This window comes from Triturus cristatus, chromosome 3_1 (genome assembly GCF_964204655.1).
Source record: "Triturus cristatus chromosome 3_1, aTriCri1.1, whole genome shotgun sequence".
NCBI lineage: Eukaryota > Metazoa > Chordata > Amphibia > Caudata > Salamandridae > Triturus > Triturus cristatus.
In genome coordinates this window covers 43,847,656-44,424,371 of record NC_140583.1, presented here as the reverse complement: position 1 = coordinate 44,424,371, position 576,716 = coordinate 43,847,656, and the positions used below count along the sequence as shown (strand labels likewise).

The following is a 576,716-nucleotide window of genomic DNA, read 5'->3' as shown; positions in this document are numbered from 1 at the left end:
TGGTGTCTGTGTCCACCATGTGGGCCTAAGGCCCAACATCACAATGGCGACGAGGCGGGTCTGACCTCGTGTGCCCTCCGCTATTCAGTTCGTCGCTCCTCATGGGGAGGAAATGCACCCGGGATGAGAGATCCCTACTGCCCTGAGGCTGGAGCTCAACAACGTCACGGAGTGATGCCTGGTGACTGGCTGTTTCCATCCTCCTTTGGTTCTGGTGGAAAAGAGAGGACACGCAGCTATCCTACCCCGGGATAAGCAAAAGCCCCGCCACTCAACCAGTGAGTGAGCAATGAGCCTACTCCCGCGCTCAGGTTGCCGCGGCTTTAGGTGATAAGGCCTTTGACCCTCAACGACAACCCCTGCATCTGTCCCGAGCACAGGGGCAGCCTGAGGCGGCGGCCGGGTGGGGACGCATCGCAACCCCGCAACATGCCGCCTGAATAGGCTCCCTTGTTCGGCTCCGGAGGCACCCACGCAGGTGGGAAGAGTGGGCCACCCTGCGGCACCCCAGGGGAGTGCACGCCTCAGTAAAGCCTGCCGCAGAAGAGTGCCAATCCCCACCGGTGCCCGAGAGCTGCTATAGCGCTGGAGGTAGAGCAAGAATCTCCCCGCATGAGAACGCTGCGCCACCACACAGAACTGCCACATGTGCGCCTGGGAAAAGGCAAAAGTGCAAGGAGCAGCGCTGAGAACAGGTCCATGCCCCGTTATCTGGTAGGATGCCTGGAAGCCATCTCACCGGACCGAGAAAAACTGTAGCGGAAGCGATGTATTCCGGATCCTGGCCCCAAGTGGTGACTGTCCTGTGGGAGATGGCTCAGAGCGTGAACTGACGGTACTGCCTCCTGCACCCAGAGGCGGCCCGTAAATGAAGAGGCCCACCTGACTCCGATATCACGCCCGTGATCGGAGAGACGAGTACTGCAGCCGAGAAACAGGCACAGCGCCACCTGATGGTCCCGCACCGCACCGGTATCCCTGCACAGCAAGAGAGCTGTGTGACATGGCCCCCTGCCCAGAACAAAGCCGCCTCATCCCCTCCAGCGGCCATCCAGGACACCAAGCGGTGCAACTGGGAAGCGACCTGCCTTGCGCACCAGTTTTGCACGCGCCGAAGAGCGAGATGACGGAGTGGTAGCTGCGCTTATTCCTGACCGTAGCAACTAAGAGCTGAAAACACATCATCTGAATTAAGCTCCCATGCAGACTCGGACAGAAACCCTGCACAGGCCTTAGCAGTAAAGGAGGAGACCAGCACGTCCGCCCTCCCAGACAGCTTACAAGTCGAGTTCCTGAGTGACAGAGGGGCAGACGCTGGAACAAAAGGGGCCAGCAATGCCCTGTGTTTTGGAGGGTCAACAGCCACCGAGAAGCGGAGGTCACAGCCTGTGACAAGGCACTAACGCAAGACGCATTCACCGTGAGTCCAGTGGATAGGACGCAGCACAGCCCCACTAGACTGCAACCCGGAGGCTGTTGGCCGCTAGCCCTGTGAACAGCAAGTGCCCTGAGGACTATCTAGCAAGCTGAAGTGAAGCTACTGAGCCCCTCCTGAGAGCCAAGAAACCTCCCCGCTTCCTCTACTTTGAGAGCTGCCTCAGTCAAGCGCCAAAGTGGAAGCACAGGTGTGCCAGACATCAGGAGAGGCACTAGCTTACTCAGGTGTGACCTCACCAGGTGTGCAGAGACAATGCAAGAGCACCAATAGAGCCCGAAGCTAAATCTGCCTAGACAGGCACTAAGTTGACAAGGCCACACAGGCTGTACTGACTACCACCTCTGCAAAATATGGGAACAGACTGACAAATCCCGCAGGGAGGCCCTAGAAACTCGGAGCTAAACACAAGCAGCAACGCCAACAACCGCTACCACCAGCAAGGGTAGAGGATCCACAAGACACCCAAGTCTCAAGGTGGCCATCCCTGCAGAAAGGAAAAGAAAGGCTGGTGCAGAGAGCGCACCCCCAGTGGCTGCCCAACGTCACAGCGCTTGAGAAGAGCGCGCCACACGCCCCTGGTGGTGAACGACCACCACCACAAGGAAGAAGAGCAGGTACGCAAGGTGCCAGAAGAGGGCACCCACGAAGAAGTCAGAGGTGCGCGCCACATGCACCCAGGAGTGCGCCAACAGGGGTCAATGCCCAGGAAGAAAAGAGACACCTCTGAAGAAAAGAAGCAATGCTGGAACCAGTAGGAAGATCCCATACATCGCCACAGCAGCAATGGAGCCCGGAAGGGGCCAAACGCAGCACAGTGTCCTTCCTCACACTGCCTCAAGCAGGAGTTGTCAGTGACCCAAGGCTGACGAGAGGAGAGTCGTACACCACAAGGGGCCAGCTGCCCTCACAGCTCTCTACTGCCCTTGGAAGCCATTCCCTGGAGAGGAAACACCCGGAGAAGGAGCCTCAAGAAGCTACAGCTCACCACTGCCCATGGAAGTCATTCCCTGGAGAAGGAACGCCCGGAGTAGAAGCGTCAAGAAGCTGCCTGAAGAAGAAGCACACAAGATGAGTGGCTGCTCGCCATGCAGCTGAGAAGAGCCACTGAAGGTTTGCCTGAGTGGTCCGGAGACCATTGAAGTTCAACAGCCCCGTTGGCCATGTTAAAACATGGTGCATGACATTGCACCCGGAGAAGAAGCAGAAGACGAGTGGAAATCGTGTCACCCAGAAGAGCTGGACAAATGCAGGAGTGTCAAAGACAATGAGAGGAGAGGCAAGAGGGCCTCGTAGTCCCACAAGCCAAGAACACCTCCAAAGACACCAGACAGCCACCAAGCCAGACCGATGGCCTGACGACAGCACCAAGGGAGAACCACCCATAAGCCACAGCAAGCGCAAACCATGTCGCTCCCATCGCTTCACAGTGAGACAGTCCAGCCCTGAGTGTCGGCAGTTGGAGTTGAACGGCATCCCTGCCCTTTATTGCAAATGTCCGAGGTGCGAGAGAAGATTCAGAAGAGGCAGTCATGTGGCTACGACGTTCATCCAGAGACCTCCTCTCCTAGTTAATCATCGCCACCTGTAGTCCAGGCCCTATGGCAGCTACGTCATCAGTGCCATGTGCATGACACCGCACTCAGCAAGATATGTGGAAGTGTGACCAAAGGGTCTGCACCAAGTATTGGACAACCAGCTGAGGTCAGAAGATGAAGTTGTGAGTGGCAGGGCCGGACGATGAAGAAAACCCAAGCTACAACAGGAGTGAGTCCTGACTCAGCGACAGCAAGGGAAGAGGGGGATAACACGAGAAGGAACTGGCAACCGCACAACGGGAGTCTGAGAGTAAGCCGCACAGCCTGCGCGAACCGAGTCTCAAGCCCTATGTTTCTCAGCGTGTTCATCACTCCCCCAACAGCCCAAGAAGTACAAGTACCTGAAAGCAAGTGCCTCCCCAGAGAACATGGAGATACCTGGCCACTCCCTGCCTCAGGTGATCGACTCCAGACTAGACGCCTGAATCCATCAAGACAAGTCATCACCCGCCATCGTCCAGATTTACCACACGGCTGGCAATGCCACCATGCCTGTCCTCATCAAGTGCGTCAACCGACACCATCTCGAAGACACATGGAGTGGAGTCCTACGATATTGCCAAACTAGCCAACAAGAAAACTCAGAGGCTACCTGCTAACCTGGTCTGCACCTGAACTGCGGCAGTGAGAGCATGTCCTAACCCAGACCCATACACCCTTGAGGTTTGTGCAAGAGACTGGCTACTGGCTCCTCAGTGGTTTGCAGCTACCCCCCAGCTGGCACGCATGCAGCTCCATCGCGGCCTACCAGCAGTCCCGTGGCAAGCCCGAAGAAGGGTCTCCCCAGGCGGGAGCGCTGGAAGAGTCATTGCCCCACCGCCAGGTCACCGGAAACAGCAAGACTGCTAAGAGAGACTTCAGGCGATCCAGAATGAATCCAGTGAACTTTCACCATGGACTCCCACCATGATCTTGAGGCACTCAGTTAAGGAACCATTGTTACACACCACCTACCATCATCCAGGTCAGCGGACGGAAGTTACGTGGGACTAAAGGACATGCTTACACAGGCACGTTCCCAGTGCACATATGGCATCTTCAAGCAAGAGTTTGTGTCCTGAACCGATCAGGTTAAATGATGAATATCTGCTGAAAGTGTCCTGCCACAGTCGAATTCACCAGCCCTTGTCTGCCGTCTTCCAGAAACTGATGGACCCTGTGGTGTATATTTCATTACTGTTTATCCATACAGGTTGAACTGTAGAGCTTTTGTTTTAATTAAAATTTGGGAGGAAGGTTGTGTCCTGCGAGACACGTTCTAGTGTCTCGACAGACACAGAGTTAGTAGCCACTCCCCTATGGGAGTGGGCACACTTGCCCCCCACATGCATCCCTCACAGGCGTCACAAGTGACGTGAGCCTGTTAATAAGAGGGCCCGAGTGCACGTGCTTGTGGCCAGTTCACTGTACCATAACCTCTGGTGTCTGTGTCCGTCCTTGCCACCATGTGGGCCTAAGGCCCAACATCACAATGGGGGGCTGTAGGAAGCTCCGCCTCTAATTTTCCCAGCTTTTGTTCCTGCATTCGTATATCTTGTTCCTACAGTCGTCTTACCCCATATTTTGTTTTTATACAAACCATTCAAAGAATGACCTTCATGGCCTCCCCCTCAAGTGCCCGGCACGAAGCAGATCCCCAGTTCTTCTCGAAGTAGCGAGGCAAGGTATCCGAAACCGTGGCTGCAAACGGGTGGTCCTGCAACGCTTCCGCCCTAAGACAACATAAGGGCATTACAGGTCATTTGTGGGTTCTCCAAAAACACAGCAAAACAGGTGAATGGTCAGAGAGGTACCTGGGGAGATAAGGTACCCCTCCACTTCAGGAGAAAGCTTGGATGAAAGGAAACAATAATAAAACTGGCTGAAAGTGCCGGCGGCTGGGGTATGGCATGAAAACAATCTCTTGGTAGGGTCGCGATCTCTCCAGACATAACACATCGTGCCTTGCAAGATGTCCCTCAGTGCCCTTGTCATTCGATGTTTAGTATGCATCCCGGGGGGAGGGGGTTCACTATGTTATACCCCTTCCAGAACACAATTGATGTCACCTGCCATGATTATTGATGCACCAGGACAGCCATGAAGAAGTCAGGGCAGTCAATATTAGGGGTGTATGCATTAAGGATGCATATTTCCTTTCCCACCAGCTTCCCATGTAGAATAACATACCTACCCTTGTTGTCTGCCACATGATATAGGTGCTGAAACAGATCTGCTGGAGCTACCCATATAAAGGCCCTTGTGCAAAGCCCGAATAAGATGTAGCATAGAGCTGTGCTCTCCACCTCTGCCGTATACATGACTACCCACACATGCTTTTGCTGCAAGCAGGAGATTGCCACCTTATAGCTCTTCAGATATGCAAAGACCTGCCTGCATTTCTCAAATGCTGCTATACCCCGGACATTCCACGTGAGTAGCTTTGTTATGCAGGAAGCTGTGCATCATAAAGCACTATTATCTCCTCCCATCTCACCCATCCCACCTTTTGCGTTCACACCACCCATTGGGACCCCTTCAGCAATGCACACATGAGAATCAGACCCAGAGACATTGGAAACCCTCACAAAATAAGTACAACATGATCAGCCCTCCTCGCCTTGGACAGTACTGCCAAACCTTCCACCCTAATGTAGTGGAGAGCAAGGATTCTTGTGTGCCGCCCCAAATCCCAAAACATATACAAATGATTGGTGATCCTGCAGACTCCTTACGTGAACCCTCTCCAGGTGACAGACTGGATCTGCAAAGTCACTCATCATCACCAGGTGGTGCTAAACAATGTTATGGAGTGGAACCACGTGGTCCCTGACATTGACGCCATTGTTGAGTGCTTACATGTTTTTATGTTTTTGATTCACTGTTTTTCATTGGAAATTTGGACTTTTGGGAATTTGTCCTCCTCGGTGGTGTAAGAATTTAAGCATTGCAGTACTCTTGGGAAGCCACTGACCTACAGATGGATTGCCTTTGGTGTTTGGAGCAATCAGATGCTAGCACGTCATGCTATGCATTCAAAGGCTATACTGGAAATTGAGGCGAAGTTCTGGAGGCATCTATCTGGAAATCTAAGTTGAGGTCTGCGTGGAGGTCTAGGGGTCAGGAACATTGTCACACCCATTCAAGCAGTCTGCCTTTAGCCATCATATGAAGCATGAGAGATCCAAGAGCTCCTCTTCATCTTCCTCTTTAGGGCCACTCTACAGGGTCTATCTCGGGCAAGTTTTCCTCCTCTAACTTTCAGGATCCAGTCTGCCTCCTGGAGGTTTGTTTAAGCCGATCCATCCACCAGAAAGCACATTACCAGGAACCATGTCTACAATAATACATGAGGAAGCACCTCTTTTAAGGGCTTCTCAGCTGGGCTCTATCTTTTTAAGGAAACAGTACCAACAATTCTTAATGGGGCTTTTCTACCTTTAACTGGACAGTACCAGCATTTCATATCAAGGCTTTAATACTTTTAAGTGAATAGGCTTGCGACTGCTGTCGGACCACTGTGGGCTCTCCACGAGGACGCTGTGCTGCTTTGGGGGCGATACTTACCGGACCATCACCATCATAACCCGGGACTGCGAGGACCAGGCTGCTTGGCGGTGAGCGCAGCTGCCTCCTCTTCCCGGCTCCTCCCCCAGAAGGTACTTGACGCCTCGCGGCCCCCCGCTTCGCGGGTGCCGCTCGTAGGCTTGCGACTGCTGTCGGACCACTGTGGGCTCTCCACGAGGACGCTGTGCTGCTTTGGGAGCGATACTTACCGGACCATCACCATCATAACCCGGGACTGCGAGGACCAGGCTGCTTGGCGGTGAGCCCAGCTGCCTCCTCTTCCCGGCTCCTCCTTTTCCGCCCCTTTGTCTTTATTGCATAATTTCGTTCCCGCGCGCCAGCGGGACGCGCGCGGGACTAAGCTCGGGGCGAAGACCGGGCTAAGAGCGGGCCGTTTGAGGCCGTTCGAGACTGGAGACACTGGGCTGGGCCACCCCCCCTATATCTTATTAAGTGTATTTGATTGTGATCATCATATCGATATTGGTGGGAGAAATGTCTAGGATCAAAAGTACCGTAGCTGGTACTTCTATGGCAGGGACTCTGGATAATTTTATTGTTAGAGCTGCAAATATATTAGAACGAGAGATAGACCTTACTGAGCGTCGTTTATCGTTGGATCCCTTTACAACTAAACGCTCATCCCTAGGGAAAATCGCTTCATCCGTTACACCTGGGGTAACCACTACTAAACCTATTTCAACTGATTGTTTGACTAGTGAGACTGAAAGCGTAGACCTCAGCACGGATTTAACTTTGGAAAGTAATAAGTGCAGAGACGCTAGAAGGTCTACTAGGTCTGTAACTACCTCGGCTGATGCTGTCAACAATCAAACTGAAGGTGTCTCTACTCGTGAACAATCACATGCAATCTCTGAGGCTACCTCTCTTTCTTCTTCCACTGCTTCAATTTTAGGAGCAAAACCAAAACACAAGGCTGCTCCGCAAGCAAAAAAGGGGAGTCAACCCAGAGTGTCAAAAAATAAAAATATAACAAATGCGTCTAATATCACTCTGGGCGTTGCTGATCATCCCCTGAATGAAGTCACCTCAGATTTGACTAGGCAACTAGATGTTGGGTTTTACTCCAAAATAATAGAAGTTTTTGAAAATTCAACCCGTCTGATCCTAGATAGACTTACCAAGATAGAGGAGCGTCTAAAGAAACTAGAAAAGTCTGCCTCTATTAATCTAGAATACAATCAATCTCTGAGGACAGATTTACTTAGGGAGCTTCACGAACACTCTCTTCTTGCCAAACCTGCAAGCAACCCAAAAGAGAAAACTCCTCCCTCCATGTCTTTGCCCCTAACGGATCGGTATCTGGGATTATCCCGGGACAAATGTGAAAACACAGCCTGTATTGAAAATACAACAACCAGTAGTGGCCTCCAAAATTCACATACAGGAGCAAAGCCCCGCAGAAATCTTTGGAAGTTAATATAAAAACCAATAATGTTATCATGCAAGATAAAAATGTACTAGAAAATGGAACTGTTTTTGTCCAAGATGTTGTTCCTAAATTACCCATCTTAGATCTCCCCCCAGAATCCTCATCCTTTGTTATCATATTGACGGGAGTACCTGGCTTGGAAGGAAAATCTAATGAGTCTTATCTCGAATTGAGGAACAAAACTATGTATTGGCTCAACATTAATCGACCCCTCCCTCCTCATATCCACACTAAAATTTTATTTGTACGGAGAGTCAGCTGGGTGGGTAGAAGGAGTAAAGACATACCGGGAGATTGCATAGTTGTTAATTTTAAGGACACTCAAGCCGTAAAATATATCCAGCATGCACAATCTTCTGTGCCCAATGCAAACATCATTCCACTACCTCTCGATTACTTTTATCCTTACCAACCAACCAACAAGATGTGGGAACAGGTTGGGAGGGCAAAAACATATATTAATCGGGAAAGAGGTATGCTGCCTACATTTAGTCAAGGTTGGCTGGAGACCATTCCATTGTCAAACAGGTACAGCTGTCTGGATATGGTCGACTGACTACCCCTAAATTCTAATGCCGCCGAATATGTGGGGGAAGTCGCAGCCGATGATAAGCCAACTTCACTGACTGACTCACGGCCTGTACAATTGCCAACTTCCTTAGAGAACAACTTTGAAACCATCCCCATTAACACTGCGGGTGATGAGATAATCGACCATCTCACACTGCCGAACAGCGGATCTTCTGAAACTGTGGTTCCTGGTGTAACTCCTACTGTGACGTTATCGTCAGAGGGCGATATAGGTCATTCTATCACATTTTTGTCCTGGAATGTTGCAGGGCTGTCTTCCAGGCTAGGCGACATAAACTGTGTTTCTTTTGTAAAACGGTTTTCGATTATTTGTCTTCAGGAATGTTGGACGGTCGATCCCATTCATATGAATGGTTATCGCACCTACCACACGCCAGCTATACACACTTCGAGAGGGAGAAATAAAGGAGGCCTTTGCATTTACGTCTCAAATTGTTTAAAAGAAATTAAGATTTCTTTCTTCTCTGATTCCATTTTCTACCAGATCTTGCATATAACGCTGGGGGGCAAACAACACATAAATCTGATAAATTTTTACAACAATATACCGAAAGATTTATGGGCCTCGACCTTTAAAAAATTATTTGAGACCCTCAAAAACATAGATGAAAAAGAACTTTCTGATAGTTGTGTGATCTGGATGGGTGATTTTAACTACTTCCTATGCCCATTGAGTGACCAAAATGTATGTGGTCTGGGAGAGATGGACATTTCTCCCATACACTTCTGGGAAAACACCTTAACGATATACTTTTCTCCCTGGACCTGGGCTTTGTGAATGAACTATGCTCCCCATCAGTCTCGTTTAACCCTACATTCATTGGACGGGGCTGCAAATCAACAATTGACTTTATGCTAATATCCAAACGTTACTCTCATTATATCCTCGCGTTTGAAACATGCGAGGTAGCAATGAGTGATCACTTACCGCTTAGTATGTCCCTTACCATAATGACGGGCAAAAACAACACTGTTACTACGATTCAGACCCTTTACGACTTTAGACTAGAACTCGTAAGGAAGAACGGTTATACCCTAAAATGGGACAAAGTGGAACCAGTGGCCTTCCTAGGAAATTTAATTCGTTCCAAGGAAGAGGAATTTAATACCTGTCTCACAGAGTACGTCGAGCCTCTTAAAGTCAATGATGCATTCCTTAGTATCTCAGAGGAAATTAAAAAGCTACTCACGAGACCACTGAATTCTGGGGCAAACAAAACCAAGAGATGGTTTGATAGAGAGTGTGCAAGACCCATGCTCATTTAATGGAACAACTAAAAAGAGATCCTAGGGTAATGGTTGAAGTTAGATCAGCCAGACTTGCTTACCAACAGGCAGTTAAAAAAAGGAAAAAACAAATCAAACAGGAAGCCTGGAGTACTCTTCGGGAAACCTGTAATTCTAAAAATAATACCGCTTTTTGGAAAGCGGTGAATGCTCCTTTTTTTTCCAATGATTCAACAGACTCTATTGTAACAGCTATCTCGGAAGAGGGTTGGGTGACTTTCTTTCGGGAGCTTTACACAAAGGACTCTCAGGTTGAGACAGGAAGGGGTTTTAACTCAGGTAATAAGGATGTAGTACCCTACCCAATAAATGTTGATTTTACTATGGAGGAAGTTCTGATAGCCATCAATAAGAGCCCAGCGGGAAAGGCCCCGGGTCCGGATGGAATTCCCGTAGACGTTTTTAAGGCTAACAGTAAGTTATGGGCCCCACTGTTAACCAATGTCCTTAACAGCTTTACTAAAACGGGCTTCGCAAAGACTTGGCAGGAAGCCATCGTGGTACCTATTTTCAAGAAAGGAGATCGCAGTTTACCGAAATGCTATAGACCGATCTCCTTACTTGACTCACTCATGAAGATCGCGGGGAGAGTCATACTTAACAAATTGCAAATATGGGTGAATGACACAGGTACTCTCTCCCAATTTCAATATGGTTTTAGGGAAGGCCTAGGAACAATAGAGCATGGTCTGAATCTAGCACTCCTAGTAGCCAAATACGTCGAGGCGAAAAAAGAGAACTTATTTCTAAAATTTGTGGACTTAAGCTCGGCCTTTGACTGCATTAACCACAACAAACTTTGGCTAACCATGCAGGATATGGGAGTGGACCCAAACCTCCTAATATTCATTAGAGAATTATATCGGGAGGCAGGCGCAAGGGTACGCTACGGGGACAAGGGGGACTGCACTTCCAAATTTCCTATAGAAAAGGGCGTGAGACAAGGCTGCATTTTAGCACCTTTTTTATTTAATCTATACATTAATTCGGTCGCGTCTCACCTCTTGGAAGATAAGCAGGATTATCCCAAAATTGGTAACTCCTATATCCCCATTCTTTTATATGCAGACGATGCTGTAATCATGGCCCGGACCCAAATCGGTCTCCAGGGATCGATTACCAGCTTTTCAGAATATATGGGTAGCAGAGGCCTAAAGATTAACATAAGCAAAACATTCAACATGTGCTGCACAAAAAAGAAGAATCTTAGTTGTAATTCATTTTTATCTAACACGAAAATCGAGACTGTTAATACTTTTTCGTATTTAGGTATAACTTTTGATAAAAAGGGAACTTGGACAGCAGCAGGTGAATCCCGAAAGCTAGCATTCTCGCGAGCAATTGGGGCGGTTAAACATTTTTCAAACAAGGTTGGAGGCCGCCCGGTACCAGTCTTGCTTGATATTTATAGGTCTAAGTGTGTATCAATAGCACTATATGGCGCAGGAATTTGGGGGATTGTGAACACCCCAAGTATTCAGATTCAGATCTGTCAGAATGCTTTTCTGCGGTATTTACTGGCTGTGCCGGGGTCAACTTCTTCTTATGCCTGTCATCAAGAGCTGGGCGTGCCTTACATTGTAGATCTTATCAAACTGGAGCCCATCTTGCTGTGGCATAAAGTTTGGTCTGGAACTGAGACAGGCCTGAACAGGGATATAATTAAGGATTGTCTAGGCCTAGATGGAGCCCTGAAAATTTCATGGTTTAATTACCTAAGGAACTTCTTTATGGAGTTGGGCCACCCGGAGTTCTTTGACTCTCCAGATAGCATGATGAATTTTTCAAGGAAGAAGCTCAAGCAAACCTGCCTGCATTTCCTCTCAGAGCAACGCTGGTTGTCAGAGAAATGCAAGAGCTCTGTTATGGCCAATCATCTACTTATCAAAAAACAAGGTATCCAACCATATTTGAAACTAGTCCCCAGCTGCTATTCTCGTATGTTGTTGTCTCGCTTTAGGGCTGACATTTTTTTTAGACTGGTCACTTTTCCTGAGAAGAATTGTTGGCTCAAGGAACTTATTCCTTGTCCCTGTGATCAGGTTTCTGTTCAATCTTCCCTCCACTGTATTCTTTTTTGTAAATTTTATTCAGAACCTAGAAAAAGTATTCTTCGACCCGTTTTAAAAAAGTTAGGGTTGAGACAATGTAGAGTGGCGTTGGTCAGATTACAAATGTTAGATGATGAATTTCTTATTTTTTCGGTCTCAATGTTCCTAAAAACCATTATTAGATTCAGGATCTCCATGAACTAGATCATTTTTAAAACGTTGATATTTTTAACCCTCAAAGTTTGCTTCTTTGAATGAAATGTAATATATGTGTGCTTTTATGGTTTTGTTTTTAAAAATCGAATAAAGCTGTTTCTGATTCTGATTCTGAATAGTAAAGACACTTTCCATTAGGGCTTCAGGACCTTTGAAAGGAAAGTACCAAGCAGTTTTCAGTTAGGTTCCTGAAATGGGCAGAACCCACACATCTGATCAGGCCTTCTATACCCTACAGTGGACAGTAGCAACTTTGCATAAGAGCTTCCTGTAACTGTAAGGGGGCAGTACCAATGCTTCAGAAGGAGGCATCTATAGTGTTAAGTGGACACTTCCAACATTTTACATCAGGGCTTCCGGTACCTTGAGAGGAACTTGTCCAACACTCTTCAGCTTCAATATCTTTACACAGACAGTATCTACATTCCTCATCATGTCTTCTGTATTCTTAAATGGACAGTCTCAACCCTTCATAATGTGATTTCTAATCGGGGCTTCTGCACAGTACCAACATAGCTAATCAAGCATTCTGTACCTTTAAGCGAACAGTAACAGAACGTCTCAAGTGAGCCGCCAGTCATATGTGTGAACAGAACTAGCGCTTTTCAAAAGGGCTTGAAGACATTGTGTCTATTGTAATTACAGTGTTAGATTGCGTTCACATTGGCCCACAAACGCAGTCCTGCGCTACACAGAGCTTTAACAGCAGTCAAGCGATGGGTGCAGTTGACGTGGAGGAGTCACTACTTGTGTCAGTGAAGAGTGAGGCTGTATGGATGTGGATTCACTTCTCAGAACCTATGTGTGATTCTGGTGCCTATGTGAACACAGTCTCTATGAGCCCTCAATTCTCATGTGCGGTCTCATTGATTCCTCAGCACATACAAGGGTGCCACATTCTCTGACGTGTTCTCACATCACGTTTACAACACTTGTCACATGTCACTTTGTCCCTAGATTCCATGGTGCTGGGGCAGGTCCTACAAGCCCTCACGTCTACCCCAGCAGACTGCAAGGAGGCCCAGGACATACTTTGGGCAATCGTCAAGGCACAAAAAGGTGAGTGACTGAGAGCTTGAGACAAGCCTCTGTACTGATGGAGAATAAGGAGGGGAAAGGTTCAGAGGAACAGAGTAAGATAGGAGGGGAGCAGGTGAGGAGAATTGAGGGGATAAGGTTGGGAAGGGCCAGAGAAGTAATGAGAAGAGTAAAAGAAGAGAAGAGAACTGTGGATGAGAGGAGAGGACTACGGATAAAATGACATGAGAGGAAAGAGGGGAGGATGCGAGGGGAGAAGCGGTAAGGAAAGCAAGGAATTTACAAGAGGGAAAAGGGAGAGGAAAGAAGAAGAGACAAGGGGAGAGTGAAGTAGAAAAGCAGAGAAGAGACAAGATGAGAGGACTGTAGATAAAAAGGCAAGGAGAAGAGAAAAGTTAATAGGAAAGGAGAGAGGGGTGAGGAAAGCAGAAGAAAGAAGATGGGAATAAAGGAGAGGCGAGTCAAAAAGAAGAAAGAAGAAGATAAGAGAGAACACCTGAGTTGATAATGGAGGAGAGAAGATGAGGGTGGAGGAGAGGAAAAGGTTTTATAAACATTTAAACCAGAAAAGCATTCTTAAATGCAATTTTGTCATCAAAATATGTATTTTTCCAGACAATAGTGCCAACTGGTTTTAATACTGTGAGTTTGACATACTATATTAGTTCTAAATGTAGATACAGCTGTACACATCCATTAAATCAGTTTAGGGGCTGGTGAATAACATGTCAGCGCTATATATATATATATTTCTCAAGCCCAGATTTCATAAAAAAACTAGATTTGTTGGGAGATAAAATGAAAAATATCAAGTGTGAGACTATGCTACAATGCCTTTACTTGTCAGCCCCCCAACACTCCTGGTTACAGCCTTGTCCATACTTCACCTCTTGTTGCAGGCCTCCAGTTCATTTCCGCAAAGTGGTGATGTTTTAATTCAGCTCGATAATGAGAATGAAATCTGCTTGTGTTCTAGGAAAAGCCTGTTAATTTGCAGTAGACAATGCTGTATCGAAACCTACCGGACCCAGGTGGTGTGGTTGGGGGCAAGGTGGGGGGGAAGACCAAAAAAGTTTTTAAAAATCTCTTACCTGTGATGGCCTGCCGCCGCCTCTCCTCCGCCCTCTTTTTCCTGTCTCCGGTCTGGCAGCAGCAAGGAGGAGGAAGCACCCAGGCTCCTCTGAGCCAATCACAACGCTGCAATGCAGCATTGTGATTGGTCTGAGCGACGTCGATCGGGGCGGAGAGCCTTTGCATGTTCCTCACAAGGCTGTGTGATGCAGCAGGTGGGGAAGATGCAAAGTGTGCAGACTGTTTGTCAAGCAGTCCTGAGCACTTAAGAAGTGCAAACCGCCCATCTCCCTGCTCTGGCCAGCCCCGCCCGAGAGCCACTGAAAACTATGATGATAATAAGGATACATTATTATAATTTTTGTTTTCCTTTTGAGTAGTGGGGAGATGCTCCTTCGCCTTAGCGGAGGAGCTGCCACATTTTGCCAGTTTTTCAAAAGGTAAGATGACGCAATGATGCTGTTTGATGGCATGACAAATTGTAGAAAATAAAAAAAAGTTCCATTCACAATAAACCATATTCAAATGCTGAGCTAAATCAAGTGTCTGATCAACAGTTCTGACAATCACATAACTCTTGAATAGGTCCAGTGAAATGTGTGTCACACACCGAGAAAGTGTGACACACAATTAGGAAAAGTAAAACCGCATGAACAAAAGCGCCAGTGAATCAGGGATCGCCAAGGAGAGGCCCAGAGCTCGCCAAGGGGTATCTCTTCAAAGAGAGGACTGCAGGGTGGTCATCAGAGCAGGGGACAGAGAGCTCCAGACCGAGACAGCATCAACGTCTCTAGATTAGAGCCAAGAAAACTAAGCCTTGAAAGAGAGTATAAACAAAACTGGAGACTAACAACAGAGAGAAACAGGAGCTACAAGAAAAGAGAGAGATAGAAGAGAGGAAGTGAGGAAAAGAGAGTGAGGGAGAATGAGGGAGAAAGATAAATACAGAGACAGGAAGATGGGAAGAGACACAGAGACATAGAGGGAGTGAGAAGAAAAGAGAAACAATCAATCAATCAGGGTCTTGTATAGCGCAGCTACTCACCCGTGAGGTTCTCAAGGCACTGGGGAAAGGAGGCCGCTGGTTGGTCTGGGGGAGGATGATTCGAAGAGCCAGTTCGTGAGGTCCTTCCTAAATTGGGTCAGTGAGGCGATAGCCTGAGGTGGAGGGGAGGGTGTTCCAGGTCTTGGCGACGAGGTAGGAGAAAAACCTTCCTCAGGTTCTGGTTTTGTGGATCCTGGGGACGGAGGCGAGTGCGAGTTGGGAGGATCAGAGTTGTCTGGCGGGTACGTGGAATGCGTGGCAGTGGTTCAGGTATGCTGCTCCTTCGTCATGTACAGCTTTGTAGGCATGAGTGAAGAGCTTGAAAGTGATTCCCTTGTTGACTGGGAGCCAGTGGAGTTGTCAAAGGTGTTGCATGAGGTGGCTGTGGTGGGGTATGCCGAGTACCAGTCTGGCTGCAGCGTTTTGGACGTTCTGTAGTTTCTTGAGCTGTTTCTGGGTGACGCCGGCGTAGAGTGCATTTCCGTAGTCGAGTCTTCTGGTGATGAGTGCATGAGTGACCGTCTATCTGGATTCTGTGGGGATCCATCTGAATGTCTTTCGAAGCAGGCGGAGCTTGTGGAAGCATTCTGAAGAAACTGCATTAATTTGGCAGTACATAGTGAGCGATGAGTCCAATATGATGCGGAGGTTGCGTGGGTGGTCCGTTGGGGTGGGGGAGAGATCCCAGAGCAGCTGGCCACCAGGAGTCATCCTAAGCTGAAGGGGTGGGTCCGAGGATGAGTACTTTGGTCTTAGCCAAGTTGAGTTTGAGGCAACTGTCTTTCATCCAGGTAGCAACGACCTTCATTCCGTTGTGGAAGTCGGTTCTAGCAGTTGTGGGTTTGTTGGTGAGGGAGATGATCAGCTGGGTTTCGTCGGCATATGAGACGATGTTCAGTCTGTGGCTTATGACGATTATGCGAGGGGGGCCCTATAGATGAAGAGGCTGGGGCTCATGAAAAAACCCTGGGACACTTCACAGCTGATCTCTTTTGGGGGAGGAAGAGGGAGAGAGAGAGATATAGTGACAGAGAAAGAAAGAAGGGAAGTTTTAGAAAGTTACAGAGAAAAGGGGAGAGAGAGAGCCAGAAGCAGAGAGAAAGAAAGAGTGAGGGGAGAGATTTAGGAAATTAGATGGAGTGAGATAGAAATAGGAATTGGCAAAGAGATTGTGGGAGAAAGGAGGAATAGAAAGCGAGCGAGAAACTGCAAGAGAGAACGGGACATACAGAAAGAGAGGCTGGTGAGAGAACGGGAGGGAGCTATGGGTGTAGAGAAGCAGGGATTGAGGGTGAGAGGAAAGGGTCTGAGAGAGATTCTAGCAGTAAAAATACACTGTTGTGTAGCATCATTATTGGGTTGCATTCTGGGATGTTCTGCACCTGCAACATGCCACATGCCACGTGCCAGTGGTCGAACCCGTGACCGGTTCCTGCATCCAGAAGAAATCCGCATTTATATTAACCAAGAGAGCTTCCACCACCAGCAGATTCAACATTAAACAAGCACCAGTCTTAAGGTTCAGATGGAACTGTCCTTTCCTGTAAGCTTGAACCTCATGTCACTTTTCGCAAGAGAAAGGTGTGAGGTGACCTCTATCCTTTCACAGCTGACCTTTCACTTTCCATTCATTGGTCCTAGTGATGGCACAGAGAGAAAGATAAACAGGCAGCTGTTAAAGAGTGGGTCGCACTAGTGATAATATGTATTGTGCAAATGCACCTACATGGTCACGTTGTGTTTTATACACTCGTAAAGTGATGACCTCTATGTAGTAAATGTCATGTGCTCACCAGTACAACATATTTTAACATGAATCATTCACATCCAGCTCTCTTTAGTCCTACACAAATGACAGAGATTAAGTAATGCTTTATATGTTTGTAGGTTCTACAAAATTAAAGGAAGCTGTCTTATCGCTCCAGAGACTGGCAGAGGAGAAGAGTGCAGCAACAAGCAGCGTAAAATACACCTCCAGTCAAATCCTGGAATCCAACAAATGTAAGAGACAACACTGCATAAAAAGAAGAGCCCAAAACATGAACATTCTGAGTGAGTGGTAGAGACTATTAGACACTGTAGGACATTGGGTTACTGGTTGAGGGAGGTGAAACCCTACTCAAGCAGCAACCACAATTCTTGTCAGAGAGAAACACAAGCAAACCTCACATTAACTTATGCTTAATCCTCTGGCAACCTGGTACACATTAGTTAGGCTTGATTTAGAGACAATGTGTAAAGTATTTATGCAGAACTTCAAACAGTAATAAAGTGAAAATAGAACACAACACACTACTACAGAAAAGTACAGTAAACTCAAATAAATTATTTGACATCTGTCCAATTAGTAGAACCGGAGTGATGCAATTTTGAAGATCTAGGTAAAAGTACTGTTTAAAAGCACCATGCCCCAACTGTGGTTATCCGGCCGTGCTGGACTGGGACAATGTCACAAGTTTGTGCTGGCTATGATGGAGTGCAGGCCAGATACAGGAACCATGTTAGTCCCTCTGAGCAATGTACTTTAAATCCTGGTTGCAGAGCGTATACCGTTGCAGCAACAGTCCCGGGAAGCGGTGATGTCTGCATAGATGAAGTGTCAAGGATGCGTCTCCCAGTGGCGGTTCAGATGAGCTGTAAGAGCTGTGAGACAGGCTTGGTTCGAGGCTGCATCATTCTGCACCGGTTCCGAGGTGCTGGGCAGGCTGTGATGCAGGTTTGCATCGAGGCTGCTTCGGTTCCAATGAGGCACTGTGAAGAGCTGTGTCAGGTTTATGTCCTGCTGTTTTGGTTCTGGTTAGACCGCAGCTGAGTGGACAGAGTACGTTTAGCCCCACTTCCAAGGGTCCCGCACTTGAGGGGTACGTTCAGGTGTGGGCTTAAGATGGTGGGAGCCTTTTCTGTACCTGATGCTCTAATCAGAGCCCAACCAACTAGCATTTGTGGTCACTTTGATAGTCCTGGGTTCAACATGCAGGTCTAGTCATTCCTACTCAGACAGCAGGGTAGCAGGATAGCAGACCAGTCCTTCTGGGAGCAGAAGAGCACAGCAGTCCTCAGTCTTCCACAGACCCAGAAGTGTACTAAAAATATGGGCCTGGGAGTCCACTATTGATACCTGATGCCCATTTGAAGTGGGAGAAGCTTCTAGAGCCCTCCCTTCCCATGTCTGGAATGCCCTGTCTCCCTGCCCTGGCCCAAGCTTTTCTAGGGGCACAAAAGACTAGTATGAAACCCTTTATGAGTGTGCTGTGGCACAGCATTTGCGATGCTCAAGTTTGGTAGGTGTAAGTGAAAAGCATTTCTCTCATGAGAAAACGTCCCTTTCGCGCACAGCTTAAATATCCGATAGGTTTGGACTTCTCAAGTTCATAAATGTATAAAGAAAAATTCAAGTGTATAAAGCTTGAAAATAAAGTTCATTGCCATCAAATCGTCTGTTGTTATCCACGGGAGTTTTATTCAATCCTCCATAGTGAATAAGTTTTCAACAGGAATCTTCCATTTTACAAAGCATGATGAAATACGTGTCAATCATATGCATTACAGTATCTCCAATGCATTTCGGGCTGATTATTGCCCTTCGTCAGGGGTAATTTTAGTTCTGTAAGTAAAACAAGGTATATCTAAGTCGAATGCATAGGCTCACAGCAATGGGCATATGTGTACAGGTGAATCTGTGCCGTAAATACGCAAATTGAGTGTATTTAGCTTGAATCGAAGTGATAAGATCGAAACAGGGTGCACAGTAAGAAAAAAGATTAATTGAAATAAATGAGCTATAAGAGCTCTGGCCGTGCTTTGGTAAGTGAATCTGTGAGTATGATGGGTTTATGCGAGGTGAAGTTTAGTTACGAGTGAGTTGGATGAAGGCTACCATGAGTCCACAGCAAAGCTGAGGCCCGTGGCCATTGTGTGTGACGTGGAACCGTGACCCCTGGACACCGTGATCTTTTGCTGATCCATCATCTTCCTGGTCTTCCTCAAAGTTGTGCTTTGGGCTCCCAGTAGCCCCAGCCTTGAGCACCTCCTGCACCGAAGATTTCTGGCCGCCACTCCACGAGTGACCCGTGGGCCAGTTTCCAGTGCGACTGCTCGAGGCTCCATCGCGATCGCTAGCCCGTTAGCTAGTGGGTCCCCACAAAGGCGACTCCTCTTCTGATTGGGCTTTCCTGGTTGCTCCAGACGTGCCCTGACTTACACTTGCTGGGTGAGTCCCCCAGACCTTGCTTGTCTGCATCAACGTCTTTTCTCTGTTTCCAAGTGACTTGCCGTTGCCAAGGTTTGTTGGGTCCAATCTGGTCGCCGACACCGCAGCACTCAACAGACTTCATGAGACAGCTCGAATCCAGCTCCTGCTCATCATCAGCGCCTCCTGGACCTCGTGGCTGAAGAGTCAAGACACCCATCAACTCACCTGAAGCACCCGATATCTGTGGGCATTGGACTATCGTGCCCTTGGTCACTGGTAAGTGACCCAGACTCTGTCCCCTCTGCTTTCAGGTTCCTTCCATCCTAGATCCGGGCTTGGATCTCTCCGGACACTTCTCTTCTTCACGCAGCAGCACTTCCTTGCCAGCTTCCATTGAAAACAGCGACGCGACACCAAAAGACACCTATGCACCCGGCTTCCCTGGGTGAGGAAACTCGAGTACTCCAGTGCTCCCGTGGGTGTTGGACCTAGACACCTCTAAGTCCAAAAGGGTTCGCTCGTAGATATCCGCTAAGTGTCCTTAAACTCTAAATTTCCAACCGCGACTTTCCCCATAGAAGTAAACGGCGATTCGCGGCTGTGTTCTCACACTGCACGCTTCCCCCGTGGGTCCCCTATGTCACTGCCTTGGGTGGTTCCTTGTGGTCCAAATACTTCTAAAGGCTCTAGGCCTTAAGTCTAGGTCAGTCGTGGTTCTTATACCACTTTATTGGTATATGCTTTGGTACGCCCCTAGGGCCCAAACGTGTATTTGTGCTTTTACTGTTGAATACTGACTTGATCCAGGCTTGGATCGCTTCGGACACTTCTCCTCTTCACGGCAGCAGCACTTCTTCACCAGCTCCCATTAAAATCGACGATACGACCTGACACTAAAAGACACCTATGCACCCGGCTTCCCTGGGTGAGGTAACACGAGTACTCAGGTGCTCCCGTGGGTGTTAGCCCTAGAACTTGCTAAGTCCAAAAGGGTTTGGTCCTGATTCATTTCTAAGTATCCCTAATCTTTATATTCCAACTGCGACATTGCCCATATAAGCTAACGGGAACCCGTGGCTGTGTTCACACACTGCACACGGCCCCTGTGGTTCCCCTGTGTCACTACCTTGGGTGGTTCCTTGGGGCCCCAGCAATTCAACAGGCTCTAGGCCTTGTGTCTAGTTCAATCGTGGTTCTTATACCACTTTATTGGTATATGGTTTGGTATGCCCCTAGGGCCCAAACGTGTATTTGTGCTATTACTGTTCATTGTTAACTTGTAAATTAAGTACTTCGAACTCCAGTCTTATAAAGAGATTAGAGGGGTGTGTTTGATCTTAAATACATATATTTTAAATATATACCTGGTGTGGTTGTCCTTTCATTTGGTCATTCAAGAGATTATAGACTGGTAAAACAAGCTGCTTTACATTCCTTCAAGACTTAGCCTGAAGGCTGCTCTCTATAGCTACCACTAGGATAGCTTTCAATAAAGGTTGTCTTTAACCTATCACCATAAGAGGTTGTTCGGACTGATACAAGGTGCCCACTATAACTAGTGGACAGCATATATCAGGCCAACTTCTCACAGCTGGGTATGAGGATCTGCATTATTGTTTTAATGGAAATGATGGGGAGTCACTTGAAGATCTTGCAGAGCATACAGAGCATGTGGAAGCAGGCTGAGGAGACGGCGCTGACCTGACATTTCATGCACAGTTTGCTGTCGAGGATGATGTCGAGTTTTCAGGCGTGTTTCTTTGGTGTGGGGGCGGGCCCAAGTTCCATTAGCCACCAGGGGTCATTCCATAAGATGGTGTGCTTGCCGAAGTTGTGGAATCCGTCTTGTCAATGTTGAGCTTAGGGCAGTTGTTCCTCATCCATGCTGAGACATTCCTCATACAGTTGTGGAAGTTGGACTTTGATGAGGTGGGGTTGGCTGAGAACGATAGGACATAATATATCTTCCGGAGGATGCAGTATCAGTGGCTGGCCATATGGAAAGCTAAACCTACTACTGCTCTCTTCTGGCATGCGTAACCTACCCTAATAAATTTAGTTCCACCCTGTTTGAGTGGACCCGAGTCCCGAGTATAGTAGATCTATACAAGTACACACTTTTGAGTAACTTTACACTTGTAAATGGTGAACAGCCAAAAGTAGGAAAGTTACTGAAAGGGCTAGAAGTACATTTACACATGTTGATTTACTTTGGTGTAAGTTTACCTTTGTGTTTGAGCCCTTTGATATGTTACAGCGTTAATTAATTAAATGTATTGGGAAAAGGTGTATGAAAATAAATACATATGCAGACAAACACAGACAAACTCATATGTACATATAAAACTTTATATATGTCTAATACATGTTTTCTAACCGTTTATTAAAGTTAATGCAATATGGAAATTCTTGACATTCTGAATTGCAATTAGGAGGGGTGTGAAAAAGGCTTCCCATCCTGATGTAGGAATGGTTTTGAGGTGAAGCTGGACATATCATATTTGCCCATTGTGAGAAGTTGGCCTGGTATATGCTGTTCACTAGTTAAAGTGGCCACCTTGCACCAGTCCAATTCGACTCTTATGGTAGTAGGTTTAAGACAACCTTTAAAGAAAGCTATCCTAGTGGTAGCTGTGGAGAGCATCCTTCAGGCTAAGTCTTGGAGGAATGTAAAGCAGCCTGTTTTACCACATAATCTCTCGAATTACCAAATGAAAGGACACCACACAGGTATATATATCAAATATATATGTATTTATTAATAAACAACTCTCTACTAATCTCTTTATGAGATTAGAAGTCAGGAACATATGCACAAATCAACGTTTCACAATAAATCAAGCACAAATATGGCTGGGGCCCTAGGGGCGTACCAGACCATATACTAAAAAAGAGACTTAGAGACAACGACTTGCAAAGGGACAAGGCCTAGGGCCTTTAGAAGTGTTGGGGCCTCACAAAACCACCCAAGGCAGGTAAGTAAAGGACGAACGGGTGACGCCTGTAGTGTGTTAACACATCCGCGAATCCCCGTTGACTTCCATGGAGCAAGTCGCGATTGGAAATTAAGAGTTTTAGGGCACTTCGAAGGAGACTACAAGCAAGTTACTTACAGGGTAAGTAGTTCTAGAGCCAACACCCACAGGAGCACCATAGTGCTGGAGTTAACTCAACCAGGGAAGTCGGGTGCATAGGTGTCTTAGGGTGTTGGGTCGCGGCGTCGTTTTCAATGGGAGACAGTGAAGACTTGCTGCTTGTGAAGAAAGAAGAAATGTCCGGTGGAATCCAAGCCTGGATTCAGAAGAAGGAAGACCTGAAAGCAGAGGGGACAATGTTCAAAGTCACTTGGCAGTGACCCGGGGCCAGAAAGATGGATGCCCACAGTCGTCGGGTGTTTTCAGGTAGTTCACAGGTGTCTTGACTCTTCAGCCACGAGGTCCAGGAGGTGTCGATGACGACCAGGAGCTGGATTCAGCGTGTCCCAGCTTACTGCGGTGTTGGCGACCAGATTGGAGCCAACAAGCCTTGGCAACAGCAAGTCACTTGGAAAGGGCAAAAAGTCAGCGGTGCAGACCAGCAAGGTCTGAGGGACTCACCCAGTGAGGGTAAGTCAGGGCATGCCTGGAGCAACCAGGGGAGACCTTTGGAACTATAGAAAAGTCTTCAGGGGACCCACAAGCCAGCCAGCAATGGATCGCAAAGGTGCCTCGGAGGATCCACTCAACAGGGGCCCACGGTCACTCGGGACAGGGTATGCCTCTGATCTTGGGAGGAATCTCTGCTAGAGGCTTGGACCACACGTGGCCCAAAGCACAGGTCCATAGAATGTCGTGAAGGGGTTGCACTCGACAATAGTGCATGGTACCCAGGGATTGCGGTTCCTCGTCACTCGTGGCGTCCACTGGCCTCAGCGTCACTGGGTACTCACGATGGCCTTAGAGAAGTCAGGAATTCCTCGTCCAGGGCTGCAGGGACTTCGGGCTCCGGCGGGAGCAGTGGAGTTTGCGACTGTTGTTGCAGTTTTTGGTGCCTGCCAAGCAGGGGAGTCACTCCTTGACTCCAAAGGAGATTCTTCAGTTTTCCAGAGGTAGTGGAACGTCGAAGGTCCGGGATTCTTATTCATTGTGTCATCTAGGGATATCTAGTTTGCAATGGCAAGGGTTTCCTAACTAATACTAGAAGGAAGGGAGGGACTAGCTCTGTGACCCCACCTATGGGAGGGTCAGGGGAGTGGGTGGCTACACCCACTTCCCTTTGTCCAGTTTCATGCCAGAGCAGGGGCGTGTAGCCCCTGAGCCGGTTTGAACTGGTGTATGCACAGAGGAGCCTACTGCGCCCCCAGTGCAGGACTTCAAAGCACTCTAAGAGTGCACCCACCCAGCCACAATACACTAAACTCTGTCTGGGAGGTGGTCACACCTCCCTGTGACAGGATACCTATTGTTGGGCTCCCTCTACTGTGAGTTTCGGTCATCAGCAGGAGGGCAGCCCAGTGTCTGTGACTGGTGGCATCCATTTTGTGATGCCAGGGCTCTTTAGGATTCTACCGCATTTCCACAGTAGGTACATGTCTATCCCTCTAGAAGGGTGGAATCATACTCCCACACCAGTTACTGGTGTGGGGGTATGATTCCAAAGCGTTTGACACCAAACACGACATGTTTCGATGCAGCCATTCCAAAGTTAGCATTTACAGCGAGGTTATAATGCACTTAAGAGTATATGGTTTGACCGCATTCACAAACAGCCCCAGAGAATGGACTCTGAGAGCTGCAGAGGGGCCCTGCTCAGGCAGAGGCACCCTCTCACATAGAAACCAAGCACCCTGCCCTCAGGATTGATAGGGCCTGCCTTAGGGGTGACTGATAGGTTTAAATGTGTGTGCTGGAGAGATATAGGGAACCTATATCTCAGTGAGGAGTGCAAGCACCACCTCACCCAGGCTGCAGTAGCAGGCCTGTGGTGTCAGATTTAGTCTGCTTCCCAGGGGTGGCATAATACATGCTCCAGCCCCTGGTAGGCCTGTGAAGTACCTATGCCCTTTGTTCCTAAGGTACCATGTACTTGGGACTCATAAGGTACCACAGTATGCAATCACTAGTGCACTTAATATGCACTCCATGTCGTTTAGAGAGAACAGAGAGGCTAGGGCCCTGATTAGCAGGGTCCCAGCCAGACTATAGCAAGAAACCAGTGTAAACATCAGAAAAAGTGGGGGCAACATAAGAGTCAGATCCTACTCTCCTACACAACCCCCCCAAACGCAGGGACACTAAACTAACCTTGACCAGTTGAGTCTTCGTGTTCTAAGTGGAAATACCTTGAAAGTCCATCTGCATTAGAATGTTGGGTCCCAGTTCTACGTTCCACTGTATAGTCCATCCCCTGTAGGGAAATGGACCACCTTAAAAGTTTTGGGTTTTCACCTTTCATCTGTTTAAGCCATAGGAGGGGCTTGTGGTCAGTCTGAACTATGAACTGAGTGCCAAACAAGTATGGCCTCAGCTTCTTTAGGGCCTATACCACAGCAAAGGCCTCCCTCTCTATAGCTGACCAACGTTTCTCTTTAGGGGTCAGCCTTCTGCTAATAAAAGCTACTGGCCGGTCTTGACCTTCGTCATTCAGTTGAGACAGTACAGCTCCCACACCCAGCTCAGAAGCATCTGTTTGGACAATGAACTTTTTGGTGTAGTTTGGACTCTGTAAGATGGGAGCAGTGCACATGGCCTGCTTTAGGTCTTCAACTGCCTTTTGACAGCTAGCTGGCCACCGAACCTTTTTTGGCATTTTCTTTGAGGTTAAATCATTCAAGGGTGTCACTATGGATCCATAGCCCTTCACAAACCTCCTATAGTACCCAGTCACGCCTAAGAAGGCTCTCACCTGTGTCTGGGTGGATGGAGCAACCCAAGTCAAGTCAACAAATACTTTTTTAATTCTTAAATCATAAAAGTATGGCAAACCATCATAAAATACTGATTCTGAACATTAAATGAGCATATGTATATTAAAAACGATTATTACTTAAAAATTCTTTTTTTTTGATTTTTTGTTTTTTGTTTTTGTTTTTGTTTTTAAGACATTGATCAGGAAGAAAACCGTAGAAAACCATGATCACAGTAAAGAGTCAGTCAACGGGTTGTATAATTGCTACTTGGCTTGTGGAAATTTTGTCCAATTCTTTTGCTGCTGTTTTCCAGAATTTTATGGCGCTACAGGAGAGTGGAGTAGAAAGCCCTCCAAGACACCTAATGACAGCAGCTCTACATGTTCTGATCTGTTCTTTCCATAAAGTCTCCCGAAGAATGGATTTGCGTTTTTTCAATAAAAAAGGGCATATGCATAATAAATGTAATAGTGACTCCTCCCCTTGACAGCAAAGGCGACATTCCTTCGATGGCCATACGAATTTCCATTGCGGAGTTAAATCTTTTGAGGGGAAAGATCCCAGTCGTAGCAACATCAGGTAATGCTGTTTATGGTAGGAGATATGTTCGGTCAGGTACCGTTGCGGTTTTAGCCTCTGATATGTCTGTATCACAGCCCAAGCGTGGTATTTTTTTGAAAAAGTCTTTTTATGAGAAAGTAGGGAGTTCCTCTTTATTGCGGAATTTACCGCATTTTTAAATCCAGAATACATTACTGGTGTTGACCAGGCCTCCTCTAACTGTAATGCCGACAAGGATTCCTGCAGGATTCTCGTCGTCGAGTTAGCTTGTCGAGCTTGACTTTCAATCTCCACCCAACAACGATGGGCTAGGGTATTATCTTCTGCCTCCCTCATCCTCCAGTAGTACTTCACTAAAGCACCTTGTCTGGGCATGATCTGGTTTTTTAATCCAAATTCTAAACGGATTTGGTCTTGTGAGATATGTGACGGGATTGAAAACAGTCTTTTGAAAATTACAGATTGTGCTGTATTTAAGGTGATTGCATCTTTGGTATTCAAGATTTCTGAGCCATACGAGATGGAGGGTAAAAATGTTGTGGCTATCACATGTAGCAGATGACTGGTAGAACAACCTATGAGCTTTTTTTTCAAGACTTTGAAGGCGAACAACAGTTGTTTTGCTTTTATACTTTCTTGTTCCATGTGTTGTTTAAAGTTTAGCTTGCTATCTAGCAAGAAACCTAGATATTTATAAGATGTAACGCAGGCCAATGGTTGTTCACCCAATTTCCAGGAGAAGGTATACCTGGACGATGTTTTATTATGTTTTGAAAAACGCATTACTTTAGTCTTTTGGTGATTGATCGTAAGTAGGTTTGAGGTGGTGTAGGCTCCTAATCCCGTGATCAGTTTCTGCAGGCCAGCTGGTGTTTGCGCTAGCAGTACTATGTCATCTGCGTACTGAAGGCATGGCGTTGGTATTTTGCCCAGTTTTGGGGGGTCTGCTGGGATTGACTGGAGGCATTTGTCAAGGTCTGACGTGTAAATGTTAAACAGACAAGGCGCTAATACGCAACCTTGTTTTAGCCCGTTTAGTGTTGGGATCTTGCCGGTAACCCTTGACCCATCTCCTATCTTGATTTGCACCCAGGTATTAGAGTACAAGTTGATAATGGCCTTCAAGAGTCTAGACGGGACCCCCCAGCACTGCATCTTAGCCCATAGGGAGGCTCTCGAAACTTTGTCGAAGGCCGCCCTAAGGTCCACGAAGCAGGCATTCAGGGGCCTTGATTTTACGAAGGCCTGATTATCTAAGAGGGTGACGCAGAGATGTTCGTTAGGGTGCCCATCCCCGCCCGAAAACCGGTTTGCGTGGGAGGTATTTGGTTTTTAGGCTAACCCAGGCCTCTAGTTCTACTAAGAGGTTAGATGCGTAGATTTTCGCCTCTACATCTATCAACGCGATCAGTCTGTAGTTGGAGGGGTCCGAACGGGGACCCGACTTGTAGATTGGATTAAGGATACTTCCTCTCCAGGACTCAGGGATCAGACAATCTGCTGTGACTTTGGAAAAAAGAGGAGTCAGGGCTTGGGACCAGAATGCAGGATCATGTCGAAACAGGGGATTTGGTAGGCCGTTCGGACCTGGGGCACCCTCCGATTTTAAGTTCTTTATAATTTTTAGAACTTGAATTTCTGTGAAGAACACTGAATCCCCGGATGGTTCTAGGTTATTGATACCATTAACTTGGTCTCGGCCTCCTGCCTCCTTCACTGTTAGTGCTTCACAGTATGAAGCCGATCGAGGGACAGCTCTGTTGTATAGGAGTTCGATGTGGGCTCTCCACGTGGCCTCCAGTATATCTGAATGATGATGTTGATTCCGGCCATTGGTTAGATGGTTTATTTGTTCCCAAAAAAGCCTGGAATCCCCCAATTTGCAAGCGTAATGGAGTTTGGCCCAAATATGTTCTTGATGCTCCTTTTTTGTGACTTTTATGTCATTTTTTAGCTGTTTTCTAGTTTTTGCGATTAACGTCAGAAGTTCCTGGTGGCATTCTGGTCCCCGAGATCGTAATTGTCTGAGGTATTTGTTTAGTTGTTGTTTTTGTTTCCTCAGATTATTGTTGAACCAGACAGCACCTTTTGAGTTTCCAGCTTTGTGGACATGGGTATTTTTTGAAAATATGTTGTTAATTTAACAAATAAAAAACTCCCAAGCTTTTATAGTTAGTGTTTGGATTTTACCAAAAGACTGGTGTAGGTGTTTGCGATGGCCTTGATGTTGTTCTTATTCCAGCGAAGGCGTTTTAAATTATAGCATTGTATTAAAGATGATAGCACCTTTACTTTCGCTGAGATTTTGAAAGTTATTGATAATGTAAAAGGTTGTGGCTGATGATCACTTTCCACCCTATCTTTTATCTGAAAATTCGTGATGTGTGGAAAAACGTTGTTATCTGTAAAGGTATAGTCTATAGTAGAGCGTGTTTTTTGTGTAACCCTGGTGTATGCTGCAGGCCGGTCGGCCGGACCTTGACCATTGAGTATGCACATTGAAAGGTCTTTCAAACGAAATGCGCATTTCTTGCCAGAAGTATCCTGTCGGTTGGGGGCTTGTATGGGCCCCTTTATTCCCTTACTCCTATTGTATAGCAAATTCATATTAAAGTCACCCGACAGAATAATGTTAGCGTCTGAATAGGCAAGTTTTAATGTTTTTATTGAAGTAATTAGTTGTTCAATTCTTAGCTTCTTTAGATTAGATGCAGGATAGATGTAGATGTTGAGAATGAGCAGGGTGTAGGTCTCCAGGACGTCTATTTTGACGCACAACATCCAGGAGCAATCTAAATCTACAATAGAAGCCTGCCATGGAATTTCTGTGGAAATAAAAGTAGAGAGACCACCTTTTTCTCTTCCATATTTGGTGGCTCTCTTAGCTGGATTCAGAAATTCCTTGAAACCTATTACGGGGGATGGAGTTGTCTGCCAAGATTCTTGAAAAAGGAGAATGTTATATTGTGTGATAAAGTCCATCAAATCTGGGTCTTCTAATTTTGAATGAAGGCCGTGCACATTCCAGGAGCATATGTTACATCCTTGGTGTGAGTGGGAAGCTTGTGTTGAATATGTTCATGGGTTTCCCAAAGATGTGCCTTCTCTATTTAATACCCAAGGTGTCGAAAGCATGCCAGCTTCGGGGTACTCAAGAGTGATGGTGATTTTCCTGGCCTGGTGCTCTTTATCCCTCGTTTGATTTTGATAATCTGGGCCTTTTGCCCCTTTTAGGAGACTCGTGGTATTAGGGAGTGGTTGTAATGGGCTGGGATAACGCGGGGGAATTATCTTTTTTAACTCTATTCCCCATTTGGCAAATGTATCCTTCTGCTGCCAAATGAGGTTGACATGCGTTTTATTGGAAAATGTGGCTATTGTGACTTTGTGACCGGTGAAACTCAGATTTTGATTAAATTCAATACTTTCAATGTCATTGGTGTTTATGTTATTTAGGGATGGGAGAGCTTGGAAAAATTTTAGCAAGACATTTCTATTTAATACGTCATGCATTACCCTTGAAACATATTGTGGATTGAAGATAACTTTGTTATTTACTGGGGGATCGTACTCCAATTCATTATCCAAGATCTTTTCCGTATATTTCACCACCATTGGCTCTCGTGGGGTCTGAGATGGATCTCGAGGTTCTGATTTGTTTTTTTGTTGGTGATTTACACCTCCCCCATTTGTTTCCGCTGGTCGCCTTACGTCAGTACCGGTTTCTTCTACCGAGGTGGACGCGCCCTGGTTTGTTTTCCTTTCAACCGACTTGAGGCATCTCACTGATACTTGTGTTGCCTGAGTTTTAGAATTGTATTTTCCCTTCCCAGCTCCAGATTTGAATAAGCTGTATAATTTCCTTGGCGGAGGCGACTCCCTTAGGTTTTGGTTCGAGGTATTGGACGTGACAGGCGAATTTGGGGAAAAAGTTGATTGCTCCTTGGAGGTTACCGCTTCCGTACTGCTATGGGTTACGATAACTTCTTGCGGTGTACTATTTTGGATTGATGTTGCCAGAGACTGATCTGATGCCTTGCTTGTTTGTTTGCGCTTTATGGATTTTCTCAGACGTTTACATTCCCGCTTTGATAGAATCGTAGGGGTTTTTAGCTGTCTTTCCAATGATTTATTGTATTGATCTTGAGATGGGCAATCCTGGGCGCTTAAGTTGACGGGAATGGTTGGTAAATTAAGTATGGGTACAGTTGACTCAATGAGTTTGATCTGTATGGGTGTTGATTCTGTTACACTACTTTTTTGGCCTACGGAAGTATTGGGACATTCTAGGTTAAAACCCATGATGGCTACGTTTTCTTGCTCTGATATTTTTATTACATCATTCTTAGTTGGAATTGTGGACTTAGTTGCAACTTCCCTTGTTGTGTTCAGTAATTCAGTGAGTATGGATGGAACTGAGGCTAGTTTGTCAATTATTTGGGTACAATGGCAACGGCACATTTGGAAAGTAGTTTCCCGATCTTGCTGTACCTTCAGGATCATCTCATTGAAACTTTGCAGTTTTTGTTTGACCCCTTGAACATGGATTGCAAGGATATTTAGAAGGTCTACTTGAGTGTCTAATTTATCTGCGTGTAAAATCATTGCTTTACCAATTGTGTCCATTGTACTGAGCAAGTGGGGCCATACGGTGAATGTTGGTGGAGCTAAGTTAACACTGTGGTCGGAATGGGGCAATTGCCCTAAGGGTGGTTCGCTTAAATGAACTGGGGAATTGATGAGTGATGCCTTTTTTTGATTTTGTGGTATCTTGGAGGCTGATCCCGTGTAGTTTGAGTGGTAATTCGATGTATCATTTTGTTTATCCTGCCGGAGGTGTTCTGCCATTTACGGCATGTAGGAGAATGGGTCGGCAGGAACTTGGATGACAAAACTTAATTTGGTTATCCCCTAGCTAGTGGGGTTCTCGCCCCCTTCTGTGGGTCGAACGTGACCGTGGGACTGGAGATGATTTTATTGTACAGTTTTTTTGAGTTACTTTTGCTGTGATGATTGGCTTTGTCACTGTGACCATTATGACCACAGTATCCTGGTGGAGTTTGATGTTCTTGAGAATGGTATGGAGAATCCAGGTAAGATTGAGATTGATGGTGATGAATTAGAACCTCAGTTGCCTTGGAATTTTTCCTTTGATAAATCTCCTGGGGAGGGAGTTTTTTAAAGGATGGTTGTTGGGGGCTCTGATTTCCTTGATTTTCAGCACCCAAGATGGCTAAACCCGCAAATTTCTTTTCTTTCCATTCTGTCTCAGTATTTTTTGTGTTTCTATTCCCTGGTGGGGTCAGGTTTGATTCTTTTTTGATTTGTGGAACTTTATCAGTTTTTATTGGATTAGTATTATTGGTTGCTTTCATGACGTGACGACTCCAAATTTCCTCCGTTGTTTTGGTAGCTACTTTTAGGAAGTCTGTTATCAATGCCCGTTTGCTGCTATTTGGACAGGAGTTATGCCTATTTAGGGTTGTGCGATTTGCCTTCTTACTATTGATGCACTTAGCTTGTGAGGCTGCCTCTGTGGAAGTTGTTTCTATTGTTTCCAAAGTTTTTGCCATGAAGTTTGGTGCGTCAATTGTTGGTCCGCCCTCATGCCGTACTCCTCCTGCTTCGATGATATCTGTTGCATCTTTGCCCTTTATATTTTGTATGCCCAAATCTGCCGAGGACTTATCAGAAGGATTGCACATTTGGGCTGTGATCTTGGTCAAAGATCCTTCGTTGTCCTCGTCTTTTCCATTTTGGGCTGGGGGTGGGGGTTGTTCTTCTTTCTTATGCCCTTCTCTTATTTTCCCTGACCGCATATCTATTTTTTTTGTCGGTTATATGGGCCGATACTCTAGCAGGCTGTAGAGTCTAACCAGCAGCGGCAAACAGATTTGGCGGTTTTTGGAAAAAGTTGAGTATTACGGAGTGTTTGCTTTTTGAAGAGGGGGACCACCAGATACGCTGTTTTACATTTTTATGGGCTTGGACGCATTTGAAAATTGAGAGTTAGGATAAGTAATGTGCTTAAATACAATCATACGCCCAAGGGCGGTCCCACAATGTGACCCAGCTTTTACTTTTATTTACAGTTGCTTTCTAACCCCAGCTCTCTTTGCGCTCTTTGCTCACCTCTGCTCTTCCTCAATCCACGGCTTTCCTGAGGCATTTAACTCACACACTCCCCTGGGCTGCTCTTGTGGGTTGTGGCTTGCTCCTTGCTTCTTACTCCTGCAACCTCCCCCCTCGCTTCCCCTCCTGCTGCTGCTGCTGCGGGGGGAATCACTGCTCCCCACCTGCTTACCGCTTCAGCTTACGCCACCTCCTGACGCTGTGGGGAAAATGCTTGAGGGCTCCCTCATCCACAGTGTCGCTGCCTGCCGGCCGCCAACACCAGCTGGAACCAAATCTGGCTGCTCCTATGCTGGCTGCTCCTGTGCAGCTTGAATGCGGTAAAAGCAGTAGGCGGCGGGCGGGCGGCGGCGGTAAAGACAGCAAAGTCACGGCCCCCACCGGCGAGAGAGATCCTCCAGCAGCGCCCCGATGCCTGATCCCCTAGCGGCGGGTGGCAACAGGCATAGATTTTTTTAATTGAGTTGCGGAGCAAAGCAGTGCTGGGCTGGGCAGGGCTGGGCGTCTGGCATCCGGAGCTCCACTCGGCACCAGCGAGCTACGAAACCCGACAACTAGTGCGTCAGTCTGTGTGTCTGTATGTGGCTCCTGCAATCCCGTTGTAATTCACGGGAACAGCAACTCCCGGCTTCCCACAACACTGCTGCAGGCAGGGCTCCAATGCCGCTCCCGCTGCGATCCTCGAACTTCGCCGCGGCTCCTTGTGCGGCTCACGGCTCGTGGTTTTCACGGTTCACTGTTCTCCTGGTCTCCCGCTGCCGCTTCGCCGCCGCCGCTGCTACTACTGCTGCTGCTGCTCACTCCGGTCTCCCGCAAGATCTGGACTGGATCTGGTATAGAGACAGCAGAGGTGTAAAATTAACACACACCTTTCCTCTGTGAGTGACCCATTCCATTATGGTTTGGATTTTGCTTTGTAAAGGCTGAACCTGGCCCCCACCTATAAGGTGGCCCAGGTACACAACCTGGCTCTGCCCTATCTGGCACTTAGTGGCCATGATAGTGAGGCCTGCTTTCTGAAGAGCCTCCAAAACATTTCTGAGGTGGACCAGGTGATCCTGCCAGGAGGAACTAAAGACAGCAATATCATCTAGATAAGCTGAGCAATAAGTTTCTATCCCTGCCAGAACTTTGTTCACCAACCTCTGAAAAATGGCAGGTGCATTTTTCAATCCAAAGGGCATCACCACAAAGTGGTAGGGCCCACTAGGGGTCGAAAATGCTGTTTTGGCTTGTGCATCATCAGCTAACCTGATCTGCCAGTAGCCAGCTGTTAGGTCAAATGTGCTTAGATACTTGACTGAGGCCAAAGTATCAATCAGCTCATCTGCCCTTGGAATAGGATAGGCATCAGTCCTGGTGTCTGCATTGAGACCTCTGTAGTCTACACAAAACCTCATTTCTTTCTTAACACCCTGGGTATGAGGCTTGGGTACTAGGACTACTTGGCTAGCCCATGGGCTATCTGAAGGTTCAATCACACCTAACTCCAACATTTTCTGGACTTCAGTCCTGATACAGTCCCTGACATGGTCAGGTTGCCTGTAGATTTTACTCTTGACAGGCAGACTGTCCCCAGTGTCCACCTCATGGGTGCACCAGGTAGTCTGACTAGGGGTCAGGCTAAACATATGTCTGTACTGTTGCAGAATTTGTCTGCACTCAGTTAGTTGATGATCAGTGAGGCTGCTTGCCAAGGCAAACCATCCAGTGACCCATCATCAGGGTTCTGTGAGAGCAGGTCAGGGAGAGGGTCACTCTCCCCCTCCTGTTCCTCATCAGTTGCCATGAGCAAGCCCATGTCAGCCCTGTCAACATATGGTTTTAATCTGTTGACATGGAGCACCCTTAGGGGGCTCCTGGGAGTTCCAAGATTCACCAGATAGGTGACTTCTCCCTTTTGCTCAACTATTGTGTGGGGGCCACTCCATTTGTCTTGGAGGGCTGCTGGGGCCACAGGCTCCAACACCCACACTTTCTGTCCTGGCTAGTACACAGTCAGCACAGCCTTTTGGTCATGCCAAGCTGTTTGTAATTCTTGACTGGTCTGCAGGTTTTTGGTTGCCTTCTTCATGCATTCGGCCATCCTGGAGCGGAGACCAAGTACATAGTCCATCACATCCTGTTTGCGGGATTTGAGAGGTAACTCCCAGCCCTCCTTTACCAAACATGATGGACCTCTTACAGGATGCCCAAACAGAAGCTCAAATAGGCTGTAGCCAACCCCCTTCTGTGGGACCTCTCTGTATGCAAACAAAAGGCAGGGAAGAAGAAGGTCCCATTTTCGCCTAAGCTTCTCTGGGAGTCCTTTAATCATTCCCTTCAGGGTTTTGTTGAAACGCCCAACCAACCCATTGCATTGTGGGTGATAGGGGATGGTGAACTTATAAGTTACACCACACTCCTTCCACATTGCTTTCAAATATTCTGACATGAAGTTTGTACCTCTGTCAGAGATGACCTCCTTTGGGAAACCCACTCTGGAGAAAACTCCAATGAGGGCTCTTGCCACCACAGGGGCTGTGGTGGTCCTCAGGGGAGTTGCTTCTGGGTAACTGGTGGCACGATCCACTACCACCAAGATAAATCTGTGCCCAGATGCAGTTTGAGGGTCAAGGGGACCAACAATGATAATCCCTACCCTTTCAAAGGGTACCCCCACCACAGTAGTGGTATCAGGGGGGCCTTTGTTGTGCCACCTGTCTTGCCACTGGCTTGACAGGTGACACAGGAGCGACAAAACTCCTTTGTGTCTTCTGACATATGTGGCCAATGAAAATGTGGAACAAGCCTGTCCCAGGTCTTGTTTTGGCCCAAGTGACCTGCCAAAGTGATATCATGTGCTAGAGTCAAGAGGAACCCCCTAAACTTCTGAGGCATTACCAACCTCCTGGTGGCTCCAGGGGCTGGATCTCTACCCTCAGAATATAGGAGTCCCTCATCCCAATACAATTTATGGGACCCACTAGCACTCCCAGCAGTCTCAGTAGCAGCCTGCTGTCTGAGGGGTTCAAGAGAGGGGCAGCACTGGTGCTCCGTACTCAGATCTTCCCTAGAAGGGCCCTCTGCCCCCCCAAGAACTCAACCTGATCAGGCTCAAGTCCCTCTGGGGCAGTTCCTTCTTCAGGATCTGCTTCTCCTCCCTCAAGAGGTGAATCTTGGATCTGAGACAGAGGGGAAGGCACTGCCTTAACCCTACTGCTCCTCTTCTTGGAAAGCATCAGGTCCATGGTTCCAGGATCCAGAGCTGGTTCAGTGTTATGCATTCTGGCTCTGACCTGGTCACAGCAAATACCTCTGCAGGGATGCCCAAAATCTGAGCATGAGTCCATAACTCTACTTCAGACCAGGCTGAAGTCTCAAGATCATTGCCCAATAGACATTCTACAGGGAGGTCTGCACTGACTACAACATTCTTGAGGCCAGTTACCCGTCTCCAGGAGAAATTCACAACTGCCTGACATTGTTTGCATTGGTCACCTGGTACATTTCGCCCAGGACGATCTGTCCAGGGTCCACAAGATCCTCTGCCACCATGTTGACACTAGCACCTGTGTCCCTAGCTGCCAAAGCCTGTTTGCCATGTATTACAGGCTGCTGTTTGTATTTGCCCAGGTTACTGGGGCTCACTAGGAAGGACATATCAATGTCTCCATCACAAACCAGCAATGCCTGAGTGGGTACTTTGACTAGGCCAGAGTCCACTTCAGAACCCAGGGTCAACCCTACTACACCCTTATTCTGTGTACCACCTCCACCAATAGCTGAGCTAGGGGGAACAGTTGCCTTAGGGGCAGGAGTGGTGGCGGTTTTTTCTTTGGACTTGTTACAATCAGAAGTCCAGTGCGCTTTCTGTTTACAGAATTTGCACCAGGGCTTCTTTTGTCCTTTTCCCTTGTTGGATTGTGACTCCCCACCAGATGCTGATTTTTGGGGCCCTTGTGAAGACTTCTGGACTTTTGACTTATCCCCACCTTTCTCAGAGCCCTTAGAATCCTGCTTCTTTGTGTCACCCCCTTCGTTCTGGGTTTTCTGCCTCACCCTGGTTCTGACCCACTTGTCTGCCTTCTTTCCCAATTCTTGGGGAGACGTCAGATCTGAGTCCACCAGGTATTGATGCAACAACTGGTTCTGGCAATTATTAAGGATCTGTTCTCTCATCATTAGATTATACAATCCCTTGAAATCAGTAACCCTACTGCCAACCAGCCAACCCTCCAGAGCCTTGGTTGCACAATCTACAAAGTCAGTCCAGTCCTGAGTCTGTGCCTTTTGGATGTCTCTGAACTTCAACCTGTACTGCTCAGTGGTTAAGCCAAACCCATTTATCAGTGCACTCTTCAGGACTTCATAGTCATCAGCATCCTCTTCTCTAACAGTGAGAAGCTTGTCTCTACCTTTATCTGAAAAGGAGAACCACAAGATTGCTGCCAACTGCTTTTGGGGGACCTGTTTTACTCTACAGGCCCTTTCCATAGCAGTTATCCACTTGTGGATATCATCCCCACTCTGGTAGGAAGGAACAACCTTGCTCAGGTTCCTATGGTCTGGAATATATTCTCTGCCTCTAGGGACACTGTTGCTGCCACCAGGGGTTCTAACCCCTCTCTCCTAGAAGCTCTCTGGAGCTCGAAGGCTTCTCTATCTAATGCCAACTGCTTGGTTTTGAGGGCAAATCTTGCTTCCTCATATTGCAGCAGTTTGTACATTCTGTCAGAGGCGGTCTCCCTTCTAGGGAAGTAGGAGCTCCTCTGGTGGACAGATTCTCTGCCAGAGTGATAGGAGTGGTCAGACTCCCTCGAAAGGGACTTAGGCCTTTCCTCCACTCTGTCAGTTCTCTTAGGGAGAATTCCTCTGTCCTTTTCAGACCCTTGGGGATCTGGCCCTTCAACCACAGAGTCTTGGTCATCTTTATGTTCATAATCTGACCCAGACACTGTAATTGACCCACTCACTGATTCAGACCCATTAGCTCCTAGAGCTAATCTAAGATCATCTGCTGTCAGCAGATCTATCAGGTGTAGTGTGGAGGGACTCTGTCCTAGCTTCAGGTGACTTGCAGCACACATGGCTTTCAAGTCAAAGAAATTCATGTCCTTATACTGAGGCTGGGTGGATCCACTGGTTCCAACCCTTAAGGACATTCTAGTGTTGTACAGTTTTGTACTACCTACACTAGTCTGTGGCCTACGTATCCTAGTTTGAGCTGTAGAAAGGGTGTGCTATCCCTTGACACACAGCTCCAAGTTCAGTAGAACTTATTGATACTAAGCTTGACTTTATGTACCTTGTGTACCTAAAGTGGTTTTCAGTTAGTAATTCAAATAGAGATTTTCTGGTAAAACAATAGCAAGATGGAATCCCACACGCTGCCCACCAATGTGAGAAGTTGGCCTGGTATATGCTGTTCACTAGTTAAAGTGGACACCTTGCACCAGTACAATTCGACTCTTGTGGTAGTAGGTTTAAGAAAACCTTTAAAGAAAGCTATCCTAGTGGTAGCTGTGGAGAGCAGCCTTCAGGCTAAGTCTTGGAGGAATGTAAAGCAGCTTGTTTTACCACATAATCTCTTGAATCACCAAATGAAAGGACACCACACAGGTATATATATCAAATATATATGTATTTATTACTAAATAACTCTCTACTAATCTCTTTATGAGATTAGAAGTCAGGAACATATGCACAAATCAACGTTTCACAATAAATTAAGTACACAGATGGCTGGGCCCTAGGGGCGTACCAGACCATATACTAAAAAAGAGACTTAGAGACAACGACTTGCAAAGGGACAAGGCCTAGGCCTTTAGAAGTGTTGGGGCCTCACAAAACCACCCAAGGCAAGTAAGTAAAGGACCCAAGGGGGACACGTGCAGTGTGTTAACACAGCCGCGAATTGCTGTTGACTTGAATGGTGCAAGTCGCGATTGGAAATTAAGAGTTTTAGGGCACTTCGAAGGAGACTACAAGCAAGTCACTTACAGGGTAAGTAGTTCTAGAGCCAACACCCACAGGAGCACCGTAATGCTGGAGTTACCTCACCCTTTGTGATTGTAGAAATGTCTTCAGGGGACCCACAAGCCAGCCGGCAAGGAACCGCGAAGACGCCAAGGGAGGATCCACTCAACAGGGGCCCACGGTCATTCGGGACAGGTTAGGCCTCTGATCTTTGGAGGGATCTCTGCTAGAGGCTTGGACCACACGTGGCCCAAAGCACAGGTTCGTAGAACATTGTGAAGGGGTTACACTTGACAATAGTGCACGGTACCCAGGGATTATGGTTCCTCGTCACTCGTGGGGTCCACTTGCCTCAGCGTCACTGGGGACTCAAGATGGCCTTAGAGAAGTCAGGAAATCCTCTTCCTGAGCTGCAGGGACTTCGAGCTCCGGCGGGAGTGGTAGAGTTTGCGACCATTGTCGCAGTTTTTGGTGCCTGCCAAGCAGGGCAGTCACTCCTTGACTCCAAAGGAGATTCTTCAGTTTTCCAGAGGTAGTGGAACGTCGAAGGTCCAGGATTCTTCTTTAGAGTGTCATCCAGGGATATCTAGTTTGCAATGGCAAGGGTTCCCTAACTTATACAAGAAGGAAGGGAGGGACTAGCTCTATGGCCCCACCTATGGGAGGGTCAGGGGAGTGGGTGGCTACACCCACTTCCCTTTGTCCAGTTTCACGCCAGAGCAGGGGCAGGCAGCCCCTGAGCCGGTTTGAACTGGTGTATGCACAGAGAAGCCTACTTCTCCCCCAGTGCAGGACTTTAAAGCACTCTAAGAGTGCACCCACCCAGCCCCAATACACTAAACTCTGTCTGAGAGGTGGTCACACCTCCCTGTGTCAGGATACCTATTGTTGGGCTTCCTCCACTGCGAGTTTCGGTCATCAGCAGGAGAGAGCCCAGTGTCTGTGACTGGTGGCATCCATTTTGTGATGCCAGGGCTCTTTAGGATTCTACCGCGTTTCCACAGTAGGTACATGTCTATCCCTTTAGAAGGGGGGAATTATACTCCCACACCAGTTACTGGTGTGGGGGTAAGATTTCAAAGTGTTTGACACCAAACACGACATGTTTCGATGCAGCCATTCCAAAGTTAGCATTTACCGCGAGGTTATAATGCACTTAAGAGTATATGGTTTGACCACATTCACAAACAGCCCCAGTGAATGGACTCTGAGAGCTGCAGAGGGGCCCTGATCAGGCAGAGGCACCCTCTCACATAGAAACCAAGCACTCTGCCCTTAGGATTGATAGGGCCTGCCTTAGGGGTGACTGATAGGTTTAAATGTGTGTGCTGGAGAGATATAGGGAACCTATATCTCAGTGAGGAGAGCTAGCACCACCTTACCCAGGCTGCAGTAGCAGGCCTGTGGTGTCAGACTTAGTCTGCTTCCCAGGGGAGGCATAATTCATGCTTCAGCCCCTGGTAGACCTGTGAAGTACCTATGCCCTAGGTACCCAAGGTACCATATACTTGGGACTCATTAGGTACCACAGTATCCAATCAGTAGTGCACCTAATATGCACTCCATGTCGTTTAGAGAGAACAGAGAGGCTGGGGCCCTGATTAGCAGGGTCCCAGCCAGACTATAGCCAAAAACCAGTGCAAACATCAGAAAAAAAGTGGGGGCAACATAAGAGGCAGATCCTACTCTCCTACAGTTAGCATTTACCATTTGGTTATAATGTACTTAAGAGTATATGGTCAGGCAGCACTACTGAAAACCCCGGAGAAGAAATTCCGAAGGCTGCAGAGGGGCTCAGCTCATGCCTGGGCACCTTCTCACATATAACCAAGCACCCTGCCTTCAGGATTGATAAAGCCTCCCATAGGGGTGGCTTATAGGTTTATATGTGTGTATATATATAGTGATATAGGTAACCTATAGTGATAGTTTACCATGTGCAGTGATAGGTGAGGTATAGTGAACCTATACCTCAGTAAGGGGTGCATGCACCACCTTACCCAGGCTTTAGTAGCAGACCTGTGGTGTCATTTTGGGTGGCTTTCCATTGGTGGCACCTATGCCCCCGGGTACATGGTATACCATATAGTAGGGACTCACAAGGGTACCTCAGGATCCAATCTGTGGCGTACCTAAAGTACATGCAATCAATTTAGAGAGGAAGCAGCTATGCTGGGGCCCTGAATAGCAGGGTCCCAGCCAAACAAAAGACGTAAAACAGTGAAACACCAGCAAAAATTGGGGGTACACATGTGAAGCAGATCCTACCCTCCTACATTCTCTTGCTTATTTCTGCTCCCCTCTTCCCTCTTTCTGCGTCTCTCTTGTCTCTTTCTGCACCCCTGTTCCCTCTTTCTGCAGTTCTCTTGCCTCTTTATGCACCTCTATTGCTTCTTTCTTCACTTCTCTTGCCTCTTTATGCAATCCTCTTGCCTTTTTCTGCACCTCTGTTGGTTGTTTCTGCACTCCTCTAGCTTCTTTCAGCACCACTCTTACAGCTTTCTGCACCCCTTTTGCATCTTTCTGCACCCCTCCTCACTATTTCTGCACCTCTCTCCTATCTTTCTGCACCTTGTTTGCCTGTTTGTTCAACTTTCTTGCCTATTTCTGCAGTTTTCTTGCCTCCTTCTGCACCTCTGTTGCTTCTTTGTGCTCTTTTGTTGCCTCTTTCTGCACACGTCTTGCCTCTTTCTGCACCCATTTTGTTTCTTTCTGTACTTCACTTGCTTCTTTCTGCACCTCTCTTGCTTCTTTCTGTATGCCCTAGCCTCTTTCTGCAGCCCTCTTTACTCTTTCAGCACCCCTATTGCCCCTTTCTGCACTGCTCTTGCCCATTTCTGCATTTCTCTTGCCTCTTTCTGCACCACTGTTGTTTTTTCCGCACTTCTCAGGCTTCTTTCTGCACATCTTTTGCCGCTTTCTGCAATTCTCTCGCTTCTTTTTGCACCATTCATTCTTTTTCTGCACCTTTCTGCACCTTTCTTGCCTCTTTCTGCACCTCTCATGCTTTTTCTTCTGCACCGCGCTTGCCTCTTTCTGCACCCTCTTACCTCTTTCTGCACCTGTTTGCTTCTTTCTGCATCTCTCTTGCCTCTTTCTTCACTTCTCTTTGTTTTTTCTGTCTCTTTCTTGTTCCTTTCTGTGAGAAGTTGTCCTGATATATGCTGTCCAATAGTTATAGTGGGCACCTTGTATCAGTCCAAACAACCCGTTATTGGTTATAGGTTAAAGACAACCTTTATTGGAAGCTATCCTAGTGGTAGCTATAGAAAGCAGCCTTCAGGCTAAGTCTTGAAGGAATGTAAAGCAGCTTGCTTTACCAGTCTATAATCTCTTGAGTGAAAGCAAAAGTGTATCAGATACAACGTTGACAATATTGGATGCTTTATCATTTTTCCAAATAATTTGATCGTTTTATCATTGACGAACAACTGGGTACAGACGTTTGGAAAACATTGCGGTTTAATAGCAAGATACTGGATTACGAAGAACACAAACTACTATATCTGTTTTACCAATAAATGGTTCCTTCATTGCTGTTATTTTCACGTGTGGCATGAATGGTTGTCCAAACAATTTTGATTAAGCCCTGAAAAAGTCCCATGAGGGATGAAACGCGTTGGCGGCAAGCAATTTCATGATGTTTTAAAAGAATAAAGTGTCTGTGAAAGAAAAAAGAATAAATTGTCTACAATCAAGTTTTGCGACAGTCTAATTTGTTTTTCTGGGAAGTTATTTATTGAAATACCATGTTCTTTGTTGTCATATGACGCACTGGGATATCTAGAAATACAATAGAGAGATATATATATTTTTTTGTGCTCGGGTGCGGGGTTACTTTTGCTTTTTCTGTGAAGTGGTGATTCATAATCACCTTGTGGGATATATATATGGGTCACATCCCAGACCAAACACACAGGGACTGAAATAAGATAGGCTCACACTAACATGAATGTTTAGTGCTGGATCCGCAAAGCTCTGACCTTTCGCAGTGTACATTTTTATATAATCTCTTGAGTCACTAAATGAAAGATATGCATACCAGGTATGTATATGAAATATATGTATTTATTAGTAAACACACCCTCCTAGTCTCTTTATGAGACTAGAGGTCAAAACACATAAGTTACACTTCAATCATCACAGTAAAATAGCACAAATACACATCAGGCCCTAGGGGCGAGCCAAACCATATACTAAAATAGTGGTATAAGAACCACGAATTAACTAGACACAAGGCCTAGAGCCTCAAGAATTGCTGGGACCCCAATGAACCACCCAAGGTACTGACACAGGGAACCCACGGGGGCCGTGTGCATTGTGTGAACACAGCCGCGAGCTCCCGTTAGCTTCTAAGGGGAAAGTCGCGGTTATATTTTTAAAGATTAGGGACACTTAGAAATGAGTCAGGACCAAACCCTTTTGGACTTAGAAAGTTCTAGGGCTAGCACCCACGGGAGCACCAGAGTACTCATGTTACCTCACCCAGGGAAGCCGGGTGCATAGGTGTCTTTTGGTGTCGGGTCGCGTCGTCGATTTCAATGGGAGCTGGCGAAAAAGTGCTGCTGCCGTGAAGTTGCGAAGTGTCCGAAGAGATCCAAGCCTGGATTGAAGATGAGAAGAACTTGAAAGCAGAGAGGACAGAGTCTGGGTCACTAGCCAGTGACCAGGAAGGCGATGAGCAGATGCCCACCGATGTTGGGTGATTTCAGGTGAAAGAGGTGAAATTTGACTCTTCAGCCACGAGGACCAGGATGTGTCGAAGATGACCAGGAGCTGGATTCACGTTGTCCCACAAAGGATGTCGAGTGCTGCAGCATCAGTGCCCGGATTGGAGACAACAAGCCTTGGCAACAGCAACCCATTCAGAAACGAGAAAGATGCTTCGGTGCAGGCCAGCAAGGTTTGTGGGACTCACCACTTGGTTGAGAGTCAGGGCACGTCTGGAGCAACCAGGAAAGCACAAGGAAATGCAAATTTACCCCTCTGGGACCCACCAGTCAACAGACCAGGGATCGCAAAGGGACCTTGTGACAAAACAGAAAATGGTGACCAACGGGGAACTCTGAATGACCAGGCCAACAATCTTCAGTGGATTCAGTGCTCGAGGTGAGGGCTACAAGTTAGCCCAAGCACGACTTCAAGAGACATCGAGAAGTCAATGCACTTGCAGAAATGCACGGTGACCAGGAGCTCCGGTTCCACGCTACTCACGAGGGCTACGGGTCTTAGCCTTGCTGGGGACTCGGGTCGGCCTCTGAGATGTCTGGAAATCCTCTTCCTGGACTGCAAATACTTCAGAGTCCGGCGGGACCATCGATGATGCAGACCGGCAAATTGCTTCGTTGGTGCCTGACAAGCAGGGGAGTCACTCTTTGACCCCAAGGGAGATTTCTTCAGTCCTCTGATCTTAAGCAGAGCATCGAAGGTCCAGGATTCAGCTTCAGAGTTTCATCCAGGGTAATCTAATGTCCTAAAGACAGGTGTCCCATACTTATACTAAGGTAGGGAGTTGGACATACTCTGGGGACCCACCTGTGAGAAGTTGGCCTGATATATGCTGTCCACTAATTATAGTGGGCACCTTGTATCAGTCCAAACAACCCCTTATGGTGAATAGGTTAAAGACGACCTTTATTGAAAGCTATCCTAGTGGTAGCTATGGAGAGCAGCATTCAGGCTAAGTCTTGAAGGAATGTAAAGCAGCTTGTTTTGCCAGTCTATAATCTCTTGAATAATCAAATGAAAGGATAAATACACCAGGTATATATTTAAAATATATGTATTTAAGATAAAACACACCCCTCTAGTCTCTTTATGAGACTGGAGTTCGAAGTACTTAATTTAGAAGTTAGTAGTCAACAGTAATAGCACAAATACACGTTTGGGCCCTAGGGGCATACCAAACTATATACCAATAAAGTGGTATATGAACAACGATTGAACTAGACACAAGGCCTAGAGACTGTTGAATCGCTGGGGCCCCAAGGAACCACCCAAGGTAGTGACACGGGGGAACCACAGGGGCCGTGTGAAGTGTGTGAACACAGCCACGGGTTCCCGTTAGCTTATATGGGCAATGTCGCAGTTGGAATTTAAAGATTAGGGATACTTAGAAATGAATCAGGACCAAACCCTTTTGGACTTAGTAAGTTCTAGGGCTAACACCCATGGTAGCACCTGAGTACTCGTGTTACCTCACCCAGGGAAGCCGGGTGCATAGGTGTCTTTTAGTGTCGGGTCGTATCGTTGATTTTAATGGGAGCTGGCGAAGAAGTGCTGCTGCCGTGAAGAGGAGAAGTGTCCGAAGCGATCCAAGCCTGGATCTAGGATGGAAGGAACCTGAAAGCAGAGGGGACAGAGACTGTGTCACTTACCAGTGACCAAGGGCACGATAGACCAATGCCCACAGATGTCGGGTGCTTCAGGTGAGATGATGGGTGTCTTGACTCTTCAGCCATGAGGTCCAGGAGGTGCCGATGACAACCAGGAGCTGGATTCGAGCTGCACCACGAAGTCTGTCGAGTGCTGCGGTATCGGCGAAGAGATTGGACCCAACAAGCTTTGGCAACGGCAAGTCACTGAGAATCAGAGAAAGGACGGCGGTGCAAACAAACAAGGTCTGGGGGAGTCACCCAGTGAGGGTAAGTCGGGGCACATCTGGAGCAACCAGGAAATCCCAATCTGAAGAGGAGTTGATTTCGTGGGGACCTACTAGCCAACGGGCTAGCCATCACGAAGGAGCCTCAAGTGGTCGCACTTGAAACTGGCCCACAGGTTACTCGTGGAGTGGAGGCCAGCAATCTTCAGTGCAGGAGATGCTCAAGGATGGGGCTACTCGGAGCCCAACCACAACTTTGAGGAGGACCAGGAAGATGCTGTTGCTACAAAAGATCATGGTGTCCAGGGGTCACGGTTTCATGTCACCCACGATAGCCACGGGCCTCAGTTTTGCTGTGGACACAGGGTAGCCTCGGGGAAGTCTGGAAATCCCCCTCTCGTGATGCAAAGACTTTGGCGTCTGGCGGGAGCTTCAGTGATGCAGACTGGTCAGTTGCATCTTTGGTGCCCGCCAAGACGGGGAGTCACTCCTTGACCCCAAGGGACATTTCTTCAGTCTTCTAAGCAAAGTAGAATGTCTAAGGTCCAGGATATATGTTGCAGAGTTTTGTCCAGGGTAATCTAAAGTCGCAAGGACTCGGTTCCCATACTTATACTTCGTTTTGCGGGTTGGACATAATCTAGGGACCCACCTATGGGAGGGGTTGGAAAGAGGGGTGGTTACACCCATTTCCTTTGTCCAGTTTCGCACCAGAGCAGGGGCAGGTAGCCCCTGCAACCAGTTTGAACTGGACTATGCACAGGGACACCAAGTGTGCCCCCAGTGCAGGACTTCAAAGCACCAAAGGGTGCTCCCACCCATTCCCAATACACATCTGCCTTTCTGGGGAGGTGGTTACACCTCCCTGGGACAGGAAAGCTATTGTCAAGGCCTCCCCTGCCGGAGTTTCGGTCAGCAGCAGGAGGCCAGACCTGTGTCTGTGGCAGAGGCATCCATTTTGTGATGCCAGGGCTTCAGAAAGTCCAACCGGGTTAGACCAGTGTGAACATGTCTCTGCCTCTAGAAGGGTGGAATGCTACCCCCGCCGCCAGAACTGGTGGGGGAGTCGTATTCCAAAGCGTTTGACACCAACCACGACATGTTTAAGTGCAGCCATCCCAAAGTTAGCATTTACCGCGAGGTTATAATGCACTTAAGAGTATATGCTCAGGCTGCACCACAAACAGCATCAGAGGAGGTACTCTGAACACTGCAGAGGGGCTCTTCTCATGCAGGGGCACCCTCTCACATAAAAACCAAGCACTCTGCCTTCAGGATTGTTAAGGCCTGCCATAGGAGTGACTTATAGGTTTATATGTGTCTGTACACATATGTGTATATATGTAGCCTATACCACTGTAAGGGGTGCAAGCACACCCTTACACAGGCTGCAGTAGCAGACATGTGGTGCCATTTTGGAGTGCTTCCCAGGGGTGGCATAATACATACTTCAGCCCCTGGTAGGCCTCTGAGGTACCTATGCCCTAGGTACATAGTATACAATATACTAGGGGCTTATAAGGCATTCCAGAATCCACTTAGAAATGTACCTAATGTACATGGAAACCATTTTAGAGAGGAAGCAGCTAGGCTGGGGTCCTGATTAGCTTGGCCACAGCCAGACTGAGGTCGTAAAACAGTGAAACACCAGCAAAAAGTGGGGGTACCCATGTGAAGCAGATCCTACTCTCCCACATCTTACCTCTTTCTGCACCCCTCTTCACTCTTTCTGCACCTCTCCTGCCTCTTTTGGCACCACTCTTACAGATTTCTACTCCCCTTTTGCCTCTTTCTGCACCTTGTTTGCCTGTTTGTACAACGTTCTGGCCTCTTTCTGCAGTTCTCTTGCCTCCTTCTGCACCTCTGCTGCTTGCCTCTTTCTGCACCCATTTTCTTCTTTGTGCACTTCTCTAGCTTCTTTCTGTACCTTGTTTGCTTCTTTCTGCATACCCTAGCCTCTTTCTGTACCCCTCTTTACTCTTTCTGCACCCCTCTTCCCTCTTTCTGTATTTCTCTTGCTTATTTGTGCACTTTTCTTTCTTTTCTGCACCTCTTGCCTCTTTCTGCACCTCTCTTGCTTCTTTCTTCTGCACCTCTCTGACCTCTTTCTGCACCTCTGTTCCCTCTTTCTATAGTTCTCTTGCCTCTTTCTGCACCTCTTGCTTCTTTCTGCACTTCTGTTTCCTCTTTCTGTACTCCTATTGCCTTTTTTCTGCCCATCTCTTGCCTGTTTCTGGACCTCTCTTGCCTCTTTCTGCACCCTTCTTCCCTCATTCTGCACCTCTGTTGCTTCTTTCGGCACTTCTCCTGCTTCTTTCTACATCTCTCTTGTTTTTTTCTGCATGTCTCTTACCGTTTTTTCTGCACCCCTCTTCACTCTTTCTGCACCTCTCCTGCCTTTTCTGCACCCCTGTTTCCTCTTTCTACAGTTCTCTTGCCTCTTTCTGTACCTCTGTGTCTTCTTTCTGCACTTCTCTTGCCTCTTTCTGAAATCCTCTTGCCTTTTTCTGCAACTGTGTTGGTTCTTTCTGCACTCCTCTTGCTTCTTTTGGCACTACTCTTACAAATTTCTGCACCCCTTTTGCCTCTTTCTGCACCTCTCTTCCCTGTTTCTGCACCTCTTTTGCGTCTGTCTGTCCCCTTGTTCCATCTTTATGCACCTTCTTGGCCTGTTTGTACAACTTGCTTGCCTCCTTGTGCACCTCTGTTGCTTCTTTGTGCTCTTCAGCCTCTTTCTGTACCATTCTTGCCTCTTTCTGTGCCCACTTTGATCCTTTCTACACTTCTCTTGCTTCTTTCTTTACCTCTCTTGCTTCTTTCTGCACCCCCTTGTCTCTTTCTGCACCCCTCTTTACTCTTTCTGCACCCCTCTTCCCATTTTCTGCACCTCTCTTGCCTATTTCTACACTTCTCTTGCCTCTTTCTGCACCACTGTTGTTTTTTTTCCGCACTTCTGCTTCTTTCTGCACGCCTTTTGCCTCTTTCTGCTTTTTTTTGCTTCTTTGTGCACCTTTCTTTCTTTTTTCTGCACCTTTCTTGCCTCTTTCTGCATCGCTCTTGCTTTTTCTTCTGCAACTCTCTTGCCTCTTTCTGCACCCTTTTACCTATTTCTGCACCTATCTTGCCTCTATCTGCATCTCATTTGCCTTTTTCTTCACTTCTTTTCCTTTTTTCTACACCTTTCTTGTTCCTTTCTAAAACTCTCTTGTCTGTTTCTTCACTTCTCTTGCTTCTTTCTGCACCTATGCTCCCTCTTTCTGCTGTTCTGTTGCCTCTTTCTGCACCTCTGTTGCTTCTTTCTGCACATCTCTTGCCTCTTTCTGCACCCCTCTTCTCTCTTTCTGCACCTCTCGCCTCTTTTTGCAGCCCTGATCGCCTTTTCTGAACTTCTCTTGCCTGTTTCTGTACCTCTCTTGCCTCTTTCTGCCTTTCTCTTGCTTGTTTGTATACCTTTCTTCCTTTTGCTTCATCTCTCTTGCCTCCTTCTGCACCTCTGTAGCTTCTTTGTGCTCTTCTGTTGCATCTTTCTGTACCTCTATTACCACTTTATGCCCCTCTCTTGCCTGTTTCTGTACTTCTCTTACCTTTGTCTGCACTTCACTTGCTTGTTTCTGTAGTTCCCTTTCTTGTTTCTGCTCCTCTCTTGTTTTTTTCTGCACCACTCCTGCCTCTTTCTGCACCTCTGTTACTACTGTCTGCACATCCTTTGCTTCTTTCTACATCTCTCTCACTTTTTTCTGCACGTCTCTTGCCTCTTTCTGAAACCCTCTTCCTTCTTTCTGCACCTCTCTTGCCTCTTTCTGCATCCCTGTTCCCTCTTTCTGCAGTTCTGTTGCCTCTTTCTGCACCTCTTCAATTCTTTCTGCACTTCTCTTTCCTCTTTCTGCAATCCTCTTGCCTTTTTCTGCACCTCTGTTGGTTCTATCTGCACTCCTCTTGCTTCTTTTGGCACCACTCTTACACATTTCTGCACCCCTTTTGCCTCTTTCTGCACTCTATTCCCTGTTTCAACTCCTTTCTTCCTTCTGTCTGCACCCCTGTTCCATCTTTCTGCACCTTGTTTGCCTGTTTGTACAGCTTTCTGGCCTCTTCCTGCAGTTCTCTTACCTCCTTCTGCACCACTGTTCCTTTTTTGTGCTCTTCTGTTGCCTCTTTCTGCACCCCTCTTTACTCTTTCTGCACCCCTCTTCCCTCTTTCTACACCTCACTTGCCTCTTTCTGCACTTCTCTTGCCTCTTTCTGCACCACTGTTGTTTTTTTCTGCATTCTCCTGCTTCTCTCTGCACATCTCTTGCCTATTTCTGCATTTCTCTTGCTTATTTGTGCACCTTTCTTTCTTTTTCTGCACCTCTCTGTAGGAGAGTAGGATCTGCTTCACATGTTTACCTCCACTTTTTACTGGTGTTTCACAGTTTTTCGACGCTAGTCTGGCTGGGACCCTGCTATTCAGGGCCTCAGCCTAGTTGCTTCCTCTCTAAATTGAAAGCATGTACTTTAGGTACACTCCAGATTGGATTCTGGGGTACCCTAGTGAGTCCCTAGTATATGGTATACTATGTACCTAGGGCATAGGTACCCCAGAGGCCTACCAGGGGCTGAAGCATGTATTGTGCCACCCCTGGAAAGCCATGCAAAATGACATCACAGGTCTGCTACTGCAGCCTGGGTAAGGTGGTGTGTGAGAAGTTGGCCTGATATATGCTGTCCACTAGTTATAGTGGGCACCTTGTATCAGTCCAAACAAACCCCTTATGGTGATAGGTTAAAGACAACCTTTATTGAAAACTATCCTAGTGGTAGCTATGGAGAGCAGCCTTCAGGCGAAGTCTTGAAGGAATGTAAAGCAGCTTGTTTTACCAGTCTATAATCTCTTGAATGACCAAATGAAAGGACAACAACACCAGGAATATATTCAAAATATATGTATTTAAGATAAAACACACCCCTCTAGTCTCTTTATGAGGCTGGAGTTCGAAGTACTTAGGTTACAAGTAAGTATTTAACAGTAAAAGGACAAATACGCGTTTGGGCCCTGGGGGCGTACCAAACCATATACCAATAAAGTGGTATAAGAACCACGACTTAGCTAGACACAAGGCCTAGAGCCTGTAGAAGTGTTTGGACCACAAGGAACCACCCAAGGTAGTGACACAGGGGACCCACGGGGGACACGTGCAGTGTGAGAACACAGCCGCGAATCACCGTTAACTTCTATGGGAAAAGTCGGGGTTTGAAATTAAGAGTTTAAGGACAGTTAGAGGATGACTACGAGTGAACCCTTTTGGACTTAGAGGTGTTAGGAACAACACCCATGGGAGCACCGGAGTACTCGAGTTACCTCACCCAGGGAAGCCGGGTGCATAGGTGTCTTTTGGTGTCGGTTTGCGTAGCTGTTTTCAATGGAAGCTGGCAAGGAAGTGCTGTTGCCGTGAAGAGGAGAAGTGTTTGGAGAGATACAAGCCTGGATCTAGGATGGAAGGAACCTGAAAGCAGAGGGGACAGAGTCTGGGTCACTTACCAGTGACCAGGGGCATGATAGTCCAATGCCTACAGATGTCGGGTGCTTCACGTGAGTTGATGGGTGTCTTGATTCTTCAGCCACGAGGTCCAGGAGGTGTCGATGACAACCAGGAGCTGGATTCGAGTTGTCTCACAAAGTCTGTCGAGTGCTGCGGTGTTGGCGACCAGATTGGACCCATCAAGCCTTGGCAACGGCAAGTCATGTGGAAATAGAAAAAGGACGTCGGTGCAGACCAGCAAGGTCTGGGGGACTCATCCAGCGGGGGTAAGTTGGGGCACATCTGGAGCAACCAGGAAAGCCCAACCAGAGGAGGAGTTACCTTCATGGGGACCCACTAGCCAATGGGCTAGCGATCTTGAAGGAGCCTCAAGCAGTCATACTTGAAACTGGCCCACAAGTCACTCGTGGAGAGGAGGCCAGAGATCTTTGGTGCAGGAGGTGCACAAGGCTGGGGCTACTCAGAGCCCAAAGCACAACTTCGAGGAAGACCAGGAAGATGATGGATCGGCAAAAGATCACGGTGTCCAGGGGTCATGGTTCCACATCACCCACGCTAGCCACGGGCCTCAGCTTTGCTGTGGACTCAGGGTAGCCTCAGCGAAGTCTGGAAATCCACCTCTGGTGATGCAAAGACTTTGGCATCTGGTAGGACCTTCAGAGTTGAAGAACGGTCAGTTGCTTCTTTGGTGCCTGCCAAGCAGGAGAGTCCCTCCTTGATCCCTAGGGAGTTTTCTTCAGTCTACTAGTTGAAATAGAACGTTGAAGGTCCAGGATATATGTTTCAGAATTTCGTCCAGGATAATCTGCCTTATCTGACACTTGGTGGCCTTGATAGTGAGGCCTGCCTTTTGCAGGGCCTCCAAAATATTCCTTAGGTGGACCAGGTGATTCTCCCAGGTAGAGCTAAAGATGGCAATATCATCTAGATAAGCTGCACTGTAGGTTTCCAGACCTGTGAGAACTGTATTCACCAACCTTTGGAAAGTTGCAGGTGCAGTCTTCAAACCAAAGGGCATCACCACAAATTGGTAGTGCCCACTTGGGGTTGAAAATTCTGTTTTTGGCTTTGCATCATCAGCTAGTCTGATCTGCCAATAGCCAGCTGTCAAGTAAAATGTGCTAAGGTACTTGGCTGAGGCCAAAGTATCTATAAGCTCATCTGCCCTTGGAATTGGATGGACATCAGTCCTAGTGACTGCATTGAGACCCCTGTAGTCCACACAAAACCTCATCTCTCTTTTCCCACCACTGGTGTGAGGTTTTGGCACAAGGACCACCGGACTAGCCCAAGGGCTATCTGAGGGTTCAATAACTCCCAAATCCAACATTGTCTGGACTTCTGTCCTGATACAGTCCCTGACATGGTCAGGTTGCCTATAAATCTTATTTTTAATAGGCAGACTGTCCCCAGTGTCCACTTTATGAGTGCACCAGGTAGTCTGACTTGGAGTCAGAGAAAACATGTTTCTGAACTGATTGAGCAGCTGTCTACAATCAGTTTGCTGCTGGGCAGTGATGCTGCCTGCCAAGGCCACACCATCAACTGACCCATCATCAGAGTTCTGTGAGAGGAGGTCAGGGAGTGGGTCACTCTCTTCTTCCTGTCCCTCATTAGTAGCCATGAACAAGCCCATGTCAGCCCTGTCTAGCTATGGCTTTAGCCTGTTGACATGGAGAACCCTGTGGGGACTCCTGGAAGTTCCTAGGTCTACTAAGTAAGTAACCTCTCCATTCTGTTCAACAATAGTGTGGGATCCACTCCATTTGTCTTGGAGAGCTGCTGGGGCCACAGGCTCCAACACCCACACTTTCTGTCCTGGCTGATAAACAGTCAGTACAGCCTTTTGGTCATGCCAGGCTTTTTGCAGTTCCTGGCTAGCCTCAAGGTTTTTAGTTGCCTTTTTCATGTACTCAGCCATCCTGGAGCGGAGACCAAGTACATAGTCCACTATGTCTTGCTTTGGGGGCTTGAGCGGTAACTCCCACCCTTCCTTTACTAAACACAATAGACCCCTGACAGGATGACCAAACAAAAGTTCAAAGGGGTTGTAGCCAACCCCCTTTCGTGGCACCTCCCTGTATGCAAACAAAAGGCAGGGCAAGAGAATGTACCATCTTCGCCTAAGCTTTTCTGGGAGCCCTTTAATCATGCCCTTTAAGGTTTTGTTGAACCTTTCAACTAAACCACTGCATTGTGGGTGATAGGGTGTGGTGAATTTGTAAGTCAATCCACATTGCCCTTAAGTAACCAGACATGAATGTGGTACCTCTGTCTGATAACACCTCCTTAGGAAAACCCACTCTTGAGAAAATTCCCAGCAGGGCTCTTGCCACCCCAGGTGCTGTAGTGATCCTAAGGGGAAAAGCTTCTGGGTACCTGCTAGCATGATCCACTATCACCAGGATAAATCTGTGCCCAGATGCTGTTTGGGGATCCATGGGACCAACAATGTCAATCCTCACCCTTTCTAAGGGCACCCCACCACAGGTAGTGGTATTAGGGGGGCCTTTGTAGTGCCACCTGCTTTGCCACTGGCTTGGTAGGTTACACCGGAGCGACAAAACTCCTTTGTGTCTTCAGACATATGGGGCCAGTGAAAGTGAGGGACAAGTCTGTCCCAAGTCTTGTTCTGGCCCAGGTGACCTACTAAAGGGATATTGTTAGAGGCGGGAGTCTCTGGTTGGCGCAAGGTTGCCCTTGTGTCAAGCAGGAACCCTCTCCTCCACGTCAGGGCGCAGGATAACCCCTCGTGAATGACCCTTGCTCACCCTCTAGGTGCGTGGCGTGAGCAGCCAAGGCGATTCCTCAGGCGTTGTTGGTTAAGCACTTACAATCATACACACAGTAAATACATCAATCCCCCCAGAAACGGACACCAGACTTGGATATATATAAAAATACGCTTCTTTATGTAAAAATAGGTATATATATCTCAGCAGACTTATCACAAGACCAATAACGTTTTCGCTATGCCACCAGGTTGTAAAGCAGGCAAATGTTCTTTGTTCGTAGTTTCAAATGGAGACCTTGTAGTCTCTTGCAAATGTTACTTGGGGTTCCAGTACTCACAGAGATCGGCTCCTGCGAACGGGGAAATAAGGCGTTGCGGGCCCCGAGCCCGATACTGGAACTTCTTTCGTGATGTGGAGAGTCAGCACAGGTCGGTGCGACTCTCAGCTTGGGAAGTGTTCTTGGGTCCTCAATCAGCAGGTGTGGGCAAGTAGGCAGGCGCGGCCAGCGACCCTTTAGCACGGCGGTGCCGGAGGGTCTCCACAGCGGGGGCGGCGCGGCCTGAGATGTCCGGGGATAGCGAAGCGGGGTCGCAGGGCACGGTCAGTGCAGCTGGATGACCCGGCGTAGATCACAGTCGTCGGACGGCCTCCGGCGGGAGGGGTGATAGCGCGGTCAGCGCGCTCCAGTAGCAGGCGGTGACAGGGATGCAGGCGGCCTGGCCCGCGGACAGAGAGCGGCTCTGGACGGAGCGGGGCTCTCACGGGTTTGAGGCAGGCAAGCTTCTGAGTGTCACGGCCCTAGGAGGGGCAATGAGGGGCGCAGTCTCTTTCCAGCGGGATGCACACACGGCTCGAATTGGAGGACGAGCAAAAGCACAGAGAACCCACTGGTCCTGGGGTTCAGTTCAGGGGGCAAGCTCAGATCAAGCCCTTGGAGAATGTTCAAGCACAAAGTAGCAAAGTCTTTTCAGTAAGTCTCTTCCTCTCCTTTCTCAGCAAGGCAAGCAGCAGGACAGCTCCTCCAGCGTCTTCTTCTCCTTCTAGTCGGGCAGAGGTTCTTTGTGGTAAACAGGATTCTGATTTCTTAGGAGCCAGGCTCCTACTTTTATACCATGATTCTTTTGTTCTTTAGCGCCAGGGGGCCTGGGCCTGGCTCAGTCCAGTTCTGGAGCACTTTGTTATGGTGACTCTGCTCTTTCCTTTCAGCAGCAGGGATAGAGACATCAGCCGCCCCACAGGGGGTGGCGCCGGCTTTGTGGTGGCAGAGCACAGGTCTATTCAAGAGTCAAGGTGTACTCCTCCCACCCATCCAGGTGTCACCTTTCTACCCACCACCTGGCAGCCAACCTGTCTCTGGGGATCCCCCCACCCTGCTCCTTACTGTTGCTAGGCAGAACACACACACATACAGCAGAGGCGGACTGAGATGGTCAGGTCAGTAAATACTAACTTTCTAAAAGTAGTATTTACAAACCCAGGATATTAAAATAAACTTGACTACAAGAAGTATTTTATTATTCTGAGTTCAGGCATACTAAACTTGACACTCTACCATGCTCTCTGGGTCCACTGGGGTCACAGCGTTGGCGTGATCCCAGCAGCCCATTCTGGCCTATGGAGAGCAGGTAGCCTTCAATAGTGAAGAACGAAAATGGCTGTAATTCACTACTAAGACATGCCACACACATCAGGGCATGTCCTACCTTATGCCTACAATGCACCCTGCCCGTGGGCCTACCAGAGGGGTGGCTAATATGTAGGTAAGGGAAGGTTTAGGGACTGGCAAGTGGGGGCACTTGCGCAGTCAGCGCGACGGTCCCAGACCGCGCACAGGGTCTGCGGTGGCAGACCCTAGACACATTTTTACAAGGCCGCTTTCTGTGGGTGGCGCAACCAGCGCTGCAAGCCCACCAGCAGCATTGGCATTCACAAGCCCTGGCACCCCTGGTGCACTTTACTGGGGACTGACAGTGAATCCAATAAACCAATCATGAACATCAGTTACAGGTACACTTTACCTAGGGAGCACTTGCACTGCGGCACGGATTAGCCGTGGCGCAGTGCCCTGAGCGGACAACACCAGCAAAACAATCGAGGCACACCATCAAAAAGTGGAAGGGAAACTCACGCCAAGGTGCCAGGTCTAACACGTGTCCCCTCCAGCTGAAATGTGGGGAGAACTACCCTTGCCCAGGGGGTTCCTCGTCACTAAGGCGGAAATACCTGGACAGACCGTCAGCGTTGGCGTGATCGGTACCAGGACGGTGTTCCACCGTAAAGTCCATACCCTGTAGGGAGATGGACCACCTCAACAGCTTCGGGTTCTCACCCCTCATTTGCATCAACCATCTGAGGGGCCTGTGGTCCGTCTGAACCCGGAAGTGAGACCCAAACAAGTAGGGTCTTAGCTTCTTCAGCGCCCAGACCACAGCAAATGCTTCTCGCTCAATTGCACTCCACCTACTTTCCCGTGGAAGTAACCTCCTACTGATGAAGGCTACGGGTTGGTCCCAGCCCTCCTCAGTCATCTGTGAGAGAACAGCCCCTACACCATGCTCTGAAGCGTCTGTCTGTACTAGGAATTCCTTGGAGAAGTCAGGGGCCAAGAGCACGGGCGCCGTGCACATGGCAGTCTTCAGGGTGTCGAAAGCTTTCTGACAGGTGTCAGTCCAAATCACGTTCCTGGGCTGCTTCTTGGAAGTCAGCTCTGTCAAGGGGGCAACAATCGTTCCATAGCCCTTGACAAACCTCCTGTAGTACCCAGTGAGCCCCAGGAAGGCCCTCACTGCGGTCTGCGTCTTGGGGGGTTCCCAAGCCAGGATGGTCTCAATTTTGGGTTGCAAGGGTGCCACCTTGCCACTCCCCACTTGGTGTCCCAAGTACACCACGGAACCCTGCCCGATCTGGCACTTGCTTGCCTTGATCGTGAGGCCTGCTCGGCGCAGAGCCATCAACACTTCCCAGAGGTGGCGCAGGTGTTCGGGCCAGGTGGCACTGAACACTGCGATGTCATCCAGGTAGGCGGCACTGAACGCATCCAGCCCAACCAGTACCTGGTTGACCAACCTCTGAAAGGTGGCAGGGGCATTCTTCATTCCAAATGGCATGACTCGGAACTGGAAGTGCCCATCTGGAGTAGAGAATGCTGACCTCTCTTTGGCCCCATCGGTCAAGGCGATCTGCCAGTACCCAGACGTTAAATCAAACGTGCTGAGGAACCGGGCAGCCCCCAGCCGATCAATGAGCTCATCAGCTCTGGGGATGGGGTGCGCGTCAGTCTTCGTTACTGAATTGAGTCCTCTGTAGTCCACACAGAACCGGAGTTCAGGTGTGGCTCCCGGCGCAGCAGCTTTGGGGACCAAGACCACGGGGCTGGACCAAGGACTGCTGGAGGACTCAACCACCCCTAGCGCAAGCATTTTGGAGACCTCCTCCTTAATGCAAGCTCTGACCCTGTCAGTTACCCTGTAAGCCTTGTGCTTCACAGGTAAGCTGTCTCCTGTGTCCACATCATGGACGCACCAATCTGTGACACCAGGAACCAGGGAGAATCTATCGGGAAACTGCCCCAGCAAGTGGCGGCAATCTTCCTGTTGTTCGGGCGTCAGGGTGGGTGAGAGGTTAACTCCATCCACTGACCCATCTTTCTCAGAGGCCACTAAGAGGTCAGGAAGAGGCTCGGTCTCCTCTTCCATTCCATCATCAGTGGCCAGCAGCATGCCCACTTCGGTCCTCTCTAAGTGGGGCTTAAGGCGGTTAACATGTAGGACCCTCAAAGGGTTCCTGGGAGACCGCATGTCCACCAAGTAGGTGATAGGACTTTTGCGCTCCACAACCTCAAATGGACCTGTCCACTTATCCTGAAGTGCACAAGGCTCCACTGGGGCCAAGACCCACACCTTTTGTCCAGGTTGAAGCTCTACCAGAGTGGCATTCCGGTCGTACCACCGCTTCATCTCCTCCTGGCTGGCTTCCAGATTTGCCTCAGCAAGTTGTCTGAAACTCCGAGTCTGGTTTCGGAAGGCCAGCATGTAACTGTATACATTCTGGGGAGGTTTCCTGGGAGATTGCTCCCAGCCTTCCTTTACCAAACTCAGAGGTCCTCTTACCGGGTGACCATACAGAAGCTCAAAGGGGCTGAATCCTAGAGACTTCTGTGGCACTTCTCGGTAAGCGAAGAGCAGGCATGGCAAGAGGACGTCCCACTTACGCCTCATTGGACCGTCCAGGCCCATGATCATGCCTTTGAGGGTTCGGTTGAATCTCTCAACCAACCCATTTCCTTGGGGGTGGTAAGGAGTGGTGAACTTGTAAGTTACCCCACACTCCTTCCACAGGGATTTCATATATGTGGATATGAAATTGGTCCCCCTGTCGCTCACCACCTCTAGAGGGAATCCCACTCGGGAGAAAATTCCCATCAGTGCCCGTCCCACCACGGGGGCCGTCACTGTCCTCAGAGGGATGGCTTCAGGGTACCGGGTGGCATGGTCCACCAAGACCAGGATGAACCTGTTGCCCAGGGCTGTCTTGGGGTCCAGAGGCCCCACAATATCAATACCCACTCGTTGGAATGGCGTACCGACCACAGGGAAAGGTTGCAGAGGAGCCTTATGCTTCCCTCCGCTCTTACCACTTGCCTGGCAAGTCTGACAGGTTCTGCAGTAGGAATCTGAATTCTTATGCATTTGGGGCCAGTAAAAGTGGGTGACAAGCCTGTCATAGGTCTTGTCCATCCCCAAATGTCGTGCTAACGGCACATCGTGAGCCAGCCCCAGTAGGAAGGTTCTGAACTTCTGGGGTACCACCAGCACACGGGCTGACCCAGGTTCAGCAGCCTTAGGCTCGGAATACAGGAGGTCACTCTCCCAGTACACGTAGTGTGTTTTGGCCTGAACACCATTGGCCTGGTCTGCAGCCTGCTGCCGCATACCCACGAGAGAAGGGCATTCTTTCTGCTCCCTGCAGAATTCCTCCCTGGAGGGACCTCCTTCTTGCTGCCAATGGGTCAGCTCAGGCAAGTCTCCCAGTTCGGCAATCTGTTCCCCGGTAGGCTCCAGAGCATCCCCCTCCGGGTCTGCTTCCTCCTGGGCCGTGGGAACTTCGGGGGCCGGCTTCCCGCGCCTCCTGCGCCTTCTCCCTAAGGCCGGTTCCTGGACCTCTCCCTCAGGCTCCAGGACCCTCTCAACACCCCTACTGGCTGCCATGGACCGGGTGGTCACGCACGCCCAGTCGGGTAGACCCACCATCCTCAGATGCGTGGTCTTCTCCACCTTTTCCCAAGGGGAGCTCTCCAGGTCGTTCCCTAGCAGACAGTCTACAGGCATGTCAGTTCTCACAGCGACTTGTAGAGTACCAGAGACCTCCCCCCACTCAAAGGGAACTTAAGCCATTGGACAACGACTCTCTATGTTGTCAGCATTGACAACCCTACAGTAGGCATTGGGTACAATCTGCTCTTGAGACACCAGGTGTTGCCTCACCGAGGTCACGCTGGCTCCTGTATCTCTAAGAGCCTCAACCTTCTTTCCATTGATGGTCACTACTTGCCCATATTTCTTAGTGTTAGAGGGTAAGTAGGTTTCAGGGACCATCTCACTGTCTCCTAGCGAGACTAGGGTCATCTGCCCGGGACCCCCACCCTCCTGGACTGCTACCTCCTCCCCAAAGTTAACACTAGCTACTTGCCGGGGTGGAGCACCAGTGGGTGCGGTCTTACCAAACAGGCGACACTTAGGATCAGAGGCAATGTGACCCGGGTCACCACACCTATAACAATTGAAGGGCCCCTTTGGAACAGGTCTACCTGTCGGGGCCCCGTTCTGCTGCGGGGGTGGGGGAGGCTGAGAACCCTTCTGCTGGTTCCCTTGGGAATTACTTTGGGGGCCTTTTTGGAACCCCTTCTGTTTACCCCTGTCCCCCCCACTCTTCTGCTGGGGACCCTGCCCACCTTTGGCGGAGTCTCCCACTTGACCCTTGTGGACCCTGGTGCTGAGCCAGCGGTCCGCCTCCTCAGCAAGCTTCCTCGGGTTGGACAGCTTGCTATCAATTAGGTGCTGGCGTAGCTCAGGAAAACATTGACTGGACAAGTGCTCCCATGCAATTAAATCAAGCAGCCCTTGATAATCATTCACTTTGCTACCCTTCACCCAACCATCCAGCGCTCTGCAGAAAAAGGTCACATACTCCACATACGTACTCTCAGGGATCTTCTTAGTCTCCCTGAACCTCTGTCTATATAGCTCAGGAGTTAACCCATACCTTGTCATTAAAGCTTCCTTCATATGGGGGTATGAGGCTTGGAGATCTAAGGGCAAATCTAACAGTGTGTCCCGCCCTTCAGCAAGGAACCTTCCCCACAACCCCGCTCCCCAGTCTTTCTCAGGGACCCGGTGTGAAGACATGGCCACCTCGTAGGCTCTAAACCACTGCCCTATGTCATCCTTTCTAAAATACTCCTTTACTACATCTTTGGGGATGTACACCTTGGACTCTACCTGCACCAGTGGAGTGCTGCCACCAGAAGGAGCGGTATCCAAACTTTTCGCCTTCAGCTCCAACTCCTTCAATCTTATATCATGCTCCATTTGGCGTTGTTGTGCCTCCAGGGCCAACTTCTGCTTTTCCATTTCCATTTGTCCTGCCAACTTTGCCATCTCCATTGCATGCGCCCTGTCTGCTGCCCTGTCTGCCAGCTCCTCTGGCGACCGGACTCTGCTGGGCTCCTCAAGGTTGTCGGGTGGAACGATGTCCCCCACATTCCGTGGGTCTCGTGACTCCTTCCAGGTTCTCAACGCCTTGGTGTACTGGTTCTTCCTCTTGAATCCAGCATGGGGGACTCTGAATTTTACACTGTAGCCTTTCAATTGCTCCATCGAGTAGCCTTCCAGTCTCTCCCAATCCACCTCATCTATTCCAGAAATCACAGAGAGTGCTCTCCCAGCGGGGAGTGAGCTAGGCATGGTTGCAGTAATGGCAGATGTCTCAACAAAGTTCCAAAAATAAAAACCTGTGGCTGCGTTATTTGGTCTGCTCTCACTATCTGGTGATTAATAATTCACTGTACGTAAATTACAAGTGCAAATCCGAAATCCCACCCGCTGCCAACAATGTTAGAGGCAGGAGTCTCTGGTTGGCGCAAGGTTGCCCTTGTGTCAAGCAGGAACCCTCTCCTCCACGTCAGGGCGCAGGATAACCCCTCGCGAATGACCCTTGCTCACCCTCTAGGTGCGTGGCGTGAGCAGCCAAGGCGATTCCTCAGGCGTTGTTGGTTAAGCACTTACAATCATACACACAGTAAATACATCAATCCCCCCAGAAACGGACACCAGACTTGGATATATATAAAAATACGCTTCTTTATGTAAAAATAGGTATATATATCTCAGCAGACTTATCACAAGACCAATAACGTTTTCGCTATGCCACCAGGTTGTAAAGCAGGCAAATGTTCTTTGTTCGTAGTTTCAAATGGAGACCTTGTAGTCTCTTGCAAATGTTACTTGGGGTTCCAGTACTCACAGAGATCGGCTCCTGCGAACGGGGAAATAAGGCGTTGCGGGCCCCGAGCCCGATACTGGAACTTCTTTCGTGATGTGGAGAGTCGGCACAGGTCGGTGCGACTCTCAGCTTGGGAAGTGTTCTTGGGTCCTCAATCAGCAGGTGTGGGCAAGTAGGCAGGCGCGGCCAGCGACCCTTTAGCACGGCGGTGCCGGAGGGTCTCCACAGCGGGGGCGGCGCGGCCTGAGATGTCCGGGGATAGCGAAGCGGGGTCGCAGGGCACGGTCAGTGCAGCTGGATGACCCGGCGTTGATCACAGTCGTCGGACGGCCTCCGGCGGGAGGGGTGATAGCGCGGTCAGCGCGCTCCAGTAGCAGGCGGTGACAGGGATGCAGGCGGCCTGGCCCGGGGACAGAGAGCGGCTCTGGACGGAGCGGGGCTCTCACGGGTTTGAGGCAGGCAAGCTTCTGAGTGTCACGGCCCTAGGAGGGGCGATGAGGGGCGCAGTCTCTTTCCAGCGGGATGCACACACGGCTCGAATTGGAGGACGAGCAAAAGCACAGAGAACCCACTGGTCCTGGGGTTCAGTTCAGGGGCCAAGCTCAGATCAAGCCCTTGGAGAATGTTCAAGCACAAAGTAGCAAAGTCTTTTCAGTAAGTCTCTTCCTCTCCTTTCTCAGCAAGGCAAGCAGCAGGCCAGCTCCTCCAGCGTCTTCTTCTCCTTCTAGTCGGGCAGAGGTTCTTTGTGGTAAACAGGATTCTGATTTCTTAGGAGCCAGGCTCCTACTTTTATACCATGATTCTTTTGTTCTTTAGCGCCAGGGGGCCTGGGCCTGGCTCAGTCCAGTTCTGGAGCACTTTGTTATGGTGACTCTGCTCTTTCCTTTCAGCAGCAGGGCAGAGACATCAGCCGCCCCACAGGGGGTGGCGCCGGCTTTGTGGTGGCAGAGCACAGGTCTATTCAAGAGTCAAGGTGTACTCCTCCCACCCATCCAGGTGTCACCTTTCTACCCACCACCTGGCAGCCAACCTGTCTCTGGGGATCCCCCCACCCTGCTCCTTACTGTTGCTAGGCAGAACACACACACATACAGCAGAGGCGGACTGAGATGGTCAGGTCAGTAAATACTAACTTTCTAAAAGTAGTATTTACAAACCCAGGATATTAAAATAAACTTGACTACAAGAAGTATTTTATTATTCTGAGTTCAGGCATACTAAACTTGACACTCTACCATGCTCTCTGGGTCCACTGGGGTCACAGCGTTGGCGTGATCCCAGCAGCCCATTCTGGCCTATGGAGAGCAGGTAGCCTTCAATAGTGAAGAACGAAAATGGCTGTAATTCACTACTAAGACATGCCACACACATCAGGGCATGTCCTACCTTATGCCTACAATGCACCCTGCCCGTGGGCCTACCAGAGGGGTGGCTAATATGTAGGTAAGGGAAGGTTTAGGGACTGGCAAGTGGGGGCACTTGCGCAGTCAGCGCGACGGTCCCAGACCGCGCACAGGGTCTGCGGTGGCAGACCCTAGACACATTTTTACAAGGCCGCTTTCTGTGGGTGGCGCAACCAGCGCTGCAAGCCCACCAGCAGCATTGGCATTCACAAGCCCTGGCACCCCTGGTGCACTTTACTGGGGACTGACAGTGAATCCAATAAACCAATCATGAACATCAGTTACAGGTACACTTTACCTAGGGAGCACTTGCACTGCGGCACGGATTAGCCGTGGCGCAGTGCCCTGAGCGGACAACACCAGCAAAACAATCGAGGCACACCATCAAAAAGTGGAAGGGAAACTCACGCCAAGGTGCCAGGTCTAACAGATATCATGGGAGAGAGTCACTAGGAAGCCCCTGAACTTCAGAGGTATAACCAACCTCCTGGTGGCACCAGGCTTGGGGTCTCTACACTCTGAGTACAGGTGTCCATCATCCCAATACACCTTATGGGTACCACTAGCACTCCCAGCAGCCTCAGCAGTAGCTTGCTGTCTGAGGGGTTCAAGAGAGGGGCAGCTCTGCTGCTCCTGGCTCAGATCTGCCCTGGAAGGGCCCCCTGTCCCCAGGAACTCAACCTGATCAGGCTCAAGCTCCTCTGGGACAGTTCCTTCCTCGGGACTGTGATCATCTCCCTCAAGAGACTGATCCTCCATCTGAGTCAGGGGGGAAGGCTCTGCCTTAACCCTTCTGCTTCTCCTCTTGGATGGCACTTGGTCCATTATTCCAGAATCCAAGGCCTGTTCAGCTTCAGACATTTTGGCCTGTGACCTGGTCACAGCAAACACATCTGCAGGGATGCCCAGCAATTCTGCATGAGTCCTGAGCTCTTCTTCTGCCCACGCTGAAGTCTCTAGATTATTGCCAAGCAAGCATTCGACTGGTAGGTCTGCACTCACCACAACCTTCTTAAGGCCAGTTACCCCTCCCCAGGAGAAGTTAACAACTGCCAGAGAATGGTCTGTTCTGACATTGCTAGCATTGGTCACTTGGTACATTTCACCAAGTATAATCTGCCCAGGATCCACAAGATCTTTTGTCACCATAGTGACACTTGCTACTGTGTCCCTGAATGCCAAAGCCTGTACTCCATTGATTAAATGCTGTTGCCTGTACGTGCCCAAGTTACTGGGACTCTCAGAGGGGGTCATATCCATGCCCCCATCACAGACAAGAACAGCCTGAGTGGTTTCTCTGACTAGGCAGAGCCCAACTCAGTACCCAGGTCAACCCTACTAATCCCTTGGCCTGTGTATTCCCACCACCAATTGTAAGTGCACTAGGGGAAGCAGGTGCCTTAGGGCCATTGGTGGCGGCTGGAGTATTCTCTTTGGACTTGGTGCAATCACTGGTCCAGTGTGTCTTTTGCTTACAGGCTATGCACCATGGTTTCTGTTGGCCTTTCCCTTTGTTGAACTGTGAATCCCCACCTGAAGAAGATTTCTGGGGCCCTTGTGAAGACTTCTGGTCTTTACCCTTGTCCCCAACCTTGTCAGAGTTCTTAGAATCTTGCTTCTTTGGGTCACCACCTTGGTTCTGTATCTTCTGCCTCACCCTGGTTCTGACCCATTTGTCTGCCTTCTTTCCCAATTCTGGGGGAGAGGTCAGATCAGAGTCTACCAGGTACTGGTGCAACAGCTGATTTTGACAGTTATTAAGAATCTGCTCCCTCATTATCAGATTGTACAATCCTATGAAGTCACACACTTTACTGCCCAATAACCAACCTTCCAGAGCCTTAGCAGCACAGTCATCAAAGTCCACCCAGTCTTGATTTTGTGCCTTTTGGGTATCTCTGAACTTTAACCTGTATTGTTAAGTGGTTAGGCCAAATCCATCTATTAGTGCACTTTTCAAGACCTGGTAATCATCAGCATCCTCTTCTCTTACAGTGAGGAGCTTATCTCTACCTTTGTCTGCAAAGGTGTGCCATAATATTGCTGCCCACTGCCCTTGGGGCACCCTTTGTACTTTACAGGCCCTCTCCAAGGCTGTTATCCATTTGTGGATGTCATCCCCACTCTGGTAGGGAGGGACAATCTTACTTAGGTTTCTATGGTGATAAGACCTCTCCCTATCTCTAGGGAAATTGCTGCCACCAAGGGACTCTAGTCCCCCCTTTTTGCTGGCTCTGTAGAGCTCTTGGGCTTCCCTATCTTGGGCCATCTGCTGCTTTCTGAGGTGAAACTTATCTTGCTCATACTTCAGCAGTCTCTCTCTCCTCTCCTGGGAGCTTTCCCTCCCTCTGTGAGAAGAAACAGAGGTCCCTACAGATGATATAGACTGGACAGACTCCCTTGAGAGAGATCTATTCCTTCCAACCCTACTTTCAACTATTCCTGGAGGGACTAAGAGGGGGGCATCGGGCTCCTCCTCATCATCCTCATCCAGTTGAGCTGTGGTCACCAGATCCTGTTCATTGTCATCAGTCTGGTTAGCATCAGTATACTAAGCTTGATGTTATATGTACCTAAGGTACCTTTAGTGGTTTTCAGTTGATCAATTCAATTGAGATTATCTGGTAAAACAATAGCAAGCTGGAATCACCCACGCTGCACACCAATGTGAGAAGTTGGCCTGATATATGCTGTGCACTAGTTATAGTGGGCACCTTGTATCAGTCCAAACAAACCCCTTATGGTGATAGGTTAAAGACAACCTTTATTGAAAGCTATCCTAGTGGTAGCTATGGAGAGCAGCCTTCAGGCTAAGTCTTGAAGGAATGTAAAGCAGCTTGTTTTACCAGTCTATAATCTCTTTAATGACCAAATGAAAGGACAACCACACCAGGTATATATTTAAAATATATGTATTGAAGATAAAACACACCCCTCTAGTCTCTTTATGAGGCTGGAGTTCGAAGTACTTAAGTAACAAGTCAGTATTCAACAGTAAAAGCACAAATACACGTTTGGGCCCTAGGGGCGTACCAAACCATATTCCAATAAAGTGGTATAAAAACCACGACTTAGCTAGACACAAGGCCTAGAGCCTGTGGAAGTGCTTGGATCACAAGGAACCACCCAAGGTAGTGACACAGGGGACCCACGGGGGACAAGTGCAGTGTGAGAACACAGCCGCGAATCGCCTTTATCTTCTATGGGGAAAGTCGCGGTTGGAAATTAAGAGTTTAAGGACACTTAGAGGATGACTACGAGCAAACCCTTTTGGACTTAGAGGTATCTAGGGCCAACACCCACAGGAGCACGGAGTACTCGAGTTACCTCACCCAGGGAAGACGGGTGTATAGGTGTCTTTTGGTGTCGCGTCACTGTTTTCAATGGAAGCTGGCAAGGAAGTGCTTCTGCCTTGAAGAGGAGAAGTGTCCGGAGAGATCTAAGCCCGGATCTAGGATGGAAGGAACCTGAAAGCAGAGGGGACAGAGTCTGGGTCACCTACCAGTGACCAGGGGCACGATAGTCCAATGCCCACAGATGTTGGGTGCTTCAGGTGAGTTGACTGGTGACTTGATTCTTCAGCCACGAGGTCCAGGAGGCGTCAAAGACAACCAGGAGCTGGATTTGAGCTATCCCACGAAGTCTGTCAAGTGCTGCGGTGTCGGCGACTAGATTGGACCCAACAAGCCATGGCAACGCCAAGTCACGTGGAAATAGAAAAAGGACGTCGGTGCAGACCAGCAAGGTCTGGGGGACACACCCAGTGAGGGTAAGTCGGGGCATGTCTGGAGCAACCAGGAAAGCCCAATCAGAAGAGGAGTTGCCTTCGTGGGGACCCACTAGCCAATGGGCTAGCGATCGTGAAGGAGCCTCAAGCAGTTGCACTTGAAACTGGCCCACGAGTCACTCGTGGAGAGGAGGCCAGAGATCTTTGGTGCAGAAGGTGCACAAGGCTGGGGCTACTCAGAGCCCAAAGCACAACTTCGAGAAAGACCAGGAAGATGACGGATCGGCAAAAGATCACGGTGTCCAGGGGTCACTGTTCCACATCACCCACGATAGCCACGGGCCTCAACTTTGCTGTGGACTCAGGGTAGCCTCAGGGAAGTATGGAAATTCACCTCTGGTGATGGGAGCTTCAGAGTTGCAGACCGGACAGTTGCTTCTTTGGTGCCTGCCAAGCAGGGGAGTCACTCCTTTACCCCAAGGGAGATTTCTTCAGTCTTCTATTTGAAATAGAACGTCGAAGGTCCAGGATATATTTTGCAGAGTTTCTCCCAGGGTAATCCGAAGTCTCAAGGACTGGGTTCCCATACTTATACAAAGTTTGGGGGTTGGACATACCCTAGGGACCCACCTATGGGAGGATTTCGAAAGAGGGGTGGTTACACCCATTTCTTTTGTCCAGTTTCGTGCCAGAGCAGGGGCAGGTAGCCCCTGCAACCAGTTTGAACTGGACTATGCACAGGGACACCAAGTGTGCCCCCAGTGCAGGACTTCAAAACACCAGATAGTGCTCCCGCCCAGCCCCAATACACATCTGCCTGTCTGGGGAGGTGGTCACACCTCCCTGGTCACACCTCCCTGGGACAGGAAACCTATTGTCCAGGCCTCCCCTGCTAGAGTTTCGGTCAGCAGCAGGAGGCCAGACCCATGTCTGTGGCAGTGGCATCCATTATGTGATGCCAGGGCTGTAGAAAGTCTTTACCGGGTAGACCAGTGTGAACCTATCTCTCCCTCTAGAAGGGTGGAATGCTACCCCGCCGCCAGAACTGGCGGTTGGTGAGTATTGCAAAGTGTTTGACGACAGCCAGTCCAAAGTTAGCATTTACCGTGAGGTTATAATGCACTTAAGAGTATATGGTCAGGCTGCACCACAAACAGCATCAGAAGAGGTTCTCCGAATGCTGCAGAGGGGCTCTGCTCATGCAGGGGCACCCGCTCACATAAAAATCAAGCACTCTCCCTTCAGGATTGTTACGGCCTGCCATAGGAGTGACTTATAGGTTTTATATGTGTCTGCAATGGTAGTGATATAGGTAGCCTATACCACGGTAAGGGGTGCATGCACCACCTTACCCAGGCTGCAGTAACAGGCCAGTGGTGCCATTTTGGAGTGCCTTCCAGGGGTGGCATAATACATGCTTCAGCCCCTGGTAGGCCTCTGAGGTACCTATGCCCTAGGTACATAGTATACCAGATAGTAGGGGCTTATAAGGCACATAGTAACCTATCAGTCACCCCTATGGCAGGCCTTATCAATCCTGAAGGCAGGGTGCTTGGTTATATGTGAGAGGGTGCCCAGGCATGAACTGAGCCCCTCTGCAGCCTTCGGAATCTCTTCTCCGGGGTTGTCAGTGGTGCAGCCTGACCATATCCTCTTAAGTGCATTATATCTAAAACAGTTAATGCTAATTTTGGCTGGCTGCACGGAAACATGTCGTGTTTGGTGTCAAACACCTTGGAATCATACCCCCACATCAGTTCTTGATGTGAGGATATGATCCCATCCTTCTAGAGGGAGAGACATGGCATTACTGGTATACCCGGTAGAAACTTAACAGAGCCCTGGCATCACAAAATGGATGCTGCAGCCACAGACACGGGTCTGGCCTCCTGCTGCTGACCGAAACTCCGGCAGGGGAGGCCTGGACAATAGGTTTCCTGTCACAGGGAGGTGTAACCACCTCCCAGAAAGGATGATGTGTATTGGGGCTGGGTGGGAGCACTCTCAGAGTGCTTTGAAGTCCAGCACTGGGGGCACATTTGGTGTCCCCGTGCATAATCCAGCTGAAACCGGTTCAGGGGCTTCCAGCCACTGCTCTGGCACGAAACTGGACAATGGAAATGGGTGTGGCCACCCCTCTTTCCAAACCCTCCCATAGGTGGGTCCCTAGAGCTAGTCCAACCCCTTCCTTAGGTATAAGTAAGGAACCTCTGTAACCAGAACTTTAGATATCTTTTGATGAAACTCTGAAGCTGAATCCTGGAATTTCAACGCTCTACTAAAGACTAGAGGACTGAAGAAATCTCCCTTGGTGTCAAGGAGTGACTCCCCTGCTTGGCAGGCACCAACAAAGCATTTTGCCGGTCTGCATCTCCGAAGCTATCGCTGGACTCTGAAGTATTTGCAGCCCAGGAAGAGGATTTCCAGACATATCAGAGGCTGACCCGAGTCCCCAGCAAAGCTGAGACCCGCAGCCCTCGTGAGTAGAGTGGAACCGGAAATCCTGGTCATCGTACACTTTTGCTAGTGCATTGACTTTTCGACGTCTCTTGAAGCCGTGCTTGGGGTTACTTGTAGACCCCTCCTCGAGCAAAAACTCTTCCAAAGATTGTTTGCCTAGTCACCCCGAGTGACCGGTGGGCTGCCATTTTGTGTTTCTTCTCGAGGTCCCATCGCGATCTCTGGTCTGTCGACTTGTGGGTGCCTGAGGGGGTTACTTTGAATTTCCTTGAGCTTCTCTGGTTGCTCCAGACGTGCCCTGACTTCCAACCAAGTGGTGAGTTCCTCTGACCTTGCTGGTCTGCACCGAAGCATCTTTCTATTTTCTGCGTGGGTTGCTGTTGCCAAGGCTTGTTGTGTCCAATCCAGGCACCGATGCTGCAGCACTTCATGGTATAGCTCAAATCCAGCTCCTGGTCATCTTTGACGCCTCCTGGTCCTCGTGGCTGAAGAGTCAAGCTTCATCTTCTTCACCTGAAACCACCCGACATCGGTGGCCATCCGCCTATCGCATTCCTGGTCACTGGCAAGTGACCCAGACTCTGTCCTCTCTGCTTTCAGGTTCTTCTCGACTTCGATCCAGGCTTGGATCTCTTTGGACACTTCGCATCTTCCCGGCAGTAGCACTTCTTCGCCAGCTCCCATTGAAATTGACGACGCGACCCAACACCATTTGACACCTATGCACCCGGCTTCCCTGGGTGAGGTAACACGAGTACTCCGGTACTCCCATGGGTGTTGACCCTAGAAGTTCCTAAGTCCCAAAGGAAACAAAATGACCCTGCACCCGAGAGAAGCCAGTGTACTCTAACATTGATGTCCTATTGCACCATATTTAAGCAAGAATGAAGTAATCCGGGGCAGATTAGCCCAACACATCAAAAAACATGTATCTTCTAGTATAAATGTTCTAGCACATCATATTTTTGAAAAATTAGAACAGTGTATTGAATAGCTTCCCAGATGAAAATGAAACAGATGGTCGTGTTACTTGATTGGAGTCAATGTCCTTAATTGAAAAGCAGTTAATCCTTAACAAAGCATCACACAATTGCTTGCCATTTGCTTGCCAATGTGTTTCATCCCTCATGGGACTTCTTCAGGGCTAAAAGCAATTACAAAACACTATTTACAATACGAACACAATACAACATTAAGTACACACACCTAAATAGTTCCTTGTAATTCATTATTACACTAGCACTGTGTTATTACTAATAACCATCATTGATAGGCATAACTCATGTCATATCAGATTTAAATTTACATCAGCGGGAAGCTACTCTAAAAATCACATAGTCATTGTTGTACAAATGTTTCTGCTAAGGAAGGATATATAGAAAACAGACACATGGTTTGTTGCATTACACCATGTTTCAAAACTATCACCTGTAAAGTCGCATAGTCATTGTTGCACAAATATTTCAGCTAAAGAAGGAGATATAGAGAACAGACACATAGTTTGCTGCATTATATCATGTTTCGAGACCATCACCTTTATAACAGTCTATTATAACGCTACCCCATTTGGTGGGCAGAATATAACAGGCATAGTAATATATGAACTACAATGCATACCTTCATCATAGTATTAATCTCTTTGCGGTGCGCGAAATAGGTCACGATGATTATTATTATTAAAAGGTGGCGAAGGCGATACATCGTATCTACAAATACATGTGTACCGAAAATCACTTTTAAATCTGTGTGTAAACTATATATAATACTGCTAGTAGCTACAGAGCTGCATAAAGAGATGAGTTATATTGTCAACAGGAGTACAAATATGTACACAGTTGTTTAAGATTTGATTGATAGCATGACTAACTATGGATTTGTTACTGACATTGTGTTTATTTGTAGATACATTGTATCACCTTCGCTGCCTTTTAATAATAATAATCATCGAGACCTATTTCGCGCACCGCAAAGAGATAACGTCTTGCTTCTTTCTGCATCTCTCTTGTCTCTTTCTTCACTTCTCTTCCTTTTTTCTGCACCTTTCTTGTTTCTTTCAGCACTTCTCTTGCCTCTTTCTGCACTTCTTTTGCCTGTTTCTGCAACTGTCTTGACTCTTTCATCACTTTTCTCTCCCTAAGGCCGGTTCCTGGACCTCTCCCTCAGGCTCCAGGACCCTCTCAACACCCCTACTGGCTGCCATGGACCGGGTGGTCACGCACGCCCAGTCGGGTAGACCCACCATCCTCAGATGCGTGGTCTTCTCCACCTTTTCCCAAGGGGAGCTCTCCAGGTCGTTCCCTAGCAGACAGTCTACAGGCATGTCAGTTCTCACAGCGACTTGTAGAGTACCAGAGACCTCCCCCCACTCAAAGGGAACTTGAGCCATTGGACAACGACTCTCTATGTTGTCAGCATTGACAACCCTACAGTAGGCATTGGGTACAATCTGCTCTTGAGACACCAGGTGTTGCCTCACCGAGGTCACGCTGGCTCCTGTATCTCTAAGAGCCTCAACCTTCTTTCCATTGATGGTCACTACTTGCCCATATTTCTTAGTGTTAGAGGGTAAGTAGGTTTCAGGGACCATCTCACTGTCTCCTAGCGAGACTAGGGTCATCTGCCCGGGACCCCCACCCTCCTGGACTGCTACCTCCTCCCCAAAGTTAACACTAGCTACTTGCCGGGGTGGAGCACCAGTGGGTGCGGTCTTACCAAACAGGCAACACTTAGGATCAGAGGCAATGTGACCCGGGTCACCACACCTATAACAATTGAAGGGCCCCTTTGGAACAGGTCTACCTGTCGGGGCCCCGTTCTGCTGCGGGGGTGGGGGAGGCTGAGAACCCTTCTGCTGGTTCCCTTGGGAATTACTTTGGGGGCCTTTTTGGAACCCCTTCTGTTTACCCCTGTCCCCCCCACTCTTCTGCTGGGGACCCTGCCCACCTTTGGCGGAGTCTCCCACTTGACCCTTGTGGACCCTGGTGCTGAGCCAGCGGTCCGCCTCCTCAGCAAGCTTCCTCGGGTTGGACAGCTTGCTATCAATTAGGTGCTGGCGTAGCTCAGGAAAACATTGACTGGACAAGTGCTCCCATGCAATTAAATCAAGCAGCCCTTGATAATCATTCACTTTGCTACCCTTCACCCAACCATCCAGCGCTCTGCAGAAAAAGGTCACATACTCCACATACGTACTCTCAGGGATCTTCTTAGTCTCCCTGAACCTCTGTCTATATAGCTCAGGAGTTAACCCATACCTTGTCATTAAAGCTTCCTTCATATGGGGGTATGAGGCTTGGAGATCTAAGGGCAAATCTAACAGTGTGTCCCGCCCTTCAGCAAGGAACCTTCCCCACAACCCCGCTCCCCAGTCTTTCTCAGGGACCCGGTGTGAAGACATGGCCACCTCGTAGGCTCTAAACCACTGCCCTATGTCATCCTTTCTAAAATACTCCTTTACTACATCTTTGGGGATGTACACCTTGGACTCTACCTGCACCAGTGGAGTGCTGCCACCAGAAGGAGCGGTATCCAAACTTTTCGCCTTCAGCTCCAACTCCTTCAATCTTATATCATGCTCCATTTGGCGTTGTTGTGCCTCCAGGGCCAACTTCTGCTTTTCCATTTCCATTTGTCCTGCCAACTTTGCCATCTCCATTGCATGCGCCCTGTCTGCTGCCCTGTCTGCCAGCTCCTCTGGCGACCGGACTCTGCTGGGCTCCTCAAGGTTGTCGGGTGGAACGATGTCCCCCGCATTCCGTGGGTCTCGTGACTCCTTCCAGGTTCTCAACGCCTTGGTGTACTGGTTCTTCCTCTTGAATCCAGCATGGGGGACTCTGAATTTTACACTGTAGCCTTTCAATTGCTCCATCGAGTAGCCTTCCAGTCTCTCCCAATCCACCTCATCTATTCCAGAAATCACAGAGAGTGCTCTCCCAGCGGGGAGTGAGCTAGGCATGGTTGCAGTAATGGCAGATGTCTCAACAAAGTTCCAAAAATAAAAACCTGTGGCTGCGTTATTTGGTCTGCTCTCACTATCTGGTGATTAATAATTCACTGTACGTAAATTACAAGTGCAAATCCGAAATCCCACCCGCTGCCAACAATGTTAGAGGCAGGAGTCTCTGGTTGGCGCAAGGTTGCCCTTGTGTCAAGCAGGAACCCTCTCCTCCACGTCAGGGCGCAGGATAACCCCTCGCGAATGACCCTTGCTCACCCTCTAGGTGCGTGGCGTGAGCAGCCAAGGCGATTCCTCAGGCGTTGTTGGTTAAGCACTTACAATCATACACACAGTAAATACATCAATCCCCCCAGAAACGGACACCAGACTTGGATATATATAAAAATACGCTTCTTTATGTAAAAATAGGTATATATATCTCAGCAGACTTATCACAAGACCAATAACGTTTTCGCTATGCCACCAGGTTGTAAAGCAGGCAAATGTTCTTTGTTCGTAGTTTCAAATGGAGACCTTGTAGTCTCTTGCAAATGTTACTTGGGGTTCCAGTACTCACAGAGATCGGCTCCTGCGAACGGGGAAATAAGGCGTTGCGGGCCCCGAGCCTGATACTGGAACTTCTTTCGTGATGTGGAGAGTCGGCACAGGTCGGTGCGACTCTCAGCTTGGGAAGTGTTCTTGGGTCCTCAATCAGCAGGTGTGGGCAAGTAGGCAGGCGCGGCCAGCGACCCTTTAGCACGGCGGTGCCGGAGGGTCTCCACAGCGGGGGCGGCGCGGCCTGAGATGTCCGGGGATAGCGAAGCGGGGTCGCAGGGCACGGTCAGTGCAGCTGGATGACCCGGCGTTGATCACAGTCGTCGGACGGCCTCCGGCGGGAGGGGTGATAGCGCGGTCAGCGCGCTCCAGTAGCAGGCGGTGACAGGGATGCAGGCGGCCTGGCCCGGGGACAGAGAGCGGCTCTGGACGGAGCGGGGCTCTCACGGGTTTGAGGCAGGCAAGCTTCTGAGTGTCACGGCCCTAGGAGGGGCGATGAGGGGCGCAGTCTCTTTCCAGCGGGATGCACACACGGCTCGAATTGGAGGACGAGCAAAAGCACAGAGAACCCACTGGTCCTGGGGTTCAGTTCAGGGGGCAAGCTCAGATCAAGCCCTTGGAGAATGTTCAAGCACAAAGTAGCAAAGTCTTTTCAGTAAGTCTCTTCCTCTCCTTTCTCAGCAAGGCAAGCAGCAGGCCAGCTCCTCCAGCGTCTTCTTCTCCTTCTAGTCGGGCAGAGGTTCTTTGTGGTAAACAGGATTCTGATTTCTTAGGAGCCAGGCTCCTACTTTTATACCATGATTCTTTTGTTCTTTAGCGCCAGGGGGCCTGGGCCTGGCTCAGTCCAGTTCTGGAGCACTTTGTTATGGTGACTCTGCTCTTTCCTTTCAGCAGCAGGGCAGAGACATCAGCCGCCCCACAGGGGGTGGCGCCGGCTTTGTGGTGGCAGAGCACAGGTCTATTCAAGAGTCAAGGTGTACTCCTCCCACCCATCCAGGTGTCACCTTTCTACCCACCACCTGGCAGCCAACCTGTCTCTGGGGATCCCCCCACCCTGCTCCTTACTGTTGCTAGGCAGAACACACACACATACAGCAGAGGCGGACTGAGATGGTCAGGTCAGTAAATACTAACTTTCTAAAAGTAGTATTTACAAACCCAGGATATTAAAATAAACTTGACTACAAGAAGTATTTTATTATTCTGAGTTCAGGCATACTAAACTTGACACTCTACCATGCTCTCTGGGTCCACTGGGGTCACAGCGTTGGCGTGATCCCAGCAGCCCATTCTGGCCTATGGAGAGCAGGTAGCCTTCAATAGTGAAGAACGAAAATGGCTGTAATTCACTACTAAGACATGCCACACACATCAGGGCATGTCCTACCTTATGCCTACAATGCACCCTGCCCGTGGGCCTACCAGAGGGGTGGCTAATATGTAGGTAAGGGAAGGTTTAGGGACTGGCAAGTGGGGGCACTTGCGCAGTCAGCGCGACGGTCCCAGACCGCGCACAGGGTCTGCGGTGGCAGACCCTAGACACATTTTTACAAGGCCGCTTTCTGTGGGTGGCGCAACCAGCGCTGCAAGCCCACCAGCAGCATTGGCATTCACAAGCCCTGGCACCCCTGGTGCACTTTACTGGGGACTGACAGTGAATCCAATAAACCAATCATGAACATCAGTTACAGGTACACTTTACCTAGGGAGCACTTGCACTGCGGCACGGATTAGCCGTGGCGCAGTGCCCTGAGCGGACAACACCAGCAAAACAATCGAGGCACACCATCAAAAAGTGGAAGGGAAACTCACGCCAAGGTGCCAGGTCTAACAGATATCATGGGAGAGAGTCAATAGGAAGCCCCTGAACTTCAGAGGTATAACCAACCTCCTGGTGGCACCAGGCTTGGGGTCTCTACACTCTGAGTACAGGTGTCCATCATCCCAATACACCTTATGGGTACCACTAGCACTCCCAGCAGCCTCAGCAGTAGCTTGCTGTCTGAGGGGTTCAAGAGAGGGGCAGCTCTGCTGCTCCTGGCTCAGATCTGCCCTGGAAGGGCCCCCTGTCCCCAGGAACTCAACCTGATCAGGCTCAAGCTCCTCTGGGACAGTTCCTTCCTCGGGACTGTGATCATCTCCCTCAAGAGACTGATCCTCCATCTGAGTCAGGGGGGAAGGCTCTGCCTTAACCCTTCTGCTTCTCCTCTTGGATGGCACTTGGTCCATTATTCCAGAATCCAAGGCCTGTTCAGCTTCAGACATTTTGGCCTGTGACCTGGTCACAGCAAACACATCTGCAGGGATGCCCAGCAATTCTGCATGAGTCCTGAGCTCTACTTCTGCCCACGCTGAAGTCTCTAGATTATTGCCAAGCAAGCATTCGACTGGTAGGTCTGCACTCACCACAACCTTCTTAAGGCCAGTTACCCCTCCCCAGGAGAAGTTAACAACTGCCAGAGAATGGTCTGTTCTGACATTGCTAGCATTGGTCACTTGGTACATTTCACCAAGTATAATCTGCCCAGGATCCACAAGATCTTTTGTCACCATAGTGACACTTGCTACTGTGTCCCTGAATGCCAAAGCCTGTACTCCATTGATTAAATGCTGTTGCCTGTACGTGCCCAAGTTACTGGGACTCTCAGAGGGGGTCATATCCATGCCCCCATCACAGACAAGAACAGCCTGAGTGGTTTCTCTGACTAGGCAGAGCCCAACTCAGTACCCAGGTCAACCCTACTAATCCCTTGGCCTGTGTATTCCCACCACCAATTGTAAGTGCACTAGGGGGAGCAGGTGCCTTAGGGCCATTGGTGGCGGCTGGAGTATTCTCTTTGGACTTGGTGCAATCACTGGTCCAGTGTGTCTTTTGCTTACAGGCTATGCACCATGGTTTCTGTTGGCCTTTCCCTTTGTTGAACTGTGAATCCCCACCTGAAGAAGATTTCTGGGGCCCTTGTGAAGACTTCTGGTCTTTACCCTTGTCCCCAACCTTGTCAGAGTTCTTAGAATCTTGCTTCTTTGGGTCACCACCTTGGTTCTGTATCTTCTGCCTCACCCTGGTTCTGACCCATTTGTCTGCCTTCTTTCCCAATTCTGGGGGAGAGGTCAGATCAGAGTCTACCAGGTACTGGTGCAACAGCTGATTTTGACAGTTATTAAGAATCTGCTCCCTCATTATCAGATTGTACAATCCTATGAAGTCACACACTTTACTGCCCAATAACCAACCTTCCAGAGCCTTAGCAGCACAGTCATCAAAGTCCACCCAGTCTTGATTTTGTGCCTTTTGGGTATCTCTGAACTTTAACCTGTATTGTTAAGTGGTTAGGCCAAATCCATCTATTAGTGCACTTTTCAAGACCTGGTAATCATCAGCATCCTCTTCTCTTACAGTGAGGAGCTTATCTCTACCTTTGTCTGCAAAGGTGTGCCATAATATTGCTGCCCACTGCCCTTGGGGCACCCTTTGTACTTTACAGGCCCTCTCCAAGGCTGTTATCCATTTGTGGATGTCATCCCCACTCTGGTAGGGAGGGACAATCTTACTTAGGTTTCTATGGTGATAAGACCTCTCCCTATCTCTAGGGAAATTGCTGCCACCAAGGGACTCTAGTCCCCCCTTTTTGCTGGCTCTGTAGAGCTCTTGGGCTTCCCTATCTTGGGCCATCTGCTGCTTTCTGAGGTGAAACTTATCTTGCTCATACTTCAGCAGTCTCTCTCTCCTCTCCTGGGAGCTTTCCCTCCCTCTGTGAGAAGAAACAGAGGTCCCTACAGATGATATAGACTGGACAGACTCCCTTGAGAGAGATCTATTCCTTCCAACCCTACTTTCAACTATTCCTGGAGGGACTAAGAGGGGGGCATCGGGCTCCTCCTCATCATCCTCATCCAGTTGAGCTGTGGTCACCAGATCCTGTTCATTGTCATCAGTCTGGTTAGCATCAGTATACTAAGCTTGATGTTATATGTACCTAAGGTACCTTTAGTGGTTTTCAGTTGATCAATTCAATTGAGATTATCTGGTAAAACAATAGCAAGCTGGAATCACACACGCTGCACACCAATGTGAGAAGTTGGCCTGATATATGCTGTGCACTAGTTATAGTGGGCACCTTGTATCAGTCCAAACAAACCCCTTATGGTGATAGGTTAAAGACAACCTTTATTGAAAGCTATCCTAGTGGTAGCTATGGAGAGCAGCCTTCAGGCTAAGTCTTGAAGGAATGTAAAGCAGCTTGTTTTACCAGTCTATAATCTCTTTAATGACCAAATGAAAGGACAACCACACCAGGTATATATTTAAAATATATGTATTGAAGATAAAACACACCCCTCTAGTCTCTTTATGAGGCTGGAGTTCGAAGTACTTAAGTAACAAGTCAGTATTCAACAGTAAAAGCACAAATACACGTTTGGGCCCTAGGGGCGTACCAAACCATATTCCAATAAAGTGGTATAAAAACCACGACTTAGCTAGACACAAGGCCTAGAGCCTGTGGAAGTGCTTGGATCACAAGGAACCACCCAAGGTAGTGACACAGGGGACCCACGGGGGACAAGTGCAGTGTGAGAACACAGCCGCGAATCGCCTTTATCTTCTATGGGGAAAGTCGCGGTTGGAAATTAAGAGTTTAAGGACACTTAGAGGATGACTACGAGCAAACCCTTTTGGACTTAGAGGTATCTAGGGCCAACACCCACAGGAGCACGGAGTACTCGAGTTACCTCACCCAGGGAAGACGGGTGTATAGGTGTCTTTTGGTGTCGCGTCACTGTTTTCAATGGAAGCTGGCAAGGAAGTGCTTCTGCCTTGAAGAGGAGAAGTGTCCGGAGAGATCTAAGCCCGGATCTAGGATGGAAGGAACCTGAAAGCAGAGGGGACAGAGTCTGGGTCACCTACCAGTGACCAGGGGCACGATAGTCCAATGCCCACAGATGTTGGGTGCTTCAGGTGAGTTGACTGGTGACTTGATTCTTCAGCCACGAGGTCCAGGAGGCGTCAAAGACAACCAGGAGCTGGATTTGAGCTATCCCACGAAGTCTGTCAAGTGCTGCGGTGTCGGCGACTAGATTGGACCCAACAAGCCATGGCAACGCCAAGTCACGTGGAAATAGAAAAAGGACGTCGGTGCAGACCAGCAAGGTCTGGGGGACACACCCAGTGAGGGTAAGTCGGGGCATGTCTGGAGCAACCAGGAAAGCCCAATCAGAAGAGGAGTTGCCTTCGTGGGGACCCACTAGCCAATGGGCTAGCGATCGTGAAGGAGCCTCAAGCAGTTGCACTTGAAACTGGCCCACGAGTCACTCGTGGAGAGGAGGCCAGAGATCTTTGGTGCAGGAGGTGCACAAGGCTGGGGCTACTCAGAGCCCAAAGCACAACTTCGAGAAAGACCAGGAAGATGACGGATCGGCAAAAGATCACGGTGTCCAGGGGTCACTGTTCCACATCACCCACGATAGCCACGGGCCTCAACTTTGCTGTGGACTCAGGGTAGCCTCAGGGAAGTATGGAAATTAACCTCTGGTGATGGGAGCTTCAGAGTTGCAGACCGGACAGTTGCTTCTTTGGTGCCTGCCAAGCAGGGGAGTCACTCCTTTACCCCAAGGGAGATTTCTTCAGTCTTCTATTTGAAATAGAACGTCGAAGGTCCAGGATATATTTTGCAGAGTTTCTCCCAGGGTAATCCGAAGTCTCAAGGACTGGGTTCCCATACTTATACAAAGTTTGGGGGTTGGACATACCCTAGGGACCCACCTATGGGAGGATTTCGAAAGAGGGGTGGTTACACCCATTTCTTTTGTCCAGTTTCGTGCCAGAGCAGGGGCAGGTAGCCCCTGCAACCAGTTTGAACTGGACTATGCACAGGGACACCAAGTGTGCCCCCAGTGCAGGACTTCAAAACACCAGATAGTGCTCCCGCCCAGCCCCAATACACATCTGCCTGTCTGGGGAGGTGGTCACACCTCCCTGGTCACACCTCCCTGGGACAGGAAACCTATTGTCCAGGCCTCCCCTGCTAGAGTTTCGGTCAGCAGCAGGAGGCCAGACCCATGTCTGTGGCAGTGGCATCCATTATGTGATGCCAGGGCTGTAGAAAGTCTTTACCGGGTAGACCAGTGTGAACCTATCTCTCCCTCTAGAAGGGTGGAATGCTACCCCGCCGCCAGAACTGGCGGTTGGTGAGTATTGCAAAGTGTTTGACGACAGCCAGTCCAAAGTTAGCATTTACCGTGAGGTTATAATGCACTTAAGAGTATATGGTCAGGCTGCACCACAAACAGCATCAGAAGAGGTTCTCCGAATGCTGCAGAGGGGCTCTGCTCATGCAGGGGCACCCGCTCACATAAAAATCAAGCACTCTCCCTTCAGGATTGTTACGGCCTGCCATAGGAGTGACTTATAGGTTTTATATGTGTCTGCAATGGTAGTGATATAGGTAGCCTATACCACGGTAAGGGGTGCATGCACCACCTTACCCAGGCTGCAGTAACAGGCCAGTGGTGCCATTTTGGAGTGCCTTCCAGGGGTGGCATAATACATGCTTCAGCCCCTGGTAGGCCTCTGAGGTACCTATGCCCTAGGTACATAGTATACCAGATAGTAGGGGCTTATAAGGCACATAGTAACCTATCAGTCACCCCTATGGCAGGCCTTATCAATCCTGAAGGCAGGGTGCTTGGTTATATGTGAGAGGGTGCCCAGGCATGAACTGAGCCCCTCTGCAGCCTTCGGAATCTCTTCTCCGGGGTTGTCAGTGGTGCAGCCTGACCATATCCTCTTAAGTGCATTATATCTAAAACAGTTAATGCTAATTTTGGCTGGCTGCACGGAAACATGTCGTGTTTGGTGTCAAACACCTTGGAATCATACCCCCACATCAGTTCTTGATGTGAGGATATGATCCCATCCTTCTAGAGGGAGAGACATGGCATTACTGGTATACACGGTAGAAACTTAACAGAGCCCTGGCATCACAAAATGGATGCTGCAGCCACAGACACGGGTCTGGCCTCCTGCTGCTGACCGAAACTCCGGCAGGGGAGGCCTGGACAATAGGTTTCCTGTCACAGGGAGGTGTAACCACCTCCCAGAAAGGATGATGTGTATTGGGGCTGGGTGGGAGCACTCTCAGAGTGCTTTGAAGTCCAGCACTGGGGGCACATTTGGTGTCCCCGTGCATAATCCAGCTGAAACCGGTTCAGGGGCTTCCAGCCACTGCTCTGGCACGAAACTGGACAATGGAAATGGGTGTGGCCACCCCTCTTTCCAAACCCTCCCATAGGTGGGTCCCTAGAGCTAGTCCAACCCCTTCCTTAGGTATAAGTAAGGAACCTCTGTAACCAGAACTTTAGATATCTTTTGATGAAACTCTGAAGCTGAATCCTGGAATTTCAACGCTCTACTAAAGACTAGAGGACTGAAGAAATCTCCCTTGGTGTCAAGGAGTGACTCCCCTGCTTGGCAGGCACCAACAAAGCATTTTGCCGGTCTGCATCTCCGAAGCTATCGCTGGACTCTGAAGTATTTGCAGCCCAGGAAGAGGATTTCCAGACATATCAGAGGCTGACCCGAGTCCCCAGCAAAGCTGAGACCCGCAGCCCTCGTGAGTAGAGTGGAACCGGAAATCCTGGTCATCGTACACTTTTGCTAGTGCATTGACTTTTCGACGTCTCTTGAAGCCGTGCTTGGGGTTACTTGTAGACCCCTCCTCGAGCAAAAACTCTTCCAAAGATTGTTTGCCTAGTCACCCCGAGTGACCGGTGGGCTGCCATTTTGTGTTTCTTCTCGAGGTCCCATCGCGATCTCTGGTCTGTCGACTTGTGGGTGCCTGAGGGGGTTACTTTGAATTTCCTTGAGCTTCTCTGGTTGCTCCAGACGTGCCCTGACTTCCAACCAAGTGGTGAGTTCCTCTGACCTTGCTGGTCTGCACCGAAGCATCTTTCTATTTTCTGCGTGGTTTGCTGTTGCCAAGGCTTGTTGTGTCCAATCCAGGCACCGATGCTGCAGCACTTCATGGTATAGCTCAAATCCAGCTCCTGGTCATCTTTGACGCCTCCTGGTCCTCGTGGCTGAAGAGTCAAGCTTCATCTTCTTCACCTGAAACCACCCGACATCGGTGGCCATCCGCCTATCGCATTCCTGGTCACTGGCAAGTGACCCAGACTCTGTCCTCTCTGCTTTCAGGTTCTTCTCGACTTCGATCCAGGCTTGGATCTCTTTGGACACTTCGCATCTTCCCGGCAGTAGCACTTCTTCGCCAGCTCCCATTGAAATTGACGACGCGACCCAACACCATTTGACACCTATGCACCCGGCTTCCCTGGGTGAGGTAACACGAGTACTCCGGTACTCCCATGGGTGTTGACCCTAGAAGTTCCTAAGTCCCAAAGGAAACAAAATGACCCTGCACCCGAGAGAAGCCAGTGTACTCTAACATTGATGTCCTATTGCACCATATTTAAGCAAGAATGAAGTAATCCGGGGCAGATTAGCCCAACACATCAAAAAACATGTATCTTCTAGTATAAATGTTCTAGCACATCATATTTTTGAAAAATTAGAACAGTGTATTGAATAGCTTCCCAGATGAAAATGAAACAGATGGTCGTGTTACTTGATTGGAGTCAATGTCCTTAATTGAAAAGCAGTTAATCCTTAACAAAGCATCACACAATTGCTTGCCATTTGCTTGCCAATGTGTTTCATCCCTCATGGGACTTCTTCAGGGCTAAAAGCAATTACAAAACACTATTTACAATACGAACACAATACAACATTAAGTACACACACCTAAATAGTTCCTTGTAATTCATTATTACACTAGCACTGTGTTATTACTAATAACCATCATTGATAGGCATAACTCATGTCATATCAGATTTAAATTTACATCAGCGGGAAGCTACTCTAAAAATCACATAGTCATTGTTGTACAAATGTTTCTGCTAAGGAAGGATATATAGAAAACAGACACATGGTTTGTTGCATTACACCATGTTTCAAAACTATCACCTGTAAAGTCGCATAGTCATTGTTGCACAAATATTTCAGCTAAAGAAGGAGATATAGAGAACAGACACATAGTTTGCTGCATTATATCATGTTTCGAGACCATCACCTTTATAACAGTCTATTATAACGCTACCCCATTTGGTGGGCAGAATATAACAGGCATAGTAATATATGAACTACAATGCATACCTTCATCATAGTATTAATCTCTTTGCGGTGCGCGAAATAGGTCACGATGATTATTATTATTAAAAGGTGGCGAAGGCGATACATCGTATCTACAAATACATGTGTACCGAAAATCACTTTTAAATCTGTGTGTAAACTATATATAATACTGCTAGTAGCTACAGAGCTGCATAAAGAGATGAGTTATATTGTCAACAGGAGTACAAATATGTACACAGTTGTTTAAGATTTGATTGATAGCATGACTAACTATGGATTTGTTACTGACATTGTGTTTATTTGTAGATACATTGTATCACCTTCGCTGCCTTTTAATAATAATAATCATCGAGACCTATTTCGCGCACCGCAAAGAGATAACGTCTTGCTTCTTTCTGCATCTCTCTTGTCTCTTTCTTCACTTCTCTTCCTTTTTTCTGCACCTTTCTTGTTTCTTTCAGCACTTCTCTTGCCTCTTTCTGCACTTCTTTTGCCTGTTTCTGCAACTGTCTTGACTCTTTCATCACTTTTCTTGCTTCTTTCTACATCTCTGTTCCCACTTCCTGCAGTTCTCTTGCCTCTTTCAACCCCTCTCTTGCTTCTTTCTGCACTTCTCTTTCCTCTTTCTGCAATGCTCTTGCATTTTTCTGCACCCCATTTGCCTCTTTCTGCACTCCTCTTCCCTATTTCTGCACCTCACTTGCCTCTGTCTGCACCCCTGTTCCATATTTTTGCACCTTGTTTGCCTGTTTGTACAACTATCTTGCCTCTTTCTGCAGTTCTCTTGCCTCCTTCTGCACCTGTGTTGCTTCTTTGTGCTCTACTGTTGCCTCTTTCTGCACCCTTTTTGCCTCTTTCTGTACCCATTTTACTATTCTACACTTCTCTTGCTTGTTTTTGTACCTCTCTTGCTTCTTTCTGCATCCCCTTGCCTCTTTCTGTACCCCTCTTTACTCTTTCTGTACCCTTCTTCCCTCTTTCTGTACCTCTCTTGCCTCATTCTGCACTTCTCTTGCCTCTTTCTGAACCTCCGTTGTTTTTTAACCGCACTTCTCCTGCTTCTTTCTGCATGTCTCTTGCCTCTTTCTGTATTTCTCTTGCTTCTTTGTGCACCTTTCTTTCTTTTTCTGTACCTCTCTTACCTCTTTCTGCACCTCTCTTGCTTCTTTCTTCTGCACCTCTCTTGCCACTTTCTGCACATCTCTTGCATCTTTCTGCTTTTCTCTTACCTCTTTTTGCACCCTCTTTCTTCACTTCTCTTCCTTTTTTCTGCACCTCTCATCTTTATTTCTGCACCTCTCTTCTCTCTTTCATCACTTCTCTTGCTTCTTTCTGCACGTCTGTTGCTTCTTTTAACACCCCTCTTGCCTCTTTCTGCACCCCTCTTCCCTCATTCTGCAACTCTCTTGCCTCTTTATGCACCACTGTTCCCTCTTTCTACACCTCTCTTGCCTGTTTCTGTACCTCTCTTGCCTCTTTCTGCACCTTTGTCAGTTATTTCTGTACTCCTCTTGCCTCTTTCTGCATCCCTTTTCCCTATTTGTGCACCTTTGCTGCCTCCTTCTACACCCCGTTCCCTCTTTCTGCAATTCTATTGCCTCTTTCTGTACCTCTGTTGCTTCTTACTGCACTTCTCCTGCCTCTTTCTGCACTCTTGCCTCTTTCTGCACCTCGGTTGGGGGCAAATTATCAAGGACGGCGTTAACATTATCGCTAGTTTAGCGGCAGAAAACGGCCGCTAAACTGGCGATAATGGGCTTGATAATATGCTCTGGAGAATTCCCATAGAAGCCCATGTTCACACCAGAACATGGGCTTCTATGGGAATTCCATAGAGCATATTATCAAGCCCATTATCGCCGGTTTTGCGGCAGTTTTCTGCCCCTAAACCGATGATAATTTTTAACGCCGTCCTTGAAAATATGCCCCTTGGTTCTTTCAGCACTCCTTCTGCTTAGGCCCCTATGTTACCCATTTTGCATGAAGACTACCTTGGGTGGGTCATATGACAAATAGTGGCCCTTCCTGAGCTTTCACTCTCAGGGGTTTATTTATGAGAGACTTGCGTCCCTTCATGCAGAAAAAAAATCCTCCATGGTGAAAGGGTGCCTACATTGGCGCTAGGCTGCCGAATTGGCGACAGCCCAGGAAGAAAGGGCAGGATTTGCATAAATACAGAGCATTCCTGCTGTTTCACATCATGTAGGGCAGCCCAGGAAGGTACCTTGCTGAACTGCCCTATGACAAAATCCCATAAGTCGTTTTGGGCTCGGGGGCTATTCTGGAGGGGCATTCTGTTTTATCTTTTAAGTTGTATTTTTCAGTTGGCCTTTATCGAGACTAGTCTGTGCTGAGGCAGCAGAGTTTTAGGCCACTGACTCATAGCCTGAACGGTTTCCTGCCACTGTTATTCAGGACTTATAGGAAGTTACACAATGATTGCCACAGTGATTTTATGACTCATAGGAAATTACAATGTGATGCCTCAGTGATTGATGACTCATGGGAAGTTACACCATTAATGACTCATAGGAAATTACACTGTGATGACTCGGTGATTGATGACTCGTAGAAAGTTATACCATGTTTGCAACAGTTGAATTAATGACTCCTAGAAGAGTATTCTGTGATGCCTAAGCAATTGATGACTCATAGAAAGTTACACAGTGATTGCCACTTTGATAGATGACTCATAGGAAGTTCCACCATGATTGCTGACTCACAGGAGGTTTAACATTAGGTAAGACTGCTCTATAAATATGATCATGCCCTATGTTCTTTGCTTGTTATTCTTCATCGTCAGCAGGACCAGTCGAAGCCATAGAGAACTCGCAGATCCTGAGATAAGCACAAGGCTGAGTGAACAGGGTCCCGTCGGCGCCTTCGCGGAATCACGAACAAGAACAGCGAGTGATGAGGAAGCTGCAGCATTAGAAGCGGTAGAGAACTTCAAAGCGGATCCAAGATTTTACCAAGAACGTTACTTCAGTCGGAACAGTGGGAGAGTCTTCATCAGTTAGCCCTGCGCAGTTGGTGGCAGTTCAGACAGTGACAACCCTCGCTGGCACAACAATCAAAAGGCAAGTGTGGGTCAGTTTGGAATGCGGGTAGGCTCCCCTTTTGTACACATCTTGTTGGCAAAAAAGCAGGGGGATCTGCTAAAGACTTGGTTAGATAATTTGGATTAGTGCACAGTTAGGAAACTTTGTTTTAATCAAAGATTGAACAATCCTGTAGACTGTGCAAATAACAGTAATACGGAGTGTGTGAACTCCACTATTAGTATACAGGAATAAAGATTAATACTTGTCAGATCACCTGCCTTTTGTCGCTAAACAGGAAAAGGGAGTATACCCTTTCTGGGATTAAGAGTCCAGAGGAGAAACCATCCCATTAATGGTTCCTAGAACAGGTTCAGCTGAACTAATTTTCTTTTCAGGTAAGGTGGTATTGATCACAAGTCCGTCTACTAGCAAAGTATTTATATGGTAATAAAAGGGACTTATACTTTGTTGTGTCTTTCGGATCTTCCTCCCAGCCGTCCCCTTCCTTTCCTTCTCTCTCTTGATCCTTTCAAATGTCTGTACTTGAACCGCAAGCAGCAGTTGGGAAGATAGGGAGTTGGACCCACTTGAGCATCACCTTGATCTTGAGGAGTTCGTCTGACTGACAATTCTAGGCCATTTAAAACTGTTCTTCCTCTACAACCCCTCACCCAGCTGGGTGACGGGACCACTGCTGAACCTTAAGAATCTTTGAGCAGTCGCCCCATGCAAATCTGGCATGCTACTTCTATCCATGTTCATTCAGCCATGTATGTGCAATACACGTTGTCTTCCTCTGTTAGTATCTAATCAAGTCCTGTGTGCCTTCTCTACTCATCTTGCTTTGCAGCACTCTCACCTGGGGGGATTCAGGTGTTTATCAAGATTCCCAGGTATGGGGCTTAGAGAAGGATTAGAGTATTAAAAAGTAAATATGTATACTGAACATTTCAGATATCCTTCCTTGCTGGTCCCATTACCAACCCCTTCCCCTCACTTGACCACATTGGATCTTTGAACTATCGTAGCTTTTAAGGCCGGTGGTTCCCAGAGGTGGACCCCTTGAGCAACATAGTGATCCTGATGACCTGAACGCTAAGATGGATCCTATCTCCCTTAACCTATCCCATTACAGCCAGAACATCCATGATCACAGGTAAAGACCACATTCAACACTCCAATGAATAACATGGGGAATCAGATGGTCCTTGATCCCATTGCAGAACACTGCCCCCTAAAGTCTGTTATGCATGCAGTCAACCCCAGGATCTTAGTCGTAAATGCAGCATATCCTTCATTCCCTGGAGCCACCTGTTCCCTGTATATGAGGGCAGCTTTAACTCCTGATGCCTATGTGATACCTGTTCTGTCTGTGGGTGAGAGAAGGACAAATCTGCGTGTGCTTGTGCATGGGTGAGTGTGTGTGTATGAGAAAATAGGGACGCCCAACAACAGACAGACCATCTCACAGGAGAGGCCAGACACTGGGCAGAACAGGAAGAACTGGGGTCCCTACAATAAATGGAGAAATCTGCAGCATTCTAAAGGAACCAGCAGCAAGGAAATCTTAACATAATGTCAGACTGAATCCGATGTCTGATGTAGAGGAGAGCAAAGGGAAACTTGACTGCAATGTGGGGACCTGAACCTAAGTCCCCACAATTTAGCTTCCACAAAATGATTTCAATATCTGGGCCAATTTTCACAACTTTTTAAAAATTTACCTTGTGGGGTCTTGTGCTGGATCACTAGCAGAATATCGACTGACAAAATATCGAGGTAGCAAAATATAGACGCCAGAACATCGACATCAAGCATATCGACTTCCCATCGACAATATTGTAAGTACAAAAATATCAGAAAAAAAATATCCATGTCAAAAATATCGTTGTAAAAAATATCGTTTTTTAAAAATGTTTAAAAGTTAATGTTAAATACAGTAAACAATATATATAATTAAAGTAAACGTTAAATAAAGTAAACAATATACATAATTAAAGTAAACATATTTTTAAATATTAAAACGTATTTTAAAATAACAACTAACACACATAGTTAGTCCATAAAAAGCAACACTAGGGAGAGCGTTGGATAGCGCAGGGGTAAAAATTACTATTCCCACTCCAGTGAGTGCAACAGTGGGGAAAGCATTGGATAGCGTAGGGGTAAAAATTACTATTCCCACTCCATTGAGTGCAACAGTAGGGAAAACGTTGGATAGTGCAGAGATTAAAAATAACCTTTATAAATTAAATATTTCTTAATTAAATTAATTGATTAATAAATTATCAATACATTAATTAAAAATAGCAATAAATTAAAAATGTATATAATTACCTTAACATTAAATTACTTCCCACCCTATTCCCAAATAAAAATACAACTCACTCCACATACTATTTAAAACAATTACAATATTTATCAATTACTAAATTAATAAAAAAGTAATTACCAGTTAATAATTAATAAACAATAAATAAATTAAATACACCAATAAATTATAATTAATCATTACAAATAAATTACTTCCCACCTTATCCCCCTATAAACCCACATCCCACTCCAAGAATTAATTAATACAATTAACATAATTATCAATTAATTAAAATGAATAACCAATTATTAATAATCAATTAATTATCGATACCAATAAACAACAAATAATAATTACTTAATTACAATTAAATTACTTCCCACTCTATTCCCCTATAAACCCACAACCCGCTACAGAACTAAAATGCAAAATTTAATTAAAAATAATTAATAGTTAAAAAAAATATTATTCAATTAACTATAATTAAATTACTTCCCACCCTATTCCCCTATAAACCCACAACCCGCTATGGTACTAAAACGCATTATTTACCTAAAAAAAAATACTAACTTCTAAAAAATGTATACATACATGTAAAAAAAATACAATACTTAACAAAAAACATATAATACATACATATAAAATACATAGCAATATAAACATTGATATTATTAACATTAATATTTTTGTATCGATATTAATAATTTCGATATTATATACTTCCATATTTCTTACCTGACATTCGATATTCTATTCGATATTCTGTCGACGATATTCTTGACATCGATATTCTGTCCCCACGATATTAAATTAAAAAAACTCAATATTATGTCTGTACACCCTTGTGCTAAATCTAGTGTGTTTATTTTTTTCAGGTCTTCCCTTGTAGACAGGAGGTGGTACAGCAGGCTTAAACACACCAGTGAATTTAAGCACGCTTTATGCAATCAGCAGGTAGCATAATCATACGACCTTTCACGACCGTGCACTTGAAGAACCATCAGTGTGTAATCATAGCAGTCAAGAGGCAATATTTCATTAGGGAGAGCATATTCTTGTTCCCACTGGAGAAATGCTTGTGTTTGTAATGTTGAGTGAGTCAAATCTGTAGTCTATGTCTGTTGAGGGAGTTGGCCCATTTTATCCATCTCGGATGCAGAGCTTTTGCGTTTGGAACACTAGCTCTGGTGACTACCTCAAAGGTCAGTCCTGGGGTCATGACAATAATTTGTTTCCCTTGAGCTAGGGGACGCTCTCTCACTACAGCAGTCTGAACTGTTGCCAGAATTTTTTCTGTCGGTGCAAAACGCATTTCAGCATTTGTGTAGAGGTGTGATTTATATGCAATTGGTACTGTGTCACCTTCATTGAACGTGACATCCAGATGTACCCATGATTACATGGAAAACCAAATTAGTAGTGTCACCAGCCGTGGCCCGTGCAGGTAAGAGCGGTGGGGCCGGGTTGGGGTGGGATTCGACAGCCAAACATGAGGAAAATTGAATAAATAATAAATTTTCCCTCGTGGACGTCTGTCGAAATCCCCCCCACCCGGCCCCACTGCCTTACTGCTCTTACCTGCAGGGGCTGCAGCTGAGTGTCGCAAATGTGTATAAGTGTTTGGAAGCTATCATATCAGCTTGTACAGAAGGTAACATTTCCAATATATAAGGCCATAGAATGGTTTTACCCATTCTGCATAGTCAGGAATATATGTTCTGCCAAAATTAAAAAATCCTAAAAGGGGGGGGTGTGGCCAGCCAGCACCCAAGATGGCCGCACCGGAGTAGTGCTCCGAACTTTGAAAACCTAAAATCCATACATTAATCCGGTTTTTGCCCATAATCTATACCTGTCCCGTGCTCCCTGACTCCTGGGGGAGACTTGGGCGGCAAATGGCGGATTTCAGGCACCATCGGGCGGTATCTCGGACGTGAGGAACTGTCAGCACTGAGAGAAGCGAGAAGCTCCAGGGAGAGTTAAGGCGGAGGAAGCTCTGGGCTGCTGGAATCCTCAGAGGTAGGGCCCGCTTGAAACAATGGATTGAAGGTGACCGCCGCCGCTGAGCCGCGGGCTGTACACTGTTGGAGACCCTGTTCAAGACTCCGGGAGGGCATCGCCGGAGGCTGGTGAGTCCGCTTGGCCCTGTGGTGTTTCTTTCGGAGCTACAGGGCGTGCCTGGTCCTGAAAGCTGACCGGGGGTGCTGAGACAGTTATTGTGGGGGAAGCACGGTCATTTACCCCCTCCCCCAGCCCCCTCACACCACGCCTCATAATCAGTGTGTGGGACCGGATGGACAGTGGAGATGATGCCCAGAACTGAGGAGGGACGGCCCCTCCTCCCTCCAATCTAATCGCAGAGCAATATCCATACTTCAGCGCGGTGTGACCAGCAGAGCAGAGCTGAAGATACTATCAGCATGGGTGCTGCTCTTCACCCTCCTGTGCCCCAAACATCAAAAGATCAAAGGTTTAACTCCCAGCGCTGGTCAAACGGACGAGGAGAGTAAGAGAAACAAAGGACTGGTATTGCACCAAAAGAAGCCTGGTGATTTAAGTATAACCAACGATGGGTGCTCAGGTGTGGCAACAGCAGCAAGAAATAGGGAAGATCTGGACGGGGGGGTGTGGGAGGAACTTGAACGATTCCCGCAGGTGTGACGCATCCCAATAACGTTAGTGGGCCGCCATTTTGGATGCACTGAGCGGAGGGATTGGACACTCGTTCAGAGTAGGAGAAAACATATTTAACTGGTGCTCTCAGAGACTCGGGTTGCTCCAGCATCGCAGATGCGCCCAAGTCACACACTATCGGCCTTCGTACATTGAGTCCTGTATGAGCATATGCAAGACACAAATAAAGGGGGCATCTTATGTCAGTGACCCTGGCAAAATGTTGTCGACGAGAGGGCCCAAGTAGACACACCAAACGAAATTGGATAAATTCACCCAGTCCAGAGTGGAAAGCACAGAGGAGAAAAACGAAAAGCAGGGCGCAAAACTGCAACTGGAGGCAGGTGCTCTGACTCTAGTGGATGTCATGGAGGCCATACAGGGGTCTGCATGACATTTGAACATAAAATAGACACATTAACAGCCGAGGTGACCCTCATGCACGAGGACTTATGAAACTTGGGGGAGAGGGTAAAAGCTACCGAAGAGTCGGTCTCAGCGCTCCAGAACTCTTCCAAAACGTTGGAAATAACAGTCAAGAGGTTTCAGATGATGACTGCGGACCTGGAGGAGAAACATGAAGAGTATGAGGGATGCACACAAAGGAATAATGTGCGGATTTTGGGTGTGCGGAGAGAGTGGAGGGACAGGCCGCAGACCTGTTCGTAGAGGACTTGATTCAGATCCTGAAGTACTGGGTTTTTCGGAACCAACCCAGCGGTGCCAGGGGACACACCCGAAGACTTCGAGTTCTTCCTGTTTCAGACTACAGAAACACAGAGTCTTCTAGGTGAAGTCAAAGATCGTATTTATTGGCTGCAGACCAATCACAGGTATCCGAGAAGTACAGCACGGTGTATGTTCTCAGGAGACTGCTCCCGAACCAAAAACCAGTCTTTTCTTATATACAGAATATTACGCTCTGGGCAACATCGCCCCTATTTTACAAGTGGTCATTCAAATATTTTCGTTTCAAAGAAAGAGCAAAGTCATGATGACAATCCCACATTTCAGCTCGGTCAGCCCATAATTATTTACCCAGCGAGGCTCAGAACCCTCATCAGATATCAGTAGACCCCAATAAAACGGGCACCTCCTCCTCGTAAAACAAGCCATAAAGTAGGAAACAGAGTCAGATGTGAAAGAGATTAGTCAGGGTTCGTGTAGGATGCACGACTTTATGATGTGTCGGGCCCTGATGCTAATCCCATTTGGCCGCAGTAAAAGGGACCGGCCGGACAGGACTGACCTCGGGCAGCGGAGTCAGTTTGCACAGGTCACAAAGAAGTCACGGAGGAATTACGTGTCCTTTAGGCCCAGGCATGGCCTTAGTGCGCAGCCTATGTGAGGGCAACCACAAAATGGTTACCGTTCTAAAATGGAACCCGAGGGTTCAATATGTAGTATCGTATACATGGTGAATTCATCGGTGAAACATGACGAAAACACTCGTACATACCGCATTAGTCATTTGCGGTTCGCTGATACCAAAATCGGCATGGTAGGACCATGCTACCAACATGGTTCCGAAATTTACAGTACCACAGACCCTCCTTTTGCCCTTACATAGGCAATAACTATACTCATACTAATCAGAGTCCAGGTCTATATTCATAAAGTCATGAAGATGTTGCTGTAGCATCATCCTATTGCTTAGCTCGTCCCTTGATACAGGTTTCCTTACACATGATGTAACACAGAGGCTACACATTACAGGAGCACACTGTATACATAGACAGAACAGGAAAAGAATGGCTAAGATCGTCCCAGTGACTATTAGAATCTTCCATCCCCAGGCTGATACCAGTCCCCAGAACCACCCCATCATCGACCAGTCTCCTTTATCCACATGAATGGATTCGGAAATCTTATGCAGTTTGGAAATGGCCTGATAGACTGTCGGAGCGTTATCTGGTATGAAAATACAGCAGCTTGATTGGATAACCTTACATACCCCACCACGGTCCGCAAGTATGACATCTAGAACCATACGGTTCTGCAACATCATGAGGCGATCCGCTTGGAGCTCAGCTGTCAAGTTACCAAGGGCACCAGCCGTTACATTAACAGTGGCTTCAACTACACGAGTCAGTTGTCTCAGGTTCCTGCTATTGACCATTGGTCCCCAAAACGGCAGGAAACCCATGAAGAAGTCTCCCGCTTCCTGACCGGCAGTATCCTCCTTACTAGCAACGCCTCTCACAACTCTGGTCTTGTGATAATCAGAGGCGGCAGTAAATGTTGGCGGTAGCAAATTTGCAACATAACACGTCCCAAGAAATCAGGGGGCAACCATGTATATGCTCGGTCATTGCAAACAAAGTATGTACCCTTGGCAGCCAAAAACGCAGGGGAAAACTGTGATGGAAAAATGTATGTTTCAGCAGTCACTCTTCCCTAATTGAGCTCTCGGATTCTGACCATTGCCTTGTAAACAGAACCGACCTATGTGGTGTATGACCCAAATCGGAGATGAACTTTTACGCTGTCTCTCGCCCAGACTAATGCTATACCCCGTCGCGTTCCAACCCACATAATCTCGCAACTCATCCTTGGGAATAGATGAATATGCATCGATATCTCTACTCATATCAGCAACTCCTCTCATCAAGGCTTTATTGTTCGTTCGGAATAGGTCTCAAGTGCAAAAAGAAACATAGTCTGGAATGCCCATGATGACCCATTATAGCTAAACGGCAACACTAGATACGGGATACCCTTATCAACGGTATGCGGCATCAAACCACACACCCAGCAATTTGTTGTGTTCATAACTAGTTGGTGCTGGTGCAGGAGTTGAATAAACAAATTGTTTACGAACTCAGAACGTCTAGCTTGTTCGTGTTCAGGCAGAGGGTGGAAAGAGTGTGAGGGAACAGTAGGAGGAGGTATGGGCAGTATAGTGGGTGCAAACGGCACTTGAAAAGACAATAATACATAACCTACAGAACACATCATCATGCTAAATAGTACAAACAGACATAATATTACAAAACGTTTGCTATTCATTACTTTACATATTCTGCTCTTAAAATTTATTTCCTCAGCGGGTCTCTCCATCTCGAAAAACTCCATCCTCTAATCGTGCTGCTCGCGGCGGATGAGTGTCTTCTGCTAAGGAGTACACCTGTCAGTCCAGGGAACGCCCTAGACCAACCAGACCGTTGACCTAACGTCTCCGGCTTGTACCCCAAAGTCTTGGCACCGCGACCCTGCAGCTGAACCCGGATGGTGGTTCGAAAAACAAAAATCAAAAAGTCCTTCAGATGGGAGAGGTGTAATATTAAAAAATAGCAAGGGAAGGGAATTTTTTTATTTGTCCATAGTCTTTGACCTCAAACTATAATGGCTTTTCCCAGGTACTGTTTGGTCTTGAAACAAAAGTTCAGGTTCTGTAGTGTCCAATCGAATTGACGGTGGCACAGCTTCTTGCAAAATGTCATCACTTTCCTTCTCAGAAAGCGTTCCTTTTACTCGTGCATCGCTAAATGGTAGAAAACGAGGCACAGTCTCAGTCTCTGAGTCAGCGATCCCTTCCTGGACCCACTGGTCGTAAGGCAAAGGCAAAAGGACCCTCTTGCAATGAACGCCGTGGATCCAGTTCTTTTTCCCTTTCACTCGAACAGCTGATCTCGTCGAGAGAAGGACGAGATGGGGGCCGGTCCAACGGGGCTCATCATTTTTTTTTCGTTGAAAGTTTTTGACCAGCACCCATGATCCAGGATTGATAGGTTGTCCTGGAGCTTAAGAGACCTGAGGCAGAGTATCGTGAACCTGTTGGTGTAAGACACGCAATTTAGCCGTCAATTCATACAGATAATCAAGCCGTACTGGATGTTCAATTTCGCTGAATTTTGTGGGTCTTGGCACACCCCATATATTGGCCGGACGGCCAAACACAATCTCGTACGGACTAAGTCCCACTCGTGAATGCACAGTCATTCTTGTTGATAAGAGTGCTAAGGGCAGAGCGTCAGGCCATTTAAGACCAGAACTCGCCTGAATCTTAGCCAACTTAAGTTTCAAAGTGCCATTATAGCACTCTACTTGTCCAGGTGATTGGGGGTGATTTGCAGCGTGGAACTTCTGCTTAATACCTAGTCCCTCACATACATTCTTCATCACTCGACCTACAAATTCACTCCCATTATCAATCCATACCATTCTCGGCATTCCAAACCTAGGGAAAAATTCTTTGACAAGGGCTTTAGCTGTGGATAAGGCAGTATTGTCTTTTAGGGGATATGCTTCTATCCACCTTGAAAAAGCGCAAACAACAACAAGTACATATTTCAAATTGTTGCACCTTTCCATGTGGATGAAATCTAGCTGCAAAACCTCAAACGGATACGTTGAGGGCGCAAAATGACCAGCTGGAGTTGGGGTTCCCCTACCAGGATTGATTTCAAACATACCATGCAATTTTTGACCACATTCAGCGCACACTTGGGAATTCCAGCAATTCCAGGAAGCACAGAAGAGATAGGTAGCGAAATCGACGGCCCGTGAGAGGGCTGCGCTGTAGGGATAGGAGCCGGCTGAGGAGGAGCTGGCGGCTGCGGGAAGGCTTGCGGCAAATTAACTGGAGGCTGTACATTTAAAGTTTGCGGAGGCGCTGTAGCGCTCTGCGCATACGGGGTGGCGAACTCAGCAAATGTGACATTAGGGGATCTTTCTCCTTTTCGTTTGACGCATCTTGCTGAAGGGGCGGCAAAACTGGGTAACATTTATCAATCACTAGTTTACGTTGCCTTCACAACTGCTCATTCATTTGTTCTTCTTCATTATCTTTAAACTGCAAAGCTGCTTGCATTATCGACATACCTTTCTCTCTTTTATTTTTCTTTGCTAATTTGATTTCTTTCTGTTTGGCTTCCTTTCGCCATAGGCGGAAAGAATCAAACATCGCCGGCCGGGCTTTCTTTTTAAATAATTTAACCTCTAGATTATCCAGAATCTCTGTGTCTAAACCACCATATTGGGGCCATTTTAAATCACCATCTTTCCTGGTGTATCGGATCCATACTTCATTGTACGTAATGGGGCCCACGCCATGTTTCACATAAAGCTCATAAGTTGGAGTTCCAATTGGAGGAACCGGACACGAATCCTCTAATCGGGAGTCCTTATTACAACCCAGACAAAACAAATTTCCAAATATACTAGAACCAGGCATCTTCGCTCACTAGTCTAGTTTCAAACTTCAAAGGATTATCGAATACGATAGTCTCGTGAATACACGAGTCCTTCGGCTTTGGCACTTGCAAGTTCCAAATCAAAGCGATCCCAAAGGGATACCAAACTAAGAACCAAACTAAGGACTGGGAGACGCTCCACTTATACTTAACTGGGTATCGATGATGTCACCAGAAGACTCGTTAAATCGTTTCGCTCTACCAAATCATCAAGGGTCCAAAACAGGGCGATAGTCAGGGCAGCAGTCCATCGTTGCCGTCGGGACGCGGAGAACCACGCAGTAAAGATTTTCGGACCACATCGACATGCAGGGGTCGATGAAGTGGCGGCCTTCCTCCAGAATTTTCACACGAAGCTCCTCACGAACCTCTGGCTTGGACCGGTACCGCTGAAATCGCCCAATGTTGGGCGCCAACTGAAGTACTGGGTTTTTCGGAACCAAACCAGCAGTGCCAGGGGACACACCCGAAGACTTCGAGTTCTTCCTGTTTCAGACTACAGAAACACAGAATCTTCTAGGTGAAGTCAAAGATCGTATTTATTGGCTGCAGACCAATCACAGGTATCCGAGAAGTACAGCACGGTGTATGTTCTCAGGAGACTGCTCCCGAACCAAAAAACAGTCTTTTCATATATACAGAATATTACGCTCTGGGCAACACCGCCCCTATTTTACAAGTGGTCATTCACATATTTTCGTTTCAAAGAAAGAGCAAAGTCATGATGACAATCCCACATTTCAGCTCGGTCAGCCCATAATTATTTACCCAGCGAGGCTCAGAACCCTCATCAGATATCAGTAGACCCCAATAAATCGACGGCCCGTGAGAGGGCTGTGCTGTAGGGATAGGAGCCGGCTGAGGAGGAGCTGGCGGCTACGGGAAGGCTTGCGGCAAATTAACTGGAGGCTGTACATTTAAAGTTTGCGGAGGCGCTGTAGCACTCTGCGCATACGGGGGTGGCGAACTCAGCAAATGTGACATTAGGGGATCTTTCTCCTTCTCGTTTGACGCATCTTGCTGAAGGGGCGGCAAAACTGGGTAACATTTATCAATCACTAGTTTACGTTGCCTTCACAACTGCTCATTCATTTGTTCTTCTTCATTATCTTTAAACTGCAAAGCTGCTTGCATTATCGACATACCTTTCTCTCTTTTATTTTTCTTTGCTAATTTGATTTCTTTCTGTTTGGCTTCCTTTCGCCATAGGCGGAAAGAATCAAACATCGCCGGCCGGGCTTTCTTTTTAAATAATTTAACCTCTAGATTATCCAGAATCTCTGTGTCTAAACCACCATATTGGGGCCATTTTAAATCACCATCTTTCCTGGTGTATCGGATCCATACTTCATTGTACGTAATGGGGCCCACGCCATGTTTCACATAAAGCTCATAAGTTGGAGTTCCAATTGGAGGAACCGGACACGAATCCTCTAATCGGGAGTCCTTATTACAACCCAGACAAAACAAATTTCCAAATATACTAGAACCAGGCATCTTCGCTCACTAGTCTAGTTTCAAACTTCAAAGGATTATCGAATACGATAGTCTCGTGAATACACGAGTCCTTCGGCTTTGGCACTTGCAAGTTCCAAATCAAAGCGATCCCAAAGGGATACCAAACTAAGAACCAAACTAAGGACTGGGAGACGCTCCACTTATACTTAACTGGGTATCGATGATGTCACCAGAAGACTCGTTAAATCGTTTCGCTCTACCAAATCATCAAGGGTCCAAAACAGGGCGATAGTCAGGGCAGCAGTCCATCGTTGCCGTCGGGACGCGGAGAACCACGCAGTAAAGATTTTCGGACCACATCGACATGCAGGGGTCGGTGAAGTGGCGGCCTTCCTCCAGAATTTTCACACGAAGCTCCTCACGAACCTCTGGCTTGGACCGGTACCGCTGAAATCGCCCAATGTTGGGCGCCAACTGAAGTACTGGGTTTTTCGGAACCAAACCAGCAGTGCCAGGGGACACACCCGAAGACTTCGAGTTCTTCCTGTTTCAGACTACAGAAACACAGAATCTTCTAGGTGAAGTCAAAGATCGTATTTATTGGCTGCAGACCAATCACAGGTATCCGAGAAGTACAGCACGGTGTATGTTCTCAGGAGACTGCTCCCGAACCAAAAACCAGTCTTTTCATATATACAGAATATTACGCTCTGGGCAACACCGCCCCTATTTTACAAGTGGTCATTCACATATTTTCGTTTCAAAGAAAGAGCAAAGTCATGATGACAATCCCACATTTCAGCTCGGTCAGCCCATAATTATTTACCCAGCGAGGCTCAGAACCCTCATCAGATATCAGTAGACCCCAATAAATCGACGGCCCGTGAGAGGGCTGCGCTGTAGGGATAGGAGCCGGCTGAGGAGGAGCTGGCGGCTGCGGGAAGGCTTGCGGCAAATTAACTGGAGGCTGTACATTTAAAGTTTGCGGAGGCGCTGTAGCACTCTGCGCATACGGGGGTGGCGAACTCAGCAAATGTGACATTAGGGGATCTTTCTCCTTTTCGTTTAACGCATCTTGCTGAAGGGGTGGCAAAGCTGGGTAACATTTATCAATCACTAGTTTACGTTGCCTTCACAACTGCTCATTCATTTGTTCTTCTTCATTATCTTTAAACTGCAAAGCTGCTTGCATTATCGACATACCTTTCTCTCTTTTATTTTTCTTTGCTAATTTGATTTCTTTCTGTTTGGCTTCCTTTCGCCATAGGCGGAAAGAATCAAACATCGCCCGCCGGGCTTTCTTTTTAAATAATTTAACCTCTAGATTATCCAGAATCTCTGTGTCTAAACCACCATATTGGGGCCATTTTAAATCACCATCTTTCCTGGTGTATCGGATCCATACTTCATTGTACGTAATGGGGCCCACGCCATGTTTCACATAAAGCTCATAAGTTGGAGTTCCAATTGGAGGAACCGGACACGAATCCTCTAATCGGGAGTCCTTATTACAACCCAGACAAAACAAATTTCCAAATATACTAGAACCAGGCATCTTCGCTCACTAGTCTAGTTTCAAACTTCAAAGGATTATCGAATACGATAGTCTCGTGAATACACGAGTCCTTCGACTTTGGCACTTGCAAGTTCCAAATCAAAGCGATCCCAAAGGGATACCAAACTAAGAACCAAACTAAGGACTGGGAGACGCTCCACTTATACTTAACTGGGTATCGATGATGTCACCAGAAGACTCGTTAAATCGTTTCGCTCTACCAAATCATCAAGGGTCCAAAACAGGGCGATAGTCAGGGCAGCAGTCCTTCGTTGCCGTCGGGACGCGGAGAACCTCGCAGTAAAGATTTTCGGACCACATCGACATGCAGGGGTCGATGAAGTGGCGGCCTTCCTCCAGAATTTTCACACGAAGCTCCTCACGAACCTCTGGCTTGGACCGGTACCGCTGAAATCGCCCAATGTTGGGCGCCAACTGAAGTACTGGGTTTTTCGGAACCAAACCAGCAGTGCCAGGGGACACACCCGAAGACTTCGAGTTCTTCCTGTTTCAGACTACAGAAACACAGAATCTTCTAGGTGAAGTCAAAGATCGTATTTATTGGCTGCAGACCAATCACAGGTATCCGAGAAGTACAGCACGCTGTATGTTCTCAGGAGACTGCTCCCGAACCAAAAACCAGTCTTTTCATATATACAGAATATTACGCTCTGGGCAACACCGCCCCTATTTTACAAGTGGTCATTCACATATTTTCGTTTCAAAGAAAGAGCAAAGTCATGATGACAATCCCACATTTCAGCTCGGTCAGCCCATAATTATTTACCCAGCGAGGCTCAGAACCCTCATCAGATATCAGTAGACCCCAATAAATCGACGGCCCGTGAGAGGGCTGCGCTGTAGGGATAGGAGCCGGCTGAGGAGGAGCTGGCGGCTGCGGGAAGGCTTGCGGCAAATTAACTGGAGGCTGTACATTTAAAGTTTGCAGAGGCGCTGTAGCACTCTGCGCATACGGGGGTGGCGAACTCAGCAAATGTGACATTAGGGGATCTTTCTCCTTCTCGTTTGACGCATCTTGCTGAAGGGGCGGCAAAACTGGGTAACATTTATCAATCACTAGTTTACGTTGCCTTCACAACTGCTCATTCATTTGTTCTTCTTCATTATCTTTAAACTGCAAAGCTGCTTGCATTATCGACATACCTTTCTCTCTTTTATTTTTCTTTGCTAATTTGATTTCTTTCTGTTTGGCTTCCTTTCGCCATAGGCGGAAAGAATCAAACATCGCCGGCCGGGCTTTCTTTTTAAATAATTTAACCTCTAGATTATCCAGAATCTCTGTGTCTAAACCACCATATTGGGGCCATTTTAAATCACCATCTTTCCTGGTGTATCGGATCCATACTTCATTGTACGTAATGGGGCCCACGCCATGTTTCACATAAAGCTCATAAGTTGGAGTTCCAATTGGAGGAACCGGACACGAATCCTCTAATCGGGAGTCCTTATTACAACCCAGACAAAACAAATTTCCAAATATACTAGAACCAGGCATCTTCGCTCACTAGTCTAGTTTCAAACTTCAAAGGATTATCGAATACGATAGTCTCGTGAATACACGAGTCCTTCGGCTTTGGCACTTGCAAGTTCCAAATCAAAGCGATCCCAAAGGGATACCAAACTAAGAACCAAACTAAGGACTGGGAGACGCTCCACTTATACTTAACTGGGTATCGATGATGTCACCAGAAGACTCGTTAAATCGTTTCGCTCTACCAAATCATCAAGGGTCCAAAACAGGGCGATAGTCAGGGCAGCAGTCCATCGTTGCCGTCGGGACGCGGAGAACCACGCAGTAAAGATTTTCGGACCACATCGACATGCAGGGGTCGGTGAAGTGGCGGCCTTCCTCCAGAATTTTCACACGAAGCTCCTCACGAACCTCTGGCTTGGACCGGTACCGCTGAAATCGCCCAATGTTGGGCGCCAACTGAAGTACTGGGTTTTTCGGAACCAAACCAGCAGTGCCAGGGGACACACCCGAAGACTTCGAGTTCTTCCTGTTTCAGACTACAGAAACACAGAATCTTCTAGGTGAAGTCAAAGATCGTATTTATTGGCTGCAGACCAATCACAGGTATCCGAGAAGTACAGCACGGTGTATGTTCTCAGGAGACTGCTCCCGAACCAAAAAACAGTCTTTTCATATATACAGAATATTACGCTCTGGGCAACACCGCCCCTATTTTACAAGTGGTCATTCACATATTTTCGTTTCAAAGAAAGAGCAAAGTCATGATGACAATCCCACATTTCAGCTCGGTCAGCCCATAATTATTTACCCAGCGAGGCTCAGAACCCTCATCAGATATCAGTAGACCCCAATAAATCGACGGCCCTTGAGAGGGCTGCGCTGTAGGGATAGGAGCCGGCTGAGGAGGAGCTGGCGGCTGCGGGAAGGCTTGCGGCAAATTAACTGGAGGCTGTACATTTAAAGTTTGCGGAGGCGCTGTAGCACTCTGCGCATACGGGGGTGGCGAACTCAGCAAATGTGACATTAGGGGATCTTTCTCCTTTTCGTTTAACGCATCTTGCTGAAGGGGTGGCAAAACTGGGTAACATTTATCAATCACTAGTTTACGTTGCCTTCACAACTGCTCATTCATTTGTTCTTCTTCATTATCTTTAAACTGCAAAGCTGCTTGCATTATCGACATACCTTTCTCTCTTTTATTTTTCTTTGCTAATTTGATTTCTTTCTGTTTGGCTTCCTTTCGCCATAGGCGGAAAGAATCAAACATCGCCCGCCGGGCTTTCTTTTTAAATAATTTAACCTCTAGATTATCCAGAATCTCTGTGTCTAAACCACCATATTGGGGCCATTTTAAATCACCATCTTTCCTGGTGTATCGGATCCATACTTCATTGTACGTAATGGGGCCCACGCCATGTTTCACATAAAGCTCATAAGTTGGAGTTCCAATTGGAGGAACCGGACACGAATCCTCTAATCGGGAGTCCTTATTACAACCCAGACAAAACAAATTTCCAAATATACTAGAACCAGGCATCTTCGCTCACTAGTCTAGTTTCAAACTTCAAAGGATTATCGAATACGATAGTCTCGTGAATACACGAGTCCTTCGGCTTTGGCACTTGCAAGTTCCAAATCAAAGCGATCCCAAAGGGATACCAAACTAAGAACCAAACTAAGGACTGGGAGACGCTCCACTTATACTTAACTGGGTATCGATGATGTCACCAGAAGACTCGTTAAATCGTTTCGCTCTACCAAATCATCAAGGGTCCAAAACAGGGCGATAGTCAGGGCAGCAGTCCTTCGTTGCCGTCGGGACGCGGAGAACCTCGCAGTAAAGATTTTCGGACCACATCGACATGCAGGGGTCGATGAAGTGGCGGCCTTCCTCCAGAATTTTCACACGAAGCTCCTCACGAACCTCTGGCTTGGACCGGTACCGCTGAAATCGCCCAATGTTGGGCGCCAACTGAAGTACTGGGTTTTTCGGAACCAAACCAGCAGTGCCAGGGGACACACCCGAAGACTTCGAGTTCTTCCTGTTTCAGACTACAGAAACACAGAATCTTCTAGGTGAAGTCAAAGATCGTATTTATTGGCTGCAGACCAATCACAGGTATCCGAGAAGTACAGCACGCTGTATGTTCTCAGGAGACTGCTCCCGAACCAAAAACCAGTCTTTTCATATATACAGAATATTACGCTCTGGGCAACACCGCCCCTATTTTACAAGTGGTCATTCACATATTTTCGTTTCAAAGAAAGAGCAAAGTCATGATGACAATCCCACATTTCAGCTCGGTCAGCCCATAATTATTTACCCAGCGAGGCTCAGAACCCTCATCAGATATCAGTAGACCCCAATAAATCGACGGCCCGTGAGAGGGCTGCGCTGTAGGGATAGGAGCCGGCTGAGGAGGAGCTGGCGGCTGCGGGAAGGCTTGCGGCAAATTAACTGGAGGCTGTACATTTAAAGTTTGCAGAGGCGCTGTAGCACTCTGCGCATACGGGGGTGGCGAACTCAGCAAATGTGACATTAGGGGATCTTTCTCCTTCTCGTTTGACGCATCTTGCTGAAGGGGCGGCAAAACTGGGTAACATTTATCAATCACTAGTTTACGTTGCCTTCACAACTGCTCATTCATTTGTTCTTCTTCATTATCTTTAAACTGCAAAGCTGCTTGCATTATCGACATACCTTTCTCTCTTTTATTTTTCTTTGCTAATTTGATTTCTTTCTGTTTGGCTTCCTTTCGCCATAGGCGGAAAGAATCAAACATCGCCGGCCGGGCTTTCTTTTTAAATAATTTAACCTCTAGATTTTCCAGAATCTCTGTGTCTAAACCACCATATTGGGGCCATTTTAAATCACCATCTTTCCTGGTGTATCGGATCCATACTTCATTGTACGTAATGGGGCCCACGCCATGTTTCACATAAAGCTCATAAGTTGGAGTTCCAATTGGAGGAACCGGACACGAATCCTCTAATCGGGAGTCCTTATTACAACCCAGACAAAACAAATTTCCAAATATACTAGAACCAGGCATCTTCGCTCACTAGTCTAGTTTCAAACTTCAAAGGATTATCGAATACGATACTCTCGTGAATACACGAGTCCTTCGGCTTTGGCACTTGCAAGTTCCAAATCAAAGCGATCCCAAAGGGATACCAAACTAAGAACCAAACTAAGGACTGGGAGACGCTCCACTTATACTTAACTGGGTATCGATGATGTCACCAGAAGACTCGTTAAATCGTTTCGCTCTACCAAATCATCAAGGGTCCAAAACAGGGCGATAGTCAGGGCAGCAGTCCTTCGTTGCCGTCGGGACGCGGAGAACCTCGCAGTAAAGATTTTCGGACCACATCGACATGCAGGGGTCGATGAAGTGGCGGCCTTCCTCCAGAATTTTCACACGAAGCTCCTCACGAACCTCTGGCTTGGACCGGTACCGCTGAAATCGCCCAACGTTGGGCGCCAACTGAAGTACTGGGTTTTTCGGAACCAAACCAGCAGTGCCAGGGGACACACCCGAAGACTTCGAGTTCTTCCTGTTTCAGACTACAGAAACACAGAATCTTCTAGGTGAAGTCAAAGATCGTATTTATTGGCTGCAGACCAATCACAGGTATCCGAGAAGTACAGCACGGTGTATGTTCTCAGGAGACTGCTCCCGAACCAAAAACCAGTCTTTTCTTATATACAGAATATTACGCTCTGGGCAACACTGCCCCTATTTTACAAGTGGTCATTCACATATTTTCGTTTCAAAGAAAGAGCAAAGTCATGATGACAATCCCACATTTCAGCTCGGTCAGCACATAATTATTTACCCAGCGAGGCTCAGAACCCTCATCAGATATCAGTAGACCCCAATAAAACGGGCACCTCCTCCTCGTAAAACAAGCCATGAAGTAGGAAACAGAGTCAGATGTGAAAGAGATTAGTCAGGGTTCGTGTGGGATGCACGACTTTATGATGTGTCGGGCCCTGATGCTAATCCCATTTGGCCGCAGTAAAAGGAACCGGCCGGACAGGACTGACCTCAGGCAGCAGAGTCAGTTTGCACAGGTCACAAAGAAGTCACGGAGGAATTACGTGTCCTTTAGGCCCAGGCATGGCCTTAGTGCGCAGCCTATGTGAGGGCAACCACAAAATGGTTACCGTTCTAAAATGGAACCCGAGGGTTCAATATGTAGTATCGTGTACATGGTGAATTCATCGGTGAAACATGACGAAAACACTCATACATACCGCATTAGTCATTTGCGGTTCGCGGATACCAAAATAGGCATGGTAGGACCATGCTACCAACATGGTTCCGAAATTTACAGTACCACAATCCATCTACAGCCCCGAACTCTTTCCCAATACTTCTCAGTTGAACGCGCACACAGAGTTCCTGGGGGACCTCAGAAACCAGGTGCACCCCCTCGTCCTATCTTGGCCAGAATATTTTACTATAGGGATAGAGACATCATCCTTCAGACGGGGTGCACAGCCCCTCCCACTCAAGTATGAAAACTCGACAATCACCTTTTTCCCAGACTTCACGGTGAAGGTACCAAAGATGCGGAGATCCTTCCTAGAGGTGAAACGAGCACACGGGGAAATAAATATTAGATATGCGATGCTCTTCCCAGCCAAGCTGAGGTTGATGTCGAAGGGGAAGAGGAGAAGTACTGGTTCTTCCAAACCCCAGAGTAAACCTGGGAATGGCTGGATGGATGGACAACCCCAGGCGCTACCAGACATAACCCTCAAAGATGTTGGTAGGGGCACGAGAATCAACAAGACAGCTACGGCCCTACGGCAGGCATCTGAAAGGAACTGGGCATAAATGACCGACTTGAGTGGAGGCACCTGTCTCTGGATATGCACAGGGGTGGGACTGGCCCAGATGAACATGAGCGACGATGGTTTGCTGGACGATGGACATGTTGAGAACTGTTAAGTATATAGTTAGTGGGAACATGTCAGATACGTGTCTGGTGGTTTAGTGGACTAATGCGTCTACTGCAGGAGCCTGTGTTCGACCTCATGGTCACAGGTTCAAATCCTGGAGGGTCCACTCAGCCTTTTATCCATCTGAGTTGGGTAACAACAAACATCTGTTATTCAGCGCCAAGATACCCGTAGTGGTGAACGTGTGCTTTACAAATACACATGTTATGTTATGTTATACGTCTGGGTTGAATTGTCCAGCCCTTTGCTTCTAAAGGGGAAGCGGGTTGGTAAACAGACACTACATAGCTGACATTGTATATAGACCGCGCGTGCAAAATGTTACATTAAGGGCTCAAACGGCCGTGGTCATGGGGGTATAGTGATTTTTTGAGGAGTTCTGGCAGAGCCGCGTTCCCATTCACAAGGTGTAATGGGTAAGGGTTTACAGGCACTCTGCACAGTTGAGGGGTGGGCAGTTTCAAGTCCATGTTGCAGGGAGGCAGGAAAGGGGGTCTCGGGGAGTTATAATTGGGACTGTTATAGAACGGTTCTAATTTTATGGTGAAATATTGAAAAATGTGTTTGCGGTGCATGGGGGATACACAATCAAGCAATACGACAAACATCATGGATATGGTTCAAGGTGTTGATGGTGTTGTCACTGGGTATGGATGGGATGGTGAAAACACGATATTACATCCACATTATCCTCAGCCTCAGAAGGCCCTATTTACAACAACCAAATGTATGGCAACCCCAAGGTGGCTCTGCCATTGGGCCAATTCAAAATACTTTGGGGGACATAATTAAGCGTGGAATTGTCCTGTAATATTTGAAGCGCCAAGCCCCTGACGTAGTCCTGTTGCAGGAAACCCATATACAAGGGACCTCCTAATGTGCACTCAATAGATGGGGGCATAAATTAGTAGCTCGCGCTGGCTATGCTAGGGGGTCAAGCAAAGAAGGTGTTCTCCTATGTAATTCATTCCCCTTCCACGTTCAGACGGTTACACATGATACACTGGGAAGGTTTGTGTTCGTGCCTGGTTATTGGGAAGGCAGGCTGCTTAATATTACGTCGCTCTACGTGCCACCCAGACTGCACTCAACGGCAATGGGCGATCTCGGCTCACACATACTAAATCTATCCAAGGGCGACTTGCTGATAGGGGGAGACTGTAATGCGGCTCTTAATGGAGAACTAGATAGGAAACCGCCCAGACAGGGGCAAGCCTCCAGAAAGATTCTGGCAGACGTTTTGAGGGTTATGGGGCTGATAGATATTTGGAGAGTATGCAACCCTTAATCCCTTCAAGACACCTTTCTCTCAGGAGTGCACAATAGCTTGCCCGAATTGGATATATTTTTGGCAAGGCCCTATGTTTGGGGAAGTCACACATCTTCCTAGGGGCATCTCTGACCATTCTCTGATAGTAACAAATTATGGAGGGACTCCATTTGCTATAAGCTATGAGATGGCACTTAGCTCCTGGTGCCTTAAGGTGCTGGCAATTAGGGAGGAGCTCATGGAGGCGACCAATAACTATTTCAATGAAAATGACTTTTCGGTCGATTCGGACACAGTGTTGTGGGAGGCATACAAGATAGTGGTAAGGCGACAGGGTGTTTCGGCGATTGTGGGACACAGGAATGAATAAAGAAAGGAATTACGAGAAATAGAGACTGAGATTGACCAACTTGAACTTGACTTAATAATCGCAAATACCGAGGGATACCAAACACAGATTGCCAATGAAACAAAAAGAATATAGAGATTTTGCCGAGGACACGGCTAAAGCTCAACACTAACCCTGGGCGTAGTTCGCGAAGTAGCGCTACGCGGAGTTACACAAAGTGCACTTTGCACTACGCGAGCTACGCGTAGCACTTCGCGAACTGCGTAGTACCCTGTTCGCCCTGTGCAAGATGCCGTTTTAAATGATTGCACAGTGCGGACAAGCAATATTCTGCCTTGACTAATGAGGAGGTGACCAAGGCAATTGGAGCGCTACAATCCGGGAAGGCCATAGGTCCAAGTGGCCTCCCAATTGAGCTTTATAAAATAAATGCATCCACAATCGCCCCATATCTAATTAGAATGTACAAAGAAAGCGTGATTAATGGTATCCTGCCCAAAGGGCAGAGATTGCCCAATATTGTAGAAATACACAAAAAAGGGAGACAGTTCGCTGGTATACGCTCTGTGGGGGAATGCCCAACCTGCCTAAGGGTGTGGGGCTAGAAAAGTCACTGACGAATTTTGATTCCTAGGGATATATATCCCGGCTAACCCAACTGAATTTCTGAACAAAATTTGGCTTCTCCTCTGTGTCGCTTCCATGACGACGTACAACATAGGAAAACCCTGCCCCTCATGCTGTTAGGCAAGACCACCTTATATAAAATAATGGCACTTCTCTACTTTGTCTATGCTTTACATAACACACCTTATTTGGTCGCAGACAAATACTTCCATACGATTCAATCTGAGGTGCGCACACTGCTTTGGAACAATGGCACCCCGCGAATAGCGTTGGTCAACCTGGTATGATGGAGGAATAGCCCTCCCAGCAATTAAAAGTTATTACTGGGCCTCTCAGCTGGTAGTCGCCAATCACTGGGTGCACCCGCCAGGAACTGATCCAACCTATACGATGGACAGATACAATATGACCCCTGGTGATTACCTCAGAACAATTTACAGAGGTGTGAAGAATGCACCAAAATAGACTCCAACCTCAACTACAGTCAATTTATGGCATATGTTAACGTCCTCCTTTAGTATCCGAGAAACCTATAGATACCTTCAAGCCCACAATACATTACTATGGGCCATATGTAGGAAGCCAAATACCGGTCGGTAACGGCCGATTTTCGGTAAATATCCCGTTACCGACCGGTATTTAGGCATTTGCTATGTAGGGGGCATATTTCAGGATTCGGTAATTTACCGAATCGGTAAAATTACCGATTTGGTAAATACCGAATCCTGAAATGAGATGTAGGAAACACTCTAATGAGTGTTGTGTAGGAATGAGAATTCAGTATTTACCACCAAATATAGGTTGGTGATAAATACCGAATACATTGCAAAAAGCAATATTTTGCTGAAATAAGAGTGCCATGTGGCAGACATACATGCCCTTAGGGCATGTATGTCCGCCACTTGTGCACACATGCAGGAATCAGGGGTGCAACAGGGTGTCAATGTGACACCCTGCCACCCTTGAATGTGCTCCCCCCATTACCGAATCGGTATTTACCGATTCGGTAATGAGGCATACCTTCCCATTGATTCCTATGGGCCTCCAGGCCCATAGGAATCAATGGGAAGGTATGCCTCATTACCGAATCGGTAAATACCGATTCGGTAATTACCGAATTTCTCCGAATCGGTAACATTTACCGAATTATTACCTACATACAATTTACCGATTCTTAAATACCAAATCGGTTAAATTCGGTATTTAAGAATCGGTAAATTGTATGCCACCTACATATGGCCCCTAGAGCGATACCCTGAGGTACTGATGTGCCAGCATCCTTGCCCCTAGAGGATAGACTCCTAGACGACTACCTCCAGGAAAAGGCGATTTCCCTGACATACAGAAAAATACTCAACACACCGGATACAATGGGGAAAACACGTGCAAAATGGGTTGAGGATATTGGGGCTATTAGCGACGAAGAATGGCAGGAGGCACTGGCAGGAGGTGGCGATTCGATCTTGATTTAAATTTATCCAACTTAAAATCCTGCATAGAAATCTACAGCGTGTCCTAGGGGTTCCGGTCAGATAGGGACGTACATGCATCAGTGGTGGGAATGCCCGATTCTCCAGACACATTGGAGGAAAGTAACAGCGGCATTGTTAACCTGTCACAAAAACATTGAGGTCTCGCCCCGATGGTGCCTTCTCAACATATGGGATGTAACAGACCTATTGAGAGCTGAGAGAACGTGGGTCTCCCTTGGATGTATGGTAGCAAAGTGTAACATAGCAAGAACTTGGAAAGGAGTTACTATGCCCAAATTAAGGTATTGGGAGACAGATATGGACTGGTGCATGCAGGCGGAGATGGTGATTTATGAGGGAAAAGGATGCCCACAAAAATAGACCAGAATCTGGGGAGCATGGAACAAAAGTAGAGGTATGATATGCACACCATTTAATGACTCTTTCCCACAGGAAAGAGAACACTCAGGAGTTTAAAGTCCAGAATGTAGAAGAGGCAATAAGACACGATGTAAAGAAATTGGTCCTATGTAACGTAATGATTGATATCGTACAAATGCACTATGCCTGTTTGAAATTAATGATACTGCACTGTAACTTATTTTTATTTTTTGTTTATACAATAAAAAGATTTCTCCCCAGTAAAAATCCTAATATGGATTGTGGCCTTTTGAGATTCGTTGGAGGTTTTTCTAAAAAATGGGTTGCCAGGCTCTTGCCTTCACTTGACAGCTCGTATCCCAAAAATGAGACACTGAGGTGGGCAGTTTTTGATTTTTTGAAATGTAAAGTATAGCCTATGTACAAAACTTTTGCTACACAGCATGCACATACCTTTGCACTAAGAGAAAGTGCCGGAATTGGCCAATGATGTATACAAAAACTGCCGGTCAGGCCTTGTCACTTCCAAAGTACGAATGGGGAATACATAATCCCTGTCTGGAGTATGAGCATAAGAAGAGATGTGGAGCACCCAGTCATTGTTCTTGGCCTTCTTGCTGACAAGTAGATGCACTGCCCCCACAGAGTTGTGCAGGAGTCCCTAAAGACCAGGGCTGGTGTCCCTGACAACCAGTTTTCCAGTTAAGTGAGGCACCAACAAGTCCTCTTCGAAATTTAAATAATGCAGGGCGTAATTCACTTAATTTCAGAACCTTCACATTTTACTTGTTATGCACAATTCTCAAAATAAAGCCATTATGCAACATAGCATAATTACATGGAATTCAGTGGACAAATGTACAGCAAAAAACAGCTGTTTGCGGTGCTTTTGTTAAATGAATTGGAGTGCCAAAATCTGGCGTGAGGACGCATTTTGCCCTAAAATATACTGCAAAATATTAGATTTATATTTTGTATAATTATGTGTAAGTTGTAAAAGCAAATTACACAAATATTACACACCCCTTGTGGCAAAAGCTTCTTAAGAAACTGAGGAAATTCCTTGAATGAGGAGGGATCCTGCTGGCTGAGGGAGAGGCATTGGAGGTCTACCTGTCAGAGGGTCTTCCCAGAGGAGAGTTCAGCTATTGCCCTGGTGATGGATAGACCCAGAAGGAAGAAGACTGAACAAGCATACTAGCAATGATTGCACTGGAGCATCTTTGGGCAGAGGGGAGATGCCGGAGCCTAGACTAAGACCTGAATGTGCATCCCTGGACACCACCAATTGGCTTAGACATGATCCTCTGCCCCCTCCTTAGCCAGGCAGCAATTGGCAGGGCTGCTGGTGGGAACAGTAAAGGGCCTAAGGTCGGTGACTTACCCATCGCCTGTTGCGGGTCTTGCCTGATTACTTAGGTGTGCTAAAGAACAATGAACGACATGCCACAGCTGTATTCCAGGAATGTATGATGTTACAACTCATACATTTACATCGCATGCCTTTACAACCAAGTTTTTACATCGCAAACATCCTTTACAACGCATTCTTTTACATTGCATGCCACTACATTGCATTTTCAGAAACTACCTTTACAACGCATTCCATACCATCGCATTATACCTTTACAACGCATACAATTACAATGCATACCATGACATCGTATTTAAGGTAAGTGTTGGATAGCGTAGGGGTAAAAATTACTATTCTAACTCCAGTGAGTACAACAGTAGGGTAAGTGTTGGATAGTGTAGGGGTAAAAATTACTATTCTAGCTCCAGGGAGTGCAACAGTAGGTTAAGTGTTGTATAGTGTAAGGGTACTATGCGTTGTAATGGTATGCGTTGTAATGAAGTGCAATGTAATGCCTGCGTTGTAGTGACATGCGTTGTAATAACATGCATTGTAGTGACATGCAATGTAATGGCTGCGATGTAATAACATGCGATGTAAAGGATGTTGTGATGTAATTACTGCTATGTAAAGGTAGTGCGATGTAATGGCTGCGTTATAAAGGTTGTTTCCCGTATTCCAGTACTGAACTGCACTTGGTGCTTGCACCTTTGTCTGTGACATCTGACAATCACTGTTGTCCTTGTTGGCGGTACTAGGCACGTACTCTAGGACCAACGTCATTCTTACATTCTTACTTCTGGACCAGCTGTAAACGCCTTTAAGTAGGCAGACCTCTTCCTTTGGGCAGCATGTTTACTGGACTGTGAAGTTGAGACCTACAGCAACTAACCATCCCTCCTCTGACCATCTGCACCCTCCCTAATGACTTCAGGAGGAAGTGGGTCTGGGTGGCAGGGCATGATGACTGCTGCAGATGGCATCAGCTCATGCCTCAAGTTGCTGCAGTAGGTGCAGTTAACATGCTTCTGTGTGAATTGAGCACTAAACATTGCCCTAGACCTCTTTTAAAGGGACAATGCCGTACATGAGAGAAACACCTCTATGTCATTCCAACACAGAAAAGTTGCTCAATGCACCACAAGTGAGCCACCTTGAGTTGTCTATATAATTGCTCTTGTAGAAATGAGTAGCATTATGTGGTGTTAAATATGTGTTAACTGGACAGACTATTATTGAGTGTAACTGCTGTTGAGTTCTGAGTCTCTACACTACAACTCATCAATTAGTGATGGACTGTTCACCTCACTGCCCTGAAAATCAAGTACTTAAATGGTTGTTCCCAGTTTTCAATATACCAGTAGGTCAGCCCTAGGATGTGAAATGTAACCGGACTCAATCACTGGATTCGACATTTAGTAACCCCTGAGTGTACTGTGATTTCCAAACTGGTTCTGGTCTTTGGCTGCAAGCCATTGAGATCACTAGATACTAGTTGCACCAGTCGCAATCAGTGCTTAATAAATGACGTTTCTTTCAGCTACTATATGCCAGAAAAAATGCTGAGTAAAAGATGGGACAATACTAGGGGTGGGCTGAATTTGCGAAATCCACTTTCGCAAATTATCGCGAAAATGTTTAAAATTATCGCAAACAAGCGGAAATATCGCGAAGATGCGGAAGTTTTTTTCCCGCATGTTCGCGAGATTTTCTGCATGGTTGCGGCTCGCCAACTTACCCATGTGGTTGCTCGCGGGCGCGGCCATCTTGGTTTCAGTTGTCTCGCGGTGCATGATCGCGAGAAGAAAGACGTGATCGTGCGACGCATGACGTCACTGCTGGCGCGAACTGTCGCGAGACAGCGCAAATGGCTAAAATCAATACAACATCTCATAGAAAATGCGACCGGATCAAGAAAACTTGTCGGCGAACGCAGGGATTCAGGTAAGGCGATCGCGCGCGAGAATGTATTATTTTACAGCGCGAGCAAGAAACAAATTATCGCCAAGCTGCGGAATGCGGAAATTTTGACATTTTCGCGCTCTCCGCGGAATGCGAAAATGTCAAATTATCGCAATTTCCACGAACGGAACGAAATTTTCGCCCAGGCCTAGACAATACAGATCTGAACAATGTATTCCTGAAGCAGTTAAAGGAATGGTTTGGATTAGGTGGTGCAGGTTTTCTAGATGCAAGTTTGGTAAAGACTTTTTTGATTTTGCTAAGAACCAGTTAGTTAAACAAAAATTGGAGAAAATGCTGTAAAAGCTATGGGAAGGGACCATGGAAGGGTCCCTGGATGAGGATGGTGCGCTTTCTAAAGGCACACCACAGGTGTATCTCCTATGGTGCCCAGTCACCAGTCCCAAGAATTGCTCCTTAGGTGGGGTGAGTCTAACAGAGCCCCTGACTCAGAGAGGGAGTTTGAGAGGTACAAGATAAGATTAGCTGAGCAGGAGGAGTGGTGAGTGGACAGACAGGAAATGTGGGTCCGTGATGAGAGACAAAGGGAAACAGAAGAGATGGAACAGAAAAAGAAAAGGCAGGATAAAGAAAAGGAAAGACAGCATCAAGAAAGAAAAAATTCAGAAGAAAGAGCAGGAAAGTCAATTGGAAATAAAAACTGGATCCCTGCACTTATCCAACAGAAAAACATTATATTTAGCTCACCATTAGTGGTTGAGCACATTCAGGTGATGATATTAACCTATCCGAATGAGGGGAAGGCAACTATGATGAAGCGTGCCACTATTACCTTGAGTGAGGTGTCTTCCCTTTATGTTTAATTATGTCTGTGAAGTTGTGTGTGAGCCTACACAGTGGTATTACCAGGTCGAAGATTGTCGTACTCTTTTAGTGTGTAGATGTATTTAATAAGGAGAGAGTGCTTTGGCCAAATCCTCTGTCACTCTCCATTGTGGTGTTTTTATATGAAATGTTCAGCTAGCCTTAAAATGGAGCCCTCGCTTGTCTTATCTGAGACAAGAAGAGAGGGTAGACCATCCCCTTTCAACTATCTAGTGAGTAATTAAAATCCTCACATTTAATGAGCAATCCAACTCAGCTGGTTAATACAAATGACAAGGTACCAAACAGGGAGGGGCCATCAGAATTAGCACCATAAACAAAGCAAACAATAAACAAAGTAAACCCTTATTGCAACTGTACAATGGGCTATCTCCCGCTAGTCTTAAACGAGACACGTAAACCTTGCCAGGATCCAAGCTGTGTAAGTATAGCGACCCCTTCTATGTACATCAGCTGAGCTGTAGAGGTCAACACCAGTGGTGTAACGAAACTTGAGGGCCCCCCAACTCTCCGGATCCAGTCAGGAGCCTACCACGCACAATGCCGGAGTGGGCCCCCTGGAGCTCAGGAGCCCACCCCCTAACCGCTGGGGCATGCGGAGGCTATTGTTACGCCACTGGTAAATATATGATATTCTGGTTGCTTGGTCCTTATAGCATATATGCATCTCCAGGAGACAAAATATATGAGTATAAAAGTCCTTAAACTCCTCAGAAACTAAATGTCTATTCCAGCTTAGTTTAACCCCCTTAATACTTTATCTAGGTTAGGCCCTTTAACTCTGCTATTACAGAGAACGCCAGGTCTTTTAAATGCTGCCAATAACATCCTTTGCTTACATGTGGCGAGTTTGCTTTCTTTTATTTTACCTACTCCCCATATATGCCCATATCCCACCATGACCAACCACAGCAAGCTATATTCCACCTTGGGCAGAAGCCCACCACCCACAGAACAAGCATTGGCATAGCCAATAGGTCTCGCCTTTGGGACCTTATAAGTGTTTAGATATCCAGCACAATATCCTTGGTGCAACAACATCAAGTGTTGCATGGCTAAACACTTATAAGGTCCCAAAGGCGAGACTTATTGGCTATGCCAATGCTGGTTTGTTGTTGTTATTAACAGCATGAGAGTAGTGTCTGAATTTGTTAGGGGGGCTTGACACCCACAGCAGACTCAGAAGTGGAACACCAAAAGTACCTTTTATTTATTTATTTATTTATTTAAAATGTTTTGTTTGTTTTTTACTTTTGGAGTGAGAGGTTGTTTTATTTTGGGCTTTTGGAGGGAAGGGATATTGTATTTTGGGCTTTTGGAGGGGGTAGTGTTTTACTTTGAGGTTATGGAGGGAGAGGGAATTTTTGGATAGTGGTGGAGCACTTCCTTCGCCACACCACTTTCATAAGGTACCAGCCACCCCTGAACTAGAGGGAGGAAAAGCACTCCTGTGACTAAACATGTTACCGAAGAAGAGGAGGTGTTTCCCAAAATAACCGGCCATATCTCCGTCTGATCTGGCAGCATCATCTTATTTCAGCCAAGTTAAAATCCTGTCTAGTTGGCAAGTCTCCCAGAAACCTTCACGTGCGCGCTGTGAGCAAATTGCTTTTCGGCAGGTGTAGATCACTCAGATTGACGCCGTGTCATTAACCCAGTGTGATCTCATTGGATCAGAGCAGGAAGGAGGATACGACGAGGCCGTGTGGGTCGGCCCCAAGTAAAAGGCCGCGGGAAGCGGACATACACTGAACACAGGCTGCGTTGCCAGGTGTCATCCCTCAAGCTATTTCTCTGCTTGGTTGTGGAGTGAGCCCTGTTAAAGCCAAGGACCGGGTCTGTGATGCGTAAAGTTGAATTTGTCGTTTTCATGCTTCAGTGCAAAACTTCCACAGAGCTAAATAAAAAGCAAGGAGAAAAAAGTAAAGAAAATAAATAAAAATAAAAAAAATCAAGATAATTGTAAATGGAAGCTCCGAAGAACAACTGATGGAGAAAACTACTGAAACGGATGTTTCATAGAAGAACGACCACTTTTCAAGTTTTAGAGAAGATGTAATAATCAATCAGAGAAGAACATTACTTGGGGTGGACTTAGATTGGACTCCTTGTACTAGGTCCTTATTGGTTCTTTCGAACCTATGTGTCCATTACCAGGACTGCTCTGAGAGCGAAGTAGATTCTTTTGTCATTTGAACTTGAATTTTTGTTGAAGCTTACTCGATCTTGCTCCGTGTAACTTGTGCCCAGCTGCAGTTTACAGTTAAGTGACTTCAAACTGAAACAAGTTTGACGAGAAGAGGAGGAGGCAGCAGGGGGAGGGGAGAGAGGAGGGGGGCTGCGCCTGTTTGCCAGAGCACACACAGCGTTTCCCTTGCGTGAGCGAGCAGAGGGGACCATCTCTATCAAAGTTCATTACTAACAGATGGTTTCAAAGCTCGCTCCCGCAAGGGAATAGCCAAACGTTCACTCGTTGCCATTGAAAGCAATGCAATGCGTGCACATTTTTGGGCGAAATAGGGAATCGATTTCAAGAGGTCTCCTCCTGAGCAGCGCATGTGTGATGCGTAGGCGAGACCTACAAATCACCCTCCATTTAGGCTGTCAGACTGCTGATAAAATACCTTGCATAAAGTGACAGCCAAGGGGTGGTCAATCGGGGATCACTGATTTGTGCCATGTTAGGAGAATTTACATCATTGAAAAGACTAGCAGAAGAGTGTTGCCCAGTTGTCAGTACTAAAGCTATTGAAAACATCTGTGTAGAAACTGTTTATTTATGCGTGCAATGATGTGATCAAGGTGCCCCATCAGAGTTATTAAGCACGGACTGCTGCTTGTCATGAACACTGTGACAGTACCCATGACATCTCTTCTTTTTTTATCATGTGCTTGCCTACAGACACTGTTAGCTCTTTCTATTAGTGGGTGTGAAGTCTAGACACATGCAGAAGTGTTAGCATAATGTCCTCCTCCTATTTAGGCTGACATATTTCATGGTTGCTGCCATTTTTAAATGAATGCTCACTATGAAGGCTATCAGGTCTGCTCTGAATCGGGATGAGGCATTTATCGCTATACTTATTTTGTCTGAACCCCTCCAGGCCATGAGCGGTTGAATCAGCCTGCCACACTACTAGGTCCAAAACTACTGTAGATTAGCCCATTGGTACATCTTCCCCCTCCCAAACCCCGGTGTGAGTCAGGCAACCCACACAAAAACACATCAGACAACACACGTTGCCTTGGCCTCACTCACCACCCCACAGCATCTATAACACAATGCAAACAATCATAGAACTAGAAACTCAAATGAAGATTCTTGTATGAGCAATCTGGAGGCCTTGCTGCTGGCATCATGGGATGCTGCCAGAGTCTTGAACCCTCCTCCCTGCTACCCTGCCTGTTAGAACTGGGGGTCTCTAGTTGGCAGAGGTAGGTACCTTTGACCAAATAGGGACCCTTGTTTTTAAGTCAGGGAAAGGGGATTACACTACTGGATAACTCCTGCTCACCCCCTTGGTAGCTTGGCACGAGCAGACAGGCTTATCTCAGAGGCAGTGTGTTAAGTATTTGTGAACACATACAGTAATACAGTGAAAACACTACAGATGGACACCACACCAGTTTTATAAAAATATGCATTCTTTATGTAGACTTAACACAAGACCACAAACGACAAAAATCCACAATACTGTACCCAAAATTGACTTAAAGATGATAGTATTAGCTTAGTTCAAGTTGTTGGTAAATGCGACACAGTTCTCACAAAAGTACCTGGATGAGTAACGCAAAATGAACAAAAGGCTCGCAGTGTTAGAGATGCGTTGGTTCCTTGCTTCGGGGGAGACGATGCGTCGCGCCTCAATGCTTGCGCAGAGTAGGGGATGCGTCTTGATCCTTATTGTGGAGGAGGTGATGCATAGATTCTCATGCTGCAGCCCGGTTGCGATGCTGCAAGATGGCGCCTCGATGCAATGCGACAATCCAGTGCGATAAGATGGCGCCCTTGATGCGACAACGTTGAGACGATGCGACACGCCCTGGCAGCCTTGCGGCGACTCTGTACTTTGGAGCTGCAACAGACCCTGCAACACGCTTCTCCGATGATGCGACGGCGACCCTCACAGTTGCGACGCGCTTCCCCCGGTGATGTGACAGCAGACAGCTGCGATGAAGGCACGCTTCTGGGAGATGCGGCGGCTGCATGCTTCTCCAGTGATGCGATGACTACAGCTGCTGCGGCGACACGCTTCTTCTCGTTGTGTCGCGCTTCCAGCTCCCAGCGACACGCAGGCTTCTGCAGATAGAATTCCCAGCAAGGAAATTCAGAGGGGAGCTGGTGGTGAAGTCTGTTGTCCCTGAGACTTCAGCAGGAGGCAAGCACAAGTTCAAGCCCTTGGAGAAATATTCTGCAAGATGATGAAGTACACACAAAGTTCCTTCTCTCCTTGGCACTGAAGACACCACTGTAGGCCAAGCAAGCAACACAGCACACTGGCAGGGGGCAGTCCACTCCTACAGCTTCCTTTGGTTCTTCTCCTTGGCAGAGGTTTCTTGTTGTTGTTCCAGAAGTGATCTAAAGTCTTGGGGTTTGGGTCCCCATATTTATACTACTTTTCTCTTTGTTCTCTGAAGGCAGAGAGGCATTTGCCTAGTCCAAACCAGTTCTGGTCAGTCCTGGAGCACTTTATTGGCATGACTCCTTCTTTCCTTTCAGAGTGCAGGGCAGAGACATCACACAGGAGGTGGAGCCAGCATTGGGGAGGGAAGGCACAGCCCTATTCAGGTCCCAGGTGCAACTCCTCCCACCCATCTGCATGCAGATTTTCCTATTCAGCCCTGTGGTGGCTCACCCTCTCCCCTGGAATCCCCAGCCCGTCACACACAGAACCAGACACACAATATACAACCTAGCAGAGGCAGGCTTGGACAGTTAAGCAAGAAAATACCTACTTTCTAAAAGTGGTATTTTCAAACACAGAATGTTAAAACCAACTTTACTAAAAGATGTATTTTATCATTCTGAGTTCAGGCATTCTAAATTCACATTTCTACCATGTTCCCTGAGTCAGTTAGGATTATAGGATCTAATAATCAAACTGCCCATTCTGGCCTATGGGGACAGGTAGCTTGCAATAGTGAAAAACGGAAATGGCTGCAATTCACTATTAGAACATGCCACACACACCAGGGCATGTCCTACCTTATACTTACAGTGCACCCTGCCCTTGGGCCTACCATAGGGGTGTCTGATATGAAGATAAGGGAAGGTTTAGGGACTGGCAAGTGGGTGCACTTGGTCAGTCAGCATGGCAGTACCAGACTGCACATAGGCTCTGCAATGGCAGACCTGAGACACACTTTACAAGCTGCTTCTGTGGGTGGCACAACCAGTGCTGCAAGCTCACCAGCAGCATTTGATTTACAAGCCCTGGGCACACATGGTGCACTGTACTAGGGTCTGACAAGTAAATCAAATAACCCAATCATGGAGTCACTAATCAATACATCAATTTAACAAAGAGAGCACTTGCACTGTGGCACTGAATGGCAGGGGCACAGTGCCCAAAGCATCTAAACCAGCAAAACATATCAACAATAGAGGAGGCAATCAGAAAAAAAATGGAAGGGAGACTCATGCCAATGGTATCAGGTCTTACACTGCTCTTCATAGAACATGATAGACAATTTTTATTGTATATTCTGAAAATATAGTTCAACCAGTCATATTTCAGCTGTCAATGTAACTTTATTTGGGTATTTCTTCCTGACACTCATGTGACACACACACAGCAGAATATAAATTTCAAGCCATGGGTCCATAGCTCATGCAAGGTGGTCAGAGCTCGATAGAAGAGGAATAGCACAAGAGCACAAATTATTAAAACACTAGAGGCCTTGTTGCCCTTTGCTGTTGCTCCATTGAAGGCACTGACACTCTGCTGAGATGCTCTGCTGAGTGTGGGCCATTTTTAATGCAACTGCTAGGAAAAGTTATTTGTTCTTCAAAAACAAACTCCCAAAGCAAGCGCTTCTATTGAAAAATAAAACACTCTGAGAGTGTTGAGGTCATTTCCTTGGTTTCCTGTTTGCAGCCTTCAGGCATGCCAGAACAGGAAAAAAGTATGTCAGAATGATCACCCTAAATTGAGTGGACGTTTTGAGGCACTTTAAGAAATGTCCCATTTTCCATCGTCCAATTGGTTTCCACTTGAAGAGGCAGTTTGCGGCCCGCCAATGGAAAAATGGCAGTGCTGCAACTCTATATTGAGCCTGGAAACTCATGTTTGGGGGATGGAATAGCCATCAAGTCTTTTGACAAAGTATCCTTTCTACCAAACTCTGAATGAGGGCCTCTATCACAGCACCACGATGAACATTCCAAACGATGTGCCGTATCAGACGATGTGACATAGAATGAAGTAGGAGCTTCGTCTCTTGAGATGGAGACTCTGGCAGATTCAATCTTCTCTGAGTCAACGTGGGCTGCATCTCTTCTTAGGCTTACACTGCAATCATAAAGTGGGAGAGAAATGTCAGTTGTGAAGTTGGTCAGGGGTCTACCTTAATGAGGAGGATGCATAGTTGTGGTCAGAGAGCTAGCCAAGTATATGCATGACAACTTTTGATCTATTTGACATAAAATATTGTTTCCTCCCAATCAGTTCAGATTTAGGCACATTCAAGTCACTAGGCTTACAATGAATGCAGGCAATCCAGTTATTTGACTGATTTCTGCTGAGTGAATCTATCTGAACACCACAGCTCACATATGAGAGTGTTATATGTGTCAGAAGATTGTCTTGACCCATTCCAACCTGAAGAAGGACTCTGTTCCACCACTTCAGTAAAGCTGGTGTCTACAGACAGCCACATGTTCTTCCCCTTGCCAGACCCTCACTGATGAGGAACCTGCTTCTTTGCAGCCATGATGTTTCCCGTTCAACCACACTTTAAGAAAAATAGCTTCTCAAGGTACTGCTGCTCTAGGCTGATTGCAGTTGGGTAAGAGTATGTCAACAAGCACTGGAGTTGTAAGGGGCTGATTCCTTGCACAGTCAGGCAATTGCTGAAGATATAAGAAGCTCCTAAATACCAGGTGCAGCAAAGACCCTCCTGGAACTGGTAAACACACATGTGCAGTTAAAACTACAAAGGTGACCCTTACAGGCTTTTAGGTCAGACGGCTGAATATGTGAGGTTCAGGCATATAAAGCACTGCAGTATGTCATGTGACTGATGATGAGTTCATAGACTCTAGACTCCATGTAACAGCCATCTTAACGGTAAACTTGGAGCTAAAAAGTTTGATTTTTAGATGTAGGCCTACAGCCCTCTTATTTCTAGATGTGGTAGTATTAGCCTCTTATTTCTAGACTTTGTGCTACACCCTCAGTTCTAGACTTGGTGATATAACCTATAACCCTTTTAACTCTCGACTCAGTGCTATGTCCCTCAGAGTACTAGTCTCAGGGCCACAAACGTCTTAATTCTAGGCTCAGTGTTATAACCCTCTTCTAGATTCTATGATATAACCCTCAACTCTATGCTCGGTGATTTAACCCTTCTACTTCTAGATTCAATGACATAACCTTCCTGATTCTACAGTCAGTGTTTTCACCCTCCTAGACTCGGGCTAGGATCTTTAGTCATCCCTCCCTTGTGTAGGAGGCTTGGACTCATGACAGGTGAAGTCATTTGGTGGAGAAGGAAAGGGCTGATGTAGACTGACTAGAAAGAATGCTCAGTTTATCCAGCTATGGAGAGGTAAAGAAAATAGATACAATTGGTCAGTCCTAGTTACCCTTCAATGATCCGGTGTAAGCAGAATAAAAGCAATACTAAGTGCTGAGGGGTTGCTCCTGTCTGTGCACTGTAAGAGTTGGCTTGGTGGAACATTACATGAGAAGCTACCAATGCCTTAAAAACGTGTAAGGAACTAGTATCCAACATCCTCGCTCAAGAACCCTGCTAACTCGACCCTGAGACCTTTGTGCACTTTATCTACAATGGAACTGCTTCCTTATATTTCATGTTATGTTATGTTCTATTGATTTGTATAGCATGCTAATCACCCGAGAGGGTATCCAGGCACTTCCTGATAGTTCTAGAGATCAGTGTTGGAAAATAAATACTGGGCCTATATCATTTTGCACATTGGTTTCTGAATCCCAATGTACACAGTCTGAATCCATGTGATTCGCCTCACGTGACCGTTTTGCCATTGCACGCCTCAAGTTAGAAGTTGTGGCGTTTTCCCTTTCCAGACGCAACGGCCCTAGGCTCTAGCCGGCAGCAGGGTTTGGTTCCGGTTTTACCACTTTGAGCTTTTGCCTGCTGTGAGGACTGAGCTTCAAGCAAGGCAAACCGGAGCATGATGGATGCTCCAGAGATGTATTTGAAGTTGGGGTTATTTGCAATCAGCTCAAAGATCACAGAGGTCAGCAACCGGCGGGTGATAATCTCCTCCACGCTCCGGCATCTAATCGTCAGGTCTCCGTCTCTCAATTATCCTGCATCGTTCCCGTCATCACCGGGACCGCTCTTCGCCATAACAATGGATCACAGTCGGTAGAGAACTTGGTGAGCTAGCGGTAAACCAGCGGTAAACCAGCGGGGCGGAGTGGAGGTGAGTGATGTGATTCTCACTCAGACGCCATCTTGCCTCCCTCACCTAGGCACCACACTGTTGAGCTGATTGAAGATCGGTGTAGCGGGAGAATCGTGGCTGCCGGTTGCTGATCTCTGAGCTGATTGAAGAACGGTGTAGCGGGAGAATCGCGGGCCCAGAGTGACCCAAATGAAGCACGAGAAGTGGATGCCGGGGCTAGCCGAGTTCATCGCTGACAGCGGGTTGCTGGTTGCTGGTCTGGTAGAGCGCGGCTTCGGTGACAGGAGATTTTCATCCGCCGACGGCTAACTCCCGACCGCCGACTGCTGGTTGCTGGTTGCTGATCCCCGACCTGGCTGCACGGTACAACGGTACGACGGAACGTGAGTAGTGGATACCGGGCTTGGGGGAGATCAGGCTACAAGAAATGCGAAGACGGCTGGACCCTTCCTATTCATGCCAGGCCCGAAGGTTTAGTGAAATCCAGAGCCATCAGTACATGACAGTGTGGGAATCCGTCACTCGGTTTCTGTTACTACGGGCTAGAGCGAGGCTTTGTTCCTGCTGTTGGGTGAGGCTGCTCGGGAGCACAGAGTCAGAGACAGAGACAGAGAAAGGCTGTGGCAGTTATTCCATAGAGCTGATGGCTGTGAGAGGGGGTCGCGGCAGGGTGAAGTTGAGCACGATAGGCACATCCCGTAGAGAGAATGCCCCCAAGATTGAGATGGAGGCAAAGAAGACAGATAGTCGTCCCAGCAAAGGAGCCAAACAAGAAAGGAGCAAAGATAAGACGGAGACTATTAAAGATTCAAAAGTTGCAGATTTGCAAAATATGTTGCCTGGAGGGATGGCAGGGAAAAAACAAACTGCAATAACCTCCATGTTTCCCCCTATTGTTGGTAGCAAGGGGGTGGGAACGCCAGGTGTGCCATCCTGTCCGCCATCGATGGAAAGAGAATCAGATACCCAGGAAGTAATCCTCACTGAAAATCCCCAAAACCACCCTCAAGAACATATGGAGGAGGGGCGACCATCTTGGGGGTCATGCGACGAAAATACGGTCCTGGGGTCAGCCACGGGGGATCCCCAGAGAGAGAATCTCGAAATTGATATGCCAAAGGAAATTGGACTTGAGCAGCTTCACCGGACTGCCAATGAAGAGGGGGCTATTCCAAAAAAAAAAAAGTTTCATGAGGCAGGCTATCTCTCCCCAGACTCCATGGAAAATTTTTATTCCTTAAATGAGGAATCGGCAGAATCGGCAGAATCAGTAGACTCAGAATCTGGGCTTTCCGGCAGCAGTGATGAGATGGAAGAGGATACCTCTGCAAGTAACCCCAGTCAACCGGAAGAAAAAAAGATACAGAAGAGAACCAAACGGGGGTCAGAAGGGAAGAGACGTAGCCACAAGAAAAACACAGATGAAGAAGGGGAGCTCGGATGGGATTATTCAGCAACTCCAATGCTACTCCTTAATAGTCCTAAAGGGGCCGAAAAATATCCAAAAAAACAGCAGCCCGATCAGAGGATACAAACGGTCCGAGATGAAATCCCAGAACCCTCCTTGTCAATGATTCTGCAGTCATTAAAGTCCTTTCAGGATGAGATAAAGACCGAAAATCGTCAAGCACGGCTTGCCTCAAAGAAACTACAAGGCACTATGCGCAAGGTCGGGAAAACCTGCACAGAGATCGCAGAGAGGTTGGGCATGGTGGAGAAACGTACAGAAGACCTAGAAAACACGGTGGATACACTAAAAAAACAGACGTCCTCACAAGACAGTATGCTAAAAGATATAATGTGGAAGCTGGAGGAAGCAGAAAATCGCCAGCGCCGGAATAACCTGAGACTGTTGGGAATTCCGGAAAATATTGAAGGAGAGGATATCAGGGGGTTCACAATTAACTTATTGAAAAATTCATTACCAGAACTAACACATTGGGACTGGGATAAGGAAGTTCAACGGGTGCATAGGTTTCCCCTGTCACCCCCCAAGCGCACTGCAAATACACAAGGATATCCACGTGTGATTCTAATATATTTTGGAAACTTTTTACTCCGACAGGCCGTTTATGATCTGGCCAGACCTAACATGAAAAGGAAGGGGCAACATTTTTCCTATTTTGCTAAACCGGACTTTGCACATGCCACTGTGGAAAGGAGATGGAGACTCAGGCAGCTCATAACCCCTTTTCAAAAAATCGGTGCATCAGCTTTTCTACAAAACCCGGCTAAATTAAAAATTATTCATCAAGGACGGAACTTTTTTTTTACATCCGAAATACAGGCACAGAAAATGTTAGATGAGATTATCGCAGGAGAGAAGAAATCTACTGAGACTAAATGAGAGAATCGAACAATAACTAATTTCCCTCCTTTACATATAAACTGGATTGAGCATATGGTAGAGTAGCGGGAGGATGGAGGGAGTGGGGGGGAATTCAGACGCTATCACACAAGCTCAGGATTGAGCTTGACTGCCTCAAGAGGGGTGGGGGGGGGGTGGGTGGAGGGAATGAATTCACTGTTCGGTGGTGGGGGGGTGTCAGGGGTATAAGTATTCAACAGATATAAAGCATGTAATCAGGATAAACAGAATGTGGGGTATTAAACAGTATAAAGGTCAAGCTGAGTATGAATGGTACAAAGGGAAGAGAAGATCAGGGAAGATCAAGGAAGGGGGGCATAGAATTTTAAATGGCTAAATTAAAAATTCTGTCTATTAATATTTGTGGCCTTAATGACCCGAAAAAAAGACAAAGAGTGGCGGTGGGGATAAGAGCAACAGGGGCTGATATTATCTGTCTCCAAGAGACACACATGGAAGGGTCGCAACAACATCTTCTTAAAACTCTAGGATATAGGGTGGTTATTGCCACTACGCAAGCGACAAAAACACGGGGGGTAGCCATTCTCGCTACAGGGAGGGGAATGCAATTTGTCAGATCTGCAGCCGATAAATATGGTAGATGGACAATCGCGGAGTGTCAACTCAACAATGGGAAAAAATTAACTATATGCTCTATATATGGTAATGTTATAGATGACCCAGCTGTATTTGAATATATTACTAATGAACTAACCCACTGGCCACTTCCGCTGATTGTGTGTGGAGATTTTAATTTGAATTTGCCATGTGATTGGTCATTAGAGCCTGGATTTATATATAAAGGGAGAAAACCTAAGGTATATCAGGCCCTTAAAGAATTATGTAACACACACGGTTTGAGGGACTGTTGGCAAGTAAAACACCCCAAAGATCCAGGCTATACCTTTTTCTCCAATCCACATACTAAATTTGCCAGATTAGACTATGTGTTTGTAACTAACGCCATAATCTCAAACTGTATAATAGATAAATTACCACGAGTTTTATCCGATCATAATCCCCTAATTATGAGTTTTGACACCGGAAAAAGGAATGATGAACAGAATATGTGGACATTCGAAAGGGCGTTACTTTTAAATAAGGAGTATTGTCTACATATAAATAAGTGGATACCTGAATTTTTGGGGGATAACCTGGGTAGTACCTCAATAACGATAGTTTGGGATACTCTCAAGGCAGGAATTAGAGGAGAAACTCTACGGTTTTCTTTAAAACATAACCAGGAGGCTAAATTAAAAATGGGGATGCTACAAAAAAAGCTGGCTGAAGTAGAGGAGGGACTGATAAGGGTGGTACAAGAAGGCCAGAATACACTCCAGAATATCGAGGGGGCACTGAGTAGGGTAGCGTTGGCTAAAAATAACATCATCGACATATTTATGGAAAAGGCGATGTGTAAAGTTGCAATGAATAGGGAGAATATGTATGAGCTGAGCGAACAAGTGGGGCATCAACTAGCAGTGCGTACAAGACAACAAAATACAGCCAATACGATTATGGAGATTAGAGACCCAAAATATGGCCTTAGAACTGACCCTAAAGAGATAAGAGCTGCATTCCAGAGCTATTACCAAGAATTATATGAGGAAAGCTATGTTCAACAGAAAGAGATTGAGGAATATCTCGATCAGACATCAAAACCAAAGTTGTCACAAGAGGATCGGGCCAGTCTGGATGTAACACCACTATGGGAGGAAATATTACTGTCAATAAACAGCTTAGCTATAGGGAAGGCAGCCGGGTTGGATGGTATACCAGCAGAGTTTTACGTTAAATTCCATAAATCATTAAAAGGGATCTTAAGTGACTTATTCAAACACATTTTTCAGGGTGGACATCCCCCGGGATCCTGGGCTCGTGCCAAAATTGTAGTTTTTTTGAAGAAAAATAAAGACGCGGCAGAACTTGGATCCTATCGCCCCATTACTCTAATAAATTGCGACTCCAAAATATATGCAAAATTACTCGCCAGCAGATTGGCACCAATCATTTACAAAATCGTATCAAACCGACAACATGGATTTATCCCGGGAAGATCTACCACCGACCATGTACAGAGAGTGATCACACTGTTTGACATTACCGAGATAGCAGGGGACCCTATGGCACTTATATTATTAGACGCAGAGAAAGCCTTTGATAGGGTCTCCTGGCGATATCTTTGGCCAGCAATGTCGAAGTGCGGTATAGGGGAATCGTTTATTCAAGCTATTCAAATGTTATATATAAATCCAGAAGCAGTAGTAATGGTGAATGGGGCAGTATCTGGAAAAATAGATATAACCAGAGGGACAAGGCAGGGATGCCCATGCTCCCCCCTATTATTCGCAATTTTTATTGATTCCTTTATCCATAGACTTGAAAATAATCAGGCAATCACACCAATAAAGACCACAAATGGCGATACAAAGACCTTAGCCTATGCAGATGATATTGCGCTGGTTACAAGTGACCCAGGCACAGCAATTAATGCAATGGAAGAGGAGGCTAAAAACTTTGGGAAGGTATCCGGTTATAAGTTGAATCAGGATAAAACCCAGATAGTTCTTAATGATAAATCCGTGAGCAACGACGATAGGGTGGTAGAGAGTGCTATCTATCTGGGGGTAAATATAACGGCTAATCTGGAAAATCTGGTGAAGATTAATCTTGATCCGCTTATAAAACAAACCGAAAAGGATCTAAATAGATTAAATAACCTGCACTTAACGATTGGAGGTAGATGCAACGCGATAAAGATGCTCTTCTTCCCAAAATTTCTATATTTTCTCAGGACAATATGCTTGGAGTTTAGACCACAAACATTTAAAATCATAGACAACATGTTTTCACGCTTCATATGGGGATATAGAAGACCTCGCAGGGTGCTTAGATACATCTTTCTTCCGAAAGAAAGAGGCGGCCTCGCCCTGCCCAACCTCAGAGTATATTGGTGGGCCACAATCCTGAAATACTGTAAAGTACTATTAATTTCTAATAGGGATAACAGGCCAAACAGGGATATACCAACACCACAAGAGCTAATCTTGGGCAATGAGGCTAGCGGGTACTTATGGCGACATATACACAACTGCTACTTTAAAAGAGTACGATTCAAAACCTTAGCAGGCATACATATCGCCTGGAATAATATGCGTAAATTGCTCGGAATCGGAAGGTTTTCCTATTATACTCCTTTATTGGAAAACAGTAATCTCCCAGAGATCTTTAACGACAACTATATGAATAACTGGCTAAATGCTGGGATCACTCAAATTGGTTGCTTCTATTCATCATCGGGGTTCAAATCATTCGAAGATTTAAGAAATGAGTACATGCTAGAACATAGAGACTTCTTTAAATTTCTTCAGGTTAGAGATTTTTTGATAAAGAAAGGGGGTGGACGTTCAAAATTTCAGAGAATACAGACCGTTGAAATAATAAAGGGAAATAAAGCAATAAAGATCGGTGAAATCTATGATAGCTTGGTTACCGTATTCCCCGATGACATGAATAAATTTGTCGCAAATTGGCAGGAAAAACTGGGGACAACAACAGAGTCATGTGTGAGATCGTACGAATTATTTCAATCTATTCTAATGTCAGCAAGATTGCAAGCCCAATATTATAAAACGTTTTTTCAATTATACTATACACCAAATAAGATAGCCAAATGGGGCTCGGGTAAAGGTACAGAATGCCCACGATGCTCATTGTATGAGGCCGACATTGTACATATATTTGCAACCTGTGACACATTACAAGGCCTGATTAGAGATATTTCTGGCTTTTTATCCGAAATCTTCAATGTAGGAATTGAAATTACAACAGGAGAAATAATGCTAGGTATAGATGGCAATATTCGACCAAATAACATGCAAGGGCTGATATTTATATCTATGGCAATCCTTAGAATATGTCTGGCATCGGTCTGGTTGGACCCAAACCCACCCGTTTTTCAACAGTGGCGGGCCCAATTATTGGCTTCTTATAGTCTCGAGATAGCTATCTATAGAAGGAAGGGGCGGAATAAAAAGAAACTAGGGCTAGGTATCTGGGATCCCTTGATGCAGTGGATGCAAAACCTTGAGTCATGAGAGATGTTAAACTATCCAAAATATGAAATGCAAATGAAAGGCTGTAATTATACACGGCCATAATATAATTGTTTGACGGTGGAAGTATAATGTAATACTTATGTTATTATTAGCTTACCTGATTCATGCATGTACAAAGAATATTAATGCTCAGGATAGGGTGGGGGGTGGATAAGGAAGGGATGTATGTATATGGAAAAATGCAAGAATAAAAATATTTAAAAAAAAAAAAATGAAGTTGGGGTTATTTGCAACCCATTTGGATAAGAGTCCTTGCCTCTAGTGGTAGACCTGTGGCACCTCTCAACTCCTACATATTTTCTTGCGTCCTTTTGATTTAAGAACAGCTCCAGGTTTCCTTTATTTACATTGGTACAGTGCTTTTTTTCCTTTACCAATGTCCTGATGAGGCTCAAACCATTGGGCCGAAACGCATCGACCTTACAGAACAGAGGCATCTGACTGACCATTATTGCATATGTTAGAACTCAACACACATGTTTGGACTTTGTCAAGGGACGAACTGTTCCATCCAGGATGTATTGGAATACCTCTAACACGGATTGCTTATGAACTATCATTTCTGTTCTGCAACTGATTTGTATAATGAGTGGGTAGGAAGGAATAGTAGATTTGTAATACAATATTTTGGGAATGTTTTGCTTTCATATATGTATTTCTAATATAAACAACTTTTGATACCCTAGTTTGGAGTTGGTTCGTGAGCTCACAATCGTGCTAATAGATATATGGTTGGGACTAAGTTACCCAAAGGTAGACATTCATTTATTTTCTCTCTACGTTATTCCTGTATAATTATTTCCCCTACATAATTTTGTTGCTTTTTCATCTAAGAAGGAAGTGGCATGAAAGAATCATGACGGGAACATTATGGACGGACATGTATCAATGCTGTGCAAACACAGTGTGCACCACAAAGGAGAGGTTTCCTTTCACAAAGTAGGAATTGACCCTCACAGGCAGCTTGCACTTTGTGAATGAGACATGCAAGTATTGGGGAGAGGGGAGGGAGGGCTGACAGTGGTTCAGAAGACTGCTGCCTGCATCTCCTGATGCCAATTTGCATCATGCCAACCATTTTTGAAAAACATAAAAGCTCCTGGATTTTAGGTGATAGAGGAGTCTATGTCTCGTGAGCCTCACAGATCTCAACCCCTGCGTTTGCAGGCGTTTTGTAGGGGTTCCCAAGTGGATTCCTCCCTTAATATTAACATTAATAGAACAGAGAGTCTTAGAATTCTATTGGATATTTTGCACTATATTGGATTAGTAAATCTGACAGTGCAAGCGTGCTCAGTTTGCAATAGAGATGCTGCACAAAGGCAATGATTAGTACATAGAGCACTTAGTACTGCGGTGTTCTCTGTGTTGGTGTGTGCCTTGCTTTGCAGCCCCTAATAAAGTTATAAAAAACAGAAATATGAATAGCTTTATAACTCGATTGTACTGCACTACATATGATTGTACTGCACTACCTATGATTGTACTGCACTACACATGATTGTACTGCACTACCTATGATTGTACTGCACTACCTATGATTGTACTGCACTACCTATGATTGTACTGCACTACCTATGATAGTACTGCGCTACCTATGATTGTGCTGCACTACCTATGATTGTACTGCACTACCTATGATTGTACTGCACTACCTATGATTGTACTGCACTACCTATGATTGTACTGCACTACCTATGATTGTACTGCACTACCTATGATAGTACTGCGCTACCTATGATTGTACTGCACTACCTATGATTGTACTGCACTACCTATTGTTTGTAAGAGCAGGTTACATGCAACCAATGTTATGCTTGTGGCAACCAATGCTCTGCTTGTCCTATTTCACATGTTTATGGTTGTGTCAGACTCTCATCTTTGTCTGGTTTGTAATTTGTATCATTAGGTTTTTGTGTTTGGTGTCTTGCTTATTACAACCAATGGCCAGTTTCTTCTATTTACTATTTGTCTGATTGGATTTTGCAAACAGTGCTCTACTTGCCCATCAGGTATGTCTTCTTCCTACAGAATCAGCCAACTGTTTGCCCACGTGTTAAGCCCAGTGTGCCAGTTATACTACTTAAGGGTATTGCTAGAAAGAGGGGGACAAATGAGAGTCAGCTTGTGGGGCACAGGCTTGCATGCTGTGAGATGATTGAAAGAACACATGGTGCAGTAGCTAAGAAAACTGAAGAGTAAGGCAAAACGTTGTAATCTTTTTCTTTGCTGTAACCTGGGAGAGTTGCAAACCTGATTTATTTGTTTATTTTGTTTATTTCTGGAGCACAACATTCATCCCCAAATAGATATCACAGCGTAAAAACGTCTGGTACCTTGCAACCTGCCTCACACTCAGTTATGGGGGAAATAGCTAGGTCTTCAATCTCTTCCAGAAAGTAGCATGGTCCAAGGTCTGACGAAGATAAGGAAGCAGTGAATTCCAGAGCACAGCAGCCAAATGGGTTAAAGAGTGGCCAACCATTCTGGTTTTTCAGATGCGTTTAGTGTTAACCAACGCTAAATTAACCAAGGAAAGAGCTTGTAAAAGTTTATAGAAAGCCACTCGACTGCACAGAATAGTCAGTCCAGCGTCATATAAGGGTTTGTGGACATGACATACCAGCTTGAATTTATCTCTCTTAAGAACAGGCAGCCAATGAGGTGAGTTTTGGCAGAGAGATGCTGAGCTGCTTTGGGCCCTGTTACAGGTGAGTCTGGCTGCAGCATTTTGAATGGACTGCAGACAGTTAAATAGAAAAGCAGCCATTCCAAAATATAGAGCATTGTCATAATCCAGCTTGTTCACAATCAGTATTTGGATTACTGTCCTTCATCATTCCACTGGAATCCAGTGAAAGATATTACACAAATGTGTAAGGAGACCAAAGCATTTGCCACAGGTGGGATTTACCTGGTCTTGATTGGAAAGGGAAACTCCCAAAGCAGAAGCATGGGAAGATCCAGAACCACAGAGTCTTTTCTGCTCTCCTTGGTTCTGGTACAGTGCCCTTGAGAATTCCCATAGAAGCCCATGCTCCGATGTGAACATGGGCTTCTATTGGAATTCTCTGCGGCATATTATCAAGCCCATTATCGCCGCTTTAGCTGCAGTTTTCTGCCGCTAAAGCGGCGATAATTTTAACGCCGTGCTTGATAATATGTCCCATAGTTTGGGTATCTCGCTGGTATCGGGTAAGGGGTGAATTGCTTTATAATGTTATTGGTCAGGTATACAGGTTGGTAAAAATAACCCCATGGGCGGGAAGATATTTCACTCTCAAGGGTATTTGGTGTCCCAGTCCTATTTAGAACTGTCTCTACCAGTCGTAGTGTTTTAAAAGTTAGAACTACGCAGTCACCACTCGATGTTTTTTTACCTTTCCCCACCCATTTCACTCTCCTGGCCATTTTAAAGTCATTGAATAGATGGTCAACTAGGCCCGATCGAACACCCAGCTAGTTAAAAGACTTATTTCTTAATGCAACCCAACTCTCCGTACTGTTGAGAGGTAATGGAGGAACATTGATCAGAACTACCACATATGGAGTGGCGGCCGGTGGGAGATCTAACCGATCAGATCTATCCTCTATAAGCTCTCCTGGTTGGTTACTGGCAGCAGGGGTAACTGCTGCAGATCTGAAGTATCTTCTGTTCCTGTCCCCAGCATAAGTCACAGTTGGTTTCCTACCCACCCCTAACCTTCATCTAGCTTTTTGGATACCTTTGTGGCTAAGGACATTTGTATTTGGTCCTGCACTCTTATTCTGTGCCTCTGTATGGGCCTCAGTTTTATGTGGATGGTCTAGATTATGTGTAACATTTTGACCAGATGAGAAAATATTCAAGAGTTCTAGGCAAGAGTTAGTTCTAGTTTCTACTTTCATTAATCTGGATTGTAAGGACCCTAAAGTGTTATTCACATGTTGAAAAAGGAGTTTCAGGGCCTCTGCTAGAGCATCCAATTTTGTAATAATCAAGGGGCATATGTATCAAGCTAAATTGCGATCGCAAACGCTGAAATTCGCAGAATTTCAGCATTTACAATTGCAATTTAGCTGTGTTCAATGTATGAAACAAAATAGCCATTCACAAAAAATGGAATCGCATATTTTGCGATTCCCTATTTTGCGAATGCATTTAAGGAATCGCAAATTGCGATTCCTTAAATGCAATGTAGGAAGCACAGAAAAATTGCGAATTGGTCTTAAGGAATCGCAAATAACCCCCAACTTCAAGGTGGTGGTAATTTGCGATTTCTTTGAAAAATGCACTTTTGTGCATTTTTCAAAGTGCCATGCAGCGCACATACATGCCCTTAGGGCATGTATTTATTTTATTTGCTTATATAGGGCCTGAATCACCCCCGTAGGGGTATCTCCGCGCTTGCGGTCAAATAGGGAAAGAAGACGATGCTAAGAGAGACTTCTAGAATAAAAATGTTTTCAAGGACTTTCTAAAGCGGAGGTAGTCCGTGCATTGCCTCAGTCTTAACGGAAGCGAATTCCACTTCCAAGGGGCAAGGTATGAAAAAGCCTTCCCCCCGGTCCTAGCTTTGTAGATGCGCGGAACTTTGAGAAGTGATTTTGAGCTGGATTGCAGGTCTCTAAGGGGTGTGTAATGACACAGCTTCTCCATCAAGTATGCTAGCTCATTGCCATATACTGCCTTGTGAGTAATGCAGCAGAACTTAAATACTATTCGCTTGCGCACCGGGAGCCAGTGCAGTTTCCGCAGTCGCAAGTTTGATGGAGATCTGTAGAGGGCGTTCAATACCAGACGTGCTGCTGTGTTCTGCACCACCTGCAAACGATCCAGCGCAGCCTCATTGACTGATATCAGTAGGGCATTACAATACTCAAGTCGACTTATGACAAGAGACTGGACAAGGGTCTTCCGTGTGTGATCAGGAAGAAATGGAAACACACGCCTCAAAAGGCTTAATACATGAAAGAAAGAGCTGACCATTTGAGACACTTGCTCCTTCATGTTTAATCTCTGTTCGATGCGCACCCCAAGATTCTTTACTGATGCCTTCGGGGCAGGGAGGGCGCCTAGCTCCCTGGGCCACCATTCTGGTATCCACAACATGGTGGCTTCTCTGAAAAACATAATCTCCAGTTTTTCCAGCATTTAGTTGGAGATAGTTGGTACTCATCCATTGAGATATTGCTAACATGCCGGCAGAGAAGTTAGTCTGAGCTGTAGTAGAGTGTTTATCAAAGGAGAAGGTAAGCTGGGTATCATCCGCATAAGATATTGGGACAAATCCAAATGTCCTCATAAGGTTGGCCAAGGGAGCAGTGTAGATATTGAATAAAGTAGGGCTGAAACAAGATCCCTGTGGTACTCCCTTGGACAACTTCTTAGACTTGGACATATACGGACCCAGGCTAACTGTCTGGGAGCGGTCAGAGAGGAAGCTGGTCATCCACTGCAATGTCTTTCCTTTTAGACCGGACTCCTCTAATCTGCTGAGCAAAATTTGATGGTTTACGGTGTTGAATGCCGCCGAGAGGTCTAAAAGCACCAATAAGGTGGATTGACCTCTATCTAACAATAGCCTAATATTGTCCGTGATCGCCACTAGGGCTGTCTCCGTACTATATTTTGGCCTGAAGCCTGATTGTGACACATCCAGGCAGTTAGACGCTTCGACACAGGCTGATAGATGTATGTTGATGTGTTTTTCCAACATTTTGCTCAGGAGCGGAAGGAGAGATATGGGTCGCAGGTTAGATAGATCTTTCATGGAGGCCTTGGTGTTTTTACGTAGTGGGATGACCTGTGCTGCCTTCCATTCTATAGGTAGATGACCTTCCTTTAGTGATGCATTCAAAAGGGAGCAGATAGGGGCAGATAGTTGTTTTGAGAGGCTCGCCGATATTTTGGCTGGTACAACATCAATGGGAGAGCCAGATCTGACGGTATGTAATAAGGCTTCCACCTCTTCACGAGTCAGAGGAGGGAAGCTCGTCAAAGGTGTCCACTTTATGTCTGAAAGATGTTCATGAGTTATGGCTGGACTCAACTTGCTGGCTGTAATGATTTTATCATAGATAGCCTCTATTTTCTGTTCAAAATAGTCCCCGATCGTGTCACATAAGGCTTGAAAGGGAGGTTCCTCCAGATCACACGCTTTAGGATTTGTAAAGGTCTTAAGGATATGGTACAATACTTTTGGGGCACTCCCGGCCTGGGTTAACAGCAATGCGATGAAAGTCTTCCTAGCGATTTTAATATTTTTGTGGTATTGGGCCAGTGTAATCTTGTATTTTTCTTTATCACCAATATCGTGGGACCGTCTCCACCGCCTCTCAAGGTTTTTACAGTTTCCTTTTTCTGTGCGTAATTCCACGGTAAACCAAGCTGCTTGAACTTGTCTTGACTTGCCCATAGAGGTTTTCAAAAGTGCAAGTTGATCAATAGCAGCTTTTGCCAAAGCATTAAAACGAACTGGCCCTTCCTCTACCTTTTCATGTTCCCCATCCCATGGGGTAGGAAAAACAGCTGAAAAGGCTTCAGGGGTGACTTTATGCCACTGTCTAAATGAATAGTTAGAGACAGAGCCCGACTTTTGCATATCTCTGGGTCCCCAAATCTTAAAATCAATGAAAGCATGGTCTGACCAACTGATTGTCCGAGGAGATTCACAAGTATTACGGGGTGAATTTGTGAGAATAATATCCAGAGTGTGGCCAGCTGTATGAGTAGGACCATCATTGATCTTAGTTATACCTAAAGCTGTAAGGTCGGCAAGGAGAGCCATTGCTTCGGCATTATCTGCGCACTCACTGTGTATGTTAAAATCCCCAAGTAGGAGAAAAACAAAATCACACGTGCACACATACATATATCAGGGGTGCAACAGGGTGTCCTTTTGGCACCCTTGCAACCTCGAAATTGCATTCTCAATTTGCGATACTCTAATTGGTAATCGCAAATTGAGAATGTCTTCCCATTCATTCCTATGGGCCTCCTAGCCCCTTGGAATGAATGGGAAGGTATTCCTTATTTGTGAATCTCAATTTCCGATTCGCAAACATTTTTGAAAATTCTACGTACATTGCATTTTGAGATTCTCTAATTGAGATTTTCTAAAAACCGCAATTTGAGAATTACAAAAATCTTTTTTGATAAATATGCCCCCAAATTATTAGTGTCTAATTCGGTCACTACCTAATTATTTTCAGTTTGAGGCGGACCGAGTATTTGAGTATTTTTCCTCTAGTTCAGGGTTATTTCTCTGCTATGGCAGATATTTACTGGACGATTTCAAGTTTTTCTAGCCCTCTTCGATGGGGGTGGTGTGTTAGGGGCCGATTCACAGAACTAATCTGAGACAAAATCCTAAACTTACTACTTTTGGTATTCACAGAAGGCGTTTAGTAGTAGTAAAGTTAGGATTTTGACTTAAGTTTCACTTAAGACAGACTTAAGACAGACTTAAGATAAAATCCTAACTTTACTACTACTATATGCCTTCTGTGAATACCAAAAGTAGTAAGTTTAGGATTTTGTCTCAGATTACTTCTGTGAATTGTCCCCTAAAGGTTTCGATGGTGAAATACTTTCAGGATGCAACCATTTGTCCCGTTTGTCCCACTGTCCTTTTCCTGGCGATTATCCGTTCTCTGGCCCTTATTTACACTAGATTTTAGTAAGCTTTCAGAACCATTTATAGGTACCCAGGCCATTGTTATTGGGGCCGTCTCGCAGACCCCATTTGGTAAAAAGGATTCTTCTATGGTTGATATTTGCCTTTAAACTTTAAATTGCCCCCATGGCTCCTGTGATATACTTTAAAAGTGATCATTGGGACTTATCCGGAGAACGAGTTTTACTCTCAGTTGCTTGGTGCTTCCTCTTAACCATGGTCAAGGAAGGATGAAATTCACAGTTCTTATTATCTTCCTAGGTGGCTATTAGCTTCTCTTCCCTTGAATTACGACCATTTACGTCCATTCATGATACCAAATTCCCACAGGTAGATCCAAACCATGAGGGTTCACAAACGATTTTGAGGGCCCAATAAGAGTACCTCAGTTCCAGATGTCCCGGTATCGCTGCCCTGGTATTGCTGTTTCCGGAGTCCACTGACTGATTCCAATCCAGACCTTATGCGGCTTGGCAGAGACACCACTGGTTTCAGTTACATAAGCACATTGCCTCTCTTTACAGGCCCTAATTGGGGGGTCTAGTTTATGAAAAACTATGCCGCAGACCTGTATTTTCACATTCAAAGAGGGGTAGCCCTGCCTTTCCTCCCCCTGTCGCTGGACAGGCACAGGTCTAGCCCGCCCTCTGCCCCTGACCCACCTCCTCCTGTCGGCGGACGAGCACAGGACTAGCCCTCCCTCAGCCCGGGCTTTGCCCAGGCGCGGCCTGAGCGTGTCCCACGTTGTGGGAGGCTGTGACCAATTAAGTCGAGAGAGGCCCCTCCCTTTCTCCGCCTCAAGAAGGATGATGGCGTCTGGGGGACCAAGTCCCACCCCAGCTGGCTGGTACAAAGGAGAAAACAGTATTGATGCAGGCTGAAACTTCTGGAAGCCTGTTCTGCGCGTCTGTTGGTATTTAATTTGATTGGTTTGGGAATAAAAATTTAGTTGCTACAATGTTGTGTCTAGACAACATTCCCTGTGGGAGGTGCTTTTACTTGAGTTTTTTCTCTCCCTACTGAACTCAACCCTTCAAGAGTCTTTATAGGAATTTGTGGCTCCAGGTATCTGTGGCCAAGTTCAGATAAGAGCATCTCAGTTGTAGGTAAACATTCCATCTGCAAGATGGCTATCTTTGAGACTATAAAGTGGTATTTAACTTGCAGAGGAGACGTGATAAAGATCACAACAATGGATGGATTGGAACATGACAGTGAGGATGACTTGAGTGCAGTGAGAAAAGAAATGCAAACAAGGGCAACATTTATTTCCTCCCGGGGTTATGCAAGGCTCTCACACTTTTGCAGAATCACATCATGGTGCTTCAAACCTTCACCGAGAAGTAAAGGACAGTAGCCAGAGGTGTGCAATAGAGGCCAAGAGGGATATTATGGATCTGTGATCATGGTTCATGGTTCTCATGGACGGTTGAACATGTCCCATTATCTTAAGCCATGCTGCTTGAAGACCCTGGCCTGTGCTTTTGTCATGAGAGCTCTAATTTAAGGTTTTTTTGTGTGATGACTAAAAGGAGGACCAGTTATGGTCCATCGTTTGTAAGTATCATTGTCCTTTGTGCTAAAATGTTTTTTGTGAGATGTGGAGTTCTCTGGATTTGATTTTGAACGCCACTGGTACATGCAATAGTGACTTTAGCGTGAGTTTCTTTTGCTTATAACTTCTATTGTAGAGATGAGTTTAGCTGTGGGATTTTGCCCCAGCAATCCTTGTCACAATATTCTTCAAACAACAATCATGTGGTCCTTTACTTTGTAGGTTACCAAAGTGTGAAAAATGTACGGTAGAGTCACCCAACTAGTAAATCAAATTCATGGTTGGTACCTGAGTAGTTTTGGTAGTAATTGGTGGTTAGCTTGGCCTGTTTTTGTTGCAGTTCTAAATCTTCCAGAAAACATTCTTATATGAAACATATAATACAGTACCACACAATACAATGCAACATACCAGAACTGAACACATCTTAGCCCCTTTAGCTTTGAGCGCTCCACCACTTACCAAAGGTGTATGTAGCCTGGAAGCCTTTCTGCTGCTCTGAACTGTCACTGCGGAACAGGAGCAGCAATGAGTTCCCACTGGACACCACTGATGGGACTGGACCAGATCCACAATATCGGCCAATCAGTGGGTCCTTGTTTGTGAGGCCATTGAAGATGACGAGGTAGTCTGCGCGGCAGGTGGCCATGCTGGGCTCCAAGTCAAAGTCAGTGAATGTCAATGAAATCTACAAAATGAGACACAGAAGAAAAGAGGGGTCTTATGCAGGAGTAATGTTGTGTCCTCACAATCTTCTACCACTTGACGTGGTATAATAGGCTCTTCCAGTTCAATAGTAAAGAGTAGGTTGTACTACTGACCTTGTGCCCTGATGGGGCCGAGATGTAGTATCCACAGTCCAAACTGGCTGGGTAGTTCCGAGGATAGTTTTCTGATGTGACGGTCCCTGGTGAAGTGCTGTATGCGTGGGCACAAACAACTAGAAAGCAAAGAGAGACACACCGTCAAACATCCAGACACCTCTACGTGCAATCACCAGCTTTGTTCCAGGAACGCCGGTTTGTTCCAAACACTCTAGCAACATGCAGCGATGATTCACTAGTGCTTGTAAGAAGTGCAAATATTCATTCATCCATTCATACCCTCCAAACCTATATTTGATCAGGATTACAGGCGGCACAGTGCTCTTTGGTGGCAGCAGTGGCAGGCATTGGCGACTCACAAGAAGGGCAGCATGTCAGAATATCTTTGACTAAACTACTGAATGACATTTTTATTGTGTCTTGAATATTGTTTACAAGCATTTCATCCAATTGAGCAGATTTTCTATTATGAGCTCCAATGTGGAAATATTTTAGTAATTCCATTAAGAAGCTGTATTTATGACAGACGATATTCTGCAAGAGATACTCTGGTATCAGACCCATGACCAGTAACATACACATATACATTCCATACATGTAAATTCCATCATGTTTCATAATGATACCTTATTTCTGAATGGGCACTTTGCCTCGGTGATCACTTCCCTTCTCCTCCTTAGTGCTTTTGACCTCTGTCCTTACTGACAGTAGTTTCTCGTCTGCTTTTATGATCCAGAGGCCCATTTTTGGTAGATTTAGATGCTAATTTTATATCACATGTATATGTTCATTTAATGAAAACAGTTTATGAAGCTATAGCTAGAGCCAATGCTATCACAATGTGTTTTGAAGTGATTCAAATATTATTCTATGAAGGTGACATAAGCTAGTGTTCCATTCAAGCAGCCAATCACCTAGTGACTAAGAGATAAAAACAGAAAGTCTCCTACTGTTCTGGTAGTAGGCGTTAAACCCGCTGGCAGAGATGGCTCCATTGGTAACAAACCGCAGCAGCATGACATTTGTCGAAGACACCACTGGGGGCACACTTCCTCTCCCACAGGCTCTATTCAGTAGGACAGGGGAGTCTTTGGTCATCCCATCATAAACCATGACATAATCAGACTCACAGTTGGGAGAGGATTCAATATCAAAAGCGTTAAATGTGAGCAAAATCTGGAAGAGAAGGGAGAGAAGTGTCTTGACACCAGGGCACCGTCCTTGAGTCTTCCATATCAGGGGAGGCTTTCATATCAAAGGTGCAACCTCCACTGTCTGATAACTTAATGGGTGAACACTCTTAACCAACAAAGAACTTTCTGCAGACTTACCTTTGCGGCATCAGCTCGAATCAAATAAGAACAGTCTGTATTGCTTGGGTACTGTGAAGGGTAATGGGTAGAGTTCAGAAATCCAACGCCCACCCTGGAGATAGTGCTGCACATATCTGAAAGGGCGAATGAAGAAAAGGGACCTTTAAAGAACAGGTCTGCTCAGGCCTCATAAATACTGGAAGAAGCAGTAGAACACATTGGACAATGAACATTTACATTTTCCCAATGAAGGTATTTCAGATAGAGACCATGATAACGCTATAATCAATAACAAGGCAGCAGCAGTACCCACCCTTAGTAGCAACACAGAGGAAAATCTTTAAAAAGTCCTAAGTTTGGGGCCGCGACACTTACATTAGTTACACGAGAGAGTCTTGAATTCACACAGAGTGGACTGTGCTGCGATCAAACAGTAGGAGAGAATGCTGAGATCACAAGAGGGCGAAGCAATCAAATCTTATGATAAAAGATAATACTGCGATAAAATGAAAGGAGAAAATGTTGAGATCACATGAACAGAGAAAATTCTTGGAAACACTTTGAGGCTTGCATGCTGGGGTAATTTGCAGATGGGGATGTTGGGATCACCTGGTGAGAAGAATCCCGAGATCACAAGCAGGAGATGATACTGGGATAAGGCAGAGAACAGAAATAACAGACAGGATGCTTAGATCACATGTCAACGAGGATGTTAAGATCACATGAAGACCAGGAAGATAGAATCACATGGAGGAGAGGAGGTTGGGATCACATGTAGAATGGGAGCTCAAGTAGCATGGTGGAAAGGATGCTGGGATCACATGGAGGACAGGGTGTTGGGATCACTTGTATAGGGGATCCACATGGTGGGAAAGATGTTGGGATCAAATGGAGAACATGATGCTGAGAGAACATGGAGGAGAATAGACTGAGTCCACTTAACATACAATCTGCTGGAATCACTTGGAGGACAGGATGGTGAAATCACATGGAGGAAATGATGCACATCTCACGTGGTGCTCAAGGAGAAGCGATTGCTGGAAACAGATGGGGAAAAGGATGCTGAAGTAACGTGGAAAGGAGAGTGGAGAAGGTGCAGAGATAACTAGAAGAGAGGGTACTGACACTGCTGGTAAGAGAGACTGCAAGGATGACACAAGAAGAGAGGATGCCTAGTTCATGAGGATGAGAGAATGGTAGGGTCAAGTAGAGTGCAGGATACTGAAATTAGATCATGGGATCCTATGGAGTAAAGGATTCTCACATGGCACATTTGGAGAACAGCATGATGTTCATGTTTGCATACCACAAAAGAGAGGGTAGGCAAAGAGAATACAATGATAAAGAGAAATCACATGAAGTAGAGGATGCTGGTACCATAAGTGAGAAGGGGATAACAAGATCACATGGAGAAGATACTGGGCTCAGTTGCAAGGACTGGATGCTGGGGTCATATACAAAAACAACAATTGATGGACAGAATGGATAACAATGTCATACATTCACCCCAGTACAGAGATCTGGGCCTAATTCCATTGTTTTTTTGCTCACCATGCCGTTCCAGTTTGAACCCAGCCATATGCAAATCAGTCTTGACCCTGTGCCTCATGGGTACAGTCCAGCCCGAACTGCAAAGCCAGCTCCTCCCTGGACTGGAAACAAGCATCCTAGGACCGGTTTCGGGGTTTCACCCCTCTTCAGCTAGGATAGCTTGATTCCAGTGGCATGGAGAGCACGGGACCCACGTCTGGGCATACCCTTCCCACTCGGGGTGACAAATGCAAAAACAACAATTGATGGACAGAATGGAGAACAATGTCATACATTCACCCCAGTACAGAGATCTGGGCCTAATTCCATCGTTTTTTTGCTCACATGCCGTTCCAGTTTGAACCCAGCCATATGCAAATCAGTCTTGACCCTGTGCCTCATGGGTACAGTCCAGCCCGAACTGCCAAGCCAGCTCCTCCCTGGACTGGAAACAAGCATCCTAGAACCGGTTTCGGGGTTTCACCCCTCTTCAGCCAGGATAGCTTGATTCCAGTGGCATGGAGAGCACGGGACCCACGTCTGGGCATACCCTTACCACTCGGGGTGACAAATGCAAAAACAACAATTGATGGACAGAATGGAGAACAATGTCATACATTCACCCCAGTACAGAGATCTGGGCCTAATTCCATCATTTTTTTGCTCGCCATGCCGTTCCAGTTTGAACCCAGCCATATGCAAATCAGTCTTGACCCTGTGCCTCATGGGTACAGTCCAGCCCGAAATGCCAAGCCAGCTCCTCCCTGGACTGGAAACAAGCATCCTAGGACCGGTTTCGGGGTTTCACCCCTCTTCAGCCAGGATAGCTTGATTCCAGTGGCATGGAGAGCACGGGACCCACGTCTGGGCATACCCTTCCCACTCGGGGTGACAAATGCAAAAACAACAATTGATGGACAGAATGGAGAACAATGTCATACATTCACCCCAGTACAGAGATCTGGGCCTAATTCCATCGTTTTTTTGCTCACCATGCCGTTCCAGTTTGAACCCAGCCATATGCAAATCAGTCTTGACCCTGTGCCTCATGTGTACAGTCCAACCCGAACTGCCAAGCCAGCTCCTCCCTGGACTGGAAACAAGCATCCTAGGACCGTTTTCGGGGTTTCACCCCTCTTCAGCCAGGATAGCTTGATTTCAGTGGCATGGAGAGCACAGGACCCACGTCTGGGCATACCCTTCCCACTCGGGGTGACAAATGCAAAAACAACAATTGATGGACAGAATGGAGAACAATGTCATACAATCACCCCAGTACAGAGATCTGGGCCTAATTCCATCGTTTTTTTGCTCAGCATGCCGTTCCAGTTTGAACCCAGCCATATGCAAATCAGTATTGACCCTATGCCTCATGGGTACAGTCCAGCCCGAACTGCCAAGCCAGATCCTCCCTGGACTGGAAACAAGCATCCTAGGACCGGTTTCGGGGTTTCACCCCTCTTCAGCCAGGATAGCTTGATTCCAGTGGCATGGAGAGCACAAGACCCACGTCTGGGCATACCCTTCCCCCTCGGGGTGACAAATGCAAAAACAACAATTGATGGACAGAATGGAGAACAATGTCATACATTCACCCCAGTACAGAGATCTGGGCCTAATTCCGTCGTTTTTTTGCTCACCATGCCATTCCAGTTTGAACCCAGCCATATGCAAATCAGTCTTGACCCTGTGCCTCATGGGTACAGTCCAGCCCGAACTGCCAAGCCAGCTCCTCCCTGGACTGGAAACAAGCATCCTAGGACCGGTTTCGGGGTTTCACCCCACTTCAGCCAGGATAGCTTGATTCCAGTGGCATGGAGAGCACGGGACCCACGTCTGGGCATACCCTTCCCACTCGGGGTGACAAATGCAAAAACAACAATTGATGGACAGAATGGAGAACAATGTCATACATTCACCCCAGAACAGAGATCTGTGCCTAATTCCATCGTTTTTTTGCTCACCATGCCGTTCCAGTTTGAACCCAGCCATTTGCAAATCAGTCTTGACCCTGTGCCTCATGGGTACTGTCCAGCCCGAACTGCCAAGCCAGCGCCTCCCTGGACTGGAAACAAGCATCCTAGAACCGGTTTCGGGGTTTCACCCCTCTTCAGCCAGGATAGCTTGATTCCAGTGGCATGGAGAGCACGGGACCCACGTCTGGGCATTCCCTTCCCACTCGGGGTGACAAATGCAAAAACAACAATTGATGGACAGAATGGAGAACAATGTCATACATTCACCCCAGTACAGAGATCTGGGCCTAATTCCATCATTTTTTTGCTCACCATGCCGTTCCAGTTTGAACCCAGCCATATGCAAATCAGTCTTGACCCTGTGCCTCATGGGTACAGTCCAGCCCGAACTGCCAAGCCAGCTCCTCCCTGGACTGGAAACAAGCATCCTAGGACCGGTTTCGGGGTTTCACCCCTCTTCAGCCAGGATAGCTTGATTCCAGTGGCATGGAGAGCACGGGACCCACGTCTGGGCATACCCTTCCCACTCGGGGTGACAAATGCAAAAACAACAATTGATGGACAGAATGGAGAACAATGTCATACATTCACCCCAGTACAGAGATCTGGGCCTAATTCCATCGTTTTTTTGCTCACCATGCCGTTCCAGTTTGAACCCAGCCATATGCAAATCAGTCTTGACCCTGTGCCTCATGGGTACAGTCCAGCCCGAACTGCCAAGCCAGCTCCTCCCTGGACTGGAAACAAGCATCCTAGGACCGGTTTCAGGGTTTCACCCCTCCTCAGCCAGGATAGCTTGATTCCAGTGGCATGGAGAGCACGGGACCCACGTCTGGGCATACCCTTCCCACTCGGTGTGACAAATGCAAAAACAACAATTGATGGACAGAATGGAGAACAATGTCATACATTCACCCCAGTACAGAGATCTGGGCCTAATTCCATCGTTTTTTTGCTCACCATGCCGTTCCAGTTTGAACCCAGCCATATGCAAATCAGTCTTGACCCTGTGCCTCATGGGTACAGTCCAGCCCGAAATGCCAAGCCAGCTCCTCCCTGGACTGGAAACAAGCATCCTAGGACCGGTTTCGGGGTTTCACCCCTCTTCAGCCAGGATAGCTTGATTCCAGTGGCATGGAGAGCACGGGACCCACGTCTGGGCATACCCTTCCCACTCGGGGTGACAAATGCAAAAACAACAATTGATGGACAGAATGGAGAACAATGTCATACATTCAATCCAGTACAGAGATCTGGGCCTAAGTCCATCGTTTTTTTGCTCACCATGCCGTTCCAGTTTGAACCCACCCATATGCAAATCAGTCTTGACCCTGTGCCTCATGGGTACAGTCCAGCCCGAACTGCCAAGCCAGCTCCTCCCTGGACTGGAACAAGCATCCTAGGACCGGTTTCGGGGTTTCACCCCTCTTCAGCCAGGATAGCTTGATTCCAGTGGCATGGAGAGCACGGGACCCACGTCTGGGCATACCCTTCCCACTCGGGGTGACAAATGCAAAAACAACAATTGATGGACAGAATGGAGAACAATGTCATACATTCACCCCAGTACAGAGATCTGGGCCTAATTCCATCGTTTTTTTGCTCACCATGCCGTTCCAGTTTGAACCCAGCCATATGCAAATCAGTCTTGACCCTGTGCCTCATGTGTACAGTCCAACCCGAACTGCCAAGCCAGCTCCTCCCTGGACTGGAAACAAGCATCCTAGGACCGTTTTCGGGGTTTCACCCCTCTTCAGCCAGGATAGCTTGATTCCAGTGGCATGGAGAGCACAGGACCCACGTCTGGGCATACCCTTCCCACTCGGGGTGACAAATGCAAAAACAACAATTGATGGACAGAATGGAGAACAATGTCATACAATCACCCCAGTACAGAGATCTGGGCCTAATTCCATCGTTTTTTTGCTCAGCATGCCGTTCCAGTTTGAACCCAGCCATATGCAAATCAGTCTTGACCCTATGCCTCATGGGTACAGTCCAGCCCGAACTGCCAAGCCAGCTCCTCCCTGGACTGGAAACAAGCATCCTAGGACCGGTTTCGGGGTTTCACCCCTCTTCAGCCAGGATAGCTTGATTCCAGTGGCATGGAGAGCACAGGACCCACGTCTGGGCATACCCTTCCCCCTCGGGGTGACAAATGCAAAAACAACAATTGATGGACAGAATGGAGAACAATGTCATACATTCACCCCAGTACAGAGATCTGGGCCTAATTCCATCGTTTTTTTGCTCACCATGCCATTCCAGTTTGAACCCAGGCATATGCAAATCAGTCTTGACCCTGTGCCTCATGGGTACGGTCCAGCCCGAACTGCCAAGCCAGCTCCTCCCTGGACTGGAAACAAGCATCCTAGAACCGGTTTTGGGGTTTCACCCCTCTTCAGCCAGGATAGCTTGATTCCAGTGGCATGGAGAGCACGGGACCCACGTCTGGGCATACCCTTCCCACTCGGGGTGACAAATGCAAAAACAACAATTGATGGACAGAATGGAGAACAATGTCATACATTCACCCCAGTACAGAGATCTGGGCATAATTCCATCGTTTTTTTGCTCACCATGCCGTTCCAGTTTGAACCCAGCCATATGCAAATCAGTCTTGACCCTGTGCCTCATGGGTACAGTCCAGCCCGAACTGCCAAGCCAGCTCCTCCCTGGACTGGAAACAAGCATCCTAGAACCGGTTTCGGGGTTTCACCCCTCTTCAGCCAGGATAGCTTGATTCCAGTGGCATGGAGAGCACGGGACCCACGTGTGGGCATACCCTTCCCACTCGGGGTGACAAATGCAAAAACAACAATTGATGGACAGAATGGAGAACAATGTCATACATTCACCCCAGTACAGAGATCTGGGCCTAATTCCATCATTTTTTTGCAAACCATGCCGTTACAGTTTGAACCTAGCCATATGCAAATCAGTCTTGACCCTGTGCCTCATGGGTACAGTCCAGCCCGAAATGCCAAGCCAGCTCCACCCTGGACTGGAAACAAGCATCCTAGGACCGGTTTCGGGGTTTCACCCCTCTTCAGCCAGGATAGCTTGATTCCAGTGGCATGGAGAGCACGGGACCCACGTCTGGGCATACCCTTCCCACTCGGGGTGACAAATGCAAAAACAACAATTGATGGACAGAATGGAGAACAATGTCATACATTCAATCCAGTACAGAGATCTGGGCCTAATTCCATCGTTTTTTTGCTCAGCATGCCGTTCCAGTTTGAACCCAGCCATATGCAAATCAGTCTTGACCCTATGCCTCATGGGTACAGTCCAGCCCGAACTGCCAAGCCAGCTCCTCCCTGGACTGGAAACAAGCATCCTAGGACCGGTTTCGGGGTTTCACCCCTCTTCAGCCAGGATAGCTTGATTCCAGTGGCATGGAGAGCACAGGACCCACGTCTGGGCATACCCTTCCCCCTCGGGGTGACAAATGCAAAAACAACAATTGATGGACAGAATGGAGAACAATGTCATACATTCACCCCAGTACAGAGATCTGGGCCAAATTCCATCGTTTTTTTGCTCACCATGCCATTCCAGTTTGAACCCAGCCATATGCAAATCAGTCTTGACCCTGTGCCTCATGGGTACAGTCCAGCCCGAACTGCCAAGCCAGCTCCTCCCTGGACTGGAAACAAGCATCCTAGAACCGGTTTCGGGGTTTCACCCCTCTTCAGCCAGGATAGCTTGATTCCAGTGGCATGGAGCGCACGGGACCCACGTCTGGGCATACCCTTCCCACTCGGGGTGACAAATGCAAAAACAACAATTGATGGACAGAATGGAGAACAATGTCATACATTCACCCCAGTACAGAGATCTGGGCCTAATTCCATCATTTTTTTGCTCACCATGCCGTTCCAGTTTGAACCTAGCCATATGCAAATCAGTCTTGACCCTGTGCCTCATGGGTACAGTCCAGCCCGAAATGCCAAGCCAGCTCCACCCTGGACTGGAAACAAGCATCCTAGGACCGGTTTCGGGGTTTCACCCCTCTTCAGCCAGGATAGCTTGATTCCAGTGGCATGGAGAGCACGGGACCCACGTCTGGGCATACCCTTCCCACTCGGGGTGACAAATGCAAAAACAACAATTGATGGACAGAATGGAGAACAATGTCATACATTCAATCCAGTACAGAGATCTGGGCCTAAGTCCATCGTTTTTTTGCTCACCATGCCGTTCCAGTTTGAACCCAGCCATATGCAAATCAGTCTTGACCCTGTGCCTCATGTGTACAGTCCAACCCGAACTGCCAAGCCAGCTCCTCCCTGGACTGGAAACAAGCATCCTAGGACCGTTTTCGGGGTTTCACCCCTCTTCAGCCAGGATAGCTTGATTTCAGTGGCATGGAGAGCACAGGACCCACGTCTGGGCATACCCTTCCCACTCGGGGTGACAAATGCAAAAACAACTATTGATGGACAGAATGGAGAACAATGTCATACAATCACCCCAGTACAGAGATCTGGGCCTAATTCCATCGTTTTTTTGCTCAGCATGCTGTTCCAGTTTGAACCCAGCCATATGCAAATCAGTCTTGACCCTATGCCTCATGGGTACAGTCCAGCCCGAACTGCCAAGCCAGCTCCTCCCTGGACTGGAAACAAGCATCCTAGGACCGGTTTCGGGGTTTCACCCCTCTTCAGCCAGGATAGCTTGATTCCAGTGGCATGGAGAGCACAGGACCCACGTCTGGGCATACCCTTCCCCCTCGGAGTGACAAATGCAAAAACAACAATTGATGGACAGAATGGAGAACAATGTCATACATTCACCCCAGTACAGAGATCTGGGCCAAATTCCATCGTTTTTTTGCTCACCATGCCATTCCAGTTTGAACCCAGCCATATGCAAATCAGTCTTGACCCTGTGCCTCATGGGTACAGTCCAGCCCGAACTGCCAAGCCAGCTCCTCCCTGGACTGGAAACAAGCATCCTAGAACCGGTTTCGGGGTTTCACCCCTCTTCAGCCAGGATAGCTTGATTCCAGTGGCATGGAGCGCACGGGACCCACGTCTGGGCATACCCTTCCCACTCGGGGTGACAAATGCAAAAACAATTGATGGACAGAATGGAGAACAATGTCATACATTCACCCCAGTACAGAGATCTGGGCATAATTCCATCGTTTTTTTGCTCACCATGCCGTTCCAGTTTGAACCCAGCCATATGCAAATCAGTCTTGACCCTGTGCCTCATGGGTACAGTCCAGCCCGAACTGCCAAGCCAGCTCCTCCCTGGACTGGAAACAAGCATCCTAGGACCGGTTTCGGGGTTTCACCCCACTTCAGCCAGGATAGCTTGATTCCAGTGGCATGGAGAGCACGGGACCCACGTCTGGGCATACCCTTCCCACTCGGGGTGACAAATGCAAAACAACAATTGATGGACAGAATGGAGAACAATGTCATACATTCACCCCAGAACAGAGATCTGGGCCTAATTCCATCGTTTTTTTGCTCACCATGCCGTTCCAGTTTGAACCCAGCCATATGCAAATCAGTCTTGACCCTGTGCCTCATGGGTACAGTCCAGCCCGAACTGCCAAGCCAGCTCCTCCCTGGACTGGAAACAAGCATCCTAGGACCGGTTTCGGGGTTTCACCCCTCTTCAGCCAGGATAGCTTGATTCCAGTGGCATGCAGAGCACGGGACCCACGTCTGGGCATACCCTTCCCACTCGGGGTGACAAATGCAAAAACAACAATTGATGGACAAAATGGAGAACAATGTCATACATTCACCCCAGTACAGAGATCTGGGCCTAATTCCATCGTGTTTTTGCTCACCATGCCGTTCCAGTTTGAACCCAGCCATATGCAAATCAGTCTTGACCCTGTGCCTCATGGGTACAGTCCAGCCCGAACTGCCAAGCCAGCTCCTCCCTGGACTGGAAACAAGCATCCTAGGACCGGTTTCGGGGTTTCACCCCTCTTCAGCCAGGATAGCTTGATTCCAGTGGCATGGAGAGCATGGGACCCACGTCTGGGCATACCCTTCCCACTCGGGGTGACAAATGCAAAAACAACAATTGATGGACAGAATGGAGAACAATGTCATACATTCACCCCAGTACAGAGATCTGGGCCTAATTCTATCGTTTTTTTGCTCACCATGCCGTTCCAGTTTGAACCCACCCATATGCAAATCAGTCTTGACCCTGTGCCTCATGGGTACAGTCCAGCCCGAACTGCCAAGCCAGCTCCTCCCTGGACTGGAACAAGCATCCTAGGACCGGTTTCGGGGTTTCACCCCTCTTCAGCCAGGATAGCTTGATTCCAGTGGCATGGAGAGCACGGGACCCACGTCTGGGCATACCCTTCCCACTCGGGGTGACAAATGCAAAAACAACAATTGATGGACAGAATGGAGAACAATGTCATACATTCACCCCAGTACAGAGATCTGGGCCTAATTCCATCGTTTTTTTGCTCACCATGCCGTTCCAGTTTGAACCCAGCCATATGCAAATCAGTCTTGACCCTATGCCTCATGGGTACAGTCCAGCCCGAACTGCCAAGCCAGCTCCTCCCTGGACTGGAAACAAGCATCCTAGGACCGGTTTCGGGGTTTCACCCCTCTTCAGCCAGGATAGCTTGATTCCAGTGGCATGGAGCGCACAGGACCCACGTCTGGGCATACCCTTCCCCCTCGGGGTGACAAATGCAAAAACAACAATTGATGGACAGAATGGAGAACAATGTCATACATTCACCCCAGTACAGAGATCTGGGCCTAATTCCATCGTTTTTTTGCTCACCATGCCATTCCAGTTTGAACCCAGGCATATGCAAATCAGTCTTGACCCTGTGCCTCATGGGTACGGTCCAGCCCGAACTGCCAAGCCAGCTCCTCCCTGGACTGGAAACAAGCATCCTAGAACCGGTTTTGGGGTTTCACCCCTCTTCAGCCAGGATAGCTTGATTCCAGTGGCATGGAGAGCACGGGACCCACGTCTGGGCATACCCTTCCCACTCGGGGTGACAAATGCAAAAACAACAATTGATGGACAGAATGGAGAACAATGTCATACATTCACCCCAGTACAGAGATCTGGGCATAATTCCATCGTTTTTTTGCTCACCATGCCGTTCCAGTTTGAACCCAGCCATATGCAAATCAGTCTTGACCCTGTGCCTCATGGGTACAGTCCAGCCCGAACTGCCAAGCCAGCTCCTCCCTGGACTGGAAACAAGCATCCTAGAACCGGTTTCGGGGTTTCACCCCTCTTCAGCCAGGATAGCTTGATTCCAGTGGCATGGAGAGCACGGGACCCACGTGTGGGCATACCCTTCCCACTCGGGGTGACAAATGCAAAAACAACAATTGATGGACAGAATGGAGAACAATGTCATACATTCACCCCAGTACAGAGATCTGGGCCTAATTCCATCATTTTTTTGCTCACCATGCCGTTCCAGTTTGAACCTAGCCATATGCAAATCAGTCTTGACCCTGTGCCTCATGGGTACAGTCCAGCCCGAAATGCCAAGCCAGCTCCACCCTGGACTGGAAACAAGCATCCTAGGACCGGTTTCGGGGTTTCACCCCTCTTCAGCCAGGATAGCTTGATTCCAGTGGCATGGAGAGCACAGGACCCACGTCTGGGCATACCCTTCCCCCTCGGGGTGACAAATGCAAAAACAACAATTGATGGACAGAATGGAGAACAATGTCATACATTCACCCCAGTACAGAGATCTGGGCCAAATTCCATCGTTTTTTTGCTCACCATGCCATTCCAGTTTGAACCCAGCCATATGCAAATCAGTCTTGACCCTGTGCCTCATGGGTACAGTCCAGCCCGAACTGCCAAGCCAGCTCCTCCCTGGACTGGAAACAAGCATCCTAGAACCGGTTTCGGGGTTTCACCCCTCTTCAGCCAGGATAGCTTGATTCCAGTGGCATGGAGCGCACGGGACCCACGTCTGGGCATACCCTTCCCACTCGGGGTGACAAATGCAAAAACAACAATTGATGGACAGAATGGAGAACAATGTCATACATTCACCCCAGTACAGAGATCTGGGCCTAATTCCATCATTTTTTTGCTCACCATGCCGTTCCAGTTTGAACCTAGCCATATGCAAATCAGTCTTGACCCTGTGCCTCATGGGTACAGTCCAGCCCGAAATGCCAAGCCAGCTCCACCCTGGACTGGAAACAAGCATCCTAGGACCGGTTTCGGGGTTTCACCCCTCTTCAGCCAGGATAGCTTGATTCCAGTGGCATGGAGAGCACGGGACCCACGTCTGGGCATACCCTTCCCACTCGGGGTGACAAATGCAAAAACAACAATTGATGGACAGAATGGAGAACAATGTCATACATTCAATCCAGTACAGAGATCTGGGCCTAAGTCCATCGTTTTTTTGCTCACCATGCCGTTCCAGTTTGAACCCAGCCATATGCAAATCAGTCTTGACCCTGTGCCTCATGTGTACAGTCCAACCCGAACTGCCAAGCCAGCTCCTCCCTGGACTGGAAACAAGCATCCTAGGACCGTTTTCGGGGTTTCACCCCTCTTCAGCCAGGATAGCTTGATTTCAGTGGCATGGAGAGCACAGGACCCACGTCTGGGCATACCCTTCCCACTCGGGGTGACAAATGCAAAAACAACTATTGATGGACAGAATGGAGAACAATGTCATACAATCACCCCAGTACAGAGATCTGGGCCTAATTCCATCGTTTTTTTGCTCAGCATGCCGTTCCAGTTTGAACCCAGCCATATGCAAATCAGTCTTGACCCTATGCCTCATGGGTACAGTCCAGCCCGAACTGCCAAGCCAGCTCCTCCCTGGACTGGAAACAAGCATCCTAGGACCGGTTTCGGGGTTTCACCCCTCTTCAGCCAGGATAGCTTGATTCCAGTGGCATGGAGAGCACAGGACCCACGTCTGGGCATACCCTTCCCCCTCGGGGTGACAAATGCAAAAACAACAATTGATGGACAGAATGGAGAACAATGTCATACATTCACCCCAGTACAGAGATCTGGGCCAAATTCCATCGTTTTTTTGCTCACCATGCCATTCCAGTTTGAACCCAGCCATATGCAAATCAGTCTTGACCCTGTGCCTCATGGGTACAGTCCAGCCCGAACTGCCAAGCCAGCTCCTCCCTGGACTGGAAACAAGCATCCTAGAACCGGTTTCGGGGTTTCACCCCTCTTCAGCCAGGATAGCTTGATTCCAGTGGCATGGAGCGCACGGGACCCACGTCTGGGCATACCCTTCCCACTCGGGGTGACAAATGCAAAAACAACAATTGATGGACAGAATGGAGAACAATGTCATACATTCACCCCAGTACAGAGATCTGGGCATAATTCCATCGTTTTTTTGCTCACCATGCCGTTCCAGTTTGAACCCAGCCATATGCAAATCAGTCTTGACCCTGTGCCTCATGGGTACAGTCCAGCCCGAACTGCCAAGCCAGCTCCTCCCTGGACTGGAAACAAGCATCCTAGGACCGGTTTCGGGGTTTCACCCCACTTCAGCCAGGATAGCTTGATTCCAGTGGCATGGAGAGCACGGGACCCACGTCTGGGCATACCCTTCCCACTCGGGGTGACAAATGCAAAAACAACAATTGATGGACAGAATGGAGAACAATGTCATACATTCACCCCAGAACAGAGATCTGGGCCTAATTCCATCGTTTTTTTGCTCACCATGCCATTCCAGTTTGAACCCAGCCATATGCAAATCAGTCTTGACCCTGTGCCTCATGGGTACAGTCCAGCCCGAACTGCCAAGCCAGCTCCTCCCTGGACTGGAAACAAGCATCCTAGGACCGGTTTCGGGGTTTCACCCCTCTTCAGCCAGGATAGCTTGATTCCAGTGGCATGGAGAGCACGGGACCCACGTCTGGGCATACCCTTCCCACTCGGGGTGACAAATGCAAAAACAACAATTGATGGACAGAATGGAGAACAATGTCATACATTCACCCCAGTACAGAGATCTGGGCCTAATTCCATCGTTTTTTGCTCACCATGCCGTTCCAGTTTGAACCCAGCCATTTGCAAATCAGTCTTGACCCTGTGCCTCATGGGTACTGTCCAGCCCGAACTGCCAAGCCAGCGCCTCCCTGGACTGGAAACAAGCATCCTAGAACCGGTTTCGGGGTTTCACCCCTCTTCAGCCAGGATAGCTTGATTCCAGTGGCATGGAGAGCACGGGACCCACGTCTGGGCATTCCCTTCCCACTCGGGGTGACAAATGCAAAAACAACAATTGATGGACAGAATGGAGAACAATGTCATACATTCACCCCAGTACAGAGATCTGGGCCTAATTCCATCATTTTTTTGCTCACCATGCCGTTCCAGTTTGAACCCAGCCATATGCAAATCAGTCTTGACCCTGTGCCTCATGGGTACAGTCCAGCCCGAACTGCCAAGCCAGCTCCTCCCTGGACTGGAAACAAGCATCCTAGGACCGGTTTCGGGGTTTCACCCCTCTTCAGCCAGGATAGCTTGATTCCAGTGGCATGGAGAGCACGGGACCCACGTCTGGGCATACCCTTCCCACTCAGGGTGACAAATGCAAAAACAACAATTGATGGACAGAATGGAGAACAATGTCATACATTCACCCCAGTACAGAGATCTGGGCCTAATTCCATCGTTTTTTTGCTCACCGTGCCGTTCCAGTTTGAACCCAGCCATATGCAAATCAGTCTTGACCCTGTGCCTCATGGGTACAGTCCAGCCCGAACTGCCAAGCCAGCTCCTCCCTGGACTGGAAACAAGCATCCTAGGACCGGTTTCGGGGTTTCACCCCTCCTCAGCCAGGATAGCTTGATTCCAGTGGCATGGAGAGCACGGGACCCACGTCTGGGCATACCCTTCCCACTCAGGGTGACAAATGCAAAAACAACAATTGATGGACAGAATGGAGAACAATGTCATACATTCACCCCAGTACAGAGATCTGGGCATAATTCCATCGTTTTTTTGCTCACCATGCCATTCCAGTTTGAACCCAGCCATATGCAAATCAGTCTTGACCCTGTGCCTCATGGGTACAGTCCAGCCCGAACTGCCAAGCCAGCTCCTCCCTGGACTGGAACAAGCATCCTAGGACCGGTTTCGGGGTTTCACCCCTCTTCAGCCAGGATAGCTTGATTCCAGTGGCATGGAGAGCACGGGACCCACGTCTGGGCATACCCTTCCCACTCGGGGTGACAAATGCAAAAACAACAATTGATGGACAGAATGGAGAACAATGTCATACATTCACCCCAGTACAGAGATCTGGGCCTAATTCCATCATTTTTTTGCTCACCATGCCGTTCCAGTTTGAACCCAGCCATATGCAAATCAGTCTTGACCCTGTGCCTCATGTGTACAGTCCAACCCGAACTTCCAAGCCAGCTCCTCCCTGGACTGGAAACAAGCATCCTAGGACCGGTTTCGGGGTTTCACCCCACTTCAGCCAGGATAGCTTGATTCCAGTGGCATGGAGAGCACGGGACCCACGTCTGGGCATACCCTTGCCACTCGGGGTGACAAATGCAAAAACAACAATTGATGGACAGAATGGAGAACAATGTCATACATTCACCCCAGTACAGAGATCTGGGCCTAATTCCATCGTTTTTTTGCTCACCATGCCGTTCCAGTTTGAACCCAGCCATATGCAAATCAGTCTTCACCCTGTGCCTCATGGGTACAGTCCAGCCCGAACTGCCAAGCCAGCTCCTCCCTGGACTGGAAACAAGCATCCTAGGACCGGTTTCGGGGTTTCACCCCTCTTCAGCCAGGATAGCTTGATTCCAGTGGCATGGAGAGCACGGGACCCACATCTGGGCATACCCTTCCCACTCGGGGTGACGAATGCAAAAACAACAATTGATGGACAGAATGGAGAACAATGTCATACATTCACCCCAGTACAGAGATCTGGGCCTAATTCCATCGTTTTTTTGCTCACCATGCCGTTCCAGTTTGAACCCAGCCATATGCAAATCAGTCTTGACCCTGTGCCTCATGGGTACTGTCCAGCCCGAACTGCCAAGCCAGCGCCTCCCTGGACTGGAAACAAGCATCCTAGAACCAGTTTCGGGGTTTCAACCCTCTTCAGCCAGGATAGCTTGATTCCAGTGGCATGGAGAGCACGGGACCCACGTCTGGGCATACCCTTCCCACTCGGGGTGACAAATGCAAAAACAACAATTGATGGACAGAATGGAGAACAATGTCATACATTCACCCCAGTACAGAGATCTGGGCCTAATTCCATCATTTTTTTGCTCACCATGCCGTTCCAGTTTGAACCCAGCCATATGCAAATCAGTCTTGACCCTGTGCCTCATGTGTACAGTCCAACCCGAACTGCCAAGCCAGCTCCTCCCTGGACTGGAAACAAGCATCCTAGGACCGGTTTCGGGGTTTCACCCCACTTCAGCCAGGATAGCTTGATTCCAGTGGCTTGGAGAGCACGGGACCCACGTCTGGGCATACCCTTGCCACTCGGGGTGACAAATGCAAAAACAACAATTGATATACAGAATGGAGAACAATGTCATACATTCACCCCAGAACAGAGATCTGGGCCTAATTCCATCGTTTTTTTGCTCCCCATGCCGTTCCAGTTTGAACCCAGCCATATGCAAATCAGTCTTGACCCTGTGCCTCATGGGTACTTTCCAGCCCAAACTGCCAAGCCAGCTCCTCCCTGGACTGGAAACAAGCATCCTAGGACCGGTTTCGGGGTTTCACCCCTCCTCAGCCAGGATAGCTTGATTCCAGTGGCATGGAGAGCACGGGACCCACGTCTGGGCATACCCTTCCCACTCGGGGTGACAAATGCAAAAACAACAATTGATGGACAGAATGGAGAACAATGTCATACATTCACCCCAGTACAGAGATCTGGGCCTAATTCCATCGTTTTTTTGCTCACCATGCCGTTCCAGTTTGAAACCAGCCATATGCAAATCAGTCTTGACCCTGTGCCTCATGGGTACAGTCCAGCCCGAACTGCCAAGCCAGCTCCTCCCTGGACTGGAACAAGCATCCTAGGACCGGTTTCGGGGTTTCACCCCTCTTCAGCCAGGATAGCTTGATTCCAGTAGCATGGAGAGCACGGGACCCAAGTCTGGGCATACCCTTCCCACTCGGGGAGACAAATGCAAAAACAACAATTGATGGACAGAATGGAGAACAATGTCATACATTCACCCCCAGTACAGAGATCTGGGCCTAATTCCATCGTTTTTTTGCTCACCATGCCGTTCCAGTTTGAACCCAGCCATATGCAAATCAGTCTTGACCCTGTGCCTCATGGGTACAGTCCAGCCCGAACTGCCAAGCCAGCTCCTCCCTGGACTGGAAACAAGCATCCTAGGACCCGTTTCGGGGTTTCACCCCTCTTCAGCCAGGATAGCTTGATTCCAGTGGCATGGAGAGCACGGGACCCACGTCTGGGCATGCCCTTCCCACTCTGGGTGACAAATGCAAAAACAACAATTGATGGACAGAATGGAGAACAATGTCATACATTCACCCCAGTACAGAGATCTGGGCCTAATTCCATCTCGTTTTTTTGCTCACCATGCCGTTCCAGTTTGAACCCAGCCATATGCAAATCAGTCTTCACCCTGTGCCTCGTGGGTACAGTCCAGCCCGAACTGCCAAGCCAGCTCCTCCCTGGACTGGAAACAAGCATCCTAGAACCGGTTTCGGGGTTTCACCCCTCTTCAGCCAGGATAGCTTGATTCCAGTGGCATGGAGAGCACGGGACCCACGTCTGGGCATACCCTTCCCACTCGGGGTGACAAATGCAAAAACAACAATTGATGGACAGAATGGAGAACAATGTCATACATTCACCCCAGTACAGAGATCTGGGCCTAATACCATCATTTTTTTGCTCACCATGCCGTTCCAGTTTGAACCCAGCCATATGCAAATCAGTCTTGACCCTGTGCCTCATGGGTACAGTCCAGCCCGAACTGCCAAGCCAGCTCCTCCCTGGACTGGAAACAAGCATCCTAGGAGCGGTTTCGGGGTTTCACCCCTCTTCAGCCAGGATAGCTTGATTCCAGTAGCATGGAGAGCACGGGACCCAAGTCTGGGCATACCCTTCCCACTCGGGGTGACAAATGCAAAAACAACAATTGATGGACAGAATGGAGAACAATGTCATACATTCACCCCCAGTACAGAGATCTGGGCCTAATTCCATCGTTTTTTTGCTCACCATGCCGTTCCAGTTTGAACCCAGCCATATGCAAATCAGTCTTGACCCTGTGCCTCATGGGTACAGTCCAGCCCGAACTGCCAAGCCAGCTCCTCCCTGGACTGGAAACAAGCATCCTAGGACCGGTTTCGGGGTTTCACCCCTCTTCAGCCAGGATAGCTTGATTCCAGTGGCATGGAGAGCACGGGACCCACGTCTGGGCATGCCCTTCCCACTCGGGGTGACAAATGCAAAAACAACAATTGATGGACAGAATGGAGAACAATGTCATACATTCACCCCAGTACAGAGATCTGGGCCTAATTCCATCGTTTTTTTGCTCACCATGCCGTTCCAGTTTGAACCCAGCCATATGCAAATCAGTCTTCACCCTGTGCCTCGTGGGTACAGTCCAGCCCGAACTGCCAAGCCAGCTCCTCCCTGGACTGGAAACAAGCATCCTAGAACCGGTTTCGGGGTTTCACCCTTCTTCAGCCAGGATAGCTTGATTCCAGTGGCATTGAGAGCACGGGACCCACGTCTGGGCATACCCTTCCCACTCAGGGTGACAAATGCAAAAACAACAATTGATGGACAGAATGGAGAACAATGTCATACATTCACCCCAGTACAGAGATCTGGGCCTAATACCATCATTTTTTTGCTCACCATGCCGTTCCAGTTTGAACCCAGCCATATGCAAATCAGTCTTGACCCTGTGCCTCATGGGTACAGTCCAGCCCGAACTGCCAAGCCAGTTCCTCCCTGGACTGGAAACAAGCATCCTAGGAGCGGTTTCGGGGTTTCACCCCTCTTCAGCCAGGATAGCTTGATTCCAGTGGCATGGAGAGAACGGGACCCACGTCTGGGCATACCCTTCCCACTCGGGGTGACAAATGCAAAAACAACAATTGATGGACAGAATGGAGAACAATGTCATACATTCACCCCAGTACAGAGATCTGGGCCTAATTCCATCGTTTTTTTGCTCACCATGCCGTTCCAGTTTGAACCCAGCCATATGCAAATCAGTCTTGACCCTGTGCCTCATGGGTACAGTCCAGCCCGAACTGCCAAGCCAGCTCCTCCCTGGACTGGAAACAAGCATCCTAGGAGCGGTTTCGGGGTTTCACCCCTCCTCAGCCAGGATAGCTTGATTCCAGTGGCATGGAGAGCACGGGACCCACGTCTGGGCATACCCTTCCCACTCGGGGTGACAAATGCAAAAACAACAATTGATGGACAGAATGGAGAACAATGTCATACATTCACCCCAGTACAGAGATCTGGGCCTAATTCCATCGTTTTTTTGCTCACCATGCCGTTCCAGTTTGAACCCAGCCATATGCAAATCAGTCTTGACCCTGTGCCTCATGTGTACAGTCCAACCCGAACTGCCAAGCCAGCTCCTCCCTGGACTGGAAACAAGCATCCTAGGACCGGTTTCGGGGTTTCACCCCTCTTCAGCCAGGATAGCTTGATTCCAGTGGCATGGAGAGCACGGGACCCACGTCTGGGCATACCCTTCCCACTCGGGGTGACAAATGCAAAAACAACAATTGATGGACAGAATGGAGAACAATGTCATACATTCACCCCAGTACAGAGATCTGGGCCTAATTCCATCGTTTTTTTGCTCACCATGCCGTTCCAGTTTGAACCCAGCCATATGCAAATCAGTCTTGACCCTGTGCCTCATGTGTACAGTCCAACCCGAACTGCCAAGCCAGCTCCTCCCTGGACTGGAAACAAGCATCCTAGGACCGGTTTCGGGGTTTCACCCCACTTCAGCCAGGATAGCTTGATTCCAGTGGCATGGAGAGCACGGGACCCACGTCTGGGCATACCCTTGCCACTCGGGGTGACAAATGCAAAAACAACAATTGATATACAGAATGGAGAACAATGTCATACATTCACCCCAGAACAGAGATCTGGGCCTAATTCCATCGTTTTTTTGCTCACCATGCCGTTCCAGTTTGAACCCAGCCATATGCAAATCAGTCTTGACCCTGTGCCTCATGGGTACAGTCCAGCCCGAACTGCCAAGCCAGCTCCTCCCTGGACTGGAAACAAGCATCCTAGGACCGGTTTCGGGGTTTCACCCCTCTTCAGCCAGGATAGCTTGATTCCAGTGGCATGGAGAGCACGGGACCCACGTCTGGGCATACCCTTCCCACTCGGGGTGACAAATGCAAAAACAACAATTGATGGACAGAATGGAGAACAATGTCATACATTCACCCCAGTACAGAGATCTGGGCCTAATTCCATCGTTTTTTTGCTCACCATGCCGTTCCAGTTTGAACCCAGCCATATGCAAATCAGTCTTGACCCTGTGCCTCATGGGTACTGTCCAGCCTGAACTGCCAAGCCAGCGCCTCCCTGGACTGGAAACAAGCATCCTAGAACCGGTTTCGGGGTTTCACCCCTCTTCAGCCAGGATAGCTTGATTCCAGTGGCATGGAGAGCACGGGACCCACGTCTGGGCATACCCTTCCCACTCGGGGTGACAAATGCAAAAACAACAATTGATGGACAGAATGGAGAACAATGTCATACATTCACCCCAGTACAGAGATCTGGGCCTAATTCCATCATTTTTTTGCTCACCATGCCGTTCCAGTTTGAACCCAGCCATATGCAAATCAGTCTTGACCCTGTGCCTCATGGGTACAGTCCAGCCCGAACTGCCAAGCCAGCTCCTCCCTGGACTGGAAACAAGCATTCTAGGACCGGTTTCGGGGTTTCACCCCTCTTCAGCCAGGATAGCTTGATTTCAGTGGCATGGAGAGCACGGGACCCACGTTTGGGCATACCCTTCCCACTCGGGGTGACAAATGCAAAAACAACAATTGATGGACAGAATGGAGAACAATGTCATACATTCACCCCAGTACAGAGATCTGGGCCTAATTCCATCGTTTTTTTGATCACCATGCCGTTCCAGTTTGAACCCAGCCATATGCAAATCAGTCTTGACCCTGTGCCTCATGGGTACAGTCCAGCCCGAACTGCCAAGCCAGCTCCTCCCTGGACTGGAAACAAGCATCCTAGGACCGGTTTCGGGGTTTCACCCCTCCTCAGCCAGGATAGCTTGATTCCAGTGGCATGGAGAGCACGGGACCCACGTCTGGGCATACCCTTACCACTCGGGGGGACAAATGCAAAAACAACAATTGATGGACAGAATGGAGAACAATGTCATACATTCACCCCAGTACAGAGATCTGGGCCTAATTCCATCGTTTTTTTGCTCACCATGCCGTTCCAGTTTGAACCCAGCCATATGCAAATCAGTCTTGACCCTGTGCCTCATGGGTACAGTCCAGCCCGAACTGCCAAGCCAGCTCCTCCCTGGACTGGAACAAGCATCCTAGGACCGGTTTCGGGGTTTCACCCCTCTTCAGCCAGGATAGCTTGATTCCAGTAGCATGGAGAGCACGGGACCCACGTCTGGGCATACCCTTCCCACTCGGGGTGACAAATGCAAAAACAACAATTGATGGACAGAATGGAGAACAATGTCATACATTCACCCCCAGTACAGAGATCTGGGCCTAATTCCATCGTTTTTTTGCTCACCATGCCGTTCCAGTTTGAACCCAGCCATATGCAAATAAGTCTTGACCCTGTGCCTCATGGGTACAGTCCAGCCAGAACTGCCAAGCCAGGTCCTCCCTGGACTGGAAACAAGCATCCTAGGACCGGTTTCGGGGTTTCACCCCTCTTCAGCCAGGATAGCTTGATTCCAGTGGCATGGAGAGCATGGGACCCACGTCTGGGCATACCCTTCCCACTCGGGGTGACAAATGCAAAAACAACAATTGATGGACAGAATGGAGAACAATGTCATACATTCACCCCAGTACAGAGATCTGGGCCTAATTCTATCGTTTTTTTGCTCACCATGCCGTTCCAGTTTGAACCCAGCCATATGCAAATCAGTCTTGACCCTGTGCCTCATGTGTACAGTCCAACCCGAACTGCCAAGCCAGCTCCTCCCTGGACTGGAAACAAGCATCCTAGGACCGGTTTCGGGGTTTCACCCCACTTCAGCCAGGATAGCTTGATTCCAGTGGCATGGAGAGCACGGGACCCATGTCTGGGCATGCCCTTGCCACTCGGGGTGACAAATGCAAAAACAACAATTGATGGACAGAATGGAGAACAATGTCATACATTCACCCCAGTACAGAGATCTGGGCCTAATTCCATCGTTTTTTTGCTCACCATGCCGTTCCAGTTTGAACCCAGCCATATGCAAATCAGTCTTCACCCTGTGCCTCGTGGGTACAGTCCAGCCCGAACTGCCAAGCCAGCTCCTCCCTGGACTGGAAACAAGCATCCTAGAACCGGTTTCGGGGTTTCACCCCTCTTCAGCCAGGATAGCTTGATTCCAGTGGCATGGAGAGTACGGGACCCACGTCTGGGCATACCCTTCCCACTCGGGGTGACAAATGAAAAAACAACAATTGATGGACAGAATGGAGAACAATGTCATACATTCACCCCAGTACAGAGATCTGGGCCTAATTCCATCGTTTTTTTGCTCACCGTGCCGTTCCAGTTTGAACCCAGCCATATGCAAATCAGTCTTCACCCTGTGCCTCGTGGGTACAGTCCAGCCCGAACTGCCAAGCCAGCTCCTCCCTGGACTGGAAACAAGCATCCTAGAACCGGTTTCGGGGTTTCACCCCACTTCAGCCAGGATAGCTTGATTCCAGTGGCATGGAGAGCACGGGACCCACGTCTGGGCATAACCTTCCCACTCGGGGTGACAAATGCAAAAATAACAATTGATGGACAGAATGGAGAACAATGTCATACATTCACCCCAGTACAGAGATCTGGGCCTAATACCATCATTTTTTTGCTCACCATGCCGTTCCAGTTTGAACCCAGCCATATGCAAATCAGTCTTGACCCTGTGCCTCATGGGTACAGTCCAGCCCGAACTGCCAAGCCAGCTCCTCCCTGGACTGGAAACAAGCATCCTAGGAACGGTTTCGGGGTTTCACCCCTCTTCAGGCAGGATAGCTTGATTCCAGTGGCATGGAGAGTAGGGGACCCACGTCTGGGCATACCCTTCCCACTCGGGGTGACAAATGCAAAAACAACAATTGATGGACAGAATGAAGAACAATGTCATACATTCACCCCAGTACAGAGATCTGGGCCTAATTCCATCGTTTTTTTGTTCACCATGCCGTTCCAGTTTGAACCCAGCCATATGCAAATCAGTCTTGATCCTGTGCCTCATGGGTACAGTCCAGCCCGAACTGCCAAGCCAGCCCCTCCCTGGACTGGAAACAAGCATTCTAGGAGCGGTTTCAGGGTTTCACCCCTCTTTAGCCAGGATAGCTTGATTCCAGTGGCATGGAGAGCACGGGACCCACGTCTGGGCATACCCTTCCCACTCGGGGTGACAAATGCAAAAACAACAATTGATGGACAGAATGGAGAACAATGTCATACATTCACTCCAGTACAGAGATCTGGGCCTAATTCCATCGTTTTTTTGCTCACCATGCCGTTCCAGTTTGAACCCAGCCATATGCAAATCAGTCTTGACCCTGTGCCTCATGGGTACAGTCCAGCCCGAACTGCCAAGCCAGCTCCTCCCTGGACTGGAACAAGCATCCTAGGAACGGTTTCGGGGTTTCACCCCTCTTCAGCCAGGATAGCTTGATTCCAGTGGCATGGAGAGCACGGGACCCACGTCTGGGCATACCCTTCCCACTCGGGGTGACAAATGCAAAAACAACAATTGATGGACAGAATGGAGAACAATGTCATACATTCACCCCAGTACAGAGATCTGGGCCTAATTCCATCGTTTTTTTGCTCACCATGCCGTTCCAGTTTGAACCCAGCCATATGCAAATCAGTCTTGACCCTGTGCCTCATGTGTACAGTCCAACCCGAACTGCCAAGCCAGCTCAACCCTGGACTGGAAACAAGCATCCTAGGACCGTTTTCGGGGTTTCACCCCTCTTCAGCCAGGATAGCTTGATTCCAGTGGCATGAAGAGCACGGGACCCACGTCTGGGCATACCCTTCCCACTCGGGGTGACAAATGCAAAAACAACAATTGATGGACAGAATGGAGAACAATGTCATACATTCACCCCAGTACAGAGATCTGGGCCTAATTCCATCGTGTTTTTGCTCACCATGCCATTCCAGTTTGAACCCAGCCATATGCAAATCAGTCTTGACCCTGTGCCTCATGGGTACAGTCCAGCCCGAACTGCCAAGCCAGCTCCTCCCTGGACTGGAAACAAGCATCCTAGAACCGGTTTCGGGGTTTCACCCCTCTTCAGCCAGGATAGCTTGATTCCAGTGGCATGGAGAGCACGGAACCCACGTCTGGGCATACACTTCCCACTCGGGGTGACAAATGCAAAAACAACAATTGATGGACAGAATGGAGAACAATGTCATACATTCACCCCAGTACAGAGATCTGGGCCTAATTCCATCGTTTTTTTGCTCACCATGCCGTTCCAGTTTGAACCCAGCCATATGCAAATCAGTCTTGACCCTGTGCCTCATGGGTACAGTACAGCCCGAACTGCCAAGCCAGCTCCTCCCTGGACTGGAACAAGCATCCTAGGACCGGTTTCGGGGTTTCACCCCTCTTCAGCCAGGATAGCTTGATTCCAGTGGCATGGAGAGCACGGGACCCACGTCTGGGCATACCCTTCCCACTCGGGGTGACAAATGCAAAAACAACAATTGATGGACAGAATGGAGAACAATGTCATACATTCACCCCAGTACAGAGATCTGGGCCTAATTCCATTGTTTTTTTGCTCACCATGCCGTTCCAGTTTGAACCCAGTCATTTGCAAATCAGTCTTGACCCTGTGCCTCATGGGTACTGTCCAGCCCGAACTGCCAAGCCAGCGCCTCCCTGGACTGGAAACAAGCATCCTAGAACCGGTTTCGGGGTTTCACCCCTCTTCAGCCAGGATAGCTTGATTCCAGTGGCATGGAGAGCACGGGACCCACGTCTGGGCATACCCTTCCCACTCGGGGTGACAAATGCAAAAACAACAATTGATGGACAGAATGGAGAACAATGTCATACATTCACCCCAGTACAGAGATCTGGGCCTAATTCCATCATTTTTTTGCTCACCATGCCGTTCCAGTTTGAACCCAGCCATATGCAAATCAGTCTTGACCCTGTGCCTCATGGGTACAGTCCAGCCCGAACTGCCAAGCCAGCTCCTCCCTGGACTGGAAACAAGCATCCTAGGACCGGTTTCGGGGTTTCACCCCTCTTCAGCCAGGATAGCTTGATTCCAGTGGCATGCAGAGCACGGGACCCACGTCTGGGCATACCCTTCCCACTCGGGGTGACAAATGCAAAAACAACAATTGATGGACAGAATGGAGAACAATGTCATACATTCACACCAGTACAGAGATCTGGGCCTAATTCCATCGTGTTTTTGCTCACCATGCCGTTCCAGTTTGAACCCAGCCATATGCAAATCAGTCTTGACCCTGTGCCTCATGGGTACAGTCCAGCCCGAACTGCCAAGCCAGCTCCTCCCTGGACTGGAAACAAGCATCCTAGGACCGGTTTCGGGGTTTCACCCCTCTTCAGCCAGGATAGCTTGATTCCAGTGGCATGGAGAGCATGGGACCCACGTCTGGGCATACCCTTCCCACTCGGGGTGACAAATGCAAAAACAACAATTGATGGACAGAATGGAGAACAATGTCATACATTCACCCCAGTACAGAGATCTGGGCCTAATTCTATCGTTTTTTTGCTCACCATGCCGTTCCAGTTTGAACCCAGCCATATGCAAATCAGTCTTGACCCTGTGCCTCATGTGTACAGTCCAACCCGAACTGCCAAGCCAGCTCCTCCCTGGACTGGAAACAAGCATCCTAGGACCGGTTTCGGGGTTTCACCCCACTTCAGCCAGGATAGCTTGATTCCAGTGGCATGGAGAGCACGGGACCCATGTCTGGGCATACCCTTGCCACTCGGGGTGACAAATGCAAAAACAACAATTGATGGACAGAATGGAGAACAATGTCATACATTCACCCCAGTACAGAGATCTGGGCCTAATTCCATCGTTTTTTTGCTCACCATGCCGTTCCAGTTTGAACCCAGCCATATGCAAATCAGTCTTCACCCTGTGCCTCGTGGGTACAGTCCAGCCCGAACTGCCAAGCCAGCTCCTCCCTGGACTGGAAACAAGCATCCTAGAACCGGTTTCGGGGTTTCACCCCTCTTCTGCCAGGATAGCTTGATTCCAGTGGCATGGAGAGTACGGGACCCACGTCTGGGCATACCCTTCCCACTCGGGGTGACAAATGCAAAAACAACAATTGATGGACAGAATGGAGAACAATGTCATACATTCACCCCAGTACAGAGATCTGGGCCTAATTCCATCGTTTTTTTGCTCACCATGCCGTTCCAGTTTGAACCCAGCCATATGCAAATCAGTCTTCACCCTGTGCCTCGTGGGTACAGTCCAGCCCGAACTGCCAAGCCAGCTCCTCCCTGGACTGGAAACAAGCATCCTAGAACCGGTTTCGGGGTTTCACCCCTCTTCAGCCAGGATAGCTTGATTCCAGTGGCATGGAGAGTACGGGACCCACGTCTGGGCATACACTTCCCACTCGGGGTGAAAAATGCAAAAACAACAATTGATGGACAGAATGGAGAACAATGTCATACATTCACCCCAGTACAGAGATCTGGGCCTAATTCCATCGTTTTTTTGCTCACCATGCCGTTCCAGTTTGAACCCAGCCAAATGCAAATCAGTCTTGACCCTGTGCCTTATGGGTACAGTCCAGCCCGAACTGCCAAGCCAGCTCCTCCCTGGACTGGAAACAAGCATCCTAGGAGCGGTTTCGGGGTTTCACCCCTCTTCAGCCAGGATAGCTTGATTCCAGTGGCATGGAGAGTACGGGACCCACGTCTGGGCATACCCTTCCCACTCGGGGTGACAAATGCAAAAACAACAATTGATGGACAGAATGGAGAACAATGTCATACATTCACCCCAGTACAGAGATCTGGGCCTAATTCCATCGTTTTTTTGCTCACCATGCCGTTCCAGTTTGAACCCAGCCATATGCAAATCAGTCTTGACCCTGTGCCTCATGTGTACAGTCCAACCCGAACTGCCAAGCCAGCTCCTCCCTGGACTGGAAACAAGCATCCTAGGACCGGTTTCGGGGTTTCACCCCTCTTCAGCCAGGATAGCTTGATTCCAGTGGCATGGAGAGCACGGGACCCACGTCTGGGCATACCCTTGCCACTCGGGGTGACAAATGCAAAAACAACAATTGATATACAGAATGGAGAACAATGTCATACATTCACCCCAGAACAGAGATCTGGGCCTAATTCCATCGTTTTTTTGCTCACCATGCCGTTCCAGTTTGAACCCAGCCATATGCAAATCAGTCTTGACCCTGTGCCTCATGGGTACAGTCCAGCCCGAACTGCCAAGCCAGCTCCTCACTGGACTGGAAACAAGCATCCTAGGACCGGTTTCGGGGTTTCACCCCTCTTCAGCCAGGATAGCTTGATTCCAGTGGCATGGAGAGCACGGGACCCACGTCTGGGCATACCCTTCCCACTCGGGGTGACAAATGCAAAAACAACAATTGATGGACAGAATGGAGAACAATGTCATACATTCACCCCAGTACAGAGATCTGGGCCTAATTCCATCGTTTTTTTGCTCACCATGCCGTTCCAGTTTGAACCCAGCCATATGCAAATCAGTCTTGACCCTGTGCCTCATGGGTACAGTCCAGCCCGAACTGCCAAGCCAGCTCCTCCCTGGACTGGAAACAAGCATCCTAGGAACGGTTTCGGGGTTTCACCCCTCTTCAGGCAGGATAGCTTGATTCCAGTGGCATGGAGAGTAGGGGACCCACGTCTGGGCATACCCTTCCCACTCGGGGTGACAAATGCAAAAACAACAATTGATGGACAGAATGAAGAACAATGTCATACATTCACCCCAGTACAGAGATCTGGGCCTAATTCCATCGTTTTTTTGTTCACCATGCCGTTCCAGTTTGAACCCAGCCATATGCAAATCAGTCTTGATCCTGTGCCTCATGGGTACAGTCCAGCCCGAACTGCCAAGCCAGCCCCTCCCTGGACTGGAAACAAGCATTCTAGGAGCGGTTTCAGGGTTTCACCCCTCTTTAGCCAGGATAGCTTGATTCCAGTGGCATGGAGAGCACGGGACCCACGTCTGGGCATACCCTTCCCACTCGGGGTGACAAATGCAAAAACAACAATTGATGGACAGAATGGAGAACAATGTCATACATTCACTCCAGTACAGAGATCTGGGCCTAATTCCATCGTTTTTTTGCTCACCATGCCGTTCCAGTTTGAACCCAGCCATATGCAAATCAGTCTTGACCCTGTGCCTCATGTGTACAGTCCAACCCGAACTGCCAAGCCAGCTCAACCCTGGACTGGAAACAAGCATCCTAGGACCGTTTTCGGGGTTTCACCCCTCTTCAGCCAGGATAGCTTGATTCCAGTGGCATGAAGAGCACGGGACCCACGTCTGGGCATACCCTTCCCACTCAGGGTGACAAATGCAAAAACAACAATTGATGGACAGAATGGAGAACAATGTCATACATTCACCCCAGTACAGAGATCTGGGCCTAATTCCATCGTGTTTTTGCTCACCATGCCATTCCAGTTTGAACCCAGCCATATGCAAATCAGTCTTGACCCTGTGCCTCATGGGTACAGTCCAGCCCGAACTGCCAAGCCAGCTCCTCCCTGGACTGGAAACAAGCATCCTAGAACCGGTTTCGGGGTTTCACCCCTCTTCAGCCAGGATAGCTTGATTCCAGTGGCATGGAGAGCACGGAACACACGTCTGGGCATACACTTCCCACTCGGGGTGACAAATGCAAAAACAACAATTGATGGACAGAATGGAGAACAATGTCATACATTCACCCCAGTACAGAGATCTGGGCCTAATTCCATCGTTTTTTTGCTCACCATGCCGTTCCAGTTTGAACCCAGCCATATGCAAATCAGTCTTGACCCTGTGCCTCATGGGTACAGTACAGCCCGAACTGCCAAGCCAGCTCCTCCCTGGACTGGAACAAGCATCCTAGGACCGGTTTCGGGGTTTCACCCCTCTTCAGCCAGGATAGCTTGATTCCAGTGGCATGGAGAGCACGGGACCCACGTCTGGGCATACCCTTCCCACTCGGGGTGACAAATGCAAAAACAACAATTGATGGACAGAATGGAGAACAATGTCATATATTCACCCCAGTACAGAGATCTGGGCCTAATTCCATCGTTTTTTTGCTCACCATGCCGTTCCAGTTTGAACCCAGCCATTTGCAAATCAGTCTTGACCCTGTGCCTCATGGGTACTGTCCAGCCCGAACTGCCAAGCCAGCGCCTCCCTGGACTGGAAACAAGCATCCTAGAACCGGTTTCGGGGTTTCACCCCTCTTCAGCCAGGATAGCTTGATTCCAGTGGCATGGAGAGCACGGGACCCACGTCTGGGCATACCCTTCCCACTCGGGGTGACAAATGCAAAAACAACAATTGATGGACAGAATGGAGAACAATGTCATACATTCACCCCAGTACAGAGATCTGGGCCTAATTCCATTGTTTTTTTGCTCACCATGCCGTTCCAGTTTGAACCCAGTCATTTGCAAATCAGTCTTGACCCTGTGCCTCATGGGTACTGTCCAGCCCGAACTGCCAAGCCAGCGCCTCCCTGGACTGGAAACAAGCATCCTAGAACCGGTTTCGGGGTTTCACCCCTCTTCAGCCAGGATAGCTTGATTCCAGTGGCATGGAGAGCACGGGACCCACGTCTGGGCATACCCTTCCCACTCGGGGTGACAAATGCAAAAACAACAATTGATGGACAGAATGGAGAACAATGTCATACATTCACCCCAGTACAGAGATCTGGGCCTAATTCCATCATTTTTTTGCTCACCATGCCGTTCCAGTTTGAACCCAGCCATATGCAAATCAGTCTTGACCCTGTGCCTCATGGGTACAGTCCAGCCCGAACTGCCAAGCCAGCTCCTCCCTGGACTGGAAACAAGCATCCTAGGACCGGTTTCGGGGTTTCACCCCTCTTCAGCCAGGATAGCTTGATTCCAGTGGCATGGAGAGCATGGGACCCACGTCTGGGCATACCCTTCCCACTCGGGGTGACCAATGCAAAAACAACAATTGATGGACAGAATGGAGAACAATGTCATACATTCACCCCAGTACAGAGATCTGGGCCTAATTCTATCGTTTTTTTGCTCACCATGCCGTTCCAGTTTGAACCCAGCCATATGCAAATCAGTCTTGACCCTGTGCCTCATGTGTACAGTCCAACCCGAACTGCCAAGCCAGCTCCTCCCTGGACTGGAAACAAGCATCCTAGGACCGGTTTCGGGGTTTCACCCCACTTCAGCCAGGATAGCTTGATTCCAGTGGCATGGAGAGCACGGGACCCATGTCTGGGCATACCCTTGCCACTCGGGGTGACAAATGCAAAAACAACAATTGATGGACAGAATGGAGAACAATGTCATACATTCACCCCAGTACAGAGATCTGGGCCTAATTCCATCGTTTTTTTGCTCACCATGCCGTTCCAGTTTGAACCCAGCCATATGCAAATCAGTCTTCACCCTGTGCCTCGTGGGTACAGTCCAGCCCGAACTGCCAAGCCAGCTCCTCCCTGGACTGGAAACAAGCATCCTAGAACCGGTTTCGGGGTTTCACCCCTCTTCAGCCAGGATAGCTTGATTCCAGTGGCATGGAGAGTACGGGACCCACGTCTGGGCATACCCTTCCCACTCGGGGTGACAAATGCAAAAACAACAATTGATGGACAGAATGGAGAACAATGTCATACATTCACCCCAGTACAGAGATCTGGGCCTAATTCCATCGTTTTTTTGCTCACCATGCCGTTCCAGTTTGAACCCAGCCATATGCAAATCAGTCTTCACCCTGTGCCTCGTGGGTACAGTCCAGCCCGAACTGCCAAGCCAGCTCCTCCCTGGACTGGAAACAAGCATCCTAGAACCGGTTTCGGGGTTTCACCCCTCTTCAGCCAGGATAGCTTGATTCCAGTGGCATGGAGAGTACGGGACCCACGTCTGGGCATACCCTTCCCACTCGGGGTGAAAAATGCAAAAACAACAATTGATGGACAGAATGGAGAACAATGTCATACATTCACCCCAGTACAGAGATCTGGGCCTAATTCCATTGTTTTTTTGCTCACCATGCCGTTCCAGTTTGAACCCAGCCAAATGCAAATCAGTCTTGACCCTGTGCCTTATGGGTACAGTCCAGCCCGAACTGCCAAGCCAGCTCCTCCCTGGACTGGAACAAGCATCCTAGGACCGGTTTCGGGGTTTCACCCCTCTTCAGCCAGGATAGCTTGATTCCAGTGGCATGGAGAGCACGGGACCCACGTCTGGGCATACCCTTCCCACTCGGGGTGACAAATGCAAAAACAACAATTGATGGACAGAATGGAGAACAATGTCATACATTCACCCCAGTACAGAGATCTGGGCCTAATTCCATCGTTTTTTTGCTCACCATGCCGTTCCAGTTTGAACCCAGCCATATGCAAATCAGTCTTGACCCTGTGCCTCATGTGTACAGTCCAACCCGAACTGCCAAGCCAGCTCCTCCCTGGACTGGAAACAAGCATCCTAGGACCGGTTTCGGGGTTTCACCCCACTTCAGCCAGGATAGCTTGATTCCAGTGGCATGGAGAGCACGGGACCCACGTCTGGGCATACCCTTGCCACTCGGGGTGACAAATGCAAAAACAACAATTGATATACAGAATGGAGAACAATGTCATACATTCACCCCAGAACAGAGATCTGGGCCTAATTCCATCGTTTTTTTGCTCACCATGCCGTTCCAGTTTGAACCCAGCCATATGCAAATCAGTCTTGACCCTGTGCCTCATGGGTACAGTCCAGCCCGAACTGCCAAGCCAGCTCCTCACTGGACTGGAAACAAGCATCCTAGGACCGGTTTCGGGGTTTCACCCCTCTTCAGCCAGGATAGCTTGATTCCAGTGGCATGGAGAGCACGGGACCCACGTCTGGGCATACCCTTCCCACTCGGGGTGACAAATGCAAAAACAACAATTGATGGACAGAATGGAGAACAATGTCATACATTCACCCCAGTACAGAGATCTGGGCCTAATTCCATCGTTTTTTTGCTCACCATGCCGTTCCAGTTTGAACCCAGCCATATGCAAATCAGTCTTGACCCTGTGCCTCATGGGTACTGTCCAGCCTGAACTGCCAAGCCAGCGCCTCCCTGGACTGGAAACAAGCATCCTAGAACCGGTTTCGGGGTTTCACCCCTCTTCAGCCAGGATAGCTTGATTCCAGTGGCATGGAGAGCACGGGACCCACGTCTGGGCATACCCTTCCCACTCGGGGTGACAAATGCAAAAACAACAATTGATGGACAGAATGGAGAACAATGTCATACATTCACCCCAGTACAGAGATCTGGGCCTAATTCCATCATTTTTTTGCTCACCATGCCGTTCCAGTTTGAACCCAGCCATATGCAAATCAGTCTTGACCCTGTGCCTCATGGGTACAGTCCAGCCCGAACTGCCAAGCCAGCTCCTCCCTGGACTGGAAACAAGCATTCTAGGACCGGTTTCGGGGTTTCACCCCTCTTCAGCCAGGATAGCTTGATTTCAGTGGCATGGAGAGCACGGGACCCACGTTTGGGCATACCCTTCCCACTCGGTGTGACAAATGCAAAAACAACAATTGATGGACAGAATGGAGAACAATGTCATACATTCACCCCAGTACAGAGATCTGGGCCTAATTCCATCGTTTTTTTGCTCACCATGCCGTTCCAGTTTGAACCCAGCCATATGCAAATCAGTCTTGACCCTGTGCCTCATGGGTACAGTCCAGCCCGAACTGCCAAGCCAGCTCCTCCCTGGACTGGAAACAAGCATCCTAGGACCGGTTTCGGGGTTTCACCCCTCCTCAGCCAGGATAGCTTGATTCCAGTGGCATGGAGAGCACGGGACCCACGTCTGGGCATACCCTTCCCACTTGGGGGACAAATGCAAAAACAACAATTGATGGACAGAATGGAGAACAATGTCATACATTCACCCCAGTACAGAGATCTGGGCCTAATTCCATCGTTTTTTTGCTCACCATGCCGTTCCAGTTTGAGCCCAGCCATATGCAAATCAGTCTTGACCCTGTGCCTCATGAGTACAGTCCAGCCCGAACTGCCAAGCCAGCTCCTCCCTGGACTGGAACAAGCATCCTAGGACCGGTTTCGGGGTTTCACCCCTCTTCAGCCAGGATAGCTTGATTCCAGTAGCATGGAGAGCACGGGATCCACGTCTGGGCATACCCTTCCCACTCGGGGTGACAAATGCAAAAACAACAATTGATGGACAGAATGGAGAACAATGTCATACATTCACCCCCAGTACAGAGATCTGGGCCTAATTCCATTGTTTTTTTGCTCACCATGCCGTTCCAGTTTGAACCCAGCCATATGCAAATCAGTCTTGACCCTGTGCCTCATGGGTACAGTCCAGCCCGAACTGCCAAGCCAGCTCCTCCCTGGACTGGAAACAAGCATCCTAGGACCGGTTTCGGGGTTTCACCCCTCTTCAGCCAGGATAGCTTGATTCCAGTGGCATGGAGAGCACGGGACCCACGTCTGGGCATGCCCTTCCCACTCGGGGTGACAAATGCAAAAACAACAATTGATGGACAGAATGGAGAACAATGTCATACATTCACCCCAGTACAGAGATCTGGGCCTAATTCCATCGTTTTTTTGCTCACCATGCCGTTCCAGTTTGAACCCAGCCATATGCAAATCAGTCTTCACCCTGTGCCTCGTGGGTACAGTCCAGCCCGAACTGCCAAGCCAGCTCCTCCCTGGACTGGAAACAAGCATCCTAGAACCGGTTTCGGGGTTTCACCCCTCTTCAGCCAGGATAGCTTGATTCCAGTGGCATGGAGAGCACGGGACCCACGTCTGGGCATACCCTTCCCACTCGGGGTGACAAATGCAAAAACAACAATTGATGGACAGAATGGAGAACAATGTCATACATTCACCCCATTACAGAGATCTGGGCCTAATACCATCATTTTTTTGCTCACCATGCCGTTCCAGTTTGAACCCAGCCATATGCAAATCAGTCTTGACCCTGTGCCTCATGGGTACAGTCCAGCCCGAACTGCCAAGCCAGCTCCTCCCTGGACTGGAAACAAGCATCCTAGGAACGGTTTTGGGCTCTCACCCCTCTTCAGGCAGGATAGCTTGATTCCAGTGGCATGGAGAGTACGGGACCCACGTCTGGGCATACCCTTCCCACTCGGGGTGACAAATGCAAAAACAACAATTGATGGACAGAATGGAGAACAATGTCATACATTCACCCCAGTACAGAGATCTGGGCCTAATTCCATCGTTTTTTTGTTCACCATGCCGTTCCAGTTTGAACCCAGCCATATGCAAATCAGTCTTGATCCTGTGCCTCATGGGTACAGTCCAGCCCAAACTGCCAAGCCAGCCCCTCCCTGGACTGGAAACAAGCATTCTAGGAGCGGTTTCAGGGTTTCACCCCTCTTTAGCCAGGATAGCTTGATTCCAGTGGCATGGAGAGCACGGGACCCACGTCTGGGCATACCCTTCCCACTCGGGGTGACAAATGCAAAAACAACAATTGATGGACAGAATGGAGAACAATGTCATACATTCACTCCAGTACAGAGATCTGGGCCTAATTCCATCGTTTTTTTGCTCACCATGCCGTTCCAGTTTGAACCCAGCCATATGCAAATCAGTCTTGACCCTGTGCCTCATGGGTACAGTCCAGCCCGAACTGCCAAGCCAGCTCCTCCCTGGACTGGAACAAGCATCCTAGGAACGGTTTCGGGGTTTCACCCCTCTTCAGCCAGGATAGCTTGATTCCAGTGGCATGGAGAGCACGGGACCCACGTCTGGGCATACCCTTCCCACTCGGGGTGACAAATGCAAAAACAACAATTGATGGACAGAATGGAGAACAATGTCATACATTCACCCCAGTACAGAGATCTGGGCCTAATTCCATCGTTTTTTTGCTCACCATGCCGTTCCAGTTTGAACCCAGCCATATGCAAATCAGTCTTGACCCTGTGCCTCATGTGTACAGTCCAACCCGAACTGCCAAGCCAGCTCAACCCTGGACTGGAAACAAGCATCCTAGGACCGTTTTCGGGGTTTCACCCCTCTTCAGCCAGGATAGCTTGATTCCAGTGGCATGGAGAGCACGGGACCCACGTCTGGGCATACCCTTCCCACTCGGGGTGACAAATGCAAAAACAACAATTGATGGACAGAATGGAGAACAATGTCATACATTCACCCCAGTACAGAGATCTGGGCCTAATTCCATCGTTTTTTTGCTCACCATGCCGTTCCAGTTTGAACCCAGCCATATGCAAATCAGTCTTGACCCTGTGCCTCATGGGTACAGTCCAGCCCGACCTGCCAAGCCAGCTCCTCCCTGGACTGGAAACAAGCATCCTAGGACCGGTTTCGGGGTTTCACCCCTCTTCAGCCAGGATAGCTTGATTCCAGTGGCATGGAGAGCACGGGACCCACGTCTGGGCATACCCTTCCCACTCGGGGTGACAAATGCAAAAACAACAATTGATGGACAGAATGGAGAACAATGTCATACATTCACCCCAGTACAGAGATCTGGGCCTAATTCCATCGTGTTTTTGCTCACCATGCCATTCCAGTTTGAACCCAGCCATATGCAAATCAGTCTTGACCCTGTGCCTCATGGGTACAGTCCAGCCCGAACTGCCAAGCCAGCTCCTCCCTGGACAGGAAACAAGCATCCTAGAACCGGTTTCGGGGTTTCACCCCTCTTCAGCCAGGATAGCTTGATTCCAGTGGCATGGAGAGCACGGGACCCACGTCTGGGCATACACTTCCCACTCGGGGTGACAAATGCAAAAACAACAATTGATGGACAGAATGGAGAACAATGTCATACATTCACCCCAGTACAGAGATCTGGGCCTAATTCCATCGTTTTTTTGCTCACCATGCCGTTCCAGTTTGAACCCAGCCATATGCAAATCAGTCTTGACCCTGTGCCTCATGGGTACAGTACAGCCCGAACTGCCAAGCCAGCTCCTCCCTGGACTGGAACAAGCATCCTAGGACCGGTTTCGGGGTTTCACCCCTCTTCAGCCAGGATAGCTTGATTCCAGTGGCATGGAGAGCACGGGACCCACGTCTGGGCATACCCTTCCCACTCGGGGTGACAAATGCAAAAACAACAATTGATGGACAGAATGGAGAACAATGTCATATATTCACCCCAGTACAGAGATCTGGGCCTAATTCCATCGTTTTTTTGCTCACCATGCCGTTCCAGTTTGAACCCAGCCATATGCAAATCAGTCTTGACCCTGTGCCTCATGGGTACAGTCCAGCCCGAACTGCCAAGCCAGCTCCTCCCTGGACTGGAAACAAGCATCCTAGGACCGGTTTCGGGGTTTCACCCCTCTTCAGCCAGGATAGCTTGATTCCAGTGGCATGCAGAGCACGGGACCCACGTCTGGGCATACCCTTCCCACTCGGGGTGACAAATGCAAAAACAACAATTGATGGACAGAATGGAGAACAATGTCATACATTCACACCAGTACAGAGATCTGGGCCTAATTCCATCGTGTTTTTGCTCACCATGCCGTTCCAGTTTGAACCCAGCCATATGCAAATCAGTCTTGACCCTGTGCCTCATGGGTACTGTCCAGCCCGAACTGCCAAGCCAGCGCCTCCCTGGACTGGAAACAAGCATCCTAGAACCGGTTTCGGGGTTTCACCCCTCTTCAGCCAGGATAGCTTGATTCCAGTGGCATGGAGAGCACGGGACCCACGTCTGGGCATACCCTTCCCACTCGGGGTGACAAATGCAAAAACAAAAATTGATGGACAGAATGGAGAACAATGTCATACATTCACCCCAGTACAGAGATCTGGGCCTAATTCCATTGTTTTTTTGCTCACCATGCCGTTCCAGTTTGAACCCAGCCATTTGCAAATCAGTCTTGACCCTGTGCCTCATGGGTACTGTCCAGCCCGAACTGCCAAGCCAGCGCCTCCCTGGACTGGAAACAAGCATCCTAGAACCGGTTTCGGGGTTTCACCCGTCTTCAGCCAGGATAGCTTGATTCCAGTGGCATGGAGAGCACGGGACCCACGTCTGGGCATACCCTTCCCACTCGGGGTGACAAATGCAAAAACAACAATTGATGGACAGAATGGAGAACAATGTCATATATTCACCCCAGTACAGAGATCTGGGCCTAATTCCATCGTTTTTTTGCTCACCATGCCGTTCCAGTTTGAACCCAGCCATTTGCAAATCAGTCTTGACCCTGTGCCTCATGGGTACTGTCCAGCCCGAACTGCCAAGCCAGCGCCTCCCTGGACTGGAAACAAGCATCCTAGAACCGGTTTCGGGGTTTCACCCCTCTTCAGCCAGGATAGCTTGATTCCAGTGGCATGGAGAGCACGGGACCCACGTCTGGGCATACCCTTCCCACTCGGGGTGACAAATGCAAAAACAACAATTGATGGACAGAATGGAGAACAATGTCATACATTCACCCCAGTACAGAGATCTGGGCCTAATTCCATCGTTTTTTTGCTCACCATGCCATTCCAGTTTGAAACCAGCCATATGCAAATCAGTCTTGACCCTGTGCCTCATGGGTACAGTCCAGCCCGAACTGTCAAGCCAGCTCCTCCCTGGACTGGAACAAGCATCCTAGGACCGGTTTCGGGGTTTCACCCCTCTTCAGCCAGGATAGCTTGATTCCAGTGGCATGGAGAGCATGGGACCCACGTCTGGGCATACCCTTCCCACTCGGGGTGACAAATGCAAAAACAACAATTGATGGACAGAATGGAGAACAATGTCATACATTCACCCCAGTACAGAGATCTGGGCCTAATTCCATCGTTTTTTTGCTCACCATGCCGTTCCAGTTTGAACCCAGCCATATGCAAATCAGTCTTGACCCTGTGCCTCATGTGTACAGTCCAACCCGAACTGCCAAGCCAGCTCCTCCCTGGACTGGAAACAAGCATCCTAGGACCGGTTTCGGGGTTTCACCCCACTTCAGCCAGGATAGCTTGATTCCAGTGGCATGGAGAGCACGGGACCCACGTCTGGGCATACCCTTGCCACTCGGGGTGACAAATGCAAAAACAACAATTGATGGACAGAATGGAGAACAATGTCATACATTCACCCCAGAACAGAGATCTGGGCCTAATTCCATCGTTTTTTTGCTCACCATGCCGTTCCAGTTTGAACCCAGCCATATGCAAATCAGTCTTGACCCTGTGCCTCATGGGTACTGTCCAGCCCGAACTGCCAAGCCAGCGCCTCCCTGGACTGGAAACAAGCATCCTAGAACCGGTTTCGGGGTTTCACCCCTCTTCAGCCAGGATAGCTTGATTCCAGTGGCATGGAGAGCACGGGACCCACGTCTGGGCATACCCTTCCCACTCGGGGTGACAAATGCAAAAACAACAATTGATGGACAGAATGGAGAACAATGTCATACATTCACCCCCAGTACAGAGATCTGGGCCTAATTCCATCGTTTTTTTGCTCACCATGCCGTTCCAGTTTGAACCCAGCCATATGCAAATCAGTCTTGACCCTGTGCCTCATGGGTACAGTCCAGCCCGAACTGCCAAGCCAGCTCCTCCCTGGACTGGAAACAAGCATCCTAGGACCGGTTTCGGGGTTTCACCCCTCTTCAGCCAGGATAGCTTGATTCCAGTGGCATGGAGAGCACGGGACCCACGTCTGGGCATACCCTTCCCACTCGGGGTGACAAATGCAAAAACAACAATTGATGGACAGAATGGAGAACAATGTCATACATTCACCCCAGTACAGAGATCTGGGCCTAATTCCATCGTTTTTTTGCTCACCATGCCGTTCTAGTTTGAACCCAGCCATATGCAAATCAGTCTTGACCCTGTGCCTCATGGGTACAGTCCAGCCCGAACTGCCAAGCCAGCTCCTCCCTGGACTGGAAACAAGCATCCTAGGTCCGGTTTCGGGGTTTCACCCCTCTTCAGCCAGGATAGCTTGATTCCAGTGGCATGGAGAGCACGGGACCCACGTCTGGGCATACCCTTCCCACTCGGGGTGACAAATGCAAAAACAACAATTGATGGACAGAATGGAGAACAATGTCATACATTCACCCCAGTACAGAGATCTGGGCCTAATTCTATCATGTTTTTGCTCACCATGCCGTTCCAGTTTGAACCCAGCCATATGCAAATCAGTCTTGACCCTGTGCCTCATGGGTACAGTCCAGCCCGAACTGCCAAGCCAGCTCCTTCCTGGACTGGAAACAAGCATCCTAGGAGCGGTTTCGGGGTTTCACCCCTCTTCAGCCAGGATAGCTTGATTCCAGTGGCATGGAGAGTACGGGACCCACGTCTGGGCATACCCTTCCCACTCGGGGTGACAAATGCAAAAACAACAATTGATGGACAGAATGGAGAACAATGTCATACATTCACCCCAGTACAGAGATCTGGGCCTAATTCCATTGTTTTTTTGCTCACCATGCCGTTCCAGTTTGAACCCAGCCATATGCAAATCAGTCTTGACCCTGTGCCTCATGGGTACAGTCCAGCCCGAACTGCCAAGCCAGCCCCTCCCTGGACTGGAAACAAGCATTCTAGGACCGGTTTCAGGGTTTCACCCCTCCTCAGCCAGGATAGCTTGATTCCAGTGGCATGGAGAGCACGGGACCCACGTCTGGGCATACCCTTCCCACTCGGGGTGACAAATGCAAAAACAACAATTGATGGACAGAATGGAGAACAATGTCATACATTCACCCCAGTACAGAGATCTGGGCCTAATTCCATCGTTTTTTTGCTCACCATGCCGTTTCAGTTTGAACCCAGCCATATGCAAATCAGTCTTGACCCTGTGCCTCATGGGTACAGTCCAGCCCGAACTGCCAAGCCAGCTCCTCCCTGGACTAGAACAAGCATCCTAGGACCGGTTTTGGGGTTTCACCCCTCTTCAGCCAGGATAGCTTGATTCCAGTGGCATGGAGAGCACGGGACCCACGTCTGGGCATACCCTTCCCACTCGGGGTGACAAATGCAAAAACAACAATTGATGGACAGAATGGAGAACAATGTCATACATTCACCCCCAGTACAGAGATCTGGGCCTAATTCCATCGTTTTTTTGCTCACCATGCCGTTCCAGTTTGAACCCAGCCATATGCAAATCAGTCTTGACCCTGTGCCTCATGGGTACAGTCCAGCCCGAACTGCCAAGCCAGCTCCTCCCTGGACTGGAAACAAGCATCCTAGGACCGGTTTCGGGGTTTCACCCCTCTTCAGCCAGGATAGCTTGATTCCAGTGGCATGGAGAGCACGGGACCCACGTCTGGGCATACCCTTCCCACTCGGGGTGACAAATGCAAAAACAACAATTGATGGACAGAATGGAGAACAATGTCATACATTCACCCCAGTACTGAGATCTGGGCCTAATTCCATCATTTTTTTGCTCACCATGCCGTTCCAGTTTGAACCCAGCCATATGCAAATCAGTCTTGACCCTGTGCCTCATGGGTACAGTCCAGCCCGAACTGCCAAGCCAGCTCCTCCCTGGACTGGAAACAAGCATCCTAGGAGCGGTTTCGGGGTTTCACCCCTCTTCAGCCAGGATAGCTTGATTCCAGTGGCATGGAGAGTACGGGACCCACGTCTGGGCATACCCTTCCCACTCGGGGTGACAAATGCAAAAACAACAATTGATGGACAGAATGGAGAACAATGTCATACATTCACCCCAGTACAGAGATCTGGGCCTAATTCCATCGTTTTTTTGCTCACCATGCCGTTCCAGTTTGAACCCAGCCATATGCAAATCAGTCTTGACCCTGTGCCTCATGGGTACAGTCCAGCCCGAACTGCCAAGCCAGCCCCTCCCTGGACTGGAAACAAGCATTCTAGGACCGGTTTCAGGGTTTCACCCCTCCTCAGCCAGGATAGCTTGATTCCAGTGGCATGGAGAGCACGGGACCCACGTCTGGGCATACCCTTCCCACTCGGGGTGACAAATGCAAAAACAACAATTGATGGACAGAATGGAGAACAATGTCATACATTCACCCCAGTACAGAGATCTGGGCCTAATTCCATCGTTTTTTTGCTCACCATGCCGTTCCAGTTTGAACCCAGCCATATGTAAATCAGTCTTGACACTGTGCCTCATGGGTACAGTCCAGCCCCAACTGCCAAGCCAGCTCCTCCCTGGACTGGAAACAAGCATCCTAGGACCGGTTTCGGGGTTTCACCCCTCTTCAGCCAGGATAGCTTGATTCCAGTGGCATGGAGAGCACGGGACCCACGTCTGGGCATACCCTTCCCACTCGGGATGACAAATGCAAAAACAACAATTGATGGACAGAATGGAGAACAATGTCATACATTCACCCCAGTACAGAGATCTGGGCCTAATTCCATCGTTTTTTTGCTCACCATGCTGTTCCAGTTTGAACTCAGCCATATGCAAATCAGTCTTGACCCTGTGCCTCATGGGTACAGTCCAGCCCGAACTGCCAAGCCATCTCCTCCCTGGACTGGAAACAAGCATCCTAGGACCGGTTTCGGGGTTTCACCACTCTTCAGCCAGGATAGCTTGATTCCAGTGGCATGGAGAGCACGGGACCCACGTCTGGGCATACCCTTCCCACTCCTGGGTGACAAATGCAAAAACAACAATTGATGGACAGAATGGAGAACAATGACATACATTCACCCCAGTACAGAGATCTGGGCCTAATTCCATCGTTTTTTTGTTCACCATGCCATTCCAGTTTGAACCCAGCCATATGCAAATCAGTATTGACCCTGTGCCTCATGGGTACAGTCCAGCCCGAACTGCCAAGCCAGCTCCTCCCTGGACTGGAAACAAGCATCCTAGAACCGGTTTCGGGGTTTCACCCCTCTTCAGCCAGGATAGCTTGATTCCAGTGGCAAGGAGAGCACGGGACCCACGTCTGGGCATACACTTCCCACTCGGGGTGACAAATGCAAAAACAACAATTGATGGACAGAATGGAGAACAATGTCATACATTCACCCCAGTACAGAGATCTGGGCCTAATTCCATCGTTTTTTTGCTCACCATGCCGTTCCAGTTTGAACCCAGCCATATGCAAATCAGTCTTGACCCTGTGCCTCATGGGTACAGTCCAGCCCGAACTGCCAAGCCAGCTCCTCCCTGGACTGGAAACAAGCATCCTAGGACCGGTTTCCGGGTTTCACCCCTCTTCAGCCAGGATAGCTTGATTCCAGTGGCATGGAGAGCACGGGACCCACGTCTGGGCATACCCTTCCCACTCGGGGTGACAAATGCAAAAACAACAATTGATGGACAGAATGGAGAACAATGTCATACATTCACCCCAGTACAGAGATCTGGGCCTAATTCCATCTTTTTTTGCTCACCATGCCGTTCCAGTTTGAACCCAGCCATATGCAAATCAGTCTTGACCCTGTGCCTCATGGGTACAGTCCAGCCCGAACTGCCAAGCCAGCTCCTCCCTGGACTGGAAACAAGCATCCTAGGACCGGTTTCGGGGTTTCACCCCTCTTCAGCCAGGATAGCTTGATTCCAGTGGCATGGAGAGCACGGGACCCACGTCTGGGCATACCCTTCCCACTCGGGGTGACAAATGCAAAAACAACAATTGATGGACAGAATGGAGAACAATGTCATACATTCACCCCAGTACAGAGATCTGGGCCTAATTCCATTGTGTTTTTGCTCACCATGCCATTCCAGTTTGAACCCAGCCATATGCAAATCAGTCTTGACCCTGTGCCTCATGGGTACAGTCCAGCCCGAACTGCCAAGCAAGCTCCTCCCTGGACTGGAAACAAGCATCCTAGAACCGGTTTCGGGGTTTCACCCCTCTTCAGCCAGGATAGCTTGATTCCAGTGGCATGGAGAGCACGGGACCCACGTCTGGGCATACACTTCCCACTCGGGGTGACAAATGCAAAAACAACAATTGATGGACAGAATGGAGAACAATGTCATACATTCACCCCAGTACAGAGATCTGGGCCTAATTCCATCGTTTTTTTGCTCACCATGCCGTTCCAGTTTGAACCCAGCCATATGCAAATCAGTCTTGACCCTGTGCCTCATGGGTACAGTACAGCCCGAACTGCCAAGCCAGCTCCTCCCTGGACTGGAACAAGCATCCTAGGACCGGTTTCGGGGTTTCACCCCTCTTCAGCCAGGATAGCTTGATTCCAGTGGCATGGAGAGCACGGGACCCACGTCTGGGCATACCCTTCCCACTCGGGGTGACAAATGCAAAAACAACAATTGATGGACAGAATGGAGAACAATGTCATATATTCACCCCAGTACAGAGATCTGGGCCTAATTCCATCGTTTTTTTGCTCACCATGCCGTTCCAGTTTGAACCCAGCCATTTGCAAATCAGTCTTGACCCTGTGCCTCATGGGTACTGTCCAGCCCGAACTGCCAAGCCAGCGCCTCCCTGGACTGGAAACAAGCATCCTAGAACCGGTTTCGGGGTTTCACCCCTCTTCAGCCAGGATAGCTTGATTCCAGTGGCATGGAGAGCACGGGACCCACGTCTGGGCATACCCTTCCCACTCGGGGTGACAAATGCAAAAACAACAATTGATGGACAGAATGGAGAACAATGTCATACATTCACCCCAGTACAGAGATCTGGGCCTAATTCCATTGTTTTTTTGCTCACCATGCCGTTCCAGTTTGAACCCAGCCATTTGCAAATCAGTCTTGACCCTGTGCCTCATGGGCACTGTCCAGCCCGAACTGCCAAGCCAGCGCCTCCCTGGACTGGAAACAAGCATCCTAGAACCGGTTTCGGGGTTTCACCCCTCTTCAGCCAGGATAGCTTGATTCCAGTGGCATGGAGAGCACGGGACCCACGTCTGGGCATACCCTTCCCACTCGGGGTGACAAATGCAAAAACAACAATTGATGGACAGAATGGAGAAAAATGTCATACATTCACCCTAGTACAGAGATCTGGGCCTAATTCCATCATTTTTTTGCTCACCATGCCGTTCCAGTTTGAACCCAGCCATATGCAAATCAGTCTTGACCCTGTGCCTCATGGGTACAGTCCAGCCCGAACTGCCAAGCCAGCTCCTCCCTGGACTGGAAACAAGCATCCTAGGACCGGTTTCGGGGTTTCACCCCTCTTCAGCCAGGATAGCTTGATTCCAGTGGCATGCAGAGCACGGGACCCACGTCTGGGCATACCCTTCCCACTCGGGGTGACAAATGCAAAAACAACAATTGATGGACAGAATGGAGAACAATGTCATACATTCACCCCAGTACAGAGATCTGGGCCTAATTCCATCGTGTTTTTGCTCACCATGCCGTTCCAGTTTGAACTCAGCCATATGCAAATCAGTCTTGACCCTGTGCCTCATGGGTACAGTCCAGCCCGAACTGCCAAGCCAGCTCCTCCCTGGACTGGAAACAAGCATCCTAGGACCGGTTTCGGGGTTTCACCCCTCCTCAGCCAGGATAGCTTGATTCCAGTGGCATGGAGAGCACGGGACCCACGTCTGGGCATACCCTTCCCACTCGGGGTGACAAATGCAAAAACAACAATTGATTTACAGAATGGAGAACAATGTCATACATTCACCCCAGTACAGAGATCTGGGCCTAATTCCATCGTTTTTTTGCTCACCATGCCATTCCAGTTTGAAACCAGCCATATGCAAATCAGTCTTGACCCTGTGCCTCATGGGTACAGTCCAGCCCGAACTGCCAAGCCAGCTCCTCCCTGGACTGGAACAAGCATCCTAGGACCGGTTTCGGGGTTTCACCCCTCTTCAGCCAGGATAGCTTGATTCCAGTGGCATGGAGAGCATGGGACCCACGTCTGGGCATACCCTTCCCACTCGGGGTGACAAATGCAAAAACAACAATTGATGGACAGAATGGAGAACAATGTCATACATTCACCCCAGTACAGAGATCTGGGCCTAATTCCATCGTTTTTTTGCTCACCATGCCGTTCCAGTTTGAACCCAGCCATATGCAAATCAGTCTTGACCCTGTGCCTCATGTGTACAGTCCAACCCGAACTGCCAAGCCAGCTCCTCCCTGGACTGGAAACAAGCATCCTAGGACCGGTTTCGGGGTTTCACCCCACTTCAGCCAGGATAGCTTGATTCCAGTGGCATGGAGAGCACGGGACCCACGTCTGGGCATACCCTTGCCACTCGGGGTGACAAATGCAAAAACAACAATTGATGGACAGAATGGAGAACAATGTCATACATTCACCCCAGAACAGAGATCTGGGCCTAATTCCATCGTTTTTTTGCTCACCATGCCGTTCCAGTTTGAACCCAGCCATATGCAAATCAGTCTTGACCCTGTGCCTCATGGGTACTGTCCAGCCCGAACTGCCAAGCCAGCGCCTCCCTGGACTGGAAACAAGCATCCAAGAACCGGTTTCGGGGTTTCACCCCTCTTCAGCCAGGATAGCTTGATTCCAGTGGCATGGAGAGCACGGGACCCACGTCTGGGCATACCCTTCCCACTCGGGGTGACAAATGCAAAAACAACAATTGATGGACAGAACGGAGAACAATGTCATACATTCACCCCAGTACAGAGATCTGGGCCTAATTCTATCATGTTTTTGCTCACCATGCCGTTCCAGTTTGAACCCAGCCATATGCAAATCAGTCTTGACCCTGTGCCTCATGGGTACAGTCCAGCCCGAACTGCCAAGCCAGCCCCTCCCTGGACTGGAAACAAGCATTCTAGGACCGGTTTCAGGGTTTCACCCCTCCTCAGCCAGGATAGCTTGATTCCAGTGGCATGGAGAGCACGGGACCCACGTCTGGGCATACCCTTCCCACTCGGGGTGACAAATGCAAAAACAACAATTGATGGACAGAATGGAGAACAATGTCATACATTCACCCCAGTACAGAGATCTGGGCCTAATTCCATCGTTTTTTTGCTCACCATGCCGTTCCAGTTTGAACCCAGCCATATGCAAATCAGTCTTGACCCTGTGCCTCATGGGTACAGTCCAGCCCGAACTGCCAAGCCAGCTCCTCCCTGGACTAGAACAAGCATCCTAGGACCGGTTTCGGGGTTTCACCCCTCTTCATCCAGGATAGCTTGATTCCAGTGGCATGGAGAGCACGGGACCCACGTCTGGGCATACCCTTCCCACTCGGGGTGACAAATGCAAAAACAACAATTGATGGACAGAATGGAGAACAATGTCATACATTCACCCCAGTACAGAGATCTGGGCCTAATTCCATCGTTTTTTTGCTCACCATGCCGTTCCAGTTTGAACCCAGCCATATGCAAATCAGTCTTCACCCTGTGCCTCGTGGGTACAGTCCAGCCCGAACTGCCAAGCCAGCTCCTCCCTGGACTGGAAACAAGCATCCTAGAACCGGTTTCGGGGTTTCACCCCTCTTCAGCCAGGATAGCTTGATTCCACTGGCATGGAGAGCACGGGACCCACGTCTGGGCATACCCTTCCCACTCGGGGTGACAAATGCAAAAACAACAATTGATGGACAGAATGGAGAACAATGTCATACATTCACCCCAGTACAGAGATCTGGGCCTAATTCCATCATTTTTTTGCTCACCATGCCGTTCCAGTTTGAACCCAGCCATATGCAAATCAGTCTTGACCCTGTGCCTCATGGGTACAGTCCAGCCCGAACTGCCAAGCCAGCTCCTCCCTGGACTGGAAACAAGCATCCTAGGAGCGGTTTCGGGGTTTCACCCCTCTTCAGCCAGGATAGCTTGATTCCAGTGGCATGGAGAGTACGGGACCCACGTCTGGGCATACCCTTCCCACTCGGGGTGACAAATGCAAAAACAACAATTGATGGACAGAATGGAGAACAATGTCATACATTCACCCCAGTACAGAGATCTGGGCCTAATTCCATCGTTTTTTTGCTCACCATGCCGTTCCAGTTTGAACCCAGCCATATGCAAATCAGTCTTGACCCTGTGCCTCATGGGTACAGTCCAGCCCGAACTGCCAAGCCAGCCCCTCCCTGGACTGGAAACAAGCATTCTAGGACCGGTTTCAGGGTTTCACCCCTCCTCAGCCAGGATAGCTTGATTCCAGTGGCATGGAGAGCACGGGTCCCACGTCTGGGCATACCCTTCCCATTTGGGGTGACAAATGCAAACACAACAATTGATGGACAGAATGGAGAACAATGTCATACATTCACCCCAGTACAGAGATCTGGGCCTAATTCCATTGTTTTTTTGCTCACCATGCCGTTCCAGTTTGAACCCAGCCATATGCAAATCAGTCTTGACCCTGTGCCTCATGGGTACAGTCCAGCCCTAACTGCCAAGCCAGCTCCTCCCTGGACTGGAACAAGCATCCTAGGACCGGTTTCGGGGTTTCACCCCTCTTCAGCCAGGATAGCTGGATTCCAGTGGCATGGAGAGCACGGGACCCACGTCTGGGCATACCCTTCCCACTCGGAGTGACAAATGCAAAAACAACAATTGATGGACAGAATGGAGAACAATGTCATACATTCACCCCAGTACAGAGATCTGGGCCTAATTCCATCGTTTTTTTGCTCACCATGCCGTTCCAGTTTGAACCCAGCCATATGCAAATCAGTCTTGACCCTGTGCCTCATGGGTACAGTCCAGCCCGAACTGCCAAGCCAGCTCCTCCCTGGACTGGAAACAAGCATCCTAGGACCGGTTTCGGGGTTTCACCCCTCTTCAGCCAGGATAGCTTGATTCCAGTGGCATGGAGAGCACGGGACCCACGTCTGGGCATACCCTTCCCACTCGGGGTGACAAATGCAAAAACAACAATTGATGGACAGAATGGAGAACAATGTCATACATTCACCCCAGTACTGAGATCTGGGCCTAATTCCATCATTTTTTTGCTCACCATGCCGTTCCAGTTTGAACCCAGCCATATGCAAATCAGTCTTGACCCTGTGCCTCATGGGTACAGTCCAGCCCGAACTGCCAAGCCAGCTCCTCCCTGGACTGGAAACAAGCATCCTAGGAGCGGTTTCGGGGTTTCACCCCTCTTCAGCCAGGATAGCTTGATTCCAGTGGCATGGAGAGTACGGGACCCACGTCTGGGCATACCCTTCCCACTCGGGGTGACAAATGCAAAAACAACAATTGATGGACAGAATGGAGAACAATGTCATACATTCACCCCAGTACAGAGATCTGGGCCTAATTCCATCGTTTTTTTGCTCACCATGCCGTTCCAGTTTGAACCCAGCCATATGCAAATCAGTCTTGACCCTGTGCCTCATGGGTACAGTCCAGCCCGAACTGCCAAGCCAGCCCCTCCCTGGACTGGAAACAAGCATTCTAGGACCGGTTTCAGGGTTTCACCCCTCCTCAGCCAGGATAGCTTGATTCCAGTGGCATGGAGAGCACGGGACCCACGTCTGGGCATACCCTTCCCACTCGGGGTGACAAATGCAAAAACAACAATTGATGGACAGAATGGAGAACAATGTCATACATTCACCCCAGTACAGAGATCTGGGCCTAATTCCATTGTTTTTTTGCTCACCATGCCGTTCCAGTTTGAACCCAGCCATATGCAAATCAGTCTTGACCCTGTGCCTCATGGGTACAGTCCAGCCCGAACTGCCAAGCCAGCTCCTCCCTGGACTGGAAACAGCATCCTAGGACCGGTTTCGGGGTTTCACCCCTCTTCAGCCAGGATAGCTTGATTCCAGTGGCATGGAGAGCACGGGACCCACGTCTGGGCATACCCTTCCCACTCGGGGTGACAAATGCAAAAACAACAATTGATGGACAGAATGGAGAACAATGTCATACATTCACCCCAGTACAGAGATCTGGGCCTAATTCCATCGTTTTTTTGCTCACCATGCCGTTCCAGTTTGAACCCAGCCATATGTAAATCAGTCTTGACACTGTGCCTCATGGGTACAGTCCAGCCCCAACTGCCAAGCCAGCTCCTCCCTGGACTGGAAACAAGCATCCTAGGACCGGTTTCGGGGTTTCACCCCTCTTCAGCCAGGATAGCTTGATTCCAGTGGCATGGAGAGCACGGGACCCACGTCTGGGCATACCCTTCCCACCCGGGATGACAAATGCAAAAACAACAATTGATGGACAGAATGGAGAACAATGTCATACATTCACCCCAGTACAGAGATCTGGGCCTAATTCCATCGTTTTTTTGCTCACCATGCTGTTCCAGTTTGAACTCAGCCATATGCAAATCAGTCTTGACCCTGTGCCTCATGGGTACAGTCCAGCCCGAACTGCCAAGCCATCTCCTCCCTGGACTGGAAACAAGCATCCTAGGACCGGTTTCGGGGTTTCACCACTCTTCAGCCAGGATAGCTTGATTCCAGTGGCATGGAGAGCACGGGACCCACGTCTGGGCATACCCTTCCCACTCCTGGGTGACAAATGCAAAAACAACAATTGATGGACAGAATGGAGAACAATGACATACATTCACCCCAGTACAGAGATCTGGGCCTAATTCCATCGTTTTTTTGTTCACCATGCCATTCCAGTTTGAACCCAGCCATATGCAAATCAGTATTGACCCTGTGCCTCATGGGTACAGTCCAGCCCGAACTGCCAAGCCAGCTCCTCCCTGGACTGGAAACAAGCATCCTAGAACCGGTTTCGGGGTTTCACCCCTCTTCAGCCAGGATAGCTTGATTCCAGTGGCAAGGAGAGCACGGGACCCACGTCTGGGCATACACTTCCCACTCGGGGTGACAAATGCAAAAACAACAATTGATGGACAGAATGGAGAACAATGTCATACATTCACCCCAGTACAGAGATCTGGGCCTAATTCCATCGTTTTTTTGCTCACCATGCCGTTCCAGTTTGAACCCAGCCATATGCAAATCAGTCTTGACCCTGTGCCTCATGGGTACAGTCCAGCCCGAACTGCCAAGCCAGCTCCTCCCTGGACTGGAAACAAGCATCCTAGGACCGGTTTCCGGGTTTCACCCCTCTTCAGCCAGGATAGCTTGATTCCAGTGGCATGGAGAGCACGGGACCCACGTCTGGGCATACCCTTCCCACTCGGGGTGACAAATGCAAAAACAACAATTGATGGACAGAATGGAGAACAATGTCATACATTCACCCCAGTACAGAGATCTGGGCCTAATTCCATCTTTTTTTGCTCACCATGCCGTTCCAGTTTGAACCCAGCCATATGCAAATCAGTCTTGACCCTGTGCCTCATGGGTACAGTCCAGCCCGAACTGCCAAGCCAGCTCCTCCCTGGACTGGAAACAAGCATCCTAGGACCGGTTTCGGGGTTTCACCCCTCTTCAGCCAGGATAGCTTGATTCCAGTGGCATGGAGAGCACGGGACCCACGTCTGGGCATACCCTTCCCACTCGGGGTGACAAATGCAAAAACAACAATTGATGGACAGAATGGAGAACAATGTCATACATTCACCCCAGTACAGAGATCTGGGCCTAATTCCATTGTGTTTTTGCTCACCATGCCATTCCAGTTTGAACCCAGCCATATGCAAATCAGTCTTGACCCTGTGCCTCATGGGTACAGTCCAGCCCGAACTGCCAAGCCAGCTCCTCCCTGGACTGGAAACAAGCATCCTAGAACCGGTTTCGGGGTTTCACCCCTCTTCAGCCAGGATAGCTTGATTCCAGTGGCATGGAGAGCACGGGACCCACGTCTGGGCATACACTTCCCACTCGGGGTGACAAATGCAAAAACAACAATTGATGGACAGAATGGAGAACAATGTCATACATTCACCCCAGTACAGAGATCTGGGCCTAATTCCATCGTTTTTTTGCTCACCATGCCGTTCCAGTTTGAACCCAGCCATATGCAAATCAGTCTTGACCCTGTGCCTCATGGGTACAGTACAGCCCGAACTGCCAAGCCAGCTCCTCCCTGGACTGGAACAAGCATCCTAGGACCGGTTTCGGGGTTTCACCCCTCTTCAGCCAGGATAGCTTGATTCCAGTGGCATGGAGAGCACGGGACCCACGTCTGGGCATACCCTTCCCACTCGGGGTGACAAATGCAAAAACAACAATTGATGGACAGAATGGAGAACAATGTCATATATTCACCCCAGTACAGAGATCTGGGCCTAATTCCATCGTTTTTTTGCTCACCATGCCGTTCCAGTTTGAACCCAGCCATTTGCAAATCAGTCTTGACCCTGTGCCTCATGGGTACTGTCCAGCCCGAACTGCCAAGCCAGCGCCTCCCTGGACTGGAAACAAGCATCCTAGAACCGGTTTCGGGGTTTCACCCCTCTTCAGCCAGGATAGCTTGATTCCAGTGGCATGGAGAGCACGGGACCCACGTCTGGGCATACCCTTCCCACTCGGGGTGACAAATGCAAAAACAACAATTGATGGACAGAATGGAGAACAATGTCATACATTCACCCCAGTACAGAGATCTGGGCCTAATTCCATTGTTTTTTTGCTCACCATGCCGTTCCAGTTTGAACCCAGCCATTTGCAAATCAGTCTTGACCCTGTGCCTCATGGGTACTGTCCAGCCCGAACTGCCAAGCCAGCGCCTCCCTGGACTGGAAACAAGCATCCTAGAACCGGTTTCGGGGTTTCACCCCTCTTCAGCCAGGATAGCTTGATTCCAGTGGCATGGAGAGCACGGGACCCACGTCTGGGCATACCCTTCCCACTCGGGGTGACAAATGCAAAAACAACAATTGATGGACAGAATGGAGAAAAATGTCATACATTCACCCTAGTACAGAGATCTGGGCCTAATTCCATCATTTTTTTGCTCACCATGCCGTTCCAGTTTGAACCCAGCCATATGCAAATCAGTCTTGACCCTGTGCCTCATGGGTACAGTCCAGCCCGAACTGCCAAGCCAGCTCCTCTCTGGACTGGAAACAAGCATCCTAGGACCGGTTTCGGGGTTTCACCCCTCTTCAGCCAGGATAGCTTGATTCCAGTGGCATGCAGAGCACGGGACCCACGTCTGGGCATACCCTTCCCACTCGGGGTGACAAATGCAAAAACAACAATTGATGGACAGAATGGAGAACAATGTCATACATTCACCCCAGTACAGAGATCTGGGCCTAATTCCATCGTGTTTTTGCTCACCATGCCGTTCCAGTTTGAACTCAGCCATATGCAAATCAGTCTTGACCCTGTGCCTCATGGGTACAGTCCAGCCCGAACTGCCAAGCCAGCTCCTCCCTGGACTGGAAACAAGCATCCTAGGACCGGTTTCGGGGTTTCACCCCTCCTCAGCCAGGATAGCTTGATTCCAGTGGCATGGAGAGCACGGGACCCACGTCTGGGCATACCCTTCCCACTCGGGGTGACAAATGCAAAAACAACAATTGATTTACAGAATGGAGAACAATGTCAAACATTCACCCCAGTACAGAGATCTGGGCCTAATTCCATCGTTTTTTTGCTCACCATGCCATTCCAGTTTGAAACCAGCCATATGCAAATCAGTCTTGACCCTGTGCCTCATGGGTACAGTCCAGCCCGAACTGCCAAGCCAGCTCCTCCCTGGACTGGAACAAGCATCCTAGGACCGGTTTCGGGGTTTCACCCCTCTTCAGCCAGGATAGCTTGATTCCAGTGGCATGGAGAGCATGGGACCCACGTCTGGGCATACCCTTCCCACTCGGGGTGACAAATGCAAAAACAACAATTGATGGACAGAATGGAGAACAATGTCATACATTCACCCCAGTACAGAGATCTGGGCCTAATTCCATCGTTTTTTTGCTCACCATGCCGTTCCAGTTTGAACCCAGCCATATGCAAATCAGTCTTGACCCTGTGCCTCATGTGTACAGTCCAACCCGAACTGCCAAGCCAGCTCCTCCCTGGACTGGAAACAAGCATCCTAGGACCGGTTTCGGGGTTTCACCCCACTTCAGCCAGGATAGCTTGATTCCAGTGGCATGGAGAGCACGGGACCCACGTCTGGGCATACCCTTGCCACTCGGGGTGACAAATGCAAAAACAATTGATGGACAGAATGGAGAACAATGTCATACATTCACCCCAGAACAGAGATCTGGGCCTAATTCCATCGTTTTTTTGCTCACCATGCCGTTCCAGTTTGAACCCAGCCATATGCAAATCAGTCTTGACCCTGTGCCTCATGGGTACTGTCCAGCCCGAACTGCCAAGCCAGCGCCTCCCTGGACTGGAAACAAGCATCCTAGAACCGGTTTCGGGGTTTCACCCCTCTTCAGCCAGGATAGCTTGATTCCAGTGGCATGGAGAGCACGGGACCCACGTCTGGGCATACCCTTCCCACTCGGGGTGACAAATGCAAAAACAACAATTGATGGACAGAATGGAGAACAATGTCATACATTCACCCCAGTACAGAGATCTGGGCCTAATTCTATCATGTTTTTGCTCACCATGCCGTTCCAGTTTGAACCCAGCCATATGCAAATCAGTCTTGACCCTGTGCCTCATGGGTACAGTCCAGCCCGAACTGCCAAGCCAGCTCCTCCCTGGACTGGAAACAAGCATCCTAGGAGCGGTTTCGGGGTTTCACCCCTCTTCAGCCAGGATAGCTTGATTCCAGTGGCATGGAGAGTACGGGACCCACGTCTGGGCATACCCTTCCCACTCGGGGTGACAAATGCAAAAACAACAATTGATGGTCAGAATGGAGAACAATGTCATACATTCACCCCAGTACAGAGATCTGGGTCTAATTCCATCGTTTTTTTGCTCACCATGCCGTTCCAGTTTGAACCCAGCCATATGCAAATCAGTCTTGACCCTGTGCCTCATGGGTACAGTCCAGCCCGAACTGCCAAGCCAGCCCCTCCCTGGACTGGAAACAAGCATTCTAGGACCGGTTTCAGGGTTTCACCCCTCCTCAGCCAGGATAGCTTGATTCCAGTGGCATGGAGAGCACGGGACCCACGTCTGGGCATACCCTTCCCACTCGGGGTGACAAATGCAAAAACAACAATTGATGGACAGAATGGAGAACAATGTCATACATTCACCCCAGTACAGAGATCTGGGCCTAATTCCATCGTTTTTTTGCTCACCATGCCGTTCCAGTTTGAACCCAGCCATATGCAAATCAGTCTTGACCCTGTGCCTCATGGGTACAGTCCAGCCCGAACTGCCAAGCCAGCTCCTCCCTGGACTAGAACAAGCATCCTAGGACCGGTTTCGGGGTTTCACCCCTCTTCATCCAGGATAGCTTGATTCCAGTGGCATGGAGAGCACGGGACCCACGTCTGGGCATACCCTTCCCACTCGGGGTGACAAATGCAAAAACAACAATTGATGGACAGAATGGAGAACAATGTCATACATTCACCCCAGTACAGAGATCTGGGCCTAATTCCATCGTTTTTTTGCTCACCATGCCGTTCCAGTTTGAACCCAGCCATATGCAAATCAGTCTTCACCCTGTGCCTCGTGGGTACAGTCCAGCCCGAACTGCCAAGCCAGCTCCTCCCTGGACTGGAAACAAGCATCCTAGAACCGGTTTCGGGGTTTCACCCCTCTTCAGCCAGGATAGCTTGATTCCAGTGGCATGGAGAGCACGGGACCCACGTCTGGGCATACCCTTCCCACTCGGGGTGACAAATGCAAAAACAACAATTGATGGACAGAATGGAGAACAATGTCATACATTCACCCCAGTACAGAGATCTGGGCCTAATTCCATCATTTTTTTGCTCACCATGCCGTTCCAGTTTGAACCCAGCCATATGCAAATCAGTCTTGACCCTGTGCCTCATGGGTACAGTCCAGCCCGAACTGCCAAGCCAGCTCCTCCCTGGACTGGAAACAAGCATCCTAGGAGCGGTTTCGGGGTTTCACCCCTCTTCAGCCAGGATAGCTTGATTCCAGTGGCATGGAGAGTACGGGACCCACGTCTGGGCATACCCTTCCCACTCGGGGTGACAAATGCAAAAACAACAATTGATGGACAGAATGGAGAACAATGTCATACATTCACCCCAGTACAGAGATCTGGGCCTAATTCCATCGTTTTTTTGCTCACCATGCCGTTCCAGTTTGAACCCAGCCATATGCAAATCAGTCTTGACCCTGTGCCTCATGGGTACAGTCCAGCCCGAACTGCCAAGCCAGCCCCTCCCTGGACTGGAAACAAGCATTCTAGGACCGGTTTCAGGGTTTCACCCCTCCTCAGCCAGGATAGCTTGATTCCAGTGGCATGGAGAGCACGGGTCCCACGTCTGGGCATACCCTTCCCACTCGGGGTGACAAATGCAAACACAACAATTGATGGACAGAATGGAGAACAATGTCATACATTCACCCCAGTACAGAGATCTGGGCCTAATTCCATTGTTTTTTTGCTCACCATGCCGTTCCAGTTTGAACCCAGCCATATGCAAATCAGTCTTGACCCTGTGCCTCATGGGTACAGTCCAGCCCGAACTGCCAAGCCAGCTCCTCCCTGGACTGGAACAAGCATCCTAGGACCGGTTTCGGGGTTTCACCCCTCTTCAGCCAGGATAGCTTGATTCCAGTGGCATGGAGAGCACGGGACCCACGTCTGGGCATACCCTTCCCACTCGGAGTGACAAATGCAAAAACAACAATTGATGGACAGAATGGAGAACAATGTCATACATTCACCCCAGTACAGAGATCTGGGCCTAATTCCATCGTTTTTTTGCTCACCATGCCGTTCCAGTTTGAACCCAGCCATATGCAAATCAGTCTTGACCCTGTGCCTCATGTGTACAGTCCAACCCGAACTGCCAAGCCAGCTCCTCCCTGGACTGGAAACAAGCATCCTAGGACCGTTTTCGGGGTTTCACCCCTCTTCAGCCAGGATAGCTTGATTCCAGTGGCATGGAGAGCACGGGACCCACGTCTGGGCATACCCTTCCCACTCGGGGTGACAAATGAAAAACAACAATTGATGGACAGAATGGAGAACAATGTCATACATTCACCCCAGTACAGAGATCTGGGCCTAATTCCATCGTTTTTTTGCTCACCATGCCGTTCCAGTTTGAACCCAGCCATATGTAAATCAGTCTTGACACTGTGCCTCATGGGTACAGTCCAGCCCCAACTGCCAAGCCAGCTCCTCCCTGGACTGGAAACAAGCATCCTAGGACCGGTTTCGGGGTTTCACCCCTCTTCAGCCAGGATAGCTTGATTCCAGTGGCATGGAGAGCACGGGACCCACGTCTGGGCATACCCTTCCCACTCGGGGTGACAAATGCAAAAACAACAATTGATGGACAGAATGGAGAACAATGTCATACATTCACCCCAGTACAGAGATCTGGGCCTAATTCCATCGTTTTTTTGCTCACCATGCTGTTCCAGTTTGAACCCAGCCATATGCAAATCAGTCTTGACCCTGTGCCTCATGGGTACAGTCCAGCCCGAACTGCCAAGCCATCTCCTCCCTGGACTGGAAACAAGCATCCTAGGACCGGTTTCGGGGTTTCACCCCTCTTCAGCCAGGATAGCTTGATTCCAGTGGCATGGAGAGCACGGGACCCACGTCTGGGCATACCCTTCCCACTCGGGGTGACAAATGCAAAAACAACAATTGATGGACAGAATGGAGAACAATGTCATACATTCACCCCAGTACAGAGATCTGGGCCTAATTCCATCGTTTTTTTGTTCACCATGCCATTCCAGTTTGAACCCAGCCATATGCAAATCAGTCTTGACCCTGTGCCTCATGGGTACAGTCCAGCCCGAACTGCCAAGCCAGCTCCTCCCTGGACTGGAAACAAGCATCCTAGAACCGGTTTCGGGGTTTCACCCCTCTTCAGCCAGGATAGCTTGATTCCAGTGGCATGGAGAGCACGGGACCCACGTCTGGGCATACACTTCCCACTCGGGGTGACAAATGCAAAAACAACAATTCATGGACAGAATGGAGAACAATGTCATACATTCACCCCAGTACAGAGATCTGGGCCTAATTCCATCGTTTTTTTGCTCACCATGCCGTTCCAGTTTGAACCCAGCCATATGCAAATCAGTCTTGACCCTGTGCCTCATGGGTACAGTCCAGCCCGAACTGCCAAGCCAGCTCCTCCCTGGACTGGAAACAAGCATCCTAGGACCGGTTTCGGGGTTTCACCCCTCTTCAGCCAGGATAGCTTGATTCCAGTGGCATGGAGAGCACGGGACCCACGTCTGGGCATACCCTTCCCACTCGGGGTGACAAATGCAAAAACAACAATTGATGGACAGAATGGAGAACAATGTCATACATTCACCCCAGTACAGAGATCTGGGCCTAATTCCATCGTTTTTTTGCTCACCATGCCGTTCCAGTTTGAACCCAGCCATATGCAAATCAGTCTTGACCCTGTGCCTCATGGGTACAGTCCAGCCCGAACTGCCAAGCCAGCTCCTCCCTGGACTGGAAACAAGCATCCTAGGACCGGTTTCGGGGTTTCACCCCTCTTCAGCCAGGATAGCTTGATTCCAGTGGCATGGAGAGCACGGGACCCACGTCTGGGCATACCCTTCCCACTCGGGGTGACAAATGCAAAAACAACAATTGATGGACAGAATGGAGAACAATGTCATACATTCACCCCAGTACAGAGATCTGGGCCTAATTCCATCATTTTTTTGCTCACCATGCCGTTCCAGTTTGAACCCAGCCATATGCAAATCAGTCTTGACCCTGTGCCTCATGGGTACAGTCCAGCCCGAACTGCCAAGCCAGCTCCTCCCTGGACTGGAAACAAGCATCCTAGAACCGGTTTCGGGGTTTCACCCCTCTTCAGCCAGGATAGCTTGATTCCAGTGGCATGGAGAGCACGGGACCCACGTCTGGGCATACCCTTCCCACTCGGGGTGACAAATGCAAAAACAACAATTGATGGACAGAATGGAGAACAATGTCATACATTCACCCCAGTACAGAGATCTGGGCCTAATTCCATCGTTTTTTTGCTCACCATGCCGTTCCAGTTTGAACCCAGCCATATGCAAATCAGTCTAGACCCTGTGCCTCATGGGTACAGTCCAGCCCGAACTGCCAAGCCAGCTCCTCCCTGGACTGGAAACAAGCATCCTAGGACCGTTTTCGGTGTTTCACCCCTCTTCAGCCAGGATAGCTTGATTCCAGTGGCATGGAGAGCACGGGACCCACGTCTGGGCATACCCTTCCCACTCGGGGTGACAAATGCAAAAACAACAATTGATGGACAGAATGGAGAACAATGTCATACATTCACCCCAGTACAGAGATCTGGGCCTAATTCCATCGTTTTTTTGCTCACCATGCCGTTCCAGTTTGAACCCAGCCTTATGCAAATCAGTCTTGACCCTGTGCCTCATGGGTACAGTCCAGCCCGAACTGCCAAGCCAACTCCTCCCTGGACTGGAAACAAGCATCCTAGGACCGGTTTCGGGGTTTCACCCCTCTTCAGCCAGGATAGCTTGATTCCAGTGGCATGGAGAGCACGGGACCCACGTCTGGGCATACCCTTCCCACTCGGGGTGACAAATGCAAAAACAACAATTGATGGACAGAATGGAGAACAATGTCATACATTCACCCCAGTACAGAGATCTGGGCCTAATTCCATCGTTTTTTTGCTCACCATGCCGTTCCAGTTTGAACCCAGCCATATGCAAATCAGTCTTGACCCTGTGCCTCATGGGTACAGTCCAGTCCGAACTGCCAAGCACATATACAGCACATCGAGCAGAATGTGTTGGCATCACTTCAACAATGGAATGCTGGGATTGCACAGAGGGGAGAATACAGTGGTAATTCACAGAGGAAGTAGGATCATATAAAGGAGGATTCTGCAATCACATGAAAGGAAGTTATACTAGATCGACTAGATTAGTGGATGATGACTGAGATCAGATGAGAGGAACCATGAGAGAAGAGGATAATGACCTCACATGAAAGCGAGAATACGGGATCATATGAAGTGAGAGGATTCTATGATCACATGAATTAGAGATTACAGAATCACATTAAAGAAGAGCATGCTATAATCACATGAAAGAGAGAATGCTGGGATCATATGAAGGGAGAGGATGCTATGATCACATGATTGAGAGAATGCTGGGATCACATGAATGAGAGAATGCTGGGATCACATGAAGGGAGAGGATTCCATAATCACAAATGAGAGGACACTGTGATCACATGAAGGGAGATGATGCTGGGATTACATGAATGAGAGTATGCTGGGATCACATAAAGGGACAGAATGCTATGATGATATGAATGAGAGAATACGGGATCACATGAAAGAAGAGGATGCTATAATCACTTGAAAGAGAGAATGCTGGGATCACATGAAGGGACAGGATGCTGTGATCACATGAATGAGAAAATATGGTATCACATGAAGGGACAGGATGCTATGATCAAAAGAGTGAGAGAATACAGGATCACATAAAAGAGGAGGATTCTATATTCATGTGAATCAGAAAATGCTGAAATCACAAGAAGGGAGAGGATGCTATGATCACATGAATGATGCTATGCTGGGATCTTGTGAAGGAGTGGATTCAAGTAAAATATTTTGATATAAAGTGGGGAAGGTCATACTGGGTTCACCTTGGAGAGAATATTGTGGACCAAAAGGCAAAGACGATATTGGGATCACCTGAAAGGAAGTGATATTAGATAACATGCAGGAGAGGATGATGAGATCAGATGAGAGGGCATAGAACATTCTTAGATAAAGTGTGATCACAAAGAGGAGAGGATACACAAATCACATAAAGGGAATGATGCTGATTTAAGATAGGAATGTTGCATAATAAATGAGAATGCTGGTATGTATTCCATTGGATCACATGAAAGGAGAGGATGCAGTGATCACATGAATGAGAGAATGCAGGGAACACAAGAAGCAAGGGGATGCTATGAGCACATTAATGAGAGAATGCTGCGATCACATGAAGGAAGAGGATGCTATGATCACATGAATGAGAGAATACTGGATCATTTGAATATAGAGGGTACTAGGATTACATGAACGAGAGAATGCTGGGATCACATGAAGGGACAGGATGCTTTGAACACATGAACAAGAGAATGTTGGGATCACATGAAGGGACAGGATGCATGATCATATAAACTAGAGAATAAGGGATCATATTAAGGGAGAGGATGCTATGATCACATGAACGAGAGAATGGTGGGACCACATGAAGGGGCAAGATGCTATGAGCACATGAACGAGAGAAAGCTGAGATCACAAGAAGGGACACGATGCTATGATTACAAGAATAAGAGAATATAGGATCACATTAAAGAAGAGGATGCTATGATCACATGAATGGGAGAATGCTGGGATTACATTAAGGGAGAGGATGCTATGATCACATGAATGAGAGAATATAGGATCACATGAAGGGAGAGGATGCTATGATTACCTGAACGAGAGAATATAGGATCACATGAAGGGAGAGGATGTTATGATCACATGAATGAGTCGATGCTGCGATCTTGTGAAGGAATGGATAAAAGTAAAAGATTCTGATATAAAGTGGAGATGGTGATACTAAGTTCACCTTGGAGAGAATAATGTGGACAGACAGGCAAAGATGATATAGGGATCACAAGAAATAGATAATCACAAGAAATAGATTAAGTTAGGATTATTTAAATGAAGATTCTGCGATCACATCAAAGAAGTGATATTAGATCACATGCGGGAGAGGATGATGAGATCAGATGAGACAGCATACAGAATTCTAAAATGAATTTTGATCAACAAGAGGAGAGGATAGAGAAATCACATAAATGGAATGATGCTGATCTATGATGGGTGTAATGCATAGTAAATGAGAGTGCTAGTATTTATTTTATCTCTGGGATTGGTGAATGCCACCTCGTAGCAGAAGGAATGACCCTGGGATGCCATAGGAGAAAAGAAATATTGAGCAAATCACAAATATCCAAATTAATCATCAAAAACTGCTACTTACCACAGCTATATAGCCGGTTGATTTTAGCAAGATCCAAGTTGCTGAGACCAAATGCTTGGCCAATGTCTGCATTAGGATTTTTTATGGGGACAATTGTTGCCTGTCCTTTGGTCTTAGTGAATGCATACCTGGGGAGAATAAAGGCACATTAACTATACCCTCAGCATCACATTTCTTGGATTTAGTATGCATGCTGGTGCTCTGCTATAGGCTTGATTCTGGTTTATTGTGATGTATTCAGAAACATCACACTTTTTGTAATCTTCCATTCTTTACTGACTTGACCACATCCAACCTCACATTCGTCCAATTTCCCCATCCCCCTTCTTGTGTAAGACCATTTTGTTTGGAAAGCGTGGTATTTATAAGTACTCCAGATACTTTGAAACTTGAGTGTCTTACAAAATATAAAAAAATCTAACTAAAGCAAAAATGTAATCCTACTAGCACCAAGCAGACTTGTTGTCCTCTTCCTGTCCAGCCCTGGGGTCTGAACCTAATATCCCTTAATAGCTAAGTCTACAAGAAATTCTGGTTCAAAGACAAACAGATCTGAGCTTTCTACCTTTCAACAAATTGGTGCAGAATCTTTGGGTCCAACTATCCCAAGTTTTCAAAGGTTGTTATATCACCATATATTTGGAGCCTTAGTAGAATACATAACATTTATTGTTAAACCATGTTTCGACAACTTGACAGGTGGGGTGTTTTTTACCTGAACATTTTTCCCAAATACATTGATTTTGGACATTTTTGGTTAGCACACAGTCATCTGGCCTCATAGACAGTTGGCTTTACAAACCTGGGTTCACTTTAATGTCAGTAAGATGTTCCATAGACGAAATATTTCTTCCACAACTATTTGAATGTGACTCACAGAAAGTGAATGAGGAGGTTTGAGCCAGCGTTCCACCTGCTGCTCTAGCTTATGCAGTGCTGGCCCAAAGTTGAGTAAAATAATCTGTTCAGTTTCTCTATGTATCTGGATTCCCAAATATCTAGCCGACTCATCACACCACGTCAGGGGGAACCCACAATCCCACTTGACGCACTTGGTGTCAGATCGAAAACTTCTGACTTATCCCAGTTTATGCCCATACTGGAGAATCGGATGATTTCTCTGATTAGTGGCTCCAAATTCTCCTGAGGATGACGCACATAAAGGATAATATCATTGGTGTAGAGTGAGATTAAGAGAGGACCCGTCTTGAATTGAAGACCCCTATGTAGATGCTGCTCCTGCAATTGTCTGACCAAAGGGTTCAGCACCACAATGAAAGCAGCGGAGAACCCTGCCTAGTGCAATGGGTAAGAGCAAACTGAGAGGACAGGGTGCCGTTCAGCCAAAGCCTTACAGTAGGTGAAGTATAAAGTAGTGCAGTGAGTTCAATGAACGCCATAGGCATTCCCATCTTCCTCATAACTGCCAAGAAAAAGTGCCACTCCAAGGAGTCAAAAACTTTTTTGTTATCAAGTAATATGGCAGCCGCCGGGACCTCCGGTGAAATTCTGTGTATAACTGCAAATAACGTGCGCAGGTTAAGCGCTGTCTATCTGTGAGGGACAAATGCCATATGAGATATGAGTCGGGGAGATAATTCGATCTAGCAACAGAGCCAGTCTCAACGCAATCACTTAAGCTAGAATTTTTTAATCAATATTTTAAATTGTGACGTTTTCGTAATGTTGCACCAGATGACATCAATGGATGAATATGAACGCTTTAAATGTCGCTATACGCTAGATAATTACAAGCACATAGGGGAATTAGTGAGGGTTTAACATTTTATTAGTTATTTCTATGTATTAATCACTCTGTGTTTGTTTCGCTTAAGTTGTCCGTTGGGCCTAAAACCAAGATGGCCGCCAAACTAACTCGACGCGATGGCCATCATTCTACAAGGTTTTGAAAGAAGTGCGCATATGTTGCAACATGTACCAGTGGCCTCGACATGCCCTACTCTCGTTGTACCCAAGCAAGGTCATGATGGGAAGCACGCCAAATACGCTAACAAAGGACATTTACAAGAAACCGGAAAAATCCAAACACCATTACACAACCTCTTGAACTGTGTGAAACCTCACCGGACGATCCTAACCGACCAATGGGTGAAGCCCAAAGTTTGTAAAATGTATCTTCTAGACCTCATTTTCATTATAAAATAACGGTAGAATAGAGAGGATGGTGATGCTATGTGTGCTTTTCTTTGCTGACGGAGACGACGGTGACGCTGTGTTCCTGAATCTGTGACAGACTGAATCGCTGCCCATTTCTTTGATGAACTGAGGACTTCCTAAATCTATGGGCACTGATAGATGCTTGGACGGCGTTGGTCCTTGTCCATTTATGGGACTGTAGCGTGCTGCATGAAGAACTTTTGAATTCTGACTGATTGATGACGAAACTTGATGACTTAGAGGAGGACCAATAGCCAGATTAGGTAAATATGGTGTTCTGTGACTTGCATAATGACTAATAAATTCATTAGATGGAACTAAATTCTTGCATCAATTAGATAAACAAAATATTGATTAACAAGCAAATGTGTTTTGGTCGTTTATTGAGGGAGGTAAAGATCAAGATATTGAAGTGTTTTTAGCTGGCCTAGAATCACCTCATCAATCCAACTAATTGATCCATTGATCGCGTGGGAGGAGTATCTTGATGTTTAGGATTGAGATCTGTAGGAGGTAAGGATATTAGTGTATAAATGTGTAAATAAATTTCTCTCTATAGGTTATAAGGTATTTCTCTCATGTCAGCGCTTGGAACATTCATCTCTCCTGTAAGTGCAGACCAGTGAGAAGTGAAGTGTGAATGTTGGTGTTATGGGCCCCACCAATGATTGTGAGAGTGAAGGTGCTAAGGTGATATTTGGTCTGTGACGAAGGGAGGATATTTGGTATGGGGTTTTGTCCTGATTCCCGTTACCCAGGTTCCGCGCTGCATCAGTTTTTCTGGTAGCAGGATGATGGTTATTGAATTGGTTTATGTATTAACACTCTATGTTGAGTCCCGTAAAGTTTTATGTTGTTTGACGGCTTCTGGGATGTAGGAAGTCGGGAATTTGTAACAGTTCCGTAGTAGAGCAGAGGTAAGCGCTGCTCTCGGGAAAGACGGAATTGTTGTTGCCCTGTAGGTACACAGGGGAAACGTGTAACGAGTGGAGTTGCACGACACATTGTCTGGGATTCGGTAACATCGTCATGTGTTGCCATTAGGGACATTTTCTGTATGAGAGAAATGTATGGTAGCAAAGGTCACCTGTGAAATTTTGGTCTTAGGTACCAGGAGCCCAGAAGGTGCTCCGATAACGCTTATCACTGGAAAGGTAATAGGTGTTCCCTAAGCTTGTTAGAAGGATAAAGTAGAGGGAAGTGCTACTTTGTTAACGAGTGTCATAATTCTGTAGTAGGGCAGACTGTTCGCTGCTCTAGGGAAAGGCAGAATTCTGTGTGAATGAACTACATTTTTCCGTGTGAAAGTGCGTGAATGAAAAGGCATTCGGGTTAATTGCGAAACTCTGGTTTTATTTCTCAGGAGCATTGGGTCTCCAACCAGGTGTCTTAATTCTGGAGAAAAAGTTAGCTAATGCTTGCTAGAAGGGTAAGGTTGTGCTACTTTATCAACGGAAGTAACGATTCTGTAGTAGGGCAGAGGTAAGCGCTGCTCTCGGGAAAGACGGAATTCTTGTGAAAAAGGCCATTAACTATTCTTTGGTTAGCGAAGCGGACAATGGTGGCGTTTTTTATGTTGTTATTAACAGATTTGTAAGTCAGAAGAACGTAAAGAAAAGTTACCGATAAAATGTTGTAAAGCAGGGGTCAGCAGGAGCAGGAGCTGCGACAGTGAGAAAGAGCTGACATCAGAAAAGCCGCGCTGGGATTGGCTAGTCAGTAAGAAGCATAGACGCCCCTGATTAATGTATTAGTGCATGCCGCGCTAGGAGTGGAGAATTAATGGGTGACGTAGATGCTGCTGATTGGTGCGTTGGTGTGAGACGCGCTGGGATTGGAGAATTGAAGAGGTGACCTAGACGCTCTGGATTGGTGCGTTGGTGTGAGTCGCGCTACGATTGGTTAAATAACAGAACAGTTGTAAGGAAAAGACTAGCGATACACGAAAGACAAAATGATGTATTACGATCCACCTGAAAAGGAGAAAAAGTCTTGGTTTGGAAGAATTAAGAAGTGGTTTAAAAAGGACAAACCGATTGTGATTAGGGAGGGACAGTTACTTACCCCACCGAAAACCCCTGCATCCTTTATCGTTACGAAATACGGATATCATACTTGTATTTGGTTGGACAATTGGGTGAAATATACGAAAAATGACAGAGTCTTAGCATTTCCAGAGCATGGTTCGTTTAATTTAGCAGTTTTGAGTAGGCCTGGGCAAAATTTCCGTTCCGCTCGTGGAAATTGCGATAATTTGACATTTTCGAGTTCCGTGGAGAGCGTGAAAATGTCAAAATTGCCGCATTCCGCAGCTTAGCGATAATTTGTTTTTTGCTCGCACTGTAAAATAATACATTCACGCGCGATCGCCTTACCTGAATCCTCGCATTCGCCAACAAGTTTTCCCGATCCGGTCGCGTTCTCCACGAGATGTTGGATTGTTGGTAGCCATTTGCGCTGTCTCGCGACAGTTCGCGCCCGCAGTAATGTCATTGGTCGCGCGATCACGTCTTTCTTCTCGCGATCATGCACCGCGAGAAGAGTGAAAACAAGATGGCGCGCCCGCGAGCAACCGCATGGGTAAGTTGGCGAGCCACGACCACGCAGAAAATACCGCGAACGGGCGGGAAAAAAACTTCCGCATCTTCGTGATATTTCCGCGTGTTTGCGGAGATTTTTAACATTTTCACGATAATTTGCGGAAGTCACTTTCGCAAATTCCGCTCACCCCTAGTTTTGAGAAATTTGAGAGAGAAAATGATGAATCTAGAACCAAGGCCTAGACCAACACAGTTTGAAGCACTGACAGAATGGGAAGATGAGATGCATGACAGAGAAAGACAGAGGAGTGGCGGAAGGTATAAGTACATGTTTGGTAGATACGGGCATGACACTCATGACGAGAGAATGAGAAGATGGCGGAATGCAAGTATGACTGAATGTCTGTTTCCTGTGAGAACGGTTGAAGAAATTGGAGGGAAAAACATATGGAAAAAAGACATAATATAGAAACAAAAGGGTATGGAGTGAATGAATTGGAGGACGATGTTCTGGATGACATGTTTTATAAAAATCCACCTCCGTATCAACCAGAATCTGAAATGTTAACACCAAGTGCCCCAATGAGAAGAGAAACTCTGCAAATCATTAAGACAGAACCAGTACCTCAAGAATTAGGGAAAAATAATTCCATGAGAGAGATAGAGAGAAAATCAGATGATAAAATGAGTGGTGAAAGTTCGGTAGAATTAGCAAAAACAACTTTAGAATTAACTGAAAAGATAAGAGAACTGACCAAAAATTTAGAAGCTGTAACTGTTCTAGTGACTATAGGCCCTGTGATGCCTATATTTGATAAACAGAAAGATAGTGAACATTGTTTAACAGTTCATTATAACAGTAATAAACAGATTGACAAGCCAAAGCAGAGCCTAAATGAAAATCCATGGAGACAAACAATGAGTACAATCGAGCCAAATGCTTCAAATAACCAATTTTTAGGTTCAAATATAGCAGAAAGACAAACAATGACGTGGAATCAGGATTGGAGACTCAAAGGGACTTAGAACAAAATAATGTAGAGAAACCAGTAGGCCCATCTTCAGAAGAATTGAGCGAATGGTTGAGAAACTTACAGAGAAAAGACAAAGAATCCCAATCAATAGATGTGGCCAAACTACGAATGGTATTGGAAGAATTAATAGTAGGAACGATTCCCACAGAAAAGTTAAAAACCTACCAGCATGAGGAGTTACTGTTTTTGTGTAAAAGTATAACTTGGAGAGCAAAAAATCTGCATGAAAGATTAGAAGAACTAAGTAGCAAATGAAATGGGTATAGATATTGAAAAGATAAACGCCCTACAGAAGCCATATCGAATAGATTTTACTGAAAAGGATATTGAAAATTTGAATACCACAGGACAGATAAGTCAGATTAAGGAAATAATTATCTTGCTGAGAAAATGGGGAGATGTGGATAAGTGGAGAAGTAGATGGTATCGAAAACGAGAGGATGCCTCTGATAAAGCTTTTGCAGCTTTTCCTGTTAGAGAAAAGTAAAAGGTAGTAACAGAATACCCCATGAGAGAAATTCCCGGAGGAGGATATGTACATGTTCCATGGACTAGACAAGATATTTTGTCATTTACAAATGATTTCCCTCGACTACGCGAAAAGCTCGTCGAGTGGTATAGGCAAGTGGACAGATTCGTGAAATTATCTAAAGTATTATGGATTGATCTAAACAGCCTGTTTGACATAATAGTGCTAGCAGATTTATGGACAGAGTGCAAACTAATGATAAATTGGCCCACACAAGAATACCCTAGGGATCCAAAGATAGGAGCCCCAGACCCCGAGGTAATGAAGAAATATGAACAGGTTATTGCCTTTTTGAAAAATAAAGTACCTTCCAAAGAAAGGTAAAAATTGACAGAACTCACCAGGAAAGTAAGGAGTCGGTACATGCCTATTACGAAAGATTAATTTTGGCCTTTAAACAGTTCAGCGGTGATGAAAATTTGAGTGAAAAGGATTTGAGTCATTTTGTAGACAGATTTGTATATGGTTTACGTCCTGAAATTAGTGAAATGATTAAGCAACATACTGTAGATTGGCAAAATAAAAAAATAGATGAAGTATTGAGACATGCAAAATATTTCAGTGATGAGATTGAAGCTAAACAGCGTAAATTAAAGGAGAAGGCTATGTGGGCACAAGTAAAAGTGGCAGAAAGACAGGAAGCCCAGTTAGTGGAACAAGCAAATAATACAGGTCCCAGAAAATTCACTCCCGGGAAAGGTAAGGGAAATTTTAACATAGAAGATGGCAAAAAGAAATTCCCGTGTCATAACTGCGGTAGAGTAGGGCATTGGAAATCCGAGTGTAAATTTCCCCCAAATACTAATAATGAAAATGCATCATTGAATCCACAGGTGCAGAATGAGGTGAGTGGTCAACCGCAGCGACAGCAGCAGGTTGTTACCCAACAGAATCAGGTGCCAAAACCGCCTTTTCCACAAAGCAAAAATTCACAGAAATATAGTAATGAGACAGGATTCTACAACGAAGAACAGGTAAATAAGCTGCCGCGCGCTAATGCTGTTTCGCAGTATTGGCTACAACGCAATGAAAGCGATTCAGAAGAAGGTTATTGACGGTGCCGAAGGGAGGAAGAAGAGTGCGTTCTTGGCGCAACTCTAGAAGTAGACCAGACAGGCCCATTTGTGGATGGGAAGATAAATAATGAAAATATTACTTTCCTAGTAGATACTGGTGTTACTCGATCAACTGTTAGGTCAGCTGATGCTAAGAATCTTCCTCTCTCGGATGATACAATCCAAGTAGTTGGTGTATCCAACAGACAGATTAAAACTTATCTTACAGAACGAGTGAAAGTTAGCATAGGGAAATTCTCTGAAATGCACCGCTTTGTTGTGTGCGACACAAGTCCTGTAAATTTGTAAGGTAGGGATCTACTGTGCAAAATGAATTGCACTATTTTTTGTACCCCAGATGGTATAGCAATTGAAACCCCTGATGAAGATGTGCTGTATAAGATGACAATGGCACACGGGGAAACAGAGATTACTGAAGCCTATGCTGTATTTAACTCTGATGAATTACCCCAAGAATTGAAACAGACTGTAAAGGCAGAAGTCTGGGATTTCACGGGAGAAGATGTGGGACTAATGAGAAATGTGGACCCAGTAAAAATAACGGTGAAGGAAGGAGTAAGCTATCCAAATGTCCCTCAATATAAACTGACACCTGAAATAGTCGAAGGAGTTACTCCAATAAATGATAAAATTATAAAACAAGGCATTTTGAGAGAAATAATGAGTAGTCCATGTAATTCACCGATTATGGGACTGAAAAAGCCTAAATGAAAGTTCAGGATAGTGCAAGTTTTGAGAAAGATAAACAAAATTGTTGTATCATGTTGTCCCATTGTACCAAATCCATCTGTGATTTTATATCAGATTCCCCATGATGCAGAATGGTATACTGTAATTGACTTATGCCATGCTTTCTTTTCCATTCCATTGCACCATAACAGCCAGCAATTTTTTGCGTTTCGCTTTGGCAAGCGTATTTTGGCTTGGTGCCGAATTCCACAGGGGTATACAGAAAGCCCCTCAATATTTAATCAGCTATTGAAGAAATCCTTAGAAAGTCTAGAGATGCCCGAGAATTCAGTGTTAGTACAGTATATCGACGACCTTCTTGTGGCGTCGAAGACTCAGGAAGCCTGTGTAACGGACACCATAGCATTGCTGAATCATCTAGCAGATGGAGGACTTAAAGTGTCACCATCAAAATTGCAATTTTGCAAAAAAGAAGTACACTATTTAGGCCATAATATCGAAAAGGGACTGAGGAAAATAACAATAGATAGAATCAGGATCATAAAAGGAATGAGACCCCCTATGACGCAAAGAGAGGTGAGAATGTTTCTTGGAATGGTTGGATATTGTCGGCAATGGATAGGCGATTTCTCTTTGATTGCAAAGCCCTTGGTACGCTTGACAAGAAGTGATGTGAGAGATCCCATTGATTTGAACAAAGAGGAATTGGCAGCATTTAAACGATTGAGAGATGGTTTGTGTGAAGCTCCAGCATTAGGAATGCCTGATTATGAGAAGGAGTTTGAGTTGTATTGCAGTGAGAGGAATGGATGTGCACTTTCTGTATTAATACAGAAACATGGAAAACTGAGGAGACCAATTGCATACTTTTCATCAATGCTAGACCCAGTAGCTGTAGCTTTACCTGGGTTCTTGAAAGCAGTGGCTGCTACCTGTCGGAGTTTGGAACAGAGTGAGGGAATTGTGATGGGATATCCTGTGAAAGTGTTTGTACCTCATGATGTGGCAATCCTTTTAACAAGGAGTCGCACTCAGTACATGACACATAGTCGGCTGACTAAGTATAAGAAAGTCATATTAGGTGCAACGAATGTAAGTCTTGTGAGATGCCTGAATGTGAATCCTTCAACATTACTGCCTGATGCTGAGAATGTGGAAGTCAGAGATAAAGCAGATCATGATTGTCTGGATGTACTTGATTTCTGTACCAAACCACGTCCGGACATAAAGGATGTACCATTACCAGAAAGAGATTTTGTGATGTTTGTAGATGGTTCTTGCCTGAGAACAGATGAGGGAATGCTGAGTGCAGCATACGCAGTATGCACGGTTGCAGGAGTAATGGAAGCATCCTACCTGAAAGGAATAAGATCAGCCCAAGTAGCTGAACTTGTTGCTTTGACTAGAGCATGTTAGATTGGGAAGAGAGTGACGGGGATCACTGACAGTCAGTACGGATTTGGTGTGGTGCATGACTTTGGCCAAATATGGCTATAGAGAGGATTTTTTACATCAAGTGGAACTCCCATTAAGCATGCTGAAGTGGCTGGAAAATTGCTTGAGGCGATACAGCTGCCTAAGCACTTGGCTGTTGTGAAGTGTGCTGCACATAGTCAGACTGGCGATTATATCGCTACCGGTAACAAGTACGCCAATGATATGGCCCAATACTGTGCACAAAATCAGAATTCAATCAATAGGGCAAAGGAGAAAGAAGTGACTTCTTGCACCTTAATGTTTACTACATATTATGGGTACCTGGGAGGAAGTGAGACAATTGCAGGAAGAAGCAGGAGATGAGGAAATGAAGCAGTGGGTATAAGCAGGATGTGCACCAAGAGAAGGACCATGTGTGGGTCTAAAGGGATGGAATACCAGTTATGCCTGATAGCATGATGTCAGCCATGGCATGGATGTATCATGGTCAGGGACACGTAGTGAGGGATGCTATGATTAGGTAATTTAAGCAAACCTGGTACAATGCAAAATTTAGACTTTTAGCAGCAAAGTCTTTGTTAGATATGCCTTATATGTCAGCAATACAACCCTGGAAGAAAGACTGTGGTGAGTCTAGGAACAAAAGGCCGAGAAGGAGGGTCTTTTACCAGAATGCAAGTAGATTTCACTGAAATGCCTCCTTGTAACAGGTTGAGGTATGTTCTAGTTATGGTTTGTTTATTTTCTAGATGGGTAGAGGCATTCCCAATGAGAAGAAATGATGAAATCACAGTGGCAAAATTGCTATTGAGGGAATTTATTCCCAGATTCGGGTTCCCAGTAACAACTGAATCAGACCGAGGAAGACATTTCCATAATGAGATCATAAAACTGATTTGTGAAGCATTGAATGTAAGGCAGAAACCACATTGTGCCTATCGCCCAGAGGCTTCTGTTGTGGTGGAACAAATGAATGGTACTATCAAAAACAGAATAGGGAAAATGTGTTTAGCCACGGGTATGAAATGGCCTGATGTCTTGCCTCTAGTACTCATGACTATTAGATCAATTCCAGACAGAACTACATGGTTGAGCCCCCATGAAATTACTGTAAAAGCCTGGCTGACGCAGTTCATTCTGTGTTTCATCAGGTTGGAGCGGATGCCACCACCCTTGAAAAGAAGCAAGCTCATGATCTAAGCCCAGGGGACTGGGTAAGAATCAAAGTAAACAGGAGAAGAAGCTATTTGGTTCCAAGGAGGGGAAACCATGACAAGTGATTTGACTACAACGACAGCTGTGAAGTGTGCTGGAATCAAGAACTGGATTCATGCGAGTCACACATTAAGAATCCCAAATCCAGTGGATAACACAGAAAAAGAATATTTGGATGAAACAGAAACTAGTACTGAATAAGATGATGTAGAGACAGGTACGAAAGAGAACCCTGAAAGGGGGGGAACATCCAGTTAGAGGAAGGGACAAGTAGTCAGCAGGGAGATTGCGTGCAGGAGACTCGAGGAGGGACAGATTAGGGAAAACAAAAGAAGTGGTGGAGAGAAAAGTTGTTGAAAGTAAAAAGCAAGTTGAAACAGAATCGGAAGACAGTGAAGACGAAATACCAGAAGTTAGAGTCTTAAGAAAGAGAGCTTGGAGAACTGAAAAGAACGATAAAGGAAGTAAACTGAAAAGATCAGCAAAAGATGAAGTTTGGCCAAACAAAAAAAAAACCTGAGATATCGACTGACACGAGTAAATTCACCAAGAGCTGAACAGGTGAATGAAGTAACTAGTCAAGAGATATCAAAAGACGAAGAAATAATTATAATTGGAGAAAACAAAAGAACGAGGAAACCTAACCAGAAGTATAAGTCACCGGAATCGACATATGTGGCCCTGCCTGAAATAAAAGAAGAGGCGGATAGCCAAGGAAACCAAGAGGTAACTGTACAAGAAGTGGTTGAGGAAGACGAGGAATCAGATATCCTGAGAGTTATCTTGTCCGATATTGGAGAAGAGACAGATGTTCAGGAAATTCTGCATTCAGATTACGAAGGAAAAGTGAAGGATGATGAAATGCCAAACTGAATAAAACAAGAATGCTGCTAATGGAAAGATAATAGAATACGGGAAAAAGGCAAACTGGTAGATCCAAGTAGGTGCTTAGAGCCTTGAGTTAGACAAACTAGTTGTGAAGTAGAAGAGGCTAAGTCAAAAGACACTGTTCATTTTTACAAAAATGGCAAACACAGATAGTAGTAAAGGTAGATGTATATTCTTGAAGCGATGGTGTAGAATGTGTTGTTGTTGTACAGGATTACTAATGCTTCTGTGGAGTATATTAGCTCTGATGATCTCATTCAAGGTTACCATAGACACAATAGAAGGACATACTGAAAACAAGACTAATTTAGAGAAGATTCAAAGGTAGTTCCGACTAAAGTTCTGACTAAAATAGATAGAAATTATTTGCATAAACACAGGTCTATAACTGATTTTTCTAACAATGTATTTTCGAAATTGCTGTATGAATATGTAAAGACAATGGACGTAAGGGACTGCTATGTCTGTATGCAGTTACCTGCATCTGTTTCGGAGGGAGTGACCTATCATCACCTTCCAGTAACTTATGGAATAACATGTAGTGTAATAGCTAGTTTATTTTACCAAACAGGGAAGTTAGAATAATATTTTTCAGATGTAGATAGCATATTTTCACAAGTACCATCAATTAATAAGTTGAATAAGGTAAAACCTCCAAAAGGTATTAGGTGAATTTTTCTTAGAAACTAAAGAACTAACATTAGAATATATATTTAGAAATAATTTGACTTGCAGTTTAAAGAAAGAAGAAAAGACGTTTTCAGATACGGTTGAAGAAAGGAGACTGATAATGCAAAGGAAAGCCTCTGAGGGAAAAGTGAAAAAGACAGTTTGGGATGTAGAGATGGATAAACACTTGAAGGGAGAATCTAGTCCAACTATGGCTTTAGATTGGCCTCAGAAAGGGAAATTGTGTATTAGAAGGAATCAGACTGCATATGATAATTACTTTGTAGGTAACAGTGAGTGCCATGATACATACCGAATCATGGGTGGATGGGGATTTAAAGGAGGAAATGATCAAGTTTTTCCTGGGTTATACTTTATCTGCGGGAGCAGGGCATAATATCGTTTGCCAGACCATTGGTATGGCACATGTTATGTAGGCCTGGTGTTCCCAAAGATTTTTCACATGGAAAGAGGAGAAGATGGTGTACATAAGTTAGGTAGTAATTTAGCACGTAGAAAAAGAGAATCTTGGTCAGAAATTGTAGGTGATATCTTTGGAGCATTGATACCAGCAGTGGGAATATCTCTGAATGCAACATAATTAGAAAATTGTCAACAGTAGTGGATCGCTTGTCAACAAGCACCGCTGGAGGATTTTTATTGGTAAACACTGAAATGGTTGCCATGCGTGCCATGGTAATGCAAAATCGACTTGCCCTTGATATATTATTGGCAAAAGAGGGTGGAGTCTGTGGAATGCTGAAAGTTCAACATTGTTGTACTTACATTCCAGACGAAAGTAAAGATTTGAAAATTTATCTTAAAAATATAACTGAACTGCATGATGAAATTGCACCACTGGAGGTTGAAGGTGTTTGGGAAAAGATTGGTAAGAAAATATCTTCTATTAAATATTTCTTAGTAAACTTAGGTAGTACCTTCTTAGGTAAAATATTATTTCCATTAACATGTGTGATTTTCTTAGTATTAAGGTTAAGATTAGGATGCCTCGGTCATAAAAAGAAGAAAATTCTGAAAAAGTTAAAAAGGGAAAATTTAAGAAGAAAAGATTAGAAACAAGAGAGAGCATTTGAAGAAATAGAATTAGAAGAGGTAAAGGAAGGTATGTATAAGACAGCCAAAAGAGAAGAAATTGGGGAGACTGAGATGTAATAATAAAAGCAAGAACTCATTTCTATTCCATGAAAAGTGATACAAAATTTTAATGGTGTGGTGATAAAAACACCAAAGGGGGGATTGATGGAGCGGGTAGTACAACATCTTGTATACCCCCCCTTATACTGCATGTTTATACTAATTAGAATAATCTATTAATTTTAATATTATTAATGTGTTTGCATGAAGTTTAATCAACATTACTAATGTATGAAAATACACGTGGGATTTGCATTTTGCACAGCTAAATAATTTGTAATTAACATATGTATGCATACTAACACTAGAAAAATAGAATATCGCATGATATATGTTGCCTTGTGACGTTTTCGTAATGTTGCACCAGATGACATCAATGGGTGAATATGAACTCTTTAAATGTCGCTATATGCTAGATAATTACAAGCACATAGGGGAATTAGTGAGGGTTTAACATTTTATTAGTTATTTCTATGTATTAATTACTCTTTGTGTTTGTTTCGCTTAAGTTGTCTGTTGGGCCTAAAACCAAGATGGCCGCCAAACTAACTCGACGCGATGGCCACCATTCCACGAGGTTTCTAACGAAGTGCGCTTGTGTTGCAACATGTACCAGTGGCCTCAACATGACCCTACTCTCATTGTACCCAAGCAAGGTCACGATGGGAAGCACGCCAAATACACTAACAAAGGACATTTAGAAGAAACCGGAAAAATCCAGAAACCATTACACAACCTCTTGAACTGTGTGAAACCTCACCGGACGATCCTAACCGACCAATGGGTGAAGCCCAAATTTTGTAAAATGTATCTTCTAGACCTCATTTTCATTATAAAATAATGGTAGAATAGAGAGGATGGGGATGCTATGTGTGCTTTTCTTTGCTGACGGAGACGACGGTGACGCTGTGTTCCTGAATCTTTGACAGACTGAATCGCTGCCCATTTCTTTGATGAACTGAGGACTTCCTAAACCTAGGGGCACTGATAGATGTTTGCACGGCTTTGGTCCTTGTCCATTTATGGGGCTGTAGCATGCTGCATGAAGAACTTTTGAATTCTGACTGATTGACGACGAAGCTTGATGACTTAGAGGACGACCAATAGCCAGATAAGGTAAATATGGTGTTCTGTGATTTGCATAATGACTAATAAATTCATTAGATGGAACTAAATTCTTGCGTTAATTAGATAAATAAAATATTGATTAACAAGCAAATGTGTTATGGTCGTTTATTGAGGGAGGTAAAGATCAAGATATTGAAGTGTTTTCAGCTGGCCTAGAATCACCTCATCAATCCAACTAATTGATCCATTGATCACGTGGGATCACGACCCCGTTGTTACATCGCATGCCATTACAACAGAAGTCGGAACAATGACTCTCTGTAGGGGTCAGAAGTTGTTGGATTTAAAATCCAACCCCTTCCCTACTGTTGTACAGAATGGAGTTGGAATAGTAAATTATACTTTTCCAAAATCTACCGCCCCCCCACAGCAAGTCGTTATTCCAACTTGCGTTGTAAAGGCGTGCTAAAGTGCGCCAGGTCTGTCTTCCTCACCATAGCGTTGCGCAATGGCATATTTACTTAAGAAATGTGTCTCACGCTCACCATCTACCCTAAATTCTGTCAATAGTGTCAATCGTAAGCCGTGTTTTGTCGGGTCAGACTGCTCAGCTTGTTCCCTGTCAAGAAACAGCTCGATGCGAGCTAACGTCCGTCTCAGGTCTTTCAGTACCCCAGCATGCTTAGAGATACAGACCCCCCGCATATAAGCTTTAAAAGCATCCCAAAGAGGTGCCTATGATTGCACTGATCCTTTATTTAAGTCAAAATATTCCACAATGGCATCTAGCAGTTCGCACGGAACACCTCGTCCATCAGCGCCTGACCAGGGAACCTCCCCAGTCTCTCACAACCCTCAGGTCTGGGGATCCTGTCCATTAGAACTACAGGGGAATGATCAGAGAACGTGCTAGGGAGATGCTGAGATGCTCTATACCAAGCTGCCAAATTGGGGGTTACAAGCCAAAAATCGAATTGTGTCCAGGTATCGTGCTGTGCAGAATAGTGAGTGTTTGCGTATTCCCCCGGGCTGCAGAGTCGCCACACGTTGACCAGACCAAGCGAGTCGCACAGTTTCAGCAACGCACGCGTCGCCCATGGCTTAGTGTTCAGGGAGTCGGACGTACTGTCCAGCGCCGGGTCCAATAGGAGGTTAAAGTCTCCACCGATGCAAATGTAGTCTAAATCTAACTGCATGAGCTGCGTATGGAGATTGTGAAAGAATTCTGGGTTGTTAACATTAGGCGCATTAGCCCATCAAGTGACCCTACTACCATCGTATAGCGACCCTCACTATCGTTGCGGATCCCAGAAAATTGGAAGGACAGGCGTCTATGAATCAGTACGACTGTTTCCCTGGTTTATGTGCTATAGTTCACAAAATAGCGGTGTGGGCCCCAAGATGAAGCAAAACTGGAGGAGGTGGACTTAGGCAAGTGCGTCTCTTGTAGAAATGCAACATCGACTTGAAGCTTCTGTAAATGGTGCAACACCTGTTTCCCCTTCCCTGCGTTATTTAGGCCCCTCACGTTACAAGTGATCAGTGTAAGGTCCGAAAAGGTGGACAATTTACCGCACAAAGACATATAGGTGATTTAAAAATGACTGTGTGTGTGTTGCAATTAAAACTCAACCTGTTACAGTGAGCAATTTGAAATAGAAGCAATGGTACCCTGTGAAAATAAACAACTCCAACCTCCACCCCCCACCCATCCCTGCAAACCCAATCGCAGGGAATACAGGGAATATCCCCAGTAACTAACCAATAGAATGTATTATGGAAACACCATAGATGATAAAGAAGAAGCAACAAAAATACATTCCGATTATTAAAGCAGACTTAAAGTGATGCACACTTGGGGTGAGGCTACACATATCTTGCCCTAGAACAAAAGTTTACAGATTAATTAGTCTTAGCACTCTGGTTCAAGTAGCTTTGATCATTCAGAGGAAAAGAGTCCCACGGTAGCCCTGAGACACTGTGAGGGGGGGAAACTCTAGAAAATACTTTGGGGCTTATTTATGAGCCCTTGCGTCACTTTTGCGCCACTGCACCAGTGGCGTAAAAAATGCACCATGTTGCATCATATTTACAAAGTGACACATTTAGGTAGACTTCCGACGCAAGAAAGGGTCGTAGAAGTGACGCAGTGAAATCTATAAGATTTTACTGCGCCACTTCTAGGACGCAAATGCATCAATATCTTACGCCTGCCTCACAGCAGGTGTAAGACTGACGCAGATCATTGAAACTGAACTTGCCCAGGTTAAATGACCCATTGCTGAAGTTGCGTCACTTTTGTGGCACACTCCAGCAATGCGGTAATTACTAGAAGGCACTGTTCCAGGGTCGGTATGGTTGAAAGTCAACCAAGACCAGACCTCAACAAGAGGTAAATAAAGAAAAAGAGAGATGGATCTATGTGTTAGAGGTCTAGGGTGGGGTACTCAGGATGGGGGGGAGACAACATAAGTGTCTCTTGTTGCCCTCACACACCCCGAGGGATGTCATGCTTCATCATCGGGCGGTGCTCCTCGTCGGGCCGGCGGTGCAATGCCCTACGGGTCCCCCGAAGGGTCTCTTTAGCGGAGATCTTTTAGAGAGCTGCCGATGGGTGCATGCGGGTATGTGGAGGGGGAGTACCGGGGTCAGTGGTGACGGTAGTGTGTGCAAGGATAAAAATACCTAAGGGTTACCTGGGAGGCTATTTTAATAAGAGGGTACCCTTGGTACAATAAAAATCGTGGAAAAAATGTTACTTATCAAGATGTAATGTGTCAGTAGTAACTGGAGATACAGGTCAAATGGTCGACATGTTTCGCGCCTATTAGTGGTCAGTATGATCCATGGCGTTTCATCAGGACCAGTAGAGGTGAAGAGTGTGGGAAGAGGTGCCCAGACTATGTGTAGTGGGGGGGTAAAATATCACCCTCTCACTCGGCAAAAAGGGGGGGGGGGGGAGTGCAGTGTCTCCTAAACAGGTAGTGTGTGAAAAAGGAGTCTGTTGTGCCCCCTTTGCGTTGGACCTATAATAAGAGTTGAAATAACTCCTTGAGTTAAAAAGCGGCGTAGGAGGCCCACACCATCTAGGGGGGTTGCTCAGGTGACGGCACTGGCAGACTGGCAGACTGGCAGACTGGCAGACGGCACTGGAAACCTGCCCGGTCCAGACGCCTTCGAGCAGGCGTCTGGACCGGGCAGGTTTCCAGTGCCGTCACCTGAGCAACCCCCCTAGATGGTGTGGGCCTCCTACGCCGCTTTTTAACTCAAGGAGCAGTACTCTACTGCTGCCTCAGGCCTTCTCCTCGGCCCAGTAGGTCCCATGTGTGAAACTGTGTCCTGAGTCATGAATGGCAGTGACCCAAAATCAGGGCCAACGGCAACAGCACCAGGCCCCACCCGATCAGTGAGGCATAGTTCCATATGGGCTTCTTGAGACACGTGGTGCCACTAACCCTGTTCAACGCCAGCCGGCGATACGTGGTGCCATTAACCCTGTTCAACGCCAGCCGGCGATACGTGGTGCCATTAACCCTGTTCAACGCCAGCCGGCGATACGTGGTGCCACTAACCCTGTTCAATGCCAGCCGGCGATACATGGTGCCACTAACCCTGTTCAACGCCAGCCAGCGATACGTGGATGAGGGACCAGGACTACCCTACGGACCAGTAGGTCCCACATCCAGCACCTAGGCGCAAATCACGAATGGCCACACCAGTGGTCTCACGGAGAGGAGTAAGAGGAAGATGCGGCTCAGTCCGGACGAAACCCGGGTCACATACACAGAGGTGTGCCGACACGTGGTGCCACTGAACCTGAACTACGCAGGCTAGTGGGGCCATCCAACCTATGCCGGCGACACTTGGTGAATGGCCGTGCTGACCGCTGCCTCAGACCTACACCACGGTCAGGTAGCTTACACATTTGGAACTGAGTCTTGATTACACCATGGCAATGAGCACCATTTAAGGCATAGGACAAGTCACTATTTTCACATCGATGTGGTGCCAACAAGTCTGTGCTTGGCATCACAACCACACGTCTGTGGCCCTACGCGGACTACTGCTCTCGGCCTACGCTTCGCAGGAGTGGGTCACAGATTTGGAACTGAACATGGGTTATTCAAAAGGCAGAATACATGTCATCGCACGCACGGAGAGGCGTAAGAGGATGACGCGTTGCAGTCTGGAGGGAACAAGATCATCGTTACGGAGGTGATCGAACACTACCGACAACTGCCCTTGTGTCACTAACTCTGTGCCTCGCCAGCCAACAACACGTGGCTGTGGGCCACTGCTGACCATTGCCTCCGGCCTACACTGCGGTCCAGTAGGTCACAGACTCTTCATTGTGCAATGGCTGAGTTCATATCAGCTTACCGGCATCATCGCAGACAGCATCCCCTCTCAGCCCCGGTGTCACTAAATCTGTTCCCCGACAATCATGGACACTCTCTGGTCGAACTTTGGTGGCATCTGAGTCTATGGACTAGGGGGCAGTTTTCATCCTCATGTAGCTGATACTGCATTGGTGTTGGCAACAAGGCTGTCTCATTCCACTCCTCCATTTGCTGCTTCTGGATAAAATCAAACCTTTCAGCGTCATGCCCTGGAAGACACCTTCCACTTTCCCCCCAAACCCTCCACAACATCCACCTCGGACATTGATGGTGACCCACTCAGGTCGCATGGCCCATCTGACTTCACCGCAAGTCACCGTCCCGTGGCTGGGTGCGTGTGCATCCGGGGCCACTAACTCTGTGCTGGTCAAGTCTGGGACCCCTTTTTCTGAGATATTGAATGGCCCCTGAAGCGTCGGTCTTGGGGTCATCATTGCCATTTCTCTGTGGCCCAGTGCTGTACGCAGCCTCCGGGCCCAACAGTGTCCCACCAGGGCTCACACACCAAATCTAGTCCTGATCGGCCCGGACGTGGCATCACCGCAGGAGGCACATGCCACCACCGCAAGAACCACCTCCAACAGCCATCTGCCACAGCCGTCAAGGTGATCCTGACAGACTTACGGAGTTGCTCAGACCTGTCGTGGGTGCCAACATCAGCCTGATACCCTGCTCAGCACTCCAGGTGCCAGTGACTCAGTGCACCGCAAGCCATTGTCTGTTACTGATTGAGTTTTGAGCTGTGGAGAGGTTGTGCAGCTATGTCACCTCAAACAGTATGGGGGCCCTGAGACATTAATGGGGAAGATGATGCAGGTATGACACACCACACTGCATCAGGTATCTGTCGGAGGGACACAATCTGAGACTTTTTCATCACATGGGCACACTCATCTCTAGTGTCCCATCCCCAGTGAACTGAAACTCATGGACACTTCTGTTTGCATGTTGGCTATCCTCTGGACTTTGCCCAGCTCCCTCTATGTTGCTCAGCAGTTGACTCTTTTATGCATTTGTTTTCTGTTTCCGTTGCACTGGTGTCTAATGTTCAAGTGGTTGCCAGCACCAGACATTCCGTGTGCAATGGCTTACACTCACCCCACACACATCCAGCACAGGCATCACTGTACATGTGGCCCTGCCAATAAAGGGGCCAGGCGCATGTGCCAGTAGCCAGTTCAACATGATATCTGCGTGTGTCCCTATGGTCTTGTTGTATGCATAAGGGCCCTGGGCACTATGCCATTACATTGTGTTGTGTACATCGGATGCAGACGTGTCACCGCAGGCAGCGGGTTGGAGCTTAGACATGTAGCTTTGTCGTCACCCACTCAATTCCTAAGGGAAGTGGCCAGGGCTGTCGTACACAGAGCTAATATGGGTGTGTGACTGATATTTGAGCTCCCCTGCCCATGGTTCTGTACTGTGAATGTGCAACTGCATGTGTCTCTATGGCAGTGTGGGTCTCCTTTGTGGGGTGTTGGTTGCCCCTGAAGGGTGATGGACACCTACATATGTGTCCTGGTTCGCATTCCATGGTTTAGACCCCCACCCACACCTGTTGGGCCACCTCCTTTTGGCCTGCAGGAAAATGGCATTGGGGTGTGATGTGTAGGTGGGTGAAGTGTTGTGAGCCAGCTGTGCTTGCGGGTGCTTCCTGCTGTGTGGTCTGTTGCAGGCTCAGTGTTCTCCTCTGAGTAGCTTGGCTGTCCGGGTCCTGGTGGGGGGTTGTGTGGGATATCCATTTGCTGCTGTAGGGCGTCGGTGTCGACGGTGTGGTGGTCCTCTCCGGCATCACTGATGTGTTGTATTCTGTGCTCTGCTGAAGGTGTTATGTGCCCCTCTGCGATGTGAAAGGGAGGTGCGTATTGACTTTGCATTGACATAAATGTTGGCGCATGGTGCAGGTTTGCATGCAGACTGTATGGCAATGTACATTGTGACTATTTGGGGGATGCTGGATTCTTCTGTGGGACAGTGTACATTTGGTCTACATGACGGATGTGATGTCGTACGCGTACATTTCCATTTCACAGTTTCCGGCTCCGTCAGATGTAGTAGGCATGTTTCTGTGCATGTGCAGAGCCAGTTGTGTCCTCTGTTCTGCAGTGTCGGCTATGCGCGTTGTTCCTCGTTGTCATCAATGTGGGTGTGCTGTTCATGCTATGTGTGTGTGCTGCAGTGTGCCAAGGGGATCGGGCCCATGGCACTGGGTGATTGTGGGTGTGCAATGTGCTACACCTCGTTGTGCATGTATGTCATTGTAGCCACTCCCCCAGTACCCACAGTCCCTGTTCATTGTACTCCCTGTTGATGTTGTGTCAGGTCCTCTTGAGCTGTGTCCATACTCCCTACTCCTTGCACTGTCTCCACACTGATGACTGTGGCCTGGGTTTCCTTCAGCTCCTCCGGTGGCACTGGGCTGCCACCTCCTGTCGCCGTTGCTGCCTTCCTGTTGGCAGCCGGATTGTGCCTTGTTTAGGTAGTCACGTCATGTCGGAGCCTATTGACCTCCTGGATTGGCCTCCCCGGCACTCTGACTGCAATCCAGGTGGTCTGCAAGTGGATCAGTTGCTGGTAGTCTTCTGTCACCTCCGTGACGCTGGTCTTGTTTTCCTACGTCTGCACCCTGTCTTCCTCTCCCTCTTCTCCTTGGCCTTCCCCGACCCCGTTGTTCCTTGCTGGTAGTCTGTGGGGATTTTGGGTTTCGAGTTGGCCCCTGCGCTGTGTAAGGGTGCATCCATGTTGCTACGTGCTTTGGATAGTTTTTGGTGTATTTTTTCTGTGGTTTTTATGGTGCATTGTTCCATCAGATGCGTGGGATTTGCAGGCCTGTGGCTGGTTTTCGCTTCTTTTTGTACCGCGGTTGGCCTCATCGCATGTTTTTTTGCGTTCGCGTATCGCATTTATGCGGCGTGGCATTGATTTTCACATGGAGATTTGGCGGGTCATCTGGTGACTATCGCATGCCACCGCCTTGTTTGAATTCCGAGTTGGCACGGAGTTATTTCCCGCAATATGCTGCGATATTGAAAGTTGCGTTACGCTACTCTTGCGGTAGTAATCACAAGTTCTTGTGAATATACCCCTAAACAAGGTGGCCAAGTCCTCCCTGATATGGCTAGATTTATCCGCAGCCTTCGATACCGTGCCACATGGAAGCCTACTGGCCCCTCCTTCAGGATATAGGAATCGATGGTTCTAGTCTTGTAGTGACTTACCTCATTTCTACACAACAGGAGTATGGATCCCTCCATATGCTACCCCTATTCGACAACTATCTGTAGGAGTGCTCAGGGATCGGCACTAAGTCCCACATTATTTTATGCATATCTATCTCCTCTAGATGTTCTGGTAGAAGCTCTGGGGGCAAAAGTATTATTATATGCAGATGACCCACAGATGATTTCTGCCTGTGGAAAGGGAATCAACCAGTTTCCAATGTGCTTAATTGGTTATCAGCCCAGCAACTTAAATGTAACCCCGATAAAACTGAGATCCTGTTCTTCGGGGACATCTCCCCGAAATATGGAGAACGTGCTGGCTATATGAGACTCTTCCCCCGGGCTCACAACAAAAGGTTATAAAATATTTGGAAATAAAAATGAATAGTGCCCTTTCTTTCCAACCACGTCTAGTTATTGGTGAGCTTCTGTTTTGGGATCCCACACTCTCTAAAGAAATGATTCCCTTTTCTGTCATTAGAGACTGAGAAAACAGTTAATCAAGCTCTGATAACCTTGAGGCATGATTATGGAAAAGCTTGTTACTTGGGCCTTCCAGACTACTTGCTCGGTCGTTTACAAGTGGTACAAAATGCAGCAGCTAGATCAATTCTTAATTGAATCCATAAAGTTTGAAAAGCAGGAGGAAACAGCCAGCAGACCCTTTCTTCAACTGCTAGTAATAATATATCAGACGCCCTGTGACCTCTGAAAGCAGCATCTCCGACTCCCTGTGGCTACCGGCAGTGGTATCTCAGGCTCACCTTCCGTAGTGCATGATAGAGGAGTAGTCATATTCCAGGCCCAGGTTATTGGTGTTCTCTTTGTCAAAGTTGGCAAGATTTCCTGCAGTGAAGAAGAGATAAAAAGAGACAAGGCTGTCAAACACAGTACTCCTGCTTTCAAGACCCCTGTATCATATTTAAAGAGGGCCAACAATCATCTCTCCTCATTGAGTAATACACATCAGTTCAGTCTCACTGCTAGGGAAACAGAACCCTAAGTTTTTTGCAAACTTTCTACTATGAGAACCAGATGGTTTCCTCATCACTTCCGCACTCTGCCCATACATTACTCCTCACCACTCATGTGATCTAACTTGAGTCTTTAACCCCAAAATCTGCTACACAACCTATCTGCAAACTCCAGTTGGCAAACCCAATGGGTGTTATGGTTGACTTGTTCTCATTCTAACCAAAAAAAAATAGCCTCAAGGCGTGTCGTGCCTTCATCGGTCTTTCCATACTCTTCAACCATCCCCTACTGTATGGGCCCTAAGCAGAACAATTTAAATATGTGGTTGTTCCATCGCCTCTAAAATCGCCAACACTTGATCCCAACAGCATCCTCTTTGTTCTATAAAACCCTGAGTGACTGCCTTGTCTCAGCCATTAACTCTTGTTTATAACATTAAGTAATACGTTGCCCCCTGCTTTCCTCAACTTTGCTCCCAGGAAACATTCCTTACATTTGTCTCTTACTTCCTTACTTCTCACCATTATAAACACGTTTCCTCCATACTCATTCTCTTAGTCTTCTCTGCACTGTTTCACATGAATGCCAGCCATCTTGCTTGTGTCCTATCCCACCTAGGCACCATGGGTAAATACACTGGAATGTGATCTTCCTGTCTCTGATTGTTCTTAGTCTCCTGGTGTTGTTCGCATCACCGCCCTGATAAGTGAGTCTATCTGCATACCCAAAGGTTCATTCTTGGGACGTCTTATTCCCTCCATTTGACGTCATCCTCTCATTTGGCTTCTTGTACCACTGATAAGCTGTTGATGTACACATCTTTAGAACCAGTTGTTAATGTCAAGAGATTCTCCACAAACTGTAGCAGAACTGTGAGACCCTGGATGGTCTCTACTCCCTAAAGGTCAATTCCTGGGGTATCAGCTCCCCTGACACTCTCCTCCCCTGTCTTTCTGGTCTCCAGACACCTTTACACCTTCTCACTTCCCACTGCGTCACTGGAGCATCTCACCACCTTCAACCCCACATTGTGCCGGGTTCAGCCCCTCAATATTATAAAAATCCACCACCACCTTCCTTTCCAGCCGCTTAGACACAGGTCAATGTACTTGTTACAGGTAGGCTGGAGTATCATGAGAGATTACTGGGGAGACTCCTTTAAAGCGCTGAATACAGAAAGATTCTGTTAGGAGCTCCGGCATCCTCTAATTGATTCATCATCGTGGATATATACATTTCAGTAAACTCTTATCTCACAATTATCATAGCCATTGCACCCATATCATAGCACTTCTATTATTTATATGCACTTCGTGATTTCACTTGTTTTAAAATTGTGAAAAACCAGAACGATAGGCTAATCATCATGCATATAGAATGGGGGAATCTTTCATTTGGGAGCAGCCATTTTTTCTTTTTTGGAACATTAAGAGCCGCCATTTTAGCGGTGCCCGCTCTAGTCCATCGACTCTGGTACTTAAGGAGAGGCGCTGCGCGGATGCAGTAAGGCCTCCCTGCCTTGCCTCTGCTAAAATCTTTGGGGCATATCTACAAGGACGGCGATAAATAAACGCAAAGCGCGCTTAGCGCTTTGTTATTTATCGCCGTCTATCTCTGGAATGTCTCGCCTGGGTAACACGTTATTAACAACGCATTACTCCAGGGCGATAAAAATTCCAGAGATAGCGAGGTTATCGCCCTTTTGCAGGGAACATCGCTGGTTTTCCATCATGGTTACGCCCAGTAACGCCCACTTTGCATCTCATTGGAGATGCAAAGGGAGGCGTTGGGGAAAAGGGTGCTAACATGCGATTATGCATGTTAGCACCCTCTTGTAAATAGGGCACTGGTTTTATCTCCGCTTTTTTTTGGCTTTGTAAGCCAAAAAAGCGGAGATAAAGCCTGTGAAGAAATAGAACGCTGGACACTTCTGCTGATCATTTGCATATAGAACGGTATTGAACTGAATTTCATAGCATTCGGAGAGTTTAATATTCACATGGAGAAACCGGCAGAACCTGAGGCCTCTTCCATTACGGATACGATTGTCCTCGCTTGGATGTATGCAAGAAGGGTTTGAACCTACACATCTGGCTGGCCATACGCCAGATCACATTTTTTCTAATATGATACCTGTAACAAGTAAACCCGCGTTCAGTGGCCTGGACGGACCACTACTTCACCAAGTCCAGTTGGCCTTGCTCGAAAGCAACAAAAACTACGACTAGAACCTTTCACAAGATTTCACCGGTAGATTGACGCAGTGCTCTGGAAGCGAGCCCCCCTGCGTTGCCCGGAGATCTTGAATCAGATGCAGAGCACACTAAGGACTGGATTCACAACAATATTAATGGCTTAGGGGCATATGTATCAAACGATTTTTTTAATCGCAAACGCTGCGATTCGCAAAATAACAGCGTTTGCGATTAAAAAATCAGTAATCGGGATGTATGAGCCAAATCCCATCGCAAAATTAAGGAATTGCTAATTTAGCGATTTCTTAATTTTGCGTAAGCATTTAAGAAATCGCAAACTGCGATTTATTAAATGATATGTAAAAAGCACCCAAGTTGTGCGAATTATCCTTAAGAAATCGCAAATTACCACCAACTTCCAGTTAGTGGTAATTTGCGATTTCCTTTCAAAATGCACTTTTTTGAATTTTACAAAGTGCCACGTTGCGCTCATACATGCCCTTAGGGCATGTATGTGCGCCATATGCACACACATGCTCATTTCAGGGGTGCATCAGGGTGTCATCATGACACCCTTGCACCTTTGAAATTATTCACAAATTGCGAATCGCTATTTGAGAATTACTTCCCATTCATTCCTATGGGTCTCCTGGCCCATAGAAATGAATGGGCAGGTATTCCTTAATTGCAATTTCGCAATTTGCTAATCGCAATTAAGGAATTTTCAAAAAGTTTGCAATTTTTTAAATACATCCCGTTTTGCAATTCTCAAATAGCGATTCTTTAAAAATCGCTATTTGAGATTCGCAAATGGTGATGTTGATACATATGCCCCTTAGTACCCATCACCACCATATGATCCTCTTGAACCCAAAAAATCGCCCCCCTGGTTCAATGAGAACCTGAGGTCTGGCAAAAAAACACTGTAAATGCCTCGAACGTAATTGGCAGTAAAATAATAAAGTGTCGGATAAGGACAACTATGGACAAGCATTAAAGGAAAACTATCTCCAGGTACGAATAGTGAAAAATAAAATCTTTGAAAGGAAATACATTCTTAATTTAGAGGCAATAACCAATCATCTACACGCTTCAGGTGAAAGGTGCAACCATCTGGCCGAGTATTTGCAAGAAAAAATAATTACAATCCAAGCTGATTGGCTAAACACCAATCAGCTAGCAGCATTGTAGTGGCAGATTTAAACAGAATCAGGAAAACTCAGATGATTCCCATGCTAGCCACTCTCCTCCCATTTCGATGGAGGAATCTGTAAAAGCCATTAAGAAACTCAAGTCAGGGTCTCCTGTGGATCCGTGCCCTCATAGCCTTCTGACTAAAGTAGCTCTGACCATTAACATGGTAATTAACAAAGTTTTAAATGAATCATTAGCGATCGGCACAATGGCATTATGGAAACATGCAAAAATTCTTCCACTACTGAAAAAGCCCACGGCTGACCCTCAAGTTCATACCAACTATAGACCGATCTCCAGTGCTTAATTTGTAAAATATTAAGCGCAGGTGCTCAAATTTTTTTAAGACGCCACACCCACTCCCTATGGCTCCACCCACTTTCTCCACTGGCTCCACCCACTTACTCTATCGGCTTCACCCACATCCTCAACTGGCACTGCTGAAGCCAGATGTAATAGTGTGAAATAATCTATCCTGCAACCCTAGGTAGTGTACGGTGGTAGGTAGTGTTCCCCACAGAACTGAAGGTGGGATAGTGGTGCGTGTGCGCCACTGCTTTAATTATAGGGTTCCTCTTAAGTGATTTTGATAGGCACCATCGAAAACAAGCATTTGCAATGCAATTGGTCTCGCCTTTGGGGCCTTATATGTATTTAGCTATGCAGCACATTAGCCTGGGTGCTGAAACATCTACTGTTGTTTAACATGGAGGAAAAGTAAGCACCAAACTGCGTAACACACCAGGTATGGGAACACATACACAACACTTCTGAAGGAAGAACAACGTCTTATCAAGTTCTTGGAGAGTAATGAGGTTGACTAGCCCAAAAAGTATGAGCCTCTCTAAAAGAGCAGTAAGTCACCATTCACTCCAGAGAGCAACACCACAATTGTCCATTTTGTGTATTTTTTTATTAGGCTATCTCTGCAAAGCCTTGGAGTAGTCTATTCACAGATGAACAAAACAAAGATAAGTGTCATATATATTTTTGTTCTATAGCAATGTTGTTTACATCCACTAAACTAACTCTAACTATCGCAAATATGAATGTGTTGTCACACCAAATGATCACTATTGATGCGAATCAGCCAGCTTAGATCTCCATTTGTGTAGCTATTACAAGGTGACAGAGCTCTGGAACCGTCCGAAGCAATACCCAAATATGGAGCCTAAGCATTTGATGGTATCCATGTCCAAATACATAACAAAACGTTTGCTTTTCCTTACGAAGAGGTTAGAACGCTTCATTCCAAATACCTAGCATACTGTACAGTCCTGGGACGCATGCTTCTCCTATAACAGTACCAGATGCTAAGCAGAAAATTAAACAACATCAGAAAGTTTACAACTATATAAATGATAGGGGCCCAACTGACTTGCATGACTCATACCCTTGGCCTGACCGTATGTTGCTTTTTAATGGATAAACAAAAAGTCAACATCCCCAACCAACGTGGTCATTACAGCAGAATCAAGTAAATTGTAAAGACCTGACATTTTGGCAGACTGGTTCCCAATGTTAAAATCTGCGGGTGAATGCATACGTTTTCTACACTTACTGCAGTCTGTGGTTAGGATGTATGCCACAAATGTTGGGACACACACCAAAGCGTCCTATTCCAACCACAATTGATGTGATAATAAACTCACCATTTAACAAAACTGGTCACTTAGGAGAATTGAAGTCCTAGGAGATCCTAGGATAAAGGGTGAAGTATAAAAACACGGCTGCTGATGTTGGAATCATGGTCTTGTTTTTAGGTCTCACCTGGTGTAAGACTGCGCAGACATACGCAGTCTCGCTGGCGAGATTTAATGATTTAGAGGAGATTTCTGTAGTGGGCTTTAAGCCCCGCCCCTCTTTTCCATTGGCTGGCGTCTCCGTTTATGCTAAACAGTGGCCAACCACTGGAAAAGAGCGTCTAGTGACGTACACTTTTCTCGTTTAGAGCCGTCCCAGTTGGACTGGCTGCCCCGACTTACTGCTGGCGTAAAAGCTTTTCTTATCTTTATGGGGCCAAACACATGGCCCCATAAAGATAAGAAACCTTTTAGCACAAAAGGAAGTCAGGCGAGTCAGTCCAACTGAGATGGCTCTAAAAGAGAAAAGCGTACAGACGAAAAACGTCATGGCGAGCGCTTGTAATATGGGAGCTCTCAGGGACTGCGTTGTGCAATGCGTGTATGGTGGTACTCTTACAGCCACCCCGCCCCTTTACTACCCATTAAGGCTCTGTTACGGAGCGTCGATATGTATTTAGTTGTGCTGTATTTATGAGGGCGCTATATAGAAAGAGCTATGAGAAGTCCCTTTCCTCAAAGTAAATATGGGGGAGCAATGACGAACGGCTGTGCGACCATGTCACAGACTCCCCGCCGTTTACTTTGTTGGGGTACTGGGACACATTCATCTTGCCTCACAATAGATGGGGGGTGATTACAAAGCTGCCGTCTCACTGTGATTATGGGGAAGTTGTACTGCTCCCCGCCATCACAGTAAAAATGAGGGTGGTGTAACTCGCCGCCCCTCACAGTGATACTGTGGTGCTGCCTGGGGCTACTTCTCACAATGAATATTGGGGCGCTGTTGTATACCTTCTCCTAGAGGTGCTTGTGCTTGTGCTCACAATGAATCCAGAGTTTTTGTAATAGACCACCACAAAGCGGATATGGGGGTGCTCTTAAAGGATCCCCTCTCAATGCTTTTGGGGGTCCTGCTATAGATCCTCTCCTCATAATGGATGTGGGGTGGCACTGTTACAGACCCGCCCCCTCACCATGACTATGGAGGTGCTGTAATAGACCCGTCCTTACCGAGACTATTGGGGTACTGCATTACACCCCTTCTCGCAATGAATATCGGGGTGCTGTATTAGATCCATCTTCACAGTAAATACTGGGGTGCTTTTGTGGGTCCTACTCACAGTGAAAATTGGGGTGCTGTAACAGACACGCCTACAGTAAATGTTAGGGTGGTATAGAGCCCTTTCGGTTACGGAATTCTGGGCGTTGATTTTTAACCATCCGCCTCGTGAATATCGGGGTGTTGTTATAGGCACAGTGAACACTAGGGTGCTTTTGTAGATGTTTCCCCTCAGTGACTGTGACTCCTGTTGAAGACTTCCCCCTCACAGTTAATACCAGAGCACTGGCACAGTCCTCTCCATGAACACGAGGAGGCGTTGTTACAGTGAACATGCCTGCACTGTGCAGCCGGAGTTTCCAGGCTTGGTGGCACATACAACCCCCGCCCACCCCCTCCCTCTCAGCGCTGGTGAGCTCAGTGGTTTGTGGTCGTAAGCTTCCTTGGTGACTCATCCCACCCTCCCCGTGACTCTCCTTCCGACCTCCTCTGTTCTCCCCACTTTTAGCACACATGGCAGTCACGCTGCTGACGGGCACTGGGGTGGGGGGAAAAACCTGGGCTCACTATGATTACATCGTCGTGCGGGTCTACATATTTATGTGCGCACGAGCAAATCTGTATGTGAGCGCGTGCACGTCTGTGAAATCTCATTGTTGTTCTGCATGTTCTTCTGTGGAAATCTCTGCACGAATGAGTGGACGTGTATGAAATCTATGTGTGTACATGTGTATGCATGTATGCGTGCGTGTTCATATGTCTACGTGTGAATGTGTGTGGAATTGTGTGTGCGTGCACTTGGGAGGGCGTGAGCGTATTATTTCGTGGCCATATGCCAGCCTGAAGGGGTACTGGGCCGTATCTCTGGTTTGTTTACCATTGGTCCCCAGTAGCTCAGGTTGGACAAGCGAGTGACCCCTGTTGAATACCTGAACTCCCCAAAGATACCAAGGCCAAGCAATCAAGGCTAATAACACATAATAAACTTCTGTGTCCAGTCGGCACTATTTACAAGCATTTTCATAGACAATTGGTCTCTCCTGTGGCACCTACTGCCTTTGCCAATGGTTTTAGATATGCCGCACTGTGCAGCATGTCTAAAGTATTACCCATTAAAATGCTTCTGATGTGGCTGAGTAATTCTGTAGGTGTGTGCACCACACACTCGCGCGCCTATAAAATGATGCAGTTGGATCCGTGACTAAAAAGAAAAAAAACGTGCTAAAACTTTTTTTTAATGGGTGGTGAGTAAACAACTTGAGGAGACGATGCAACACGAGATAAAAGCTACATGGGTAGGGAATGGAAGCAACACGGAGTATGAAGGGCAGAAGCAACATGGGGCCGAAACAAAAGAGGAGTCCAGATGTGGAAAGCAACATGATATCCATTGGAGCGGAGGAGCGTCGCCCCACTTAAGCACCCCCGAAAGCTCTAGGGCCCGATTCACAGAACTAACTTAAGACAAAATCCTAAACTTACTACCATTTTCGTATTCACAGAAGGCACTTACTCATTTTGGTATTCACAGAAGACACTTACTCACTTCGGTATTCACAGAAGTTAGGAGTCCTAACTTTAGAACTCCTAAATGCCTTCTGTGCATACCGAAAGTCTTAAAATTAGGATTTTTCTCAGTTTAGGAGTCCAAAATTTAGGACTCCTAACTTTACTACTACTAAACTGAGAAAAATCCTAATTTTAAGGCTTTCGGTAATCACAGAAGGCATTTTGGAGTCCTAAAGTTATGAGTTCTAACTTTACTACTACTAAATTTTGAAAAATACTAATTTTAAGACTTACTGTATTCACAGAAGGCATTTAGGAGTCCTAAAGTTAGGAGTCCTAACTTTACTACTACTAAATTGAGAAAAAGCCTAATTTTAAGACTTTAGGTATTCACAGAAGGCATTTAGGAGTCCTAAAGTTAGGAGTCCTAACTTTACTACTACTAAATTGAGAAAAAGCCTAATTTTAAGACTTTAGGTATTCACAGAAGGCAATTAGGAGTCCTAAAGTTAGGAGTCCTAACTATACTACTACTAAACTGTGAAAAATCCTAATTTTAAGACTTTCGGTATTCACAGAAGGCATTTAGGAGTCCTAAAGTTAGGACTCCTAACTTCTGTGAATACAGAAATGAGTAAGTGCCTTCTGTGAATACCAAAATGGTAGTAAGTTTAGGATTTTGTCTTAAGTTAGTTCTGTGAATCGGGCCCCTAGAGATTAAAACTACCGAGCCTCAGATGGGGTGGGGCCTGCTGAGTGAGAGCAGGGAGGAGTGGTGGGCAGAGGGCTGCCTTAGCACTGTTTATTGTGTGCATGTCTCTTTGGCCAGTCTTCCTGCGAAGGCCAGCCTGACAAGCACACTTTAAACCTCTCAACCCAGCTGTCTTAAGACAGCTATACTGAGAGCAAGTGCAGGCCTCCAGTGCACTGGGGAACGCAGAGAAAGGACGCTCACATCACTCGGGGCACTGCTCACATGCTGGTTAAATGTGAGTGGGACAGGATTGGTCGAGGGAGTTTGCTGGGCCTGCACTGAAGTCCCAGCGGAAGAGTTCACAGTGAGAAGGATGTCACGATCTGGTAAGTGTTTTCATTAATTTTTTAGGTCGAGCATTCGAGACCTCTTGTATATACTTTAGTATATACTTATATGTGTTTGTACTTTGTGAACTCTGGAGATCAGGCCCAGGACTGCTCTGCTTCCACTTAGGGACTTTTTTCCTGTTCAACTGCCTCTATTTAACTGTCTTGATAGGAAATGAGCAGCAGAGGTCAGTAAAATTCCAGAATCACTCTAGCATTGTCTAGATTCCAGACCATAGAGATTGTCTTCCACAAGCACCCGTAGATAATCTTTTTTTCAACTCTTGTACTTTCAGTGATATGACCACTGAAAATTCCTGATTTTTTATTAAAAACAGAGCTTTGGGCTATACCATTCCCCGCTGAGAGGCAATATTTCTCTCCATGTGTTCCCATACTGGCGTGTCACGCAGTTTGGTGCTTACTTTCCCTCCATGTTCAAGAACGGTAGATGTTTCAGCACCCAGGCTAATGTCCTGCATAGCTAAATACATATAAGGTCCCAAAGGCGAGACCGATTGCATTGCAAATGCTTGTTACTATTTACTCTCTCTGACAATCCATAAAATAGTAATTTCCATACAGACATACAAATACACACACACACATATATTTTATGCACTTCCATCTACTGCAACACGTTTGTAGGGTCCTTCCCTCTCAGTCTAACGGAGCAATTACAAAGCCATTAACGGCTGCTGCTGTATCCCTGACAATTGCCAATAGCTAGTTAAATTAATCAAATCAGTATTGTGGCCAGGAGGGGGCAACAGCAAATAATGCCCTGTTTTGCACATGTAAATAGATTTGCAGAAAACATGTGCCAAGCGAAGGAGAGCATAAAGGCCACCAGAAGGAACACAACTGCTAAGATCAACGCAAGTGCCTTGTGGAGCACGGAGTTTAGGAGGTGCATTGTAAGTGCTGCGCGGGGCAGTATTGGAGCTGTGACAGCACTGACTTGCATCCCAGAACACCGAGGCTGCAGCTCGCAGCGTGCACTGTACACAAATCCAGAGAGGTGCAGGCATGTGAATGGGCATCGTCTAGAAAGGAATTGTGGGCATGTGTTGCACCCTTAGAAAAATACCTGTCATGTGGTAGCCTTGTGTAAAAACTTGCAAAGAGTGTGGACTGCAATGGAAAATATAAACACCGACTGTGGTAAGGAGAAAATCAACCACGGGCTGTTGAAAATCTGAAGATAACGAGAAAAAAAAACACCTAAAGGGTCATGTGCAGAATCAGTGGGCCGTCCGAATATGTACTGTATGCATAGAGACCCTACTAGTGAAGTCGATATGTGAATCCTACACCTTGAAACCCTCATGTAATATCCTGTACCTTGATTTTGACGCGTGTGGGATCTATTGTATAATGTGTGTATGTCATGTTTAGCGCTCTGACACTACACTGGGTTGAGTAGCGCTATAAGACAAATGGAAGATCGTGCGCTCTCAGAGATAGTGTATACAATAGGAGCACATCAGTGAAACAGAGTCTAGCATGTAAAGCTGATGCTGGTGTTTCTCTGCAGTAGACCTCCCCGCCCCCCTTTATTCCTTCGGGGGCCGAGGCCCTGAAGGCATGCACCCACCCTCATTAGAGCCTTAAGCCTGCAATGCCCGCACTCCGGGCCAGCCTTGGGGGGTAGCAGGGGAGGGAGATTCAGATAGGCTGCCCTTGTGGCGGATCTGTGCAGTCCTTAAACTGATTTACAGACATGGACACGAACATGTGCAGCTGGTCGTCACCGCCCAGGCTCAGGCAGCTCTGGGAGTCCGGGCACAGTTGGGGAAGGTGCGACTCCACCAGTGAGAGCCCTCTCCAACCCGCCCCTTCCGGGGAGCAGAAGGGCGATTGTAAAAACACAAAGTGCAGCCTTTGTGGAATGAGCTGGGACACGAGGGAAATCTGAGTGCAGGCGGGTGACAAGGCACGAAGGGGGAGAGGAGGGCGGCGCAAGATGGCACGAATGGGAGGGGTGGGCAGTGCAAGAAGGCATCAGACTGTGGGAGGGGGGTCACGGAAAGAAAGTAGTCTGCAGTGAAGGGGCCAGTAGCCATGGAAGGACACAAATGACGACATGCTCGTCATAAGGAGGGACTAACAAACCTAAAACCAATCAGAAGGCAGTATTTAGGATCTAGGCAGAGAATGGGCGGAGCTTCTATGAAGCTTCCATGCTATAGTGTATACTGCATGCCTCGCAAGGCGATGGCAGCGCTTTCGCGCTGCATCGGTACGCGAGACCTAAAAAGGGGATAGAGGAACTCCTGCTTTGACTGAGGCGCAGTGCGCTGAGAGGGAGGGAGGGCTGAGTGAGGAGTTGCTTTCAGGGATGGAAAAGCAGACCCTTCCTGAAAGCAGCCTCCCAGTCACCATTGGAACGGGGTAACTAACCCCTTACAATCCTGCTGCTCAGCCCCTCTGTACATGTTCAAACCCTTTGACACATACTAGGGGAAGCTAGATAACACTTGGAACTGCATTACATTTTGGAAAATACATATGGTAACATGGTCTAATAGTGACGTTCAGTGTTATTTCTATTTTGGTACTTGCTTGTATAAGTTTATAGTTGTCTTTTTTAGTTTCTTGCACTCTGAGGCAGACCACGAGTTGCACGTGGTGGCGATATCTATAAAAGACCACATAACACAGTATTGGATAACTGCTCTAAAAACTATGCTGAGGCCTCGTGAAGGAAAAGTTAAAATGAACTATGAGGAACTCAAGTTGCAGAGCTGAGATCCCTCGCTTCAGCGGCTACATTTCTTTGCTGAAATGCAACCAACCTTGGTTTTGCATTTTTTTTATTCGCAAACTCGACCTGAAGGTATTAAAGCGCAACATGAGCACCAGATACATTACAAGCAGGAGAGGTTCGTTTTTTTGTAGGCTCAGGGAGATTCATTGATTTGCCTGAATCACAGGATGTTCAGTTCACATCATTTCATTCATGCAGCGCCTAGTACCTGCACTTATCTCTTTGCCTGTCGCCCTGCCTCATCATCTGGCATCCGTGATGGTGACACATGATTCCTTACAGCATGAGATATCATCTTATGAAGTTCCAATACTTCATGTATTGTTACGATTACAATATCATTACTTCCTGACTTGTAATTCTTCTGAGGCCTGCTGTACGCACCCCGCGTGCTTCGTTTGCTAACGCGGCAGCTGCGCACCATGCTGGGGACATTGATCGACTCAGGACACTGACTGTCGAACTCCAAGGAGAGACAGACTACTAATGATTTGCAAGCAGCCATTGGTAGTGCACTAGTGCTGCTAGGATTGATGATGGACGGACCTGTGATGGTCGCTGAGGCAGGGACCCCCCAGGCAGTTTCTGGTGCTATCATAATAAGGCGGGCGGCCGCGGTGTCTAATTTAAAAAAGTTTACTCACTGTCCGGCTCACAGCACCACTACCAACCAAATCAGTGACCCAGTGGTTCTTTTCCCCACACAAATGAGAAAAATGGCACCCATTTTTCTGGGAAACTGCACAATCTGGCAGCACTGAACACAGGCATGGATTTAGCATGTGTGTGGTATCAGCTCTTCACCAGGAGTCTGGAGACCGTGTGAAGTGAGCTAATATTGCGTGTGGCCCACATTGCCACCATGTGAGTTGGCACTTTGGAGGCAGGTATGTCAATCGACCCAGCCCTGAGAAATAAGTGCCGTTGGTAACCACCGGACACCACCGGCAAAAATTAAGCACTGAAAAAGGAGAGTTGCTATAGGCCACTGGGTTAAACGACATTTGGACTGCGCAAACTGTTTATGCCATTTAGTATGGGATGTAAGCTTATGCCCAGATAATCTATGTCAAGAACCCTGCCAAGAGAATGACTGTAATGGTGCAAGTTGTTTTTAAATGAAGGTTTAAAAGAAGGTTTTCCTCAGTAACTGAAAATGAAGTTGGTGCATAACTCCTTGTTTTCATTTAAGTAATCCGCATCTAACAATACATTTCAAAATAAATCTCAGCACTGGAAACAAGAAACTCTTTCAGCACGGAAAGATGTGGCACAATTATTAGTAATTGTCAGCACAGGGAGCATGTAACAACACAACAGATTAAATGTCAAGAAAGTTGTCAGACTGCTGTACCCAGCTGCAGTACAGTTTGTCACTCACTTTTGTGTGTTGCCACCTCCAGGATGCAAAACTGACATTTGCTGAATGAAACATCGGTCCAAGACCAGTTTACATTGTGGTGGGTAGCTTTATTTTAACAAATGCACTTCACATTACAGGCTCTATGCTTGTCTGCTTGCGTGGAGTCATACATACAGAGCAAGGAGCCCCATCCTAAGAATAGTCAAATTGCCTGACAAGTACAGTAGAAACATATGTGCTCGTTTAGAGCCTGACAGGTGGCCTGCCAGCCTGTTGGGTCAAGACAGGATGTCTGCCCCATTTAGCGATCGCTATCTATAGGAGAGTAGGTTCTGCTTCACATGTTTACCCCCACTTTTTGCTGGCGTTTCACTGTTTTTCGACTTTAGACTGGCTGGTGCCCTGCTATTCAGGGCCCCAGCCTACCTGCTTACTCTCTAAAATGATTCCATGTACTTTAGGTACATTACAGATTGGAGCTGAGGTGCCCTTGTAAGCCCCTAGTATATTGTATGCTAAGTACCCAGGGCATAGGTAACCCATAGGCCTACCAGGGGCTGAAGCATGTATTATGACACCCCTGGAAAGCAACCCAAAATGACACCACAGGTCTGCTACTGCAGCCTGGGTAAGGTGGTGCCTGCACCCCTTACTGTGATACAGGTTACCTATATCACTATATATATACACACATATAAACCTATAAGTCACTCCTATGGCAGGCCTTATCAATCCTGAAGGCAGAGTGCTTGGTTCTTATGAGAGAGGGTGCCCCTGCATGAGCAGAGCCCCTCTGCAGCGTTCGGAGACCCTTCTCTGATGCTGTTTGTAGTGCAGCCTGACCATATACTCTTAAGCGCATAATATCCAAACTGGCTGCTTGTAAACATGTCGTGTTTGGTGTCAAACACCCTGGAATCATACCCCCCACTGACTGGGAATATGATCCCACCCTTCTAGAGGGAGAGACATGACAGCACTGGTATACCCGGTAGAAACGTAATAGAGCCCTGGCATCACAAAACGGATGCTGCAGCCACACACACGGGTCTGGCCTCCTGCTGCTGACCGAAACTCCGGCAGGGGAGGCCTGGACAATAGGTTTCCTGTCACAGGGAGGTGTAACCACCTCCCAGACAGGCTTATGTGTATTGGGGCTGGGTGGGAGCACTCTCTGAGTGCTTTGAAGTCCTGCACTGGGGGCACATTTGGTGTCCCTTTGCATAGTCCAGCTCAGACCGGTTCAGGGGCTTCCAGACCCTGCTCTGGTGCAAAACTGGACAAAGGAAATGGGTGCAGCCACCCCTTTTTCCAAACCCTCCCATAGGTGGGTCCACAGAGCTAGTCAAACCCCTTCCTTAGGAATAAGTAAGGAACCTCTGTAACCAGAACTTTAGATTACCCTGGATGAAACTCTGAAGCTGAATCTGGACATTCAACGCTCTGCTCAAGACCAGAGGACTGAAGAAATCTCCCTTGGGGTCAAGGAGTGACTTCCCTGCTTGGCAGGCACCAAAGAAGCAATTTGCCTGTCTGCATTATCGAAGCTCCCAGCCCAGGAAGAGGATTTCCAGACATCTCAGAGGTTGACCCGAGTCCCAGCAAAGCTGAGACCCGCAGCCCTCTTGAGTAGCGTGAAACCGGAACTCCTGGTCACCGTGCATTTCTGCAAGTGCATTGACTTCTCGACATCTCTTGAAGTCGTGCATAGGCTGACTTGTAGCCCCCACCTCTAATATGGAATCCACCGAAGATTGTCTGCCTGGTCATTCCGAGTGACCCGTGGGCTGCCATTTTGTGTTTTATCTCGAGGGCCCTTTGCGATCCCTGGTCTATTGACTGGTGGGTCCCTGAGGGGGTAACTTTGAATTTCCTTGGACTTTCCTGGTTGCTCAAGATGGGTCCTGACTACCAACCAAGTGGTGAGTCCCACAGACCGTGCTGGTCTGCACCGAAGCATCTTTCTCGTTTCTGCGTGGATTGCTGTTGCCAAGGCTTGTTGGGTCCAATCCGGGTACTGACACTGCAGCACTTGACATCCTTCATGGGACAGCTCGAATCCAGCTCCTGGTTGTCTTTGACACCGCCTGGTCCTCATGGCTGAAGAGTCAAGCTTCACTTCTTTCACCTGAAATCACCTGATATCGGTGGGCATCTGCTCATCGCCTTCCTGGTCACTGGCTAGTGAACCAGACTCTGTCCCCTCTGCTTCTCATCTTCGATCCAGGCTTGGATCTCTTTGCATCGTCTCGGCAGCAGCACTTCTTCGCCAGCTCCCATCGAAATCGACGACGCGACCCGACACCAAAAGACACCTATGCACCCGGCTTCCCTGGGAGAGGTAACACGAGAACTCCGGTGCTCCCTTAGGTGCTAGCCCTAGAACTTCCTAAGTGTAAGAAAGTGGGGTTCTGTTGCAGTAAATCCCCCCTTGTTTGCCCGATAGCTGATGCAATTTTCCTTGTTGTGCCCTGGGCTCCTGCCAATCAGGTTCCCAGGGCCTGTGTTCCTTCCCTTAAAACTGCCTAACAGCCAAAACCCAAATTGGCAAACCATGGCCACATGTCAGCCCCTGGTAAATGGTACCCTAGGTACCCAGGGCCTTGTGACCAGGGAAGGCCTCTAAGGGCTGCAGCACTCATTGTGCCACCCTTAGAGGCCCTGTACCCTAACACACACACACTGCTCTTGCAGGCTGAGTGTCTGGGTACAAGACAAAACAAAGAGTCGACATGGCACATAACCCTGTGTGCCATGCCCACCACTTACACTGCGCTGGCATACATCAGCCACCCCTCTAGCTGGGTGCCATATGCCAGTGGTGTGGGCACAGGAGCATGAGCCTTGTGCCCCTACAGTACCCAGGTCCATTCCTGGGCACTGTAAGTGCAGTGCTGCCATTTAAGAGTACATGGTGCTGAGAGCTCGTCAAACACGAACTCCCCAGGACCATAATGGCAACACTGAAGACTGAGAAGTTTGGTATCAAACTTCTCAGCACATTAAACCCGCACTGATGCCAGTGTGGGATTTAATGTACCAAGCACCACAGAGGGCATCTTAGAGATGCCCCCTGAAACCTAAGCTACAATCCATGTCTGGTCTGGGAGGCTGCCTAGGCTGCCACACAGCAGACATGTTGCTGGACCCCTGGGTAGGAAAGCCCCTGCTCTCCTGGGCCTGCAACAATGCAAATCCTGGGCAAAGTGCTAAATATCCTCCCCCAGGATGGGCAGGGGGAAGCTTCAAAGGCATGCCGCCTCTGTGAGCTTCCCCAGGCCACTGGCAGCCCCCACTCTGGCGGTAAGCCTGGCCGGAAACCGCAAATAAGGACAGGGAATGTGCCAGCCTGCCAACCCCACCCCTCAGGTGGGGAGGTGAAGTGAAGCACATCTCCGGGCGCTCGCCATCTTGAAGATGGGAGGCCCTACCCAATCAGGACCAGGCTACTGCCCCCCTCCCACAGGAGAGAGGCAGAATAGGGGGCGTACCCACTCCAGGACAGGGACCCATTTGGTCCCTGCCCTTCACCTACCTGAAACGCTCCTAAATCTAGTATTTAGGGGCACCCTGAACCTTCCTTCCCCAGATTCCAGATTCCGAAATACAAAGATGAGCAAGAAGAAAGAAGACCTGCCCTGCAGCTGCTAAGAAGAGGAAGACACCAACTGCTTTGGACCCAGCCCTACCGGCCTGTTGACCCTCGAACCTGCTCCTGCTCCAAACCGGCATCTCTTGTTACCAGCAACCTCACAAACCCCGGAAGACCTGGCTACCTTTTGGCTCTAAGCACCTGGGACTCCCATGAGTAGAGGCTCTACTCAAAATCAGCTTCTTATCCCTGGCATCAGCCCGGAACCGCGAACTCTACACACTCTGCACCCGCCCAGCCTGGCCTGTGCCGGAGTGAACAAGGACCACGAGGACGACCCCACGGCGACTGTGCGCCAAGTCCACAGATTCCCTCGATGCTCCTGATGACGCCTGCAGCCTCAGAACCAGGTACCCACCCAACCGCGATCAACAGAGGGTAAGATTTCCCGACACCAAAAGGCACCCCTGCACCCGGCACCCCACGGCCCCCTGTGCCCAACTCCTGGGTACCTACCTATCCTCCAACTACCCAACTTACCTCTCGAAGTGGTGGTGGCACCTGAAGAATCTTCGTCCCCGAGCTTGCAGTCTTTTTTCTAAACCGGAGCTTTCCCATTGAAATCAATTGAGCGCCCGAAGGCTCAAAAGCACCCTGCACCCAGCCGCCCGAGTGGCCCTGGCAGTGTAAGCCCGGCGGTAAGGGGAGGACAGTGGCAGTGTCTCCCGACCCCGCTTGGTATGAGGTAATGCTTGGCTAGAGCGGAGCACTCAGCGCAATTCACAATTCATAATTTCAGTTAAATGTTGTGGATTTGACTTGATTTTAACTCACTTACGGCGTTATTTTAAAAATATCACCTGTTCCTTTTAAACGCATGTTGTGCTCTCTGCACTGACTGCCTAAAACGTGACATTAAGCACAGGACTTGTAGTATCACATCCCAGTACTGTTAGGGGCTTTAGGGAGTTTGTGTCAGTCTCTGCTCAGTACTACAGTCTACCCGCCCTGGTCCGACTCGGTATCCAATACCGTTGAGCGGAGGGCGGGGTAGACAAGAGCGAGACAGCCCAGCAGCCCCGGGACAGGCGAGCGGTTAGCGCTCTAGTAGCAATCTTCACGGGGCTATTTAGGCGGCGAGGAGGCCTGGCTTTCCGCGGTAAGGGGAGGACAGTGGCAGTGTCTCCCGACCCCGCTTGGTATGAGGTAATGCTTGGCTAGAGCGGAGCACTCAGCGCAATTCACAATTCATAATTTCAGTTAAATGTTGTGGATTTGACTTGATTTTGCGGTCCTCATGGGCCGCACACCTAAAGTTTTACGTATTTTAATCTCTGGCTTTGTATCTTTCATGGGAGATTTGGGACTATGTACCAATTTTAACAAATCATTTATAATGTCTTGCGGACCTAAAAAATACCGTACAAAGAATATAAGGATCGGAACAGATCTTTTAAAAAGCACGAGCACTTTTCCCTACCTTGGTTTAGTCTTTTCTGACACAGGCTCATGGAAATCGCATGTAGCCAGAGGTAGAAATAAATTAGGTTTGGCAATCAACTCTATAATGAGTCTGGGACAACCAAAAAAGGCTGATGTTGTGACCCCTCTACTGCAGATCTATAGAACCCAATGCCTGCCTACTGCGACTTATGGCTCTGAAGTATGGGGGTTCACGGACTGCAGCGGGATACAATTAGAGGAAAATAGATTCTGCAGAAGGTTACTTGGGGCACAAATCTCATCACCTACCTTTTTGTGTCATAAAGAATTGAATCTACATTATGTAGAAGATTTTATTAAATCCCGCCCCGCCTTATTTTGGCTGAAGATATGGCGTAATCCTGCAGCCATTTTAACACAACGAATTATAATGGACTGCCTGAGTTGCGATAGGGGCAAATATATACCCTGGCTTAATGCCGTTCACAAAAGCTTGTCTAGTATACATCTAGAACATAGCTTTTCCCTCCCCCTTGCTGCCGAAAATATAATCTTAAAATCAGCAAGGGATGCACTATATGCCCTATATCGTACTGACAGAGCAAAGGCAGAGTCTAGTAAACCTTCTATCATTAGATATATGTCCATCCCGAGTATAGTCGACACTAACTATTCAAAACCACAGGAATATTTAAGGAAAAACATTGGGAGATGGAATAGGCGTCTGCTTTTTCGCCTTAGGGACAACAGTGTAAAATATCTCTTATGTTTCCCTATCGGCTTCAACAAAAATCTGGAGGATACAGCCTGCCCATGTAGCAATGGCTGCAAACAAACCTTACCACATTTTTTGTTTTTCTGCGGATTTTATGTAAGGTATACTAAGCATTACCTCATCCCCCACTTTAAAACTCATGGGACGACTAATTATATCTCTGCATATGAAGAAATACTACAATTGGGCAGTGATGATATGATTTTTCGCGTTAGCTCCTTTTTATCAGCAGCCATAAAATCTAGAGCCTCTATGCTTTCCTGATGATAAATGTCATTAACTATTAAAAGGTGCTGACTATGGCCAACCAAGATACGTTTATTCTGTTTAAACAGGTTATTGTAATTATTCATCTGTACTGTAACTATGTCTACATGCTTGCTATTTTGCACAGTAATGATGAGGTTTTCTTTACAACTCATTTTAGATACATTATCGCCTATTTTTTATTCAATAAGACTATAGTATACAGGGTCTACAATGACAAAATTCTGATTCTATTGTTGGATGTTTACAATTTGCTTATTTGCACAGAGTCTAAAAGTTTACATTTTGCGTTTTTGCACAGCCTGATTGATGGACATTGTACATATTACTGGTTAAACCCATTTCTCCCTTTTAAAAAATCGCCTTTTTCTTTTTCGTTATGTATTTGCTTCATGACATTTATTTTTATTCTTTATGTTTCATTTTTCTCGAGTGGAGAATGTATGTCATATGTTTATAATGATGTTGTACTTTTATGGATCTTTACTGAATCCGAATAAAGTTAAACTGAAACTGAAAACTGAAACGGACTTGATTTTAACTCACCTACGGCGTTATTTTAAAAATATCACCAGTTCTTTTTAAACGCATGTTGTGCTGTCTGCACTGACTGCCTAAAACGTGACATTAAGCACAGGACTTGTAGTATCACATCCCAGTACTGTTAGGGGCTTTAGGGAGTTTGTGTCAGTCTCTGCTCAGTACTACAGTCTACCCGCCCTGGTCCGACTCGGTATCCAATACCGTTGAGCGGAGGGCGGGGTAGACAAGAGCGAGACACGCCCAGCAGCCCCGGGACAGGCGAGCGGTTAGCGCTCTAGTAGCAATCTTCACGGGGCTATTTAGCCTCCCGTCGGCCCTAGCGCGCAGCGGTTGCGCGCAGGGGGCGCCATTGACGGCGCCGAAGACAAGCCAAAGACCTGCCCGTCTGCGCCCGTCCGCGACAGGACGGGGCAAGGGGCCATGGGGACTGCGACACCGGATACGCAAATGTCGCCTCGGGGGCGGCTCACCTATAATTCTCAGGTATTACGGGGATTCAACCCAGGAGTATCAAAGGGTTGCGAGGGTGGTTACTTCCCCGAGGTAGAGGGGCCATTCTCGTGTCGACAATGCAAATTCCAATGCACCACCCAAATGCGAGTCATGAACAGGTGTCAGTATTGTAAACCATCGGAACTTGCTACAAAGAAAACTGCTGCCGGAAGCAATCGTACATCTGTTGAGCTAACAAGCTTCCTGTGCAACATTAGATCGCTGCCCAAACATACTGCTGAGGTGTGGGACTTAATTTCCTCTCAACAACCCGATATATGCTATTTTACGGAAACGTGGCTAAAACCACATACTACTCCTGCCATAACTTTAGGAATTCCAAACAATTATAAAATTGTAAGACTTGATCGTCCTACGAAAATAGGTGGTGGGATTGCCATCGTGTACAAACAAGAAATTAGCATTCGGGTCTTAGAAGAACTAAGTACTCCTGAACTCGAATTACTAATTTTTCAAATAAAACTGTCTTCTAAAGAAAATATAAAGGGTGCTTTAGTATATCGTCCTCCGGGACCTTGTAACAATTTTTCAAGCACACTGATGGAGCTACTTGCCCCATATGTTGACAATAATATTGATTTTATTTTGGTCGGGGATTTTAATGTACACAGTGACAAATCGGACTGTAATGAAGCACAATCATTACTGCTTGACATGGCCACCTTAGGACTGTTGAAACGTAACTGCGGCCCTACACACCAGGCAGGTCACACCCTGGACTTGATTTTATCTAACTTTTCATTGATTTCCTGTTCACCTGCCAAACAGGTTAGTTGGACTGACCACTTCCTGGTTGAATTTTGTACTCAGCATCTGAGGTATATTTCCTCCCGTCCAGCTCCACTACCTAGGATATATAGACAATGGCATAAAGTTAATGACGGCAGTTTTAAGAAAAACTTTACCTTTTCTTCCTACCCTACACAAATATGTATTGAATCCGACCAAGAAACAGGAAATTTGGTTTTCGGATAACCTAAGGACAATAAAACTCAATGCTAGAAAATTAGAAAAGAAGTGGAGACTTTCCCATTTGGCAGAAGATAAAACAAAATATTGGGACTCACTATGCACATATCATAAAGCTATTCGCACTGCTCGCAAAAACCACATCACCGCCCAAATCACAGCTGCAGGAAACTCTTCTAGGGTTCTATATCAAATCCTACAAACCTTTACCAAACCTGCAGCATGTGAATCTATTGAATTAGGCTCTAAACAGCTATGCGATGAAATTTCATGTTTTTTTGCGAATAAAATTGAACTCATCTATGATAAAATAATATGTGCCAATAAAAGTGTTTCCATTGATAGAGTGTTACCTGAAATGGATGATGAACTTAAGCAGGAAAAACATATGTTAACCTGCTTTCCATCTATTTCTCTACAAGAAACACTTCTATTCACATCTCAGATTAAAAGTGGCAGTCCTGATGATAACATTCCAGCCAGGATTATACCTGGCCTGAGCGAACAGCTTTGTCCTATATTTGAAGGATTGGTGAATCTTTCACTTAGTTCAGGTACTGTTCCAAGAGATTGGAAACGAGTTTTGGTTAGACCCATTAGGAAAAACACCTCCATTCCATGGACTGATCTAACCAACCTTAGGCCTATATCCCTACTACCATTCTTAGGGAAACTGGCTGAGAAACATGCCAATCACCACTTGTCCAATTACATCGAACTTGTGGGGGCTCTGGACTACTCTCAGTCAGGGTTTAGGCCTAAACACAGTACGGAGTCTACTCTCCTGTCTGTCACAGATGACCTACAGATGTATCAGGACAGGGGCTTTTCAGTAATCCTGGTGCTTTTAGATCTATCAGCAGCGTTCGATACCGTTTCACATGCCATTCTTATTGAACGGTTATCGAACGCTGGCATCAAGGATAGGGCCATCGAATGGCTGAAAAGCTTTCTCCTCAATCGTTCCCAGAGAGTTATCATGGACTCCTACCGCTCAGCGGAGATTGAGATCTCTAAGGGGGTGCCCCAGGGATCTTGTTTGAGCCCAACCCTTTTTAATATATACGTGGCGCCACTGGCTAGAGTGATGCGAAGATATGGTTTTATTCCAGTATCGTATGCTGATGACACCCAGCTCCTCTTTCCTTTTAAAACTCTCTCCGCTGAAGTGAAAAGTTCCTTTTCTGCTGGCATGAAGGCAGTGGCTCGCTGGATGTCTTCCAACTTTCTCCAGTGTAATGTCAGTAAAACGGAGGTAATGTTGTTTGGTGAGGCAAAAATGTTGTGGACCCCTGACTGGTGGCCACTTGATCTAGGAATAGTTCCTGAACCTAAACAGGTTGTGAAGAACCTTGGGATTCGTTTGGATCAAGACTTGCTTTTTAAACAACATGTCAATTACACTTCAGGAATCTGTTTTCATACCATCAGTTTGTTACGGAAAATGTTTCCCCTCCTACCAGATTCCTGTAGGAGAACCTTGGTTCAGACCTTGGTTTTAAGTAGGATTGACTACTGTAATGGCCTGCTATTTTCTGCCAACGAAAGCGTCTTGAATAAACTTCAGGTCATTCAAAACACGGCAGCTCGCCTTGTCCTTAATGCTCCCCCTAGAACTGCTTCTAAACCCCTCCTGGATCAACTACACTGGCTGTCGATCCGTCAGAGGATAAAATTTAAGATATGCTGCCTTATCCACAAATGCATAAATGGCCAAGGGCCCGTTTATCTTCAAAATAAATTTGTTCCCTACATTCCGCTTCGATCATTAAGATCTAGCAATAACCTTCTCTTGGTGATCCCACGTGCAAAAAAAGCCAGACATGGGAATAAAGCTTTATCAATTACAGGCCCCATATTGTGGAATAAACTTCCTTTATCATTAAGACAGTGCAAGGAACATCTTACCTACAGGAAACTCCTCAAAACTGTGCTGTTTAAGTAAGTAAGTAATTTTTATTAGCATAGTTACTTAAAACCATTGCTGTGCAAAGTTGATTAAGAACAGGTATAATAAATATACAAAAATACAGTTCTATATAAAAACAGAGTAAAATTGCGCGCTTCATGTTAGTAGGGTTGTTTCTTCTTTCTCGGTTTCCTCATGAGTTCGTATGGTCAACAATGTCAGTCGGCAAGCAGTGTTAAGTCGATGATACAGGGACCGTTATGGATTAATTTTTGGCATCTTTTTTTCCACTGCCTTCATAAATTTTACAAAGCTGCAATTCATGCGAGGATCGTGGGAAGAAAAGCAAACAAGAACTGCCTTTCTACGTGTGCGGATCCCTTGCTGATTGAAGTGGTGTTTCAACAAGTGTTTTCGTTCGTCACGTAGTTTCTCACAAGAGCAGATCAAGTGCAGCATATCCTCTTGCCCCAAACCACATAGCCGACAAAGCGGATCAGCTTTTGTTTTGATCCATATTGGAAGATTTTGAATGCAGGGGAGCAGGCCCAGCCTGTACTTTAAAAAACACATTTTGGTGGATTTAGAATATCCCTCGCCAAAATAGTACTGTGGTGTCTTCTTTGAATACGAATTTAGGATCATCCAGCCATGCGTTCTTTTGGAAAGGGCTGCCTTGTCTTGAACCCATGATAGCTGTTTGATCGATTTTTTGACCAGTTTTTTTAAGGTTGTGTGGTTTGCTGGGGTGTCCCAGAGCTCCTCTAATCCAGTGTTCTTCAGGCTTTCCCGTAGGAACTTGGCTGCTGCCGAGGACGGGTGTTGGGCTAACTCCATCCACAAATGTTCATTTAATGTTCCTTGTATCGATTTCCTCACTTTGTCTCAGGCTATCATGAAGGCTCCCTGCCTTGCCAGGATCTGTTGGTCAATGCCAAATTCAAGCCTAATTTGAGCTGGTGAAGTTTGCTTGGGCAAGCTGAAGATGATTCTGTAGGCAGCTGTTATTGTATTATCAAGGGTCTTGGCGTCTCTTCCTCTAAGCACCTCGCTCCCGTAGGTGATCATTGGGAGAAGTTTAGCGCGAATTACCTGCGTCAAGGGCAGGAAAGACGGGCCAGAAAGTTTGTTGTTTAGAGATTTTAGCGAAATTGCCAAAGATATCCCTTTCCCTCGAATGCTCGTTCTTTGGGAGGAAAACTGCCCTCCGTTATCAATCTTCACTCCTAGATATTTATATATGGGCGTGTCACTGATTCTTATTTTATCCCAGTACCATGATGTTGATTTGTTTCTTTTCTTGCTGATGGTCATAGTCGGGGTTTTCTCCTGGTTTATTGTAAGCTCATTTTTTCTTGAATAGCATTGTGTTGCATTCAGGAGGTGCTGAAGTCCTACCTTGGTATAGCTTATAAGGACGATATCGTCAGCATAAAGTAGGCAAGGTAGTTGCAGTCCTCCTAATTTGGGGGCGTGGGAGTTGCAGCCATTCAAAATGGGGACAAGGTCGCTTAGGAACAGATTAAATAGGATGGGGGCCAGGACGCAGCCTTGTTTCAGGCCCTTGTTGGTTGGTATGCGCCTGGACAGGACGGATCCATCCCCCACCTTTATCTGTACCCAGGTCTCTGTATGGAGGTTAATTAGCAGGTTCAAAAGGGGACTGGGTATCCCCCAATCATTTAGTTTAGACCATAAGAGATTCCGGTTTATATGGTCAAAGGCGGCCTTGTAGTCAATGAAGCAGAAGTGTATGGGCATTTTGTTAAATTCTGCCTTGTCAATTAGCATGCCCATGCTCAAGATGTTCGTCATTGTCCCTACTGCTTTGGCAAAGCCAGTCTGGTTTGCTGGGATTAAGGATCTCTCTGTTGCCCAGGCCGTCAGCTCTTCTAGTAGGATGCCTGCAAAATATTTTGCCTCATTGTCAATTAAAGCCACCAGTCGATAGTTTTGAGGGGAAGCCTTGTCTCCTGCCTTGTGAATTGGGGAGATAATTGAGCCCTTCCAGGAGCTTGGCAGGATGTTATAGTGTCTTATCTCCAGAAAAAGCGGTTCCAGGGCCGCTGCCCAGCCTGGCACGTCTTGTTTGTAGAGAATTGGCGGGATTCCATTCGGCCCTGGTGCTCCCTCTCTTCTTCCCTTCTTGATTAAACGCTGGATGGTGTTTTGTAAGTTCAGCAGATTCTCTCTATCATTTTGAAACTGACCTTCTGTGTAATTTGTGTTGTTGCTCATTAGAGATTTTTGGGGGTCAAACTCATGGTCCTGGTTATGTCCCGCAGCCTGGTGAAAATGGTTGCCAAGGTAGCTTGCCCATTTGTCCTCTGAGATGTTAAATGAGACCCCATGGTGCATGGGTCTTATAAATGAGTTTATTGATTTCCAGAACCTTGCCCCGTCATTCCGTTTGATGTCAGAGTGTAGTCTCGCCCATAGGTTGTCCTCAGCGGATTTGTTTGCTTCCCATTTTGATTTTTTCAGTGTTAATTTTAATTTCCGTAGTTGGTCACGCTTTGCTAGGCTCATAGGATTCTGTTGAAGTTCTCTCATTGTGCGATAGATTATGGTTTTTATGCCTCTGATTTTTCCTTTATGTTCTCGGGAGAATTTGCTCGTTCTTTCATTGCTTGATTGTGGTTGTATTTTAGGTCTTGTAGCGTACATGGACATAGTATTTGTGAAATGTTCCCAATTTGTGATTTCGCTGTGTCCAGTGCAATTCCCAAAATGCTGTTTTGCTCTTTCCACTAAGGCTCCGTCTATTACTGCTGAATACTTAATTTTTTTGAAGTTGATGGTGTGGGTTAACTCTTTTGGTTCTTTCGAGAGTTCAAAATTGGGTTTTGCAATCTTAAAGATGGTTTCTTGGGGGCAGTGATCGCTATCTCCGCTACGACCTATCTGATATGATTTTAAAAACTGAAATAATGGTAATGAAATGAAGGTATAGTCTAAAATGCTGCTTACTCTTGTTGAATGAAAAGTTGCAGCTGGGGGATTGTCTCCAGATGTCCTTCCATTTAAGGCCCTGATGTTAAAATGTACCAGATCTTCCAAAATCTTATTACCTAGCTTTGTTTGCTTGGAAATCTGTGAAATCGCTTGTGAAGGAATGTCCCAGATTGTATTTTGAATTTGTGAGTCAACTTCTTGCGTGGCGCCCATGAGGTTGAGGTTGAAGTCCCCAGTGAGAATAACGTTTGTTGTGGATCTTTCCCTAATGCAAGACTCCATGAAGCTGCAAAGATTTTTAGCTTCTTTTCTTTTCTTTCTCGGGTGAATGTAGACGTTGATTAAAGTAATATCGTTTTCGGTGGAGCCTATTATAAGTTGTGGCAGATGAATATTTACCGCCAACAAGGCTGTGTAAGTTGGGCCAACTTCTTTTGCCGTCAAGATGCTTGTGGCTGCTATGTAAGTTGCTAGGCCACCTTGAAGGTGCCCGTATTTAGCTGTCCTTTTTGCAGCGGAGAAAAAGCGTAAGTAGCCATGAAGATGCGGGGGATCTGCAAGCCATGTTTCTTGGAATGCCACGACGTCGAAGTTCCTGATGTATGTCATAAACTCTGAGTCTGATATTTTGGAGGCCAGGCCATTAATATTCCATGAGCATGTTCTTAATGAGTCGTGTGCGGCCTCCCCTGGCTTGAGGACGGTTTGTCATTCGTTGTTATTTAAAGTTCTGGCTATCCATCTTGGGTCGGGCAGTCCCGATGATTGTATGTGTTCGTCTACTGTACGTCGGGCACTGTCATTATATTGATCAACTTTATTGCCCTCTGGCCCTGCCACGCCTCTCAGGACCGGATTTCTGAGGCTTTTCGTAATGATGAATTCTGCCTCTTTTTCCACCGTGGCAAGAATTTCAGGGTATCTAGGCTTTACGTATGGTTTTATTGTGATTCCCCAGTTTTTAAAGGTTTCAGCCTCAGCATATATTTTTTGTGAGATTGCCAAGGTTGTCCAAGTTGCTTTTGTTTTTTCTCTTCCTGTGTGCTCATCGACTACAAATTCAATGGACACCAGGTCTGAGCTTTTTACTTCTGCCAAAGAGGTGACATGAGATAGCAGTCGTAGGATGTTGCCCCTATTCAGTATGTCATGTCTTCCTTTCGAGCAGTAATTCGGGATGAACCATACGACGCCTGTTATATGTCCTTGTTCGCTTGTCTGCTCGCTCTCTGTTTTTAGTTGGTTGGAACGCATATCCTCTACTAGTCTTTTTACAGTTGTTTTCATTTGGCAAGGATTAGGTGCAGTGATTCTTAGCTCTCGACCAGGTATTTGGCTTCGTACCAGAGACTCAGCGATTCTTTGTTCATTTGACAGTCCTCCCTTTTTTTGCGGGGGCTGAGTCGCATGTCCTCTACTAGTCGTATTGCATTTGTATTCGCCTGATTTGCGTTGAGTGCAGTTACTCTTAGGTCATGACTAATAGTATGCTTGTTCAATGCTAGTTGCCCGGCCAGGTGGCACATTTCACCGGGCCTGGAGATGTTGCGTGTAAAATCCGCTGACCCTATAGTAGATGTAGTTTCTTCTTCTCTCTTCGTGGGCGGTGCTTCTTGGGTTCTTATCGATGAATTACTTGCTGGCTGCCCTGTGCCTGTCTCTGCCTTTTCTGATCCTTGATTATTCCCAGGCTTCGCGCCCCAAGTGTGTTCTTGATTTTTTATTTGCTGTAAGTTGGGGCCGTGCTGACTGCCACTTTTTTGTGCCTGATTCGCGCTGGATTCAAGGAAAATATTGCGAGCTTCACCGGTTTGGAGAAGTAAGTTTTGTATTCCTGTTTCAAGCTCTTTTTGTATGCGAGTCCCAGGTGGTTCTGTGATATTTGTTTTGGGCTTAATATAACACCCCGTCTTATTAGGAGTTTTTGCCTTAGTGGGAGTCTCAGATATACTGATGGCTTCCTCAATATCCGGTGGACACAGGGCATGCTCGGATTGAGCTGCGCCTTGTTCCATAGTTGGAGCATTCCCAAAGAGGTGCATAAAGGCTTTACGTTGAGAGACAATTTTGTGTTTCCTGCCTTTGCGTTTTTTTGCTCGTCTTTGTTTGGCGTTCGTTTTTGGGCTTGCTTTTTCATCCTCAGAGATTGCAGAGAATGGTATTACTGTTGTTCCGGATTCACTGATCCCTGTGCTTTTTGGGATTATAGATGGAGGTGCTCTTAATTTGCAATTGCCTTGTCTATTGCTCGCCGGCGTTTCTTTAATCATTGAGTCGATTGTGTCAGCCACAAATGAACTGTTACGAGGGTTGCATTGTTTGCACTTGGATGGCATTCTAAGCTGTGTGCACAGATTGCTCAATATTGTCGGTAAAGTTGCCAATTTGTCAATGATTGGGCCGCATCCGCACCCTTCTTTAGTATTCCAAAATCCTTGATTCGACTGAGCCAGATTGTTTTGAAGAAGCGTGTTTAGCGTGCTCAGCTTCCCGTCAATGGCGACCACAAATACAGCCAGTGTGTCAAGTAGCGTCAATTGGGTGTCCATTTTATCCGATTGATAGTTGAGGGCTTCTACTAAGAGTTGTATTGTTTTAAGCAGACTGCACCAGGCATTTTCGTGCTTTGGGTTTTCATCATGATTGTCAGAAATTGTGGGGCTTTTTTGACCCATCTTTGGTGCCTCCTCATCCATCACTGGATGTTCATGTGATATGTCGCTTATTGTGATCGGCGTATTCAGCGTTTTGATGATTGACTTGCTTTTGCCTTTGTCTTGAGTATATGCAGCAAGTAGATCTTCCCACTCTTCCTTTCCCAGGAGTGAGGATATTTCTATTGCCTCAAGTGGCGGAGTTGATGACCTATCTGTGCGGGCCATGTTCTTCCCAGGCCTTGACATGCTATCATCATCCATTACTTTTTGGTATTTACATTTGCGTAGTTATAGTTGCTGGGATGCTTAATTTGTTCTTTGTTTTTTGCTATACAGTTCATAGAGCCGTTGGCTTCGTCTTCAGTACCAAATATATTACCCTCGCAAGAGATTTCATTGGGATAAGTGCAGGGGTCTGTGAAGCTTTTGTGCAGTATGTTTGTTGGCTGATCTTTTTTATTGCTGTTCTCTGCCCTATGCACTTGGATCAGATTTGCTTCTAAGAGAATTTTTGTTCCTGGCTGAAACCCATTGGTTATCGCGCCCCTTGTGATGCAGCTTTTATCACGCTGAGGGGTTGATGTCACTTGTAATGGCCCCTTAGCCTTATGGCAGGGGCTACCTTTGCTGTTATTGACTGGCTGTAAGCCAGAGTGCTGCGCGGGCTGAGTAGGCTGGGATGGTTCGATGGGTTGCTGTAAACCTAGAGATTCATTGGTGTTTGAGAGTAGTGCGTCCGCCGCATTTTTAAAAAAATGAAATTTTGTGTAGATTTTCGGTTGGAGCAATGCAAGACTGGTTTTTGTTCTGCTGCCCTTTTTTTCCTGTGTCGGTTGCTCGCTACGCGGGCTATTGGAGTTGGTGTTTGTTAGGTCAATTAGTGAGCCTTCCTTCTGGGTTGTTTGCCTGGATTTAGTCAGTGGCTTTTCTCTTTTTCCATCAAGCTCTTCCTGCGATGTTTTACATTTCTTCGTGCGTTTGTTTGCCCCCCCTTTGTTCGTGGGGCAACCGCGAATACGCCCTGATCTCATATCACCAGGGCTATCCGGCCGTCTGAAACGTGTCAAAAAATGCCCAAAAACAAACAGCTGAGCGCGAGGATAGGGGCGAGGACCCACTTTGCTGCTCTAATGAGAAAGTTTTGCTGCGCTGCACTCCCCCCTTTGTGCTCACCGTAAATGCAGTTTCACTGCTGTGCCTCCTCCGTCTCCAGGCTCTGGTACTCCATCGCAGATGGCAGCGCAGGGGGAAGAGGGCCGATATCTGAAGTTCCCAAGGCTTGGGGAGCCCAAAGCCTGGGGGATTCGTGGGTTGCTTGCAGCGAGAACGGCGGTTTCCTGGCGATCACGGGGGGCAGCTCACTAGTGCCCTCCGCCACTGGTAAAGGGGTCGAGTGCAGGCTGGCCCCCACACTCCGTTTTGCGGCTGATATGTGGCTGTAGAGGCGGCTTACGATGGCAGCTATAGCTGCTTGGTTTGTTTGTGGCTGTAGCTGCTTAGTGGCCGTTTGGTGCAAGTGCTGTTGCCGTTGCGGGTTCTGCGGGGCGATGGTGCTACAGCAGCAGTGATTTACATCTGCAGCTAGCGGTAACGGTGACGGTGATGGTGGCGGCGGCGCCGCTTCAGCTCCGCTCCGCTCTGCACCGTTCTCTCTCTCGCTCCTCTCGCTCCTCCGGCGTGCCGCAAAACGTGGACTGGATCAGCAGCGTCCCCCCGCGCAGTGTTCGGTCGGTGATTGTCCCCTTGTGCAGCGGTGGTCTCTGGTCCTCAGTTGTTCGAACAAGCCGTGCTGTTTAGGAATGAGATCTAGCTCCTCTTTCATCTTATCCTTGCTTTACCGATTACTGAAAAGCGCAGAGATACTCCATTGGAGTCGATTCTAGCGCTATATAAACCAATAAATAAATCAATAAATAAATAAACCTTTGCTCCCATCTACTTCCCTATTTGCTCTGAGCAAGTGACCAAGAGCCCAGCTCCCACAGCCGCGTGGCCTGCTAGTCAGCAGCCACCAACCAAGGTCCCCCTGCCTCCCATAGGATAACATTGGGCCTAACTCACTCTGCACACGGCTGCCCCTGTGCCGCTGAGGGTGTAACAACTGTACCTACCTGACCCTGGGAGACCCCTGAGTCTGTGCCCAGAACCTTAACTTTGCTAGTCGAGTACTTACCTGAAAGCCGATAACTCAATTTTCTCCATAGGGTAACATTGACTGTTTTTTCCTGAAATTTCTTCCAAAACTTAAAATATTCACCAAAAATCAGCCGAGTAACGAAAACAAAAATACTCACCTGCTATTAGGTGAGCTCCCAGTGCTGGATCTTGGTGCCCAGCACTTACCCTGACAAATATTCACAACCGTACTTACCAGTAACCCAATTTTCTTCCATAGGAAACCATTTATTGTTTTTCTGTGAAATTTCTTCTAAGTGTCGATTTCTGCAAACTTTAAATATTCTTTAAAAATCTTATAAATTGTGAAAATGTAATTACTTACCTGTTTTGGATAAAGTTCCCAGTACTGAGTCTAGGCACCCAGTACTGGATTACAAAAGTAACAAGAACATACTATACCTGCAACTTGAATTTTCTTCCATAGGGAATCATTGACTATTTTCTATTTAAATATTTTCAGTGTCAACTTTTAAAATAGCAAAATATTGTCTAAAAATCATAACAGTAACTAAGTCGACTTTTATCACTTGTTTCCAAGTACTGACCCAGGACTGAATCTAGGATCCAGTCCTGGAATCCCAAAAGTAATCCTAAAAGTAATCTATTGCAAATAACTACTTGAAACTTCCATTGAACTGAATGCATTATTGTGTTTAAAATTGTGTTGCCTGTTGCAACCACTTGTAACTTTCTACAAAAGCCAATTGCATATTGCAAAAGTATTTATATAAAGCATCTCATTCTGAGAAAGTATATTTTAATACCTATTGTTGGTTCTAAAATAAAACAAGCATATATTTTTTTATATACAAATCATTGGCCTAGAGTTCAGTTATTGAGTGTGTGAGACCATTTGCTGACTGAGTGTGTGCAACAAATGCTTTACACTGTCCTCTGATACTGCCTTACTGCTCGACCAAGCAACCACTTTAGAGAGTAAGGTTATATCTAACTTTAGCCTCTGCCAAACCTCTGGGGACTGTAGACTCTGTACACCCTGTACCTATTTGGGAACAGTACATACAGAGCCACTTTCTCACACTAAGTCCAAAAGGGTTTAGTCCTGACTCATTTCTAAGTGTCCCTAATCTTTAAAAATCTAACCGCGACTTTCACCCAAAGAAGCTAATGGGAGCTCATGGCTGTGTTCACACACTGCACACAGCCCCCGTGGTTCCCCTGTGTCACTACCTTGGGTGGTTCGTTGGGGTCCCAACGATTCTACAGGCTCTAGGCCTTGTGTCTAGTTAAGTTGTGGTTCTTATACCACTATTTTAGTATATGGTTTGGTTCGCCCCTATGGCCTGACGTGTATTTGTGCTATTTTACTGTGATTGTTGAAGTGTAACTTATGTGTTTTGACCTCTAGTCTCACAAAGAGACTAGGAGGGTGTGTTTAGTAATAAATACATATATTTTATATATATATACCTGGTGTGGATATCTTCCATTTAGTGACTCAAGAGATTATAGACTGGTAAAATAAGCTGCTTTACATTCCTTCAAGACTTAGCCTGAAGGCTGCTATCCATAGCTACCACTAGGATAGCTTTCAATAAAGGTTGTCTTTAACCTATAACCAATAAGGGGTTGTTTGGACTGATACAAGGTGCCCACTATAACTAGTGGACAGTATATATCAGGCCAACTTCATTACACTATCCACCTGGTGGAGATCTCTAGAATAAGCGTATCCCCCACATAGGCAGATGCACCTTCAACACAACTCGTGCAAGCCACAATGTTTTTAGCCCACTCTGCATTTTGCCCAAGTAGTGAAAGTTTATAATACTCCAAAGTTGGGTGAAATTCATGACGTTTGCATGAATTCCATATGAAATTGCTCAGCTCTAACATTCATAGATGAAAGCCTGTCTCGCCAATCAATAAGACCACTTTTTAAGCTCTGAACATGTGGCAAGCAGATTATACACTGAACTCAGCATGGCAATTAACCTATTAAACTATCATACAACATCCGAAAGATTCTGACAAGTAAGGCAAAGTGTGCAGGAAATGCACAACGAGTGAGAACTTAGAACAGAAATAACCGTATTTTGAACACCTTGTTGGAGAGCTGTAGCTTGACTATTTAGTAAAGTACTAAAGTATCTGTTTTGTCTGTATGCTTCTGCTGATAAACAAAATTAAAAAGAAAAAAAAAGAACAATGTTAACTGTTCTCGTTTTATAAGTAGTCTTCTGACAGTTCATACCCATTAGCCTATTCTTTCAAATGTTTGGAAATAAAATCATTTTTCTACCTGGAGAGCAAAAAACAACGTATCAACTATTTTTCACCAAAGTAGAAAAGGGTGATTAAAGTCTGTAGGACAAAGTTGCCTGACCGTGTGTTTAGACTAAGGCCATGCCTCAAACAATAAATGGGGGCTTTAATTAGGACGTACCTTTGCTCAAATTGGAACAACGTGGACAAAGTGTGAAATACACTGCAACGGAATCCCAATGCACATCGGGACGAGCGAGGGAATCATGGGGAACCACGTAAACTGCCTAGTCAAATAAAAACAAGCATTTGCAATGCAATAGGTCTCGCATTTGCAAAAGTTTAAGCTATTGGCATTGTTCATGACAATGCCTTTTTTTAAAATCTATTTTATAAAACAAACACAAATAAATGCAATTATCATTTACAATGCCAATAGCTAGTGTTGCATTATTATTAGCAATGCCAACTGCTCACACTTTTATATTGCGAGACCTATTGCATTGGGGGCCGGGGGAGAATCACAAACAAAGAGTAAATACACTTGGTGCATAACACTATTTGCATATTGAATTCTTCACCTCACACCTGCATTACATACCCAAGTCAGGATGTGTTGCCTCTTTTAACAGTGCATGCTTTTTTGTATCCCTTGACAGCGCTCGACAGCATGAGACAGTCCTTACCATCCCATTAGGTTTTTTTTTGGATAATTTTTGACGTCTTACACCAAGAATGCAGTCGTGATCTTACAAAGACTTTGGAGACAATGTTTGTTTCGTAGAGTGTCTATCTCTAAAGTGCTAACACTCTTTCACCTTGTGTCAGCACTTTCAACCCAGACCTACTGGCATTCTAAAGGCATATTCTCATTTTTGATTGGGTACTTGCTGTAGGTGGCAACTATAAAGACAATTTATTGGAGACAAAATGGTATATCTGCTCATTGCTTATAGGATATCACAGCCAGAGCCTGCCCAGTACCTCTTTGTTGCATTAAAACTCTCTTTCCTCTGATAAGTGTTGATGTTTACAAGATTTCTCCTTCTATTTAAAGGGGTTTTCAGTGTGCCAATGGAGTTATTTTTTAAATCTACTTTTATGTTTCTCTCCTACCTTTTGGTGTGCGGTTATAGTTTGTCACATTTTTTTATTTTCCTTTTGTGTGAACCTAAGATTTGCCTGTTTTACATTTCTTTTCAGGTTGGTACATCCTTAGTTGAGAATAATTTTATATGTGGAATGCTCCACTGGGAATAGTTGTGAACATCCACAAAATTTCGACCTGTTATTTACACTTCAAGGTCCACTTATCTGCCCTTATCCTGGAAACACCAGTTTCCCCATCCTTAATCCTCAATTCACAGTGCTGTAAAAATCTAGTGCTTAATTTGTGCTGGGTTTTCTAGCGAGCGTGTGTTCTTTCATCAATGCACTCTGACCAAAAGCAAGAAAGAAAGGGACAATCAAGAGGAAACCAAAGCATAGGAAGCAATCAAAGATATAAAGAATGGATAAAAACCTGCAAGTGACATTAAGAGCCAGGAGGCGTAGGGTCAAAGAAAGAGTCATTGAAACCATGAAGTGCAATCTGGACTAGGCAGGCTTGGTGTACTGCAACTGCAGCCTTCAGCAGCATCAGCAGCGCGCTCTGAAGAAAAACTTTGCGCCTCTGGACTTGCGTGTTTTTGGTTAAGTAAACACTGCGTAAAATCGAGCATACTCTCGGTTTTCCTCCACTGGAAGAGCACTTTACCATCTTAAACTTCATTTTAGATCACAAATTACTACTAGCCCCAAGTTATGCTTCGGTGCACTGAACCCTCACAAGAAGGCAGCTTTTCCAAGCACTATTATTAATTACACTGTATATATTGCTCCGAGTTCCTATAAAGTCTATTGAGGATCTGAGTAAAGAAAAAAAGTGTCATTATTTAATAAGTAATGAAGAATTCAATGACGTTGCATACGAGTCACAGAGAGGATTTGTTACACAGGAGTCCAACGGGACAATTGCTGCATTCTAGCAGTCAATGGAACAGGCATCAATTTTGCTTTAAAATGAACTGTATAAAAATGTACTTTTTTTTAAAGGGGCAATGCACAAAAATAGAACATTTCAAGCTTGGACATCCACAAGCGATGATCTAACTCCCACCACAGACAATACCAAGACAGCAGCGACATATGCCTTTCGTCTCATCGACGTAAAGCCCGGACTTCTGTTCCAAGACAAAATTAAGTAACAGAGGTCTCCTCCTTAGAGACTTTCAAAGAAGATGCACTAGCCAGTGGGACGTTTTAGAATATCGCCCCCACCTATTGGCTAAAGTAACTTTCAACCAATCCTCTTCATTCAATAAATAGAAACTAAGCATGCTGGGACCTATACGTCCTAGCATGCTTAGTGATGTCAGATGAACACCACGGCTAGATAAAACTCGCACAGGTGACATTTGGCCACTCACTGCGGTAATCTGTGTATGATTCCAGGGTAAAATCACTCAATTGGTTAATGCACTGGTCATATAAATGGAAGAGGTAATACTACAAGTCCCAGCATTCTTAGTACAGCGGTCTGAGAACTAAAACCCGCTGAAAGTCATCGGTGTCACATGAAGCTAGCTGACAGCTAGGAGCTCATAGTTTTACTCAAGAAAATGTTGCCAAGTAAGATGTGCCAAAGTGGACCTGACGAAGGGTGCAGTTCAAAATAAACTTTGCAAAAAGGCCCGGGTACTGATGGACTGTGCCAGAGAGACTGAGAAGCGGCCTCTGAAAGGCCTGTCGGGCTGGGGCAGGGAGACTCCGCCAGATGTCTTTCTCCAACCTCGTCCCTAAAGCCCTCGTGTAACCGGCACACAGCTGGTGACAACTCTCCCAGAACGACCTCGCCCGTGCTAGGCCTGGGCGATATTCTATTTGCGCTAGCGAAATTCTCAAATTTCAACTTACGCGAAATTTGCTGATTTTCGTGATTGGCAATTTCATGTCATTGTTGCCCATTAGATATTGCTCTGACCAGAAAGTGTCTCAGCAGAGTCATTTTTTGCTGCAAATTAGATTTTTTCATGTGAGCTGCACACTCACGTAAAACCAGCCACACGAGATTTGGGCAAGCCACATGGCATATGTAGGGCACCAGGGCACTTCGGAGCCTGGCAGGCCCGAAGCCAACTCTCGGCCGTCCTGTGACGCCAGGCTGCCCAGAGCAAGTGACAGGAAGGGGCAGGACAATAGAAAGAGACACGTGGTTGTAGAGCCAAGGATGGGCCCTATCCACATAAGATATGATGCGGGCGGGAGGGCCAATGCAATGAACGATGTAAATTAAGAGATATAGGTAAGGGGGCGAAGGAGAGGGGGTGGGGGGCTAGATAGAGACCGAGTAGTTCAAATGTCAAAAAAGAAACCCCCTAAACATTTTTCTCCGTCACTCTGTGACCTGTTTATTTGATGCCTCTTTCCTGCAGACCCCCTTTCATTTACGTTCAGAGGGTGTGAGAGTGTCAGCACCGGAGAGAGACAGCTGCAGGACAAGGAAGAGTGAGCAGGGAGTGTGGCATAGGCAGAGACACGAGACTGCTTTCAGTAGAGTCAGATAAAGAAACATTATTGAGTCGAGACATATTCAAAGAGATGATTGACAGAGGGGGTAGAAGGAGAGAGAGAGTATCTTAAAAGAAAACCGCCAAAGAGACAGACTAGTCAAGGGAGAGTGGATAAAGAGCGATGGAAATAACGGCAGGTGCTGATGAAAAAGACGGCAGGCCAGATCAGTACAAATAGATAGCGAAAGAAGAATGGAAAGAGCTGGATAGATACAAAGCGTAAGAGACAGAGTGGTGAGCAAAGTGAGTGACAGAATAAGCAACAGAGGGAGACGGAAAGAGCCGAAAACACATAATTGTATGCGAGAAAAGGGGGGTGGGGGGAATAAAAAGACGGGAGAGAACATATAGTGCCCACTACAAGTTAGAGATGCCTTTCTCATTTGCATAATATAGTCTGCGTGCTCGCCTAGGTTTTTAGTCCGAGGTCATTTACCATATTAAACTCTCATTGCATTTAGATACTCTTGACAGTTATACCGAGGACGAAAGTAATGGCTGTATGCAAAACGAAAGTAATAGCGATCGCGATCAAACCGAAAGTGATCACGATCGCTTGGACGGGAGCGCTGTGTGGCAAGCACGTGAGTGGTGCGCGCGCAGCAGTGATTGGCGGCTGCGCGCGTGCACGCTCACGTGCACTGAAGCTTTAGGCCACAGGCAGCACTTGAAAATTCCTGACTACAAAATGTCTCTCCGAGCCAGCGCATGCGCTGGGCTCCGCGAGACCTAAAAATGGATGGGGAGCAATGAGGAAAGCAAATGACAAACTAGGCGTGGGTGGTAACAGTGCAGAGGGGCAGGGATTTGGAGAGGAAGCAGCACATAAGGCAAAGAGCAAGACAGCACAAGCACTCATATGGAGTGCTGAATGAAAAAGAAAAAAAGTAGCTCCCTAAATGTGAGCAGTAGAAGGATACAAGTCATCCAATCAAGAGAATTGTAAAAAAAAACTATGCTTCATGGGAGTAACAAATACAAGAAGAGGAAGCAAACAATATTGACAAGAAAGTCAAACATTAGCATGAAATGGGCTAACCAAAACCCATTGTAAGTACTGTATGGTTCACAATAGGTCTTGACAACAAACTATTTGTAGGAAAGACCTAAAGAGGAGACATAAATCTCTGACTAGAACTCAATCGTCGAACTACCCAATATCAAAACCAGTTGGATATGAAACCCACCAACATATAGGCAAACAATCTCCATTCAAATGTCTTTCATGCTGTGTTTTCTAAAATGTTCATGTTGAATACCCTGGAAGCACGGGGTGAGGGATATTATACTATACATCCAGAAAGGCCTAGTTGTGGTCAGTTTGGTGAGTGTGGAATTTGTTTGTGTGTGTGGTCCTGTGAGTGGCTATGGAAGTGTGCAATGTGTGTGTAGGTGTGTGAACAAATATTTATGTTATGTATAAATCTGGATGGCTGCAAGTGTATGTGTGTTTTAAGACTTGTGTTTGCATGTTTATGTATGTGTGGTCTCAGCCGGGGTGAAATTTAAATTATGCTACTGTAATTCATGTAATTTGGGAAATTTTGCATTATGCTTCTGACGTGAAATTCTCAAAATGAAGCCATTACACTTTGTTGTGTAAATATGCCGTTATTGACAGTAAATTATAGCAAAGTGCAGGAACAACGCAAACCGTCAGAGCATGAGACGCTATTGTTTGCGGCAAATGTGGTTTTTGCGCTATTTTTTAAAATGAAATGAGTCCTCATGTCAAAAATTGGCATACAAGCGCATTTCACTCTGAGATATCGAGCTAGTTGGCAGATGAGTATACCACTGGTGTGGGCATGTGTATGTTTTTTTTATGTTTGTAAATGTAAGTAGGTCTATGTGTGCGTATCTAGGTGGTTGTAAGTGGGCACGACTGTGCATTTGAGTGTATCTTTATGTATAGCAGGATGGAGCAAAGGCTCAATTCATAGACAAGATTCTGGATGTAGCAGCCATGTAGAAACAGACGTGCCACCATTTAACACACTGTACAGTGTGCGAGAGGCCACTGTATGCCCAGGCCCTACAGTTCACAATCCTTGACTGATAGATTCCAGCATAGATGTGCACATGTTTTCTGAACTCATTTAGGGGCGTGACGCTAAACAGTGCAACAGGTGCAGAAGCACCAGGGCCAGGGATCCGAGGGGCCCTGTGAACTCCAATGATGGCCATATGCCACAATGTAATGAAGAGATTGAAAGGCCATTTTGCATGACTGGACTAGGGACCTTAGCATGTTTGTTACACCACTGGGCTCGATGCCTGTGCTGCACACACATGTCCAAACCAGCACCCGTTTAGCACCAGGCATCTGTGCTCTCCATGACTCAGTTGTCATGCGTACCTAGACTTTGGCTTTTGCTGATTTCGAGAAACAGCATGTCAAACAATTCCAAAATCCAGTAACAAACATAAGCACAGCTTTAAATGCAATTAATATCAGCTCAGCGCTGGCACATGCAGAAGAAGGGATGGCTACTTATATAATGGTGGGTTTAAATGATTGGTAGATCGAACAAATGTGGCTCCTCGTGGGTCGGGCCTTTGCCTTCCTTGCCCTCAGACAGGGCATTTATTACAATTACATATTAGCTGCAGTAGGCAACATTTTAGCTGTGGCCCAGCGCCCAGCTTCCTTTGAAAGAACAAGTGTTCTGGGAAAAGTGCTTTGTGTTATACAGATGCGTCAGTGTCAGACAGGTATCTAACCGCATTGCATGCTGGGTTCAGCCCATCGCGAGGCCTGCCCTGCAAAAGCTTAAAAAGCCTTCTTGTGCATTCAGTTCACAATGAGCACACACGGTTTTGCGAGAGAGGGGACATGTTTATCTATGTTCACTGCGGGAATATGAAGTCCGCACCTTTTATTGGCGTGTTCTCTGACATTTAAGCGTGCCATCGCAGGTCCTACTTTGAAGGTGGTCACGCAAGTGAGACATTATTTGGGGTTCTTACGTGATTCTGCAAGCAGTCTCTCTGCTATGAAAATTGGAACTCTTGTGCTGTGCCCGAGTCAATTGCACAACACAAAATTCGAGATGATTTCGTGAGAAAATGTATTTATTTAGTAAATGCACCAAAACTGTGATTTGACTGTAGTGATTTCAGTGTCAAAAATACTTTCTTTTGTGAACGTGGTGGACGGTTGCCCACTCCCATCACGTGGCGTGAAATTAAACAACCACATCTAAGTCGGTGCCTGGGACCAATAGGGGCTTAAATCAACAACACACTGAATGCCTTCTCACGAGAAGGCCTGCTTCCTGAAAATAAAACGCTGCCCTGGTAAGCACGTGGCACCCTTCAAACCAAGCTGCAGTCGCTGCCAGAGTACCTGCTGCAAAGTAAGGTGGGGGCGAGGAGCTCAGCTCTGCACTGCAGTCTTCCCATTGTGTGATCTTTGGCCGTGAGCCTTGTGCTCGGCTGGCGCCTCGGGCTTGTTTACTACGGGAACACATGGGAATGCAAAGCCATTAATCAAGCAGGGTGGCTCTGTCTCCCTTCACGCCCAGGGAGGAGGGAGATGCAAGCAAAGCATCAAAGGGCTGGGTGAGAAGGGAGGGGGGAATGCAAGGGTCCAAGCTGCGAAAGTGAAAGTAATCGAGCAGAGCATCAAAGGGCTGGGTGAGAAGGGAGGGGGGAATGGAATGAGCAGAGGAGCAGCTGTGCACGTGCATGTGATCTCGTGCACTCAAGGTTTAGGCCAGCCAAAAGACTGGGTAGCACTTTGAAAAACTCACATATAAAATGTCTCTTCGAGCCTTTGGCTCACGAGACCTAATAGTAGGCTGGTAAAACCTACGATGTGAACGCATCTCATATTATAACTGACCAAGGCAATGACCCCAATAGAATAGCAAGTTACCTGTCCTTGTTCGAAACGGGCCGCAAGACAAATGCTCCCGTGTTAGTGCAAGAGTGAAAACTGGGCGTAAGTGCCGTCCATGGTTTTTGAAACGTCAGATTACGTAACGTGAATATGATGAAGATGAAAGACAGACCCAGTTTGTGAGAAATAGCTAATCTACCGTGAGTGTGAACAGAATCCGGAAAGACAAAAACAGGACCGAAACAGAAACATGCCTCGTGATGCGTAGTGACGTTTTCAAAAACATTACTACACACAGAATATACATTCAGTGCCACAGAACCTGGTAGAGTTACAACGGGTTTGAGAGGGCTCCTTAACATATGTGCAATTAAATGAAAAATACAAACACATCCATAGTTGTCATAGACCCGGCCCTGAGAAATAAGGGCCGGTGCTAAGCACCGGACAGCACCGGCACAAATTAAGCACTGCCGATCTCACTTCTTCCGGTATTCTCAAAAATCTTAGAGAAGCATGTTAACTCACACATTTTGAGTTACCTGGAGAATTATAATCTGCTCTACCCAAGTCAGTCGTGTTTCAGAGCTAACTGTAGCACGGAAACAGCCTTACTAGAAATAACTGAACACATTAAAGACACTAGAGGGCATATTCACAAGAATCTATCGCTGAGTCAACGGCACTTTATCGCAGCCAAAGTTGTGATAAATCTATCGCCCCATTCACAAGCTGGTGTTAACAGCCCACAGCACCAGTTTACCCGCGATAGCAGCCGCAAAAAACCTCGCCATAGAGGCCCCCCGCAACTATCGCTAATGAGATGCAGAGTGGGTGTTCCCGTGCCAGAAGCCGCAACAACATCACACCTCAACATTCTCAACGACCAGACAGAACTGCCATAAAAACACAAAACAGGCGATAAGGTGCGTTAGCACCAGGAAATCTAGACCTGCTCTGACCTAGTGTAAAGTCGGACGGCATCCTGCACAACAAACGCGAGCACAGCCCAGGGCCACATCTGAAGGGCAACAGATGCCATGGATCCACCCATCATGTGGCCCGGACACCCAGGAGGGCCAGAACACCCTCCCAACACCACCCTAGGACCACAACCCACACCCGGAACACCCCCTCCCCCGGACCACCACAGACGCAGCGCAGACAAAGACAGCGGACCCCCAGGAAGCGTACCAGCCTCACAGACCCAACCTCTGACAATGTCATGGTTCACCCCAGGCTGAAAGGGACAACCATTTCACGCATCTCGACCATCATCGCCCAACAGCCCTACTGCACCAACACAGCAGACAACCAACATCCCACCCCACACCAGGCTGCTGGCTCGGCTGCACCTGTTGGACCCTGGCACCCCTAAACCAACACCCGCCAGAGTCAGAGGAGTCTCACTGCCAGCCACATCCAAGTCCCTAGCACCTGTTCTGGACATCACCATCACCCTGGTACCCCAGTCCCCATACATCCAATACAATGCGCAGGTCACGCTGGAGACCAAGCAAGGATCATACGCCATAGCAGGGTGCATGCACGTGTTCCACCTCTGCCCCCTGGTGACACAGCACACAATCACCGCAACAGAAATCACACATCCCACCACAATGTGCAGGCAACAACAGAACACCGTGGAATCTCCAACAATGTCGCCTTCAAATACACAGCCAGTGTGCATGATTCCTTCATCCTCCAACGGTCCATCATCAACCAGCGTACCCAGGATGGCAACAAGGGAAATGCACAGCCCCTTGGCAAGTTCCAAATGAACACCCCACTCACCTCAACTCCACAACCATGCAAATCACAACTCTGGCAATGCACACGTCACAAAATCACAACCAACATCCACAACAACATGCCCACCCACCAGACACGACAGAACGACTCATAATGGTTACCTGGCCAAGCCGTGATCATGAGCAGTCAACGGCATGGCACCTCAGCCACACAATAGCTGAATGTAGGGAGAGGTGGCAAACAGGCATGTGTGAAGGATGCAGTAGTACCATGATTAGTAAAGTACACAATGCCAAGAGTGGAGAAGATGTGCTGGACAGACTGCAGTATGCAGCACACACCCATATCCATGGCGACATACACCTCTGGTGTATGGAGTGTAGTGGACAGTGGACGCAACCATGTCACCACAGCCAGTGGGGGACCTCGCGGAAATCTTGCCTGTTACGCCGTCCCCCCTAAGCGTGATCGGAGTGGGATGGCCCGGAGGACACCACACCAGTGTAGGGTTATGAATAAGGAGCACGTAGTCCTGGGCGTGGTCCTCTTCCGGAAAGCCCAACGTCTCTGCCAGGGTGGCGCCTCTCACCCACCATGAGGCTGACGCCGTCCTCTAGAGCGGAGTTGCCTGCGACGCTGTGCGCCTGCCGGACCATGAACCCGTCAGGCCCACCCCTGCGCAGCCAGGCCTCACTGATCACCTGCCAACACCGGCGTGTGTCAAGGAGGGCCCACCACATTCCGGCTCAAGCTACAAGACCGAGTCCTGTGACCTTGGCAGCCTCCTCAGACCATCATGGCCTCCATAACACGGGCCCGCTTTAGTCCTTTTTCATTGACGTACTCTACTGCTGCCTCAGGCCTTCTCCTCGGCCCAGTAGGTCCCATGTGTGAAACTGTGTCCTGAGTCATGAATGGCAGTGACCCAAAATCAGAGCCAATGGCAACAGCACCAGGCCCCACCCGATCAGTGAGGCATAGTTCCATATGGGCTTCTTGAGACACGTGGTGCCACTAACCCTGTTCAACGCCAGCCGGCGATACGTGGTGCCACTAACCCTGTTCAACGCCAGCCGGCGATACGTGGTGCCACTAACCCTGGTGAACGCCAGCCGGCGATACATGGTGCCACTAACCCTGTTCAACGCCAGCCGGCGATACGTGGATGAGGGACCAGGACTACCCTACGGACCAGTAGGTCCCACATCCAGCACCTAGGCGCAAATCACGAATGGCCACACCAGTGGTCTCACGGAGAGGAGTAAGAGGAAGATGCGGCTCAGTCCGGACGAAACCCGGGTCACATACACAGAGGTGTGCCAACACGTGGTGCCACTGAACCTGAACTACGCAGGCTGGTGGGGCCATCCAACCTATGCCGGCGACACTTGGTGAATGGCCGTGCTGACCGCTGCCTCAGACCTACACCACGGTCAGGTAGCTCACACATTTGGGACTGAGTCTTGATTACACCATGGAAGTGAGCACCATTTAAGGTATAGGACAAGTCACTATTCTCACATCGATGTGGTGCCAACAAGTCTGTGCATGGCATCACAACCACACGTCTGTGGCCCTATGCGGACTATTGCTCTCGGCCTACGCTTCGCATGAGTGGGTCACAGATTTGGAACTGAACATGGGTTTTTCAAAAGGCAGAATACATATCATCACACGCACGGAGAGGCGTAAGAGGATGACGCGTTGCAGTCCGGAGGGAACAAGATCATCGTTACGGAGGTGATCGAACACTACCGACAACTGCCCTTGTGTCACTAACTCTGTGCCTCGCCAGCCAACAACATGTGGCTGTGGGCCACTGCTGACCATTGCCTCCGGCCTACACTGCGGTCCAGTAGGTCACAGACTCTTCATTGTGCAATGGCTGAGTTCATATCAGCGTACCGGCATCATCGCAGACAGCATCCCCTCTCAGCCCCGGTGTAACTAAATCTGTTCCCCGACAATCATGTACACTCTCTGGTCGAACTTTGGTGGCATCTGAGTCTATGGACTAGGTGGCAGTTTTCATCCTCATGTAGCTGATACCGCATTGGTGTTGGCAACAAGGCTGTCTCATTCCACTCCTCCATTTGCTGCTTCTGGATAAAATCAAATCTTTCAGCGTCATGCCCTGGAGGACATCTTCCACTTTCCCCCCAAACCCTCCACAACATCCACCTCGGAAATTGATGGTGACCCACTCAGGTCGCATGGCCCATCTGACTTCACCGCAAGTCACCGTCCCGTGGCTGGGTGCGTGTGCATCCGGGGCCACTAACTCTGTGCTGGTCAAGTCCGGGACCACTTCTTCTGAGATATTGAATGGCCCCTGAAGCGTCGGTCTTGGGGTCATCATTGCCATTTCTTTGTGGCCCAGCGCTGTACGCAGCCTCCGGACCCAACAGTGTCCCACCAGGGCTCACACACCAAATCGAGTCCTGACAGGCCCGGACGTGGCATCACCGCAGGAGGCACATGCCACCATCGCAAGAACCACCTCCAACAGCCATCTGCCACAGCCGTCAAGGTGGTCCTGACAGACTTACGGAGTTGCTCAGACCTGTCGTGGGTGCCAACATCAGCCGGATACCCTGCTCAGCACTCCAGGTGCCAGTGACTCAGTGCACCGCAAACCATTGTCTGTTACTGATTGAGTTTTGAGCTGTGGAGCGGTTGTGCAGCTATGTCACCTCAAACAGTGTGGGGGCCCTGAGACATTGATGGGGAAGATGATGCAGGTATGACACACCACACTGCATCAGGTATCTGTCGGAGGGACACAATCCGAGACTTTTTCATCACATGGGCACACTCATCTCTAGTGTCCCATCCCCAGTGCACTGAAACTCATGGACACTTCTGTTTGCATGTTGGCTATCCTCTGGACTTTGCCCGGCTCCCTCCATGTTGCTCAGCAGTTGACTCTTTTATGCATTTGTTTTCTGTTTCCGTTGCACTGGTGTCTAATGTTCAAGTGGTTGCCAGCACCAGACATTCGTGTGGAATGGCTTACACTCACCCCACACACATCCAGCACAGGCATCACTGTACATGTGGCCCTGCCAATAAAGGGGCCAGGCGCATGTGCCAGTAGCCAGTTCAACATGATATCTGCGTGTGTCCCTGTGGTCTTGTTGTATGCATGAGGGCCCTGGGCACTATGCCATTACATTGTGTTGTGTACATCGGATGCAGACGTGTCACCGCAGGCAGCGGGTTGGAGCTTAGACATGTAGCTTTGTCGTCACCCACTCAATTCCTAAGGGAAGTGGCCAGGGCCGTCGTACACAGAGCTAATATGGGTGTGTGACTGATATTTGAGCTCCCCTGCCCTTGGTTCTGTACTGTGAATGTGCAACTGCATGTGTCTCTATGGCAGTGTGGGTCTCCTTCGTGGGGTGTTGGTTGCCCCTGAAGGGTGATGGACACCTACATATGTGTCCTGGTTCGCATTCCATGGTTTAGACCCCCACCCACACCTGTTGGGCCACCTCCTTTTGGCGTGCAGGAAAATGGCATTGGGGTGCGATGTGTAGGTGGGTGAAGTGTTGTGAGCCAGCTGTGCTTGCGGGTGCTTCCTGCTGTGTGGTCTGTTGCAGGCTCAGTGTTCTCCTCTGAGTAGCTTGGCTGTCCGGGTCCTGGTGGGGGGTTGTGTGGGATATCCATTTGCTGCTGTAGGGCGTCGGTGTCGACAGTGTGGTGGTCCTCTCCGGCATCACTGATGTGTTGTATTCTGTGCTCTGCTGAAGGTGTTATGTGCCCCTCTGATATGTGAAAGGGAGGTGCGTATTGACTTTGCATTGACATAAATGTTGGCGAATGGTGCAGGTTTGCATGCAGACTGTATGGCAATGTACATTGTGACTAATTGGGGGGTGCTGGATTCTTCTGCGGGACAGTGTACATTTGGTCTACATGACGGATGTGATGTCGTACGCATACATTTCCATTTCACAGTTTCCGGCTCCGTCAGATGTAGTAGGCATGTTTCTGTGCATGTGCAGAGCCAGTTGTGTCCTCTGTTCTGCAGTGTCGGCTATGCGCGTTGTTCCTCATTGTCATCAATGTGGGTGTGCTGTTCATGCTATGTGTGTGTGCTGCAGTGTGCCAAGGGGATCGGGCCCATGGAACTGGGTGATTGTGGGTGTGCGGTGTGCTACACCTCGTTGTGCATGTATGTCATTGTGGCCACTCCCCCAGTACCCACAGTCCCTGTTCATTGTACTCCCTGTTGATGTTGTGTCAGGTCCTCTTGAGCTGTGTCCATACTCCCTACTCCTTGCACCATCTCCACACTGATGACTGTGGCCTGGGTTTCCTTCAGCTCCTCCGGTGGCACTGGGCTGCCACCTCCTGTCGCCGTTGCTGCCTTCCTGTTGGCAGCGGGATTGTGCCTTGTTTAGGTAGTCACGTCATGTCGGAGCCTTTTGACCTCCTGGATTGGTCTCCCCGGCACTCTGACTGCAATCCAGGTGGTCTGCAAGTGGATCAGTTGCTAGTAGTGCTCTGTCACCTCCGTGACGCTGGTCTTGTTTTCCTACGTCTGCACCCTGTCTTCCTCTCCCTCTTCTCTTTGGCCTTCCCCGACCCCGTTGTTCCTTGCTGGTAGTCTGTGGGGATTTTGGGTTTCGAGTTGGCCCCTGCGCTGTGTCAGGGTGCATCCATGTTGCTACGCGCTTTGGATTGATTTTGCTGTATTTTTTCTGTGGTTTTTATGGTGCATTGTTCCATCAGATGCGTGGGATTTGCAGGCCTGTGACTGGTTTTCGCTTCTTTTTGTACCGCGAAGCAAATACCTTTTTCATTTTTAATTTAATTTGTTATCAAGATTAATCCAAGGAACTATAAATCACTAATGAATATGGTCTGATTTTGAAGCCTTGCACATGCGTCATGATGCAATCCATGTTAGCCGTGAAACACGTTTTGGCATTCCTTGCTTTTAAACATGATGAGGCAGATTCACAAGGAAGTGCTGCAGTGCGGCAACGCAAGCCCTTTGGCTGCGCCACGCTGCGGCACTTCCAAAGCACAGGAATGCGACATATTTACAATAATATGTCACATTCCTGTGCTCTCCCCTGTGCTGGCGCACAAACTGCGGACATGTGCCGGCGCAGGCACCCTTGCACCATGGTGCAAGGATGTCTGCGCCATGGGGAGATTGGTTTTGAGCAGGAAGGGGCACCTTCCTGCACATAAACAATCACTTCAGGCATTTTCCTCTTTCAATGCATGCTGTAGAATGCAGCACGCATTGAAAGAGTAAAATACCAGGAGAAATTAAAGCATTTCTCCTCGCTGCGCCTCGCTACACCACCAGTAGGGTGGCGTAGCATTCAGATGCATTTCCAGATTTACGATTCCTTGTAAATCTGGAAATGTGTCTTGTTCCTTGGGTGTTGCGTGGGAACACCCACAGCAATACCCATGGGAGGACCCTTTAACGCAAAGTGCTGCGTCTATATGGGCCATATTTACAAAGACAGGAAAAGCCACGCAGGGTGGCTTTTCCCGTCCTTGTAAATATGGAGCAGTAACATGCACCACCAGTACATCACAAAAAGTGACGTACCAGTGGCGCATGGGGCTTGTAAATCTGCCCCAATGTAGGCCTGTAGGAAGAGCGAGCAAAGTTCCTTACTGTAGGGCGATGTGGTCAAATTTCCTCAGGTGAGCTGCAACATGTGGGATGCCTTTCAGGTGAGCCAGTGTGGAGTTGGAGTTAATTCTGAGTATGGCATTGCCTCCATCAAAGTGGGATACAAGTAGTACTTATAGTGTTGACCTGATTTTCATTAAGGGGAAGTAGAGTTCCCTTTTAAGGTCTCGCCTAGGCAGCGCGTAGGCAGTTTCTCTCCGAGACATGCAGTATACACTTTAGTGGGGAAGCTTCGTTTAAGCTCCGCCCATCATTTTTATTGGCTTAGGTCAGTAACTACAGTCTTGCAATTGGTTTACGGATTGTTAGTTCCACCTCATGACGATTATGTCGTCATTGGTATCCTTCCAAGGCTACTGGCCCCTTTACTGGCACACTTTGTTCTGGTGTGCAGCTTTATCACAACATCGCGCACGCGATGACATGCTCTCTTCCTGGTTTCCAGTTAATCAGGACGTGCATTGCTTACATTTGCCAGCCGGGCCCGCTTCCACTTTCGAAGCAGGAAGCAGCCCAGACAATGGCGGTTGTGGCGGGAGGCAGAGCTGCTGGGAACTGGCCGCTTGCTCCGTTAGCACTCCAGAAGCACCATAAAAGCGGCGTGTCCCCGAGCAGCAGCCCTGGGCGATGCTGGCTGAGGAGATAAGAGACGGCTCCTCAGCTGCTGCATGCACTGCCAGCTCCGCGGTTCCTTGTGTCTCAGACTCCTCCCCCCGTGGAAGTGCCCACTACAGGTACTGTGTAAAATAAAATACTTTGACAACGCCCCTATTGGCTTTGCCAGTGCTTGTTCCCCCCCAAGGTGCTGAGTCTCACCACAAGCCTACTGAGAACACAAGCCCAGCTAGCACTAGTTACGTGCCATCTTTGTTACTTTCTTCGTCACGCCCGTGGGGTGTTTCCTAATGGTGGACAGAGAATCACGTGACTATGTTTAAATCTCACCCTGGTTCGCTATTTCGTTGTGGGGACTGGTGGCTGCGAATGGCGGACGCTACTTGTGGCCCCGAAAATGGCCTCAGGGGCAGTGGGGAGCACATGGCGAAGAGGTATAGGTGCGTGTTTGTCGCGCCGGCTAGAGGCGAGTAAGTTTCCTCCCAGAGGCACGTCCGCCACTCAACACACGGAGCCATCGGAGAAGGTTAGCCAGGCCCCTGAGCTCAGAGGTAAATACATCCAAGTTTACTCCTTTTCCATCTCCAAGTTTTTTTATTTACAGGGCTGTACTTGTCGGTGTATAACGTCACGTGTGCTATAATAACGTGAATGTATGTGTTCATGTGTACTTTTGCAGACCTTCCAATGCTAAGTCTCCACAGGTGGGGTAGGAGTAGGGCTTTTCAACTGAATCATTCTTGCCAGGTTACAGGCCCGGCAGTAATTAAAACTGACTTTAAAACGCGTCCGGTAATTCTGTGCTCTCTCCCCCGGCCAGTCTTTAACTAATACTCATGTCTGTCTGTAGTTTCCTCGTACACATGATACACCTCGTCTGTTTGCCTGGTGGAAGCGATACGCAGTGCTGACTGGATGCGTTCACTGGGAGGGAGCGGGTTGCCATCCGTGCGCTTCCTTCACAGCAGATTTAACATTATCAAATGACATGGCATCTATGAGCAGATGTGTGCGTGTGATCGCCAAGAGCTTAACTTCGCCAAGAAGTTATTGCAGCGCCAGTGTCTGAATCGTTTTTTTCTGGTTGCCTGTAAATACCACAATCAGTTTGTCTATACTATCTTTTCAAAAAAGTTGTGTGGGGGAAACTCATTTCAGCGGTAGAGTTTTAAAAGAGCATTCTTCTGGAGTGATGGTAAATGTTACTGGTTTCAGTGATTAGTGACTTTGGGTCCAGATGCGAGCGCTCCATGGAGTGCCAGGAGGGGCTTGAGCCGGACAGTCAATTCATATGATGTAGTTCGCGGGATTCTGACTTGTGTCCACTCTTTGGGTGCAGTTATTTGCCAGTGCAGTTTTAGTTGTTGCCCGAGAGAGTTAACCGGAGGCCGAAGAAGGAAACCTTTTTTAAATGCAGAAGGTGTTATTATTGTAGGATGCAGAGACTAGAAGATTCCTTAGTGTGTGGGTCAGTTCAAAGCAGTGGCATTTAACGTCCCGGCAGTGATTGAAAGCACAGTGTATGTACACTGCACCGTTGGCCTTTTAAGGGCGCCGAGTCTGCGAGTGGTCTGCGACATATGGTTTTAAGGTACAGCTTGAAATCACAGCTGTCACCATACCTGTGACCATACCTATAACCAACTCAAAAATAGTTTTTGGATAACTGCAGAGAGGTGCTTTGGCTTTGCCCACTTTTCATTGAGTGGGCAAAAGTTTTCTTCTTCCGTCGACAGTGTTTATACAGTGTTTATATTGCTCTCCTCGATGACAATGGGTGTTCTTTCTCCTAACAAGGCCACCACTTGCAAAAGTAATAATGTGGCGGCTGCTCCTGCAGTCCCATTGGTGCAACAGACTTTTGCCCCACCCAATGCATTAAATGGGCAGGTACTGTCCTGTACAGAGTACCTGCACATCTGAGAACTGCTGCAATCCATCTAATGGGAGAGTCCTGCCGCTTCTCAGAAGTAACAGGTACTGTAGTCTAAATGGAAAATTAGTAGTGCAGGTACTCTGGGCCATATTATCAAGGAACGGCGATAACATTATCGTCGCTTTAGCGGCAGGAAACTGACGCAAAAGGGGCGATAATGGACTTGATAATAAGTCCTTCTGAATTCCCATAGAAGCCCAGGTTCTGGTGTGAACCTGGGCTTCTATGGGAATTCACAAGGGCTTATTATCAAGCCCATTATCACCGCTTTAGCGAAAGTTTCCTTCCGCTAAAGCGGCGATAATGTTATCGCCGTTCCTTGATAATATGGCCCTCTGTTATTTAAAGCACTGACCTCACCTATAATGCCGCCTTGTTAAAACACGATGGAGCTATGTTACAGCTGTTCACCACAAGCTGCAACAGATTTCTATAGCGCGAACACTACCTGAAGGTATTGGAGCGCTTTACATAAGCTCCGGTTACGTTGCACAAGGGCACATTCAGGTACGGGATGCATATAAGATCCTAATGGCGAGACCGATTGGCATTGCCAATGCTTGTTTCAGGAGTATATGCTAATCCCACTCTTTCTTGGTTTTCTTGGCAATGCATTCATTCAAAGAGAGGTCACTGTCAAGGATGAGTTCTAGAGTTTTCACATTAGCTGTCAGCTGGGGAGGAGCTGTCAAGTTTCATCTCTGTTAGCCAGGATTGAACCAGGCTTCAGCCTTTGGTTGCTGTCATAGGTGAGGTGCCTTCTGGGTAGGTGATGAACATCCATTTCTGAATGAGCTTGAATCAAGATCTGAGTCTTTGAATGTCATCCTCTGATGAGATTATGAAGCAGAGGTTGTGTCATTCAGATGGTTCCATGAGGTTGGTGAGGTGGGAGATGAACCATTGCAGGAGTGTATTAGCAAAAGACCATTTGTGTCTTGAGAGGTGCGAATATTGGTATTAACTTTGTATAGTAGCTGTTTTTGTGCTAAAACGAGATCTGAATCTGGATTAGAAACACTGTAAGAGGCTGCTATTGGTGACCTTCTCTTAAAGTTGTAGGGTGACACCTCTTTGGATGGTTTTTGCTATAAAATAGAATTGTGCCATGGGATAGTAGTTGGTAAGGTTGTGTAGGCCTAGGGTGGACGTGTTTAGCAGTGCGAGGACATGTCCCAGTATGAGGTTGTCCAGGAAAGTTTATTAGATGAGGGAGGCATTGACTGTGTTGATAAGAGGTATGAGGACATCTCCCTGAAGGGATGCTGTCTTCTTAGAAGCAGCCTTGAGTGCGCTAAGGATGTCACTTAGACTGATGATCAAGAAGAGATTAAAAGCTGTGCCCTTGGGATCAGAGCAGTATGGGATAGCAGGAATCATTCACGTCTTTTTTGTGTTGTTGATCTGGAGTTTCTTATTTTTTCACAGAAAAAGTGGTCTTTGCTGCTGCATTTGTCACACTGGCGTCCAATATGTCATTCAGCAAACAGAGATGCACAGAAGTCAAACTAGCATCTGACACACCATGCAGTCAACAGAAATACTCAAAGATGACTCTGGTTTTTGGGACACCCTTTGATACCGTTGGACGACAATCACACAGGAGTCAAATCCTCTCATTAGCATATATAGATGTACTTCTATCTCACTGTTGTCTGCCAGTAAATCTAAATACACAGTGGTCAGGTTGATGCCTGATATTCTACTCAATCTTTACTGATGCGCAGAGTTCACACTGTTTCTTCCTATTCCTTTCTGTTCGTACAGATACACAGGGGTGGCCCTGAGTTCAGAGATGCACATCAGTAAATGCACAAGGCCCACACCGGGTGCAAAGGACACTGACTCTTGGGTGGGTTCTGAGATAATAGAGTACAGCCTGTACCTCACCACTCTTCTGTGCCATGCACTAAGCTGTCTTGGTTACATTCATTGAACTTAACGTGTATTAGGCCAATAATGCCATCATTTCTTAATTCAGGAGAGTTGTACTATGTGGTTGGCAGACAGCGAGAGCATGAAGGCTCCTGATAAGAACAAATACCTCAGCCTCCCTTCGCCTTTCACTTTGTTGGCTGTTTGTGATCCTTGCATCACTCTCTAACTAAAATGTTTGTTAATTACATGATTCAATCAACAACAGAAAACAGTTCTCTCTGGTCAGTAGCAGTGATTGGTCAGAGTGGAGGGTTACTTTACCATCTGAAATAAACTCTGTCATGATCCTCACGTAGTCATCGCGGTCACTGCGGCTCTGCTCATGGTGAAAGCCCAAGGCATGGTTGAGCTCATGCTGGATGCTTCCTCTCAATAGGCAACCACCTGTCAGTGATACATTCTGGGGTCCGCCGGACTTTCCCATGTGAGACCAGCAACTAGGACAGACATGGAGTAAAAGAGAGACAGTTCTGAGAACTCCTCACAACTGAGAACAGTGGCCTCATTGAGAGCAGCCTCAGTAACAAAGAGAACTAGATACCCTTGAGACAACAGTATCAGAAGAAGGATTAAAAAACGTCAGACCCACCACAACAGCTGTGCACACTTTTTTCTTTTGCCCAAAAATAACCCCTGCCTTTTTGTTTATTTGGCACATTGTGGGTCTCTTCTCCATGTTTCTTAGGGACACCTTTTGGCACACTCTGAGAAAAGGAGACCACCTCTCCAATAGTCTCAGCATCCTATATCTTTGCCTTCTCTGTGCATGATCTGGCTTTGTGGGTGTTGTCTCTTCATTTTGGGGTGCACAGTTCTTCCTAGAGTAGCAATCTACTGGTCTCACTGTGTAAAGTAAGGCAAGGGGCCGAGGCTCGCGACTTTTTAAAAAAGTTTGTGAACATTATGAACATAACTTATTATAATGATTACTGATCCTTGGAATGTGTGACCCCATTAAATGTTTCACAAACACTACTTGGGCACCTATAGGAAGGGTGACCCATAGCGGACCGCAAATATTTATATTTTAAGAATGTCAGTTTTAAGATTGAACCTCACATTCTTACACAGAGGACTCTGCCCCCAACTCCCACTTATTCTTCTTCCTCTGCTACTCTATGTTTCAGAGATTGAAGAGAAATCACAAAGGGGCATATTATCAAGCACGGCGTTAAAATTATCGCCGCTTTAGCAGCAGAAAACTGCCGCTAAAGTGGCGATAATGGGCCTGATAATATGCCGCAGAGAATTCCAATAGAATCCCATGTTCACACTGGAACATGGGCCTCTATGGGAATTCTCCAGTGCAGCGCAGCAGGTCACCTTGGTGTGCTGCACTGAGTGATGGGGAAAGGGCAGGAAGGCACAGTTTTTAAGTTAATACAGGACATTCCCACTTTTTCTCCGGTGCTGGCGCCCTTTTGGAAGCCTAGTGCCAACACAGGCACACTTGCACTCTGGTGCAAGGGTGCCTGCAGTGTAAGGAGGATTGTTTCAGGATGAAAGGAGCACCTTATCCCACAAAAACAACCCCCTGAAGCTTTATCCTCTTTCTATGTGTGCTGCAGAAGGCATATAAACACACTTCTCCCTGTTACACCTAAGCTGGGGATGCGCAGATTTTTGGCCCAGTAACAGGTTTACAACTTCTAGTAAATCTGTGAATGCTTAAAAATCCATGGACGTTGTTTGGGAACACCCACGCAACACCCATAGAAACACCTCCCTGGCAACAGTAATGCAGAGCAGCAATTTGTTCTGCATTATATTACCCAAGATTTATGAAGCCACCCAGGGCCACGCAAGGTTGCCTTGTGTAGCATCACAAATCTCATTTTTACATTGCATCACTCCTGCACCAGGCTGCGTAGTGCAAGAGCAATGCATAGGGGCCCATACATGTGTCCCTTCTTCTTTTTTCAAGAATACAAACACAAATGCGCAGTAGCCTGTGTCTTTCTCTTTTTAGAATTAATGGTGACTACCTATTCTCTTTGATATGTATAACAATAAGCATCAAACTAAGCCAGCTATGGGTCCACAAAAACAAGCAGAGGAATGATGACAAAACCTGTGTCTATTTGATAAGCAGTGGAGTCAATATCTACCACCGTACCTATCACTCCTAAACAGCTCACCAGCCTAGTTATGGACGGGCAGACACTGCAAATCTATCCTATGTACCAGGGCTTGTTTATATCTTCACCGCTTTCCAGATGTATATCTACGAATATTCAGTGTATCAATTCTTCCAAGGGCAGTGATTGGATGCCACTGGATTCAAGCTATTCTGGCTGATGAGAGGTGTTACCCTGAAACTGGTCCTAGGATGTTTGTTTCTGGTCCAGGGAGGACCTGGCTTGGCAGTTCGGCTGGACTGCTTCCATGAGGCACAGAGTCAAGACTGATTTGCATATGGCCAGGTCTAAACTGGGGTGGCATGGTAAGCAAATGAATGATGGATTTAACCCAGATCTCCTGACTGGGGGTGAATGTTTTAATTTGTTCTGTATTCCGTCCATCAAATGAGCGTTGTTTGCTTTCTTGCCCTAAGTGCTCCGGGTATGCTTAGACTTGGGTCCCGGGCTCACTGTACCACTGGATTTGAGCTATCCTGGCTGATGAGGGGTGAGACCCTGAAACCGGTCTAAGGATGCTTGTTTCTGGTCCAGGGAGGACCTGACTTGGCAGTACCATCTGGACTGTTTCCATGAGGCACAGGGTCAAGACTGATTTCATTATGGCCAGGTCTAAACTGGGGTGGCATGGTGAGCTAAAGAATGATGGATTTGACTCAGATCTCCTGACTGGGGGTGAATGTTTTGATTTGTTCTGCATTCTGTCCATCAATTGTGTGTATTTTGCTTTCTCGCACTAACTGCGCCGGGTATGCCCAGACGTGGGTCCCGGGCTCACTGTGCCATTGGATTCAAGCTATCCTGGCTGATGATGGGTGAAACCCTGAAACCGGTCCTAGGATGCTTGTTTATGGTCCAGGGAGGACCTGGCTTGGCAGTTTGGGCTGGACTGTTCCCATGAGGCTCTGGGTCAAGATTGATTTAAACATGGCCAGGTCTAAACTTTGGTGGTACGGTGAGCAAAAGAATGATGGATTTAACCCAGATCTACTGACTGGGGATGAATGTTCTGATTTGTTGTGCAGTCTGTCCAGCAACTGTGTGTCTCTTGCTTTCTCATCCTAAGGTATGCCCAGACCTGGGTCCCGGGATCACTGTGCCACTGGATTCAAGCTATCCTGGGTGATGAGGTGTGAAAGCCAGAAGCCAGTCCTAGGATTCTTGTCTATGGTCCAGGGAGGACCTGGCTTGGCAGTTCTGGCTGGACTGTTTCCATGAGGCACAGGGTCAAGACTGATTACATAAGGCCAGGTCTAATGAATGTTTTGATTTGTTCTGCATTCGATCCATCAACTGTGTGTCTTTTGCTTTCTCGACCTAACTGCACTGGGTATGCCAAGATGTGGGTCCCGAGCTCACTGTTCCACTGGATTCAAGCAATCCTGGATGATGAAGAGAGAAACCCCGAAACCGGTCCTAGGATGGTTGTTTTTGGTCCAGGGAGGACCTGGCTTGGCAGTTTAGGCAGTACTGTTTCCATGAGGCTCAGGGTCAAGACTGATTTGCACATGACCAGGTCTAAACTGTGGTGGTACGGTGAGCAAAAGAATGACGGATTTAACCCAGATCTCCTGACTGGGGTGAATGTTTTGATTTGTTCTGCATCCCATCCATCAACTGTGTGTCTTTTGCTTTCTTGCCCTAAGTGCGCTGGGTATACCCAGACGTGGGTCCCGGGCTCACTGTGCCACTGGATTAAAGCTAACCTGGCTGATGAGGGGTGAAACCCCAAAACCGGTCCTAGGATGCTTGTTTCTGGTCAAGGGAGGACCTGGTATGGCAGTTCGGGCTGAACTTTTTCCAGGAGACGAAAGGTCAAGACTAATTTGCATATGGTCAGGTCTAAACTGGGTTGCCATGGTGAGTGTTAGACCTTGTACCATTGGTGTGAGTCTCCCTTCCATTTTTTGCTGATATGTTGTACTGGTTTTAGATGTTTTGGGCACTGTGCCACTGCCATTCAGTGCCACAGTGCAAGTGCTCCCTATTGTAAAGTATTGTAATGGATTAGTGACTCCATGATTGGCTTTTTTGATTTACATGTCAAACCCTAGTACAGTGCACCATGTGTGCCTAGGGCCTGTAGATCAAATGGTGCTAGTGGGCTTGCAGCACTGATTGTGCCACCCACAGAAGCAGCTTGTAAAGTGTGTCTCTGGCCTGCCATTGCAGAGCCTGTGTGCAGTCTAGTGCTGCCTTGTCGACTTGGTAAGTGCACCCACTTCCAGTCCCTAAACCCCTTCCCTTTTCTACTTGCTAGCCACCCCTAAGGTAGGCCCAAGGGCAGGGTGCATTGTAAGTAAAAGGTAGGACATGCACTGGTGTGTGTAGCATGTCCTGATAGTGAATTACAGCCAATTTCGTTTTTCACTATTGCAAGGCTACCTGTCCCAATGGGCCAGAATGGGCAGTTTGATTATAACATCTTATAATCCTAACTAACCCAGGGAACGTGGTAGAAAAACGAATTTAGTATGCCTGATCTCAGAATGATAAAATACATCTATTAGTGAAGTTGGTTTTAACATTCTATGTTTGAAAATACCACTTTTAGAAAGTGGGTATTTTCTTGCCTAACCATCCAGCCTGCCTCTGCTAGGTTGTGTATTGCATGTCTGGTTTGTGAGTGACAGGATGGCATGGGCTGCAGCAGTCTGATGAGTCAGGGCTGGGCTGAAAAGGACCTTGGCTGCATAGAGAGTGGGGGGCGGAGATTTCCTTTCACTCCCCTGAGCCCTCATAGAATAGAGAGTAGGGAGAGGAGATTACCTTTCAGCTACCTGGGCCAGGTCTGCTTTCAACAATGCTGCCTCTACCTTCTGCCAGGAAGCTGCACTGAACTGGTTTTGGCTAGGTACAGGCACCCTCTGCCTTCAGAGGACAAAGGATTTACTAGTATAAATATTGGGGCCTAGACCATAAGAATTTAGATCACTTGTGGGACTCAAGATGGATCTATGCCAAGGAGAAGAACCAGAGAAGCTGAAGGAGTTGACTACCAGTGTGCTATTTTCTGGGGTTGGCCTGCAGTGGTTTCCTCATTGCCAAGGAAAGGAGAAGGAACTTCTATTGAACTTTCATCATCTTGAAGAAGAATCTCAAGGGCTTGAACTGTGCTTGCCTCCTGCTGAAGTCTCAGGGATACAAGACTTCACCCCCAGCTCCCCCCTGAATTTCCTTGCTTGGAATTCTGTCTGCAGAAGCCTGCGTATTGTTGGGAGCTGGAAGCGTGACTCAACGAGAAGAAGCGAGTCTCAGTCGCAGCTGTTGTCGTCACATCACCAGAGAAGCGTGTCGCCACCGCAAGGTTCACCGTCACATCACCGAGGAGGTGTGTCACAGGGCCTGTCATGGTTCAGAAGTTCCAGAGTCGCCTCACGGCCGTTGGGCATGCCCGCTTCACCTTCACGTCATCGCATCGCATCAAAGACGCCATCTTGTCGCATTGCACCAGATCGTCGCATCGCGGCAACCGAAACAAAACCCGAGATCGAGACATCACCACCTCTCTGGTAAGGAACAGACGCATTGCCTACTTTGCGCAAGCACAGAGGAACAGATGCATCGCCTTCCCCGAAGCAAGGAACCGACGCATCGTTCTCCCTGTGAATCTTTTGTTTATCTTGCGTGACACATCCAAAGGTACTTTGTGAGAAACATGTCGCATTTACCATCATCTTTAAACTAAGCTATTTCTACCATTTAAAAGTCATTTTCTTAATACCGTATTGTGGATTTTTGTTGTTTGGGTCTTGTGTTAAGTCTATATAAAGAATACTTATTTTTATAAAACCTGTGTGGTGTCCATCTGTAGTGTTTTCACTGTATTACTGTATGTGTTCACAAATGCTTTACACGCTGCCTCTGAGATAAGCCTTCCTGCTTGTGCCAAGCTACCACAGGGTTGGGCAGGGGTTATTTTAGCAGTGTAGCCCCCTTACCCTGACTAGAAACAAGGGTTCCTATTTGGACAAAGGTGCAAACCATTGCCAACTAGAGACCCCCAGTTCTAACAGTGAGCAAAAGAATGATGGATTTTACCCAGATTTCCTGACTGGGGGTAAATGTTTTGATTTGTTTTGCATTTCGTCCATCAAATGTGTGTCTTTTGGATGCAGACATTGGTCATCCATGTAATAGTGGAACAGCAGTGACCTGGGACTTGTGGCGTGTGAAAAAACACTGTGCTATAGCAAGAGTTTGTTGTGAAGAGGGTTGATTGTGTGCATCCAGGAGCACACACTGGTGTATGCCAGACCAAGGACCCACCACCATCGATGATACTCTAGTATTGAAGCTTTCTTTTAACAAACATATGGCAACCATGTGAGATTACAGGACTTAGAGCGCTGGATCCCCCAGGTGAGGCAGCGGCTACAAACTGATGATGTATTCATGAAGGTGACCCAGGAGCAGGCCCTGTCCTTACCCATCTACAGGTGCAATGAGGAGGTAGTCAGTTTCCGTGGTGCGGTCCACAAAGCGGATGCAGGTCAATGCTGTAAATTCGGAGACAGCATCAGCGAAGTAAGCGACTTCGCTATCGCCTGTAGAAGAATGGAGAGTTTGTAAGAAAGGCAGCTAGACCAAGCAGTGGAACTACTTCTGCCAGCAGCAACCTCCACCACCACAGCAGACACTCACTGTAACCGCTGAGAGTGTAGGGCACTTTAACCGTCCCATCGCTGGATTTCGGCCAAAAGCAGCTGTTGTCCTTGCATTTCATGGCACTGCGGCCGGGTTTCACAGCGATGTCTCCACCATGTAGGAACTGTTTGCTTTCTGGAATGAGAGCAGATTCACTGAGCGATGGAATTAAAGCTCCTCTCATTAAGTCTAGCAGAAGGAAAGAGGTACAGGGCAAGTGGGATAAAGGAAGCTGCAGCCTTTTAGAGATCGTCATAAGTCCATCAAAATATCTACAATAAAACAGCACACACTACCACCCAGGAGTGTCACTAGCATTCGTGCAGCAGGTTCAGTCTCATTGGAGCCCGGGTCCCGAGGCGCTCTAAGCTGTAATTACTGATATCTCTCACTTGCTATGTCAATAGTGCCTTTGTATGCACCCGCGCCTCCTTTCCTCAACAGACTTTAATCCAGAGCGAGAGAGACGAAAAACACAAAAAGGGGTAAGAAGCACGAAGAGAAATACTGAAATAACAGGAACAATGGGGAAAGCAGCGAGGTTTGTCACTGCAACAGGGAGGTAAAGAGGCAGAGAACATATGGAGGGTGGAAGAAACTCATGAGGTGGAATCAAGACTACTCCTGGAAGGCGCAGGCGGTGGGCTTCCAGGGCCGGACTGGGAACCAAAACCGGCCCTGGCAAAAACAAACAAACTATATGTGACATAAAAATATTGCCAAGTGATACCTCTATACAAATTCAAAAATATACAACATTTAATGAGTAACTGTTCATGCATTAATTGGTCTCTGTGAGAGTGATTGGATTCCTCTCTAATCTCTATTCTGAGTGTATATTGATATACATTATTTTCACTTCCATTTATCGCTCGTGTGTGGATTATATGCCACTGGAGTTAATTTTCTTTCTAATCTTGGGCTCCTCATAATAAAGAGAAAGAACAAATTTAATTATTGGAGACTCTACCATTGAATTTTGTATGTCCTGATGATGACCACCCAAGTTTAGTGTGGTCGAAACACCCTCGACGCTTATATGTGGCCTTGATTGAAGAGGACCCAATCTCTGCTATTTCTGTTTTTTGTTTTGTCTGAACAGTTTATGTGTAATAATTTTTTCCTCAGCCACTGTCTATTTTTATACTGTTATTTGCCTTTATGGTCTGTTGTGTAACGAAAGAGAGTGCCATTTTCTTCTGATTTTACACCATTGTCTTATAAAATTTTGTATAATTTGAATTTGTGTAGGGTTATCACCTGGCAATATTTTTATGTCTAATATAGTCTGTCTTGTTTTATGTGATGTATATTCTATAATATTTTAGTTTATGTTTTATGTAATATATTACTTACACCCATGTTAGGATTTCAGTCTTTACCTTGCGCCTGGTTCAGGTAATAGGGCTGCCCCTGTTGGTGGTAACTATATGTAAACCGGACTCACGATCAGAGGTGGCTGTTGCTGGGATGCCATGTTTTTCTGATATTATACATTACTTGGACCCCCCTGAGCAAATGTAATTGGTATTGTCATGTTCCTATTTCAATTTTGAGAAAGGAGAATCTTCACTCGTGTGGTGTACAGTTCATGGAAGAACCCTTCCAACACAGTAAAGTGACATTTGGATAGAAGGAATTTTAAGAGTTGTTATTCTTGCATAGAAAGAAGTTCTTCAAAAAACTGATGGCCTACAGTAACAACCAATCATGCTTTAGGATAAACCTCCTAGCCCTAGAGACCTCACACTTTAAAGTAATGTAGACACTATGTTAGTCACACGCTCGAATAAACATGAGAATGTAGCACCTGCGTCCTGATTTGATTTTGATTTGATTTATATTGGTAAAGCGCTGCGTATACCCTAGATGTCTTGGCGCTGTGTCTGCACTTCTTACAAAGTGGAAGTACAAGAAATGTTTAAGCCAGTGACACAAAAATAAAGGTTTTTAAATGGCTTCGGAAGATCATCAGATGTGCATGTGATCTTAAAAAGAGGCATTGGGTTCCAAAGAATAGAAGTAGCGTGACCAAAGCCTCCGCCCTCCCAGAAGGCTTTACGGATCTTAGGACCTGCCATGGTTTTAGAGTAGATAGAAGGCAGGTTTCTTCTAGGGGTGTGCTGTGATATTTTTTCCTTGTTCCATTCAGGGCTTTGTTTACCATATAGAGTGCTTTAAAAGCTGATCAGCTCTTGATCGGCAACAAGTGTAGCTCCTTGAGCACCTCAGCTACCGCTTCCTGTGCCTCTCTCGTGGCCTAAGACTTCACCTCCTTTTCCACAGAACTAAAAACTCACCTTTATCAAAGCTAATTCTATGCTCCAAGAAAGCCACTACTATTCTGACTACAATTCCCTCCAGCCATCCTCCCCTCGATGCTCCACTTGATATTTCTTTTCTTCCTGCTATCGTCATGGCCTGTTTCTTTTCACCCTCATTCATTCCATGAAGCATTTTGACTTAAAACTCTATCCATAGGTGCCCAGAGACTGGCAGATGTGGGAAGATCGTCCATTGCCAGCGGTGCCAGCGCCGGAAAAGACAACAAAGAGTCCTGTTCGCGCATCCGTTGCAGGATCTGGGTTGGAACGCGCACATCTGCAGACCCTGCAGCACAGGGTGGCCCCCAGCCCTTCATGGGGCCCCCAAACTTTCAGGGGCACTATTCACCCCAAAGCATATGAGTTTCTTTGAGATACTGAAGACTCATAGGCCCCTCATCATGTTCATTTCGTGCTACGTCACTCTGCAGGATAGGTGGACTCTTTGGCTGGGTCAGTGGGAGGCAGCAGCAAGTTCTCTTCCTGACCAGGATACCACTGAGTGGCAAGGGTAGACGATAGATTTCAAAGGAAGACAGCAATAGGAGGGTACCCTTCAAGCTTCAATGCCTTCTGAAAAGCGTCTGACCAGGGGTCCAGCTGATTTCAAATTGGAGGGTCTTCCAGATGTAGGGATGCAGAAGTGAGAGGAATCAAAGAAGGAAGTGACAACAGCACTTGTGGGCGGAAAGAGTGTGAAGTGTCGATGATATGAGCATGAAGGTGTGGTTGTGTCACGTAGGTGTAGAGGCACAGACACAGATAGACATGCAGGACACTTAGGAAGGACATTGTGACCCTCAGGGAGGCAGCCATTGTGGAGCCAGAACCAAGAGGCAACAATGGCTCCGAGGTGGCTAAGAGAGGGTTTGGACTGGGGAAGCGGCAGACCTCAATGGGGGGGCAAGAAAGAGCACCGGGAGAAAGATGATAGCTTTATAAGGCACATGAGCGTACTCAACAGCAGAGAGTAGAGGAAGTTTCGCGATACATAGCATTCAAACCCAGATGCTTCTCTACTATTCTGCTGTACCTCTGGCTGAGTGTGTTTTGCAGCTTTGTACAATTGTGTGTATGTGTGTGGCGAGTTACGGTAAATGTGTGGGTCCTGAGGCTCATTTGGAGCTGGCACCATGTGCATGTACCTCCTACCCTAGCTCCCAAAATACCCTGTTTTTATCTTACCCTTGTTTTCTTTGCTGATGATCTCAAATACATCCAAGCTCTTAGCTGCAGGTGGGTGTTCTGCATCTGGAAGGAAAGGCACATTTTCATCCTCCATCAGACCTGAACCTGTTGGCCGTTTACACTTTCCATGCACAGTAATGAGGAATATAATGTTACTCACCAATATATGACTCTGGCTTTTCAAAGAATTCCTGCTGAACGAAAGGTTTTAAATGTTTAATTTTTAGCATATGTTCCAATAAGTTCTTGGATGTATTAGAAACAAATCTTGCATTCATCTAATAACTTATTTAATGATCCATGACGGCATTAGTTCTGTCTGCAAAGTATACAATATATAAACACACGAAGACCTAACTTGCTCTGAACAGTTAACTGTATTTTTAAGACATATGGGGTTTAAAAAACACTTTTAAACTTCCCTCACAGAATAGGCTCACTGCCACTAAACCTGTTAGTTCAACTGTTCAGTTTTTAAAAAAAGCGTCAACGCACCACATTCCATACACACATCAACAGAAAATTTGTAACCACCAGAGATTTGTGACTCAAAAAAGTGTGAGAAAGGTCAGAAAGTACCTCACGTTAGCATCACCCAGGGGGGCTGCTGGTTGCCCACATTATCATCATCGGTAGCTTTCTTGACAGTAAAGAAAAAAAAATTGTGTGTGTTCAAATTTCTCAGAGGTGAGAAATGAAAAGAGAGAAAAAAAACTATGAAAACGTGTGTAGATGCACTGTCAGTGCTTGTGTCACTCAGTGCCCACTGGTCCCCATAAGAAAAGAAATGCAGGTCTCAGAGTTTAAAATGGAGTACGGCTCACTTGCAAAACGTAATTTTATTAGGTGCCGTGAGTGTCCTCAATTAAAACAAGCATTTGCAATGCAATCGGTCTCGCCTTTGGGACCTTACATGTATTTAGCTATGCAACACATTAGCCTGTGTGCTGAAACATCTACTGTTCTTTAACATGGAGGGAAAATAAGCACCAAACTGCATGATTTGCATGGAGTTCCAAAACTTTCTGCACCCCCTGCTTGAACACGGACTCGGTTGAGCCTTACACAGAGCATCACACAAACAAGCAACACAGTAGCCAAACTCCTAGCCCGAGTGCACACACAGTCAGTAGCACTTCCCTTGCCACTCCTCCTCAACTAGACGCCTACAACAATGAAAAGAAAACGCAATACGCCACTGTGACCTGATATGTCCCTCAAGCCTTTTCCTATCAATCAAATGGCACACTTAGGGGGCCCCACAAAGCTCCCACTTGCTGCTCTCTTCTTGTTCCGCCAGCACACCCAAGACCAGCATCCCTGTCCCTGTAGAGCCCTTTTACATGAGGAACCTTTCAACTCGCAGAGCTCCTCCACTCGCACTAATTCATCTCAGGTTTCCTCTGCTTGTCACAATGACGTAAAAGCTAACGAAACGGTCAGCACAGTGCGTTTTCAAGTTATCGTTCTTTGCATTCGACGTTTTCGTCTGCATGTTTTTGTATCCCTCCATAAACCATATTTGGAGTCTGTGACTCTGCGTCCTAGTTCAACCTCCGAACACAAGAGAGGTATAGGGCAGTAGAGTGGTATGGGTGGCCGCCAGAGACGAATAGGTGGACAGCATAGAGAGATGGGTAGACTTGAAGAGAGGTGTAGGGCAGTAGAGTGGAATGGGTGGCTGCCAGAGAGGAATAGGTGGACAGCATAGAGAGATGGGTAGACTTGAAGAGAGGTGTAGGGCAGTAGAGTGGTATGAGTGGCTGTCAGAGAGGAATAGGTGGACAGCACAGAGAGATGGGTAGACTTGAAGAGAGGTGTAGGGCCGTAGAGTGGTATGAGTGGCTGCCAGAGAGGAATAGGTGGACAGCATAGAGAGATGGGTAGACTTGAAGAGAGGTGTAGGGCCGTAGAGTGGTATGAGTGGCTGCCAGAGAGGAATAGGTGGACAGCATAGAGAGATGGGTAGACTTGAAGAGAGGTGTAGGGCAGTAGAGTGGTATGGGTGGCCGCCAGAGAGGAATAGGTGGACAGCATAGAGAGATGGGTAGACTTGAAGAGAGGTGTAGGGCAGTAGAGTGGTATGGGTGGCCGCCAGAGAGGAATAGGTGGACAGCATAGAGAGATGGGTAGACTTGAAGAGAGGTTTATGGCAGTAGAGTGGTATGGGTGGCCGCCAGAGAGGAATAGGTGGACAGCATAGAGAGATGGGTAGACTTGAAGAGAGGTGTAGGGCAGTAGAGTGGTATGAGTGGCCGCCAGAGAGGAATAGGTGGACAGCATAGAGAGATGGGTAGACTTGAAGAGAGGTGTAGGGCCGTAGAGTGGTATGAGTGGCTGCCAGAGAGGAATAGGTGGACAGCACAGAGAGATGGGTAGACTTGAAGAGAGGTGTAGGGCAGTAGAGTGGTATGAGTGGCTGCCAGAGAGGAATAGGTGGACAGCATAGAGAGATGGGTAGACTTGAAGAGAGGTGTAGGGCAGTAGAGTGGAATGGGTGGATGCCAGAGAGGAACTGGTGGATGTTTTAAAGATATGGGTGGAAAGTAGAGAGGGTTGAAGACAGCAGAGAGGGAAAGGATGGACAGTAGAGAGAGGTGAATGGACTATAGGGTAGGATAGGTGGACAGTAGAAATGGATGAGCTGACTGTACAGGGGGTAGGTGGACAACAGAGGAGAATAGGTGGACAGCATAGAGAGATGGGTAGATAGAAGTGAAATCTGGGTAAAGCAAAGAGGGATGCTTGGACAGTAGGGAGAGGGAGATGGACTTTAGCAGTGGGTGGGCTTGCTGTACAGAGGGACGGGTGGAAAATAGGAATAGAGAGGTGGGTATACCGAGCAGAGGTTGGGGAAACGTAGAGTGTGATAGGTTGACAGTGCAGGTAGGTGAACAGTAGAGGGGGTTTGGGGCGAGGAGTAGAGTTGATGTGGCGTTTGAGATTAAAGGTGAGATAAACCGCTAGTCATGGATCGAGGGAATGACACCTGGGACCATGGGGAGATAAGCAAAGAGGTTGGGCCAAAGCAGGCTAGGGGCAAGAGACAGAAGCAATTAGTATGCAAAGAGGAGTGAGGAAGGCCCTTGAAAGGAGGGGTTGAGAACAAACCCCCTACCCTCCTATCCCCCCAACCTCAGTCCCCAATAACCCTAGAAGAAAGGCAGAGAACTGTAGCTCGGGTGGAAAGGTGGATTGTGAGCAGCACGCAAGAACTGAAAATACTGTTGAAGAGACAAATAATTGGGAGAGGGTGAGATAACTGCAGGGTATAAGGAGGAATGACGAAAAAAAGATAAAGGGCATCCCAACGAACACAACAGCAGCATGGAAAAGAGAAACCAAGGAGGGGGATGAGAAACAACAACAGGAAATTGAAAACAAAAACAGTCAGAGAACTCCTGGGTGAGGAAAGAGATGGAAACAATAATAGGAGCGATAAATAATAGGGGGAGTCATTAGGGCAGAGAGGTATAAACAGAAGGGAAAGAGAAAAGTGTGGGGGGAAAAGCAGATGGAGGAAGAGTGAAAGATATGTTGAACGATAAAGGGTACCAGCACAGGAGACGGAGAGCAGATGACGGGCGCCAAAGGAAGAGCAACAGCAGGACAGGGGGCGAATTAACAGAGAGGATGGGTCAAGAAGCAGCAGAGGGAGGGTGCAAGAAACAGCAGAGCTAGACGGCGCGGAGGGGTGGGAGGGAAACTACAGTAACAGGAAAGATATAGGAACAGCAGGGAAGACGAGGTGACGGAATTTTCAGAAGATAGGAAAACAGCAGACGGAGAGTTGGGAGGAAAAAGAAGAGAGAAGGTGAGCGAAGATGTGTCATAATGGCAGAGCTGCTGCTTTTGGAACTGGGGAACCACCAGATTCGAGTCTTGGCTTTGGCTCAACATCCTGTGATTCTGGGCAAATCACTTAATCTCCTCGTGCCTATCAAAAATTAACGTGTCCTTGTGTAATGTAACTGGTGCTCAGGTAAAGCGCTCCAATACCTTCGGGTTGACTTTGTGCTATATAAAAATGGGGAGGGGCAGAGACAGCTGGGGGAGAGCAACGGAAAGGACAGAGAGAAAAACAAGAGAGTGACTGATGCAGTGAGGTGATAGCGGAGGAGAGCAACAGTATAGGACTAGATAAACTAGCAATGAAAGAGACGCAATGTGAGAGGGAGAAGCTGCAGGTGAAGAGAAACGCGGGGAGTGGTAGGAAAGAATGGAGTGGGGAGAGGATGTGGTCCATTGGTTAGACTGCCGACTTTGGTGCTGGAAACCAATTTCGAGCCTCGGGGTCACGTCCATATCCTGTGATTCTGGGCAAATCACTTAATCTCCCTGTGCCTGAATGTGTCCTTGTGTAACATAACCGGTACTCATGTAAAGCGCTCCAATACCTTCGGTTCGAGTTCACGCTATATAAATGTGCATTAAACACAAGAGAGAAAGCAAGATATGACACAGAAGCCAGAGCTAAAGGCACAACAGAGGGGGAAGAAACGCAAGAGAAGAGTTAAAAAAAGGCAAGGATAGGGTGAAAGAGGTGACAAAGGCATAATGAGAGCATCAAGGAATGAAAGAAGGGATGGGTAAATACTTCGAAAAGGAGAGAGAAACAAGAGGGCATAGTGACAACACAAGTCAGTGAGCACCAAAGAGATAGAGAGCGAAAGCACGGAGAGCGAACCAAATATGGGTGTAAGTGAAAAAACAACAATAATATGTTAAGCTGTAGTCGGAGAGAAGTGAAACCGCAAGAGCGGAATGCACAAGGAGGAGAGAGTGCGTGAGAAAAAGCAGGGAGCAGGAGCCAGTTCAAGCAGTAAGGCTTATGAGAGAATAAGCAAAGCATTGAGGAAAGTAACAGAAACAGCAGGGTTACGAGAAGACTAACATGAGATTGAGTAAGAGAAACAGCTGAGTGAGTGTCTGCGAATCGGCAAAAAGGAGAGTAAGAGCGAGAAAGGTAAGTTGGGAGCACAAGAGAAACATTAGAGCAAAGAGAAACAGTCCTAATATGGTATGAGAAACAAAACAGGGTAGTGAAAGAAAGCAGAAAAAAATACAATGATTAATGGAAACAGATAGGAAGGGGAATGGGGATGCAAAGCAGGCATCCACATAGAGGAAATTGAAAACAAAATGGTTATTTACCAGTGAAAAGAGGGATGTTTCCCGCAGGCCAGTTCTCGGGGTAAGGGGTCACGGCCTTCTGCTCTATGTTGTGGACTCCTGGCTCATGCACTGCTGCATCTCCCTCAACTTGTGATCCTGACATCGCCTTTTGCGCCTCTGCCTCGGAGATGCATGCTTCTGCTTGCTTCCCTGGTCACGTGTCCAGTCTGGGCCGAGATGCACCTTTCCACGGCTGGTCTCTTCTAGGGTTGAAGGGAGATCACGTGATAGTTCCCCGCATTATGGCCACCTACAGGACACCTATCGAAAGAACATCAATCTGGTATAGGACACGAGAAAACCCAAATTGTCTGGAAAACCCAGGCCAGGGACAGTTGTCGCAGGAAGCAGGGAGCCGGTGTTTAAGTGGGTTGCTACCGCTGTGTTCACAAGCTGACGTGTGTTCACAATCTGACGTGCATGACGAGTCCTCAGCAGTTCTGGCTTCTGTGCCGAAGCTGTTGTCGCGTGCATCAGATTTCGCAGTCCGTTCCCAGGACCGTGTTAGCGGTTTGCGGAATGTCGAGTGCTGTAGCCCTGTTCATGTGCTGCGATGCGGGCAGGCAGTGTGCCTACCACGGGGTGCCGCTGCTCTGTTGATGAGCTACATTGCCTGGGAAGGACTGCTGCTTCATCCATCAGCTGCCGCACATCCTGCTTCGGCCGCTTTCAGAAGGACCCCGTCATTTGGTGCTACAGAGCTGTTCACAAGTTTCTTTTCGTATGGGTGGCATGTCTCCCCTCAAATAAGGCTCTCCCATCATGATGGAAGTTGTATCAGGTGGAATGACATCTCCTCAGACAGGAGACAGGAGCGAGGAAAGGGTTGGAGTCAAGGGCAACAGAGTGGTCAAACACGCAGCGAGTCAAGAAATAGAAAAGAGTCGAGACCTGACGTAGGGGCGGAGGGCCGAGGAGGCACGGACTGTGGGGGGGGGGAGGCACAGGATGAAAATAGTGCTTGGAGGAAAGGGGCCAGTAGCCATGGAAGGATACAAATGACTGACATGGCTGTCATGGGGAGCGACCAACAAGCTTAAAACCAATCGGGAAGCAGCATTTATAACCTCAGCTAATGAAGGAGATGGGCTGGAAAGTGGGCGGAGCTTCCACGAAGCTCCCACACTGTAGTGTATACTGCATGCCTCGCAAAACGTTGGCAGCGCATTCGCGCTGCAACGCTAGGCGAGACCTAAGAATGGTATATATTTGGCAACAGCAATGGACAATAGACTATCGACGACAGACCATTAAAAGCCCACCAATAGAAATTACCTGTTGCACTATCGCTCATTTCATCCTAGAGCACTGCGTGACAACCTTTCTGTGGGACAGTTCTTGAGGTACTGCAGGAACTGTTCCTCCACGGAAAAGTTTATGGAACAATCTGAACAGTTGGTCACGAAATTGAAAAATAGGGACTACCCCAACAAGGTGGCCAAGAGTGCACGCAAGCATGCCTTGAATACACCCTGTAAGGCCCTATTAGAGAGGAACATCAAACAAAAGGAATAGTGTCTACCTGTAGTCACCACTTTTGATTCACTGTCCACTAAAGTAAGACAGATAATAAGGAAACACTGGTCATTGTTGGATACTGGGGAGAATAAAATGCTGCCCCATAGATTTGCCCTTAGAAGGGCTCCCAACCTGAAAGATAGGCTGGTTCACACACGTCCGATTCAGCAGAGAAAGGAATCAGGTTTGCAAACAGGGCATTATCCATGTGGTTGTTGCTCAGTTTGTGATCTCACTGAAGCCAAGAGTGTCTATCTCGCAAGTGGGAAAGTGTGGTATTTAAATATATTTAGTAATTGCAATACCACACATGAAATTTACAGGCTTACATGTACGTGTAGATTGCACTACATTGGACTCACATCACGGAAGATGAACATGCGCCTACAAGAGTACCTGAGTACCCTGAATGCAGGGAAATTGACTACTTGCCTCGTTCAACACTTTCAGGAACAAAAACACAATTTTGGGGACCTGAATTGGACTGTGCTTGTAGAGGGTGATGGGTGACGTATACAACATTGACGAAATCCTGGGCAGAAAAGAGGCAAGGTGGATTTTCACTGAGAAGGTGGACCGCATAAGCCTGAACGATTCCATTGAATGGAATAGAGTGGGTAAACAATAGGGCCACATGCGAGCTGTGTAGACATCTTCTGGGTCTTGGGTTATGTATACCACCGGGCAGTATCTTCATGTGTATATATTAACCACCCTGCACAACCAGGAGTCCTGAAACTAATAAATATCATTTAGCAAGGTCATCAACCTGATATGCGGGGCTTCTACCAGGTTTTCTGTATAGCCATGAATGAATTTTTGAAGACCTAAAAAATAAAAAAGGAAAAAAAAAATTTCATGATATGAAAATTGTTTTAATAAATCTTTTTTCTCTTGTACTTGCTTAGGATTTCATGAAATTGCTTAATGTTTTTACCATAATCTGATTAGCTAACTTTCTCAATTGATTAGTTTTTAATAAAAATGACCGCATCCCTACACTTATCAATTAACACAATACCACTTTAAAATGGCCGCTGTGGTATTGGGGAAATGGTAGAGGTATGCAAAGTAATACCGGGAGTTGGCTTCCAGGTCACGTGTTTCCTGAGCCAGCGTCTTTGTTTAAAAACCAGATGCCCGCGTCCCTCGAACATCATAGGGACGGAGCGCCAACCTGAAGGCCGTCCGCGGATGCGGTAAGAGTGATCCAGGGTCGGGGTGTGCTCACTGTGAAAGAGCGAGCACGGGGGGGCCACCACCTTTGGTTTAATTGCCCTTTTTCACAATACGGATATGTGGGTGAAGGTGGAACAGCCCACTTTAACCAGATTGCAGGCATGCTAATGGGTTCACGACTAAACTGAGGGTGTGTGTCCATGATTTGGCAATCACTGAGTGTGTTTGATAATATTGTCGTTTAAAATTTTGATAAGGAGTTTAAGGATAGTGAATGGGAATCATCAGACGCAATATGAGGTAGTTTGAAAAGTGTATACGGGTCACATAAATAGTGCAATTTTCATTGTGATACAGGTTACACTTAACATGTATGTGCTTTCAGGTGATATTGACGATTGCAGTCATCAGTGGGATAGCGCGACTATTTGGCACGGGATTCCCATAGAAGTGGTTCGCAGGTACGAAGGATAACAGCGACCACTCGGTAACTACGCAAATTTTAAGGAGTGGGCTTGAGAGAATTCCTGAGTACATTTTAAAACTAGGTTTTGTTTACATTTGGCACGTTCTTTTTAATGTCATCATATAACCACAGGTCCGTTGTGATTTACAAGTGAGCTGAAGACTGGTTTCCCCATGATGAAGTTGCCTAAATAGGTTGGCAATGGAACATGTCGGCCATTGGTTCCTGAAAATGGCTAAATACATGCCATATGTTGTTAATTGAGGACGCTCACGGCAACTAATAAAATTACGTTTTGCAAGTGAGTCTTACTCCATTTTAAACTCTGAGAACTGCATTTCTTTTCTCACGGGGACCAGTGGGTACTGAGTGACACAAGCACTGACAGTGCATCTATACACATTTTCCCTGTTTTTTTCTCTCTTTTGATTGCTCACCTCCGAGAAATTTAAACACACACACTCTTTTTCTTTACTGTCAAGAAACTTACAGATGATGATAATTTGGGCAAGCTGGTGAGTATCAACCAGCAGCCCCCCTGGGTGATGCTAACATGAGGTACTTTCTGACCATTCTCACACTTTGTTTGGGTCACAAATCTCTTGTGGTTACACATTTTCTGTTGATGTGTGTATGGAATGTGGTGTATTGATGCTTTTTTTTTTTAAATGAACAGTTGGACTAACAGGTCAGTGGCAGTGAGCCTATCGTGTGAGGGATGTTTTAAAGTTTTAAAGATTTTTTAAAACCCTATATGCATTAAATATGAACTTTCAAGTTTTGTGCAGAGTCATGTTTGTTTTGGAGAGGGTTACAAGGAGCACAGAGGGCATCGCGGGCGATAGTCTGTGTGGTGCTAAGAAAGGTGTGGGTGTCACACACGGACGGGCTGGAGCTTCGCCATGAATATCCACCGTGGGCTGTCAATGCTGCTCTGCGGAGAGAAGGGTTGGTGGTGATTCACATGGAATTTCAGTGTGAGTGGGGTGGTCTGGGTGTGAACGGGCACATTCAAGACTGCAAAGACACCAACCGCTTGATTTCAAAGCCCGCGGAGCCACAGCAAGGGTCCAGAACCTGAGGAGCACCACTTTGGGGTCACAAACTCACTGTAGCTTGGTCCAGGAGCTGTTTCGGGAGCCCTTGAAGTCCCTGAGAATCAGATCAGATCACAGACTAGCCCTTTGTGCCACTCAGGGTTCCTGGGTTCAAGATGAAGATGCAGGTCCAGGTCTTCTTCCACTGGCAAGAGGGCAGCAGGAAACAGATCAACACAGCAGGACAGCAGTTACTTTTAGAGCGACAGTTTAGCAGAGTGGCAGTCCTTATAGCAGCACAGCCGTCCTTCCTGGCAGAGGATCCACAGGTCCAGAAGTGTACAGAAGATCTGGTGTGTGGGCTTCTTGTTTTAAACATAGTTGTGCCTTTGAAGTGAGGAGAAGCTTCTAGAGGCATGCCTTTGAAGTGCACAGATTCCCTGCCTTCCAGTCCCTGACTCCAGACTGACTACAGAGGGTATGCAGACCTTTGTATGGGTGCAGGACATGGCCTATTCAGGTGTAAGTGGGGCTGTGCCCAGCTACCTCTCCCATCCTGCCACTGATGGCCCATCCAGTCACACCTTAGTTCCCAATGTGTGTGACTGTTTAGGAGGAATACACAAAGCCCAACTGTCATCCCCGCCCAGTCATGTGACTCAGAGACAGGCTGCAGGTACCAATTGGCTAAGGCAATAAAATGACAACAAAGTGTCATTTTCAGAATTGTGATTTAAAATACAATTTCACCATAAGTTGGGATTTTCAATTGTGATTTCAGAGACCCCAAAAATATACTGATTATCTCTTCCCATTTGGAAACTACACTAATTGATGTAAAAAGGCAATTCCATGACATATAAAACATAAAAATACATGTCCTTCATTTTAAATGCACTGCACCCTGCCCTCTGGGCTATGCAGGGCCTACCCTAGGAAGGATGGTTTGGGCCTGACAAAAGGCTTAAACCTTTAATACAACGGCAGGCCTGAAACATGGTTAAAGTGCTACTTAAGTGGATAGCACCACAAATGCTGCAGGCCACTATTAGTATTTAATTTACAAGCCCTGGGCACATGTAGGGCCACTTTATTAGGGATGTATAAGTAAATTAAATATGCTGATTGGTTATAAGCCAATGTTACCATGTTTTAGGGAAAGAGCAAAAGCGCTTTAGCACAGGTTAACAGTAGTAAAGTATGCAGAGTCCTAAGGCCAGCTAAAATGAAGTCAGCAAAAACAGGAGGTCTGAAGGTAAAAATGTTCAGGGGGGGAAACAACGCCAAGTCCTTCACCACCGCCCCCGCCACCAACACTGCTGCCGTCCTGAAGTGCATCCTCCTCCTGCGCTCCATGCACAGACACGCCGTAGAGATCTGGCACCTCCTTGACACCCTCTCACCAGACGTCGCTCTCTTTACAGAAACCTAGACCAATGCCTCTTCCGCCCCCAACACCGCCAGCCTGGACGGATACAAGATCCAGAGGGAGGACTGCCGCAACCACCCAGGAGGAGGACTCGCCATCGCACACAAAAACTCCCTCCGCCTCTCCACCTCGAGCGACTCCTTCTCCGCTGCCGAACACCTCCACTTCCAGGTGCAGACCAGCCCCAACTCCAAACTCAGTGGTACCCTCACCTACAGACCCCCTGGCCCCAGCCTCCCATTTGCCTCCACCATTACCAACCTCATCACACCCCACGCCATCGCCTCCATGGACTACATACTCATCAAAGACCTGAAATTCCACCTCGACAACCCCAGCGACCACAACTCCACGACCCTCCTAGACAACTTTGCCAACATCAGACTGAAACATCACCACGCCCGCCCACAAGGCAGGACACACCCTCAACCGCATCTTTGCAGGCTGAAACTAAACCCACTTCAGCCACACCTCGCAACCCCCATGGCCTGACCACCACTGCGTACACTTCCTCATCAACAAACCCTAACAGCCCAAACCTGCTCCGCGCCCCCCACAAAGAAACTGGAGCAGAGTCACCGAGGGGCAGGTTGACTCCACCCTCAACCACGACACCCCCACCGCCACATCCAACGCCAACCATGCAGCCAGGGAACTTCACACTTGGATCTCTAGCTGTGCAGACAAGCTCGCCACGCTATGCAATCACGACAGACAGCACCACAGGAATGCCACCTGGTTCACCGCCGACCTTCAAGAAGCCAGATGCACCTACAGATGCCTCGAGAAGAACCGGACAAACAACAAAATGCCCGAGAACCACACCACCTACAAAACCGCAATGACGGAATACCACCAACACATCAGAACCACCAAACGAACCTTCATCCACAACAGAATCCTCGCCAATGCCTGCACCTCCAAGGAGCTCTTCAGCGTCATCCAGGAAATCCCCAAGCCCCCCAGCGAAACCACGGACATCACCCTCTCACAGGACCTCTTCGACAAACTCAGATCATCCTTCCATATGAAATTCAAAAACCTCTACAACAACTTTTAATGACCAAACACCTGACTCAACAATTGCAGTGCCCTCCAGCAACAGAAACCAGCCCACCATCGCCTCCCGGACACCGGCCACGACCGAAGAGACTGCCTCAACCATAAAAGGCATCCACTCAGAGGCCCCCAAGGACCCTGCCCACTGCACATCTACCACAGATCTGCCATCGCACCAGAATTATGACGCACCATCAATGCCACCCTCATGGCCAGCACCTTCCCAGATGACTGGAAACATGCAGAAGTCATACACCTGCTTTGAAACCCTCAGCAGATCCCACCTACCTCAAGAACTACAGGCTCATCCCTCTCCTCCCCTTCACTGCAAAAGTCGCTGAGAAGACCATCAACATACAGCTAACAAAGTTCATCGAAGACAACTCCATCCTCAACCCCTCCCAATCTGGATTCCGCAGCAAACACAGCACCGAGACCGCCCTTCTCGCCACCACAGATGACTTCCGCACCCTCTTTGAACAAGGCTACACCGCAGCCGTGATCCTGCTCGACCTGTCAGCAACATTCAACACCGTCTCCCACCGTATACTCGCCGCCAGACTACACTACATGTCGGCATACAAGGAACCGCCCTTGACTGGATCCGTTTGTTCCTCACCGACAGAAGCCAAAGAATCAGACTGCCATCCTTCCTCTCCGAACCCACAGAAATCAACTGCGGAGTACCCCAGGGATCATTGCTCAGCTCAACCCTCTTCAACATCTACATGGCCCCCCTCGCCGCCATAGTCAGACAGCACAGCCTCAGCATAGTATCCTACTCCAACGACACCCAGTTCATCCTCTCCCTCACCAAGGACCCCACCACCACCAGACTTAACTTCAAGGAAGGAATGCAGGACGTCGCATCCTGGATGAGCAACAGCTGCCTGAAGCTCAATTTGGCGAAGACAGAAGTCTTCGTACTCAGAACCCCCCCCCCCATCAGCATGGGACAACTCATGGTGACCCCCCACCCCTCAGCAGCCATCTGACCCCCACGGACCATGCCAGAAACCTTGGAATCGTACTTGACTCCTCCCTCTCCATGAACAAGCTGGTCAACGCCGTGGCTTCCAGCTGTTTCAACACCCTCTGCATCCTCTGAAAGACCTTCAAATGAATTCCCCCCCGAGTCAAGGAAGACTGTCACCCACGCACTCATAACCAGCAGTTTGGACTACGGGAACGCCCTCTAAGCCGGGATCAACAAGTCTCTACTCCGCAAACTCCAGATGATACAGAACACCGCAGCCAGACTCGTCCTCGGTATCCCCTGACATGAGCACATCAGCCAACACATACGGAACCTCCACTGGCTCCCCGTACAGAAGAGAGTCACTTTCAAGATACTCACCTATGCCTACAAATGCCTCCACAACACGGGACCCCAATACCGCAATGAGAGAATTGCCTTCCATGTGCCCTCAAGAAACCTCCGGAGCGGAGTACCAACCGAGGGCGAGGCAGAGCACCATCTTCGCCCTCGCCAAAACCCTACGCATCCGCAGAGCCAGAACAGGGGGAAGAGCCTTCTCCTACATCATGACCAAAACCTGGAACGAGCTACCTATCGACATCAGTCGCGCCCCCTCCCTGGACACCTTTAGGAAGACGCTCAAGACCTGGCTCTTCGACTGAATTAGAACTGCTGTTTCCCGCCCCCCAGCACCTTGAGACCGTCACAGGTGAGTAGCGTGCTTACAATTCCCTGATTGATTGATTGATTGGTTGATTGATTGCAGGATGCCAGGTCTAACAAAGCATATATAATGTGAATTCACCTTTTCTATCTACATACTATACAGAATATGTACTTACAAATGCATAGTTTACACAGGTCATGCAAGGTGTAAATGCACCAGAACTATCTCCACATTATAAACAGATAGTAAGTGCACCAGCACCATCTGCACACTAAGAGAAAGGTGCTGACATTTATACACACTGTGCAGAAGATGAAACTGCACTTGTGTCACAGAGAAGTTACACGGACAGGTATAGAGGAGATCATTTTCACTCAGTATAGTTTCAGTCATTTTGACCATACCAGGACACACCAGGTGAACATAGGTGTGATGCTCTCCTGTCTGGAACTCAATCACTGCCACTCTCTGCAAACAAGATATATTGTAGGTCTATATAATACAGTTGTTGCACCTCTCACCTGTACATATAGTTAAACACACATGAGAGTATTTATATGTTGCAGGTCTCCATAAACAGTTACTGTCCCTCACTGGTACAGGTGCACTCACAGTGCAGCTATCCTGAAAGGCTTTACCTCCACACATTACTATATAACAATATTAATGAGTCTCTCACCTGTGCAGGTGAACTCAGAGTGAGGCACAACAGAGGCTTTACCTCTGCGCAACTATAACTCCCACTTATTGTAGTGCTCGCTTCTACAAGTACACTCACAATGAGACACAGCTGTGATTCCCAGGTCTAACTCTCTTATTGAGCCCCTTATCTCACCTGTATAGGTACACTGACAATAAAGTCCTCCTGAGATGCTTTAGCTGTGTACAGGTCTCTAACACACTGTACTACAGTGGTCACCTCTATAGTTGCACACTTGGATTCTTTAACATCACACAGGTCCACATAACTCTGTTAACAGTGGTCTCACCTATATAGATGAACAGAGCTCTACATAGCAGCATCACTGCACCTCTCACCTGTGCCTGTGCACAGGTCAATATAACACTGATAGTTCACCTCTCACCCATCCAGGTGCATTCACACTAATAGACACATGAGAGTCTGCGCTTGAATACAGGTAACTATAACCCTGTTACTTACCTTCTCAACCTGTATATGTGCACTCACAGAGAAACACACCTGGGGGCTTGCACTTGCACACAGATTAATATAACTGTTTCTTCCCTTCTCTGTCCAGGTGCATTCCCAAAAAATAGACATGTGAGAGTCTGTGCATAAGCACAGGTGAATATAACACTGTTGCTTCCCTTCTCACCTGCACAGGCACACTCACAGAGATACATACCTGGGAGCCTGCACTCACGACAGGCAAATATAACAATGTAAGTTCCACTCTCACCTGTAAAGGTGCACTCACAGAGATATATTTATTTATTTTAAAAGTTTTGTATAGCGCAAACATGACCCTAGAGGGTATCAGAGAGCTTTTCAGAGAGATGCGACACATATAGGCAATTGTGGCAGAACATCAGTAACAGACAAAATTGACAGTAGGTATGTAAAGACATAATAATGGGCAAAAGAATATGACAATAACATACGGCAAAAAGAGTCATTGTGACGGTAGAAGAGGAGTAGCAGATCACTGGGTTAGAAAGGATCTATCAGTCTTAGGTAGATGTGCCTGAGGACCCCGGCTAAACTTCAGGTCAGGAAAGTACTCATCAGTAGCGCTTTCACTTTCATTTTGAAGGACACTGTTGATGGAATCAATCTTGTTTCCGTAGGCAAGGAGTTCCAGATTCTTGGGACGATTGCTGAGAAGGAACGATTGTAAGATTTCGCTTTTTTGAATTTTTTCAGTTTAAGTAACAGGGTGCCGGAGTTCCTGGAGGCTAGAGCACCACCCGACAGCTCAATTTTTTTGCGAGGTAGAGAAGAGTGTTGAAGTGAAGAGTTTTGTGGGTCATGCAGGCAAGTTTTAGTTGTATTCTTGCTTCGAAAGGTAACCAATTTAAAGATTTCAGGTCATGGGAGATATGATTGCTCTTCTTGGAACCTGTGATGAGCCTGGTGGCCACATTCAGTGTAGATCTGAGAGCGGCCAATCTGTACCTCGGAAGACTGCAGAGTGTTGCACTACCATATTCTAGCCATGAGATGACTAGTGCTTGCACTACGGACTTGAAGTCATCAAGGGAAGGAAAGGTTTTAGTTTCCTTAGGATGCTAAGTTGGAGGTTCGCTCCTTTGGTAGATGCACTGCTGTGATCCTGCATGTTCAAGTACCTATGCAACACTATTCCCAGGGATCTCGTAGAGTCCATGATATGTGGTGTGCAATTGAGAGCGGAAAGATTTTTCATATATTTCTCAAGAACGGGGGCCTGTTTGGGTGTGGTAAATAAGGAGGAATTCTGTTTTTAGGGCGCTCAGTTTGAGATGGTTGAAGGTTAAACAGTTAATGGTTTTGTGCAGGGTTCCGGTGAATGTCTTGATGTCATCAGGCGAGGAGATTTTCATGTACAACTGGATTTCGTCTGTTTACATGTGATATTGGATGTTAGATGCTTTGAGGATTTCTGTAGGAGGTTCAATGAATAGGTTAAAAAGTGTGGGTGACAACAAGGAGCCTTGGGGCACCCCCAGGGTGCAAGGGCTGGGATGGAAGAGGGATTGATTGGTTTTAATTCTCTGTGTTCTATTATGGAGAAACGAGGCAAACCATTTTAGTACTGAGTCAGAGAGCCCCATCCTATGTTCTAGAAGGCTCAAGAGACTGTCATGTTTGACCATATTAAAAGCTGATGACTCATTATGATCTTCGGAGATAAAGTTGCAACCAGGTCATGGCCAAAACAGAGAAATACGGCGGTCCCCCCAACAAAGAAGGCAAATAGGCCAGTCACAAAAAAACTTCAGTCCATCGTAAATCAAACCTTAAGGCGCCTTCGCAAATCACCACAAGACTTGAGCATGCAACGTACCCTTCAGGAATCGAAGGCACGATTAAAGCGGAGTAACTGGGAAAAGAAAAGAACCAAGGACGATGAACTATGGGCGAAATTACTCCATAATGCAAAACAAAATAATAGTGCCAAGGTTTGGCAAACAGTAAACACACGTCAGCGGCCTAATCATTCCAGAATAAATTCCAACATAACAGAGGCAGTCTGGGTTGATTATCTTATCAACCACTTCAACAAAAAAGAGCAAAACTTAAACATTGCCTAAACATTCGGAGAATGCAAGAGCTGGTAATTCTACCAGGGAAGTAACAACCCACAATCAGGCAAACATAGAGCAAAGTGACTACCCTAGGACAACACAATAGCAACAGAGGGCAGCACCACCATTAGGTGCATACTCCCCACTAATCACAATAGATGTTCAAAGTGGGCCAAAAGCATCACAGATAATGAAACAAATAGCCAGGGGCAGACCTGCAGGAGCCCCCGGCCCTAATGACATACCCCCAAACACGACACGGAATTTTAGAGCAAGGCACTAGCACAAGTTTTTAGACATGTAGGGGCATATTACCAAGCACCTATTGCCACCACAATGTCACTTTTTGTGACATTGTGGTAGCTATACGGTCAGCGCCCTATTACCAAGGCAGCGTTAAACCACATAACGTCAATAAAAGCCAAGTTAAGTGGCTAAACGCTGCCTCGGTAATAGGGCCCCCTTAACGCTAAAATTAGCGTGAAAGAGGCATGCAGTGGTGTTGCAGTGGGCATTCCACCACAACACCGATTCACTTCGACGCTGCCACCTATTATCATGATAGGCGAGCAGCTCCAAACTTAAGACTAGGAAAATCCTGGTCTTAAGGTGGCAAAACGAGGAGAAATGCTTCATTTCTCCTCCTTTTTGCTTTTTCCGTGTGTGCTGCCACACATGGAAAAAGCAAAATGCCAAGGTTTGTTTATGTACAGGAAGGTGTCCCTTCCTGTACATAAACAAACCTTTTTTAAAAATGCCATTTTGTAACTTACATGTGTGCTGCATGAAGCAGCATACATGTAAGTTACAACATGGCATTTTAGGTTTGTTTATGTACAGGAAGGGACACCTCTCTGCTCGCAGACAGCCTTGCACTCTGGTGCAAGGGTGCCTGCGTTAAGTCGTCAGATTTAGCACCATCGCAGGGGGAAACGCCAGGCTGCACCATATCCTTGGTAATATGGTGCAGCCTGGTGCTTACGAAGTGGCGATGAGAAGTGTTTAGCCAAGGAGGCTAACGCCTCTCACCGCCACTTCCTAGATAATATGCCCCGTAATCAGCTCGGCCACAATTCCATAGTCCTGGAAAGGATCAATTATCAGCCCAATTTACAAACAGGGCGAGAGGAGTGCTCCGAATAATTACGTCTAATCGCCCTTATTGACACCGAGGCTAAATATTATGCGGGGACAATCCTGGATGAATTAGCTTCCTGGTCTTCCATAATTCCACCAACTAAAACAGGGTTTTGCCAAGGGCTAGGTACCACAACCAATATCATGGTGTAACCTTGTTAATGGATCCAGCAAAGGAATGAAAATACCCTCTATTTCTTTGCTTTATTGACTATACAGCAGCTTTCGACCATGTTGATTGCACCAAGCTCTGGCAAAAACTGGAAGAATAGGGGATACCTAAACCTCTTTTAGACCAACTCAGGCAGCTGCACACCGATACCTGGATTAGGTTAAAATTAGGCGCTGGGACACATCTATCAAAGCAAATCCCCACTTTAAAAGGGCTAAAGCAAGAGTGCGTCCTAGATCCGTTGCCTTTTAACCTTTTTCTAGCGGACCTCCCAGGGGAACTTGACAGATGCGCATCCCACACCCCAAAGTTATGAAAAATTATTTTGTCAAACTTACTTTACGCGGATTATTTAATGATGATAAGTCGGACCCCCATAGGACTCCAACATCTCTTGGACACGACCCCCCTATCTTCTCGCAACCGAACGCCTAAAAAATAAATCTCCAAAAAACTAAAATAATGGCAGTTAATTACCGCAGGAAGAAAAACATCAACTGGTATTTGGACAGCTGGGACTTAGATCAGGTAACAAGTTATAAATACCTTGGAATACTCTTAGAGCACAAAGCTCCTTCAAACCAGAGTTGGAGTCTTTGCAGGGAAAGGGGGTTATGACCTATTTAGCCATAAAGCCTTTGAACAAGAAGCTGCCGGACTTAACATTTGACCCCCTGCTAAAGGTACTGAGAACCAAACAGCAACCAACTCTAATCTAAGGGAGTGAACCTCTGAAAGGGAAAGATGCCGCAGTCTTGGACATAATAACATTTAATTCTTATAAAGCAATATTCCATCACCCCAGATATGTTTTGCCGGCCCAAATACGTTTGGAATTTGGGCTACAAAACCAATTGGTGGAAAGAAGGAGTGCTTACATAAAATGCTGGCACAAAATCCGAAGACCTGAGGAAGGATCCCTGAATTCCCACCTCTATTTCAGCCCGGGAAATCGCCAGCCAGGGAATATTTTCTAGACTCCATCAAGAAGGTTGAGAATTAATTCCAATGAGCATTGATTTTAGGGGTGTGGTGGGTAGGTAAAAGCGACTGGGGTGTTAGGTGGCTCTGGTAAGGATGATAGCTCGAGTAGAGCAGACCTTACATCAGATTCAATCTTGTTGGATTTTCCCAGGAAGAAGTCAGCAAAGCCCTCACAGTTAGGTTAGGGACTGGGAGCCTGCACTTGACCATGGGTGAATATAACTCTGTTTCTTTCCTTCTCACCTGCACGGGTGCACTCACAGAGATACACAACTGAGAGTCTGTACTTACACACAGGTGAAACTAAGACTTGTCCTTCCCTTCTTACCTGTTTACACACCTGAGAACCCGAATATAACACTGTTACTTTCACTCTTACCTGTACAAGTGCACTCTCAGGGACATATACCTAGGAGTCTGCACTTGTACGTGGATTAATGCACAAGTTACTTAGCTTCGGTAACAATATAGAAGTAAAAAAACATTAGTTAGTTATAGATTCCTTACCTTGGAATTACCCACAGGAGTCAGACTGGATCCGAAACGATTTTTCGTCAGCAGTACCTCTGCGCATCAGAAGGTGGCGTCAGTCAACTCTGCGTTCGTCATCGGCGTCGTGGTCGCAGGGATGACGTCACGGCAGCTACTTAGATGCCACTCTCGCATGCTGATGTCAGTTCTATACACGACTTTCCGCACCAGAAACGCAGAGCCATGCAAGACACTGACCATTGGTGCACAAAACTAGGGCCCTGAAAGGATGTCCTTAACCCTAGAAATCAGTTTGCAGAACGGGGAGGATGGGTGGGGCGGTAAGGAATCTATAACTAACTAATGTTTCTTACAGATATATCGTTACCGAAGTAAGGTGTGCATCTGAAAGAAACACGTTAGTTATAGATCACTTACCTTAGAATAGATACCCCAGCAATACCAACCCCGGTGGTGGGTCTGCGAACCAAGATCACACCAGAAAGTCCTGGAGAACAGAACGTCCAAAGAAGCTGTCTCTCCATACTGGACTGTCCAGGCAGTAGTGTTTTGTGAACATGTGCAGCGATGCCCACGTAGCAGCTTGACAGATGTCATTTAGAGGCACTCCTCTTCCCATGTCAGGGATCGCACATCGCGCCACCCGTCATACGCAACGCGCCTGCCTGGCCTACAACACCCATAAGGCCACAGCCTAAGGGGCGGAACCGCGTCTTTAAAAGAACGTGACGTGCGCTGGCCGGCATGCATAATTCCCCTAGTGAGTCCGTCCTCGCTTTTTGAACATTGCTGGCATCTTTTGTTTCGAATAGCGCGGAGCCTGCCTGGACGTCTCTGGGGCGTGTCTCGCCCTGATTGAAGAACTGTCCTCCAGCTGCTCCGTTTTTCCTCCTGCACCAACTCGCTCCGCCAGTGACCGGGAGAGGCGCGGACGGCGCCACCATGGGTTTCCTGGACATCGCACGGAATCCCGTAGCCTTCCAGTGTAAGGGAGACCCGACCGCGTGAGTCCCAGCCAACTCCGTCCTGGATGCTTTTTTTGCCGTGAGCCTGGTGTGTTCGGCAGAGCCCCGGGGGGCCTTGGGGGATATTGACTTGCTCCTGGATTCCCCTTGACTAGTGCAGGACCCCATGGCAGGAGTAAGCGCAGCACCCCCCTTGTGGGAGACAATTCCTATGAACACTCACTGAGTGTCGCTTGTTGTGATTATGATGGGTGACTTGCTTCGCTCTGGATTAAGGGCCTTGTGTCTATGATTAGTTTCCTCTCCCCCAAAGAACCCTAAGACAGTGAGGTACTGTGCACTGGAGACCTCCTTTGTTTATTTTGGGACTATCATTTCTTCAAGTATTCTGTTCGGGACAGCAAAAAAGTAGTAACCTGTTAGGCTCTGGATATTGGGACTAGTTCAAGCGCCCCTAGTGTAGCAAGGACCCCAGAGACTGTCTAGGAGGTTCTCCAGTCTCCGGCATAAACCACTGCTGATTTTCCTTTATTTTTGAGGTGAGCGTAGATTTCACGTGCGGCCTGTGTTTCCTTGGGAGAATGGGGGCAGAGCGCTAATCTCTCTGTTGTGTTTTGTAGTGTGTGCTGGTATGATGGAATACCCCCAGTGGTCGGTCTGAAGTAGAGATTGATCAAGGAGCACCCTGCCTAAAGTAGATATCGTCCTAGTGAGAATTCACGAGAGTAATGTTGCATGTCATGTTGTTTATATGGTGTTCTTTTTCTTTCAGGTTCTAATCCCCGCTGTTCCCTTCCTACCCTTCCCTCACTTGATCGCTCTAATCCTCCGTGCAGTAATTGCTGGAGTTGGAGATATCAAGAGGTGGATACCCTATTGCATCACTCGGATCCTGAGGAGTACCGGATTAAGGGCGGAATCGTAACATCCCAAGGCCGTAGTGGCTGCCGTCGCCCTGGTGGAGTGAGCACGTATCCCGACTGGAGGCTCCTTTTTAGCCAGAGAGTAACAAGCCTTAATACACAACACAACCCATCTATAAATGGTGCGTTTGTGTATGGCCCAACCCTTCTTTTCACCCACGTAACCAACAAAAAGTTGATCATCCACCCGGAATGGTTTTGTGCGATCCAGATAGCAGGAGAGTGCACGTTTTGGGACCAGACGGTGGAGCCTCTCTTCTTCCTTTAAAGGATGCGGAGGCGGAAAGAAGGTGGGCAAAGTAATGGTCTGCCCGATGTGAAAGGCAGTGAGCACCTTAGGCAGGAAGGATGGACGGGTCCGGAGAACCACCTTGTCCAGATGGACAGACAGGAAAGGAGGTTTTGAAGAAAGAGCCTGGAGCTCACTCACTCTTCTAGCAGAAGGGATGGCTACCAAGAAAGCAGTTTTAAGAGTTATGAGGCATAAAGGGCAGTTATGAAGTGGCTCAAAGGGAGCACACATCAAATAAGTTAGTACAAGATTTAAGTCCCACTGAGGCATAACAAATGGAATTGGAGGAAAAACATGCGTTAAGCCTTTCAAGAAATGGTTAACTACTGGGGACTTGAAATGAGAAGGCTGATCTGGCAGCCGAAGAAAAGCAGAGATGGTAGAAAGGTGGCCCTTGGTAGTGCCCAGAGCAGAGCCCTGCTCGGCCAAAAAGAGAAGGAACAAGAGTACTTCAGACAGAGGGGCAGAAAGGGGATCCACAGCCTTTGCTGTGCACCATGCCACAAATTTGTTCCACCTGCAGGCGTATACCGTCTTTGTGGAGGGATGCCTGCCTGGCAAGATTACATCACAAACTTCAGGAGGCAAGTCGAAAGACGTCAACTGCCGCCGCTCAATCTCCACTCAAGGAGGAGGAGACAGGACAGGTTCGGGTGGAGGACCGTCCGCTGCTGCTGCGACAAAAGATCCTCCCCTAGGAGGTAGTCGGATCGGAGGATCGATGGTCATGTTGAGCAGCCTCTTCGTGCCCAATCCGGAGCCACAAGAATGACTTGGGCCCGGTCGCGCCTGATCTTCTTCAGCACTCTGGGCAGAAGTGGTATAGGCGGAAAGGCATACAACAGACCGCAACTCCACTCACGGCAAAAAGCGTCTTCGAGCGAGTGGGGCTTGGAAATTCCAAAGCGCAGAATTGCCAATATTGCGCGTTCTCTTCGGTGGCGAATAGATCTAACCAAAGCGCCCCCCATGGTTAAAAGAGACCTTGCACCACCTCCTAGTGAAGACGCCGTTTGTGATGCCTCATGCACCTGCAGCTAAGTTCGTCCGCCCTGGCGTTCAGAGATCCTGCCAGGTGTGGAACCACCAAGGAACTGCCTTGATGTTCTAGCCATGTCCAGAGGCAAAGGGCCTCCTGACATAGGGTCTACGATCCCACCTCGCCTTGTTTGTTGCAATACCACATGGCGGTGGTGATGTCCATGAACACCTGTACTACTATTCCCCGGATAGAGGGAAGAAATGCCTTCAGTGCAAGACGAACGAAGGTTGATGTGAAGCTCGGCCCTGCCGGAGACCAGAGGCCTCTGATCTTAGCCTCTTCCATGTGGCCACCCCATCCCAGAAGGGAGGCATCCCTCACCACAGTGTGTACAGGTTGAAGAAGGGAGAGGGATCTCCCATTGACCTAATCCTGGTTCGTAAGCCACCACTGCATTTGTCGAGCAGTGCCCTACGAGTTCTGGATGCAATCGGACAGATTCCCCTGATGCTGCGCCCACTGGAACTTCAGGTCCCACTGCAGAGCCCACATATGCCACCTGGCATGATCGATCAGCAGGTTGCAGGAGGCCATGAGGCCCAGCAGCCTCAGCGTCATTCTGACGTGACCCGGGACGGAGGCTGAAAGATTGGAATCATAGCCCGAATATCCCGGACCCACTGTTCGGGAGGATAGACCCGAAACTGCATTGTGTCCAGAACCGCTCCGATGAAGAGGAGCTTCTGAGAGGGAATCATGTGAGATTTCGGCACATTGATGGAGAACCCCAGCATATGCAGGTCGGCTGTAGGCTGGAGGTGGGAGATGACTGCCTGGGGCGAGCCCGCCTTTGACAACCAGTCGTCGAGATAGGGGAAGACTGAAACCCCTGATCTGAGCAGATGAGCTGCGCCCACAGCCATCACTTTTGTGAACACCCGAGGGGCACTGGTAAGGCCAAAGGGGAGCACGGTGAACTGGAAGTGCTCATGGCCTACCGTGAACCGCAGGTATTGCCGGTGGGCCGGTAGGACGGGGATGTGAAAATAAGCGTCCTGCAAGTCCAACGCTACCATCCAGTCTTGCGGGTCAAGGGCAGACGAGACCTGAGCAAGTATCAACATCTTGAACTTCTCCTTCCTGAGGAAGCGAATGACGTCCCTGAGGTCCAAGATAGGACGCAGGCCCTTGTCCTTCTTGGGAACCAGAGAGTAGTGGGAGTAGCAACCACGACCTACTTCTGGGACAGGAATGTACTCGATGGCTCCCTTGGCCAAGAGAGCCGTAACTTCGTGTTGGAGAAGGGCCAGATGATCCTCCAACATGCGGTGGTATCAAGGTGGCATGGCTGGAGGGGTGGTCTCAAAGGGAAGGGAGTAGCCCCTTCAGACAATTTGAAAGACTCCCCTGTCTGGAGTGATGGTGCACCAGTGGGGGAGGTGATGGCGAATCCTGCCGTCCACTGGTGTTTGATGGGCCTGAAAGGTCGGACTAGGAGGGTTTGGAGGCAGCTGCAGAGGGGAGGTTGGTGGACTGGCCCGCCCGCTGGCCCCCGTAACCACGACTTTGGTTCCCACGTCCCTGGCCACGCAAAGGTTGGGTAACTTGCTGCAGCCCGTGGCCCTGGGTAGGACGTAGCGGGCACCACTTCCGTAGCCATGAAAGGGGCGAAAAGCAGACTGCGCCGGATGGGAGGAGAGGCCCAAGGACTTTGCCATAGCCCGTGAGTCCTTGAAGCACACTTTGTCACCAAAAAGGCAACGGCCATCAAAGGGCATGTCCTTCAAGGTGTTCTGGACATCCCCTGAAAAGCCAGTGGACCTCATCAAAGCATAGCGTTGAAGCGCTACCGACATTGAAATGTCGGCGATGTCCAGCCCACAACGGATCGTAAACTTGACAGCCTCTCTTCCGGTGGTGACAGCCTGGGAGAGCACTGTCCGGGCCTCCTCTGGACACTGAGGCAGCACCTGCACCACTGTATCCCACACTGAGTGCGCATAACGGCCTGAGACATGCAGTGTAAACTGACAGCAGTCCTAAGATGGCGGAAGAGAAAATCTTCTTCCCAAGATGGTCCAGCTTCTTGGATTCCCTTTCTGGTGGGGCGGTAGGGAAGGCGCTTTTGGAGGTGGAGGCTTGGACCACCAAGCTCTCCGGGGTGCGGTGTAGGGAGAGGAAAGTGGGGTTGCCTGGAGCCAGGCAGTGGCATCGGGCAATCATCCTGTCCAGGGGAGCCCCCGTGTTGGGCCTGGACCAGGTGCCCAATAGGACGTTGGTGAGGGCCTCATTAAACAGAAGCAGGGGCTCTGAAGAGCTTGCTGCCGGTTGAAGCACCTCAGTCAGGAGCTTAGTCCTGACTGCCACTGTAGAAAACTCGAGGTTGAGAGCCTCGGCAGCCATGCCCTACGCAACACCACTGTGTATGATGCTCCCTCCTCCATAGCCACTGTAGGAGGAGACAACATGCCAAGGTCGGGTGAAGTGTCAAGACCACTGGCATCCCCCAGTTCCTCTCTCCAGTCCTGCTCAGGCTCAAGCTGTTCAGTTAAAGGGTCACCTGGCCCCTCCCAGTCCTCCTCATCTTCCTCTGGGGGCCACTGTGGTTGGAAAGGAATCCCATGAGTTAACAGCGGCCTGAAAACCCCACCCGGGGCCAGATCTGGCATCGGGCAATGCCGGTCCAGCTCTGTGTCCACATCGGGAAGGAGGCGGGGTTCGACCGGCATCGGACACGGTAGTGGTGCCATCGGAAGCAGTGCCGGTGGAGGTGTAATAATGTCAACCAGCACTGATCCGGATCCAGGCCTGGATCCAAGGGGGGGCCTGTGGTGCTGGGTCCAGAGCCACCGGCAGCTAAGACCTATGCCCCACAACCAAGTCCCCAGGGCCCGAAGGGGCGCCGTCAGGGTCGTCCGCCCAAAGATAGCATGCATCGCGTCGTACAACGTACGAAGCTGGACGGGGTCGCTCCAGGTCCCGGAAAGGGAGGAAAGCTCAGAGTCGACCCTTTAGGCTCTGCGTACGGAGCTGCGTGCGTGGCACCACCCGCACAACTCGTCAGATCGGCTGACCAATGAGGAGAAGTCAAAGAGCGACGATGCTTCTTCGACTTCTTCTTATGCTTTGACTTACCCGACCCCGAGTGCGAAGACTTCGATGACTTCGAGACAGAATGGTGATGGCTCCGCAACCGGTCCCTATACCTCTCTCTTGACCGGGACCTCGAACGGCAGCTTTCGGGACAGCTCCTGCAAAGCCTTTCGGCGTCAACAACTGGCAGTCAGAGCACGACTTGGGGTCGTGGTCGCGCTCTGGACAAAAAAGACACACGCGGTGCAGATGCAACATCCGTATGCCACCAACATCATGCAATGGCAGGAACCGCAAGCCGGGCATCCCTCATGCACCTTACGGAGTCGAAGACTTGAGAAAAGACGTTGACAAAAGTCAATAAAAAGTTAGTCGAAAAATGACTGAGGTACTGCTTTTCCCAGACATGCGTTGGCTCGTGCAGAAAAAGAAAGAACTGATGTCAGCGTGCGAGGGCGGCGTCTAAGTAGCTGCAGCGACGTCATCCTGGTGACCACAATGCCGACAACGAACGCGGAGCCGACCGACGCCACCTTCTGATGTACAGAGGTACTGTTGACAAAAAATCTTTGCGGATCCAGTCTGACGCCTGGTGGTAATTCTAAGGTAAGGAATCTATAACTAACATGTTTCTTTCAGATATAACACTGTTACTTTTCTTCTCATCTGTCCAAGTGTATCCCCAACATATAGACATATGAGAGTCTGTGCATAAACACAGGTGAATATAACACTGTTACTGCCCTTCCCACCCGCACAAGCTCACTTACAGAGATACACACCTGGGAGCCTGCACTTGCACGTTGGTGAAGGTAACTCTGTTTCTTCGCATTCACAGTGATGCACACCTGAGAATCTGCACTCACACGCAAGTGAATCTAACGCTGTTACTTCCCCTCTCACTTGTACAGGTACACACACAGAGATACACACCTGAGAGTATGCACTTACACACAAGTGAATATGACACTGTTAATTCGACTCTCGCATGAACATGCCCACAACACTAGTGAAGAGGTCTCACCTGTACAGGTGAGCTCCTGCAGGTGCTCAGCAGACACACTGCAACCAGGGTCCATGGTCTTCTGTCCATCCTCGGTTCTGGAGCAGTGCTCGGGTCTTCAGCAGAACCTGTTTCTTCCTTCAGGTCGATGCTATTTTGACATCAGACCGAACCCTTATATACCCTGAAGAGGGTGAGCATCCGATAATCAGGTCTCAGAACGAAGGATGACCCGAGCTTCTCTGCAGATCACAAGGTGTGTCTGTGCTGGAAGAGATGCCCCAGGACCTCCTATGCGGTAGCGAACACCAATGAAATAATGTTGGATGTTACAGACCCTGCCCCGTAATACCACCTTTGATCAAACACACACACTGTTTATTCCTTCTGTAAAGAGGGTGTGTCTGTGATTGGACACAGACACTCATCCCAGGGTTTGGCGCCTCAAACACTACCCAAAGTCCTCGAGACATCAAACAACGAGGAGTGGAGAAAATCGCCTATAAAGCAAGAAGTGCAGCTGATTGACTGGTCATACATCTGAGGAGCATATTGTATTTATTAAACACAATGTAATTTAAGTTTCCAATTTCTGCCGATAGACGTGGCTTATACACACAGAGAAAGACGGGCGACGGGATGAATAAATGGATGCATGGATGGCTGAATGAATGCATGGATTGTTGAGTTTGTGTGGGTAGATGAACAGGGTGTGTGGATGGATGAAAAGATAGAGGGATGGAGGTAAGGATGGACATATGGAGTTGAATGGGTGGGTGGGTGGGTAGAGGATTGAGTAGCTGGATAAGGTGTATGGATAGATGGACAGATGGATGGACTGAAGGATGAACTCATTGAGGTGGAAGGGTGGATAAATGGATCACTAGACAAGCAGGCAAACTCGGTGAGAAATAAGAGAGACAGCTAGATATGGGCTTCCAAGCAGGTAGAAGACTAAAGAAAGAAGGGGTTCGCTGAACTGGTCCCTGCCTTCATCTCCCCATCAATCTACTTCTCTTTCTGTCTGTCTGTCTGTCTTGCAGTGCTTCTCACTGTCCACCTGTCTGCTCATTATTTTACCCATGTGCCTTCCCTGGGAATACACGGAAGAATTCAGAAAGCCATGTTGTTGATGGAACAAACTTTGGCCTTTCTTCTTGTGACCATTTATACCGTCCTCTAGACTGGGGGTTTGCATTTGCTAGGGGTTACTTACCTGGTGATGGAAGAGGAAGGGTCATGCTGCTCATGTTATTTATTAATGCCAGGAAGAATGTATTATGAATCTATTATAAACATACACATTGCCTAGATGACCATTGTAGGGTATCTTGGATTCCTACAAGTAGGGAATGTAATTCATCTTCACAGAGAGAGCACAGCGATGAATTTGGAGGCAGATTTTCAAGCCCCAAGTGCCTCTAAGTGTTAGAGGAGGGATGTTGGGGTACTCATTCTTGGGGTGCTTAGTTTTCATAAGTAACAAGTACCACGTCAGCGTACAGACACAGATATTACTTAGGTAGATCCATACACTACCACAGTTAAGCATAGAGCCTACTATGTCATGTTTCTTTACAGGAGTGCTTTGCCAGGTATCTATCCATTACACCCAACACCCCACATTGTTGCTAAATATCCGGGGAGTGCCCGTGATACTTATATTTTTTCAGCACTCAAGAATTAATCATTTTGAGAGCCGCCTAATATATAAATATATATTACTTACTCGCGGTCGCCAATAGGAAGTTGTAGTTAGGACCTACTTTCCATAACAAGAGCATTTTCTTAATTTACCAATAACTGGCACCATTTGACGAATCTTCACGAAATTTTCAAAACTGATACAACACTCACTGCAGCTTCTATCTTGAACGTTTTGGGGTGATCCATCAAGCGGGGATGAGAAGCAAGGGTGCTTAAAAGTTTGTATTTCCCATGTTAATTCCCATAGGACCTTTAGAATATGCTACCGCCCAAACCGCCTAATGGAATTACGACACAATTGGCTGGAAGGTAGATATTGGTTCAGGGTTGTGCATTTTTGTTATTTGGTGTAAATCCATTCAGTAGTTTTAGAGAAATTAACCGAAATTCAAACAGAGATAGAGATGAGGAGGATCCGCAACCCCTAACGATCTCGTGCTGAGATCTGATTGGCTGCCAACACTTCAAACCAGGAAGTGTTGGCAGCCATCTTCAGAGTTGGCTTCAAGCTGAGTCCGAGAAAAATTGTAAAAAAAGGAAGAAAAAAAGTGGGCAGGGTAGAAATACCCTGACCCCCTCGAAATGCTGGTGGGGTCCCTTAGGGACTTAGCTAGGCATTAAAAGGGCTTTGTGTTTGTCAATTTTGCCCGTGAGTTCACAGTGAATCCACAAATCCGGTCTTCATGAGGAGGCTCCCGGGTGGGTCAAATCCCAGGGGCATGGTAAAATTATAATTAACTAAAAGAGGGGGGTTCACAGACCCCCCTCCTAGGGTATTTATAGACCTCGGAGGCCAGTAATTATTTTACTATAGGGTGCAGCGTGGGCCCCCCATAGATAGCCACTTCTACAGGACCAATTTGCAAAAAGTAGCAGGGCCTAGTGGATCAACACAGGACCCAAGAACACTACCTCCATGGTTCCAATTTAATTGAATTTGGGGGGCCACAAGGAACCCCATGTACCTCGCTGACCACCACCTCCCCAGAGCTTAAATATTTTTAGTATGGCGGCTACACAGACCCATACGGGCCTCGGGGACCACCACTTCCAGGGGCTAAAATACCAAAATCGGAGGGGGGTCGCGTGATCCCCCTCTCGGGCCTTAACAGCCCTAGGGACAACCACCTCCCCAGGGTGGCCCTTCTAAGTAAAATGGGGGTGCGCACCCCCTATCCTGGAGTCAATAATGGCCCTGAGGACCGCCACCCCTCAGCGCTGGCTCCTGCATTGTCCCGGGGTGTCTACCCCGGGGACATTGCTGTTACCTATGGCTAGGTGGGAGCACTACTGCTCCCACAAAGCCAAAGCAAATTCTGTTCTCGGGGCTGTGGAATTCCTATAGCCTGACGTCCAGGACATATGGTTTGGGGTCAGAGACAACAGGTTTTCATGTTTATTTTGCCCTTGGGACAAGCAGGCCATACCCCCTGAAGTACAAACCCTTTGGCTGGCAGATTACAGTACCACATTATGGATTAGGGAAGTGCATTGTCTGCAGTTAAGGTAACATTTATGACTATATGTTAATGCTGTTTGGACTTGTATTTATGGTCCATTAACAGAAAGCCTTTATCATTCGGGTAAGTGCTCTACGGAAATGTGTAAGTTCAGACTGCACTACTGATAGTAGTTCCAATATATAAACAAGCATTGGCATAGCCAATAGATCTCGCTTTTGGGACCTTATAAGTATTTAGTTATGCAGCACAATATGTTTGGTGCAACAACATCAAATGTTGCATGGCTAAACACTTATAAGGTACAAGGTTTAGCCATGCTACAGCAGATGTTGTTGCTCCAAGGATATTGTGCTGCAAAACTAGGTGAATAGGTGAAAGTCGCGTGGACAGCCCGTGGATAACTTATGGAAGTTTTAAATTAAAAATGTGAGAAATGCTCAGGTAATTCACCCAATAAATCCCGCTTAATTCAGCTTTTTGAACACAAGCAACTTTTGACAGGTAGCGGAGCCCGTTGAAAGAGAGCGGTGATTTATGAACAGGCTAGCTCGGTACGTGGACTCCGGCGGTATATAATGTGTATGGAATTACTAATGTCAACACTCGCGAGATCTGAGACCAACATCTGCACAGAGCCGTCCGATAAGAAGTAATTGGTGTAGGTTACAGGACTACAGAAGGCTGCGTGTTCCACCTATGTGGACACGCAGCTGATAAAATCACCCGAACTCATATTGAAAGACGGAAGGCATGAAAGGGTGAAATCAGGATCAGGAACAATGCAGATTTGAGATAGATTTATGAAGCTTTGGCAGCGGCGTATGTGAAAGAAGCGAGCCCCCGCATGCATCTGTGGGTGCCACTCGGTGCAGAGGGAAGAAAAGGGACTTACCAAGATCACACAGTATGTTAACAGGGAAACATGGCTCCTGAAGCTTGTACTCAAAGTAACTGCAGAAGTTGGATTGACCTCACACACTGGTTGATTTTTGAAGATGATGGAGACGAGCACTCATTTTTGGGGCTCCGGACTTCATTTTTGATCATTAAACTTTCACCCAGATAAAGAGAAAGACATGAAAACGGTGACAATGGGAGAAAAGAGGGATGGAAAAAGAACCTGAAAAATGGGATAAAGAGACAAGAAGTATAGCATCCAGTGAGCAGTCCCATGGGGGGTCACAAAAACAACAATAAGCATTGGCCGCGTGCGCGCCACGCGCTCAAAGTACAAAAAAAACACGCTGCGAGACGCGCTCTCAGTTGGGGGAGGGGCATTGAAGCGAGGCGCGCGCGCTTGGCCGAGCGAGAGGAAAGCCATATGGCGCCTCTGCTCGTGCATGTGCACGTGAACGCAGGCAGAATGCCAGCCAAAAGCGTTTGGTCGCACTTTTAAAAGCCCTGTTTACTAAATGCCTCGCCGGGCTGCGCATGCGCTGGCTCAGGCGAGACCTAATGAGTCCATACATTTGCAAAGTTTAATACTGAGCTAAGTGTAATGCTTCCAAGATGCTCTGATTAGATGCAAATATAATCAAATGCTTGAAAGAAAGAGTGATGATTCTTTCCTTTTACAATAAAATGTTCATAAAATAATGCAAATAGAAACAAAGGGGCAGATTTACAAGCCCCTTGCGCTGCCAGTACGTCACTTTTCATGACGCACTTGCAGCGCAATACAATGCCCCATATTTACAAGGACAGTAAAGGCCACCCTGCGTGGCTTTTCCTGTCCTTGTAAATATGGCCCCTTAACATGCAGCACTTTGCGTGAAAGGGTCGTTCCATGGGTGTTGCTGAGGGTGTTCCCACGCAACACCCATGGAACGAGACATTTCCAGATTTACGAGGAATCGTAAATCTGGAAACGCGTCAGTTTGCTACGCCACCCTATTGGTGGCACAGCCGGGCACAACAAAGAGAAATTTTCTAATTTCTCCTCGTTTTTTCCTCTTTCAATGCGGGCTACATTCTACAGCACACAATGAAAAAGGAAAATGACCAAAGTGATTGTTTCTGTGCAGAAAAATGCCCCTTCCTGCACAAAAACAATCTCCCCATGGCGCAGGCATCCTTGCACCATAGTGCAAGCGTGCTTTCACCGGAGCATGGCAGCTGTTTGTGCGCCAGCGCAGGAGAGAGCACAGGAATGAGACATATCATTGTAAACATGTCACATTCCTGTGCTCTGAAAGTGCTGCAGCGTGGCGCAGCCAATTTTAGGAACCATTTCTTTGAAGCATCACTTAGTAAAATTTGTTGATTCATGCTAGTATTTCCCCAAAAATATTTAGAATGGAAAATCAGTAAAAATTGTTTCAACAACATAATAGGAAACATGACAAGAGAAAAGCATTGGCAAAGTCAATAGTTAGGACATCGATGGTCAGCCTTTTGGTTTTGTTAATATATGTCTTGACATGGTTTTTGCAAACTTTATATGAGAGAGAGACGAAAAGAGAGAGAGACAGAGAGAGAGAGAGAGAGAGAGAAAGGGAGAGAGAGAGAAAGAGAGAGAGAGAGAGAGAGAAAGAGAGAGAGACAAAAAGAGAGAGTGAGAGAGAGAGAAAGAGAGACACAGAAAGAGAGAGAGAGAGAGAGAAAGAACGAATTTAAATTAAAAACAACAGGTCTTAGTTAGCGCTAAACCTAAATTGGAGCCTAATTCTTAAAATGCAGCCTTTGATTATATCCCTGCCTTAGCTTTCTTGAATTCACAATAATTTACAAGAGTAGATCAGAAAATTGTACTCCAAGAAAATAATTATGAACTGCATTTTAGCACGAGCAAATATGCATGTATAGATTTGTTCATGCGAAAGTCTGTTCAGTAGTCACAAGTTTACTTTCCCACCAACCACTTTTTTCCCCCAACTCAAGAGTAAGATTTACTTCTGCCCTTTTCAGGAGTACATTTCCAGACTTAATCTGTATGGTAAAATATTAGAAATGACCTGATAAAAACCTGTAAACCATGTTGGTAGGTTTGCAAAGACTCAAGAGGGCATCCCAACAACGGGGAACTACTGCTTAAAGCTACCTTTAGCCCCAGCATGTAGATCTGTGGAAAGGTGGCAAATTAAGTCAATTGCTAATATTTGAACCCTATTATTATGGTACGAGTCCTGGTGTAGTGAGAGAGGCTATTGTTTAGAGCTCTTAAGGAGCTTGCTGCCCAGAGGAGTAGCTAGAGCTTGTGGCGCCTGGGGCTATCCCTCAGATTGCCACCCCTGGGATTTGGGGTTGCTGGGGAAAAAGGACGGCAAGCACTTGAAAGAGGACCGAGAGACACGTAGTATCGCCGCTAATAGTTACCTCGATCATGCAAGGTACATGCACATACATGACACGGTCAAAGGCTACACAGTTGAATACACCGGTGACTGGCAGTGACTGGCAGTACAAAAGAGAACACACAGACTGCATGATCTATCTGGGGACTCAGAAAAACCGCATCCATCAGAGAGATGCGTGAACAATTACCTGGTAATCCCCTCAGCAGAATGCAAACATGCACATACATGACACTGTTCAGGGTATCCATCATCTACAGCTGACATTAAATGACCATTCATCATGGTCCACCCATTAAAGCAGTGCACTTTGTGATCTGCATGGTAAATATTCTTTGCAGCAGGCACATTAACCCTCTGTGTTACCTTTCCAGGAGTCAACCCTTCCACTAGACAAAACTGGGATCTCTCACAAGGAAGAACATTAATCACCGAAGTTATCATGACATTTTTATTGTTTCTGAAAATTGCTGGAGGCCAGGAAGGAGGCAGCAAGTTTTTTTTAAACCATAATATACTTGCCAACACTACGCTCCCACCCGATTAGGTACCCAGTGCGGTCATACCGTTCGCACTGCCCTAACCTGCTCAAGGTTCATGTGACCTCAGTGACAGAGTCACAGTGACTGGATCACTGTTGCTCTAGGGTGTGCTGGTACGTAGGCCTGCCTGCAAGACTGGAGATGAACTTCAAGGTTAACTCACAATTGACACCACTAGGCTACACCTGCTTGTGCTAAGACATCAAGCCTTCTAAGGTCTAGTGGGGCCTTCTAAGGTCTAGCATGGGAATATGCTCCCTCAGTGGAGTGGTCTGGTGGACTGGTCATGAAGGCTGAACCCAGTTCCCCAGTTCCAAAATTCGACAGCTCTGGCCATAGTGCCACATCCTCTCCCCCACGGAACACCATACTGCCCCACTGAGAGAAACTCACACTGCCTTCAGCTACAACCTAATTGGGCCCGCTATAAACTCTTGGATGTGGCTCAATTCTAATTATGCACTTGATAAGAGTAATATGCTGCCTAAAAAAAAAAGTAAAAACAAACACTCATAGGAAATGCAAGATTAAGTAAAGCATGGGAAATGTAAGCAGAACCAACATGGTTACCTTAACGATCGCTCACTCACTATTCAGAAATCAGCGAGTGGTTTTACCTGAAAAGTTAAGGACATGACTACGGGGTCCTGAAGGGAACCGTTTCAAAGTCCATTGCTTATATCCTTACAAAACGTAAGCAGTATGGTTTAAAAAGACCACATCTATAAACACAGAGCCATAGTACACATTTTGTTTTCCAATCCACCTATCAACCAGGTATTGCAGTACCTCCAGGAATGGTACACTTTCCCACCTGGGGACAACAATGCTGTTCAAAGAAAGACTAGAAAACAAAAGTAGCACTTTACTGGCAACCTCTGTAAAGTGAGGCTGATGTGTTTGGATGTAAATAAACCAATCTGGCAACTTTGCAACTGTCTTGCTTTATTTAGGTATGTATTTATTTTTCATATTTAAATCCTTCTATTTCTCTCCATCCTGCTGCACTTTGGAATAGAAAAATGTCAGAAAAAGGGCATTTCCCGCAAGAGTGTTTTTCTTTTTTTTATCCATTTCATAGGGAAGCAACTAACTGAAAGAAGGAAAGCGAGGTTGTGAACCGTTTCCTCAAGTCACGGTTTTCAGTAAGTGAGGAGCAAGACAGAAAGAGAGGGAATAATAGGAAAAGAGGGGGGGACACCTGCCACCACAAAAAGAAGAGGACATTGCCCGAGTACTATTCCTTCTCTGCCCGTTCCCGAACGTCCACGAAAGCAAGCCAAGCCTTATCTGAATGCCTTTGTCCGCCCCCAAAATAGTGCCGCCTGGGGCGGACTGCCCCCACCACCCCCCCTAGCTACGCCACTGTTGCTGCCATCATTTTATGCAGCACCACATGGCGCCAAAGGGACTAGTCAATTTTGTTACAGGACAAGTAGATTTATGACGCAACCTGTACCATGGACAAGTCGATATTTTATTACATTTCACACCCCTGTGTTCTACTTCAACTAAGAGCGAGCCTGTAAAAGCAATGCCGCCTCCCACAGGATATTATCAAAAAAGGAGGGGTTTGGCCCAAAGGATTAGAGGGTAGGTAGGGCCAGTTATACTACATAAGAAAAAAATTACCTATACCTCTAGTGACTTCAACACTTATTCATATGAAGTAAGATAAACGAAAATTAATACGTTTACCTAAGCAGTAATTTCTGCCTTTTATTTATTTTTTAAATTAATATCTTTGATCACAAAAAGAACACATAATGAGCTACACGAAATACCACATTAGTACTTACACAATGAAAATGAACAACGTGAAAAATGTGTTTTGACATACAATTACAAATAAACTCATAATAATCAAACATCGAAGCAACCAAATGAAATATCACAAAGAACAATCATTATATACACAATCCGAAACACAAAGTGACATTTTACTAAATAAACATGACTTGTAATTTCTTTAGTTACATTTGAGTAAAGAACATTTCATTTTAAACTTTCCATTTACCCTTTCAAAACTCACCAAGCCCTAGACCTGAAGAGAACTTGCAAAGACAATTTGGGTTTGAAATGCATAGACCAGGATTTAGTTATAGTGAGGAATTAGCACTTGAAAAACCTTAGAAAGTCACTGAAAAAAATAAAGTTTAGAAGGATATTATAGTTAGGAATTAGCCTTTAAAAAAACCTTAGAAATTCACTGAGAAAACCTAAGGCTACAGTGACGTTATAGTTAGGCTCAGATTTCACTCAAACAAAGCGAGTGAAATTCAGCTGCTAAAGTTAATGAGCTAACTATGACTTGTGCCCCTGCAATGCACTGCTTATGACCTCACATATTACATCACTCATAACATTGTCAGTGACATATGGGGAAGAGGGCCACGCAGCCCTCCTTGAAAATCCAATTTTGACCGCGGGAACCCCAAAACCTGGGCCCTGATATTTTATTAAATTCTACACCCTGTGTTCTTCTTCGAGTAAACACGAGCATCTTAAAGCAATGCCTGCTAACACAGTAGGCAGGGAGCCAGCAGGGACAGTGGGGACCTGGAGGCTCTCTTTGAGGTCCCCAACAAAGAAGAGTGGGTGCCCTGGGTGGGACAGGGCACCTACAGTAGATGCCTGGCCCCAAGGCATGGGGTCCCTGGGGCCAAAATCGGCCCAGTAGGGGGGTCGCTGAATAAAACAAAGGTTACAGAGGAAGTTATAGTTTGGATTTAGCATTTGAAAAACCTTAAAAATTTGTTGTAAAAACAAAGGTTAGAAGGATGTTATAGTTAGGTATTAGCATTTAAAAACCTTAGAAATTCACTAAAAAAAACAAAGGTTGCAGAAACGTTACCATGAGGTATTAGCACTTAAAAACCAAAGATAGTCACTGAAAAAAACAAAGTTAAGAAGGATATTATAGTTAGGAATTAGCATTTAAAAAAACCTTAGAAATTCACTGAGAAAACCAAAGGCTACAGCAGTGACCTTATAGTTAGGCTCAGATTTCACTCAAACAAAACCAGTGAAATTCAGCCGCTAAAGTTTGTGAGCTAACTATGGCTTGTGCCCCTGCAGTGCACTGTTTATGACCTCAAATATTATATCACTCATGATATAGTCAGTGACATAGGGGGAAGGGGGCCACGCAGTCCTCCTTGGAAGTCCAATTTTGAACACAGGGACCCCAACCCCTGGGGCCTGGCCACTCGTTGTTGGATACCTTGGCCTCACCCAGGGCACCCAGTGTGAACATCTGGGACCGCAGGCGGAGCCTCAAATCCCATGTGGTCCCTGCTCGCTTCCCACCTTCACCAGGATCTGGCATTGATCACTTCTTTAAATAAATGAATAAAACAAGCATTGGCAAAGCCAATAGGTCAGTCCTATGCAAGAGCTATTGGCTTTGTCAATATATTTTAACCATGTTGTACACCTGTGTGGCTGCTGTTCAGCATGGCTACAAATTAGTGGGGTAAAGGAGGGTAGAATGTCGTAAAGTCGAGTTGAGTGGAGTTTTATGGAGTGACATTGAGTGATGTATTGTTTAGTGGCCTGGGGCAGAGTGAAATGGAGTATCAAGCAGTGTGGAGTGGCATAGAGGGTGTGGAGTGGAGTGGAGTAGAGTGGTGTACAGCAAAGAAGATTTTCTTAGAGTGGAGTGGTGTAGGAGAGTAGAATAGCATAGAGTGCAGTAGAGTGTAGTAGAGTCGAGTGGGGTGGAGTGGAGTAGCATGGAGTAGTGTGTTGTAGAATAGAGTGGAAAAAAGTAACATGAAGTGGCATAGAGGGAGTTGTGGAGAGCGTTGCAGATTGGAATAGTTTTGCAGAGTGGCATAAAGTAGAGAGTTGTAGAGCCAGTGGCATAGAGTAGAGTGTCAGAGTAGAGTGGATTTTAATGGAATAGAATGTCATTCATTGGAGTATCATAGAGTGTGTTGTCATGTAGGTTTTGACCTAAAAAAGCAATCACTAAGCTCATACGACCTTTCTCCACCACTCTGCAAACTCACCTCCTGGCAGACTACTAGTTGGGGGATAAAGTCCACTTTACCTCTGGAGGACTTTGTGGGCCAAGGGACCCCATTGGTACCTGCTGCAGGATTCCTGAGAGATGGTCAAAGGCCCAACACCCTTTTTCCATCACTCAGCAAGCGTGACTACTACAAAAAACCATAGAAATTCACTGAAAAAAAACAAAGGTTGGAAGGACATTATAGTTAGGTATTAGCATTTAAAAACCTTAGGAATTCACTGAAAAAAACGAAAGGTTTCAGAAAAGTTATAATGAGGAATTAGCACTTTAAAAAACCATAAAAAGTCACTGAAAAAAACAAAGGTTAGAAGGATATTATAGTTAAAAAACCTTAGAAATTCACTGAGAAAACCTAAGGCTACATTGACGTTATAGTTAGGCTCAGATTACTCAAAGAAAACCAGTGAAATTCAGCAGCTAAAGTTAATGAGCTAACTATAACTCGTGCCCCTGCAATGCGCTTCTTATGACCTCACATATTACATCACTCATACCATAGTCAGTGACATAAGGGGAAGAGGGGCACGCGGCCCTCCTCGAAAGTCCAATTTTGACCATGGGGACACCATCCCCTGGGGCCTGGCCATCCATTGTTGGATGCCTTGGCCCCACCCAGGACTCCCAGTGTGAACTTTTGAGACCACGGGTGGAGCCTCAAATCCCATACAGTCACTGCTGGCTTTCCACCTTCACTAGGAGCTGGCATTAATCCAGCATGCAGGGAGCAACAATAAATGCTGCTCCCTGTGTTGGGAGCAATCTTTTCGGGCAGGAAAACAGATGAAAAGTCCCCTCTCAGCAAGCAGGAGCCGTTTTACTGCTCCTCCCTGCTGGGAGCAGACTTACAGTTTGCTCTCGCTTGGGGGGGGCCGTCATACCACCCGCCGAGCAACAACTACAATGTCCCAAGGGTGGCTATCTCTAGACATAGGGTGGCGGCCCTGCGGATTGGCAGTTCCTGGGCCCTTAGTGGCTCAAGGAGGGAGGCAGCGCAGCTCCCCTCCTTATTTTATATAGGGCCAGTCCTGGGGAGGTAGTGGTCCTCTGGTTTGAATTGTCCCAGGGAGGGGGGCCTCGTGGCTGCCCTTCCAGCCAGAATTTGGGCATGCCCCGGAGAGGTGGGTGTCCTCAAACATATTATGGCCCCTTTGAAAAATTCCCTTTGCCCCAGGGAGGTGGTGGTCCTCGGGGCAATTTAGTAGCAAGGAGGGTGGTCCGAGTGGCTCCCCCTCTAATTTTAAGACCAACTTCCTGTCTGCATTGTCTTGTGGAGGAGGGGCTCAACATCATCATTTCTCAGATGAGTAGGAAGACCCTATGTATTGGCTGTAGATTGTTCAAGCATGAAGGATACAAATTCTTACATTGCGTTAACCATCTCGGTAATTTATTTGTTCTATTATCTCTGGAGACAAAGCTCCAAGGCACTGAATATCGCAAAGAACTGAAAACATGTGGTTACTAATTATTGTTTGTGTTTTATAGTCTCTGATTAGTTCTTGTTATTTCTTCATTTTCACATCCCCAAAAATCACATGGGAGTCTTGTATTTCGTTTCTATCCAGATGTTTATCCATTGTCAATTAATTGACCACTTAGACACAAGGTGAGCAGCGGAGTAGAGGTCTTGATGGGCAGAGTGTGGAGATAGGCAGAGCGCTCTGATGATGTCCTTTTGGATGAAACGCATTGGCTGGGCTGAGTTGACTACTAGTAACAACATTCAATGCATACACATGTGGACAGGAACGAAACGCAAGACTCCCATGTGATTTTTTTGGATGTGAAATTTAAGAAATAAGAAGAACTAATCAGAGACTATAAAACACAAAGAATAATAGTGACGGATTTGGACACGCTCCTTTCCACAAATATTTGATTTTTCATGTTTGTTTCCCAGTGGTGGTGGGGCAACCTGAAAGTTGAGCGTGTAAGAGTGAAGATTGAATTTTTTGATAATAACACCAGTGCGCACTTGCTTTGAGCCCTCACTGCCATTGTTTGTATTTTCAGATGGTGTTCTATTCTTGGGTTAAATTCCTGGCTGCAAATGCTCAAACAAAATTATTTCATGCCTACATTGAAGATGAAGATATCTGAATTGGGGGCTTGGCCCTTACCTACAACCACCTTGGGCCTCAAACTACTGTAAACACAAATACAACAACAGGTGGTTATGTGAATCAAACGCATCTTTACTTATACATAAGGGACATTTTACTAAATAAACATGACTTCAGATTTCTTTATTTACATTTGAGTAAAGAACATTTCCTTTTAAGCTTTCCCTTTTCCCTTGTAGAACTCACCAATGCCTGCCCTGGAGAGAACCTGCAAAGACAATTTAGGTTTGAAATGCGTAAACCAGGATTTATGGGGGATCCCAGTCCAACGAATATCAATATGGAGGCCTAAAATTCATTTTTTCACAAGCAATTGTTTTCAAGCCAATATTAGATACATCTGGACCCTCCTCAGTGTCCCAAAACCAAGAGCATTTTCTGTGAATGTATTGCTCTGGTTTCTCAAGATTAGGATTGGTGAAGACTGAATTTTAACTTGTATATTTCTAAGTATACTTTTTTTGTTTGATCCTATTTTGTTTTTGTTACTCTTTAAAACTTAGCACCTTCTTTTTTTACAAACTATTCATTGTATAGCCATTGAATTGAATGTGGTTTCTTCCATTGCATCAATTCTGAAAGTTCAAAATGTGCTTTATTCAAATGTAACTAAAGAAATCTCAGGACATGTTTATTTAGTAAAATGCCCCTCATGTATAAGTAATGCTGCATTTGTATCACATAACCACCTGATGTTTTATTTGTGTTTACAGTACATTGAAGATAAAGCACAGATTTAATACACTCCATATGAAGACATAGAGGTTCCTCTCTCTTACAAGGATTTATATATTGGTTGGTTTAAAGGATCCCTCCCTCACACAACAGAAAACATACGACTTGGTCTGCTCAATAAAGGGGTAGCGACATGGCAGGTGTTAGCTGCATACACACCGCATCCTCATACAGCTAATCTAACTGCAGCAGAAATGAGTACCCTATAAAAAGATTTAGTAATGATTTACAGAAATCTCACACAGTTCATAATACAAACACTAACACCAAACCCTGTGCTGACTGCTCAAGCTGTACAATCACAATTGGCTACTACTGGCATCTGCCCACAAACACTGAATACCTTTATTGGAAATATTCCCACCAGTCGGGAACAAATTCCCATGTAAATAGCACAAAAAACAAACCAGCTTCAAGCAGTATTTTGGCATATGGGCCCACAGGAAAAACACAGAATACCGATTATTTGCTTGCCGATGGGGATGGCTCCACCGGTGGAAGACTGCGTGACTTAGGTACCCCTTCTCTGGCTGTTTTACCGGATGTGTTGATGCAGCAACAGAATCAGTATGTGGCAGCACCTGCCCTGGACTTAGGGATGAAACTGATGGGCAATGTTTCTGCAGTGTGCGCTGTAATGTTAAGAAATATAAAAAGTGAGGCAGCTGCATTGGCTATACGCCAACACCTGAGGGATTTCACTCCTGCACAGCAGGAGCAGAAATTACCAAAAATGATCGAAGAAATGTATGTTACACTAGGTAAGGCTAATTTGGGATCCAGACCTGGGAAACTACAATTTAAAAGTAATTCTGAAAAGGATAACTCTAAGCAAGCACCCGATTCTTCAACAAAGAAGAAATGGGATAATAACCAAAAGAATAAAGACAAGCAAAGGTCAAAGGGTGAGTCTCCTTATCAGGTAGCCACTGAAGAAAGATCTAATCTCAGAAATCGTGATGACATTTGGAAGCCTGACGGGTATCAGGATGCTGATACACATTCCTCTCGTTCCTTTCAGGAGTCATCGAATACCGGGTCTGAGAGAGGTGGATGGTCAGAGCACAGATCGGAAGAGCAGTAAAACCAAAGAAGGAACCATAATGCTTATCTGATTTCATCATTAATAAAGAGGAAAAACGAAAGACACCTAAACCTCAATTTGAGAAAGAAAAAGGTAGCCGTAATTAAAATCAGCCATACCCAGAACACAGAGGACTCTGCTTCTGAACGGGGATTTTGAAGTGACGATGCTGGACAGAGCGGCAGAAGTCCCGATAGCTCGCCAGAACCTTATCGACAATCTGGTGGCAGTAGTACTGAGTGAGCATATCATGGTGGAAACACCTGATACTAGGGTAAGTGTCCCCCCATCGTTTATAAGAAATAACACTCCAATTGGCAAGGGACATACCCAGAATCATCAAGGCTCTCTTTTGAGAGAAGCTGACATATGGTTACGACAATCTTAAGGCTGAAAAAGACTGGCCACCTGAGTTCGTAATGGAATGCTCAATGGGGGAAATGGTAATTTTACCTGCTTTTTCCTACCTCGACCCAGAATCAGCTAAAAATTCATATGCCAAGAAGTGGGCATTAGCGCTAGCTGCTGCATTATACCGCAATCATATTGGGTTGGTTGATGAGTCACCTTATAATAAGATCTCATTAAAATCAATTTTTCAGCCCCGGAGACAATACCCAATAAAACATGAAGCTAAAAAGCAAGTTTGGGAAATCCTAGAACAACTTGAATACCAAGTTGTAATAGAAAATTGCACCTCATCAATGAATAATCCCTTGTTTCCTGCAATGAAACCAGACAGTTCATGCAGTCTAGTTTTAGACTACAGGCATTTAAACACATCTACTTTCACATTTCCAGTACAAAATGTACACAGTGCTGCACTAATGAATGACATTGTGCGAAAAAATACAAAACAACAATAGATATCTCAAATAGATTTTTCTGCCAGAATATAGCACATGAAAGCGGGTATTTGACAGCATTTTCAAAGCTAGTTTCACAAGGCAATTTTGCCATTTACCTCAAAGGTACAAGAATAGCCCTGGACCGTTTTCAGCCAGAGTTACAGAGTTACTTCAACATTTTAATGAGAAGGCATTTGCCTATGTAGATGATATCTATCTGATGCACGATGAATTAACGGAACACTTGAACAGAGTAGACCGCATAATCCTTTGGTTTGCCCACTTGGGATACAAATTTAGGACGTCATTTATGAAATGTGTTGCATCACAGCAGTATTAGAGTATGCAACACATTTCAGTGCGCCCTCCTTGAGACACCATGGATGCGCCATATTTACTGCATGGCACTCCATGTCGCACAGATTGACAGATAAGTCAGGAATCCTGACACATATGTTGGCGTAAAAATAGCGCATTGCTGGAGTATGTCTGGAAACAAACGCAAGTCCAGCAATGTGTCATTTCCCACGGGGCAAGCTCCATGTGAAAAGGCCTGCGTCACCTCTTACGCCTGCTTCAAGCATTTGACGGAGTGAGGCTGTAGAAGTGTGGCAGTGAAATCTCATAGATTTCACTGCAACACTTCCGCAAGCCTTTTCTGTGCTGGAATGCTCACTCTGCATACATTATACCTGTCGCAGGCAGGTGTGATGTAGCGCATGTGTTTACAAAGTGACGTATCTCCCTAGATGCGTTACTTTGTAAATATGGCCCAGTGTGGCGCATTTCTTGAGCCACCGCAGCGTCACAAAAGTGATGCAATGGTGGTGTAAGAGCCTCATAAATAAAGCTCTTAATTTAAAAAAAATCACAAATTGACCATCTCAATGTCCTGTTACTAGGATACAAGTTTTCAAGTGAAGGCAAAAGCCTGGCGGCACATTTTTTTGAAGAATGTGCATTGCTCCAAACTCCAGCGAATCTGAAAAGACTACAATCCATTTTAGGATTTTAAAATTTTGGAAGAACATACATTTTGGATGACGCAGAACAGGTAAAACCGTTCTACGATTTAATCAGACCTGATTTTTCAATCAACCATTGCACACAGGAACTTACAAACATTTTACGCTCCATACAAACTGATATGATAGCTTCCAAACATTTACACTCATGTGTAAACACGCTCAACCTGGTGATCCATGTGGTCTCTGGACCAACTGGGTAAACCTATATTACTTTCAAGATAGGTGATACAGTACTAATTTCATAAAAAACACATTGGTTCACAAACACTGAGAAGCATTCTGCATCCACTGAGAAAATTCTCACAGGTCTGTAGTAAGAAACAGAGTGCTAGCTTTGGGAAAACACCTAATAGTTGTGACCCCGGTACCGACCCATTACCAAAGCGAGCATTCCAAATGTTAATGTATAACATCCACGTTGAATTCAATGGGCTAACTCTCTCCCGGCAACAGATGTAAATTACAGATTCGATTCTACATTACAAACACAACCATTCCTGAAGTATGAACAAGAATATGCTCAGCCGAATTAAATATTGCCTCTAGATTGATATAATTACATTATTTATACTGATGGATCTGCTTGGTCTGCCATATTCTGAGGCGTGTGCAATTGTAAAGGTGCTCATGCATGATGGAAGTTCATTCCTGAAAAAACACACACGCAGTCCAAAGGTGACTGTACAGTGCAGCTGGCAGAACTCAAAGCCCTGATCCTGGTACCACAAAATACAGATCGTGGATTCCCCACACTTATAGTGTGTGATTCATAATACTATGTCTAGTCCTATAATTAATACTTTCACTATTGGGGCCAGAATGCATTTCGAGATTCCAAGGGTTGCACTATAAAACACAAGCTGCTTTGGGAACATGTGGCAAAGCTGAAAGAATGCTTGTCACAGGCTCATTATTCACACAATGAGTCATCAAAGTGTTGACATTCAGGTTGCAGGGAATTCCATGGCTGATAAAGCCGCTAAGGCAAAAGATTATACAGAGATATCATGGTGGCTGTTAATGCCACCCGCAATGACACACACCTGCTGAAATTCTTTCCACTCAAGTACTCCTGCAAGTTAGAGGCACAAAACATCCTGTATTCTCAGATTCCAGGAGTGCGAGATAGAGCTATACCAAACACTGATCCAATATTGGGTTTACTACTAGCTGCACATGAGGGTCTGGGTTCAGCACACACTGGGATTACTGCTATAGTTTCAGTACTGAAGCAAGGCTACTAGTGGCCAGCTCTTACTAAGCAGAACACAAACTTTGTCCTCAAGTGCGACATCTGCCAGCAGATGAAGGGCGCCACCATAGCACGTCCACTACAGACACCTCTTGATTTGGTTTTCATCTATTTGGATAACTGCAGCACTTTACACTCAGACAGGGCTTACAAGTGCATCTTGATAGCAGTGGATTCATGCTCCAGATTTATGTGGGTTTGGCCACACCAGTCGGCTGATGCTCCAACTGTTATAAAGGATTTGTGAGTCTTTATCAGGACATACGCAATTAACACACTACATTCCGACCAGGGTCAAGCATTTAACTCTCTGGCTTACAAAGAAGCCATGCGAAGTTTGGGTGTGGCCTTGATGTACTCCTCCTCCTATCATCCTGAGAGAAATTCAATAGATGAGAGGAAAAAATGTGACAAAGCAGTTCTTAACAGCAATGGTATTAGGTTTGGGTCGCAGTTCGGTAAATCACCTATATAGGATCTACAGGGCACTCAATAACATGCCAAGAAAATCTCTGGGTGGTCATACTTCATATAAAATCCTGTTTGGTGTGAAAATGTCGGTACCAGACCTCGATAATGTCAGCACAGTGGGGGCAGAAACACCGTTTGACATCAGTGAACATTTGGCTGTTTAATAGGAAATCAATGAATTTCGGGGCGCACAAAACGGATCACCACAGGGAAAGTGAAGGTTGCACCAGCAAGACCCAACTGGGTCCCGTAGATCTGGTCAGGGGAAAAATTGGGGACAAGAAAGAATTTGGCCCATTTTACAGAGCGCCTGTACCTGTCCTGGCTGTCAAAGGTGCCAGAATTGTACTTCTTCTGTATCTTGCCGGCCACCAAGACGGAAGGTTTGTTTCAATTGATCTGATCAAACCACACTATGTGGCTGATACTCAACAGTAGGCTGCATGGGCTCCTGGATAGCTGCTGCACTCCTCTCGCTACCAATCAGGAAAGTCAAATGGAAGCTTTAATAACTACAGAAGATTTCCCTCCCCAAACAGAAACTTTAAACAACAATGAAGTGTTTCCTCTCCCTGTTGAAACATCTACAACTGTACAATCAACAAGCACAGAAAAACAAATCTCAATTCCGAAAATTGACGACGTATATATGAATGTGCCACAGATTGAGTCATCTCCCAGTTCTACAAAACCTGCAGAGTTGCCAAAATTAGACTGGATGGCATCTGGCTACTTCTTGCATTATGATGACTTCTCATTGGATTTAAGTGAACCTGAGATACCACTGCCTCTCCTTCTCAAGCTGCAAGTGCATGCTCTCTATCTTTGGCTGAAAAAGACATACTTTGTTACCCCTTGGTTACATCTCTGGATTACAATCAGATTACTATTCCTCGTCCTCTAGATTGGTTTGGTGACTATCTTTTTCCTGCTTCTGAACAGGCACTATCTACCAGAAAGTTCTGCAGTACAACGAGTGAATTTGGTTCTGAAATTGCATGCATCTTCACACCGTGAACTAAGGGGCCTGTCCCTGGTGAACATTACAGCAGTTCCAGTTCTGTAGAGAATATTATAGGACAGGGTATTGTATGATGTGTATGGTCGTACTGAACTTGTAAAACTACCATATTTGTTTAAAATTTCCTTAAATGATATTATCACCTCTAGTACGTTCTCTGATGATTGGGACATTAAATCAGTGCACAATCTGCTTGCAGATTTGGGGCAATAGGATGCCTTTTCTTCTGATGAATTGTATGAAGGTACATTTAATTTTGGTGATAGGTTTTGCTATCTGCATTATGGTCTGAGCTGTTAATAATTACACCCAACGAGAACACTGTCCAACACCACAGAAAGGTACTTCAAAAATATTTGCACAAAAGTTTGCTTATTTTTCTGGTTTAGACACATAAGACCTAGCCTCTTACTACTATAGGCTTGCTCCTACACCTGCAAAGAAAAATATGTTAACAAGCACAAAGCTGATATTCACTGATATGCTCTGATCCCTTTCTTTCCCAACTGTTTGTACCGGGTTTCGACTGTTGGAAATACACCATAGACACAAAATCTGTCTGGGGGACAACAGATTAACTATTTAGAGCATGCCTCATACCACATCAAATAATTTTCCTGAATAAAACAGTGCAACAAACAAGGATTAGAACACACCTCGCATTCTCATGTTTTGAGAACTGACAGCATTTTACACAATACAGTGAGGATACACTAGCTATCATGATATGAAATGGTTCTTACAATTCATCAGAACCCAATTGGAAGGGATGGTTGGTTTGGTCTTTGGACACTAATGGGTATTAGTCTAAATTCTTGGGCAATACCGAAGGGTTTAGAATCAATAGGCCTGACCTGCGATATGTACAATCAGAACACTCAGGGGTAGTGACATCATATGCTCTTTGGAAGTTGTGCCTTGATTGACTAAAAACCTCAACACTTTCTCAGGTGAAACAACATGTGTCCCTTCTTTCTGGTGACATGGATCTCAGAGATTTCTTGATATATCCCTGGAACCCACGTCAAAAGTGCTTCTTGTTTTCAATACACAATGAGCTGTGGAAAGTTTCTCAACAGGAGGCTTCTTAGAGACTGTGCAAGATTGATAGTGTTAATTTGAAAAAGGATTTGGCTGTGGCAGACAAAAGTATGACCACATTAAAATTCAGAATTTCTTCACCGAGCTACATAGAATCTTCTGCAATTGACATAACACAGCAAGATATGTCTATTTTACAGCATGGACAATCACAACTGTGGTCCATTGTATTATTAAGCTGGACGTTGCAACCATTACATTCTAGCCATGTGCCGTGGCGTTATATCAATAGCATAAGTCTGTTTTCTACATATGTTCTAAGTGAGAGACAGATAGTAACGACACGAAGAGATGCAAAATATACCATGTTGCAAATTGAAAAATTAGACCAATTACCTTTCACTGTGGCTGAGACACCATCCACAGAATGGATAATCAATGGCTACATCGCCCTACCAGTCATGGCTTTTAAATCACAATATTATCTACAATACCACCAAGTAGGCCAAGAAGCGCTTGGGGAAGGTTATGTGCATGAATACTGGGAATTACCATTCAGGTTTAGAAGCAGGAATGGGGACACAGACATTTTACTTAGTGGCTCCGAATGTTGGGATGCTTTGAGCGGGTCCTTAGTATGTAAGGACATTTTACTTCATGGGGCATGCAATGCTTCCGTTGAGAACTTGCCCTGTTATTTGAAGTGTTCTTAAGCTGCAGTGATTCATATGGTTTTAAGCTGCTCTCTAATGGGAGCTATTTGATGCTGAATCATCAAGGTTGCTGTTGAATGGAATCGGGCATCGCTCATTTAGTAATGGTTAATTCCATAGTCACTTGTTGCACTCAAGTACTGTTTCCACCTACCCACACAGCAAGGGAGGCAATGCTATGGACTTCGAAAAAAGTTTCCGACATACGCTTTGATTCTCTGAGCAAACAGAAAGCCATGCTTTTCCAAAAAGATGTGGCCTTAACATCAGCCAGAGAAACGTTTGATCTCCAGGTTGCAAGGTCCTCGTCCATATTACAGGCGCTACTTCATGCGAACTTCCTGCTGCATTTTGGGAATCTAGTCCACCGTATCTTTAACATATCTGATATGAACGGAATAGTACCCTTTTAAATGCATTGGCTCTGGACTGGTTAGCACCTTTCAGATGATTTTTCGGGTCATACCATCTTTCAGACATTCCGTATTGGGAAGCATTTTTGGAGGTCTCCCGCTTGTCCTGCTACTTGAGGCTGGAATTCTGATTTTAATTTTTCTGCTCCGCAATGGATGTCCAAGTTCAACACAGAATGGAGACTGCACAGGCTTTGCTGTGATGTTGTGAGTGCATGTAAACTGCTTCGGCATACTGCGACTTCGAGAACTGAATAAGCACTGGCTCTTGTCCTTCTGGCCTGTTTGGCTTTACTGCGTACAACCTGTTTTCTGCTGTATTTAATAGCTGATAAATGCTTCTTCAAGCGACCCAGGGATGCTTTGGCTCCTAGTGAACTGGATACCGGCTCTGTTATACACTTACAGGATACAGTCCCTACCTCAGCGGCTGCTGTGGGACCTGGACGGAATCACCTTTGCTCCATAAACCTGCTTCGAGCAGAGCCTCTAGGAACATTGTCTGCAGTTGCCTGCAACAGCAATGTTGCCACTACCACTCAGAGCAGATAAACAATTGGCTTTTCCGTGAGGTGGGAACGATTAGGCCTGATTTTTAAACAAAATAAGTTGAAACAGTTTTTGCTTTATTTTTCTAGGCACCATGGCTTTCTGAGTGCTTGGGATTTCAAATAGTATGATGCCTTTTAATGGCTTTAATTAATATTTTAAAGGGATGCTTGCTTTTAAATGATTTTAAAAGTGGTATTAGACCTTTTTACTTTTAATTAAATTTGGACCTGCTGACTTTTTAGATAGCTTCTATATATTAACAATTAGTATGAGGAGTGGGTGTTATGTGCCCGAGTTAGGCCCATATAGCGAAACTGCTCATTTCTTACATTGTCCTCTTTTTCACAGTAACATTTCTGATGTGACCGTTTTCACATATTTGTGTGTGTGACAATGTCGGATTAGTTTCTCTGAAACTACTTCTGTTTACACATCTGGCTTTGCATAACATTATCACAATACTTCGAACACTAAGTACAATGCCTCTACGCCCAAATGTAATTCTATCCATAACATTGTTCATCTATAGTACGTACGCTGCACCCCTGTGCTCACCCCAGCTGCACAAAACTGCATTAATTATTGTTTATGTGCAGGAAGGGATGATCCTTATTTACAGGAATATGAGGCACCCAGTGCTCTCCCTTGCGCAGGTTGCAGGGATGATTGTTTATTTGTAGGAAGGTTTCCAAAGGGTTCCTGTACTAGTGCAAGGCTGTTCTTTTTGCACCGGCACAGGGGAGAACACAGGAGTATCTGGTATTCCTGTATATACGGTGCATCCCTGAATTTTTTCAATGACGCAGCTCGGAGCAGCTGTACTGTTTGCGGTGTCGCGCTGTGCCATTTCATTGCAAAGATGAATCATGGTCATCTGGGGTACACCACTTGCATTCACCGCCACGCCCAGTCAGATTTGATAGATAAAAGGAGTTCAGGGGGTCCCAACCTTTGCAGTTGAAACCTGTTTGCTCTGACCCTGCATGCCAGGAAATCTGCGTGAAATGTGGTATCATCTAGGCCACTATGGACAGGGCTCTTGCAATGTCCCTATGTGTAGATACCTCCCATGGAACATATATCCCCCACCCCTCAGGTGAGTTTTTTTCTCCTCTGACAAACCCATGACATGCCATGGATTTGCAGGCTAGGTTAGTGTGCATTGGCCCAGGTGTGGCAGAGGGGCATATTTCCTAGACATATGGTTCAGCGCAGCACCGCAAACCATCTTGCAGTGTTAAGTTGTGTCATCAGGAAAGTTTAGGGGTGCACTGTATTTACAACAATACGACAAACCCCGCTGCGTTCCTCTGTGAACGTGCACAATAGGCTGGCTAGCACCAATGCAGGTACTCCTGCACCATGGGACAAGGATGCCTGCTTTGGGGTCAGCTGCTGCTTGTGCACTAGCACTGGCAGAAAAGACAGAAATCCGCCATATCTTGTAGATATGGCGCATGCCTGCCCTTTTCTTCTGACGGTCGACAGCACAGCTAGAAGACTTGCGGCACTGCCCTATGGTAAAATATTGTCAAAATGCCTATGAGACATCCATTGATGTCATGTTTAACCATAGATGAGCCAGCATGCTACCTTTTAGCTTGCAGGCAGTGCTGCAGACCACTGGGACATAGCTGCCTGCACTGCACGATGTGACCTAGTTACCCACATTGCCCCTTGTTGCTACTTACCCTGTTGCTGTTGTGGTTCGTCAGAGGCAGCATTGTCCTGTCTCGCAACTTTTGCCACTGACTCCTAGAAGATGACAGCGGACACCTGCTCCTCCAAGGGATCCAGCTGCTCCTTGGGTGCTGTACTTCCACCTCTTGTCTGCAATGCTGCCTTGAGATTGGTTGCCTGTTTCTCCCTTGTCCGGTGCTTGCAATCATGCCATCGCTTTTTGCAGTCATATACTGTCCTATTGACTTCAGCAACACTGTTCACCCTGTCCACACTGTTCTGCCATATGGCCTTTTTGATTCCCAGTGACGTTTTGCAGTTGGTGTAGGAGAGTAGGATCTGCTTCACATGTTTACCTCCACTTTTTGCAAGTGTTTTACTGTTTTTCGACTTTAGTCTGGCTGGGACCCTGCTATTCAGGGCCCCAGCCTAGCTGCTTCCTCTCTAAAATGATTCCATGTACTTTAGGTACATTACAGATTGGATCTCAGGTGATCTTGTAAGGTCCTAGTCTATGGTTTACAATATACCCAGGGCATAGGTACCCCAGAGGCCTACAAGGGGCTGAAGCATGTATTATGCAACCCTGGAAAGCCACCCAAAATGACACCACAGGTCTGCTACTGCAGCCTGGTTAAGGTGGTGCCTGCACCCCTTACTGTGATATAGGTTAGCTATATCACTATATATATATATATATACACACACACACATATAAACAGATAAGTCACTCCTATGGCAGGCCTTATCAATCCTGAAGGCAGAGTGCTTGGTTCTTAAGTGAGAGGGTGCCCCTGCATGAGCAGAGCCCCTCTGCAGCGTTAGGAGACCCTTCTCTGATCCTGTTTGTAGTGCAGCCTGACCATATACTCAAGTGCATTATAAGCAAACGGTAAATGCTAACTTTGGACTGGCTGCACGGAAACATGTTGTGTTTGGTGTCAAACACCTTGGAATCATACCCCCACACCAGTAACTGGTATGGGAGTATGATTCCACCCTTCTAGAGGGAGAGACATGACAGCACTGGTATACCCGGTAGAAACCTTATAGAGCCCTGGCATCACAAAATGGATGCTGCAGCCACAGACAAGGGTCTGGCCTCCTGCTGCTGACCGTAACTCCGTCAGGGGAGGCCTGGACAATAGGTTTCCTGTCACAGGCAGGTGTAACCACCTCCCAGACAGGCTTATGTGTATTGGGGCTGGGTGGGAGCCCTTTCTGAGTGCTTTGAAGTCCTGCACTGGGGGCACATTTGGTGAGCATGTGTGTAGTTCAGCTCAGACCGGTTCAGGGGCTTCCAGCCCCTGCTCTGGAGCGAAACTGGACAAAGGACATGGGTGTAGCCACCCCTCTTTCCAAACCCTCCCATAGGTGGGTCTCCAGAGCTAGTCCAACCCTTTCCTTAGGTATAAGTAAAGGAACCTCTGTAACCAGAACTTTAGATTACCCTGGACGAAACTCTGAAGCCGAATCCTGGACCTTCGATGCTCTGCGACTACCCTGCTTAGCAGGCACCAACGAAGCAATTTGCCGGTCTGCATTATCGAAGCTCCCGCCGGACTCCGAAGTATTTGCAGCCCAGGAAGAGGATTTCCAGACATCTCAGAGGCCGACTCGAGTCCCCAGCAAAGGTGAGACCCGCAGCCCTCGTGAGTAGCGTGGAACCGGAACTCCTGGTCGCCGTGCATTTCTGCAAATGCATTGACTTCTTGACGTCTCTTGAAGTCGTGCTTGGGCTGACTTGTAGCCCCCACCTCGAGCACCGAATCCACCGAAGATTGTCAGCCTGGTCATTCCGACAGCTTGAATCCAGCTCCTGGCTGTCCATGACACCTCCTGGTCCTCGTGGCTGAAGAGTCAAGCTTCACCTCTTTCACCTGAAATCACACGACATCGGTGGGCATCTGTCCATCGCCTTCCTGGTCACTGGCTAGTGACCCAGTCTCTGTCCCCTCTGTTTTCAGGTTCTTCTCATCTTCGATCCAGGCTTGGATCTCTTCGGACACTTCGCATTTTCACGGCAGCAGCACTTCTTCGCCAGCTCCCATTGAAATCAACGACGGACCCGACACCATAAGACACCTATGCACCCGGTGCTCCCGTGGGTGTTAGCCCTAGAACTTCCTATGTCCAAAAGGGTTTGGTCCTGACTCATTTCTAAGTGTCCCTAATCTTTAAAAATCTAACCGCGACTTTCCCCATAGAGCTTGCGGCTGTGTTTACGCACTGCACACGGCCCTGTGGGTCCCCTGTGTCACTACCTTGGGTGGTTCCTTGGGGTCCCAGCGATTCTACAGGCTCTAGGCCTTGTGTCTAGTTAAGTCGTGGTTCTTATACCACTATTTTAGTATATGGTTTGGCTCGCCCCTAGGGCCTGACGTGTATTTGTGCTATTTTACTGTGATTATTGAAGTGTAACTTATGTGTTTTGACCTCTAGTCTCATAAAGAGACTAGGAGGGTGTGTTTAGTAATAAATACATATATTTTATTGTTGCAGGGATTCTGCTCATGCACAGAACTATGCGCAGGAAACCAGGACCTCAGTGAATTGTGGTGTACCAAAACCTCACCTCAGTACCCAGAACCCCAATCTGACCAGCATCAGTGTCCCATTCGTTATCCGTATTCTCTCGGAGCTCCCAATGTATAGACAACCCAGAACAAGCGACTTAGAGTACTCTCAGGAATGGTGGGAATCAGAAATACCTGTTCGTTATTATTCTCATATCAGTCCACAACAAGAGTAATCAAGGACACTGTAAAGTTTAAAATGTTTATTTTATAAACTACGTGTCCTAAGATGCAGTTCTTTGGCTAACATAAGCAGACAATGATTAAAATTAAAACCATCAGCATTGTTACAATACCATGGAAAATGAAGGGAGAAATCATAGTATAAATGACAGTGCATTACAGCCACCTTCCCTTCACTAGTAAGCTAGTATTATTAGACTAATAGTAGGACTCTAGGTTTGGATGGGGAACCCCATACCGTAAAGATCAGCTTAGGTGAATCACATCACAGGATCAGCTTTGCTCTGCGCCTGGAAAAGTTCTTCTCCAGAAAGTGTGTGTGATGCATGCAAACTGTAATATTAAAGGCTCTCGACTTTCAGGTATTTGCAGCTGTGTGCGTATTATGGCTAGAGAGTGGGCCGATCAACCTGAAATCAAAAACATACATTGTTTGGCGGCTCAGAGTGTTTCTGCACATAGAGATCAAGTTCGACAGAGCAGAACCAAGTGCATGTATTGGAAATCCAAATAAAGGGGCGTGAAAGTTAGAAGAAAAAAACGTTTAAAAAAAACCAAAATGAATGGGAAAAAGAAAATGGTAAGTCATTACATCTTGCAAAGGCTCAACGAGCACAGATGTTGGAACACACAAAAGGCAAAAAAATGTGTGGTTTGTGCAAGGAAGGTTGGACGACATCCAAGTTAATCCATCAATGTGTAAGCACAGTACGTAGCGACAGCCTCCAAGAGGAAGTCATTGGAACGATTTGCAAAAGTGTCCGCCATCCATTCTAATACTGTAAACGAACATACATGTTCCTCGACAATTGGGGCCTCTAGCACAATCAGAGGACAACTGGCGTGTTCTTCAAGATAACTTCTTGCCAAGAAGTCATACGCTGCCATTTCGATGTCCCAATTCCCTAGGACTCCATGTGCCGCTCCACAGGCCATAATCCTGACACTAGAACAGTCCAACTCATGAGCCACTAATGGACTCGTCAGTCGATCATAATCCGGGGCAGGAGACACCGAGTTTGACAAGCACAAATCCAGAGCCCATTCGAAAGGACAATCTACGCAATGAAAAACAGGTTGTACACATGTAAAGTAGGAAAACCGGAAGGATAATCAATAGGCTATGCTCAGGGTTGCCAGTGGTAAAGTTCCATAATATTTAAGCATCCGGTTACGAAGATGGAGCAGCCGGGATACAAATTGTGCAGCCATTGCGCAGTATGCAGACCAACAACAGTACACGAGCCGCGAGGGCGAGAATCAACGGGAGCCCGCCAAAGACGCTGGAAAAAATAGAATGAAAAAATGCCGGTATCACACCAAAAAAAGTTTGGAAGGAGGACACGAGGCTGGAGCCCACAATTTTGAAAGCCAGTTGTTGACGAGGCATTAAATATAGTTTGAATCAGGGCACCAAAGTGAAGTGGGAGATCAGTATTTAAAAGCGCCTGCACCTCGGTGCGGGTGTTGGCTACGTGAAGGACAAATGTTTCACGGGACGAAGTCAGAGCGACTTCTTTTTGAGACAATAGAGCCCTTATTCTGCTCATCTTGTTGAACTCTGCTTTCAAGGTTGGAATGGAAGGCCAGATGGATACATCCAGCCGCCCATGCGGGGGTGGGAAAAGGACATTATTACAGCAGACTACTCTCTGTGATACAGTCACAATGTAGGGAATTCCCACTAGCATCCCACAGCAAGCCTCGTTATTTAAAAGCAAATAACTACTGTTAGCTAACAATGTGAAAGAGGGTGTAATAGCTGGCACTGGAATCCCTTTTAGGACGCATGCTGAATTAGGCGCTTGCACATTGCACGCGCCATGCAATTGGTTATGCCTACAGACTACAGGGTGATCAGGTGTGGAAGAGCATTCCTCACCCTTCAAATAAACTTCTTTACCTTCTCTCATGCACCTGTATCTAAATGGGAGTGACCAAACTTCATGCAGGAAAGCAGTACCCCATGGTTCATATCTGCCTAGGGCATAATGTTTCATGCACAAACTGAATTTAAACAAAGGAAATGGCAATGTGATTAACCCGTGGATAAGCCACACAGCTGAGTTCAATTCAGCCAATGAGAAAGGCAAAGGTTCTAACTTTTCAATATTCAGTAATGAGTATGATGCATCTTTCATGGACATGAATTGCTGTTTCGCAGTTAGGTTAAAGGGAAGGAATAAAGATGAAGTATTCATGTAGTCCCAGGGGACGTTCCCAGCCTTTAACGTTTGCAAAGTCCATGCAAACTGCATTATAGAAAGCAATTGATTCTGACCATGATACAAAACAGACATATCATCCTGCACAATATCAATGACAGATGAAACAATATTATCTAATGTGTAAATTCTGGAAGAAAGGACAATGCTATTATTGATAACAGCCAGAACTTTTTCCAAATTGGCCTGGTCAATGGCTCTCAAACTGGAAGCCGCTTCAATTTGAGATCATTTCCAAACCTCGTTATAAATAGCATACAACCATCTTTTGGACCTGCCACCCACAGGACCCTTAACAAAATCATTCAAATCTATTTTGTAATGTAATTTAGATAAATGAAGTTTAACAGATGCCAAGGTGGAATGTTGCAGCCAAGATTGGCATAACTTCCCAACAGAGTAGGTAGTAACAGAATGAAAAGATTCAAAGCGGGGGTCTACGCGAACCTGCATATACCCAGGCTGCAGACCCAAAAAACGATGTTGACAGGCATCTGAGCTTGTCTGCCAAGTTAACCATCCTTCCAAATTTAATTTGGAAATATTGAATGATGTATTAGTAATGTATGACTGCAACGCATCAAGGGACAGATCTGTATGATTATCCCAATTTGGATAAGCACCCACATCCGGAATAGAGGGGGAATTCAGCTTTTTAAAAGTAGCCAATCCAAAACAGGTGGTCTGAAAAATAGTTGAATTAAAAAATAATATGTGGTTCGGGACGAGGCAGGCACGATGCAAAGCTTCTGTTCCTTGTATCTGCCATGGTTTAGAACCCCAAACAGATTTAAGATCAATAGTTGCTTTCCACAGATCATAACCCCTGACCGCCAAATCATCCATAAAGGATTTGGAATACAATAATTTAGTGTGTGTCAGCCTAACCTTCGAGGCAGACTCCGCTGCCACTTTAAAATAAAAGGCGGAAGGTTTTGAAACACTGAAATCAGTAAAATAGGCACATTTGTTCACCAATGTTTTGGAGCTGCCTTGCATTGGCGTTGGACAATGTTCCCGTTGCGTATAATTCACAAAATTACGATACGTATTGGCTTTATGTAGGAAATGATTTCCATAATGTTGATAGCAAAACAGCTCCCCGTAATTAGCAGTATCTAAATAGAAATCTTCAGCATCAAAAGCGGCATAATATTTCAAATCAGAAAACAGTGCTTCTAGTGGATGTTTTGTTTAATCACATCACCCATAGAAACACGAAATACATTTGGAACATTAATAACCTCAGTGGGTCCATGAATTTGAAATTTATCAGCATCCCACGCAATCTCATCTAACACAGGCCAGGCAGTAATATTCACAAAAGTCTGGTCTCTCTTCATGATGTGTGATGAGGAGTGGGGGGCCAAAGTTCCATCAATTAGTCTAATTGTCTATCTTTCTTTTAGGTAGTGTCCAATCACAAGACGAAAAAATACCACCACAAATCCGATGGACATAAACAAAAAATACATATGAGCATCAGCCAAATGTAAGTCCAAGGGGGAATCAAAAAATGTCTTTTAAACCAAACAGCAAAAATAGAAACTTTTGATGGGGCTCTGGAAGTCATAGAGTTAGTATCAAAGGAGAAACGTGACTGGATAACTGTGGTTGATTGTAAAACAGGCAATGTTACATCTGCAGGATAAGCATACTCAGTATCTTCAGGTAGACCGCCAGCTGGTGGTAGCAAAAAAGGAGCAGTAACTGTATGCATCTCGATGGCAATATCAGGCATGGTGGTAGAAGCCGGATCCAAAACAGAATTTCTCAGCATCACAGGGCAAGAGACCGCTGGAGTCATACTAAGAAGAATCGGCCACTCGCTGTAGTTTGACATTGTCAATGGAGATGTACCTGTTATCCTTGCGACCAGGAAGTGGAGGTAAAATGACTGTTCTTGTACCCTGCACGCCAAGCACTGGAACCGGGGCGCGATAAGAGGGGCCGAACTCCTTCTTGTTCTTCACCTTCTCACGGACCAGGTCACCAACTCGAGGTAGCCAGCCAACTACCGGAATCTGAAGCGCAGCATCAGATGTGGAGGGCAAGTGTTCCTTCACTAGACTGTCTCTGGCTTCTTGTAGAGTCTGTAATACAGCACAGTGATCATCTACGTCAAAGGGTGTGGCTGACGCCGCCATGTCTAGACCGTCAAGGTCCGGGACAAACATTTTTATGCCAAAGAGCATCATGTATGGGGTCCGCCCACCCAGAGACCTTCTAGGGAGATTATTAAGTGCACGTTGAACGTTATACAAATGGGCTAACCAGTTCCGGCCAGTGCCGAAAACCCTGGCTGTCAAGGACTGCTTTAAGTCACGGTTCATTCGTTCCACTACACTATTACCCTCAGGCCGGTATGGAGATGAAAATTTGACTTGGACCCCCAAGGATCTCATGGCCTCTTTGTACGCCTTAGAGGCGAACGCAGGGCTCTGATCAGAATGAAAGGTACCACACGCAAAAATTCCCACAAAGACACGCAAATCCCTTATGACAGTACGAGCATCAGCACTCCTTTGTGGCCACACCCAAAGAAAACGTGTGCACGAATCCACTGCAACTAAGATGTACTTATACGCAGTATCAGAGGAGAAAGGACTGCAGTGATCTAGATAAACACACCCAAGTGGTTTATTGGATATGTACAACTGAGTTTGTGTTGGGCGCGCAGCAGTTGAAGGTTTAATATGCTGGCAAATGTCACAGTCAAGAACATAAGTGCGGGCCTGTTTATATAACCCGCGCCACCAGTAACGTTGTTGTAACAGAGTAACAGTTGCTGCAACGTTGGCATGGGCAGAGGCCATACCCTCGTGAGCCGCTGTTATCAAGGATGGCCTGCAGTCCGCGCTGGGAATCAATCTGTCACCAACATCGTTAATTCTCACTAATGGGACGTTATCAGGACTTAAGTGATAATGGTACCGAGAAGGGAAATCTCTCGGGTAATTACTTCCCTTCTCTGTAGCAGCAATAGCTGCCAAAATGTCATCATCGATCTTACTTTTGCATCTTGTAACTGCTGCTACTAGATATGTCGCCACTGGTGTTTTTGCTGCCTCGTCAGCTAAGCTGTTGCCGACAGCGTGGACACCAACTCGCTGGTGACCAAGAGTGTGAATTACATTCACGAGAGGCAGATACTGTCGTTAAAGGACTGAACACAGTAAAACGAGTCACTCACTATAAGAGTAGTAACCCGAGGATCAGCAAACTCCAGTGCAAGCACCAGAGCACAGAGCTCTGCCAACTGTGCAGTACAATCACCCAATGACTGCGTATGTACGACATCAGACTGGAATTCACCATTCACGAAAGTACACGCCACAATTGCGCAGGCTGCTGAATAGGCATGCTTCGATTCTGTCACCGGTTGCGCCGAACCGTCGGTGTAAATGACACAATGGTAATCTTCGAGCGTGCGCAAAGACAGAGGAGCCGGATGAACGAATTCATACTGCAAAAACCCCTGAGTCTGCAATGAGGCATTGAAGATATAGGTGACATCTGGGGAAGTCAAAGAAGTGGCCCATTGTATCCAATGCGGATGCAAAGCTTTAGAATTAGGTACACTGGCTTTCATCACTGCCTCTAGAGCAGGATATGGTGTAACCACTAACATGCATTTTCCTTGCGACAGCGCTCGTTCTTTATGAATCGCCATCTGCACCGCAGTCAAAACCTTTTCAACCGTCGAAAAGCGCAGTTCAGCCGAAGTGTACAAGTGTGATTTGTATGCAATGGGGACGGTATCGCCCTCATTGAACGTTAAGTACATAAAACCCACTGCGCCTGGCACAATTCTTATCACCAGGTTAGTGTGGTTATCACATGTCAGTAAGTATTTCGAAGCAAGAAGATCAGCCTGCAAAGATTGCAAGATAGCTGAATGCTCTGGCAGCCAGCTTGTTTTGGAAAAAGTAGGTTGTACTAAGGCATATAGTGGCTTGATACGCTGGGCATAATCGGGAATGTACGTACGACCGAAATTCAGAAAGCCCAGCAAAGACTGTAATTTTTTCAATGTTGTAGGAGCATGCAGGCATGCGCACTTCTCCAGAAAGTGAGGAGCTAATCCTCGAACCTCATTGTTGAGCTGGTAGCCCAAAAACAACACTGTATACTCTGCAATGTGAGACTTCGCAAAGTTGAATTTGTAACCGAAGTCTGCAAACATAACAATAATGCGATCAACGCGACACAGATGCGGCCACAACTCATCGTCCGTGAGATAGATATCATCAACATACGAGTACGCATCAGGGTCAATGCTCTCTAACAGAGAGACAACACGTGCGGCAAAGACACCAGGGATGTTTTTATAGCCCATGGCTAATCTCTTAAACTGCTTTTGTTTGCCGCCAGAAGTAAACGCTGTCCACTGACTACTAATAGAGGACAGGTTATGGCTGTAAAAGCCATTGGATATGTCAAGCGTGGTCTTAAACCTTTTTCTCACAAGACTATCAACGAGGGCAGAACTGTGGGTATTCTCTACTGCGCACGTCCGGCAATGAGAGTTCGAATGCCAGTAATTCAAAACTAGGCGGTACGACCCATCAGGCTTCGTTATAGTGAATAAAGGATTATTCATTGGTGACACAAATGTTTCAATAACTCCCTGATATTCCAATTGCTCAAGGATTTCCGCGACGTGAGATCTAGCTTCGCGGCGCATGGGATATTGGGGTTGTGGTTGAGGCATAGACCGCAAGGGAATCTCATGGCTGGGAGACAATTTATCCCAGCCCACCTGAGTACGATACAAAGCCGGTGCAAGCACCTGAGCCCACTCTTCGGCAAACCTTCCAGCGTGCTCCTTTGGCACTGTGTGCGCAAAGGACGGGAGGATTACCTCCTCCCCTCTAGGAGCATCTAAAATGAAAGCCGGGGGCCAGTCCACCTCTGCCAAGAGAATGTCATATGAAGAGGTCAGATTATCCCAAAAATCCCTTGTATTGTACGTTGTATGTCATTTTCAATTAAGAGGACTATGTCATATAGTCTGTCAGGGGAAGCCACTCTAGTGTCAGCAGTTTCTACAGTAATGAACGTGTCAGTTGCTGTCACCTCCAGATATGGACGCAGTGCTTGCCGCACTACTGTAACCTCCGCTGCACTGTCGAGCAGCGTTAGTGCCCATGTCAGGTTCCGAAGCTGCGTTCTCACTATCTGTGGCATACCTCGCTGTTAGTGCAGCAACCTTCTTCTTCTGAAACGGGGGACGTTGACGTGCAAACTCGTCCTGCTTGCCTTTACTGTCAGGCTGACGGGGTTGCTCACATCCTTGTTGGGCACCCCGTCCTTTGCCACGTTCTCCGCCACCGGACTGTGAGACCGATGTTTCCTGTGAAGAACGAGGAGAACGTTGTTCTATAACCTGAAATCTATCAATTGACCTAATACTAGTGCGATTGCGCAAATCGTATGTGCGTTCACCAGTCGCCTGCACTGGTGACGCAGGCCGAGACCCCTGTTTCTGTTGCTGCTTCCCCTGTTTCTTTGTTCGCCAATTTTGTTTAGGAAAAGTTGGACGATCGTCTTTAACAGACGAGCTCACCTTAGTCTGCTGTATCAAGTCTGGAATGACTATAGTTGGCTTAATCCCCAAACTACTGCGGCCAATAGTCTTATAGGCTTCCGCAATAACTTTAGGCAACTCTTGGGGCTTATCGAGCTCATCGGCGCGGGCTAAGCCATTAGCCACTTGGAATTGTACTGCATCTCCCTTGAGATTACCAAGGACGAGAGAGGCAACTACGTCAAACACACCGACAAGCCGCATTCCCAACTCGACGGCCGCCTCCGTACCGTGGTGATCTTGAACATGTTTAATGACGGAGGGAAGCACCGCCATAGATGGGGTGCCGAAGCATTTCGAGTAGACAGCTGCAAAAACCTTACCCCAGTTGTCACAATTGGACACCTCTGGGACTAAGTCTTTCGGCAAACTAATGGTGAGGATCCTGTGTTTCTCCACAGGAGTAGAGTGCGGAAATACTGCTTCTAGCTGGTCAAATTTCTCAGCAAGCCAATAAGGCAAATCGTCCTTATTCTGGGGGCGCTTGCCCATTACCGAAATAACCATGACAGGACTAATAACAACCGCGGCTTGGCCAGCTGGCTGTCCCTCAACAGCATGTGCTCCCACCTGCACGTTGCGCGAAATGTATTGCACTAAAGCCCTATATACTGTAATCAGGGCTGTTTGGAGGACACGCAACTCATCCACAGCAACATTCAAATAGCGGGAATTAGGTGTAAATCCGGCCAGCACCGGCCATGTGGCCCCTGGAATTGACGAAGGGCCCATTCTAACCGGTGTAACCACATGGGGAAGGGCGCTTTTAAACCAAATGCGATGCTGCCAGGCCGAAATAGGAATTTCTTGCTTCCTATATGGTGTGTAGTTTACTGGGAGGCGCGTGTGAGTATAGGAATGAAACGTACTATCATCCGCATTTACTGCCGGCAGCGTCACCCAAGAGTAAAACAACTCGTAGGGGTAGGACGCATCGGCACTCACCACAAAAATAACAGCCATCCCATCGTCTGGCACCCCAAACTGCGTCAAATGATGCCGCAGAGGTGTACGGCTATGCGCTGCAATATCGACCGCCATAAGGACACAGAGAAGAACAACAAAGGATTTTACAGTAGCACAAGGGTACAGAAAAAAAACCTTTTCAATTAACAAGCTTGAGAGAACGTATCGTACTAATAGGTAGGTTATATCCATCACTCCCGCTATCCGGAAACAAGAGTGAGGGTGTCGTGGACTAATATAAGCACGACTAAGCGACCAAACGTTAGGTGCGCCATGTTGCAGGGATTCTGCTCATGCACAGAAATATGTGCAGGAAACCAGGACCTCAGTGAATTGTGGTGTACCAAAAACCCACCTCAGTACCCAGAACCCCAATTCGACCAGCATCAGTGTCCCATTCGTTATCCGTATTCTCTCGGAGCTCCCAATGTATAGACAACCCAGAAGAAGTGACTTAGAGTACTCTCAGGAATGGTGGGAATCAGAAATACCTGTTCGTTATTATTCTCATATCAGTCCACAATAAGAGTAATCAGAGACACTGTAAAGTTTAAAATGTTTATTTTATAAACTACGTGTCCTAAGATGCAGTACTTTGGCTAAAATAAGCAGACAAATGATTAAAATTAAAACCATCAGCATTGTTACAATACCATAGAATATGAAGGGAGAAATCATAGTATAAATGACAGTGGAATACAGCCACCTTCCCTTCACTAGTAAGCTAGTATTATTAGACTACTAGAAGGTCTCTAGGTTTGAATGGGGTACCCCATACCATAAAGATCAGCTTAGGTGAATCACATCACAGGATCAGCTTTGCTCTGCGCCTGGAAAAGTTATTCTCCAGAATGTGTGTGTGGTGCATGCAAACTGTAATATTAAAGGCTCTCGACTTTCAGGTATTTGCAGCTGTGTGCATATTATGGCTAGAGAGTGGGCCGATCAACCTGAACTCGAAAACATACATTGTTTGGCGGCTTAGAGTGTTTCTGCACACAATGTTCAGACCAAGGTCGCAGTGCACATCTAGGGATGTGAACAACAGACAGTTCTCATGCGAAGAAAAGGCAAGCATGCAGTTTTCAAATAATAACATGTCGCTGTAGTGTCGTGTGCAAAAGCAGCAAAAGTGGCAAGATGGTATTTCTAACATCTAACACGCTAATGCTAACATAGCAATGTATGTATCTAAATCGCTGCCTTCACTACATTATATATATACCTGGTGTGGATATCTTTCATTTAGTGACTCAAGAGATTATAGACTGGTAAAACAAGCTGCTTTACATACCTTCAAGACTTAGCCTGAAGGCTGCTCTCCATAGCTACCACTAGGATAGCTTTCAATAAAGTTTGTCTTTAACCTATAATCAATAAGGGGTTGTTTGGACTGATGCAAGGTGCCCACTATAACTAGTGGACAGCATATATCAGGCCAACTTCTCATAGTTGGTGTTCCATCACCTCTGTGATCAAGCTCTTATTCTCCTCCTTACTAAACTTGCACTTCCTCTTCCCCTGGGACTCTAGCTGGTCATCCTGGCTGGTACTGGGGTTGCTGGGGTAGTTGTAGTGGGCTCTGCTCGTGACTGGCTGTTCCATTGCTGCTTTCAGATAAGTGTGCCATTTTTTAGTTCTCGCCTAGGCAGTGCTTGCGCTGTCTCGTTGAGACATGCAGTATACACTATACCTTGGAAGCTTTGTGGAAGCTCCGTCCTTTCTCCGGCCATTGGCTTGTATGTTAAATGCTGCCTTCCGATTGGTTTTAGGCTTATTAGTCCCTCCCCCCACTGCCCCTGAAAAGATTGCATCTTTACACCGAGAGCTGTTCGTTTCACTTTCACGCGAGATCCTTTTTGCTCGCTCCCTCCTCTCAGGGGTGGGTGGACGTTGGGCTCTGCTTTGTATTACCGAGACTGGCCGGCAGCGGCTCCCAGAAAGCGCGTAATATTGACACACTTGAAATTTTTTCCTGTCGAGTGTTTTCCCAGGCACATATACATTTTTTTTTATTTGGAGGCAAGCGCGTCACATTAACAGACTTGAAATATTTCAGACTCTGCTGAGTGTGTTTTCCACGCACGTTTAATTTTTGGGGAGTTTGTGGCAAGCGCGTGATATTGACAGACTGTAAACGTTTGATCTCGTGCCGAGTGTGTTTCCCGACAGGCTATTTTTTTTTTACTTTGAGACAAGCGCGTGACATTTACATACTTCAAATGTTTAATCTCGTGCCGACCTTTTTTTTCTTTTTTACTTGGAGGCAAGCGCGTGATCTCGTGCATTGAGTTTCTCCTAACTCAAGCAGGACGACGTACTTTGCTTCCATTCAGCAGCCACGCCCACTTTCACTGAGCATGAAACTGGTCCATTTTGTTCCACCTCCGGCCGATTGGCTCTCGTGATCCACACACAAGTGTTTTTTGCACAGTTGCACATTCCTAAGTCATGATTGGCAGACCCAACTGTACTTCCTGGTCACCACCCCTCCAGTCAGGGATGAAACAGAAAATGAAAAATTTCCTAGTTTACACGAAGGAAAGTTTCAATTCTATGGCAGGGCCATTTTAAAGCTTACTTACCACCAGAGCAGCGACACCATGGATTGGCTTGAAATAAAACTTTTTAAAAGTGGAATCAGAAGACCAATTCGCCACATTCATGATATCCTCCAATCTGCCCCCCACCTGGATGGTCTTGGAGGCCATAGCCCCTCTGGCAGATTGAGCCCCAAACTCTCTAGTATCGATGCCGGCCTCTGTCATAATTCATCTAACCCACCTAACAAAGGTCGGGGAAGATACCGCCTTGAATGGCTTCTTAAGGGCAATCAGGAGTTGCTGTTCTCCCGGAGGCCGAACCTCCAAAGTCATGTCCTCATAGGCCTTTAGGCATCTGACCACACACAATTTTGGAGACTCAGGGAAAGCTGGATATGATATGGATCTGATACTAGTTTTTGTCCTCTGTGAGATGTTGAAAGTAACCCCTTCCGGGGTAAAGACCCTAGCCGAGATATCCAAGGCCCTCACGTCCGACGACCTCTTACATGAGATGAGGCAGAGAAGCATGGCAAGCTTTGCTGAAATCTCCTTCCTGGACAAATACTGGTTGTCTTGCCATGCTAACAACAGACATAGGATCAGATTGACATCCCACAGGCCTGCGTAGCGGGGCTCCGGGGGGCAAGAAATCCTGACCCCCTTGAGAAACTTACACACCCAGGGGTGCTCCCCCCAGGACTGTTATCCACCGGTGCGTGGCCTGCCGAAATAGCTCATCTGAAGAAATTGATGGTACAATAGGACAATCCTTCTTGAAAAAGTTCCGCCAGGAAGTTCACTACATCTGTAACGCTGGCGCCCACGGGATCCAGGTGCCTCCCCACACACCAACGCACCCATCTCCTCCAGGCCGATCTATATCTCTTAATGGTCCCTGAGGCCCAGGCTTGCTGGATAAGGAATTCAGACTCCTGCGAAAGTCTTACGTCATGCCAGAGTCGCCTGAAATCCTCCATGCCATGAGACGAAGATGGCCCTGGAGAACCAAAGGATGAGGTTGGCCTATAGGGTCCACGAGTATCCGATCATAGGATGGAAGGCATAGCGGAGCGTCCCAAGCTAGCTCGAGGAGCGAGGGAACCATGGTTGAGACCGCCATATTGGCGTGACCAAGATGATCAAAGCTTTTTGGGGCCGAACCTTCGCCGCCACCCTATGTATGAAGAGGAAGGGAGGAAAGGCATACGCCAGAATCGTCGACCAGTCCTGAAGGAAGGCATCCACTGCTTCCGCCCCTGGATCCGGTCTCCAACTGAAATAATGGGGCAACTGGGCGTTCCATCTGATTGCAAACAAATCCACTTGACACGAACCCCAAAGCGTCGTCAGCGCTTGGAAAACCGCCGGGTCGAGTTTCCAGTCGCTGGCATCTCTGAGGTGTCTGGAGTTCCAGTCCGCTACCGAGGTCTGCAACCAGGGTAGATACTCTGGTGTCACAGATATCTGATGGTGGAGGCAATAGTGCCAGAAGTCCTTGGCCAGCTCCGCTAGAGCTCTGGAATGGGTACCCCCCAGACGGTTGATGTATTTTACCGCCGTCGTGTTGTCCATCCGAAGGAGCACACAGCAAGAAACCCTGTCCTTCGTCAGGGACAGAATGGCAAAGGAGCCTGCCAGCAGGTCCAGACAGCTGATATGGAGAGACAGCTCCTCCTCTGTCCACCTGCCTCCCATAGTGATCGGCCCTCACCTGGCCCCCCAGCCCAGACGGCTGGCATTCGATTCGATCACTAGGTCCGGCTGAGACCCAAAGATCGCCCGACCGTTCCAAGCCTCCATGTGATCGTTCCACCACTGAAGCTCCGTCAGAGTCACCAGTTCTGAATAAGTGAGACCTCTCTGAAGATGGGAGGCTTTCAAGCTCTGCAGCGCTCTGTAGTGCAATGGACCTGGAAAGATGGATTGAATCGAAGATGACAATAAACCAACGATCCTGGCCACTGCCGCAGAGATATATTCTGTCCCATCTGAGAACCTTCTGTAGCTCCTTCTTGATTTTGGTGATCTTCTGATCTGGAAGATTCATGGTCGCCATGTTTGTGTCGATCCTGAAGCCCAGGAAGATCATGCTCTGCTGCGGAACCAACTCCGACTTCTCCTGGTTGATGGTGAACGCCAAACTCTGGAGCAGGGATATGGTGGTATCCAGGAGGGAAAGCAAGTGTTCTCAAGACTGATCCATCAGCAATATGTTGTCTAAGTAAATAATCAATCTGATGCCCAAAGTGCGCAGGTGTTCCACCACCGGCTTGACGAGCTTGGTAAAGCACCAGCGTGCTGATGAGAGGCCGAACGGTAGAGTCCGGAATTCGAAGATCGCCCCCTCCACTTGAATTGCAGGAATCTGCAGTGAGGGGGAAAGATGGGGACTGACAGGTAAGCGTCTTTGAGATCTAGACGCGCCAACCAGTCGTTCTGCAAAAGGAGATCTCGCAGGAGGTGAATCCCCTCCATCTTGAAGTGGCGATTGTGAGAAGTTGGCCTGATATATGCTCTCCACTAGTTCCCATGAGGCACAGGGTCAAGACTGAATTGCATATGGCCATGTCTAAACTGGGGTGGTGTAGTGGGCAAAAAAACGATGGATTTAACCCAGATCTCTTGACTGGGGGAGAATGTCTGCATTGTCAGCATTCCGTCCATCATTTGTTTGTTGTAACGCTTTTCGCCCTAAGTGGGATGGGTATTCCCAGACGTGGGACCCGTGCTCACTACGCCACTGGAGTCAAGCTATCCTGGCTGATGACGGCTGATAGCCAGAAACCGGTCCTAGGATGCTTGATTCCTGTCCAGGGTAGACATGGCTTGGCAGTTCGGGCTGGACTGTTCCCATGAGGCACAGGGTCAAGACTGAATTGCATATGGCCATGTCTAAACTGGGGTGGTGTAGTGGGCAAAAAAACGATGGATTTAACCCAGATCTCTTGACTGGGGGAGAAAGTCTGCATTGTCAGCATTCCGTCCATCATTTGTTTGTTGTAACGCTTTTCGCCCTAAGTGGGATGGGTATTCCCAGACGTGGGACCCGTGCTCACTACGCCACTGGAGTCAAGCTATCCTGGCTGATGACGGCTGATAGCCAGAAACCGGTCCTAGGATGCTTGATTCCTGTCCAGGGCAGACATGGCTTGGCAGTTCGGGCTGGACTGTTCCCATGAGGCACAGGGTCAAGACTGATTTGCATATGGCCATGTCTAAACTGGGGTGGTGTAGTGGGCAAAAAAACGATGGATTTAACCCAGATCTCTTGACTGGGGGAGAATGTCTGCATTGTCAGCATTCCGTCCATCATTTGTTTGTTGTAACACTAGTTCTAGTGGGCACCCTGTATCAGTCCAAACAACCCCTTATAGTGAATTGGTTAAAGACAACCTTTATTGAAAGCTATCCTAGTGGTAGCTATGGAGAGCAGCCTTCAGGTTAAGTCTTGAAGGAATGTAAAGCAGCTTGTTTTACCAGTCTATAATCTCTTGAATGATCAAATGAAAGGACAACCACACCAGGTATGTATTCAAAATATATGTATTTAGGTTAAAACACACCCCACTAGTCTCTTTATGAGACTGGAGTTCAAAGTACATAATTTACAAGTTAGCAATCAACAGTAATAGCACAAATACACATTTGGGCCCTAGGGACGTACCAAACCATATACCAAAAAAGTGGTATAAGAACCACGACTGAACTAAACACAAGGCCTTGAGCCTGTAGAATCGCTGGGACCCCAGGGAACCACACAAAGTAGTGACACAGAGGACCCACGGGGACTGTGTGCAGTGTGTAAACACAACCGCGGGTTCCAGTTAGCTTCTATGGGCAATGTCGCGGTTGGAAATTTAAATTCGAGCTGTCCCACAAAGTCTGTCGAGAGCTGCTGTGTCAGCGACCAGAATGGACCCAACAAGCCTTGGCAACGGCAAGTCACTGGAAATCAGAGAAAGGACTGCGGTGCAGACTAGCAAGGTCTGAGGGACTCACCCAGCGAGGGTAAGTCGGGGCACGTCTGGACCAACCAGTAAAGCACAATTAGAAGAAGAGTTGCCTTTGTGGGGACCTACTAGCCAACGGGCTAGCAATCGTGAAGGAGCCTCAAGCGGTCGCACTTCAAAATGGCCCACGGGTCACTCGTGGAGTGGACATCAGCAATCTTTGGTGCAGGAGGTGCTCAAGGCTGGGGCTACTCAGAGCCCAAAGCACAAGTTCGAGGAAGTCCCAGAATATAGTGTTGCTGCAAAAGTTCACGGTGTCCAGGGGTCACGGTTCCACGTCACCCACGATAGCCACGTGCCTCAGCTTTGCTGTGGACTCAGGGTAGCCTCGGGGAAGTTTGGAAATCTACCTCTGGTGATGCAAAGACTTCGGCGTCCGACGGGAGCTTCAGTGATGCAAACCGGTCAGTTGCTTCTTTGGTGCCTGCCAAGCAGGGGAGACACTCCTTGACCCCATCGAAGGTCCAGGATATATGTTGCAGAGTTTCATCCAGGGTAATCTAAAGTCGCAAGGACTGGGTTCCCATACTTATACAAAGTTTGGGGGTTGGACATACTCTAGGGACCCACCTATGGGAGGGTTTGAAAAGAGGGGTGGTTATACCCATTTCCTTTGTCCAGTTTCACGCCAGAGCAGAGGCAGGTAACCCCTGCAACCGGTTTGAAGTGGACTATGCACAGGGACACCAAGTGTGCTCCTATTGCAGGACTTCAAAGCACCAGAGAGTGCTCCCGCCCCAATACACATCTGCCTGTCTGGGGAGGTGGTTACACTTCCCTGAGACAGGAAACCTATTGTCTAGGCCTCCCCTGCCGGAGTTTCAGTCAGCAGCAGGAGGCCAGACCCGTGTCTGTGCAGGGGCATCCATTTTGTGATGCCAGGGCTGTAGAAAGTCCTACCGGGTTAGACCAGTGTGAACATGTCTCTCCCTCTAGAAGGGTGGAATGCTACCCCCGCCGCCATAACTGGCGGGGGGTAGTATTCCAAAGCGTTTGACACCAAACACGACATGTTTCTGTGCAGCCATCCCAAAGTTAGCATTTTCCACAAGGGTATAATGCACTTAAGAGTATATGGTCAGGGAGGAGCCTAGCGCGCATCCAAGATGGTCGCGTGAGCACAGGGCTCCCCGGACCCTCTCTGCTCCTCGGAATTTATCCTGAGAATATCCTGACGTGGCTTATGGAATCTGGGAGATAACGACCAGCTGGGCGTATATCTCTTTTCAAAACTCAAATCGGACCTGGGAATCCTGAGTTGTTGTCGTCGGAACTTTTGGGACCCACCCGACGGAGGTGGCCGGGGTGAAGGAGACCCGAGGGACCGGGCTGCAATTGAACAACAGCGGCTTCAGCGCGGTGCCAGCTGCCGATCCACCACTTTCGGTTTCGGTTTTGCACTTCAGGAGACCGGCAGGGAGGTGCGCTCGGGGTGGAGAGGTGCTTCCTGGGCCTCTGCATGAGGTTTTCTTTCACCTGCCACTAGAGTGCCTATCGCCTCGGACCCCCTATACCGACAGTTTGTGGTTTTCTTGCTGGTGCCCTTACACCTCTTGATTGGAGGTCCCCTCGGGTGACCGTGTTCACATGGGGGGCAAAGGGGGTCCCGAGGGCCGCAAGACCAAGGCTTCCCTCCGCGGGGGAGCGGTCCAGAGCAATAACATGGATCGCTACACCCAGGGCAGGGGGCCTTCTGGCGCTGCTGGCCTCCCCTCGGACACTGCGGAGGGAGGCGCGACCGTCACTACGGAACTATCCCTGCAGGACATTATGGGCGCCATTGATGGCATCAGGGAAACCATCGCGACGCAATATGAGGCCCTGGCCCGTAAGATTGACACTGTCGCGATCGATGTCACCCTGATCCGGGCCGACCTCTCCAAAACTAACGAGAGGGTCCAGGCTCTCGACGCACGGACATCCACCCTCGGTGCGGAGGTGTCGGATCTGCGGGCCGCGCTTGGAGACATCAGGGTGGTTAACGATCATATGGCCCGGCGGCTTGAGGACTTCGAGGGACGGGCCCGACGCAACAACATCCGCGTCATAGGTGTACCGGAGTCCTCTGACGGCCGCCCGGTTGACCTCGTGGTCGAGGAACTTATCCTGAAACAGTTGTCCTCGGCTGGCCTAAGTAAGTTCTTTGCCGTGGAGCGGGCCCATCGAGTTCCGGGCGGTCGGCCACGGCCGGGGGCCCCTCCGAGGCCTATCGTGGCCAAACTGTTCTACTACAGGGACCGCGACGCTATTCTGCAGGCCTCACGGACCCACGGCCCGGTTCGACATGAGAACTCGACCATCAATTTTTACCCGGACTTCACGCAACTGGTCCAGAAACAACGTATGGGATTCCAAGGGGTGAAGCGTCGTCTCCGTGAGCTGGGCCTAAAGTATTCGATGCTCTACCCTGCAAAACTCCGAGTGGAACACGGGGATCGGACAGCCTTTTTTGACTCTCCTGTGGCTGCAAGTGACTGGCTGGACTCTCTGCCGGACGGAGGTGACCGTCCCGGACCCTCTGCGGGCACCGCAGGTGTTGGGTCCCCTTTAGAATGACTTTTGGTCCTTGATTTTGCCTTTTTGCACTGTACAGTCGGGTCTTATTTCATTTGCACATTGTGTTTTACCAGGACCAGTGAGGGGGGCGGGCGGGGACGGGTCCCTTACCTCCTCTGGGTTCTTTCCGTAGAATGGGGTTAGTGGGGCGACAGGCACACTGCAAGTTGGGGGGGTTTTTTGGCCCGCAGGGGTGCAGGGTGGGGGGAGTTGGTCATGGGGTGGGGTTGGGGGGGAGGAGGGTTTGTTTTGCTGTGTGTTTTTTGTTTACAGGGCGAGGTACTGATTTTTGTCCACATTTGGGAACTGTGCTGCAGGCTGGGGGACCCTTGATCTATTGGGGGGGATGGGGGGGGACGGGTTGAGGCTTATGTCATGGAACGTCAATGGGTTGGGGGACCGTATCAAGCGGGGTGTAGTACTGCAATATTTGCGTCGTTTGACTCCTGATGTGGTGTTTCTCCAGGAGACGCATCTGGTTGGCAATGTTTGTCATGCAATGAACAGGGGGGGATACCGCCTCGTGGCCCATTCTGGTTTCACAACTGGTTCCAGGGGGGTGGGCATTCTGCTGCGAACCTCACTTCCGGTGGAGATCACTAAGATAGTCTCGGATGACAGAGGGCGCTATGTGTGTTTGATTGGGAGGTGGAAGGGGCAGCCCCTTGCCCTGGTTTCAGTTTACGTACCCCCGGGCCTCCAGAACTCCACCTTCACTGACTTGGGTCGAATGCTGCTTGACCTTCCGGACAGCCTCCTGCTCATGGGCGGGGACTTTAATTCTGTGGTTTCGGGTGAACTGGATCGTCACCCACCGAGGACCCTCCCCGCTGCCCAGGCATGGCTGGGTGGGATGCTGGAGACCTTCGGCCTGGTGGATAGTTGGAGATTAATGCATCCGACCCAATGTCAATTCACCTTTCACTCGGGGGCGCATGGGAGTCTCTCTAGGTTAGACTACTTCCTTATGCCCGCGGCGCAGACTGGTCGGATTCGAGAGGTCAGGCATCTGGCGCGGGGTATCTCCGACCATTCTCCGCTGTGGCTTCTTTTTGACACCGGGCCGCGGTCTGCAGGACGGATCGCTCCCATTAACCCAGGGTACCTGCGAGACCCTACGACTCGTGACAGCCTGGTTAAGGCTATGGACCAATACTTCCTGGATAACGAGGGGTCGGTGTCTTCTGCAATGTCCCTGTGGGAAGCCTTTAAAACCGTGATCCGCGGACACGCCCTTTCCCAGATAGTGGTGACTAAGAGGGTCAGGAGTGAGGCAGTGGTGAGGCTGGAGACTGACATCTTGGGGCTGGAGTCGGCCTTGGAGGCGAATGTTACTCCGGACGGGCTCCATGCCCTCAGCCTGAAACAGTTTGAATATAGGTCCCTGGTCACTGACGCGGCCAAAACTATGTATAGGGAGCAGCAGGGTCGACTGTACGATGCCGGGGACAAGGCGGGAAAGTTGATCGCGTGGCTGGACAGGAAGGAGAGAGTGAATCGTGTGGTCCCGGAGTTGCGTGCGGCGGATGGTGTGTGTGTGACGGAGCCTGACGAGATTGTGGAATGTTTTGCCGACCACCTCCGGGCTGTGTACTCCCCAGTGACTGACAGGGATGAGGACGACTCTCGCCTTCTACTGAGGGATATCGCCTTGCCCTGCCTGTCCGTTGAGGACCGTGAGCGGCTGGACGCCCCCTTGTCGGCGGATGAAATAGCGACCGCGATCCGCTCCCTTCGCTCGGGCAAGGCTATGGGTCCCAACGGTCTGCCCATTGAGCTATATAAATTGCGCCCCGACAAGCTTGCGCCCTTCCTCAGTCGCATGTTCCGTGAGTCTCTGGCGGCGGGTTCCCTCCCGGCCGATCAGCGTTTGGCCACGATAGTCGTTATCCCCAAGGAGGACAAGCCGCGAGATCGCTGTACGTCTTACCGGCCTATTTCATTGCTAAATGCGGAGCCTAAGATCCTGGCGAAAGTACTTGCCAATCGTCTGTTGAGCGTCGTGTGCGATCTGATTCATCCGGACCAATGCGGATTCATCCCGCATCGTAACACCGCTCTTAACTTGCGGCGTCTTCATGGCGCCCTTGCCAGGGCGGAGCTCCTCTCTGAACCGGCCGTGCTGGTTTCTTTGGATGCCACGATGGCCTTTGATACCATCGAATGGCCATTCCTCTGGGCTGTCTTGGCTAAATTTGGCTTTGGGGAAGGATTTATTGGCTGGGTGAGGCTTCTGTACACGGGACCCATGGCTCAGGTGGTGGTGAACGGGCGGGTCTCTCGGCCCTTTGCCCTCGGCAGGGGCACGAGGCAGGGATGCCCGTTGTCCCCTTTGCTCTTCGCTCTCGCCCTGGAGCCACTCGCGGCTTGGCTCCGCTGGGAGCCCTCGCTTAGGGGGATCCGGTGGGCCCCGGGCTTTGAAGACCGGGTTTCGCTGTATGCGGACGATATTCTCCTATATCTCACCTCACCGCGGCAGTCGCTCAACGTCCTCTTTGACGTTCTGACTTCCTTTGGGAATAACTCGGGTCTCACGATCAATTGGTCTAAATCCTGCGTCTATCCGATCTCCGGTGGTCCTCCACTCCTACCGCCTCGGCTTCCGATCCAGGTATCTCAGAGCGGCTTTAAGTACCTGGGGATATACGTTTCGCTGGACCCGGTGGCTCGCTATGAGCAGAATCTCCTGCGTCCGCTCCGGCGATTGCGAGAGGATACGGCCCGGTGGTGCAGGCTGCCCCTGTCCCCGCTGGGTCGGGCCGCGCTGTTCAAAATGATGTCCCTTCCCAGGTTCCTCTATGCACTCCAGAATTCCTTCGACGTCATCCCAGTGGCCTACTTTCGGGAGGTAGAGAGCCTGCAGAGGAGACTGGTGTGGGACGGGCGGGCGCGTATTGCTCTTGCTAAGCTTACTCTCCCCTGGTACGACGGGGGCATCGCGCTTCCTGACATTCGCAGGTATTATTGGGCCGCGCAGCTTTCGGCCATCAACCATGCCACGTATGCGCCTGGCCCGAACCCGGCGTATGAGATGGACAAGTTCCTGCTTCCCGGCGGGGACTATAACAGGGCGCTGTACTCCCGCTCGGCTGGCCGGACCCTTACGGGTCCTACTAAGATTGCGGTGCGGACCTGGAGGGCCGCCACTGCGGCCACGGGCTGGGGTGAGCGACTGACATGTGCTACTCCTTTGTTTGCCTCCGATCGCCTGGGGAGCCTTTGGACTACGAAGGGGTTTGACCAGTGGGACACGATTGGTATCAGCAAAGTGGGAGACCTGTGGCAAAAGGGCGCGGTTAAGACTTTTGCGGCTCTTCAGGCCGAATATGAGCTTACAGACAGGGAGTTCTTCCGCTATGCCCAGGTTCGACACGCCCTGCTCTCGGTCTTTGGAGAGGGGACCAAGATCCCGGTTTCCTCGCCCCTCGAGGACCGCATACTTGACGGACATGTCCCGGACAGTACTATTTCTTTAATTTATAAGAAACTGATTAATCATCGGGCTGACCTCTTGGTGCGCCTTCGGGAGGCTTGGACGGGGGATGGGGTGGAATTGGACGACGAGGACTGGCAGTCTGCACTGTCGTCCCCCAAGGAGGTCGCCATTCCAGCCCGTCTCCGGTTGGTACAGCTTAAGATTCTTCACCGGGTGTATGTGACGGGTCCTCGCTTGGTCTCGATGGGATATTCCGACGATGGGCTCTGTAAGCGGGGTTGTGGGCTCAGTGCCACCTTTCTCCATATCCTGTGGGAGTGCCGCGAGGTGGCGGACTACTGGCGCCGGGTGCATACGGTTATGGGACAGGTCACTGGGGTTGTGCTGCTGCCGGAGGTGCGTCGCTGTGTCCTGAATGTGTGGGAGCCCAATGATTATAGCGCGGCTCAGACTCGGTGGGCGGCCCTGGGGAACATGATTGCCAAGAGAGATATAGCGCAGCTTTGGGGTGCCCAGCGGCCGCCCGCCGTGTCAGTATGGAAGGAGAATATGGACTGGTGTATGTTCAGGGAGAAGACTGTGTATGTTGCCCGTGGTAAGCCGGGGGCATGGGGCAGAATCTGGGGGCAATGGAATGCATATCGCGGGGGTATCTGTACGCCCCCCCTGGTGGACACCGATATCGCCATGTCCCCCTGACCCTTGACAGTTCCGGGCACTTTTTGTAATGACTACATATGGACGTTCATTTCCCTTGGCCCCCCCCCCCCCCGTCCCCAGCCTCCCGGTACTCATTGCTTTCATGTGCTGCTTAATGGTCTGACCTGGAGTTCCCCGGAGGAAGCCTGACCTGCGCCGTTTGTCTTTATGCCTCGCCTTTTGTTTTTCTTTTAGTTTTCTGTGTTTGTTGGATTTAAGTCTCCTGTGCCTCTAGAACGATCCGGGTTCACTACGGGGCCGAACCCCGGGAACCGACTGCAGCTTTGATAAATGTATATCGCACTCTGTACTTAGCGGCCGGCCCTGGTGGTTGTAGGCCCGTGCTTGTAATCGAATTATTGTTCAATAAAAACTTTAAAAAAAAAAAAAAAAAAAAAAAAAAAAAAGAGTATATGGTCAGGCTGCACCACAAACAGCATCAGAGGACGTACTCCGAACGCTGCAGAGGGGCTCTGCTCATGCAGGGGCACCCTCTCACATAAAAACCAAGCACTCTGCCTTCAGGATTGTTAAGGCCTGCCATAGGAGTGACTTATAGGTTTTATATGTGTGTGCAATGGTAGTGATATAGGTAGCCTATACCACTGTAAGGGGTGCAAGCACACCCTTACCCAGGCTGCAGTAGCAGAGCTGTGGTGCCCTTTTGGAGGGCTTCCCAGGGGTGGCATAATACATGCTTCAGCCCCTGGTAGGCCTCTGAGGTACCTATGCCTTAGGTACATAGTATACCATATACTAGGGGCTTATAAGGAACTCCAGAATCCGATTAGATATGTACCTAATGTACATGGAAACCATTTTACAGAGAAAGCAGATAGATTGGGGACTTGAATAGCAGGATTCCAGTCCAACTAAGTCATAAACCAGCAAAACACCAGGCAAAAAGTGGGGGCAACCATATAGTCAGATTCCACCTTCCTACAGCGATAAACTAGCCACTCATTGAAAGACTTGAGGTTGATAACCGGCCAGAAGCCCTTTTCCTTTTTCTCCACCAAGAACAGATTGCTTACAAACCCCCTGGGGTGCAGCTCTGAGAGGGAAACTGCCCCCTTCTCTAGGAGGACCTGGACCTCCTGATCTATAAGGGATTCATCCTGAGCAGAGAAAACCAGAGGACGAGGTCTTACTGATTGTACCGGAGTTCCGTAAAATTCTATGTGAAGCCCTCTTACCATCTCCAAAACCCAAGGGTCCGAGGAAATCTCTGCCCATCTGTGAAAAAACATGCTTAATCTCCCTCCCAATCAACGAGGGGATAACAGACTGGTAATTACCGCCAAATCCACCGGAGTTGTTGTGGGTGTCTCCACGGCCCCGTTGGCTCTTGCCTCTGGCACCATGGGAGGGGTAGAATGTCCGTTGTCGGCCATCCTGCCAGCCGTTATTTCTTCTCGCTTAGGCTCTGTTAGGGCCTTGGTGGGACATGCGGCTGGAAGAGCAACCCCTGCCTCTTCCAGCCCCTCCAAAAACCTTTCCAGGGAAAATTTTCTTCATCGACGCCTGCGCCTTGTCAAGGACTGAGAAAGTCGAAACAAACCTCCCCAACTCCTTTACGGAGGGATCGCCAAAAGTGTCCCTTGGGCCACCGGACCAGCCTCCGAAGAAGGGAGCTCCCCTAACTTAGTATCTATCTTCAGAGGAAGCGAGCGGCGACGCTCAGCCGAGAGGGCTCAGTTAGCGTTGCCCAAAAGACACATCACCCTCTGCGCCCATCCAGTCACGTCATCCGTGGGAAGGGGCTGACTTGACTCTCTGGACCGTTCCGCCAGCTCTATAATCTTAGTCAGCGGACCGACCACATCGAGGAGCTTGTCTTGACAGGCCCTCTGAGACCTATCTATCCCTTGCTTGGGATCCCTTACATATTTACTGAAAAAGGTGCACAACTTCAGGTCTATCTCTGACGTAGCTTTGACCTTGTCAGGTAGAAAAGGACGGGGGCATTCTGATCTGAGGCGGGCCCTCACCTCCTGAGACAGGGGTTGTCTGATTTGTTGGCAACATAGTCAGCCTCCTTCTTATCCGGGACCCATTCTGTCGAGCGTGGTCTGAATATCCCCGTAGGGTCAAACATGTCAGAAGGGGCACCCTCTGCATCCCCCGCCTCGGAGTAGGAGGACTGCGGGTGCCAAAACCGGCCCGAATCCTGAGCCTCCTCCGAGTAGCCCTCATCATCATCAAACTCGCCCTCCCCCATGTCGGGGAACCCCTCATCGTGGTCGAAATCCGTAGCGACCTCGTCGCTGGCAATCCCGTGTATCTCCTCCTCCCGGTAGGGTGCTTCACTAAGCGTTCGCGCACTCTTGAGAAAGACTTCAGTCAGCAGACTGAAGCCCTCAAGGTGCTCCGCGTCACGCTTAGGAGCCTTACGTTGGCGAGACGGAGTCGCCCTAGTAGGCCCAGTTCCCCCATCTCCCAGGATCCCCATGCCCTTGAAGACATGGGCAAACAACCTGTCAGTGCTGTCCTGCAGGATGGCCAAAGCCTGCACAATAGCCTGATAAAGCAGGTTGTCCACCCCTGCAGGAAAGCGCTGATGGGGGGCCTTATCCTGGTTCAAAGAGTGTGAGAGCGCATAATCATGGTCCTTCCGGGACTGCATTTCACTAGAGGGCGGGAGCACTGATTATAACCAAAAACACGCCCGTAGATAATAAAGGGCAGCCCCCTCGTCGGTGCTCCTATATCAGGCTCTGCACTGAGGACCACAGAAACAAGAAGGCACTTGCACTGGCCAAATAAATAAAGATGTGACTGGCCAAACTATAAAACGTGCAGGCCTGACTGCCAGTGCTGGACCCATGAATCAATATGTGCTATGCCCGTAAAACGTACCGCCACGCAATGTCAGGCGAGGGTTGGGGGAGAGGGGCACGAGCGGAAAGCGCTCTCTCTCCTCGAGTGCACCGAACACTGAAGCGCGAGAAGCGGCTTCTGTGAACGAAAAGCACGCTAGAAGCGCGAAACAGCGCCACCTAGCGCACCCACGCAGAATAAAGAAACTGACGCGCTCGGGCCAAAGCCTACCGCGCGTTGCACAAACACCATTCCCTTGCAGAAACCTTCACGAAACAATGCGCAAATAAGCACCTCAGACAAAGACAGACAACCTAAGTCAGAAAAGCCCAAAGTCTAACCCCCCAAGTTGAGAAAGAAGGCATGAAGGGACTTAACTGATGAGGCAGCAGAGAAGAAAGAGGAAGGACTATGCTGCTGATTATAATATATGGACTGTCGGACTGTGTGTTGATTGGACTGTTGGTGACCATGGTTACTCCCGGTGTTCATGGGAGTTGTAGTTTTGATGTGTTGTTTTTTTAAGTTTCTTTGAAGTTGCTGTCAATAAAGAGTGAAGAAAGAAATGCATAATCCGCGCCTCCAGTCCTGCCATAGAATTCCCAAGCACGGCGAGCTGAAAGACGGGGGTGGTGGTGACTGACTTTCGTGACTCGCTTCTTCCAGGAAAACCGTGAGTGCAGCTTAGCATTGTTCTCGGTTTGTTACCTCTTTCAAAAGAAAAAGAAAAAAAAAAGAAAATTTGCACAAAGTGTGTAGGGTCGTAATTCCTTCTGGTTTGATTTTTTCCAGACGGGCAGACATGCAGAGTAGAAACTGAAGAGTCACAAATGGGGCAGCAGGTGCAGTTCAAGTAGAGGTTGGGGTTTTGATTAAGGATCCCTTCGAAGTGTATTGCTCGGCTTTCTTCCTGCTTTGTTCATTCACCTTGCTTCAAATTCTTTCATTTTGCTGAAACAGGCCATCAACCCCTGACTGTCCAAGTCAACCCGCCCAAAATTCTCTTGGCTCCATTCTCGGATAGGCGATTATATCCCATATGGGTGCTCTGAACCTCATCATGGGATAATTCCGCCCGTGCAATTACCAATTGTGTTGAGTTGACATTTTCTCTGTCCTGGTAAGTATTGGCACCTTATCAGGAGATTCTGCGGTCCGAAAGGGGGAAACGGGGGTCGGGGAAGAGTGACATAGCAATATCATGTTTCTCCCGTTCCGAGCTATCAAACTCCGAGTAGTGTGATTTCCCCGCACACAATTTCAGTTTGACTAAATATATACTATGAGACCTAATGTCTGTGTACTGTTTTTGCATAAATTCTAATCCTGATTCAGACCAAACTGGATTCTGAGCTCATCATAAAGAGAGCCCAGTGGCGTAGCTAGGGTGGGGCGGTCCGCCCCAGGCGGCACTATTTTGGGGGCGGACAAAGGCATTCAGATAAGGCTCGGCTTGCTTTTGTGGATGTTCGGGGACGGCAGAGAAGGAATAGGACTCGGGCAATGTCCTCTTCTTTTCCGTGCTGGCAGCTGTCCCCCCCCCTCTCTTCCTATTATTCCCTCTCTTTCTGTCTTGCTCCTCACTTACTGACAACCATAACTTGAAGAAACGGATCACAACCTCTTTCCTTCTTTCATGTAGTTGCTTCCCTGTGAAATGGATCCAAAAAAGAAAAACACTCTTGCGGGAAATGCCCTTTTTCTGACATTTTTCTATTCCAAAGTGCAGCGGGATGGAGAGAAATAGAACTAAATAAAGCAAGACAGAGTGGTTGCAAAGTGGCCAGATTGGTTTTATTTACATCCAAATACATCAGCCTCACTTTACAGAGTTTGCCAGTGAAGCGCTCCTTTTGTTTTCTCGTCTTTCTTTGAACAGCATTGTTGTCCCCAGGTGGGAAAGTGTACCATTCCTGGAGGTACTGCAATACCTGGTTGATGGATGGATTGGAAATCAAAATGTGTACTATGGCTCTGTGTTTATGGATGTGGTCTTTTTAAACCATACTGCTTACGTTTTGTAAGGATATAAGCAATGGACTTTGAAACGTTCCCTTCAGGGCCCTGTAGTCATGTCCTTAACTTTTCAGGTAAAACCACTCGCTGATTTCTGAATAGTGAGTGAGATCGTTAAGGTAACAATGTTGTTTCTGCTTACACTTCACATGCTTTACTTAATCTTGCATTCCCTATGAGTGGTTGCTTTTACTTTTTTTTTTTAGGCAGCATATTACTCTTATCAAGTGCATAATTAGAATTGAGCCACATCCAAGAGTTTATAGCTGAAGGCAGTGCGAGTTTCTCTCAGTGGGGCAGTATGGTGTTCAGTGGGGCAGAGGATGTGGCACTATGGCCAGAGCTGTCGAATTTGGAACTGGGGAACCGGGTTCAGCCTTCATGACCAGTCCACCAGACCACTCTACCGAGGGAGCATATTCCCATGCTAGACCTTAGAAGGCCCCACTAGACCTAGAAGGCTTGATGTCTTAGCACAAGCAGGTGTACCCTAGTGATGTCAATTGTGGGTTAACCTTGAAGGCCTGTCCACCACAATCCAGACTGAAGTTCATCTCCAGTCTTCCGGGCAGGCCTAAGAAGCAGCACACCCTAGAGCAACAGTGATCCAGTCGCTGTGACTCTGTCACTGAGGTCACATGAACCATGAGCAGGTTAGGACGATGCGAACGGTGTGACCGCTCTGGGTACCTATTTCGGGTGGGTGCGTAGTGTTTGAAAGTATATTATGGTTTAAAAATAACTTGCTGCCTCCTTCCTGGTGTCCAGCAATTTTCAGAAACAATAAAAATGTCATGATAACTTCGGTGATTAATGTTTTTCCTAGAGAGAGATCGAACTTTTGTCTAGTGGAAGGGTTGACTCCTGGAAAGGTAGCACAGAGGGTTAATGTGCCTGCTGCAAAGAACATGTAACATGCAGATCACAAAGTGCACTGCTTTAATGGGGGGACCATGATGAATGGTAATTTAATGTCAGCTGTAGATGATGGATCCCTGAACAGTGTCATGTATGTGCATGTTTGCATTGTGCTGAGGGGATTACCAGGTAATTATTCACGCAGCTCTCTGATGGATGTCACTTGCGGTTTTTCTGAGTCCCCAGATAGATCATGCAGTCTGAGTGTTCTCTTTTGTACTGCCAGTCACTGCCAGTCACCGGTGTATTCAACTGTGTAGCCTTGGACCGTGTCATGTATGTGCATGTAACTTGCATGATCGAGATAACTATTAGCGGCGATACTACGTGTCTCTCGGACCTCTTTCAAGTGCTCGCCGTCCTTTTTCCCCAGCAACCCCCCCTCCCCAGGGGCGGCAATCTGAGGGATAGCCCCGGGCGCCACAAGCTCTAGCTACGCCAGCGAGAGAGCCTCTCTGTGCTACATTCTATGTAGACTGCATGCCTTGTTTTACAAGCAGCCCGTCACTTGTTTCTTTAAGCAGCACGCGGACGTGCTTTTCTTTTGTTCATTGTTTATTTTTGACAGTGGGTTGTGTGAACCATCACTGGATCAAACCTCTGGTTCAGTGCTGTTTGACAGAAGCTTCTTTGAAGTTAATGTGGCACAAAGCCTTCGGACTCCTCCAACATGTGGGCCACGCCGAGTCGAACAGTCAAAACGATTCCATCTGCAACTAAATCTGCTACTCGCAGCTTTTGCTATTGTATCCTATATTGATGTCTCACCAAATGAGAAATCGACAGCGTTGCAGTTTCGAATTCGTAATTGTCACTGGTAGTATTATGTTCTACTTTCGAAACGAGAGAAGTACATAGCCATTGTGCTTGAACACATATGCCCATATCTCTGAAGCCTTAATTAACAAATGAAGAGGAGAAATTGTGGATTTCCGAGGGAGACTTTATGCATGAATCCGTATACGATTTTTAGTGCATATAGGTGAACATAAGAAAATAAGCTCATATGAATAGGTATATTGAAACTGAGCGCGGGTGTCAGGTTTTGACTTATATGTGATGACTTTTGTTTTTTTTTACAATGACCTTTTGTGCTTTGTTGCCCTTAAAAGCAGCTCCTTGGCTTGAACTCAGATTTGTACTTGCCGTTATAGAAAGCCAAACATGCTGTCCACAATGAACCCATCGTGCACCATAGTCAAATATTGATTAGGTGGTCACACGGACGCGAGCGAAAAACTAAGCATGAACAACATATCCTAATAAGTTTTTAGTCATACATAAAATACAAACTTCAAATTGAAGAAGTGTCCAAAAGTTATATTTTCTCACCAATATCCATACTACTCCAATTGACATCATAGATTGAACGCTTCAACCATTATGCTGTCTCAATCAAATTCCTCCTGTGGAAAACTCAATTTCTTCCTTCCAGCACTGTTGTGTATGCATTACAGTGAAATTCCAGAAACTCTGCAGGGGTCGATTCACAGAACTAACTTAAGACAAAATCCTAAACGTACTACTTTTGGTATTCACAGAAGTTAGGATTTTGTCTTAAGTTTGTCTTAAGACGGGGCGTGGCCGGCGACATGGCCGAGTAAGACGTGCTTCGCGAGAGCTCTGACAGAGCTGCTCTGAATCCGGCGATTTACCTCAATCTGGCAGTCTGCAGGACTCGGGAATCCCATGCCCCGGGACCGGAGGCATTCACGGTGGCGGGGGGACGACCCGCGGAGCGACTGGTAGCCGGATCCCGTGCGGCGCTGCCCGAGGAGCGAGCAAGGCCAGGAGGCGGCAAGATGGCGGCGGCCCCCGCGATCTAGGGGACGGAGCTGCGGCCAGACGGAGTGCGGCGCCGACCGGCGAGAGGTAGCCTGGATGCCCTGAATGCACTGGTGGGGGCTCGCCTGCACGGGTAAGAAGTGACGGGCTGGAGCGGGGGGGCTGGGACGCGTGTCGCCTTCCCTCGGTGCTCCGACGAGATCTGGACTTCGCCCGCATCGGAGTGCCACTGCGGGGGGACATGGCAGGCCTGTGAGGTGAGGAGCGGGGCGATCGATCCGCCAGGCGCACCACTGCATTATGCCGGCCGCTTCGGGTACGGCGCCCTTGAGGATACGCGACGGGGGACACTCAGTTGGACATCCGGTCCTGCGGCCATCAGAGGCTCCGGCTGGAGGAAGGCCCGTGAAACTGAGGAACAGGCCTTGGTAGGCCCTGGGCACATCTCTACCCGGCCCGGAGCGGCGCGGCTGGACTGGGCTCTTGTTCCCCCTCCCTCCTTCCCCCCCCGGCACGAGCAGCGGCCGCGCCTGACTATGCGACAGGGGTCCCGCCAGCGGCGGCGAAACCCATTCTACCGGGGGGCCCTGCGGAGACCGGCCCGCCACCGTTAGGCCAGCAGAGCGCGGCGCCGCCGGGTGGAGTGGACGGTGCGGCGAGATCCTGCGGGGGAGGAGGAGGACGGCGCAGCCCCCCCAGAGACCAAGAGGCGGATTGCTGACCAAGGGCCCGTTGGGGACCGGATTTCAAGGCCGGAGATGGGGAAGAAATCCCCGCCTGAGAACCCTGCCCGGCAGGGGACTATGGACGACTATACCCGCACCCAGATGCAAACGGGGGCACCGCCTCCCCCCCCGGCGGCGCGTTCGGACACGGAACTGCTGATGGAGGCCATACAAGCCTCCAGGACGGACATTCAGGAGTCCAGGGCGGCGCTGGAGGTTAAGATCGGTGAGGTGGGCTCCGAAGTCACGCTACTGAGACAGGACTTCCGCAACTTGTCGGAGAGGGTGCAGACGGCCGAAACCCGGATCAGTGAGGCTGAGGATACCATCACCCATCTCCGCAGAGATGTGGCGGGGAACTGCAGGCATCGCACCAACAACTACTCTGGAAGGTGGACGACGCGGAAAACAGGGCGAGACGCAACAACCTCCGCTTTGTGGGCTTTAGGGAAGGCATTGAGGGATCGGACATGGCGTTGTTTCTCCGCACCTGGCTGACGAACACGTTCCCGCAGGCCCCATTCTCGAACTGCTTTATGATTGAAAGGGCACATAGGGCGCTCCTGGTGAAGCCGCTGGTGGGGGCGCGGCCGCGTCCCGTCATTGCCCGGTTTCTCAATTTTGCAGACAGGGATCTGATCCTGCGGGAGGCCCGGAAAAGGGGGCGCTCCGGATAGAAAACACGAGCATTATGATATTCCCGGACTACAGTCAAGAGGTGCAAAAACAGAGGAGAGCCTTTGACGCGGTCAAAGCGAAGCTAAGAGAACTCCGCCTTACCTACATGCTGCTTTTCCCGGCAAAGCTAAAGGTGATCTATGATGGTGGTACGCATTTCTTCACTCATCCGGAGGAGGCCTGGCAGTGGCTGGAGGCACGACCGACGACAAACCGATGGCCCGCTGACAGGGAGGAGGGCCGGGAGCGGCCGGGTGGCAGTGGCGCACATCCCAAGGAGCCGACACTCAGGCAGACCCGGGGACAGTCGGGGCGGAGAACTGGGAAGAGGTTGCGTAAAACCCCCTGGTCGGAAGGTGGTTCGCCACGACGCCGCTAGAGGGACTCCCCGTCACCCGGAGGGGCTGGAGTGCCGGGATCTCACTTTAGTTGCCTGGCGGGGAGTGGCAGTTCGGAGGAGGACGTTGAGGATACGGCCCACGGGCCGGGACAAGGAGGGACGGCGCAGAGCTCCATACACACGCTGGAAGTAGCGATCCGAGATCTAGAGCGGGATGCACCCGATCCTACGGAGGAGCGGAGGCCTGATACCCAAGACTCCCACTCCTGAGAGAGACTGGACCGGACAATCTTGAATGCAGCTTTTGCCTGATGGAGCACGCAAGTGGTCACACACACCCCCCCCCTTCTTTTTTCTTTCTTGTGTATATCTTTTGTTAGTCTTCTCATTTGGTCATTGATGTATGGTGCTCTCGGGTCCGGCAGACTGGGACTGTTCTAGTGTTGTTCCCATAGAGGGCACGGGATAGGTTAACGACGGGTGGGATAGCGAGGGAGGGCGACAGGCCCACTCCGCCAGCAGTCCTGTGTTTGTGGGAAATGGGACTGGTGGGGGGGGGAGGTGGGGAGGGGGTGGGAGCGGGGGAGTGTTGGGGATTTCCAGTTTGGGGTTGTTTGGGGACGGGAGGGGGGGGACGGGACGGTTGGGGATGGTTGGGCGGGAAGGGGTTGGGGACAGGTCACTACAGGCACACACAACACACCACGGGGCTTGACCGCCAGCGAGGTGCCCCCGAGACAGTACACGCGGATGGAGTTGCAATGCCTGCCACGACGGTAACACAAGGTGTAGCAGAGGAAGGGCTCTCAATCCTAACGTGGAATGTCAATGGGCTTGGTAGCAAAATTAAGAGAGGCCTGATAAACGCATACATTAGGAAGGCAGGCCCAGATGTAGCGTTATTACAGGAAACGCACCTTATGGGGACTAAATGTGGATTCCTAGCCCGGGGTCACTACACGGTTCTAGCGCATGCGGGCTTTACCCAGGGTTCGAGATGGGTGGCGATACTGGTACGAAAAACACACCCGTTTCGAGTGACACAGACATGGACGGACTCACTGGGGACTTACGTGGGGGTCCGGGGATTGTGGCGCCGAAGGGAGTACACGTTAGTGTCGGTCTATGCTCCACCTAAGCTTCAGGCATCCACATTAAAAGGCGTGGCGGAAATACTGCTTGCCACATCAGACACGGTGCAAGTGTTTGGGGGCGACTTTAATGATGTACTGGCCCCGGCATTGGACAGGACGGGTGATAGGGGGAGGGACCGGCCTCTGACGGCCCTCGCCACCACGATGGAGACTCTAGGTCTGATGGACGTGTGGCGTTGGTTACACCCGACACGACGGGAGTACTCCTTTTTCTCCGGGGCCCACAGGGTGTATTCCTGGTTGGACTATATCTTCATGGCGCGTCACATGTTGAATGAGGGTGTTCGAGCTGAATATAAAGCACGGGGCCTGTCAGATCATTCTCCCCTTCTGGTGGCAATGGCCCCCCGGGTACCGGGGAGGGGGCAGTGGCGAGTCTCAGCATGGGACCTCCAGAATTCGAAGGTGCTGAAGGGCATTTGGGCGGATGTTAGAGTCTGCCTAGCCGACAATGTGGGCTCGGTGTCGTCGCCGGTGACCCTCTGGGAATCTATGAAGGCGGTCATGCGGGGTAGAGTCCAGGTTAGGATTGCAGAGGAAAATAGGGAACGGCAAAGTGAGCTACAGGCGCAGGAGAGTCACATACTTCAGTTGGACAGGGAGTACCTCGCGGACCCGGCACGGGAGACACTGCGCCAGTTGCTTGACGTTCAGCGGCAGTACCGGGATCTGGCTACGGGAGAAGCCAAAAAACAGGCGTTGGCAACGCTCCACCGTTTATATGACGTCGGTGATAAGTCGGGCAAGCTATTGGCGTGGCTCAGTAGAAAAGAGAGGGATGCAAGGTGGGTAGAACAGGTGCGAGATGAAAGGGGGAATTTAGTAAATTCCGATGCGCAGATCGCGGAAGCCTTTGCAGGGCACTTTCGGGCATTCTATGCTGGTCGGGACCTAGGCTCGCAAGAGGACGCGCTACAGTACATGACGGATTTAGACCTACCGACACTCGCGGATGGAGACATCAAGGAGCTGGAGGCCCCCCTTACGTTAGATGAGGTTAAAAAGGCGCTGGCCAAGCTGCGAGTGGGGAAGGCGCCGGGCCCGAACGGGTTCCCCGCGGAATTCTTTAAAAAAACGGCAGATCTTCTGGCTCGCCATCTGTTGGCATTATTTGAGGGGGCGCGGGGAGAGGGGTGCCTCCCCCCGGATCTTAGATTGGCCACGATCGTCCCGATTTTCAAGGAGGGGAAACCGCCGGAGGAGTGCACGTCGTATCGCCCGATCTCGCTGCTTAACACCGAGGTGAAATTACTGGCGACGGTGCTGGCCCTCCGGCTGCGGCGGGTGATCCCAGATTTGGTCCACCTGGATCAGACGGGCTTCCTCCCCAGTAGGGCGACGAGATTGAATCTGAGGCGCTCGCACAACTGGCTACAGGTGGTGAGTGGCCGACGGGACCCTCATTGGTTTCTCTCCTTGGACGCGGAAAAGGCGTTCGATGCGGTGCATTGGCCCTTCCTAGAGGGAGTCATGGGGCGTCTGGGATTCGGACATGTCTTCCGCCAATGGGTGCGACTACTGTATACGGACCCGAGGGCGCGGGTGAGGGTAAATGGGGTTACACCGGGGGAATTCCCTATTTGCAGGGGTATGCGGCAGGGATGTCCGTTGTCCCCCCTGCTCTTCACGTTGACGATAGAAGTGCTGGTGGCGCGGGTCAGACAACACTCGGAGATTCGAGGTTTTCGGAAGGGTCTGCTAGATGACCTGGAGGAAAAAATATCTCTCTATGCGGACGACGTCCTTCTTTATGTTACACACCCCGACACGACAATCCCGGTAATTTTCTCAGAGCTAGAGCGATATGGTGCCCACTCGGGTTACAGGGTGAACTGGCATAAGTCGGTGCTATATGCCCCGGAGGGGCGGGAGGACTGGCCGTGTCTCCCAGACAGGCTCCAGGCGACGACGGAGGGGTTTCAATATCTTGGAGTGTTTATAACACTAGACCGGACTATCTCCTACGACAGGAATATTGGGAGGGTTCTGACCAATTTCGTGGAGGATGCCCAAAGATGGCGTCGGCTGCCGCTTACGCTACTGGGGCGTGCAGCCATGTTTAAAATGATAACGCTGCCCAGATTCCTGTATGCGTTCCAGAATGAATATTATCCAGTTCTTAGGCGGGTCTTTCGAGAAATTGATTCGGAACTACGTAGCTTTCTCTGGCTCAGTAGACAACACAGGGTGGCGATAAAGACCCTGCAGAGGCACCAGTATAGCGGGGGGATCTCGCTTCCCAACATTGAGGCCTACTACTGGGCGGAACACCTGGTATACATTAATGACTGGCTTCACGCCCCGGCAATGCACCCGACATTTGCTTTGGAAAGACATGTCATGGGCGCCCACTCGTATCATTATTACTTATATGGTGGCAAGGGTACGGGATGGTTACTGATGGCCACTAAAATCACCCTGGCGATTTGGAAAAGGGCGACCCGGGAGATTGGCTGGGACAGGAAACTAAGTAGACAGACGCCCTTATGGCGCTGCACGTGGCTACCAGAACTGAACAAGTTGAGGGGGTTAACACACTGGGATAACATCGGGGTATCGACACTGGGAGACGTGCTAGTGAGGGGGGAGCTGAAGTCCTTTTCGGTGCTCCGCAGGGAATTTGGATTGCTCCCCACGCAGTACTATAAGTACGCGCAACTGAAACATGCTTGGCAGGCAGAGGGGATACAGACGGCTTCTCTTCCCGAATACGCCCCACTAGAGGGGAGACTGTTGCAGGAACACATGGTGGAAAGGGCGGTGTCCCTCACATATCGGACCCTCATGAACAATATGCCTGATACTATGGGGGCGCTTCGGGCAACCTGGGAGGCGGACGTGGGTGAGATGGACGAGGTGGACTGGGATACAGTTCCCATGCACCCACGAGAGGTGGCGATTAAGTCCCGGCTGCGGCTGATCCAATTCCATATTCTGCATAGAACATACTTTGATAGACTCCGACTGTTCAAAATGGGACGGGTAGGGGACACGTCGTGTCTGAGGTGCGGAAGCGAGGGAGGGAATTTCTATCATGTACTTTGGCTTTGCCCGCAGATTCAGGGGTACTGGCGGGGGATCCTAGGGGAACTGAGTAAGGTGCTGGAGGTGCCACTGCAGGAGGACCCCAAGTTAGTGTTACTGGGTATGACACATGATGTGGATCTCCCCCGCCCGCTGTTGACTTTCCTGGTGCTGGCTCTGGTGGTGGCAAAGAGGGACGTAGCAAAATACTGGGGGGCGCCCTCGCCACCCCGATTGGAGGAGTGGAGGAGGGGTCTTGACGTCTACATGGCGGCCAAAAAGGTCACGTACAAAGCACGAGGCTGCCCCAAAAAATTCACCAGGGTGTGGTCCCGATGGCGGAGGTATCATGGCCTGGAGGGGGGACTCTAGTGGGGCGGTGGAGTGGAGGGGGCCGGCATGATTCATGGATGACGTGTACAGCCCTAGGGCACGGACAGTGGTGTATACTGAAGACGCTGGTGCCACCCGCAGCATAAGTCCGAAACAGACTTCCTGTGTAATGAGAGAGGGGTGGGGGTGGAGTGCGGGCGGGGTGGGTGTGGTGCTCAGTACTGACCTGTTTGTTTGGTTGTTTTACTCTGTGTGTAGCAGTAAACCAAAAATGACAATAAAAATGTTTATAAAAAAAAAAAAGACCAATCAGTGGGTTAACCCAAGTTGTAAGGAGCATGAGATCAGGAACAATTCGTCAAGCACCTCCGAGCAAAATTAGGAAGAGAGCACTCACAAAAGACCCAACTCCTACTTCCAAAAAGAAAAAGAAAGAAAAATACACTTTGCAAAAAGAGAGGCTGGTCTCAGCTCCAACACCAGAATCAGCGCTTTTCAAATTCGGGGGGGAAACGGGAAGCAGAAATTTAACTTTCTAAAGGACCCGATGGCCTCAATTTACACCTCCCCAGACAACGCTTTTGGCTTGCATGCCCCATAATCCCCCAAAAATCTATAATCCTAAAAAAATCAGGAGAAGCAAGCCCCCTACCTTCGAAACCGCAAGTAAAACTACCCAAAATAAGTGAAAACACCCCACAAAACAGAAAACTCGTCAGGAAATAAGCACTAGGGCAGTTGATCATGAAGAAGCACCTATTAAAAGGAGGTTGATAAAAACAACAGCACAGGTTCACCTGCCCACGGCTTTGTCAGATAAGGAAGGGGAAAGCGAAAATAATCAAGACAAAAAAGGAGGCACAGGTAAAACTGGTTCCCAAGATATCATACAAATGGAAGATTGGATCAGTTCCTTCTCGATCTCAAATGATATTGACCTTATCAAAGCCTTGGAACTTAACACACAAACTGAAGAGGATATTCATGCAAACAAGCGAGGGAAAATGCCAGTAGTCGGCACGCCTCCGAAATGGAAAATTGGGGAGGAAGGGGGGGTCACCTCCACACCTATAAAAATCTCACCCTGCTTGGACCAACATGAGGAAAAAAACAACGACAGACACATTCAACCTCCAGAAAGACGAATGGCCCCATCACCCTCAATCACGATTTCATCAGTCAGCGGAATAGACTCAAAATCGGGGATTTTGGCGCAATCTATCCATACTGCTACATGGAGTGAAACGCTGCTAAGAACACTACAGCAAGCAATAAATGACCTAAATGTTCAATCCGATAAATTAGATGTCTAGGTTGATTTATTGAACCTAATCACAGTCCACATTGCAGAAATAAAAACAAAACTAGATACAATTACAGCTCAAATCACAAAAGGAAATAAAAAAGATGTACAAGTAAAAAATCAATTGTTAAATCTAAATTGTGGATGTTTTACGTGTCATCCAATCACCTGAAAGTATGGACTGTATGCCCATAACAGAACAATAGGACAACAAACAAGGCATAGTAGGTCAAGCAAAGAAGACGGACGACCCCATGCATGATGGTAGCATGAACACTAAGGAAGTCAAGGAAATAAATGGGGCAGGTAACAAGCAAAGCGACCACAAAAAACTGTCCATAGACGGTTCACCAGTTGTTCAAACAAAAAGACAACGAAAACGAGCTCGAAAAGCCAGGCTCAACACTAGTGAACAAACTGCCCAGGAAAAAAGACAAATCTATCCAATATTCATCCAACATTCAAAAACAATATCAACAATCACAGTAAGAACACATCAAAAGTGGACTCGTGCAGTTCAGGGTCAAACTTGCAAGACCTTCCGGTCAGTCCCAACACATCCCCTCAAAGCAAATCTACGTTAACCGAAAAAGAAAACAGGAAAACACGGAGCCACCTAAGCTAGGGAATAAAAACAACAAAACACGCTCAGGTAAGCACAGAAACCACGAAAAAGAGTTTCGACCTCAAAACTGTAACCAAAAAACAAGATGGATAAAATCGGAAATCAATGAATTCACAAGTCTTATTTTCAATTCTAGAAACAAAAAATCGCAAATAAGAAAACAAGATGTTCAGACAACAAACCAGCAAATCAGGGCATCATCACCAATAGCAAAAATGCCGGGAAATCAAACAGAAATGGACAAAAGTAACAGCAACCAAATAAAAATAACCCTGGACAAACTATGGGCACCCAAGGGGGGGACTGACAATATATGTTACAGTAAAATATTACTGGAAATCAGAAGAACTGGATACAGGAGAAAATTAGATACAAGCCATGAAATTGGAATGTAAGAGACCCTCACATACAAAGCCATGGCAGTTATTGATTTTAAATATATATATCCATCCCGACAAGAAGAAAAGGGAAAGTTTGTTATGTCTGATAAACCTGATAAAGGCACTGCAGTGCAAACCACACACCAAAACTATGAGATGATTATCTCAGGAGATTTTAACAGCAATTTATTAAGGAATAATCTGAACAAGAGAGAGCATCAACCAGAGTGCGAAGTAAACAAATTTAAGCAAGAACTGGAAACCCTCGATGTTTCCATCTTAAACGGAAATATAAAGGGGGATCAACTAGCTGGCATCACATTTCTGAGTGGAAAGAAACAATCCACTATACTATATATATATATATATATATATATATATATATATATATATATATATTATCTACTGGCGGTCGCCAGTAGATAGTTATAGTTACAACCTAGTTTCCATAGGAAATCTCAAAATTCTATTTTGAATAACTTTTGCGCCGGTTGACGAATCCTCGCGAAAGTTTCGAAACAAATGGGGCGCTCCGTTCAGCTCCAACCCTGAAAGTCTCGGGGTGATTCGTCAAGCGGGGGCCGAGAAAAAAGGGGGGTCCCAAAACACGTTTTCCCCATGCATTTTTCCATAGGACCTTTAGTCGAAGGTACAGCCCGAACGGCTGAACAGAATTACGTGAAATTTGGCAAAGAGGTAGTCCTCAGGCCAGGCATGTGCCTTTTGCATATATGGTGTAAATCCGTTCAGTAGTTCCTGTGAAAATCAAAAGTAAAATCATATACATATCTGGGCGGAGCCTAACCACACATCTCATTGTGAGATCTGATTGGCTGTCAGCACTTCATCCAAGAAGTGTTGGCAGCCATCTTGGGACCAATATACATGATAACACCTCATTAAAAAGCATTGCAGTTAATAGAAGGTTTTAAGACTTTAGTTACATTATAAATCATTTGTTGATGGTACCATACTCATTTTAGGAATTGTGGTATGTTCTAAGGTGATTTTACCATGTGAAAAAGCCTTCTGCTGGGATATCATGAATCATGTTTGAGAGAAAACTATTTTCACATGCTTTTCCCACAGAGTTTGGAAGGTGATCTAGAGCTAAACTGAGAGCATATTTTCTGTAAATTCACATTATCTTTCTCAGTCATGTGAGAATGAAGTCTGACATTCTCAGTAAAACATGTACATCCAACAAGGGCAGAGACTGTCAGTTGATTCCTTTGTGTTCTACTGCAGCTTCCCAGAGTGTTCCAAAGAACAACTAGAGCGCTAACAGTCTTACTTATGACAAAGGTATGGCACACCTGAAGCCATCTTGATTGGAATAAAGTGGTAACTCTTAAAACATTTAATTTAAAAAGGAACAAAATGAGAGGGTTCATTTTGCCATAGAATGTATGATTAGTGCTGCAGAAAGAAAAATTAGGGCACATTTTGAGTGACTTCTCAAATCCTCTTCTATTTCATTAAAGAATTCTGACATGCAGACTGAAACATGCACTTTCAATACCAGCAGCAGACTTCCCTGGTGAGCAGTAGCTTTACTACAGTGATCTAATGAGGAACTAGAGTGCTACCATTCAGAATTTATGGCAAATGTGTCACATCTGAATGCCTTCTTGATGGAACCAAAGTAAACAAGCATTGAAAATGAAATAGGTCTCGCCCTCGTTTAAGTTAAAGCAATTCTGTTTATAATTAGGTGGCTTTTTAGCTTTGCTTTTATTAGTGTTTTTCAAAATTTCATATACATACCATGCATATGTATGCATATATGTATATGTATATGTTTGCATGAATTTATATTTATATAGATATACAGATTATATGTTTATATATGTATATTACCTACTGGCGGTCGCCAGTAGGTAGTTATAGTTAGGACCCCTTTTCCATAGGAAATCCGCAACATTCTATTTTGAATAACTTTGGCGCCGGTTGACGAATCCTCGCGAATTTCTCAAAATAGGTGGGGCGCTACGCTCCGCTCCTACCCTGAAAGTCTCGGGGGGATCCGTCAAGCGGGGGCTGAGATAAAAGGGGGGTCCCAAAACGCGTTTTTCCCATGCATTTTTCCATAGGACCTTTAGAACGAGCTACAGCCCGAACGGCTGAACAGAATTACTCGAAATTTGGCAGAGAGGTAGTCCCTAGGTCAAGGAAGTGCCTTTTGTAGGTTTGGTGTAAATCTGTTCAGTAGATTCTGAGAAAATAGCCTTTAAATCAATATATATATCTGAGCCCGCTTACGGTACGCTTACCGTACGCTTACTGTAAGCGTACGGTGGCGTGCGCGAGCGCGATTCTGATTGGCTCTTAGATCTTAGTAAACATTCGAATCGGCCGAAACCAGGAAGCGGTGGCCGCCATTTTGTGTATTTCACTCTGAAAAAAAAGAGTGAAAACAAGAAAAGGGGGCAATGAGGAGAGTTACAGACCCCCTAACATTTGTAAGGGGGTCAAAGAAGGACAGAAAAGTACAAAAAAAACATTTATTGATTTTTAAAAAAATCACGGGGTACGCGTACGGTAAGCTTACGGTAAGCGTACGGTAAAAAAAATAAAAAAAAATAAATGAAAAGCAGATTTAAGAGTTTAGATATTAGGGAGCTCTAAAAAGAGCTGTTGTGTTTATGAAGTCATTTTTTTAGTGGTACCTACAAGTAAGTACCGATGCAGAGTCTAAGGTTCAAAAGGAAGACTCTGTTCCCTTCATCATTGAAGTGCACACCATCTCCTCTATAAATGTCTTGCATGTCATAACGCAAGTTGTTGTGGTAAATGGCACCCATACCATAGTCACGGAGGAAAGCAGAAACAGATTTGTTGACGTGCTTTCTTGCTTTGTCAATCTGTGGACAGAAATGATTGGACCAGTTCCATTTTTGCCTTTGGCATATGTAAAAGGCAGTTTTAGGGAAAAGAGAAAACAGTTGTGCAAAGGTGTCCTTCATAAGCATTTCCAGACCTACCCCAGTCAAAGTGCCTAGGTCATTGCCACCACAGTGCACTATTATGAGGTCAGGGTGTTGGATTTGCATGAAGGATTTCACCAATGGCATCAATTGGTGCCACTTTAACCCTCTCTGACCAATCCATTTAATGTCTACATTTGGCAAAGCAAGGTCTCTCACCATATCTGTTTTCTCTGCAAACTTTTCACTCCAGAAGACATAGCTGTGCCCTACAATCCACACTGTGAACATCTTCAAAGGAGATCTGGATGCACTCAGGAGGTGTCTTTCAGTAGAATGGCAATATGAAAAGAAAGACAGTTTGGAAATGGAGGCATACATATTTTTTTCAAAACAAAAAGAACTGATTGGCTGTTTCATACCATTCTAGAATAAAAACTAGGCTGTATGTGTAAATTAATAGAAGCATGTTTTGTATTGGTACAAAAAAATGTGTAACCAAAGAACAGTACTATGGATTTGCTGTTAGGTTTGAAAAGTCAAGCACTCTTGCTCTGTGGAATTGAAACATTGTTTGGCGAACTTCTGACCTAACTCAACACAGCAGTGTTCCATGAGCTGTTGCTATGGTAGCAGGCAGAAGTCAAGTTGGGGGAAGGGTACTAGGCAGAAGTCAAGTTGGGGGAAGGGTACTTTTGGAAAAGGGTTGGTTTTCAACCAATAGAAATGTGTGATTACATTTGAAAAAAAGGGGGAAGCACTGAGATTTGAAACTTACATGTATATGTGTGGAAAAATAGAGGGAAAGTTTGCCATTATCTGGTTCTGCTGAGAGGAGAGAGGTGAACACAACAGAGATCCTGGCTCTGATAATCTGCTGTTTGAGTGTCACATTTCTTTCACAACTAACTAATTTTAAAGGTGAGTTTACAGTTTGAGAGGGGATGTATGTGGTAACTTAAGAAATGAATAATAGAAATGGAAATTGTTTTTGTTGTAGTTGCGTTTATCATTTTCTGTTTTGGGAGAAATTTAAAATGTGAGGAACATGTAAAATAATATGGAGTATGTTTTCACAATAAATTAAGGTGTACTGGAAAAAAAAAGAATAGTTTAAGGGTTTGAGGTTGGACTCAGTAATGCAAATACATTCAGCATCACTAAGGCTGGTTGCCCTTGCTGGAGTGTAGGCAGTCACCGAGAATACACATGGTGGTGGTCTGAAAAAACAGTTTGGACATGTGCATTTAAATAAATCAAAAAAGTGGTTTCATAATGTGTCAGTCTGTAAAAGTGATTTTCACTTGCCCCGAAAAAAAAAGAGCAGTAAGTGTGCTTTCAAATTGGCAAAGAAATTTCGTTTTGGGACTAATGTGAAAACATGACTCTGTGTGCAGAGAGGAATTATAGGCAGAGATTTATTGCGTATTGCTCTGGTGATTTCACAGTTGCATTAGATGGAAAGGGGGAGCGAATTTTTGGGGGAAGAAGCAGACTCTTAGCACACACCCATGTGCTTGCCATGTATAATCATGCACAGTATTTACAAGCGAGTGGGGTTTTCAGGTTTCAGTCTGTAATGCAAATACATTCAGCATCACTAAGGCTGGTTGCCCTTGCTGGAGTGTAGGCAGTCACCGAGAATACACATGGTGGTGGTCTGAAAAAACAGTTTGGACATGTGCATTTAAATAAATCAAAAAATGTGGTTTCATAATGTGTCAGTCTGTAAAAGTGATTTTCACTTGCCCCGAAAAAAAAAAGAGTAGTAAGTGTGCTTTCAAATTGGCAAAGAAATTTCGTTTTGGGACTAATGTGAAAACATGACTCTGTGTGCAGAGAGGAATTATAGGCAGAGATTTATTGCGTATTGCTCTGGTGATTTCACAGTTGCATTAGATGGAAAGGGGGAGCGAATTTTTGGGGGAAGAAGCAGACTCTTAGCACACACCCATGTGCTTGCCATGTATAATCATGCACAGTATTTACAAGCGAGTGGGGTTTTCAGGTTTCAGTCTGTAATGCAAATACATTCAGCATCACTAAGGCTGGTTGCCCTTGCTGGAGTGTAGGCAGCCACCCAGGTTACACATGGAGGTGGTCTGAAAAAGAAGTTTGGACATGTGCATTTAAGAAAATCAAAAAAAGTGGTTTCATAATGTGTCAGTCTGTAAAAGTGATTTTCACTTGCCCCGAAAAAAAAGAGCAGTAAGTGTGCTTTCAAATTGGCAAAGAAATTTCGTTTTGGGACTAATGTGAAAACATGACTCTGTGTGCAGAGAGGAATTATAGGCAGAGATTTATTGCGTATTGCTCTGGTGATTTCACAGTTGCATTAGATGGAAAGGGGGAGCGAATTTTTGGGGGAAGAAGCAGACTCTTAGCACACACCCATGTGCTTGCCATGTATAATCATGCACAGTATTTACAAGCGAGTGGGGTTTTCAGGTTTCAGTCTGTAAAATATTTTTTGGAAAAAAATGTAAATATGTGTACTGTATTATAAAATGTTTTAAAAATATTAATACTTTTTTCTTTTTTTCCAGATATATATAGAAAAATTTCGAAAACTAGAACCATTTTTAAAACTATTTTTTTTTAAAACAAATGAATAAATATTTTTTTGAGTGAGTATGGTAAGTCAATAATAATAATTGTAGTCTCTCAAGGACCTTGTAATGTGATAATTGATTTTTAGTGTTTTTTAAAAAAAAAAAAAAAAAAGTACGCGCACCGTACGCGTACGGTAAAAAAAAAAAAAAAAAGTTTTTAAAAACATATGTAAAAAAAAGATGAAAGATAAGGTTGGCTCTTAAAAGAACCGTTGTGTTCATGCAGGGACAGAGGAAAGGAAGCATGGGAAAATTATTCAAAGCGACAAATGTGCTGATCTATTTTGTTGTTCACTAGGGAAACACTGGTCTCCCTATAGCAAATTAGATCTTGACAAAATGTGCATCGAATATCAACCTTCCGAAATCGAGGGTTGATTTCCAGAGGGCCAGCAAAAGGAGATTCTCCCCCCACAGATGAAGGGCTCACCTGACCTGCAGAAGAAGGAGTCAGCCCTGCAGATGATGGTCCAGGCTGAGCTGCTGTGGATGTACTGGCTTGTCTTTCTGAAGAGTTACCTCCAAAAAGATGACCATGTGTCCTTCTGTGTACATCCTGGAGGTGTCTCTTCATGGTGTGATTCCCAAAGGAATACTTCCTGTTAGGATTACCTCTAGAAAGTACACGCTTACACAGCTTACAAGTCACTAAGGGTGCATTTACCTTTTGCTGGCCTTCAGGAAAAGTAAAATAATCCCATACATAAGAGGGCTTTTGTTTCCTCGATCTCTGCCTCAAGACAGTGCTGCTAGTGCTAGCCTCACTCTCAGAAGAGCTCTGCTGTTCTGCCATCGTATCCCAAAGACAAACCAGCTCCTTCTCCCAAGGGATCACAAGCAGAAATGAGGGGAATGGGTGTGGTGTAGGAGAGTTCTAGAACTGAAAGTAGTTTCAACCAATCAAAAGTTGTGTTTCATGATCACATGACCTACCGTACGCTTACGGTACGCTTACGGTACGCTTACGGCAAAAGTGCGCATGCGCGTAAAAAAGACCCGACACTTCCGCGTAACGTGCGCGTGTAGCGTACACGCGTACGCGTCCCACGCGGAGGACGCGCGGCTACGCAAATTGCGTAACTATACGCAAACAGCGTAGATAAATTACGAACGTTGCGTAAACCGTACGCTTACCGTAAGCTTACGGTACGCGTACTAAAAAAAAAATTAAAAAAAAGGAAAAAATGTATTGCTAATAAATTTTACATGTTTATTTTATAAAATATATTAAAAAAAACATATTATAGAATTTTAAAAATTTAACCATAGTCTTTAAAAAAGGATAGAAAATTAAAATAAAAATATGTTTAAAAAAATAGAAGAAAAAAAACAAAATTAGCATTTAAAAAACCTTGCAAATTCACTGAAAAAACCATGGGTTTCACACACGTTATAGTTAGGACTTAGCATTTAAAAAACCTTGCAAATTCACTGAAAAAACCATGGGTTTCACACACGTTATAGTTAGGAATTAGCATTTAAAAAACCTTAGAAATTCAGTGAAAAAACCATAGGTTTCACACACGTTATAGTTAGGAATTAGCATTTAAAAAACCTTAGAAATTCAGTGAAAAAACCATAGGTTTCACACATGTTATAGTTAGCTGGACATTTTACTCGTAAAAAACCAATGAAATTCCCCCGTTATAGTTAGTTCAGCTAACTATAACTCGCGCGCCCGCAATGCACTGCTGATGACGTCACATATTACATCACTCATGACATGGTCAGTGACATCACTCATGACATCACTGATGACATCTCAAATGACATCACTGATGACCTCACTGATGACATCATCCTTGTGATAGAGTGGCAGACCTCCTCTTCCCCTAATAAAACCTTTGATACACACATTCAAAAATAGAGACTAAAATTTACAAAAGAATGGACATACCAATAACAGTTACAACAACCTCTTCAGTAATTCTAAGATCCACATACACATCCACTCATTCACCAACAGTCCAATACAGTCACTCATACATGTACTCACTTATCATATGTACTCATACACCTATACATCCTGTTACACAATGCCACTCATCCATAGAGCTACTCACACACATAGTCACTCATGCTAATAAAGAATCAAACATACATTTACTTGCATATACAGTTATACACACACCACCACACTTACTTCTACGGAAACTTACACATACTTAGTCTTTTAAACAATCACTTATAGAAATACATACTTATTCATACAGGAACTCTTTCAATCTCTCACTCTCACATATACTCACATATATAAACCAATAGTCACATATACTAGTTTTAAACATATGTAGTTACTCATAAAGACACTATTGAGACAGTCATTCACTCACTAACACACCCATACACACACACATCCACCCATGCAGTCCTGCACACATGCTCTGTTCAACACATACAAACAGTGAGTCACTCATTCATGCACCTATGCACTACGTAATACCCCCCACCAAACCATGCAGACACTCATACTGATACTCAAAAAACCAACTAATAACCTATATAGACACCCATGTAGCTACTCACCAACCCATGCAGCCACTTATACACAAAGTGAAAAAATGATACAGATATTTATATATTTAAACATTACTCACTAAGCCATGTATTCACTATGATACACTTAATCAGTCAGTTACACAATCAATTTTTCAAAAAGAAATCATCCATTTAGACAGTAATATACCCATTTATTCTTCCATCGACCTTGAGATATACATATATAAAACATATTTAATTTTCAGAAAAACACACATTCACTGGATGATGTCATCAGTGATGTCATTTGAGATGTCATCAGTGATGTCATGAGTGATGTCACTGACCATGTCATGAGTGATGTAATATGTGACGTCATCAGCAGTGCATTGCGGGCGCGCGAGTTATAGTTAGCTGAACTAACTATAACGGGGGAATTTCATTGGTTTTTTACGAGTAAAATGTCCAGCTAACTATAACATGTGTGAAACCTATGGTTTTTTCACTGAATATATATATACACATACATATATAAATGCATATGCATATATATGCATATATATATGTGCATATGTGTGCATGTACAGAGAGGTAGAGAGGTAGAGGTGTATAGGTAGAGGTGTAGAGAGGTAGAGGTAGAGAGGTAGAGAGTAGTAGAGAGAGAGGTAGAGAGTAGAGAGCGAGTAATAGAGAGTAGAGAGTGAGTAGTAGAGAGTAATAGAGAGTAGTAGAGAAAGTATCAGAGAGTGAGTAGTAGAGAGTAGTAGAGTGAGTAGTAGAGAGTGAGTAGTAGAGAGTGAGTATTAGAGAGTGAGTAGTAGAGAGTAGTAGAGAGTGAGTAGCAGAGTGAGTAGTAGAGAGTAGTAGAGAGAGAGTAGTAGAGAGTGAGTAGTAGAGAGTAGTAGAGAGTGAGTAGTAGAGAGTAGTAGAGAGTGAGTAGCAGAGTGAGTTGTAGCGAGAGAGTAGTAGAGAGTGAGTAGTAGAAAGTAGTAGAGAGTGAGTAGTAGAGAGTGGTAGAGAGAGTAGTAGAGAGTGAGTAGTAGAGAGTAGTAGAGAGTGAGTAGTAGAGAGTAGTAGAGAGTGAGTAGTAGAGAGTGAGTAGTAGAGAGAGAGTAGTAGAGTAGTAGAGCGTGAGTAGTAGAGAGTGAGTAGTAGAGAGTAGTGGAGTAGTAGAGAGTGAGTAGTAGAGAGTAGCAGAGAGTGAGTATTAGAGTGAATACTAGAGAGTAGTAGAGAGCGAGTAGCAGAGAGCAAGTAGTAGAGAGTGTGTAGTAGAGAGTGAGTAGTAGAGAGTGAGTAGTAGAGAGAGTAGTAGAGAGTGAGAAGTAGAGAGAGTAGTGGAGTAGTAGAGAGTGAGTAGTAGAGTGAGTAGTAGAGAGTAGTTGAGAGTGAGTAGTAGAGAATCAGTAGTGGAGAGTGAGCAGTAGAGAGTAGTAGAGAGTGAGTAGTAGAGAGTGAGTAGTACAGAGTGAGTAGTAGAGAGTAGTACAGAGTGAGTAGTATAGAGTAGTAGAGAGTGAGTAGTAGAGAGTGAGTAGTAGAGAGTGAGTAGTAGAGAGAGAGTAGTAGAGAGAGAGAGTAGTAGAGAGTGAGTAGTAGAGTAGTAGAGAGTGAGTAGTAGAGAGTGAGTAGCAGAGAGAGTAGTAGAGAGTAGTAGAGAGAGAGTAGTAGAGAGTGAGTAGTAGAGAGTAGTAGAGAGTGAGTAGTAGAGAGTAGTAGAGAGTGAGTAGTAGAGAGTAGTAGAGAGTGAGTAGCAGAGTGAGTTGTAGCGAGAGAGTAGTAGAGAGTGAGTAGTAGAAAGTAGTAGAGAGTGAGTAGTAGAGAGTGGTAGAGAGAGTAGTAGAGAGTGAGTAGTAGAGAGTAGTAGAGAGTGAGTAGTAGAGAGTAGTAGAGAGTGAGTAGTAGAGAGTGAGTAGTAGAGAGAGAGTAGTAGAGTAGTAGAGCGTGAGTAGTAGAGAGTGAGTAGTAGAGAGTAGTGGAGTAGTAGAGAGTGAGTAGTAGAGAGTAGCAGAGAGTGAGTATTAGAGTGAATACTAGAGAGTAGTAGAGAGCGAGTAGCAGAGAGCAAGTAGTAGAGAGTGTGTAGTAGAGAGTGAGTAGTAGAGAGTGAGTAGTAGAGAGAGTAGTAGAGAGTGAGAAGTAGAGAGAGTAGTAGAGTAGTAGAGAGTGAGTAGTAGAGTGAGTAGTAGAGAGTAGTTGAGAGTGAGTAGTAGAGAATCAGTAGTGGAGAGTGAGCAGTAGAGAGTAGTAGAGAGTGAGTAGTAGAGAGTGAGTAGTACAGAGTGAGTAGTAGAGAGTAGTACAGAGTGAGTAGTATAGAGTAGTAGAGAGTGAGTAGTAGAGAGTGAGTAGTAGAGAGTGAGTAGTAGAGAGAGAGTAGTAGAGAGAGAGTAGTAGAGAGAGAGAGTAGTAGAGAGTGAGTAGTAGAGTAGTAGAGAGTGAGTAGTAGAGAGTGAGTAGCAGAGAGAGTAGTAGAGAGTAGTAGAGAGTGAGTAGTAGAGAGTGAGTAGTAGAGAGTAGTAGAGAGCGAGTAGTAGAGAGTGAGTGGTGGAGAGTGAGTAGTAGAGAGCGAGTAGTAGAGAGCGAGTAGTAGAGAGTGAATAGTAGAGAGTGAGTAGTAGAGAGAGAGTAGTAGAGAGTGAGTAGTAGAGAGTAGTAGAGTGAGTAGTAGAGAGTGAGTAGTAGAGAGTAGTAGAGAGAGAGTAGTAGAGAGTGAGTAGTAGAGAGAGAGTAGTAGAGTAGTAGAGAGTGAGTGCTAGAGAGCAGCAGAGAGTAGTAGAGTGAGTAGTAGAGAGTAGTAGAGAGTGAGTAGTAGAGAGTGAACAGTAGAGAGTAGTAGTAGAGAGTAGTAGAGAGAGAGAGTAGTAGAGAGTGTAGTAGAGAGTGAGTAGTAGAGAGTAGTAGCGAGTGAGTAGTAGAGAGTGGTAGAGAGTGAGTAGTAGTGTAGTAGAGAGTGAATGGTAGAGAGTTGTAGAAAGTAGTAGAGTGAGTAGTAGAGAGTGAGTAGTAGAGAGTGAATAGTAGAGAGTAGTAGAGAGTGAGTAGTAGAGAGTAGTAGAGCGTGAGTAGTAGAGAGTGAGTAGTAGAGAGTGAGTAGTAGAGAGTAGTAGCGAGTGAGTAGTAGAGAGTGAGTAGTAGAGTAGTAGAGAGTGAGTAGTTGTGAGTGAGTAGTAGAGAGTGAGTAGTAGAGAGTAGTAGAGTAGTAGAGAGTGAGTAGTAGAGAGTGAGTAGTAGAGAGAGAGTAGTAGAGAGTAGTAGAGAGTCAGTAGTAGAGTAGTAGAGAGTAGTCAGTCAGTGTCAGTCAATGTCAGTCAATGTCAGTCAGTCAGTGTCAGTCAGTCTGTCAGTGTCAGTCAATCAGTGTCAGTCAGTCAGTGTCAGTCAATCAGTGTCAGTCAGTCAGTGTCAGTCAATCAGTGTCAGTCAGTGTCAATCAGTGTCAGTCAGTGTCAGTCAGTCAGTGTCAGTCAGTCAGTGTCAGTCAGTCAGTGTCAGCTAGAGCAGCTCTGCTGACTTGGTTCTCTGGCTCTAAAGCAGCTCTGCTGACCTGGTTCTCTCTCTCTAAAGCAGCTCTGCTGACCTGGTTTCTCTGGCTCTACAGCAGGTCTGCTGACCTTGTTCTTTGGCTCTAGAGCAGCTCTGCTGACCTAGTTCTTATGCTACAGAGCAGCTCTGCTGATCTAGTACTCTGGCTCTACAACAGCTCGGCAGACCTGGTTCTCTGGCTCTAAAGCAGCTCCGTTGACCCAGTTCTATGGTCTGAAGCAGTTCTGCTGACATGGTTCTCTGGCTCTATAGAAGCTCTGCTGACCTGGTTCTCTCCCTCTAAAGCAGCTCTACTGACCTGGTTTCTCTGGCTCTGCAGCAGCTCTGCTGACCTGGTTCTCTGGCTCTAGAGCAGCTCTGTTGACCTGGTTCTTAGGCTCTAGAGCAGCTCTACTGACCTGGTTCTCTGGCTCTAAAGCAGCTCTGCTGACCTGGTTCTATGGCTCTAAAGCAGCTCTGCTGATTTGGTTCTCTGGCACTAGAGTAGCTCTGCTGACCTGGTTCTCTGGCTCTAAAGCAGCTCTGCTGGCCTGGTTCTCTGGCTCTAGAGTAGCTCTGCTGACCTGGTTCTCTGGCTCTAAAGCAGCTCTGCTAACCTGGTTCTCTGGCTCTAAAGCAGCTCTGCTGACCTGGTTCTCTTCCTCTAAAGCAGCTCTGCTGACCTGGTTTCTCTGGCTCTACAGCAGCACTGCTGACCTGGTTCTCTGACTCTAGAGCAGCTCTGCTGACCTAGTTCTTAGGCTCTAGAGCAGCTCTGCTGACCTGGTCCTCTGGCTCTACAGCAGCTCTGCTGACCTGGTTTTCTGCACTCACGACGCATGCACCCGACTTCGCGAAAATATATTTAAAAATAATATAAGTTTCTTATAAGTACAAATATATTATTTTGATGAATATCTTACATAATCTCTTGCCTTAATATGTATATTAAAGACACATGCATATCATTTTGGAACATACATTTTTTTTGCGGGAGTCGCGCACCCAGCGCGCCCCAGCACGTATATGATGTCACGCGGGACCCGCAAGCGCGCAAACATCTTGTACCGTAATGCGCATGTGTCACGAATGCGCGGGTTCAGGAGTCGCAGACTGGTCGCATACCAATCGCGCATATCACGTGATATTAAATGTATATGATGTAACTGAAAAACACGCAGCCGTCGCACACCATACGCGGATCCTTCATGACTTTTCTAAAATGGCGGCTAGAATGCGCGCACCCACCGTGATGTGTACACTTTGAGTGCGCGACTGCGAAAATGTTTCTTTTTTTTTTTAAAGAAAATGATATCAATATATTAAAATAAAAAATGAAAACAAGAAAATTAATCAATATTTCAGTTTTAATTAAAACATTTTTTTTGCAATTTTCAGAAAAATATATGTTATTTGATGAATGAAATATTTATAAATAAACAGTTAAAAAACTGTAGAAAATCAGTACAAAAAAATAGATATAACTACTATCACACTTAAAAGTTAGCATTTAAAAAACCTTTGAAATTCACTGAAAAAAACATAGGTTTCAGAGACGTTATAGTTAGAAATTAGCATTTAAAAAACCTTAGAAATTCACAGAAAAAACCATAGGTTTCAGGGTTGTTATAGTTAGCTGCCCATTTCACTCGTACAAAACCATAGAAATTCCTCCGTTATAGTTAGTTCTGCTAACTATAACTCACGCGCCCGCAATGCACTGCTGACGATGTCACATATTGCATCATTCATGACATGGTCAGTGACATCACTGATGACATCACTGATGACATCTCAAATGACATCACTGATGACATCATCCACTTGACAATCCGATACACCACATCATACACTATTATAACCTTTCATCACTCACTGTAAAATACAGAGTACCATATTTGAAACCATTGACACACCAATACCAGTTACTACATACCCACTCACTGATTCCTAAGTCTACACACACAACTACCCATTCAACAACAGAATCATCTATACATGCAGTCATTAATTAATAGAACACTATCAAATGCACTTATACACATATATAGACATTGACACATCAGCAGTCATCTTAGTCGGTTATGCAGTCATCCTACTCACTCATGAAAAAAATGTATCGCACTTAAATTTACTCACTTACACAATTATCCAACGACACCTCATTTATTCAAACACATAGTTACTCATCGTTAATATGTTAAAAAAGCACCATTACAATTATACACTGATTCATATATTTACTCTCACAATCACTGACTCTTACACAAACTTATTTATATACACCAACTCTCACATACAATGCCTTTTATTTTTTTACTTTGTTGAAGATGTACAACTAAACATATATTTGCTCACCAACACACAAATAAATACACTCATTCACCCAAACAACTGTTTCCACATGCACTCTTAAACCCATACACCTAGTCAATCAACCATTCACACATCTATGCATAGAGTTACACACACCACATCCACCAACACAAAACTCAGTGTCCCATACAAATACTCACCCAACTAATCAATAACTAATATACACACTCATGTAGTTAGTGACCAACTAAGGCAGCATGTTATACAACAACAGAGACAGTGCTGCACACATTCACATAGTTTCGTTACTAATCCATGTATTAAGTGAGACACTTTTAATTACTCACTTAAAAAGACAGTCAGACAGCTACTAAATCCTCCATCCAGACAGTTATATATCCACTCAATCTTCAATACAGATTGGTATATATATAATACATATTTAAATTTCAAACTAAATCACATTCAGTGGATGATGTCATCAGTGATGTCATCAGTGATGTCATTTGAGATGTCATCAGTGATGTCATCAGTGATGTCACTGACCATGTCATAAATGATGCAATATGTGACATCATCAGCAGTGCATTGCGGGCGCGTGAGTTATAGTTAGCAGAACTAACTATAACGGAGGAATTTCTATGGTTTTGTACGAGTGAAATGGGCAGCTAACTATAACACCCCTGAAACCTATGGTTTTTTCTGTGAATATATATATATATATATTATCTACTGGCGGTCGCCAGTAGATAGTTATAGTTACAACCTAGTTTCCATAGGAAATCTCAAAATTCTATTTTGAATAACTTTGGCACCGGTTGACAAATCATCGCGAAATTTTCAAAACTAATGGGGCGCTCGGTTCAGCTCCTACCCTGAAAGTCTCGGGGTGATTCGTCAAGTGGGGGCCGAGAAAAAAGGGGGGTCCCAAAACGCGTTTTCCCCATGCTTTTTTCCATATGACCTTTAGACGCAGCTACAGCCCGAACGGCTGAACAGAATTCCTTGAAATTTGGCAGAGAGGTAGCCATAAGGTCAAGGAAGTGCCTTTGCAGGTCTGGTGTAAATCTGTTCAGTGTTTTCTGAGAAAATAGCATTTAAAAGCATATCAATATCTATATGCGCGCACCGTGCGCACACTGTGCGCGCACCCTGTCGTGCGCGAGCGCAATTCTGATTGGTTGTTAGATGTCGGTAAACATTCGAATCAGTGGAAACCAGGAAGTGTCGGCCGCCATTTTGTCTCTCGCAGTCTGAGGTGGTGAAAAACAAAGGTGGAGAACGTGAAAAGGGGGCAGAGTGGACAGTTCCTGACCCCCAGCCTTGGTCAGGGGGTCACACAAAGACCCCCAAGGGAGAAAAAAACATTTTTATTTTTTTTTAAATCGCGAGTGCGCGCACCCTGCGCGCACTGCCCACAGAGCGCGCACGATGTGCGCACGGTGCGCGCACGGTGTAAAACCTGAAAAAAAAAATAACTTAGCATTCAAAAAAACCTACAAATTCACTGAAAAAACCATAGGTTTCACACACGTTATAGTTACGAATTAGCATTTAAAAAACCTTGCAAATTCACTTAAAAAAACATAGGTTTCACACATGTTATAGTTAGCTGGACATTTCATTCGTAAAAAAACAATGAAATTCCCCCGTTATAGTTACTGCAGGCAACTATAACTCACGCGACCGCAATCCTCTGCTGATGACGTCAGATAGTACATCACTGATGACATATGTGTCTTTCTGAAAAATAAATATTTGTAATATATGTATAGCTAAAGATACAGTATTAGCATCAACAGAGGATTGCGGTCGCGTGAGTTATAGTTGCCTGCACTAACTATAACGGGGGAATTTCATTGGTTTTTTACGAGTGAAATGTCCAGCTAACTATAACATGTGTGAAACCTATGGTTTTTTCAGTGAATTTGCAAGGTTTTTTAAATGCTAATTCCTAACTATAACGTGTGTGAAACCTATGGTTTTTTCAGTGAATTTGTACGGTTTTTTAAATGAATTTTTTTTTTTGAGATTTTTGGTAAACCTATGTATAAAATAATATATGTACTATATCCTGCATTATGGAATGGTTAATTTTTTTTTTTATGCATTTTTTTCCGTGCGCGTACGGTAAGCTGACGCTACGCGCTCCGTACGTCATAAGTACGGTGCGCTTACGTGATACGATGCGCGTACGGTAAGCTGACACTACGCGCTCCGTACGTCATAAGTACAGTGCGCTTACGTGATACGTACGTGACATACGCGTACACGCATGCGCGTTGCGCGGAAGCAATGTCGCGGTTACGCAGGGGCGTGTAATGCGCATGCGCGAGTGCGTCTTACGTACGCGCTCCGTAAGCGCTCCGTAAGCGTCACGTTTGCGCATGCGTACTTGTTTACGAGCGCGTACCGTAAGCTTACGGAGCGCGCACGGTAGGTCATGTGATCCACAAAGAACACTTTTCATTGGTTGAAACTACTTTCAGTTCCAGAAACTTCCCACACCACACCCATTCCCCTCATTACTGCTTGAGATCCCCTAGGAGAAGGAGCTGAATTGACATTGAGATACAATGGCAGAGCAGCAGACCTCTTCTGAGAGTGAGCCTAGCAGCACCATCATCAGACAGAGAAGGAGGAAACAAAAGGATTCTTTTGTGTGGGAGTATTTTACTTTTCCAGAGGGGCAGAAAAAGGTCAATGCTCCATTGGTCACTTGCACACTTTGTGACCGTGTTTTATCTAGAGGAGATCCAAGGAAGAAGTATTCCTTTGGAAATCACTCTATGAAGAGACACCTTAGGGATAGACATCCCAGGACCTTTGCTCGACATACTGGAGAAAACTCTTCAGTAAGTCACCTGAGCCCAACCTCAGAAGCTCAGCCGAGTACATCATCGGCAGCTCAGCTGAGCCCTTCCTCTGAGGTGGGAGCATCACCTTCTTCTGCTCCTCTGGACATTAACCCTCGATTTCGGAGGGTTTCAATGAGGTGTACAACGTGTTGTGGTCTTATTGTTTTTGGGGAGACCAGTGTTTCCCTTATTAACAATAAGATAGACCAGCACGTTTGTAGACGCTCATAATATTCCTATTCTTTCTTTCCTCCATCCCTGTATTAACCCAATGGCTCTTTTAAGAGCCAACCTTACCTCACAATTTTTTTTTTTTTTTTAAGCTTTCCTTTTTGATAAATTTTTTTTGCCGTGCGCGCACGGTACGCGTAATAGTTACGCGAAGTTCGGGGAATTTTTCCTCGTGGAATTTCTCCGTTTACGCCGTGCACGTACGCTACGCGCATTCGGCGATTTTTCAAAAAAAATTAATTTTTGCCCTTGAGGGTCCTTCTGGGACCCCCTGACAAAGGCTAGGGGGTCAGGAACTGTCCACTCTGCCCCCTTTTCACGTTCTCCACCTTTGTTTTTCACCCCCTCAGACTGCGAGAGACAAAATGGCGGCCGACACTTCCTGGTTTCGACCGATTCGAATGTTTACTGAGATCTAACAACCAATCAGAATCGTGCTCGTGCACGGCGGCGTGCGCGTACGGTAAGCTTACGGTACGCGCTCGGAGCGCGCCCATAGATATATATATTGATTTACTTGGTATTTCCTCAGGAAATACTGAACAGATTTACACGAGACCTTCAAAAGGCACATCCCTGACCTGAGGGCTACCTCTCTGCCAAATTTCAAGTAATTCTGTTCAGCCGTTCGGGCTGTAGCACGGACTAAAGGTCCTATGGAAAAATGCATGAGGAAAACGCGTTTTTCTCAGCCCCCGCTTGACGAATCCCCCCGAGACTTTCAGGGTAGGAGCGGAGCAGAGCGCCTCACCTATTTTGAGAATTTCGCGAGGATTCGTCAATCGGCGCCAAAGTTATTCCAAATAGAATGTTGCGGATTTCCTATGGAAACACGGTCCTAACTATAACTATCTACTGGCGACCGCCAGTAGATAATATATATAGTATAGATATATATATATATATCACACGCTGCAAACTTCTTCAAAGAAGGACTCGCACTCAGGGAAGACCAAGATTTATTCACCACCGTGGTGAATAAATCTTGGTTTTCCCTGAGTGCGAGTCCTTCTTTGAAGAAGTTTGCAGCGTGTGATAATTACACCGGGAGACCTGCCCGGTTTGACTCGCCACCTGTCTACGGGCCACAGACTTTGGAAACTTGGTCGTTTGGAAAGCTATATATATATATATATAGTATATATATATTATCTACTGGCGGTCGCCAGTAGATAGTGATAGTCAGGACCTATTTTCCATTGGAAATCCGCAACGCGTTTTCCCCATGCCATTTCCCATAGGATCTGTTGTCGCAGCTACAGCCCGAACTGCTGAACAGAAATACACCAAATTTGGCAAAGAGGTAGTCCTCAGTTCAGACTCGTGCCTTTTGCTTAAATGGTGTAAATCCGTTCAGTAGTTCCTGAGAAAATTAGAGTTAATAGTACATAAATATCTATGGCCAGGGAGGATCCGCAGACTCTACCCGCACCGTAAGCGCACCCTCCCTGAACAAAGCGCGCACCCTCCCGATCACATGCTGAATGCTAATTGGCTGCCAACAATCTGAATCAGGAAGTGTTGGGAGCCATCTTGTGCCTCGGTAGACCCAAGGCACAAGAAAGCACAAAAAAAAGGCGCAAAACGCGAGAAGGGGGCAGGGTAGAAACACCCTGACCCCCTAGGCCTGCTCAGGGGGTCCCACAAGGACCCACAAGGCCCCAAAAAATTATTTATTTTTTTTAAAAATCGCGGGATGCGCTTAGGGTCCCGCTAATGAAAAAAAAACGTTTTGATTTAGCCCCCAGGGTGGCCAAGTCCCGGGGGCAATTTCTTTATTATAATGGGGGGCCCAGACCGCCACCTCCCCCGGGCACTAGTTATGTAAAATTGGGGGTCCGTTACGGACCCCCAAGCCCCAGGGACCACCACCCCTGGGGATTTAAATTCAGTGGGAGGGGGCCGCGCGGCCCCCCTCCTAGAGCCAAAGATGGCCCTTGGGACCGCCACCCCCCATGGCCGGCTCCTGCAGTGTCCCGGGGTGCCCACCCCCGGGACACTGCTGTTTGCTATGGCAGGGTGGGAGTCTCGCGGCTCCCATCCTGCCATAGCAAACTGCTTTGGTATTTGGAAGAGAGAGCAGAAAACCTGCTCTCTCTTCCAAATACCAAAGACGATTGCTTTTCCACATGGGGAGCAGCATGTTAGCTGCTCCCCATGTGGAAAAGCAATGCCAGCTCCCGCAGGACGCGGGGAGCCGGTGGGGCTGTGGGGGGATTGGGGACCCCCCCACGGCCCCTAACGGAGGCCAGGCCCCGGGGGATGGGGTCCCCAGGGCCAGTAGTGGCCCGGGAGGGGGGGCCACGTGGCCCCCCTCCCCAATTTTTTTTAAAAAAATCGGCCCGGGGGATGGGGTCCCCGGGGCCATAGGTGGCAGCCCCCCTCCATAAAAAAACATATTTTTTTAGAAAAGGGCCATGCCCCGAGGGATGGGGTCCCTGGGGCAAATTATGGACTCGGGAGGGGGGCCACACGGCCCCCTTTCCGATTTATTTTTTTTTTTTAATAAAAAAAATACAAATTGGGGTCAGTCCCTGGGGGATGGTGTCCCCAGGGCCAAATAAATAACAAAAATAAGGGGGGCTACACAGCCCCCCTTCTTAAAAAGAAATATACTTTTAAAAACGGGATCGCGGAGGAGCCACGCCCCCTCCTTTCACCACTCTGCAAACGCGCTGGCTCATGGGGGTGTGTTGCAGATCGGTGTAATGAGGCCACGCCCCTTTTTACACCTCTCTGCAACGCAGCTCCCTGGCGCTTACTGGAGGTACCTGATGGGCTAGTTGGCCACCAGGGGACCTCAGGTTTCAAGGGGACTTAATCTCCCAACTTAAAACGCGCCACGGAGTGCGTTTGCACAGTGTTGAAGGTAGGGAGCGGGGCCTGAGGTGATACTGTGCAAACACGCCCTGTGGCGCATTTTAAGTTGGGCAATTCATTCCTCTTCAATCCAGAGGTCCCCTAGGGACCAACTAGCCCACCATGTACCTCCAGTAAGCACCACGGAGCTGCGTTGCAGAGTGTTGTAAAAAGGGGTGTGGCCTCTGAACACCTCTCTGCAACACTGCTTCCTGGCGCATACTGGAGGTACCTGGTGGGCTAGTTGGCCTCCAGGGGACCTCAGGATTCAAGGGGACTTAATCCCCCAACTTAAAACACCCCACGGGGCGCGTTTGCACATTGGTGAAGGTAGGGGGCGGGGCCTGAGGTGAGATCTGTGCAAACACGCACTGTGGCGCGTTTTAAGTTGGGGAATTAATTCCTCTTCAATCCTGAGGGTCCCTAGGGACCAACTAGCCCACCAGGTACCTCCAGTAAGTGCCACGGAGCTGTGTTGCAGAGTGTTGTAAAAAGGGGCGTGGCCTCTGAATACCTCTCTGCAATGCAGCTCCCTGGCGCATACTGGAGGTACCTTGTGGGGTAGTTGGCCCCCAGGGGACCACAGGATTGAAGAGGAATTAATTCCCCAACTTAAAACGCGCCACAGGGCGTGTTTGCACAGGTCACCTCAGGCCCCTCCCCCTTCCTTCACCATTGTACAAATATGCCTCTAAAATCAGCCGAACTACTAATTCCGATTTACTCACCTGTAATCAGGAGAGAACCCAGGGCTACATCTTTTAGCTCAGCACTGACCCTGAAAAGTAATTCTAAACGTACTTACCAGTAACTTGTATTTCCTTCCATAGGAATCCATTGTGTGGTTTTCAGCAGAAAAGTTTCTAAGTGTCTATTTTCACAAACTAAAAATATTCCTAAAAAATCGTCTGTATGACTTAAACGCATTCTTTCAACTGTTTACAGGAGGTTGGCCAGTGCTGGATCCAGGATCCACCACTGAGTAAGAAAAAGTAACGATAACACTACTTACCTGCTAAGTGAATTTTCTGCCATAGGATAACATTGGTGATTCTTTTTTTAGTTCAAAATGTTTTATTAGATTTTCCATAAGAATGAACAAATACAGACAATACAGAAAAAATTTATCACAAGCGAAAATACCTATATAAAATAAAACATTTCTAAAAGCAGTTCTAAATACAATAGTTAAAGATGTATATATAATCAATTAGAAGGAGGGGAGATAAACTAAAAAGAAGGGCGGGGAGGGAGCCATGAAAAATTGCATTGTCAACTTATTAGAAAAAGGAGCTACATTCATCATATAAGGCGTTAAATAGAATGACTGTAAAACGGTGACTCAAGTATACATATACAATTATAAAGATAAGTATACATCTATGGGTAACCAAAACGAGTGAAACAAATTAGAATTGTGATTGATCCCTTTCAGGGATAATTGAGCACCTCTTCTTGTAAAAATGACCCATGACCACCAAGCATGAACCGATAAAGACGAAATATCCTTCCAGCAAAATGTAATGGACTTTTAAGCAGCTGATATTAGGAAGTTAAACAGTTTACCTTCTAATTCAGTTAAGTTATGCGTAAGATCAACAGCTTTACATATTAATATTTTGTAAGAAATAACATCATGAATATGAAATATTTGTTGAATAATATCCCAAACATCAGACCAAAATTTAAAAATTAATGGACATTCAAAAAGCATATGTCGTAGTGAACCAGGGAGTAATTTACAATGCCAACAAATGTCGTCTTGCATCAGCTTAGCACGAAATAAACGCACTGGGGTCCATAAACAATTAAATAAAATATAAGAATTGGTTTGGTAAAGTGAAACAGGCAGCCATCCTGAAATACTATTAAGCCAAACAGTCGTCCATGTATCGTTGGACAAAGAAAGGGAAAGCTCATCATTCCAAAATGTTGAAATAATATTTAGATTGTTTCCTATAGAATTAGATAATTTTTTATATAAAATAGAGACAGTATGTGATGACGTAGAGATAGTTCGAATATATAGTGCTAAATCTGCTTTAACATTAAATGGAATACCATGAGGGAAGGAGTCTAAAATTGAATTACATAACGATTCATATTTAATAAAATCAGATTGAGGTAAATTAAATTTCATTTGTAAAGCTTCAAAAGAAATAAAAACATTGTCAAAATAGATATCTTTAAGATAAAAGATACCAGCTTTAATCCAAGCATTCCAAAAAGTAACATTTCTATTCAATTTAATCACATTACTATGCCACAATGACATATCTTCAGTATGAGTCATAGGGATCAAAAAGATTGAATCCAGGTCATTAAAAATGAGTTTAGTGGATTTAATAATAACCGATTTATGCACATATATTGACCTATTGGACATTGTTAGCAAGGTGGTCAATGGAAAAGGATCCACAAGAGACTGCTCTATATGAAACCATGTAGGTTGGTTCTTTAAAGAGGAAGGAGAAAACCATATGGAACTTTGTTTCAGTATAAATGCTTTGTGATATAGAAAAAAGTCAGGCAAACCAAATCTAGCATTGCATTTAGGTACTTTTAATTTTGTATAACCAATACGAGTTGATTTATTATTCCAGAGAAATTTGGAGAGAAGTCTATCAATGTTTTTATAGAATTGTAAAGGAAATTGAATAGGAATCATAGCAAGTGTATAAAAAATTTTAGGAGCAATAGTCATTTTGATGGAGTCCATTCTACCCCACCAAGAGAGGTGAAGTGAAGACCATTTAGACGTTTTATCTTTGATATAATTCAGAATAAAATTACTATTTAATGTTAATGTTGCTTTTACGGAGGACGCAAATAGAATCCCAAGATATTTTAATTTATCTTTTTGCCACACAATATCAGCCATGGGTAACATATCAGGAGTACAAAAAATGTTTAAAGGGAAGAATTCAGTTTTATTAATATTAAGTTTATAACCAGAAACCATGGAATATTTTGTAATAATTTCTAATAGGGCAGGCATTGAGGATAGAGGTTCACTAATAAATAACAGCACATCATCAGCATAGGCTAAAGCTTTGATATTAATCTCCTTAATCTGAATACCTTTGATATTAACACAATTTCTTATATGAGTAAGGAAAGGTTCAATTCCAATGAGAAATAAAAGTGGAGAGAGGGGACAACCTTGTCTTGTGCCTCTAAAAAGAGAAAACTGACTAGATACTTGACCATTAATAAATAAACGAGCAGTAGGGGCATAATACAGAGCAGAAATCATGCGTATAAACGAAGCACCAAAATTAAATGATAATAAGGTTTGAAATAAAAATTGCCAATGGATTTTGTCGAAAGCTTTCTCTGCATCTAAAGCCAAAATTCCTGCGGGGGAACTTAAAGTGGAACTCTGTTCAATAATGTGTAATAAGGTTCTTGTGTTATTTGTAGAATATCTATTCTTCATAAAACCAGATTGATCAAGATGTATAATAGAATCCAATATAGGGGACAGTCTAGAAGCAAGTATTTTAGCATACAATTTACAATCTTGATTAATTAAGGAAATAGGGCGATAATTTGAAACAAGAGTGGGGTCTTTATCTGGTTTAGGAAGTACAATAATTAAAGCATCAGTAAAGGAACCTGAGATCGTTCCTGAAGAACCAAAAAAAGTAAAAAGTTGAAATAAATAAGGCAAAAGTTGGGACTGGAACTCTTTATAAAACTCAGCTGGGATACCATCTGGGCCAGGGGTTTTTTTTTTTTTTTTGGATTTAATAGCAGCTAAAATTTCCTCAGTAGTAATGGGTAAATCTAGCTTAAGCCTGTCCGAGTGTGAGATTTTGGGCAAATCACATGTATCTAAAAAAGAGTCCAGTATGGAAGGATCATGAGGATCAGGTTTATTATATAAAGTAGAGTAAAAATCCAAAAATTCCTTAACAATATCATTATGAGATATTGCAATGTTACCATTAGGGCCATGAATTGAGGTAATTTGTGTTCTATCTTTTTTTATACGTAAATAATTAGCTAAAAGCTTCCCAGATCTGTTGGCATTAAAACGGAACTTAGCCTTAGAATTAGAAATTTGGATGCCCGCTCTAGTACTAAGGATTGAGTTAAATTCATATCGAAGCTTTTGTAGCTTGACTTTAAATTGAGGATCATTTGATGAAATAAAAAGCCTTTCAAATTTCGCAATTTGTTTTTCCAAACACCTGATACGTGCGTTGAATGTTTTATTTTCATAGGCCATAATTGAAATAGTTACACCCCTAATGTAAGCTTTAAAGGCGTCCCATCTATTGACCATGGAAGTGGAACCTTCAGGATTGAGTAAAAAATAGTCCTGAATAGCATTTAAGATTTTAGGCTTATTATGTTCATTAAGAACAATTCCAGTATTCATACGCCATCTAGTTTGGTTTGCAAAAGTTGAAGTTAAATTCAGAACAAAAGAAATCAAGGCATGATCTGAGATATCAATATTACCAATCTTAGGAGTCTTAACAGATTGGACTAATTGTGTGGAGACTAAAAAATAATCAATTCTAGAATGCGAATTATGTGGATTAGAGAAAAATGTAAAACATTTTTCTGTGGGAAAGTGCAAACGCCAAATGTCCACTAACTTGGTGTTATGAATAAATGACTTAAAAGCATGAAAAACCTTAGGAGGGCGAAATTTAGTACTAGATATTCTATCCAATAATGGGTCAGCAATAACATTAAAGTCACCTCCAACAATTAAAGGAACTTTACCCAACTTTAGAACCTCGGTGGTAATATTAGACCAAAAAAGAGGGTCATCCGCAGTAGGACCATAAACATTGAGCAAAAATATGACTGAATCATGAATTTTAATTTTAGCTATAATAAATCTTCCATCTGCATCCGAAATTTTGCTTAAGACTTGGCAATGCAATTTTTTCGCAACAAAAATAGCCACCCCATTTTTTTTACCAATTGCAGGTGATGAAACAATAGTATCTACCCATTTCTTTTTCATATAATTTAAAATGTTGTCATCTATATGAGTCTCTTGAAGAAAACAAATATCTGCCTTACAACTACCTAAATAATCTAAGATTTTTGTACACTTAACTGGATGACGTAAACCTTTAACATTTAGTGAAACAACTTTAATATTGTGGATATTAGCCATAATGAAGAGAGAAGGAAGAAAAAGTCAAGAAGAGGAGAAAAAGAAAAGAAGGAGAACAATAATGAGAGAAAATAGTAGCACCAGAACAAGTAAAAGGAGGTGAAAAAATTAAAAAAAGGAGAAAACGACAAACAGGGTACAAAAATATCAAAGATGAGACGCACATACGCTCAACAAGCATGACCTAACCGTTGGAGCCCAATGTAGTAATGGTTCATTAACCTGTCAGAAAACAAAAAGGAAGTTAGCTATAATCAGGTATTAGAGTCATGAGTATCCATGGATTGCTGTGAACGTTGATCCAAAAACTGACGCAAGTCCTCAGGACGTTGAAAAGATTTTGACAGATTGTCTTTCCAGATACGCATTGTTGAAGGGTCAAAAAGACCATATTTGAATCCAAGACTTCGCAGTTGAGGCCGAAGAGTAGAAAATTCCTTGCGGATTGAGACTGTTTCCTTGGCAAAGTCTTGATGAATAAAAATTTTATTCCCATTGACCATTAAGGAAGGAATCTCTCGTGCTGCCTTTCGAATCAAAACCAAATGATGATGTCTGAGGACTTTGAAAATCATTTGACGAGGTTTGGTATGTTGAGGATTGCGATGTGAAGGGATTCTATGGGCCTTGTCAATCTCAAATTTTTCTGGAAATTTAATTTGTAGAAGCCCAGGAATCAAATTTTCCAAATACAACCTACAGTTGCCACTCTCCACATCCTCTGGTAAATTAAAAATGCGTAAATTATATTGTCTGTTACGATTTTCCATCTCTAGGAGCCGGGTAGACAAAGGAGATATTTTAGCTACAAGAGGAGTGAAAGTCTCAAGCTTAGCCTTATAATCGTGTATTTTAATTGCATTATCAGATATTTTCATTGACATACTCGCCATTTCCTTTCGAACATTTTTAATCTCTGAGGCAATAGCATCTGTGTTAACACGAAGCGCTTGAATTTCCTCCAAAATTAAGGATAATGAAGGTTCTGTTGATTCTACCGCCTTTGATTTAATTGGCGGAGGTGAAACCTGCTGCTTTCTTTTAGGATGAATATTTTTATTATCCATGTTGATTTGGTAGCAAAAGTAGGATAATAATAATAACAATAAAATAAAATATCAAAATTGCAAAAATAGCAGCAACAACGCAGAAAAAATGAAGGAAAAGAATACTGCAGCAGTAAGAATATCCTTATTAAAGCTGGTGCAGCAGCTATAACAGGCTATGGGAGTGGCTAGGCCCAAGCCAGGCCCTTTCCTGAATGCTTGCTCCGCCCCCTGACAGACAAAGCTGGGAATACCTGAAGGGAGAGCTGGAGGCAGAGGCTGGACACTGGAAAACGCCTCAAACAGCGCCCAAATTCAAGGAAAAGCTCAGCAATCGACAGGTAAGATGCTCAGCAGTCAAGCGACCTCATTTGCGGTAAAAAACTGACAGGAATCGTCGTTTTTAATGAAAAACGGGCGAAAAAACGCCGGAGCTCTCTACACGGCGGCCATCTTGTTTCGCGCGCTCGCGCGTCTCCAACATTGGTGATTCTATGTGAAAAAAAATGTGTCAACTTTTAAAATATGATAATATTCCTTAAAAATCACTACTGTAACCAAAACGCTTTTACTCAACTGTTTACAGGAGATGTCCAAGGACTGAATCTAGGATCCAGTCCTGTGGTTAGAAAAGTAATCCATAAAGTAACTAATTGCATTTAACTAGAAATTCACATTGAGCTCAATGTTGGTTTGTGTTTGAAATTGTGTTGCCCATTGCAACAACTGTAACTACTGTACTTAAATGTCTGTTGCCTATTTGCCAAGTATTTAAACTAAAGTAATTCATTCTGAGAAAGTATATTTTGCATTGTAATGTATAATGTAATTATGATGTAATTAAAAAAAATATATCTAAAAATAAATAGTAAAATGTAGTAAATCAGTATCAAAAATATCAGTATAACAATTAATACATTCAAAACTGTCATTTACAAAACCTTTGAAATTCACTGACAAAACCATAGGTTTCAGGCCTGATATAGTTAGGAATTAGCATTTAAAAAACCTTTGAAATTCACTGAAAAAAACATAGGTTTCAGGGGTGTTATAGTTAGGAATTGGCATTTAAAAAACCTTAGAAATTCACTGAAAAAACCATAGGTTTCAGGGGCGTTAAAGTACAATACCCTAGAAATTCCCCCGTTATAGTTAGTTCAGCTAACTACAACTCGCGCCACCGCAATGCACTGCTGATGACGTCACATATTACATCACTCATGACATGGTCAGTGACATCACTGATGACATCACTGATGACATCTGAAATGACATCACTGATGACATCACTGATGACGTCATCCATGTGATAAATTAGTGCATCTTCTCACACCCTTTGATATACTCAATCAAAATTTCAGACGTCCATTCTCAAAACCATAGATACTCCCATACCAATATCTACATACCAACTCATTGACTCTTAGATCTACACACACATCCACTCACTCACCTGTACAGTCACTCATACTTACAGTCACTCAGTACAGGACTATCATATGCATTTATAGACCTACATAGACACTCACACACCACCAATCATCCATAGAGGTACTCTCACACCTAGTCAGTCATGCAAATAATTAATCACACTCCCATTTACTCACCTATGCAGTTATACACACACAAGCTCACTTACTCATAAAAATAGTACCACATTCTTATGCTCTTATACAATCACTGATACAAGCACACACTCATCCATACAGACACTCTCACAATCACACGCTCTCACATATACCCACTTATATACTCTTACACACATATATACTGCCTTTCACATATGTAGTTACTCACACATGTACCACTGAGATATACATTCAATCACTAACACACCCATACATACACTCACCCAACCATACAGTCCATCACAGATGCACTCTTAAAACCATGTACCCATAGAATCACCCACTCTCACATGTATGCACAGAGTCACACACACCCCACCCACACAAACACTCAGGCACCCAAACAGATACTCAGACAACCAATCAATAACCCATAGAGACGCTCATATAGCTTTTCACAAAACCATGCAGCCGCTTATACACCAACAGACAGACAGATACAGACATTCACACATTTTAGTCACTAGTCTGCAGTAAGATACGTTTAATGACTCACTTATAGAGTCAGTCACGCACCTACTAAATCATCCATTCACACACTTATACACCCACTCATTCTTCCATAGGTTTTTCCCTATATATATATATTAAACATATTTAAAATTTACAGACACACACTCACTGGATGATGTCATCAGTGATGTCATCAGTGATGTCATTTCAGATGTCATCAGTGATGTCATCAGTGATGTCACTGACCATGTCATGAGTGATGTAATATGTGACGTCATCAGCAGTGCATTGTGGCAGCGCGAGTTATAGTTAGCTGAACTAACTATAACGGGGGAATTTCTAGGGGTTTGTACTATAACGCCCCTGAAACCTATGTTTTTTTCAGTGAATTTCTAAGGTTTTTTAAATGCCAATTCCTAACTAAAACGCCCCTGAAACCTATGGTTTTTTCAGTGAATATAGTATATATATATATATATACTATATATGTATATACATATATATATATACTATATATATATATATACTATACTAATGTCAGTAAGTCAGTAAGGAAATCTTGCACCTAGTTGACTTTTTTTGTATTAATACCCGTCCGGAGAGCGACCATCTCCCTCAAGAAATGGCACTACATATAAACCTGCTTCATAAAAGGAACTTAACATCAAACAAATAATGGACGCCGTGCATAAACATGTAGGAAACATTTGTCCACTGAGTTCCCATTTAGTAGAACAAGACTGGGAGAACCCAGTAATGACATTGTTAAACAAATTTCCAGTAATTCCAGCATGGCAATTGACCCATGGCGCCAGAAATGAACCATGGTACAATATACAGCTGCGTGACCTGAAAAGGAAAATTGCAAAGGAGGTAAGAACCAAGGCTGGTTCTTACCTCCGCAAGAATGGTGTGAGAAGTTGGCCTGGTATATGCTGTCCACTAGTTATAGTGGGCACCTTGCACCAGTCCAAATAACCCTTATTGATGATTAGGTTTAACACAACCTTTATTGAAAGCTATCTTAGTGGTAGCTATGGAGAGCAGCCTTCAGGCTAAGTATTGCAGGAGTGTAAAGCAGCTTGGTTTACCAGATTATAACCTCTTGAATGACCAAATGAACGGAGAACCATACAAGGTATAAATAAAATATATGTATTTATTTCTAAACACTCACTACTAATCTCTTTATGAGATTAGAGTCCAAAATACACAATATCACAGTACTAAAACAACAGTAAAAACCACAATACACAGTGGGCCCCAGGGGGAGACCAAACCATATATTAAGAAAGTGGTATAAGAACCACAACTTGACTAGACACAGTGCCTAGAGCACGTAGAATCGCTGGGACCCCAAGGACCCACCCAAGGTTGTGACACAGGGGACCCACGGGGGACGTGTGCAGTGTGAGAACACAGCCGCGAGCTCCGTACAATCCTATGGGAAAGTCGCGGATGGAATTTTAAAAATTAAGGACACTTAGGAGAGAACTTTGAGCAAACCCTTTCAGACTTAGATGGTACTAAGGCCAGCACCCATGTGAGCACCAGAGTACTCGTGTTACCTCACCCAGGGAAGCCGGGTGCATAGGTGTCAACTGGTCTCGGGAATCGTCGTCGTTTTCAGTGGCGATGAGCTGCAAAGTGCTGTTGCCGTGAAGAAGATTGGTGTCCAGTGGGATCCAAGCCTGGATTGAAGATGTGAAGAACCTGAAAGCAGAGGGGGCAGAGTCTGGGTCACTTGCCAGTGACCAGGGGCACGATAGACAAATTCCCACCAATGTCGGGTGCTTCAGGTGCGAAGAGGTGAAGCTTGAGACTGCAGCCACGGGGACCAGGAGATGTCAAGAAAGACCAAAGTCTGGGGGTGAGTTGTCCCACAAGGGATGCCGAGTGCTGGGGGGTCAGTGTCCGGATTGAACACTAACAAGCCTTGGCACCTGCAACCCTAGCTGTCAGAGAAAAGATGCTTCAGTGAGGACCAGCAAGGTCCAGGGGACTCCCCAAGCAATGGAGAGTAAGGGCATGTCTGGAGCAACCAGGTAAGCCCAATTAAAGTTAGAGTTGCCTTCTCAGGGACCCACCTGTCGACGGACCAGGGATCGCGAAGGGACCTCGAGAAGAATCACACAATACCAGCCCACGGGACACTCGGTGAGTGTAGGCCAGTAATCTTCAGTGGAAACACTGCTCGGGTCTTGGACTATAAGTAGCCCAAAGCACAGCCTCAGGGACCACCAAGAAGCATATGCTGCTGCAAATGTGCACGGTTTCCAGGGGTTTCAGTTCCACGATCCCCACGAGGGCTACCGGTCTCAGGTTTGCTGAGAGCATGGAATGACCTCTGTGAAGCTTGGGAAAATACCTTTGCAAATTCTTTGGAGTCCTTCAGGAGCTTCGTAGATGCAAACAGGTCAGATGCGTTTCAGGTGCCTGCCTTGCAGGGGAGTAACTCCTTTACTCCAAGGGAGATTCTTCAGTCATCCAGCGTTGTGTAGATCATCGAAGTTCTTGGTTTATGTTGCAGAGTTTTGTCCAAGTGTAATCTAAAATCCAGTAGCCAGGGGTTCCCACTTTATACCCAAGGAAGGGGAGGGACAAACTCTGGGGACCCACCTATGGAAGGGTCAGAACAGAGGGGTGGCTACACTCATGTCCTTTGTCTACTTTCACGCCAGAGCAGGGGCTGAGTGCCCCTGCAACCGGTTTGAGCTGGACTATGCACAGGAACACCTAATGTGCCCCGAGTGCTGACATCAAAGCACTCTTGGAGTGCACCCACCCAGCCCCAATACACTAAAGCCTGTCTGGCAGGTGTGTTCACACCTCCCTGTGACAGGAAACCTATTGTTCAGGCGTCCCCTGCTGGAGTTTCATCCAGCAGCAGGAGGGCAGACTCACGTCTGTGGCTGCCAGAATCCATTTTATGATGCCACGGTTCTGTTATGCTGGTACCGGGTGTACCAGTGAAGTCACGTTTCTCCCTCTAGTAGGGTGAAATCATACCTCTCCTGCCAGTTACTGGTGGGGAGGTATGATTCCAAGGTGTTTGACACCAAACACGACATGTTTCAGTGCAGCTGTTTTAAAGTTAGCATTTACCGTGAGGTTATAATGCACTTAAGAGTGTATGGTATGGCTGCATCACAGACAACCCCGGAATTCGTCTATCGTGCCCCTGGTCACTGGCAAGTGACCCAGACTCTGTCCCCTCTGCTTTCAGATTCTTCACATCTTCGATCCAGGCTTGGGTCACACTGGACACTTTTCTTCTTCACGGCAGCAGCACTTTGCAGCACATCGCCATTGGAAACGACAACGATTCCCAACAGCATTTGACAACTATGCACCTAGTTTCCCTGGGTGAGGTAACACGAGTACTCCAGTGCTCACATGGGTGCTGGCCTTAGAGCATTCTAAGTCTAAAAGGGTTTGCTCAAAGTCCTCTCCTAAGTGTCCTTAATCTTTAAAATTCCAACTGCGACTTTCCCATTGGATTGTACAGAGCTCGCGGCTGTGTTCTCACACTGCACGCGTCCCCCGTGGATCCCCTGTGTCACTACCTTGGGTGGTTCCTTGGGGTCCCAGCTATTCTACGTGCTCTAGGCACTGTGTCTAGACAAGTCATGGTTCTTATACCACTTTCTTAATATATGGTTTGGTCTCCCCCTGGGGCCCACTGTGTATTGTGCTATTTACTGCCCTTTTAGTACTGTGATATTGTGTATCTTGGGCTCTAATCTCATAAAGAGATTAGTGGTGAGTGTTTAGAAATAAATACATATCTTTTATATATACCTTGTGTGGTTCTCTTTTCATTTGGTCATTCAAGAAATTATAATCTGGTAAACCAAGCTGCTTTACACTCCTTCAAGACTTAGCCTGAAGGCTGCTCTCCATAGCCACCAGCTTTCAATAAAGGTTGTCTTAAACCTAATCATCAATAAGGGTTGTTTGGACTGGTGCAAGGTGCTCACTAGAACTAGTGGACAGCATATACCAGGCCAACTTCTCACACTCTCCACCTGGGCAGGATGGGCAGCTCTCCCCTGGGCGGCGTGGGCAGCTCTCCCCCTGGGCGGTGTGGGCAGCTCTTCCCTGGGCAGGGTGGGCAGATCTCCCCCTGAGCGGCTTGGGCAGCTCTCCCCCTGGATGGCGTGAGCAGCTCTCACCCTGGACAGCATTGGCATCTCTCCACCTGAACAGCATTGGCATCTCTCCCCCTGGGCAGGGTGGGCAGCTCTCTCCCAAAGCCCTAAACCCTAGAATCCATCTATAAGTCGCCCTCTTGTGGCTCTCGTCTGCAATAACCCATTACCGGCAATGTTAGCCAATGGCACGAAAGTGCACCTTGAAAACAGGCCCAACTTCACCTTTCCCCTCAACCTACAACCAAACTACTATTTTTCCCAATAACTAGACATTCCCACCATACCTTCTGACCCCTTAAACCCATTCCCAAAAATCTGGAACACCCCAAAATACCGCATTACCGCGACCTCTGGGCCCGCCAATGTTAGCCTATGGCACAAAATGCACCTTGAAAACAGGCCCAAATTGCCCTTTCCCCTCCACCTACAACCAAACTGCTATTTTCCCAGAAACTAGACCTTCCCAACATTGCTCCCAAACCCCTAAACCCATTCCCAAAACCCTAGAACACCCCAAATTACTATCCCAAAAACGTGCATTACCGCGAGCTCCCAAAGGCCTAAAGTCGCCTCAAAACGCACTCTGAAACTAGGCCCAAAACACCCCTTCCCCTCCATGGATTTTCTTCAAACCACTTGCAATCAAAACTAGACCTTCCCAACTCTCATCCCAGCTAAACAAATCCACTCGGAACCACCTGCAACACCCTGGAATTGCACCCCAAAAACATGCAAAACTCACGTCCCATCAATCGATTCCTCCCAAACTTCCTGCACACCCATCAATTCCCCCTCCCTACCACTCACAGCAGCCCCGTTCCTGTCGAGCAACTGGAACCCCCTAAAAACCACTTCTCCATGCACCCCAACACCGCCAATTGGATAACATTGCAAACCGGGCCTTCACAAAAAATGCTCTTTTCAGCACTTCCACTGCTTCGGTCATCTTCAAACTCACTGAGACACTAGTTCCACCGATTCCCAACAATCTCAGCAAGAATTACCAACATCCATCCACTGGAATGGGTACGAATTTTCACCCAAACATACCCCACCCGCAAACCCACAAAAAGAGCTGCCCAACCTGCGTGAGCAGCTCTCTCCCTGGGCAGGGTGGGCAGCTCTCCCTGTGGCTGGCGTGGGCAGCTCTCCCCCTGGGGGGCGTGAGCAGCTCTCCCCATGGGCGGCGTGAGCAGCTCTCGCCATGGGTGGCGTGAGCAGCTCTCCCCCTGGGCAGGGTGGGTAGCTCTCCCCATGGGTGGCATGGGGAGTTCTCCCCTGGGTGGCCTGGGCAGCTCTCCGCTGGGCAGAGTGGGCAGCTCTCCCCTGGGCAGGGTCGGCAGCTCTCTCCAGGGCAGGGTCGGCAGCTCTCCACTGGGCAGGGTGGGCAGTTCTCCCCTTGGGCGTCATGGGTAGTTCTCCCCTTGGGCAGCGTTGGCATCTCTTCCCCTGGGCAGGGTGGGCAGCATTCCCCCTGGGCAGGATGTGCAGCTCTCCCCTGGGCAGCGTGGGCAGCTCTCCCCTTGGGCAGGGTGGGCATCTCTCCCCCTGGGCAGGGTGGGCATCTCTCCACCTGGGCAGCATTGGCATCTCTCGCCCTGGGCAGGGTGGGCAGCTCTCCGCCTGGGCAGGGTGGGCAGCTCTTCCCTGGGAAGGGTGGGCAGCTCTCTTTCTGGGCAGTGTGGGCAGCTCTATCCTGGACAGGGTGGGGAGCTTTTCTCGTGAGCGGCATAGGCAGCTCTCCCCCTGGGTGGTGTGAGCAGCTCTCCGCCTGGGCAGGGTGGGCAGCTCTTCCCTGGGAAAGGTGGGCAGCTCTCTTTCTGGGCGGTGTGGGCAGCTCTATCCTGGACAGGTTGGGGAGCTTTTCTCGTGGGCGGCATGGGCAGCTCTCCCCCTAGGCGCCGTGAGCAGCTCTCCCCTTTGGGCGGCGTGCGCAGCTCTCCCCCTGGGCAGGCTGGGCAGCTCTTCCCCTGGGCGGCATGGGCAGCTCTCCCCATGGGTGGCGTGAGCAGCTCTCCCCCTGGGCAGGGTGGGCAGCTCTCCCCATGGGTGGTGTGGGCAGTTCTCACCTGGGTGGCGTGGGCAGCTCTCCACCGGGCAGGGTGGGCAGCTCTCCCCTGGGCAGGGTCATCAGCTCTCCCCGGGGCAGGGTTGGCAGCTCTCCCCTGTGCAGGTTGGGCAGTTCTCCCTTTGGGCGTCATGGGCAGTTCTCCCCTTGGGCAGCATTGGCATCTCTTCCCCTGGGCAGGGTGGGCAGCTCTCCCCTAGGAGGCGTGTGAAGCTCTCCCCTTGGGCAGGGTGGGCATGTCTCGCCTTGGGCAGGGTGGGCAGCTCTCCACCTGGGCAGTGTTGGCATCTCTCCCCTGGGCAGGGTGGGCAGCTCTCCCCCCTCGGCAGGGTGGCCAGCTCTTGCGTGGGCAGGGTGGGCAGCTCTATCCTGGGCAGGGTGGGGAGCTCTTCTCCAGGGCGGCATGGGCAGTTCTCCCCCTGGGCGGCATGAGCAGCTCTCCCCTTTTGGCGGCGTGAGCAGCTCTCCCCCTCGGCAGGGTGGGCAGCTGTCCCCATGGGTGGCGTGGGCAGTTCTCCTCTGGGTTGAGTGGGCAGCTCTCCCCTTGGGCATTGTGGGTAACTCTCCCCCTGGGCAGTGTTGGCATCTCCCCCCCTGGGCAGGGTGGGCAGCTCTCCCCCTGAGGAGGGTGGGCAGCTGTCCCCTGGGCAGGTTGGACAGCTATCCCCCTGGGTGGTGTGGGCAGCTCCCCCCTTGGGCAGGGTGGGCAGCTCACCCCTTGGGCATCTCTCCACTTGGGCAGGGTGGGCAGTTCTCCCCCAGGCAGGGTGGGCAGCTCTCCCCTTGGGCAGGGTGGGCAGCTCTCCCCCGGGCAGGGTGGGCCGCTCTCTCCCTGGACAGGGTGGGCAGCTCTCCCCCTGGGCTGGGTGGGCAGCTCTCCCAGTGGGCGGCGTAGGCAGCTCTCCCCCTGGGTGGCATGGGCAGCTCTCCCCCTGGGCGGCAAGGACAGCTCTCCCCCTGGGCAGCATGGGCATTTCTCTCCCTGGGCAGTGTGGGCAGCTCTCCCCTGGGCAGCATGGGCTGCTCTACCCTGGGCAGGGTGGGCAGCTCTCCCATGGGCAGGGTGGGCAGCTCTCCCCTGGGCAGGATGTGCAGCTCTCCCCTTGGCAGGGTGGGCAGCTCTCATACCTGGACAGGGTGGGCAGCTCTCCCCAGGTTAGGGTGGGCAGCTCTCCCCCTGGGTGGCATGGGCAGCTCTCGCCCTGGGCGGCGTGGGCAGTTCTCCCACTGGGAAGCATGGGTAGCTCTCCCCTGGGCGACGTGGGCACTTCTCCCCCTGGGTGGCATGGGCAGCTCTCTCCTGGGCGGCGAGGGCAGCTCTCCCTCTGGGCAGCGTGGGCAGCTCTCCCCCTGGGCAGCGTTGGCATCTCTCCCCCTGGGCAGGGTGGGCAGCTCTCCCCTAGGAGGCGTGTGAAGCTCTCCCCTTGGGCAGGGTGGGCATGTCTCGCCTTGGGCAGGGTGGGCAGCTCTCCACCTGGGCAGTGTTGGCATCTCTCCCCCTGGGCAGGGTGGGCAGCTCTCCCCCCTCGGCAGGGTGGGCAGCTCTTCCGTGGGCAGGGTGGGCAGCTCTATCCTGGGCAGGGTGGGGAGCTCTTCTCCTGGGCGGCATGGGCAGTTCTCCCCCTGGGCGGCATGAGCAGCTCTCCCCTTTTGGCGGCGTGAGCAGCTCTCCCCCTCGGCAGGGTGGGCAGCTGTCCCCATGGGTGGCGTGGGCAGTTCTCCTCTGGGTTGAGTGGGCAGCTCTCCCCTTGGGCATTGTGGGTAACTCTCCCCCTGGGCAGTGTTGGCATCTCCCCCCCTGGGCAGGGTGGGCAGCTCTCCCCCTGAGGAGGGTGGGCAGCTGTCCCCTGGGCAGGTTGGACAGCTATCCCCCTGGGTGGCGTGGGCAGCTCCCCCCTTGGGCAGGGTGGGCAGCTCACCCCTTGGGCATCTCTCCACTTGGGCAGGGTGGGCAGTTCTCCCCCAGGCAGGGTGGGCAGCTCTCCCCTTGGGCAGGGTGGGCAGCTCTCCCCCGGGCAGGGTGGGCCGCTCTCTCCCTGGACAGGGTGGGCAGCTCTCCCCCTGGGCTGGGTGGGCAGCTCTCCCAGTGGGCGGCGTAGGCAGCTCTCCCCCTGGGTGGCATGGGCAGCTCTCCCCCTGGGCGGCGAGGACAGCTCTCCCCCTGGGCAGCATGGGCATTTCTCTCCCTGGGCAGTGTGGGCAGCTCTCCCCTGGGCAGCATGGGCTGCTCTTCCCTGGGCAGGGTGGGCAGCTCTCCCATGGGCAGGGTGGGCATCTCTCCCCTGGGCAGGATGTGCAGCTCTTCCCAGGTCAGGGTGGGCAGCTCTCCCCCTGGGTGGCATGGGCAGCTCTCGCCCTGGGCGGCGTGGGCAGTTCTCCCCCTGGGAAGCATGGGTAGCTCTCCCCTGGGCGACGTGGGCACTTCTCCCCCTGGGTGGCATGGGCAGCTCTCTCCTGGGCGGCGAGGGCAGCTCTCCCTCTGGGCGGCGTGGGCAGCTCTCCCCCTGGGCAGCGTGGGCAGCTCTCCCCCTGGGCGGCGTGGACAGCTCTTCCCCTTGTCGGGGTGGACAGCTATCCTCCTGGGCAGCCCAGGCGGCTTTACAGGCTTCTGTGCCATCTGCCTATTTGGAAGGATTCATTAAACACTTAAAGTGAATAAAAACACCTGATGAGTCGTAACACACCAAACAAGGGCGCCGAGTTAATGTGCCAAAATGTATATATCCATTGCATGATTTATCATTCAGTTATCAGTTAACTAAGCGCTGGTCCCAAGCCCTGAGGAGGCCAGGGGCCACGCATCAGGTGTCAGGTGTCTCTAGCAGGCCAACCGCGACGCTTCAGCCCTCTCTCGACTTCATAAAGTATGGCTGCTTCTCTGGGGGGCGTGAGCTGTCAGATATAAGGGGGACACCCCCTTCTTACCTCCACGGGTCTGCCCAGCGTGAGATGCAGCACAGACAGCACAATGGCGACGGCTGTGGGGACGCCCATGGTCGACAGTCTCAGGATAATGTCCTCTTCGGAGTGTCTCTCTCTTCTCTTCGCGCCCTGCACACTCCTTTCCTACCTCTCATGGGTCTTGGGGTGGCCTTATAACAGCAGTATGAGAAGGGGGAGGGGGACTGTCATCTCCCAACCCCACAACAACATATTCTTCCTGCTGCCCAGAAACGTGTGCGGCTGCACGTCTTGGAGAACTCATCGATGGCCCCCAGGTCCTGCAGGGGCTATGGGTCAGAGGTCATGCCCTAAGCATGCATCAGTCCGAACAGTGTGGACTAAAGCGGATTGTCATTAGGTGACCTTTGAGCCTCATAAGTGGTCTCAAATCGCCACAGTCTGGCACTCCCCGGCCAGGTCAGCAGAAAATTGGACATGGGGAAAAGGATTAGTTACAGAAACAGGGAGAGGTGCATGAGAGAGTGCACGCCCCCCCTCTGGGCTAGAAACCAGGGCAGGTTTAACTGCGTATTTAACGCTTAATACCTCTCTGCGTGCGCACACTGCACAGGAATGTTCGTGAGTGAAGCAAAATGAAGATGAACTTCGGGAAGCCACGTCCAGGGGCGTAGCACAGGCCCCCCGCAGCCCCCCAGGTGGGAGGGGGGGGAAGCTCCAGTGGGCCCCCTCAGCACAGCAGTCGGGCTGCTAGGGTGACCAACTGGCATTGGTGCAAATTCAGGGCGGTGACTGTAAAAATTCAGGACAAAGGGTCAAAATTCAGGACACAAATTCAGGACAGGAGGTCGAAATTCAGGACAAAACTTCAGGACAGGAGGTAAATTTTACAGACACATCAGAGGAGTTCGTGCAATAGTATATAAGTAAGCCCAGCCATATCCAAACATATTTAACCATTTGCAAACCTATCCATCATGTATCCTTCCATCTATCACTTCACACATCCATCCCTCCATCCATACACCCTTTCACCCTAGCCATCTATACACTCATCCATCCACTCTTCTACCCATCCATTTATTCACTCATCCATCCAGCCATTTACCCTTTCACCCATCCAACCATCCTTCCACTTACTCATCCATCCACCCAGTCACTCAGCCTTCCACCCATTCAACCTTTCTGTCACCCATCCATTCTCCCTTTCTCTCTCCATCAACCCTTTCACTTAGCCATCCTTCCTTCCATCCATCCACCCACCCATCCATCTAATCATCCACTCATTAATCCATCCATTGACCCTATCACTCCTCCATCCTTTCTCTCATCCATCTATCCTTTAACTCCTTCACTCATCTATTCATCCTTTTGTCCATCTACCCTCCCTTTCACTCACTCATCCATCCTTACATCCACCCTTTCACTCATCCGTCCATCCATTCACCCTTGCACTTATCAATTCATCAATCCATCCATCATTCCACTCATCCATCCACCCACTCATCATCCACCTTTTCACTCATCCATTCTTTCACTCATCCATCCATCCTTTCACTCATCCATCCACCCTTTTACCCATCCAGCTACCCTTCCACCCATACATCCAGCTATTTACCGTTTCTCTCATCCATCCTTCCACTCACTCATCTATCCATCCTCTCTCATTATCCATCTATTCAATCTTTCATTCATCCATTCACCCTTTCACTTATCCATCCAGCCATCCACCCACCCCTTCACTTACTCACTCGCCCACCTTTTCATATTAATTTTGAGCTGAGCCTTTGTCTGCAGAGTTGCAGACAGAAGAGGCCCATCAAGAACTTCATCCTCGCTGCAGGAGTCATCCCAGGACTGGGACAGGAGCCACCCAAGAAGGAGACAGGATCCACCACGGGGGGAAACAGGAGCCATCATAAGCGGGGGGGACATGAGCCACCGCATGGGGGACAGGAGCTATCACAGGGGAGGCATGAGCCATCACAGGGGGGCAGGACCCACCACATGGGGGCCAAGAGCCATCACGGGGGGGGGGGAGACAGGCGCCGCCACATGGGGAGGTCAGGAGCCATCACAGGGGGGGCAGGAGCCATCACGGGGGGGCTGGATCCTCTACAGGGGGGGACAGAAACCATCCCGGTCGGGCAAAGGAACCACCCAGGGTGGGCACAGGGGTGGGCATGCAGTATTCTAGTATCATCTTGGTCTCTTCCAGGGTGGGGTAGGGCTCCTCACCCCCTCCTGGACAAGACAAGGAGAAGACAGGCTCTCTGTCCAAAATTTTAGTTTTGCCATCGCCCACTGTGATGTACAGTACTTAAAGGAGATACTCCAAGAGAACTGATTTAACTGATAACTTTGTTAATCAGCGTGGGTGGGATTGTGCCATTTCTTTATTTTTATTATATTATAGACTGCATGTTTGAAGAACCAAGGTTTGCTTACACTTTAGTGACAGTAATTAAGCTCTGCTCTGTGAAGAGAACCACGTGCTGCCTCGGGGTAATACTCATTGTTTAGAGTTTAACAAAGATTGCAGCGCGCTCCTCAATTATCAAGAGTATTCACATTTATATGTAAGTTCTAACATATATGCCCCACAGGAGAGCTAGTTGCAGCTTAAATCAAAGAGACGGGTTCTTTGTTTAAGCTGCTGTGTGCCTCCAAGAAGACACAAACACATTAAAATATTACTTTTCCTATTCTGCAAAGCAGGCCTGTCTGACAGGGCGAAGGGCCACTCTATAGCAGGAGGAGGACATGCTGGGTACGATTTAAAGATAAACAAGTCCAAGGGGCATATCTGAAAGGGAAGCATAGAAGCTTGCTGTTGAAAGTCGGAGGCGTGGCTTAATGCATTGAATGTTTATCACCTGTTCGAAGTGGTTTTGGCAGGTTAGGAGTTCGAATCATGGAAAAGTCGTCTCTAGCCTCCATCCTCCCGAAGGTTGGTCCATTTGAAAATAATTGAGTAACAATAAGGTCTGCTATCTGAAGGTAGTATTTCAATGCTGCCGGGTATCTGTGCTTTGTAAGGCTGCCCGGGGTGGGGGTTGCGCAGCGGCCCGCCCCCTTGAGGGCGGCCGCCTTAGTGCCACAGGAAGGCACAGGGGTGGGAGGTCGTGTCCCTGGGCTTGACCTAGGGAGACCCCAGTCAGGTAGCTGCTTCCGGCGGGGAGGAGCCAAGGGGGGGGGTACATATTCGGTCCCCGCCCCCTCCTCGCCCTCTTGTCCGCTCGCTTGCCTTGCCGGTCGCAGCTCCATCGTCGCGCGCCTCGGAGCCTCATGTTGCGGTGAGTTCACCTGCCCCCTCTCCTCGCTCCGGCCTTGTCCCTGAGCTTTTCCAGGCGACGGGGCCCTGTGGTCGGAATACCACGGGCGTGGGGGGGTGCGGGCGCCGAGCCAGGCCCAAGTCGCCGGCCTGGGAGGTTGCGCGTGCGGCGGGGGCGCGCGTGTGTGGCTCATCGGTCGGGCATCGCAGGCCATCAGAGTCACTGGGGCCTTAGGGCTCCTGATTTGTGCAGGTAGATCTCGGGAGAGAGACTTCTCAATGATTTGAATGGGCATTTCTTGGGTAAATGTTCACTTTGCAAGTCACGGGTTCGAGTCCTGCAAGTGCAGCCACCCATGATTGGTAATGGAAGTTAGCGTAATTGACTTGTCGAAGAGAGGATGTGGTCCGCCGGCCACGCTGCCGACTTTGGCGCTGGAGAGAGTTCGACCCTCGAGGTCGCGTGCACGTTCGGTGTCCCTGGTGTGAGGGGGCCCAGTAGGCAGGACGGGAGGCTTCGATCTGGGGAATCCAGGTTTGGGCCTCAGCGTAGGCATTATAGGGAGAGGCGGTGTGGCCTCAGGCACGTGCACGCTATCGCTGGCAAATCTCTTACTTTCCCCGCGCCTGAATGTGTATGTAAATGCGGTGCCATGTAAAGCACTCCTTTACCGTCGGGTCGAGTTCGCGCTATATATATATGCAACACCATAGCAGAGTATCAGCCATGGGAATTGAAAAGCATATGCCTGAATGTGCAATGTAAATACGGTGTCATGTATAGCCCTCCAATACCATCGGGTCGAGTACGCGCTATATATATATATATATATATATGCAACAACAAAGGCAGAGTACCTGCCATGGGGAGTGTAATCATTATGCCTGAATGTGTAAGGTAAATACGGTGCAATGCAAAGCGCTCCATACCTTTGGGTCGAGCGCGCTATATATATTGCAGGGTGCCGATAGTACAGTGGTTAGACCGGCGGCTTTGGAGGCGGCACTGAGGTGGTCACGTCTCGCCATTTTGGTTGGAGAAGCGCAATGTGTATATAAATATACTTATATTTTGCTCGCCTCGTTGAACCTCCGGTGATGCTGGGCATCCACAAGCCTCCCGTGCCCAACAACTCATTAGGTGCGTCCCCTTGTAACGGAACTGGGCTATGTATAGCGCTCTGATACCTAGTTGGATTGGGGCAAGCTAGCGCGATATTATAGTATGGTCCGGTAGATCGCGGATCGACTAGGCGAGAGGAGTTGGCTAATGGATAGGGCGCTAGTGAGAGGACGTGGCTCAACAGTCTGAGCTGCAGACTGCGGAGCTGAGCAACCGTGTTCGAGACTCGGCAGTGGGTACAACCCTCCTTGAAATGTTTCGAGTGCAGACCTGGGGACCTGGGTTCGAGCTTGGTTTGTCGCTGATCTTCCTGTGATTCGGGGCAAATCACAATCTCCCCGTGACCAACATATAAATGTGCGTCCCCTTGTAACGTAACTGGGGCTATGTAGGCGCTCTGTTATCTTATCTTATCTGCTATCCTTCATGCTTTCTAAGTAGAATAATGATTCATTGTGTCAGTGTCCGGAGTGCCGGACGCGGTTGCGGGTGAGGGAAGGTGCACAGCTGGTGCGTGTGGCGGTTCTGCCAGGCGGGGCTCCTTTACTCGGACGCCTAGCAGGTCTTGGCCTCGCGTTGATTTGGACATCTCAGGTCCGGTGGTGCCTCTCGCTGCAAGGAGGGGCGAGTGCCTGGGCCTCGGTGTCGCGCATCCTGCGGTGTTTCTAGGCTATTCATGTGACCCCTCAGAGTCCTGCAGATTGTGGTGCGGGGCGCAGGCAACGGGCCTCATCCATCCAGGCATGGCGCAGCGGACAATGGGGACAGCGTTTTGCGTTGAGAGGCCTGCGCGTCCTATGGTGGACGATGTCGCGGCTCTCTCGCGGCCCCCCCCCTACACTGTTGCAGGGTAACGGGACTCAGCAGGGGCAGCGGGCCAGGCGGGTCGCGAGAGTGTGGTTAGGTGTTGGCAGAGCGGACCGCCCGAGCTCGCTTGCGCCTGGCTTGTCCTTGATTGCTGACCTCTGGCTGGTGCTGTAGCAGGTTTCTATGCCAGGTGACTGCCGGTTCGGACCCCGGCCGTGGTAGGAGGGGGGTTTAGGTGCACATTCATGCCGACTTTCAGATTCGGGTTCGGCCATGTGTGGGCTTTGGAAGTGTGCTTCTGCGGGATCGGTCTGTTGATATGCAAGTGCACGCTTCTTACATCCCAGAAGCACAGAGCGCGATGGCAGGTAGAGAGAGGGTGATGCATGTGTGGTGCACTGGCCTGGCAGGCTGCTGGCAGTGCATAAACCCCCCCCCCCCCCTTTATATAATATTTTCTCAATTTTGATTCAGATAAGTGGAACTTTCGATGGTTCGGATCAGACAGTCGCTAGCCATTCAAGATAAGAAGTAAGAGCGGGGTGGGCGCTGCAGTAGGAACACCTGAGGGTGTGGGGTTCCGGTCATGTGGTGGTAAGACTGGAGCAACGCCCTGCGGCTCGGTATATCTCGCAAATGTCCTTAAGTTGTTGAAGAGAATAGTTCTTCAATTTTGATGCGGCGCTCGGCGGTGGTAAGTCCGGTAGAGCCATTGTTGTTTATTTAAATGGCGTGTCGAACTCAAGCTTGCGGAGTCGTCCTCCCTCACCATGATCGTCCTTCAGCACAAAAAAAAAAAAAAAAAACACTTTCTGTCTCATCCTGTGGGTCGAGCATAGGACTTGTGCCATAGGTTATGTAGGCCACTGGGAGGTAGCGCTGCTCTGTTTGACTGTGATTATAACTGCAGGTTGTGGAGCCCTGGGAACATTATTTATGAATGGCCTTCGAGTGCTCCTCTGTTTTTACTAATAGTAAGTGTTGGTTGTTAACCTCCATTTCCAGTCTGTTGCAGCGTGAGATGCAGCACAGACAGCACAATGGCGACGGCTGTGGGGACGCCCATGGTCGACAGTCTCAGGATAATGTCCTCTTCGGAGTGTCTCTCTCTTCTCTTCGCGCCCTGCACACTCCTTTCCTACCTCTCATGGGTCTTGGGGTGGCCTTATAACAGCAGTATGAGAAGGGGGAGGGGGACTGTCATCTCCCAACCCCACAACAACATATTCTTCCTGCTGCCCAGAAACGTGTGCGGCTGCACGTCTTGGAGAACTCATCGATGGCCCCCAGGTCCTGCAGGGGCTATGGGTCAGAGGTCATGCCCTAAGCATGCATCAGTCCGAACAGTGTGGACTAAAGCGGATTGTCATTAGGTGACCTTTGAGCCTCATAAGTGGTCTCAAATCGCCACAGTCTGGCACTCCCCGGCCAGGTCAGCAGAAAATTGGACATGGGGAAAAGGATTAGTTACAGAAACAGGGAGAGGTGCATGAGAGAGTGCACGCCCCCCCTCTGGGCTAGAAACCAGGGCAGGTTTAACTGCGTATTTAACGCTTAATACCTCTCTGCGTGCGCACACTGCACAGGAATGTTCGTGAGTGAAGCAAAATGAAGATGAACTTCGGGAAGCCACGTCCAGGGGCGTAGCACAGGCCCCCCGCAGCCCCCCAGGTGGGAGGGGGGGGAAGCTCCAGTGGGCCCCCTCAGCACAGCAGTCGGGCTGCTAGGGTGACCAACTGGCATTGGTGCAAATTCAGGGCGGTGACTGTAAAAATTCAGGACAAAGGGTCAAAATTCAGGACACAAATTCAGGACAGGAGGTCGAAATTCAGGACAAAACTTCAGGACAGGAGGTAAATTTTACAGACACATCAGAGGAGTTCGTGCAATAGTATATAAGTAAGCCCAGCCATATCCAAACATATTTAACCATTTGCAAACCTATCCATCATGTATCCTTCCATCTATCACTTCACACATCCATCCCTCCATCCATACACCCTTTCACCCTAGCCATCTATACACTCATCCATCCACTCTTCTACCCATCCATTTATTCACTCATCCATCCAGCCATTTACCCTTTCACCCATCCAACCATCCTTCCACTTACTCATCCATCCACCCAGTCACTCAGCCTTCCACCCATTCAACCTTTCTGTCACCCATCCATTCTCCCTTTCTCTCTCCATCAACCCTTTCACTTAGCCATCCTTCCTTCCATCCATCCACCCACCCATCCATCTAATCATCCACTCATTAATCCATCCATTGACCCTATCACTCCTCCATCCTTTCTCTCATCCATCTATCCTTTAACTCCTTCACTCATCTATTCATCCTTTTGTCCATCTACCCTCCCTTTCACTCACTCATCCATCCTTACATCCACCCTTTCACTCATCCGTCCATCCATTCACCCTTGCACTTATCAATTCATCAATCCATCCATCATTCCACTCATCCATCCACCCACTCATCATCCACCTTTTCACTCATCCATTCTTTCACTCATCCATCCATCCTTTCACTCATCCATCCACCCTTTTACCCATCCAGCTACCCTTCCACCCATACATCCAGCTATTTACCGTTTCTCTCATCCATCCTTCCACTCACTCATCTATCCATCCTCTCTCATTATCCATCTATTCAATCTTTCATTCATCCATTCACCCTTTCACTTATCCATCCAGCCATCCACCCACCCCTTCACTTACTCACTCGCCCACCTTTTCATATTAATTTTGAGCTGAGCCTTTGTCTGCAGAGTTGCAGACAGAAGAGGCCCATCAAGAACTTCATCCTCGCTGCAGGAGTCATCCCAGGACTGGGACAGGAGCCACCCAAGAAGGAGACAGGATCCACCACGGGGGGAAACAGGAGCCATCATAAGCGGGGGGGACATGAGCCACCGCATGGGGGACAGGAGCTATCACAGGGGAGGCATGAGCCATCACAGGGGGGCAGGACCCACCACATGGGGGCCAAGAGCCATCACGGGGGGGGGAGACAGGCGCCGCCACATGGGGAGGTCAGGAGCCATCACAGGGGGGGCAGGAGCCATCACGGGGGGGCTGGATCCTCTACAGGGGGGGACAGAAACCATCCCGGTCGGGCAAAGGAACCACCCAGGGTGGGCACAGGGGTGGGCATGCAGTATTCTAGTATCATCTTGGTCTCTTCCAGGGTGGGGTAGGGCTCCTCACCCCCTCCTGGACAAGACAAGGAGAAGACAGGCTCTCTGTCCAAAATTTTAGTTTTGCCATCGCCCACTGTGATGTACAGTACTTAAAGGAGATACTCCAAGAGAACTGATTTAACTGATAACTTTGTTAATCAGCGTGGGTGGGATTGTGCCATTTCTTTATTTTTATTATATTATAGACTGCATGTTTGAAGAACCAAGGTTTGCTTACACTTTAGTGACAGTAATTAAGCTCTGCTCTGTGAAGAGAACCACGTGCTGCCTCGGGGTAATACTCATTGTTTAGAGTTTAACAAAGATTGCAGCGCGCTCCTCAATTATCAAGAGTATTCACATTTATATGTAAGTTCTAACATATATGCCCCACAGGAGAGCTAGTTGCAGCTTAAATCAAAGAGACGGGTTCTTTGTTTAAGCTGCTGTGTGCCTCCAAGAAGACACAAACACATTAAAATATTACTTTTCCTATTCTGCAAAGCAGGCCTGTCTGACAGGGCGAAGGGCCACTCTATAGCAGGAGGAGGACATGCTGGGTACGATTTAAAGATAAACAAGTCCAAGGGGCATATCTGAAAGGGAAGCATAGAAGCTTGCTGTTGAAAGTCGGAGGCGTGGCTTAATGCATTGAATGTTTATCACCTGTTCGAAGTGGTTTTGGCAGGTTAGGAGTTCGAATCATGGAAAAGTCGTCTCTAGCCTCCATCCTCCCGAAGGTTGGTCCATTTGAAAATAATTGAGTAACAATAAGGTCTGCTATCTGAAGGTAGTATTTCAATGCTGCCGGGTATCTGTGCTTTGGTGCTGCATCAGAGTCTGTTACACCCGGCCTCAACAGCATCGGAGTCAAGAAGGGAGGTGGGTGGAAAGTGTGGTGCGACCGGTGCCCGGTTAAAATTACGGACAAATGGCGCCCGTTAAAGGGATCCTTCACGGACAACGGACAGACGGACGAAATTACGGACTGTCCGTGAAATTTACGGACGGTTGGTCACCCTACGGGCTGCAGAGCTCCTGATTCAGCCGGGAGGGGGCCCCTCCACGTGCCTTGCAGGGAGGCCCCCTCGAGATTTGTTACGCCAGTGGCTACGTCACTGCCTGCACGTCCGTCTGCGCCTCCCCGAAAGCGATGGTAGGGAATGCGTGAAGAGACCAGAAATACTGTATTCAGCAATAGGTTTAAATGTATTTTTACAATATACCATATGCAGAGGTGAAAGGAAAATGTTTGAGCTTACGAATTCTTTCTGTTTAAAGCATTATTTACATTACGGCTCAAGAACCTTTATTTTTTTTTCCTTCAGGATAATAACATATAATGATATATGCATATATATGTATATACATATATATATATGTATATTCACTGAAAAAACCATAGGTTTCAGGGGTGTTATAGTTAGCTGGACTTTTCACTCGTACAAAACCATAGAAAGTCCCCCGTTATAGTTAGTTCAGCTAACTATAACTCGCGCGCCCGCAATGCACTGCTGATGACGTCACATATTACATCACTCATGACATGGTCAGTGACATCTATCATGACATCACTGATGACATCTCAAATGACATCACTGATGACATCACTGATAACATCATCCAGTGAATGTGTTTTTCTGAAAATTACATATGTTTTATATATGTATATCTCAAGGTCGATGGAAGAATAAATGGGTATATAGGTGTCAAATGGATGATTTGTTTTTGAAAAATTGATTGTATGACTGACTGATTAAGTGTATCTTAGTGAATACATGGCTTAGTGAGTAATGTGTAAATATGTAAATATCTGTATCAGTCTCTCACTTTGTGTATAAGTGGCTGCATGGGTTGGTGAGTAGCTACATGAGTGTCTATATAGGTTATTAGTTGGTTTTTTGAGTATCAGTATGAGTGTCTGAGTGTCTGTATGGTTCGGTGGGGGGTATTACATAGTGCATAGGTGCATGAATGAGTGACTCACTGTTTGTATGTGTTGAAGACAGCATGTGTGCAGGACTGTATGGGTGGATGAGTGTGTGCATGGGTGTGTTAGTGAGTGAATGACAGTCTCAATAGTGTCTTTATGAGTAACTACATAGGTTTTAAACTAGTATATGTGACTATTGGTGTATATAAGTGAGTATATGTGAGAGTGAGAGATTGAAAGATTTCCTGTATGAATAAGTATGTATTTCTATAAGTGATTGTTTAAAAGACTAACTGGCACATGCATCAACGTAGGCTTTTGCAATTCCGTAATTGCGATTATTAAGGAATCGCAATTAAGGAATTGCAAAACCCTATGCATGTAGGAATCGCTATAAAAATAGCGATTCCTACACATTCCTTAATTGCGACTCGCAAATTGCGGGTCGCAATTAAGGAATGCCGTCCCATTCATTCCTATGGGCCTCCAGGCCCATAGGAATGAACTGGAGATTGCATGAGCAATTTGCGAGTACCAGTAGGTACTCGCAAATTGCTCATGCAATTTCTAGGGTGCAACGGTATCAAAATGACACGCTATTGCACTCTTGAAATTCATCTTTGCACATATGTTGCACACACACATGCCCTAAGGGCATGTGTGTGCACAGCATGAAACTTTGAAAAATGCACAAAAGTGCATTTTTCAAAGTTTTTGCAAATTACCATGAAGTTGAACTTCATGGTAATTTGCTCCCCCTATTAGCGAAATCGCTAATTTTCTTACTTTAATGCATTGCATTTAAGGAATCTCAATTTGGGATTCCTTAAATGCAATCGCAATTTAAATAATCGCAATTTAGAGATTCCTTAAATTGCGATTTTTGCATTTGGGATGATGCATCCCAAATGCAAAAATACTGGTCACAAAGGGGCAGATTCTCAGAATCTGCCGGTTTGCGACCAGTTTTCTGTCGAAGTAAGTGTGGTGGTGTGTGTATAACTGTATATGCAAGTAAATGGATGTTTGATTTGACTATGTGTGTGAGTAACTCTATGGATGAGTGGCGTTGTGTAACAGGATGTATAGGTGTATGAGTACATATGATGAGTGAGTACATGTATGAGTGACTGTATAGGACTGTTGGTGAATGAGTGGATGTGTATGTGGATCTTAGAATTGCTGAATAGGTTGTTGTAATTGGTATTGGTATGTCCATTGTTTTGAAAATTTTAGTCTCTATTTTTGAATGTGTGTATCCAAGGTTATATTAGGGGGAGAGGAGGTCTGCCACTCTATCACAAGGATGATGTCATTTGAGATGTCATGAGTGATGTCATGAGTGATGTCACTGACCATGTCATGAGTGATGTAATATGTGACATCATCAGCAGTGCATTGCGGGTGCGCGAGTTATAGTTAGCTGAACTAACTATAAGGGGGGAATTTCAATGGTTTTGCACGAGTGAAAAGTCCAGCTAACTATAACGCCCCTGAAACCTATGTTTTTTTCTGTGAATTTCTAAGGTTTTTTAAATGCTAATTTCTAACTATGCCTACAGAGATAGGACATGTGAAAAATGCACAGACAGAAAAAAAAGAAATGCAGAAAGAAGCAACAGAAGTCCTCAAAGACGAAGAAAAGTGCAGGAAGAAGGATAACATGCAGAAAGAACAAACAGAAGAGCAGAAAGAAGCCTTGTTGCAAAATCATCCTGTACCCTCAACTTTTTCAGACGGATACTGGTGGTAACGGAGTCTGACTAACCAGTCCTAGAGCCAGTGCTATGTTAAAAGACACTCAGAATACAGGGAAATCACCTACATACACTAGGGAACACTATGCGTTGGGGTCCCCCTGTGATTAGCATGACCTCCTCTGTAAGCCCCTAGTATATAATAGGGCAGGGGATTAAAACTACCTCTTAAAACGCGCCACAGGGCGTGTTTGCACATGTCACCTCAGGCCCCATCCCCTCCCTTCCCCACCGTGTAAACACGCCCTGTGGCCGTTTTAAGTTGGGAGATTAAGTCCCCTTGAATCCTAAGGGTCCCTAGGGTCAAACTAGCACACTAGGTACCTCCAGTAAGCGCCACAGAGCTGCGTTGCATAGAGGTGTAAAAAGGGGCGTGGCTTCAGAACACCTGTCTGCAAAGCAGCTCCCTGGCGCATACTGGAGATACCTATTGGGCCAGATGGCCCTCAGGGACCCTCAGTATTGAAGGGGAATTAATTCCCCAACTTACAACTGACCAGGGGGCGCGTTTGCAGAGTGCTGCAAGGAGGGGGCGTGGTCTCCGGCGCGAGGCCGGACTTTTATTTATTTTATTTTTTTAAGAAGGATGGCTGTGTGGCCCCCTTCTTTTTCTAATTTATTGGCCCTGCACCCTAATTTCTTTTGTTGAAAAAAATAAATTTGGCCCTCCCAAGGCCTTAATCGTCCCCGGGGAACCCAACCCCTGGGTCATGGCCTTTTTTTTTTAAATTTTTATTCTTTAGGAGGGGGGCTGCGTTGCCCCCCTCCTCAGGCCACTTATGGCCCCGGGGACCCCATCCCTCGGGCCGGCCTTTGTTTTTTAAAATTATAAAAAATATATATATTTATAGAAACACCTAGGACATGCTGGACAAACCGTATGTACCTATCACCATGCCGATTTGAGTGATATTCATTAAAAGGCGACTATGCATACAATGAATCCACGTGGAATGTGTTTACACCGCTAGTGAAGCTCTGACGTGTCTGACGCCCTACCGTGCCTAACCCCGACGCCCCCGCCGGTGGGTACTCTCCAAGTAGACACCCTTGTCGTTTATTTATACAAACATGGGTAACTATTGACGGGCACACTTATAACACACGCACACCAAGCCATTCAAAGGGGATTCAACAAAAATTCGACCAAACTATGCAAGAAACCCCGCTCACGGTTAATAAAACACACATCCACCGCCGGATGTGTAATACTTTTTATTTTACTCTCTGGAAAGGAGACAAACCTCACTTGAGAGTCACTGTGTGCTCCTGGCTGAGCCCAATGCTGTGTTACACCCACCAGTGCCCGCCGAGTGCCACACACCTCTCTGTTGTATTCCACTAGCTAGTGCATATGCTATGACACTCTCTAGCCCATGTGCACTGTAACACCACCCTGTGAATATGTCATGCCACACTTGCCTTCGCACGGGATATATTGCCCCATCTAACGTGCCTTCCTCGATGCCTATGTTATAACGCACAAAGCGGTACAAAAGGGGGTGGTGATGGACGGGTATGCTCAGACGTGAGTCCCTTGCTGACTTTGCCACTGGATTTAAGCAAGCCTGGCTGAAGACGGCTTAAATGCCAGAAATCGGTCCTAGGAAGCTTGTTTCCGGTCCAGGGAAGGCATGGCTTGGCAGTTCCGGCTGGACTGTTCCCATGAGGCACAGGGTCAGACTGATTTGCATATGGCCATGTCTGAACTGGGGTGGCAGAGTGGGCTAAAGAACGGTGATGGATCAAACCCAGCTCTGTTGATTGGGTGTGAGTGTTTGATTGGTTCTGATGCTCCGTCCATCACCACCCCCTTTTGTACCGCTATGTTATAACGCACAGAGCTATGCCATACATATTACAATCTGGGATCCATATCTTTGTCACAGTGCATATGCAACGTTACACTCACCAGCACATATTTTATATTACAACTTTAGAGACTAGTTAGGTTACACAACACTGCCCTGTGCATATTACACTCCAAGGCGCATATCTCATAGCACGCGCTAGTGCCTGTGCTATCTCGCGCTCTCCAATGAATCTGTCATTGCACACAATGTATTGCATATTATATTTCACGCCCGGTTCTTCTTATATCACACTTTTTGGTGCATAGTTTATACCATATACTATATCTAGTTTTCATTTTCAATTGTGCTCTCAGGACTATGTTCTATATAACACTGCGTCCACCTACCCTTTTCACGGGCATTACATTTTTCGATGGGGGGTGGAGGGTCAGGGGGTGTTTCTGCCAAGTGAGCCCGGAGTCACAGTCACAAACGTCCTCTTCTTCCTGAATAAAAGTGAGATTATGCTGCATGTTCATATTTTAAGTAGTTCGCACAGACACACAATTCAAAAACAATAAAGTTCCTAATACCCACCTTCTCTGAACAGTTAGCTTGCTGCCCCATCCACCTCCTCCCTATCCTCTGTTGTCTGAATTCATGGACTAGCCTCCTCCCTCCTGCCATGCATGGTCTGATGTGCTGCCACTGTCCTCCATTTGGCATGATGTACCAGTCCACTCCTCCTGCCCTCCATTGCCCAATTCTATGGCCCATCATTGAGCTCCTGCTTAGCCTCTGTGCTTAGCTTGCTGCCCCTATTCTCCTCCCCCTGCCCTCGGATGTCTTTGTGCATGCCCCTGCTCCATCCTTTTTGCCCACCATGTTCCATGGACCTGCCACTCCTATCTACTCTGAGTGTTCTGTTGAGCTGCCACTTCCCTTCCACCTGCCTAGCATTGTCAGATGACTGTAACCTGTCACTGCCACCTCCACCCTGCCTGTCCACATGACATGCCCCTATCCCCTTCCTCCTGTCCTCCATGGTCCACATTACTGCCACACCCTTCTGACCTCCCTGGTCTGTTGGGTTGCAACTGCTCCTCCTGCCTGCCCCGCACGGTCTATTGTGAGGCCCCTTCCCCTGGACTCTCTTGTCTGTGCCCAGGTCCTGACCCTCCCTTCTATCCTCCATGGTCCTTTGTGCATGCCCCTGCACCCTCCTTCTTGCCCATCATAGCCATTGTGCTGCCTCTAACCCTCCCGCTTGCCATGCATGGTTTTCTGTGCTGCCATGGCCCCTCCCACCTTCCCTCCATGGTCTGTGTGTATGCCATCATAGTCTCATGGTGTGTCTTTTTTCTAGTGCCTATCCTGCCTGACCTCCATGGTCATCTTGCTGCTCCTGCCCTGCCCCCTTGCCCCCAGCCCTCTGTTTCCATGTGCAGACCCCTATTCCCTCCCTCCTGGCTTGTCTGTTCCATTGTAATGCCCCTGATCCGTCCCTCCTGCCCTTTATGGTCTGTTATGCTGCAGCTTTCTGTCCTGTCTGTCCATTATGGTCAGCCGGCTACCATCTCCTCTTTCCCCTCTGTTCTCTGTTGTGCATGTGCATGGTCCTGTCCCCTCCCTATTGCTTTCTATGTATTGTTGTGCTGCACTCCCGTCCCGCATGCCCTGTGTGGTGTATTGTACTGCTGAAAACCCTGATGCCTGCCCTGTAGGGTCAGTTTGGTGCACCTCTCCATGTCCCTCCTGTCCTCTGTTATCTGAGTCCATGTCCCTACCCCAATTCCTCCTGCCTACCATGATACAATGTACCATACTTGCGAACATTTTGAACTTGGTAAGAGGGAGATTTTGACAAAAAACTGGGGTATTGATGTTCCCCTTTGAGTTACATTGGAAAAGAGGAGATTGTAGACAGGAGACAGATCAAATAAAGCCCCTTTGAGCTTAAAAACATTGGACGTTTCCTGGCTGAAACGGGTCTGTTGGTATGTATGGTTGTACTACCACTGCCTCTTCCTTCTGCCCACAATGGTTTATTATATTGCCACAGTCTCTCTTGCCAGTCCTGTATTGTTGGTTTGTTGCCCCTGCCCCCCTTTCCCCTGCCCTCCATAGTCTGTTGTGCTGCCACTGCCCTTCCTGCCTGCCCAGTGTGGTCAAATTGTTGCCTCTGCACTCTCCTACCTGCCTTCAATTTTCAGAGTCCGTGCCCCTGGCCTCTGCTTCTCAACAGTATCCCAATGAACAACTAGATTACTAACATTCTATATTTATTACAAAAGTGTGGAACGCCTGACGACATATTGATGTAATCAAAACTGTAATACCTGAGCATTTCCTTTAGAAATTACATATATGAGAGGGTCTTATTTGCATCAAAAGTATGGCTAGTGCTCTAAAAAACTAAAATGAGGACATATTTTCTGAGTTTTCAAATAGCGACAAAGAACTTTTAAATTATTTGTAATCTTTATGTTTTTTTATCCAGTTGACCACTTGATTAAATGTTGCACCTAGGGGAGAGGATGTGGTGTTACTTCCAGAGCTGCAGACTTTGCAACTGGGGAACCAGGTTGGAGTTTCTGCTTCAGCTCAACATTCTGTGATTCTGGTCAAATCACTTAATCTCCCCATGTCTACAACCAAAATGAATTTGATCATGTGTGATGTAACCAATGCTCATGTAAAGCACTCCAATACCTCACAAGTCTGCACTATATAAAACTGCAAATACACAATAAATAAGTGTTTTGCACACTTCTGTCATTGGGCTACATGTGGGCTACATCTGGGTGATATTTGTGCTGCATTTGGGCTCTTTTGTCTCTGGTGGCCATCTTGGGATATTTATTTGTTATGAAGTTTCCTAATTTCCTCATTTACTGCAGTCTCCTCAGTAGGAAATGCTTTCAGTTTTTTACTTTGACTCCATCAAGAAGGTATTCAGATAGGTCACACATTTGCCATAAATTCTGAATGTTAGCACTCTAGTTGCTCATTAGATCACTGTAGTAAAGCTACTGCTCACCAGGAAGTCTGCTGCTGGTATTAAAAGTGCATGTTTCAGTCTGCATATCAGAATTTTTTAATGAAATAGAAGAGGATTTGAGAAGTCAATCAAAATGTGCCCTAATTTTTCTTTCTGCAGCACTAATCATAATTTCTATGGCAAAATGAACCCCCTCATTTTGGAATGGAAAATGGAAGTGCGGGCATCAAAGAAGGCACGAACGGGAGAGGGTGGAGGGGTGGTTGTGGTCCAAGAAGATTTGGACTGCGGGAGGAAAGGGCAACAAAACGTTTTTTAAAGTAAAGGGGCCGATAGCCTTGGAAGAACAAAAATGACGACATGGCCGTCAGGAGGCGGGACTAACAAGCCAAAAACCAATCACAATGCAGAATTTATGATTGAAGCCAATCAAAATTATGGCCGGAAAGTGGGCGGAGCTTCCCCCAGCTATAGTGTATACTGCATGTCTCGTCAAAGTGTGCAGCGCGTTGCGCTGCAACGCTTTGTGAGACCTAAAAAAGCATAACCAGGTACACGGGGCAAACGACATTGTGCTCTCGTAGAATAGTAATAAGGAGAGGTCAACGCTCATCTGTTCTTTGTAGCCAGAACATTCATCAGGAAGGCACTGACAGGCGCTCGTAAAGTAGCTGTATTTGTACAGGGCAAAACAACTCTTTGCTCCAAGCTGATCTGCACAGCTGCAACAAAGTGTTTTTAAGCTGTCTTAAACAAAAAAGATACTGTAACATCAGGGAATTTTAAGAAGCGCTGGCTCCTGTTGCCTTTTTTTTGTTAACCTAACATATGTTAATTGAGGCCTTTTGGCACAGTTTAACCACAAGTCACTGTCCAGACTTGCTTTGCAACCCAGTCCTGCAACTCCCTTCCCACGGGCCGCAGCTTCCACTGAGGGATAACCATCGAAGGTGTCGGCATTAGATAGATTCTTGTTGAATTCGGGAGCCGCACTAGGTCCTCTGCACAGGCGCCACATAAGCCAACAAAAGGGTCCACTGGGACACGCCATTTCTTTTCCACTGTGTAGTGCAGTAGGCGATGCTGCCATTTCATATAGTGTCAGGAAATCTACTTCCACGCCATCAAAAAATCAAAATTAGTTTTTTCAGAAGAGAAAAAAGGTGTGCTCATTTACCACTCTGCAATATTTTCATTTCTTTAAAAAAAAGGAAGGAAAGTAATATTCTGCCTGTGCGGATGTGTTTCTGTTTCTATTTTGGCTTATAAATAGCTTGGATGCTGAACACCTGAGCGCTCAATTAACACGCGCTAAACAGATTTATGTGAACGGCATGCGATAAGCACATCTGTTTCATTGTTCGAGTCCCCTCACATACAATTGTTATGTTTAGTAACAGCAGAATATATATATATGTTTTTTTTGTGTAACCAACTTTTTATTTATTGAGAGGTGAGATCAGTCAGAATACACAGCTGTGTGCCTACAACCACCGTGGCCGGCAGCAGAAAAAGCATAGTTTCATAAGGCAAGTGCAATAAAACAGAGCATATCTCATATACCTCACAACACAGGTCCAGCCGTAGACTCTATACACAGAGTCTTCCCCCCGTTCTCCGGACATTACGCCCCCCATCTCCCTAACATGCACACTCGTTGAAACACCTGTAACATTGCCCCGTCAGCCGCACCCCGGCTCAGTGTATCACACCTAGCGTGCCTGTCACCCCAAAGCATGCCTGTAGACGTGCTCACACAAGCCTGGGAATCAGATATAACAAGTGTAGCTGGTAGTGCAGTCTAGTCTTTAACGGGAGTCCAGCGAGACCAAGCCAGGAGGGCAAATTTCCAAATCCGGTGGCTATCACTACCCTGCGCAGGACAAGTAGATATTACTCCCTAAGCCAGGCCTATGCTAGCTTCATTCGCCATGATATATACATTTCTTACAGTGCATTGCGAGATTCCCGGTCCAACCCGCAACCCTCAAGAGGACTGGGCTGGCTAGCATAGTGCTGCCGCTCTGTGATACCATGGCGCTATCACATCACTCAACCAGCAGAATATTTTTAATGACACTTCCGCCCTTTGCCTACAAAGAGCAGGTACCCAGTGCTTGGTTGAGATTCCTACCACTGAATCTGACTTGGCACTCGCACAGCATTGACATTCCTCTCACCCTCCACCCACACCACTCAACCTGAGCTCAAACCACTCATCCTGCACTTATGCTATTGACATACCACTCACCCAATACATGAACATCTCTCACCTAGTACAGGATCCCATTTCGCACTCTGTACACTCACACAATTCTCATTCTGCACAGAACACACATCAATTGCCATGCACTGAGGCACTTTCACCCTGCACTCGGACACTTATCATCCTTTATTCATGCATCACTCACCCTGCACAAAGAGCACTCACACTTTTCGCCCTGCACTCATACACTTCTCCCCCAACTCTTAACTTATTATAAATCCCATAGGCGAAACCTAATGCATTTACCAATGCTTGTTTTATTTAGTCTCCATTTTATATTTGCGTTTCACACATCAATGAGCACATGGAAATACCAGAAGGCAGTCTCTGGCTGAGCCATGCTACTGTTTGTGCACGGGTGAGATGAGTTGCTAAACTTAAAGGAAGCTTAAAAGCATGCACGCATTCCCCAATCACCATCCATTATGGGGGCCACTCCTGGGGCATCAAAAGGAAACAGCAGGGGCAGAATCTGCCCCTTACAGCCATTTTATGTGCTGCAGACATGCCTAAAAGGGAGGCGTGCACTAGACTGGCAGTACTGCAAACCCTAGGTGAGTGTCACTGATGCATTCACTTTCACTGCAGCGTGAGTGGTCGCGCTGCAAGGTGATGGCATTGCAAAGTTTCAACAAGGGTTGGCTGATATCTAGGGGTGGGCGAAATTTGCGCAGTCGCACTACGCAAAGCTCCGCGAAACGGTAAAAAATATCCGCAAACACGGAGAAATTCCGAGAACACACGGAATTGCTTGTTTGCGATGCTTTTTTCCTGTTCGCGAACGCTGTTTGCGTGCTTGGGGGGAAATATCTCACGAACAAGCTAAAAATTCTGCGAAGCCGCGGAATGCAAAACGCAAAAATTCCGCAAATTCCGCGAGCGGAACGGAATTTACCGCCCAGGCCTACTGATATCCAGATGGTTCCAGAGGCGTATCTGCCACTGGTGCAGCAGGTGCAGTGGCACCGGGTCCCATAGGCTTGAGGTGCCCACTGAACTCTGGGTACTGCTGTAATTTATAATTTAAAAATCAACCGGGAGCAGTTCTTTTGTTGCAGGAGGGCCTATGACACACTGGCTATACTACTGGCATGTTACCCTCCTAGAAGTGTTCGATGAAGTGTGACGTGCGGTGCTCGGTCTTTACTCTCGCTGTTGCACCGGATATGCAACTACAACACCGGTCATATCCACCCGCGAAGCCTGGGAGGACAACACTGGTTGTTACTTTATTTTTCATTTGAGAGCATTACAGTTTCACAAGATTTGCACGGGGTATCCATCATTCAAATTTGCAGCTACGCTGGTTAAAATTCAAGTTCACTAGTCACACGAGGTCTTCACAGCCAGCAGCTAAGCTACAGCTGAGAGTCAAGCTGCATCTTGGCTCTTGTTAAAAAAATATATAGACACAGCTCCCTCAGCCTAGAACTGACCCCTGTGCGTCAGGCAGCGACCGCAGAGATCACCAGTTCAGTCCCTGCCCGTCTTCGTAATGTAAACAATGCACAGCCAGGCCTTTATATAACCCTTTCACTGCTAGGCCTTCCCCCCCTATGATAAGCCTTCTTTTGCCTATTTGGAGTAGCTCGCACTTAGGCCCCTGTAACTTTTTGACCACATAAGGTATCCACAACAAATTTGCGTCCTTTTCTTCCAACATCATGGGGATTCTAAAGGTACACAGGGATTGTGGATTCCCCTAAAGGGGACCCAGAAATTAGCCAAAATACAGCTAAATGTCTTTCTGTTTTGGAAAAATGGGAAAAAAGTGCTTCAAATGAAAGCGTCTGTTTTTTTCCCTGCAAATGGTATCAACAAAGGGTTTGTGGGGCTGAAGTCACCCTTTTCCCAGCTTTCAGGGACTGACAGACTTTTGTCAGAAAACCAACATTCTTTACACGGTTTTGTCATTTTACTGGGACATAGCCTATTTTTGCTATTTTTTGTGCCTTCAACCTTCTTCCAGTTAATGGTATAAATGGGTATGAAAGCAGTAATGGATCCTGGAAAGCTATATATTTTAGAAAAGTAGATCAAATTCTGAATTCAGCAAGGGGTCATTTGTGTCGATACTTCAAGATTTCTTTATAAAAACTAACAGTTGAAAATAGGAAAAATTGAAAATGAGTTGAAAAAAACAGCCATTTGTGCCTACATTTTCACCTGTAACTTCTTCTAATTATGACAGATGTTTGAAAGCAATATACCATTTCATCCGCTTGACCTTTCTGGCTGTGGAGATATGAAGGACTTGTAGGTTCACCAAGAACCCAGAGGCAGTAACTGAGCAGCGTCTTGCAATGGTTTTTTATTATGTGCAGGGTATACAGCAATTCATTTGGAACAAAATATAGAGTTTAGAAACAGTAGCTATTTGCACATTTCCGAGAATTATAGGACTTTTTTACATAGTCTTTCATTTGGAAGGCAGAAATGCATCGAAAGTCAATAGGTAATAACAGTTGCTCTGCAATTCTGTGTTACCCTAAGTCTTCCGATATAAATGGTACCTGACTTGTGTGGGTAGACCCAGTGCCCGCGAAATGGCTCAAAACGTAATGTGGACACACAGCATTTTTACAGTGAAAACGTACCCTTTTTTTGCAAAGTGCCTAGCTGTAGATTTTGAACCCTGGCTCTGCCGGCACCTGGGGAAACTTAGCAAACCTATACATTTATTAAATCTAGACTCCCAGGGGAATCCAGGATGGGGTGACTTGTCTGGCTGTCACCAGGTTCTGTTACCCAGAATCCCTTGCAAACCTCAAACTTTGTAAAAAAAAAAACATGTTTTCTTCACATTTCTGTGGTGGAAAGTTCTGGACTCTGCGTGGATCCACAAAATTTCACCTACCCACTTTCCCCAAAATCTTCCGAGAAAAATGATAACTCCATCGCGTGGGTGGGTCACGCAAAAGCCATACCTCCCTGGACTCCCCTGGGTCTCAAGTTTTAAGAAATGTGTGGGTTTGGTAGGTTTCCCTAGATGGACGCCAAGCCTGGGACCAAAATCTCATGTAACTCCCCCTTGCAAAACCAGATTGTTTTGTGATAGTTAATTTTGATGTCTCCACAATACGTTTTGGGCCCTTGCCTGTCGCGTGTACTTGACCCACCCATGCGAGTGAGGCACCATTTTTATCGGGAGACCTGGGGGAACTCTGGGTGGTTGGAAATTTTTGTCAGCCTGGTGATCCTACAGCTTTCCCACACAGAAAGGTTGGTGGGGGATTTTGTGTACAGAAACGTTGGGGGGTCCACGCAAGACACACCTCTCTGAACCCCCCCAGGTCTCTAGTTTTCAGAAATCTGTGGGTTTATTAGTTTCCCAAGATGGCCGGCCAGCCCGGGGACAAAAACCCAAGTGACCCCCCCTTGCAAAACCGGGTTGTTTTGTGATAGATAATTTTGATGACCCCTCAATACGTTTTGGGCCCTTGCCTGTCGCGGGTACTTGACCCACCCACAAGAGTGAGGTACCATTTTTATCCGGAGGCTTGGGGGACCGCAGGGTGGTAGGAAATTTGTGGACCCAGGCAGAGTCCAGTGCTTTACCACACAGAAATTTGAGAAAAATTTGATTTTTTCATCCAAATTTGAGTTTTGCAGGGGATTCTGGGTAGGGAAACGTTGGGGGATCCACAAAAGCCCTACCTCCCTAGACTCCCCCGGGTCTCTAGTTTTAGGAAATGTGTGGGTTTGGTAGGTTTCCCTAGATGGACGCCAAGCCTGGGACCAAAATCTCATGTAACCCCCCTTACAAAACCAGATAGTTTTGAGATAGGTAATTTTGATGTCTCCACAATACGTTTTGGGCCCTTGCCTGCCGCGGGTACTTGACCCACCCACGCGAGTGAGGTACCATTTTTATCGGGAGACCTGGGGGAACGCTGGGTGGTTGTAAATGTTTGCCATCCTGGTGATCCTACAACTTTCCCACACAGAAATTTGAGAAAAAGTAGATGTTTTCATCCAAAATTGAGGTTTTGCAGAGGATTCTGGGTAGGGAAACGTTGGAGGATCCACAAAAGTCATACCGCCCTGGACTCCTCCGGGTATCTATTTTTACAAAATGTGTGGGTTTGGTAGGTTCCCCTAGATGGACGCCAAGCCTGGGATCAAAATCTCATGTAACCCTCCCTTGCAAAACCAGATCGTTTTGAGATAGGTAATTTTGATGTCTCCACAATACGTTTTGGGCCCTTGCCTCTCGCAGGTACTTGACCCACCCACGCGAGTGAGGAACCATTTTTATCGGGAGACCTGGGGGAACACAGGGTGGTTGGAAATTTTTGCCATCCTGGTGATCCTACAACTTTCCCACACAGAAAATTGAGAAAAAGTAGATGTTTTCATCCAAAATTGAGGTTTGCAGGGGATTCTGGGTAGGGAAACGTTGGGGATCCACAAAAGTCATACCGCCCTGGACTCCCCTGGGTCTCTAGTTTTAAGAAATGTGTGGGTTTGGTAGGTTTCCGTAGATGGACGCCAAGCCTGGGACCAAAATCTCAAGTAACCCCCCCTTGCAAAACCAGATAGTTTTGCAATAGGTAATTTTTATGTCTCCACAATACGTTTTGGGCCCTTGCCTCTTGCAGGTACTTGACCCACCCACGCGAGTGAGGAACCATTTTTATCGGGAGACCTGGGGGAACGCTGGGTGGTTGGAAATTTTTGCCATCCTGGTGATCCTACAACTTTCCCACACAGAAAATTGAGAAAAAGTAGATGTTTTCATCCTAAATTGAGGTTTGCAGGGGATTCTGGGTAGGGAAACGTTGTGGGATCCACAAAAGTCATACCGCTCTGGAATCCCCTGGGTCTCTAGTTTTAAGAAATGTGTGGGTTTGGTAGGTTTCTGTACCCAGAATCCCCTGCTAACCTAAAATTTTAATGAAAAAATTCAACTTTTTCTCAAACTTCTCTGTGGAAAAGTTGTAGGATCACCAGGCTGACAAAAATTTCCAACCTCCCAGCGTCTCCTCAGGTCTCCTGATAAAAATGTTACCTCACTCGCGTGGGTAGGTCAAGTACCCACGACAGGCAAGGGCCCAAAACGTATTGAGGAGACATCAAAATTACCTATCACAAAACAACCTGGTTTTGCAAGGGGGAGGTCACCTGGGTGTTTGGCCCCAGGATTGGCGGCCTTCTTGGGAAACTACCAAAGCCACACATATCTGAAAACTAGACACCCAGGGGAGTCCAGCGAGGTATGGCTTGTGTGGATCCCCCAATGTTTTCCTACCCAGAATCCCCTACAAACCTCAAATTAGGGGTGGGGGCAGAAAGCCTGAAAGTACCCAATTATTTATGGGGGGAGCAAAGGCCCTTGCCCAAGGGGCCGCTCCCCCTCCCTGGTTTCCAGTGGGTGGATCCCTGATTGGGGATCACCCTCCTTGGGCAATCCCCAAGAAAGGATCCACTAGGGAGGGGTACCATTGGAAAGGGGAGATTCTCCCTTTTTCAATCATACCTCTCCCGCCCTTCTACGTGCTTAGGGGGCTGAGATAGCCCCCTGAGCACGTTGAAAGTGAAACTGAAATGAGCCCTGGTGCGTTGGACGCCCCCCGGCGGTCCGACGCACCAAAAGGGATAAACACTCCTGTCTATGGCACCTACCCACAGCTGCAGATTTACTCAAATCAGCGCTTTGATCGTCTCCCTACAGCCATTTCATTCCTCCGCACGGCTCAGTTAATGGTAAAATGCTACTATCCATCTATAAACACATTTCCCAAGCAATCTTCCCTAGCTACTGTTTCTAAAAATAAATATTACTTCCCTATGTCATTTTAAGGAAGTATGAGTATTTATAAACCGTATTTAGCGCCATTTTGAAACAACACTCCCTTTAGAATCTAATTGTGTCCTAATCTCGCCAACCATGCATTCCAGTTTCCAATCTAATCCACAGCCCTACCGGCCCACACAGCCAAACCATGCCCTAATGCAACTCCAATCTAGCCCTTAACCTAATAATCTCAAACAGGTTTTACTCGAAAAATCAACAGTGCACATTGATCAATCAAGCCACTGACAGGCGCCCTGTCTTCCCAAAATAACTAAACCACCTCTATAGCTCCCAAGCAGCCCTCCCACTCTTACTATAAATGATTAACCTTCACTGCTCTGTGCTGCTCCCTAGCCCGGCCCCAGTTAGCGCCACAGTGCTTACCTCTGATTCCTCTAACCTCCTTCCTGTCCGCCTCTGTACACTCCCTGCGCTTTCCTTTCTTTTAACTTCCACTGGGACTGCACAACCTCCTCTATTAATCTCCCTTTCATCCTGATAGCCGTGCTCACTTGAAGGGAAAAACAAGCATTTGCAATTAGAAAGGTCTTGCATTAGTGACAGTTAGAGCTATTGGCGTTGAAAAAAAAAATTTTTTAGATTTATTTATTTCCAGAAGTAGCATAAGTAATCAAATAAAATCCACGAAGCAAAGAAAGAGTGCAGTACCTTATGTGGCTTATAGAGGTCCCTTTATATCTCCACATGGTCACCTGGTAACAGCCTGTGGTACTGCACCCTTTGTTAGCTTCATAGAAATCTCTTTTCTTACTCATGCTACTGCTGGGATATTTTTAAACAAAAAATAATTCTAATAAACATGATCATTTTCAACTCCAATAGCTCAAACGTAACCTAATGCGAGACCTATTGCATTGTAAATGCTTGTTTAATCTGTTTTTTTATATGAGGGATTGTTGGGTTTTTCTTTATCTATGGACATTTTACTCCTGGACAATACTTGGATTTTGGTTGGGGTTAGGGAGTGGGGTGGGCCAGTTGTGGGTTTGGTTTAGATTTGCTCAGGGAATAAACTTTTCATTCTTTGAAATTTGATGATTATGACTGATTTAAAAAAAAAAAGTGGGATTATTGCAAAAAGCTTTATTTGACGTGTTAGGTCATTAAAGCACATACAAAATACATCCAAAACATTTCCAAAAAACAGAAGCTAAAATCTAATACTCGCCTGATTGGATGGATAAATAGAATCACCGTAAAAATACTATATACATCATAAGAACCCATTAAAAATTCATGTAATAAAACAGTATATTATTTGTAAAAATTATACAGTTTTCAAATTACAGCGCGTAGTTGATTTAAGACAGGCAATTAGATCCACATACTGACCACTCCAGCAACTATATTGAATACATATAAACAGTGTCTCTTTTAACCTTGTGCTTAGTGAAGGAAGCATGATCTTATTGCCCACGACCACTCCAGATATTTTGCCATTGCTGTGACAATCGTTGTTGATGTATCAGTTCTTAGGATTCTCTCAGCTTCGCTAGACCTTCTTGTTCCTAGGAGCTTACAAATTGGTGTCAACCAAACACGGCAAGGGGCATCATATCCAGCGCAAGCAAACAATAGATGGGCCACTGTTTCTTTGCTAGACTGGCATACAGGACACAGATCGACACTGGGTTTAGCCCATCTAGTAGTAAATACTCTTAATGGCAGTGTACCCACCCTAAATTGAAAATATAGTTTCCGGTCAAAGGGCTTTGTGATTAAATCCCAGTATGATTCCAATATGGGGGTGAATTTGCAAACCAGGAATAGCCCTGTTAGAGAGGACGACTCACTACTTCTGAGTGTATTACACTGGACCATTTCCCAATACATGATCTTTTTTGAGGGAAAGGTAGAATTTATTGGGTCCACCCACAGTGAGTTCATACCAATGCTTGATAGGGTATCTCTAACCTCCCTTAGCCATTTTTTTCGATGGGAGGTATCTGCCCTTATTATGTCTAAGAAACCAGCCGCGTATACTGCAAGCTCTGGAGTAGTCCAAAGTCTCTGCCAATACAGAAGGGGATGCAGTTTAGCTGTATCTGCAATTGGTTTCCTCCTAAGGTCACACAGTAACGGACATGTTGGTGTACTCTGCGGTAATCTAGTAATTTTCCTAAAGAGCCTATTTTCTGATAGTGTAAGCTTAGATAAGTTCTCGTACCCCCAAAGTTCTGTGCCATATAGGGCTGCACTAATTACTTTCTTGTTGTAAATCGTGAGTGCCGGGCTGATTGGCTTAGAAAATTAGGTGTTGTATTCCGTATGCAACACCCCCGCCAATTGCCGATGTTTTAAGGATGCTAGGTCAATCTGATGAGTCCAATTCAAGCCCTCCTGAATGTTTACACCTAGGTATGTAAACTCCTTAACTTGCTCTAGCAGACAGTCGTTCATTTTGATGCCCCCTGTAGGAGAGTGGCATCGACTGCATAGTTGCCCCCAACTTTTTGCTGATGTTTTGACTGTTTTATGACTCTAGCCAGGCTGTGGCCCTGCTATCCAGGACCCCAGCCTATCTGCTTCCTCTGTTAAACGATGTGAGTACCCTAGGTACCAGCCAATTGGATGCTGAGGATGCCCTGACAGTCCCTTGTAGATGGTACCCTAGGTACCCAGGGCATGGGTCCCTCAGTAGGTCTACCAGGGCTGCAGCACTTATTGTGCCACCCTGGGACAGCCATACAAACTGACACCACCAGACCACTACTGTAGTCTGGGTAAGGTGGTGCTAGCACCCCTTACAGGGATATAGGTACCCTATATCCCACCCCATTACAACACATATACTCTCATAGGTCACCCCTATGGCAGGCCTTGCTAATCCTACAAGGCAGGGTGCTGAGGTATGTGTGAGGGGGGACCCCTACATGAGTTGGGCCTCTCTGCAACCTTCGTAAAATCATTGCTGGGTTGTTTGTAGTGTAGCCATACCATATACTCTTAACCGCATTATAAGTCTATCGCGATAACGCGATAACTTGAGAATGGCTACACAGAACCATATCGTGTTTGGTGTTAAACATGTAGGAATAATACCCCCAGTCCAGCCATGGGCATGAGGGTACGATTCCCCCCTGCTAGAGGGGCGATATGGGAAAAGCGGCAGAATTTAGACACCAATTTAAAAGTGCACACGTAGTACAAAATGGCTACTACTGCCACCTACACGACCCTGGCTGTCTGTTGCTGGGGAAAATCCCAGCCTCGCCAGATGGACAATAGGGCTCCTGTGGCAGGGAGGTGCTAGCATCTCCCCAGACAGGATAATGTGGATTGGAACAGGGTGGGTGCACCAAATGTCCTTTCAGAGTTGCACGTAGGCAGCTACAGCGCCTACATTCTGCATGCACCGCTTGGAACCGGTTCAGGGGCATCCTGCCCCTTGCCCAGGTGGAAAACACACAAAGGGGAGAGGGTGTAGCCACCCTTTCCCGCCTCACCACTCATCGGTGGACACTGATCTGGACACTCCCTTAATCTTGTGGATAAAGGTGAATAACGTGTCCCCAGAGATTCAGATTAATCTTGGACTTCACAGACCTGACCTTCGACGAGCTGCTGCCCAGCTGACGGAAGAAATCTCCCTTGGGGTAAAGGAGTTACCCCCCTGCTTGGCAGGCACCTGAAACACTGCAAGTGATCCGTTTGGAACCTCGCTGCTCCTACAGACTTCGACGACTTCCAGCACCCTTGAGGTGGGTTTCCTAAACATCCCAGAGGCCAGTGAGTGTGTTCAGCGAACCTGAGCACCGTGGACCGCGTGGGTGCCGAGATTCCCAATACCCCAGGACACAGGCCACCTCTTGCGTAGCACACGACCCTGACCAGTGGGGAAGTTGTGCTTTGGCCCATTTTTGAGCCAACCACCAAGCAGCATTTGTGCCAAAGACCAGCGACCTAGCCCCCTCCGGTGGCCCGTGGGCTCCCTTTTACGCACTCCATTTTGCTGCCTTCTGCGGTCCCTTGTCTCTCAACTTGTGGGCCCTAGCGGAGGACAATCTCAACAACTAAGAGTTTCCCTGGTTGCTCCAGGCCTGCTCTATAGTCTCTCCAAAGGAGACCTCTCACAGATCTCGTGGGTCTGTACCAGTAGCTGATTTGTTTATCTTGCGTGGGTTGCGGTTGCCAAGGCTTAGTGGATCCATTCTGGAAATTAACACCGCAGCGACCCTCATCCGACATGGGACAGTTGTCTTCCAGAAGCTGGCCTTCCTTGAAGCCTCCCGGAGCCCGTGGCTGCAGATCCAAGCTACACCTCTTTCCACTTGAAGCACCCGACATTGAAGGGCTCTTTGCTTTGAGCTCCCTGGTCACTGTGCCGTGACCCAGACTTTGTCCCTTCTGCTTTCAGGTTCTTTTCTACAACTTCTGCAACTTCAATCTTCACGGCATCATCGACGCTTTTGGCTAGCAGCACTTTTGAACATTTTCCCATTGAAAATCAGCCTGCGACCCGACATCGAAAACGACCTATGCACCCGGGGGCAGGTAACAGTGGTACCTCGGTACTCTCATGGTAGTGGGCTCCTCAAAAGCTTAAGTCTAAAGTTTTAACTTTGTACTCCTGCTAGAAGTGACTTTAATCTGTGTAAATCAAACCGCGACATTCTCCATAGGCTTTAATAGAGATCCCGATAGCAGCTATTTCCACTGCACGCGCCTCCCGTGGGTCCCCTTCCTCATAACCTGGGGTGGATTCTTAAGGGGCCAGGGATCCTAAATGCCCTAGGCATTGTCTGTAGAATTGTCGTTGTTCTTATACCACTTTTTTGATATATGGTTTGGTCCCCCCCGGGCCCTGTGATTCCTGTGCTATTTATTGTGTTTATAAATGCTTGTTTGAATTGTAACTTTGCCACTAGCCTCATAAAGAGACTGTGGGATTCTGTCTAGAATAAATACATATATTCTATATATATACCTGTGTGGGCTACTCTTTCATTTGGTTACTAGGAGACAGCATATGCCAGGCCAACTTCTCAACCCCCCCCCCCCCCCTAAAAACCCTATGTGGAATAAAGGCCATAAATTTCGTTTTTGACACATTAACCTCCAAGCTTTGCCTCGAGCAGAACTCCTCAAAGATTGTTAGGGCTCTCTGGAGGCCAGGCGGCGTCTTGGAAATGATTAATGTGTCGTCTGCAAACATTAATATGGGAACTTTTTCACCCACTAATGTCGGGGCATCCGTAGGGATGGATCTCATACAGTTCACTATTCCATTGATGTATAAGGAAAATAGTGTCGGTGCCATCACACATCATTGGCGCACTCCCTTTTCTACAGAGAAAAAATAAGTAACTTCTTCCTGCATACCCCATTGAATTTTAGCATTGTTGTCCTCATGCAACCTAATAATGAGTGTCAATAGTTCAAATGGTATCCCCACTTCTTGCAATGTCCCCCATAGTTTGGCTCGTGGTACAAGGTCAAATGCTGACGTTAGGTCAACAAAAACAGCATCCAAGCTGCCCTTACCCAAAGTCACCGTTTTCCAATAAAGCAAGATAAACCGAAACACTTGGTCTATGGTGCTAGTGTAAGCCCGAAACCCTGCTTGCAGTGGCGATAAAATGTTAAACTCATCAATCCATTCTTGGACTTTGTTGAGCACTAACCTCCATGTAGGAGAGTAGGATCTGCTTCACATGTTTACCCCCACATTTTGCTAGTGTTTCACTGTTTTTCGACTTTAGTCTGGCTGGGACCCTGCTATTCAGGGCCCCAGCCTAGCTGCTTCCTCTCTAAAATGATTCCATGTACTTTAGGTACAGTTCAGATTGGAACTGAGGTGCCCTTGTAAGCCCCTAGTATATGGTATACTATGTACCCAGGCCATCGGTACCCCAGAGGCCTACCAGGGGCTGAAGCATGTATTATGCCACCCCTGGAAAGCCACCCAAAATGACACCACAGGTCTGCTACTGCAGCCTGGGTAAGATTGCACAAAAATGGTGTACGCGGAAAGGCACTGGATTGGATCCGGTCCTTCCTGGCAAATCGAACCTTCCAAATTACCTCTTCACGAGCCTCTTCAGATACCCTGTTGGAACCCCATGGAGTGCCTCAGGGGTCTATTCTTAGTCCTCTGTTCTTTAATTTATACCTTAGACCCCTGGCCGACCTTGTTGAACAATCTGGTCTCACTCTTATGAGCTATGCCGACGACTCCCAAATCATTTTTTCCCTATCCGAATCCTGTCCTAACTCCCCTTCTCTACTCAAAGCAGGACTCCTTAACATCCTGAATTGGATGACGAGAAACCAATTAAAACTCAACGGTGACAAGACAGAGATTCTGGTTCTGGGAAAACATCAAGATCTGTGGAATCCCTTACACTGGCCTGATCAGATGGGCGCTCTTCCTACCCCGGTGACCCATGCTCGAAATCTGGGAGTTATTCTGGACAACTCCCTTTCCATGAATCAACAGGCCAGTAAAGTTACTGGTCTATGCCTCACCATAGTCAAATGGTTGAGGAAAATCCTCTGGATACTACCTCTTCCCACGCAGAAGACCGTAGTCAATGCCCTCATAACATCGAGGCTTGACTACGGCAACATTCTGTATCTGGGCGCCAACAAATCAGTAGTCGGCCGACTACAATTGGTGCAAAACGCAGCAGTTCGTCTATTGTGCAATATTCCTAAAAACGCCGGAGTCTCGAGTCACCGCCGGGAACTCCATTGGCTTAGGGTTGAAAACAGAATCCGCTTTAAAGCCCTGAACTTTATGTTCAGAATTAAAGCGGGTACGGCACCTAAATATCTTCTAGCCCTAGCCCACCCCTACACTCCCAAGCATAACCTTCGGTCGCAGTCGGCAGCCTTTTTCTGTGTGCCGAGATTCAAACGGGCGAGAGTAGGTGGCAGATCTTTCGCCCATCTGGGACCATCCCTCTGGAACACGCTCCCTCCCTTCATCCGAAAGGAGGAAAATTATGCCAGGTTTAGAAAGCATGTTAAGACCTGGCTATTTGAACAATAAATCTCAATAGCCAATTCCCTTTCTCCTGTCTTCTAACTAGCTGTGTCTAGGCGCCGGGAAACCCTTTTTGGGTAGCTGTTGCGCCCTACAAATTGAAAAAATAAATAAATAAATAAATGGTGCATGCACCCCTTACTGAGATATAGGTTCACTATATCTCACCATATACACACATATAAACCTATAAGTCACTCCTATGGCAGGCCTTATCAATCCAGAAGGCAGAGTGCTTGGTTCTTAAGTGAGAGGGTGCCCCTGCATGAGCAGAGTCCCTCTCTGATGCTGTTTGTAGTGCAGCCTGACCATATATTCTTAAGTGCATTATAACCAAACGGTAAATGCTAACTTTGGACTGTCTGCACGGAAACATGTTGTGTTTGGTGTCAAACACCTTGGAATCATACCCCCACACCAGTAACTGGTGGGGAGTATGATCCCACCCTTCTGGAGGGAGAGTCATGATAGCACGGTATTTCCGGCAGAAACTTAATAGAGCCCTGGCATCACAAAATGGATGCTGCAGCCACAGACACTGGTCTGGCCTCCTGCTGCCGACCGAAACTCTGGCAGGAGACAGGCTTATGTGTATTGGGGCTGGGTGGGAGCACTCTCTGAGTACTTTGAAGTCCTGCACTGGGGGCACATTTGGTGTCCCTGTGCATAGTCCAGCTCAAACCGGTTCAGGGGCTTCCAGCCCCTGCTCTGGTGCGAAACTGGACAAAGGGAATGGGTGTAGCCACCCCTCTTTCCAAACCCTCCCATAGGTGGGTCCCCAGAGTATGTCCAACCCCCTACCTTAGTATAAATATGGGACCACTGTCCTTAGGACTTTAGATTACCCTGGACGAAACTCTGAAGCTGAATCCTGGACCTTCGACGCTCTGCTCAAGACCAGAGGACTGAAGAAATCTCCCTTGGGGTCAAGGAGTGACTCCCCTGCTTGGCAGGCACCAACAAAGCAATTTTCCAGTCTGCATCATCGAAACTCCCGCCGGACTCCGAAGTATTTGCAGCCCATGAAGAGGATTTTCAGACATCTCAGAGGTCGACCCGAGTCCCCAGGAAAGCCCTCGTGAGTAGCATTGAACCGGAATTCCTGGTCACCGTGCATTTCTGCAAGTGCATTGACTTCTCGACGTCTCTTGAAGTTATGCTTGGGCTGACTTGTAGCCCCTACCCCGGGCACTGAATCCACCAAAGATTGTCGGCCTGGTCATTCCGAGTGACCCGTAGGCCGCCATTTTGTGTTTTGTCTTGCGGTCCCTTTGTGATCCCTGGTCCGTTGACTGGTGGGTCCCTGAGTGGGTAACTTTGCATTTCCTTGGGCTTTCCTGGTTGCTCCAGACTTGCCATGACTCCCATCCAAGTGGTGAGTCCAACAGGCCTTGCTGGTCTGCACCAAAGCATCTTTCTAGTTTCTGAATGGGTTGCTGTTGCCAAGGCTTGTTGTGTCCAATCCGGGCACCGATGCTACAGCACTCTACATACTTTGTGGGACAGCTCGAATCCAGCTCCTGGTTGTCCTCGACGCCTCCTGGTCCTCTTGGCTGAAGGGTCAAGCTTCACCTCCTTCAACTGAAATCACCCGACATCGGTGGGCATCTGCTCATCGCCTTCCTGGTCACTGGTGACCCAGACTCTGTCCCTCTGCTTTCAGGTTCTTCTCATCTTCGATCCAGGCTAAGATCTCTTTGGACACTTCGCATCTTCACGGCAGCAGCACTTCTTCCCCAGCTCCCATCGAAATCGACGATGCAACCCGATACCAAAAGACACCTATGCACCTGGCTTCCCTGGGTGAGGTAACACGAGTACTCTGGTGCTCCCGTGGGTGCTAGCCCTAGAACTTCCTAAGTCCAAAAGGGTTTGGCCCTGACTCATTTCTAAGTGTGCCTAATCTTTCAAAATCTAACCGCGACTTTCCCCATTAAAGCTAACGGGAGCTCGTGGCTGTGTTCACACACTGCACACGGCCCCCGTGGATCCCCTGTGTCACTACCTTGGGTGCTTCCTTGGAGTCCCAGCGATTCTACAGGCTCTAGGCCTTGTGTCTAGTTAAGTCGTGGTTCTTATACCACTATTTTAGTATATGGTTTGGCTCGCCCCTAGGGCCTGATGTGTATTTGTGCTATTTTACTGTGAATATTGAAGTGTAACTTATGTGTTTTGACCTCTAGTCCCATAAAGAGACTAGGAGGGTGTGTTTAGTAATAAATACATATATTTTGTATATATACCTGGTGTGGATATCTTTCATTTAGTGATTCAAAAGATTATAGACTGGTATAACAAGCTGCTTTACATTCCTTCAAGACTTAGCCTGAAGGCTGCTCTCCATAGCTACCACTAGGATAGCTTTCAATAAAGGTTGTCTTTAACCTATAACCAATAAGGGGTTGTTTGGACTGATACAAGGTGCCCACTAGAACTAGTGGACAGCATATATCAAGCCATCTTCTCACACTCCCCATTACCTTTTGTAAGGAAACTATTAGGCTGATTGGGCTATAATTCCCTGTGCACGATTTGTCCCCTTTCCTGAAAACCGGTATAATTTTGGCTCCTTTCCAGGAGTCGGGGTCTGGCACACCCTGGGCAATGGCATTAGTCAGTAATCGAATGTACAGGCACCATCTTTCCTTACCATAGAGGAATACATCACCAGGAATTCCATCCGGGCCCAGTGACTTTTCAGCCAATATGTATTTAAGTGCCATCTCAACCTCTGCCCTGCTAAAGGCCGCATCCTGATAAAACAGTTTAACAATGTCACCCTCTACTTCATCTTCATTTGAGGCATATTGGGGTTTAAAGTAGGTTACTCAATCTGACTGTGAAACGTGATTTTGGGGATGTCGGGCCTGACCACCTCTATCCCATTTGTGTACATTCCAAAACTATTTAGGGTTTCTCCTAGCACATGCCTTCCTAAGTTCCTGCCATCTTCTGTCATCCCATTCTTTCTTTGCCTTTGTTCGGGGGGCCCTATAGATAGCCCAAGCTGCTCATACAGTTATTGGGTCACCTACTTTAATAGCCTCCCCTAAAGCTGCACGTGCCGTTTTGCAGTCTTTGTTGTACCAGTTGTGTGATTTTAAGTTTGTGGTATTTTTAGATCTGCCCTTTTTAATAAAATGCATACGCAGTTGGGAAAAAATGTGTTGTGAATGCGGATTGATTGCTCTGAGACCATTGGATTTACAACACTAACCTCAAGCTCACTTATGGCACGAGCCATATCCTTTTCAATGCGATCTAATACTTTGGGTAACTCAATTATCTTAACCCATTTAAGGCGCCTCATGTCATTAGTTGTAACAACATCACTGGTGGAGTATTTATTTCGTAATTGGGTGGGAACCTTATGCCTTGTTAATTCCAAGGTCACACATAAGGGGTTGTAGTCACTTTCTAGTCTATCTCTAACCATCATATCCTTAAGGGCGTGCCAAAGTGTCAGACTAATTAATACGTAGTCTATCCTACGGACACTATACCCATTATCAAAAGTGTTAGACTCCAATTTATCTGAAGGTATGTGACCATTTGCAGCCCGCAATCCCTTCTCCACACAAATGGAATTAATTTGGATAACCGTGTCCGACCACCTTTTTATAGGGTCAAGCTCCAGCTTTGGAATGCCCCACTCAATATCTTCCTCTTCAAATAAATGACCCTCCTCATATATAAGTGGCTCGAATGTCGAGTTAAAGTCTCCCGCGATGAGGATGCATGAGGCTTCCTGGCATGTGTCAAGAAGATCGTCAAGAGCCACCAAACTCTCAACTTCTTCTGTCTAGTGCCTCTCACATAGACATTGTATATGTCTACATTCCAGTATGTACCCATAGCCAATATAACAGCCTGAATATCGTGACTATGTGTTGGAAGTACCTGTACATCTAGACCTAGATCCTGCCGCACCCAGATTGTTAAGCCCCTGATGGCCTCCCTTTTACACCTTTAATGGCCGGAATGTAAAAGTTTAGATATCCTACACAAAAGAGCGGAACATCTGCCCAGGTTTCTTGAAAAAGACAGATGTCGAATCCCTGTATAAAAGCATACCACTCTGGAGAACCCATCTTCGTACTCAGCCCTGCGATATTCCAGGTCAATGTTTCCTTTATATGGATAGTGTAAGGAGGCAAATGCCCACTTGCGACAGGGGAAGGTGGACTACCCTCCCGCCGTACCCCGTCAATCTGGATAGATGAGAAAGGAATTTGAGTTAGCCCTGCAGATGAGCACTTAGGCCTCCGGGTCCCTCCTCTGTGCTGTGGCCGCTCTCAGCTCCCTCTACCTCAGGCAGAGGCTCCAAGGCGCTGGGGCCATGGGGGCCAAGAGGAGCATCACAGCCGCGGCGCTGCTGCTGGCAGCCACAGGTTACTTTTGAACCTTCTGTGCCGCGCTACTAATCAGTCTACCATAGATATTATCTTCATATGGATTTCCCCCAATTCCTTATGGAGCTCTGCAGGCCCATACTCTTATTTCCCAGCACAAAGGACTCCTGCTGACGCTGGTGCTACCCTTTTACCCTCTGGTCCTGAAGAAGACCCCACCTCCAAGACTTACAGTTTGCTGGTCCCCACAGGGGTCGAAACGTCATCTTCTTTTTTCATTCCACCTCAAACCTGGATGACAGTGATATTGCATCTGACGTTTATGTTGTTACATTTAGTGTATTTGCCAGAAATCTGGCTGGATAGGTTTCAGAAATTTAATGTGGATGTATATATATGCACTACCTTCCCCTTGCACTTCACCTGCACTGACCATCAACTCCTCACCTATCACCTTGTATGCACCTGTTTGACCAAAATTGTGATTGTGTAATTCAGTTTGTCCTTTGAACCATTGATCTTTTTGACAACCTTGGCCTAATTGATTAAATCACAGTGATTTATCGTATTTAATTTTTGGTGTTGTCTCAACTTATGTCTATTAACTACATATGGGTTTTTTGATACTGTGCAAATTTTCTCCACCGTGACTACTCTTTTATGTACCACTTTAGACTGCACACCAGCAGAGTCTGAATCCAAAACTACCACAGACAAGGACATACCCCATTTACTGAGACATTGAGATTACACATGCTCCTTTGCATGAAAAACAGTTATGGGAAGATAGAGGATGCATCCATTCAGGTAATAATCTACTGTTGAGACAACTGGATATGGGAAGACCAGTAATGCCACAGACTTTGCTTTCAATAGCCCTGGATCAGGTCCATTTGCCAGCACACACCTCCAGGGATTACTTGACAACACAAATACAACAAAACTGGTGTGTCCCCAATTTGCATGACATAATTACCATGTCTATGCTCAACTCATCTGCTTGCGGTTTTCCCCTAATCCCACCCTAAAAGTGATAAATTCCACCATTCCACTGCTACAAGGTCCCTTTAAAACTCTTTATCTGGACTTTCTGGATATGATCACTAGGTGCAGTAACTATAGGCACCTCATCGTGATGGTCTGCCCATTTTCCTGATGGATTGAAGCACGACCAGGCTCCCATTGTGACGCGAAGTCAGCAGCCACATTCCTAATTTCTGAAGTGATTCCACGATGGGGAAACCAAGAAGGGATTAGATCCAACAGTAGCACTCATTTTTCCAATGCAATACTTGAGCATATTCCTACGCAATTAGGGATAAATCATACATTGTCCTCTGTGTATCACCCCCACAGTAATGGGATCGTTCAGTGCCTGAATGGTCAGTAAGTTATACACTACAATTAACAAAAAATACTGTTTGTCTTGAGATCTCTTCCCTCCGATAAATACGCACAGTTCAGATCATCACTTAACACCCCATCAAATAGTGACAGGAAGATCTGTCAAAGTCCCTGCCACTAGAAGTAAAATTCCGGGAGAGAGATCAACACTAGCACTGAATGATGAAATGTATATGTATCTGTGTGAACTCATGAAGTGCAAGATTCTTCTCCAAACAGGTGACCAAGGAAAAGGAGTAGCATGCCAACACTGAGGCCGACCTCCCAGCTGTGCAAGTAGGAGACCAAGGGGTCTATTTACTGAGATTTTACACGGTGTTTGCATCACAAAAGTGACGTTATTAGCACAAAATATTTTTTACTCATTTACTTTACAGCTCTAAACTTGTATAGCCCTGCAAAAACAGTTGAAAGTAATTCAAAGCAGCACATAGAGCTGCTTTGCATTACTTAGCGCCAGGGGGCATACCATGTGTGGTGCATGGGCGTTCCCATGCAACCCCCCAAGCTGTCTGAGGCTACGCCCTATTTAATTAGAACAGTAGACAGGGTTTAGCATCAGAAAATAGTGCCCATTTCAAATAGGTGCTATGAAGGAGACATGCTTTCATTTCTCTTTCCTTTGCCGATTTTGTATGTGTGATGCACTGGACAGCACACATACAAAGTGGGGAATGGTTTCAAGGCAGTCTGAGTGTAGTATTTTGTACTGGAAAGCTATTCTTCAAGTACAAAACCTATGCTTGACTCATGCAGACAACCTTGCACTTTGGTGCAAAGGTGTATGTGTGGCGCACAGCAGCTAATTTCAGTGACAGCGCTAGAAAGAGGGCAGGAGAGTGCCATATTTATGTAAAAATGGTGCTCTCCTTCTCAACGCAACACAGAACTGCTTTTTGCCTGCTGCATGAGATTTTACTATATCTGCCCCCAAGTGGTCCTACACCATTTTATCCATAAATGGAGAGAAAAATGTTTGCCGGGCCCCTACAGAGTCACCATGGTCCCACCAACTGCGGTTCTGTTTAGGTGGACGGCAGGAAGCTCTGAATACATCACAGTCATGTATGTCACAATCCAGCCTCTCACGACAAAGATTGTCATCATGAAAGCACCCCCATCCAACTATGCTTTGGGACTTGTTAAAAAAAAAAACACACAAAAGATATGTATTTCTTTTTTCATACTTCTTTTTAGTTTCTTAATTCGATCCTTTTTAGGTTGAGCCTAAACAGCACTTGCACTGCAAGGTGATCTGTTGTAGGTACTTTGTGGGATCCTGACTAATCACACACTTTGGATTGGCTTTTGTATTTGTCTTTTAAAAATCATGGCATGCAAATGGCTAATGGTGGGCACAAGTTCCACCTTTTTTTAAAAATTCACTGCCATGGAGCATTGCCACTAGAGCGAGCAGAGCTGTGCACGCAGACCTTACCTATGGAAATCCAAGGAACTGAAATGCGGGTGCGGTCTGGTTACTGCTGGCACCTCCAATCTCGCTCTCGCCGCTTCCCTTCATCCCAGCCAGCACATTCACCTATAAGCCACCCCCACCTCCCCTTCCAGGTTACTTCTTGCCTGTTACCTATTTGCCCCTCTTCTGTGGCCGCTTTTGAAATTTATTTATGAGGCAGCATAAGTAAAAAGACAGCAAGCATACGGCCATTCAGCAGCTAGCCCCGCCTCCCATCCATCAACACAGACATACACAGTGAAGAGTTTGGAGTGGGGGACGGCAGTGCCACGCTTATTTAACAGATGGTGCGAGCAAGGGGCTGGTAACACGTTAAGTAGTATCATGCTGGTCCACTGGAGGTTTCCTGGGAATACAGGAACTCACATTAGGGGACGGCTGTTGGCATGTCACCAGTGTAATCTTTCAGAGATGGGGTGGTGGGAATTTCAGGCACAGGAACCAGTGTTGCCAGATTGGGCTATGTGGGGAAAAAACACATCTGGCGAGTGACTCATTTTTGGGTTGGACTTGGCCCTGTGTGTGGAATTTTTTAAGAGGAGGCGGTGCCCCCTTTAATGCCTGACTGTAACCAATGTGCAGGCATGATTCAACTCCCTGGTTTGGTGTCTTTTCCTCAAGCCAGCTCTGTACCTCCCACTCTCCCCAAAGTCAGCCCCCACCCTCTCCTATGAGGCAGAAAGTTGACACACAGAAATTATACAAGTAGTTACTTTACAGCGCAAAAGAACGCGCCTTATGGTAGCTACTTGTGTCATAATTGACAGCGCCCCACTGTGGTGTTTGTCTGCTGGGCCGTCATCAATACATTACAGCGCTGTTCAATTTAGAGCCGGGCCTGTATGAGATGAATCTGGCCTCGGTCATAGGGGACAGTACATACATAGGTAGCCTCACACCAGTTACTGGTTTCGATCTGGATGCCACGCCTCCGATACATTTATTTAACAGCTTCCCCTGCCATCACTTCATGGTCGTGACCATCAAGTAATTTTTGGGGGAATGGCACTAAACAACCCTCCGGGATTACAGCGGGGGTTATGGTCCACCAACAACATAACATTCCTTCTCAACCAAATAAAAACAAACCAAACAAAGAACAAAACAGATAATAACAAAATCACAAAAACACTCAAAAGAATACAGAGGACGCCTTCCATCTTCAGCTTTATGTTAGTCATATCCGAAAATAATTCAAACAAGACGACCTCTCAGGGTTTAGTCGAAGGTGATATCTCCCTTTCTCTTGATGGTGAATCTCTTCGGAAGAACCTCACAACTCCACATGTCGAGCTGGGGCGTCTTGATCGGCTGACAGCTGTGATGATCTGGCTGGTAACAGTTGTGTCCACCATCAGAAAGTGAACTTGTCCATCCTTGGAGGTCCTGACTGGACCACCTGAGCAATGGTCAAACATCAATACTCCGATGACATCTCAATCCCTAGTGAGATATAGGAGTCAGATTACAGAGTGTTTAAAGAAGTTGGGTATGCCTTAAAGAAAGACACATTCCTTGCGAGGGTTGCTCCATCCCTTTGAGCAGTTATAATGTTTCCTTGACCTCCTGCAGCTTCCAGGGTTTGAGTGCAAAAGGCAAGGTGAATTTTTCTTGAGAGTGCCGACTTCTCGCCATCAGCAGATTGCCCACATTAACAAAACTCGGTCTGGCCCTGTGTGCTCTGGACATACGGTCATTGTTCACATGCTGCTTCAGCAGCATGTCTGCTACTTGCTCTTGACGAGAGGACACAACATCTAGGTGTGGAATGACATCACCCACCGGGCGGTTTATGCACAGTGACATGGGACTTTCATGAGTTGTAGAATGAGGAGTCAGACGATATTCACTCAAAAACCCATACAGAGCACAGTCCACATTCTGTCTGTTGGCTAAGGCGATTCGGATGACTTTGTTCACAGTGCGCATAAAGCGCTCTGCCTCTCTGTTTGCCTGGGGCCAATGGGGTGTTATCTTCCGATGGTGACACCCCTAGATTGTAGATAGTCAGTTAATTCTTGGCTCGATAACAGAGGGCCGTTGTCAGTGCACAGTTCTTTGAGCAAACCATGAGTGGTCATGATCTTCTCCAACCGAGGGATGGTCTGGCTGGTGGTAGTTTACTCCAGTATTTCAACCTCCAAATATTTTGAAAATTCATCATTGACTACTAGCATGTTCCTCCCATCCAGAAGACTTCAGAAATCCACACTGGTGCGTTGCCAGGGAAACAGGGGAATGACTTCAGTGATAATGGGTATCATGATCTCCCATAATATCCATATAGGCTGTATGGCACCTGTCCAACTCTAATGCTAAGGGGGTCTTTCATATACCCAACAAACACTTAATACCTCTGTAAAAACCCACCCCTATCCCATGCAACCAGCAGTGCCAGGGATTGTGTGATATGAAGTGTAATGTGTGTAGTGTACAATGTTTTATGGTATGGATTGCGGGGTGTTCATTGTAACTTTTGAATCACATAGTAAGCATTCAAATGACAGTATTGTACTAGGTAAACGCATTTACATCATATTTACGGTTTACTATACCATTGTAGTACGGAACAACTATGCGAGCCTTCTCGTGGTGCACCTCGCGTTCAGTGTATGTTATTGAACTAAAAGGAATAAACCTTAAGGATGCGACGTAACGCTAGTCATATGTCTATGTGGTGGCCATCTTGGGTGTGGCATGAGTATTTAAAGCCACGTCCGCTTCTGGAAGGTGCTAAGCCTTCAGAACTGTCAGCAGCAGGGATCCTGTATCCAGGGACGCTTACCAGTAAATTGATGCAGTGTTCATTTTTTCTGTTTTCCTATCTTGGGAGCAACGTGTCATCCATCATCGTCTTGGACAGAGGCACCTGTGGAAAGAAAAGGATATAGATAAGTTAATTTACAAGTTATGGGGCACATCACAAGTATGATGTTAATTTCATAAAAGATTTTGGAAACTTTGAAATAACTTTTGGAAACTCTTTAAAATACAAAACAATGCTATTTAAAGAGACTACAAGACTGTTTATTTGTTAAATACTAAGGACAATTTTGTTACGTAGTTTCTAATCTATGTATCTTAGTGGGCTTGTATTTGCATTCAAAGTTTGTAACAGAAGACATTCCGGAGTTGTGAATGTAGAAAGAGTAAGTCACTTTATAATTTGTATTTAGACACAGCAATGACTTTTATAGTTTGTATTTAGACTAAGCCCGGGCGATAAAATCCGCTGCGCTCGTGGAGTTTGCGGATTTTTGGCAACTCCGCGTTCTGCGTAGAATGCGGGGTTACCGAAAACTCCGCAATCCACAGTGTATCATAGTTTTTTCCTTGTTCGCGCTTTCAACATGCGTTTTCCCGTGCGCGGTATTGACTTACCAGGATCCCTGCGTTTGCCGATGAGTTTTCCTATCCCTTCGTGTGCGCCACGAGATAATGGTAGCCGGCTGCATGATCCTGTGAGAGTTTGCGATAACGAACACGTCATTCGGACGTGCCATAGGACATCCGACTGAAGATTGGTGAAGCTTGCGATGCTGAACATGCAAAATTTGCAATCTGGAGAAGAATATCTCTCGAGCAGCATAAAACCTTCTCGAAGATGATGATTTGGATGAAAAAAAAACTCCTCAGATTGACATTTGGCTTTACTTTTTTGTGCAAGGAGTCTTTTTTCTTTTTTTACTTTTTTTGGAGAGGAAGTAAGTGCCCCAGAGTCTCCAACTTCCTGTTCCTGTCCAGCAGGCTCCTCTCAGTACTTTGTCCATGTCCTGTTCACTTTTATATTTGGATTTGGAGCTGAAAGGATCACTCTTTCTGTCTGATGCATCATATATCATTGGATTTGAGGACTTTTGGATTGAGTTGGGGTTGTTTATTTGATTGAGGCATTGCAGTTGCTGCTACTACAATGTTTGTACTTTTCATCATTTAAAAAAATATATATATTGTGGCTAGCCAGTAGGCCCAGAACTAGTCATGGGTGCATGAAGCAACTGTTTTTGTGGTGTGTGTTGAATTTATTTTAAACATCATTTAGGGCATGGATGGCATTGGATGGAATTGCAAAATGTGTATTTTTTGGGGTATTTCACTTTTTTGGTGTGTGTTAAATAAATGCCTTTGTTGTGTGTGTGTGTGTGGTGTAGTTCTTGTGTAACTTGCACACCTTGTTTCGCCCTGTGGATTTTCGTTTTTGCATTTTATTGCATTAAAGCTGTGTTGCTTAGCATGCCTCCTTTGCCTGGCTATTATAGGCCTATTTCAGTTCATTGTTTTCCAGGCCTCCTGCTTGTTGTGACTGTGTGTGACCATGTGGCTGGAGGCCATTTTGTGGTGGTAGTTTAGATGTGTGCTGCTTTTGCCATATAGGCCTGCATGTATTTCCTTTGTTCCTTTTGGCCTAGGCTTCTTGTTGTTGTGGGCCTGGCCATGTAGCTGGTGGCCATTTTGAAGTCAGGCAGTTTGCTTTTGCCATAGGCCTACATTGTCTGTCTTCCCTTTCTTGTTGTTGTGGGCCTGGCCATGTGGCTGGTGGCCATTTTGAAGCCAGGCAGTGTGCTTTTGCCATATGCCTGCATTGTCTGTCTTCCCTTTCTTGTTGTTGTGGGCCTGGCTATGTGGCTGGTGGCCATTTTGAAGCCAGGCAGTATGCTATTGCCATAGGCCTGCATTGTCTGTCTTCCCTTTCTTGTTGCCTTGGGTTGCCTGGCCATGTGACTGGTGACCATTTTGTGGAGCCAGCCAGTGTGCTTTTGCAATAGGCCTGCAAGCTTGTGGCCTAGTCTGCCAATTGGCCTTTCATCCAGTAGGCCCAGAACTAGTCATGGGTGCATGAAACGACTGTTTCTGTGGAGTGTGTTGAATTTATTTTAAACATCATTTAGGGCATGGATAGCATTGGATTGAATTGCAAAATGTGTATTTTTGGGGTATTTCACTTTTTTGATGTGTGTTAAATAAAGGACTTTGTTGTGTGTGTGTGTTTGTGTGTGTGTGGTTTTTGTGTAACTTGTACAACTTGTTTAGCCCTGTGGATTTTCGTTTTTGCATTTTATTGCATTAAAGCTGTGTTGTTTAGCATGCCTCCTTTGTCTGGCCATATAGGCCTGCTTGAGTTCATTGTATTCCAGGCCTCCTGCTTGTTGAGACTGTGAGTGACCATGTGGCTGGTGGTCATTTTGTGGTGGTAGTTTAGTAGTGTGCTGCTTATGCCATATAGGCCTGCATGTCTTTCCTTTGTTCCTCATGGCCCAGGATTCTTGTTGTTGTGGGCCTGGCCATGTGGCTGATGGCCATTTTGAAGCCAGGCAGTGTGCTTTTGCCATAGGCCTACATTGTCTGTCTTCTCTTTCTTGTTGTTGTGTGTGGCCTGGCCTTGTGGCTGGCGGCGATTTTGTGGAGCCAGCCAGTGTGCTTTTGCCATAGGTCTGCAAGCTTGTGGCCTAGTCTGCCAATAGGTCTTTCATCAAGTAGGCCCAGAGCTACTCATGGGTGCATCAAACAACTGTCTCTGTGGTGTCTGTTGAATTTAAACATCATTGATGGCATTGGATTGAATTGCAAAATATGTTTTTTTGGAGGTATTTAACTTTCTTGGTGTGTGTTAAAAATGCCTATGTTGGATGTGTGTGTGTGTGTGGTGTGGTTGTTGCGTAACTTTCCTACCTTTCTGAGCCCTGTGGATTTTTGTTTTTGCATTAAAGCTGTGTTGTTTAGCATGGCTCCTTTGTCTGGCCATATAGGCCTGCTTGAGTTCATTGTTTTCCAGGCCTCCTGCTTGTTGTGACTGTGAGTGACCATGTGGCTGGTGGCAATTTTGTGGTGGTAGTTTAGTACTGTGCTGCTTTTGCCATATAGGCCTGCATGTCTTTCCTTTGTTCCTCTTGGCTTACTGCTTCCATCCCCTTTGCCTGCTGCAGCTCCCTGAATGATGTGATGCGCAAATTAATGCCAAGCAGTTTCCACTTCCATTACATTTGTATTTTGTTTTTGTTCTTCTTTCCTATCCTTCCTGAGTGTACACAGTATACCATGAAAGCCCTTGTTGTCAAAGTCTCACAAATGGCTACACTGTTTTTTTATAACTTAAATTGAGTTAATAAAATTGAATAACATGCCACTAACAAGTGTGACCACCACACACTAAGTTATATATTATATGTATTTATGTGTACTAGTAGTAATTGCACCACAACAACAAATGCAACATTTTACTGATGTTCTTCTGACTTCTATGCTTTTAGGTACACAAAAAGACTGAGGAGGAGGTGTCATCATCATCACTCGTTGTACTCCCAGACAGAAGTCCTGCTGTGCACGACGTCACGTGACTTGTCACCACAGGCATCTCTGCAACTTGTGCACCTGCGTCCTGCTGACATTGGAAAAAGATGGCCCCAAAGTAAGGTAGTAGGTCCTCCAGTACCATAAAAGTTGCCAGTGAGAAAAAGGAACAGAAGAAGGAAGTGGCATTGCCACTTACCAAGACTGGTGTGCCGCCCAATATGTTTTTTAGGAAACAAAAAATTACGCCTGCATCAGCGGTGTCCTGGGACCAAGCTGGGAGCAGCACCTCTGCATCAGCGGGCCCACCCCACCAACCTAGGCCCAAGCCCATGAGTGTCGCAGAGGTAGCCAGTCTACTTGTGAAAAAGCCAACGAGCAGTGATGTTGAAATGTCATTATCGCAAAGTAGTGCCCAATCAACGCAGGTGGAAATTCAGCAGATAAGTGGGCAACAAAAGCCGGAACAACAGCCGCAACCACAGCCCACAATAGTAGTTGTTCATCCCGAAGTAGGGGCAATTCAGGAAATCGAGCTTCCTGCAGATGAAGAAGAACAAGCCACTCTTTCAGAAGATCCATTGTCTTCCAGATCCCCAGCAAGGAAAAGGAGAGTTAGTCCATCACCTCCTTCTTCAAGCCCCGCTTCTGATGATCTGGATACCACTTGGAACCCACCAGCTCAGGCTGCGAGTGAGGCACGCCACACGACAAGGCTAAGGAAAAGGAATTAAGCCTTAGAGTTATGGAGGAAGATGTAGAAGAGGAGGATGATGACGAGCTAGTCATCATGAAGATCACTCCCGCCACAGTGGAGATGGAGACCGATATTATTAATACCCCATGCCAAATTGCTGTGAGGGATGTGGCACGGATACCACTAACACAGGTTACACCAACACGACCTCCAGCTTCCATATATGGATTTGCAAATGCCCGACAGGGACGTACATCCAGCTCAACCACCACCTCAGTAGGTAGTGGTACTGTAACTGCACAGCGTCAAATTCCAGGCTCATCTTCCAGTTCATCCGGCATTGCAAGTGACACCTCCAGCAGCACAACAAAGTTCACCTCCCCAGTTTGGGACTTCTTTTCAGTCAGCAGTAAGGAGGACAACGATGCAATATGCTCAACTTGTCGACATGCTGTTAGTCGGGGTAAGCTTAGTACAAACTATGGTACCGGAGGCCAAACAGCAAATCTGAAAAAACACCACATGATCCAGTGGGAGGCGCACCTACTTAGCTTACAAAAAAGTAAAACTGCACCCATTGCTGTTGGTGGGGATGAAGAAGTAGAAGAAGATATGATCACGGTGGAAGGTGAACAAGAGGGAGACATTTTCTCTGGTACACAAAGTAACCCTGTACCCAGCAGTGTAGTGGTACCTCCCACATCCTCCTCAGCAACATCTCAGTGGCATCGTAGTAAGAGTCAGGCTGAGACACCAAGACAACAGAGTGCTGCAATGAAAAAAGTGTGTCGTTGAACCTAATTGGGTTCAAGAAGTCACCTGCATCAGCTGCACCAGAAAGGAAAAAAATCCAGCCTACCATTGTCAGCATGCTTAGGTCAGAGGGGCAGTATGAACGCAACCACCCAACAGCTCGTTTGTACAATGCAAAGCTGGCTAAAATGTTAGCGCTGGACTTCTCCCTTTTTCTTTTGTGGAAGGAGTGGGTTTCCTTGAATTTGTGGCAGCCATCTGCCCAAATTGGAAGGTTCCTAGCCTGTCTTATTTCGCCAGAGTTGATGTTCCAGCACCACATCACGATGTGCAGGACTTGCTTGCACAAGCTTTGCAGTAGAGTGCTGTTCACAATATCCACCTGACAACAGACATGTGGACCAGTTGCCAAGCCACTGATTACATGTGCATCACTGCACACTGAATCTCTTTTGTGGGGGTTAGAGAAAAGATATCTGAAGCAGGTGTTGACACTGCTGAGATTTTTAATGCTACCCGGAAATATGCAACTGTAGCCATGTTCACCATGGAGAAATCTCATACTGCTGCAAACATTTTGGAAGAGTTTAATAGTAAGGCCTTTGAATAGTTGCACCCAAGAGGGCTTACCATTGGGTTTGTTGCCACGGATAATGGCAGTAATATAGTTAAGGCCTTGCAGGATGGTGGCTATTTCTGGGTCCTTTGTTTGGCGTACTGCATTAACATTATTGTTCAACACTTTCTGAAAAAAGAAGCCAGAGTCAGAAATTTACTGACCACCTGCAGAAGAAAATGCACACATTTTAGCTATTCTTTTAAAGCCCGGAAGCAGCTGAGGATCATTCAACGTGAGCATAGATCGCCAGTCAAAGCACTCATCCAGGAGGTGCCAACTCATTGGAACTCAACTTATTACATGCTTGATCGTCTATTTGATCAGTACAGACCAATCAATGAGTATGTTGTGCAAAGAATAAGGGATGCAACTGTGAAAAGCATGACCCTACAGCTGGACCAATGGGGCCTAGTTAAATGCCTGATGCTTCTTCCTTTCGAGCTCTTCACACGTGAAGCCAGCAAGGAGGACTGCACTATGGGCCAAGCTATCCCATTGTTGCACATGCTAGAGCAACAGCTGAAGGAGGTGTCTGAAACTTACACAGGTGTGGAGAAAAAAAATGAAGCATATGAGTTGGTGGAGAGCTTATCCCATCGCTTAGCTGAAAATACAAGGGTGCAAACTCGCATTGTTTAACAAAAACATTACATTTGTGCCACAATTCTGGATCCACCGTACAAATCAGCACTCAACACCAAGACATTTATTCATTTTTTAGAAGTGGATGTTGCCCAGTACAAAACTTGGATAGCTTAGGCAGCCAGTGACTTGGAAAATGAACGGCTGGTAATTAAAGGCCCGCTACTCAAACCCACAACAAGTACTGCAGCAGGGCATCCGACATCAAGTTCAACTTCAGAGCCTGAGGACAGTGCGTTTGGCTCAGAGCTGTCACCATCACTATAGACAACAGCAAGAACCGGATCATCAGCCCCAATAAAATCGGCACAGGATTGGTATTTACAGCAAGGGCTTGCTAGGTTCAGTGCTGATGCAAAGACAAAAGAGGCCCAGCAAAGGGGAACACCCCTGAACATTGAGCTGATGGTCCAGGCCTATCTGGATGACCCAACAGAGGTCTACATTGATCAAAACCCATTGCTGTATTGGTATGGGAAAAGGAGCCAATGGCCAGTGCTCAGCAGGCTGGCGATAAACTATCTGGCTTGCCCTGTTGCAAGTGTCTCTTCTGAGCATGTTTTCAGTGCTGCTGGTGCCATTGTTACAGTGAAAAGGATCAGTCTCTCACCCAAAAACGTGGAGAGGTTAACCATGATCAAAATGAATCAGCACTTTATACCACAAATTACAAAATACGTGAATCAATGCAGGAAGATGAGGACAGCAACTTAGGTGACAGAAATAGTGTATTAGATGATTACCTACTTCTGGTTGAACCACCAGAGTTTGAGGACAAGCTATACTTCCCTGACAACAAGGCTTTGAACTTCTTAATTTCTTTCTTCCTTATTTTACTTTTATTTGTGTGTGTCTCTGTCTTTCTGGTTCGAAACTTCGAATCACAACAAATCCATCACCACAGTCTTCTAGTCTTTTTATTGCCATATTGGAGTTGCAGCTCTGTGCATTTAACTTAAGTCCACTCCTCCGAGTCCTGCTCCATCCTCCTGACTCGACCTAAATCCATTTCCCTCATACCAAATGATGATTGGATGGAGAATAGTACAAAAAAATGTTGCCTCGTCGAGTCCCTCCAAAAGAAATGGAACCTCATGACTTCTATAGCTATCCTCCTTTCCGAGCCGAGAGAGACTGCCCCTTAACTTTGGATGAGAAGGAACAGGTAATGAAGGATGGCATGCATTGGACGCTGACTGAGTGATTGGTGTTTGTGTTGTTGTTGTTTGTTGTGCATGAAGTGAATTCATTGTGTACTAAAATCTACACATTAAAAGTAACTCAAGTCAATGTTTCCCTTCTTGTTGTTTAATAACAAAATTGTACTTCTACTGCAGGCCTATCCATTGCATTTTGAATATGGAATGTGGACTCACTATGTACACTATGCACACTGAGTTGGACAACACCATGATGATGACCACAGTGACATAATATCTTCGCAGTCAGTCAGTAGGATCGGAGATGATTGAAGGAATAACTCAGGGCGTTTCATGAGTGGCATAAAAGGTAAACAAGTTAACAACAACCACCGCAGACCTACATGTCTGTGAAGTGGTGGAGTCAAGTCACGAGTGTTGTAGTGGTGGTATGACTGACAGCTGTGCATGCCATTGATTTAGTTACTTACTTTGTAAAATGCCATGTTGCTGTGTATGTGACGTGTGCTCTGTCTGCCTCAGTCAAAATCCAAGCTAAGTGGAGGTTGGGTGGGTGCCGTGGGCCTGCTCTGTCCTGTGCTGTTGTAGGTGAATCACTGACAGAATAATGAAGGTCAGAATATAGACCTACAGAAATATCGACGCAAGGTTATCGAAGTCAAGAATATTGACATCCTAACTACATTATGGTAAGTACAAAATTATCGAAAAAAAAATATCGATGTCAAAAATATAGTTGTTAAAAATAGCGTTTTTTATTTAAGTTAAAACAATTGTGTAAAATAAAGTAAATAATACATATAATTAAAATAAACATAGTTAAAAATATTTGAAAATGTTTAAAAATTATAAGCAATATATTTATATAATGTAAAAATAAATTAAAAATATACATATAATATATATACTTACTAATAATTTGTAATAATTATTTTAATACCTTATAATTGCAAAAGAATATCATATAAAGTATAAATACATCTATACACATGCAACAATAATATAAATAAAAATTAAAAAAATATATATCACAAATTTTCAAAAAATTTAAAATCTATTTAATATTAATTATATACTACATTAACTAAAATAATACAAAAAATATTAGATAGTGGAGGTAATTAAATTTCTATTTCAACTCTAAAGAGTGCAACAGTAGGGAAAATGTTGGATAGTGTAGGGGTAAAAATTACTATTCCCACCCCACTGAGTGTAACAGTAGGGAAAGTGTTGGTTAGCGTAGGGGTAAAAATTACTATTCCCACTCCAGTGAGTGCAACAGTAGAGAAAGTGTTGGATAGTGTAGGGGTTAAAATTACTATTCCTACTCCAGGGAGTGCAAAATTCGGGAAAGTGTTGGATAGCGTAGGGGTAAAAATTACTATTTCCACTCCAGTGAGTGCAACAGTAGAGAAAGTGATGGATAGCGTAGGGGTAAAAATTACTATTACCACTCCAGTTAGTGCAACAGTAGGGAAATTGTTGGATAGCGTAGGGGTTAAAATTACTATTCCCACTCCAGGGAGTGCAACAGTAGGAAAAGTGTTGGATAGCATAGGGGTAAAAATTACTATTCCCACTCCAGTTAGTGCAACAGTAGGGAAAAAGTTGGATAGCGTAGGGGTTAAAATTACTATTCCCACTCCAGGGAGTGCAACAGTAGGAAAAGTGTTGGATAGCATAGGGGTAAAAATTACTATTCGCACTTTAGTGAGTGCAACAGTAGGGAAAGTGATGGATAGCGTAGGGGTAACAATTTCCAGTTAGTGCAACAGTAGGGAAATTGTTGGATAGCGTAGGGGTTAAAATTACTATTTCCACTCCAGGGAGTTCAACCGTAGGAAAAGTGTTGGATAGCATAGGGGTAAAAATTACTATTCCCACTCCAGTGAGTGCAACAATAGGGACAGTGTTGGATAGCATAGGGGTAAAAATTACTATTCGCACATCAGTGAGTGCAACAGTAGGGAAAGTGTTGGATAGCATAGGGGTTAAAATTACTATTCCAACTCCAGTGAATGTAACAGTGTTGAAAATGTAGGATAGCGTAGGGGATAAATTAACATACTTATTAATTAAATAATTTTTGTAAAATAAATAACATATTCATAATGAATTAACTAAACAATTAATAATAAATACCAATAAAATCAAATGAATATTTACTTAAATAACATTAAATTACTTCCCATCCTATTCCCCCATAAACACACAACCCGCTACACATAAGAAAGAACGCAATTAATTTAATTGTCAATTTATTAATTAATAAAAATTTATTACCAATCAATAATAAATTAACAATAAATTAATAAACAATAACAACAAATGACATCATCCAGTGAATGTGTGTTTTTCTGAAAATTAAATATGTTTTATATATGTATATCTCAAGGTCGATGGAAGAATAAATGGGTATATAAGTGTCTAAATGGATGATTTGTTTTTGAAAAAATTGATTGTGTAACTGACTGATTAAGTGTATCATAGTGAATACATGGCTTAGTGAGTAATGTTTAAATATGTAAATATCTGTATCAGTCTCTCACTTTGTGTATAAGTGGCTGCATGGGTTGGTTGCATAGGTGCATGAATGAGTGACTCACTGTGTGTATGTGTTGAAGACAGCATGTGTGCAGGACTGTATGGGTGGATGAGTGTGTGTATGGGTGTGTTAGTGAGTGAATGACTGTCTCAATAGTGTCTTTATGAGTAACTACATATGTTTTAAACTAGTATATGTGACTATTGGTGTATATAAGTGAGTATATGTGAGAGTGAGAGATTGAAAGAGTTCCTATATGAATACGTATGTGTTTCTATAAGTGATTGTTTAAAAAGTATGTGTAAGTTTCCGTAGAAGTAAGTGTGGTGGTGTGTGTATGACTGTATATGCAAGTAAATGTATGTTTGATTCTTTATTAGCATGAGTGACTATGTGTGTTAGTAACTCTATGGATGAGTGGCATTGTGTAACAGGATGTATAGGTGTATGAGTACATATAATGAGTGAGTACATGTATGAGTGACTGTATAGGACTGTTGGTGAATGAGTGGATGTGTATGTGGATCTTGGAATTACTGAAGAGGTTGTTGTAACTGGTATTGGTATGTCCATTGTTTTAAAAATGTTAGTCTCTATTTTTGAATGTGTGTATCAAAGGTTATATTAGGGTGAGAGGAGGTCTGCCACTCTATCACAAGGATGATGTCATCAGTGATGTCATCAGTGATGTCATTTGAGATGTCATCAGTGATGTCATGAGTGATGTCACTGACCATGTCATGAGTGATGTAATATGTGACGTCATCAGCAGTGCATTGCGGGCGCGCAAGTTATAGTTAGCTGAACTAACTATAACGGGGGAATTTCAATGGTTTTGTACAAGTGAAAAGTCCAGCTAACTATAACACCCTTGAAACCTATGGTTTTTTCAGTGAATTTCTGAGGTTTTTCAAATGCTAATTCCTAACTATAACGTGCCTGAAACCTATGGTTTTTTCTGTGAATTTCAAAGGTTTTTTAAATGCTAATTTCTAACTATGCCTACAGAGATAGGACATGTGAAGAAAGAAGAAAAAATGCACAGAAATAAAAAAAAGAAGTGCAGAAAGAAGCAACAGAAGTCCTCAAAGACGAAGAAAAGGGCAGGAAGAAGGATAACGTGCAGAAAGAACAAAAAGAAGAGCAGAAAGAAGCCTTGTTGCAAAATCATCCTGTACCCTCAACTTTTTCAGACGGATACTGGTGGTAACTGAGTCTGACTAACCAGTCCTAGAGCCAGCGCTATTTTGAAAGACACTTAGAATACAGTGAAAACACCTACATACACTAGGGAACATTATGCGTTGGGGTCCCCCTGTGATTAGCATGACCTCCTCTGTAAGCCCTTAGTATATAATAGGGCAGGGGGATTAAAACTACCTCTTAAAACAGGCCATAGGGCGTTTTTGCACACGTTAACTCAGGCCCCGTCCCCTCCCTTCACCACTGTGTAAACACGCCCTGTGTCCATTTTTAGTTGGGAGATTAAGTTCATTTGAATCCTAAGGGTCCCTAGGGTCCAACTAGCCAACTAGGTACCTCCAGTAAGTGCCACAGAGCTGCGCTGCAGAGAGGTGTAAAAAGTGGCACGACCTGGACCACCTCTCTGCAATGCAGCTCAGTGGCGCTTACTGGAAGCACTTGGTGGGCTAGTTAGCCCCCAGGGGCCCTCAGTATTGAAGGGAAATTATATCCCCAATTTAAAACGTGCCATAGTGCGTGTTTGCACACGTCACCTCAGGCCCCGTCCCCTCCCTTCACCACTGTGTAAACGCGCCCTGTGGCTGTTCCAAGTTGAGAGATTAAGTCCCCTTGAATCCTAAGGGTCCCTAGGGTCAAACTAGACCCCTAGGTACCTCCAGTAAGCGCCACAGAGCTGCATTGCAGAGAGGTGTAAAAAGGGGCTTGGCCTCAGAACACCTGTCTGCAGCGCAGCTCCCTGGCGCATACTGGAGATGTCTGTTGGGCTAGTTGGCCCTCAGGGACCCTCAGGATTGAAGAGGAATTAATTCCCCAACTTACAATTCGCCAGGGGGCGCGTTTGCAGAGTTCTGCAAGGAGGGAGCGTGGCCTCCGGCACGATGCCAGTCTTTTATTTATTTTAATTTTTTAAGAAGGGGGGCTGTGTGGTTCCCCTTCTTATTCAAATTTATTGGCCCTGATGACCCAATCCCCCAGGGCCTGTCTCCTAATTAAATTTTTTTGACCCCAATCCCCAGGGCCGGCCACTGTTTTTTATTATTTTTAAAAAATATATATTTATAGACACCTAGGACATGCTGGACAAACCGTACGAACCTATCACCATGGCGATTTGCGTGATATTCATTAAAAGGCGACTATGCATACAATGAATCCACGTGGAATGTATTTACACCACTAGTGAAGCTCTGACACGTGCCTAATCCCGGTAGACACCCTTGTCGTTTATTTATACAAACATGGGTAGCTATTGACGGGCACATTTAATACACATGCACACCAAGCCATTCAAAGGGGATTCGACGAAAATTCGACCAAAACTATGCAAGAAACCCCCCTCACGGTTATTAAAACACACATCCACTGCCGGATGTGTAATACTTTTTATTTTACTCTCTGGAAAGGGTACGAACATCACTTGAGAGTCACAGCGCGCTCCTGGCAGAGCCCAATGCTGTGTTACACCCACCATTGCCTGCTGAGTGCCACACACCTCTGTGTTGTATTCCAATAGCTAGTGCATATGCTATGACACTCTCTAGCCCATGTGCACTGTAACACCACCCCGTGAATATGTCATGCCACACTTGTCTTCGCACGGGTTATATTGCCCCATCTAACGTGCCTTCCTCGATGCCTATGTTATAACGCACAGTGCTATGCCATACATATTACAATCTGGGATCCATATCTTTGTCACAGTGCATATGCAATGTTACACTCCCCAGCACATATTTTATATTACAACTTTAGATACTAGTTAGGTTACACAACACTGCCCTGTGCATATTACACTCCAAGGCGCATATCGCATAGCACGCGCTAGTGCCTGTGCTATCTCGCGCTCTCCAATGAATCTGTAATTGCGCACAATGTATTGCATATTATATTTCACGCCCGGTTCATCTTATATCACACTTTTTGGTGCATAGTTTATACCATACACTATCTCTAGTTTTCATTTTCAATCGTGCTCTCAGGACTATGTTCTATATAACGCTGTGTTCACCTACCCTTTTCACGGGCATTACATTTTGCGATAGGGGGTGGAGGGTCAGGGGGTGTTTCTGCCAAGTGAGCCCGGAGTCACAGTCACAAACGTCCTCTTCTTCCTGAATAAAAGGGAGATTATGCTGCATACTTGTTCATATTTTAAGTAGTTCGCACATACACACGTTTTAAAAACAATAAAGTTCCTAATACCCGCCTTCTCTGAACAGTTAGCTTGCTGCCCCATCCCCCGCCTCCCTATCCTCTGTTGTGTGAATCCATGGACTAGCCTCCTCCCTCCTGTAATGCATGGTCTGATGTGCTGCCACTGCCCTCCATTTAGCATGATGTACCAGTCCACTCCTCCTGCCCTCCATTGCTCAATTCTATGGCCCATCATTGACCTCCTGCTTAGCCTCTGTGCTTAGCTTGCTGCCCCTATTCTCCTTCCCCCTGCCCTCCGATGTCTTTGTGCATGCCCCTGCTCCATCCTTTTTGCCCACCATGTTCCATGGACCTGCCACTCCTATCTACTCTGAGTGTTCTGTTGAGCTGCCACTCCCCTCCCACCTGCCTAGCATTGTCAGATGACTGTAACCTGTCCCTGCCACCTCCACCCTGCCTGTCCACATGCCATGCCCCTATCCTCTTCCTCCTGTCCTACATGGTCCATTGTACTGCCACACCCTTCTGCCCTCCCTGGTCTGCTGTGCTGCAACTGCTCCTCCTGCCTGCCCCGTGCGGTCTGTTGTGAGGCCCCTTCCCCTGAACTTTCTTGTCTGTGCACAGGTCCTGACCCTCCCTTCTATCCTCCATCGTCCTTTTGCATGCCCCTGCACCCTCCTTCTTTCCCATCATAGCCATTGTGCTGCCACTAACCCTCCCAATTGCCATGCATGGTCTTCTGTGCTGCCATGGCCCCTCCCACCTTCCCTGTGTGGTCAGTTAGCTGCCCCTGACCCCCTCCCACCTTCCCTCCATGGTCTGTGTGTATGCCATCACAGTCTCAGTGTTGCTCTTCATGGTGTGTCTTGCTTCAAGTGCCCATCCTGCCTGACCTCCATGGCTATCTTGCTGCTCCTGCCCTGCCCCCTTGCCCCCAGCCCTCTGTTTACATGTGCAGACCCCTACTCCCTCCCTCCTGGCTTGTCTGTTGCATTGTAATACCCCTGATCCGTCCCTCCTGCCCGTTATGGTCTGTTATGCTGCAGCTTTCTCTCCTGTCTGTCCACTATGGTCAGCTAGCTACCATTGCCTCTTGCCCCTCTGTTCTCTGTTGTCCATGTGCATGGTCCTGTCCCCTCCCTCTTGCTTTCTATGGATTGTTGTGCTGCACTCCCGTCCCGCATGCCCTGTGTGGTGTATTGTGCTGCTGCAAACCCTGATGCCTGCCCTGCAGGGTCAGTTTGGTGCACCTCTTCATGTCCCTCCTGTCCTCTGTTATCCAAGTCCATGTCCCTACCCCATTTCCTTCCATGATCCAATGTACCATACTTGCGAACATTTTGAACTTGGTAAGAGGGAGATTTTTTAAAAAAAACTGGGGTATTGATTTTCCCCTTTGAGTTACATTGAAAAAGAGGAGATTGTAGACAGGAGACAGATCAAATAAAGCCCATTTGAGCTTAAAAACATTGGACGTTTCCTGGCTGAATCGGGTCTGTTGGCATGTATGGTTTTACTACCATTGCCTCTTCCTTCTGCCCACAATGGTCTATTACATTGCCACAGCCTCTCTTGCAAGTCCTGTATTGTTGGTTTGTTGCCCCTGCCCCCCTTTCCACTGCCCTCCATAGTCTGTTGTGCTGCCACGGCCCTTCCTGCCTCCTCAGTGTGGTTAAATTGTTGCCTTTGCACCCTCCTACCTGCCTTCAATTTTCAGAGTCCGTGCCCCTGGCCTCTGCCTCTCAACAGTATCCTAATGAACAACTAGATTGCTAACATTCTATATTTATTACAAAAGTGTGAAACGCCTGACGTCATCTCGATGTAATCAAAACTGTAATACCTAGAGCATTTCCTTTAGAAATTACATATATGAGAGGGTCTTATTGACATCAAAATTATGGTTAGTGCTCTAAAAGACTAAAATAAGGACATATTTTCTGAGTTTTCAAATAGCGACAAAGCACTTTTAAATTATTTGTTATCTTTATGTTTTTTTATCCAGTTGACCACTTGATTAAATGTTGCACTTAGGGGAGAGGATGTGGTGTTACTTCCAGAACTGCAGACTTTGCAACTGGGGAACCAGGTTGGAGTTTCTGCTTCAGCTCGACATTCTGTGATTCTGGTCAAATCACTTAGTCTCCCCATGTCTACAACCAAAATGAATTTGTTCTTGTGTGATGTAACCAATGCTCATGTAAAGCACTCCAATACCTGACAAGTCTGCACTATATAACACTGCAAAAACACAAAATAATAAGTGTTTTGCACACTTCTGTCATTGGGCAATATTTGGGCTACATCTGGGTGATTTTGTGCTACATTTGGGCTCTTTTGTCTCCGGTGGCCATCTTGGGAGATTTATTTGTTATGAAGTTTCCTAATTTCCTCATGTACTGCAGTCTCCTCAGTAGGAAATGCTTTCAGTTTTTTACTTTGATTCCATCATGAAGGTATTCAGATATGTCACACATTTGCCATAAATTCTGAATGTTAGCACTCTAGTTGCTCATTAGATCACTGAAGTAAAACTACTGTTCACCATGGAAGTCTGCTCCTGGTATTAAAAGTGCATGTTTCAGTCTGCATGTCAGAATTTTTTTATGAAATAGAAGAGGATTTGAGAAGTCACTCAAAATGTGCCCTCATTTTCTTTCTTCAGCATTAATCATAATTTCTATGGCAAAATGAACCCCCTCATTGTGTTCCTTTTTAAATTAAATGTTTTAAGTGTTACCAGTTTATTCCAATCAAGATGGCTTCAGGTGTGCCATACTTTTGTCATAATGAAGACAGTAAGCGCTCTAGTTGTTTTTAAGAACACTCTGGGACATTCTGTCATTGGGTTAACTTGGGCTACATCTGGGTGATATTTGGGCTACATTTGGGCTTTTTTGTCTCTGGTGGCCATCTTGGGAGACTTATTTGTTATGAAGTTTCCTAATTTCCTCATTTACTGCCGTCTCCTCAGTAGGAAATACTTTCAGTTTTTTACTTTGATTCCATCAAGAAGGTATTCAGATGTGTCACACATTTGCCATAAATTCAGAATGTTAGCACTCTTTTTGCTCATTAGATCACTTAGTTTCGGGGTGATTCGTCAAGCGGGGGCCGAGAAAAAAGGGGGGTCCCAAAACGCGTTTTCCCCATGCATTTTTCCATAGGGACTTTAGTCGCAGCTACAGCCCGAACGGCTGAACAGAATTATGTGAAATTTGGCAGAGAGGTAGCCATAAGGTCCATGAAGTGCCCTTTGCAGTTTTGGTGTCAATCTGTTCAGTATTTCCTGAGAAATTAGCATTTAAATCAATATATATATCTGTACGCTCGCAGCGTGCGCGCACTGAGCAAGACCTGTGCGCGCACCCTGCCGTGCGCGAGCGCACTTCTGATTGGTTGTTAGATGTCAGTAAACATTCGAATCGGTGGAAATCAGGAAGCGGCGGCCGCCATTTTGTCTCTCGCATAAAGAGGGGGTGATAAACAAAGGGGGAGAACGTGAAAAGGGGGCAGAGTGGGGAGATATTGACCCACTAGGCATTGTAAGGGGGTCACAGTAGGACCTTGTAGGGCAAAAAAAAAGATTTATATTTTGAAAAAAAATATCGCCGAGTGCGCGCACCCAGCGCGCACCCGAAAATTTTTTAAAAACAAAAAAATTATAAAAATTTGCAATTAAGTGAAAAGATATAAGGTGGCTCTAAAAAGAGCCCTTGTGTTTATTGTGTGTTTTTTGGTACCTACAAGTTATTACCGATGCAGAGTCTAAAGTTCAAGAGGAAGACTCTGTTGCCTTCATCAGTGAAGTGTACACCATCTCCTCTATAAATGTCTTGCATGTTGTAACGCAAGTTGTTGTGGTATATAGAACCCATACCATAGTCTCCGAGGAAAGCAGAAATAGATTTGTTGACGTGCTTCCTTGCTTTGTCAATCTGCGGACAAAATTGGTTGGACCAGTTCCACTTTTGCCTTTGGCATATATTAGAATAAACAAAGGTAGTTTGTGGAAAAAGCGATATCAATTGCAAAAAGTTGTCCTTAATAAGCATTTCCAGACCTACCCCAGTTAAAGTGCCTAGGTCATTACCACCACAGTGCACAATAATAAGGTTAGGCTGTGGGAGATGTAGAAAGGTTTTCACCAAAGGCATTAATTGGTGCCACTTTAACCCTCTCTGACCAATCCATTTAATGTCTACATTTGGCAAAGCAAGGTCTCTCACCATACCTCTTTTTTCTGCAAATTTTTCACTCCAGAAGACATAGCTGTGACCTACAATCCACACTGTGAACATCTTCCAAGGAGATCTGGATGCACTCAGGAGGTGTCTTTCAGTAGAAAGGCAATATGAAATGAAAGACAGTTGAAAAATGGGGGCACACATAGTTTTTTTAATAAAAAGAACTCATTGGCTGTTTCAAACCATTCTACACTAAAAACTAGGCTGAATGTTTACATTTTTAAAAGCATGTTTTGTATTGGTTCAGAAAAATGTGTTACCAAAGAACATTACTATGGATTTGCTGTTAGGTTTGAAAAGTCAAGCACTCTTGCTCTTTGGATATGAAACATTGTCTGCTGAACTTCTGACCTCTCTCCTCACAGCAGTGTTCCATGACCTGTTGCTATGGTAGCAGGCAGGAGACAAGTTGGGGGAAGGGTACATTTGGAAAGGGGTTGAAGTTTTCAACCAATAGAAATGTGTGATTTCATTTGAAAAAAAGAGGGAAGCACTGAGATTTGAAACTAACATGTATATGTGTGAAAAAAGAGAGGGAAACATTGCCATTTACTGGCTCTGGAGAGAGGAGAGAGGTGTGGAACTCTGATATTCTGACTCTGATAGTCTGCTGTTTGAGTGGCACATTTATTTCTCAACTAACTATTTTAAAAGGTGAGTTATGAGTTTGAGAGGGGATGTATGTGGTGAATTTTGAGATAAATATTAGAATTGTGAATCTTCTTCAAAAGTTATGTTTTACATTTTGAGGTTTGCAAGATATTTAACTGTTTTGAACTTGTAAGATATTATGGAGTATGTTTTCACAAGGGGTTTATGTGTACTGGTAAGAATGAGGAATACTGTTTTGTGCCTACCATCAAACCATGAGTCTGTGTGCAGAGAAGAATTGTTGACAGAGATTTAATTTGCATTGCTGTTGAAAAGTAAGACTTGCAGTTGAAAGGAAAGGACAGCTTGTTTTTAATTGTGATGGTTAGGATTTAGCAGAAATCACTTTGAAAGAAAAGAGAGGAAAATGGCAGCACATTTGAAATTAGCATTAGTTCTGTAAGAATTGCTGACCCAGGAAAGGGGCAGCCTGTGTTTTGTGACTACCAACACAGCATGAGTCTGTGTGCATATAGGAATTGTTGTCTGAGATTTAATTTGTGAAGTTGTTGTTCTGTAAGGATTGCAGACCCAGGAAAGGGGCAGCCTGTGTTTTGTGCCTACCAACACAGCATGAGTCTGTGTGAATATAGGAATTGTGGCCAGAGATGTATTTTGTGTTGCAGTTGTTTTGTAAAACATGCACTTGCAGGAAAGGGACAGCTTGTTTTCTTCAAATGTGGTGGTTGGCACTCAGCAGAAATCACTTAATCGCAAATGAGAGGCAAAAGCTAAAACATTTGAAACCAACAGGGTAGATTTCCCTTTCAAAATAGCAAAGGCACAGGTAGTTGCCATATGTTCAAAACTGAAAATAACCCTTAGCACACATGCACTGTGACATACATCCCAGCAGTCTTCATGCAGTGTTGGAAGTCTCTTTGCTCATCTGTCTTGCACCAGACAATACACAGTCTCCAGAAACACACTCTTGGCACACGCAGCAGCTTCTCCCACACTCCCATGTGTAGTACTCAGGTCTGTGTGGTGTTTCAGATAGCACTGTGTAACGCAAACACATTCAACGTCAACAAGGCTCATTTCCTTTGCTCTAGTGTAGTCACTCACCCAGAATGCACATGCTCATGGTCTCAAGGAGCTGTTAGGACATGTGCTCTTTTCTGCCTCTGTGATCTACAAGGAAAATGTGTCAGGCTGTAACACTAATTATCACTTGCTCTACCATAGTAGTAAATGTGCTTTGAAATTGCAAATCAAATTCTGTTTTCTGCTTAGAAGCACACTATGAGGCTGTGTCCATATAGGAATTGTGGCCAGAGATGTAATTTGTGTTGCAGTTGTTCTGTAAAACATGCACTTGCAGGAAAGGGACAGCTTGTTTTCTTCAAATGTGGTGGTTAGCACTCAGCAGAAATCACTTAATCGCAAATGAGAGGCAAAAGTTAAAACATTTGAAACCAAAAGGGTAGATTTCTCTTTCTAAATAGCAAATGCACAGGTAGTTGCCATATGTTCAAAACTGAAACTAACCTTTCGCACACATGCACTGTTACATACATCCCAGCAGTCTTCATGCAGTTTTGAAGTCTCTTTGCTCATCTGTCTTGCACCAGACAATACACAGTCTCCAGAAACACACTCTTGGCACACACGCAGCAGCTTCTCCAACACTCTCATGTGTAGTACTCAGCTCTGTGTGATGTTTCAGATAGCATTGTGTAATGCAAACACATTCAACGTCATCAAGGCCTCATTTTCTTTGATCTAGTCTAATCACTCACCCTGTAACACATGGTCATGGTCTCAAGGAGCTGTTAGGACATGTGCTGTTTTCTGCCTCTGTAAATGATAAGGAAAATGTGTCAGGCTGTAACAGTAATTTGGTACTATTCAGGAACACTGTTTTGTTCCAAAAAACATAGCATGAGTCTGTGTGTATACAGGAATTGTGGGCAGAGATTTAATTTGTGAAGTTGTTGTTCTGAAAGAAATGCAGTCCCAGGAAAGGGGCAGCCGGTGTTATGTGCCTAAAATGACGATATGAGTCTGTGTGCACACAGGAATTGTGGGCAGAGATTTAATTTATGAAGTTGTTGTTCAGTAAGAATTGCAGTCCCAGGAAAGGGGCAGCCTGTGTTATGTTCCTAAAATGATGGCATGAGTCTGTGTACGCACAGGAATTGTGGGCAGAGATTTAATTTGTGAAGTTGTTGTTCAGTAAGAATTGCAGTCCCAGGAAAGGGGTAGCCTGTGTTATGTTCCTAAAATGATGGCATGAGTCTGTGTGCGCCCAGGAAAGGGGCAGCCTGTTGTCTTTACACAAATTATCCCTTAGCACACATGCACTGTTACATACATCCCTGCAGTCTTCATGCAGTTCTGGAAGTCTCCTTGCTCATCTCTCTTGCAGCTGACAATACATAGTCTCCAGAAACACACTCTTGGCACAAATGCAGCAGCTTCTCCAACACTCCCATGCGTAGTACTTAGCTCTGTGTGATGTTTCAGAAAGCAGTGTATAACGCAAACACATACAAACATCATCAAGGCCTCATTTTCTTTGCTCTACTCTAAACACTCACCCAGGTTGCAGATGCTTATGGTATGAAGTAGCTGTTAGGAAATGTGCTCTTTTCTGTCTCTGTAAACTATAAGGAAAATGTGTCAGGCTGTAACAGCAATTATCAGTTGCTCTACCACAGTAGTAAATGTGCATTTAAATTGCCAATCAAATATTGTTTTCTGCCTAGAATCACACCTTGAGGCTGTGTGCACACAGGAATTGTGGGCAGAGATTTAAAGTCTGTTGCAGTTGTTCTGAAAGACTTGCAGTTGCAGGCAAGGGGCAGCTTGTTTTTTTTCAACGGTGGTGGTTAGCACTCTGCACAAATTAGTAAATTACAAATGAGAGGCAAATGGTAAAACATTTGAAATTAATGAAAAGCTTAAAAAATATTTTAATGAATTATAATTACAAAAAAGATTTTTTTTAAGTTTCTTGCAGGTATTCCTGAGCAACAGTGTAAAAATTAAAAAATGCCTTTAAGGACAAGAAAGAGGAAAGAAAAGCAACAACAAGTATATCTGGACAAAACTGGGAAAAAAAATAGGAGGAGAAGCATGTGATGGAAAAAAGAAAAACTCTACTGGTAAGAAAACTAAAGTTTTCTTTAAAAATATCTTCAAAAAAAAAGAAAATGGCAAAAATAAATGTAAAACAAACAGTGTTTTATGTACAAAGCAACAACAGAGTCAACAGCAAAAAACAAAAGCTAATGTACAATCAGAAGTATGTAAAACTGATTTAACACAAAAATTAGATTTTAAAAACATTCGTCGAAAAATGTTTCAGAGAAGAGTGATGTTAAATTTGCTAAAGGATGTGAAAAAATATAAGAAAAAATCAAAATTTATTAAGAACATTTTTTTAATAGAAAATATTGTAAGTAAGGCTTTGGAAATAAAAAGAAAACTTTTTATTCTAATTTTGAATAGGATGCGTAGATTAGATAAATTAGTCAATGCAATGAAGTCACAAAGCAAAAGGAAAAGAGAAGTGAAAAAAAGTAACTTTTGTAAAGTGTTCTTGGGAGAATGGAAACACAGTTCAAGTACTGAACCATTTTTTAATGAAGATAGTTATCTTCAAAGTAATAGTTTGTTGCATGCAGTTGACACCAATGGTAGAGCATATGAAGTTAAGGATGGTTGTGTGATGGAAAAAGAGAAAATGGTCCCAAGAAATGAGGAAGAAGTAATGGCTGCTGAGGCTATGGGGAGACGTCCAAAAGCCCCAGTGTACAATTGGAACTGTAGTAGTATTTGTACTGTGCGTCAGGAATCTATTGATAAATTACATGACTTTCTAAGAGAATATAGTAAAAAGAGTGTAAAACAGAAGATGAAGGTGCTTCAAACACTAGATCCATGCAGAGTGAGAGAGAATACTGGTTTGCAAGGACATTCTCTGGCTTGTCTATCTAGAAAAGTGTGTAAAAGTGTTTTTCATCATTTTAGGATGCTGGCTGTTCATCATACTGAAATGAGAAAGTTTGTGAGAACATTGTATTTTGCTAAAAGTCCAGCAGTAAAGTTGAATGAGTTGAATAATGCTCTGTTCCGTGGATCTGTATCAGATGTAGTGAAGGTTACTGATGAGATTCAGTTTTGTTACTTTGGTCCAGAACAAGAAAGTGCAGAAAAGGACACAGTTAATGAGGAAAATGAGGAACAGAATGTAGAACTCATTATTACTAAAAATTTTGAGGATGAAATGACAAAATTTACTATCATCTCTAATGAAAGACCAAATATTACTTGTATTTGTTGCCGCAGAAGCCATTATAAAATTCAAACAAGGAATGTTGATCTGTATAAAAAAAGTGAAAATGAAGATAATTATAAGTGGAAAGATTTTGCAACATATATATTTCTTGAAAATTGTTTTGAATTGGGTGAAGATCAGCGTATTTGTAAATACTGTTATAACAAGTTAGAAGAAAATAGAATGCCGACCAGAGCTGTACATAATAATTTAGAATTGGATGCTAGTCCTGCCGAACTTTCTGATTTAAATACATATGAGTCTATACTCATTCAATGTGTTCATCCGTTCCAGACCATAGTACGTATGGAGCCCAAAACTGGTAAATTACCTCCTTCAGATTTACTGAGAGGTTTAAAAGGAAGAGTGGTGTATTTGCCCTTGGATTTGAAAAAAAATATGGAAACTTTTGATGCAGATACTTTGGAAACTGAACCATTAGTTATTCTGGTTAATGGTGTACCTACAAAGAATAAGAAGATTTGGCAGGAGCTGGTAGATGTACGGAAAGTACAAAGAGCAAATTTATATTTGAAAAGGAATAATAAATGGTATGAATCAATTTATATAGATGAAGAAGAAGAAGATTTACAAGAAGACACAGAAACACCAACTGGACAAATTGAAAAAGTGGACAAGTCAAAGGAAGAAGAAATTTATGAACATTTTAGCATACATCCTCTTCATTCAAAAGAAGTTATGGGAGACACTATTGATCTGTTTCAGATGAAGAAAGCAAAAGGAACTCCCGTGAGTGTATGGGAGAAGAGCTTGGAAGCTCGAAGTTTTCCTCAGCTGTTTCCTACAGGATAAGGTGGACGATACGATGAACGCCCAGAACAGATTCCAGCTTCTGAGTATCGGACTACAAGACTATATGCTGAAGATTCAAGATTTCGTCAAAGTATTCCTTATTTGTTTCATCTTTTATTTGAAAGCGACTTGTCTGCATTATCTTATGCAGTAAATCACATTTTAAAAAGTGGAGTACATCTACATAATGTGTCTGCTAAGGATTTTATGGAGAAAGTGCAGCACCGAGATGATCATTTGGAAACACAACTGATCAATCTGATGGCTTGTCAGCGTGGGACAAATGAATATTGGTACCGACGCCATGGTGAATTAAAATGCATGTTACGGAATTTAGGAACTCCTACATGGTTTGTAACCCTAAGCTGTGCCGAGTACGCTTGGGATGATTTATTGGATTTTCTACGAGAGGCAAATTCAAACATTAAAAACATTGAATACAAGACAGCAGGAGAACTGTGCTCATTGGATCCGGTTAATGTTTGCAGATATTTCAATCATAGATTTGAGGCTATGATGTCCTTCATCTGCAATAAAAAAAATCCACCTCTTGGAGAAGTAGTGGATTTCTTTTGGAGAAAAGAGTACCAGGCAAGAGGTGCTCCTCATATTCATATGCTGTTGTGGATCAAGGATGCCCCAAAATTTGGAACAGATGCTGATGAAGCAGTTTTATCTTTCATTGAAGAATATGCAACATGTGCTATACCTAATAGCACAGAAGAGAAAAAGTTAAAAGAACAAGTTTTACGTTTCCAAAGTCATCGGTGTGGAAAATACTGTCGACGGAAGTACAAGATCAAAGATAAATTCTACACAAAGTGTCGATTTGGATTTCCTAGACCTGTTCTTTCAAAAGGAAGAGTCAACAGTTTTATGTCAGCTGTGCGACATACTATAACCAGAAAATCTCCCAAAAATACATACAACCTAAGAAGAAAAGAAGAGTCAAAATTTATAAATGACTTCAACCCAGTCATTTTATCCATGTGGAATGCTAACATGGATATTCAGTATGTGGCAGACAATTCTATTGCTGTTGCTCGGTATGTCACATCTTACATCACTAAATCTGAGAAAACAGAATTGAAGGAAAGGTGGGAAGAGATTTCTCACGAGAAGACTGTCAGTAAGAAGCTGTACAGTTTCAGTTTAAAGATGTTATCGCATCGAGAAATTGGATCCTACGAATGCTCAGATAGGTTATCATCTGCAAGTCTTTACTCGAAATCCAGAAGAATAATTTGGGTAAGCTTAGGCCTTGCAGGAATGAGAAATCAGGTCCTGAAATCTGTTGGAGAAATTGAATATTTGGCCGAGAATGACCCAGAAAGTACAGATATTTTGAAAACAAACATGTTGGACACATATTACCCAAAAAGAAGTCATCATCTTGAGAACATGTGTCTCTATGAAGTGCTGCAGAACTACATTTTTTCACGGAAAGCCACAGAAGACATCAACAATGGAAAATATAAAGTCATTGGTGAGGAAGGATGTTTGGTGAAGCAAACAAAAGGAAGTTTGATAAATCACAGGAAGCTGAGTTGCGACACTACTGACAAAAAGGAATTTTACTACTTGGCTCTTTTACAGCTGTTTAAACCATGGCGTTCAGAGGAAAAACTACTGGGAGAATTTCAAAGCTATGAAGATTCTTTTAATGCTAGCAAAGATAGCATAGAATGCAGTACTTTCACAACTTATGTCCAAATGTTAAATGAAGAAAATGAACAGGAAGCAAAAATTGCAGCTGAAGTAGCTAGAGACAGTTCTCAAGACAGCCAAAGTTCAGGAACACTTAGTCAAGATCCCCTAGGACAACCAATCATAGAAAATGAAGCTGCAGTAGCCATGATTGAAGTAGAAACGGTTATGAATCAAGCACAGGAAGATTCAATCGACTTACTAAATCTGGAACAACAACTGAATGAAGAACAAAAACAAATTTATGAAGAAGTCACCAAAAAAATTGATCATGGATTACTACATGAAAAAAAACAGTGCTCATGCACATCATTTGAACCAATCAGGATGTATGTGAGTGGACAAGCTGGAACTGGTAAAAGTTTCTTAATAAAAGTCATCAGAAGCTACCTACAGCAAAAAACAGCTTCAAATTTGTCTTGTGTGGTAACTGCTCCAACTGGGTTAGCAGCCTATAACATAAAAGGAATTACCTTACATCGCTTGCTAATGTTACCAGTGGAGCATGAGAACAAAATAGAATACCACAAGCTAACTGGAGAAGCATGCTTCGAATTTTCAAGAGTGTTGAAGAAGATGCAAGTTCTCATTATTGATGGTGAGCATGGTTTCAAACTTAATGCTTGCCTTTGTGCATTTAAGAATGCAAAAAATTCTTAAGAGAGACTATGACGTGTTATTTGGAGGTAAACATGTCATAGTTTTTGGAGATCTTTTACAGCTCACTCCAGTTAAAGGACAACCAGTGTTTAATACTGTGACACATGAAGACACGAAGAAGTCATTAGGAAGCATTGGTAATGCGAATGTTTGGTCGTTCTTTGAGTACAAAGAACTCACTACCAATATGAGACAAGCAAACGACGAAGATTATGCAAGTGTTCTGAAAGATATCAGAATTGGACTACTCACAGAAGTTGGCAAAAAAGCATTACAGAGTAGGATGCTACATAATTTATTTCCAAATGAAGAAATAGTTGCAGAGAAAATATACAAGAACATTGCTGAAAAAAATACTGTAATCTGCTTAATGCCAACACTACGTGAGTGATCAATATTCAATGAGGAACTTTTGAAATTGGAAAAGGAAGAGATTAAGAAAATGGAAGCAGAGGACAAAATTCAGCATGAAAGAATTACTTTTACATTAACAGGCAAACTGAAAAATAAATTGGATTCACTAGAGAAGAACATTTCCAAAACAGCTGGATTAGAAAAAAATCTATATGTTTGCATGAATTGTCGAGTGATTTTAAGGAGAAATTTGGATGTTGAAAAAGGTTTAGTGAATGGAGCTATGGGAAGAGTTGTGGGTTTTATTAATTATCAGAAAAAAGAAGGAATTGAATGTTTAAAAATAAAATTTGATCAGATAGAAGAAGTTAAAGACATTTGTCGTTGTTCAGTTCGTTTCATGCTTGTGAAAGACGTATATGTGCATAGAAAGCAGTTTCCATTTTCTCTAGCATATGCTGTAACTATTCACAAGTCTCAAGGATTGACTGTAGATAGTGCTTTTGTAAACATTGGTTCCACTGTGTTCAAAGAAGGTATGGCATATGTTGCTCTGTCATGAGTAAAAACATTATCTGGTTTATTTATGATAGACTTTGATGACTCAAAAGTTAGTGCTGACACAAACTGTGTAAAGGAGTATAATAGATTAAGAAGAACCTATGCTCCTCATTTAGGACAGTATCCTGTGATTGAAAAACATGTTGTTTCTCGGAAAAGGAGATTTGAAAATATCTGTAATGTGGATGAACAGAACAAAAAAAAAGGACAGTGATGTGATAGCAAGGAAAAAGAAGAAAAAAGACAGTGTTGAAGAGGTTGTTGGTTGCCATTTTGAAAATAGCTCTGGTGTCAACTGCTATGCAAATGTAGTGCTGAATGTTGTATTTTATCTTGAAAAGTTGCTAGAACAGATAATAGTAAATCATGGAAAAAGATTGTGTTCTCTGCTGTCTCCTTTATGAGAAGCTGAGTACTGATAAAACTGAAATAGAAAGTGCTACTGATGTTAGAAATCTTTTAGATGTATGTTGTGGTTCTACACAGTTTAAAGAAAATGTCCAGCAAAATGCACAGGAATTCTTAATATATATTTTGAGAGTACTTGAAGATGAAGGAGTAGAAGTAGAAAACTTCTTTGGTGTCTCTTACAAATGGGAACATTGCTGTGAAAACTGTATGAACACATGTAGTAGTAGTGTTGATTCAGAAAGGTTCATATTTTTACCATTACCACAAAGTAAATCAGTGACTTTTAGTAAATTAGTTAAAGATGCCAATCACAACATGGAATGTTCTGAATGTAAATCTGACATGTTTTCAATGTTATTTTTACAGAAATATGGTCAGTATGTAATTTTAATGATGCAACGTTGCAGAGCTGATGGTTCAAAATTGGATACTTTAATAAAGAAGTTTACAGGACAACAATTATCAATTTCTGGAAAAACTTTTGTTACAGTTGCAATAATTTTTCATGAAGGACCTACTGTAACTTCTGGACATTACACAGTTTATCTTAAATGTGAAAAAGGCTGGACACTGTGTAATGATTCCCAATTGATTTTCAAGCAACGTTTGCCTTATGATTTACCCAATTCTTACTTAATTTTTCTGAAACCTAAATTTTGAAAAATAAAAACTGCATCTGAAGAAAGCATTTTTTGTAATTTTAAAGGATTATAATTGAAGATATCACTTAAAAAGAATTTTGAAATTACTATTTGGCCTAAAGGAAAAGTTATAAAAACAATTGTGGACTCCTTTGACAGAAATTATTTTGGCATGTGTGCTTTTGCGACAAGGTTTAAAGACGGTTTATCTCGAAAAATTTTATTCATCTAGAAAAGTACTTGTAATATATATGTAATATTTCTAACAAGATATATTTTAGTGAGGATAGTTTTTGGGCTTTTTTTAAACAATATTTTAGATTGTTTTTTTTTTGCCCGCTGTTAAATGATGAATACAATTGTTTTCACTATTTTAAGTGAAAATTAAAAAATTCTGAAAACAGCAAAAAAAGGGCAAAAAATTGCTTTGTAAAATATGTAAAAACATGTAATGCTTTTTGTAATGTATGATTGAATATTAATACTTTTTTTCTTTTTTTGCAGAACTAGAAAGAAAAAAGAAAAAACGAAATTCTGTACCCTTGCAAAATACAAAAAAATTATTTTTTTTAAAAATAAGTGAAAAATATTTGTATTTCTCAATCCTCCCTTTTCATGCTTCCATTTCTTCACCTCTTTTTGTACATTAAATTAAAAAAAAAAAAAAAATTTAAAAAAACATCCTTGGGTGCACGCAGGGTGCGCGCACCCAAAAACAAAAAAATAAATAAATAAATTCCCCAAACATTTTTGGGGGTTTCGTTTTTAAGTGGCTCTTAAAAGAGCCCTTGAGTTAATGGAGGGAAACAGGAAGAGAAAAACGAAAAAAAAGAAAAAACATCTATGGCCTACTGCACTCATGCGCATCAAATTTTCTCTGAATGAGATCAAGACTGGTCTCACCCACAGAAATAAGTCGACCGCAATCAGTGCAGCGTGTGGACAACCTCGCCAAACAAGGTGGTCCAAAAAGAGGTGTGGAAGAAGGCAAAGGCACCACTGCAGAAGAAGTGCTCGCCTGAGCTGCCGAAGATGTGCTCGGCTGAGCTGCTGCAGATGTCGTCGGTTGAGCAGGTGGAGGGTTTGCTCCAGAAGCTCAACGAAAAGATACTGGATGCATTGCCTCAACATGCCTCGTCATTGTGTGTATGCTAAAAGAATATTTCTTGTTAGCATTCCCACGTGATAAGACTTTTTGACACAATGTACAAGTAACTTTCGGTGCATTTACCTTTTTTTGTCCCTCTGGGAAAGTAAAAAACTGCCATATAAAGCTGTCTTTCTGCTTCCTGTTCCTCTGCCTCTCAAGAGTGTCCTGCTCAGTGTCTGAAGATGGTTGCTGTTCAGCCATTGTCTCTCAACAACAGAATAGCTCCTTCTCCAAAGGAATCAGAACTAATAATGAGGGGAGTAGGTGTGGTTTGGGAAGAATCTGGAACTGAAAGTACTTCAAACCAATCAAAAGTGATGATTCATGATCACATGACTTGCCATGAGGGGATTGGGTGTGGTGTTGAAACAATCAGAAACTGAAAGTAATGTAAACCAATTAGAAGTGTTGTTTTATTATGCATATAACCCGAGGTGCGCGCACTGTGCAAGCTCCGAGCGCGCACCTTGTGTTTACGCATGCGCAAACGCGTAGGAGCGCATGTGCATACGTCATATGCGCATACGTAACGCGCATACGTTGCACACGCGTATACGCGAACGTTAATGCACGTAATTTAAGCGTATGCGGAAGTGAACCGCGTGGAGCGCGTACGACGTACGCACGCATGCGTACGTACGTACGCATACGTACTGGGTGCGCGCTCCCAGCGCGCACTATAACGTATGTATGCGTACGTAAATAACGTACGACGGCATTCATAAAAAACTTACGAAAACGTACTAGGTGCGCGCTCTGAGCGCGCACCCCAAGAATTTATATAAAAAAAAAAAGTGGAGAAAAATTAATTGAAAAAATTAAATAAACTGTTCAACTTTATCCTAATTGAAAGTTAAAAAAAAGAGCAAAAACAAATAAAAGGATACAGATAATATATAAATGAATACATAGGAATTTTTTTTAAATAAAAAAAATATATATATAATTTAATAATTCAAAAATTAGCATTTAAAAACCGTACAAATTCACTGAAAAAACCATAGGTTTCACACACGTTATAGTTAGGAATTAGCATTTAAAAAACCTTGCAAATTCACTGAAAAAACCATAGGTTTCACACACGTTATAGTTAGCTGGACATTTCTCTCATAAAAAACCAATGAAATTCCCCCGTTATAGTTAGTACAGCTAACTATAACTTGCGCGACCGCAATCCACTGCTGATGACGTCACATATTACATCACTCATGACATGGTCAGTGACATCACTCATGACCTCACTGATGACATCTCAAATGACATCACTGACGATGTCACTGTTCAAGACATCAATGTGATAAATTACCACATCTTCTCACACCCTTATAAAACCATTCATATACCAACTGAAAATTACACAGTTCCATTCTCAAATCCCTAAATAATGCAATACTAATAACTGCATACCTAAAAAAAAACTTTTAGATCTTCATTCACCTCCACACACTCACCTGTACAGTCACTCATAGTTACATTCAGTCCATAAAAAAGTATCATATGAATTTATACATATATCTATATAGACACTCACACACTAACAATCATCCATAGAGGTACTCTCACACCTAGTCATTCATACAAATAATCACACTGCCATTTACTCATTAATGCAGTTATACACACTCAAGTTCACTCACTCACAAAAATAGTATCATATTCTTATGCTCAATTAGAATCATTGACACAAGCACACATTCATCCATACAGACACTGTCACAATTACACACTCTCACATCTAACCACTTATATACTCTTACACACATATATTATGCCTTTTACATAGTTAGTTAGTCACAAATGTACCACTGAGATATACATTCAAACCATAACACAGCCATACATACACTCACTCAACCATACAGTCCTTCAGAGATGCACTTTTAATAACATCCAGTCATAGATTCACACACTCACTCATCTATGCACACTCACACACACTTTAGCCACACAAACACGTAGGAACTCATAAAGATACTGAGACAAGCAATCAAAAACCCATATAGAGACTTATATAGCTATTCACAAAACCATGCCACGACTTATACACCAACACACAGACCCATACAAAACATTTATACAGTTTATGCATTAGTCTGAAGTAAGATGTAGTTAAAGGACTCACTTGTCGAGTCAGTTACACAACACAGAAAATCAACACTTTACACACTTGTACACCCACTCATTCTTTAACAGGCCTTTCTCTATATTTATAAAACTTTTTGCAAATTAAACGTTCACTGGATGACATCATCAGTGACATCGTCAGTGATGTCATTTGAGATGTCATCAGTGATGTCATGAGTGATGTCACTGACCATGTCATGAGTGATGTAATATGTGACGTCATCAGCAGTGGATTGCGGTCGCGCAAGTTATAGTTAGCTGTACTAACTATAACGGGGGAATTTCATTGGTTTTGTATGAGAGAAATGTCCAGCTAACTATAACGTGTGTGAAACATGGTTTTTTCAGTGAATATATATATATATATATATATATATATACGATATTTTGCACAACTTTATTTATGACATCAATATTTTCCCCTCGATATTTTTGTATTTACCATTATAAGTACAGTGTGTAAATATTTTTGACATCGATATTTTGGTCACAATATTTTTGTGTGGGGATATTTTGGGTGCCTATATTTTGTCAGTGTACCTTCCGAAAGACCAGGGCTGGTGTCCCTGACAACCAGCTTTTCAGTTAAGTGAGATACCAACAAGGCCTCTTCAAATTTTTTATAATGCAAGCGTAATTCACTCAATTTCCGGAATTTCCCATTTCACTTGTTATACAAAATTCCCAAAATGGGACCATTAGTTAACTGGGCGCAATTACAAATTTACCAACAATGCACTGGAGCAAAAGAAAGCGAGTGGCTGTTGTTCGCGGTGCTTTTGTTAAATGAATCAAAGTGCCAACATCTGATGTGAGGACGCATTTTGCCTGAAAATATATTTATATTTCACATAATTAGGCATAATTTTGCTGAAATTTCACAAATATTTCACATTATTATGCAAAAAGACACACATTTTGCACACTCCTAGTGACAAAAACTGAGATCTGCTTTTCAAGAAACTGAGGAACTGCCTTGCATAAGGAGTCAGCCTGCTGACTGAGGGAGGGGCATTGGAGGTCTCCCTGCCAGAGGGTCTTCCCAGAGGAGAGTCCAGCTATTTCCCTGGTGATGGATAGACCTAGAAGGAAGAAGACTGAACAAGCATACCAGCAATAATTGCACTGAAGCGTCTTTGGACAGAGGGGAGATACCGGACCCCAGACTAAGACCTGCAACTCTGTTCATGAATGCGCATCACTGGCCACCACCAGACATGATCGTCTGCCCCCTCCTTAGCCAGGCAGCAGTTGGCAGGTATGCTGGCAGGAACAGTAAAAGGCCTAACGTCTATGATTTGCCCATCACCAGGTCTTGCCTAATTACTTATCTGTGCTAAAGAAGAATAAACCACATGCCACAGCTGTAATCCAGTACTGAACTGTGCTTGGTGCTTGCACATGTATCTGCCACATCTGACAATCACTATTGTCCTTGTTGGAGGTAACGAGCACGTAGTCTAGAGCCAACTTCCATCTTATATTCCTACTTCTGGACCAGCTGTAAACACCTTTAAGTGGGTAGGACTCTTCCATTGGGCAGCAGTTTTAATGCAACTGTGCAGTTGAGACCTGCAACAACTAAACATCCCTCCCCATACCATCTGCACCATCCCTCATGACTTCAGGCAGAAGTGGGGCTGAGTGGCAGGTCATGATGACTGCTGCAGATGGCATCAGCTCATGCCTCAAGTTGCTGCAGTAGGTGCAGGTAACATGCTTCTGTATGAGCAGGAATTGGGCTCTAAACATTGCCCTAGACCTCTTTAAAGAGACAATGGTATATGTGAGAGAGAACCACCTCCACTTCATTCCAACACAAAGAAGCTGCTCGATGCACAACAAGTGAGCCAAGTTAACTTGTCCATATTACTGCTTCTGCAGAAATTATTCTCATTATGTGGTGTTAAATATGTGTTAACTGGACAGACTATTATTAACTGTAACTGCTGTTGAGTTCTGAGTCTCTACACTAAAACTCCTCCCTGATTAAAAGATGAACAGTTCACATCACTGGCCTCAGAGTCAAGTGCTTAAAGGGGTGTTCTTAGTTTTCAATATACCAGTAGGTCAGCCCTAGGATGTTAAATGAAGCCTGACTCAATCACTTAATTTGAGATTTATTAAACCCTGAGTATACTGTAGTTTCCGAACTGGTTCTGGTCCTTGGATGCAAGCCATTAAGATCACTAGATTCTAGTTGCAACTGCCACAAATAGTGCTTAATAAGTGATATTTCTTTCAACTACTATATGCCCAAAAAGATGCTGAATAAAAGATGGGAAGATATAGATCTGAACAATGTATCCATGGAGCGGTTAAGGGAATAGTTTTAAGTGGTGCAAGTTTTCTGGATGCAAGTGTAGTAAAGTCTTTTTGATTTTGCTAACAAACAGTAAGATAAACAAAGAGATGGAGAAAATGCTATAAAGACTATGGGAAGGGTACCATGGAAAGTTCCCAGGATGAGATCTGTGGCTCCTGGCCTCCACAACCACTCAGTACAGGCTTTCTTTATTTCTGTTTTATCCAAATTTATCTTGTAACCAGAGACCAGGGAGAATGAAGAGAATTTGTGCAATAAAGGAGGAATAGATACTTCAGGGTTGGAAATAAAAAGTAAAATGTCATATGCATTTTTCAGAAAGTTTTAAATGGTGGTCACCGTAAGGAAAGCCGGATATAGAGTCATTATTACGGATCGATGATAAAAAGGGTTCGAGGGCTAGGGATAAAGAGAAGGGGGAAAGAGGGCAACCTTGACAGACTCCATGTTGTAAAGGAAAATAGGAAATATACCACCATTAACCAACACCAAGGCTCTAGGGGCGGAATAAAATTAGGAAATAAAAGAGATCATCTTTTGACCAAAACCATACCACTTCAAAGATTCAAATAAAAAGGAACAATCTACTCTATCAAATGCTTTTTCAGCATCAACGGAAATTGCCGCCAAGGATGTGGAAAGAGAAGGGATTTTGTTTAAGACATTAAGAAATAGACGAGCATTATCCGAGGTTAATCTACCCTTAACAAAACCACACTGATCCTTACCAACCAAGTAAGGCATAAGAGGATCTAGATGTAGCGTAAGTAATTTAGCGAATATTTTATAATCTACACTGACCAAGGATATCAGCCGATAATTTTTACAAAACATGGGATCTCGACCCTCTTTATGGATCAAACAAATCGTGACTTCTTGGAAAGTACCGTATGTCTTACCAGAAAGAGAAAATTAGTGAAAAAGCTCTAAAAGCTTAGGAAGTATTATATGAGAAATATGTAAATAAAATTCAACTGTAAAACCATCTGGTCCGGGGGATTTGCCTTTCTTTAAAACTGTTAAAGCACTGGATATTTTTTTAAGAGATAAGTCCGTTTCAAGTGTAGAAAAATTAAGATGACCATTAAAAGGGGCCGGAATGTTATTGAGATAAGATTGAATATGGGGACTGGAAGGAGGAGATTCTGGGGTGTATAGATCTTTATAAAATAGCATAAATTCATTGAGAATGTCCTGATCTTTATGAATAAGATTACCATCTGAGGAATAAATAGAGTCATTTAGAGTACGGTCTTTTCGAGTTTTAAGGGAATTAGCCAGAAGTTTACCAATTTTATTACGTCCGCCATAATATCTAGCGCTGCTTGGGAGAAGTATAGAAGATGCATTATCAGTAGTAACTTTATTAAAGTTTAATTTACCACAGACAAGATCTTGTAAGATAGAGTCCGACGGTGAGGTGTAAAATGTGTGCTCTATGTCCTTATGCTAGAGTAGCTTTGTGTTGTTGAAAGAAACGTTTCTTTTTTTTAGGCAAAGTCTATGCTCAAACCCTTAGCCGTGGCCTTAAAAGAGTCCCATAATAGATGGGGAGGAGTATTGTGATCACTGTTCAGAAAAAAAATTAATTAGCAAAGTAAGTAAATGAAAAAGAGAAAAGAGGGTCTAGCAGAAGAGAATTGTTAAAACGCCAACGGGAGGATTTAGGATATGGAGGGTGCAGATCAAAGTTAGCCACAATTGAGCATGGCCGGAAATGACAATGGGTTCGATAGAGGAAGAAAAAAGATTTTGTGAGGTAGAGAGAAAAAAGAAAAGTCAATAGTGTCAGGGTGAGAAAGCCTCCAAGCATCCATGAGGTGTGTTTGGGAAATAGAGTCAAGAAATTGTTTATGTGATTTATGAGGAATAATGCATACCTGAGACTGGCAGTCAAGAAAGGGGTCAACAACTTGATTGAAATCACCTCCTAGAATAAAGAGATCATCTCTAAACTGAATACATTTTTGTGTGACCAGAGGCAAAAAAAGAGTAATCTGGCTGAGTAGGGCCATAAACATTAAAGTCAAAGAAGTGTTATTAATGAGCAATTTAGCTAACAACCATCTCCCCTCTGTATCAATCTCCTGCGAAATGACTTTACATTTCAATTTTTGTGACATAAAATTATAACACCATTTTTTTAGAGGAGGTAGGAGAAACTAAATCTGAACTAACCCAACCTTTTTTCAATTTTAATGCCTCTGGTTCTGTAAGATGAGTTTCCTGTAGAAAATCCAAATCAGGGTTATAAGAGGCAAGATGTGATAAGATTTCTCTGTCTTTTAATTTCATTATTAAAAACTTTCACCGTCCAAGAAATAACTCTGAAAGTAAAACATAAATGATAAATAAAGAACTATGCCTTCAACAATGAAGTAATGAAGTAAGAGAAAAGAAGAGGTAAGAAGAGGTAGAGATAAAAACTGCCGAGGCGTCAAAGAGAAAGGAGAAAATATATAGAAGAGGAAAGTCAAGAAATCATGTGGAGATAAAAGCATATATGAGAAAGAATGTACTACCACCAGGAAAAAGAAGGGGGAAAACAATAAAGATGAAATAGGAGAAGGGAAGGAAGAATAGGAGTAAGAGAAGACAGTATATGTCAAATATGACGACTGTGGTACATACCTTACGGGGGAACAAAGGGAAGGATGACAGGCGGCAATGGACAAAAGAAAACAGCACACCCAACAAAGGGCAATGCACCACACCAGGACGTCAATTAAACAGAAACGAGAGCGGTAACATGAAATAGGAACACAGCAGATTTACAAGAACCTGTAACAAGAAACAGAGAGTTATGCAAGTAAGAACATGAAAAACATTGGAACTAAATAACATAATCCTATAACAGCATAACTGTTGGAAGGCGGACCCTGGGGGAGTCGGAGAGACCACCCAGGGGGGCCCCCACACTGTACGAAGTAGCCGAGCGCTGCTGAGAAGCCTCCTAGGAGAGGTCCTTCTCCTATACCGTACCAGCACAGTAACACCACCACACAGGACTCGAGGCTGTTTATCACGATGAGCAATTCTTTATCAGCATTTAGGAAGTTACGGTTATCGATATATACAAGGGGGGATCGAGGGATCCGCAAGAGTCTCAAAGTCTTTGGTAGGGACGGGGTAGCGGGACAGTCTTTGGTAGCAGCTGGGTACGAGGGTACCTTAGACCCAGTTCTTGTTCCTCAAGCTGGAGGGACTCCGTGTCCCGGAGTGGTCGAGCCGCGACGGCGTCAGCAGGGCTCTGGTGATCAGTTCGTGGAGCTGGAGCCGCGACTAGGTCAGCAGGGCTCTTAAGGTGGTTCAGTTCAGCTCGAGCCGCGACGACGTCAGCAGGGCTCTGGGGGAGGCTTCAGCGAGGTTGGGCCGCGACGGAGTCAGCAGGGCCCCGATGTTCCGTGAGGTTCCTTGTCTCAATAAGGTGGAGCCGCGACGCAGTCAGCTGGGCTCGTGGTATAGGGTCAAGCAAGAGTTCTTCTCCGTAGGGTCAGCCGTGATTCCATCAGCAGGGCTCTTGACTCCGGGATACAACTCCCGTTCCCTTGCGGGGCCGCCCCAGATATAGGTCTGGAGCCCTTTGATGTCCAGACCCTCGCGCCTGGGGGGGGCGGAGAGGCCGGGCTGGGAGAGGCCAGACGCCCAGTGGGAGAGGCGCCAGGCCCGGAGAGACCGGAGGATGATCGCACCTAGGTGTGGAGGGACGGTGGGGGTCCCATCGAAACTCTCCTCCTCCGGGAGAGGTGAAGTGGCCATGTGGTGCGCCCTGGCCAGATCTTGGTGCCTCGATGTCGGGGCTTCGCTGGGGCCGAGGCCGGGGAGAGCCGGGTTGCGTGGGCTGGTGCGTGGAGCAAGCATGGGGGGAACCCCGAAGAGATGAGGGGTTCCTGTGCGGCCTGGAAAAGGGGGCCGCTGAGGCGGGTGTAGGCAAACGGATACAATCCAAGGGGGACCTCGAAGGGAGGAGAGGTCCCTGGCGGCCTGAAAGGGCTGCCCGTGTAGGCCGGTGCAGGGGACTAGCACAATCCAAGAGGAGTAAGACCACGCCACGAGGCCGGGTCCAACAGGCGTCCCCCCCAGCCGAAGGCAGGGAGAGTCACCCATTTCCTTGGGGGTTCTCCTCGTCGAGGCGGAAGAAGCGGGACAGGCCGTCGGCGTTGGCGTGGTCACTGCCGGGCCGGTGTTCAACAGAGAAGTCCATCCCTTGCAGCGAGATGGACCATCGCAGCAGCTTGGGGTTCTCGCCCCTCATTTGCATTAACCACCGCAAGGGCCGGTGGTCGGTCTGGACCCGGAAGTGGGTGCCGAAGGTATAGGGCCGGAGCTTTTTGAGGGCCCACACTACAGCGAAGGTCTCCCGCTCGATGGTGCTCCACTGCTGCTCCCGGGGCAGCAGCCGTCGGCTGATCAAGGCCACGGGTCTGTCGAGTCCCTCCGAATCTACCTGGGACAGGACGGCCCCAATTCCATATTCGGAGGCGTCCGTCTGCACCACGAACTCCTTGCTGTAGTCAGGGGCCTGAAGCACGGGGGCCGTGCACATTGCCGTTTTGAGAGTCTCGAAGGCCGCCTGGCAGCGGGGGGTCCAGTGCACCTTCTTGGGCTGCTTTTTTGACGTGAGCTCTGTGAGGGGGCCGACAATGCTCCCATAGTCTCTGATGAATCGCCGGTAGTACCCAGTGAGGCCCAGGAAGGCCCGGACAGCTGTCTGGGTGGTGGGGGGTTCCCACGCCTGGATGGCATCAACTTTCGGTTGGAGGGGAGCCACCTGACCGCTCCCTACTTGATGGCCCAGATAGGTCACCGATCCTTGGCCTATCTGGCATTTGCTGGCCTTGATCGTGAGCCCGGCCCTTTGGAGGGCGGTCAGGACTGCTTTGAGGTGCCCCAGGTGCTCAGCCCAGTGGCTGCTGTATACGGCAATGTCATCTAAATAAGCCACACTGAAGGCCTCTAACCCGGCCAGGACCTTGTTCACTAGTCTCTGGAAGGTGGCCGGGGCGTTCTTCATGCCGAAGGGCATCACCCGAAAGTGGTAGTGCCCATCAGGGGTGGAGAAGGCGGATCTTTCTTGGGCACCGGGGGTGAGCTGGATCTGCCAGTACCCGGCGGTGAGGTCAAAAGTCCTCAGGTAGCGGGCTGCCCCTAAGCGGTCGATGAGCTCGTCGGCCCGGGGAAGAGGATGGGCATCGGTCTTGGTAACGGTGTTCAGGGCCCGGTAGTCCACACAAAATCGTAGCTCCGGGGGGTGCCTGGTGCGGCGGCTTTGGGCACCAGGACGACGGGACTGGCCCATGGGCTGTCGGAGGGCTCGATGACCCCGAGGGCCAGCATCTTCGCCACCTCAGCCTGGATGCAGGCCCGCACCCAGTCGGGTCCTCTGTATGCTCTGTGTCGACTGTCCCCAGTGTCGACGTCGTGGACACACCATGGAGTCACCCCCGGAGTGAGGGAGAAGAGGGCCGCAAAGGGCTGCAACAGTTGCTGACAGTTGTGGTGCTGTTCCGGGGTCAGGGAGGGGGCGAGGTGGACGCCTTCGATGGTCCCGTCGTGGTCGCTGGTCCGCAGGAGGTCGGGTAGGGGCTCGGAGTCGCCTTCGCCCCCGTCGTCGGTCGCTAGCAGTAGGCTTAGTTCAGTCCGGGCAAAGTGTGGTTTGAGCCGGTTAGCGTGCAGAACCCGGAGGGGGTTCCGGGGAGACTCCATGTCGATCAGGTAGGTGACAGGGCTCTTCTTTTCTACCACCTTGAAGGGCCCGGTCCATTTGTCCTGGAGGGCGCAGGGGTCAACCGGTGACATGACCCAGACCTGCTGGCCCGGCTCAAACTCGATGGTAGAGGCGTTTTGATCGTACCATCTTTTCATGTCCTCTTGGCTGGTCTCGAGGTTGGCTTCGGCCAGGGCTCGGAACCTTCGTGTCTGGTTGCAGAGGGTCAGGAGATATCTGTAGACGTCGGGAGGGGCATTTCGGGGCTTCGTCTCCCAGCCCTCCTTGACCAGGCTGAGGGGTCCTCGGACTGGATGCCCGTACAACAATTCGAAAGGGCTGAACCCCAGGGACTTCTGCGGGACCTCCCGATAGGCAAACAGGAGACGCAGCAGGACATCCCATCTCCGCCGTAGGGGCTCTTCCAGGCCCTTGATCATGCCTTTTAAGGTTCTGTTGAACCGCTCGACCAGTCCGTTCCCCTGAGGGTGGTATGGGGTGGTGAACTTGTACGTGACCCCGCACTGCTGCCACAGGGACCGCATATATTTAGAGATGAAGTTCGTACCTCGGTCGCTCACCACTTCTCGGGGGAACCCCACTCTCGAGAAGATCCCCATTAAGGCCCGGCCCACTACGGGGGCTGTCACAGTTCGAAGCGGGATGGCCTCAGGGTACCTGGTTGCGTGGTCTACGAGGACCAGGATGAAGCGGTGACCCAGGGCGGTCTGGGGGTCCAGGGGCCCTACGATGTCTATTCCGACCCGTTCGAATGGGGTGTTGACTGCTGGGAAGGGCTGGAGAGGGGCTTTTACCCATCCCCCCGTCTTGCCGCTGGCTTGGCAGGTCTGGCAGGACCGGCAGTGGTTGTCCACGTCCCTCCGCATCCGGGGCCAGTAGAAGTGGGTCACCAGGCGGCTGTAGGTTTTGTCCTGCCCCAGGTGCCCAGCGAGGGGCACATCATGCGCCAGGTTAAGGAGGAACTCCCGGAACCGGAGGGGGACCACCAGCACTCGACTGGCCCCTAGTTCTGCAATCTTCTGCTCGCTGTACAGTTGTCCTTCAGCCCAATAGACCCAGTGGGTTCCGGTCTGGTCACCGTTGGCCTGCGAGGCCGCTTGTTGCCGGACTCCTTCAAGGGAGGGGCAGGTCTTCTGTTCCTGCAAGAACTGTTCTCTGGTGGGGCCCCCGTCGTGGCGCCATTGGGCAAGTTCCGGGAGTGTGCCGAGAGAGGCGATCTCGTCCGGGGGGGGCACCGTGGATCTGGCATCAGTGTCCGCTTCTTCCTCGCTGGAGGCAGGCGGTGGCACGGGCCCCTCAGGCTCGACGGTGTCGGCGACCATGGACGAACGGGGGGCCTGGGCGGCCATGGACCGGGTGGTGGCGCAGGCCCATTCGGGTAGTCCTAGCATTCGGAGATGCTCTCGCCGCTCCACTTGAGCCCAGGGGAAACTCTCGAGGTCGTTCCCCAGGAGGCAGTCCACCGGAGCATCGTCGCGGACAGTCACCTTCAGTATGCCCGTCACCCCTCCCCATTCGAAGGGAATCTGTGCCATCTGGCACATGCTCTCGCTGTTGTCGGCCGTCCGTACGGGGCATAGCACATTTGGCAGGATCTGTTCGGGGGCCACCAGGTGGCAGCGGACAGCGGTGACACTGGCTCCGGTGTCACGGAGGGCTTCGGCCCGTCGACCATTGATAGTGACCCACTGTTGGTACTTCTGAGTGTTGCTCGGGATGGGGGTTCGGGGCACCATTTCTCGGCTGCCCAGGCAGACCAGGGACATGGCCGCCGGCTCCCACTCAGTGGACCCCCCGCTGAGGGGTTCTTCCTCTTCCTCCCCTTCTCCCAGGGCGGCAGCCACTAGTTGTCGGGGCGGGGGCCCGCTGGTCCCACTTCGTTGGTTCATTGGGCAGGCAGGGTCGCTGGCATAGTGTCCTGTTTGTTGGCAGCCGTAGCAGGTTATCGTGGGCCGGGGTCCGGTTTTGGCTGGCGCCGTCCCTCTTCGGGCTAGGCTCGGGGAGGTGTGTTGCTGAGGCGGCCCCTGAGGCGGACTCCGGGGCGGCCCGGCTGGGATGTCCCGACTCCTGTTCGACCCTCCTCCCCCGCCGCGCTGGCGGGGGGGTCTGGTGGGGTTTCGCTGGTACTCCCCCATCGAGCTCCGGGGGACTCGAGTGTTAACCCATCGATCTGCCTCAGCGGCGAGCTTCCGCGGCTCGGTCAGCTTGCTGTCGAGGAGGTGTTGTCTTAGCTCCACGAAGCAGTTGTTGGAGAGGTGTTCCCAAATAATGAGGTCGACCAGCTGCCCGTAGGTGGTGACCTTGCTCCCCTTGATCCAACCTTCTAGGGCCCTGCTGAAAAAGTCAACATACTCTACCCACGTGGTACCGGGGATTTTCTTGCAGTCTCTGAAACGCTGGCGGTACATTTCCGCGGTTAGTCCATAGCGGGTGAGCAGGGCCTCCTTCATATGGTCGTACGAGGTCATCACCTCTTCCGGGAGCTGGAGTAGGGTGTCTCGGCCCTCGCTAAGGAACCGACCCCATAGGCCAGCACCCCAATCCTTCCGGGGTACCCGATGGGAGGTCATGGCCACCTCGTACGCCTTAAACCACTGCTGGATGTCGTCGTTTTTATAGTACTCTTTGACGACATCTTTGGGAATATGGACCTTGGCTTCGGTGGGCGGCAGAGCGTCTCTATTGCTGGGGGTGCCGGTCTCCCCCTTCTGGGCCTTGAGCTCGAGTTCTTTGAGGCCCCGCTCGTGTTCGAGGGTCAGCCTTTTCTCCTCCAGCTCTCGATGCCGCTTCTTCTCCTCTATCTCCTCTTGTAGCCTTAGCTGTTCTATGGCCAATTTCTTTTCGGCCAGCAAGAGTTCGCCGTCCAGCCGAAGTCGTGCGAGCTCTAGCTCATGGGTCCGGACCTTCTCCCGCTCTCGTATTTCTTCCGCGGAGAGGCCGGTTTCCAGGCTGTTTCTCCCTCCGTTCGCGGGGGTCGGAGCTGGTGGCGTGGCTGCATTCAGGGGCAGGGGACCTTCACTCTGGGAGGGACCCGCCTCGGACTCTATCCAGGTTCTCAGGGCTTCCTGCATCTCTTCCTTGGTACCTATGACGGTGGTCGCAATGCCCTTGTCCTTGCAGAACTGTTTTAACTCTTTGTGTGTGTCCTCTTCCAATCATTCTGGTTGGAACTCCATGGTCTCTGTTCGTCTGGATGGATAGTGAGTGGGTTACTTGCTTGTACGCTCTGCGTTCGGCTCGGATCCCGTCGCTGGCCACCAAATGTTGGAAGGCGGACCCTGGGGGAGTCGGAGAGACCACCCAGGGGGGTCCCCACACTGTACGAAGTAGCCGAGCGCTGCTGAGAAGCCTCCTAGGAGAGGTCCTTCTCCTATACCGTACCAGCACAGTAACACCACCACACAGGACTCGAGGCTGTTTATCACGATGAGCAATTCTTTATCAGCATTTAGGAAGTTGCGGTTATCGATATATACAAGGGGGGATCGAGGGATCCGCAAGAGTCTCAAAGTCTTTGGTAGGGACGGGGTAGCGGGACAGTCTTTGGTAGCAGCTGGGTACGAGGGTACCTTAGGCCCAGTTCTTGTTCCTCAAGCTGGAGGGACTCCGTGTCCCGGAGTGGTCGAGCCGCGACGGCGTCAGCAGGGCTCTGGCGATCAGTTCGTGGAGCTGGAGCCGCGACTAGGTCAGCAGGGCTCTTAAGGTGGTTCAGTTCAGCTCGAGCCGCGACGATGTCAGCAGGGCTCTGGGGGAGGCTTCAGCGAGGTTGGGCCGCGACGACGTCAGCAGGGCCCCGATGTTCCGTGAGGTTCCTTGTCTCAATAAGGTGTAGCCGCGACGCAGTCAGCTGGGCTCGTGGTATAGGGTCAAGCAAGAGTTCTTCTCCGTAGGGTCAGCCGTGATTCCATCAGCAGGGCTCTTGACTCCGGGATACAACTCCCGTTCCCTTGCGGGGCCGCCCCAGATATAGGTCTGGAGCCCTTTGATGTCCGGACCCTCGCGCCCGGGGGGGGCGGAGAGGCCGGGCTGGGAGAGGCCAGACGCCCAGCGGGAGAGGCGCCAGGCCCGGAGAGGCCGGAGGATGATCGCACCTAGGTGTGGAGGGACGGTGGGGGTCCCATCGAAACTCTCCTCCTCCGGGAGAGGTGAAGTGGCCATGTGGTGCCCCCTGGCCAGATCTTGGTGCCTCGATGTCGGGGCTTCGCTGGGGCCGATGCCGGGGAGAGCCGGGTTGCGTGGGCTGGTGCGTGGAGCAAGCATGGGGGGAACCCCGAAGAGATGAGGGGTTCCTGTGCGGCCTGGAAAAGGGGGCCGCTGAGACGGGTGTAGGCAAACGGATACAATCCAAGGGGGACCTCGAAGGGAGGAGAGGTCCCTGGCGGCCTGAAAGGGCGGCCCGTGTAGGCCGGTGCGGGGGACGAGCACAATCCATGAGGAGTACGACCACCCCACGAGGCCGGGTCCAACAATAACCAACAAAAAGAGCACAACAAAAGAGACATTAAAGTCAAGTGTCAGGAGGAGGGCTAGAAATATCCATCGAAGCCGTAGAATGAGACTGAATACATTTTCTGAGATATGCCGGATCCTCAAAAGTAGATGTTTTGTTTAAGAAGCTTACCTTAAACAGGCACGGGTGGAATAATCCAAACCGCGCACCCAAGTAAGGAAGAGCAGGACAAAGATCCAATAATTCTTTTCGTCGCTTGGCGATGGCTGTTGAAACATCCTGAGAGATAAATACTTTTGTGCCATGCCAAGTCAGCTGTTTTTTGGATTTAGCTGCACTTAGCACTTGTAGGAGGTACGTGAACTGTAGAAATTAAATAATTATTCCACGAGGTTTAGATGGAGCAGCAGAGAAAGATAAACATGGACCCAGTATATATGCTCCTTGAATATTTAATTTCGTCAAAGGAGGGAGACCCAAGAACTGTGGTAGAAAGGAAGTAAAGTATGCAACAGGGTCACCCCACTGCAAGGCCTTCAGGAAGACGTAAATGCGCAAGTTATTGCAACGATTTCTATTTTCAAGGTCCTCGATTGGTCTTCTCAGTTGTAAAACCTCTTTTTCCGAAAAGGAAATTCTGGAAGATTAATCTTGAACATCGCTAAGATGCTGTTCTACGATAGTAAGGCGGGACGCCATAGAAGACAATTCGTAATCCAGGGTCTGTAGGCGAGAATTCATTTCCTCGATGAAAGGTCTAAGGACACGGATTTCCTTCATAAAAATAACCAAAGAAACCAGAGACATTGCATTAGGAGGAGAGGGAGGGTCATGTTTGATTCTCTTGAACAGCTGATGGAAGCGGAAGTGAGTGTGTCAGCTGACCAGAGCGGAGCAAAGCGGAGCAGGAGCGGAGTGGAGCAGGAGCGGAGCGGAGCAGGAGCGGAGCGGGAGGTCAGCTTCAGCTTCACGAACGAAAGAACCCCCCGCCTGCTCGCCGGCCCACTGGGCCCCTGCAACGCAACCTGCAGGCAACTCAAGCAGCCCAAGCAGCAGTACTAACCCGCCCCTGCAGCGGTTACCAATATTGAGACCAAGAAGTCGAGTCTCAACACACGAAGCACACGAAGCAGGGAGGAGTGGAGCAGGAGCAGGAGCGAAGCGGAGCGGACCAGGAAGCTTGTAGGCAATTCCGCGCCCGAAGGCAACCCCGCCCGCCCGCCACCCGCTGGGCACCCGCAGCGCGATTTGAGGCGCATCCGGCAGCCCAAGCGAAGTGAATAACCACCAATTTGCTGATAACCCCTAAGGCGAGACCGAGCAATCGGGTCTCAACAGAGTGAAACGCAGAATGGCGGCGGCTGCAGCGGCGAATACGGCCTGACCAGCTAGAGGCCTGCCGTCGACCGGCGGAGCAGAGGAGATCAGGGAGCAGTCTGAGGCGGACTAGAGTGTGAGCAGAGGACCAGAGACGCCAACAGAGCCCCAGCACCGGAGTGGCTAGAGGCGTCGGTGAGGAGCCCCGGGAACTGGTGGACTCAGAGGAAGGAGGCGGTCAGCTCGAGTGGAGGCCTCCGGCGGAGGGACGGTGAGAGGGGTGCCTGGGTTTCGGGGAAGGGGGTGGTGGTGATTTGAGCGGTCAGCGCTACCATTTCCCGCCCCAGTGCCCCCCCCAAAACGCCCTGCGCCCTCGAGGGAGAGTCCATCCAGTGATTTGTCTTGCGCCAAGAGGGATTTTGGCGCCTCCTCGCAGCCCGCACTTCGCCTCGTAACACGTGGGGAAGCCCAAAACAACTACCCCCCATCGGGAAGGCGGAACAATCTACCGCCTCAGGATAAGGATATGGCTTTTAAGAAACTGCGGTCGCGAACCATTTTTATGAAACCAATGGGAACTGAAGAGGCAATCAGGAAGTCCTCCAATAAAGCGGTGAAAAGTGGACGGATAACAAGGACTCCCGCAATAACTAATTATTTTTCCACACTTACCACCAAAGACCAAACAGAAAGTCAACCGCAAAATAAAGGAACTAAACCCGAATTCAAGGAGGGTGGTAAAGACATATCGGGAGTATTACACGACCAATCAAGTGAACAAAACCTAACAAACCCTGAATTTGACCCAGAACAAAATTCTAGCCCTTCTGTTATAGAAGAATCCCCTCTGGAATCAGACTTATCTGGTCTAATTACTCCGAGTCTATTAAACATCCAACGCAGTACTGATTGTAACAACTTATGCCCAGAAATAATTGTCAAGGAGGACGATAAGAAGCTCGAACCACAAATAAGGCCAGAGGAGATACTTACTAGTACACTACAAAAATCCCCGGATCGAGTAGTTGAACTCGAATACTCACCAGATCTTTACATGTTTAAATCCTCCAGCCTAACTAATCACAACACTCATGTGTCCAAATCACTCCTTATCTTGCAAGAAATTCTAGAATCAGTCCTCTCACTCTTAGGCCATATTCTGGAGAATTCAGACCAAACCCTTGACGTTCAAATAGGAATACTAAAATTCCTAGTAGAAGAAAAAAGAAAAAAAGATCACACCGAGTCAACAAAAACACAAGAAAAGCCAGTAAACTCTCAAGAGGCAACAGGTAAAAATAATAATATCACCAACATGCTGCAAGTCCAGGGAAAAAGCGACACCGGTACTCAAACGAAAGGTACTCAAACGAAAGGAAGACCAAATAAGGGAACTCAGAATAACCACCAGGAACCAACTATATATTCCCTAAAGAAACTCTTCAGAGAAGATACCATTGACGCCCACAACCTATATCCTATTTTCACAAACACCAAAAATAAATCATCAACGTCCGGTTCGGTGAACGACCAAGGAAAGAAGGCAAACATCATCCTCGACGGTGAACAAGCGGGAGACACACAAGAAATCAAGAAGAACCAAGAAGGAGCTAGGAAAAAAAGAGGAAAACCGCAACGTAGAATCAAAAAGAAGAAAGCGCGTAGACTCAAATTCCAGAAAGTAATAACTTCCCCCGCATCCCAGTACGAGCACGAAGAAAGCACAAAAACACCGACTCCCACAAAGGGAACACACCGAAACGCGGCAGAAAACACAGACAATAAAATTCCTCGACAATATATCACTTTAAACCCAAGAGCTGAAGAATTTCACCTCAATCTAACAACTACAGGGTCAAGGGAGCGCTTTAAAGGGCCAGTTGATCACGACAAAAAAGCCCCTCTAGGGGAAGAAACATCGTCAAAACTTTTACAAATAACAGAGTTTTTTCCTACAGACAGCATTCCACTAAATCGAGGCAGAATAGTTAACCTTCTTCAACGCATAACTCCGTTACAAACCTTAACAAGTAATGAGATCGACTTAGTAATATTCCCAGACAAAGAAAATACAAAAATAGTGGTGGTAGCATTTCGGTCACCGGTGTTACCAGGGATCATCCTAAGAGAACAGGAGATCTTACAAAAATGTGGCTATGATCTGGTCCCTACACAGGAAACCACAGTTAACCACCCGAAAAAATAGTCCAAAGGACCCTTATGGGAAAACCCTCAAATTCAATACAAAACTACCTACAACATTGAAGACTCAGAAACAAACCCAAATTCAGACCAAAGGCTAAGGATCTTAGTAAAGAACGGAGAAAGAGAAGTTTGGAGCCATGATGCAGAAGCAAAGGAAGCAGCAAAAACGTTCCAGTCATGGTCATGGATTTCAGAGTCACTTAACGGTAGGAAAAATGCGAAGTACCCGACTCAACCCGTTTAGCAATGGCCTTTCGATAAAATCCTGGAACATGGCAGGGAAAACCACAGAAAAAATGACGGAAGTCACAAAAAATCGACCGGACATACTGGCATTACAGGAAACTTGGTCCATAAAAACTTTTTACCAGGACGGATACTTCGTCTATGACACCCCTGCGCAGCAAGCTAAACGGGGACACGCTAAGGGAGGGATAGCTATCCTACTAAGGGAAGAGTATCTCTGGGCTCAAGAGATCGTTTACACCAATTCTAAGCAATTCCAGTGTATAAAAATCAGGTTGGAGATTCACTCCTCAGACCCCCAAAAAGGTTTACTACTCTTTAACGTATACGTCCCTCCAGGACCAATGAACGATGTCCAATTTGAGGAAACCTTTGAAACCATTCAACAAATAATCGAAGCTCAATCTTACCCGCCATTCCTGATAATGGGTGATCTCAACGGAAAAATATCAAACAACGAAATTTCCAACTGGGCGAACTGGTACAAAGATGAAGCTCTAGAAATACCGGTGCCGACATTCCCGACTAGAAGCAGGGCTGATAAAAGGGGGAAAATGCTATTAGCGTCACTTCCAATACTAAATGGAATTATTTTGAATGGGAACGTGGAAGGTGACATTCCAGTATCGCATACCAGACGGGGAAACAGTACCCTCTCAATCCTAGATTATATGATCAGTAGTATGGAGTCATTTGAGTCCGCTTCACGCCTCCGCATTTACTTCACTGAAGAGAGTGACAACGCAATCCTCCTATTACATACCCAATGGAAGATAAGCACCTCCTCTCCTAGTCAAATTATGTATAAACATAGCACAGTGGAGGCAAAAACAAACCAAAGGAGGCTCTACTGGAATTCATCTATGTTAGATAAAATAACTACTCTAATCGATAGAAATCATCTTCTAACTATAGAATTCTCCGCTGATGTAATAACAAACTTTGAATCCATTATCGAGAACTTAAAGCAATTTTTTCGAAACAAATTGCAACAAGTCGTACCTGTAACGAATAAAAACAAAAATAAAACCTCAAATTCTGCAACTGCAAAAAGACTAAACAAACTTATCAGAGCACAATATGTGGACCGCTCAATCACAAGACAGGCAGAAATTAACAAACTGAAAAATCAACTCAAGCGAGAAAAGTGTCGCTTAAAAAGAATAACACAGGACAAAAACTGGGTCGATCTACAAATCGCGGCAAAACAGCGCAACCAACGATCATACTGGTCATTAATCGCAAAGGAAACCGGAACAAAAAAGGCCCTGCACCCCATTCCAGTTCCACCTCAAGAATGGGAAATCTACCTGACAGCTTTGTACAGAGCAAACACGAGTAATGAAGAGGCGGTAAACACCGGGAATAACAGCGAAGGAAACAACGTTCTGATCGGAACCGCCTCCCTGTTCTCAATAGAAATGCACATCCGAAAGGCGAGATCCACAGGAGCCTCCGGCCCAGACCAAATTCCAATCAAGGTCCTACAGGCAGATCCTAAGGGTTGGAGTAAGATGCTCTCTCCCCTTTTTAATTTCAACTTTAAAACAGGATCAGTGCCAAAATCCTGGAAGGGGAGTATCATAATACCGATCTTCAAAAAAGAGTCAAGACATCAGGCTGGCAACTATCGCCAAATAGCATTACTATATGCTAGGGGGAAAATCTTTGCCGCCGAAGTGTTGGACCAACTTAAAAATTGGGCATTTTCTCAGGATCTAATCCCCTTATATCAGGCCGGCTTCTGGCCTAGCCATTCGGTTATCGATAATATCGCGATCCTACAAACAATCCTCGACAAATACGTTGTAGGAAAATCCCAACCGGTATACGCAGCATTCATCGATTTTTCTACTGCATTTGATCGAGTAGACAGACCATCACTCTGGAAAAAACTGAGGAAGTTAAAAATCCCTGAACAATTATTACAAATTATAATTACACTGCACTCGAACACGTGGTGTCAAGTGCAAATGGGGAGTGAAAAGGGCCTGACAAACATAATTCCAACAGCAAATGGTCTAGGGCAGGGGTGTCTCCTAGCCCCCTTGTTATTCTCACTATATCTTAGTGGTTTGCCTCAGCACCTGCAACAAACGCCAAGTCTGCCTCCTAAGATCGCAGCCCAGAATATTCACGCCCTCTTATATGCAGACGATATCGTAATGTTAGATCTTACGCCCTTTGGCCTGCAAAGACTTCTAGACACTCTGAACAAATATAGTCAGGAAAACTTCTCAATTCCGAATCTCATCAAGACAAAAATAGTCTCCTTCTCAGGAAGAAAAAGAAGCACCAAATTCTGTTGGAGACTCGGCGCTGGAACAATAGAAGAGACAGAGGAATACACATACCTGGGCAGGATTTTCACTAAGACATTAAAAAGCAATTTACAGGTTAATAACCTGACTAGGAAATCCGAGGTGCATGCCGGAGCCCTTCAAAGACTATACGCGGCTTCAGGCAACAGACATTTTTCATCCCTTCTCAAAGTACATAGTACAAAGATACCTCCAGTTTTATCATTTGCCTTGGAATATATTCCAATAAAACAGTGGTCATTCCTGGACCAAAAAGAAGGGAAGATACTGAGGAAAATGCTGAAGGTATCACACTCCATCCCGGTGCAAACTCTTCGCCTCGAATTCTCTATCACGAGCTCCTACTCAAGAGCTATCGCAAACGTCATCAGATGGGCATATAATCTGCTGCACGCAAAGGCTGGAACTCTCCGTTCACTACTTAAAATCGAGACCTTTGACTGTGACGCTCTGAAACAAGTATTCTTCAGCAACATGTCCACTGCATTTAAACTAGCTGAGATCAATGCTAACCTGTTGCTCACGTGGACTCCGTCACAACTGAAACTTTTTTAAAAATGTTTCACCCCCAGACTCAGTTATGACCTTGATTTTTTACACTGTGCGAAATTGACTCTGTATAAAAGTTTCACGGAAACAATCGCACCTAAGCAAGTGCAACAATACATATACTTCAATCTCTCGCACGGAGCAAGGAGATCAATTACCCTGTTAAGGCTCGGCATCTTACCGGTGCTAACCACAACATCAAGATGGCTCCCAAACGGATCTTCATTATGTAACTTCTGCCACGGAGGGGAGCAGGATGTAGATCATCTTTTATTCATATGCCCTAACCCAAAAGTAGTGGCAGCTAGGACAAAACATCTGTATCCTATATACATTAACTGCCGTATCACCACCGTAAAGGATCTGATCACAGTATGCAAATTTCCTCCGAATGAACTAGTTTGTTATAACTTTTATACATTTTTAAAACCTTTTTTAGCTTTGTATTAATATGAAATTCTAAAAGTATATGTAACTGAATTTTATCGTATAAAATTTGTGGTCCTCAGTAGAGTACCAAAACAAATAAAATAAACTTGAACTTGATTCTCTTAACGGTAGCTGAAGGAAGCTGTGCTGTAGATGCCATGGTCGATAGGGCTGTGTTACTAGAGCAAGCCTTTTGTGCCAAAACCTCAGAGGGGTGTGAGGAATTATTTGTAGCTATAGAAGGGGTAAAGCAAGCTGTTGAATCGTTGGACTTCAGCCTCGTAGTGTAGTGTAGTAAAAATTGCTCCTACCCATTAAACGTTATATTCAATGACCAGGAAAAGGCTTATTTAAAGAAGCACCAAAAAAGAACGAGGTAAAATTACCTCACAAACTTCATCGAATTCCGTTAAATAATAGACCGCCCAATGTGGCAAGACACTCAGTCGAAGAAAAGGCAAAAAAGGCGAATACAAGTTGACAAAATAGCCTTCCAGAGTGCCATGTGAAGAAATTTGAGAAGAGAGGAAGAAAACAAAATGGCGGCCGGAAAGCAGCTAAGGAGTCACCTGCATAATAATGTTAGATATCCATGGAAATAGAGGGTGAAAAAGTTAGCCTCCTGTAGGGCAAGAGCTCTGATTCAAGAATGTGCTCACATGATGTCAGGAAAGATGGTGGAACCACTGAAAAAAGCATCTGCGATGCGGATGCTCTGTAGTTAGACAGTCATCTTGGGTTGCGAAGCGCGCGACCCTCCCTTATTACCGCTTTTCAAAAAACATTTAGTAGAATCCCTACACCAACCTGGACACCGGCCCTGACAGCAATCAAAGCTAAGCTGATACCACTGTTAGCCTACGGGTCAGTAGCCCTCCCGGGAAAGTTAAGCCTATTTCTGAACAACTCACAATGCAAGGCTTTCCACCTCATGTTTCATTTCCTACTGTATACCTCACTAGCACAGATCCGCATAGAGTTCAGACTACAAGACCAATGGCTAGCACAGCAAGGTGTCATTCTAAAGAATATGTCATCATTAAGAGAGGCCAGTTCGGACACATTAAGATCTCTTATCTGGCAAGTGATTCAAGAAGGCTGAAAAATGAATTGTGGGGCCTTTGCTAGCAGCGAGGCCCTAGAGGCGTTGGATGCACACTATCTTTGAGAAGCAAACCTACCCCACAACGCTTTCAAACTCACCATCAATAAACAAATAAAACGACTGTCTGTGGGCCAAAGACAAGGAATCTTTTTTTAAAAGTAAGCACTCGTGGACATGTATGAACACATACAAATCGCTGAACCCACAGAGCTATCTGTTTGAAACAATTAAAGGCATTCATAAATCCAGGTTTTTAGCTCTGGAGTTTGGCTTATCACCAACTAGTGACGCACTGGCAACATGGCCCAAAACCCTACCTCAACGTTATGCTGACTGTGCCTGGGACAAGAAGAAAACTTCTTGCACATATTGTGCATTTACCCTGCTTTACAAACTGAAGGTAGAAATCTCTTACATATGGGGGATGTGGCCTAACGGCTAGAGCGGTCGACCTTGAAGCTGGGGAACCGGTTCGAATATTGCATGGGACGCTCCACATCCTGTTGTTCTGGGCAAATCACTTAATCTCCCCATACCTAACAAAATAAGAAGGTGTTCGTCTGTAATGAAACCGGTTCTCATGTAAAGCACTCTGATACCTTCACAGGAATGGCTCGTATTGGGTAAAAGAGGCGGGGATGGGCTTGAGAGGGGGGACGGATGGGGAACAATGTGGATTTAAATAACTAAATTAAACTTACCTGCCGCCACATGGGGTCGCGCTCTTCCACTCCTCTCCACGACAGGCTGGCACAGACTCCCAGCCCGCCCTGCACCCAATCCTGAAGCTGTTCTCACATGAGAGCATTTTCAGGATTGGCCTGACAGCCGATAATCAGGGCCGGACTGGGATCCAAAACCGGCCCTGGCAAAGTGCCCCGCTGCCCCCTACCCCCCCTTGCAGGGGGTTGCGGGTGCCGCCGACCTCTTTGCCAGGGCCGGTTTTCAGCCGATTTTTTTACAGGGCCGATTTTGCAGCTATGCTGCAAAAACGGCCCTATAACAAAAACGGCCCCCAGGGGCCCAAAACCGGCCCCCACCCGTGCGGTGCACCGGGGGATTGCCCGGTGCCTGCTACGGCCAGTCCGGCCCTGCCGATAATGTGCCTTGAGGACAGACTGGGAGTCTGTGCCTGCTCTCTCCATTCCCAGCAATGCAGCTGGGGTTGGAGAAGGGTCACTGGGCATGTGGTTTTCGGACGGCTTGAGACCGTCATCCAAAAACCACATGCGCAATGCAGGTAGAGCCCACCACTCCCCCTCTAGTCTGTAACCCTCCCCCCCCAAGCCCTGGCACAAGCAAAATAAAAGATAAAAAAGTGGGTTTTAAACCTGTTTTATTATTTTTACATATTTTAAACTGCTGGGGGGAGGGCGGCGCTCCTCCGGCATATCGCCACTGCAGTCGGGTCTAGTTTGCCCTATATAACCCCCCCCTAAAAAAAAAATCTTTAACACTTGCAGAATCAGGGCATGTCGTCATGCCCTTCTTTTCTGCTTACAAGGCTTGAGCGCCCAGGTAATAGTCTGTCTGGCAAAGTTCAACCCACCGCTGAGAAACTGCTCACACTGAGGTCTAAAACACACTGGAGCATTCTTAAAATGCACATATCTGTTGACTACATGTGAGTGCATTTAATGGCTTGAACCCAGATCCACAGCTGGGCTTTTTTTTAAGCACGCTCTGTTGCATTTTTTAAGCACAAACATCCCAATTTCACCTGAATGCACTTTAAGACTTGAACCAAGAGCCGCAGCTGGGCTGCTTACGCACGCCCTGTTGCACTTTTTAAGCACTGGCACTTTAATTGTGTGGCGTTGCAGCATCATTGGACAGTCACTGTGGCAAAACAACGGCAACAGTGCCCACTACTTGAACAAACAACCAGCTGGCACAGTACTCAACGCCAACTGACCCTTCGGTACCTTCAGGACCAGAGCTCTCAATCATTTAGCACAATTAGTAGAGACTTGATCAAAAAGGTTTTCAAAAGGTCTCCTTTGACTATGTACATGGTTTCTGTCTACTGGTTTTACCTTCTTGTTTTTTAACCCATTGTTTTTAGCATGTAAAATATTTAATGAACTGTATCATGATTGATAAAATGCCTTACATTGTTCAATGCCACTCAAAAGTCACATGACTTTCCAGGGAGTACTTCTGGAAACCTGCTACTGGCGCAGCTCCCCAGACATATTTTGGGAAAGTGTTATGGATTCCAAATAAAGCCTAAAGGCACGTTTTGGACTTGGCCCTTTTGGCAGGTTCACCCCTGAACTTTTTACCTCAAGCTTAAACATAGTGGTAGTGATTTTAAGTCTGGACATAGGGCGTTGGATCCCCTGGGGAAGGCCAGTTGGCCTGGGGCTAATTCCAGGTGTGGTGCCCCCGCTTGGGGCACACTGTATTATGCTGGGTATTGCCTAATGTATTTATGACTGTGATGCCTATTGCGCAATGAGTTCTCCTAATCTGTTTTATGCCTCATGATCCTTACATAATGTACATTTGAGGTTGGTGCATAATGTGTGATCCTAATATGGTTTATGCCTAATATGATAATGCTGAGGTAATTATTGTGCCAGTAGTTACTGGTTGTGCTACACTTACTATTTGTGCCACAATTACTGGTTGTGTTCTACGTTTATGATACATCTTACTTTTACAGTCAGTCAGTCAAGAAGTCTTTATTCGATAGTCATCATAAAAGACATACTATACATATTTAAAAAGATTCATATAGAGTACAATACAATATCATATAACAATACAAGATAAAAATATTAAGATCATATAGAATATTTCATAGTAGTCAAATTATTAAAACATGATGACTAGACATAGAAAAAATGTATAAAACACACACAAATCTATCCTAAAACCATAGTGGTAACACTAGTTTAAAAACCAACTAAATCCAAGTGGGACACATATCAAGGATTGAGTTTCCGTAACCTAAGAATCCAAGCCCAGCTGATAAATTTGGCAACACCTATAACAACAGGTTTAGATGTATCCGTTTTCAAAATTCTACTGGCAACCTGAGCAGAACGGATACTCATCAATCTGCATACGGGACGAAGCCATATACGTCGTGGAAGAAGATATGTTGGGCAACAAAAAAGAAAGTGATCCATAGATTCGATCTTATCCACACAAAAGTGGCACTTATCACTACCAAGAGGGCTCCAGCTTTTAGTGAGCCCTCGCAGTGGTAGGGCGCCCACTCTAAACTGATGATACAGTTTACGATCAAGATGTTTCATAATGGTGTCCCAGTAACCTTCCTAAGCGGACTCGTCCTTAACAAAAAATTTAGCTGTCATGGAGCTACCCGAAAGGGAGGCAAATCTCCTGTTCTTAATCATACACCAATAGGCGTCCCTAAGAACAATTTTCGTTGGGAAAACAGCAGTGTCTGGGGTGGCCCAGAGGTCACCCATCCCAAGATCAGTCAGCAGGGTTTTAACACCAGACAGCCATGATATCCTGTGTGAACCCTCGAGCCCTTTAACTTCCAAAAGGGCTTTAGCATAAATAGATAATTCAGGTGTGGTCCACAGGCGTCGCCAAAACGCCGGGGGTCTATACCCTGCCATATCCTCTAGGGGCTGGATTCCCAAGTCATATAATAATGGAATGCGCTGTGTTGATTGTGGAAGCCCTATTGCTGACCTGAGAAATTTGTTCTGGGCAGTCATCAGTTTGGACAAATTACTAAAGCCCCAAATTTCAGCACCATATAAAACGGCAGGAAGGATCTTGGAGCCATAAATCTTCATTAGGGGAGCTATTGGTTTTGTTAAAGAATGACTATGCTCTTTCAACAGAGCTCCGCCTAGTTGGGCGTGTTTAAGAGCGAGGAGGTCCAGCTGATGTGACCAGCTACAGGTCTCGCTAAAGGTAACCCCTAAATAAGTAAACGCAGCCGTTTGATCCAGACTGACGCCACCCAAACATACCCGCGCATTAACGCGCCTAGGGCATCGCAAAAACCATAAACTTCGTCTTTCCTACGTTTATTTCCAACTCATGTTCACGACAAAATAACTCAAAACGAGACAGGGCTAACTGCAAGCCCTGTCTTGTCTTTGAAATCAAAAGAGTATCATCTGCAAACATGAGTAAGGGAATCTTCATTCCAGCCAAGGAGGGAGCATCAGTTGGGTGGTTGGAGAAATAACTTATGACCCTGTTAATAAATAATGAAATCTGTCCGTCACCTCCCCTGGTTTGCCCCAACGAACACGGGCATACGTATTGTCGTGAATAGTAACCAGGAAAGATACCAATTCTTTGGGCATGCCCATCTCCAGAAGTGCTTCCCATAACTTGGCCCCAAAAAAACCTCCTTCCAATATAAAAGTACAACCCTAAATGCTTGATCCAGGGTCCCAATGTGTGAACGAAACTCCGCCTGGAGAGGGGTCAGCACATTAGAATCAATCATCCAGTTTTTTATACGTCCCAGTACAAGACGGGCTATAATTTTTTGTACTGCGTCAATAAGACTAATCGGTCGATAATTGGCCGGGGCAGAGCGATCGCCTTTCTTATAGATCGGCAGTATCTCTGCCCCAAGCCACGAGTCGGGAACAGCAGCACCACCCGCAAGGCCATTTACTAACATAGTCAGGTACGGGACCCATACATCTTGCTCTTGGATGAATAAATCGGCAGGGATACAATCGGGACCCGGGGCTTTGCCACTCCTAATACTTTCTAAAACAGACTTGACCTCACAGGGGGAGAATTCCAAGGGGGTTTCAGGATCAGATAGAGAAATATTGAAAACCGACCTATCACTAACCATAAACTGCTCCTCAAAATACGCAACGCACTGCTGCGGCTCAACATAGGTAGTGGGCCGATTATCCGAGGGGCAATTGCCCCATTTGGGAAGATGCCAAAATTGGACCATATTACGGTCTTGACAAGCCTGATACAGCTCCCTCCAGCGGTCCTCATCCCAGTTTTGCTTGGCCTTTAGTTGGGCGGATTTGTATGCAGCCCTACATTTTTGGATGGTGGTAGGTAATCTAGATTTAATGGCCTGTATCAGGGCACTTTGGGCCAGTCTGCAGTCCTTGTTGAACCATGTACAAGTTCTCAACTCTTTGCCTTTACCGATAGGAGGTGTAGTTCTAACAAAAAAAGATTTAAGTTTGGTAAAGAGCACATTGTGAATTTCCCGTATATTACCCTTAATCAAGTCTTGGGACTTCAGCCGGTTGAGTGTTACCATGGTATTACTGACCAGATTCCTGATGGCCACCCGAGAAGCCTCGCTAGTGGCGATTTTCGGCCATCTCACCCTTCTTTGATCGTTAGTGAGAATAACATCCACAGAGGCACGGGCATCATGGATAGTAAGAGAGCCAGTAAAGCTATTATCATTAATAGAGAGGACAAGTGGGTTATGGTCACTCTCTACTCTGCTTGTTACCACCATATCATCAATAAGCGACCACAACTCCAAATTGACTAAAATATAGTAAATTCGACTCCCAGTTCTACTATTGTCAAAGGTCATCCTCCCTGACCTATCAGATTTGGTTCGCCCATTAACGGCTCTCATTCCCTGATTTAAACATAAACCCTTCATGAACAGGGCCGCTTGTGTCCATTTCCTTACAGGATCCAACTCCAGCTGGGGAACACCCCAAAGAGAGTCTTCAACCTCTGTTAGATCCCCGCTGTCAACACCCAAGGGCTCAAAACAAATATTGAAGTCTCCAGCCACTATCTTATTAATGGACTTCAATTCGAACCCTAAAAAGTTCTCCAAAAGGAGACAAGTGGGTGAGCATTTACCACCCGGGAGGCCCATCACATAAATGTTTATAATAAGGAGATTAAGGCCATTAAGAGATTGAACCCTAATAATCAGAATGTCTGGACTATCGATTGGGACCTCTACCACAGAAACACCCTCACATTGACGAACCCACGTGGTTAGACCGCCCATCGGTCTACCCCTATGGCCCTTAACAGCAGGTTTAAAAAAGTTCAAAAAACCTATACGAAAAAGGGGGACCGTTGCCCAAGTCTCTTGAAACGACCATATCTCAAAGTCGTCAATAAAAGTGGCCCAATCAGGAATATCTAGCCTGGATCCCAAGCCTGCAATATTCCATGACCCAAACTTCAAGGGCGAACTTACAGGGCCAGTTACCACCACCTGACCTGGCACAACCAATGGGTCATCCAAACTAACAAAAGAAGACTGTATGGAAACAGAGGGGTTAGGCATGCAAGAAGTAACTCTAGAAAGCGATAACATGGCAATATCCGGGCTCAGTTCACATGAGGGAGCCGAGAGCCCAGGTTCTATCAATAGATGACAAGCAGAACTAGCCCTACGTCAATCATTATCCTCCAGTGTTGAAAGGATATCAAAGCGATTAGAAGTCAAAATGGGCTGGTTAAACCTTGCTGGGAAACTCGAGAAAGCACGACTATCCCCCTTAAATTGGATACACCCTGGCTTATAAAAGAAGCCTAGTGGGAGAATTTTAATCGTGTTGGACACTGAAGGTTGGTGGGAGGCAACATCTAATATATATTCGACCAATGACGGGGACCTAAAGCTCAACACCACACAGTCACCTGGTAGGGACTTGTAAGACTGGCCAATCCAGTTAATACACCTCACCATTTTAAAATCGTCGAACAAGGCCTTGCTATTCCCTACTTTAGTACCCAAATAATGCAGGGATTTGTTCTTGAGGTTTGACCAGTGTTCATAAGTCCTATCTATAAGAGGTGGGACATTAGCCAAGACTATGGAGTAGGGAGTGGCTTGGGGTGGGAGGTGTAAATTGGGAAGAGTATTAAGAACCCCAGCTCCCACTTCCTCATAACCAACCCTATTACCCATAAGGGGGCGACTTTGCTCGTCGCAATAAATGGTACCCCTAACTGAAACCACTTCCGAACCAGGGTTATGATCCTTCGCTTCCCCTATAGGAGGGATAACTGGCAAGACCCCCGAAGGCTTGGACGGTCTAACATTACAGACCTCATTGGACAGACCGACGGACATCACCCCATTTGACTGTAAGGGAGGCCTTGTCACCAATAAGTCTAGCTTCTAACGTATCCAACCTTCCGGCCACTAAATCCAATCTATGTACGACAGGTTCTAAAAGGCCAGCTAAATGGTCCTTAAGACAAACAATTAAGGAATCCAAGAGAGGCTGGATCGTAACCTAAGTCAAAGTATTGGTCTTAGGATCAAGACTCTTCCCTTTTGCGGATGTCCCTCTAGGCTCAGGTTGGGGCAGCACGACAGATTGCTTACTAATACCTTGGCTTTTCCTTTTTTTGCTGGGAGCCTCTTTCTTTTTCCCTTTATGGGCCAACCTCCCTCTTGTTGTAACCCTGGGAGAGCTCAAGATACTATCACAGCCCTGGGGCGTATCCAACGTCCCCGAGATAGGAGAAATAAGCATGGGGGGGTAGTGGTGCTAACAACAGTACTGGGATTGCTAGAAAGGAGTGGGTCTTCCTGTATCTGAGCACAGGGTAATGAAGAAGCAGGATCTATTATTATTATTATTATTATTATGTTTCTTATATAGCGCCTGAATCGACCCCCGAAGGGGTATCTCCGCGCTTGCCTTGGGAACCCGTCCTGGCTTTTCCCTGTGAGATAGCCCCTACAGGGCATCCCCAAGGTGAAAGCCAGGCATCCCGCCGCAGGGGGCCGTTGTGGAGAATAACCGAGCTTAATGCCCAGAGTTGCAGAGTGTGAACCCATGATTAGGTCAGGCACCGAAGCGAGAATTATCGAGTCCATGGACATTTGAGCTCAAGACCCTGCCGCGTCGGGAATTGAACCCTGGTCCCGGGTCTGACCTCTGCTTCAGGGTCTGCCTGCTCTAACCAGTGAGCCACACTTCTCCACTTCTCTAAAGAGAGTCTACGTTCCACAGCTTGGATCTCAAGATTCAATGCCGACTCAGCCCTGATTAAGTAATCATCTAGTGTCCCCCCCACCTTATCGACAGCCCTCCTCATTGGTCATGTTATAGCAAATGTAAAGCCCACCCCACACAAAAGCAGCCCACCTTCCCCAAGTGCCAACTCAGCAACCTATAATGAAGAACAGCAAACAAATACTTCGATAAAAGGTAATAAATGAGCTCATCAAAGGTGCCTTTGCTACACCGCCCACCTTATCATAAATCACAACCCTCAGCCACACCCAACAGCTTAGCGGACAGGCCCTGCCCTGCCTCTTCCTGGCACTGACGGGCTAGGACGGGCCCACCCTTGGCCCGGGCGAGCCCGCGCGCGTCCCGCGCTGTGGGAGGCTCTCCCGAAATGTATACACCTCTGCGCCCTCTAGTGACGATCAGCGTCGATTCGCTAAGCCCCCTGGTAGTTGTAGGCAAAGTTCAGCCATGTCCCTCACGGCGGGACAAGGAGGCAAGCAGCGGCACTGGTGGTGAGTTTGAAGCAGCAGAGAGCCCTTCGGCCGTTCCCCACTCGCTGTTGGCAGAGAAAAAACAAAGTTTGGCACGGCCCGCGCTGCGGGAGGCTCTCCCGAAATGTATACACCTCTGCGCCCTCTAGTGACACGCAGCGTCGATTCGCTAAGCCCCCTGGTAGTTGTAGGCAAAGTTCAGCTGTTTACCTCACGGCGGTACAAGGAGGCAAGCAGCGGCACTGGTGGTGAGTTTGTAGCAGCAGAGAGCCCTTCGGCCGTTCCCCACTCGCTGTTGGCAGAGAAAAAACAAAGTTTGGCACGTCCCGCGCTGCGGGAGGCTCTCCCAAAATTTATACACCTCTGCGCCCTCTAGTGACGCTCAGCGTCGATTCGCTAAGCCCCCTGGTAGTTGTAGGCAAAGTTCAGCCGTTTCCCTCACGGCGGGACAAGGAGGCAAGCAGCGGCACTGGTGGTGAGTTTGTAGCAGCAGAGAGCCCTTCGGCCGTTCCCCACTCGCTTGAGACTGATGGGTGCACACGAATGCCAATGGTCCGGTGTCAGAGCGGGGGCCCAGCCCAGCCTCTTCCGAGCTCTGGCTACTGTGATGTTAAAGCGCCTCCGGGCGCGTGGTGCGGGTGTCAGCAGCAGTGGCAGCCGAGAGGAAGCCTGGGACCTGTGGTCCTGTCCCGCTCCTACTCTCCCCTCCAACGGTGGCACTCACTGAAATTACTGGACTTCCCACGCTGCAGTAGCCCTGCTGAAATTTTAAAGCGCCACTGGCCGCGTGCTGCAGGCGGCAGTGGCGGTTGCGAGGGAGCCTGGGACCTGTGGTCCTGTCCCGCTCTTGCTCTCCCCTCCAACGATGGCACTCACTGAGTCTTCTGCTGGTCTGGATTCAGTTGATGTCAGTTCGAATTTAAACAGACTCGATATCTGCTTTAAAAAAAAAAAACCTTCATGAGGAAGCAATCCAGGGAAGCTGTGGTACTGGAGGCTGACAAAACAGAGAATTCAATGGGAGGTTCCTAGCAAGGGGTTCAGCTTGATTCTCTCTTGATGTCTCGGCGCCCTCAGCTGTGAGAATCTAAGCTCCGAGCTCCGCACGCCGGTGTAAACACTGTTCTTTGGCCAACAGAACAGAGCCAACAGGGCCGACAAGCGCTGACAGGGGCTAACGGGCCTTAGATAAGCGGCTGGAAGGAACCCACCCGATGTTCTCTGACTGTTTCGGGGGTTTTGCTGCGTTTTCTCTGCGTTTTCTTGGCCCCCCCATGGCCTCCTTCACTTAGCTGCCTCCTTCGCTGCTGCTGCTGCAACGCTCGAGAGGCTGGAAAACTTTTACTATTTCTACTAAGTGATGATTCTGACGGTGGTCCGTGTGGCCCTGTCATGTGTATATAATCCCCTGGAACTATTGCCCAGTGCCAGTTGGCACAGTGTATATTGTGTGATTACCATCTAATGTGTTTTATGATAATACAAAGGCTATTTACCTTGTGTGGAGTCCTTATGTGGTTTGACTAGTGTGTTGCTGCTGTGTGTGTGTTTTGCGCAAACGCTTTACACATTGCCTCCGGGATAAGCCTGACTGCTCGTTCCAAGCTACCAAGGGGGTGAGCAGGGGTTATCTTTGGCGTGTAACTCCCTCGCACTGACTAGAGTGGTGGTCTCTGCCTGGCTTTGGCGCAAGCCTTAGCCAACCAGAGATCCCATTTCTAACAGCACGTACGAGCGGGAAGGAAATTTACAAATGCACTTTTACGCATTTTTTCTGTGAGCCAAACGTTTAAGGTGACTTGCTGAAACTACATTCTAGAAAAACAGCATGCTGGAGATGAAGGGTAGAACAGCGGTGCAAAGCTTTACTCATAGAAATACGCTGCTAAAAGAATGTCTTAAATACATGCGTGATATGTACATATCCGCTTAAGGCTTATCAACAAAGTTCGGGCTGGACTGTTCCCATGAGGCACAGGGTCAAGACTGATTTGCATATGGCCATGTCTAAACTGGGGTGGCGTAGTGGGCAAAAGAACGATGGATTTAACCCAGATCTCTTGACTGGGGGAGAATGTCTGCATTGTCAGCATTCCGTCCATCATTTGTTTGTTGTAACGCTTTTCGCCCTAAGTGGGATGGGTATTCCCAGACGTGGGACCCGTGCTCACTACGCCACTGGAGTCAAGCTATCCTGGCTGATGACGGCTGATAGCCAGAAACCGGTCCTAGGATGCTTGATTCCGGTCCAGGGAAGACATGGCTTGGCAGTTCGGGCTGGACTGTTCCCATGAGGCACAGGGTCAAGACTGATTTGCATATGGCCATGTCTAAACTGGGGTGGCGTAGTGGGCAAAAGAACGATGGATTTAACCCAGATCTCTTGACTGGGGGAGAATGTCTGCATTGTCAGCATTCCGTCCATCATTTGTTTGTTGTAACACTTTTCGCCCTAAGTGGGATGGGTATTCCCAGATGTGGGACCCGTGCTCACTACGCCACTGGAGTCAAGCTATCTTGGCTGATGACGGCTGATAGCCAGAAACCGGTCCTAGGATGCTTGATTCCGGTCCAGGGAAGACATGGCTTGGCAGTTCGGGCTGGACTGTTCCCATGAGGCACAGGGTCAAGACTGATTTGCATATGGCCATGTCTAAACTGGGGTGGTGTAGTGGGCAAAAGAACGATGGATTTAACCCAGATCTCTTGACTGGGGGAGAATGTCTGCATTGTCAGCATTCCGTCCATCATTTGTTTGTTGTATCAACAAAGGTGGCAGCTTCTCTGCAGAGAGAGCTGCTGAGGCACACCCAGAAATGGGGACACTTAGGTTCCGATTCCGATCTCGCTCGGATGGCCCTCCCAAAGTCATACGTAGTTCTACCTTCTGATCAACTCGTTCTCTGAGCCGGTCCGTCCCAATGAGAAAGTACCATGTGCGAATGTGTCCATTTCCCGACCGACACGCATGCTCCGAATCAAGCAACATTTCCCGTACGAGCCAGCTCTGTAAATGCTGAATGGACTCACCCGGAACCATTACCATAGCAGTTTCGGGCGGGGCAAGTACGATGCGTACTTCCTCCACGCCAACAGCTCGCCACCTCCAGCACGTCACAGCATCCGGAAGAGATGTATCAGGTCCGATTTGCACCACAATACGAACACCGCGTACGAGACGAAGCTGCCATGTATCCGATCGCGCATGTCATCCCTATAGTGTACACCTATGACCGAATCAACAACTGGAACCGATGCATACATCACAGACGGTAAGTCAGACACCTACCACACACAAAAATGTCACGATCCTGCGAAAGCCAAAACACTCATACGGGGTGTACGTTCATGCCCCCAGCATAGTCCCCCCCATTGGGGGTTTTTTGTCCATCCCCCCAGCATAGTCCACCCCATTGGGGGTTTATTGTCCATCCCTCCAGCATTGTCCAACTCAGAGGGGGTGTATTTCCATTCCCCCAGCACAGTCCACCCCAGAGGGGGTGGATATCCATTCCCCAGCATTCTCCACCCCAGGGTGGGTGGATGACCATCCCCCAGCACAGTACACCCCAGAGGGAGTAGCTGTCCAGCCCCTCAGCATTCTCCACCCCAGAGGAGGTGTATGTCCATCCCCCCAGCATTGTCTACCCCAGAGGGGGTTTTTGTCCACCCCCAGCACAGTCCACCCCAGAGGGGTTGTATGTCCATCCCCCCAGCACAATCCACCCCAGAGGGGGTGGATGTTTATCTCCCCAGCATTCTCCACCCCAGGGGGGGTGGGGCGAACACTCTCCCCTACTCCTATGCCAAGCGTGTGTATTGTGTGCAAACATCCAGAATCAGTGACACAATAAGCAAACAAATGCAGTTACATCCATCACTGTAGTGGACAAAAGCAGATTGTGGGGTTCAAACACCCAGCATTGTCAAGCACATAGGGGAGACGGGGTATAACACCCCCCCACCAGTGTTGTCACCATAAGGTGATAGGGGGTTCAAACCCCCAGCATTGTCAAGCACATACCAGAGATGGGGGTCTAACCCCCCCATCAGTGTTGTCACCATAAGGTGATAGGGGGATCAAAATCCCAGCATTGTCAAGCACATGGGGAGATGGGGTATAACCCCCACATCAGTGTAGTGAGAAGAAGGTGAGTGTGGTGTGCAAAACCCCAGTGTTGACAAGCACATAGGGGACATGGGTCAGAACACCCACATCAATGGAGTAACCAAAAAGTGAGTGTGGGGTTCTGACTCTCAGCATGTGCAGACAATCATGTATGACTTTCTGAGGCTGAAAACCACAACCACTATAGTGACAAAGTAGTGGTTGTGTGCCAAACAAACACATAACTGTCGAGGCAAGCATTGTTGTGCCTTCAAAAAAAACCCCTGCCATGTGGAGACAAGCATTGTCATTGAGGGCTAACACTGCCACCAATGCTAAATTGGACAATGTAAGAAGTGACCATCAAAATGCATAAACACACATTTATTCATATACAGACACACATACAAAAGAAATCAACCATAAACAACAGTGTACACAAGATCCGGTTCCACACTCTGGCAGAAATGGCAAATTAAGAACATGATGAATGGCCAGATTGAAGGTGTAGGAGTCCCAGGGACCGTAGATAAACAAAATAAAACAAACACCAACTCACTGCCCACAAAGCCAGTAGAAATACGTGGGTCAAGATGCACTAAAACAACCAACCAATCACACACTCCAGAACAAACACATCATGTGTGTGTGTGTAAGTGTCTCTAGGCTACCCACACACACACAATGGTGGTCTAAACTCCAATGAGACATATGCGTTCTGAGTATAATCCAGAGGCATCTCCATTATTGTGTTACAGAATGTTGACAATTTGGCATTGTTTGATGTGCAGGTCCACAACCGTCACCTGTGGAACAAGCTTGGTGGAACTACAAAAAAACCATCAGGAGACTGACTCTCTATCCCTGGTACCCTCAAGGCCACTACACTGTGGTGACAGTATCCTGTCTGATGACCCTCTGTGATGCTAAATTATGATGCGGAGCATACTTTGGACCACACTCACTCTTGTGCACTGTGTCATGTGTCTTGCCAGAACAACTTTCATTACACATACACAAACATTACTCACAGGGCATGGCCTGCAATGTAAGGCCACAATGTAGGTAGGGGCCAAACACAACACACCTTGATCACATGCAATGTGCATTAACCAAGCATACATTGATCGGTGACATTGCACATGCACCCATGACAATCCCAGGCGGGTGGTTGGATCTGTGTTTTACAAACACAAGACACATAGCTAGGCATTACACATGGTGGAATATGTCACTCCGCTTAGGACAGAGTACATGTGCATAACGTGAAATGTATCAGACACATTGGGAAATTTAACACTGTGGGAAATTTAACACTGTCCCAGAACAATGTAACACTCAAGGAAATCTACAAATAAGACATGTTGACATCAGGTGACAGGGAAGGGAAGAATCTGCTGAGTGTGAGCAGTCTTACGCACATACAAGTGCCAAACGCCCAAAAACAGATGACAGATAAAAAAACACGCTTGTAGCACCGATGTGACTTGTGGAATCCTAAATATGTCTAATGTGAGTTTACCCACAGTGCAAGCACTTGTAGCAACCCAACCAGGGTGGACATCATATTGACTCTATTTGTCCCATGCAACCACATCACGGACACTCACAGTCAAATCACTGGACAATTTGGCAAGCCTCGCAGACAGGAACATCTGCAGGGACTACAGTCTTGGTAGAAAAATCATGCTCAAATAAAAACATTATAACACATACCATGGGCCTTGGAAAGGTCACAGATTAACACACTCCCAAGAGGTGATTTCACTACTGTGGAAGGTCCGCTGTGTCAAGCTTGGTCTTGTCATGGGCCTGCCTTGTCAGAATGAGACTCGGACATTGAGTAAACTATTACAACACACAGAATACTTTGGTCACATCAGCCTGTGTACAGGTGTGTTTCCCAAGTCTCTGGCACGTAGTCATAATCCATGATTACCAAGTGGCACTGATGAGACGGATGACTTGTTCATCATCAATGTGCTAATATGCATGTTCATTGGAGTGGTGCGTACCATTAGAAACATTTAAAAAGAGTACAAATGTCAGGCCGACATATGTGCTAAAGTGTAAGCAAAAGATGGGTGGTTGTGAAAAGAATGTCACACTCCTTGTCCAAAACAATGTGGATCATGAGAACCAGCAATTTCAGCCAACGACGACTCAGCTACATACTGTAATAGGACACATCTCCCATGGACCTCAGGCAGTCCATCACATCACTCTATCAATATTCCAACAGCAATTTCAGTACACTAATCAGCAACATTATTTACACAAAAAGTTAAGTGCACAAATAACAAAATATTGCTTTATTTAGCATTTAAATGTGAAGTCACTAAGCTCAAAGAAAAATAAGGCCAATCGCCAGTCCATGTCAATGAGTCCTGCAGGGGGTAGACTAGTGAGTCTCGATCCATTGCTTCCCTGCACTGACATAACTAAGGGACAACTCCCCAAGGAGGGTCATCTTCTGGGGCAGAACAGGCACCGCAGGGACAGAATTAGGGTGTACCAGGATGGGTAATGGGAGGTTTGGGGGCTACTCGAGTGTCCGTAGCAACTGCAGTGGACAATTCGTATTGAGGGGGTTGTGGCTCCACTGCAGGGGACATATTTGACTGAGGGGGTTGTGGCTCCACTGCAGTGGACATGTTGGACTGTGGGGGCAGGACCTCCACTGCAGTGCCAATGTCAGTTTGAGGGGGTGGGGGGCTCCACTGCAGTGAACAGGGCAGATGGGGGGCCAGGGTCTCCACTGCAGTGTTTGGAAGTAACTGAGGGTGTGGTGTTGTGGGAGTGAAAGTGCCTGTGGTAGGGGGTGAGGGCCTTATCATCTTAGGGATGGTGTAATGGTGTGTGGGTGAACCTGAGATGGCTTTTAGTGTGTGAACTTTGAGAGGAGTGCTCTTGGCTTTGGTGGATGTAGCTTTCATGTGGGAAGTGTGGGATGGTGGTGGGTTTTGCTTTTCTTTGTCCTGGGGGATGTACGGGGGGGCCTCAGTGTTCCTACTCTTAGGGGAGGATGTGCGTGCAGTAGGAGATCTCCTCTCTGTGCGTGGTGAATTCCTCTTCCCCTTGCGAGTCTGGTCTGATGTATCAGTGGGGAAGAGGCCAAGGTTACAAAGGAAGACCGTATATATACACACTTGAGAGGGAGGGACAAGGAGCATAGAAGAAGAGAGAGGAGTAGGTCCTGTACCGATGCTCCGAGAGTAAGTACACGTACAAATGAGGTAACAGTTCCTAAGAAAAACAGTGCCGCTATGGTCTACTGTGAGGCGAGAGATAGACAGAGCAAGGGGTGGGCTGAAAATTAGGTTCGAAGATGAAGGTGTAGTGAAGACCAGATACTCCAGGGTGGTACTAGAAGTGCCCTCACACACCCTTGCGGGTGCAAAGCATCATCATCGGGCGGTGCTCCTCGTGGGGGTGGCGCTGCAGTCCCTCACGGGCCCTTCAGGAGGGCTCTTTGTCGGAGATCTTTTAGTGGAGTCGCCGTAGTTGTGCATGCGGGTGTGTGGGGTAGGAGAAAAAGTGTAGTGGTGAGGCTAAAAAGACCGTATGGTACCCCAACAATTTATTAGTGGGTCCGTAGGGTCTAGTAAAATCTAACGGGGGATAGTGTATAAATGACACTCTGAGTAGGGGAAGGCTAGAAGGCTGAAGGGCCTGTGAGGGACTGCAGCGCCACCCCCACGAGGAGCACCGCCCGATGATGAAGCTTTGCACCCGCAAGGGTGTGTGAGGGCACTTCTAGTACCACCCTGGAGTATCTGGTCTTCACTACACCTTCATCTTCGAACCTAATTTTCAGCCCACCCCTTGCTCTGTCTATCTCTCGCCTCACAGTAGACCATAGCGGCACTGTTTTTCTTAGGAGCTGTTACCTCATTTGTACGTGTACAAAGGAAGACCCTCTGGGAAGGGGGGTTGCAGGAGAGTCAAGTGTAGGGCTTTTGGAGGGATAGGTAGCTGAGGAATACAGAGTGGCTGTGGATGGGTGTGTGTGTTTTTTGGCCCTTGCCCCTGTGTGTTTGATGTCAGTCCCCTGAGTGTGCATGCATGTTTGTTTTGACTTTCTATTAGGTTGCTGTGTGCTCCTTCTGTCTGTTGGGGTGTGTGAAGGTGCCTGTGTGAGTGTGCTTTGGTCAGGTAGGTTAGTGTGGACTGTGGATGGGGCAGAGGTAGGAGGGGTGAGGGACTGTTGTAGGAGGGACACTGCTGCGGTCAGTGAGGAGGCCATGGACTGATTTGTCCACTGTAGGGCAGATATGTTTGCTGATATGTCCTCCATGTATGACACCAATTGTGTCAATAGACTGGTGTGTGCATGGAGGACACTCAGCATTGATGTCTGACCCACATGTAACTGTTTCAGCAAGTCCACAGACTCCACACTCAGGGCAGCAGGGGTGACAGATGCAGTGGGTGTGGTGCCTGGACCAATGGACTCCTCTGCATAACATACTACGAATATCTGGATACATGTGACGTGTGTACCTGATTCCAAAACAGCTGTTCTTATCCTGCTGACTCGGGCACATCTGTTCTTGTGTCCCACACATGATCTGACCGCTCTGAAGAAGGTGTGGCCCATACCGGGTTAGACACCGAAACGCGCGTTGGCACTGGTGAACCATATATCTCAGTTTTTTCCACCTTCCCTAAAAAGAAGATACTGGACTATAGACTGTACTAACCTATGAGACTATCGACAGCTTGATATGCATTGCTTATCTCTTGTTCTAGCTTCAACTTACTTCCGCCGTATTGGAAGGATCATGTATCCCTTGTCTTGTAATGTTCAATATTTTAACTCATTATGAATTTCCAGAGTGTATGAGTATGTTTGGGTCTGTGGATGTTTGTGTGCATTGAGAGAGTGTATGTGTGGGACCTCATTTTATGTATTTATTTATTGGAAAAGTTTTATATAGCGCTGCAAGACCCGGGGGTAGCAGAGCGCTTTACATGACCATTAAGATTCCAGTCGGGAGAGTAGATTCAGCGGGATCAAAAAATATACAGACATTACACATTTAAAAACTTCTTAAATAAGAAAATAGGCTAATAGTTATGGCCCTGAGTAGAACGAGAATGTCACGGCAGACGGTTAGCATAGAAACAATAAAAAAGGCAAGGGGAGCTAAAGAAGGGTTGTTTACCTCGGACAAGGCTTTCGTTTATGCAGTTAAATGGGATAGGGCTGATCATATATCCTTTGTCCGAAACATGCAGCACAGCACAGCTCACATTAGGAAAGGGAGAAATCGGGCTGTTAAGTAAGGAAGTGAAGAAAAATCGAGTTAACTAGGGTGGGAGGGAGCAAAAGAGAGGAGAAGGGAGCAACGTGTTTGGGGGAGATTGAGGAGGAGCTAGAGGTAAGGGTTAAAAAGAGGGAGGGTAGCATTAGAGTGGAGAAAAAGTCTAGGAGAGAGAGAGAGGGGAAGAGTCGGACAGAAAAAGACTGTCAGGGGGGAATAAATAACGGGGGATGAATAAAGGGTTGAATGCAGTGATTACGGACCCCAGTATTTGGAGAGAAGGTGGGATTTGAGGTCTTTTTTAAAGCTGTGGTACGAGGGGTTGCAGCGCAGGTCTCTGGGGCGGGCATTCCAGATGATCGGGGCGTTTCCCGAGAAGGAGTGGGATTGTGTGGAGCTCCTATTTAATATGGGGGGGACGAGAAGTAGAGCATTTGAGCTTCTTGTCTGCCGAGCTTGTTGTTTTTGGGTGAGAAGAGAATGATTTAGGTTTTATTAGGGTTAAGTTTGAGGTGATTGGAGAAGAACCAGGATTGGATAATACTCAGGGCATTGTTAAAGTGCATAATATCGGAGTGGGATTTGATCTTGTAGTACAGTTGGGTGTCATCAGCGTAGAGATGGTTGTTAATTCCTACTTGTTTCAGAATGAGGGTAAGGGGTTCCACAAAGAGGTTGAAGAGGAAGGGAGAGAGAACGGAGCCCTGGGGTACGCCTAGGGAGACCTGCGTAGGGTTGGAGAGGCAGTCCTTGATTTTTATTTGTTGTGTTCTGTGTTGGAGAAAGGAGGAGAACCATTTGAGGGCTAGACCGTTGATGCCAAAACGGGTCAAGTAGGTGGAAATTGTAGATGTGATTGTCGAGTTGACGGAGAGCACATTTTTCCAGTACTGTAAATAGCAGTGGGAGGTTTGAAATGGGACGAAAGTAGTTGGGGTCATTCGGGTCGGCAGATGGGTTTTTGAGGATAGGAGTGATTTGACCGAGCTGGAGAGAGTCAGGGACACGCCCCGTGGCAAAGGAAGAGTTAATGATTGAAGTCCAGTAAGGGGGGATGATCTGTTTGAGGTCATGGACGAGGCTGGAGGGGAGAGGATCTTTGGAGTGCGAACAAGGCTTAAGTTTGGAGATGATGTTGAGGACTTCCTGTTCAGTAACAGGATGGACATTTTTCAGCTGTAAGATGGGGGGAAAGAATCAGGAGAGGTAGAGACAGGACTATGTGTTGGAGTGCTGGGATGAAGGGGCGGGGTCGACATGGGTGGGAGGGCTGAAAAGATATCACCAGCAGGTAGAAGAGAAGGCGAGGCAGGGGGAGTGAGGAAAGATTGCTCGATTGTGGTGATTTTCTCAGAGAAGAAGTTGGCAATTTCTGCTTATCTCTCAGAGGAGGCAATCAGCTCTGGGGGGCAGATGATGTTTCTTTTCTAACAATATTGAACAGTTCTCTGGGCCTATTTTTGGCACGATCAAGTTGTGATCCAAAAAACTAGCCTTTTCCTTGAAGATGTGTTTCTTGTATTTTGATCTTGCTGATCTGAGGAGTGCTAGATGGGAGGTAGAGGGATGTTGTCTACATGTTCTTTCAGTCCGTCTAAGAGAATGTCTTTCATTATTCAGATCGGAGTTGAACCAAGATTTGGATGGGATGTTTCTTTGTTTTTTTAGTTTGGGAGGGGCTAAGTGATCCAGCACCTCATTGACTGTCCTGTTAAAATACTCAGTGAGCTCATTGGCATTGTGGGAGAGAGGGGTGAGCACGAGTTGGGCTTGGAGTTCAGATTAAAGTACTTCTGAGGGAATTTTTACTAAGGTTTCTGGTTCAATTTAAGGGTTTGGAGATTTTTGTTGGGGGAGCGGGATTAGTTACGATCTTAAAAAGAATGAGGTGATGGTCTGACCAGTCAGTGGGGGTGATGCTGGAAAGGGGCGTGAGGTCGTTGTCGGAAATGATAACGTCAAGAGTTGCTCCTTTGATGTGAGTTGGATGTTGACATAGTTGTTTGAGATCGTTAATCTCTAGGAGGTTATTGAGGCGCATGACTATGGGATCCTCTTCATTGTTCCAATGAATGTTAAAATCTTCTAGGAAGAGATTTTTGGAGTTTGAAAAGGAGGATAGTGAGATGAACTCAGACAGTTCTTCGGTAAAGAGAGGCGGTTCGCCTGGCAGGTGGTAGATGTTGTGCAGTCGGATGGGGGACACACCCTGTATCAAGAGTTTAGCACCAAGGTATTCAAAGGTTTGGTGGTCTGAGTCTTTTAGCAGGGAGAGATTAAGGACGTTTTTATAAATTATGGCTAGACCGCCACCTTTTTTACCTGGCCTATCTTTCCTGAGGATAGAGAAGCCGGGTGGGATGATTAGGATATGTGTGTATCTATGATGGAATTCTATTTTGTTGTAGGTTTTCTATTAATTTTTATAAAATGGTATCAATAAACACTTTATTTTCTATATTACAGTTTTCCTACTTTCTGGGGGAATCTTTTGTTTGTATGGTTATGTCTTAATTTACTAGCGACTTTGAGCACTTCCTAAACTTCTTTCATGCAGCTTGGGTTTTTCAGATTGTAATTGTGCCTGGTCCAAAGGAGACATGCTCCCTTACACGGGAGTGTCCACGGACCTTTGGAATGGGAGCAGCTGGGAGGGTGGAGGTGGGGGCGGGGACAGACTGTGTGGGTGCGGCCTCTGCACTGGTAACACCCACCACCACAAGGGAGTCATCACTGGAGCTGGATGGTTCATCAGCTGATGTTGATGTTTCTGAGCGGCCCTCAGTGTGGTTCCCCTCACCCTCTCTGCCACTGGGTCCCTCATCCTCCTCCACAGTGGACCCCGTTTGGCTAGCCGCCTCCTCCTGGTCCGTGGAAATGTCTCCTCCAGTTGCCATAGATGATGCTGTGAACAAGGAGTAGAAACAGATTCTAATCAGTCATCTGCATAGACTTGACACATGATTTCTTTTCACAACACATCACAGAGCAAGGCCTTGCATAATGTCAAAGCCACTATTCATTTTCATCACACATATGTAAACATGTCACTTGTAAGTCTGCCAGTGAATCATGGTTACCAAACACATGATGGCAATGGAAACATCTGTTAGATATATCTCAAATTAAAATAAATACATGGCCAACAGGGCACTGTTTTGCCTGTTGTCTGATCTGTAATGCTCCTGAGTTTCAGGGCTTATCACAAACATGTCCCATCTCATGAAAGGGAGTCTGGAAGTGGCCACGCAAATGGGATGGACACATTCCTAAGTTGACATGATTAACATACTTCCATTCCCAGTAACCATGATGGGCTCATGTCTAGAACTCCAATGCTAAAATGGTCTGCATGTAGGACAACTGACAAGTACAAATACTGCATTTTCAAACTTTGTCATGTGCCATACTATGACACAGTCCTGTCTGCCTAAACAGTCTATTCTGACTATTGTTACTGGGGCAGTAAATCAAGATTTTACGGTCAGCACTGGGCCACACTCATGTATACACTATTCAAGTAACATCTGTAGTGCTCAAGTATACATGTCCCCTAAGTGCTACATACAATTTGAACACTTTGACAAGCTCACGTTGTTCTACTGAGACATTGGAGTATATGAAGTCTCAAATCTGTATACAGGAACATTTTGCAAGCTCCCAAGAACAAAGTAATGCAGCATACACATATATGTTCAAGCCACCATTATGCACAGTCAAGGGATGACACACACATGTTTAGTACTGTGTATCTAAGCCAATTTCCATACATGAGATGTCTGTCCATATCCTATAAATGTGCCACATGTGTAATCAAAATAACTCTACCTGGACACACTGACACAGAGTAGACACACAAATCTACATTTGCAATGGTTACAGTGTTGCCTGACACACAAAAATAGGATGTGACAGTGTGTCAGATGGCCTGAGTTGGCATACCTGTTCTTGGTCCATGTGAAATATGGGATTAGTGGGAGCACAAGGCCAGAAACTATGCATTTTGAAAGATTATCCAGTTCATTTGTCTGAGGTATCAACATTGGTCTTACCTGCTGCATGTGTGGGTAGGATTAATCTCACAAACCTGTGTTTACCCAGATGAGCTAATCGTACATTTAGGAATGTACCACAGAGAGTGCATGTCATATTTCTATCAAGTTGCTGACACATGTCAGACAATCACATCACTCCTGATGGTCAACTCAATGCACCTGTTGTATATGGTGCTGTACACAGTAACCTTGGACTACAACAAATACACATGAGACAAGTGACACATGTCACAGATGGAAAGGGACACACCTGGGAATCAAATGAAATTGGGGCATCCTTTCATTTTGGCACATAAGCGTTGTCCCAGCAGACAGATGACCTGTGAGAGTGTTACCAGGCGGAGGGAGTGCAACCTGCATGTCAGACATAGTTCAGCTAAATGGCACAAACTCACCCCCTCATTGCTGCTGTCTGGCCTTCAACTGCCCAGCCAGGTCAGGGAAGACCACCGTGAGTATCCGGAGCATGTGGGGGGTCAGGGTCCATCGTCCACCCCGTTTGCGAGGAGGTGGCAGCTTCAGTCACTCTTGCAATCCTCCGGGTCCAGCAACAGAGGTCCTGCCACCTCTTCTGGCAGTGGTGGATGCGGCGTTTGAAGACCCCCACAGATCTCACAGCCCGGACGATGGTCAGCCAAATTACCTGCTTCTGATAGGCGTCGACCTGTAAGGATGACATAGTGACACACCATTACTACACATGCTACATGTTTGTTCATCACACATGTGAACATATAGGTCATTGGTAGAAGGGCAGATAATGTATTAAGGTAGTTCAAGTATCAGCAGGGGCAGTTGTCCTGTGTGCAAGGCTACCGTAACAACATGAACACAGTGCATGAAATGAAATTGCACAAGATACACTTTTACATCACTGTACCTGTCCAGAACATACATTCACACACTATGAGACTTACAATAACTATGTGTGCATGCATGTCCTTGGGGATCACAATGCTAGTAGTGCCTGTTAGGAAACAATGGAGTATTCAGAAGTCAGTGCAAGCAACACTCACCTGCTCCCCTGGTTTCCCATACAGCTTGCTGTACTGTGGAAGGAGGCTGTCCAGCAGGGCCTGGTTTTCCTCCTCTGTGAAAGTTGGTACCCTCTCCACAGAACGTGCCATTGCAGACCCCAGAGGATGCTGAAACAGCAGCTGTGGTAGGTTGAGATGTAGGCAAGTAGAATGTAGTGCAGGCAAGTGAAGTCTATTGGCAACGGACAGCCTTATATCTGAGCTGCAGAGGCCGATTCTGTTCCATGGGTCCAAAGAGATAGGTCCGAGACGTTCGCATTATCTGAAATTGTCCAATCCATCACATTCCATTCCTCGGACACACCTACCGCTTTGTTCAAATACACTGTATCATGACACTATTGAGTCTGATAAATTGTTGTTGTTATCCAACCGAATTTGTTTGCACGCGATTCGTGCAAAAACGCATCTGTCCCCATGACGACCAATAGCTAATGTGTGCGTCCGGCTTGGTCTTGAAGTGTACACCACGTCTTTTGAATACTCACCCTCGTCTGAACCCCTGAAGACCAATAGCTAATGTGTGCATCCGGCTTGGTCTTGAAGTGTACGCCGCGTCTTTTGAATACTCACCCGCGTCTGTACCCCTGAAGACCAATAGCCAATGCGTGCGTCTGGCTTGGTCTTGAAGTGTGCGCCGCATCTTTTGAATACTCACCCGCTTCTGTATCCCTGAAGACCAATAGCCAATGCATGCATCCGGCTTGGTCCTGAAGTGTACACCGCGTCTTTGAATACTCACCCACATCTGTCCCCATTACAGTCAACAGCCAAAGGATGCAATTCACACTATTTTGGCTGAGGCTCAGGTGCCCTACACCAATCAATAAGACTGTCAGACAGTATAGAAACTTCATTTCCTGCTTCATGACATGTGTGGGTGCTGCAGTTCGGGTTCCTCAATTTCCCCTTTCTACCACGGACAGAGTGATTTCTCAGTCACACACACACATACACATCACACGCTGGTGGGGCCCATAACACCAACATTCATTCTAATCAATCTATCCGTATATTTTTTTTATTTCAGGAAAGGGGATAAGACATTTGGGTTCCGAACTACACTGCTTTTCCCCTTGATGGGAACTCACTAACATCACCTAACAGGAGAATCCCCTTTCTCTTCCTCCTCCTTCTCCTCCCATCAAAGAGAGCACAACCTCCCTCGATGAATCATTTAGTTGGAATTAGCTTAATTACTCCTTAATTCTCTGACTCAATCAATAATACATTTCAATGAAAGAACAAAACAACACATACATTCAATTTAATCTTTCTTTATCTAAATTAAATGCTGGTTAAACCTAATTAGTAAATTTCATCTTTTGTCATATTTACCTATTCTGGCTATTTGTCATTTTCTAAGTCAGAATCTGGTCCTCAGTCAAATCGTCAAAGTTCTGTTCTATCATGCAGAGTCACCGTCCTCTCCGTCAGCATAACATCAGGATACTGGATATGGTGGTGTGCGTTCAGAACGACCCTCTCTAGTCTTCTATTATTTATACTAAAAATTTACATTCAGAGGTTACAATCTTCTTTTCCAGAGCTTCTCATTGGTCAATCAAAGTACATCCTAATTCATCAGGAAACATTCGATGTCGTTCCCACAGGCTAAAAGTTCCAAAACGAATGTATGGGAACGTTGGCAATTCATGGTTTAGGTTGCAACAATTTGTATTGAAGGGTTGGCTTTTTGCCTGGTACAGCCTTGATGGGCACAGCGTTGACAGTTCACCGGCAGGTCGCAGCTGCTGAGGTTTGCGCAGGCGCATTTCTCCATTCCCTTCATTGATTTTACTTCGTAAGGTCTTATTCAGTCGGCGGCCATTTTATAGCAGGCCCATATGGTCAACTTAAGCAAAGAAACACAAAAACGTCATTAGTACATTGAAATGGTTAAACAGTGTTTTTTCCCTTGCTAATACCCATATGTGTGTGCATTTATCTAGCCATATGCCACGTCCAAAGCCTTTATTACTTGTTTATTTAAGCAGAATTCACGATAACATAACATAAGCAACGTTTATCCTATTAATATGCATACAGACTTAGTTTACATATTACCTTTAGCCATGCAAAGCAATCCCACGTATATTCTCTTGGTTAATAAGGTTGATTAGTTTTGAAAACAACACTCCATTAATTATTATGATTAATCATTAGTCATTTTAATACAAACATATATAAATGGATTGGGTATATATAAAAGAAAACATTTTACCCGCTCCATCAATCCCCCCTTTGGTGATTTTATCACCATAAACAAAACCCACAAAAAATCAATTTATTTTTCCCTTTTATGGAAATTCGAAATGTTTTCTTGCTCAATTATAATTCTGTTTCTCCTTCATCTTCTCTTTTTGTTTTGTCATACATACTCTCCTTCCATTCTTCCAATTCTATCTCTTCAAAATCCCTTTCTTGTTTCTTTTCCTTATTTTTGATAATTTCTCATCTAATTTTCTTTTTATTTCTTTTATGTCTGCAACACATACATCCTAATCTAAGTCTTAATAATATGAAAATCACACACGTTAATGGAAATAATATTTTCCCTAATATAGTACTACCTAATTTACCTAAGAAAGTCTTAATAGCAGCCATCTTATTACTAATTTTAGTCCAGATACTTTCAACCTCCAGTGGTACTATTTCACCATGCAGATCAGTAATATTTTTAATATATACCTTTAGATCTTTGCTTTCATCAGGAATGTAAGTGCAACAATGTTGAACTTTCAGCATTCCACAGACTCCACCCTCTTTTGCCAATAAGATATCAAGGGCAAGTCGATTTTGCATAATCATAGCACGCATGGCAACCATTTCAGTGTTTACCAAAAGAAATCCTCCAGCGGTGCTTGTTGACAAGCGATCCACTACGGTTGACAATTTCCGAATATTATTTGCATTCAAAGATATTCCCACTGCTGGTATCAAGGCTCCAAAAATATCACCTACAATTTCTAACCAAGTTTCTCTTCTACTACGCATTAACAGGTTATGTGCTCCACTATTTTCTACTCTATCCATGTGAAAGATTTTTGGAAAGACCAGGCCAACATAACATGTGCCATACCAATGGTCGGGCAACCTGTAATAAGCCTTGTTCCCACAAATGTAGTACAATCCAGGGAAAACTGGATCTTCTCCGCCTCTAAATCCCCATCCGGATGCAATAAAATATGTATCATGACACTCACTTGTCCCTATATAATAATAATTTGCTGACATCAAGAGTGACTTTTATGCTTTGGGAAGAATGCCACATGTCATTGGCTCCATAGATGGTACACATGTGGCTTTGGTCCCACCACATGCAAATGAACAGACATACAGGAATCGGAAGCATTTTCACTCCATCAATGCCCTGGTGGTATGTCTGCCTGACATGACAATCTCATATGTCTGTGCACGTTTACCTTAATCCGCACACGATGCGTACATCATGAGGAATAGTAGGATCCCACAGATGATGTCACAGCTGCCAAATCAGCATGCCTGGCTTGTCGGTGTGTAATGTCTGTTTCTGTTGTGTTTTGTTTGTATGTCAGGTTGTACCCTCTTTCAGACACATGAGATGTTTTTTTGTTTCAATGTAGGTGACTCCGGATACCCCAACATGCTGTGGTTGCTGACTCCACTCCAGAACCCTGTCACTCCTGCTGACATACGTTGTAATGAGGCACATGGGCAGACCAGGTGAGTGATAGTGCGGACATTTGGACTACTGAAAAGCAGATTTTGCTGCCTGGACCGGACAGGAGGGGCCCTCCAATATGTACCAGAAAAGGTGTGTAAGATTATCAATGTGTGTTGCATGCTACACAACCTAGCAATGAGGAATGAGCTACCTCTCATCCAAAATGAGGGTGACCAGCAGCCTCCAGCAGGGGAGGATCCAGCCCTGGGTCATGTTGCCAGAGATGATGAGGGAGAGGAGGATGTTCGGATACAGCTCATCAACAACTTTTTTTCATGATTGTGAGTATACAGTGATGAGTTGACTAAGAGTTTTCTTTGCATGATATGTGTCTGTAGTGCAATTTCAATGCATATGTGTGGGTGCATGCTACTTGACATGATCCTTGTAGTGATGTGTCCATTGAGTTAGTATGTTCACCAGTACAGTGTTCACATGAGTCCTAGGTTGTGTTCACAAATAATAAGACTTCTGTATGGAATGTCTATTGGAGATGTATGCTGAAATTTAGCTATTTAAAGACTGTTCTATGTCTTTCTTCACAGGGTCCTTTGGCTGTTGTCTGGTGACATGTGACCTCCAAAACACACAATGCTGTTACTGAATGCAACTTTTCTTTGAAACATGAAGCGGTGCCACACACCCAATGACTAACATTTTTTACTGTATTGGCTACTTTGTGCTCATTGTCATGGTGTGGTTAGCTTGCATCTGTTGTGAAGGCAACATGTTGTGACTGTGTAATAAACCTGTGTTCCACATTGAAGTGTGCCTCGTCTGTATACACACATCCTACATTCATTTACATACTGTACATGTTGCCTGATTTCCACTTTATCTGAATGAGTTTAGTGTTTGTGCATTTAAGTGTCTTTGGAGTTTACAATAGTGGAGGCAATGAGTATGTATGCCATAAGATATTTGTGTTGTGTTGATCCTGTTGTGTGTATCTCTCATATGTGTCACATCACATCACAATTACTCACAAGACTGTGTTTTAATTGTTGTACTTGTTTCCCTGCAAAGTATTTCTCATCATTTCTATGTCACAAACAGTGTGTAATTCACAACAGAGGATAGTATTGTGTGATTATGATTTAATTAAGAGGCATGTGTGAAACAGTAAACGTAATTGATGGTGCTGTACAGAGTGATAGAAATTTAAAGTTCACGGAGGAGTTGTTAGTGTTAGTAGATGACATTTTCAGAGCCAAGTCCACAGTCATTTGAGTCATTGTTTCAACTTAGACCCTCCATCCCATGTGGGAGAGTTCAGTGACAGTCAACAAGGTGAACGCTTGGCACACAATGGAGGATATCAGGAGCAGGTTTTCACTTCCTGGGGGGTATGCATGGCCATCTGTCTCTCATTTATCCTTCTACGGACGACCTCTCTTCTTCTTTTGAGGGAGACCCTCAGGTGCAGGCTGTTGCGGTGCAGGAGACTCTCCGCCAGAGGCCTCATCCCTCCCTGTGGCAGCTGCAGATGTAGTGGCAAAAGATGTGGTGGGCACACAGGGAGGTGGGGTAATTTTGTCAGCAATCTGGCGCAGGCATGTGGGTATGTCCCTGTGTACCGCAGTGAGATAATCAATTTGATCCATTTTAGACTCCATCCTGGACATGTGGGTCTCGATCCTGGACATGTGGGTCTCCACCCTGAACATGTGGGAGTCTCTTTTGGACATGTGGGAGTCTATTTTGGACATGTGGGAGTCCATTTTGTCATAATGGGCAACCTGCTGATGTTGCATGTCCTTGAGGATCCCAACTACCTGACCAAAGTCTCTGGTGCATTCTCGGTATGCATTTAGAATGCGTCCTAACTGTGGGTCAGCTTGATTAGCAACACCATCTTCAGGGTGTAACCTCACCCCGCGGACCCTCACACCACCCCTACCCACACACGCAGGACCTGCAGTTGCAGACACAGACAACACTGAGCCTCATTCATTGTTGTCACTGGTGTTGTTGTCCGCCAACTCCCAGAGTGCCCTGTGTTGCTTTGCCGTCTGTGTTTTCTTGCCTTGGTCTGTCGGTGTTGGTAGAGGTCATCTGGGTGTTGACAGATGTTGTGAGAGTGGTCGCGGGGGGGCTGGAGTTACAACTGCTGATGCTGCATGCTGATCCATACCGAGTAGCCAGGTCGGTCATTATCATCCGAAGAGGACTGAGAGACATCCACACTGGAGATCTCAGGGTCACCCAGAGTCTGGGACTGTGATTCTTTGTCTGTTCCTGCAGTGTCCCCAGCAGGCCCTGTGGGAAGGAGAAACATACAATGTATGTTGTGGTTTTGTACACATCAATGGATCACACACATTACTTTTGTTATTGTACATCATGATGAGTGTATGTACATTGCATTGTCTGCAATTGTCACAGACAGAGGCCTATATTGGTTAAGGACATTGTAATTTGAACTAGATGCGTTTTGCTGAGCAGGTGGAGCTTTGTGCATGAACAGCTCATGTATTGATTCTTTGACTGTACATAGCCATTGGACCTCATGTGCCACCCTGAGCCTGACACAGGTGGGTTGTTCTTTACCACATTTGTGCTTTTATGATTACATACATACACTTCAGCTTACGATGTGTTGCAAGATTTGTGCATGTGTGCTGGCAGTAGTGCATGTTTATTGGATTCATACTGGTGTGTCTTACAACATAGTCACAGTCCTGTAGGTATGAGATCATTTGCAAGCTCATATTTTGTCATTTCTGTTCCTAGTTCTCATCTAATTGCACACATGGGATTGTGTTTCTGTAGCAAATGGTGTTGCTGCTGAGCTTTGTACGTGAAAACGTTATTTATATTGTCATTGCCCTCCTTGGACAGATGGGTTAACCAAGACTGATTTCTTGCTTTTCCATGCTCATAACTGTGAGGGCCAGAGGTGTGTGTGCTTGGGTTATGCTTTTGTAAGTTGTACCCCTCCTCCCACCCAGTCCAGATTCTCCTTGTGTTGACACTGTCAATGACAGTGAGGGGAGTGTAGTGGTAAGGATGCTGACAACGCAGCATGATGTAGGAGTTGAATGCAGCTCACAACAGTACTTTTTCTAAATGACACCTTGCAACAGTGTCAGCTATCTTGCTGTGGCTATTCCATTCACTGTCAGGTATCCCTTATCAATAAGGCATATGGTAATTTGTGTGTGTGTGTATTGATATGTGGTATGTCTGCATCTCACCACATGTCCTGTCCTCCACACCATCACAGCCAGCCAAGGGGCCACACCTGGGACAATGCATCCCCAGACAGAGAGTGGAAATGTAAAGAGAAGATGGCTGAGAGTGTGAACGTGTGTGAGAGGGCCTGAGCCTAGGTGTAACTTGTGGCAAAATATATAAGGCCCATGTGTCTGCCATCTTGCGGGTACACTTCCTTTCACTGTCATGGACTGACTACAGCTCCCGGCAGTCTCTGGGGCATACTTCCGGCCAGCACCGCGCCCAGAGGCGCTACAAAAGCAGCGGCTCCCCCGGTGGAGCGGGGGAGGCCAACACCGGCGACACTTACGCTGCACAGCCCACTGGACCACCAGGCATTCGGGAGGCAGACGCTGTTTGATTCCCCTCGATGTCAGTTGCCATTGCTGGCTGCATTAGGGGGAACTACAGCTCCCGGCAGTCTCTGGGGCATACTTCCGGCCAGCACCGCGCCCGGAGGCGCTACAAAAGCAGCGGCTCCCTCAGCGTCGCGGGACGCGCGCGGGCGGCGCCGGGCTGAGCCCGGGCAGAGGGCGGGCTGTCTGTGGCCGTCCGGGGCAGGAGGTGGCAGGGCTGGGCCATATCCCTTGGCCGGACCATCGACTACTTGTGCCTTGCTACGATCTGTAAGTGACCTTGAGGATCTGGTCCGTTTTATGTTATTGTTATTGCTTCTATCGTAATCCTTGCGGTCTTCTAAGATGGGCAAGTCAAAATTTGCCCCCTCACACAATGTGCAGCAATCAAATAGTACTGTTCATACCTCCATTCCCACTTTGACAGCTATCGACCGGATGCTGAAAAAGACCATTGGGGTGGTTTCTTCAGCCATTGAAAGTACTGAAAGGCGCTTGTCGCTTCCTGCTGGTACGCTCCCTCCTTTCTCCACCAATAATGCTTCGCTGATAACATCTAATTTACAGGAGTCTCTACTAATTCCATCTTTCATTGGGCTCCCTGAAACCCGCTCCTTGCAGAGATCGGGGGACATTTCAAAATCCCTTCCGCTGGCACAACCTGAGCCCACTTTCACAGAACCTAGACTATCTTTGTCCCCTGCTATGTTTCCCAGCGAACAACTTTCTGACCATCTTTTGGAGAACTCTATGGCTGCTGTGGGAGAAGTACCATCTACCAGTCCTATTATAATTTCTGGCTGTGAACAGACTATTAATAATGATGCAACTCGTATGACAACTAGGGGGCAAAAAGCGAAACGGAAGCAAAATCATTCTATTAAGGAGGGAAAAATTTTAACTAATACAAAGGGGATAGGGCCTTAGGACCTATAGGAAAAGCGAAGAATGTCACTAATAACACATTAGTTACCCCTCATACTACTAATATTAGTGACTCATCAATGGGGGAAGGCTTTTGGACAAAAATGGAGAATTTGATAATGTCCTTTGTGGAACCCATTATGGTGAAACTGTCAAATATTGAGGATAGGATTACCCATATAGAGGGACTAAACAAAGTAGAATTACTCCCGAAGAGGCCAAGCGATCTTGTTTCTCTCATCCAGCAACCCGTGGTGAGAGGTGATCCTCCTATTATCTCACAGGTGGATGAAATTTGTGCACAGCAGGAACTTGTTAGATCGGAAGTCTCCAATACGTTAGGACAACAGGTATTGGGACCTCATCTATCTGCGCAAAATAATCTTCCACCTGTTTCAGGGGTAGCTGTCTCAGGGGTAGATATTAGGGAGACCGCTTTTATTTCAACTTCTAGGCTCCCTACCATAAACTTGCCCCCAGAAGCCTTACCTTATACTGTGGTACTAGTTAATGTCCCCCCCCTTCCTCCAAATGTTCAAGAGCATTGGTCAAATCTGAGAAATAAAGCCCTATACTTTTTATCAGTCAAATTTGGGTCAAACGCTGCACTATTTTCCAACTTTAAGATGGCCAGAAGAGTAGGCTGGATTGGTTCATCTTCCAAAACTCTCAGAGGGGATTGTGTGATACTTTCATTTCGATCACCCCCTCTGGTAAATGATATTCTGGGGAAATGTTACTCTGGTCAACTCCTTATTGATCACGTTAACATTGTCCCACTTGCCTATTTTTATTCTTCGCCATGGCAGGAAAGGATGCAAGGTTTTCGTCCTCTATTCCCTAATCAGGGCTATTTCGAGGAAGGGAGATTTGCTGTTCCAACTTTTAATCGTTATGATATGCTCAGTAGTTTGGATAACAATGATTGACAGCAAACTAGAGTTCCATCTAATACTGGGATATTCCTATCAACTACTATTCCAGTTCCTGACCATCTGGCTCCCACTAATGGTGAAATTAGTATAGCTAGTCTGCCCTCTAGAACAGATGGTGAATTGAATAACGAGGAAATGCTGGCTGTTCATACTGAGGATATGAGAGGGAATGGTCCATCCTCTTTGAGGACAGATCTCATCTTAGATCGTACCTTAGATCCCGTTATTTGCCCCGCGAGTAATACCATGGTTTGTAATATATGTTCTTGGAATATTGCTGGTATTAAATCTAAAATTGATAACCCTTTGTGGCAAAATGTTATATACCAGCAGGAACTTATTTGTTTCCAAGAAACATGGTCAGAGGACCCAGTCCATATCAATGGGTTTATAACACTCCACACTTCAGCAGTGAACTCTGCCCATGGCAGAGCTAAAGGAGGCTTGACGACCTATGTATCCAACAATCTGCTTTTATTAAAAATATTGGAGCCAGTTAAAGACCCCTACTTCCAAATTTTGATTTTGGTCTTCACCACAGCTACTCCGATAGTCCTTATCAATTTTTATAATAATTTTGTTTTGGAGGACGCCGCTAAAATACTAAATAAATTGATGACATTAGTGGCTCAACAAGAAAAAGCTTATGGACAAAATGTAATGATCCTCCTGTTGGGCGACTTTAATTGCACTCTGTGTCCTATGGCGATTGATAAGCGATGCACCGTGGGGCGTGAAGACGGAGTGAATTCTCTACATTTTACTCACTCCCACTTAGGAGATCTATATAATGAATTTTTGGGCCACTTCGATTTGGGTTTCTTAAATGAAACTTCTAACAACCCTTTCCCCCTCCTACCAACTTTTAACGGCCGCGGTTGTTCCTCGACCATTGATTTTGCACTTTCCTCCAATAGGCATGCCGAAAGGTTTACTGATTTTAGTATTTCTGATATGGCGCTAAGCGATCACTTTCCCTTGTGCCTAACTATGTCTATACCCACGATGACGACTGCTAAAGATAATGACCGGGACATATTGTGGGAGAACTTGACTATTGGTAGTATCAACGGATATTCCCTTAAATGGGAGAATGTTGATCAACCTAAAGTTCTAACTTCCGTTATAAATAAGTGTGCCCCAGAGTTGTCAACCTGTTTATCGGAGGATGCTTCCCCTGATAATATTCTTGCTTCTTTTTCCTTAATTTGTGACCAAATAAAATCTGCTCTGACGAGGAAATGCAAAAACAACAGAGCACCGAGGGAAGGTTGGTTTAACTCTAGTTGCACTAGAGCATATTCAGATTTAAAGAAAACACTTGCTAGCCGCCCTAGGTGTATAGAGGATATACGCAGAGCAAGGTTAACATATAAACTAGCCCTAAAAGAGAGGAAAAATGAGCTAAGGAAAGAATCCTGGGAAGCGCTGCATCAGGCTTCGATTGGTAATGACTGTGCAAGGTTTTGGAAAATTATCAGAAATCCCTTCCTTAGTGAAGAAGCTTTCCCTTCTGTTGAGATTGCCATACCAGAGGACAAATGGATTGATTACTTCTCCAAAGTCTATGAGGGAGAGACAACGTTCTACTCTCCATGTAAACCCACGGATCATCCTCCATTGAGTAACCTGCAGTTCTCTCTAAAGGAGGTTGAAAAAGCTATATCTATGAGTAAGGGAGGTAAGGCTCCTGGTCCCGACGGTGTACCTATAGATGTGTTTAAATCTTTACCGTCCTTATGGGCTCCTCTCTTGGTCCAGGTGTTAAATGCTAGTTGTAGGACGGACTTACTACCTTCCTGGGTGGAGTCGATAATAGTTCCAATTTTTAAAAAGGGGGATAGACATGACCCGGGTTGTTATAGACCCATCTCCCTTTTAGACTCCTATACCAAAATAGTAGGACGTGTAATTTTGGACCGTTTACTTCTATGGGTCAAAAATAACTCTGTCCTATCTGATTTACAATACGGGTTCCGTTCTGGTTTAGGAACAGTGGAACAGGGTCTAAATTTTTTTATGCTGACTGGGAAGTACACCAGGGCTAAGAGGGAGAATTTGTTTGTGGCTTTTGTCGACCTCTCAGCCGCCTTTGATTGTGTGGTTCACTCTAAATTATGGACACTTCTGGAACAAATTGGGGTTGAAGACAATATTATTTATTTTCTTAAATGTTTTTATAACGAGGCATTTGCTCGCGTTCGCTATGGGCGCAAGGGACAACGCACGGGTAAAATCCCAATCAGGAGTGGTGTCAGGCAGGGTTGTGTATTGGCACCACTCCTTTTTAATCTATATATTAATGGATTAGAGAAGGCCCTGTGCAGTTTAAGTCTTGACCCTCCGCACGTAGCGGGTCGTCCAATACCGTTATTAATGTATGCGGATGACGCTGTGTTAATGTCTCGTACACAAGTGGGTTTACAGCGCATGCTGGAGAGTTTTGCCCTTTTTATGAAGGATTTGGGCCTTCGAATTAACATCTCCAAAACCTTCATCATGCGCTGTGGCAGACGCCCCAAAATTAAAAAGCCTGTATATATTGAGGGTCAGCAATTATTGTGCACGAAACAATTTTCTTACCTGGGCATTTTATTTACTGAGAAGGATGCCTGGGGTGAGGCCATTTCGGCTAAAAAATTAGTTATGGACCGTACAATTGCCGCCCTTAGATCCTTCACTAGGAAACTAGGAACCAGACCCCCTACTGAATTAATTAAGATATACAAAGCAAAATGCGTCTCTGGCGCAATGTACGGCAGCGGGATCTCGGGCTTTGCCGATACTTCACAGCTCCAGGTACTTGAAAATTGTTTCCTTAAATTTATACTTGCAGTTCCGAGGAGTTCCTCTAACCATATTTGTCACTCGGAATTAGGACTCCATTTTATATCCGATCTTATCAAGTTGGAACCGATATTGCTCTGGCATAGGGTATGGACAAATGAGGAACCCAAACTCAACAGAGACATACTGGCTGACGCTCTTAAACTTGATGGATACTTAAAGATACCATGGCTGAATTATGTACGTAAATTCTTAACTGATATTGGCAAACTGGATTATTTCTTGAAACCACAAACCATGCTTGCTATCTCTCGGAAAGAGCTTAAAAAAGAGGGTATACTCTTCCTAGAATCTTTAAGAATTACTACAGAGATTGTAAAACCCACTGTTTTAAATCATCAAATAATTTTAACATCTTTTAACATTCAACCCTATTTGATCCATGTCCCGGGTAATTATGATAGATTTCTATTAACCCGCTTAAGGTTGGGACTGTTCCACAGACTGGTTAGCTTCCCATCAGTTAACAATTGGTCCCACATATTACCGCCCTGTCCGTGCGATGGAAGCTCTCCCCAAAGTACAATACACGTTGTCCTATTCTGTAAATTTTATCATCAAATGAGGTTTGCGCAATTATTGCCCTTCTTAAGAGAGCTTGGGCATCGGCAATGCCGCCCGGCTATGTATGACATTCAACGTCTGGACAATCATCTCTGTGTTGCAATAATTACAGCGTACTTAAAGAAAGTGATCTCCATTAGGAAAAGAATAACTGTGTAAAAGGTAGTCCCCTTTATTAATTGTGATCATGTGCTTTTAATGATTGTGATAATATGATGTATTTTAATGAACTGTAATGTTTTGTTATTTATATACTTTTATGATTGTTCTTATCTTACAATCGAATAAAGTTTTTTGACTTGACTTGACTTCACTAGTCCCAAAAGTGCTATTTGTTCTGGATGGGAAGGTGTGTGTAGGGCAGGCTTTGATAGTAATTGAAGTCATTGAGGGCCCTCCTCCTCCCCCACAGCCCAGGGAGGCCACCATGAACCATGCTTCCATTACAAGGAGTCAAAGTTGAAGTTCAAGATGTCTGACAGTGGTGGCCTGGTGTTTGTTTGAGCTCTACTCCCTACAGGGTCTTGTCCTCTACACACCCAGTGTCATCCATCTTGGCTGTACTTTTCCACTCCCTGTGAGATGAGCTTAGTTCAAGGTGGGCTTGATGGGCCATGTGGGAGGAGGGTTGTTGTTATCTGTGACTACGACTCCCATCATGCTTTTGGCTACACTCACCTTCCCAGCAATCACAACCTCCCTTCCTGCGATTCTGCTTTCCTGTGGGTGAATGTGTACATACAAGATGGGTGCTGTATGTGACTGGTGTTTGGATCACTTTGCCTTTCTGTGAGTTAGTGCTAAGTCTGCATATATGTTTACATGGTGTGCTTTCCTATCACATTGTCGGTGTGTTGTTGGTTACAATCTAAATGTGATCACATATGCCGTCATGGACTGGTGCAACTCACACCAGGGCACAGTGTCCGGCATCTTTGGAGTAGATTTGCCTTGACTCTCAGGTTGTGCATAGTCCCAGGTGTGTTGTTTGGTGTTGGTGGCAGGGGTGTGTGTGTGAGAGGGCCTGCTGGTAGATGTGGTCAGAGCAAGCACTCCTCCTCCCCCACAGCCCAGCTAGTCCTCCATGAACCATGATTGCATGATAATGAGTCAAACTTTACACTCAATATGCCTGACAGTGGTGGGCTGGTGTTTGTTTGAGCACTACTCCCAACAAGGCCTTGTGCTTTCCACAGCAAAGCCCAGTGTCAACCATCTTGTCAGTACTTTTCCACTCCCTGTGAGCTGAGCATAGTTCAAGGTGGACTTGATGATCCATGTGGGAGGAGGATTGTTAGCTGTGACTACGACTCCCATCATGCTTTTGGCTACACCCACCTTCGCAGCAATCCCAACCTCACTTCCTGTGATTCAGCTTTCCTGGGAGTGAATGTGTGCAAGCAAGATGTCTGCTATATGTGACTGGTGTTTGGATCCCATTGCCTTGCTGTGATTTAGTGCTAAGTTTGTAAATATTTTTACATGGTGAGCTTTCCTGTTACATTGTAGGTGAGTTGTTGGTTACAATTTACATTTGGCCACATATCCCATCATGGACTGGTGCAACTCACACCAAGGCACAGTGTCCGGCATCTTGGGAGTAGATTTACCTTGACTCTCAGGTTGTGCATAGTCCCAGGTGTGGTGTTTGGTGTTGGTGGGATGGGTGTGTGTGTGACAGGGCCTGCTGGTAGATATAGTCAGAGCTAGCCATCCTCCTCCCACAACCAAATAGGCACCCATGAACCATGCTTCCATGACAGTGATTACAAGTTTACCTTCAATACGTCTGACAGTGGTGTCCTGGTGTTTGTTTGAGCACTACTCCCAACAGGGCCTTGTGCTCTCCACAGCCCAGCCCAGTGTCAGCCATCTTGGCAGTACTTTTCCACTCCCTGTGAGATGGGCATAGTTCAAGGTGGGCTTGATGGGCCATTGCTAGCTGTGACTACGACTCCCATCATGTTTTTGGCTACACCCACATTCCCAGCAAACCCACACTTCCTTTCTGTAACTCAGCTTCCCTATGAGTGAGTGAAACAGTGCTGGCAAGATGGCTGAGAGTGGTAGTTGGTGTCCTGAGGCCTTGCAGTGTTTGTTAGTAAATTTGCACATGTTATGACATAGTTACATATTACTCTAAGATTGCAGGTATCTTGGTTGTCTAACTGGAATACACATCACAGGATCATTTGCTTAATGTTGATATGGCTTGGCTAACAGTGATTGGTATCACTGTCCCCTGGACAGTGATGTATGTGGGTGTGTTTTGACTCACAATATTGGCTAGTTGGTTATGTACTCACCAGGCTCTGGTATTCCTGATAATCCATGGATGCCCTCCCGTGGGAGGATGGCCCACACCTTCTCCTTCCAGAAAGTGAAGTGCATGGGTTTTGCAGGAGGGCCACCGCCGGTCCGCTGGCTCAGGGCATGGTGTCTGTCAATCAGCTTCTTGACCCTCCTTCGCACATCATAGTATCTGTTCCTGATGTCGTCCATTGTGCGCAGGCAAGGTGCTTGTGCGTTCACCTTGTTGACAATCCTCTCCCACATCTTGGTTTTCTGGGACAGGGGTGTCGGACCAATGTGCCAAATAACTGTGGCTCTACTCTGAGAATATCATCTACCATGACTTCCAACTCACTGTCTGTGAACTTTGTACTCTTCTTTGGGGGCATGGTGATGGGCGGTGGTGGAGATGGATGTGTGGGTGAGTGTGACAGTGAGGGTGAGTGAGTATGAGTAAAGGTGTGTGTGTGAGTGTGGTATTTGACAAGTGCTAGTGGTGTACAGGTTGTGTGGTGGGTGGGTTGTGAGTGTATGTCTCAGTGCAGTGTAGATGTATCAGCTGACAGGTCTGTTGAATTTTCAAAGGATTATGGTAATGATTTTGGCCCCTTATGTAGTTGGAGTCGTGGGTATGTCTTACACATGTTTTTGCCTTTGACAGTGCTTGTTTGGTCTTTTTCTGTCTGTGTTTTGTTGTGTTTAGTTGAGCATGACGGATAAGTTCAGTTGAGTACAACGGATGCTTCTATCAGCATTTGCTGGGTAGTCCTAGTCAGTCCCATTCACGTTAAGCTATGTTGCAGCGTGCAAATACGAGTCGGTCGCATCGGGCTGTTTTCTGGCCGATTCACTCGGACGCCTTGAATCCCGTACGTGTCGGTCGTACAAATTGTGCTCCATGCGAGTCGGTTGTATTTGTCATGGATTGCATCATACTCCGCCTCTCATACAGCGCATGTACGTGTTGGTCGGAACACATCCCGGTCCGTGTCGGTTGGAACGGTTTACGAGCAGGATCGGAATAGGGCCCTTAGTACAAGCTGTACACAAAAAGATTCTCTCGGGGAGTGGGTCTTGCGCTGCACTGGGCTGCAAACTGAACCCTCGTAGACCAGAATAGCGATGAGCTACTGCTAAATGTATATAAATTATATTCTTTATCGTCATAAAGAGGTTTCAAAGTTGCTAGCCATTTTTGGAAATTTTGCAAAGCGCTGCGTGTCACAGACTTTCGGTCACTTCTGACTGCCTTTGATTATCAGCCCGAGCATATGGACCGGGTGCTGTCATTTTGTGCGGGTAGTGCTATTAAATACTTCTTGCCATGGTGGCATCTTTTTGTAATCAAAGGACTACATGAACCAAAGCAGAGGCGGGGCACTGACTGGCACGGGAACCAAAAAGGCGTCCGACTTCCTTCTTGAAGCGGCAGTTGTAGGAAACATTGTATTCTGTGCCGACACAAAACTACCGCCAGCTAACGGTAACGTCGTATCCTGGGTTTCATACAAGCATATTGTAATAACACCACCAATATTTCCAAAAACAGTACTAGAAATAATACCGGTTCTAGGAAGCCTAAAATGCCAGCGAATGCAATGCAGATAAAAAGGATACTACAGCTAGTAATATTTAGTACATGCAGCAAAAAACTGTTATAATTTATGACCGTAAAATAATAACAACAAAAACTATTAGGAGATGTCAAAGAAAAGCCTCCTTGTTTTCGAAGAGACCCTTGCAGGGGTCTCATTGAATTAGTCTTTCATCTCCTCCGGTCTTGATCTTCTTGTGAACAATACATGCATTGACTCGCTTAACATAATAATATACCAATAATAAAGTATAACGAGTAAAAATAAATGTGATAGGGATAGGAATACTATTCATCACAACCTGCCCTGGAGATCTGCTAAAGACGAAACTCCCTTTATTTTGGAGATATCCTTGGCTGACTTTAGGTAATCTTTACCCCATCTCCCCTGCTGCCAGGATTCTTACCAGGGCGCTGCATTTTCTTGGATTCCGCATTTTATTTGCTCTCTTGTTTGTTCCCTGAGGCCCTGTGCTGTCAGGACCATTGAAATTCACTGACATGGCATCGATCCCGTCTAATGTGAGTTTTGAAACCACTGTTTAGGCCACAACAAAAGCCAACACATAATAGCGATAACAAAAATAAAACAAGCATTGGCATAGCCAATAGGTCTCGCTTTTGGGACCTTATAAGTATTTAGTTATGTAGCACAATATCCTTGGGGCAACAACATTAACTGTTGCATGGTTAAACACTTATAAGGTCCCAAAGTCAAGACCTATTGGCTATGCCAATGCTTGTGTTTTTTGTAGTGCGTGGGACGGACTTGTTTATGGCTCATATGCGGCTGCGTAGCGTCATCCGTAGCAGTGTTGCCTCTTCCGGTGCAGCTGGGGTAGAACGATGAAGTAGGAGGCAATAAAGACAAGTGCCCTGAACCTCCCACCCGATTCTGGAGGGTTGGCATGTAGGATCCCTGCCATATTGGTAGGAGCCCTCAGTCAGTTTCTTATGGAAAAGTACATGTGCAATTGTGGCATTTATTTTTTATTTAATAAAATGATTACACCACTGTTGTGCACAGGTTTAAAGAGGTTTCTCCCTAGTGTCACTAAATTAACAAATTTGCTTGCTTTGCCGTACACACTAAGGGGTCCAGTGCAGCAGGGTGGATGTGCCGATGGAAGTTAGTTAATTATCAGCACTAAACGAACTCGACGTTCAAAACACAACGTTTAAAAATGCAGGCAGAAGGCAACAATTAAAAAGCAGACCGGGTGAAAGTGCAGAAGGAGGTCCGCAACGGGCAGAAAACAATTTTTAAAAAAGAGTTCTCCTGAAGGACTGAGAAGGAACGTGAGCGTGAAAACACTGTGTTTGCCCGGTGCACCTACTCAGACTTAAACGGAAGTGAGGCATGGCTGAGCAAACGAGTTTGGAGGCAGTCAAGAAGAGCGGCATTGAAGTGAACCAATGGCAGGCAGGGGCGGGGTAAAAGTCATTTTGTATTGAATGCAACAGGACTTGTGGGCACTGAAGCTTGACCTGTGAAATAGTGTTGCAGCGTGGAACATCAAATTCCCCCTTCGACACAGACCAAATACCTCAATAGTAAATTCACTCAAATACATTCATTGGTGGGGTCCATAACACCAACACTCACACTCAGTTGATCTGCTTCCCTAGAGGAATAAGCTTCCAAACGCTGACATGAAAGGAATATCTTTACCTAACCCTAAATGCGTTGATTCCAACCCTGAGATATTCCCCTCATTAGGAGATGAATCATTTAGTTGTTAAATATGGTTTTAGTGAACACAATCATTTATCTATACTTTACTCATTAATCTAGATTTTCTTCTTCAAATAATCGACACAACACATTTGTCAATTAATCAAATATCATTTATCTAAGGAAATTGCAAATGGTTAGAAATCATCATTAGAACCGCAGAACATCATATTTACCTAATCTGGCTAAAAGTCATCCTCAAAGTCAGTCAAGGTGCCGAAAAACCTTTTAATTTCATCAAGTCAGGCCGCAATTCAGTCTCCCAAAGATTCAGGATAACAGCTGTCCAGCAGTGTCACCGTCCTCTCCGTCAGCATAACGTCAGGAAATCGAGTTCGTCAAAGAAGAAGAGGTTTTTTTTTTAGTTCAATTCCCTACCTACTTTTCTAATAATGTCAAAAAGTATCAAGATCGGGGTTTTGGAAAGTTCTGATTGGTCGCCTTGGGGTCATCCGTTAAAGTTCTCACATAGTCCGCAAAATGAAGTCATCGCACTTGCTGGTTCCGGTTTTAAGACAGTCCTTTGTTATATCGTTGGCGAAGTTCCCGGAGCAACCTTGACTAGGACATCGAATCATGGGGTCAGGACTAGGCTACTGTTGCTGACGGTGACGCATGCGCACTTCACCCAGAACCTCGTCAGGGCCGTTTCTAGGTGTTTTGACGCCCTAGGCGAGAATTGAAAAATGACGCCCCCTCCCTTTACTACCATAACTCTCTCCCCCTTTCATCCAGGCTAGAAGAATTAATGCATCAGATATTCCCAAACTCATGTTTTTTTGCTCCCCTCCCCCTTTTGCCGCCCTAGGCGGCCGCCTAGTCTTGCCTAATGGTAGAAACGGCCCTGAACCTCGTGTTGTCAGGAGCAGTCACGTTCAACGTCTCGTTCAGCCATTTTGACTAGGCCGAAATGGACAACTTAAGCAAAACAAACACAAAAACGTAATTAAAACATGGAAATGGGTAATAAAATGTTAATCCCTCGCTAATACCCTTATGTGTAAGTAATTATCTAGCACAAAGCAACATCCAAAGCGTTTATACTCACTCAATAAAGCACAATTTACAATTGCATCACAAAAGCAACATATATCATGCAATATTCTACTTTTCTATTATTAGTATGCGTACATGTGTTAGTTTACAATTAGTTTAGCCATGCAAAGTGCAATTCCCACGTGTAATTCTTTTGTTAATATGATTGATAAGTCTTTTCACTGCAAACAAATTAATAAGATTACTATTAGTTAATTATTTAGATTAATATAAACATGCAGAATGTGGGGGTACACAACATTTTGTACTACCCGCTCCAGCAATACCCCTTTGTTGATTATATCACCACACCAACAAAAAATTTTGTATCCCCTTTTTACGGAATTTCAAATTGATTTCTTGTTTCATTCATATTTCAGTTTCTCCTGTTTCTTCTCTTTTCGCTGTTTTATACATACTCTCTTTGATTTCTTCTAATTCTATTTCTTCAAATGTTCTTTCTTGTTTCTTATCCCTTCTCCTTAAGTCTTCTCTTTTTAATCTTTTCTGATTTTTATTCTTTTTACTACAAATACATCCTAGTCTAATTCTTAATACTAAGAAAATCACACATGTTAATGGAAATAATATCTTGCCTATAAATGTACTACTTAATTTTACTACAAAGTCTTTAATAGCTGATATTTTCTTACCAATCTTCTCCCAAACACCTTCAACCTCCAGTGGTGCAATTTCGTCATGCAATTCTGTAATATTCTTAATATAAATTTTCAAATCTCTACTTTCGTCAGGAATGTAAGTACAACAACGTGGAACTTTCAGCATTCCACAGACTCCACCCTCTTTTGCCAATAAAACATCAAGGGCAAGTCGATTTTGCATTACCATAGCACGCATGGCAACCATTACAGTATTTACCAATAAGAATCCTCCAGCGATGCTTGTTGACAAGCGATCCACTACTGTTGAAAGTATTCTAATTTTGTTTGCATTCAGAGATATTCCCACTGCGGGTATCAGTGCTCCAAAAATGTCACCCACAATTTCAGTCCAAGATTCTCTCTTACTACGTGCTAAATAACTACCTAAACTATGTACACCATCTTCTCCTCTATCCATATGAAAAATCTTTGGAAAAACCAGGCCAACATAACATGTGCCATACCAATGGTCTGTCAAACGATAATATGCCCTGTTCCCATAAATAAAATACTGTCCTGGAAAGACTGGATCTCTTCCACCTTTAAATCCCCATCCTCCCATGATTCGGTATGTATCATGGCACTCACTATTCCCTACAAAATAATTATCATACGCTGTTTGATTTCTTCTTATACACAATTTCCCTTTCTGAGGCCAATCTAAAGCCATAGTTGGACTTGTTTCCCCTTTCAAGCGTTTCTCCATTTCTACATCCCAAACTGTTTTCTCCACTTTCCCTTCCGAAGCCTTTCTTTGCATTTTCAATCTCCTTTCTTCAACCATATCTAAAAATGTCTTCTCCTCTTTCTCTAAACTGCAAGTCAAGTTATTTCTAAATATGTATTCTAATGTTAGTACTCTAGTCTCTAAGAAAGATTCACCTAATACCTTTGCAGGTTTTACCTTGTTTAGTTTGTTAATTGCTGGTACTTGTGAAAATATAGTATCTACATCTGAAAAATAATACTCTAATTTACCTGTTTGATAAAATAAACCAGCTATTACACTACATGTTATTCCATATGTTACTGGAAGGTGATGATAAGTCACTCCTTCAGATACAGATGCAGGTAACTGCATACATACGTAGCAATCCCTTACGTCCATTGGTTTTACATATTCATACAACAATTTTGAAAACACATTATTAGACAAATCTGTTATAGACCTGTCTTTATGCAAATAATTTCTATCTATTCTAGTCGGAACTACCTTTTGAATCTTCCCTATATTAGTTATGTTATCACTATGTCCTTCAAATGTATCTATAGTAACTTTAAATGAAATTAGTAGAGCAAGTATACTCCAAAGAAGCATTAATAATCCTGTACAACAACAACACATTTTGCACCATCTTCTAAAGAAGGTACATCTACTTTTGCTATTCTCTATGTTTGCCATCTTAGCTAAAATGAGCCGTGTCTTTTGACTTAGCCTCTTCTACTTCACAACTAGTTTCTAACCCAAGGCTCTAAGCACCTACGTGGTTCTACCAGTTTTTGTCTTTTTCAGTATTTTATTGTCTTTCCATCAGTAATTTTCTTGTCTCATTCAGTTTGGCATCTCATCATCTTTCACTTTCCCTTCGTTTTCAGCATACAGATTGTCTTGAACATCCGCTTCTTCTCCAATATCGGACAAGATAACTCTCAGGATTTCCGATTCTTCGTCTTCCTCAACCACTTCCGGTACAACCACCTCTGGATTTCCTTGGCTATCCGCCTCTTCTTTTACTTCAGGCAGGGCCACATATGTCCATTCCGGTGATTTATACTTCTGGTTAGGTTTCCTTGTTCTTTTGCTTTCTTTAACCACTGTTGTTTCTTCTCCTTTTGATTTTTCCTGACTCGTCACTTCATTCACCTGTTCAGCTCTTGGCGAATTTACACGTGTCAAACGATATCTCAATCTTTTTTTTTATTCGGACAAACCTCGTCCTTTGCCGCTCTTTTCAATTTACTCCCTTTATCATTCTTTTCAGTCCTCCAAGCTCTCTTTCTCAGAACTCGGCCTTCTGGTATTTCATCTTCGCTTTCCTCTGACTTTGTTTCAACTTGCTTTTTATTCTCAACAGTTTCTTTTTCCACCACTTCTTTTGTTTTCCCTACTTCTGTCCCTCCTCGAATCGCCGGCACGCAATCTTCCTGCTGACTACTTGTCCCTGCTCCTAACTGGATGTTGGAGTTCCCTACACCTCCTCGGGGGTCTTCCGCAATAATCTTTCCCTCTCTCTCTGTATCTGGCACCTGTCCATCTAAAGGTGTTGTTTCAGGTGGAATTTCTCTCAATCTTTCATCTGGCACTTCCTTCTCATGGATTTCTTTTATCGTCTCTCCACTGTCCTTTTCTTTGTTCTTCCCTTGTTCTTTCTTGGAAGAGTGTGCTCTTTGTTCTGTCTCTGAGTCTGAACTGGTATCAGAAATCTGTAAACTTCTCCTCAGGGAATTACTTCTGGGGACCAAAGTTAAACTCGGCTCTGTTTCCCCCATTTCAGGGTTTTCTTTTTCTTTGGACTCTCCGTCATCCGACTCAGTACTGGATTCTGATTCATCAAAATACTCCTTCTCTTTGCTGTCAACTGGGTTTGGAATTCTCAAAGTATGACTTGCATTGATCCAGTTTTTCAATCCAGCACACTTCACAGCTGTTGTTGTGGTCAAGATGACTTGTCTTGGTTTTCCCCACCTGGGAACCAAACAGTTTCTTCTTCTGTGGACTTTTATCCTTACCCAGTCCCCTGGGCTTAGATCATGGGCTGGCTTCTTTTCAAGAGTGGTGGCATCCGCTCCAACCTGATGAAACACAGAATGAACTGCGTCAGCCAGGCTTTTACAGTATTCCAACACCATGTCATCAGTTATAGTCATCAGCTTGTTGACTGGTATAAAGACATGACGCATGGCTCGTCCCATGATAATTTCATGTGGACTCAAACCACTAGTTCTGTCTGGAATTGATCTAATAGTCATGAGTACCAGAGGCAAGACATCAGGCCATTTCATACCTGTGTCTAAACACATTTTCCCTATTCTGTTTTTGATAGTACCATTCATCTGTTCCACCACACCAGAAGCCTCTGGTCGGTAGGCACAATGTAGTTTTTGTCGTACATTCAATGCTTCACAAATCAATTTTATGATCTCATTATGAAAATGTCCTCCTCTGTCTGATTCAATTGTCACTGGGAACCCAAATCATATAGGGATAAATTCCCTCAAGAGTAATTTTGCCACTGTCATTCCATCATTTCTTCTTGTTGGGAACGCCTCTACCCACCTGGAGAATAGACATACCATAACCAAAACATACCTCAACCTGTTACAAGGAGGCATCTCAATGAAATCCATGTGCATTCTGGTAAAAGGCTCTCCTTCTTGACCTATTGTTCCTAGACTCACTACTGTCTTTCTTCCTTGATTGTATTGCTGACAAATTAGGCATCTCTGACAAAGACTTTCTGCTACAAGTCTGAATTTTGCATTATACCAAGTTTGCTTAAAGGACCTAATCATGGCGTCTCTCCCTATATGTCCCTGTCCATGATACATCCGTGCCATGGCAGACATCATGCTATCAGGCATAACTGGTCTTCCATCTCGATAGACCCACACATGATCCTTCTCTCTTGGTGCACATCCTGCTTTTACCCACTGTTTTATTTCTTCCTCTCCTGCTTCTTCCTGCAATTGTCTTACTTCTTCCCATGTTCCCACAGTGTTAGTAAACATTGGAAAACCAAAAATCTATTCCTTTTCCTTTGCCCGACTGATTGAATTCTGATTTCGTGCACAATATTGCGCAATATCGTTTGCGAATTTGTTACCAGTGGCAATGTAATCACCACTGCGACTGTGGGCAGCACATTTTACCACAGCCAATTGCCTAGGCAGCTGTATCGCCTCAAGCAACTTTCCAACCACTTCAGCATTCTTAATGGGAGTTCTACTTGAGGTTAGGAAACCTCTCTGCAGCCATATTTGGCCAAAGTCGTGGACTACCCCATAGCTGTACTGGCTATCAGTTATCACAGTCACTCTCACACTTTTCTCGATCTTACATGCTCTGGTCAGGGCAACAAGTTCAGCTACTTGGGCCGATCTTACTCCTTTCAAATAGGATGCTTCCATCACTGCTGCAACTGTACATACCGCATACGCTGCACTCAGCACTCCATTGTCTGTCCTCAAACAAGATCCATCAACAAACATGACATAATCACTTTCTGGTAAGGGTTCATCTTTTATGTCAGGTCGTGGTTTTGTACAGAAATCAAGTACATCCAAACAGTCATGATCTGCTTCATCTCTTACTTCCACATTTTCTGCATCAGGCAACAGTGTTGAAGGATTCACATTCACACATCTCACAAGACTTAAATTTTTTGCACCCAAAATGACCTTTTCATACTTAGTCAGTCGGCTGTGTGTCATATACTGAGTATGACTCCTTGTTAAAAGGATCGCCACATTATGAGGTACAAACACTTTCACAGGATATCCCATCACAATTCCTTTACTCTGTTCCAAACTTCGACATGTAGCAGCTACTGCTTTCAAACACCCAGGAAGGGCTACAGCTACTGGGTCCAACATGGATGAAAAATACGCAATTGGTTTCCTCAGCTTTCCATGCTTCTGTACTAGAACAGAGAGTGCACATCCATTTCTCTCACTGCAATACAACTCAAATTCTTTGTCATAATCCGGCATTCCTAATGCAGGCGCTTCACACAATCCTTCTCTCAATCTTTTGAATGCTGTCAATTCCTCTTTGTTCAAATCAATTGGATCTCTCACATCACTTCTTGTCAATCGTACCAAAGGTTTTGCAATCAATGAAAAATTGCTTATCCACTGACGACAATATCCAACCATTCCCAGAAACATTCTCACCTCTCTTTGGGTCATTGGTGGACTCATTCTTTTTATAATTCTGATTCTGTCTATAGTTATTTTCCTTTGTCCTTTCTCAATGTTATGTCCTAAATATTGTACTTCCTTCTTACAAAATTGTAATTTCGATGGTGACATTTTTAGTCCTCCATCTGCCAAATGATTCAGCAAGGCTACTGTGTCTACCTCACAAGCTTCACGAGTTTTCAATGCCACAAGCAGGTCATCTATGTATTGAACCAATCAAGAATTTTCAGGTAATTAAAACATGGAAATGGGTAATAAAATGTTAATCCCTCGCTAATACCCTTATGTGTAAGTAATTATCTAGCAGAAAGCAACATCCAAAGAGTTTATGCTCACTCAATATAGCACAATTTACAATTGCATCACAAAAGCAACATATATCATGCAATATTCTACTTTTCTATTATTAGTATGCCTACATGTGTTAGTTTACAATTAGTTTAGCCATGCAAAGTGCAATTCCCGCGTGTAATTCTTTTGTTAATATGATTGATAAGTCTTTTCACTGCAAACAAATTAATAAGATTACTATTAGTTAATTATTTAGATTAATATAAACATGCAGAATGTGGGGGTACACAACATTTTGTACTACCCGCTCCAGCAATACCCCTTTGTTGATTATATCACCACACCAACAAAAAATTTTGTATCCCCTTTTTACGGAATTTCAAATTGATTTCTTGTTTCATTCATATTTCAGTTTCTCCTGTTTCTTCTCTTTTCGCTGTTTTATACATACTCTCTTTGATTTCTTCTAATTCTATTTCTTCAAATTTTCTTTCTTGTTTCTTATCCCTTCTCCTTAAGTCTTCTCTTTTTAATCTTTTCTGATTTTTATTCTTTTTACTACAAATACATCCTAGTCTAATTATTAATACTAAGAAAATCACACATGTTAATGGAAATAATATCTTGCCTATAAATGTACTACCTAATTTTACTACAAAGTCTTTAATAGCTGATATTTTCTTACCAATCTTCTCCCAAACACCTTCAACCTCCAGTGGTGCAATTTCGTCATGCAATTCTGTAATATTCTTAATATAAATGTTCAAATCTCTACTTTCGTCAGGAATGTAAGTACAACAACGTGGAACTTTCTGCATTCCACAGACTCCACCCTCTTTTGCCAATAAAATATCAAGGGCAAGTCGATTTTGCATTACCATAGCACGCATGGCAACCATTACAGTATTTACCACAAAGAATCCTCCAGCGGTGCTTGTTGACAAGCGATCCACTACTGTTGAAAGTAATCTAATTTTGTTTGCTTTCAGAGATATTCCCACTGTGGGTATCAGTGCTCCAAAAATGTCACCCACAATTTCAGTCCAAGATTCTCTCTTACTACGTGCTAAATAACTACCTAAACTATGTACACCATCTTCTCCTCTATCCATATGAAAAATCTTTGGAAAAACCAGGCCAACATAACATGTGCCATACCAATGGTCTGTCAAACGATAATATGCCCTGTTCCCACTGTGGTAAATAAAATATCACGCTCTCATAATTTCATAATATCAATAAGATCATGCATAAAGCAAGAGGCTGAGTCTGTGGTATCAGATTCATAAAGGGATTTATTCCAATAACTCGAGTCAAAGGGAGAATATTTCCATCACCAAAATTGGATCTGGAAAGGGGCTCAAAAGTATTCTCAATATTCTCAAAACATTATTCACAGAGTACAGTATATATACATTTCTCAATTGTACGTAAGCAAGAGAGCAAGAGAGAATGAGATAAGAGCATGTGGGCGTGTAAGTAGGCGTGAAGGTGGGCGTCCATGTGGGCGTCCACTTGATGATAATGGGTAATTTGTCATGTGTGGGTGGATACCTAGAGGGGGTTGCGTGATCTGCTGGAATTGTACTGGAACTTTGCCTTACTTGTGCTCAATTCGAGCATGACGTGTAACTGACGTGGGGAGGGTTGCTATGCAACCGAACAAGTCTGGAAGTGAGGCCTTCAGTTAGTGAGGCCTTCAGTGTCAAGACGACCAGCACATCTTGTATTATCTGATATCCGATGTCTGGAGCAGGGACTGATTTGTGACATAGGTTGCTCATCACCAAGAGCCGATGTGGCATCTATTTCTTCATTTACTTCATTTACTGCAGAAGCCTTACATGGGGGCTATGGGCTTTTTTACTGACGTGAGCTTTGCAATCTCACAAAGAGAGACAGTAGGGCTGGGCTCCCTCCTTGCAGATGGGCGCGTTCATTCCTCCTTCACCAGGCAAGAATGTGGTTTCAGTAAGAGTAAGCAGATAACCGTGCTCAATACTGTCTCAGTACCTTGTGACAGGGCCCCTTTGGCTGAGGCCCAAGTGTGCAAGGCCAAGGATACGTAGCTGTAGCTTTCAGAGCGTTCTGAGGCATGAAAAGCTTGATGGCAGAATCAGGGCCTACTCGCCTGGACTGAAAAATAGCATAAGTGAACCATATAAAGCCGGTGGCCTTTCGTACTTAGGAATGGAATATCCGGCCCATTCATGGCGGATCTGAAAGAGGACATGTTAACGGTGGACGCACATGTATTTGCGTCTTCATAACTGGAACTGGAGGGAACATACATGTACTTGTGATTTATACATGAAACCGTTGGGGTCCAAGATAGGGGACATAACTGATCATAAAAATCCATATTTCCACATAGTAAATGGCGCCCGAATAGGGACACTTTCTCATCTCACGCGCCGGCGGTGCGTTGCAGGCCCGGTCTCCTGCCACAGCTGGACGGACAACAACGCGTACCAGCAGGATTTCCTGTATCTCCCTCCGGTCAAGCGGGGGCGACTGAGGCTGCGATCAACACCCAGACGAGGCGGTGAGAAGTGCGAAGTATCCCGACCAGAGCCTAGCTGAGAGAGCAAGATCCGAGGTATACAGAGGCCCACCAGGTTTCCGATGTCCTGAAGTGTCCGAAGTTGTCGAGTCGAGTCCAGTCCGGTCCAGTTCAGTTCAGTTCCGTTCCGAGGCCTTCCGTTCCGAGCTACCCGGTGAGTACCATTACTGGGGAGGCGTTCTGGCGTGCACATAAGTTGTGCCGGTCCAGACGGGTTTGGGTACACAAATCCGGTCCGCACTGTTTTAGCAGTGTATCTGTACTGTTTAGCAGTATATCTAGTATATCAAGTATATAAATTCAGAATAATTCAGTTAAATGCCGAGTATTATGTTTAGTGATTAAGTTTTCTTAGATCATCGTCATCATCATCGTTGCTCATGTAAATGTTAAATGTTAAATGTATTAATACGTCCTGCATATTGTGGTGTGAATGACTGTTCATTATTGTGTTTTATTGTATTAAGTTTGTTCAAGATCAAGTAGCAGACCAGTTCTCAATATGCCGCTCTTTTCGAAACTAAGACAGATCACAACTAGAAAAGGGGTACTCGAAGAAGCTGTTCCCATTCCTCCTAGGGACACTCCAGGGTACTTCATGTATCATAAACACGGCCTAGACGCTATATTATTTCTTGATCTATGGGTAGACTACACTAAGGAATTACCAGAAAGTCAGAGGTGGTCCGCAGCTGGGACCTGGGATGCCGAGTGCATCGTGAAAGTAGAGGAAGAATTATGGAAAAAGAAAGTTAGACAATCACAGAAAGACGCCATTGAATTATGGCGTAAAGAATCGTATAGACGCACAGAAAAAGCACGTAGACAGGAAGGGAAGAGTAAAGAGAATTCAAATCAAGTTCGAGAAAATCTATTAATTGAAGAAGGTACACGAGTGAAATCAGAACAAGTAGACAGACAAAGACATGCCCTTATGAAGGGTATGTATCCCCTTCTGGCCGAGGGATTACCTAAGGCTACTCCGGGGATACCAAAAGACTTGCCACCCCCATTATTTCCAATAAAAGTACATCCTAAGGGGCATCCTAGAACCGCAGAAGATGTTTTTCTTTCCTCATATTTAGATGACGCAGCTCCCGAGTATGCTAACCCCGCCCCACATAGACCGTTGGCCGGGGAGGTTCAACGCCAAGATCCTGTACCTATATCCTTACAGCATCAAATCCTGACACAAGTTCCGGCAAGCACGTCCGTTTCCACACCTGTTCCTACAGCTACTTCTATAGCTATGCCCACACCTATAGTTGCTGTATCGTGTTCTACGAATCCTTTCACGCCCGATACTCCAGACGGGGCTACTGGAGGTGCTACCAACATTTTTTCTACGCCACCCAGAGTAAATAAACTTACCTTTCAAGAGTCAGCACATCCGCGTACCCCCAAACTCATAAATGCCCGCACGCTTAAGGAACTTCTTATAGATTGTAGATATGACCCTGTGCCCGGCAAAGAGGACGAAATGATCATGGCATCATTACGTATCAGACGAGCCGCGGTGTATTTAGGGAAGTTACCAGGAATGACTATGCATCTAGATAATATATATCATTATGTCCAAACAGGGCGAGATTCTGAAAGTATTAACAGAGCTATGGAATACCAGAAAGTGGAAATACAGGGGGAACTGTTACGTTTCCTCATAAATTGCGTAATCAGAAATCAAGACCGACCGGGGGTAGATCCGGAAATAATGCAAACTCTTACCAGATGGAGCCAGAATATATCAGAAGGGAGACATGATAGGCAAAAATGTATAATAGCCATGTGCAGAAAGATCCGTAAAGAATTAGAACGCCTACACGAAGAAAGATTAGCGGTAGATCAGTTTGAACAAAACGAGGAGGAAGAAGGATCAGGACCGTCCACAGGACAGTCAGAAACGATAGCCTATGTAGGTAGAGGAAGATCTTGTAATAGTACTAGATATTTTACTGACCCGATACGTCCGATATGTCCAGATAATCACAGGAATTTCCAAGCACCTATAATAAATATGAGGTCCCCCGAACATTCGTTCCAAGCCGCTGACAAATTACTGCGAGAACGAAGGGGTTATCATTTACTCGATTCTATGGATGAACAAGAATTAGCCAGGTCAGCCGTTCATTGGGTTGACAGTCCCGGAAAATATGGTGATGATACAGTAGCACACACATTTTTGAACCTCACCCCAGATGAGCAGCGTTTAGCTGGGATTTATATGATTCAACAACTTCTTATACTATATAAAAGCCAACATTCAGATCCTGGTCCCTTATCTGATATATTGACTGAATTACTCACGAATAGATGGAGAGGTTCAGGTACTAAGTTAATTAAGGAAATACTAGAATCCAGAAAGCAGTACTTTCTTATTGTATGTCCAGAACATGATTCACTGCCCATCAAGGAAAGACCGATGTATTACATGGACAGACAGAATCCCTTACGAGAAGTACACCCAATAAAGGGCGAGGACAATGAGTTCAAACGTGTATATGTATATACGCCCATATCGAAAATAGAATTGTTAGAAATGAAGAAAGTGGTACCCAGTCATGACAAAGACCCAGCAGGTTTCCACCAAGAAATTAAAGACATGTTACTTATGGGAGAGTATACCTATCCCGACATTATGACAATATTAAAGGTATTAATGCCTGCTGGCATTTATGAAAAACTCAAGGAAAAAGAGTGGGAGGTAGGAGACCAAAAGATAGATTGGACAGCATTAGAAAATGAAGAAAAGGCCCGAGGTCCAGGTTCGGGGCTTGGGGACAAAACTAAAGCACTGCCAGGTTTACTAGTACAGGTACTGCCACGTTTATTAACCACGAAAAAGGAAGACTGGGGTGCAATCTCAGCCTGTAAACAAAAGCAAGATGAAGACACTAGTGATTTCTATGCCCGATTCGAAAAATGTTTTGGTATAAATAGTGGTATAAAAGCAAGTAGCGAGTCATACCCACATCTGTTTGTGACAAAATTAGTTGAAAATTCCTTGCCCCAAGTGAAGAATAGAGTATTAAAATTCGAGAGTACCTGGCAAGGTAATACGCCATCACAAATGCTACAAATGTTACAGTACCATTACAATAGAATTAGAGAAGAACAAGAACATGAACAAAGACGCATGAAAGACACGAAAATGAAAATGCTAGTCTCCCAGACAGTTCCAACTGAAGTACATAAAAAGGGTACGACACAGTCCGGTGATTCAGCAGGACCTGTAAAAGGGACATGCAACTATTGTAAACAGCCAGGACATTACATACACGACTGCCCAGTCCTGAAGCGTAATATCGCCACAGGTATTACAAAAGAAAGACCACGGCCACCTAGACAGGATCAGAATGAACAAGGAGCCCCGCAGCATGCACAGGCCATGCCAGCTCCACGACAGTCTATACAGTTTGTGCCAGCCGCACCAGCGTTGCCTGCTGCTGCCACACAAACCACGACACGACAGCTGTACCAGACCGCACAGTATGACTATCCTGATTATCAACGATACGCATGAACCAGCCTAGAGAGGGAAGTTGACTTACCCCTTATCGAGGTCCCTGTAGACCAGGAAGGACCTTATGTACATAGTGAATTATTAGGCCAAGATAGAAAATTTTTACTTGATACAGGGGCAAGTCGAACAACTATAAAACGTAGTGAAGTTCCAGGGGCACCCCTCTCAGGCTCACAGAATATTTCCCTTGGTTTTTCAGGAAAACCTATTGTCAATGAAGTATCACAGCCTCTTCCACTTACGATAGGACCCTTGACCAGAACTACAGATTTATTGCTTACTAAATCATGTCCAGAAAACTTGTTAGGTATAAAAACACTGAAAGCTCTAGGAGCTATAATATGTTGTTCTCCGGAAGGAGTAAGATTGTTTTTACGTGATTTTAAAGGTCATTATGTGTCTCGAGACATGGATTCCCGACTGCAGAATTTGCCCACACATTTATGGGCACAAGGCCCTACAGATGTTGGTTGCATGAACATTACACCATATCGAGTCACACTAAAGGCAGGAGTGGTACTACCACGAATGCGACAATACAAGTTACCCCCAGATGCTGTAATGGCTTTACTGCAAATCATTGACGAACTTATCGGCCAAGGAGTGGTTGTGGAGACCGACTCCAATGTATGTAATTCACCGATAATTCCGATTCTTAAACGAACTGATCCAAAGGCTCCCCCAGTATATCGGTTGGTTATTGATCTGCGCGAATTAAATAAATGTATTGTACCACAATACCCCGTAGTTCCAGACATCTCTTCATTACTGACAGCTATTGATTCTGAAGCAACATTCTTTACTGTAATTGATCTCAAGAATGCCTTTTTCAGCGTCCCAATAGATCCGGAAAGCCAATATTTGTTCGGATTTAGTTTAAATGGACGTAGCTTTAAATTCACACGCGCACCTCAAGGATTTACAGAAAGCCCCAGCATCTATAGCCAAGCATTGAAACGAGAACTTGACAGTATACACATGCCAGTCAACACTGCTCTGCTTCAATATGTCGATGATCTGCTGATCACCGCCCGAAGCGAACCTGAATGTGAAAAAGCATCACTGACGGTTTTACAATTTCTAGCCGAAAAGGGGCACAAGGTGTCCCCTTCTAAGCTGCAATTCTGTGTCCAGCGAGTTATTTACCTTGGTCACTCGCTGTCCAAGGAGGGAAGGCAGCTTACACCAGATCGCATCCAGCTAATTGCAAATATGCCAATACCCAAGACACAAAAGGAGGTGCGGGCTTTCATAGGCCTCACTTCATATTGTAGGCAGTGGATCCCTCAATATGCATTTCTAGCAAAACCACTCATTCAATTAACAACATAGGAGGCAGCCACATCGACTGTCCTCCCTTGGACTCAGGAACACACACTAGCTTTTGAAAGCTTAAAGAAAGCTCTATGCCAAGCACCTGTTTTAGCAACACCATGTTACAGAAAACATTTTACACTCTTTGTTACAGAACGAGAAGGTACTGCCTTATCAGTACTCACACAGGAACAAGCAGGATCACACAAACCGTGTGCTTATTTTTCTAGTACATTAGATCCCGTAGCTCAGGCTCTGCCTGCGTGCCTGAAATCAGTGGCAGCGACAGCTTTAGCAATCAGACAAAGCGATGCTATAGTGTTAGGACATCCATTGACAGTTCAAGTACCACATGCAGTAGAGGTTCTTGTGAATCGAACGCAAACACAACACTTGACTATAGCACGACTTACAGGGTATGAACTAACATTGTTTCAGCCACATATAGAAATCAGACGTTGTAACACATTGAATCCTGCCACACTTTTACCTGTAAATGGAACAGACCCACTAGCTCATGATTGTATTGATGTTATTACAATAACGACGAAACCCAGACAAGACTTGACAGATGTCCCAGTGTCAGATCCAGACTTGACGTTGTATGTAGATGGTTCATGTATGAGAACAAGTACAGGAGAGTTAGTGGCCGCTTACGCAGTCACAACAGACACTGAAATTATTGAAACCAAGTGTATAAATACCTTGTCCGCTCAAGCAGCAGAGCTCGTCGCTCTGACACAAGCCTGTATTCAAGCCACAAATAAAAGAGTCAACATATACACTGATTCACGTTATGCATGTAGAGAGGTGTGGCTCACTGGTTAGAGGCGGCAGACCCGTAAGCAGAGAATTGGCCAGGGACCAGGGTTCAATTCCCGACGCGGCAGGGTTGTGGACCAGGGTCAAAACGGACTCGATAATTCTCGCCTCGGTACCTACTCTAACCAGGAACACACTAGGCAACTCTGGGCATTAAGCTTGCCTCATCTCTACAACGGCCCCCCACAGACGCTGAGGATGCCTGGTTTCACCTTGGAGATACCCAGAAAGGGACCATCTCACAGGGATAGCCAGGACGGGTTCCCCAGCGGTCTATAGCGCCGGGACACCTCCTCGTGAGGTAGCTGTTCGCGCTTTACAAATATCAGTATTATTATTATTATTATTATTCGGAGTTGTACATGACTTCGGCGTGCTGTGGCGAGAGAGAGGTTATTTAACTTCTCACGGTGCCCACATTCAGCACGGACCCCTCATTCATGCCTTATTAGATGCAATACATCTACCCATTGCAATATCGATTATGAAATGTAAAGCTCATACGAAAATTACTGATATCATTTCTCAAGGCAATGATCTAGCTGACAGAACAGCTAAACAGACTGCTCAAACTCAAACATCCGACATGACAAAGACAATAGTCCAGACACCAACACATTGCATGATGGTTAAGGATCCCGCTCTTGATGTAATTGACATACAGACACATGCTACTCCAGACGAAATAAGGAAATGGACTGAATTAGGAGGGATCCAAACGGATCAAGGATGGATGACGGAGGAAAAATCTGTGTGGTTCCTTCCTGATTCAATGGTCCAAGTCATTATTAACACTATCCATAGTCCAGCACATCTAGGAGAAAAAGCTATGCTAGACAGCATTCAACACATTTGGTTCAACAAACATTTACGAGCAGCAGCGAAACAAAAAGTTCGTACCTGTATGATCTGTTGTCAGTTCAACCCAGGAAAAAGCATTCCCGTAGAGCAGGGTGGATTTCAGCCTCCTGATCACCCTTTTGAAATTCTCCAGATGGATTATATCCAGATGGAACGATGTCGAGGATTCAAATATGTTCTCGTAGTTGTCTGTGCTCTTTCCCGTTGGACAGAGGCGTACCCGGTTTCAGATTACACTGCCCCGACTACTGCCAAACAGTTAGTTCGAGAATTCTTCCCACGATACGGTTTACCACGTGCTGTCTACTCAGATAACGGCCAGCCGTTCTCATCCGAACTAATGAAACACGTTTCACTTCTGCTAGGATATCAGTGGAAGTTTCATTGTGTCCGACACCCCGAGGCAGCAGGTCTCGTGGAACGACATAATCAAACTTTAAAAATCAGACTGTCCAAAATATGCAGGGAGAAAGGTGTCGACTGGGTAGTAGCATTACCAGTTGCACTCTTTTACATGAGAATGGTAGCACACTCTCGAACAGGGCTATCCCCGTATGAGGTGATCTTTGGCAGACCACCAAATATGTGGGGGACGCCTATACCACGTAAAATAACTGATATTGACTGTAATATGCTGACAGATTATTTGGCTTCCTTGATGTCTGCACTACAATCTTGTCGTTCACAGGTAGCTCCAGCTTTTCCTGACAACACTGAGGTGAAACCCCATGACGTAATTCCGGGGGATCTCGTCTTAGTGAGGAACTTTGATCGAAAGACTCAGCTGGATCCTAGGTGGAGGTCGCCTCAACTAGTCTTACTCACCACAAGGACAGCCGTGAAGATCGAAGGCAGAAAAGGCTGGGTACATTCAAGTCATATCAAGAAATTTTATGGACTACCATCAGATATAAAAACTACACCTCGTGTGTCTTCACCCATTGACTCAAAACTTCCTTTGGTTGACTCAGGTAGTCACGAACATTATAAACTAAAACTCCGATCTAATCAGTCAGGAAATTTGATTGTTTAAGTCCTCTCCAAGGTGAAGCGGTCGAATTTGTCTCTGACATGTATCCCTTAGATCTGAATAGAGAAATAACCCGAAAAATGTTGAAACGACATACATACTGTAAATCACTGCGTAGTCATTGCACGGTGACGTTATTGATTTTGTTTTTCCTAAGTCTTTTAATAATTACTGCAAGTATATTGTTACACATATGTTCTCCTATTTCTAGACATGTTTATAATATTACTGCTGAACATTCTTTTAGCGAATTACCTCCGCATGAATTGTCATACAGATTTGCGCTGCGCAATAACACTTTTATTAGTATGTTACATCATTCCCATCAGGTTAGCAATGCTACAAATTGTTGGATATGTGGCCGACTCCCTCCCTATCAGAACTATAAAGAAATTCTACCTCTTTTTCCATACCCGTTCACACACAACGGCTCCTGTGGAGCATGGTTTAGCTTAATTAATTCCTTAGATTCAAATTCCGCAGTTTATCAAGACAACTGGGTATGGGGAAATCTGAACTTAGTTTTACTTAAAGTCTGCCACCCCAACAAGGAGGGACTTCCCAAAAGAACAGGAACTGATCTAGAAAATGAAGTATATGGATTAGGTAATTTTACGCTTAATCTCCTGATCTTGAATGTCGAATCCGAAGCTAATCCAAGTTTGCCCGCCATGTCAGTATTTCCAGTAAAAGGTGAATTATGTGTAAGAAAGAATGGTTCCATACATATGGGCCATAGTAGATGCACCACTGTAATAGAATTCAGTGATCAAGGCAAATCGACATTTAGAGCTTCCCGCCATTCCTATTTTATATGTGGTCAGACGGCATATGTACGTTTGCCTCTAGACTGGGATGGTACCTGCTACATTGGATTCCTTTTGCCACCTGTTTTCCTAGCTCCTCCTGATTATCATAGAAATACTCATTTAGTACACAATAGACAGCAGAGAGATCTCCCAATAGTCGATTATACTGAAACAGCATGGGAAAAATACACAGATTTCAATAAAGGTCTCTTTCCCTATATAGGTACCGTTACTAATAGTAAGCTGATACGTAGATTGACTAGAACCCTTGAAGCAGTAGTGAACGAAACTATTTCCGCCTTAGGCAATTTAACAGAAGAGCAGTCTGCTATGCGGATGGTTGTGCTTCAAAATCGTCTTGTCCTTGACGTCATCCTGGCCGATAGGGGCGGAGCTTGTAGGGTCATCGGATCAAGCTGTTGCATTTTCATACCAGAAAATTTGCCATCTGTATATAAAGCTATAAGGCGCCTTCATAAGATTGTGAGCCAGATACACCAGAATCCAGGCACTTGGACTTGGTCCGGGTGGTTTTGGAGCGTGTTATCAGCCTGGGGATGGAGAGTTCTATCCTTCCTAGGTATTGGCCTTCTCATACTATTCAGTTGCTGCTTATGCCTGCAATGTGGACCAGCGATTTGTGGTCTGTGTGCCACATCGTGTATTCCACATCAAGATTTTCATTCAAGATCCCGGAAGAAGAAAGAAGAACAAATGATGCTATATGAACAGATCAATGGATTAATGAAGATTGATATCTCTTGACGGGCAAGTAGGGGACAAGGAGGGAATGTGGAAATATGGATTTTTCTGGTCAGTTATGTCCCCTATCTTGGACCCCAACGGTTCTATGTGCATGTTACAAGTACATGTATGTTCCCTCCAGTTCCAGTTATGAAGACGCAAATACATGTGCGTCCATCGTTAACATGTCCTCTTTCAGATCCGCCATGAATGGGCCGGATATTCCATTCCTAAGTACGAAAGGCCACCGCCTTTATATGGTTCACTTATGCCATTTTACAGTCCAGGCAAGTAGGCCCTGATTCTGTCATCAAGCTTTTCTTGCTTTCTGTCTCTGAAGCTCCAGTCCGAGCCTGCATCTGTGACCATGAACTTTGTCTCATCCTCTGCGCGGCTCACGATGCCTGACATCAGCTTGCTGCCTGCCAAGAACTGTATTTCACCTTCGGAAATTATCTGCTCCGCTCCCTGCCCAATGCATTCCTGTCTAGTAGCTTAAGTAAACATTCTGCCAGCTACCGAGCAAAGGCCCGGCTTCTCTGTCTTTATGCAAGTAATTCATAGCCCTGTTACTATGGAAGATTCCTGCCCTCGCATCTAGTGTAGACACTTAGACGCCTGTACACGCACTAACAGTCGGTATAGTCAGTATAGAATAAGATTCTACTCCAAGAAGGCCTCTCTTTTGGATAACATAGTTCTTTAAACATAGGATGTTAGATATGATTTGGGATTAGGTTGACTTGACCCTCTAGACATCTGTCGCCATATGTAGAGCTAAATGTCAAGTCCCCTTCACCCCCTAGCTGCACGTCAATCACACGTCATACTGCTGCGCGCGCATCTCTGCCAAGTATTTCTGCTGACATTGCGAAATTCTTTCATGGAACCACCCCATTATGACATCATGCCTGATGACGTTCCTTTGTTACGCCCAATCACGCCCATTTTTATTACGTACGAATAATGTTATCTTCCTTATCAATTGTTACGCCTCTCGCATTTGCTTCACTGTAATGCCTATTGTATAAAAGTAATTAATTATCAATAATGTATGTACTTCACTTCCTGAGCCTCCGTGGTGATGGAACCTGGAGTCCACGATTTCGAAATCGTTTATTGGAATAAAGCCCGTTCTTAACCTCTAATACCACGGATTCTGCCTCTTATTTATTGAGCTATTTTTATTATGTTCTGTATCAAATTAAGTCCCGGTAATTAAATTATTTACTATGTACACATAAACTATGTACACCATCTTCTCCTCTATCCATATGAAAAATCTTTGGAAAAACCAGGCCAACATAACATGTGCCATACCAATGGTCTGTCAAACGATAATATGCCCTGTTCCCACAAATAAAATACTGTCCTGGAAAGACTGGATCTCTTCCACCTTTAAATCCCCATCCTCCCATGATTCGGTATGTATCATGGCACTCACTATTCCCTACAAAATAATTATCATACGCTGTTTGATTTCTTCTTATACACAATTTCCCTTTCAGAGGCCAATCTAAAGCCATAGTTGGACTTATTTCCCCTTTCAAGCGTTTCTCCATTTCTACATCCCAAACTGTTTTCTCCACTTTCCCTTCCGAAACCTTTCTTTGCATTTTCAATCTCCTTTCTTCAACCATATCTAAAAATGTCTTCTCCTCTTTCTCTAAACTGCAAGTCAAGTTATTTCTAAATATGTATTCTAATGTTAGTACTCTAGTCTCTAAGAAAGATTCACCTAATACCTTTGCAGGTTTTACCTTGTTTAGTTTGTTAATTGCTGGTACTTGTGAAAATATAGTATCTACATCTGAAAAATAATACTCTAATTTACCTGTTTGATAAAATAAACCAGCTATTACACTACATGTTATTCCATATGTTACTGGAAGGTGATGATAAGTCACTCCTTCAGATACAGATGCAGGTAACTGCATACATACGTAGCAATCCCTTACGTCCATTGGTTTTACATATTCATACAACAATTTTGAAAACACATTATTAGACAAATCTGTTATAGACCTGTCTTTATGCAAATAATTTCTATCTATTCTAGTCGGAACTACCTTTTGAATCTTCCCTATATTAGTTATGTTATCACTATGTCCTTCAAATGTATCTATAGTAACTTTAAATGAAATTAGTAGAGCAAGTATACTCCAAAGAAGCATTAATAATCCTGTACAACAACAACACATTTTGCACCATCTTCTAAAGAAGGTACATCTACTTTTGCTATTCTCTATGTTTGCCATCTTAGCTAAAATGAGCCGTGTCTTTTGACTTAGCCTCTTCTACTTCACAGCTAGTTTCTAACCCAAGGCTCTAAGCACCTACGTGGTTCTACCAGTTTTTGTCTTTTTCAGTATTTTATTGTCTTTCCATCAGTAATTTTCTTGTCTCATTCAGTTTGGCATCTCATCATCTTTCACTTTCCCTTCGTTTTCAGCATACAGATTGTCTTGAACATCCGCTTCTTCTCCAATATCGGACAAGATAACTCTCAGGATTTCCGATTCTTCGTCTTCCTCAACCACTTCCGGTACAACCACCTCTGGATTTCCTTGGCTATCCGCCTCTTCTTTTACTTCAGGCAGGGCCACATATGTCCATTCCGGTGATTTATACTTCTGGTTAGGTTTCCTTGTTCTTTTGCTTTCTTTAACCACTGTTGTTTCTTCTCCTTTTGATTTTTCCTGACTCGTCACTTCATTCACCTGTTCAGCTCTTGGCGAATTTACACGTGTCAAACGATATCTCAATCTTTTTTTTTATTCGGCCAAACCTCGTCCTTTGCCGCTCTTTTCAATTTACTCCCTTTATCATTCTTTTCAGTCCTCCAAGCTCTCTTTCTCAGAACTCGGCCTTCTGGTATTTCATCTTCGCTTTCCTCTGACTTTGTTTCAACTTGCTTTTTATTCTCAACAGTTTCTTTTTCCACCACTTCTTTTGTTTTCCCTACTTCTGTCCCTCCTCGAATCGCCGGCACGCAATCTTCCTGCTGACTACTTGTCCCTGCTCCTAACTGGATGTTGGAGTTCCCTACACCTCCTCGGGGGTCTTCCGCAATAATCTTTCCCTCTCTCTCTGTATCTGGCACCTGTCCATCTAAAGGTGTTGTTTCAGGTGGAATTTCTCTCAATCTTTCATCTGGCACTTCCTTCTCATGGATTTCTTTTATCGTCTCTCCACTGTCATTTTCTTTGTTCTTCCCTTGTTCTTTCTTGGAAGAGTGTGCTCTTTGTTCTGTCTCTGAGTCTGAACTGGTATCAGAAATCTGTAAACTTCTCCTCAGGGAATTACTTCTGGGGACCAAAGTTAAACTCGGCTCTGTTTCCCCCATTTCAGGGTTTTCTTTTTCTTTGGACTCTCCGTCATCCGACTCAGTACTGGATTCTGATTCATCAAAATACTCCTTCTCTTTGCTGTCAACTGGGTTTGGAATTCTCAAAGTATGACTTGCATTGATCCAGTTTTTCAATCCAGCACACTTCACAGCTGTTGTTGTGGTCAAGATGACTTGTCTTGGTTTTCCCCACCTGGGAACCAAACAGTTTCTTCTTCTGTGGACTTTTATCCTTACCCAGTCCCCTGGGCTTAGATCATGGGCTGGCTTCTTTTCAAGAGTGGTGGCATCCGCTCCAACCTGATGAAACACAGAATGAACTGCGTCAGCCAGGCTTTTACAGTATTCCAACACCATGTCATCAGTTATAGTCATCAGCTTGTTGACTGGTATAAAGACATGACGCATGGCTCGTCCCATGATAATTTCATGTGGACTCAAACCACTAGTTCTGTCTGGAATTGATCTAATAGTCATGAGTACCAGAGGCAAGACATCAGGCCATTTCATACCTATGTCTAAACACATTTTCCCTATTCTGTTTTTGATAGTACCATTCATCTGTTCCACCACACCAGAAGCCTCTGGTCGGTAGGCACAATGTAGTTTTTGTCGTACATTCAATGCTTCACAAATCAATTTTATGATCTCATTATGAAAATGTCCTCCTCTGTCTGATTCAATTGTCACTGGGAACCCAAATCATATAGGGATAAATTCCCTCAAGAGTAATTTTGCCACTGTCATTCCATCATTTCTTCTTGTTGGGATCGCCTCTACCCACCTGGAAAATAGACATACCATAACCAAAACATACCTCAACCTGTTACAAGGAGGCATCTCAATGAAATCCATGTGCATTCTGGTAAAAGGCTCTCCTTCTTGACCTATTGTTCCTAGACTCACTACTGTCTTTCTTCCTTGATTGTATTGCTGACAAATTAGGCATCTCTGACAAAGACTTTCTGCTACAAGTCTGAATTTTGCATTATACCAAGTTTGATTAAAGGACCTAATCATGGCGTCTCTCCCTATATGTCCCTGTCCATGATACATCCGTGCCATGGCAGACATCATGCTATCAGGCATAACTGGTCTTCCATCTCGATAGACCCACACATGATCCTTCTCTCTTGGTGCACATCCTGCTTTTACCCACTGTTTTATTTCTTCCTCTCCTGCTTCTTCCTGCAATTGTCTTACTTCTTCCCATGTTCCCACAGTGTTAGTAAACATTGGAAAACAAAAAATCTATTCCTTTTCCTTTGCCCGATTGATTGAATTCTTATTTCGTGCACAATATTGCGCCATATCGTTTGCGAATTTGTTACCAGTGGCAATGTAATCACCACTGCGACTGTGGGCACCACATTTTACCACAGCCAATTGCCTAGGCAGCTGTATCGCCTCAAGCAACTTTCCAACCACTTCAGCATTCTTAATGGGAGTTCTACTTGAGGTTAGGAAACCTCTCTGCAGCCATATTTGGCCAAAGTCGTGGACTACCCCATAGCTGTACTGGCTATCAGTTATCACAGTCACTCTCACACTTTTCCCGATCTTACATGCTCTGGTCAGGGCAACAAGTTCAGCTACTTGGGCCGATCTTACTCCTTTCAAATAGGATGCTTCCATCACTGCTGCAACTGTACATACAGCATACGCTGCACTCAGCACTCCATTGTCTGTCCTCAAACAAGATCCATCAACAAACATGACATAATCACTTTCTGGTAAGGGTTCATCTTTTATGTCAGGTCGTGGTTTTGTACAGAAATCAAGTACATCCAAACAGTCATGATCTGCTTCATCTCTTACTTCCACATTTTCTGCATCAGGCAACAGTGTTGAAGGATTCACATTCACACATCTCACAAGACTTAAATTTTTTGCACCCAAAATGACCTTTTCATACTTAGTCAGTCGGCTGTGTGTCATATACTGAGTATGACTCCTTGTTAAAAGGATCGCCACATTATGAGGTACAAACACTTTCACAGGATATCCCATCACAATTCCTTTACTCTGTTCCAAACTTCGACATGTAGCAGCTACTGCTTTCAAACACCCAGGAAGGGCTACAGCTACTGGGTCCAACATGGATGAAAAATACGCAATTGGTTTCCTCAGCTTTCCATGCTTCTGTACTAGAACAGAGAGTGCACATCCATTTCTCTCACTGCAATACAACTCAAATTCTTTGTCATAATCCGGCATTCCTAATGCAGGCGCTTCACACAATCCTTCTCTCAATCTTTTGAATGCTGTCAATTCCTCTTTGTTCAAATCAATTGGATCTCTCACATCACTTCTTGTCAATCGTACCAAAGGTTTTGCAATCAATGAAAAATTGCTTATCCACTGACGACAATATCCAACCATTCCCAGAAACATTCTCACCTCTCTTTGGGTCATTGGTGGACTCATTCTTTTTATAATTCTGATTCTGTCTATAGTTATTTTCCTTTGTCCTTTCTCAATGTTATGTCCTAAATATTGTACTTCCTTCTTACAAAATTGTAATTTCGATGGTGACATTTTTAGTCCTCCATCTGCCAAATGATTCAGCAAGGCTACTGTGTCTACCTCACAAGCTTCACGAGTTTTCAATGCCACAAGCAGGTCATCTATGTATTGAACCAATCAAGAATTTTCAGGTAATTAAAACATGGAAATGGGTAATAAAATGTTAATCCCTCGCTAATACCCTTATGTGTAAGTAATTATCTAGCAGAAAGCAACATCCAAAGAGTTTATGCTCACTCAATAAAGCACAATTTACAATTGCATCACAAAAGCAACATATATCATGCAATATTCTACTTTTCTATTATTAGTATGCCTACATGTGTTAGTTTACAATTAGTTTAGCCATGCAAAGTGCAATTCCCGCGTGTAATTCTTTTGTTAATATGATTGATAAGTCTTTTCACTGCAAACAAATTAATAAGATTACTATTAGTTAATTATTTAGATTAATATAAACATGCAGAATGTGGGGGTACACAACATTTTGTACTACCCGCTCCAGCAATACCCCTTTGTTGATTATATCACCACACCAACAAAAAATTTTGTATCCCCTTTTTACGGAATTTCAAATTGATTTCTTGTTTCATTAATATTTCAGTTTCTCCTGTTTCTTCTCTTTTCGCTGTTTTATACATACTCTCTTTGATTTCTTCTAATTCTATTTCTTCAAATTTTCTTTCTTGTTTCTTATCCCTTCTCCTTAAGTCTTCTCTTTTTAATCTTTTCTGATTTTTATTCTTTTTACTACAAATACATCCTAGTCTAATTATTAATACTAAGAAAATCACACATGTTAATGGAAATAATATCTTGCCTATAAATGTACTACCTAATTTTACTACAAAGTCTTTAACAGCTGATATTTTCTTACCAATCTTCTCCCAAACACCTTCAACCTCCAGTGGTGCAATTTCGTCATGCAATTCTGTAATATTCTTCATATAAATGTTCAAATCTCTACTTTCGTCAGGAATGTAAGTACAACAACGTGGAACTTTCCGCATTCCACAGACTCCACCCTCTTTTGCCAATAAAATATCAAGGGCAAGTCGATTTTGCATTACCATAGCACGCATGGCAACCATTACAGTATTTACCAATAAGAATCCTCCAGCGGTGCTTGTTGACAAGCGATCCACTACTGTTGAAAGTAATCTAATTTTGTTTGCTTTCAGAGATATTCCCACTGTGGGTATCAGTGCTCCAAAAATGTCACCCACAATTTCAGTCCAAGATTCTCTCTTACTACGTGCTAAATAACTACCTAAACTATGTACACCATCTTCTCCTCTATCCATATGAAAAATCTTTGGAAAAACCAGGCCAACATAACATGTGCCATACCAATGGTCTGTCAAACGATAATATGCCCTGTTCCCACAAATAAAATACTGTCCTGGAAAGACTGGATCTCTTCCACCTTTAAATCCCCATCCTCCCATGATTCGGTATGTATCATGGCACTCACTATTCCCTACAAAATAATTATCATACGCTGTTTGATTTCTTCTTATACACAATTTCCCTTTCTGAGGCCAATCTAAACCCATAGTTGGACTTATTTCCCCTTTCAAGCGTTTCTCCATTTCTACATCCCAAACTGTTTTCTCCACTTTCCCTTCCGAAACCTTTCTTTGCATTTTCAATCTCCTTTCTTCAACCATATCTAAAAATGTCTTCTCCTCTTTCTCTAAACTGCAAGTCAAGTTATTTCTAAATATGTATTCTAATGTTAGTACTCTAGTCTCTAAGAAAAATTCACCTAATACCTTTGCAGGTTTTACCTTGTTTAGTTTGTTAATTGCTGGTACTTGTGAAAATATAGTATCTACATCTGAAAAATAATACTCTAATTTACCTGTTTGATAAAATAAACCAGCTATTACACTACATGTTATTCCATATGTTACTGGAAGGTGATGATAAGTCACTCCTTCAGATACAGATGCAGGTAACTGCATACATACGTAGCAATCCCTTACGTCCATTGGTTTTACATATTCATACCACAATTTTGAAAACACATTATTAGACAAATCTGTTATAGACCTGTCTTTATGCAAATAATTTCTATCTATTCTAGTCGGAACTACCTTTTGAATCTTCCCTATATTAGTTATGTTATCACTATGTCCTTCTAATGTATCTATAGTAACTTTAAATGAAATTAGTAGAGCAAGTATACTCCAAAGAAGCATTAATAATCCTGTACAACAACAACACATTTTGCACCATCTTCTAAAGAAGGTACATCTACTTTTGCTATTCTCTATGTTTGCCATCTTAGCTAAAATGAGCCGTGTCTTTTGACTTAGCCTCTTCTACTTCACAACTAGTTTCTAACCCAAGGCTCTAAGCACCTACGTGGTTCTACCAGTTTTTGTCTTTTTCAGTATTTTATTGTCTTTCCATCAGTAATTTTCTTGTCTCATTCAGTTTGGCATCTCATCATCTTTCACTTTCCCTTCGTTTTCAGCATACAGATTGTCTTGAACATCCGCTTCTTCTCCAATATCGGACAAGATAACTCTTCTCCTTTTGATTTTTCCTGACTCGTCACTTCATTCACCTGTTCAGCTCTTGGCGAATTTACACGTGTCAAACGATATCTCAATCGTTTTTTTTATTCGGCCAAACCTCGTCCTTTGCCGCTATTTTCAATTTACTCCCTTTATCATTCTTTTCAGTCCTCCAAGCTCTCTTTCTCAGAACTCGGCCTTCTGGTATTTCATCTTCGCTTTCCTCTGACTTTGTTTCAACTTGCTTTTTATTCTCAACAGTTTCTTTTTCCACCACTTCTTTTGTTTTCCCTACTTCTGTCCCTCCTCGAATCGCCGGCACGCAATCTTCCTGCTGACTTCTTGTCCCTGCTCCTAACTGGATGTTGGAGTTCCCTACACCTCCTCGGGGGTCTTCCGCAATAATCTTTCCCTCTCTCTCTGTATCTGGCACCTGTCCATCTAAAGGTGTTGTTTCATGTGCAATTTCTCTCAATCTTTCATCTGGCACTTCCTTCTCATGAATTTCTTTTATCGTCTCTCCA

At 46.5% G+C, this 576,716-nt stretch overlaps 1 protein-coding gene across 2 annotated transcripts; it reads right to left on the bottom strand.

Moving 5' to 3' along the window:
- Window positions 1-116,301: 116,301 nt before the first annotated feature.
- On the bottom strand, window positions 116,302-414,877 carry LOC146859662 (astacin-like metalloendopeptidase). Of its 2 annotated transcripts, none has more exons than XM_085646722.1 (13): window positions 414,664-414,877; window positions 285,910-285,940; window positions 285,747-285,812; window positions 282,235-282,372; window positions 282,020-282,137; window positions 275,714-275,889; window positions 222,875-222,956; window positions 200,008-200,135; window positions 139,121-139,236; window positions 138,740-138,965; window positions 137,787-137,905; window positions 137,428-137,653; window positions 116,302-119,164 (listed from the first exon to the last, which is right to left on the bottom strand). In XM_085646722.1, exons 1-13 carry the CDS (start codon window positions 414,730-414,732, stop codon window positions 119,160-119,162), a joined length of 1,500 nt encoding a protein of 499 aa, XP_085502848.1. In that variant the 5' UTR covers window positions 414,733-414,877; the 3' UTR covers window positions 116,302-119,159. The 2 variants fall into 2 exon arrangements, with proteins under 2 accessions (XP_085502848.1, XP_085502847.1); XM_085646721.1 differs by having other exon boundaries at window positions 285,910-285,943; window positions 414,664-414,876.
- Window positions 414,878-576,716: the final 161,839 nt, after the last annotated feature.

What these genes read in the sequence shown, in the direction of transcription:
- LOC146859662 (XM_085646721.1), bottom strand. Translation starts at nt 414,732, where the DNA reads ATGGGCGTCCCCACAGCCGTCGCCATTGTGCTGTCTGTGCTGCATCTC. An exon ending in AAAGCCAGAGTCATATATTG is followed by an intron (nt 285,813 to 285,909) that starts GTGAGTAACATT and finishes CTTTCCTTCCAG; the next exon opens with ATGCAGAACACCCACCTGCA. An exon ending in CGGCCCCATCAGGGCACAAG is followed by an intron (nt 137,654 to 137,786) that starts GTCAGTAGTACA and finishes CTCATTTTGTAG; the next exon opens with ATTTCATTGACATTCACTGA.